Source organism: Zootoca vivipara, chromosome 4 (assembly GCF_963506605.1).
Source record: "Zootoca vivipara chromosome 4, rZooViv1.1, whole genome shotgun sequence".
Classification (NCBI taxonomy): Eukaryota; Metazoa; Chordata; class Lepidosauria; order Squamata; family Lacertidae; genus Zootoca; species Zootoca vivipara.
In genome coordinates, this window is record NC_083279.1 from 60,786,258 (window position 1) to 61,362,973 (window position 576,716).

General features: G+C 40.6%; 1 protein-coding gene across 2 annotated transcripts; it reads left to right on the forward strand.

The window, feature by feature from the left end:
- The first annotated feature begins 76,491 nt into the window (after positions 1–76,491).
- On the forward strand, positions 76,492–431,449 carry CADM2 (cell adhesion molecule 2). 2 transcript variants are annotated; one of them, XM_035116024.2, is made up of 10 exons: positions 76,492–76,675; positions 278,317–278,466; positions 310,579–310,731; positions 317,824–317,961; positions 329,295–329,465; positions 347,090–347,180; positions 369,763–369,941; positions 386,653–386,769; positions 426,495–426,620; positions 429,582–431,449. In XM_035116024.2, the coding sequence occupies exons 1-10, from the start codon at positions 76,615–76,617 to the stop codon at positions 429,698–429,700; spliced, it is 1,305 nt and encodes a 434-aa protein (XP_034971915.1). In that variant the 5' UTR covers positions 76,492–76,614; the 3' UTR covers positions 429,701–431,449. The 2 variants fall into 2 exon arrangements, with proteins under 2 accessions (XP_034971915.1, XP_060129627.1); XM_060273644.1 differs by lacking the exon at positions 386,653–386,769.
- The last annotated feature ends 145,267 nt before the right edge of the window (positions 431,450–576,716 follow it).

Genomic DNA, 576,716 nt, shown 5'->3' on the forward strand with positions numbered 1-576,716 from the left:
TCTTTATATGTAGTTTTATGGTTGAAGTGCTTCAGTGTTAAATTCACTTAGGATATTTTATGGGAAGCAATTCATAAACAGGAATTAAAAATAATTAAATAATAGGGATGACAGAAATTGCAGTCCGACAGCATTTGGTGAGCACCCCATTTGAAAAGAACTGCTGCCCAACTAGAAAAAGGTGGTGACCCTAGATTGGAAGTCTACTTTCCATTTAACAAAGCAACAAGAGTATGTAAATAGTAACAGTGACAATTAAGCAGCAATAGATGACAGCAGGAAAAGAAGGTCTCGTTAACTTCATTATTATTTCATATTCATAGTTCATATTCAGGGCCAGTATGATTCAATTCACTTGTCTTTTGAGTTAGGACAATGAAACAAGCAGGCTAGGATTTTATTGTTTAAAATTAAAAGGGCAAAATTGAGGCCCACCTCTTGCAATGAAAATCATCACCCTACTCCACAATGCCATACTTTTTGATCAACCATCCAAGTTGTGGCACCCTACAATGGCCATAAGTAACAATAACCAGCAGCACATGCCTGAGGAAACAGTAGAATATTCTTATGCAATATATACCATTAGCCACACCCTCTATATCTTGAGAAGGGGCAATAAATTGAATAATCAGAGCTATTTGATCTTACATAAATGAATAAGAATGATGCATTATCTCCTTTTTCTCCCCTGTAAATGCATTTGAGCTTGGCCAAGCATGCTAAATAATTTGTCTCTCCCCTCTTCCTCACTAACGTATTTGTCTTCTTTCTGCTTAATCAAATGAATGATCGATATGATGTAGCTAGGGGAATATTGACATTTCTTTTTTTTTCTTTTTTTTGGGCAAATGCTTCACTGATATTAAACCTGCATATAATATTTGGTTAAGGCAACATCATTACAGATGATGTCTACCATCTCACTCTAAATATAATGTGATGGTATTAATAACTGATTTTTAAATGAAGACTGTTATCCCTCTGAGGTGTTTTTATTCTTCCTGTAAGTTAAGCTTTTGTGACTTAGGCAGAGGAAATGCTTTAATAGAAATCCTATCATTCCACATTGCAGTGGAAAGCAAAAGGAAGTAAAGACACCACTTTTTCTCAGAAGCAGCAGGAAATCTCCTTTCCTAATCACTATGCACTTTTTCTTGCAATCACTTTCCCCAGGAATCAAGGGTGCTCTGTGACCAGTGAGGATGACAGGCAGAAACAATATAATAAGCATAACAACGACAATCATGACAATACGATAACAATTTTAGCATTTATTTAGATCTATAAACTATTCAAAGGATCTCACATTGGCTTATCTAGATGAATTTTGAAGTTGGGACAGTATTATTCAACTATTGCTACTGTAGTGCTTTTCAGAGATGCCCATACTGAGCCACATGTCTCCATCAGTGGATTAGGGACTGCAATAGACTGTGTGTCTCCTAATCCTCTGCCTGCAGGGCCACCCATAGTAACTGGCTGGCTGACAGGCCACCCATTGCCTCTACCACTGGTTCCTCCCACACCCACTTGCTTGCTGCTGCCAAAACAACAGAGGTGTGGGCACTCTATGCCTTGCTCCGAGGTTGAGTTCGTTGCTCCTGTTGTTGCAAACTGGCCATGTCACAGGCACCCTCAGGCTCTCTTGCCTACACAATGCCTTGTTCGGAGGAAAGACCCATTCCTCGGAGTGAGGCATGGAGGACCACCATCACTGTTTCATCAGTAGGAAACAAGCAGGTGGGGAAGAGTCCTGGACTGGTGGTGCTGGTGTAATTTATGTCACTGGCCCTGCACCCATGACCATTTATTATTTAATTAACTAAGTTGTGAATCACTTCCTATGACACATCTCTAAGTGATTTCACAATTTAAAAATAAGGACAACAATAATATTCACAGCAAAGCATCTACAAAACAATTGTGTGTGTGTGTGGCAAGAGAGAGTTTCAGAGGATAGGCGCCACCATATTAAAGGCCTCATTCCTCCATCATGAGGAACATACCTCTTGATGTAATGATATCTAGTTTATAAGGGTGAGACCATCTTTTAAGTATCCTGTTCGCAAACTGCATAGACTTTTGTACACGATTACCAGTGCCTGGAACCTAGGCCCGTATCCTCCAGATATTACAGGGTGGCATGGGATTAGCCATGCCATAGCAGCTCCCATGAAACCTTGGGCAACATAAAAATCAAGCATAATTCCATGACTCTGTGAACTGCTGAGTGCCTGAAAGCTGAACAGCATCAGTTTAAAGTCTTTACTAGGACAAGAGGAACAGCTGTTTGGAGCATGACAACTCAGCATGACTTACCAAGGAAGGCATGCAGCATCTGCATAGGTCACACTGGGACAAAGATAGTGCTTGTCGTTAGGCACTTAGGCCCAAATATATTTTTTTGCCATCTGTCTCTGCCCACCAGTAGCCTCCCCCAGTATTTCATATCATCTATTGTTCATTGAATGTGTGTCTAGCACATCTTTTGCTATTATATGGCTGCTACCCCACTAACAACAATGCTATGGTCTAGGAGAAATCCAAATGGGGTGCAGAGCCTCTTCTCTATCACCAGTGAGCTTGATCACTAATAATGCAGTATAGCTATCACTACTGTAGTACATAATTACTGTAGTGCATAACTGCATTTTCAGAAAACAGATGTCTTCAGGAGCACTGGCTATTTATTTCAAAGGAATGCTAATGTTGTTTATGTTGGGGGTTTGCTTCATTTTGATTCCTTTTGTTGAAAACCTATTCATTTCCATAAATTATTACTTAATCAGGGACGTACAGGGACCCATTTTTGTTATCATTAATGTAGCATTTAGCTACTATTTTATCAACTTAGATCTGCCTTCCCCCAACCTAGTGTTCCCTAGACTTTATTGGGCTAAAACTCCCATCAGCCGCAGCCAAACATCAGGGATAATGAGAGTTGTGGTCCAAAACATCTGCAGGACAGCAGCTTGAGAAAGACTGTTATAGAGTGATAGATACCATAGGTCCAGTGGAATGCATCTATAGAAGAAACAGGGGAGTGTCATTATCCTCCACCAGATATTACTCACAGAATGTGGAAAGATTATACTTCTGTATTTATTTAAATCACACTATCTGAAGAAGTGTGCATGCACACAAAAGCTCATATCAAAATAAAAAACTTAGTTGGTCTTTAAGGTGCTGCTGGAAGGAAATTTATAATTTTGTTTCGACTACGTCAGACCAACACAGCTACCTACCTGTATTTAAATCATATTTACAATAGTGGTATCCAAAGATAACTGATGCTTAGTCCCTGAAATAATGTCTGCAGCAAAGCACTGATGTTGCCTTCACAAATATTCACAACTAAGGCTCAGAAGACATTGTGGGCATATTAATAATCCAATTTATTAAAAAGTGTTGTGAGTTCACGAATCATAGTAGATAGCAACATTTGAGATTTCCAGGATTAACTATGAGTTAAGTCTTCTGCTGCATTGTAAACACAAGTAACACTGACATCAAGGAGTGGTGAAGAATTCAGAATTTGGCTAGCATGGTGAATCCCAGATTCCATATTTTCAGGAAAGGTAGTATGTGATATTAATGTCACACTGAAATTTGCAAATAACTTCCAATGCAATTGCATTCAAAGCATGCATATAGTAATATACGTGATTCTTGGCTAGTTTTTTGTATTTATGTAGTTGAATGAGTTCTTGTTGTTGTTAAATTCTACTTCAGCCCTACTGAGTAGTGAGCTCAATCACTTCCAAATCACTACCTATATGTGCATTATAGTATGCTGAATGAAATGAAAACTGGCTCAGCTTAAACATAATTCTGGGATCAAGTGGGATGGTTTATGGGGTCTCACTATTGTTTAACTCATAAAATGTTATAGTGTGACCATCAAATGTGAGAAGCCAGAAATCTCAGATTGCTCAGCAATATTCTGCCATGTTATAAGCTTCTACATTGGAAGGAACCTCAATGACTACTTAGATCAACGGTTGCCAGCCTTTGGGGGCCAGTGGACTTATTTGGATTGTGAGAATTTTGAGTTAGCATTTTTTTAAGTCATCACAAAAATCTTAAGTATTTTAGTGTGAATTTCTTCCAAACTTCACATTTGTATGAAATTTCCCATAATATACACATTTTAGCAAAGCATTTCCCCTACAATGAATTTCTGTCTGTTATTTTCATTAATATGTGAATTTATACACACCTTACTCAGGTATATGCATTTTGGTACGCATGATGTGGCTGGAGAACTGCATTGTAAGATTCAGAGAAGTGCAACTTTTGAAGGATGGCTGTGTTTCGGTTCAGATATTCTTTTGGAATTCAAGTTTCTGCCCCGTACCTCCCACCAGCAAAATGAAGTCAGGGTCTCATTGGGAAGTGGTTCTTCAGTAATAACATCTGAGATAATAATAATAATAATAATAATAATAATAATAATAATAATAATAATAATAATAATTTCATTATTTATATGCCACCCATCTCACGGGGTGCCGCAGCCACCCTACACAGATTCCAGCAAAATATAAAAACACACTAAAACCTCAAACATTAAAAACTTTGCTATACAGGGCTGCCTTCAGAAGTTTTATAAAAGTCGTATAGTTGTTTATCTGTTTGATAGCTGATAGGAGGGCATTCCACATTTCAGGTGCCATTACCAAGAAGGTACTCTGCTTGGTTCCCTGTATCTTCACTTATCGCAGTGAGGGAACTCCTGTAAGGCCCTCGGAGCTGGACCTCAGTGTCCAAGCATAACAATGAGAGTGAAGATGCTCCTTCAGGTACACAGGGCCAATGCCATTTAGGGCTTTAAAGTTCAGCACCAACACTTTGAATTGAGCAAAACATATTGTGCGAGTTAAATTCACCTAATCACATGTATTCCAGACTGTCTTATTCCATGCATAAGTGTTAAAGATATGTTTCCTGAGGAAGAGTAGCAATACCTGAATACAGAGAGAAAAATTCAAGCCCATTTTCTCAGTATTGTTGAAGGTGTGGCCAGAAATGTTCACAAATTAATGACAAAGATGGTTGATAATGGTCTTGACAGAGCTTATTGCTAGCCATTTCCTTGCTCAACAATTGCTATCTCCATCACTTTGCCTAGGTGTACTTCTTTGCGGCATAATTTCCTGCAGATTGTGCAGTGCATTACTAATTCACAAGAAGACGAACACACATGGGAGGGGATTATGGAACACACATATACAGAGACAAATCCAATAAATACCCCTTTCTCCTCTTGTCTCCCACACACATGCAGAATTCTCCCCTTGCATGCATGGGATATTTCTCTCACAGCCCAGATCGGAAAGCTCCTGTGTTTTCAGGTCTCCAGATCATGCCAAGTGGCCACTTTGAACTTGATTTATCAAACTAAGCGCGAATATCTACATAAAGGAACAATGCTAGTTTATGCACATTTGCCAATTCAAATGAGTGGCTGGGCACTGGTTTTACAGCTGCTTGGATCTGTATATCTGAGGCCACTTCACCGCTTCTGGGAGACTGCAAACTAGTGCCTCAGGTGGACATGGGGCCACCACCAGGGCAGAGGAGCATTTTAATTAAACATGTATAGTGCCAGAGGAGAGTTAAAGTATTTCAACACGCTAAGGGGGGGGGACCTATTTAAATAGAACCCTAGCTTACGCATTTTTTTTATTATCCGCTGAAAGAGAATGCTGCACAAGACAGATGCAAACAGTGACACAATATTTTCCTCTGTCTTTGTGATTATCCAGGTTGCTGGTCCTTTTTTTTCTCTGTGTGTGGGCTTGTTTTCTCTGTTCCTGGAATAGTTTTAATTCCATACATTTTTAGACATGCAACAATGACTAAAAATCAGCATATCCTCCTGACATATATTATTTGACTGCTTTTTAAGTATGAATTTAAAAATAGTGACTGTAGGATCCCTCCACACGGGGACAAAAGTGTGCTGTTGTGATTTAAGATGCAGACAAGTGATATCTCCTGCGACTTGAATAGTTGTGTCAAAAAGAATTTTGATGGGCAAATCAGGTCATTTTCCTTTTGATTATCTCTGTTAGATGTACCATGGGCAACCTATATCTACTTGCACTTTGATGTGCTTTCAAACTGCTAGGTTGGCAGGAGCAGGGACCGAGCAATGGGAGCTCACCCCATCAAGGGGATTAGTCATTAGGAAGAGAATAAACACTGGCAATTGAGGGGGACTGTTGAAAACAGTTTAGGAATTGTCCTGGCCAACAAGTTGTTTAAAAAAAAATCATTTACACTCTAATGTTAAAGTCTTAACTTTAGAAGAGAGTTAGAAGTCAGACTGCAACTTCCCTACCCCCCCTTCCACACCCAGAACAGCTGGAGAGGATTTGATTTCTCTAGTTATAAAGTATGGGATTACTACTTCGGGTGGGACTGTGCCACCACAGAGAAAGAGATTCATCCCTTGAAAGCTCTGATCTGAAAGACAAATTGATCCCTGAAACTTGGAATTATTTTTCTTGTCCCTTTAATGTAAACATCTGCTGGGGAAATGGGTAAAACAACCGCTAGTAATTTTCATAACACACAGCTATCTCTCTCCCACCACCACGATGTAAAAGGTCAGGCTGCTTTCTGTTGCAAACAGACTCCTGTCCAATCCTTTGTACAAACAATAAGCCAATAGAAGGCAATGATTTTTTAAAAAAACAAACCACACAAGTCTCATTGGGGAAACTGAGCCAAATCCACACCACTGTCCCAGCATTTTACAGAACATCAGTGAAAAATGAATTTGAAACCATAGCTTCCACAGCTGTCACAAGGGAAGGAAAATCAGGAACAAAATAATTAGGAAAGTGGAAACCTTAAGCTATGGTTGCAAGCCAGAGACCTACATCACAGGACAAAATCGCCTCTAAAAAGCTAATAAACTGCTGCCTGGTGGCAGATCATCAAACTGAGTATCCAGAAAATAGCGAAGTGACAAAAATAGCAGAGCCCTGGGCATTCCAGTAGATATTCTGAGTTACTAGCCAATACAAAAAACAGTATTCCTGTGGATCTTAAACTAGGTATAAAATAACACTGCTTGTGGGAAATTGCACTTTGAGAATTCAAGGTGAAGAAATCACAGATGGAAAGATGATCTTGGATAATAGCTGTGATAGCATCATTGATTCCAAATACAGAAACAGTAGCCTGAAGGCAGACGTTACAAGTAGAGAACTTCCTGAAACTGTAACAAACTATTGTGGGTTTGTTTTGTAGGTTGTGTGTGTGTGTTCTTTTATCCCACATCTCAGTCAATCCATTCATGCCTAGCACAAGCAATTGTCACTGCTTAGCAAATGCTTGGCAGAATAGAAACAGATGCAGTCTGAAAATGTGTTATTGTGGAAAGCAAGGCCACACTGGGATTTCTGAGACTGCATAGCTTCAGGTAAATGTCTGGAAAAGATTAGAGAAATTCTCAGTAGATGCTTCTGGGAGTGAGCAACAACTGGACAGTTAATAGCGAGAATAATGAAAGTCCCTTCCCATATAAATGGTTATTACTATTGTTAAATGCTATCAGAGTTATATACTCAGAACAGAGAACATTTATTAGGCTGAGCCTTGCTACACTAAACTCAAGTTTGGCACATAAATCAATAACACTACTGTCTGTGTAGTGACACTGCTTACAAAACCTGTCTCACCTTTCTTTCCAGCAGAAGTGTATCCTGTGAAGTGCAGTAGAAGTGCATGTTGCTTTATTATAGATTACATTATCTATCCAAAGTTATTTCGAAGGCTTTTCCATAGGAAGGCATTTTGCTGAGAAGCTATAAGTTTTGAATAGGAATCTGGTTGGTCACTATGAAAACAGGATGTTGGGCTAGATTGACCTTTGGCCTCATCTCGCATGGCTCTGTCTATGTTATTGCATTTTTATTGCTGTTGCCAAAGAACTTCTAAGTATATATTCAAAGTTTGCTTTGTGGAATCATAGAATTGTGGAGTTGGAAGGCATTCCAAGGGTCATATAGTCCAACCCCCTGCAATGCAGGAATCTGAACTAAAGCATCCATGACAGATGACCATTCAACCTCTGCTTAAAAACGTCCAGTGAAGGAGAGTCAACCACTTCTTGTAGATGTCTGTTCCACACTCAAACAGCTGTTACTGTCAAAAAGTTTTTTCCTGATTTCAGACTCTCCTTTCTTGTAACTTGAAGCCATTGGTTTGAGTCCTACCCTCCAGAGTAGGAGAAAACAAGCTTTCTTCATCCTCCTTATGACAGCCCTTTAGATATTTAAAGATGGCTAGCATATCTCCTCTCAGTCTCCTCTTTTCCAAGCTAAACATACCCAATTCCCTCAAGTGTTCCCCATAAGGCTTGGTTTACAGACTCTTTATCATCTTGGTGGTCCTCCTCTGCATACATTGCAGCTTGTCAATATCCTTCTTAAATTGTGGTGCCTAGAACAGGAACAACTGTTTAATTATCTGTTCTAGGACCTTTCCTAGTATCATTGTCAAGCTCATCGGTCAGTAGTTAATTATTAACCTGGCAGGTTTGGGCCCAGGCACGTCATCTGACCAGCCTCCCCAAACTTGATGACCTCAAGATGTTTAGGACTATAGCTCCCAATTAAGCTCCTGTCAGTGCAGTCAGTTTGAATGCTGGAGGAATTATACTTCCTTCATCTTCTTCGGTTTATCATGTCATGAATATCAACACCAACAATTAACACCAACACTGAAATTTAGTTTCAGCCTGGCATGTGATTAAGCATTCAAGCCAAACATTCATTGCATTAATTTTGCCAAGGTAAATCCCTTCGTGGTGGTTTTGCTGTGTAAAAAATACTATGGAAACATGTCCCTGCACTGTGAGCCCTTTGATAATTAATGCTATAAGCTTCTTTATATGTATTTTGTGGCTGTCAATAAACTTCTTAGAGCTGTTTTCCAAAATATTATGCAAGCATTAATTTGGGGGAAAGTGTGCCATGGCTTTTTCTGCTGAACATTATAGTCAGCCTTTATCTCCAGGTCCTGTTACATTTCCTTCTTTGCTACATTATGTGTTTTTCCTGAATTATGTCTCCCTCTTTTCCAGATAATCTCACTGTACAGCATAGGTGTTAATGAAACAAAAAGTGGATGGAACATTGCTGTGGAAAGTACCACTTCTAATTCATGAAATTGTATTACAGTAATACCTCTGGTTTCGTACCGTCCTCCTTGCGAACGCTTCGGGTTATGAGCTCTGCTAACCCAGAAGTAGCTGTTCACAGTAGCGAACTTTGTCCCAGGATGTGAGTGGAAGTCGTGCACAGAGGCGCACACACAGCAAGAGGCCCCATTAACAAAAGTGTGTCTCAGAATAAGACCAGTTTCCGGAATGAATTAAGTTCGTAACTGGGGGTACCACTGTAATCTAAATTACTAGTACTTATCTAGAGACCCAGCATGGTGTACTAGTTAGAGCAGAGGCACTCGTAACCCTCCAGATTATGTTAGACTACAACTCCCATCATCCCTGGCCATTGGCCATGCTGGTTGGAGGTGACAGGTTAGTCCCTTCTGCACTATGTGTCAGTTTGCTGCCAAAACATCTAGTCAGGAATTCTATACATTGCTTTTATATTCCACAGCATAGGAGGAAAAAGTGAAAGAATAATATTCGAAACTAAAGAGCTATAAAGCAAGTTCTCCCCTTAAGGAGAGCATGGGTTGCAGAAGGATTAACAAGACATTCCCAGGTTTGTTGGGCGGGTCAGTTTGGATGGCCACTGGGTGTATTGTTGCTGGGGTAAATGTTATGTTGCAAGTTATTTGATTGACAGCCACAGCCTATATATACTGAGCAAGCAGCTTGCGGTTTCACTTTTGGTGCTTACAACGGATCTCCTGCCCTCCCTCCCTATATTTAGGGGTTGTTTGTGCATGACGTTGCTGTGCCTGTCATGGGGTCGTCCATTTTGAAGCAGGGGCCTAGTAGGAATTTTGCCACTTGGCTGATTGGCTGGTGGTTTTTGCCTACTACATAGCAAACTGTCACAACTTGTAAGGTTGCAGTTAGGCATTGGTTCAAATTGGATGGTGGAGGGGTACGATTTTGGCTGGGCCTGCCCATCAAAATTGCTGCTGCCTTTAGGGGTATTCTGTTAAAGGAATCCTGAGGCTCCACATGTTTGTCCGTACCCTTGGTAGGGGCTAGGACCGCGCATGAGCCTCGGGGAGCATCTGGGGGAGAGGTCAAGGGCTTGGTGGCCCTGCCCCGGCCTCTCTCAGAGGGTGCTTACCTATCCTGGCTTCCCCAGTATGCATGGGGAGTCAGATCTGTCCCAGGCGGAGGACAGATGTCTGGGGAACCAATGCCTAAGCAACCACTCACATTAGTTGTATTTAAATAAAGTTGTGGCCAAAATTAATGTCAAAAAAACCTTAAACTTAATTCTGTGTGAAGTGTGAGTTATTGGTGGGAAGTCTTGGTACCTCGGCACATAAAACTCCCCCCCCCTTTCCCCCATAGGACTATCTGGAGGATCTCTCTTAGAATAAGTGGTGGTGGCCCTGTCAAACAAACTGGGATATTTTACAAGAAGCATGAGTATAGAGATGACAGCATTTGCCTTTCATGGACAGCATGTGATTTTACCTGAAGTATACATGGCACAAGGCATTAAGAAGCACACTGATGGAAAAAGGGGGGTGGAAGGAATCTAAAGCTGTAGGAGGTCTCGCCTTACATGTCACATATGTGGGAACCTGTTGCTTAGAGACCAACTATCTACATACATTCCAAGGCACTTTAATTTATTGTTGCTATATATGATATGATAGTCAATGGCTGTCCTTAGGTACTAATAAAAAAATTCTGGGGCTTAGCTGGGGTTAAATTTGTTGAAATAAAATTACTACTTACACTTCCGTGCATGAAAGGTTAACCTGAGCTCAGGTTGTGGAGTGAGTGGGGCTTAGAAGGCTCTCAGCAGCATCTTCTCCCCCTGCCCTTCTCAGTCTTTTCTCTTCATACTTGCTGGAACAAGCAAAGAAGGAGCCATGTGGCTTTGGCTCCTAACTCAGCAGATGCAGCAAGCGAATGGAATCTCTCCAAAAGGATATTTTAAAGCCTGCAAAGATTGCATGATCCTTCTTGTAAGAAAACCAAGGTAAGTCATTTGGAACCCTTTTTTTCATCTTAATTTTACTGCCCAAAGATGGAAACTTGTTTGCTGTTATGTCTGGAAACTCTGAGTTAAAAAAAAACACTTCACTTATTTGGAAAGCTAAGTGTCTGTGATTTATTCTAGCAGTGTTTTCATTGAGAACACTTGTTTAAAGGTGGATGAGGGCAGATCCAAATCTAACCAATTTTGAATGTGCTTGGGGAAATAATCATTGTGCTATGAGAGAGTAAAAAGGGACCCAGGTGGCGCTGTGGTTAAACCACTGAGCCTAGGGCTTGCTGATCAGAAGGTCGGCGGTTCGAATCCCTGTGACGGGGTGAGCTCCCGTTGCTTGGTCCCAGCTCCTGCCAACCTAGCAGTTCGAAAGCACGTCAAAGTGCAAGTAGATAAATAGGAACCGCTACAGTGGGAGGGTAAACGGCGTTTCCATGTGCTGCTCTGGTTTGCCAAAAGCGGCTTTGTCATGCTGGCCACATGACCTGGAAGCTATACGCTGGCTCCCTCGGCCAATAATGCGAGATGAGCGCGCAACCCCAGAGTCGGTCACGACTGGACCTAATGGTCAGGGGTCCCTTTACCTTTACCTTTATGAGAGAGTAAGAGATTTCCCTTCCAAACCTCTCTCTCCAACATTATCCTCTGGTCAGATGCCCAGAAACCCAGTAACTAAGGCTGCAATCCTAATCCCTGACCTGTGCACCTGGGGGGAGGGGTTGCTAGACATCCCCATTTGCCTCTGCTGTGGGACCACTGGGGGGGGATCACGGCGGGGGGAAACCTGTCCCCCATCTTCTGCCCTGCCTTTCTGCTTTGCTCCACTGCTTCATGGTGAGACTCTGGATTGCTGTGTAGGGCTGACATCCTAAACACACACACTTGAGAATTCATTGATTCTCAATTCATATGATTTCTTTGTAACCTGCTTTTGTTGTTGTTGTTGTTCACCTTGATAACTAACTGCCTGTTGCGAACAGTATGATAACTGAGAGTATGGCCAACAGAAATTAACTCTGAAGAAACAGACCTAGTTGCTGCTGTTTTATTTATACTTGCCTTAACCATTGTCTAAAGAAACTAGACCACATGCTTAACATTTTTCAGTTTAGCAAATACATATAATACTCAGGCAGTGCAGCATAAAGTAGGTGATTACTGCCTGGCAGGCTGAAAATGCCTAGTGCTGCATTCAGCTAGAATAGTAAACTGAAGAACAATCCAAGGCTCTATCAACAAATAAGCAGCAGGAGCTATGGATAAAATTAAGTTTGGTTCTGTAGAAAAAAGGAAAGTAAAGATCAGGAAGCAATTAAGACAGACCGTTTCCAAAGCGGGGTAAGACAGCAAGTATGGATAACAGCCTCTACAAGGGAAAGAATCAGATAATTAGAGCAGTTTCTAAGTTTATCTTCTACAGTGGCTGAGAAATGTTGCTCAGGAACAGGTACCGGTAGTGTGAAAGAAATACGCAAAATGTTCATCCATACAACAGATGAGTAGATGAATTAGATAAACACAACAAAAGGAAAGCTAAAATAGGGGTTTTAATGACAAAAGATCTTGGGGCATCTGAGGACCCCAACAGACTGAATTTTGTTGTTTTTTCAAAGTATACATGTTATGGACACAATAATTGTGCATTAGTGGTGCATGCACACATCATCTCACTGTACTAATTGTTCTATGGTGCTATTATGCTTCTCCAGTGTTACTACATTCCAGCTGTCTGGAAGGACACACTTGTGCTGTAGTGAAAAGCACGGCAAAAATAAAAAATCCTGAATATTATTGATAGGGAAAGTTGCAGGATGTTAGTGGTAGACTGCAGGGCAGGTGCATACGACTGCCTCCCAAAATCTTTCCTGGTGCAAATGGCATTGCATATAACCTTCCCAATAAAATAATGAGCACTAATTGTGATGAATGCACAGTAAAAAGGGATATATGAAAGGGCATATGTTGCATATGTGCATGCAACAGTACAAAAACCCAACGCTGAGTTTTAGATAGCTGCCAGAGGTGAGGAGTAAGAAACTAGGAATGAACCCAGACATCGGGGCCAAAGAATACACAACAGTCATGAAGTCTTTGTTTCTCCAGCAAGGAACAGAAGAAGCTGAAACTAAATTGTAGTATACAATAAATGAAGGGACAATAAACTAAATTTGAATACTGAGACATTCATCAGCGGTGAAGAGGTGGGACTCACCTGACCACAATGCTACTGCTTACTGAAAGGTAGAGGGAGGAGGTAGTAGGAAGCTAGCTCAAATGTACTGGCAGAAGCAATTCAGTGCTCCCATCAATGCATTTGCAGTGCACCAACCTCACTGTCCCCTCCCCCCACCTCACAGGAAGCAACAGCAGTGTTATGTACTGGAAGTCAGGTGAGCACCGCTCATGACTGTGCCATCTGCTACTGATGAATGCCTCAGGATTCAAACTCATGAATCCTTTGCCCAGTCCACCACGGCACTCAGGCAACAGTCCAAATCATGAACAACCATTCTCGGACCAGATGTTAGAGAAATACAGCTGCTGCATGTCATCAGCATAATAACAACACGTTGCCCCAAAGTTCTCAGTGATCACTGCCAGTGACCGTATAGATCAAGCATGGCCCTCCAGCTGTTTTGGGACTACAACTCCCATCATCCCTAGCTAACAGGACCAGTGGTCAGGGATGATGGGAACTGTAGTCCCAAAACAGCTGGAAGGCCAAGTTTGGGCATGCCTGATATAGATGTTAAGCAGCACGGGGGGCAAGATTGTGGCCTACGGCACCCCAAAACATCCCTTAATCTTGATTGAAATAGATCCAGCAACTGTTGTGCCACCACTCTCTCCACCATCTCATCCAGAAAATGGCAGGCAGGCAGTAGTTTTTATAAACCCTAGGGTCCAGGGTGGGCTTCTTCAGATGTAGATGCACTACAGGCACAACTCCATCATGTAGGGATGTATTCATCATATCCTGGACTCACTTACCCCACCCCCGGCTGGCTATCAACAACTCAAGGATGGACAAAGATATAGAAAGCAAGAAGCTGGTTGCATCATCCGGTTGCATGCACTTAAACTAAATGCATAGAGTATGGGAAGATGCAGCACACCTTGGGTGCCAGCAACCACAGCACTATGGCACAGCGCCCCTTTATCCTCAAAGTGCTGCAAACTGCTCACAATATCCCACTGAATGCTCCAGAGGCCCAGTCACCATTTCTGGTATGACAACCCTCCAGGCTAGTGTAAAAGCTACATACACAGGAAGTTGGAGGGGGCAGACAATGCTTCTGAGCTAGAACAATGGTGGAGCATTCACAGCAGCAAACTTAAATATTCATATTCATCAGTGTTACTAAGTAGCCTGTTCCAAAGAAATCATGTAATGAGCTTTTAAGATCCCAGGTTGTTCAGTACTTCTGAATGGACTGGAACTGTGAAAGATGACAAACAAATGAAAAGCCATCCGTGGGTGGTTGATTTCTTGCTGAGGCAGGTGGCTGGGTGATGAGCCACTTAGTATAGCTTCCACAAGCAGAAACTCTAACGTATTTATTGTTCAAGAGATTCATTAAACATTTAGCAACAAGGAGAGAGAATATGATGAGTATCATAACAATATTAAAGATTATAAGAATGGAAGGATCAAACTGGAGCTGAAGGATAGAGAAAGTAAAAGGACAAAAGACATCAAGCACCAGTCAAATGAATGCCTATAATAGGCATTTCTTTGATTTAATGTTTTATTTATAGCAAAGATTTGAACACCTAATAATAAGGTAAATGTCATCATCGCTACAGGGCTTCGGTTTTTCCTAGTCGGGTCTTTTTTTTGGTCAGTTGCACTGCATTGTCTATTCCTCTCAGACAATATCTGCTTTTGGTCATAGTATTGCTGAACTCATGCTCCTCCTTTTAGCTTGTTCTTTTAGGTCAAAGACCCTTTGAGGTCTCACTCCTACTGTTCATGAAATTGTAATGTTTCATTCTTCTGAAGTCCAAAAGAATGGCCATAGGACATTCTACAGCACAATGGGCTGCGTATCCACCACTCAGTCCAATGATGAGCATACCTATCATTCTATGATCATCATGAAGCTTGCAGGGATGGAACTGAACACGAGAAGGGACTGGTACCTCTGGAAATGCATATCCCTTCCATGCATAGCTGCCAAGTTTTCCCTTTTCTCGCGAGGAAGCCTATTCAGCATAAGGGAAAATCCCTTAAAAAAGGGGATAACTTGGCAGCTATGCTTCCATGCCCAACACTTTTATGCCCCAGAACACCATCCCAGCCAATCTACTCAGACACAGAAACAAATGCCACATTATTAATCTCAGGTCCCATCTCAACAGCAGAGATCATTTAATGAGGAAAATAAATATAAATATTTGCAAGGATAGAAAACTTGGAGGGGCATTTTGAAACAGAAAAAAAATGGTTCGCTCAACATACTGTATAGTGCTTGTCTGCAATAGGGCATTATTACAAATGTGGCTTGCTGTTTCTGTATATGAGTTTGCATTCCATGGTGTACACATCAGCATTTCTATTGACAATGCCTCCCAAAGCTATAGATGTGTTCCTGTCCACAGCAGGAGGTGGTGCCTGTTGGGACTCTGTTGCTCATCTGACCTGCTCAACCTCTCCTGTTGAAATCAGTCTCATCTGTTCCCAACCATGAAAGAACAAGGCACAGGTGAGGATTGAAATACCAGCTGCAAAAGTAGGAGACTCCTTTCTGTGTTCTTCCTCCCCACTGCCACAAAATAAATGGAATATAGATGGGGAGAGGCAGCAAAATTAGGAAGAGGAGGGAAAAGAATCAGCAAGCAAGGGGTAGAAGGGAGCAGGATCTGCTTGCCTGGAAGAGGTAGAAGAGTTGGATGGAGGGGTATGGTAGGGTTGGCATATTTCAAACAATGAAAATACAGACAGAAAGTTGGGCAAAGTTGTTGAGTGTTTTTTTTAGTTTTGCCCAAAGTTGTTTAGCTTTCTTTTTTTTTTGTCCAATTCGGGGGGGGGTGTAACTATTTGTAAGGAAATTCACCAAAATCAACACTGCTGACATGGGTTGCCATACATCTGGATGTTTCCAGACATTTTAGTGATTTCTGCCCGGACACTGCTTCCAGCTGCAGTATTCCACATATGTCTGGGAAAATCCAGACGGAGAGCAACTCTATCAGCACTCAGTCACTGACCTTACCTCTCACTCCTTCTCCTTGTGGTGTGGGCTGACTTAAAAGTTGCAGTCTGTGTAAAGGTTAAGTTAATAAAAAATATAGTACGAACACTAGGAATTAAATGACATAAAAATGTCAAAGAAAAAAAGATAATTTTAAGGATGCAGTGAACAAGGGTTGCAGTAATCTAATGTTCTTTTTTGTGCCATATAAACACTGCTGAAATATGGACCATAGATGTAACATGTTTTTGAAACCCTCCTGACTTTTCAAGTGCTTTATTCCAGTCCTTGAAATCTGCTATATTTAGCTGGAGAATTTGGCAAGCATAGGAGAAGGCTTTATCAGCTGATGGACAATAATCCAATCATTCATATTTCAGGAAGTATTCTTATTTCCAGTTATGAATCTGTATCTGTTGAATTATCTCACCCTTCCGTGGGAGATCTCCAGGAATACCAGACTCCAAAGCTTGCCTTTCCCTATAGCTACAGCCCTCTTTCACCTGTGGTCTGTCCCTGTAAATTTGATTCTTCCTGAATGGAACCACTTTGATAATGACAATGAGCTCCTGAGCATGGTTTTGATGCTGGATTAGATATCTCAGTTTTAGATTCTACCCAAGAAACCAAACTTGTCTGTACTACATGCCCAGGGAAGGGCAGAGAGAAAATAAATACTTTAGGTTTGTTTGTTAACCTCTCCTTCCTTCTAGTATTGTTCCTAACCTTTAGATTTTCTTTCCTATTGAACAATCAAGGGGAAACTTTTAAACTGGTTGATATATAAAGGGCTTGTGATTGGAAACTAATTGTGGAAAGCAATTGGATTATTATTTTCCTTTTTCACCGGTTTCTGAGTTGAGGTTTTTGCCCAGAAACTCTTAAAAGGCCTCATGCTGAGCTTCACACATTGGGAAAATGAGTTACAGCCTAGATGGCTAGCCCGCCAAATAAAAGTAGTGTGTACTGCAGTGTTTCTATTTTTCTTGGGCTGTTTTCATCCTTTGTCATTGAATACTCAAGATAGAGAAGAAAAGCCACTCTGATTTTGAGTTATAGCATGTGCTTTAAAAGAGTGAAGGGTAATATAGGTTAGATTCCCCCCCCCCAAGATCACTTTAAGTTATCTCTCTGCTTGACTCTTTTGCAATAAGCACCCAATCCTTCTCTACTCATCATAATAACTGCAAAATAAACAAACTCTTACTTCAGACAAACAAACATGTTTCTTTACTTCTGGCTAGGTAGAGAAGAAGCTTGAAAATGAAGCTGAAAAGCAGAGCAAGCAATAATCGAAGAAGTGGAGTCAAACTTCAGCCCATAATTCAAAAGTTCTAATATATAACTTTTCAAGGGCCATGTTACCATGGAGGCTGTTCTTTACTTAAAGGATTATAGGGCGATTGTGACAATGAAAAATCCACCCTTGGTCTGGAGAGTCTTGAGTGGTCAGACTTTTGGAGTCTCTTCCAGATGAAGCTTTTGTTGTGAATTCGCCTTGTTATTTTCAGTGAATTTTTCAGAGGGTCCGATTCTTAACTTTGCTCCTGTTCTCAAAACAAGTGGTCATTTTAAAAAATGGATACTGTCACTGTCTGCAAGGTCACAAATTAAAAAGACAATTTCCCTCAATAAATTGGCATGGGGGGGGGAGGGAGTGAAGAGCATATTGGGTGAGAGGGCAATCAAACTGTTCGCACCAACCTGGCTACAGTACTGTCCTCTACCTCATTGCTTGGGCGGGCTCACTCTCAGATGACAATCACCAGATTTGGGGAGATGGGTAAAGGTGATCCCTCAGATATCAAGGTCTGAAGCCATGAAAATTGATTGGGAGTCATCCCTCAACATTGCCTTAATCCAGACCTAAATGTACGTCCCAAGCAACCCCCTCCCCCCTGAAACCAATCAAGCATCGGAGGTTTAACTTCGCTGGGCATCTTCAGGCTCCTCTGCCTGGTTGAAATTTCAGTTTCATTTATTTTGGCTAAGTAATATTTAGCTTCTTTTTGTAAAGTTTGCTCTTTGATGACCTTTTTCACTCTTCCCTCGGGAACCGGCACAACCTCACTTGAGGTTTTATTATTTTTATTTTTATTAAATAAAAATTTGACAAAAAGGGTATGTGAATACATTTGGAATCTTCATTCATTAAGATTGATGATTGCTCTTTCTCTTATTATAATAAAAGCCTCCTTTTGTCTCCAGTGTCAGATAATAAAGTGACTCTTGAACAGTTGATATCAGAAAAGTAAGCCCACAGGGAAGCACTGGGGCATGTTTTGACTGAGTGTCAAGCTCTTTCTTTCTACACAGAATCATTTTAAACTAACTCTTTTGCTACACTTTTGGGGCTAAATGCTGGAACCTCATATTATAATCCTTGCAAGGATTATTATTATTATTATTTTTAAAAGCTGATTATTCTAGTAGAATTCTGGGTACCGGGGAAAACTGGGTGATTGGTCATGGAAGATAAAAATGCTGATATTTCAAACACTAATGCTTGCTTCAGCCAGGGCTAAACTACTTTATAACCTTGGGGAAAAAATACTTTAGTCTGATGAGTTGAGACTAAGGCAGCAATTGCTGCTACAGGCATAAAATTGGATCAAGTACTTTCAAGGATAAACAATTTAAAAAGCAGACGACAGGTTTAGAGAAGCATTTAACATGCTAGCAAAAGACTTTCAATGGCACATAACAGCAAGCATGACCATTGGTTTCTCCAAAGCTTACTGAAAAGTAAACAAAGTTTTGTTTAAGGCAGAGATGCCAAAAAACGGATCCCAGAGTAATCAAGAAGAAGAAAACAAGCAATTTTGATCATGGATCAAATCCTGTTCTCATTTACCTAGGGATACCACTATGCCATCCATAGCAAACAATTTTTTCCATCCGTAGATAACTGAATCAAGGTACATTTATCTTGCACTTTGTAGCCAGGCAGCATCTTGCAACAGTTTGAAGAGAAGAAAGGGATAAGTAATAAAGAACATGAATGCTGCAACATAGCCTGGAGACAAGGGGAGCATATGAGGATTACTGTATCTGAAGAAGTGTGCATGCACACGAAAGCTCATACCTATGACAAACTTAGCTGGTCTCTAAGGTGCTACTGGAAGGAATTTTTTTTATTATATTTTTTGTTTCGACTACGTCAGACCAACACGGCTACCTACCTGTAACTGTATCTCACCATAAACAGTCTTAGATCTTAATGATTAAGTGATATACAACTTTCCTAAATAAATAAGTAAAATCATTGCCACAAAGTCTTCAGATCTTTCGAACAATGAAAGCTCTTTTGTTGCTTTGCTACATGAGGGCAAGGAAGGGGGAGGGAGGGGAGAGGGAACAGACATCCTTCATCACTTGCAAAGAAATAAAAGTGGATTTTGTGGGGCTGACAGGGAATGTAGCTTGGGGTTGTGAGGGCTGGCAATGATGAGGGAGGTTCATTTGCCGGCTCTCAGAATCATTTGGGAAATTATTGGAGGGGTGGTGGTGTTTTTTGTTATTGAAAATATCTAATTTCTGCAGTGATCCAAGCTGAATGGAAAAGCGTTCTAGTGGTGGCACATGTTAGCATGAAAATGGTGAGGGACATTCACCATGTTTGCTCTGCATAGAACCCTCTGGGCATGGTGATTACCCCCACTTGTGTGGGGAAGAAGCATGCCCCAAATACACGTTTTTAAAAACCTGCTGTGAGTGATAAAGCTTGCCAGTGATTTTTACTTGAGCACACTAAGAAACTAAAGTCTGCATCTTTTAAGTATTATCAAAGTTGTCACAACCACCACCAATATAATGCCATCATTTGGGGGGGGGGGATAGGACTTAAACAAACACAGATCTGAATAATAGTACCACATAACACGCACACACACACACCCATCAAAATGTTAAGAATCCTTTAACTTGAAAATGTTACTTTAAAAACTCAAGGTCTAAAAGTGTCAGGCATGAAAAATGGCACGAAGTTACAAAATAAAAAAGAAAGAAAGGTTTATATACATAAGAGCTGCAGGCCAACTTGTTCCTAAAAAACAAATAATACATGTACATATGGGTGATTTGATATGCAAATACCAGATTTGTATGCACAGATGCAAGTGTGTGTGTGTGTGTGTGTGTGTGTGCATTGTGTACAATCTCAATTCAGCCTTCTGTTTCTGAAAACTTGGCACTCCAAATGGAGAGCTTCACTGAGCCATACTTTACTGCTACTGAGTTATAGCTTTTAACCCAAAGCAATTTTTGCAGAGCAGGATGTTGGGTCTGCTTGATCCATTTCTTTAATAAGAAACTAAATCTTTTGCACTAATTTCTGCTCTCATTGCACATGAGTTTGTCAGAACTAGATTTACCCTTTATTCGTTGTTCTACAATGAATGCTGGAAGCAATTCCAGTCACTTTTCGAAAAAGCTTGGGTAGCCAGCACTGTGGGTGGCTGTGAATCTTTGTTCAAACTGCATCATGGTGCACCTGATCTAACACTGGAACTTTGGCTTGTTATGAGCATGCAGAGAGGGGCAATTGCTAAAGGCAAGCACAGCAAAGTCCTACTCTAAGCTCAATCACAAAAGGTGCTGCCACCTGCTGCTTTACCTATTTTGTGACCCAAAATTAGGAGGCAGTGCTCAGGCCATTTTTTTCTCTCTCACTTTTGGAGAGACTGATTCTGGATCTCAGGGTCCTTGGTGAAACATTGATACATACAATGCATGTATTTTCCCAGAGTGATCTGGGCAACACGCTCTGCCATTGCCTTTTCCTTGCCTGTGCTCCCACTTCCTAAGGCTGCTCCCACTTCCCTACTGCACGTTAGCAGTAGAGGACAAATGCTTGGTGGGCTCTTCATACACATCACCAGAAAACAAATACACCAGCAGAAAAGGCAACAAAGGTGACACAAATTGGCATAAAGTCTACTTATACTCTTTTATATGCATAGATTTTTTTAAAAATAAAATCTTACTATGATTTAAATAGACTCACAGCTGGACTTCACTTGCCAACTGTGTCTACCCACCAATCCCTTGCCAACTCCTTTCCCTTTAAACCTGGCCAAACCCTCATCTCCACACAGCCTGCCTTACAGCTCACCCAAACTGCCCTCTCCAAACACAGAGCATTCAAACCTAGTTTCTTTCCATCTTGCTGTCATCCCTGACACCACTGAATGCCACTTGGATCACCTGAAAGGCTCATATCAGAAATTATTTCTGGTATAGGGCCTCAGTCCAGCTTGGCATTGCCCCTGTAAGTAGAAGGGGTGTTTCTCTTAACCAGGCCCGTCCTAGCCATAGAGGCTAGTGGCACGGAGAACCACGGCGCCAGGCGCTGGAGGGCGCTGGAAGGGCGCCAAGTGAGTGCAGGGTTCCGGCGATCTGGCCAGGACTGCGCTCCTTCTCCGAGGACTCCGTGCTGCGCCTCCTTCTTGTTTCCCCAGTGCTGGGTTCCACTCAGTCGAGCTTCGCCACCAGCGCGCGCACAGCACCCAAGCAGCTCTTGCTGGTACCACGGTGCGCGCGCTGGTGGCGAAGTTTGACTGAGCAGAACCCAGCACTGGGGAAACGAGAAGGAGGCGCAGTGTGGAGTCCTCGGAGGTGGCCTCCCGCTGCTGCTGAGGTCCGCTTGGCACTCCCGGGCCCTTGGAGAGGCTCTGGAGGGGGGCGCTGGAGGGACCTAGCGCCAGGGTGCTGGATGGGCTTAAGACGGCCCTGCTCTTAGCTCTCCTCAAATTACAAATGCTCACAAATGTTTTTCTACTATAATTGCATTTGGTGCAAATGTAATTAATTTGTTGACTACAAGTTGTGGCTGTTTTTACCATGTTTCCTATCTGGCATCTTCATTCATTGCATTGGGGGGGGGGGCAAGAACAAGATGGTCCTTAAGTGAATATGATAGACAAGGATTTAGTCCTTCAAACTGAATGAGAAGAATAACTAATAACAGATTTTAATGATAGTAAAAGACTAAACAGTAGGCTTCATGGGGGCAGTGGCCTCCGAACACTATATGTCAGCAGCAAGACATAAAGCCAGAAAACAGATTTAACCAGGAATATAACAAAGATTGAATTAGCATTAGCCTCTCCAGAGCTCAAAAACAACATAATAAAACAACAGACAAGGTATTTCAGTTTGCATATAAACCAACAGAATTAAACCACCCCTTTCTTAATTTGGAAGAAAATATTTATTTATAAAAACTGCATGGATTAAATACAAATAGAATCCATTTCCATGGAAATGCAAAGTGTTTGATGCATATTGTGTGTTGAAAATTAGAAAGAAATTGGTTAGCAATACAGTAAGAATAAAAGTTACCTTTGAAAAGGCAGAATCAATAGCCTTTAATGATAAAGCTTTGCTTTCCCTTTATATCTTCTCTTCAGTGAGATTGTCATAAGCCCGTTAAGTTGTGTTTTTTTAGCCATGCAATAGGTGCTACTGATGTGAGCCATGCTAATCATATATTTGTGAATGAAAACTTAATGAATTCCTATAGGATGTAGATGATCTGGCGTACTTTCAAGGTGTTTGTTCAACAGCTAGGTTAAAGCAAACTACACCAAAAATGTGTGGTAAAACTGGTCTCAATGTAATGTAGCAGAAGTGGTCAGCTCCTGCCATTATGAGTGTGCATTGGAAGATCTGTTTGATGGGCTGATATGAGACTTCCATTCACTGGTGTGAATATATGGTACACATGAAGGAGCGTAAGGCCATGAGACATACAAGGTAAAGCACCTCTCTTAGGAGTGAACTAGTGCAGGCTTTTGGTGTAGCATGAGCCTTTGCCTTTTGGTTATGAGATCTGACTTCTATTTCAGCAAGCTGGTAATGTGCCCAAAATTTTTGCCTGGTCCTTAAGTTACATTGTTGACTTGCTCATGTTACAATCCTGAGGGATACCACCAAAATAGGGTCAATTTGGAGAACTGGATACATCTGATCAATGTGTTCAAAAAATACTGTATTATACTGAGTACACTGGCAATAAAGTGTTCAGAAGACAATGGGAGTGGGAAGGGAAACACTTTGGCAATGCAGTTCAGCTTCCTTCCACAAAATTCTGGATATTTCCTCTAAACAGTGTCTATGGAAAAAGTGCTTCATTACCTTTTCCTTTGGGGGAGGGGCAGTGTCTCGGAAATCACATACCCCAGGACAGAAATAACCATATACTGCAAAGCTGGCAATTTGATCACAAACAAAACCAGCACTTCACCATATTCACTTGTTGCCATATTCATGTCCGATGGAGAGTAAAAACTTGGGGTATTCCCATTCAATGGGCCAGATTCAACTACCGTGTTTCCCCCTTTTTAAGGCGTAGTCATAAAATAAGCCATAGCAGCATTTCTAAGCATTTGAGAAATATAAACCGTACCCCGAAAATAAGCCATAGTGATAGGCGCTGTGCGGAAGAGAGCACTGAGCTCCGCGAGTCAGCAGCAGCAACGCCGGCCGCAGCAGTGTTTGCTGAGTCCTTTCTTGCTTTTGGGACTTGGTTACTGTGCTGGCTTGGGATGGTGTGTGTGCAATTGCTGTTGCTGCTTCGTGTTTTTCAGCTGGATTCTCTGGGTTCTAAGCACTTTCCCCCGTTTGTTTGCGAAGCAGCACTCGGCTGCAGCCCCTGCCTCTCCCGGCGGCTGCAGGAGGCTGCAGTTGATCGCTATCTCCTTTTCCATTTCTTTTGTCTTTGAGCACCCGGCCCCGCCCCCTCTCCCCTTCGTGGAATGAAGAACGGAGTTTTAGCAGCATTTCCTCATTATAAAAAAAAGGTCAGGAACTTTTACTTTAACCTCAAAAATGGGATATTTCCTCTCTCTAAAAACAACTCTGACCTGAACACCAATAAAACGGGGGTAGATCACCTCCAGTTTATAAATCCGCAAGTAGATCGCAGTCTCCTGGAAGTTGGGCTCTATACTTTGGCTGATTGCAAGCCTTTGCATCTTTAAAAAACAAAAACCATGCGCCTCTCAGTCTTAATTTTCCTTTAATTCATCCCCCTATACCCTCCTCCAACCATTGCCTCCTTCCATTCCTTACCCCCCTCCCTCTCTCCCCACTTCCCTCACTCCTGTGCGATCTCATTTAGTCATATACTTGCTTTTTCTGTTGTGTTGTCTATTTTATATTTAATATTATTACCCTTTATGATGTTATTTTTTCCCTTGCGATAATTATTTATTTTTTATCTTTAACTAACTTTCCTTTCCATATTTTTCCATATATAACTCAACACTTTCCCATTCCTTCTTAACTCTTTGGATAGAGTGCCCCCCCATTATTGTTGTTAATTTTACAATTCCTGGATTTTTTATGGAACCGAACAGCTCGGGTGCTTCAGAATGTGCCTTCTGTTGCTACAGGGCTATGGGGCTTCACTATTTGACCCCCCCCCCCAGGTTGGGATTTTTAAAGTAGTTCTGTGGGTCCCAGGGCGCAGAATCACCCCCGATCCTTTCCTTTGTCTAAACAGACCTCTTCCCCCCTGACTTTGGAAGGCTGTGCTTCAAGGGTGATACCAGGGGTTTTTTAAGACCTGCGCCTCTTAAGGATTGTTATGGTCCATAACTTCCATTGCTTTCTAAAGGGTTGGGGGTTTAAAGCACTGCCACCCCCACCCCACCCTGCAGGCGCTCGGAACTGGCAGCGCCAACAACGCGCCCAGCAGTGCGCAGAAGAGAGCACTGAGCATCCTGAGCCAGTGGGTCCCAGTTGTACCAGCACTTTTTTTAAAAAAGACACCCCCTGAAAATAAGCCACTGTATGTTTTTTTGAGGGAAAAAAGTTATAAGACGGTGTCTTAAAAAAGGGGAAAGGCAGTCTAAAAAGTTCCCCAAACCCAATGGAGCTTTCCCCTGTCCTCCTCTGTGTGCTCCCGTTACCCTCCTCAAATCTTTTCAGAAGGGTTGGGCGAATTTCCAAAACAGTGCTCAGAGGAGAAGGGAGATCATTCCAGTTGGCAAGCAGGAATGCTTGTATGGAACTCTCTCCTTACTGCAACAATGCATTCCACCCAATGTGATTTTTTTAATATAAAAAGAGATTAGAGGCTCTTGGTTTCTCCTATTATAAAATGGCAAACAAGATACCACAGGTTTTGTTTCCAGCTATATTACTTAATTACACTGTGGAAGCAGGCAAGCCAACTTCTGTCCATGCACAGGCAAACACATCATCTTAACAATCATGGAAGTTAAGACTGGGGTTCTGTCAGAGACAGGGAAAGAGGGAAGAAATGTCACGAAGGAAATGGCAATGCAAAGAAAGATGTATCAAGAGCTGCTGGAAATTATTTCCATGAGACCTCCCTGCTCTTAAGGGCCCATCCATTCCTTTAAAGACATACACTCAGCAACGACAGACTAATTTCACAAGAACCCGCAGTTTGGAAATCATTTTTTCTGCAAAGCAATTCTTCTTCTATTTTAATGAGATCCTTTTTCTAATTGTTTGGTTTCTAATTGCCATTACTCCAAAAGCTTCTCTCTCTTTTTAGAGCTAAAGAGCAGGATGCAAATGTTTGTGAATAAATATTATTTTCATAGGAAGTGCTCCCAGGTCACCTTGCCACAGGATCCTTTCGAACATCAGCCAGGGCTAAAATTAGCCCCCTAGAAGATGAGTCAGTAGTCCAAAGGCTGATTATATCCTTTTCTAGGATCTGTTTGAAAAAGAAGAGCTTCATGCCTATGGAGAATCAAATTCCTACCCAGTCTTGGAGATCACCTTTACATCTGAATATGAGAAAGTGATCTTGTAACTAGCTAAAACTTGCTGATATTTGTGCTCTCTCCAAGTGTGTTATCAATAAAATTGCTCCCCTATACCAACTAATGCTGACAGATGTAAACCTGAAGGTAATAAAAGCCATCTGTGCACCTAACTACCTGATAATCTTACTAAATTTGACAATAGTGGAACAAGGAATAGCTGGAAAGCCTCATTTAGCTGGAATGATCCAGGGCTCAGAGAAACTGGAGATCCTAAGTAACCACTGGGAATCAACCCTTTTCAAACACCCTAGCAACAGCACCTTTTCCTCTGGAAGTAAAAGGCAGGTTAGTGGCAACTTTTGGGTACATTTTATGGGGAAAGGCAGACTAGCTTGGGGAAAGGGGAAAGTTTCAAATCCCTCAGCGGAGCTGATTTCTGTGACCCATACATCTCTGAGGAAACATAATATTAAAAAAGAAAAGATTACTTTAAAAAAGAAAAAAAGAAAAATCACAGATAACAATAATGAAGACTAAGTAAAAAGAAACACACACATTAGCAACAGTGTCAATAGTAAACTACCATGCAAAAAACCCAGTTCCAACACTAATCCTATTTCTGGTACACAGTAGCCAAACTCTCCAACTCTCATTCTCTTCTAAGGAAAATAATGTTGGTTTTAGATTTACTAAAAAAAACAGCCATTCCCCCCAAAGACAAGGACTTCTTTGTTGTAAGTGATGCAACCATGTGAAGTAAAAACTATTTTATGTGCTGGGTAATTTCCAATATAGATAAAAAGAGAAAAGGAAGAGGAAAGCCCTGGCAAATATTATTCTTGTATGGATGGTGATGTCTCATGTCAGTGATTATTCTAGGCTAGTCCATTGTAATATGATTATAATGTTGCATTGCGTTGTCATGCTCCCCTTCTTTTTTTAATTTATTTAATGCAGTCCATTTCTATATTGCTTATTATCTATAAATTCTGAAGTATTTATGAGGGCAATTCAGTTGCATAATTCAGTTGCATAACTATCCCTACTTGCAAGGGATTGCTGAGAAGCAAACATCACTACAACACTAATGGCCTCATACCCCACATCCACTGAACTGTGAAATAGTTTACCTCTCACCTGGGATGGCCCAAACGAGTGTAGGTTCTCACCCTGAGGGATATAAATCTACTTCACTCTAACAATTCCAAACAACAGAATCATACCACACATACCACACATTGTGGCCACATACGGAGTATTCCCACTGCATTTACTTCCTCCTAAGGTATTTCCTATTCCTTTCAGTAAAAGCACCAGAACTACCCAGAAGACTTCAAGTTCAGATGGGGCAGTGGTGTAGTAATAGGGGGCGGGGGCGCCGCCCCAGGCAGGCTGGGCGGGGGGCAGCAGGCTGGGCGGGGCTGACCACCTCCAACGGCTGCCACCACCGCACGACGCGGCCGCCACCATGGAAGAGAAGCCCCCACGCAAGCGGGACTGCCTCACTCCGCGGCTTGCTCATGGGGTTTGCCGCATAGCCACATCACATGCCTCCTGTGCGCACATGTGCCACGCGGTGTGATGAGTGCATCATGCATCGTGCGTCATGACACATGCACCGTGATGCGTGACGCATGTGTGCAACGGAAACCCCACCCCCACCCCCGGCGGGGTGCCTTCGCGTTTGCCGCCCCGGGCAGCTAGGCTATGCCGCTGAGATGGGGTACTTCCACTGGGAGTAACTGAGTGTATGGAGCAGCCCAACAAGCCATCCTTGTATGCAAGTGTGTGTCCAGTAGCTCAGGTCATAAGCCACCCTATGGTGTGAACTTTTAAGGATGTGTGTCATGGTAGTTAGAAAACTACCATGGTCAACAAGCAACATCTAAGACCACATAAGGTTCTGCTTTAAAGGCAGAACCTCTTTGGTAGGATAAGAAACAAGTAACAAGAAATAAGTAACAAAATATACCGAAGAGGTCAAGTGAAGCAATGACTGTTTACCCTAGGCTTTTGTATGTAGAAACTGTGGCAGATTGTTCTCTAAAAGGGAAATCAGCTTGTCTCTCGAGAACAGCTGAGAATTCAGTAGTGGGCTCCAAAAGATTTTGGCCATGCAAGATGGAAAATTTAGCATGGTCCAGAGATGAAGTTGTTGCTATGAGTAATTCCTTTCATTTTCAATGGGCTGTCCCTGTGCAAAATGTTTTTTTCTGCTCAGCTGGAATCCTGGGTCAAGTGCAAAAAAATAATAATCTTTCCATTTGACGCACCCACTCAACCCTGAACTCTTGGTGGGCATCTGACAAATGCTTACAGCACAGGTGTCTTTGGAACATTTTGTGCCTATTAAAAATCAGCAAATCATCTACCATACTTATTTCATAAATGCATGTTCATACCGTACTTAGTTCGTAAATGCATGTTCACATAGACATCTACTTTCATTCGCAAGAGCAAACTCCAGTTTTTCCTCCTGGAGGCAGACAGGACTGTAATTTAAGAAGATGGAGAAAAATAACGTTTTCAGCTACGATATTACACTGCAGCACAATTATAATATTACGGGACTACTGAGAATAATGGAAGTTGTTTTCCATGTCAGTTGTTACACAAATGACATAGTTAGTAAAGCCCATTTTAAATAATAAAGCCAAATTTGCACCATGTCCAATCTTGTTTGCTTTTATACAAATATATAAAATGCATAACACCTTGTAAAAAGGAAAAAGAAGAAAGGGATGTGGACATAGCTGCCAAGTTATCCATTTTTTAAGGGAAATTCCCTTATGCTGAATAGGCTTCCTCGAAAGAAAAGGGAAAACTTGGCAGCTATGGATGTGGAGGAGACAGGAGGGGGGAATGGTGAGAGGGAAAAGGAAACACTAATTGGTTTAAGACCAAAGGGGTTTCCAGACCACCTGTTTTTTGAACATTCATCCCGATTTGTTTGAAGGGAGATTAGACAATGTTGGCTGTTCAATGAACATTTATTCTGATTAGTTTGTGACAAAGTTAGATGATGTTGCATCAAAGCAAGTGTTATTCCACACTTCCCAGTACATTTTCCCTTCACTTGCTTTACCTTAAAGAAATCTGATTTTTTAAGGGTGGGAAGCAAGTTTATTGCTCATGAACCTCCCAATCATATCTAATTTCTCAAACTGATTTTGCAAGTATATGATTGGATCCCACCCGAAAATAGCAACAGTCTGAAACCACTTTAAACAATACATTTTTTTCGTCAGTAGAGTGTAATGGGTGCAACTTGCAGAACTTCTTGCAGCTGGAATGCCCAAAAATGTATTGTTTTGAAATGATGCAGAATACAGCAATATAGATTGACACCTCCACAGCACCAATGACAGTGCTACCAACACACTCCAGTGATGGTGAAGCATGCCGGTTATGCCCTCAGGTATGGAAGAAACCAGTCTGTGCCAAGCAACAATGAAATGCCTTAGCAATGTCCCCCTACCCAACTATACTTACAAAATCTTCCAAAGGCTCCAGGGCATGAACCAATGCAAGGCAGACAGCAGAGGCCCAGCTACTGCAGATAAGGACTCAAATACTCTTAAAGGACAAACATACACAACTGAAAATCCTTTAAACACAGACAGTTATGCAAATCACTACCAAGCTAGCTCCACAACTCATATGGGACGAAATGTGCATGGAGACACTGAGCTGTCACCTGTGAGTTGTGACCTACGGTAGAGAACTGGTAATGAGACAATAGCCCATGGAACACTTAAAACCACAACTGCACATTCACAGGAAGAACCAAGCCCATGAGCTAACTAGAAACAGTGACAAGATGGGAAATCATGGCAACAAGACATTGAATTAAGGCAAACCTTTATTTTGGAGGCCTGGCTAGCAATACTCTATCAGGGAGGAAATAAAGCAAAGCATAGAGAATCCCCATCTTCATCAGAGCAATATGCATTGCTTGCCCATTTTGCACTGCTTGCCCTCCTGCTACCAGACCAAATTCAAGGTTTTGGTACTAACATATAAGGCACTATACAGCTCAGGACCAGGTTAGAGAGACCACCTTATCCCTTATATACCAGTAAACTGCTGTGACATGAGTTTCTCCTTAAAGTCCCCCCAAATATCAGAAACCTGCTCCACAGTATCTCAGATCAGGGCTTTCAGTGTGGCTGCCCCTGTTTTATGGAGCTGTATCCTTGCTGAGATAAAACCCATTATCTGCAAATGAATACACTTAATTCACAAGCTTTTCCAGCTGGGTGAAAATGTCTCTGCCTTCTTCATGTTCTATTGTTTTTGAACATATTTTCAGTTGGCTTCTGTAGTTTTAAAAACCAATGTTAACTGTTCATAAGTTTCTAAATCTCTTTGAGGCACATGTAAAAGGGGAATCATAAAATGTCACTACTAAATCACAATAAAATCACATTACAGAGCTTTTGGTATTTCCAAACTGCACAGCCCACGAGGTGGGCCCCAAGAGCCATATCCTATGGATAAACACAGATTTAGCACACATCAGAAGAGCCCTCTTGGATCAACCCAAAGTCCTATCCAGTCTGTATCCCATTTTCCAGGGTGGCTAACCAGGTGCTATAGAAACCCCACACATAAGACAAAAATTCTCTCCCACTGTAGTTTCCCAACAACAAACGTGACCAGGAGGTCTGCTCAGCCTCCTATCCAGCTGCTAACTGTTGATGGGAAAACTTCAAGGCCTCATGTTCAACTTTCAAATCGTTCTTAGTTTTCAAAGCAGCCTGGAATGAGACAGCCCTTCAAATAGAGGACAGTTGACTGTAAAGCAGAGCACATAGCTAGCCTACTAAGGAACAAAAAGGGTGAAAAAGGGAGGGGGAAAGGCCCTCTTGGCTTACCTTTATCCTCCCATACCTTATTTCTCTTTGGTGAATACATGTTTGTTACCCCGTTCATGAAATCCCTTTTTTGTATAGTAGAGTGCTATTTTGTATAGTAGAGTGCTATTTGCACACAGAATCATGTTGAGTGTTGTCATGTAGCATCTCCCTCTGTCAGGCCATAAAACCCACACTTTGAAAGACAAAAGGCAAGAGTAAGCAATACTGAGGTGTAAAAACAAGGGGGGGGGTAGCTGCTGCAAAAGAATGAAACAAGGGGAGAAATAAATTGAACTAAAAACAAGAGAAATTTATACTGGAAATGCTGATAACTGGAGATATTTTTTGCCATTCGCTGTGCAGCTTTGAGTTTCACCGAAGGGATGCAGCAATGTGAGTTCCTGAGTCAAGGGACAGTTCTTGAAGAGGAACCTTCCTTCAGAGGTGGGTGGGAGGAGGAAGGCAGAATAGGCCTGAAAGTAAACAGGGTTCCCTAAACCTGTTCATGTCTGACTTTACCTGAAGTGCCTGGAGTCTAAGAAAGTAAGTTTGAGTTAACAAACTTGGACAGGGTCCTTGTTGAACAGTGATACCAGCCAAAAAGGGCACACGTTTATTAATTAATTGAGAGTGAGGGAAAGGAATTTCTGCTAATTTGGAATCTTTTGGTGGTGAGTTAAAATAAAAACAATTCCTTGTAATATAGAATTCAAGCAGCCACTTTGCATCACAGTATTCAATAGGGAAGGCAGGCGGAATAGAGCTTTTATTAGGAAGAATTTAAGGTGAATATTATTATTTTTTTAAAAAAACACAGCTTAAAACAAAGGGTAAAAATTAAAAACAGAAACAGAAAAGAAATTTAGAAGTTCGTGACTCATAAGCTTCTTCCTCTAAAAAAAACCCCCATTATAATTGAACCATTCGGCTCCCTTTCTTCCACTGAGATTATAATGGCTCCCTGCTATCTAAGCATGTGAGACTAATAATAACATCCATCCTCATAACCATACTATTAAGGGAGAAGATGACAGCAGGAGCATGAGAAGAAGAAACAACAATATACGTAAATCACCCAGCCCTGGCAGAATGAGGGAAATCTAGAGATCTGGATGAACATCCACTATTCCAAAAGCCACAGGAGAAGGCATCATTCTTTTCAGCCTCTGAAAAAAAAAACAACCATCAATGAAATTGAAAAGGGGGTGGGCTGTTTGGGCTGCAATCCTATGTACATTTATCTGAGAAAGTAAACTATAGAACACAGATTTGCATATGAATAAAATGTGTTGGACAGCACTGTTAATGAGATTACTGTAATACCCAGCATTATTCCCAATGGAAATTTGAAGAAAGCATAGACTGAATCAGGTTTATGCTAGTTTTTGGTTTTTTTTAAGTATTGGAAGATGACTTGGATATAAGTAGTATTTGAGTACAAAATAGGTGGTGTGTGGGTCTAGGGGTGTGTGGGTGTGTGATGATAAGTAGCTACACACACAAAGAGGGAGATCTGGGCTAAGTATGCACATTTGATTCTGGAATCAATGGAGAATAACCCCCCCCCCCCGCCGCCGCATTGTCCACACACAATCTAGATCTATTTGCATATGTTTTTTGCCCTTGAAAGGTGCTTCTTGAGAAACAGGTTTCATTCCAAAAATAAAAGCTCATTGCAGATTGATTCTGTGTTACCCCACAGTGTGTCCATTTGAAATGGTAGTCCCAGATCATGGAGGGAATAGCCACACCTGCCCAATGACTTTGTGGGTGGGCATATACCAAGATAGCCATCATTACTTCTTCATTCCCCTGGGGCATGTGCAGAGAGGAAAATGTATGGGTAACCTAATCAAGGGGAAGATTTTCAAACGTGCATCAACTACCTACACCCACTCTTGTGGACAGCAGGATCCAGGATCAAATCGAGATTGAAAGCAGCATGTTGAGGCTGAGCGCAAGTGATTCTGGACTGAGAAAACACTACACTGCTGTGGTACAAATGGCTTAGTGTGTATGAAACCGTAGATATATCTGTTGCACTTTAAAATATGTAACTGAGGATGAATGTGGTTACTGTATGTTAAAGTGGAACAGGGCTATGCATACATATTATATACTCCATACAATTCACCCAGTCTTGTAGGAAGCAGCCCTTAGCTTCTAAAAATGCTTAAAGGTATTAGAAAATAAAATATACAAGGACAAGAAGAAGAGGGTGGAAAGGAAAAGACTATAGGTGGCAGAAACGTTATCTGATGGACGGGAGCCTTGACCCTGGTGCTATCCATGTGCTTCTCTGCAGCCTTTCCCCTGGGTCCGAATATGCAGCAAGGATGTCTGTAGGAAATGGACCCTTGCATGTATCGTTGTAAAGGTAAAAGCTTCAGAATTTGAAATCCTGCTGATTCAGGTTTTGAGATTTAATGGAAGCTTTCTCCAACTATATGTGTGAAGGCCGCCTCCTTACAGCATAGCTGCCAAGTTTTCCCCTTTCTCGCGAGGAAGCCTATTCAGCATAAGGGAATTTCCCTTTAAAAAAAAGGGATAACTTGGCAGCTATGCCTTACAGACGTCCACACTGTGCAGTGGGAAATCACGATTCCAGGCTGGGGCTACTCATCACTTTCCTGTGCTCTTTGCTTCCATGCAAAGCTATATGGGAGAGAATAATGCCTGAAGGGGGCTTTAATTTATCTCATTATTATGCTGGGTTTTTTAAATAGTTTTCCGTCTGGGTGTTCAGTTGCACCACGATTTTTCATGTGTTGTGAAGTGCTATGAGCTGCCCCTACTTAGCTGATCCCTTCTCAACTGTCAGTCAAATTTGATTGACTTACACCCACTTTATAACCTTGTGGAAAGTGCCAATGAATGTATGCGAAATAAGATCATTGCCAGCATTGGATAACACAGAAACTGAGGGAAATAAGAGCATCCTGTCAATCAGTGCCAGATTTACATTTAAGCTGACCAAGCTATAGCTTAGGGCCCTACTTTCTTGGGCCCCCCCCAAAAAAAATTAAAGGGAAAAAAAATGTACATTTCCAAAATATAAGATAAAAAAACCAAATGAAATAAAACCTACATACAGCAACAGTATTTTGTGTTGTGTAGGCTTCTGTGATGCAAGTAATGGGTCCCGCCTGCTAGCCTGCTCCCTAAAATATCACATATAAAGGGCCCCATTATCTTCAGTAGCTTAGGGCCTCATCAAACCTAAATCCGGCCCTGCTGTCAATATTTCCACAGAGGTATGGCCCACTGAGTTCAGTGGGGTGTACAGATAAATAGGTATAGGGTTGCTTTGCGTTTAAACACCCTAAACTAAATGGGGCACGTTTTGAAAACAGGTAGCGCTGTGGGTTAAACCACAGAGCCTAGGGCTTGCTAATCAGAAGGTTGGCAGTTCGAATCCCTGTGACGGGATGAGCTCCTAGTAGTTCGAAAGCACGTCGAAGTGCATGTAGATAAATAGGTACCGCTCCAAGCAGGAAGGTAAACGGCGTTTCCATGTGCTGCTCTCGTTCGCCAGAAGCGGCTTTGTCATGCTGGCCACATGACCTGGAAGCTGTACGCCGGCTCCCTCGGCCAATAATGCGAGATGAGCGCTGCAACCCCAGAGTCGGTCATGACCGAACCTAATGGTCAGGGGTCCCTTTACCCTTTACACTGTAGAGCAGTTGGGTTTAGGAGGTACTCAGGGGTACCCAATACCAGCACCTCTTTTCTTTTGTTGTTAAAAAGTGTGACACTTATTGTGACACTTAAAAAAAAAATCCTTCCAGTAGCACCTTAGAGACCAACTAAGTTTGTAATTGGTATGAGCTTTCGTGTGCATGCACACTTCTTCAGATACACTGAAACAGAAGTCACCAGACTTCTAGTGAGAGAAGTCTTATATAGTGAGAGGGTGGGGAGGGGTATTACTCAGAAGGGTGGTGGGAATGGATGATTGACTTATTGTAACAACTTCATGATGCATACCGGCACCCAGTGTGGTGTAGTGGTTAAGAGTGGTAGACTCGTAATCTGGGGGACCGGGTTCGAATCTCCGCTCCTCCACATGCAGCTGCTGGGTGACCTTGGGCTAGTCACACTTCTTTGAAGTCTCTCAGACCCACCTACCTCACAGAGTGTCTGTTATGGGGGAGGAAGGGAAAGGAGATTGTTAGCCGCTTTGAGACTCCTTTGGGTAGTGATAAAGCAGGATATCAGATCCAAACTCTTCTTCTTCTTCTTCACCCATTTTTCTAGGGAAAAAGCACTGCTGTAGAAACTGATACCTTTCTATTAGTGCTGAGCTGAGAAAGAACTTTCGACTCAAATCTAGGAGAGGAAAGCAATACTGGAGTCTGAAACACAGAGCATTATTTTTGGAGGGGGGTTTATTAAAGTGTTTATTTTTCTTTTAAGAATGTTGATGAGGACTTCTTTCTGGATTCTCTGTCATTCCGGGCAATTCTGGGAGAAATAAGTAATGCCAGAAAAATGGTGCTCTACACACACACACAGAGAGAGACCACCTTTGCCTCTGGGGCATTTATGGGGGAGGGATGGCAGCTTCAAGGAAAAGCACTTTGCATGTGTTCTTAAACTTTAAAAAAGAAAGGATTTTAAGAAAACGAACTGCTGCCCTGCAGCTAGTGGTAAGCCCACCTCCATCACAAACACTTTCATAGAGTTGTTGTTCCCTCTTTCAGAATGATTGAAAATGGCTGATGGCTCAGCATTGACTTAAACTGCATGCTTCCTTTCAACAAAGCTGATGGCTCAGCATTGACTTAAACTGCATGCTTCCTTTCAACAAAGGGGTGAAAAAGGGATGTGAGGGACCCTTCTCCCTTAAAAAAACCACCCACCCACCACCCTACATCTCACTCATTCTTCGTATGATTTTTTCTAATATATGGACAGCTTGTACACATTCCCTAATGAGATCTACCCTACAACATTTTATAGTGAAGGGACTCATCTTAACTTTATTTCCCATAAAGGGTAGAATTGCCATGGTTTTATAACAGAGAATGTTTCATGCCTTAATGGGAAAGCCACTCCCACGACTCTATAATTATAGACACCAGGACACTGCAGAATTCATTAGACAGTTAACTTCAGAAAGTGCCAGAAAAGCTCATATTTTTAACACAAAACAATTTACGCAGACAAAATGTTCAAGAAACAAAACAGAATACTTGGCAGCAGCTGGCAACACACTCAGTTCAGCCCCAGTTCAGCCAAAGAGAAAATGGGGCCAGGATGAAAGGAAAAGAAGGATTAAGGCAAAGCACTGCCGAGAGGGGGACATGTTTTGGGAGGGAGTGCAACTGTGCACCAAAGGAAAACAACAATATTCCAAATAGTAGTTCTAGAAGTAAATCCCCAATATGGACACATTAAACTGTATCTGCCTAAATAAAAAAAAATTCCTTCAGTAGCACCTTAAAGACCAACTAAGTTTTTATTTTGGTATGAGCTTTCGTGTGCATGCACACTTCGTCAGATACACCTTGTATCTGCCTATTCTGCCTAGTTTCTTTTGTAAGAGTCCCCACCTCTGCTTACCAAGATGGAGGAGGTGACGTTGGTGCAATGCAGGCAGAGCCAATCTGCTGCTTCTGTTGTCTTGACCTTCCCTCTCCATCCCAGTATGCAGTGGTGACTTGGCAGGAAGAAGCTCAAATGAGTGGTGTCCCACCATGACATCCACTACTGCTGCATTCACAATAGCTGTTATCCTATATAACATTAACTGGTGGGGGTGGGTAGAGACCTTCTACAGCTCAAAAGATGCCTTCCATCCAGGGGCATATCCCAGTGATGGACCATGGGGGGGGGGGAGGAGGACAGAGGCAAAAATGGTCTAAGTAATGAATGTCAATTTTGCCTTTGTCCTGTAGGATCTCATACACTTCTCTGTCTGTCATCCAGGCAAGCAAGAATCATGATCAGACCTCAAAGACACAGCTGCCAGGCAGAAACAGTAAAAGACAGTGTGAAACAAGGAAGGTCAGCGAGAGTGTGTGGTTGAGGAAGGAGTGTAGCCTGGACTATTCAGAAATTTACAGGTAAACACATGCACACAAACACAGCCACAAAGAAGGAATTTCTGGCCCTTTCTTTGAGTTTTGTCAAGAGGAGTAAAGTTTGGGCTTAACAACATCCAAAGTGCACTATTAAAGCATTGGGCCATTTGCAGATTCAAAATGGCAAGTTCTTCATATTTATTGTGCTACCAATATCATCCATTGTTTCATTTCCAGGGGGGAAACAATACAATCTCCAACAAAAAAGGTATTAGATTTTTATTGCTTGTAGCCGATTACCATTACAATATAAGTAGAAACGCACACACCACAGTTAGGATAATCCATAAGTTAGTCAAGCACACATTTTTTTAAAGAAATGCACATTGTCAAAACTTGAAATTGCAAGTTCACCAAATAATTTAAAAATTAAAAATCCAATTGAGAGTCGGCATGTATGGGATCCACAAAAGTAGCCTATACTTTATTGCTAGCATATATAGGTGTCCTAAATCCCTGGCCTAGCTGGCAGCAAGTCAAGTCCCCAGCCTAGGGCCATTCCACATGTCCAAAGTCCAAACTGAAGGACAGTCCCATAGAGATCCTGGAGCATCCAAGCTGAATTCTATCAACATGGGCAGTTGAGCAAATACAACATCTTAGCTCTGCTGCCCTTTTATACTTTGCACGCTGTTTGCAGCATCTGGGCTTGATGGGGCATGTGACCCTTACTTTTTCCTAGCCTACTGCAGCTGAGGAATCACACACTTTCTCCCAGAACTAGCGAGCCCCATCTGGCCAGCTAGTGGGCTGGGTTGTCAGCCCTTGCCTGCCTCAGCCTCCTGGAGCACCCCACTAGCTGCTCCCTCTGCCTCAGAGCCTGCCATGTTCGTGAGACAGGGTCCCTCTGGCTCTGGCAATGGGAACTGCTGCTCTGGTTCCTGTGCACCCAGTGAGTATTTCCTCTCCTTCCCCATCCCCAACCTGTCCCAGTGTATCCCAGTCCCAGATAGACTGCTCACTGGGATCCAATTCCTCCTCCCCATTGTCCTGCCACTTCATGACAATAAAGCTACTCTTAGGTTAGATAATCAACTCACTTACATCAGCCAGCATCTATCTAATTTTGAAACAACCTGATTGATCCTTTAGAAAATCTGAAAGATCAGCATATGCAAAGATGGCCTGCTAAAGAATTTTCCAGTAAAATATTCACTGGACATACTTTGAAATTTTAGTTATGTAAATTCATGTTAACAGGGATGGGTGGAAGTAATTCTCCTATCCAAAATTGAAGACTAAGAATTTTTCATATATTTAGAGCTTATATTTAAAATCACATCATGGATCTTACAATATGAAATGTCTTGAGATGACACTACAAGGGAAACTGAAAACTGGACATCAAGTAGTTACAAAACTGCACACAGCTTTCACTATTCTGCAGGTCTTAAAACACAGTGCTTTTAAAGAAGGAAGACCTTCTTTAATTACACCAGATTTAATAGGTAGGACTCCAAGTAGTGCAAATCAAAACTTATTTTATTTAATATCCTGTTCATCTCTGCTAGAGCTACCCCCAGATTGTTGCACAGTATAACAAGCAAAATAGGGTTATAACAACAAAAACTTATATTGTGATGACCATTTTATTGATTATTATATTGACTGCCTTTAGCCCACAAAGAATGGGTTTTAATTAAGTCAAAATGGGTGTGCCATAGAGCATTTCTTAAGAATGATCATTGAATCATATTACCATCTAGGATCTATTTACAAAGTTTAAGCATCAGTGAGTAGCATGAGCTGAGCTGCGAGCAATAAAACTGTTGTTGTTGTTTTTTAAAAAAGAGACATGATCCAGTCAAAATTGATTTTTAAAAAATTGTGTTCTGTTGATTTAAGCATTGTTATTACTGCCATTATTACTATTATTATCAGTATTTATTAGCTGCTTTCCTAAGAACTGACTCAAAGTGACTTACAATCAGATTTTTCTTTTTCTTTTTTCTTTTTAAAAAAGATTGTATCCTTAATTTGTATAGCTCTAAGGTGGCAAGGAGAAAATAACACAGTCAGCACAGTGGATTATATACTGTACATAGGAGTATCTACTTCTGTATTCATGCGTGTTATGTGGATGCCCAGTTGAGGCACTGGCAAATGAAACTGGATGTGGAAGGGAACAACTTACCAGCTTTCAGCATGTCATTTGGCAGATGGTGGTTCTTGCAAATGCCTTTTGGGATCTCATTTGCACAAGAGTTTTTTTCCCCCAAAGAAAGCACATGAGGAGCTAGAAGGCTTGCACAGAGTGGGTGTCATAACTGAAGATATTCCAATTTATAGTGCTATAAAAAACAGCATGACAAAAATATGATTAGGAAAGATGCTGTAAGTACCATGCGAAGATTAATTCAGATGAGGGGGAAGGGAATCAATTAGGGGCAGATCAAATTAGATATTTTGAAATAAAGTAATTTGTATCAAGATAGAACAAAAGAAAACAAAGAAAATGGCTCAACAATTCAGCATTCTTTGCCTCAGAAAAGATCCAAAGATTATTGGAAGAAAAAACACAGCCAAGTAGTTCCCAGGCATGGCACATGCCCATTGCATCATTATCATCTTAATAAAAATACTTTGGATGCAGTCTTGGCTCTAGGGAAGTAAATGACCAGCTTTCATTGATTTTAATGGGAATGGGATTTCACCCTTAGAATGCAACTAATGAGTCATGTGTTCATAATGCTGCACAAACACTAACTATTAATTACTTTGCTTTCTTTTTTAAAAAAGCCACAAACAGAAACAGGCTTCTTGGAACTGTGCCATCAGTAGCACATATAAGCAATGTAAGACCCTTCAGTAAAGAGGGCCTAAATGATTTAGGAACACAAGTATCACTCAATATGCAGCGAAGCTATTTATTAGTTTATTATGGGATTTTTATTTGTTTTTTGAAAATAACAAGCCACCTTTCAGGGCAATTGCCCTCTCAAGTGGATATACAAAATGGGTCTGCAGTGGACATAAAAAACCCCATACAAAATAAAATCAAATTTCACATTGCAGGTCTTAAGAAGACACATTAATTAATAAAAAGTTATTTGAAATATTTAAGGGCTTTTTGAACTTCTGCCTTTCCACTAATGTATGGAAATGTATACACATATTTCACAGTTGTGTCTCACAAATATCCACTCATACTTCCTATCACACACCCATTAACACAAGCACATATAGATACAATACAATATTTATCTTACACACACAAACTTATGCTGGGAAACCTATCCTCCCTCTCAAGAATATGTGGATGTTTCTCTTCAACAACCATTTCTTTCTCTTTGTACATGTGTGAGACTGCAGTTACTTTCTTGTAGGGATGTGGTGGCACTGTCTAAACCACTGAGCCTCGTCTTCGGCTTGCTGATTGGAAGGTTGGTGGTTTGAATCCCCACGATGGGATGAGCTTCCATTGCTCTGTCCCAGCGCCAACCTATCATTTCGAAGGCACACCAGTAGATAAATAGGGACCGCTGCAGTGGCAATGTAAACGACGTTTCGGTGCGCTCTGGTTTCTGTAATGGTGTTCTATTGTGCCAGAAGCTGTTTAGTCATGCTGGCCACATGGCCATGCTCTTGAACCTCAGGAACACCATTTCTTGGTCATTTGCTTGACACTTGGAAAATTATTGACACACAACCCATTAGGTTAAGATATGTAGATTTTTGTCTTCATTTTTGTCCTACACAAGATGCAGGAAGACTATTAGCCCTACTGGCGTTTGGTTGACCATTTTTCCATTGCCATAGAGGAACCTTATGCGCATACATTCAAAGTTGTGTGAGTCATACTGACAACAACTAGCCATTGGCTGGGACTAAGATGGTATTATTGTTGATATCTAAAGGGTGGTGATATCTAAAGGGAGAGCCAGTGTGGTGTAGTGGTTAAGAGCAGTAGACTTGTAATCTGGGGAACCGGGTTCGCGTCTCCGCTCCTCCATATGCAGCTGCTGGGTGACCTTGGGCTAGTCACACTTCTCTGAAGTCTCTCAGCCCCACCCGCCTCACAGGGTGTCTGTTGTGGGGGAGGAGGGGAAAGGAGATTGTTAGCCGCTTTGAGACTCCTTCGGGTATTGATAAAGCGGGATATCAAATCCAAACTACTCTTCTTCTTCTTCTTCTTCTTCTTCTTCTTCTTCTTCTTCTTCTTCTTCTTCTTCTTCGTCTTCTTCGTCTTCTTCTTCGTCTTCTTCTTCTTCTTCTTCTTCTTCTTCTTCTTCTTCTTCTTCTTCTTCTTCTTCTTCTTCATCTGTACATTTTATATGGCCCCTATACTAGTTTGTTAGCCATTGAATGTTGCTCTTAAATTAGATGATACTGTACACAATTAAAGAGATATAAATTATTGTATTGTCCCTCATTGTGACATAAATCTTAGTTATTCAATGTAATGGATGAGAAAATAAATGATCTGTTGTTGAATGTTAGTACTGGGCTTTTATTATCTAGTAACAAATATGCTGTGGTGACATATACACAGCAAAAAAGGAAACCATTTGTGTGTAACAGTAAATACAGTATTTCTAATAATAGGCTACAGGATGAGAAGAAGAAGAAGAAAACCCTGAATGACTTAGGTCTTATGAAATTAATGCATATAATATTTATATGTATGCTTTAAACTTTTAAAAAAGTTTTGCTAGCCCTATTATTAACTTAGTTGGAAGTTGTTCACATTGAATGTACCGTAGTCTACTTATAAATGTCACCACAGGTATATTTATTCACCAGAATATGTGTTAGCTATTTAGAACCTTTATTGCTCTCTGCTCTGGTTCATGTTGTGACACTGCTGTATGGGTCAGCCTGTCAAGCAGCATGACTCTTTATTTCAGCTACACTAGCAGTGAAAATCTCAGGTGGAAGCTAAAATCTACTTACTAAATTTTAATGAAGGAAAAAATTGGAAGAGAAAAATCTCCCAGAAAAAGAAAGAAAGCCAACTTACCTTTCTCCCCTTACATCTGCAGGTTATGCTTGAAAACATCAGCTATTTTGGAGCAGAATGTCCTGACTTTTCAATATTTTATAAAACTGCCATTGTTACTATTAGCATTTCCTAAAATTCCCATTGTATACAGGAGTGGCCTTTCAATTAACAGCTGTGAGGAAATCTACAGTTGTAAAATGGTGAGCATGTGATGCTTATCATTGTTCTTTTCTAAGATTTTAGCCTGATAAGTGATTCCTCTTCATTTGTATCTTTTCCCTGTAATTTGTTGGGTTTTTTGTTTGAATAATTCTTAATTGGCAAGAAGTTAACACTAGTCATTCAGAACAACTGAATTGCTACAATATGAGAGAGAGAGAGAGAGAGAGAGAGAGAGAGAGAGAGAGAGAGAGAGAAGAGAGTGTATATTGGCGCATTATGGGATTATAGACGTTTATGCAAACTTTTAAATTTCAGAGAACCTTTCATTCGGCAGAATGGATAGGAAATTATTAGCCAATACTAACCACCTGATCGATGCTTCTGCAGAGTGTTAGTATTCTGCATTAGTTGTTGTTGTTTAGTCGTTTAGTCGTGTCCGACTCTTCGTGACCCCATGGACCAGAGCACGCCAGGCACTCCTGTCTTGCACTGCCTCCCGCAGTTTGGTCAAACTCATGTTCGTAGCTTCGAGAACACTGTCCAACCATCTCGTCCTCTGTCGTCCCCTTCTCCTAGTGCCCTCAATCTTTCCCAACATCAGGATCTTTTCCAAGGATTCTTCTCTTCTCATGAGGTGGCCAAAGTATTGGAGCCTCAGCTTCTGGATCTGTCCTTCCAGTGAGCACTCGGGGCTGATATCCTTCAGAATGGATAGGTTTGATCTTCTTGCAGTCCATATGACTCTCAAGAGTCTCCTCCAGCACCATAATTCAAAAGCATCAATTCTTCGGCGATCAGCCTTCTTTATGGTCCAGCTCTCACTTCCATACATCACTACTGGGAAAACCATAGCTTTAACTATACGGACCTTTGTCGGCAAGGTGATGTCTCTGCTTTTTAAGATGCTGTCTAGGTTTGTCATTGCTTTTCTCCCAAGAAGCAGGCGTCTTTTAATTTCGTGACTGCTGTCACCATCTGCAGTGATCAAGGAGCCCAAGAAGGTAAAATCTCTCACTGCCTCCATTTCTTCCCCTTCTATTTGCCAGGAGGTGATGGGACCAGTGGCCATGATCTTGGTTTTTTGCATTAGTAGCCCTACATAAGACTACACTCACTGGGAATAGTTGTAAGGCTGGCAAAGCAGCACCAGCAATGGATGCCCTGGATCTAAATTCAGCCCATTTCTATTGGATCATTCCATTGGACATTGTCTAAAATGTTCAGCAGGGCTGCTGCTTCAAGTATAAACTTCAGTAGAGGTACAATATGTTTCTAGTAAGGTGGTGGTCTTTTCTGCAGTGAGACCCCAATTTTGGAATGTCCTTCCGACAGAGACGCACTTGGTGCCAGCATGTGATTTTCAGTGCCAGGTGAAGACTATGCTCTTTAGCTTGTAGAAGGGTCTTTCCACAAGACTTTTAGGTTGTAAAAAAAATGTTTGCTCTATTCTGCTTTTTAAGTTTTTGTTTTTGTTTTTTGTTTTTTGAAAGGGGTGTATTTTCTTTCATCCGTTTGTCTTTTGTTATATTGTTGGTTTCTAAATTGAATTTATAATTTCTATGCTTTGTGTGAATTAGTTTTTATTCACACTTTGGTCCACCACTCTAAAATCTTTTGATGAAGGGCAATTAAGCGGCCACACCGGTTTCTTTTGTTTTCTTAATAAGTTGGCAACTCTGAAAGGAGCTGGTTGCCATCAAGCCCCCTGAGGAGGGTCTGTTTTGTTTTGTTCTTTTGCTCATAAGCAATTATACACTTGTTGCACCGTTGTGTTTAGTAGGAGATTCTTTAAATCCTTGAAAAAAAATTAAAATAAAAAAACCACTAGAGTGTTAAGCAGTATTCAAGTTGCTGAAATAAAGAAAATTAATTTCTTAAATCTTAATTTTAAATTAGCATTTTGATGCTGGAGTTGTCCACACATAATTTCAGAACTGCTTAAAAGGTAGCGTTCTTTGCATCTTAAATTATTACCCTACAGTTGCAAGCATCTGTTAGTCAATCTTCTTAATTAATAAGTGTTAGGATTTAGATAATATTTGGGATTTTGAAAAGAATATCCCTTCTCCTGAGCTGTGCCAAACAGGGAAATTCCTGCGTTTCTCTGAGCTGTGCCAAACACAGAAATCCCTGGGTTTCTGGAACTGAACTGCAAAACTCCTGCCCTATGCAAACAAGCCTGGCTGGGCTGGTTGAATGCAAGCCATCATGAAACATTGGCCAGGTATCTATCTGCACATCAAAGAAGGTGTTTGGGTCTGTGAGAAACAGGGGTTGCCAAGGTGACCGGGAGGGACAGGAAAATTTGCCCTTTTTACTCAAGGCTTAGAAGGGGGGGTGAGCAGACTGAAGGAGAGGTGTTGTGTTTGACTATGTGTTCTGGGAAAGGGAAGGAGAAGAAAGAGGGAGAGCAGCCATTAGAGCTTGCTGGGAAGCAGGAACAAATGGATGGTGTTTAGGGTCACTCTGCAATTCTGGGCTGCCATGAAGAACAAGCTGCTGCTCTTGAGATGACAGTGGTATAAGATCTGCACCTGCTTCATCTAAACTCAGATGTAAATATGTGTAATTAAACCAGATTCCTTAAAGACACTACAGCCTTTGCCATGTCTTGATTCTCAATGGAAACACAACCCTGGGTGAGTGCCTGGAACCACTGGGGCTCTCATGCACAGCTTAGCAGAGGTTGGAGTGAGGGGTCGCAACTTCATAACAATATAATAAAGTAAGAAAAATGATATCTGGAGTTGAGTAATAGCACAGAGCTCCCATTTTACATTGAGGGCTGCTCGAGAATTTTGTTCAGTCCACATCTGTAAGCAATTTGCAATTCAAGATTTGAAAACAGTTTCTCTTCAGATTGCACAGTTTTGTTTTGTTTTTATTTCACAATGCAATTCTCAGTTCAAAAATCCATATTTTAGGGGGCAATGTGTACAAAAAGTGCATTTTAGAGGGAACTGCATACAAAAACGCATATTTTGGAGGAAATCTATATAATTGCAAACCTTTGTGCAGCTTTTGAAAAAATCAGAAAATAGGATGGAAGTAATTTATGGCTAACTTGTCTTGAATCTAAAATTAACTGATCCATCCTTCGTAGTTTGAACTCCAGGAAGTTGATAATGCAGTGGCTTCCCATATCAGTTTGTCTGGTTCATTCTAGATAACACATGCCCAAGGCAGGTCTTGCAAACTGATTATTCAAAGAGATGGAAACTGATTTCCCTCACTTGCTCACATTTCTATCAAGAAGCTGATCAAAATTCAGAAAGTCCTGTTGCATTGAAATTCTTATTCTTTTGCAGGATGAATGAACAGCACTGAGATAGCTAGCTCTGTTTCTAAAGTCTTGAGTTTTTAAATCTCATTGCTACTGTTTTCATCTCAGTCCCCTCTCAAAGATACTTCTTTCTAAAGAATCAGGCATCTTCCCAATCTGTGTGAGATATCAGCAATGTCTTCCTAGAATGGTGGGAAACTTGTTGCCTTGGAGGACCATAGATCCCCCATCCTTGTCTGAAGTCTAACAGAAACTGTGACAGGGCTGGGGGAAGGGATACACAGGGATCTGTATATCAGATCCATACATCTCCCACCACTAGTATGACACTTCGACAAGTGGATCTTCCCTCACTCAGTTTTAATGCATTGGTCTTCCCAAACACAATTGTGAATCAATCTGTTTTGCTTTCCATTTTGTTCATTATATATTTTCTTCACCTACCGCTATCCAGTAACTTTCAGGAAAAGTTAAAGTCCTCACCTCCAGCACCTTTTTTCTTTTACCATTGATGCAGCTTGTTCCCTAAATGCTAGGTGTTTGCTGAGTGATGAGCAAGTAAAATATTTATGCGGGATTCTATGTACAAGCATCCTGTACATTGGCAGCAAATACTGTATAGGCTAGCTGGAGCCTCCATTGAAACTAAAATGGGTCTGTGATATGTTCCCATTAATGCTGGAATATTTGCTGTAAAGAGCCTAACACATTAATATTTAAAGTACTCACCACTCAGCACATACCTGTAGTACTGCCATACTTCCTGAGACTTCAAGAAGACCGCTGTTAATGGCGGAAAGGATCAATCTAATGTGGATGTACACTAAATGCTACCACAGCAAATGCTGCTTAATATTCTTATGGCATTTGTCTAGACGCTTCTTTCCACAAGAGACTGTTTCCCTATATATTTATTTCATTAACAGTACACCATCAATAAAGTAATATCTTGAACCTAAAGGCAAATCATCCTGGGGAACATGTGGAAAAGAACTGCATGTGCACTCAAGGTTTTCTGCAGCCAATGGCAGAGCTTCATGCTCTGGCACCGGGGGGGGGGGCAGAGAGCAGGTGGGGCGAGGCTGGTGCGCCGGAGGCGTGGGGCGTGTCTTGGGGGCGTGGCACGCCGCCTGCAGGGGTGTAGCACCCAGCGTGGGCGGGGAGGTAGCCACGATGGCACCCCACCGGGATTGCGCTGCCGGGGGCAGTGCGCTTCCCCCTGCACCCCTCTTCCTCCGCCAGTGTCTGCAGCACTTTCATGCAACACACACACACACACACACACACACACACACACACACACACACGTGTCCTGGTAGCAGCTCTCAGCTGTCTCATATTCACAGGATGAGAAGCAGACAAAATATAAGTAAGGCAGCTGGGAGCTGCCGGTGAAGAAAACTACAAGAAGCCCCAGGTGTAATCAGAGATCACTTCAGTGTGTGTTTGTGGCATCATAATCGTTCATGCTAAACAGAGAAACCACACTGGGGGTGGGTAGGTTGTGGTTTTTTAACAGATGTACGCATATCCATGCAGTAGCCTGTCTCTGCCTCTCCAGAATGTTAGATCTTTCAATTTCCCTTCCGTCACTCCACAACATTTCACATTGCATATTTCTAAACTTAAAATTAGCTGGCAACTTGGATACAGCAGAGGGAAAGAGAAGACAGCATAGACCACTCAGTCAACTCAGCTGGGACCTACTGCCATTTGCCTCTTCGTCTCCCAGAACTTTCTCCCTCAGTGGCCATTCCATCTGATCACTAAATATTCATGTAACCATGAAGAACAGGTGCTTGGGTGTGCTTCTTTTACAGTTCTGTCCTCCAGTACTTTTGCTATTAGACCGTAAGCCTAGCAAATTGTGTTTATTTTTAACCTCTGTATAGTGCCTAGAAAACTTTAGGTTCTCTACAAATGATGAATATGATGTTATAATTACGCAATTGACCTAATTTGCTTAATGGTGGTATCATATTGTGCCCACTGATTTTCTGCCCATTTGTTCCACAGAGAGAATGGAATTAAGCAGATCATTTCTTTTTAAAAAGAAAAAACCTTTACCTAATGCCAAATTATCTGTTAAAAGGGAAATTGTACATAGTTATTAGGACAGCTTGCTGTTTCCTGGCAGTATTTTTGTTTTTATTTTGAAAATGAGAGATGAAAAAGTTATTGCAGAAAAAAAAGTAATAGCCGTGTGCCACATTTGTGATCATACAGTACTTAATAATCTGTTTTGTTACTTTGACTACTATCATGGTTACTACCTTACCTAGAGGAGATTTTGCAAGTGTGCATGTTTTTTTTTTAAGGGAACTCGGATCTAGTCCTGTTTCATGTTGGCTATGAAATTCATGAGCAAGGCATTGCAGGCCTTGCCACTAGCCCCACTCCTGACACCTCACACCTGCCTTGCTCTTTCCCCTTGAGTTTCATGCAGTCTACAATGGGCCGGAGAAGGAACCAGTTGTATCTATGCTAGGGTTTCCATATTTCAAAAATTGAAATTTGGACATTTCAGCTGATTTCCGAAAATTCTGCCTGGATACCATTTTTGACAGATGAATCCCGGCTATGTCTGGAAAATTCCAGACATATGGCAGCCCTAATTCATGAAGACTTACTTCTTCATGTAGTTGGCAGGGGAAAACGAAGGCTAACCAACATCCGGGGCAGGGCAAACCGCCGGCTGCAAACGCATTGCGCTATGTACGACGCATGCATGGTGTCACTACATACAACACATGTGCGGCTTTGCTACAAGGTCACATGTGCAGTGTCACCACACACAGCACATTGCGTGTGACACCGCACATGCATTGTACGTAGTGGTTTGCCGCCGCACGAGTGCCGTACAGACAGTGGTGGGATCTTCTGCTTGTGGCTGCAGTGGCAGCGGAGGGATCCTCCGCTTACAGCTGTAATGGTGACGGAGGGATCCCATTGCCGTCTGTACGGCGCTCGGGTGGCGCCAGCAGCAAACCACTATGTACAGCGCATGTGCGGCATCACTACGTACAGCGCATGCCGCCAACGCCCGAGTGCCGTACGGATGGTGGCGGGATCCTCTGCTCACGGCTGCAGTGGTGGCAGAGGGATCATCCACTTGTGGCTGTAGTGGTGATGGAGGGATCTCATCGCTGTCCATACAGTGCTCGGATCCTCCACATATGGCTGCGGTGCTGCGAAGGCTGCTCGTGCTGCCGTGCCCGGGGGCAGCGGGGCGAGCACCCATGGGGGGCCTTCTTGTCACCCTCCCGAGACATGGCACCTGGGTCACACCGCCCCTCCCTGCAAAGCCACTGGTAGTTGGTAGCCTAATCTCATAGGGATGTCAATCACGTGGAAGATCCTGCATGAGTACAGCTGGCTTCCTTTTCATATCCTTGCCCAATCTTTATAAAATTCCTTTCCATTTCTACAATATCTCCTTAAGTATTTTATGCCCTCAGTGTAAAATGAATAATTTGTGAATGGTATGAGTGAGGAGTAAATGTTTAGCTTAGAAAAGAACATTTCTCCTACAAGGAAAGAAGCAACAGGCAGCATTAGAGCCATCAAAATTTTGGAATTCCATAATGGCAAAACAAAACTGGCTGAAAATACATGCCCAAGCTTGAGATGCCTAAACTCTCTGAAACTGCACTTAATCTGGCCTCTATCAGTATCAGAATCCATTGGCACCAGCCAGCATGGCTTATCTTCAGGGATGATGATGATGATGATGATAATAATAATAATAATAATAATAATAATAATAATAATAATTTATTTATATCCCACCCATCTTGGCTGGGTTTCCCCAGCCACTCTGCAAGGTTATAACATCTGGAGGGTACAAATTCTCCAAGTATCTCTTAGGAGAATTTCCCAAAGCAACAATAGTAACTGCCAGTGCTATTAGAACAACAGGGCCTGAGCGACTTTGCAAAACAATTGCAAAACAATTCAGTTCATTACATATGAACTGAAAATTAAAATTTAACTCAATGGAGGACTGTGCTAGGTTAAATACAAACATGCCAGCTTAAGTGATCTGTGGATCACAACTTCAGCCTACACTGCTTACTAGTAGAAGCAATTTGGAAGGAAATGACAGAGTGCTTTTTTCTGATACAGTTGAAGCAATTCCTCTGCCACCCCTACCCCCACTCTTGAATGCAGAATATATCTCAGACTTTGTTTTGCTTCAGGAGATTGTATTGTTGGAGGTGTGCAGAATTTGAATGAATATATATTGAGGGAGCTGTTTGGATTGAAGAGAGGTGACTACAGGCATGCCACGAGGGTACTACAGCCAATTTTGTCCAATTGATATAGTATCGAGAGGGACGCTGATGAAATTTGCTGATGGCACAATATACAAAATGGGGTATGGGAAGGGTCAGTCAACATAAAAAGAGGATACAATACAATTTAGAAAGCCTTGGAAAGTGTATGAGCAAGGGCAGGTAACCAGTTTATGCAATTTGGTGCTGAGAATGTCAGGTAATAAGCTCAGTGACAATAACTAAATAAATAATGGAAATATGAAAGGGGAATATATTGTACCCTCAACAGTAATGTGTTCCAAAGCACTAATCAAAAGAAGGTTCCCGGGCAACAGTGTATACATTTTTAAAACCTTTCAAAATACAAGTCTTGAGAAATGGGAATTTACACCAAGTTCTGGAGAGCATCAACGAATGTATCACATATAAAGCAGTAGAAAACTCCACTGCAGTTCTGAACGGAAATGGAGAGGGTATGTTTGTAACATTGTGTGGAGGTTTAGTAAACTATACTGAGCAGCTTATTACACTGAGAAAAATGTGAATTGGAATTCAAGAATTAATCACCATAATAGGGAGAGTCAATGATTTTCCACATATGAAAGGAATGGAACCTGGATGAAAATACCAGTTTTAATGCATTCATTTCCTTCAGGAACTGCATGGTTGAAGGGTAATAGATTGTGGTGAATAATTCTGGAGTTCTGGTAATCTATGAACTCTCCACATAGCTATTGGTCAATTTATATAGCAGACACTGTTTCAGCATATTCTTGTGATGTATGCACATGTCCTGTAAGTTGCCTCAGGAACTCTGTGAACTGATTGAAACAGTCAGTCATTTTGCTGATATGATTATCACTCACACAGCTATAGCATCTCAATTTCCATGTGTGTTTGGGGGGGGGGTCTTCTTGTTCAAAAGCCACTCCGTGTGAAAATTACATCCCATACCAAAATTTACTAGGACTTTTACGTGAGGCATAACTTTAATGTGGAAGGGGATACATTCAACTACTTAAGCCCATATAACACTCAGTAAAAGACAAAATGGCACAATTTCTGTTTAGAATCTGATTTGGTGCCACGTATTACCTAATCGAAAGCGAGTAATGTGCAACAATGTCCAGCCACTTGTGCTGTGGGGATCTACTTGCACAATGAGATTTCCAGTTTATCTTCATTCACTTCAGTCTCCCAATCCTATTTTGGGCCTTACTAAGAATAGTCCATTCCTCACAGAAATGTTATATAACATGGGATTTCTGACATTATGAAATTCCCATCATTGCAGTTCTCATAGTTCTTTCCCACACCACTCTTACCAGAGTTGCCGCATGTACTTCGGAACTTGCCTTCCAGAATACCTCTCTTCCTTTATCAGTTCCCTCTTCAAAACCTACCTCATCCAGGAAGCCTTTGGCTCAACTCCTTGGTTCCTATGCCCTATTGCACGGGTGTCAAACACAAGGCCCGGGGGCCTAATCCGGCCCGCCAGACCTCGTCATGTGGCCCGCGTAGCCGCCGTCGCCAATAGCCGCTGACAGTAGTTTTGGAGCCTGCGATTGGCCGAGGGTCAAAACCGGGGGTGGGGCTGCAGGTGGAGGCTGGGGCGCTGGAGCCGCGCTGATGGCCTTGGCCAGGGAATTTCAATTTCGAATGAGGCTGAGGCGGCCAGACGGGGAAGTGAGATGCAGGAAGAGGAGGAGGAAGCCCGCCGAGGAGGTAGGAAAGCCCTACAGGCGCCGCCGGCAAAGTTGGTGCCGGGACGGAGCAGTGCTGGATTTTTTTTTGGCGGGCTTTGCTGTTGTCTCCGAGAGCGAGTGAGGCGGCACTGGGGAGCCGCCGCCCGCCGCTTCCCTTCCTCTCGGCTGCATCCGGGAGGTGGGCGAGCGAGCGGGCGAAAGGGACGCGGAGTGAGCCTGAGGGGGAAGTGGGCGAAGCGCAACAGTCGCTCTCTTGATTCCCTCTTCCCCCATTTTCTCCTCATAGACACTCGGGAGGGTGCCTGGCTTTTGCTCTGCCCCCCACCCCCGAGCCGCCCTTTGGCTTCTCAGTTCCGGCGGAGCTGCTCCCCGGGGGGCGGCCGGGAGGGAGGCGGCGGCGGCACGGGTTCCTGCTCTTTCTGCTCTGCCGCCTCCTCCTCTCAGCCCCTCGTGATGTAGGGCTCCAGATGGAGTCGCCTCACGGTTTGAGTAGGTGGGAGGGTTTTTTTTGGGGGGGGAGGTTTTCAAGCCTCCTCTGCCTGCAGTCCCGGTAGGGAGAGGCGGCTGCGAAGACGACAACAGCGCGGGTGGGGGGAAGAGCAGCTCTGAGGCGAAGATGCACGTCCGCTGGGGCTGCCGCCGCCTTCCTCCTCGGGAAATCCGCTGCCCTCCCTCAGCACGAGGGGAAGGGACTCTGGCGCTGAGGAGGGAGGATGCAAAAGCAAAGCAGGGACTTGGCGCTGCACCACATGTTCCTGCCCCTCTCCAAAGCATGGGGTGGGTTGCAGCATGTGGAATCCTGCCTAGCGGGGTTTGGGTGTGCGCAGGGCGGGAGAGGGAAGCCCTCTTTCCATCTGCAGGTTTTTAATCCCAGCAGTGGCTTTCTCCTTCCTGCCGAAGGTTTAGTTGAGCCCCCCCCCCGAAAGCCGTCGATCCCCACCTTTTGTTCAAATTTCCCTCGTTTACATCCCCTCCCACACACGCGCCACGACGCAGGAATGTGATCCGCGTGGGGGCGGGAATGAGCTTACATTATTACAAAAACAGTAATAATTGAATGCAGTGACAATAATTTATGATAATAAAGAGTGGACACATAGTCCTACAGACACAACCGGCCCTTTGAGGGTGACCAAACTGCTGATGCGGCCCCCGATGAATTTGAGTTTGACACCCCTGCCCTATTGTAAGCATGACTGTAACCAATAGCTCAGTTGGTAGAGCCTAAGACTCTTAATCTCAAGGTCATGAGTTTGAGTCCCATGTTGGGCAAAAGATTCCTGTGTTGTAGGGTGTTGGACTACATGACCCTCATGGTTCCTTCCAACTCAGTGATTCTATTAATCAAACAAAATATTATTTATTCAATTTATATCTCACCCTTTCTCCTAAAGGAGGCCTAAGGCCTATTCTCTTGTATATTGTAAAGCACAATGCATACCAATGGCATAATAATAATAATAATAATAATAATAATAATAATAATAATAATAACAATTTAGTATCCAATGGTCAATGGTGACTAGGGGAAAGGCAGGGCGCCCCAATTTTTGGTGATAACCTTCCCCAGTGTGCCCCCCCCGTGCCTCCCAAAAGCTGTTCTGAGGACTGGGAGACAATATTGAACAGCATGGGATGTGATATCAAGTATCAAAGGTGTAGATTAGTGTAAAGTGAATGACATGCTTTGTGTGAACAGAAGGACTCCCTGCTAGCACAAAACCACAATTGGAAACACCATTGTTATCATGTGAGGGAGTAACAGCATGACACTTGTTAGCCAAGAGGCAGTAAAACAGGATTAACATTTTTCCCATAACATAATTGCATTTTTTAATGGTTTCTAGAATTAGGTGGAAGAGATGGATTGTGATTCAGATTCAGGAGGTGGGGGGTGGGTTCCTGAATGATTTGGTGTGTATTTCATACACAAAACATTTTCTGAGACACTCACTGCAATCATCACTCTACATCTGATACATTTATACAGTTCCAAAACTTACTTGGATCATCAGGCAGTGTGGGATATCATAATTAGCTTTATCAAATAGTTAATTTATTCATACAAAGCTCCTTGATGCTCTGAAGCACTATTTCTCCTCTATAGGGCTGATCTGTCAAATTTGATTCGTACTTCATTCATATGTTAATTAGGCTATTTCTGGGTGTTTGTGTCTATCCATACCAATGTAAAAAGCATAGAGAAGACTTACAGGTACGAAATAAACATATCCACTTTAAAGAAATCAATTCACTAATCCTAAAATGCTTTGGACTCAGCTCACCAGTGCCTTGCCCCTATTTTCCTCAATTACTCCATCGCTAAGTGTGTGCAAACTGGATGAAAAGTGTTATCTAATCAGAACAGTAAGATTTTGCAACCACATTAGAGAAGTACAATGGATCTTAGTAGGAGTGAGGCAGTGAACAATCAACCTTCCTACTTGTAAAATCAACTCTAGATGATTTACACAGCATATAAACTCCCACCAAATATCTAAAAATTGCAACTCATTAAAACAAACTTTCTTTAATCTTTTCTGTTTCTCCAGAGAGCTTCATTTATATTGGAAATGTGGATTTTATCACACAATGTCTTTCCCCACACAGAACACAGGTTACTAGTGCCTGTATCCCAGTGAAACAACACTAATGCAATATTGTCAATATTGTACAGTTACTTTTCTATTGTGGAAATCCAGATTTAGTAAGTTGGGGCCTATAGAAGAGGACAGTAGCACTAACTGGGGCCTAGGATAAGAAAGAAATATTACTTTAAAAATAACATGTGCAGTTATTTTCACAGATATTCCTATATGAACTGGGATTTTTTTTCCATATTCAGGGGAGGGATATCAGCTTTGTTCATCTTTGGATCTCTTCTAATCTTAAAATTCCTTATTATCAAAGAAAAGGCATAGGAAACATAAATTTCATTCATTATTCCTGTTTATGTGTGTCTAGTATCCTGGCATCTTTTGAAAACATTGATGCTGAGTTCTAGTTTCTAACAATTCAACCATAATTGTGAATCGGAAGCCTCTGAAATTAACGTGAATGAGCCTTCTTAGGAATATCAATAATTAGTTTGCAATAAGCAATTATTTTATGCAGTAAGACTGCATTTGGTTTATATTGTGGACAGTGTTAGAAACTGAGATATGAAAGCTAGGATCTAAATGGCACCGTAAAAATAGGTTATGGGCACAACAACGGAATATCTAGGCGTGTTTTTTTATAACAAAAATACAAAGGTGAAAATGAATCAACTGTGGCTAAAACATATTCATTTTTCACATGGTCTAATCTTTCCTCTGCCTACCCATCTAATATTCCTAAGATGGTCTCTTCTCCAGGGAGTAGGTAGAAGTGGGCAGGCAGAAAAAGGTCTTCCTTTCCTTCCACTCTGCAGTTTTAATCTGAAATCTTAGGCGCAGTACTGTGCCAGAGCTCAGAAACTGCTCGTGGTAGTGAAATTCCCTGTCACAAAATGTGCCTAGAACAATTAGGAGTTTCAAACACTGATTATGGACATCACATTGTCCTCAAGCCCAGTTTACATTAATAGGTGGATATTTTAATGATAAAAACTTCAGCCTGACAAAGACCTAGCTAAGGCAGTAGACAATTCAACTTTTGTGGCTAATGAAGTCAGCATTACAATCAGCAGGCTGTGAATAGGAAGCATTGGTAAGCAACATTAACTATCATCAGAGTTAATGTTGAGTTGTAGTTGACTTTGTATGCTAAGCATATCACCACATTCCTAACCACATGAAGATGCAATAGATGCAACAAATACAACAAGACCATGGTCTTTACAGAGAACTCTCACTCCCAACATTGCTGATTCCATTGACAATTTTGAGTTAAGTACACCATGTAAAAGCATGTGTTTTTGTTTCCTTATTAGCATTCAGCAGAGTAGGGTGCCAGGAGTTTAAAAACAAGGCATTTTTTGCACTCAAAATAGCTAACAGCAGTGGAGGGAAGCTGGGCTCATTGACAAAGTTGCGTACTGAATGCAGATGCTTTTGTTCTTAAAAAGTTTTTCATTAGAGTGAAAGTAATCCTTTGAAGCAAGAAGTCCAGCTTGCCCTGAAGAAACAACATTGCTGTGGTTCCACTCAAATTGCCATTAATACAGTATTTTGCTTGTTTCCTTTCCACCAAGTAGTAAACTACACTTTTATCCTTTCCATCATATTGGAATCTTATTTAATTGTTACATTCTCTCCTTGAATTAGTGGGAAACTGTTCGCTCATAGCAAAAATGATTTTTTTAAAAAATTCATCAGACCTTTGACTATTACCAGAACCACATTAATGTGGTGCAACGATGGGGGATCTGTTTCCTTAGATGTTGCTGAATGCAAACTCCCATCAGTCCCAGTCAGCATGGCAAACTATCAAGAATTATGGGAATTGGAGTCCAACAACATATAGAGGGTCACATGTTTCCCATCCTTGGCCAACAGCGTTGAACTTGACTTTGGAATCCCCAGGACAAATTGTTGCTGGCTATAATGCAAGTCACTATCTTAGCATAACATACCTTACTGGGTTTTTAGGACACTAAAATGTATGCCTCTTCAAGTTGCTTGGTGGAAAGGTGGAATATAAATGAGCAGTATCCCAGGCTACTGAGTCATATACCTGACTTTCAAGTATGCTACTATGTCTTCTTCTTCTTCTTGGGTGATTATATTGTTTCATTGGGTATTGTAGGCTTTTAATTTAATTTATAACTGTCTATCTAGCTATCTATCTACATCTAAATACTGTTACACATTTGGGGTAACGGGGATTGGAGGTATAAGGGCACCCATAACTGCTAGTGAAGTATAAAAATCAATAAAGGGGTAGAATTTAGCTGATTTGGGGAGTATGACGGGAAGATGCAAGGCCAGTGAAAGTATAATGAAACTACTAAATTTGAGATTTGAAACTATAGCCTTGTGATCTGTCATGGTACCAAAAATATCATAAACTTTCATCAAAGTTATACAGAACTGTAACTTCAATCTTTGTTTTAAATACTTTTATAAAAGAATGAAGTGATACTTGCAGAAGAATATTGATTTCAAAGAATGCCATCTAATTTATTCATCTAAGCATTTTACATCTAATTTACACTTTCTGCATTCTTACATCCCACTCTTCGAAATTATTTGACATTAGCTCTCACTGTGTTAGTTTCCAAGTAATTGCTATAAAGATATATTATCAGTGAGATCATATATTGGGCCAACGCATAGTTTTAAGATGTGCAAAACTTTTTAAACTACTCTTAAACTACTTTAATTATCTAATTATGTATTACTGTTGATCCAATAAAATATTTCAGCAGTTCCATTGTCCCTTTTTTCAAGGCTAACCAAGGCACTGACACTTGGAAATACTTGCAAGTAACTGATCTATTTATTAATAGCATATTGACTACTAGATTCCTAGGGTCTAACCCAACCTCCCACCAGAAGTAATCTAATGACAATTATAAGCAGTTCACTTTCCAGCAAAGTTATCAACATAGACTAAAATGGAAATATCCAACAACAGGTGTGGGGAACATTTGGTCCTTCAAATGATGATGAACTACAGTATCCATCATCCCTGGCTATTGGCAATGCTTCCTGCAGGTAACCTGAAGGGCCAAAGGTTTCCCACACCTACCCTACAGCAAGAGGCCAGAGGGCCTCATTACTTTGTACACAACCCATCTAGGGGCTGCATTCCAGTGTTGGCTATGGTCAGAGGGAAACATGGGTAGAGCAACTGGTGTAACTCAGCTTTGCGCAGGTTACATTCAGCCAAACAAAAGCCAGAGGGCTCTGTAGACACATATATAGGTGTCCTTCCCCCCCCCTTATGCGCAATTGACTCACATGTGGTCACATTTATGCACGCCACCAGGAAATAAATAAATAAACTGATTCAAACCAGGAAATGGTGGGAGAGAACTGGAGAGTCCTTGTGGCTTGCAAGGACACCCTCCCTGGAGCCCAAAGAGGACATCAGTGAGGGTGGAGGAAGCCCCGGAGGCACAGCAGACTTTGTTTAGGCTGCTTAGCCTCCCTGTCTAACAGCTGATGAACACAATAGCACAGTAGTAGCAGTGCTTTCTTAATTGGATCACAGTTTCTGCCCAAACTGGGAGACTCTATCCCTGGAGAAGTTATTTCTACACCCTCTCTGTTGATGCTTGGGTGGTATACAGAGGTTCTGCTATTTCAAAGGATCTTTGAAGGGATGCTCCACTTTTATTGATTTATGTTACCTAATAATGAGCTCTTGCTCTCTTTTTTTGCTTTTATTTTGGTGTGGTGCTTTCTCCTTCTTCTTTTACTATGAGCTGGGATTGTTAATTTATGAGAGTCCTTTTCTTGTTCAAATGGCACAACTAAAAATAATAAAAAATACAAGTGATGATAGAATAGCATGGCTGATTACAATGTAGAAATCTTAAAGGAAAACAGGTCTGGCATTCTTTAGCATCACAATGCTACTGGACACCGTTTTGTGTATTTCAATGCCGTCTGAGACACATAGAAGTACAGAGGTCAGAATTCCATTGCAAAGCATGTATTATTGACAAGTTATCCACGTTACGTACCAGCTGAACTTGTGTGAGGCTGAGTAAAAGAAGATATTCCAATGTCTTTGTTCTACTCAAATTACCTTTCTCCTAATAAACAGCTATTGTGAAGATTTATAATTATTTAATTAACCTACTTCACTCTCTTTGAAATGTGATAACTATTACTTCATGAGGCAGATCAGACTTGGCCAGGACAGGGAACAAGATTGAGAAAGCACTACTTATGTTGACGAGCAGCTATGTATACGATACACTGACTTATGTTTCTTACATATAACTACAAAAGGGCATGTAGACTTGCTATCATTGGTTGTTGGTTTGTTTTTTGTCCTTATCACAATGGGGGAGGGGGCAGGCCAGAAACATAGTCTCTGAACACAATCTGAATTGTACCATAAATAAAAGGATTTCAGAAAGAAAAGGCTGGCTAATGATCAAAAGAGTCCCTGTCAGCTTTCTCATGGCTGGCTGGCTGCCTTCTGCATTAAAGCTTTGTGAGATCCGAATGCAAACCCTAACACTTGCTTTTCAAGATTAGAGGTTATGCATTACAAACCAGCAAGCACTGAACAAAATTACTGTAGATTAAGATTCCATACATTCTTGCATTTCACCTTGCAAATAAGTATTTTATTATTAGGATTGTTCCTTGTAACTAGTGTTTGGGAAAGGGAGGAGAACACCATCTAGGCTGACCTATGCTGTTCTCCAGATTACTTAATTTACAGTTCATCCAAAATAGCACTATTAATCGGTGAAATGAATTTAATGAGAATTTAGTGTGTTTGCTTCCATCCGCATCTTAGGCATAGGATAAGCACAAACCTGTTGCTTGTTTATTTCACAAGGATGGCAGTTGTTATTTTAATGCTGCTGCTTAAAAGCAGCTTTCTTTGTTACAGATGTAGCAGGAAGGATTTCTGTCACCTTCTAAATAAATATAAACTATGGTTTTATTAAAAGCAAGAGAAAGTGTTTCTTCCGCTTCTTGGCACAGGAGGAAGAAGAGAAATTAGACCCACAGAAAATATTGCCAGGGTAATTAATAATATGCTAATGTAATAAGCAATATACATATGACAAATAAATGTGAAAAAGATATAAACCACCACTGTGGGAGAATGAATGTGCAGAAGGTTCAGGCCAGGATCATGCCCAAGGCCCTGCTCCTATTTATTATTTAAAGCTTTTCTATCCTGAGGCAATTGTGCAGCCACTTTATGGGGGGGAGCATTAGACATGATGGTTGGAAACATCCCCTTTTGGCAGGGGTGTAGGAAGGGGGTGGTCCACCTCACGTGTCATCCATGAGGGGGGGGGGTGACAAAAAGGCACACCACGGGGGGACTCGCTTCACCGACCCCGTGTGCGGCAGATTGCCCCCCCCTCTGCGCAGCTCGTCCCGCTCCAGGCGTCCATGCAACTAACTCCACCACTGCCTTGGGAGAGTTGTGGAGATACAGCTGCAGGATTTGTGGATGAAACTGAGTATCTAGACCCATTTCAATCTGATTTTGGACCCAGGTTTGGAACTGAAGCTGTCTCGGTCACCCCGATGGATAACCTCAATTGACCCATCACTGGAAAGATAGCTTCCATGAGTTGTGATTCTCTCCACACAAACAGGTCATTAGCTGGTCCTGTACACTGATCGTCAGAGAACCTTTCTTTAAACACTACACACACCAAAATAAGAGCCGAAACTGTCATAGCTGGCAACCAACCTTGTGAGAACACTGCTGGGTTGATGTAGACTGGTTGGCATCCTACTGCTAGTCAGCATGTCACAGGGGGTTTATTTGTGTTTGTTTGTATGTATACCCATATTAATGGTCTGTGTTTGCATGTAGCCTATTTATGTTCACATTTTGCAGGTACAAAGCTGTGCCAATGGAAGGGGTCACAATCCTATTATTAATATGAGGAGGACTGCTCTACTCCTACAGACATTCAGTAGGTATAAACTGTGTGATCTGCACTGCCCTGACTGTGAAACACATGCAAATTTATATTTGAATCATAGAATTGTAGAATTGGAAGAGACCCTGAGGTTATATCTAGTCCAACCCCCTGAAATGCAGGAATGTCCTGAAAGAAAATATTATGAAAATGATGTATAGATGGTACTTAACTCCAGTTAAACTAGCCAAGATGTATCATACATATGATAATAAGTGTTGGAAATGCAAAGCAGTGGAAGGAACATTTTACCACATGTGGTGGACTTGTCCCAAAATAAAAGACTTCTGGGGAAAGATTTATAATGAATTGAAGAAAGTGTTTAAAAACACTTTTATTAAAAACCAGAGGCCTTTTTATTGGGAATAGTCGGGGAAGAATTACCAAAAAAAGATGTTACGTTCTTTTTATATGCCACAACAGCAGCGAGAATCTTGATAGCAAAGAAATGGAAGAGGCAAGACATACCAACGGTGGAAGAGTGGCAGATGAAAATGTTGGAATACATGGAACTAGCTGATCTGACCAGGAGGCTTCACGACGAGGGAGAAAAGTAGGTGGAAGATTGGAAGAGTTTTAAAGTTTATTTGAAGAAATATAGTATTGTAATTAATTAGTAAGATATGGATTTTGAAATATAGTAAATGCTGTAGCTTAGGAAAGGGATTTGAGATAAAGGAAAATATGAAAATATGATAAATAATGGTTAGTTTATGTCACAGTGGCCGGAGTGGACTACTTCAGAGTAACGACGCTACGCAGCTCTGCATTTTATTCTTTTATTGGTGCTGCGTATTTACAGTGCTCAAGTCATTGCTATTTACACGGAGTGATGTTGTCAGTCGGTTTCAGAACCTCCTAATGGCTTTTGGCGCGTCTTTCTCCAACACAAAAGCTTTGGCAGACCCATCCTCTTTCCCCTCCTCTTTCTGCGTAATTCCGGAGTTGGGGGGATGGGTCTCCCGCCCTTATTCGCCCCTTCCTGTCCCACCTGGGACCCTGGCTCCTCTACCTTGCCTGAGCCTCGGACACGACTTCCTGCTTCCCCACTGGAATCGGAACTCTCTCTGCTTCCCCCTGTGCTCGGGGATTGGCTTGAACTTAGGAGGGGAGGGACTTCGCGATATCCCCTGTCCCTCACATCCACCCCCCTCCCAAGCTCTCCTTCACCCCTCCCCAGGTCCCCCCCAGGTGTCGGTGACGACTGGAAGCCTAAGAACTCAGTGCTTTCCGAGCCCGTTGGCGTGAACACCTCCCCCCAGTCCTGCAAGCCCCCCCCTTCCGCCTGGGAGGACGGGAATCCCAAAAAGTCTGTGGCGTCAGAGCTGGTGGGGGTAAAAATGTTCTGCCAATCTGCTCCTTCCTCTGACTGGGTGGATCTCGGTGACACCCATACCTCATCCTCTGGTTCCTCAAACTCCGCTTCCCAGCGCCATGGTGAACTGCTCTCCCGTGCTTCCTCCCCCTCCCCCTCCCTTTCCATGTGCCAGGGCTTGGGTCTATGGGGAAAAAGGGCGTGAAATTCTTCTACCAGGAATTCCTCCTGTATCTGAGTGGCTGGGACCCATTCATTCTGGGACGGTGGAGCATCCTCCCATGCCATGAGGTACTCCAGGCCCCCCACCCCCCACCTTGAATCCAGGATGGCTGTGGCCTCATTGAGTTGCTCCCTGCCTTCCCTCTCCCCCCCTCCCTCAGGGGTTTGTTCGCTGTCTCGGAGCCTGCTGCTTTCCCTGTACGGTGACAGCAGCGATCTATGAAACACTGGGTGCACCCTCATGTCCTCTGGCAGTGCCAGCCTGTATGCCACCGGGTTGACCTGTTGCGTGACCGTGAAGGGGCCCAACCTTCTGGGCGCCAGCTTTTTGCATCGCCCTCTGATGGGAAGGCCCTCCGAGGACAACCAAACTTTGTCCCCCACCCTAATGACCTCCCCCGGTCGCCTGTGGCGATCTGCCCCCCTCTTGTACGCTTCCTTGGCTCTCTCCAAGTGTTCTCTGAGCTGCTGGTGCACCGTCTCCAGTTCCTCTGCCCAATCCTCAGCCTGTGGGCCCTCCTCCTCCTCCTCCCCCTCCCTCTCAGGGAAAGATCTGAGGTCACGCCCGTAATTGGCCTTAAAGGGCGATACCCCTGTGGAGACGTGCACCGCATTGTTGTAGGCAAATTCTGCCAGTGGCAGGCGATCCACCCAGTCCGTTTGCCTCTGGCTGACGTAGCATCTCAGGTACTGCTGCAGAATGGCGTTGACCCTCTCCGCCTGTCCATTGGTCTGCGGGTGTCTAGCCGTCGACAAGCTGACCTCCACCTGCAGGAGGTTCATGAGCCGCCGCCAGAACCTGGAAACAAATTGGCGGCCACGATCCGAAATAACCCTTAAGGGTAATCCATGCAGTCTGAATACGTGATCCACAAACAGTTTGGCTGTCTCTTCTGCCGAGACCGCCCTGGCACACGGTATAAAGTGGCACATTTTGGACATGAGGTCCACCACCACCAACACTGCGGTCTTGCCCCTGGAAGAAGGCAGATCTGTGATGAAGTCCATGGACACCACTTCCCACGGCCTGTGTGGCGTGGCTAAGGGCTCCAGCAATCCCGGTGGCGCTGCTCTGACCACCTTTGCCCGCTGGCAGGTGTCACAGCCCCGTACATAGTCTCGAACATCTTCCCGCACCCCTGGCCACCAGAAGTGTCTCATGACTAGGTGAGTGGTTTTGTCCCTCCCAAAATGACCCGCCGTTGGGTTGTCGTGCATCTGCTTGAGGACCGTACGTCTAAGCTGGGTGGTGGGCAGGTACAGTGCACCCTTGTAGAAAAGCAGCCCCCTGCGTTCTGCAAAGTCTTTTGCCTGCTCCCCCCCCCCTTCTCAGTTCTCTGCAGATGCGGTTGGCAAATTCATCCGCTGCCGTCAGTGCTGTGAGTTCTGCCTCGCTCACCACTGCTGCTCCACAGGACCATGCTGACGGGGGGAAAATGTGCCTGGGTGCCGGTGGCGCCTCCTCCTCCATGTATTCTGGCTTGCGGGAGAGGGCATCCGCCCTGACATTCTGCTCTCCCGGGATGTAGTGTATGGAGAAGTTGAAGTTCGAGAAGAACTCTGCCCACCGTATCTGCCGCTGGTTGAGCACCCTGGCAGTTCTCCAGAACTCCAGGTTCTTGTGGTCTGTGCACACCTGGATGGGGTGCTTGGCGCCCACCAGGAAGTGTCTCCAGTGCTGGAACGCAGCGTGGATCGCCAGAAGTTCCCGATCAAACACTGTGTAGTTTCGCTCTGGCTGAGTCAATTTCCTGGAGAAGAAGGCACAGGGTCTCCACTCTCGGTTGGCGTCCAGTTGCAACAAAATGGCGCCCACAGCTTTATCAGAAGCATCTGTCTCCACGCGTAGGGGCGCGTCCTGAACCACGTGGAACAGGTTCTGGTCTGAGGCGAACACCCTCTTGAGGCTTTCGAACGCTGCTTGCGCCTCTGGTGTCCACCTGAACTTCTGCTTGCCTCTCAGGCAGTCAGTGATGGGAGCCGTAACGCGAGAGAAGTTCTTGATGAACTTCCTGTAGAAGTTGGCGAAGCCTAGTAGGCGTTGGGCATCTTTGCGAGTCCTGGGGCTGTGCCAGTCCAGGATGGCCTGCACCTTGTCCTTGTCCATCGCCAGCCCCTTGTCTGACAGCTTGTAGCCCAGGAAGTCCACCTCCTTGGTGTGAAACTTGCACTTCTCCAGCTTCACATACAGGTGGTTCTCCTTCAGGCGCTGCAACACCTCCCTGACATCTTTCACGTGCTGCACTGGGTCGTTGGAGTAAATAAGGATGTCATCCAGGAAGACCAAGCATTTCCTGAAGAGGAGGGACCCCAGGACGTGGTGCATGAAGGCCTGGAAGCATGCTGAGCCCCCTTGCAACCCGAAGGGCATCACCAGATATTCAAAAGAGCCCAGAGGCGTGAACATCGTGGTTTTCCATTCATCGCCTTCCCGGATCCTGATCAAGTTGTACGCCCCCCTCAGGTCTAGCTTGGTGAAAATCTTGCCCCTGCGTGCCGCTGTCAGGAGATCATCCACTCTGGGCATGGGGAAAGCCACTGGCTCTGTCACTGAATTCAGCCGTCTAAAATCCACCACAAGACGGCGCTGTTGCGTGTCTTTCTTGTCCACCCAGAAGACCGGGCTGCCCCCTGCTGCCTTGCTTTCTCTGATGAACCCCCGCTTGAGGTTCTTGTCGATGAAAGCGCGCAGATCCTCCAGTTCCTGGTCTGACATGGCGTACAGCTTGGCTGGGGGTATAGTTGCCCCTGGCACCAGGTTGATCTGGCAGTCAAAAGGCCTGTGTGGGGGTAGGTGGTCGGACTCCGCTTCGCTGAAGACCTCCTGCAGGTCCCAGTACGGCTTGGGTATCGCCTCACCCCCTTTGACGTGCATGGTGGCCACCGTGGCTATCGGAGGCCCCTCCCCTGGTTGGTGCTGCATGCAATGTTCCAGGCAAAAGTCCGATCCAAAAGTGATGCATCTCTGGTGCCAACTTATGGAGGGGTCATGGCGCGCCAGCCAGCTCATGCCCAAAACGATGGGGGGGTCTGAGATGGTGGTGACGTTGAATGCCAGTGTCTCTGCGTGCCTTCCAACCGTCATTCTCATGGGGGGGGTTTGATGCGTGATGGCCCCTCCCAGCAGCTCTCTGCCGTCAATGGTTGCCACGTGCAGAGGAAAATCCAGCTGCAGAAGCTGGATCTGGTGCTCTTCTGCAAAGTTTCTCGAGAAGAAGTTCGCTGACGCCCCACTGTCAATTAGGGCGAGGACTGTCAGGGGATAGCCATTTGGAAGCGTGAGCGTCACTTCTAGAACCACTCCTTCTCTGGGAGGGGTGGGCTGGCTCTGCTCCTCTCTGTGCGGGTGGGTGGGCTGGGGCTGTTGTCTGCTGACTGTGCCTGGCTGCCGCCCCTTGTCTCCTGCAGCCAGGCTTTCCCGTTTCCCTGCTGTGGTGCTGCGTCAGTGGGGGAGGGCACAACCGTTCCCGCCTTTCCTTGCCACTCCCTGCGATGTGGGCAGTCTCTGACGAGATGCTGGGGGGAGTTGCAGAGAAAGCAATTCCCACCCCTTCCCTCCTTGCGTCTTGGCGCCGCTGGGGTTTGAAAAGCCCGCGCGCGCGCGCTATCAATCTGCATGGGTTCCTGGTCCTGACTGGCCCCAGGCGTGGCTTGAAAGGGTTGTTGGGGGAGTGGCTTCTCCTGCGACCGTGGGAACCAAGCCCGCTTTGCGCGCGTTGCTTGCTTGTCGCTCCACCGGGATTCCTGTCTCACCCCCACCGCCAGAGCCGCTTTGCTCAGCTGATCCATATTACTGGGCTTTGGACCTCTCGAGAGCTCATCCTTCACCTCCTCATGCAACCCCAAGTAGAACGCCGCTTGCATTGGGGGGGACTCAAGTTCCCACCCCAATCTGTGCACCAGCATGGTGAATTTCGCCCAATACGCGCGAACTGTCATATTTCCTTGGCGTAAATTATGAAGTTCCTCCTTAGTCTGATCCATATGACTATCGGACGAATACATCGTTTTCAAACCTTCTAGAAATAGTTTGACATTCTTCATGCAAGGATTCCTTGTTGCAATTAACGGTCTTAGCCACTCCCTGGCTGCCCCGGTAAGGTGCTCCACAATAAACGCTACCCTGTGCTCATCATCAGGGAACTCATCGTGGTGCAGCTCAAGAGCATACACAATCTCAGTCTCAAAGCCCTGAAATTCCCTCGGGTCTCCATTGAACTTGCTTACTAGGGTCCCGGCTCTCCTTCCTGGCAGCACTTGGACTTGGGGTGCCCCTCCCGCCTTGTTTTTCTCTGCATCCAGCTTGTTTTGGAGGTCTACCGCCACCGCCCTTAATTGCTGCTCTTTTTCCTGAAGCGCTCTCACCTGTTCCGCAAGTTGTAGCCGGTCGTCCTGGACCTTCTTAGTCTCCTCTTTAGCTGCCTTCAATTCCCCCTGCGCCTGCAGCGACAGCTGCTGCAGTTCTTGCTGGGCTTGCTCCGCGATCTGCCGCCATTTCTCCGCCTCTGACACGCTCATCCCGGCAACTCCAAAGTAGCCCAAAAAGGATTAGGAGGTTGCTGTCACAGTGGCCGGAGTGGACTACTTCAGAGTAACGACGCTACGCAGCTCTGCATTTTATTCTTTTATTGGTGCTGCGTATTTACAGTGCTCAAGTCATTGCTATTTACACGGAGTGATGTTGTCAGTCGGTTTCAGAACCTCCTAATGGCTTTTGGCGCGTCTTTCTCCAACACAAAAGCTTTGGCAGACCCATCCTCTTTCCCCTCCTCTTTCTGCGTAATTCCGGAGTTGGGGGGATGGGTCTCCCGCCCTTATTCGCCCCTTCCTGTCCCACCTGGGACCCTGGCTCCTCTACCTTGCCTGAGCCTCGGACACGACTTCCTGCTTCCCCACTGGAATCGGAACTCTCTCTGCTTCCCCCTGTGCTCGGGGATTGGCTTGAACTTAGGAGGGGAGGGACTTCGCGATATCCCCTGTCCCTCACAGTTTAGAATTAAGAATATGTAGAAGTATGAAATAAGATAAAAGGATCATGAATTAGAAATTGTTAAAGAGGATTAGCAGTGAATCACAGGAAGGAGGATTCGATGAAGTCCCATCACAATGATTAGATTAGATGTTAAGTTAATGAAATTTTGTTTTGTTTTTTTCTGTTGTTATTGTTTATTGGTTGTTGTTATTTGTTGTGTTTTGTTTTATTACATGTTGTTTAGAAAATAATTTTAAAAATTGGAAAAAAATGCAGGAATCTCAACTAAAGCACCCATGACAGATAGCCATTTGACCTCTGCATAAAAACCTCCAAGGAAGGAAAGTCCACCACCTTCTGAGGGAGTCTGTTCCACTTTTGAACAGCTCTTACCATTAGAAAGTTATTCCTGATGTTTAGTCAGAATCTCCTTTCTTGAAACTTGAAGCCATTGGTTTTAGTCCTAGCCTCTGGAGCAGGAAAAAACAAGTTGTGTCATCTTCCATGTGACTTTTCTTTAGATATTTGAAGATAGCTATCAAACCTCCTTTCAGTTTCCTCTTTTCCTTTTTTTTTTTTTTGAATGATATTTATTCATTTTTTCCCATCACCAAACCTGAACATTGTTCTTCATGCTTGTATACATATACATAGTTTCCTCTTTTCCAGCCAACACATACCCAACTCCCTCAACCGTTCCTCATGCGGTTTGGTTTCCAGACCCTTGATCATCTTAGTCACCCTCCTCTGCACATGTTTCAGTGTGTCAATCAATCAATATACTTTATTCGACTGATAGTCAGAAACAAACAAAAAAACATTTCTCAATACAAGGATAAACATATAAAACTGAAGGCATCAGAGGGATACATAAAAATATAAAAAATATAAAACTGAAGGCATCAGAGGGATACATAAATGGGGTATGACCGCGCTACTAAACCTCCTACAGATAACCCACATCAAGACATTCAATTATACGTTTCCGACACTTGAGCGCCAGGAAGTGGAATTTAGCCACTGAGAAGGTTATTTTCCCAGTGGGCTTGTTTAGCAAATATGCTGCCTGCCGTTCTCTTGGTCGGGAACTAAACTGAGATAAATACAGGTCTATAAGATATTGCCTTAAAACATTATAAAAGGGACAACTCAGTAGAATGTGTTCTGTGGATTCTACCTCACCCAAGGCACAATGGCACATTCTCTGACCGTATGGGACTCCTCCAAATCTTCCCCTCAAAACCGCCGAATCAAGGACATTCAGTCTAGCCGCCGTAATTAGTCTGCGGTATTCCACGTAGTGGATATCCACCAGGTAACGGGCTGGTGCAGACCGATACACCTGCTCCCCTAAAAACATCCCAGATTTCACGCAGGCTATGTCCTCCTGTCTGGCGATATCCCCCAATCTCTGAGCGATCATCGCTTTAGCGCGGCTGTATGTCATGGACTCAATATAAAGGGACAGACCGCACTTTTGCACTTCCTCTACCACTTCCCTTTCCCATGGAGATTTAAAATTATCCCTCAGAATCAGGGGGGGGGGCAAACCCATCGGTCTGAAACATAGTTTGAGCCATAGCCATAATTTCGCTTTCAGGGCCACATACGTAAAGGCTTGGCAACTGGTCTCCAATCTCATGATCGCACCCGCAACAGAAGGGGGGATCCTGAGAATGGCCCTGAGGAATTGTGATTGGATAGATTCCAATCTTACAAAGTCCCTACGCGAACCCAAGGCAATGCCCACCAGCAGTAGTGGGAGAACTTTCATTTTAAAGAGTTGCAGGGCAACATCTACTGTTTGTGCCTGTTTCTTGGAATACAGGGATCTAATCAACAGAGCTGCTTTAGAAGCATTTGTGGCTATATATTCTCTGTGTGCCAAGAAGGACCCGTTTGATCGAACTATCTGACCCAGGTATTTGAAGCAACTAACCTGCTCTATGGGAATACCATTAATTGACCACAAACTAGGTTTTGGTTGGAGTGTGTCAATGTCTTGTCTTTCTTAAATTGTGGTGCCCAGAACTGGACAAAGTATTCCCAGTGTGATCTGACCAAGGCAGAATAGAATCGAATTAGCTTTTCTTTTGCTGCAGCATCACACCATTGACTCATGTTAATTGTCTGGTCTATTAAGACTGCTAGATATTTTTCACATGTACTACTGGCAAGCCATGTGCCTCTTGTCTTATATTTGTGCAAGCGGTTATTCCTGTCTAAGTGTAGAATATTACATTTACTGCTATTGAAACATATTAGCTATGTTCAGTGAGGCTAAACCAGTGCAGTTGCACTGATGCATTTGTGGTGCCCTGAGTTTTTTTCTCAACACTATAACCTGTGTGCTTTGCTGCATGTGTGAAATACTACGGCTATTTACACCATTTTATCATGCAACAGCATGTTTACCTACAGAGGTCCCACTGATTTTACTCAGGGCTCACTTATAGGTAAGGATGCCTAGGATTGCTGCCATAATAACTGATTCTGTCTACCTACCAGAGAGTTTTTGGTCTCCATTAACCTTGAACTTGAGGAAGTGCACCTTACTCCTTCTCAGCTCTTATGCCAAACTTTTCATACAAAGCTACTTTTCCTGATTCTATTTACATTCCAGAGCTGTGGCAGGTGAAGACATTGGTCACTGGGCCAAGGATAAATGACAGTTTTCTTCCTGTAGTCAAGTTAAAATTTATTTTTAATGGATCACTGGGATGAGTGCATGTTTACCAAGCAGCAAAAGAAAAGTCAAGGAGACATGATATGGATGTCACTCACATGGGAAGCAAGGAATGACTAGAGAGAGAGAGAGAGAGAGAGAGAGAGAGAGAGAGAGAGAGAGAAACTTACTGTGTTCTTGGTCCCAGATACATAAAAGAAATAAATAGATCCTCCTATTCTCAATATTATGATGCCAAATGCATCTTGCCAAATGATGTGCACCTTCTACAACAATAAATAGCCATGGCACCCTGCTCCATTTCCCTTGGACCATGGACCATGTGGCTAACACTTTTCTCACCTACCATGGCTCTGACACATAAATGCTTCTGAGGCTGCTATTCTTATTCAGGGTGAATCTTCCATTGTTCCCAATAGATGCTTCATTTCCAGGATGAACAGCAAGCTTGAGGAGGCAACGTTTATCAGACACATAAGGGTTCAAGTGGGAGGAAATTGCTTGTTTCTCTTCCCCACATGCTGTGGTTTTGGAGAACCGCCACCTTGGCACATACACAGTGACTATTACTAGTTAGAAAACTAGTTAGAAAAATATTCACTTAGTATCAAGCATTAATGGTCAAAGGCCTGGAAACGATGCCTTATGAGGAACGGCTTAGGGAGCTGGGTATGTTTAGCCTGGAAAGAGAGGGGGTGATATGATAGCCATGTTCAAATATATAAAAGGATGTCATATAGGGGAAGGAGAAAGGTTGTTTTCTGCTGCTCCAGAGAAGCGGTCACGGAGCAATGGATTCAAACTTCAAGAAAAAAGATTCCACCTAAACATTAGGAAGAACTTCCTGACAGTAAGAGCTGTTCGGCAGTGGAATTTGCTACCAAGGAGTGTGGTGGGGTCTCCTTCTTTGGAGGTCTTTAAGCAGAGGCTTGACAGGCATATGTCAAGAATGCTTTGATTGTGTTTCCTGATTGGCAGGGGGTTGGACTGGATGGCCCTTGTGGTCTCTTCCAACTCTGTGATTCTATGATTCTAAGTGTAGTTTGACCCTTAGCCCAAGAGGGCAAAGATTAGGAAGATCCTGATAAGGTTTGGGAGACTGAAGTAAAAATGAAGTTAATAATACATACATACATACATACATACATACATACATACATACATACATACCTGTTTAGGGAGGCTTTTAATGTTTAATAGATTACTGTGTTTTATTTTTCTGTTGGAAGCCACCCAGAGTGGCTGGGGAAACCCAGCCAGATGGGTGGGGTATAAATAAATAAATAAATAAATAAATAAATAAATAAATAAATAAATAAATACATTCATCCCCTCCTTCCTATTTCTTGTTCTTATTCCCTATCCTTATCTATTTCTGATCTTTTATCCCATTCCTTATCTTCCTATTTATCTGTTTTTAAAAGAAATCTAGATTTTTTGGGGGGAGGCAGATTCTGCGGAAGCCAAATAGTAACACAGTTTAATAATTAGACATCTCTTTTTATTCTTATAGTATTGGATTACCCAGTTTTTCAGCTCAATATTTTGTTCTAGTTATAGCTTCCTCATTTTTTGGTATAGATCACATGAAGAGGAACTTGCAAAACAACTGTGTTCAACATATACTTGTTTAAAAAGAAAACGTCATCACACCTGGGCAAACCTAAAAGCATCCCACTCTACATAAAAGTATTCCCTACATGTGTGTAATGCATGTATAGAGCTAAAATCACACTCAAATCTGGCACGTAATATTTCATGTGTATTAATTGTTATCTGATAATCTATGTCAGATGGTGTTAAAGGTAAAAGGCCCCCTGACCATTAGGTACAGTCGTGACCGACTCTGGGGTTGCGCGCTCATCTCGCATTATTGGCCGAGGGAGCCGACGTATAGCTTCCAGGTCATGTGGCCAGCATGACAAAGCTGCTTCTGGCGAACCAGAGCAGCACTCGGCAATGCCATTTACCTTCCCGCCAGACGTGCTTTCGAACTGCTAGGTTGGCAGAAGCAGGGACCGAGCAACAGGAGCTCACCCTATCGTGGGGATTCGAACCGCCAACCTTCTGATCGACAAGTCCTAGGCTCAGTGGTTTAACCCACAGCACCACCCGCACTGGTGTTAGAGAGTCTCTAATTCATAATACTGTATATTCATATTTGGGAGCATGTGATGTGCTCATTACTTTTGGTTCCTTTACTGAGAATGTGTGTGCAGTAAAGAAAAAGCTTCAATACAAGGATGAAAAACTTAAATAAATGGGTGTATATTCCTGAAGAAAGTAGATGAATAGTGGAGTGTCACAGATGGAAGATACAGGTAAACAGATGTTTAGGAGCCCTATATTAGATGTCAGATACCTCACATTTTCTGCCTATTCGCCACTGAACCCAATTCAAGATTTTGGTTTTGACTTAGAAAGCACTAAACAGTTTGGGATTCAGCTACCTGAGGAAACAACCCTCTCCATACTATCCAGCCCATCATTTGAGCTCTGCTCCAGGGACCTGATGGTCATCCCAGCATTAAATGACATCTTAGGGATCAGCCATATAGCTTTTTCATCAGTAGCATCCATGATGTGGAACACACTGTCTCTGGAGGTTAGGTTTTTCCAATCACATGTAGCCACTATGTGCAAGGAGGCACTCCTGTGTTCTTCTTCTGATACAGACCAACATTAGAGCCAAAATTAGCTAAAAATGTGGCCCCATTCTAGTTGTACTCAATGATACACATATATGGAGCTTTTATTCTGAGACTCTTTTGTAAGCTGCTTTAAGAGCCTCTCAGGGATATACAGTGGGATATGAGTATTCTAAATGAATGAATATATGGCTGTAATTCACCATTTCCAAAATAAGAAAATATTCCTAATTATCGGCTCTACCTTTCTTCAGTTGAAAGTGGCTATTAGTGAACTAGTCATTTAGTCTAGAGCTGGGAATCTATATTACAAAGCATAAAATGCCTTCTTAAATACTGCCTATGGAAATTAGGGACATCTGGCTGATAGTGGTGTTGCTTTATTGTGTGAAGGCCATGGATTTTATACATGGATTTTACTGTATGACAGATTCACAGCCTATTGATTAAGCACTTTATAAGATGCACTTAATGCATGACTTTAATTGTTTGTGTGCATGCATGTGAGAAAGCAGGGGGAGAGTAATGTTTCATCAAAACAAAAGTCTTTGGGGCCCTTAATGCATGAACTAAATAAAATCAAAAGTCATGGCCAATGTGGAATGGTTTAGGCAAGGCCAAGGCCAATAACAATGGTTTACCTTTATTGTACACACTGGAGGAGTTTTGTATTATCAGGTGATTATTTGAAGGCAAACACTTGTCAATGCCCAATATACATACACAGACATCAATAATTAACAGAAGATATGACCTGTCCAATGTACTTCACACCTACTACTTAGTGCTGATTGCTACACTATTTCAGTAAGGTAGAAAAGAAGTCTGCCACATATCAGGACTTAGACCATGAAAAATCAAGCTACAATATAGCTACAATATGCTGAGATTATTGAGCAGAGAATATTAAAAATAAGCATGCCAGGGAATGTATGGGCATTTTGAAAAGAATCATCTGTGAGGATCCACAACTACCTTTAGCAAGAAAATGACTTTCAAGAATTACTGGCCTGAGGCTTACTGAAATGAAATTATGCTAGTGAGACAAAGAATGAAGTCTATTTAAAAAGCTACATTAATCCAACTCCAGAAGTGGTTGTAGAACTTAAATCAACAAAGCATGCCATTCAGAAGGCAACTAGATAATGAGCAAGCCAAACTGCATCTTACACAGAGAATCCAATTGGATAAAACAAAAAGTAAAGTGGTTCATGTTGTGAGCAGAATGATACAGTGAGTTGTATATTTTTGAGACTCTCAGAAAGCAGTCAACGAACTGCTAGATTTGCATGCAATAAATGTGTTCGGTATGGAGCAACCTGAACAGTGATGCACCAAAGACTGGAAAGGATGCTATTCAAGCTGAACAGTAGGTGTGGAAAAGTCACCATGTTATTAAACATCTTTGACCTCTGTCCATATAGCTGCATAGAAAAAGTAGAACAGGATATACTAGGTGCCATTACTAAAATAAGAACAAATAAATATATGGAGGATTCTAATGTTATAGAATGGAATTCTCTTGTCAGCAGCATAGGCAGAGTATTATTTACAGAGAGATCCCCCTTGCATTGGGTTTGCGGGGAGAGCATTGGAATGAGAAGTGTTAAGGGTGGACTCAAAAGCTTGAAAACCCCTGCTATAATTTATTGTGTTCATATGTCTTGAGATATGTTACAACTTTGTGCTGATTCTCATGTTAGTTTTTACTCAAATATTGTTGGCATCCATTTATCTCAAGACAATGGAGGAGTGCACCTTTGGGTGAGGTCAAGCTGTTGGAGGTTACAGTGCCTGCTGGGTCTGTAGAAACCGATTCAGGAGAGACATGTTTTGTTGCAGCTGGGACAGACGAAGGCATCCAGTTGTGCTGCTGATGCACTACAGCATTCCTTCACTCTGTGCTCCTCCCAGTGGTCATTGCTACTCTTGTCACAGCTATGGATGCACTTGGCTGCCACCAGGCACTGTTTCTGGCAGAGCATGTCCTTGGGGATTTTGCCATCTTCCATTCTGTGGGCATGACCAAGCCAGCATAGACATCACTGAGAAAGGAGAGTGAACATGCTGTGGATGTTGGCTTGGGTGAGAGCATCTTTGTTTGAGACTCTGTTCTGCCATGTGGTGCTCAAAATCTTCCTGAAACTGTGCATGTGGAAGGTGCATCCAGACATGCACCCACAGTGACAATGAAAATGTGCTTATAGGTGCAGATCTCTTGTGCAGATTGTGTTGCTTGTGTTTCTACTGTCAAACTATTATACATCCACTTCAGATACATCATGTTAATTTGCACTCTGCCATTCCATTATGGACAGCCATTCCTATCTGATATACTGGGATTCCAATATCATTGATGTTCATCTCTGAGCATTAAAATGGCAGGAAAGTGCAGTAGCAGACAATAGGATCCTCACACTACTGTATCAATACTGTTTTCAGTGTCCCAAGAAATCTCACAACAACAATCATGAGAAAGAATAATATTGAGAAGAAGGTTTAAGCTCCAAAACAATTCTTTTATGACATTCCCTAAATGTCAGTATAATATGTGCAATTGGCTTCATATATCCACTTGAGGGACGAACAACACATTCCATGGTTGTTGCTTTTTTGTGTTTGTTGGTGAATGTTTATTTTATTGGTGAATTAGGCACCTATTTTTACATTTGAGGTTGCTATTTTTAGTTTACTGCCAGTTGTCTTGAACACCAAGATACAAATTTAACAAATTTATGCAGTGTTTAGAGATTCTTCTGATTAAGCAGAATGAAGAAAGAAAGAAAATGGATACAGAAAGGATTTCTATTAAATCAACGGTGCCTGGTGTGGTGCCCAGTGATACTGGTAGAAGATAGTGAAGCCAACTGTAGCTGGAGCCAGATTCAATAATAGGCAACAACAAAGCATGACACGTGGGGCCTACTTTTGTCCCTGGCCTGCTGAGTTATACAAGAGCAAACGTGAGACGGAGGAGGAGCTGAAATCCAGGGCCCCCTCCTGAACTGCGTGTAAATCAGAAGGGAGGCAGGTGGGAGCAGACAGAGGCCAACCTGAAGTTGGTGGGGGCGTCCTCCATTTTTCCCAGTGAAGCAAACTCCACATCTTTAAATCCTTTACGCCTGTGTAAATCCAAATTATGACGCCACAGTGAAGTTCCGGAGGAGTAGCAAGAGCATCACAGAAATGTAACTTTAAATTGGCAGCAAGTCCACGCCTTCATACCTACATGGGCGTGAGAAGCGAGATGAAAGGATCAGCAGCGCGGCAGAGGATCGGCGTAGTGCAGGTACTGTGCTTTCTTCCGGGGTCCGTTCCTGCGCAGTTCATGTCCGCTTCTGGCATTTCTGCTCTCCCTGGTTCTTCCACACGTGCCTCGTACTTGTTTGGCAATCTGTCATCCACTGCCCCGCCCCGCACCTCCCCAGAGCTGATTGGATCACGTCTGCCGATCAGCAGTGCCTGTAGTCTTCTGGCCGTCCCTCTCTTTAGCTACGCACATAGCGAATTATCCTTGTAAGAATCGGCGGCTGCTGCCGCTTCTGGCTGCCTGAGTTGTGACCCATTTTCCCAAGCGCTCTCTCGCACACACGCTCTCGCCGCCGCCGCCGCCGCCGCCGCCGCCGCCGCTTTCAAGCGGGCGCCGTCTTCAGCCCGCCGGGTGCTCGCAAGTCGAGAGAAGCAGCCACTTTCAGAACTACCTTTGGACAGCGACTTCCCTCTTTCCACCTCCCCACACCTTTTTATTCTTTTCCCCAAACCGCTCATTGGCTGGCAAGGAAACACCCCGCTTGCATTCCTCATAGGCTAAGGCAAATGTCAGTCCAAAGTTGAGACAAAGAGGGCGGGCACTGCAAAGCAATAAGTCCCCTTCACACGCGGACATCCCCCTCCCCCCCGCCGTCCCCAGAACTCACTCATCAGCTTTCCTCTTGCATCGGTGCTGCCCGCTGACAGGTTGGCAGCGCAGGATAGACCCTCTCCTATTGGAGAGCCGCGACTGCCTGTCAGGCCCTGGCTGTGAAAGGGGAAGGACGCTACAGAGAGCGTGGCTGTGCAAAAAAATAAAAAATGTGCCGGGGGGTAGGTCCAAAGCCCAGCGAGGGGGCGTGGCTATTCAGAGAGAGGGAAACGTGCCTGGGAAGGGGGCGGAGTCCTGTAGGAGAAAGGAGGGGTCATTGTGGCGGGGGGAGGGAGGAGGTGCGCGCGCTGAGATTGCCCTTGTGTCTAGAGCTGGGAAAGCGGCTGGTGTAGCGGAGCAGTCTCCCTGCGAGCTGAGGTGAGTGGCAGCGTGCGAAGCAGCAGGAAGGCGAGCGCCGCAGCTGCCCGCCCGTCTCTCCTCAGCACCCGGACCGGCCGGAGAAGGGGCGGCCGAAGAAGGGAGCTTTCGCTGGTGTTTCCAGAAAGGAGCAGCCGACTCCTGGCGAGGAAGGAGCGAGGGAGGAAGTGTGCAGCCGCGTGCCCCCCACCGAGGGAAGGACGGGCTTGGGGGGCGAACTGAAGAGGGCGAAGCCAGCCGCCGCCGCTCGCCCCCATTGCACCCCCGCGCGACCCTGGTCCTCCTCTTCACCCCGCTGGAAAGGCTGAGGGAGACACTGCGGAGGCGGAGGCGGCGGCGGAGGCGGCTCCTGCTGGGGGGAGGACGAGCCCGGCGAGAGGAGGAGGAGGAAGAGGAGAAGAAGAAGAAGAGGAAGAAGAAAGAGGGAACAGCGGTCGCAGCAGCAGCAGCAGCTGCTGCGGGATTCTCTGCCTCGCGCCCAACCAGCCCGAGGGAAACCCCCAGGATGCGGCTGAAACCGAGCGTCGTCTTGCGCTTATACAGCCTCTGCGGGATCCTCATACAAGGTACCACCCCCGCCCGTGCCCACTTTGCCGCCGCCGCCTCTCGGCCCCCCGCTCGCGCCCAACTTCTGGCTGCGACGTGCGTGCCAAGGCTGAGGTGGGATCGTCGTGGGGCCGGAGGGGCACCCTGTGCTCTTTCCTCGCCAGCTTGGAAAGACTCCTCGCTCGACCTCATTCCCTCCTCCTGTCGCCCCCCCCCCCCCACTCCCTGAAGACTTGCCCCCAGCCTGCCCCTCATTTGTCTTCGCATCTCTCGGCTCCCCCTTCCCCCCTTCCCAATCCACTGCCCGCCCGCAAGCTCCTTTCCCTGCCGTCTGGGTTCTCTAATCCTGGGCTTCCTTCCCCCTTTATCTCTTCCCTTCGCTTCCTCCTGGCTTCCCATCCCTCCTCTCCCGTGCGCCCCCCTCCCCCGCCGTCTTTCGTCTATCCATCACCCTTCGGCGCTCTCTCTCCTCCTCCTCCTCCTCTTCTACCAGCACCTCCTAGCCTCCAGCACCGCCACTTGTACAGAGCCTGCCATCCTTAAAGTGCTGCACAAACATTAATCCTCCCCTGCCCGCCCCTGAAAGTCCTTCCCTCCCGTCCCCTGAGAGTCTTGCAGCACCCTCTTCCACCTCGGTTTTTACTCCTCGTACCCTTTCTCTCCAGCCACTTTTTTTCACCCCATCGCCTATGTCTATAAAAGTGAGAGGGGCGATGCAGCGAGAGGAACAACGTGGGCACTGCAACACCATCCCGTGATGGGGGGGGGGGAGTAAAAGGCTTGAAAGCTGAGCGCTGGTTAAGAGGAGGCTCGAAGAAGGCTGTGCATGCGTGGCTTACTGGAGACTTAAAGATGTGCAGAGCTAGGTCTCCTAAACCTTTATTCTCTCGGCCCCCTCCCAGCACCCCACCTCGGCATAACCTCCAATATGGAATGCATCCTCACAGTCCCCTTTGAGGCTGGATTTTATTTGTCCCCTTGTTCCTTATGTCTGCACCAATGGCTCTAATCCTATGCCTCACAAGTGAAATGTAACAATTGTAGTGGCGCGCGGAGAGGGGGGGGGGGGATGTACAAGCGACTGTCGTTATGCAAATGGATGGTTGTGGAAATATGTGGATGTAAAGTAGGTGGTGGTTTATTTCCAGCTCCCATCACCATCTCGCTCACCACCCACCACCTTGAAAATCAAATTAAATCGGCAATGTGTGTTAGGGAGCCAGCCTAGAGATTCCGTTGTTCCTGATGCTGTTAAGAGAATGTGGTCATGGTGCTGGAATGTGCAATGAGGGTAATGGATGTGCGTGCCTGTGTGAGAGAGAGTGAGTGAGTGTGTATGTGTGCCTTTATGGCTGCAGTGTTTGAGTATTGGAGGGGGGGAGAGATGCTATTGCTACCCCCTTTCTCCTTCCCTTTCCCACGGGCAGGGGAGGATGGGGTCGCTAGATACCCAAATGTGTCAGGATGAAGGACTCCCGAGTCTTAAGAATCATCTAGACAGCTTTTGGAGGCTGTAAATGAGGTCAGCAAGCACCAGCAACTTCCCCATGTTTTTCTCAGGATGGTTGGCTTCCCCACCCCATCAGGATGGCCGGGGGCAAAGAATTGTCTCAATCGTTCTGTGTATAGGGAATTCAGAAAGAGCCAAGTATGACCTTGTGGCATTCCCCCCACCGTCTTCTTCAGTAGCAGTGTTATAAAGTTTATTGTATTTCATGCCTCCGTGCACTTGCAGTAGCATGAGATGAGGTCTCAGAACAGGCGGGGGAAGCTTTTTCTTCCTACCCACCCCACCTCTGAAAGGAGAGGTAACCTTTTAAGTGAGTCTGTGACTGTTGTATTTTGAAACCTGCAACCCCTGCTTCATCTTCTGAGCAAGCAGGATTTTTTAAAAAGCAGTGCTGAAAGGAGGTGGAATGATTTCATTTGGTGGCTGCAATGATTTTGTACGGTTGGCTATTTGCTTTCCTTACTGATCTGTGTGAGCTGCTGGGACTGGCATAGTACAAGGAGCTGCTGTGGTGCTACTGTATGGGATTATTTATTGGGAAATCTGGCAGGTGGCACATGTAGAGGGTTGCCTCTTACTGTTAAATTTCCATGTGAATTGTTGATTCTCTTTGCTGCAAAACGGGGGAAGCTCCCTTTATTGATTTTTCTTATCAGTATGATTATGGTTGCTACTGTTGAAGGAAAACTTGATATTTTTAGGATGCTGTCCACTGCATTCAGTGCATCATGTGTTTAATAATAAACAGTCAGTGTAAAATCTTATTTTTCTGCCTAGATTTGTCCTTTTTTTAAAAAAATAACAGAGCAGTTCAGTGGTTGTGCCAGGAAAAAGATTGCACCACTGCAGGCAGCGTCAGGTAACAGAAAAATGCCATACAGTTTTGGTTGTGTGCATGAAGGTAACCAAGCTGGGCCTTTTCATATAGGATAGAGAATGTCATTTTTCTTGTTACATCACCTACATGGTACTTTCCCTATATTTAAAAAAATGTGGGGTGTTCTCATTTTGGGGTAAACCTTCCCTTTTTTATTTTCAGCAACAGCTGGCAAGAAGAACAGCAGCTCAAACATTCAGTCTTACAAAAGGTAGCTGAGAAGGCTACTTTTAAAAACCCTTTGCCTGGCCTTCCTCTTTATGCTACTGAATATTTCTGCATATGTAAGGGACTAAGTAGTGTGCCCTGTTTTGAGCCCTCCTTTGTAGGATTGGAATCAAACAATGATGGCACAGGAAATAAATGCACGTTGATAAGGACAGTATAGTACATCCAGTAGGTACATTTTTAGACACTTCCTATTATGCTGATAACCCCATAGTCTCTCTCCCCCACAACTAGTTTGGCATTAACATCAGGTTTGGCAAATGTACTGTGGACACTATTACTCTTGTATAGAAAATATAGCTAATTCTGCCAGATTAATTTGCTTTCTAAACTTTCCATTTTATCAGTTGAAAGTTCCATTGGCCTTTCCTTCATGCGTTTTCCCACCCCACTGTAGTAGCTGTTCTGGAGGATGTGTTTTCTACATAAAGAGTGAAACAACTCAAATCCCCCCAAAATCTAATTTTGCTAGTAGATGCCTACTAAAACAGTTCACCCCCCCTCCGAAATCCAAATCTTTTGAAATGTAAATCTGTATTATTATTATTATTATTATTATTATTATTATTATTATTATTATTCTACTTTTAGAAATGTGTAGTGTACTGGTGTAATCTTGATTTTGATTTGGAGCTGCATAATCAAGGTGGTTAATGTGGAAATCTGGCTTTATTAGAACCACCTGTCTTAACCATGAGGTTATGACAGTCAACACTACGAGGAGATAATGGATGCTCAGCTTCTGGAAAGTCTTCTGGAAAGCCTTTTAAGTGACAGATAGCAGTTGTAGAAAGTATAAAATAGGTATTTAAATAACTTCATCACATCAGTTAATGATATTGGTGTGGACAAAAATATATATGACAGTATGGTTTTTGTTAGTGAAGCTGGAGGAAGCTTTCTTTCCTAGATTTTAATATGAATGTGTAGATAGTTTCTTCCCCCATAATTTCAGTGAATATTCATGATTATGTGAGTGTAGCCCCACCCACATATCTCAACCTAACCATTCTACAGTTTTATTTCCCCCATGATGACACTTAAGCTTAGCATATACTATTTTGGTTTTATAAATTTGCAAAGCAAAATCTTTGGAATTGCTAGATATTTTACCAACTCTATAAAATCAACCATAAGCTCACTTGCATAAACTAAAACCAGTCATTAGGTAAGTACTGGTAGCATACTTCCATAAGCTGTGTATTGCATAATATATACTATGAAATTGCAGCAGTAAATATATTTTACTGTACTTTGTGTGTATAGAAGTGCTAGAATTGTAGCTGCTGTAGCCCCCTGCTGTGTGATAATGCAAATGGCATCTAATGCTTTAATGTGCTGTGCTTTTGTGAGAACTGGATAGCACTGTATTAGATGCAGAAGCTGCTACACTCAATACTTCACTGGCACTGAGTAAATATTTCAGAGCAATTCCTACAGTTCCTTGAGAAAATGTGTGATTGAAGTAAAATTTTCACTGAATGATTGTCAGTAGATGACTAGCTAATAATTGTGTTTGAGGTTGATTGTGATATGTCTTTTCAAAACATCTTGCTGATGAGTCTGTAAAATCAGAAACATATTTTTTTCTTCTGCTTAAAAATAAGCAGGAACAATGAGTTGGCGTTAATGTACTCTATACATAATATTGTTCCTTAAAATAACTGTGTTGTGGTCTTCACAATATCTTGAAGTAGGCAACATTTAAACTTATTTGATCTGTTTCTAGTTTGTATGAAGTGCATCATGTAAAGCAAAATTTGCCAAATATATGGCAGCATATTTTAATGTGATGTTAGAGCTAAAGATCCCCCTCTCTGCATGAATTCCATTTTGTTCCTTTCTAAATAGAAGGTATAAAATAACATCAATTGTCCTTTAGCATTAATTGTATATGTTACATTTGTTGGTTGGTTGTTTATAGAATATAAAAAACAAAATCATTTTTTGTATTCTATATATGGAGAATGTACAGGTTTTCCTGTTAACCAATGCATGCATTTAATATAAATGAAAAATTAAAGTATTTGAAAATTTAAAGCAGCAACTCTGGATTTGTAAAAAAAAATTGAAAAAAAATGGAAGGAACATCTTATACAGTATTGCATGTTTACTTGAAAGTTAGCTCAGATTTCAAGGGGTACTTCCAAGTAAAAGGATATATTTGAGGCAGTGTGCAAACATACAAGAGAACAATTATTAACTTGAAGAATATTTATTAGAATAAAATATATGTACAGAGAACAATCATTACAGCAGTACCAGTGATGTAAATTAGCAAGAGTACACTCTCATGTCATAAATGAAAACACTGAAGAAGTGTGCATGCACACAAAAGCTCATACCAATGACAAACATGGCTACCTACTTGCAATTTAGTTTCTATTACAGATTTGTAGAACTAATATAACTAGCCATTAAATATGTCTCTTTTTGGTATTTTTCTTCAGTTGTTGTTGTTGTTGTTGTTTGTTTCTTTTCATAGTGTTTGCAGTTTATATTTTTGAACTTCTGCTTTGCCTACCCTTTTTTTCAACCCTGACCTTTCCTGAGCTCAGGTGAAATTTTATTGGCCAAAGTAAGTTCCATTCAGTTCACTAAAGTGGCATCTCCTTGTTGAAATGTGACTCTTTGTTGCATCTACAGCTCTGGGTTTGGGGTTACTTTTCATCTCTCAAATACAATAATCTCACTCCTTTTGAAAATTTTAACAAGTAATTTAGAAAAAAGAAAAAGCGTTTATTATCACATTGATTTGAATAGTATAATGATGACTTGGAATTCTGCAGCACAACTTATGTTGTTGAAGTTTTTGCAGAATAAAAAGTTCCTAAATATGTTGTCCTTTTGATGGAAAATGCAACAGAGTAAGTTCTGAATCACTACTGCTGAACACTGTGAAAATTATACTCTAAATACATTTGTGGTATTATTAAATCCAGAAGTTGTTTATCAGAAAAATGTGAGAAATGTGTCTTGCTTGTATGTTAACTTTTGTTCTTATGACCACCTCCTTTTTATATTCCACTGCTATAATGTGATGGATAGATTCTTAGGATTAGTTGGCATGCTGGAAGAGATTGTTTATCCTGATGATAAACCTAGAGTTTTCCTCATTTACAATGATAACATCTTTTTGAAAAGGGAACATTAAGAACAACATACGGTAGTTCCTGGCTTTGCAAATGTATCCCCAAAGGACTTCTGGGCTACTGGTTACAATGTTGACTTCTAAAGGTAATGCTGCACTATGGTCATACCTTTGGCACTATGCTTATTCTATATTTTTATTTGCAAGTTGAAAATTTGGTCTCAGCTAATGTCAGAATCTAGGCTAGCTGTTACTTTCCTCCCTGAAGCAAGTAAAGTGTGAAATGAAGTTGATTCTACTGCTGCCTCTTTGACTATTAACTCTCTGAAATATCCACAAAGACTTTTAGTAAATGAGATTGTAGCCAGTGAAGGCAACAATTGTAGGTTTATTGTAAGGTTTTTATAATGTTGCATCCCTTTAAGGACATGCAGATGCTGCCTTGGCCGTGATAAGAGCGGACTTGCTGGTTATCATTTTGGCTGGGGCAGAAGTGTCAATTTTTGGTTGGGTTTCATGGGATGAGCTGAAGGAGAAGACAATATCTCTATTATAAAGAGCACTGAGGTATTCCTATACATTATTAAACTATCAAGTGCATTAACCCCAAAATAAACTCCTTCTTGTACATACAGTATACCGATATATTCTTTGTACTGTATTATTCTTGTTCATGAATGACACACACTGAGTTCTGCTTATTCGTCTGCATTCTAAGGGTCACCTCTTTCTCTCTGAGCAGCACTTGAACTCGAGACAGAGCAGAGTGCATTTAGATAGGTTAAAATGAAGGTACTATTTGTGTTTGGTGCCTTCATCTTCCTTGGAAAACATTGTTGAGCCAAATGATATTTCAGGGATTCTCTGGTCACTACAGAATGGAGATATTGGACAAAAGCATTGTTGGCCTTAATCAGGGATCAGGAAATTTTGGCCCTCCAGATGTTGTGGAACTACAGCTCCCATCATCCTAGTTATGTTTGCTGGGGCTGATCAGAGTTGTAGTTCAGCAGCATCCAGAGACCAAAGATTCTCCACCCCTGGCCTAAATTAATAGGAGCTGTGAATCAACTGTAAGGGGACAAGTATATTTTACAGTACATGCTACTTTCTTTTTATATGTATGCATCTGAATGGAAAAGGTTTATGCCGATATATACAAAAAGCTTCCTCAACTGATTTCTTTATCCGACTTTAGAAAACCTAGCCAACGTTCAGAGGCACTTTTGAGCTGTAAGACCAAGGTTGCTAGACAACCCCTTAGATTATCTGACAACTTCAGGGAAGTTTCACAGGACAGCACTGGAAACACACCCTATGGTAGTCCTGCCCTCAGCCATCTCTGTAGTCATACAGAAAGTATATCAAACCACCTACATGTTTTAGTTAGCAGAAACTGCTGAGTACACCTCTTATCATATCGGCCAGAAAATTCCTAGGAGACATTGGGAAGCCATCTGTGTATATGCCATTGGATTTTAAGCCACTCTGAGGGTGAGGAAGGGGCTTTGGGCAGAAAAAAATACCCTATAAATCAAAATATCAAATAAATGAGTCTCCTTAAATTCAGTTTAGCCTGATTTAATGCATTAAACTGTCCACATGTTGCTTAAAAACGAATATTCAGTGGTCTTCTGTAGACTTCTATTTTTAGGACATAGGTGAGAAATAGATTTGTGTGTGTGTGTGCACAGATGAAAGAAAACCAAATAAGTTTATTGAGAATTTTTTTTTTGTTAAAAAATCCTGACCTTAAACTAAGAAGATTGTTTTGACTTGCTTCTGAAATAATAGCTGTGAATATTATAAGAATCTAAAAGAGTAATATTAGTTATGATAGCATTGCTACTGTTTTTGGATTACTAATAAATGTTAGGATTTAATATTGAAATAAAAGTATTTTAAAATATTACATACGACAGAAAATCTTGAGGTATTTGATCAAAAGTCGGAATCTGCTAAGTGTGTTCCATATCATGGTAGGGAGACCTTTTTGCAACATAACATCTAAATCCCTTTGCTGCTTACTTGCCTCATATTTCTGTGTCTTCTGCATCAAGGGAAAGGAACTGACTTTGAAAATACATGCAGAGGAAATCAAGAAACAGGGAAGTAAAAGGGGTTGAAACTTCTTTCAATTCATGTAAACCTTCAGTTTTTTGAAGTACATGAAACCCAAAGTGAAAGTTCAAGAGTATAAAGCTAGAGTTCTTGCCAACATGGATTTAGAAAATTACCCTGAATTATGGTATTATTTTCAATGATATATTTACTGGAATAGAGCAAGGATATAAATTAAATTGAGACAGATGGTAAAGGTAAAGGGACCCCTGACCGTTAGGTCCAGTCACGGATGACTCTGGGGTTGCGGTGCTCATCTAGCTTTACTGGCCGAGGGAGCCGATGTACAGCTTCCGGGTCATGTGACCAGCATGACTAAACCGCTTCTGGAGAACCAGAGCAGTGCACAGAAATGCCGTCTACCAGCTACTTGCACTTTGATGTGCTTTCGAACTGCTAGGTTGGCAGGAGCAGGGACCGAGCAACGGGAGCTCACCCCGTCGTGGGGATTCGAACCACTGACCTTCCTATCGGCAAGCCCCAGGCTCTGTGGTTTAACCCACGGTGCCACCCAGGTCCCAACTGAGACAGAAGAAGAAGAAGAGTTTGGATTTGATATCCCGCTTTATCACTACCTGAAGGAGTCTCAAAGCGGCTAACAATCTCCTTTCCCCTCCTCCCCCACAACAGACACCCTGTGAGGTGGGTGGGGCTGAGAGACTTCAAAGAAGTGTGACTAGCCCAAGGTCACCCAGCAGCTGCATGTGGAGGAGCGGAGACACGAACCCGGTTCCCCAGATTACGAGTCTACCGCTCTTAACCACTACACACTGGACAGATGATACATTTGTCTATAGTTACTACGGTTGTTATCTTATACATATTTATCTAGTAAATTGTATTGAATTCAATGGGAATTATTTTTAGTAGACATGTATAGCATTGCACTGTAAGATATTTGTTGGGTACAATGAATGAATGACATTGAATAATTTTATATATATATATATATATATATATATATATATATATATATATATATATATATATATATATGAATGATTATCTGAACTATTACCATAATTTAATTACATTATAGGAATGAATATTTCTAAGTTATTATGCCAAAAATAGTATATTCTGTTACTATATGACAGCACCAAGATCTACAAAAAATTTCTAGGAGCAGATAATAAGTATTTCCTTAATGTGGCTAGTTTGTATTTTAAACCTTTATATTTTAAACCTTTATATTTTCCCCTATTTTCCAAAATGGAAAACCAAAATATCCAATATCCTTGAGTACATTAGAGTGCAATAGTTTATATACTGTGCATATTGGGCAATGGAAAAGTTTCTATAACTTCTAATTCAAACAAAAAGGTGGTATATCTGATGTCCCCACTCATTAATAGTTTTAATGTTTTTTTAATTACCCCATCCTATTTTAATATAGTTCTTTCTATCGACAAAGTGCTTTCATGCCATGATTTATCCCAAGAATATATTGTTTTATAAAACAACATTTTGTGAGCCTGAAGTCTACTTCTACTTAGCAAAGCTCTGTGTCCCAGAGCTTAAAAATGTCTGACAGCTCTGAGAATTTTTAAGGACAAATTACCTTGCAGTGTCAGTTGCAGTAGATGCTTAGGGATAAATATCTGAACAAATGGAAAATACCAAACTGACCTACATCTGCTGGATTATCAGTGTGTTAGTGGACCTGTTTCTATTCCTGCCACACAATATGGCAAGAGACTGCTGTGATTATTTCCTAACTAGGAAAAGACCAGACTAATTAGTTGGGAACATAAGAAATGAGTTTCTGAATTAGATGTAATTCATCTGAATATTCATCTGCTGCACCAAAAACCTTTTTGTTCATGGTATTAAGCTTTTTGTTATTTTATGACAGTTAAGTCTAACCAATAAGTTTTCTTCTATTGTAATATCCATTGTGATCCAGTTATTACAAGCTATGGGAGTAAAGTCAGTCTAACCGGGGGGCGGGGCGACTTTACAAATGGTAATCATTCCCTCTAATAACAAATTGAGGTGGTGACTGCTCATGGCATTGTAACCAAAACAAGACTACTGAAACACAATAGGAAGGTATCAGCATGCTCAAGGGAATCCTACAGTTTACAGAAATAATAATAATAATAATAATAATAAATAGTAATAATAAAAATTATCCACCCCACCACCAACAAAGAAAGAACCCAGACAAATAAGAACTGGAACTGTTCACTAGCCAGGGAATGTTGTGTCGGTTGAAAAAGAAAAATGGAAAATAAAGCAGGGACAAGAGGGAATGTCTGGCTAGAACCCTGAACATGAGCTTGGATGCTAGGACAGAAGTATACACAGCAAAATTTTATTGCAGATCCCACTTATACTAAATGGAAGCATTAGTATCATCCAGAATGTAGAGGATTGCCAGGGAGTCTTGATTGGTTGCAGCTGGGCATCCTACATTCCGGGACTCTCTGTGGCAACAACAGCGAAGAGCAGAAGAGATTAAAGCCTGTCAGCCTGGCCTTAATCCCTGTAAGTTTCAGTGAATCATCACCACTCTCTTTTCCCTCAGTGCAGCTGGCCCTTTTATGGGGAAGTTGGGCAGTTGCTCTTCCCCACATTGGAGCACCCCAAGCCTCACTCATTTAATGTTAGCCTGGTCTTGCTTTGCTCGAAATAGCATGGTCCATGAGTGATTCATACCTGGGATTCTCTGATGGCCTTGGGGAGTGGTGAAATGGTCCTTGTGCTTTCAGTCTACTTCATTATATGTGAGCTTGAAAAGGGAGGCTGTGAGTGGGACTAAAGGCAGCAGTGTCCACAGTAAGAAGTAGGCGGGAGTGCTACTTTTCTCTCTTTCCCCCATTGAGAGTGGGACAGCTCAGCTGCCTCTTATCAGAGGTCTAAACTGATCACAGGCAGAGAGCTTTTGAAATTTTTCAAAGGGTCACATGCAATTAGGACTAGACGGAGCTCTTGGAACACAAGTTGTCTGCACCTGCTCACTGTAAAGCTTAATAGAAACACCTGAGAGCTTTTTGCGGTTGTTGTTTTTAATGTACTACTTAAGTGAAATCCTATTGAACTTTGTGGTTTCAGGTGAAAATGACCATATCATGCATTTATGTTTGTGGTGTGTTGTATTGCTAGTTATTGTACTACTGTAGCGTAATAATAGTTCAAATTTGTTTTCCTCTTTACGATGAAACAAATCTCAAAGCCGTCATAAAAGCCATGTTGATCTTGCCATTTTTAATACCACATACTTTGGTTATATTTACTAGACTCAAGAAAAATGTATACCTACTAGTAACAACATAAATGTGAGATTACTTTTAATGGTACTACAGCTGGGTTTCACTCTCTCTCTCTCTCTCTCTATATATATAAGGCTAAAGGCCTTCCATGGCATTCTGTATTTGCTGCTTAAGGAACAACAGTTTATATTCTTATGTTCAAAGTTAGCAGCAGTATGTAATGGCACTAATGGGTATAAAAACAACTATATATTGGTAGTATAACTGAGAAATTATCAAACTAATACAAAAAAATAAAACTGTGACCAAAATATTGCTGGAAAATGGAACAGCTTCTGTGAATTATGAAGTTGTTAAGGCAACATTGAAGGGGAAATAAACTTTAGCCTTGTGAGTGAGAAGAATGTTGTGTGTTCTAAGCAATTATTGTGAAATAAAAGCAGTAGTGGAATTAATAGGACAGTTGCTCAATTTAATGGAAACTATACTTTTCTAGGGGGAATATGAGAAAGTGCTGTAAATGGCTGCCTAAGATATAGTCTGTTATGCTGCCTCCATTATTCCCTCCACCCCCGGGAGGGGGATTCTTGAATCTGCTGAGGGACAAACATACACATGGACCATCAATTTGGATTGTCCAGACAATGGCAGTAAGATGTAGTTTTGCTTTAGTTGTGGAACACCATGTCATTGATATGCTCTGTGAAAACTAAAATGGTTTTTTTTTCCCTGACCTATATTTAAGTTAAAAATCCTGCTGTTTTAAAATGGCTTTCAGTGATCAGCGGGAGAGAGAGAGCTAATTATTCTGTTGTGGTGGTATTATTGCTGTTTGAATGATTTTGAGTCTACTGTTTTGGATTCTAATGATTTATATTTGATGGGGAATCTTATTGTGTGCTCTATTGAGAGTTCAATGGAGGGTGAAAACTGAATTATTCATTTTTGAATGAATGAACAGACTGCAGGGTTTGCCAGTACAGTAGTTCCAGACACCATTTTGTCCATTACTACTCCTATTGCACATGAAACAGGTCTCAGTAATGTAAGGAAAACACTGGGGCCTAATTTGAATAGTGGAGTGTTTGGTATCTGGTGTGTGCGTTTTGCTCCAGAATCTGCCTCTCCCTTCAGTGTGTGTGTTCAGTTAAGAATGTCAGTTAAGAGGGACCAACTGCCTCTTATTGCCTCAGACTTACCTAATGTACATTTAGTTTCTCTCATTAAGTCATTTTGTTACAGTTTTCTTTAAAGCTTAGTTACATTCTAAACTTGGGTGCGTGAGGATATATTCCCAGTCTGCCAGGATCATTTTTTATTTTTATTTTTAAATCCACAACAATAAATATCCCCTCAAATATCCACAATCCACGAGAGCTGCTTGCACTGGCGAGGCCTTTCATACACTGCCCCCCAGAATGTCACATCCCTGTGACAGATATTTTGCTACTGTTAGTAGATGTTCCCATTTGCCTAAAAAGTTTGTCAACTTCAGTACTAGATCCTCTGTATGAGTACAAAATACTACAGGGTTCAGGAATCCATATGTCTTTGCCACAGTCCACCTCTCACAAGAAAATATATAGGTGCACACACATTGTTTTATTTGGGACCTATATGAGCATAAGGGGACGACTCCACAAAAATTTGTACAAGCTGAATACTTTCACTCTGGAATAAGTTTTAATTATAAGGGCACAACATTATGATAGTGCAAATGTGTGCTCTAAGTCAAAAGGCATACCTAAGTACATTTCAAAAATGCATTGCCTATAAACAATCATGTTCTTCTTTATATACTTTGGATATTTTCAATATTCTTAGAAGATATGTGAGGCTCTGAAGAGCTATTTTGCCTCTGCTTGTTTTCAAAATGTCTGCATTGGAGAAAGTATTGGTTTTATAACATACAGTACTGTATAGTTTTTTTTAAGAAGCATCCCCCCTTTTAAACATGCATATTGAAAGCTGAATTTACAGAAAAGGAAATATAGTAACCCTGCCTTATGTGCACACAAAGATGAATTTGTAGCTAAATGTTGTGCCTCATTTCATTTTAACAGTATTTTCTGGATCTATTTAATATACACTATTTGCTAAAGAGTGGCAAACTTGCTATTGGATGTTACAGTATATTGTTTAGACATAAAACAAGCAATAATATCTAGGCTCTTGAAACCAGCTTGCAGAAGTAAAAGCCTGTCACTGTAATATATTTGGAAACTTTTAGGTAGGGAACTAGGTGGTGCTGTTCTTTCATCTTTGTATCTTAGCTGAATTCTTCAGGCTTATTTCTGAACATCACTTCCAACAAAGTATTTTGGCTACACTGTCTTTGTTGTTGTTTGGCATAAGTAATTGCTATCTTTTAACAATAGTTTTCTTTCAGCTTTCTGCCTTTTACATGCACTACATGTAAATAACAGCTGGCATAGTGAGGTGGAATGCAGCTGAAGTTGGAAAGAAGGCTGTGTATTATACACCTTGAAATTAGGTATGTTTAGTTGTATAATTACTAGGGATGTCACTTCACTGAAATGTTCTATGATGCTGTACATATTTACCTGGGAGTCAGCCACATTAAACTCAACAGGGCTTCTGAGTAGACATGTATGAGATTGCACTGTTAATCAATTAAATTTCCATATTCATTAATCCAAGATTGATTAACATTAAAAATAAAATAAACATAGTCTATTAACAACAAGACTGGGATCAACTGGGATCATGGAAAATAGCAGAGACAAGGATTTGCAGGTGTAAATTGGTTCTTTCTGTTCATGTTCTGTGGCACCATCTTGATCTGCTAAGGATCAATAGTTTACAGTCTACTTTCCTCATGTAGGAATGTGGCAAGAGACATAGATTTCTTTGATTGAAGCCCCTTCTCATTGGCATAACTCCTGTCAAAGCTCCTTTCCATGCATTTGTCCCTATTGCTGTTGGAAAAAAGTGAAACATGATTCATTTTTAGTCCAACCGGTGCTTGTTTTACACCTTGCAGGTGGTGCCAAACCCCATAAATTGCTGGCCTGCTCTCCTGGGCCATATTCCTGGCCCCTGGCCCCACCACACATTGTTCAGAGCCCTGCCAGTCCTTGACTTTGAGAAATGATTGATGTTTAGTCTGGAAAAGAGGACTAAGAGGAGCTATGTTAACAATCTTCAAATATGTAAAAGGCTGTCACACAGAAGATGTAGCAAGCTTGTTTTTCCTGTTCCAGAGGATCAGACCTGAACCAATTGCTTTAGGTTAGAATAAAGGGGGTTCTGACTAAATATCCCCTTTCTTATGGTAAGAGCTGTTTGACAGTGGAATGGACTAGTGCTATTTTTCTAGAAAATGAGGTGCTGGAACTCACCATGAACACCTCCCACTTTCTCTTAAAATGGCAATGGGGAGGTGCTGGAACTGAGTTCTGGTGAGTTCTGGCTGAAAAAAAAGCCCTGGAATGGACTCTCTTAGAAGGTGGTGGACTCACCTTCACTGTGCGTTTTTTCAGTAGAGTTGGATGGCCATCTTTCATGGATGGTTTTATTGAGATTCTTGCACTGCAGGGCATTGGATGAGATGAGCGATGGGGTCTCTTCCAATTCTACAATTCAATAAGTTTATGATTCTAAACTAGTGGTGGCAACAAGCAGTATTTCTTACTTTAAAAGTGAGTTTCACGTTCATGGATTGTGCTCTAGAAATATCTGTGTGACACTTCTGACTGTTGATTTCCTTTAAAAGTTTCTGGTCCCAAAGAGATGTATGATACCTATTTGGCACTTGTAACTGAAGATGTTCTCACCACCCACTACCCCTGAAAAGGCCAATAGATCTACTTGCTCATTATGCTTGCAAACTCTTTAGTTTTCTATTTCCAAGTGAGAAAGATAAAATTAAAGGCTGAAGAAACTCACTCATTCTCTGCTCTGGGAGTACAGTGGAATAATGACAGAAGCTGTCCAGATGGTCATTTTTCTATATGTGCTTAGAGTAATCTTCACAACAAATACACATGCTATCAAAGGTTAGAAGCAAGGATTTCGTAGTTTGAAAATATAACCACTATATTATCTAATTCATAGAATTATTTAGGGTCAGTGCATGAATAACTGTGCTTAGAAAATCAAAGCTTTGTAATTTGAGATTTTTATAAGTGTCCTAACTAATAAAAGATATTAAGGAGGAAAGTGACGCAACCATGATATCTGCTGGTTATGTAGAAGCCCAGGCAATGCAGATGTACAGTCCTGTCTATTTGTTATTGCTTTTTAAAAGTAGTACTCAAGTTGTGCTGTCACATACCCAAAATTGCAATTTTTACTCATATTTTAAAATACTTGCAGTTCAGTCTATGGATTTCATTCAGCTGCCTACTTTAAAACTGTGGTATCATTTTGGTAATAGTCCAAGGGTGCATGCTAGGATCTTTACTTCATAAGAAACAGAAGATTTGACTGTTTGAATGTAGTGCAAAAGATGTGGAATTTCCAAACCTGCAAATGTTACAAGTGGCTGCAGGGGTTAGTTAGGGTGATGGCTGTCTCTATACTCCCCTCTGATATTTATTTATTGAGAAAAGGTGATGAAACAAGTGCCAGGTTGTAAAAACAATCTTCCAGTGTCATGAAATGTGAACTACATTACAGAATATGGTTAGACTCATAGCAGTTTGCTATGGTCATTTATAAATTTGTTCATTTGTACCAAACTTGAGTATTTCACACTGACACATTTTGTTGCAGCTCCCACTTATACGATCCTTCCTAACTTCCATTGAAGTTTTCCTTTGCATTATTTGGGGAAAAGCAATAAGTTTAAGATTTTAAATCTGGTTTTAAATTAGGAATATCTAAAATTGTTCAGAACCAATGCCTCTAAAAACAGAATATTTTCCCCCATTAAGATGATGCATTCATGAAAAACATTAGAATACAACCTGCAGTATACTGGTACTTCATCTAACACTTGAAACATTATACATTAAGGATGTATAAAGCAATTAATTATTAAAACATCATAAAATGGTTGTTTAATCCTCCTCACTATAGTCTCTTTCATTTTTTATCCATAAGATGCTTTTCTGCATTATCATTCTCATGGCATTAAATTGAAATATATTAATCTGCATGCATTATGCCTAAACTGCGCATCAACTTGTTTTCCTAGAGAAATTATGAACATGGTATAGGTGGCTGCATATCAAAGACTACTGGGTTTTTTCACACAATGTGTATGCTGTATGCTCATAGAGGAGCAGCATCAGTAAGTAGAGACTTTTCTCTACTTTCCACTAGACCTGAAATAAATTACTCCTTTTATTCACTGACAACCATTCAAAAGTTTGTAGTTGAGGTTTTGAAATTAGGTAAGACCCTGAATGTCTAGAGAAAAGGTCCAAGAAAAAAACTGTGCTGCTGTATGATAAGCACTAGAAAACTAGAGCTGAAGTACTAGTCTGCTATTGTGAAATTTAGTTTTTCTCAAACCTCTCCATTACTAACATTTTACACAGACCAGACAACTTCGTTCTCAATAATTCACCTTGTCTGCTTCCTAGGCCCCACTCATTTCCTGCCTACACACAAATGTTACTGGGTAGTATGGATGAACAGTATCGCATACCTTCCAACATTCCTCAGATGGAAATAGGGAATTACTGCCCCACTGACTCACCCTCCTCAACCCTTCATTTTTTGTCTCTTAACCACCACCACCACCCCGGAGCATTTCCTATCAGAAGAAGGGTGACTGCCATCACCAGTGGGACAGAGTAACAGAGTACACATGCCCTTCACTATCCTGATAAAATCCCACTTTTATTTAATTTTATTCTGTAGTAGATTTACAAAAAGAAAAAAACACACCAATAAAAAATTCTTAGAAAGGGGCAGGATTAGACATGGATGCACAAAGCATTTTTTAAAAAAAGAATCAAGACTCCTTGCACTCCGCTACGCTTCCCCTTTCTTTCCATCCAGGAGAGCCAGTACGTCATGCAGGGCTGGGCCTTGGCAGTGGCAGCCTCTTCTCATAGAATCATAGAGTTGTAGAGTTGGATGGGACCCCAAGGGTCATCTAATCCGACCCCCTGCAATGCAGGAATCACAGCTAAAGCGTCTTTGACAGATGGCCATCCAACCTTTGCTTACAAACCTCCAAGAAAAGAGAGTCCACCACCTCCTGAGGAAGACCATTTCACTGTTGAACAGTTGTTACTGTCAGAAAGTTCTTCCTGATATTTAGTTGGAATCTCCTTTCTTGTAACATGAAGTCATTGGTTCAAGTCCTGTCCTCCAGAGCAGGAGGAAACTTTGTTCCCTATTCTGGGTGACAGCCCTTGAGATATTTGAAGATGACCTTCATATCTCCTTTCAGTCTCTCCTTTTCCAGGCTAAACATACCCAGCTTCTTTAACCACTCTTTTAACAGACATTCTCCAGTTTACAGACATTGCCCACGTTCTAGCAGCTGCTATGAGCTGCCCAAGGGAGAAGGCCAGCAGTAGCCATGGAGAGGCAATGGGGTGTCTCGCAGCTGCCACCACTGTCATTGTCATCGCTCGGGAAAAGTGCTGGCTCATTCTGCTCCCCAGGCTTGGTGTTGGCACTGGCAGGGGACATAGAAGCCAGGATGGCTTTCATAATTCTGGGCCTGTCCCTGGAAAATAGGGACACATGGAGGGTTTGGCATTGCATATTCCCAACAAGTGGTTATGATTTATACCATAATGGTTGGATCTGACTACTGAATAAGTAAATCACATATTCACTTGGACTTATAAGAGCCATAGCTCAGTGGCAGAGCACATCCTTTGCAAAGAAGAAGTTGCTATTTCAATCCCTCCAGCTAGAGCTGTGAAGGAATCCTGTCTGAAACTGGAAAAGTTAGATTATTGTTGCTTACTTCTTCTCTTTAAATGAGCTTCATTGTTGGTTTTTCAGGTTTAATGCAATGCCTTATTTCAGCACTTCTTTCGGTTGTATTGATTTCTGTGTGTCTCTGGGTATTTCTCCCATCAATATATTTTCAGTAATTCAATAGATAAAACACTAAACAATGTTTTATTTTCCAGCAGCCTTTGATGTTCTGTATATAAATCAGTTCCTTTCATCTTTTCTTTTTTTAAATTTCCCATTCATAGGGATATTTTTTCAAAAAAAAATTTTTTTGCAAAATCATTTGCTTCTATGACCATAATGACTTTATGGTAGTATTTGCAAAAATAGACTAAGGCAAGTGGAAGATTAAGCTAAATACTACCGGTAGTAGAATTGATAAGTGAGCTAAGTGGGCTACGTAGACCCCACTTAGCTGCTCCAGAACATAAGTAGAGCCCTGCTGGATCAGGTGAAGGGCAGTACAGTAGCTCCATGGTATAGCATCCACTTTGCATGTCAAAGGTCCCAGCTTCACCCCCTGGCACTAGGTAGAGCAGGCCCCGGAGTGCTGCCTGAAGCCTCAGAGAACTGCTGCCAGTGCAATGGTCAGCCTTGGTGTGGGGCAGCTTCTTTTGACCAAATGCTCATGTTGTCCAGGATTCTGATCTTACAGTAGTCAAACAAATGCCTGTGGGAAAGCCACAACCAGGACATGAGTGCAATAGCACTCTTTTCTTTGTGATGCCCCAGCAACTTGCATTTAGTGATGTTGCCTCTGATGCTGAAGGGTGTAAACACAACATTCTGCAGTACATACGGTAGAATCATAGAATAAAAGAGTTGGAAGATACCACAAGGGCCATCCAGTCCAACCCCCTGCCAAGCAGGAAACACCATAAAGGAAATATACAGCACGGTGCTACCTATGTTTATTAGGAAGTCACATTTATGTCAGTGTGGCAACAAACCCCTTTCTTCAACCCTCAATCATAATGTAGGAATCATGCTGGCCTGCCTTATAGGATTGTTATTGGAAATATGTGTGCAATGCTTTAAAAAGATGTCTGTTACAGTGGCAGGAAGAATAATGGTTTAAAACCTAAACTACTGTGATGGGGGAAAGTATGTGAGTAGCTTATATGAGATCAGTAATGAATGTATGAATGTTTTGTTTTTATAAACTTTAAAAAAATCATCCTGGAATTTTCTTAATCATAAATGTCTGTATTTTGGAATTGTATTACTGATTTCAGAAACTGTTTATAAAAGTTGTAATTTTTCTGCTGTGTGTGTGTGTGTGTGTGTGTGTGTGTGTGTGTATATAATCATTTTTGAATTTCTACCTCTCCCCCAACAGTCCTTCATGATGCTTTCTAGTGCACAGAATCATATTTTTATTACAAGAACAACAACAACACCACAAAATGTGTAGCTAAATAATTTGTTGAGATTTTGCTCTTTCTCCAGATAATCTGATGGGGAAGTTGAGGTAAAGACCAGCTTTCTGCCGTGTAGATTAAGATTTTGCATGGATTTGTACACAGTACATAGTTTTGTACTTAAATGGCAAAAGTAATACAAGAACTGTCACCTGTAGAATGTAAAATATACAGCTGTGTTCAGTAGTGTACATTAGTGCCAAAGAGCACAGGAATCATTTTTTTTAATAGCAGTCATCAGAATTGAATAGTAAATATTTTTCTTGAACTCTGACTTCAGGCCGCCATGTGAGGGTAGGCTTATGATAGTGGTGGTGGTAGATGCTGCTACTGCTTGTAAGTGCAGTAGGACTTTTTGTCCTGGACACCTATTTTCAATTTCACATTACCTTTTTTTTGTACAATACAGCTCTTCTTCTCCATCTTGAAATGGTACTGACCAGTATAGGGTTTACTTCTTGATTTTCCTGATTTGTATAAATTTCTCCATATAGGACATACCTACATCAAGATTACAACAGGCCCTTACAATGATTTACTATGCCCATTTGAGTAGCTTGAATTCCTGATACAACTGAAAAGTCCATTGGTCATGGTGGTTTCTGTACTTAAACCTAGCTGTAGAATTTGGTGAAAGTTGTTCTTTTTTTCTCTGTAGGGATATTATTTTGTCCTGTGTTGTTGAGATGTGATTCCTTTAGATTCTGTGTGCCAACGTTTGTTTTCCTTCACAAGGAAATATATTCAGTCCTTACTGAAGAAGTACAGTAGCATTTCATGCATAATTGGCATTCAGTCTCTGAGGAGTTTTAAGGGGAAAAATTGATAGCACTATAGCTTTTATCCCTAGAGTGGGTTTTATTCTCTTGAGAGCAGTTGCCATCTTCTGACAAATGACAGAAATAGGCATCAGTATTGCATATTTTACACAATAGCAGAATGTCTGTATTCAGGTTTATATGGTTATTATTAGGACAATGATTTATTCTAACAAAAGATAAAAAATACAAAAATTATACCATGGAGTAAGGCTGCTACAATTAATTATAGTAGCAGCTGCTGATATGGCCAATCGTGGTCCTCCTTTGACTCTGAAAGAGAACATGAAATAATATTTCATAACATTTCTATCTTTATTGATGAGTTGGCGATCACCCTTTCCTTGAGTTAATTAGTGGTGCTTTCTGAGCAACAGATGATCCAAGTGTTTAAATTATAAAACGTTACTGCAATGAGTGGTATGGCAAGTCATCCACAGTACCTTGGCAACAGATACTGCTACATTCAGTTATAACCAGCTTTGTCTATTAAATCTAATTATCGCTTTATATCCTGGATAGTCCCCACCACAGTTTCACAGCTTGGAAGTAATGGGGAGACTGTGGTTTAACAAACACCAAAATGTTTAGCAATGCAGTGTGTAAGGGAAGAGAAGCGGAAGAGGACGTGTTTGGACACAAAGCTCAATCTCAGTCTAATAAACCATAATGTCCTAAACTGTTATGTCTGACCTGGAACATAAGAGGAAATACATTTTTTCTTTAAACTGTCCAGTAACTGTCACGTTTATTTGTAAATTTTAACCATATAATTCAGGTGGCCTCAATAACGTGGAGTCCCTTCCATCAGCTTTGGCTGGTGTCTCAGCTGCACCCTTTTCTAGACAGGGATAGCCTAACTACTGCTATGCTCTGGTAAGTTCTCGGCTAAACATGTTATACATAAGTCTGCCTTTGAAGACAGTTTGGAAACTTCAGATGGTGCAGAATTTGGTGACTAGATTGCTCACTGTGGCAAGATGATTTGAGCATATTACACCAATCCTGGCCCAACTGCACTGACTGCTTATTAGTTTTCAGAAGCATTTCAAAGTGCTGGGTTTCACCTATAAAGCCTTAAACAGCTCAGGATTGCAATACCTCAAAGACTCAAGGCCAGCTCTAAGGGAAGACTGGGTGGCCCAGGGCGCCAGGCCACCAGGGGTGCCATGTGGCGCACAGCGCCCGCCAACCAGCTGTGTCGAGAAACAGGGCGGGGGGGCCATCGGAGCGATCTCCGCACCACGACGCCCGGGCGCCCGACATGCTTAAGACAGCCCTGCAAAGACTGACTGACTGTGTCCATATGAACCAACCCAGACTTTGCAATCACAATCTGAGAACCTTCTTCTTGTGCCTTCTCCACAAGGAATCTGAAGTGTGACAACACAAGAACGGTTCTTTTTGTAGTGGCTCCCCATTTGTGGAATACCCCAAGAGTATTAGGCTGGTTCCTTCATTAGGTACCTTTAGACACCAGACAGAAATGTTCCTCTTCAACCAGGCCCTTGGCTGATTAACATCCTATACCATTGTCAATGTTTTGTAGGAGGGGGTGGCAAGAGAAAGGTATTGGTTTGTGCTTTGTTCTTCTTCTTCTTCTTGTTGTTGTTGTTGTTCTTGTTTTTATTTATGGGGCTACATATGGACTTGCTTCTCTCATTTTTCTTCTCCCTTCTCACTCAGCTGACTTCTGGGAGGGGGACAGATTGTCAGCGATCTGAGCTGAACACTTGCAGGACTTTGGAAATTAGACAGAGCCAACATAGAATTAGGCTGGGAGCTGCCACTTCCACTCCTGTGCAGTAATGCAATTAACCCTTTTTAAAGTTATGATAATAGGAACACTATCAACTGTTTCATCCCCACAAATGCAGTGTTTGGCCTTAGTAATTGTATAATGATCATCTGAAGCTTTTGAAAGCAATGTATGCAAATGCAGCAGATAAATAAGTCAGATAAATAACCTTCAGGCTTCGGCACGCATTTATCACACAGAAGCATGGAAAGAAGTTTGAAGCAACTGCTGCTGTAAAATTGCTTTGAGTAACAGATTTTGAAACCTTAGTTTCTGTGCAGCATTCCCTACACAGGCATGAAGGTGGGAGAGGGTTGTACTGCACCTGCCCCTATCATCCACACAGTGTGTCTGCGAGTGATTTGTAAAGGAGAGCTTGCTGTATAATTGGGAGCGATGCATGATTAGTGTTCCCAGTCTCAGGGGGCGCCCAAACTCATGCAGCATACACTAACCTTTAGAGATGCAAAGTTTGGACAGAGGAGTAACAGCTATGCAATTGTGCAAACAGGAATTTTAGCCCTGTTCTCTCTCCCTGACAGTCCAATGGATACAACTTGCAAATACAGTAATGCTTGAGTATTTGCTTAATCGCATGCTGTGTGCTTAATTGTATTGGGAGAATTCATTGTAACACATTATTTCATAGTGCATTCTTTTGAGTCCATTACGTTTTGTTCTGATAATCTGAAGAGTGTCTGACAGAGTAGAAACTGTTTACAAACAAAAGTGATAAAATAAGTAAAGATAAAAATTGTCTTGTTCTTGAACATTTAATTTATGTAATGTCACTATTTCACTACTTAACACATGTTTTAATTAGGTTGAACTTGCAAAATGTATGTTAAGTGTATTCAGTAATGTCTTTTATATTACAAAACCATATAATTACATTTTTCCAGACATGAAAAATGAATTTGTGCTGCATTATAAATGGTGAAAAATTTTCCTGCTTGTTTTCAGATGTACTGAATAGCATAAGCAGTTTTTCTCAACTCTGCCTGAAAAAGAAAGAAAAGGACCTACAAATTTAGCAGTGAACCTAGACTACTTAATATCAAGAAACAAAAAATGCTGAATATTAAATTGAATGCTTTATTTATTGACAGCAAACCCATAATTAATCATGGGTTTGCTGAAGTGGTAAATTTTGAGAGGAGCCTTATACTGAAGCTTTATTTATTAATACAGTAAATGAGATTGAGGTTTGTGATAGTGCCAACCTATTGTGAAGGTCTGTTTTCATACTGAAGGAAAAAAGCATGTAAGTGGAAAATATGAACTTGAGCATATATTCAATTATTTGTTGAGCACATTTATTTTCTTTTTAACTGAAAGGAAAGTCAAATGTATTTTGTTAAAAATAAATGAAAATACAAGACTGGTGAAGCAAAAGTAGGTCCAATAGTAACCAAAATAACATATTGCTGACCATGCAGTTGTTGAATGGGAATATTTTATTTTTTATTTAATCCCCAGACAGGTTTCAACATAAAAATACTATTTAATTAAAATAATCAAATAATTGCCTTAATATTAGAAGAAAGATTCTTGCATAAGTATTGGGCATTTCTCAATTTCATCTCAAACTCTTTCTTAGTCCAGCTAAATTTCAGCCCAGATATTTATGCCTCCTGTGGTGCAGTGGGTCAGTGCACCTGGCAGCTAACCAGAAGGTTTGTGGTTCGATCCTACCCAAGGACAGCTGTGGGCAGGATTCCTGCACTGCAGGTGGTTGGTTTAGATAGCCCTTGGGTCCCTTCCAACTTTACAGTTCTATGATTCCCAATGCTGACAACCAGCCTTGTCAAGATTTGGTTAGACTAAGAACTGGGAAACCATGGTTCAAATCCCCCATTCATCCAGTGATGAAGGGCCAGTCACTGCCTCTCAGTCTAACCTACCTCACATAATTGTTGTGGGGGTTAAATGTGGAAGGAGAGACCCATGAACACCACCCTGCGCTCCTTGGAGAATAAGGTGGGATATAAATACAATCAATCAAAGAAAATAATAAATACTTGCTTTTCCTGTAATCAGAGTTTTGTTTATGAAGAGTGCAAGACAATCCTAATGCCAGCAAAACAGCAACACCTGGACCACTTCATTAGTTAAAACATGGTGTCGATAATGCCAAGTTTGCAGGTTTGATCCCTGTATGGGACATCTGCATTTTCCTGCATTGCAGGCTGTGGACTAGATCAGTGATGGCCAAACTTGGCCCTCCAGCTGTTTTGGGACTACAACTCCTATCATCCCTAGCTAACAGGACCAGTGGTCAGGGATGGTGGGAATTGTAGTCCCAAAACAGCTGGAGGGCCAAGTTTGGCCATCACTGGACTAGGTGATCCCCAGGGTCCTTTCCAACTCTTAAAATTATATGGTTCTAAGAAGATGGAGAAATGAGGGCATAACCCAACAACCTAGGTATTCAAAGAATACCAATGAACAGGATTCTGCTAAACTGTGTGTGTGGCATGAGCTCTGCTCATTCAATGCAGCCTTTTATGGAAATTTAGTATACAGTTTGGAGAGAATATCTCCAGAGAGTGATCTCTTTGTAGATTGTATGTTTTACCAGCTGTGACTTGACATGCAACCAGATTTCCTGAGAAGATGTATGCTGCTTCACTGCCTATGTCATAGCTTATAATTTCAAGCATTATGTAATAAAAAGATGAATCTGCAGTAAGTAATATTTGAAAACCTATTATTTTCTACCCTCCGTTATCTTGAAAAGAATGGCAAATTGGATGTCCAGGGGAAGAAAACTTCCTACCCACTAGCAAATGACAAAATGAATCATTTCGTTTCGTCCCTTCATTGAAGTTTTTATTGTTCCATTTATAGGGTTAAAAAGAAATGTTAAATTTGTACTGTAAAATGAAAACACATACTCTTGCTCCAATAGTGGAATACCATACAACCTTACAGCTTCAAATGTCTACACAAACACACATGTCCTTATGAAATTGTGTGAGATCTTGTGAATGTGCAATATCTTGTGTATTTTTTGTGTGATGTAGCCCAAATTGGGTGAGATCTCTTCCAAAATTGGCACTGGTGCCTGTGCCACTTCTCTGCATGGTGGTAGGGCCCTGGTGGCAACAGATAGGTTAGGCTCCTGGTGGCAGGAGCAGCAGGGTAGGGAAGGGAAAGGTGGCACTTCCCATTTTGCCTCAAGCAGCAAAATGGGTTGCACCACACATCCATTATTATGACTGAGCTGTAGGCAACATATTTTATGGGGAACATGGGTAAGAGCAGTGGAAAAGGGATTCTTCTTCTTCTTCTTCTTCTTCTTCAAGTCCAAGATGGGATTTAATTATTATTAAATCAATTCACTACATATTTTGGATGTCAATAAAATTCTGCCATAGAGGTTATTTCATATGTTTGCTTCAATAAAATTCAAAAAGGCATTTGTGTTACTGTTGAGATTCTGAAAGCTAAAGTTACTATTTTTCAGAACTGGGTAGGCTATTAAACCAACTTCAAACAATGGTTTAATATCCAGGCCTTTTTTGGGGGGGGGGATTTGCTAAACATAGTTTCTGGGTTCTGATGAAATGGGAAACCATGATTAGTGAGAAACTGCCTAGTTCAATGGCTTGAACCAGAGATATTGCGTGCATGCTCAAAAGGTTTTCCATATATTGGCTTATTAATATGTATTATAAAGATAAAAAAATTGTCCAGTAGCACCGTAGAAACCAACATATATATATATATATATATATATATATATATATATATATATATATACATACATACACACTGTGTCAGACCAACACAGCTACCAACTGAATCTTGGCTTATTAAGTCAATATGTGATCACTTGAACGCTCACTGATAAGGTTAGCAAAATTTAATGTATCTCTGCTGACATTTGGTCCACATGTAGTGCAAGATATTCCAGTTACCAGAGAAATTTAGAAATTGGAAACTTCTGAATTGGGATACTTTTAAATTGAATCATTGAAACATATGCTGCAAATCTGCTAAATAAATAAATGTAATTAAAAATGTATGCATGTGGAACTGAAAGAAATTTGAATTGCCATTCCTGCAGCCTGTATTTGGCCTGGCCTGGCCTCAAACGCTAAGGAGGAGGAGTCTGTTTTGGATTGTCATGGCAGTGGCAAAAGGGGATAGGCAGTGAGGATGGTGAAAAGTTGCAATGACAGGATGGTTTTCTCAAATCAGTGACAACACTAATTGGTCTCCTCTCTCTTTACCTGAGCCCTCTGACGACCAGTGCAGGAACCTCAGATTGCCCACCTGCCTGCTCTTATTTCAGAACAAGAAATAAGAGCAGCAATATAATTGCATCCCACAAAACATATAGAATACATCACAGATCAGAAATATCTGTACTCCTATATGTGGGCTTTGAACTCGTACCATACCCAGGCACCAAAATTTTATCTTCCAGATTTGATAGCCAGAATTGATGGTTTGGTCAGGTATGCTGTTGTGGTCGGACGACATGAGCAGGGTGTTTGGAGGAGTGCAGCCTACCACTTACTTGCTTCAGCCTTGCTTTTTCTTCCTCATAACATTAAGCATGAATTGGCTGATGGATGAGTCCAGGAAGTCATAAATGCTTCTGTGGAAAATTACAGTCCGAGGTAAAATGTGGTTAAAATATATTGCTAATATAAAAGTAACTGTGTTTTGAAAGAGAATTCAACGCTAACAGTTACAGGTGAAAAGTTCAGCTTTACCTGAAGCCTAACTGATACTCTGTATACTAAATTTGCTGCAGGTGGGCTACAGCTGCTATTTGCTGTAAGAGAGCTGTTATAAACTGTTATAAGTTTACAGTCTAGCCAGCCAGTTTATTTATTGGACAGGAGGATTCAAAAGGCTAGGTTTTTGATAGGCCATTTATGAACATTCTGTTGGGTGTCATTGATCCATAGCTGCCAAGTTATCCCCTTTTTAAAGGGATTTCCCCTTATGCTGAATAGGCTTCCTCGCGAGAAAAGGGAAAACTTGGCAGCTATGCATTGATCCAATTGTCTGATAGGAAGACAGAGAAGGAACTGTTTCTTATGGAATTTGCTCCCACAGTATGTGTTCTGAATACCAGTTGCCGAAAACCACAGGAGGAGAGAATGGTGTTGCACTCAGGTCTTGCTTGTGTGCTTCCCACAGGCGTATTGAGAACAAGATGCAGGGCTAGATACCCTTTCGCCTGATCCAGTGAATTCTTTATATGTTCTTATATGTTGGTTCTCCTGAGGGAAACAAGGAGAAACCTCCCAAGTTCTGAGGGATGTGGGACCTGAAAATCACCACATGGTATTAATAGAAGTTGGTGTGACTGTAGGTCATTAATCAGAGGGTACTGACTGAAACTGTATGATAGCATTGTTTAAGGGGAGAGTGAAGCATGGTTTGGTGGTTCAAATCAGCAAAAGAAGATACTAAGATTGAGAAGCCAAACTGAGATTGCAGAAGCTGTGAGAGCCAGCAAGGAAAGAGACTTTGGAGACAGTTTCTCAGTATACCTTTTGGCCACAGTCACATAACTAGGCAGTTAGCACCAGGAAACAAGAAGGTTTCAGAGGAGGCCACTGTGGCATTTTATTGGCTGCCTTCTGGTACTCAAATTCCTGACTAGAAGCAAGTCTATCAGAAAAAGAGTATCAGTCTCTAAACTATCTCCAGCTATATGTTCTTGATCGACTTCTCTACCCTGAGTCATTCTAATAAGTTCCTGATCTGAGGGAGAAGTCCATCTTTTCCTTTGTGTCATTATAGGAGAGTTAGCTGGGATGAAGTTTAGGGTTAGGCAGCACCCAGGCATAATTATTGAATTGCTGCACTGCATTGTGTGTATGCTGGGCTGTTTTGGGAAACTGCAGTACTGTTGAGAAATCCACTGTACTATAAGGAATAGGATGCAGTGGAGGTTTCTATCCAGTTGGCTCCATTTAGTTCTCCTGGGCTCTGCCACTATGGAGCTTTCCACTGGGTGTACCACAAGCATAATTGGTGGAAGTTAGAACTGGTGGTGGCTAGAACTTTGAAGGGTGTTTCGGAGACAGGAACAGAGATTGACTAGCCAAGGATTCACTGTGTCCTAAGTTGGGCCAGCTACTGATAATGGAGCTGATCTGGGCCTCTTTGCAACACTAGCCTGAACCTAGGGCTGGTGCAGGAACTTTCACTGACCACCATCTGTCCTGGCCAGGATGAGTTGAAAGGCTTTAGATGTGTCAGTGTTTCCAAACCTCTTTCTGCTCCCAACCAGAAGTTAGGATTGCAGCCTAAACTGCCAAGGAGAAATAGATCAAAATTGTCATAAAAATAATTGGTATGTTAATTTAGCAGAGAATCATATAGAATCATAGCTGGCAATCAGATACATTGTTGTTGCTGCTGCTGCTGTTGGATAAATGAACAGGAAGAAGTAAATATAAAAGGTGAGTTTTCAATGGATGCAAATCTACCAGCTATTTACTTTCATTCCAGAGCACAGTGGAAGATGCAGGAGGGCTAATAAACTAGTAAGCAGGGGCAAAGAAAAAGGAAGGTGTTGTAAAATATGAAAGTGAGCTTGATCTGATTCTTCGCTGCCCACTCAGTTGTATCCATAAACAAGCCTGGAATTGGGTGGACTTCTTGCTACTTAATTACATAATGATCACACTAGAACTCTGGTATATTTGCAGTGAATAAGATTATGATAATGGCAGTGACCAGTGAATCTCTCCTTGAGGTCCGTTTGGTTCTAAATAGCTCTTGTTAGTTAAAATTACACCTTTTTCTAAACCTCTTGCTGTTCAAAGAAATAAGATTCTGGAGCAAGATATATATTTCTGCTCATTTGTTTTTCTTCCACATGCATTCAACCTTTTTGCCTGGGTGTGTGCTGCCTCAATATAATTTATAGCAATTGTTAGCATTCGCTGACTAGCATTCAGTTACCAGCATGAAGCAGAATTCAAATAACACCTTTGTGGTTACTATTTTCTAAACCAAACATTTTTACTTTTTTCATCTTACAAATTTAAACATTGAAACTTTTGAAAGAAAAAACACTTTTTTGTCCCCAGTCACTGTCATCTCACATTTTATTCATCAGTTGTAGGAATGCCACTGTATGGCAATTCCTCTATTGTTGATCAAAATTAATGATGAAAGAGATAAAAGATGGAACATATAATCTCTTGAAATGTTATATTTTAAATAACAGTCTTGTTTCAACACAAGCACTAGTAATAGGTTTCTTCCTACTCACTTATATATATTTTTAATAAGTCTGGTTCAAAGAATAAATCAAACCCCAAATAGTGAATGTTTGAGAACATGAAAGCGCTTATTTAAGACATAATCCAGCAGGTACTTAAGCAATAATTTTATAACCGTCTGTATATTGACTGTTCTTTAAAAAACACTTTAATTTTTTTAAAAAATTGGAATCATATCATACCATTCAAAAGATTCCCAGGATTGGTTATCAAAAGTTTAAATTACAGTAAAACTGGTACCTGCACCTTTTAGTGGTTAGGTAGAGAAGGTACAGTTCTTAGGTAGAGAAGGGGAAAGAAAGGTGTTCATGATTGAATTTCCTCTTTAAATTGTCTATTAAATGAGCAGTAGCTGTTTCATTTTTTATATCCAGTTATGCTTGTCATTGAAATCAGTCAGCATCATTAGAACTTTAATATCAGTTTGGAGGAACCTATTATTTTTAATTGTGATTTTTAAGTGGATTGTGTAATTTGTGAGTTTAAGGACTATGGACATACACAAACCAACTGATTTTCTAGATCCATTTCAATCAGGGTTTAGACCCTTATGATGACCCCTGTTGGGAACGAGACATGAGAAACACATCCCTATTACTTCTCCTTGATCTCTCAGTGGGTTTTTAGTATACCATTGACCATGGTATCCTTCTGGAGTGACTATCCGAGTTAGGGGTGGGTGGCACTGCTTTGAGTTGGTTCCTGTTCTACTTGGATGGATGTTTCCAGAGGGTGATCCTTAGGGAGAGCTCTCCGGCCCTGTGGAGCCTTAATGTGGGGTTCCTCAGGGTTTGATTCTATCCCCTATGCTGTTTAACATCTACATGAAACTGCTGAGTGAGGTCATCTGGAGTTTTAGAGTAAGTTGCAAGCACTATGCTGATGACACACAGCTCTGCTTAGGCTGTACATCTTACAGGTGTGGCAGTGAATAGTTTGGACTGTTTATTGGATGAGATCCAAGAAACTGAAGCTCAGTCCAGTTAATTGATTTGAATACTAGCCTATCCTTAGGCATATGGATACTTCAGAGGCTTCCTCCCCCCCCCCCCCCAATATATTATCCCCATGTTACTACCTGGTTCATTTACAGAACAATTTCATAGATTTCTCTCAGAATAGACCCTATTAAATTCAGGGGGATTTGACTTCTGAGTAGACATTCACAGGATTGATCTGCAAGGCTGAATTTTTACGGATGCTTTCCTGAGAGTAAGCCACATTGACATGGTGATACCTGTAAGTAAATATGCCTCAGATTACAGTGCAATTCTGACCATTTGAAATTGACTATCAGAAGTACTACTTGGGACATTGTATCTCCAAACTGTACATTTATGTAGTGTATGAAAGCTTCATCAACATTTAATCAGAATTTTTCTGTAAATGAATCATTGCTTTGTCATTAGGATTTTATAATGTTCACTGTTTGTTGCAGCAACAAATGCCAACTGAGTGTGTAAAGTACAGAAAGGTCATTGGACAAATAGATTAGTAAGCCATTAGTCAATTCTGGTTTTTCCCAGTTTTAAGAAAATATTAAAGTGCTTAGAGTTGTCCTTGCAGCACATGAATTTAGGAATGCCAGATGGCTCAAGGGATTGCTAATGAGATACAAGGCTTTTTACCTCTTGATCACAAGTCTGAGTCTGCAGGAGACTGGTAATGATTGAAGGTTGTGACCATCTGTTCCATTGCCTACATGAAATAAGCCAGTAGTCTCAGGCCACTTCCTAACTCATCATTCAAGCTCTTTAACAATTATCCTTCACTAACAGTGCCCGCAAAGATAGCAGTGAAGATTAAATCCAGGTAGCAAGTGTGTTGGTTTATTACAAAAAATTTCTAAAAGGACAATGAAATAATACCTTAACTGAGATACATTATTCACAAGTGGGACCTGCAGCAAAGCATTGTTTTGTGCAGTTACTCAGTAATGCTCAGTGTGCCAGCCAGCAGCGGCAGCTGGTGGTCAGTGGACCTGGCAGGGTTGATAGAAGGTCATAGAGGCATGGCCTCGTTGTTCTGGCTTTCTCCCCATCTTCTTTGCAAAGCTACACTGGAGACTTTAGCATTGCACTTGTACAAACACTTAGCACCTAACTAAACAGAAAAGTGTTTCTGGTTCAGAAGTGGTCACTGCTGTTACACTTGCTTCTCTGCTGTGAGAAAGGTTGTGGGGGCATCCCGTATTCTAGTTTTTGCAAAGAAACAGTGGACACTTAAATGTTGCTGTTGTATAAATACTTAGCGCCTAAGTGTTTTACCTTGGTTCAGAATTGCTGTCTCAAATTCTAGTGTGAATTAATTATACAGAAGTAAGCCCTAATTCCATGGTGACTGCTCACTTATAAGTATGTACAGGATTTTGGCGTGAATTCATTAGTCTTAAAGGAGCCTGCAGACAGTGGCGGAGCTTCATGTTCCGGCACTGGGGGTGGACAGCAGATGGGGGTGTGGCTGGAGTGCGTCCCGGGGCATGGCGCGCCACCCGCAGAGGTTTGGTGCACTTCCTGGGGGGGTGGCGCGCTGCCCAGAGGGGGCATAGCGCCCAGCATGGGGGGCAGTCGCAATGACACCCCACTAGGTTTGTTGTGCCAGGGGCGGTGCGCTCCCCCCTCTTCCTCCACCAATGCCCGCAGAACTCCTAGTTAAATGCTATTTCTTACATTGTTTTTAAAAACACCTGCAGAGAGATGGCAGGGACCACCTGACCATTATAGTTCTTTAAGATTGGGGATGGCTGTGTGAGGCAGACAGCATATTGATGGAGAATGGGAGATGGACAGAAATATCTCCAGGAATATTTTAAGTTCAAATAGCAGGATATGAGTGTGGGGATGGGGGCGTAAAAGTGTATGGATTTTGTGGAAAGCTTTTTTAAAAAAAATGCTTGAAATTTCATTTGTCAAGTAGACATAATGGACCAGCCTCTACTGCCAGCCAGCCAGCCATGCCCTTCTCCATGATACTCCATTCCATTCTCCATACCACTGTCTAATTTTCTAACAATCACTCAGCATCCCATGGCCGCTGAACATTCTCAGTCCTCATTCAACTGTTTGGGGGTTCCTCTTAAGCTTTTTACATGATTTCTCTTGACACTTCTGTAAAACGTGGGTTTTAACCAAACCACCTGATACCTTTCTCTTTGGCTACATAATACATGATACCTTTTCTTTGGCTACATAAGCAAACACACTCACCCCTGAACAACAGAAATAGAGAGAATATTGCAGTATATAGGACAATAAAATGCACAGCTTTCTTCTTTCAGATAGATGTCCCAGAAAAAAATTAAAAGAGGAAAATAAGTCCAAGTGAAGGCATAATACTACGCAATCCAGATAGAATTAGATGCACTCAAATCCACTTACTTAAATCAGCTTAAGCACACTTAACTGTGTTGGATATAACCCTTCAATACAGGTTGTTTCTTCCTTAAGATAACAGTGAGGTAGAATCTTATGCATGTATATGAGAAGTAAATCTTAATGGGGCTTAATGGGACCCCAAGGGTCATCTAGTCCAATTCCCAGCAATGCATCCATGACAGAGGGCCACCCAACTTCTTCTTCAAAACTTCCAAAGAAGGAGAACTCACCACCTCCCTTGGGAATCTGTTTCACTGTCAAACAGCTTTTACTGTCAGAGTTCTCCCCCCCCCCCCGTGTTTAGTTGGAATCTCCTTTCTTGTAATTTGAATCCATTGATATGGGTCCTACCCTCCAGATCAGGAGAAAACAAGCTTGCTCCATCTTCCATGTGACAGCCCTTTAGATGTCTTTCTCTTCTCTCTTGGCGATCACGCGTAACCGAGTTAGATTGTCTTCCATGAATATGGTCTTAACGGTGTGTCCATAGATGGGAAACTATTTAGCCCTTTAGATCAGTGTTTCCCAACCTTGTGCCTCCAGCTGTTTTCGGACTACAATTTCCATCATTCCTGACCACTGGTCTTGCTAGCTAGGGATGATGGGAGTTGTAGTCCCAAAACATCTGGAGGCACAAGGTTGGGAAACACTGCTTTAGATATTTGAAGATGACTATCATATCACCTCTCAATCCCTTCAATTCCTTCATCTGAGTCATTTATAAAGACGTTGAACAACAATGGGACCCCACTTGCCACTTTCCCCCAGGAACCATTAGTGAGCAGTCTGTGGGTTCAGTCATTCAATCAGCTACTTTTCCACCTAACAGTAACCTCATCCACCCCACATTTTACCAGCTGTTCCACAGGAATATCATGGGTGACTTTGTCAAAGGCCTTACTAAAATCCAGATACACTATGCCTACTGCATTCTTCTGATCCACCAAGCCTATAAATCTATCAGAAAGGGAAATGAGATTCGTCTGACATGACTTTTGTTGAATATACTGAACCTATGTTTGCTTGTGCACTGTGTCCTGTTGAGATAATTTATTATGGGTATAGAAGTGCCCTCATAAGGTACTTGGGGAGCAAGTCGAGCTTTTCAGAAATAGACTTTTTATTGAGAAAAATATATAACAAGGTAGGAATTAAATGGTTAAACAGAGGGATCTGAGAAAAAGAGGGAGGAAAGAGGAGGAGTGTCTTGAATATAATGGTACCTTGGGTTGTGGACCCAATCCGTTCCGGGGTGCTGTTTGCACCCCGGAAAGTTCGCAACCTGAGCGGCACTTTTGCACATGCGTAAAAGCGCGATAGAGCACTTCTGCTCATGCGCACATGGCAAAACCCGGAAGAAAACACTTCTGGGTCCGCTGCGTTCGTAACATGGAAAAACGCAACCCGCAGCAGACGCAAGATGAGGTATGACTGTATCACACTGAGTGGCTGCAGCTCATGGCTTCAGAGGAGGGTGAATTTGCGGCAGGACTTTAAAAAAGAATGAACTCCTACTTCAGGAGTACAAATTTGAAGACCAGGATTGATGATGCTGGCAGTTATATTAGCACCAACAATTTCAGGCTATGAGGCAAACCAACGGGACCAAATAATGTTTTGGGGTTGTGCTGGGCCAGTTGCTTGTGTCGTCAGAGATCATGAAGACATACAGTGGTTAATATGGGTGTGAGACCCAATCTGAGTAGGGATAAGCTTTAGGCTCCTGCAGTAGAGAGTAGAATGGGATTAGCCTTTCCCCTCCCCCCCTCTCTCACTCTCACACACACACCACATGCCTGCAGACCCATGGCTAATTCAGTGCTAAAGGTAAAGGTAAAGGGACCCCTGACCATTAGGTCCAGTCGTGACCGACTCTGGGGTTGCGCGCTCATCTCACATTATTGGCCGAGGGAGCCGGCGTATAGCTTCCAGGTCATGTGGCCAGCATGACAAAGCCGCTTCTGGCAAACCAGAGCAGCACATGGAAACGCCGTTTACCTTCCCGCTGTATCGGTTCCTATTTATCTACTTGCATTTTGACGTGCTTTCGAACTGCTAGGTTGGCAGGAGCTGGGACCAAGCAACGGGAGCTCACCCCGTCACAGGGATTCGAACCGCCGACCTTCTGATCAGCAAGCCCTAGGCTCAGTGGTTTAACCACAGCGCCACCTGGGTCCCTAATTCAGTGCTAACTTCAATGCTATCAGGCTATCTTCAGTGATTCCCCTTCTGCAGTAGGATGCTGCTTTTATACATGTTTGCAAGAGCTTTCTGGTGCCCCTTTGGAAAAGGAGGGTGTCCTGAGATCTGCAGTCTTCCCATTTGAGAACCAGGAGCTTTGAGAGCACGGCTGACACCTGACCCTATTATGACTTAGTCAAATGAGCATCAGTAGACACCTGCTGCAGATCCATTTCTACTCAACACATGGATTGGGGACTTGGAGGATGAGATACATGTGAGGATGTGGGTAGTGGGGTTAGCATGTTTGCCCCTGCCCTTGTCCACCCTTTGAATATTTATGTGTTATGGCCGATTTCTGAACCTGCCTTAGGTCAATAATTAAATTCCTAACACAGTATCTTTAAAATCCTGCTGCAAAATAAATAGTCTTGGCTGTGATGGGCTCACAGGCAACCAGGTAGGTGATCTGCTGTATGTTTACTCAGAAGTAAGTTCCAGTGAAAGTTATTTCCATGAATAAGATTTCAGTCTTAGTTTGTGGAACAGCTGGTATATTTTCTGCCTTCTCTTTTGTATAATCTTTTAAAAAATAAATTCTGAGAGCTATGAATCCCAAAGAACAAATAAATCCCAAATCCCTGTGTTTGAGAAATAGGTCTTGCTTATGAAGAATCATGCTATAAATGTTATTAGTTGAAGGTGCTGCAGGATTCCTGCTTCTCAAAAGTCTAATCACTCAAAACTCAATAAACTCAAAAAGCAAAGTATGGAAATTGGCTGGTAAGGTGCGCCTTTCATTTCCAAACAAGCATCTAAATGGCCAGACCCCAGACTTCCCCCACATTTTGGGTCTACCAGCAAATATAAATATGTATAATCATGGAGCGTTTAATAAATATATGCAAAAGGAACAAAAAATATCAGCCTCAAAGTTTGAAAACAAACAGCCAAAAGCTATAAAATTAAACTCTAATTGTGGAACTTTACATTTTTGAGCTGAAGCATTATTTTGGAATTTAGCAAAATATTGAAGCCCATAGGTAAGATAATGACAATTTGAATAGGTAGCTGAAGGTTAAAAAAGCCAAGTAAGATTAGTGGTGCTAAGCAAATAGATTATGGCAGTAATTGTAATTTCGGGTCAACTGTTTGTATTGTCTTTGGAGTTATTAAACAAGCCACTTTTATGAAATCCCCCCTTTCACACATTTTATCCCTTTAAAAAAATCTGTGGCCTTGTATGTACTCCTGCCTTTGACATTATCTGGTATTTTGTGCTGATCTAGGATTTTGCATAGGTTGCAGTTCTCCTTGAAGTTGCTTTAGGTGAGTTCTGTGTTGTTAGCTTGCAAAGCATGTAAACTGGTAAAGATGGTTTTCCTGTGTCAGCAGTCTTCAAATACTTTTTTTCTGGTTTGAATTCATCTCTTTGAAAAGTGTGATCAAAAGGAGTTTAAAACATATTTAATGTTTTTTGGCTACTACGAAACAGGCAATACAGGGTACATTGGTATAAATTAAATGAGTATATTTAACATGCTTCATAAAATACTGTTCTTTTACAAGTACCCATGTTTTTAAAGAATGGTGCTGTAGCTTTGCCCATGTGGCATCTGCATAATTGGATGACTACACTGTTCCACTTACAGTCTTGGAGTTTTCTTCATGCCTTCAGCACTTTTGCTACTTTCTAAAGGTCATGAAAAGTTTCCTCCAAATTTTGCTATATTGTCACAATATAAGGAACAGGTTACGTAATGTACCATAGTTAATGTGGTGCAATGGTACTTGAGTGGAGACCAAAGTGAGAAGCTGGTTAAGAGTGGTGGCATTTTTTTGAAAAGTCATTGTTCTGAAGAAGTTTCTTAACAATCATCCTGGCACTACTTTAAGAACATATTACAGCTGGATAAGCATCTCTTTCAAAACTCCCTATAATTTTATCCGCCTGGCTTTGGTAGGAAGCACTTCTGTTAGCTACTCTGTGAACCTCTTCAGCCCATCACCCAAACTGAGTGGATCACCAAGGTACTGAAGTCTCCACAAGAAATGTCAAGTAGGTGATGGTTGCAGTGTGGCAAAACTACAAAATTATCATCTATTCATTTAGCTTTCTGCAGATGAATGGGAAATTGGTCAAAAACTCATCAGACTTAACTATGATTATGATTCTATAGTAAATTTGTATACCACCCTACATCTGTAGATCTCAGGGCAGTTCACAATACACACACACAATACACACATATCACAAAATACATAATAAAAATAAGAATGAAAAACAAACCAATTATCCCCCCCTCCCACAAAACATTTAAAAGGGTATTGGATGTTAGTCAGCTAAAGACCTGTGAGAAGAGGAACATTTTCATCTGGTGCCTAAAGATATGTAATGAAGGTACCAGCCGAACCTCCCTGGGGAGAGCACTCCACAAATGGGGAGCCACTGCAGAAGTAGCCCATTCTTGTGTTGCCACCCTCCAGACCACTTGTGGAGGCGACACATGAATAAGGGCCATGGCAGATTATCTCAGGGTCTGGGTAGGTTCATATGGAGACAGGTGGTCCTTGAGGTATAACATTCCTCAGCTGTTTAAGGCTTTATAGGTCAAAACTAGTGCTTTGAATTTTATCTAACTAATTGAAATTCATTTTTCTCAGAACTAATCAAGTGAAGGAGACAGGAGAACATAGAGGAAACTTTATAGGCAATGGAGAAGCTACATTTAATTATTTTACCCTGGCATTTGCTCAGATAGAATGACTGAGGTAGATCCTCCCTAATGAGTGGCATGGTTGGCCTACCAGTCTTTGTGACCCTGATGAACTACATAACATCTAGCTGGTCTTGCAGCTTCATATTCCATAGCTTCCAAACCCTTATTGTCCTCAAGGTATCACTTCAAATTCTTCCAGTTCAAGAAAGGTGCTTCCCTAGATATTCAAGCAACTGCTGATCAGTAATAGTTCAGGATAACTGCTTATTATAATGCTCTCATTAGTAAATGGTCTTCATGAAGCTTGTCATCTCTTGTATTCCAGAAATAGGAGTTCATAAATGACTTTAAGTAGGTTTTTTTAAAAAATTAGTAACTATGCTACTGACTTAGATTTTATAAATACAAATGGTCATATGGGTGTGCTCTTTCAGAAATAGGGGTGAAAATGATGAACCTTTTGCCTTAATGAGCAATCTTCTTCTTTTTAAAAAAAGAGAAAGACCAAAATTGTGAATGTGAATTTTTATTTGCCATATAAAATAAGTAGTCTCATAAGGAGAGTATTTGAAATGTTGAAGACATAATTGCCCTATTTCTATGATTAGCAGATGTTATGAAGCACAGCTGGTTTTCTCTACGCTGCTGATCTGCATTTCTTAAACTGCAGCTTCCATTAACTCTTTAGTTGGAATAAAGCTTGCTTTGTTGACAGGCCCATGATTTTTTTTATTTACTTTAAAAAAAGCCCTATCTTGTGAAAAGTCTGAATTGGACAGTATTTAATGGACATTTTCAAATTTATGCTCTCCTTAATTCATTCATGAACATATTTAAATTGTTGGATATTAAAGATGAATGGAGATGATTGCTGCCGTAAAACACATTTTCATTTTTAAATACATTTTGTCTACATATTGTGGATTCTATGATGTATTAAATTGACTTAATTTTTTAACAGAACCAGAAATATGAGAATTTTCAAAAGAATTTTTTTAAGCTTGTACATCAGTTCAGCAGCTGTTCTTCATTTGGTAGCTCACAATTTCATATGTAAAGGAATTATACCTTTGTAAGAGTATTTATGTGGCATGTGCCTATATACAAACATTTTCGTGTGAGCTGAAGGTTCTTTCATGCTTCTTCAAATTGGTGTCTTTTGGATTGCTGTGTGCATCTGGGTTTATTGCAGGCTCTGGTACCAGTGTCCATGTTAAGTCTGGTGGTTGTATTATTGTGGGTGAGGAGTTGTTTAAGATTGGGTGGCTGTCTGTAGGCAATGAAAGGTCTTCCTCCCAGAGCTTGAGAAAGGGAGCTGTCATTGTCCAGGAGAGGCTGTAGATCTCTGATGATGCGTTGTACTGTTTTAACTTGGGAGCTGTATGTGATGACTTGTGGTGTTCTGTTATTTTCTTTTTTGGGTCTGTCTTGCAGCAGGTTCTCCCTAGGTATCAGTCTGGCTCTGTTGATCTTTTGTTTAACTTCATCAGGTGGATATTTTAGTTCTAAAAAGGTTTGCTGTGGATCTCTTAGGTGAGATTCTCTGTCTGTAGAGTTGGAACAGATGCGGTTGTAACGTAGGGCCAACTTTGCTGCCACATACACCCGGACAACATCATTACTGGCCCCAACAACATCCAACATACCATCTCAGGACTATTCAATTGCTCATCTTCTAACAGACAGGAAAGAGTAGTTGCTGAATTGGAACTAATTACCAAGCTTAAAACCATGGAGCCACCTGGAATGAATAGAGACATCGGGTTCTTATCTCATTATGCATGATCAAGCTTTCTTTAGCGCCTCAGCCCTTGTTTTTCCCCCCAGGACTAATTGCAGCCATCAGCAGCCGTTAACAGCCATCCACAGGTTTACCACTCCCATCAGCCCATCACCCATTCCCACCCACCCCCACCACCCTCTGAATATATACCGTATAAGGGTCTGACACTTCCGTTTCCAATGTATCTGAAGAAGTGTGCATGCACACGAAAGCTCATACCAAAATAAAAACTTAGTTGGTCTTTAAGGTGCTACTGAAGGATTTTTTTTTATTTTGCTTCGACTCAGACCAACACGGCTACCTATCTGTAACTAAAGCTATATGCTTAGGCTTTGGGCCTAGAGCTGGCAAGTCCTTTTCTGCCTTATTGAAAGAAAAAGCTTAGCACTACCAAGGCTCAAATTTACAATTTGATATGAAAAATAAATTATAAATAAATTATGCTTTAAGAAAACCAATGTGTTGTAATACCTAGGCAAGATATAATCTGCTTACAGCATAGTAAAGGGTGACAGAAATCCAGTGCTTCTTAAATTAAAAACCAAGTAAAGTTTGTGCACATCCTTGACAGAGCACTGGGCTCATTCCTTCCCAGTCTATCTGGTCCCAGGACACCTTATGCAGACCAAATAAAGCTTTCCTGACAGCCCTTACTGCCCTATTCTTTGCATCACTGTCAAACATGCCAATTACTACTATTCTCTGGGTAGTCCTATTCAGTTTAATTTGACCCACCGTGATCAGGGTCAGCAGAGCTCCAAACCCTCTGTCTCCTCCAAAAGCTACTGTGCATATTTTAGCTGCTGTACAAAGTCATATTATCTGTAAGGCCCATATAAGCAGCCATTTGTTATTTTTTAATTGAATTTTATGTTTTAATTTGGACTTTTTTACTGTGTTTGTCATCTAGACAATTTTTTTTATTAAGTGATTCATAAAATAAGCACTATTCTTATTAGAACTTCTAGTCTTCTTATTTTGGTATGTTTGGAGTTTTTTTGGACCTGTAACTTGGCAATCTTCTTGCAGGGGTACTTCGCTATAATTTTTCTACTGAGGCACATCTTTCTGATACTACTTTTGCATTATTACAGAGGCTTATGTTTCATTTCATTTGTGTGGAACTCTGAAATAAATGTCCACATGTTATTTAACTTAACAAAAAACACTACAAATCTACAAATCCAGCTAGCATTATCAAAGAGAACCATGTATTTCTCTAACCACATAGAATTGAGGGAAGAGATAAAAGAATTTAGATGAGAGAAACACAGGTGCACAACACAATCCTTTCTGTTCTTTCAAACTTCTGATTCACCTAATTCCTATATAAGCAGAAGACCATTAAACTGCTTTTTGTGTGTGTGTGTGTGTGTGTGGAGATCAGGTTGCTCCTTAGACTCACAGGAGCATGTCAGTTCAGAAAGTGGGACAATGTGGGAACAACCAAACTGTGCTCGAATTATAGATCATGTGTCGGAGTGTGTTCATTTGGTTTCAATAGTCACCTGATACTCTGTTTTCCCCTTAACTATTGAAATATCTAATCAACAGAAGTTCTAAATGATTCCATATTATGTGTGTTCCTTTGTTGGAAGGGCAGCAGCTAACATAAAAGTTAGTTAGGAAATGGCTATGTGGAAGGGTTTTTGAGGGGCGGGGGGAGAAAGAAAAACTATACCCAAAATGAGAAACTTAATTTCTTAGGCTCTGGTGGATTATGTAGAATTCATGCAGTTAATCTCATAATGATAGTTTCTCTTTGAACTAATCACCTAGTCAATTAATCACCTAGAGTAATTGGCTAAGCTTTCTGAGAAAATGCATGGCTTTGGGGAAGAGAGAAGGTAACATCCAAGGCTTCAGCAAGGAGGTTTCTTAGCTGTTGTTGTTTAGTCTTTTAGTCGTGTCCGACTCTTCGTGACCCCATGGACCAGAGCACGCCAGGCACTCCTGTCTTGCACTGCCTCCCGCAGTTTGGTCAAACTCATGTTGGTAACTTCGAGAATACTGTCCATCCATCTTGTCCTCTCGTCCCCTTCTTCTTGTGTCCTCAATCTTTCCCAGCATCAGGTTCTTTTCCAGGGAGTCTTCTCTTCTCATGAGGTGGCCAAAGTATTGGAGCCTCAGCTTCAGAATCTGTCCTTCCAGTGAGCACTCAGGGCTGATTTCCTTCAGAATGGATAGGTTTGATCTTCTTGCAGTCCATGGGACTCTCAAGAGTCTCCTCCAGCACCATAATTCAAAAGTATCAATTCTTCGGCGAGCAGCCTTCTTTATGGTCCAGCTCTCACTTCCATACATCACTACTGGGAAAACCATAGCTTTAACTATATGGACCTTTGTTGGCAAGGTGATGTCTCTGCTATCTTAGCTATCTGGTGGGGAAATGGCCTGCAAGGCAATAGAGCTGGTATTCCTGGACTTACAGTCAAGGTGGTCTAATTCCTTGGAAAGAAACTCCCATCAGATATTTAGCATGTTCAAGAACATGAGGACATGGTTATATCTAATCAAAATAAATTAACCTGAAAAAAAAGATCAGGTAAACTGGGAAAATCTGAAATTTCCTTGCATGAACGTGGTGTCACAGTTTTTATTTATGTTGTTAAACACACCACTGAAAATAAGCAAGTTTTTACTTTAAAATGGCAAGGTTTATTTATTTATTTGTTTATTTAGTATGACAATAGGAATTTTGAAATCATTTGGTCAAGTTAAACAAACCCCAAATAACCCTTGATTGGCCTTTGTCCAATATCGTCAAGTAAGGGACATGATTAATGAGCTATTCAGCATTAATGTTTCACTAAGTAAGGATATTGAAGTTTTATACACCTAAGCAGGGCTAGCCCACCCATGAGGAACTGAAGCAACTGTCTTGAACACCAAAATCCCACAGAGCAGCACCCTTGCAGGCACCCTGCTCCTGGGGTTGCATGGTGGCAGGTTCAGTGAGATCTCGTGTAACTCTTGCAAGAGCTCAAAAATATTTCACTGGAAGCCGCTGCTGTGAGGCTATGGAGGCAGGGCAGGGCAGGGTGACAGGTTCCTGTTAGGAAGGGCTACCCCTGCATCTAAAGGACCTCCAAACCTAGTTTCACCTTACTAAGCATGGTGTTGCCATATATCCTCTTTTTCCAGGACACGTTCTCTTTTTCATGGGTATCTAAAGTGAGAGTCATCATTGTGATATGTAATGTGTCCTCTTTTTTCCTCTTCAAAATATGGCAACCCTATAATATACAATCTTTTGGGTAACTCAGCTGCTTAAGGGGAACAAGGTATTAAAATTTATTCTCCACATTCTCTAAATTTACCAATTTTGTTTCAGCAAGTGCATGCAACATATTAGGATCTAGGGGTGGTGGGGTTTCCACTATTCATAAATAGGTGATTAAAACAGAAAAATATGTGACTATCTCCATTTCATGGACTTTATTGAGGGCTTATTGCTCAAAGCATTAATTTGCAACAATGAGTTACGGGGACTTAAATGATGCAAGCCATTACATTTTTGGCTTGGTTTTAATAGACATAGATTTCTAAGGCATTTTTCCTTAATTCAAAGGGGAGCATTTCACATGTCCAGGCCTGCTTAGTTATAATAGAGTGGAAAATGGTTTACACAAAGAAGTAGCAAATCAACAGAGAGAGAGAGAAAACAACAGCAACCCAGTTGTACTGTCATTGACAGAGTAAAGATATTGCCAGTAGGGGGTAACTATTTTGCCAGTTTAATAAATGGGTATACATAAATAATTACAGTTTGTGACAGATTTAATGACATGTCAGCCAGGGATGGAAGAAATCTACATCCTGAGAAGTGAAATATGTCAGCCTGTGAAATGACAAGGGGAGGGGATGATTGGAAAGTGAAACAGACAGTTTGTCTAAATATGGCTAATATTAAATACAGGTGATCATAATACAAATAAGATGCAAATCAGTTATTTTAAAATTGTTCAGTCTATTCAGCTGCAGATTTTCCCAGGTGCTAAAAAAAGCAGTAACATCAATATCCCCAGCCTTTAAGAATATCCTACATCTGCGTCTGTTTGTGTCATTCTACAAAAGAAATGCTGTTAATCTCAGTTGGAAACAAATACCACCTTCTGCTGCTTGATTTAATTCGGAGTCCACAAATGTTCACATCAAAGATGTTAGAACTTTTGAAAGTAAATAGTTTTTAATACAGTATATAATATATGTATGAGTTCCTAAATTTTCAGTGTGTGTGTGTATGTGTGTGTGCACACACAGACACACACACACAGAGTTCAATATGTCAAGTAATCAATTATGAGTATAGAAAAGAATAATATTTTTCCAGTTGTGGGGAGTTGGGAAGTCTGAAACCATAAGGCTACCTATGTAACATTTATAAAGGTTTTCCTGCTGGGATTGTGAACACCACAGTAGTCCTTTGTTGTTTTTCTCAGAACTTTGTTCTGTTCATTCCATTCTGTTGCTTTTCTACTGAACTACAGTCCTCCATATTATGTTTAATTGATTCCACTAATAGGTATAGCATTGTTAATATTGCGCACCCTACATGCATAAAAATCTTACAAGCTGCCTTATACTAAGCCAGACTACCCACATCAGTATCGTTTACCTTGATTGGTAGGTCTTCAGGGTTTCAGGCAGAGGGCTTTCCCAGCACTGAGATATTAGAATTCCAGGGTTCTTTCTGGTGCTATATGGACCCCTGGTAGTTCATGGAGAGATTGATTAAACAGATGCTAAAAAGGATTCTTTGGCACTGCCCTTCTTTGGGATTGGGACTGATCTTCTCCAATCCTCTGGCCATTGCTGAGTTTTCCAAACTTGCTGGCATATTTGCTGGCAAATTTTAAATAGTTCAGCTGGAATATCATCACTTCCACTGGCCTTGTTATTAGCAGTGCTTTCTAAGGCCCATTTGACTTCACTCTCCAAGATGTCTGGCTCAAGGTCAGCAACCACACTACCTGGGGTGTACGAGACCTCCATATCTTTCTGGTATAATTCCTCTGTGTATTCTTGCCACCTCTTCTTGATGTCTTCTGTCTTGATGTCTTGATGGCTCCTTGATCACTGCAGATGGTGACAGCAGTCACAAAATTAAAAGACGCCTGCTTCTTGGGAGAAAAGCAATGACAAACCTAGACAACATCTTAAAAAGCAGAGACATCACCTTGCCGACAAAGGTCCGTATAGTTAAAGCTATGGTTTTCCCAGTAGTGATGTATGGAAGTGAGAGCTGGACCATAAAGAAGGCTGATCGCCGAAGAATTGATGCTTTTGAATTATGGTGAGGAAGGAGACTCTTGAGAGTCCCATGGACTGCAAGAAGATCAAACCTATCCATTCTTAAGGAAATCAGCCCTGAGTGCTCACTGGAAGGACAGATCGTGAATCTGAGGCTCCAATACTTTGGCCACCTCATAAGAAGAGAAGACTCCCTGGAAAAGACCCTGATGTTGGGAAAGATGGAGGGTACAAGGAGAAGGGGACAACAGAGGACGAGATGGTTGGGCAGTGTTCTTGAAGTCACCAACATGAGTCTGACCAAACTGCGGGAGGCAGTGGAAGACAGGAGTGCCTGGCGTGCTCTGGTCCATGGGGTCACGAAGAGTCGGACATGACTAAACGACTAAACAACAACAAAAAAGGATTCACCCCCATGCAATAAAATAATTTTTGTGTGTATCCATTTATATCCATTTTTCTGAGGGGGTGGGGATCCATAGCTTTCATCAGATTCTCAAAGAGGTCTATGATCCAAACAAGGTTAAGAGCCACTGCTATAACTGAAGAGTCCAAATTTTGTGTCTGGGATCTTTGAACAACAACAATGCACATGTTCGTCCACTGAGTTTACATAGAGATTTGTTTGTATACTAAATGTGGCACATTTGATACTTTGTGCAGTACTTAAATTTATGCTATTTGTTCCCTGAGTAGTTACAGATTGCTTCTAGGGAATTCATTGTGTTTGGAAAAAAAGAAATTTCATATCGGAGTAACCTTTCTGGAAAAAAAAGAAAAAGAAAATACTTATAATTGGTTTATAAGTTATTTATTGTGTTCAGTGAAAAATACTCAGTATTGACACATGGGCTACCAGGTGTGACAAGTAGTCTTATACCTAAACTTTCTTCTGCTCATCTACCTGTATACGCAGAGTTTGTCTTGTGCTCTAGAAAATTTCAAAGAAAAGTTTGATCATGATTTTCAGCAGTCTTTTTGTTTAGAAATATTTGATAGATTTCTGTCTAATTGTGGTTTCATATTCAGTAGTAAAAATGAAGGTTTAGGCTGTGTATCTGATCATAATGGGAAGCAAGGCTGAAGAGAAATTATTGTATCCATTGGGATAGTCACCCAGCAATAGGCTTGTGTCTCATTGACTCCCACTCATAGGCAATTGTTTGTTTTGAAGGGGAGCTGTGATTCTTGCTAAACTAATTCTAGCCATTTGTGTCACCAAAGGATGACTGCAGTTATCAGGGACAGGTTATGATGTTTTGCATTTCATTACATGTAAGCTTCTGAAATGTTTACTTTGTATCTCAGACATTATGATTCAATATTTCCATTAACATAGCCCTCTTGCAAACATGTCTGAATGAAAATATATTGTTTCCATAGAGACCAAAGCCATAAAGTTCTCTTAATTGCTCTTTCTGCTTGGTAAAAGATGACAGTCTGGGACTTACAATGCCCAAAGATAGCATTTTTCATAATTTAGAGGATGTCTAGCTTTTTATAACTGAACATTTAGGCTGCAATCCTATACAGGGGTACTTGGGATTTATTCCTACTGATTTACTTCAGAGTTGACACAATAAACTGTTTCTCGGTTGCACCTTGAAACCTGAATAAAAATACATTAAGTATTATACACTTTTGATTGCATGTTGATACATGAGGGCACATAAGTGGCTGTTCTTGTTATTGCTCAGTGTCCTTTGAGCTGTTCTAATCTTGGTAATAAAAACTTGGATCTTTTATCCACTTGGAGGTTATTAAACTTGTTCCTTACTCTGTATGTCTAGTTGCTAGTTCTGTGGCAGCAATAGATACATAGTAAATCTATAGATCCATGTTTTGCCATATAAACCAAAATATTTGGATACCTTAGAGGAAAGTACTAATAATAATTTTATTTTGGTTTCCTCAGGTGAGTAACTGAACATTAAAATCAGATTTGACGATATGCTTTACGGTATCCTGTAGTCAGTGGTTGGTAAGTAAAAAAAAAAAGTACTGCATGTTTTCTATTTAAAAAGAACCCCTACTTATTTTAAAACAGATACTTAACTATTTATTTGATTTCTTGCCTGCCCTTCATCATAATGTCCTAGGGCAGGTTACATCAGTTTTAAATATACTAAGGAAAGACTGTTGTTCTGAAATATAACTAGTTGAACATGTTTTTAAAATGAGCCATTTATTATCTGTAGCTATCTTTACATTTACACTGTTACTTTAAGGCTGCAATTCTGTATGCACTTAACAGGGAGTAGTGGGAATTGTTGTTGTTGTTGTTTAGTCGTTTGGTTGTGTCCGACTCTTCGTTCTGAGTAAACATTCAGATGACTGACAGGATCTGGATCCCTTGTGAAGTGCTTGCACAACTTACACCCCCATGATCAATACAGGTTGATATATGGTTAGCGTAAAGGGGGAAATTAGCTCCCATTATGCACCACTTGTTCCATTGACCAAACTGGGTAGTGTAGCAACAGTAGAGTCATAATATATAGGGGCATATGCAATGTGTCATGCAGCAGTAAATTAATCATGCAGAGTCTTCTTCATAAACAGCATAAAACTTTACTGAAGAAAATAAACTTGTTCAGAAACAGCATAGTTAAAGAACATACACAGAGTGCTCATAGCTGCTAACTGACTCTTCACAGAGGCACAGTCTTAGTGATTTACTAGAGTCCTGGAGCCACTCTCTCTGCAAGAACACAACACACACACTGGCTGAGACACATACTGGCTGGCTACTTTTATGAGTCATCACTCAAGATGCGTCATGAGTCACAGTGACTTAGCAGTTTGCTGTTAACAGTTAGCAGTTAGGCTTTGTAGGCCTTACTGCTTCTGCTCTCAAGAACCTTTTCCCATTTTATTCCATTTTCCATTTTATTAATTTACTAATGTTGTTTGCCTACTGTTCAAAGAAAGAGGTTTTACAAAGTCCTGCCAGAAATGCGCAAATGAAATTATTTGGATCCAAATTGTTGATACTATCATTGACTTTTTGCCAATTATTTGATGTTGTCAAACTACAACATGGCCAACAATTGAGCAGTAATATTTAACTCCTTTAAATATTCCGGTTTCTAACATTTCAATGTGCTTATGCTTGTCTGGGTGTGACATAAGACTTGCCTTGCTGAGTCAAGAAAGACCCATCTTCGTTCTTACGATCTGTCTTCTGCAAATTTTATAAAAAATTCTACAGAAGCTCAGATTACATCATGAAAGTACTAGTTCGCCCTCACCTCTTGTGTGTACTGAATATTCAGAACTTGGATGTATGCTATGCCTAAATATCTGTTGTAGTGCATGCTAATGGATATCATCGCATTTTGCCGCAGTGCCTTCCATAACTGAATTATGTGTTGTGTGGAAGAAAAATATGGTGTACTATAGGCCTATTTAAAAACAAATAATTAACACATCCTGGTGCTATGTACATTTACTTCATAGTCAGGCCCACTGTGTTTAATTGAACCTGCTACTAAGCATGCATAAAATGAGTTATAATTCTTCTTCCCAAAAGCAATTATCTGTTATTTCTAAAAGCTGAGCAGATAGGCAGGTTAAATGCCTATCCTCAGGAGATGAAGGAATTCCTTCTCTAGGGAAAACTCAGCTTTTGTATCATAGCCTGCCTTAAGTGTATCCTTAGGTATAGATTACAAGGGCCATGCAAACCTTTGCTTTCTGCCAGCAAAATGGATTGAATAAAGGCATCTGCTGCTTTGCTGTCAAAACCAGTTCTATCCACTGTTAGTGTTGCCTTTATTGTTGCAAGTACAATGTAAATTGATTAGGCAACAAACCCTTTCTAATAATAATAATAATAATAATAATAATAATAATAATAATAATACCTTCCACACAATCTTCACAAGGCAATTACAGTAAAACAGGAAAAAGCAATTTGGACAAAAGCAGATACAGTGGTACCTTGGGTTACAGACACTTCAGGTTACAGACTCCGCTAACCCAGAAATAGTACCTCAGGTTAAGAACTTTACTTCAGGATGAGAACAGAAATTGTGCGGCGGCTGCGCAGCAGCAGTGGGAGGCCCCATTAGCTAAAGTGGTGCCTCACGTTAAGAACAGTTTCAGGTTAAGAACGGACCTCTGGAATGAATTAAGTTCTTAACCCGAGGTACCACTGTACATTCAAAACAATATGAAATAGGCACTCATGGGAAAGACCAATTTATCCACCTGGAATTCATTTTTAGGGAAATAAATGCTTATCCTGATGTTGAAATACTATTCCATAGAACAGTGGCAACAAAATTGAAAGTGCTACTCTATGCTACTATGGATTTGGATTCTGAGATCTCTGGAACTTGAAGGATAATCTTTCAAACTGCAGTGATTTACTAGAGATATGAGGTATAATGCAGTCTCTCAAATGGCCCTGTGTCACAACCAACACCTTGAACTTGACCCAGTAGCAGACTTGCAGCCCTTGAAAGCAATATCTTGTATTTCCAAGTAGTTTGCCCCCACAAACAATTTAGCCACTGTGTTCTGTGCCATCTGCAGCCTCTTGATCAGGCACTCCCAAACTTGGCCCTCCAGATGTTTTGGGACTACAACTCACATCATCCCTGACCACTGGTCCTGTTAACTTATGGTTACCAGACGTCCCTGTTTCCTGGGGACAGTCCCCGGATTTATAAATCTGTCCCTGGACAAAAATCCGTCCCCAGAATGTCCCCGGTTTTCATTTAATTTCCCCAGATTTCTTTTTTAAGTGTTGTAGCTTTATTAGTCAACCTAGCAGTTCGAACCTAGCAGTTCGAACTGCCAACCTAGCAGTTCGAAAGCACGTCAAAATGCAAGTAGATAAATAGGAACCGCTACAGCGGGAAGGTAAACGGCGTTTCCATGTGCTGCTCTGGTTTGCCAGAAGCGGCTTTGTCATGCTGGCCACATGACCTGGAAGCTATACGCCGGCTCCCTCGGCCAATAATGCGAGATGAGCGCGCAACCCCAGAGTCGGTCACGACTGGACCTAATGGTCAGGGGTCCCTTTACCTTTACCTTTAGCTTTATTAGTAGGGAATGAATGTTGCATGATTGGTTCAATGGCACAAGACACATCATATGGGGACTTCTGGCGAAGCAAAATGGCAGGCACCACGGCAGCGAGCAGCTCCTGAAGCCAGCCAGAGCCAACTGTGCTATCAGGCTGGCTCTGGGCTGCTGAGACTGCCACTGCCACTGCCAAGGGGGATCCGGGGACACCCAGCGCGTCAACTGGGGGAACCGCTGATATCCCCCCTGACCCAAATTGAGCTGGGAGCGAGAGTGCCCGGCCACCCAGCCGTGCTCCGGGGCCAGGAAAACCCCAGAGCCTATGCAGGGAGAAGGAGGAGGAGGAGGAAGAGAGAGAAAGAGGAAGGAAAAAAAGAGGGGAGCCCCGACCTTGCTGCCGCCGCCACCGCCGCTTAACAGGAGAGGTAGGAGAGCACTGGGAGGGCAAGGACATGTGGCCGAGCCCAGACCCAACCCGAGCCTACTCCATGGCAGCTAGCGCTCCAAGAGAGCAGGCTGGGGCCCAGAGGAAGGCCGTGCAACAGAGGAGACCACAGAAGAGAAGATATTACTTCTTAATTTTTTTAAAAAAAAAACTTTAAAAAATATCTTTTTTATTTTCAAAAAAAAGTGTCCCTGGATTCTTTGAAAAAAATATCTGGTAACCTTATGTTAGCTAGGGATGATGGGAGTTGTAGTCCCAAAACATCTGGAGGGCCGGGTTTGGGAATTGTTTAATGTGAAGTGAAATAAATTGGATCTGGGGTGGCTCATACACATAAGTCACCACTTTAGAAAGTCCTTGGCCCCATCCAGCAGAGCTCATTTAGTCCAGCACTCTGTTCTCACAGTAGCCAAGCAGATACCTATGGGAAGCCCACAAGCAGGACCTTAGTGCAACAGCTTGCAGTTCCCAGCTACTGGTACTCAGAGGCACGTCTCTTTACCCTGGCCTTTGACACCTGAGATGTGTGCTTTCAGGACCTAAAGGTAAAGGTACCCCTGACCGTTAGGTCGAGTCGCGGACGACTCTGGGGTTGCAGCGCTCATCTCACTCTATAGGTTGAGGGAGCCGGCGTTTGTCCACAGACAGCTTCCAAGTCATGTGGCCAGCATGACAAAGCCGCTTCTGGCAAACCAGAGCACGGAAATGCCATTTACCTTCCCGCCGGAGCAGTACCTATTTATCTACTTGCACTTTGATGTGCTTTCAAACTGCTAGGTGGGCAGGAGCTGGGACCGAACAACAGGAGCTCACCCCGTCATGGGGATTCGAACCACCAACCTTCTGATTGGCAAGCCCTAGGCTTTGTGGTTTAGACCACAGCACCACCTGTGTCCTTTCAGGACCTACCCTAGTCCTTTTAACTATTTTTAACTAATTTTTAGTTCTGAACTTTCTGGTGAAGGGTGGGTGGTAATGGTAGCTGTGGTAAAAATAAAAATAAAATGATATAAATAAATTGTGGATCATGAACAGCCACAGACTGTTGTAAGGGCATCACAAGCTTGTTATTGCTCAGTTTTGGGTGGTTGAATGTCAGTATTACTCAATTTAAAATGAAGCTTTCGGCAACAGAAAGAGCATGCTGTTTATGTGAGAGAAGGCAGTTTGATATGAAATGCAATGTGGAAAAAAATTGGGGCAGCAGGAAAGCTTGGGGACTGCTGTACTCCAAAGAATTTTGAGAAAGTTTCACCCCTTGATGACTTAGTCATCCTGGTTGCACGCCTCCTGTGTTATATAAGTTGTTGTGTTCGTCATATAAAAATTGATGTCCAGAGTAGAAATTTGTTTCTTGTAGCACGCAAGAGCACAATGGATGCCTTGATCAAGTATGATTAAAGAAACAACATATTCTCACTAAAGCTAAAAGACATGCCTTAAAGTAATAGCAAGACTGCCAATGGGGCAGGAGACGACAGGGGCGTTAATTGGATTGCTTATGTGTTTGACATAAGGCATTAAAGAAGTCTTATTTTAGAGAGGAAGTTGGAAGATAATTGTATTGTGAATTTCTAATGGAAATGCTCACAAGTTTTTACTCCTTTAAATAAATAATATCTTTTGATTTTTAAGTATGAACGAGAGGCTCTCTGAGTCGCTGACAGGAGGACCAGCTTTAAATATTATGTGCACATATCAATCTTTAAAAAGCATACTATCAATACATCTCAATTTGTTAGCTAGGTTCATATTTTCATGTAACAAGCAAGTTATGAATAGAAAATTATAAGCAAATAAGTCTAGATGGGTTGTTGCCATCTAGCTATGATTTCTTATTCATAGTCTGCTCCAAGAGGCAATAAGTTAAAGAACTGTACTTAATTGCTCACCCTATTAGCCAAGTTTTTAAAACTATATTCAACAAGGTGAAAATTAATCATTTGGAGAATACAAGGCCCAAGTGTTCCTCAGTATTTTAGTCAGTTACAAGCTATGTTTTAAAGAACATTTGGAGTGTAACAATGTAGTCCTATACCTACGTATCTGGGAACAAGCCAAATTGAAATTAATGGGGCTTACTTCTGAGTATATATGTTTTGGATCTACTATTAAAAGTTTTAATAAGTTGTTGGGTGCTACTTAAGTCCATTGATATCAATGGGTCCAGGGTGATTATAACTAACATTGGTTCTAATGCTATCAGTTATTAGTGAACACAAAACAAAAGTGTCTTGAGGGTTTCTTTTATCTGACACTTTGAAAATGTATTTTTCATTTATACTAGATACATTATTTCTTTGTTAAAGAAAGGCTTAAAAGAATAGTAACCCTAAGTGCTGAGTTGAATAAGCAATGAAAATGACAGCTTATATAAATCCATCAGAGAATATTGTGATAGCCATGAAAATATTATTTATACTTTAACCAAGTTTTTCTTGAAATCATGACCTGCCAATGGCAATACTTTAAGTAGGATCTATAGGAGACAGTGGGAAGCTGAATACTGAGCAAGAGAAATGGATACGGTTAAATGGAGCGTGGCGACATAGATGGCCACAGACGAGTCCTTACTTCATTATGACTGAAAAGAAGAGAAGAGAATAATCTCCAGAAAATTACTAAAATGACACTCAAGTTGCTAGAAGTGGCCCAGTATATCCAATACATAGTACATAAAAACATCATTCTCTTTCCCTATCCCCATTTCCGGTATAAGCTTATGGAACATAATCTTCCAACAATAGAAAAATTGACCGTTTCACTCTTACATTGGGGTCAATGGTACCCCAAGAAATCCAGAAAAATAAAATACCTAGTAATAATTATCAGGCATGACACCATTTGCAAGGTGGGGATGGTGAATCTTGATCATGCCTTTTATTGTGTGCATTGAATTGACCACCAATGTTGTAAAACCAGCATATATATTTTTACTACATTGAGAAAGTATGAAACAACACATGGCTTTCACACCTTTTCATGGTTGTGGATGGCCTAGAACAAGCACCCCTGACCACTGGTCCTGTTAGCTAGGGATCATGGGAGTTGTAGGCCAAAACATCTGGAGGGCCACAGTTTGGGGGTGCCTGGCCTAGAATGTAGAGTTGTGGAAGACTGATGCAAATAAAAATAAAAATATCTCAATAATGTTGGGGCATGTTTGACCTCATATATATACAACCCAACCAGATGGGTGGGGTTTAATCATCATCATCCTATTTACTATTAATGTCTGTTAATTATTTGTTTTGGTAATCTAATTTCATTGTCAACTTGTAGTAAACCCATCTAAGCCAAGATAAAATTCAATTTTGCCACAAAATGACATTATCTATTATTAATGTGATTTATTAGTACTGTATTGAATACAGCTTTTCTTAATCCCTGCTGCCTAAATTGCTATAAAATATATAAAAGAAATAAGAGAACATTATTTTGAATGCAGGGAGAAGATATTCATGATTTACAGTTCAGGACATTTAACAATTTAGTTGAGCTATCACTTAATCCTTCAGAGTCTACAAATAGAATAGGCAGTTTTTATATTATATTGACTCAGGCTGCAATCCCACACATTGGTTCCTTAAGTCTCACTGCTGACAGTGGGATTTAAGCAGCCTATCTGTGCACAGGTTCTACATTAATGAAGAGCTTATTCTTCAAATGTCTGGAGACTGAAGTTGTTTAAGTCACCCAGGGAGATCTCTAATGTATTGAGCTATCATAATGGTTTGTGTAGATGACATCGTGAAGATGACATTATCAGGTTCCATGGGTGTCAGTCAGTGTTGAACCATCAAGCAAGGTCTTATTAAATATTTCTTAATTCATATAGAAGGATATGAGTATGAATGGGACAGGAAAGAATGTGGCTTTGAAATTGTAGGGAAACGTAACCTTTCAAGTTTGCCTTAATGGACCAGTGACCCCAAATTGCTCAGTGAAGGCTCTAATCTGCGGATGGGTGGTTGGCAAGCTCTGAAAGCAAAATGGCTCTAAGCTCCAGGGGAAGCAGCCTTATATTGGATTCCCCCTCCCCTTTGAAGCAAGGTTCATGGGACAGTTTTTCCCCATGAGCCCCTTGCCCAGTATTTTGCTGCAATCTATGGGCCACAGCACCGCTGGGCAAATAGAGCACCGAACGGGGGTAATATTACTTTCAAAAGAGCTTATATTATATAAAATCCTATCTCTTTGATTTTGAATATGATGGATGTGTTTTTAAAGCATTGCTGTATATTATTTATATATTCAGAGGGGGTAACCTGGTACCAGTGTTGTGATCTTTTTAGCATCAGCTGAATATGCTTTTAATTTATTTCCCCAGATTTTTCAGTCTTAACATACTTTAGTACTTTTTAGTTCCTTCTGACTTTTGAAGTTTTAGGATTTGTGAAAGTTGTTGGTGTTTCTGTGAATCTTTGCAACTTCATGTTAAACGTCACACATTAAATTTAATTGCAGCACACACACACCCTTGCTTCTGCAGAGTTTTATTAAAATGGCATAACTGGACATATTGTGTAAGTTAAATGCAACTTCACATGATGTGTTATAACTGTGTCTTGTTTATACTCATAGAGGTTTGGTAGCTATATGTATTTGCATAGAACTTAATTTTGAACATAAATGTGATGCAGAGTTCAATAATTCATATTATTCACTTGCTCCATTATGATGTTTTTACGTAAGTTTAATAGTATTGTGACTGGTTGCATTATGTATACTGTAAACTGCCCTGAGCTTCTTTGGGAGAAAGGATGGTGAAGAAACACTGATGATGGGGATGGTGCAAGTAGTAATTCTAAGGCATGCACAACACCTAGTTCCAAACGCGAGTATAGTTCCTCCTGAAATTATTTGCCAGTTTAGTCTCCCTTTGAACTTCCCAGTTAGATGCCTTCCATCTCTCTGCTGTTACACTCCAGAAGCTTTAGTTTCCCCTGCAGTGTCCAGTTAGCAACATTTGTTTTCTATGTTGTCCTGCCCCCGCCCCCTGCACTTTTCTAACAGATTGTCTAGGACAGTGTTTCCCAACCTTGTGCCTCCAGCTGTTTTCGGACTACAATTCCCATCATTCCTGACCACTGGTCTTGCTAGCTAGGGATGATGGGAGTTGTAGTCCAAAAACATCTGGAGGCACAAGGTTGGGAAACACTGGTCTAGGACTTCCTGTAGTTGACAAGTTGAAGAAAAGAAGGGGAGGAATAAATTCCTCATTTCAGTACAGTAGAGACAAAGGCAAACTTCCAGATCATCAGAATCTGAGGAAGCTTGACAAAAAGTTTTTGTGCATCTCCCCACCCCAGGCAGATTTTTAAAGAATTTGAGAAGAATGATGTGTATAATAGATATACGTGTAAGGTGTTGGAAGATTCCTCCTGGTGTTAATGACTTCTGTTCTTATGATATGGTAACTTGCAGGGCAGAAATACGCTTGCACAAAAGCAAGCTTTTGTTAAAACTTACAAAGCCCTCTTTCTTCCTTTCTACAACAGCAAAACATATTTCATCAAAGAGACTCTCAAAATTTTCAAACCTGACTCTTCTTAAAAGTCATCTCACCTTATTTCCACTGTTTTGTTGCTTTGGAAATATAATTCCTAGCATAGGTCAATATTATAGATTTTTTTTCATATGGTAAGATCAAGCTTCACTCCTTTTCTGAGGATGGGAAGGCATGATAGAGGAAGGAGGAGAGAGCTCAGTGCAGCGTGATTGTTGCAGTAATAACATACTTACGTATTTTCAAGGAAACTAAGAACCTATAACATAAAAAAATCAAGTTTCTGAATGGTTGGATGAAATATGTTCGAGGTTTTGGCTTGTTTCAAAACATTGCTATTTGAAAGAAAAACAAAATAGTTTGGAACAGACCTGCTTCATTGCTGTAAAGCTATTCTTCAAAATATTGATTCAAGGGATAGGAACTGTAATCACTATGTTTTCATTAAAAGCATATTTATTTTCTATAATTTCCTGAAAGTAATGTAGCATTTGTATTGCTTAAAAACATTGAATCATATTTCAACTTTACATTTGACTCGTAATCATTATGCTTTATCATAGGACCATGAAACTATATGAAAAACTATGCGGTAGAGACTGTCTTCTCCCTATATCACAGGGCTCTCAGATGTGAAGGAATACTATATTTAAAGGGCTGTCTGTCCAAAGTCTGGTTTAAAGATAAAGATTCATAAAAAAGGAAAGCGGGAGCCCTTAAGTTGCCTACTGACACTTCACACCTGGAAAAACAGGCTGAGCTGCCCTGTCCACAGTTCACCTTTCACAGTCTTTTCAGCTATTCAAACTTAACCCCTTTCAGACTTGATCTGAAAGGGATCTTACTTTCACTTGACCAAAGCTGTGCTTCTTTGGTCATATGGGATACTTTTTCTACAGATGCTATAGGAGCTCTCTTGGGTCTAATATTGTGGGAATGATACATATGCTGAAGGTAATACAGAACAAATGCAAATGAGTTAACAAAATGAAGGATGAAAATTTTTGTGTTAAAACGAAGTTTGCTCCTGACTCCATCATTTTGTCATTCGTATTATCAACAGATAGATAAGCCACATCATTCCATAGTGAAGGCAGTGAAGTGTAGAACCACATGCCCCTGTCAAATTGATAGAGTGAAGATATGGAATGAAATAATGGAAACTTCCTATTTGGTGAGAACTGGAATAAAAACATAATATTTTAGTCATTTATCAGCATTGATTGCCTTTGTGCTTGAGGCTTAGATCAGAATTTATGCTGAATAGAGGAGGTCAAATAATAAAATGTTAGCACTTGGTGCACAAAGTAATCACTAAAATATTCATTGAATTAATGTAGGTCATCGTGATGGTACAAGTACAAATACAGATTCTATGTCTAGGGGCTGCCCGACACCTCATGTGGCAAATGTGTTTGCTGCATGTACACCAATCTTTGTGTTGCAAACAAATGTGAATTCTCCTTATATAAATTATATCTTTGTGTTACAGTAGTATTCTCCCCAATGAATTTGTGTATTGAAAGCTCATTGTACATTACTCTAAGTAGGCTTTCAGAGTTTAGCCTAACACTCTCCTTGTATGAGTTGACAGCTGTGGTCTCATGCTATACTGTCCTGAGGATTTTCAATTCACAAACTGAAGCTAGCTTGTCTGGTGCATCCAAATGATTCATGCTCCATGATGACCATGGAACTATTCTAGTTGAAATCTGATCTAACGTCTTCTGCAAAGGCATCTTCGAGTTTTAGCTGGGATAGGTAGAGGGCGATACATGTGTATGCATCTGTAATTGTTCTGATGTCATGGAAAGATCACTACCAGCAGCATATAATCTTCCGCCTCCAGTGTAGTTAGAAGTAAAAGGTAAAGGACTCCTAGACAGTTAAGTCCAGTCAAAGGCAATTATGGGGTGCGGCACTCATCTTGCTTCAGGCCGAGGGAGCTGGCATTTGTCCACAGAAGCTTTTAGGGTCATGTGGCCAATATGACTAAACCACTTCTGGTGCAGGGGCGGGGTCAGCTGCCCACGGGGTGGGGCAAGCTGGGGCAGGACGCTCTGCGGGGCCTCCAAGGAGTCTGCCTGCCTCCTCCCACTCAGCCACTGTAGAGTTGGGGGGGGAGGCAGTGGGCGTACCATTTGGGACAGTGTGGAGCCTGCAGGCGCCCAAGCCACCTCGTCACTCCCAGGAGAGATGCATGCCTCAGGTGCACTGCAGGCCCCGTGGTGAGTGCCGCCCAGCATTTTGTCACCCCCCTCAGTGGTGACACCTGGGGTGGACCACCCCCACCGCAAACCCTTCCTCCACCTCTGGACAGAGCAGCAATAAAGCAGCCATTTTTGTTTTAAAATGTTAAAACTGCAAAATATTAATAAACCGTAATAAGAATAGCCATGATAATAGCAAGAAAATGATGAGAGAGAAATGTTAGGGATCATCTGTCCCTGAACTGAAATTAGTTTCCAAATATTTTTTGACACAGCCAGTGCTCGTGTGATGCTCTGGTTGACCTTTAGAATGGGTAAATAGCCAGGACGGTAAACATGATTTTTCAGGGCCCTCTCCTAAATCACAAAACCTAACTAGGTTTTGTGGCTTTCCGAGAAGCTCGGGACAATGAAACAGTTGGGGTAATAGCTGGAGCACGGATGGCAAAGACTTGAGATGAATCTGACTAAACATAGTCCAGAGTCCATCTTAGAGCCTGCTCTGTAGTGGTGAAGAAATCTTCATTCTTCTCTACCACTGTATTTACAAATTGTTGACCTGCAGAGCGATTTTTGTTAGAGTGAGGTCTATTTTATTATGTCCATCAGAAAAAGCTGGTGGAACAAGTAACCCACTGTGATCAATTTGTGAAATATTTCGCAGAGAAAATCACTCAGATTCATTCCAACTTTGACTCTCCATCTCAGCTTCCACACTAGAAGAACTACTATGGCAGCATCTGGTCATGCTGTAATGGATACCTTTCAGCTAGTTTTCAGTGAGGAAATAAACAGTCTACATGGATATTTGAGGCCTATGATTGGTGTACTTCTGTCTTTTCAGTGATGGTACATAGCTTATAGTCTCCCTTGTAGAGATCCACCAGTCTATTATGTTTGGACCTTCAGATGTTGGCTGAATACTTTATTTCAGAAAACTACTTCTGTTTGGTTTTAGTTTTACAATTTGTACTTTCTGGTTTGTCTGATTTTAATGGGCTGTGATTATCCAGAAATGTGCATTTATTTTATTATCTACTGTATTTCATTTTTCCATGTAGATAAAATGGAGATTGGATAGGCTGTATTAGAATAACTCCAGCATAGTCTTGCTTATTATTTGTGCAGTACTGAAAATCTAAGTAGGTGCTACTTCAAATAACATAAACCTGCTCATAGTGTCTTTGTCTTAGGCAAACATATTTATGAACTTCAGTTTGTGTTGGATAAATCCATCCAGAGAGCAGGTGTCTTGGGTGGTCTGAGACATGTTTTAAAAGGGACATGTTTAAAATGTTCCATGTATTCTAAACTGCACAGAGATATTTACAAATTCAGTCTTTCTCCTCGCAGCACTCCCTACAGTTCCCATGTGACCAATGCAACATTGTGTTGTCACATATGCACAAATTTCACTTGCTTTCTTTAACCGTAAAACTAAAAAGAAAGCATTGCAAAACTATACTACACATACAAGTTTGCAGCCTGGTGGCACATCTTAAACTATCTATGTAACATTGCTATGTTATAGGAATGTTGGAAGTTCTGTGCAGAGAGACTGTGCAGATAAAGAGTTGTGTGCCACTGTGAGTGTATGTATTCACAGTGGCGTAGTAATGGGGGGCGGGGGGCTGGGCAGGGGGCAGCAGGCTGGACAGGAGGCATACAACGCGGTGACGTGGCAAACCCCGCAAGCAAGCTGCAGAGTGAGGCAGTCTCGTTTGCATCACCACCATTGAGGAGAAGCCCCGATGCAAGCGAGACTGCCTCACTCCGCAGCTTGCTCGCGAGGTTTGCTGCACCACCGCATCGTTTGCCTTCTGTGCATGCATGCACCGTGTGCGTTGTGTATCATGGTGCATGTGTCGTGACATGCGACACATGCATGCGACGTACGCCCCGCCCCGCCCCGTGGCGGGTGCCTTCGGGTTTGCCGCCGCGGGTGGCCAGGCGGCTAGCTACGCGGCTGTGTATCCGATCCCTTTAGTGCATAAGGCAAGAACCAAATTGTACTACCCCACTTGCCCCGAGAATACTCACAGACTTCTCATCCTCTCTGCAAAAGAGATAGGAAAACATTGCCTCTTTTGTAGGGAGCAAAAATATAACAGGAAGGCATTCACAGCACTAGCTGAAACAGATATGGGTTCGTGGTACTGCATGACTGTAGACCAGGAGTTGCCGGTTTTGGGGAGGACTGTAGGCACATTTTGAATTTTGAGAGTTTCATGGACTACATGCTGTTTGGTTACTTCTTCCTCTCATCCTCCAGGCCATTGTCTTCTCTCAGAGAGACAAACAGAGAGTGTATATTGCAAACACACCCTACAAACTACACACATGCTACAGACAGGCAGTTTTTTTAAGGGGTTTGGGTAATTAAAATAGATCTTGAATTTGCATGATTTAGAGTTGCATCCAGCATCTTCATTACATAATAATATTTTTATTATTTATACCCCACCAATTTGGATGGGTTTCCCATAAAGATGCACTTCTTTACTCTTGCCTTTGACAATGAAGGTATTTTGTGGATGACTAATCTCTGCATGCATGGTTCTCTTCAGTTCAACAGTTGGGGCTGCAAGCGAATTAAAATCCAAGTGATTGGTGGGGAAGGAATATGAAGATTTTGACAACCAAACACCCAATCAGTTTATAAGCCTTTTAAAATGGCTCCGTGAGAGTAGCTCTGTCTGCTCCATATGCCATCCATTTGATTGGGATGATAAGAGCATAAAGGAATATAAAAAGGTGTGCATATCTTCAGTGTTGATTACCATATCCTGCCAGTGTGTTAGGTACTGGTAAAGCAAAGAGTTGCAACAGGATAAAAAAAGCACATTCAAAGCAACTCCATTCATTTGATTTTGCTGCATGTTACTTTTACATATTTTAAAAATTGAAATATCTAATAACAAGTGTGTGACCCTGGACTTTTCTCAAATGAGAAACAGTGGTAATGAAATGAGGTTTGATGAAAAGGATTTGAAGGCTATTTACCAAGGCAGAAATGCATATCTGTGATGGCATCAGAATCTCAGCAATAATTCATAACACCTCATAAATCTCCATGGAAAGGTTTACAGACTCCCTTGCATAGCAAAACTCATAGCTCCCCCTCCCAAATGCAAAATGATCAGCAAAAGGAAGGAAATGAAGTATAAGACTGCTGAAATAAGGTGGTATTTAATGGGAAGCAGTGAAGTTGGACTGAAGCAGATAGGAAGATACTGCCGAGACACAAAGGGGAAATATCATGTTTTGTTTGCAACAAAAGGATGGATTGATAAAACACCAATTTACATCAGTTTTGTTCTTCTTGGTACTTTAGATTAAAAGATTTGCACTTTAACAAATTCCTAAAGCAAAGTGCATACAAATTATATAGATAGAATAACCAATTACATTCTGAAGTTTTTATTATAGACTAAATGGAGCTCATAGCAGAGTACCAAAAATTGAGAATGGATTGGGGAAGTGGAGTTGTTTAAGTGGCGATCTCCATGGCTGCTATGGTAGATAGGAATACCACTCAGTGGATGTATTTCAGAGCCTTATAGACACTGCCACACCTCATTCCAAATGCCTGCAAGGCAAAAAGCAGATGCCAAAATGCCCTGCCCCATTATGCCCATAGGTCTCCCTTTATTTGCAGAGTGGGTTTGAGGCAGAAAGCAGTGTTCCTGCCTCAGAAATGCTTCCTTTATCCAACCTTGGATTTGGACATGGGCGGAAAAGAGTTCATTTCCTTGCTGTCCAGGACCCCTTTGGGATGAAGGCTGGCATATAAGTTAACTAAACAAACAAAATATTTAAGAGGTTGGAAGCCCAACTCCTCCACCCCCCTTTATATAAGGTGAGAGCAACACAGTTGCCACTTTAGGTCATATCCCCCCACACCTTTCACAACAGATGCTATTATGTAATGCTAGTGAAGATAGCTGTGTATTCATGGACCATGTGCAAAAACTATTAAAAGACCTGTTCCCTTCTTTCCTGTTGGCACTAAATGATGAGATAAACACAGGTTGTGACATATGGACTCATTCATTTTATAAATACAGTCTCTGTGCCAGAAGCAAACATTCTTCAGGGGCAAGAGGATTGTCATGAATTGCCATGCCTTTGCCAGACAAATTAATTTTAATGGCTGGTTTATGCTCCTTAGAGATCAGTGATTATGAAAAGAGGGTTTGCCAGCATACCAGGAAGAGTCAAGACAACCAAATGTGGATAAATAAGTTATATTTGTTAAATATAACAACTTGATCTGCTAAACCAATTAACTAGTCAGATTCAACCAATGCAACCAAATCAGCTAAAGTCTGGGCAGGTGTTTATGGGGGTAATGTCCTCTCCACCCCACTCAGTGCTTCACACCCTTACAGAGAATTAGGGGCAGCCAGGAGGAAAAGGGAGGAAGAGCCCCACAGGTAAACTTATCCGGTTCCCCTCCACTCCAGGCCTTGAAATCACTTAAAAGCCCTTCTCTTGCTCAGAATTTACTTGAGACAACAATTTGCAGGAGAGCTTAAATTGATTGTCTCTGCTTAATTTTTTTTAAAAAAATCAAAACCCCAAATATTACAAAAACAAACAAACCCTGAACAACCCCATATGTCACCAGTGATATCTCATCACAAAGGAAGCTGGAAGAAAGCACTTCTCCTGAAACTTCTCAAAGGTAGGTGAACTGGGAAGAGGGTAACAATATAACATGATTTCATGTGTACAGGGCTTGTTTTTTGACAGTACTCACTAGTACGACTAGTGGTATATCTTTTTGTTGTTGTTGCTGCTGCTGCTGCTGTTGTTGTTGTTTTGCTGCTCTCACAATATTTTATTTAAACCAGGCATTTGTAGATGTTAGTATTCATTACTATAATTATTTTGTGCAACTAAATAACCGTGTCATTTTAGATTTCCTTACCTTAAATGCATGTTGTTGTTGTTTTGTTCTATGGTGCAGTATAGAATAGGGAACCATATATAAGATAATGTTTGTCTAGTTAAATTATCTTTTATGATAATTTTTGGTTTTTTTAATTGACTGTTGTTTGCTATAGCATTGGGCTTACATGCTAAAAATTGCCTTGAGCTGAGGTAGCTGTAATGTATGTGTGGAGACTGATAATGAAGCTTTTGTATGTAAAAAGTGAAATGAATTCTTTCTCACATGCACTGTGCAAAGCAGCTACTGTCTAACCGAATTGCATCATGACTTTTACAAGGGACACAAGCAGAACTGAAAAATTTGAAATGGCTGCTCCCACCCAAAGGGAACTTTAAGAAACATGTACATACAGAAACTGCTTGTTAATTTTAAGATGCAGTACTGTAAATGTATTTAGTATATAATTTATACTTTAACTAAAAATGTTGCCTGAACTCTTAGCAACATTTTTGAACCTGGTGCATTCATCTGAAATAAAAAGCAAGTGTGGTTCAGTGGCTGTTTAAAATCATCACAGTAAGGGAATATGTCACTTTTCAAGAACCTTTCATCTGGTTTCTGTGCATGGTTGCACCTAAAGAAATGCCAGTTAGTGTAATGGGATATATTCTATCTGAAGTAAATGTGTACGAAATTTCCCCCTAAGAATATTTCAGTTAAACCCGGATAGTAAATGTGAGACAGTTAATACAGTGCTTTTTTTTCTGGGGGAACGCAGGGGTATACATACCCCTAAATATTTTGTGAATCTAAGTTTGGCCTCATTGAGGGGCAGTATTTCAATATGAGTAGGAATATGAGAGTAGGCTACCCCTAAACATTTTTTTTAATAGAAAAAAGCACTGAGTTAATGTATATATAAGACAGGCACCCCCAAACTGCAGCCCTCCAGATGTTTTGGTCTACAACTCCCATGATCCCTAGCTAACAGGACCAGAGATGATGGGAATTGTAGTCCAAAATATCTGGAGGGCTGAAGTTTGGGGATGCCTGATATAAGACATAACGGCCAGGAGCTATATGAATCAATCTTTTCCAGCCTTCTTTTCCATTTCAGTCAGGTCAGTGAAATGTGATATGTTGCATCTATACACTGTTTTGTATTGATCCAGCCAGCACCCCTGGCAGCATAGGGAGCAAAGCATTGGTACTTGACTCTTCAGACACTTAGTGAAATGCTGGAGGTTTCCTACTACACTAGATTTTTGAGATGGCAGCTAGTGTTCATATGATTTTTATATAAGTATAATTAATGATACTTTCCTTAACAACTTACAGGGAATGCCCATCACTGCAGAGTAATTTTTTGAACTGTTGTTTCACTTTAAAAGGAAAATTTGTGATCCGATTTTGTAGATGGTTTATCTTGTAGTGTTTCCCATTTCACACCTCCCCTTTCCCTACGTACTCTCTGCTATGTCAGTTTGTGTGAAATTTTCATCACTTGCCATCTCCTTCCCCATCCTGTACTTGCTGGAGTCTCTTCTTGTTTTAGCCTCTGTTAGCCTTTCCCTCTCCTCTCCTAAGCTCATTCTGCCTCTCTGTTTCACATCTCTTTGCATCTCTTTCCTTCCCACAAACCCTCATTCCCTTCCACCTCCCGATTCTTTATCTTATAACTCTAAGCTAGGAGCTTCCACAGTTATGCCCTTTTAGTGGATGCCCCCCCCCACCCCCCATGGACCTGGACGAGCCTAGTTGTGTTTTAGCCTCTTTTTTAATGGATTTTTTTTTGGGGGGGGGTGTTACTAAATGTTTTCTGCTTGTCTCCTTCTTGTGCATGGGAAACTGAAGATTAATGCTATCACTTCTGCTGTGTGGGTGCAACTGTGGGGTTGAGAGATGGATTTGAAATGGATTTTCATTTTATGATTTGGGAAGAAATATAAGAAGCTGCCTTTTACTGGCGAAGACTGATGGTCCATCAAGTTGAGAGCTCAATGAAACTAGCTAAAAAGTAGCAATTTCTCTTTTGGCACCAATAAATATCACCCATATATAAATATAAATAAGAATAAAACATGGTCACTTAAAATGAAGCATTAGGGAAAAAGGAGTGGTAGATATATCTGGTATGTAACAAAACATTTGCTGTTCCTTTCCTAGTCATCAAAAATTAACTCAAATTGATTTGGATGGCAACATTGTTACATGGATTACAATCTGGCTAAAGGAACACAAACAGAGGGTGTCTAGAGGGATAGCACAGGGATTGCTGTTACAGCCACTTTTATTTAACATCTTTATTAATGATTTGGAAAGGGAAATTAGCATCATGCTAATAAAATTTGCATATGATTCTAAAATGTGTGGCAATGTTTGTTCCAAAAAAGAAGAAGAAGGGAGGATAGTGGAGAAACTAGGGGCAGAGAATCCATAGGCCATTTATAATACACACATAAGAAGGATTTCCCATTTAAGGAAGAGAAAAACTTGCAGTTTTATGACCACAGCTTTCCCACTGCTGTTCTAGTTCATAACATAACAGACGCCATGATAAGTGTGCATTCTTTCTTTTGAAAAAGTTGTTTTCTAGTTTCCCCTCTGTCATGCTTGGTTGTGCAATAGCTTGCATATCAAATGTGTACAGCCCTGAACAATTCCAATGTTGTTATGACAGTTATCTAGTGCCTATGGAAGGGCTAAAAAGAGCATACTTAATCTGGCAAGATTTTTCACCACTGGGAGGAAATCCCTTCCCATTAGAGTTTGGAAATTCCTTGTCAATTTCACCTTTTCAGTGAAGTGGTTTGAAGTTACCTGTTAAGTGTGAACGTGCTGTGAATTTGAGAATGATTTACAGTTGCTCTGCTCATTTGTGTACTTTGATATCTTGTAATCCACAGAGGAGTCTTGGTTAGAAAAGCACAGGATTTTGATCAAATGTGGACTGCTGCCCCATGGAATAGTGATGCTTTTGTATGTATCCAATAATCTTTTCTGGATACCTGCAGTTGGAAATTCATGTTATTTCCTTCCCATGTCCAATAACTTTGTTACACATTGGTATAAAGTTATCTGAAATCTAGCATTAGGCTATTATTTATAAATGTCACAATTTATTTTTTATTAGCAAATATCACCCATCTTTTATAAGCCCCTTTGTGTGTTTCATTACCCTTTTTGTGTCATTTGCATTTCTTGTAGGTTTTACTAAATAAATTAGTGTACAGATTATGAAAACAACATGACCTCATACATTTTCCATGAGATGGGCTGCATTCCCTCTTCGTTGAAAGAAATCCATCCAAAAATCAGTTTTCTAATATAAGTTGTGCTAAATATAAGCCTTTGATCAGGCAGTGCATGAATAAGGAATGATGTGTCTTTCAGGAATAAGGGAAATGAAGCCTAGGGCAGAAAACTATCAGGCTGAGAAATGTTAAATAAAACATAATGTAGATAAACTTTTATTATTATTATTATTTCCAAGGACACAAATACACAGCAATTCCAATGTCATGTAACTATACAAGCAATGAGTTGAACTATATGATATCATGTAGTATAGCACTAAAGCTGTAATCCTTAAAGGGGGGACACTTTAGGAGAGAGAGGTAGGCAGGCGAAGAGAATCTTGGAGCCTGCTCCTTTTAGATCTATCACCAACTGACTTGCCTACTCTGTGTTGATGAGGTTTCCAGTTATCCCTGTTCTTACTGTTCTAACTATGGACTCTTGAACTTCACATCACCAACAGTGATAATGAGGACAATGTAAACAATGAATAAATCTGAACTACCTGTGCTGTAAGCTTCTCCTCTTCCTTGTAGTTTAGTATTTTCTGAATAGAATTTGTTTTTGGACGCTTTCTCCTTTACACTAAAGTTATGGGGTGTTTTTTTCAACTTGGAGTCTCTTGCCTTTCTGTAATTGGTTGCCGTTTAGTGGGCTAGAGGAGTAACAAGAGTGGGGGAACAAATTAAGCACCAGACTCATGGGTTCAATCCCCACATTTGGCAAAAGATTCCTGCATTGCAGGGGGTTGGACTAGATGACCCTCATGGTTCCTTCCAACTTTACAGTTCTGTGCTTCTATGTGTAGCATGTGGTTATATGTGCTATATAAAAACAATATGCTAAAATCCTATCATTTTAGAATGATAGAATATAAATTCTGTATTGATAGATTGGAAAAACAGCAAGTGTGAGGCCCAAAATAGGTCCCAAAAGTCAGAAAGACCCCCTAAGTCATGGAGGAGCCATCTTTTTTTAAAAAAAATATTTCTGACTCACCACCCCACCCTAAAAATGAAATGAAATGAAATCCAAGAGAGCACTGAAGACTGAGGAAATGCTTTTGCTGACTGGAATGTATCTGAAGCTGACTTTCTGCTCTGTCACAAAACACATGGAAGGAGCAGGGAGAGGGGTAAACTGAGCAATAAAGGCAGCAGAATGAACTTTCTGCTCAGTCAACCCTGTAAAATGATTAGATGGGGATGTAGAAAAGAGAGCTAAGAATAGATGCTGAGCTAAGCTATGGAAATCAGGAATGAAATATTTTTAAATGCTGCCATACTTTAATGAGAAAAATAATCCCCCCCCCCCGCCCCAGAAACCTCTTTGGTAAGATAGAAGTAAGAGGGAAATGGGCACCACCCAGACTAGAGAATTCCCACCCCCCGAATGTTAGTTTGGCACCAGGTTGTGGGGCTGGGGAACATCATAATTCAAGCAACATTATTTTTTAAAAAATATGGGCACTAAACTTTTTCACTAAAGATACAGGATAAATGGTGAAATTTCAGCAGGCCCTGGAGAAGACACAACAAAAATGAAAATGCCATGTCCAACTTGAAGTTGACTGTGATCCACAATCCATTATAAAAACTGGCAGTGATCTACCACCCAGGGATGGGTGCACGGGCGCTGGCTGCTTCCCCTGACGGCAGTGGTGGGTGCAGGATGGGCGTGCATCACAGTGTCAAAATAGCCCCTCCCGTGAGAGGAGCTCAGGAGGAGGCTCTGGCTGCTCAGGCACGTCTCAAGTGACGACCGACCATAATTCATGCCAGGATCTACTGGTCGATCACGGTTGACGTGTTGTACATGTCTGAACTAGATGATCCTCCGGGTCCCTTCAAACTCTACAATTCTATGATTTTTAACAATATGGAAGATGGGTGGGGGTGTTCTCAGTTCCCAGTCTCCTGTAATACATTAACTTATACTTCAGCTTTATCTGCCAGTTCTTCCTTAGTCAGGTTTCTACTACTTTGCTGAATTTTTTCATAACATTTTCCCCCAACCATTCAAGGGAGTGCTGGAAGGAAGCAGATACAGAATTGCCTTGAAAAGACTGGAGGTGGTGTAAATTAAATTTCAAAAGACCTGGTGGGGTGGGGAAGTGTTTCATTCACCTTTTTAGCTTAACAAGGTGGGCAGGGGTTCCTTCTTTAATCCTGAAAGCATTTAGGGTGAGTCCTGTGCTCACTTGCAGCCTTTGCAGGCAGCTTCTAGCAGGGCAACTCTTTAGGGATTTAGTATTTGTTACACCAGCTGCAACCCCCCCCCCCACCCAAAGTATCATCTTTAAAATAGTGATGCACACATTTACCTACAATCAGAATTACTTTATGGATTCCCACCACCTCCCACACATTTTCTCCCTATATTGCATCCAAGGCAGGTTACTATTCCTTGGAGATCAATTAATTCAGTTGCACTTACAATAAACCATTATAAACATAATGTGAAATTGAAATTAATAGGGAACTTCTTGAAGCACTATTGTGCTTAGCTTCTTCTGCCCTTATTACTTTTCTCCAATTGGCACTAGCTGGTCTATTGATTGTGTGTGTACCTTGCTAAATAATAGCTATTCATTATCGGGACTTCACTGCCTGATGATGATTCAGATAATGATCAGTGATGCATGCTGGACATTAGTTCTGTTTTTAGTAAGAGTAGCATTCTTCAGTATACCATTCCTGCATAACATATTGCTACAATAATATGTTTAAAGTATGGACTAATTAAAAATCCAAATATTGGTGTGATAAAGTGCAGTCAATAGGGGAAACAAAGCTAATAAATAATCTTCACTAAAAACATTTATCAAATGATATAGAAAAACTAGAGTTTTTAGGATGCTATCCTTTTAAACAAATAATGAATAAAGGTTACAGACTCTTGGTAGGTAAAATGCAATAAAAACTATACATTTTTTCCTATATTTTCATAAATATTGAAAATCTCTTTCCCCCCCCCCAGTAGTACCAACATTATCGATTTAAAGCAGATGATAGTAGCATTTTGGCTGCAACTTTTTTCTTCTAATAAACTTTTCTAGTCACAGAGGTTCAGGGAAAGTGACTATATTTGTGCAACTTGTCTGACTCATATAAGATCATTTATTAATGAACCTATAATCATAAGCTTTCGTAGGTTACAGTCTCTTTCTTCATATGCAAAACTTTTGCAGCTGTGGAAGCAAGAAACCAAGGTGGTAAATGAAGAAAAATGTTTACTCTCTAAAATCCTCATTTGTAAAGGGATAGCAATCTATGTTACAAATTATGTAATGATAAACAGTTCACACAAGATTTATAATTGAGGGAATTGATGGACACATGGCCCATCAGTTGGGCACTTTATTATACGATTAGCTATTTGTATGAATACCTGCTTGGCCACCTCACATTCCATGCAGCCACCCAAATTGACTATTTTGAGAATGACCAATCTCAGGCCATTCCCAAACTTAAAGAAAACTTAATGTGATTAGTGGCACCAATTCTTTATTTCTGTTTTGTAAGATTGGCTTGTTTTCTGAAATGCGCTCCTGTTTAGCTCATTTTTCCTTTAAATATCTTGGCAAGTTCACTACGTAGCATACTTGAAATTCAGGTGTAATAGACCCAGATGTGGTAGTTTATGTTATATGGTCCTATAAATATACTGCTGCTATTGATAAAAATATAGCAAAGAGATCACCTTGGTTTGGTTGTGTTGTGCTGTTTTTATTGACTGCTGTGGTCTAAACCACTGAGCCTACGGCTTGCTGATCGGAAGGTCAGTGGTTTGAATCCCGCGATTGGGTGAGCTTCCATTGCTCGGTCCCAGCTCCTGCCAACCTAACAGTTTGAAACAGGGGCGAACGAAGGCGTTGTGACACCTGTGGTGGGGCGTCGCTATGTACGACGCATGCACCGTACATAGCAATGGCGCACAGGCGCTGTATATAGTGGTTTGCTGGCAGCACCGCTCCAGCGCCGTACAAACTGCGCCAGGATCCTCTGCTCATGGCTGCAGCCGTGAACAGAGGATCCTCCACATGCAGCTGCAGCTGCGAGCAAAGGATCCTGGCACCATCCGTACTGCACTCAAGTGGCACCGACAGCAAACTGCTATGTACAGTGCTTGTGTGGCGTCTTTACATACAGCGCATGCGTGCAATGCCGCACATGCGCTGTACATAGCAGTTTGCTGCCGGCGCCAGGATCCTCTGCTCGCGGCTGCAGCCACAAATGGCTGCTCGTGCCACGGTGGCGGGGTGCCTTCTTGTCATCCCCGCAGACGTGGCACCGGGAGCGTACCCCCCATTGCGACACCACTGGTTCAAAAGCACCCCAGTGCAAGTAGATAAATAGGTACCCCTCCGGCTGGAATGTAAACAGCATTTCCATTCACTGCTCTGTGATGACAGCAGCGATTAGAAATATATCGAAACAAAAATGTAAAGCAGAATGGAAATATGTAGAAAATTACTTAATTAAAGAAAATGTAAATACAAATTTGATGATATGCTTTGATTGAAATGTATACAGAATTTTTTTTTAATGAAGAGATTAGAGGAAAATATGGTATATTTATATGCTGATATTAGGTAAATAAGAAGGAAATTTATAAGAAATTAAGTAAGATAAGATAAAGTAGGACAAAATAAAAACTGATAAAGGAAAGCGATGGTCAAACAATCGGAAGTCAATTTTTTAAAAAATTGTTTGTATATCTGTTTTTGTATGTTTTTCCCCCTTTGTTTTTTGTAAGCTTTTTCTTTATACATATTGTGATTCTTTTTTGCTTCTTTGTATTTTTTCTTGATTTGCCTTTGTAACTTTTATAACATATATAAACAAAGTGATATATATATATATATATATATATATATATATATATATATATATATATAAAATAGATACCCCTCTGGCTGGAATGTAAACAGCGTTTCCATTCACTGCTCTGGTATCACAAAAAACTGTCTGCGGACAAACATTGGCTCCCTTGGCCTGTAAAGCGAGATGAGCGCCACAACCCCAGAGTCGTTTGCGACTGGACTTAACCGTTAGGGGTCCTTTACCTTTACCCTTTTTACCTTTTCCAGGGGAATGTTAAGCTTGTTGAAGAGGAAGTGTACCAAGCAAAACTTCATTACATTACTTGCAAATACTATTGAATAATAATATTGTATTATTGCTTACATGTGTTTCTCTGTTATGTAACAAAGAATCTTTATATGCATGTGGGCTTCAAAGTAGTATTTACTTAAGAAGATTAGGTCTTCCATCATTCATGTTGCTTGATCTAATCACTGACTTGGCTATTGAATTCCACCCATAAAAATGAATTCATTACACTAAAAAATGATAATGGAGAAAGGATCTGAGTGATAAACATTAAAAAATCCCATCCAGAGGCTTATGGAAGTTAGACATTGCCACATCACCTTTCCTTTCCTATTCTTTTTAAATTTCCCCTGTGCAAAGCACTTTGCAAGCATTGACAACCAAGTGATTGTCAGCCTGTGGTTGGATCTAAGTAAAGAGCAGCAATCAGCTGATTGTCGTAGCTTGAATAGCTCGATGTGTGGAGCTTTGTATGCCCCAAGAATCAATGGGGGGGATGGGTCACAGGACAGCATTGTGACATCACATGATTGACAGGTGAGTGACCATGCCCATGTGTTGAACTGTGCCTGTGGTGGGAGGGGCAGTATGGATCCCGACCATCAGCCACTGCTGGTTTATCCATACTGTCCTTCATGCATTGTAGACATTATGAGGAGGACTACACTTAATTTATATCATTTAGTATTGATACATAAATCATTATATAGCAGTTTTAATTGCTAACATCAATAAATGTGAATAACTGCATAATTGTCTTACATATAGAAAGTGGCAATGGGAAATCTGCTGCACTAGACTAGCATGTTTCTTGGTTACTCTCCTTTCATTTCTAATATTTGTGCTTCATTTCTCTCCTTCATGGTACACCAGTAATGCTGATGATGCAGCCCATGACAGTCATTTCTGTAACAGTTTCAGGTTTGGAATGGCTGATTTGTTCTCATGGTTGTGGATAATTGTTGTGAGCATCATTCCCCAGGCATGTGCACCTCAGAGATCCCTAACATAAAAAGGATGGAAGTTTTATTCCAAAAGCAAATGTGCCCTCCACCTTGTCATCCACATACATATTATATTATTTTCGTATCGTATACTGCTTATGGTTATTGTGCAGTTCCCCCCCCCAAACTATATTGTGCAGGGGTGGTCAACTCCCAAGAGACTGTGGGGTCTACTCACATAATTAAAAACTGGCAGTGATCTACCCCTGGGTTTTTTTGTGGGGGGGCGGGCGGTTTCAGGTCAAGGCTGTTGACCTTTTTTTGGGAAGGAAAGCCCCATTTTAGGGGGTTCAGGTCAAAGTTGTTGAGCTTTAGGGATAAGCAAAGCCTTGTTTATGTTGCACTGAATTGCTGTCGTTGCTTGGGGATATCTCATTGTTTTAAAGATTTCTTGTTTCTTTTGGTTTCTGTTGCTTTTAGTAATATCACAATGTTGTATTTTTTAAAGTTTTGTTTGTCACCTTCAGCTTTTAAAGTAAAGCTGGGCTATTAGACATATGCCAAACTCACAGCTTAGTATGTTTTCAAACGTGTGTGTGTGTGTGTGTATTGCTGTCCATATTGAAACCAATATACAGTTAAGGCAACCAAACAACAGGCGAAAGAGACTAAGGTAGGCATTCCTCCTTATGCCCCCCCCCCCCCGCAGGTCCTCCAAAGACTGCATTTTGTAATGCAAATAGGTATGATTTATTTCCTTATTCCTTGTGGTAGCCAAGCAGCCTTGCAGACATTTAGTTCAAGCTGTATGGAGTTATAAGAGTCTTGGACCAAAAATTCAGCTCCAAGACAAATTTATAACTTAGTTTTATCTCCTGTAAGGGATCTTATGAGTTTTGAGAACAATATCTGAATGAAAGGACCTGGAGAGTTCGGTTTAAGGCTCACTGCAATGCTATGCATGTTAAATTATACTGAGCTAGATAGATCTTTGATATGAATCACTAGAATATATTTTAATCCTTAGCAAAACTCTTTGCATGAGAGCTAAGCTACACATTTATCAAAATAGCATGACAACGTATTTCTTTGATTGCACCACTTCAGACTGAGGGTTGGGGCACTATCAATTCCAGGATTTGAGGGGCACTTCTGGATGCTGGGGTCCTTTTCTAAGAGGCATACACTACCTCGTCACCAATTCCCACAGTCTCTGGGCCTAATTATCCCCAGAGATGACAAGATGTGTGAGAGTTCTTGCTTTTCTTTGTTCTGTATTTCCTCACTCATAAAAAAATGAACTGGTACCAATAACGGGGAGGAGCAACAGCAGAATTCAGTACATTGGTGGTGTCCTCTCTACTAGTGAATCGGCTTTGACAGATGCCTAACAATGCAACCCCACAATTCCAGCCCCTAGTGGAGTAGAGGAAATCATTGAAATTTGAAAATTGGTTCATGGGGTGGGTGGGGGTGGACAGGGATTCCATCCTGTCCTATTCTCAAAGTACTGGTTTTCTACAAATATCTACAAGGGGAAACCTTCAAAGATGCAATCCTGTGACTGTAGGTAAAGGTAAAGGGACCCCTGACCGTTAAGTCCAGTCATGGACAACTCTGGGGTTGCGGCGCTTATCTCGCTTTATTGGGCGAGGGAGCCCGCGTACAGCTTCCAGGTCATGCGGCCAGCATGACTAAGCCACTTCTGGCGAAGCAGAGCAGCACATGGAAATGCTGTTTACCTTCCCGCCAGAGCGGTACCTATTTATCTACTTGCACTTGACGTGCTTTCAAACTGCTAGGTGGGCAGGAGCAGGGACCGAGCAACGGGAGCTCACCCTGTCGCGAGGATTCAAACTGCTGACCTTCTGATCGGCAAGCCCTAGGCCTTGCAAAGATGCAATTCTGCTACTGTAACCTGGCACAGTAAAGTCCTAGGTCTATGACAAAGTATTCTGCTGAATGTGAGGGCTTTTCACCCTGGCATTGTAGCAAATGTCATCATTAGATGGACACTAACATGTTGTTTGTTTCTTTGTTTAATATACCACCCTTCATCTGAGGGTTTTACAGTGGTTTACAATATAAAAATACAAAACTACATAACATGGAACAAACAAAACCAATACCCCCCCCTCAAAGTTTATACACCGCAAAAGGCCTGAGATATGCTTTGGCCTGGCTCCTAAAGATATGTAACGAAGGTGCCAGGTGAGCCTCCCTGGGGAGAGCATTCCACAAATGGAGCCACCAAAGAAAAGGCCCTTTCTTGTGTTGCCAGTTTCCAAACCTCTCATGAGTGAAGCATACAAAGAAATGTCTCAGATGATAATAATAGAATCATAGAATTGGAAAGCACCCCACCGGTCACCTAGTCCAAGCCTCTGCAGTGCAGGAATCCTGCCCACAGCTGGTGGGTTCAAACTACCAGCCTTCCAGTTAAGACCCAGGTTCACTGTCCTGCTGCACCACAGGAATCCAGGGTCCAGGTTGGGAAGAGGTGGCCTTTGATGTATTTTCCATTTTTATCTTTATTAAACTGTATTAAACTGTAAAACTGTAATCTGTAATTTTTTCTAAAATAGCTTTTATAGGCAGATTATAAATACAAGATTCCTGTACTTTCAGTATATTGTAAAAGAAAATGTGAAGCTTATGTGAAGGAGATCAAAATGATTCACAAATGAGTGATGTCCTTGTAGGTTTTAATCAGAATCAAGGCATTGTTATTGACATCATTCTCTTGGGGAAAACAAGGCTGAATGTGCTGCTTGAATTCTAATCTGTTTATTTAAAAAAGTGGGATGTTTACACAAAATTAAACAATGCACAATGAATATACACATTTCTGCAATTAGCATATAATGTGTTTCAAGAGAGGTTGCAAAAATTTGACACGTTCATTCATATGCACATTGAGAATTGGGTTGTGTGCGCAATTTTATTTTTGGTAATATTTCTGAAGTTTGAGGGAAAACAGTATGACATTTTCACTATTGATTTGATTTCTTGTTTCAAATACCTAGTGATATAAACAATAAAATGTGCAGCAGTATCCTATTTCCATAGTGATCATAGTGATTTTGTTTATCAAAAATTATGTATATTATGAGTGCTTTTCCATGAGTGTTTACTGTGGGATTAGTAGACATTTTGCATGCAGATTTTTCAGTGCCATCATGGTGTTATTGACATCATAGTTCTAGGCTATATTCCCCTCTGCAGTTCATTCCAGAATTTTCCTTTCTGGTGGTAATCCAGTAAAGTTTTAGAAATGTGTTGCCAGTAACCCTTTTGTGATATCTGAACAATCGTTTGGGGAGGAGGAGTTTATATATATGTGTGTGTGTGTGTGTGTGTGTGTGTGTGTGTGTGTGTGTGTGATATGTATATACTGCATTCTTTAAAATAATGCCAAAGCAGCATGCAATACAACATTCAGTACAAAAATTCAGTAGAGAAACAATTCAGTATACCAAACAAGGACAACCAAATATGCCCCAGTTATAGTGGTCATTTCCCTCAACAGCACATGTAGAAACTGTGTTATTGATGTAGAACCTGCTATTGGTCTCGTCTGCTCCAGAGCCTGCCCACACATACAGGGTATAAACAAGTCCTTAAGTCACCTGAGTGACCAAGCGTTTGAGACCCATCGGCTACGCTCACCTGGTTTAGCTAGCCAGTTGAAGCCATTTCCGCAGTCTCTGGCCTCTGTCAGCTTCTAGGAGCCACAAGTGAGTGATGAGTGCAGGGTGGAGACCAAAGGTGGACAAGCTACCCCTGAAGTAGGCCTAGGTAATATATCAATATATCAATATATCACTCAGGACTGGTATGAGCAGCAGACTGTGATGTCAGTTTCACTCAGTGGTATATCGCTGGTGAAGCCACCACTGTTCCTGAGTCCCTCTGCTAGCAGCATCCGCTAGAGGAAGTCAAGAGTTCCTTCCTCCAGCGGGTGCTGCTAGTAGAGGGACTCAGGAGCAGTGGTGGTTTCACCAGCAATATATCGCTGAGTAAAACCGCCATCCCACTCTGCCCTCATATGAACGCAGAGGGAGAAACAAGCTGTATCAGTGAGGCGCCAATACATCTTGTTCCTCCCTCTGCATCTTTAAACTGCTCGAACGGAGGAGTGTGCAGATGCCCTTGCCTCAGTTGAACAGTTAAAGGAGCCCCTGGCCAGGTGCTGGCTCCTGCAAGCCAGTGGTGGGGTGGGGGCTCTGTGAAACTGCTCAGCTGAGGGGAACACAATTGCTGCTCCCTGCAGCAAGAAGTTAAAGGAGCCCCGATGCTCTGCCTGTGAGCACCAGGGCTATCTCAGCTGGGGGGAGGGAAACGTTTATATTTATTTTCCCTCTGAGATTTTGTACTGCCTCTCCTTAAAGTCTTCTTCTACTGCTGCTTCTTGTTTGCTACTGAGTCTCTCCTAGCTGCTGTTGAGACAGGATGGGAGAAGGCTGGCTAGTAGTCAACACCAAGGACAGCTCCAAGTGAGAGCCTCTAATGAAGTATTAAGAGTGAAGGCTTTTGTGCTCCAAGGGCCAGATCGTCCCTCCCACATTCTGCCTCTTCCGAAGTCGTAGAAAATTCCAAATAATTCTTCGTTTTCTTTGTTTTCTTCCTTGAGGTCAGCAGGAAGAGGGCAGGGCTTGAATTCAGACCATTTATTTCCCCCATATGTCTACTGATCATCTTGCCTGCCTGCAGACACATAATTTTATTTCTAAATATTTTATACTGAAAACTTTTCATAATTTGGCATTTATAGTTTATGGTCTATCAAAGAAGTAAATGGTTATGCAAAATGGCTTCCAATGGTAGCAAGATGTGCACTATAGCCAAACATCAGATGGCTTAGTTTCTGCACAGGCCTTACAATATGTGTGTGAAATGCACATTCAGTGAGTACACAGATAGGTAAGCAATACAGTACATAGTAATTCTCTTGCAATAATTCCTCCTTTTCAGACACACTTTCCATAGTTCATCATAATGATGGGCTTTTTGCTATTTCATAATGAACACTTGACTATGACTGATGTTAACTGCTGGTTTGAGATTACAGCAACTCTTTTATCTTCTTTTTTGATCCAGGTCAATTTTTCAATGTGTTTCAAGCAAAAGGTCTCTGGAAAGTTTAAGTACGTGTGTCATGAGGCAAATACAAAGATTGCCTCTCTCTCTTTTGGAACATATGTCTGGGAAAACAACTTTTCAAATACAATTGTTAGTATCTTGTATCTGTACTTTAGAGAATAAAATGGTTGATGGAAATATTGAAACTAAAATTCCTTGAAATATGATAAATGAGAAATAAGAGTATTTGCAGCAGCAGTGCCAACTTTTGTATTTTTGTTTCTGAAGTCTTTGAAGTCTGACTTTGCAGAACAGATTGTGAATCTCTGGCCCATTACACACCTGCTGAGATTTTGGTGTTTTATTTCTCTTGGGTACAGAATCGGAAGCTCAAACTATGTTAATCACTGTCAGTATCACTTGTACAAAATGCCAAAAATGCAGTGAACTGCATGTTTTATGTAATAAATATGACAATACAGTTTAGAGTGTTTGTTAGGGTAGCAATTTGTTATAATTTATTACATATAACATTTAGGGGAACAGATTTAAAATTTTAAACAGTGCCTCACAAATAACAAAGTAATAATTTTAATTTTGCGATTTTAATTTACCAGTTGAGATGGAGGGGAAAGGCAATGTTTTTGCAAATGAAATCTGTCATAGTACATGGACAGTAAAGTGGCTTTAGGAGTGCTGAGAATACTCCTACTAGTTTTGATTTCTGAATGCTGGCTTAGTTAACATGCCTATTTTTCTCCTTCCCTTTCTCAACGTTGGATAAGGATATGTGTTTGCAGACCTCATTATTAGCTCACCTTAACCTGGCATTTAGGAAGATCGTCCCTGTCCTTTCATGAACACAGATTCAATGAGGCCAACTTCTTATAAAGCAGATATTCAGGAGGTTGTCATGCATACCACTTAAAAAATGAAATCTTCCATATACCATGGATATAAAGAATACAGTGGACCTTGGGTTATGTTACCTTCAGGTAATGTAACTTTTGGGTTGCAAACACGACAAACCCATAAGTGTATTCTTCTGGGTTTCGCCGCATGCGCAGAAGCGGCACCTCTACTTGCGAATTTTTCAGGGTCCATATGGACCCCTTGAATGAATTGCTTTCATATCCAGAGGGTCCACTGTACTGTTTATTAAAAGAGTGCTGCCTTTTTTTCTAAAAAAAAAAGAAAGAAAAGGAAAAAAGAGCATACTTAACATATTGCTTTCTAAGACAATTCAATTGCATATGCATAGTTTTGGCATGAACATGATGTGATTCCCATGATAGGTGAAGCCAACCTTGGTTTAATGAGACTGTGTGAATATGCTGTCTCTTGGAGAAGAACCCACAACTACTTTGCCCCTTCCCTTTCCCTTTTACTGTACTGTCACACTGCACTATGCAAACGTTGGGTGTGGTGTGTTGTCTGAAGTGGGAGTCATGTTTATGCTCTCTCCACACTATGAGATTGGCAACAACTTGTTCTTAGTGGTTTAGCTCGGTACAGTGTAGCAGTAAAAATGGACAGGGGAGAAGCAAAGTGGTTCTGTCTTGGAGAAACCACACATTTGCACAACCTCATAAAACCAGTTTGTGAACCAGGCCTATATGTAAAGTTCATGGACACATTGAGAAAGATTCATGAAGGAGTCACAGCTTGGAAATCTGAAGGTGGATTTCTCTAAAATAAATTACTGCTAGCACAAACCATTAACCATGCTCAATGGGCTTGTGGATGTTAGGATCTCTTACTCATAAGTAGGACCCTGGCAGAGACACATGCCCAACTGGCATGTTCTCTCCCTCCTGGTAGATAATTTGGGAGCTTCAAAAGCTTTCTCCAGCCTGAACATCACAGTGACTGATGCCAACTGACATCAGCACACTCAGGGATCCGCAGAGTTTGCGCAGTTGCATAACAGACCCCAGCAACTCAACATTTGGCTAATCTATTTTATTTACATATAAACACACAGAGAGCACTGCAACATGGCTCCCTCTCTCTCTAGCATCAGACAGCAAAGAGAAAGTACAAAGGACAATAGTCCCACTTCAGGAAACACAGTAACACAAACATCCTGTCTTCATCACTTCTCACTGTGGAATGAAAACATATACCATCATGTGATAGACAACAATTCCATGAATACAGACACGGGGAATGAATCTTTAACACTGGATTAATAAAATACAATAAAACTGCAATCCTTTGCACAATTACATAGTAGTAGGTCTCATAGGACTTGGGGTGGGGTATTTATTTCTTATTATGCCTGCACAAGTTGTTGAACTGAAAAAAATCAAACAATAAAGATAATGGCTTAGAAACAGAACACCACATTGATCCAAAACAATGGCAGGAAGTGTTGCATTTAATTAATAAAATAAAATATTTTGTGTAAAAACAAGTAGAGCTCTAAACTGTGCAAGATGATATGATGCAGAGCAGGTTGTGCTACCAGCTTGCAAAATGGTGTCTGGGTAGGTACACCATATCTGTATTTAGTGTCAAAACTACTCTTAATTGTGTACAGGTTATGTCAAATAAATGTGCTGATTTCTCTCAGCCAGTTAACCCTGAAGCATAAAATGATGAAACTGACTTCACTTGGCAGTTAGGTTAGTATACTGAAGCCAGATTTCCCACAATCCTTGTTTACTGGGAAGAATTAAAATAAATGTTTTCAAGCCATTTGTTAATTTTAATCTAGTTTACAAATCTTAAGTATGGTTAATAGGTTAGGGACCCATTTTCTGTTATTCATATTAAGAAAAGAAAAAGAGTTTCTTGTTGATGACAGTTCTTGTGGAAATATAGAGTTTGCATTTCATTGTTTTGTTTCTAAATGTTCCTTCATAAATGTAACTGAATAATGTGTGTACACTAAAAGAAGAAGATCAAACAGCATCTCAAGCATCACTGTTATCATCTTGTGTTGTATACCCATAACTATATATGAAACCACACTCATACTACACTCATACGGAGTAGCCCACATGACAGAAACTAAATCTCTGGTAGCTATATCAGAGTGTACATACCCTCAGATTTTAATACAGTATGAGAATACCATCCAATATGGGCATAAGAAATTGATCAAATCTATAGTTTTTGCATTGACTTTTAAAAGAATGATGGATAAAACTTGTGTCCTTAAAAACTTGAATTATGCCTCAGTGTACTAAAATGCCTGTTAATAGTTCAGCTAGGCAGATATCTTGGATATTTGCATTATTTTAAAGTTGATAGTGTCTAGTCAAGCTTCAGCTTTTTAGAAAATAAATTTGTTCTGCAAACACAAAACGGCAGCAGCAGTATGTGAAAGCTACGGTATCCCAAGTTGCTCCTACTAATGAGCGAGGTATTTGTTTAAGGAAGAAAGCATCTTGTATTTTCAGATCTACATGTTTGTATGACCTTCCTTTGGTAATAAATGTTAATATTTATTGTTTTTCTTGTTCAGATTTTGTTTGATGTTCTATGACAAACAAGAGTATGATTAGTGCAGCTGTAAAGTTCTTGTGGTGACTGCCTGTGTTCCCTAGATAGCAGCATTAGTGTCTGCAAAAGCAGTTAATGCTGTTTATCATTAGCGACAGAGACGGGAAAGGACCTTTCTGTAACTTTTATATTTCACCTTGCCGACAGAAGTTGATGAGCTCTGATTTAAATTCATGGGTAATACTAGAACATGTATATTGGTTTCACATAGAAACGTACTCAGGTAAACTGATCTAGTTAAATGAAATTAATTGAACTATTGTTGTGTTGTGGGAAAGGCAACAGAGGAATTTTATTTTTATCAGTAGACTTTATATGTGCATTTCCTTAAGGCTGTTCTGCACTAGAGACTTGCGTTATATAGGTTTTGTACAGAATACTTCTTACCAATAAAATCTACTCATGCAAATTAGCAGGAAGAATTTTAATTGTGTCACCAGCTGCTTCTGAAACAGTCAGTAAGAATTAGAAATCTGGATGTAAGTAAACCTAGGTTCGACAAGTTAGTGCCAGTGGCTGCTTTAGCGTCAGTTGTGTACACTGCAGATATATGGCAATTTAACCATGGCAGTGAGTGATAATGTATCAGCAGCTTAGTGGCCTCATAAGCAGGGGTCGATGTCTCCTTTCTGCCTTTGAAGTGTCACAGTTTAGCTTGTTCTTAAATTTTTTTTAAGTGGCTTGAAAATGTACTTATTAGGATTTGTTGTAAACAGAACATAGCTCAAGAATGTTTTATTTGTTTTTAAGTTTAGGTATTTGAAGGAGACTCTTCTGAAATATGCACATAATTGATAGATATAATTTATAAAATAATTTTTCCATACTGTGTAGGGTTGAGCTAAACTCAGCAAAACAGAGGAAGAGTTCTTAAAACCTAATTTACCCCCCCCCCCAAAAAAAAACCCTGTTAACCTTGAGTTGTACAGGCCAGTAAAAAAAGTCATCCAATGGTTCCAAAAGTGAGCAGGCCTAGACATTTTATCCTATGGTATGTAAGTTTGTCCTATATACATAGTTGCTTCTTGGTGTTAAACTGCCTCATTGTTAGTGTCATTAAAATGTAAGAATCTTGTATATGAGTTGAAAGGCCCATCTAATCCAGCATTCTATTTCCCACAGTGGCCAATCAGATGCCTATGGGAAGCCCACAAGCAGGATATGTGAACAATAGTCTTTTCCTGCTGTTTTCCCCTGAAGCTTGTGTTCAGCAGCCTACTGCCTCTGATGCTGGAGCAGATATATGGCCACTATGACTGGCAACCATTGATAGCCTTTTCCTCCTTTAATTCACACTATGATTTGGGTGGTTATCACATCTTGTGGAGACAAATTTTATAGATTAACTATGTGCTATGTGAATAAGTACTTCCTTTTGTCTCATCTGGAAAATCCTACCATTCGGTATGATTGGATGGCCCTGGGTTCTAGTATTATAAGAGAACAAGAAAACCTTCTCTGAACCCACTGTCTCCACTCAATGCATGCTTTTATATACCTGTATCATTTCCTCCCTTACTCATTTTTTTCTGAGATGATAAGCCCCTCAAATTATAACATTTCCTCAGAGGGGAATCCCCTCACCCTGTTTGTATTATTTATGATGGTGATAAATGAACAGGGCATAAGTTGGTTGTTTTGTAGACCCCTTTTTATGTAGCCCAACCGTGGTATAGCCCTGTTTTCTGTTCATCAGAACTTACTAGCTTCATAATCTCTCTGACAGTATAAAAAGAAAAGAAAAGAAATTTGTTTAAACAAGATGATTGTCAAATAAAGGGCACTTGTGTCTTAGTTTATGAAGCTGTATTTTGTACCCCTGATCTTCAGGCTGTCAAATCTGAAAGCTGAGGTTTATTAGATATAGCTTGAACTGGGATTTGCCCCAGCTGGTTCTTGAACTGTCTACTGTCACTGATAGCTCACACTATAGCTCTCACATCTGAAGGCAGCCCTGTTTAGGGAGGCTTTTAATGTTTAATAGATTATTGCATTTAATGTACTGTTGGAAGCCGCCCAGAGTGGCTGGGGAGGCCCAGCCAGATGGGTGGGGTATAAATAATAATTATTATTATTATTATTATTATTATTATTATTATTATTATTATTATTATTACTATGAAATGCCCTGTCTATACCAGGCATCTTCTAGTAGGGTGCTCAGCTGAGCTGAGTAAATAAACAAATTACTGCTAGAAACCTACTGTTCTAAAAATCTAGGAATATCTTCAGATCTTTTTCATAAACTTCTATTTCACAGTTCTGTCTTAAGAAAATATTTGCATCAGACTGGTAATACCTTTGAAAGTTAAGTTAAAAGGGGTGCTCATGTAATTCATAAGCTAGTGATACGCATTCATTATAATATACTGTACAGCAAAAATAGAAAATAAAACATTATAGGAAATGCAGTTATAAATTAATGAATGTATGAATTATAGATTTTCTAGTAGTGTAGAAACCAAATTAAAGGTACTGTATGGGAATCCTGTCTGAAAAAGACAAATCATGATGCATAATAGACAATAATTGCAGAAAAATACAAGTACCGTAGATCTTTATATAATAAAAGTGAGACAGAAATACACTCACAGAGATTTGCTTTGTAGGTCTGAGAATTGTTAAGACATCTGGTATACATGAAAATGCATGCATCTGTAACATCTTCTACATAGTAAAATGACAGTCAGGACAGATGACAGGATATCAGGAAAGATGTGAGATTAAAGAGTCCTGAAACATATGGCTACAGCATTTCCCAGAAGAAGAAAGTTTCTTCTCCTAGCAAAACCTCAGAAATGTAGGAAGTGTTTGATTGCTGTTGTTTAAAACCCATTGTGTTACGAATAGAAAAATATTAATATACATGATCACAATCCATTGGTGTTTTGTAAATATCTGTCTATTGTTCATGTTACCTTTGGCAGCCTCAGTGGTTATTCTCATTTGGTTTTGCTAATGGAAGCTTTAAAATACGGTATATGCATAATATATGATGGAACTGATCAATCATGTTCTTCTGTGTTTAGTTTTTGCTTTTCCTGTTCTCAAAATGCCTGTTTGTGTTCTTTCAGTTGTTGCCTCCATGTTTTGTTTATGTTTTCCCATCCACATCTTGGACATAAGAAGGAAATGTACAAAAGCTCCAAAGCAGGGTTGTTGTTTTTTAATCTACAGGGGGAAATTTAGGGAAGTGTTCAAGCATGGAAAGAAAGGAGAATTGATCAAGATCTGGAAACTTGTCTGTTTGTTACCTTTCTCTCCCACCCTTCCTCCTCCCAAAAGAGTCAAAGGCAGCAAACAGTGAAGCAGTAAAACAATAAAAGTGAAAATAAAACAAAAACCATTTAAAAACAAATAAGGACCACTTTAATACAGTCCCTTCCCTATCCCAGGCAATAATTTCAAGAAACAGTTTATTTAAACCATCAGATGCCTTGGTGAGCAGATATATTTTTAGATTTGCCTTGAATATTAACAGGCACATCTTGCAAGGGAGTGCATTCCACAAACAGGGAACTGCCACAAGAAGGTCCTGTTGACAAGGTACATCCATAGATGCCAGAGTTGATATGGTGACAGAGTTGGCATCTGCACCTGCAAACAGGACCTGGTATCTGCTGTATGGCTCGTTGCAACTAATAAATAGCTGTTTCAGGTTGGCAGGCTGTCTGTAAACAAATAATAGAATTGTAGAGTTGGAAGGGAAGCTTGAGGATGATCTAGCCCAACCCCCTGCAATGCAGGAATCTCAACTAAAGCATCCATGACAGATGACCATCCATCTGCTTTAAAACCTCCTATGAAAGAAAGTCCACTACCCTCTGAAGGAATCCATTCCCGTGTTGAACAGCTCTTACCATCAGAAAGTTCTTCCTGATGTATAGTTGGATGTATAGCGATTGGTTTGGGTCCTACCCTCCAGAGCAGGAGATAACAAGCTTGCTCCATCTTCCATGTGACAGCCCTTTAGATATTTGAAGATGACTATCATATCTCTTTAATCCAGTGCATGTTTCCAATTTGGTCTCTGGTTCCTCTGCCCCTTCGAAATCCAGCTTGCACTTCTGAGAGTTCTCGGTCCACAAACTGCCTAAGCCTGCCTTGTAGAATTTTAAGCATAACCTTGCTAGCGTGTGAAATGAGGGCAATTGTGCAGTAGTTGGGGCATTCTTTGGCACTGCCCTTCTTTGGGATTGGGATGTAGACTGATCTTCTCCAAACCTCTGGCCACTGCTGAGTTTTCCAAACTTGCTGGCATATTGGTTGTAGCACCTTGACAGCATCATCTTTTAAATTTTTAAATAGTTCAGCTGGAATATCATCACTCCCACTGGCCTTGTTATTTACGGTGCTTTCTAAGGCCCATTTGACTTCACTGTCCAGGATGTCTGCCTCAAGGTCAACAACCACACTACCTGGGGTGTACGATACCTCCATATCTTTCTGGTATAATTCCTCTGTTTATTCTCACCACCTTTTCTTGATGTCTTCTGCTTCCACTTTTGTCCTTTATTATGGTAATCTTTATACGAAATGTTCCTTTCATACCTCCAATTTTCTTGAACAAATCTCTGGTTTTTCCCATTCTGTTGTTATCCTCTATTTCTTTGCAGTGCTCCTTTAAGAAGGCCCTATTGTCTCTCCTTGCTATTTTTTGGAAATCTGCATACAATTTCATGTATCTTTCACTCCCTCGCATTTTGCTTGCTTTCTCTCCCCCGCTATTTGTAAGGCCTCATTGGACAGCCACTTTGCTATCTTGCATTTCCTTTTCATTGGGATGGCTTTTGTTGCTGCCTCCTGTATAATGTTATGAGCCTCCATCCATAGTTCTTCAGGCACTCTGTCCACCAAATCTAAATCCTTAAACCTGTTCCTCACTTCCACTGTGTATTCATAAGGGATTTGATTTAGATTGTGTCTTACTGGCCCAGTGGATTTTCCTACTTTCTTCAGTTTAAGCTGGAATTTTGCTATGAGAAGCTGGTGATCTGAGCCACAGTCAGCTCCAGGTCTTGTTTTTTGCTGATTGTATAGAGCAGGCATCTCCAAACTGTGGCCCTCCAGATGTTTTGGCCTACAACTCCCATGACCCCTAGCTAACAGGACCAGTGGTTGGGGAAAATGGGAGTTGTAGTTCAAAACATCTGGAGGGCCGAAGTTTGGGGATGCCTGGTATAGAGCTTCTCCATCTTTGGCTGCAGATAATACAATCAATCTGATTTCGATGCTGCTCATCTGGTGATGTCCATGTGTAGAGTCATCTCTTGTGTTGTTGGAAAAGAGTGTTTGCGAGGACCAGCTTGTTCTCTTGACAGAACTCTATTAGCCTTTGCCCTGCTTCGTTTTGAACTCCAAACTTGTCAGTTGTTCCTTCTATCTCTTGATTCCCTACTGTAGCATCCTTCTTTGGTTTCATTTCTAGAAGGTGTTGTGAATCTTCATAGAATTGGTCCATTTCACTTTCTTCAGCACCAGTAGTTGGTGCATAAACTTGGATTACTGTGATTTTAAAAGGTCTGCCTTGGATTCGTATCAAGATCATTCTATCATTTTTGAGATTGCATCCCAGTACAGCTTTTGTCACTCTTTTGTTGACTATGAGGGCCACTCCATTTCTTCTACGGGATTCTTGCCCACAGTAGTAGATATGATGGTCATCCAAACTGAATCCGCCCATTCCTGTCCATTTTAGTTCACTAATGCCCAGGATGTCAATATTTATTCTTGCCATCTCATTTTTGACCACACCCAGCTTACCAAGGTTCATGGTTCTTACATTCCAGGTTCCTTTGCAATACAGTGGTACCCCTACTTACGAATTTATTGCATTCCGAACGCACATTCGTAAGTCAAATTTTTCCCCCCTAATCCCATAGGAATGCATTGGGAGAAAAAAAAAATTGTAAGTCGAAGCAACCCTATCTAAAAATTCATAAGTAGAAAAAATCCTATCTAAACCGCATCCAAGATGGTGGACGGAGCTCCGTTCGTAAGTAAAAACATTCGTAAGTAGAGTTATTCGTAAGTAGAGGTACCACTGTATTTTTCTTTACAGCATTGGACTTACCTTTCGCTTCCAGGCATATCCACAATTGAGCGACCTTTCAGCTTTGGCCCAGCTGCCTCATCAGCTCTGAATCTACTTGTACTTGTAGTACTCTTCCTCAGTAGCAAGTTGGATGCCTTCCAACCTGAAGGGCTCATCTTCCAGAGTCATAACTTTTATATGCCTGTTGTCTTTGTCCATGGAGTTTCCTTGGCAAAATACTGGAGTGGTTTGCCAGTTCCTTCTCCAGGTGGATCACAAACTGTCAGCTATGACCTGTCTGTCTTGGGTGGCTCTGCACAGCATAGCGCATAGCTTCTCTGAGTTATTCAAGCCCCTTCGCCACAACAAGGCAGTGATCCATGAAGGAGCATGTACTTAATAGACACAAATAAAATAAAATATATTTCTAAATAAATATCATGTGTACAAAATGTTTTTCCCCTGTAAATACTTTCAAGATATTTCATAAACGTGTGAAGCTCATTTCAGGTTTATTCTTCATTCACATACAGCTCTAAGAAAGCAACTGCTATTATTTTGGGTTTTTAATTTATGCATTCATTTACATATCATGCTAGGTGTTATTCAGGTGTTATTCAGTGGGCTACACTATAATACTTTTTCTCAATAAAATCCTGACGTGTCTAATGTAAAAAAATATCTATCAGCTTGTTATTAAATGTATGAAATGGAAAGACAGGCTGAGGCAATGAAATAAAATGTCAGAACAAATTGTGACTTTACAGTTTGAGCTTGGTAGCTCACCAGAGGTCTTCCTCAGGACCAATTCATCTTAAAATGTGCACTGGCTTTGAAGTAATACCACAGGACGCCTGTGCCTGTACCAGCAGCTCTGATCAAAAACGGTAAATCTTTTTGTCACTGTGTATTGTGTGAAGCAATCAATCTCAATCCCTTAGGACATGAACTTTGTGAAGGGGGGATTGTTTTTCCCCCTAGCAAAAGAGTAGCAAAATGAATCCAAACTGATATTTTTGTCTGGGGTGAGGAAAAGAATTTGGCATGTAAAATACATCCATTTTGAAAAATGTTCTGAATAATATAATGATTTGCTAGGAGGAATATTTTCAGGATCATTAATATTTTGCAAGAGCTGCTGTATCTGGTCTAAAGATAGGGACTGACAATATACTGGTACACATACTAGATGCGGTGCAATTTATCTCCTTAGACATTCTAGATATTCTTTATTGATTTAGTAATTTTATTCCTACCTTATTATATCTATGATGCTTTCCCCACCCATTTCACATCAGTGCTTTAATGTATTATTGACCTCAAAATGCATCTTGAAAGAATCACAATCTTTTAGTGATTATTAATGTCACTTTGTGCAGGTCATAGCTAACATGGGCAAAAGGTTTGAATGAGTTCCTCCTAATTGTGCTTCATTTATCAGACTCCTTCATCAAGTCACCTAAATGTAGCAAATGTTGAATAAAACAGCCTTACCAAGAAGTTTAAAGGAAAATGTAACTTGAAGTGGATACATGTACAAATTTTTAATCCTTACAGATTGTAAAACAGTCACATAATTGTTGCATTTGGGTTTAATCTCTCCTTTACATCTTCTTGCTATATATTTACATCCCAGTCAAGCAGGAGGAATCTGTTTATTCACCTGAATATATGCATCAAGATATTCCACCTGTTTCATGATGGATACACCTCTATTACTCATCTGCTAGAATAATCCAACAAATGGAATTCTTACATTGAAATGTGATGGGCAATTACATCACATTTTAAAGTTTGGTTGGTTGGTTTTACTCTTACTATGGTACATACATATTTTTAAAAGATAACAAAACAACCGTAAGCCCTTTCTAGAGAGCAGAAGGCCATACTGGAACACCCAGTGGACCCAAATTCCCCTGTTTCTTGCACCAGCCAGGGTGGAAGGTGAATGGGCATTTTTTGTTCTCTTCTGCTGCAGCAACTCTAGAGGAAGCTGAATATTAGACCCCTTGGGGCAGGCATAGGCAAACTCGGCCCTCCAGATGTTTTGGGACTACAACTCCCATGATCCCTAGTTAACAGGACCAGTGGTCAGGGATGATGGGAATTGTAGTCCCAAAATAGCTGGAGGGCCGAGATTGCCTATGCCTGCCTTAGGGGGTCTCTGGAGTTTTCCAACAGGCTACCAGTAATGGTACCTTCCCACCACACTGGGCACAGGGGCTGACCTCCATAGAGGCAGGAGGTCACCTCTGCTTTATTCCAACTCACTCTAGCAGCATGGATCAGGCTTTGAGATTGAGTGGCAAATACATTGGGATCTGAGTACTATGATTCATTAAAAAGAAATTGCCTCATTGCCTCCCAATGTCCACTTGTCCTGAAGCTTTTTGTTGTTGCTTGTATTCATTTTTTGCAATGTGTGCCATGTATCACTTGTATGGTTATAGTATTTTTGGGGTTCTCAGATATTTGGACCTGCCCTAATACTTGACTTATGTTACTATAGAATTCTGGTTTTTTGAATGAAGGTAAATAACATGTAAATGGGGGAATAGCCCAAGTCAGAAGGTAATTTAATTGTTTTGATGAAGCTCAATGCTGACAAAGGCACGGTGAGAAAAGAATTCTAGCTATCAACTATGGGTTGATTCACATATGACATCAAACCATAATTTGGCAATCCTTAGATTTACATACTCTGCTTCCCCAATCAGATATCAACATTATATGATTTAGGGATTGCCTTCTCCGTCCTTTCTCCTGCCTGTCTCTTGGATTGCATAATGTATTTGCATTTAATTTCTCTAAGTATTTGCATTTTGTAGGTATGTTGGTACTTCCTCCTTCAGACAAAAATTAGCCTATTCTTGGCTGGAGGGTTGCAGAGTCTGAATTTTTTAACAGGATTTTGGAATAACCACTCTTTGGGTCCTTTTGTAGTGGGGCTAATTGTTTTCAGATATTAAAAATTGCAAAGGAATGAAATATGGGAGGACATGATATTGTTTCCCCCCTCTTTATCGACTCTCTACAGTATTCCATGGCATTTCATCAACAGCAGTACCACTGATTTCCTGCTTAGTTCAGGTCAAAATCACAGTAATAGCCTGAGGAAACTACCAGGTGGGTCCTTTTGGGACTGTGTGTATCTTGAAAGACTAACAAGTCAGCAACCAGAACATGCTGTCCATTCTACATTCTTTGTGAGTGTAGTCCCCAATCTATTTTGCTTGTGGCATGCTGCGGTGAGACAATATTTTCATCCCTGTGTTCTCCCTTTTCTCAGCAGAGGTTTCCCTGCCTCGATCACAAAGGAACCATGTCACTGCATCCACTCAGGCAATATAGCATTGTTATATTATCCTACTGTGTTCATTCAGTGCTCGGCTGAGACTAAATGTCAGTCTCTAGCTATAAGACTCTTTCCCGTTTTATTTACTCTGCCTGATTCCAAAAGTAGATTGATAGTGAGCACCATTACTTAGCAGACTTTCCTTTGCTCTACCTCTGTTAATATTGGGCACACCTTTGTCCATATGGGCATGCTTGTGCTTTAAGAGGTTCGGGATCAACCAGTTTGTGATATAAAATATGTGGAAAACGTATTTAAGATGGAAGATGTTGCCTCCGGAGACATTTCCTCCCTTCCATCTATGCCACTGGTGCCATATTTAGGGCAGTGCAAACAGTCCCCCTACACTGGGTGCAGTGCCAAGGGAGGGTAAACAACAACAGTGTTTACACACGTACCTACTCAAAGTTAGATCCCAGTCACACAGGTGATTGAGTTGCTGCAACTATGACATAGTGCACTGGAGAGCTTGCATAGAACTGGGGACGGGGGGAGCGCCATATTACCAAAGTCCCGTCCCCCCGAGTCCCCCCTACTAGCACCCTGTTGAAATAGTAAATGTTGCTGAACTTGATTTGCAGCTATTGTGTAATAAGACTATCTAGGGCTTAACTTGGGTTGCTTTTAGATAGTTTTCAAATGTTTTATTTTCTCGTGTGTGTTTGTGTCGTGTTCTGGCTGGATACAGAGGAGTCGTGGGAGGCACCAGCTGGGGAAGCCCCAAGGGAAGAAGACTCAGGGCCAGGGGACTGATGGTGAGACCACGTTGAGTGGTCAGAGGAAGAATAGGGAGCAAACTGGGAAGAACAGGTGTCATAAGTGGAAGAGGAAACAGGGTTCAGCGAACAAGAAGAGCATGTGGCAGAGAGCACTTGAGAATCAGAACTAGAATCAGTGGCTGATCTGGAGGGGAGCCCGGAGGCATACCGTAGATGAGGCTGGCTGCTGAAGAGGCCAGGGAGTCTCCCACTCCTGCTGTGACCAGCTCACCCTCCCTCCTTGTCCCCCAGAACACAAAGAGGTATTAAGAGGGTGGAACAAAGACAGACAAGGGGAAAAAGTCTTAAGTTGCTTGGGAAGGACTTGGGGGAAGAGGAGACTTAGAGAGCTGTGGGAAGGCGGAGATCTTCAGTCCTCACAACTGCCTCATTGGGACAAGAGCTACCGGGAAAGTCTGAAGAGTTGCTGTGCTCACTAGGCCTGAGCTGTTTGTTTCTTTGAATAAAGAGTTAACTTCATTGACATCCTGTAAATTATTGCTGACCTGCTACTGACTCCTGCCTTGACAGTTTGTCACTCTGGGCTCCTTAGGGAGGAAGGGCAGGATATAATTTATTGCTAATAATAATATTTGAGCATTCTTTCCATTTCATAAGACAATGTAAAATGGCTTTCAGTTTACTCACATATTCTCTTTTAGATATCAGTAGAGGACAGACTATTACAGAATATATTATAATGAATATAATGCACAAAAAGCAAGGAAGCAGAAATGGAAGGTATGAGAATAGGGTCCTTAGTGTGAGAAAAGGGTTGTCTGTGTTACAGTAAATCATTTCTCTTTTCAGCTGTCCAATGTTGGAGGATATGGCAATATTCTCAGATGAATTTGAAGTCCCTAGAATTCATTCTCATGCAATGAACATAATAATTGCAGAGCATAGACAAAACTCAGAATCCATTGGGGATTATAATAGCAATTGTAATTTGATTATTTTAGCAATTCATTTATTTATTTAACAAAATGTATAGACTGCTTCATAAACACACACACACACACACACACACACACACACACACACACACACACTGAGTGGTTTACTAAAATCAGATAAAATAGTATTTATTTTAAAAAGTCAAATAGACAGCTGAGTTATCAAAAATTGAGATAGGTAGAATTTGAAAACATGCATACATGATAAAATTACATGACAAAACAAACAAAAAGTAGGTGTTGAAATAGTGCAAAGAAGGTTCCTAGTGCCTACCATATTTTAATAGGCATAGAGTTCCAGAGCAATGGGCATTATACATTGCATGTGTTGAGGGTTGGGTGTTTTTTTGCATACATTTATACAGAGTTGTGTTAGCATTGTGTACGATCTAACAGTCTACAATCTAAACTCTGATAATGCAAACAAGAAATCTACATATTGTACATGATTCAAAATATAACCCATAAGGTATTCAGCTGGGCACCCACATTTTTTTCTGTTCAGAGCTCATCCTCACCTGCTCCAGACTGCTCCATAAAATTATCTGAATTAAAAAAAAACTGTTTGGGGATTAGGCATGGGAGCATTTTAAAGCAAAGGACACCGCCACCATTGGAAATCCAGTACCATGCCAGGAATTCCCTTTAAACTGCTTTTGTACAAATCTGCAAACTGTGTTGATACATACACACTAGACATAATGTTTACATTCTTCAGTATACAGTACTAGTGGAAGGGACTTTTCATGGGGTTGCCTCTTAGCAGTCATCTACCACACAACATCTAACTTCCTGCTGATGGTTTCGGTTAAAGGATGCAGTAGGTAATCATCTGATTGCCTAAGTGCATCTTGTCATTATTACAAACTGCTTCCTCTTGCCTAGACTTCTAGTACTTTGTCCTTCAAAATGAAAACCAGAATAAAAATAATTTAAATATATTGCTAAGAACGCTCCAGTGTTCACATCCCTTTCACCTTTTCTAAGTGCCACTCAAGCCTGGCTTTTGTATTTTATTTTACTTCTAATTTGTTTACTTCGTTTCTGTTTCAAATGAAACAATTTTTTTTTTTATTGGCACACTGCACATACCAGAGCATGTCCAAATCTATTTATGGCTGCACATAGCAAGAGTAGATGGATGATGAGGGACAAGCTGTGTTTCAGGCAACTTCCCTGCCAGTGCTGATTTGTCACTGACCTCCCCACCACCAGCAGTGTTAGATATTTGTAGTGATATTAGGGATGCATGAACATCTCTGTCCTTGCCCCCCCAAAGGCTCTAATCCTTTCTCCATGCTCCAGGTAAGCAGAACACAAAGGAATGATGTCTTGGATGCAGTCTAAAAGATCATTTACAAAACAAAAGCACCTATTGCCTTCACTGCTCTTCTGCTGCCTCTCCAAGGGTATTCTAAGATTACGGGGGAAAGGGGAGGCAGCAATATTATTTGTATTGATGTGTAAAGGTAAAAAAGGGTAAAGGACCCCTGGATGGTTAAGTCCAGTCAAAGGCGACTATGGGGTGTGGTGCTCATCTTGCTTCAGGCCTAGGGAGCTGGCGTTTGTCCACAGACAGCTTTCTGGGTCATGTGGCCAGCATGACTATAAACTTTTACTGGCACAACAGAACACCGTGACAGAAGCCAGAGTGCACGGAAATGCCGTTTACCTTCCTGCCACAGCGATAGCTAATTATCTACTTGCACCGGTGTGCTTTAGAACTGCTAGGTTGGCAGGAGCTGGGATAGAGCAATGGGAACTCACCCCAACGCACAGATTCAAACTGCCGACCTTCTGATCGGCAAGCCCAAGAGACTCAGTGGTTTAGACCACAGCATCACCTGCATCCCTTTTTACCCTTAACCTATTGGTATGTATTACATTTATATCCTGCCATTCTTCTCAAGGTATCCCAGGGTATATATTAAGATAATGCAATTTTTGATAATGCCAAGGTTTGCTAAAACTAGTAAAAAGAAAGAATATGAGGTTGTGTGTCAAGGCCCCCAAGCCAGCCCCCCAGAAGAGATAAATTCACACAGAAACAGATTTTGGTTTAAGGTTAATGGGCAAAATTTAGGCCACAACTTTATTGATTACACCAAATGTGAGCGGTATTGGCTTAGACATTGGCAATAAACTCTGTCTCCTGCCCACCTTGCAGGGAGTCAGGAAGGGTAAAACACCAACAAGGAAGCCACATCGGGGGAACCCACCTGCAGCTCTCCTCGGTGTTCCCAGAGACCTGGCATGGCCCTAGCCCCTCAAGCGGACATCAGACAGGATCCAGGCCCCGGATTCCTTTAACGGAATACCCTTGAACATGGAGGGGCAGGCGATGGCCGAGCTCCCCTCCCCCACTCCAAATTAAGCCAATGTCTAACCGCCAAACCTTTCAAAGTTGTGACAATTGCTAAGAGGTAGGTGAAACCCAAGTGGCCAGTGCCCATCTGCCAAATGGAAAAATTCCTACCCACCCCCGTCCCAAGACAGGTGACCAGCCAAAGTCCAAAGCAAGGCCAGAGGGCACCTAAAGCAAAAGGGATGGTGGGCGGGTGTTTGGCAGCACGAGGCAGGTGCTCAGCACAAGTCGCGCTGCCGCTTTTATACCCCCCACGATTACCCAACTCAATTGCGATTGGCCAAAAGAGGCCTGGGGTGATCGTGGTGCCACCCTGGTGTAAAGGGCACCACTCCCCCCATGCCAGGGAGGGGGGAACTGTGTTGTGGTGTAGTGGTTAAGAGCGGTAGACTCGTAATCTGGGGAACCGGGTTCGCGTCTCCGCTCCTCCACATGCAGCTGCTGGGTGACCTTGGGCTAGTCACACTTCTTTGAAGTCTCTCAGCCCCACCCACCTCACAGGGTGTTTGTTGTGGGGGAGGAAGGGAAAGGAGAATGTTAGCCGCTTTGAGACTCCTTCGGGTAGTGATAAAGCGGGATATCAAATCCAAACTCCTCCTCCTCCTCCTCCTCCTCCTCCTCCTCCTCCTCCTCCTCCTCCTCCTCCTCCTCCTCCTCTTCTTCTTCTTCTTCTTCTTCTTCTTCTTCTTCTTCTTCTTCTTCTTCTTCTTCTTCTTCTTCTTCTTCTTCTTCTTCGCCCGCCCATAACCAGGACCATCCTTTAAGATGATCTAACTTGCCATATTTGGTTCCAGGTTTTCTCAACGATTAGCCTCAATATATGACAATCCTAGATACTAGGAGTGAAGTTATTTAGAGTTCAGGGTGGAAAAGATTGAAAAAAAATCCTGCCCAATACAGAAAATTTTGCTCCTGCCTAAGATCAGATATGCAGCTGATTAGTCAAGACTATTTCCTTTTCCTCTTTCTCATTTCCTCCTTCTACCAGCTACTACTTGGCACAACACTACATAAAAATTGGAGTGTTGTTTGTGAGTGCCATTTTGTGAGAAACAGAAATGCTACTAGACTGGTGATTACAACTCTGCATTTGAAGCAGTGGTTCAAATGCAGAGTTGTAACCATCAGTCTAGTAGCATTTCTCTCTCTCTCTCTCTCTCTCTCTCTCTCTCTCTCTCTCTCTCTCTCTCTCTCTCTCTCTCTCTCTCTCTGAAACAGGGAGGGAACATTCTGCTGTGACTTATAGTCCCAACCCTGAATTTGATCAGGTTCCGGCCTGCACAGCACTACATTAGCCATTACGGATCCAGAGGCATCACACCTCAGATATACAGTGGAACCTCGGTTTATGAACACCTCGGTTTATGAATTTTCAGTTTATGAACACCGCGGACCCATCTGGAACGGATTAATCCACTTTCCATTACTTTCAATGGGAAAGTTCGCTTCAGTTTATGAACTCTTCAGTTTAAGAACAGACTTCCGGAACCAATTGTGTTCATAAACCGAGGTACCACTGTACTAGCAATAAATAGGAAAGGGATGCTGTTTTTCCCAAGGCCTTGGAACTGGCAACTGTTGCAAAAAACCAATTCTTTGTTAGATGGCCTTTTTGTCTGATTTGGCAGGGCTTCTCTTAACCTGCAACCGGGTCTGGAGGAGCAGCTGATATGGCTGGAGAAGGTGGTTTGGGTTCAGCAGGGTTTTCTTGTCTGTTCTACTATATTCTGCTGCTAGCTTATGCATTCAAGGCGTCGAATGTCGTGGTTTCATATGAAAAGCCAAGCATAGATCTTCAGTTTCTACACCATCTGACTTGGGAGAGAGGGGAGCAGAACACAGATGTTGCAACCCTCATACTGTGAATATTTCTCATTACAGTATATGAATGAAACATTTATTACTTAACACATCTACCTACAAATTAGGCCCTTTGAGTCATTTTAACTGTTGTGTCCTTTTAGCTTCCAGCCCTGGTTTTCATAGTATATTGCTAGGCAATAAAATCTTCTGCATAATAATTATAAAATGTGTGTTAGGTGTTAGAAATAGGTTTGTGAAGCTGCTAAAAATAGCTGAGCTTTGGAATTTATGTGTTTAATGTATTCTGGAAACATATGGCAGATTTACAACCAAATGGTGTCTGACCTTAAGCTTACTTTACACCAGTCATTTAATGTACAAATGCTGTGCTTTGCAGAAAGAGAAAAAGAAATAGGAGACATGCTAGACAATATGGAACACTTGAGATTCTGGAAAATGTGTATAATATAGCATAGAATTCCCACTTGAATATGGCTCTAAAAATTGCTAGATTTCTTTTAAGAAAGGTAGTCCCCAAAGCCCTGTTTATTTTATTTCCTTTGGAATCCTAAACCCTGGAGGGCTACAGGTTTCCAACTGTTGTGTTCAAGCATGCTTCTGGGAGGGAATCTCATATAAGACAGGAGTGCCGAAGAATCCAACCTTTTAATAACTACTAGCAACTGGAAGGTGGGTTTGTATGTGAAAGTGCTCCTCCCACAACACCTCCAGTTATTGCCAGCTAATCTGTGGTCCTAACTAGATCTAGAATAAAGAGGGAGATCAGGATTTTTTTGGTGTGTTTTTAGTGGTGGAATGTGTGTGTTTGTGTATTCTATCTACCTATTTGGACAGGGGAAGTATGACTGGTTCATGCAACCATCTGACACCAGGTTAGAACTTTTGCATTTTTTGGGGGGGGGTGTCTCTAAGTGTTAGTATGTAATAAGTGTTGGGCAATACGCACCAACCGAGTGGCAGCAGCGGCAGGGTCGACGAAATATCAAAGTCGTCTTCAGTATCTTTGCTTGCTTTTATTTACAATTATATACACCACACTCCTCTACTCCATTCCTCTCATTTCACAATACATCACCACCACACCCATGAACCATTTGTGTAGCTTAAATACAGAATTCAAAATAGTCAATTACCCAATCACATTACAGTAAGCAAACTCTAGCTTCAATTATTCAAATTAGCAAAAGCTCACAGGTGTGTTAACATTCAGATCAAGGTTACAAACACACATCTCTGTGTAGCACCATTGACCACATCAGTCTTAAAGGAAAAACCTAACAATAAGAACATAAGTATAGACTGCTGGATCAGGCCAATGGCCCATCTAGTCCAGCATCCTGTTCTCACAGTGGCCAGCCAGATGCCTGTGGGAAACCAGGGAGTGGAACATGAGCACAAAAGCACTTTCCCCTCCCGTGGTTTCTAGCAACTGGTATTTGGAAGCCCCCAGCTGTGGATGTAGAGCACAGCCATCATGGTTAGTAGCTATTGGTAGCTCACTCCTCCCTAGATTTGTCTAATCCTCTTTAAAAACCACCCTAGTTGGTGGCTATCAATACCTCCTGCAGGAGTGAGTTCCATAGTTTGACTATGCACTGCATGGAGAAATGCTGTACCTAAAGTATCTATCCTAAATCTTCCAACATGCAGCTTTATTGGATGCCAATGAGTTCTAGTATTATGAGAGAGGGAGAAAAAATCTTTATCCATTTTCACTGTGCCACAATTATTTTATAAACTTTATCATGTCACCACTTACTCACCTTTTCTCTAAACTAAAAAGTCCCAAACTCTGCAACCTTTTTTCATAAGGAAGTCAGTCCACCCCTTGTTCATTTTGGTTGCCCTTCTCCGAATCCTTTACAACTCTATAATAATAATAATAATAATAATAATAATAATAATAATAATAATAATACCACCACCTAATAGGCTATTTCAGGCATTTAATGCAAGCTGTCTCTGGCAAGAAAAGGAAGGGAAAGAAGCATACATCATATCACTGCTTTGACTTCTACCTCTCTCTTTCTTTCCCCTTTGGCCAGAGGAAAGATTGTATAATATGACTAAGGTGAAAGTAGTCAAAAATAAATATAGTTTAAGAAGATTATACTTCCAAGCTGACACCTCTGCACCTGACTATATCACTAACTAAAATTTGCCTCAAACTAATAAATTTTGTGTTTCTGTGTCTTTGAAATGCTAATGAACTTGCCACCTAGCATAGCCTGACCTGCTTTTTCTCTTGCCCAGATTTCTGAATATTTGCATTTGCCATTCCTTCTCTTCCCTAGCTACTCTGTGTCTCATTAAATTTTCAAGAGATGTGAAATAGGGCCCTGTGGGAACAAGGTCTCTTGGATCACAGCCCAAATTCTTATATCTAATTGTATTCCTTATTTAAGTCTGGAAGTACCTTTATCTACTTCACTTATTAAAAATAGTTCTTAAAGTCAGCTCCTGGCAAGCTAATCTCAGGGTCAAATTAGATGGTTCATGGGAGATGGGAAATGCTCTCCTGGATTTTTTCTTTTCTTTTTTAAAGAAGCAGAAGCTGGGAAGTACCATTGGAGACTGCCAATTCAGTGAAGAGGAGAAACTGCTTATCCATATTCACTAGTAGAGGGTTGGGGAATCTTCACCCCAGGAACTGAATGTGGCCCCTGACACACTCTTTCTGGTCAATGGGACTCTCCTCAGGTCACCCCACTCACTGTCCTACTTTACCCTCTCTTCAAGTACTTTTGCCGGTCTGGAATGTGTTCCTCAACTGTGATAATAGCTCTTTCTTGCCTGGATGGAGAGACGTATTCCACCTAAACATTAGGAAGAACTTCCTGACAGTAAGAGCTGTTCGGCAGTGGAATTTGCTGCCAAGGAGTGTGGTGGAGTCTCCTTCTTTGGAGGTCTTTAAGCAGAGGCTTGACAGCCATCTGTCAGGAATGCTTTGATGGTGTTTCCTGCTTGGCAGGGGGTTGGACTGGATGGCCCTTGTGGTCTCTTCCAACTCTATGATTCTATGATTCTATGATTCTATGATTCTATGATTCTACGTATGTGTGTTTGAGCAGCTTTCTATCTGCTTTTAATTTTACTTCAGAAAGTGAAATCTCCTAGGACAAAGTATAATTAATTTTCAAATAAGTTTTAAAAATAATGGTGCTTCTTTGAACACAAAAAAGGGTCAAATTCTCGAGCTGAATTTACTATATCATTACAGAGAGCTTATAATCAAGTTAGTTAGAGGTATGGACGCTTACAAGATGTCGTTTTCTAACTAACATGTAGCATAAATATGTGTTAAAAACTCAATATATCATAGGAATTGTGTATATATACAGCACTGCACGTTTTTATTTTGAAAATAATTTTGCCAAAAGCAATATGCGGTGACACACAAGAATTAGAAAGAAGAAATGATGCCATAATTATTATTTATAGCCATGTGCCTGTTATTTGCACAAATAAAGTATTAGTTTTTTTGTAACCTGAAGAGTTGTTAGGAGGCAAATAAATGTAAAAATAGCAGGTTATGGAAATGTTTTTGCAGATTACTCATATATATTCAAATGTATCCTATTTTATTTACATAAATATTACATTCAACAGTATTGGGAAATTATTCAAAAGCATTAAAATGTGGCAATAGCTTTACAAGTGAGAATACTAACGAATCCACCTTAAACAAAGAGGTATAGTGGTCAGATGCTAAGGCTTACTGCATCAGCAAATGACAACACAATCCCATGAAATTAACTCCCAAATACATATGCTCAAGATTAGGACTGGCCCTAGGATAAACAGAACTCTGGGCAAGGGGTGCCTTCAGTGCACCCTCCCCACATGATTAGATCTGCAGGACCACCCAAAGGGTTTATGGGGTCTGGTTCAGATGTGATGTCGGGGTCTATGCTTCTCCCTCCCTACAGTGACTTGTGCATGTCTGTATTCCTGGGAGCCACCGGTGAGAATTCTTGCTTTCAGCTCTTCCTTGCCCTGTTACCAAGCACAAGGAAATGAGTGTTTCCTTTTTCTTACAAAAGGGTAAGGGACTAGGGATCAGGTTGCCTTTCTCCTGAGTACCTCCTCCAAATTCCAAATCCATTCCAGCCAAGCTTCTTTCAGCTTCCTGTGGCTCAGTCTCACAGGTCAGGTGGTTGCCTGCTGCTGAGCTTCTCCACTACTCACGCAAGAAGGCCTCACCCCATGAGATGTGATGAAGTCCACACCTCAAGTGGCAGAAGGATAAGAGCTGGCACTCCACCAGTCCCAATGCTTCTGCCACTGCAGTTGGATACAAAAAAGGCATGGGCAACTCAACATTCATCTTACCATCTTTTGGTTTGCAAAAATCCCAAAGCATTTTATTGCAGACCTAATGCAGGCAACACCTGCAAAGAACATAAGAACATATAAAGTGAATGCCTTTATGACAACAGGTGCCTGTGTTGCACACCATCAAGTGGGCACTAGCAATGGTTATATTATCTTTGTATTCCAATCCTAAACACGTTCAGCAGAACCCAGCAAAAGTTAATTGTAGCTAAATTGTTATAAAATCAATTAATTTAAATGACATTTTATGTAAGTTTTCAAAATTGGTTAAACAATAATTAGAGTGTTTATTGAGGTAGGCAGCCATGTTGGTCTGATGCAGTCGAAATAAATAATTAAATTTAAAAATTGTCCAGTAGCACCTTAGAGACCAGCTAAATTTGTTCTAGGTATAAGCTTTTGTGTGCATGCACATTTCTTCAGATACCAGTGAAGAAGTGTGCATGCACACAAAAGCTTATACCCAGAACAAACTCTCTTAAATGTATTTATAGTGTTTATTGTTTATAAAGTGCTTATAATAGCTGCACACTGTACTTTTTAAAGATATACTTTGTCTGCAGGTTTATAATCAGGATAAAGATAGGTTTTAGTAATACGTGGAGGTGAAGAGGGAAAGGAGGATGTATCTTAAGGTGGTAATAAGATGGTAATAAATCTTAAGATGTTTCCTTACCTTGGTCATAGGTAAGCAGAGCAAATAAGATGAGATGCTAAATGATAGCTATCATTCTGCTTTTCCTACAACCTAAAGAAACTTTATGTCTGGCAGTTTATGTTAAATATTATATTTTATCACAATATTAAGTCATGGAAATAAACAATTATCTCATTCTACTTCATATTAGTTGTCCCTGATTCTGCATCATATTTCCATTCATGGTACTTTTCTCTGAAAGAAACAACTATTCTACCTCCCAGTTATAGTAGATTGAATATTCTACCCATTTAAGGTATAAGTAGTCATGGATTCCAGATCAACTCTTGTTCATATCCTTAACAATTAGGATCTGAAAATTTAGACCCAAACATTTTAGCCACAGTTTTATGCACATTTACTTGATAACAATATTTTTATAAGGCGTGCTTACTGACATGATGAATATGTTAAAGTATATATATATATATAGTCTCTGTGCATGACTTCTATGAACATGTACCATAAGTTTTCTAGTCATCAAAAGTGACTTCATCCACTGCATGTGTGTCATATAATGGAGCTTCTTACTTTATTACCCTTCAAATCAGAAAACTTTTAAAATAATGAATGAATGAATGAATGAATGAATGAAGCAAATGGTACAGGCAGTTTAAACAAAGTGATAAAGTAGAAGAGCAATCTCACACATCTCTACTAAAAAATCAAGCCCCATAGAGTTCAATATGTACTTTAAGGAAGCAGGGTACAGTATAGGATTGCAGCTTCAGTAGTTGTCTACATTGTTGACTCTAGTTTACACACTGAATTACTTTTAATTCTTCCTTAAAAACAATTGTGCCAAATGTATGCTCCTATAGCCTTTAATTAAAATAAGCTCAGCAGCAACAGAGTGGTGGTATAATAACCAATTCATGATATAGAGGGTAATTGGATCCCACTGGGGAATAAAGTAATTTTCTGGTGCTATTCTACTGAAACACATATTGCAAGAGCTCTGAAGAAGTTTGTAGGTAGCAAGTAAGCTGTAGGAGCAAATTTCTCTAAACACAAATTCTAAAGACTATTGCTCATTGTCCAAACTATGTTGGAAAAGATTTATACATTTTTTTAAAAAAAGATATTTAGAAATTGTGAAAATGGACACAGCCATTGAAATATGCCTGCCATATTTCAAACAAATCCCCCCCTCCCTCCCTCCCTCCCTCCCTCCCTCCCTCCCTCTGTGTGTGTGTTAGGCAGTGCTTTTTTCCCTTTTAAAATGTGTAGAGGTACTCTCCTTTTCCTACTCTCATTGAAATATGACCGATGAGGCCAAACTTAGATTCACAAAATGTTTAGGGGTATGCGTACCCCTCAAAGAAAAGCACTGGTGCTAGGCATATTTAAAGTTGGAACATTTTAAAAAAGTTTTCAGTGCCTTGCCACCTTGTTTTTTGAACTACGTATTTTTGCATGAAATTAAGAGGTATTATTGAGTAAGATCAGAGGACAAGATGGTTGGACAGTGTTCTCGAAGCTACCAACATGAGTTTGACCAAACTGCGGGAGGCAGTGGAAGACAGGAGTGCCTGGCGTGCTTTGGTCCATGGGCAGGGCCGTACGTTTAAATGCCTCCCCCCCCCAGCCAGCAGATTGGCTGACTGGAACTATGACATGGCCGGCCGGAACCTCCAGTGCTGCTCACTGCCCTGGTGCCCACCATGTTGCCTCGCTGGAAGTCCCCATATGATAAATCCAGGGACATTAAATGAAATCCAGGGACATTCTGGGGATGGATTTTGTCCAGGGACAGATTTGTAAATCCGGGGACTGTCCCCAGGAAACGAGGTAACCATATTCTACATGCACTCAGTCACGAGGAGGATGGCTGAAGACTTCATCCCTATTCTCTCACCAAACTAATCTTGGAAAGGCAGGTCCTCTTCCACAGCACCCAAAACAGAAAAAGGCTGGGTTCCATTTTAGCTCAGGTCTAATTTGTAGTTGTAAAAAAATGGAGAGTTCCACCCACCCCCAGCCCCCATTTATAGATCTTAGACAGTTTTCTCCAATAACAGAGATACAGATAAACTCATTAGCATTTTAAAGCAGCTGCCTTGAAGTGATTGGTGTGTGCTTCCTAAAAGCTATGTAACTTTCGCAGTATTTAACATACAATTTTCATGCTGCTAAGGTTTTTTTAGATAACCTTTTTCCCCCTCATTCCCCATAAAGAAGTTATATAATGATTAATCATGGATAAGCATCAGAGGCAACCCTCAGTTTCCGTTTTCATAACAAATCTAAGTGCCTAATGATTATATTTGCAAGAGACATTAATTCTGCGATGAGTATAGGGTATTGAAATCAAAGCTTCACATTTATGATTGCATTAGTTAGTTTTTATAGGCTAATTAAACTATTTTTGTATTCCAACTAGTAATTGTAGGAGTTTTAATAGTACACTACTGATTGGAGTTTAAAGTTCATAAGACCATGTGGTGTAATTATTTTTGGTATCCTATTATATCATTTTTTACTCTTTTCCACTGAGATTATGTTATTTCTCTCTGCTGAGTTACGTGATAGACAAAATGTCAGACATAATTAAAAAGAATTATAGTGTAAAAAGCAGTAAGAATTCTACAAACTTATTACGGAAAACCATACCTGGAGACTGAGAATGAAGTGCTTTTGACTTAAATTCTGAACAGGCAGTTTGACAGGGCTGTGCTGGTTTAGCACCCTGATTTATTGGTTTCTGGTGAAGAGGTCAAGTGCTTAGCTTCTCACTGGGAAGCCTCTTATAGTTCCCTGCATACAGTGGTTTTGCTGATAAAATATTGTGACCATTTAAAAATCCATCATACTGAACTTCCTCGTACAATAGCCTCTAAGGCTGAAATCCTGTACATGCTTATTTCGTAGTAAGTCCCATTTAACTCAATGGGACTTACTTCTGAATAGACTTACATAGGACTGTATAGTAAGTTACTTTGACAATACGATGAAAATTATTCTAAATAGTGCCTTAGTCATGTCTGACTGAACATGTTGAAGTGTACTGGTTTACTTCTGTTGCTTTGAAAGGAAGATCTACTAATAAAACTCAAGGTAGGTAGCCGTGTTGGTCTGATGCAGTCAAAAGAAAATTAAAAAAATCCTTCCAGTAGCACCTTAGAGACCAACTAAGTTTGTCATAGGTATGAGCTTTCGTGTGCATGCACACTTCTTCAGATACACTGAAACAGAAGTCACCAGACCCTTATGTATAGTCAGAGGGTCGGGAGGGGTATTGCTCAGAAGGGTGGTGGGAATGGGTGATTGGCTGATAGGAGTGGTAAACCTGTTGATGACTGTTAACGACTGTTAACGACTGCAATAATGACCCCCCACCCTCTGACTATACATAAGGGTCTGGTGACTTCTGTTTCAGTGTATCTGAAGAAGTGTGCATGCACACGAAAGCTCATACATATGACAAACTTAGTTGGTCTCTATGGTGCTACTGGAAGGATTTTTTTATTTTGTTTTAATAAAACTCAAATCTGTTTTTAAATTGAGAGATGGGTAGGACTAGTTCAACCTAAAATAGGAATGGCTAACGGTCAGCAAGAGCTGCAAGCAGCCCACAAAACCATTTAATCTAATCTAAGTAAATTTAAGGCGCTTACCTTATAAAAGTTTTAACTTCATTCGTAAATGTTTTTGCATGCATTAACACAACACACACAAAAAACACAAAAGTATGATAGATAAAAGTTCTTCCTTGGTTTTCAAGGTGTTTTCATGCATTCAGTGCTCTAGTGGTGGCTTAATGAGGAATCCCTTTTTTACTAAGAGGCACCAGGTCTATTATAGAGGTTGGGATTGTTAAGCAGGATACACTTCCAAATCCTATACTGCTATCTAAGGAATAATATGAGCACAATGCTATGTTGTATTAGAACATGAGTTCTAGAGAGAGGAAGCATGTTCAGAGGAAAGGTTGAAAGGCATAGTATTCTTTTTTCATTTCATTTAATGATACGGCAGGGGCAAGACAGACTTTTGATCTATTATAGCTAATTAGCCATTAACATAACATAGTTAAAAGGGTTATTACATTAGAAACTGGGAAAGGCAAGGAATGACAATATAGAGCCTGCTCTAGAGTAGCTACGTTATGAACACCAGAATTCATATGACTTTAAAAACTGCAGTACAAGGAAGATTGAGAATTACAAAGTCAATTAACTTGTTAAACTCCCCCCCCTTAAATTCATGCTACAGATGTGGGGTGGTGATCCTTGCTCATTTCCAAACAATGTTGAAAGAGTCTCAGATGAAAACTATGGAAAAATTGCTACTATGCACTAATTTTCAAACATGGGTCAATTAAGGATTTGTGTATTTCACTGTGGTTATTGTCATGTTCCAGTATCCTAGAGTCTGTTCCCACCTGAAGTTATTGATAGTTGTTTTAACAAATGAAAAGTCTCCATTGATGCAATTGATTCAAGACCAACAAGGGGGGGGAAAGGCTTCTACACTGGTTATTGACTTACCGGGTAGATGGAGAAAAGTGAAAGGTACAAACAATTACACTCTGTGAACAGGCCATATTAAGTCAGCCTGAGGGTTCATTTCATCATAAACATTTTAGAGAACAAAAGATATTTTGATAGCAGATAACTTAATTATCTGCCACTATCAGTTTGGAATGGCTATTAAACATGTCCAAAATGTCTACCAAATTTTTCAGTAAGAGTGACAGCAAATTTTTGGTAAGGATAAAAATGCAGCAGTCTTTCTGGAATAAAACTCTTGACAGAGTATGATAAATTACCTTATTATAGTTGTTCGCATGACAAATGTACTTGATCAGGGCTTCTTCTTGGGAATACTTGAGCTTATCCAGGGGCAAAGCTAGAAAAGAAATGAAAGTTAACTACTAATCAGGGTAATAGATCAACACTTCTACAGACATAGCATTTAGAACCTAACCAATTGTTGTGTCAAAAGCAAAGCACTTGAGTACATGTGCTGCAAAATGCTTGTGAGCATTTAATTTGATTTTTATGTTCTTTCAATCACATTTTTTTAACAGTTGAAGCCTACTTGGTGACATAATCCAAAAAAAGACATAGTACAGTAACAGTCATTACTATTTAGAGGAAATTAAAGAAATGTAAGTGTTCCTCTGGCCTCGTGGCAACTAGTACAAGAAAGGATAGTTTTAAACAGTGATGTGGGTAAATGACAGTGAGGTCTGAAACCTTGTGAGTCTCATCCAGAATAGAATTTTGCCCAGAGAGGTCATCAATAACTGGGCTTCTACATGCCTGGCACCCACCATAAAGAGTAGGCAAAGCTTTTGAAAGCAGGTAGAAAAGAAGATCATTTATATTAATAGCATGCCAAAAATTTTGGTCAGAAAATTTGCAGAAATAATAATTTAAACTAAGACAACAGGGAGGAATTTTTTTTCTGAAGGTTGATTTTCGGAAGAAAAACAATATAATGAAAAGCATTATTTTTAACCTTGCTAAATGAGAAATGAAATGCTTGTTTTCCAGTTGGGCCAGGCAGCAACAATATATTTTGGATTCTCCGGGGTTCAAGCTATGCTGGGTAATTGGGCGAAAAGCTGGTAGGGGTTGTTCCAAGTGACTGGTCACTGAACAGCAGGTGAACATTGCTTGATCGATGGCTTTCACTGCTAAGCCTTTCTGTGCAAATGGAATGGAGTAACAAGGAAAATGCACTGCCTACACAATTGATGTCCAGTGGACCGTTTTATCACATGGTTAAAACATCAAGCTTAAACAGTTGGTTATGTTTAAAGAAAATATTATAATCAATCTTCACTTGTGGAGAAAGTTTCTTTAAATTACATTATATTTATGCTTTCATCTTGGATATTTAATCTGAACAGTTAGCTATGATGATAAAGGGATATCAAATGTGTATAGAAGTTTGTCAGCTGAATGTAATAGGTGGCATTGCATGCTGGAGTGATGGAAGTGTAAATAATTTTCCTTTTCTATTCTTTTCTTGAAAAAGTTCCTTCATTTGCTTATTTAATTCAGAAAACTAAAGAAGTATATAGCCCTAAAAGAAAAGTGTGAGCAAATCTGAACAAGCTAATTGAATGAGTACATTTGGGTCTAGTACTTCAGCTATCAGTTGCTTCTTTGTTCTGGTTAATTTAGTGGCTGTTCCATTTATAAACTTCAAAGTCAACTCTAAGTCATGCTCACAGAAGGAAGATTCATGTCACGCAAACAGGTCTGACCAGTTCAAGTGATGTGACCAAATTTGACATTTCTGCTGCATGAAACACTAGTTCCTTCCATTTGTTCCAAGGCTTCAGACACAGCAAGTGGGCAAGAAGGTGCTGGAATTGGGTGATACTGTAATTTACTATACTTATAGTAGTAAATTCCAGGGCTTCAGACACAGCAAGAAGGTGCTGGAATTGGGTAATACTGTAAGTTACTATACTTATAATAGCTGAGATGCAGAATTTTGAAAGCTGTCAGTAGGTTTTTAATGTAAAACTCTATGGTTAGTTAGAAACCAGTTTAAGAAGAACATCAATTTAAGAAGAATATTGACAAACATGTGTAGAGGGGGGAGACCATGATGTTAAAGGGTCTGAAAACCAAGTCTTATGAAGAACAGTTGAAGGCGTTGAGTATGTTTATCCTGGAAAAGAGAAGACTAATTGATAGGTGATATGATACCCAACTTCAACTATCTAAAGGACTGTCATATTGAAGATCGAGGAAGCTTGTTTCTGCTGCTCCAAAGGGTAGGATTGAAACCAATGAATTTAAATTACAGGAAAGCAGATTCTGACTAAATATTAGGAAGAACTTTCTGATGGTAAGAGTTGTTCAGCAGTGGCATGGTCTACCTTGGAGGGTAGTGGACTCTCTTTTGTTGGAGGTTTTTAAACAGAGGTTGGATGACCATCTGAACCGTGATCCCTGAATTTGCAGACAGTTGGACTAGGGGTCCCTTGGGATCCCTTCAAACTCTACAGATCTACTATTTGTTATTATATTGGATTATTTTTTATCTTAATAAAACATGCAAGATTGATGCATGATAGAAATTATATTGATCCTGTCTGTGCTACAAAGAAGTTACAGAGAGACACTTGAATCTGATGAGAAGCTCAAAGGCCAAGCACTAATTGTGAGTCTGAGACCTCCTATTGTAGCCTTCAATTGGCTGCCATCCACTCTACCAAGAAGATGGTTGGATAACTTGGCACTGGGTCTTAAATGAGTTGGGAGACTAGGTCTTTGCTGCTGTCACAGACTTATTTGTCTTTCAAGTGCTTTTATGAGAAGCTGCGCTGCTCTGGTTTGCCAGAAGCGGCTTTGTCATGCTGGCCACATGACCTGGAAGCTATACGCCGGCTCCCTCGGCCAATAATGCGAGATGAGCGCGCAACCCCAGAGTCGGTCACGACTGGACCTAATGGTCAGGGGTCCCTTTACCTTTACCTTACCACTGCAAAGTAAGTCCACTGTACTCAATTAGATTTGTTTGAAGTAAGCAAATTGCAGCCTTATTGTATCTATCCTATACTTGTCCTATACTTTTCTTTTCTTTCTTTTTATTTTAAATGATGTAAAGTACAGCATAGAACACTTCTAGGATTTGATTATACATATCAGGATGCTAGTAATGAATAACATGGAAATACAAAACAAACCCCTGCAGACCTCTCTCAAACAGAATGCTACAGAGTTTGCTCATAGAAAAACTGAATATTGGAATAGGTGGAATCCTCTCTCTCTGTGTGTGTGTGTGTGTGTGTGTGTGTGTGTGTGTGTGTGTGAGAGAGAGAGAGAGAGAGAGAGAGAGAGAGAGAGAGAGAGAGAGATCCTAGCAATGATATTTAAGGATATTTATTTTAATTAATGTGATGTTGAATATTGATACTGAATAATTTGTATGATTTTGTAAGTTGACCAACCATGAATGACTGAATGAGTAATACAAGAAAAGCATGTGATGCAGTGCTTCCATTTACAGAAGAGACAATTCAAAATAGTGTGAGCTCTTCAGTAATCGGCTTTGAAATAAAACAAGGAGCATGCATTGAATTTTCATTATGCATAAGTAGTACTTTGTAGCTTTCTTTGTACTTGATACTCCTTTAGAAAATCTCCTGGCAGAGGGAAAAGGATGCAGACAAATCAGCCAAACACATGAAGACATATTCTTAATTTATCTAAGCATACTGTTAGCTGACCTTGTTTCTTATTTGAAGGAGAGAGAGAGGGAGGGAGAGAGAGTTCTTTAGTAATAATAAATGCATGCAATTTTGTCTACACTACATATTGGAAAGGCCTCTAATTAATCTAGTTGTATGTTGGTGCTTTCTATAAAACTGGTAAACCGTTGTGGTATCACTTTCATTTATCTTGTAGCTTAAAAAAAGACAATATTTTGACCTGGCTGTTCTCAAAATGTGTTAAATGTTAGGAAATGGAGCCTGGTTTGAAAGAGCTGGCAGTAGCATCACTGCTTAGCTTTATTTTGGAATACACATGGATCTTCCACCATATAGCAACTCACAAGCTATAACTTTATTATATACTTGGTGGTCGTGATGGGTGAATTTTATGGTTTTCAAATGAAATTATAGTCCCTTAAAACTAAAGAAGTCTTGTACAAGGTTATACCAATGATCCATTGAACTAGATAAGTAGGGAGCCAGGGTCCAAATCCTCACTCATCCATGAAGCTCTCTGGGTTACTTTTGGGCAAGGTAGTGCCTCTCAGCCTAGCCTACCTCGAAGGGTTGCTGTGATTATAACATGAGTAGAAGGAGAACCATATACACGTCAGGAAGAAAGTGGGATATAAATGGGAGAACAAATAAACAATATCAGTATTTATTCCACTTGATGTTGCTGCAACATTGACAGAACAGCTCCTACCTTCTAATGTCCCAGGAATCCCCAGAACTCCTTACTCCAAGAGTCTTGTTACCCCTTTTCATCAGTGTACACCACTCCTTTTGTTTGTTTAATTAAGTGTTTATGGTCATTTCAATCTCTCACGTTCCTTTCTCCCCACACAGTGTTTGCATCTATCTGTCCTTCCTACCCTTTATCTCGTACTGATTTGCCACTTGGATTATGACACCCCCCCCCCAAGGTCCCTTCCCACCTCCGCCCCAATGCTATTTTTGGAGCAGCCCTGGTTCCATTCATAGTCTGCCCTATTGCCCTCTACCTTCTCCTTCATCCTACCTCATCTCTCTTTCTTTACTCTCACTTTCCCCTTGTCTCCTCTGTGTTCCTTTGCTGGTGTCTCCTTCCTCCTGCTGTTTGGACTGAGAAAAAATGTTCTGTTTTTAATCAGCTGCTGGGATGCTCTCAGCATCCTCGCCCCACTCAGTGTTCTCACCCACATTCCTCTTCTAGCTCCATTGTGTGTGCTGGGTCAGATCCCTTTACACCCAGTTCCTGAAACTCAGGAGTATGTCATCTCTAAACATGAAACCTGTCATTTCTACTATTTGTAGCCACTGACAGAGCTATTCTCCATGTGATGGTTTCCCTTTTAAAAAATGCCTTTATTCTGGAAATCATGGGGTTGAAGTAAGCATTCTGTTCTTTGAAAGGAGAGAGCTTCCACTCATGGAAGAATTAATGAGCTACTCAGTTTACAATTCAACCACATTCCATTTGTGAGTCATTTAATTGTATATGTCAGTTTTCCATTGTGCACATTGTCCTTGTATACTATTTTCTCACTCACATATGACTTTGTATTTTGCCACAATCATCAACCACTTTACAAAAAATGTTAGTGAAGAATAAGCACACATGGCATGTAGAAATTAGATCTTTCTTGGACCAAGGAATATCTACTGGAGTTCTGATGCCTTCCCACTGACTACCATGGCTTGGGGAATGGGTATCAGTAGCAAATAACAGAGAATAGGCAAAACCCTTTAGTGATTGGATTAATTATTTGTAGCTCTTTAAAAAAACAACTGCTTGCATCCAGACCATTTTTTTCCTTTTAAAAGTGTCATGTAACCTACTGAATTTAACAAAACTCCTTTCTCTGTTTCTTTTCAGGTAAGCTAATAAAAGATTCTTCTATATAATCAGACTCAAACAAGGTAAACAAAATTCAGGTATATTGTCTATTTAATGTTATTGTGCATGACAGAAATGTAAATACTAGATAGAAAAACTGAATCACACAGGTTGTTGAGCATTAGTAGTACCAAAACAATGAGGGGAATGGTTCAAAATATTGTTGAATCCAGTGGCATGAAATTAGTAGTAATCATTATTATTATTTTTTGCAAAGATGTGTTATAAGCTTTTGCCAGTTAGTAAAATTAGCAAAATACCAAGCAAAAGAAAGTAATGTAGAATTAGGGTGCCTATGCAGCCATTCAAAATAAGTTCAGAGGACATGGTACAAAGACTCAACAGTGCAGATGGGTACCAGAATTTGGAAGGATGTGCTCTACCGATGCATACCAGATACTGAAAACACAAACTGGAAATGTGTTTTAGAAAAAAAACCCAGAATCTATTGGTGGGAAGATTCTTAGAGTGAATCATTGAGTGACGATATCATGTGTCTGTAAACCAGCTTCAAATGTGAATTTCCAACTATTGTTCTTAAATCATTCTGGAAATGTCAAACTATGATATTTATTTTCTTATACACAAGCATCATTTTAACTGAATTGTAGTGGGAATACATAATATAATAAGAAAATAATGAAGTGATATTGTTCTTTTTCATTCAGCAGTCCCTGCTGGTGGAGGGGGTCTAGCCAAATTTAAACATTGGGAATAAATATTTTTGTAAGTTACTGGCTGCATTCAGTAATGTGACTCTGAATACTCTGGTATGTGCAGAATATATATATTTTAAAAAAACAACAACACACAATTACATCATTGTCTAAACCAGATTTTCTCCAGTTTTCTTTTTCTTTTGAATTTGTGTTTTTCTCAGCATTAATTGCAGTGACTGCTAAAAGTCATCCTCATTTATTTGGTTAACTGGGGTCAGGTTATGTGTTTTGTCATCAAAGCAGTGTTTGTCATGTTTATAAGGATGACAGTTGGAATAATTATTGAGTCACTTAATTTATAAACTGATGCTTTTTCCTGTTTTAAGAAATCAATTCGATGTTGTTTTTGATGTTGATGATTATATTTTGCCACCTGTTTGGGAGATTATGTTGGCTGCATAAAAATAAGACTGAAAAAGTGAGTTATAGCAGTATTCTGAGAGGCTGTACTTTCTGAATTTCTACTTATTCAAGTGGTGTAATCTGAAGTTTAAGGTTAATAGACACATGCAAACATGTTAGTCTGAGTCTCATTTGATTACCTGACACCTGATTGATTGCATAGAACATGTGAATTGCTTCCATTAAAACATTCTGTAGATAAAATGATGTGAAAGCTTTCTATGTGGCACTTGATTTGGGATGGCTGCTTCACACATTTATTGTTTGCTGTTGTTACCATTCAGTTATAAACATATATGTTTGAGTTACAGGTAGGTAGCCGTGTTGGTCTGAGTCGAAGCAAAATAAAATAATTCCTTCAGTAGCACCTTAAAGACCAACTAAGTTTATATTTTGGTATGAGCTTTCGTGTGCATGCACACTTCTTCAGATACACTAGAAACAGAAGTGTCAGACCCTATATATATACAGAGGGTGGTGGGGGTGGGTGGGAATGGGAGATGGGCTGATGGGAGTGGTAAACCTGTAGATGGGTGTTAATGGCTGCTGATGGCAGCAATTAGTCCTGGGCTGAGGTGCTAAAGAAAGCTTGATCATGCATAATGAGATAAGAATCCGACAGAGCCAGACTGATACCTAGGGAGAACCTGCTGCAAGACAGACCCAAAAAAGAAAATAACAGAACACCACTAGTCATCTACAGCCTCTCCTGGACAATGACAGCTCCCTTTCTCAAGCTCTGGGAGGAAGACCTTTCATTGCCTACAGACAGCCACCCAATCTTAAACAACTCCTCACCCACAATAATACAACCACCAGACTTAACATGGACACTGGTACCAGAGCCTGCAATAAACCCAGATGCCAACTTTGCTGCCACATACACCCGGACAACATCATTACTGGCCCCAACAACATCCAACATACCATCTCAGGACTATTTAATTGCTCATCTTCTAACATTGTGTATGCCATCAAATGCCAACGGTGCCCTTCAGCTCTCTATATTGGACAAACAGGCCAAACCCTACGCCAAAGGATAAATGGACATAAATCTGACATCAGGAACCATAAGACTGAAAAACCAGTAGGAGAACACTTCAATCTCCCAGGACATTCTATACAAGATCTCAAAGCAGCTGTTTTATTACAGAGAAATTTCAGGAACAGACTGGAAAGGGAAGTTGCTGAATTGGAAATCATTACCAAGCTTAAAACCATGGAAGCACCTGGGATGAATAGAGATATCGGATTCTTATCTCATTATGCATGATCAAGCTTTCTTTAGCACCTCAGCCCAGGACTAATTGCTGCTATCAGCAGCCATTAACACCCATCTACAGGTTTACCACTCCCATCAGCCCATCTCCCATTCCCACCCACCCCCACCACCCTCTGTATATATATAGGGTCTGACACTTCTGTTTCTAGTGTATCTGAAGAAGTGTGCATGCACACGAAAGCTCATACCAAAATATAAACTTAGTTGGTCTTTAAGGTGCTACTGAAGGAATTTTTTTATATATGTTTGAGTTGACCCTAACCTGACAGGCTGAACAATATAATCAGCAAAAAGTAGTGGGTAGAGAATAGTTATTACCATTTAATAGAAATAGGGGTGCTTGTGTGTTAAAATGGTGAATTTCTGTGAAATTGGATGAATGTTGACCCCCCGCCCCCACCCCACAGGGCCTTTTTAGTGACAGTTCCCAGTCTGTGGAATGACTTCCCTGGTGAGGTGCATCTGACTCCCTCATTATTGACTTTCACAATACAATTCAAGAAATTTCTGTTTATGCATGGAATTTTATGGTTAAATAAATAAATAAATAAACATTACTGCTTTTGCCATATTCAGAATATTTCAGCGTTGGACATTCTCTATGTTGCTTAATAGCATTTTGGTTGCATCCATATGGCAGATCACTGTAGCTGATTCTATAGTGCTAAACCAGATACAGAAAGGGGCATGTGCTTAGTTTAATTATGTGAAATCCTTGTTTTGGGTTAATCTTTGATTCTTCTGGAGCCTAGTCTACCCATTCGGATTATCATAATTATCTTATGTCTTCTGGATGTCAAATTCCTGTACAATATCAAAGTAGACTGGTTTGGAATTAAATTCAAAAGCATCTTTGTCCAGAATAGCCAGCTGCTTTGTCATTTGGTTTCTTTTTTATAGCTTGATTTGATGTACTGATGCATCTTAAGAGTGAAAAAAGCTCAAGCTGAACTACATAATGGCTTGCATCAAAAGATGTAGTTTTTGCACAACATTGGATGGATTAAAGGGAAGGAGTTCATACTGCAGCCTTGCCCTGCACTGCATGCTATGCTGCTGCAGAGAGCCCTCTCTGCTCAGAAATAAATTTATGAAGATTACAGAGGCCTGTAGAGGGATGTGGGAAAGCTGGCTTATTTAATAGGATACTGTTGTATGGAAAGAATGGATGTAACAAACCCAACTATTTAACTTTTGATCAATAGCTGCAGAGCTTTGTATTGTAATGAATACATAAAGCTGCAAAAATTTCGGGGAAATCACTGTTTCCTCCCCAAGCATTGGAGAGGCTAACTCATAATCTGGACTTCAAAAATAAAATTATGAGCTATGAAAAGAATTAAAGTAGATATTTTATGCTGAATTGACATTCCAGGTGAAAAAATGTGGGTGAAACTATCAGGAATGTTCTGGTTGAGAAATGTAGATCTTTAGTTCTTTTTTCTCTTTTAGCTCCTCTGACCTAAAGAGAATCAATCTTTCCAAATTGGTAATTACAGTGTATTCTTTTCCAGTGTCATTGAACAATACCTAATTTTCTTTCATTTAGTTAATGATGAATGTGTTCAACTTGTTTTCATTTTTAAAAGCTTTTTCCTGATTTGCAAGTATAGAATATCATGCTATCATATTTAAGAATTCAGAAGAGAATTTCAGCACCATGGATAGCAAACTGCATATTTTTATATCCATGCTAGTCACATGTTTTAAAGATACATTTTGATGAAACTCCTGTTTGGAAGGTTGAAGCTTCTGTAAATAAGGAACAATAGTATTTCCTATTTGCCACATATTTGTATATTATAACACTTGCAGATTTCCCCCATCACCATCATTTTCACCAGATGAAATTATCCAGATGAAAATAAAAGCACTAATTCTTTAGAGTTGAAATATTTTTTATTAGTCAGATGTTTCAAAAGTGAATATGAGCCCCCCTGGACCCCAGCATGGTCTCTAAATGTTTACAGAATCAAAATAGCTTCCTTTTGAGTGTGATTTTTCTTTCTCTGTGGCTATGGCTATTGCTATGGCTGTTCAGTGGCCACATTATTCACTTTGTATCGGTAGCATTTGAAAGCAGCCCAGTCTGTTTAGAACTGTTCTGAGTTGTTTTAATTTGATTTGTTATTCAGGTATACATGTGATCTGTTAACTGTAGTGGACTGTGTGGTGGAGTCTTGACCTCTAGCCAGTTGCATCCTTGCTGCTTACCAGGTGGTATAAACACACCACCAGGAGAACTAGATTAGCTGCATCCAACTTTGCCTCAGCCTTGCCTCACCTCCCTCAATTTCCCAGTTATAGAATCATAGAATGATACAGTTGAAGATGGAAGGGACCCCAAGTGCCATCTAGTCCAAACTCCCAACTGAAGCATTGATGATGTGACTATTTGGAGGTCAGGTGAATGGCACCTCCCCCCATGCATTCCACTACTGTCTGCTAAATCCAAAGCTGTTTCACCGCCATTGGCTATAATTTATTCCTTTTCATAGTAAGTGGATTATATTTGCAAGGAAATGAGCCCCTCAAAATCAGATTACGGTAAACCTGACAAATTTCGGTCAGATCCATCCAGATATTTTGTATGCAAGGAATCGTAAACAGTGGCAGAGCTTCATGCTCCAGCATCGGGATAATGGAGAGCAGGCAGGGGCGGGGCTGGTGCGTGTCCTGGGGGCAGGGCGTGCTGCCTGCAGGGGTGTGGCACACATCCTGGGGCTGTGGCGTGCCGCCTGTGGGGGCGTGGCACCCAGCGCGGACAAGGGGGCAGCTGCAATGGCACCCCACAGGGATCGCGCTTCCGGGGGCGGTGCACTCCCCCCACACTCCTCTTCCTCCACCACAAATCAGAGGTGGGGAACCTTTAATATACTGAGGGCTGCATTCCCATCTGGGCAGCCTTCACCATATGATTTGTGTGGCCAGATGCGCAAATGAACAAATCATCTTGCCTTTGTTAAGTTAATGACTCATACTTTGCTACCATTATTAGGGTGGCCAGACTACCGTATTCCAGCAATTGATTTGCTGCTGGATCCAGGGATTCAGGGGACTTGATTAAATTCTAGCAGCTATCAGGAATTATAGGAAATCTGGCAACCCCAAACTCTGGCATCTACAAGTTATAACAATATAACTCCAAGCATGACTAAGCCTGGATCCAACTTTTATTAAAAATTAATATGCATTTACTCTTTTAGACACACTCAAAGCCATCAGCATACATATTGCCCCTGGTGTCCTGAATGAAACATCAATAATCCCTTTTTAATTTAAATGTGTTTGTAATTGAATTGGCTAGTTAATGAACATATTTAATTATGGTACATTGTTACCTTTGCAAGACTGAAGTACTCCATTTTTAAGAAATAATCAAAATTTAAATTGCCTAGTGTGTGTACTAGCCACAAGAATATTCAGTAAGATTATATTTATGCTAGATCCTTTCCAAAAATTATGTACAAATTTAAGGCACAATAGGGAAATCAGTGTCACCTACTATAAATTAGCACAGCTCTTTAAGAAGTTCATAATAGCTCATTTGTTCTTTATAAGAAATTTGAGATCAAAATAAGTTTGACACATTGAACAAAGGATCTTATAGCACCTGAAATACTAAAACCATTGTGACATAAGCTTGGGGAACTACAGCCTACATCAGGCTTCAGCCTTGTGGAATATATCGCTTAAACAACCAAAAGGAATAATCTAGAGCCCCAAAATCAGCCGGCAGGAGTTAGGCACAAGCAATGAAGAGTGGTTCATGGACCAAACCAACAGCAGGAGAGAGTGGAACCCAACAGCACACAAAAAATGCTCCCTATTATTTTTTAAATGAAAACTTCCTTCTAATGCTATTTGCATATTAGGAAAGACTTATGAGTACAGTCTTTGTAGATTCAAGCTTTCTCTATGGTAGAATAACATCTTCTTCAGGGATTGTATTGGGATGTGAAAGGCATTGGGGCAGGAAGGCATGATATAGTTGTGATCTGGATGGACTCCCCATGCCATATTCTGTACATATAGCTGCTCTTTGCCACAATTTAAAGGCAGACCCAACACAGGTTTCTGTTGCCTTGTCTCATTTTCAGCTAACATAGAATAATTCTTTTGGAGATTTTACAGTATTTTTGAATAACATACTTATCTTGAATATTAGAATTCAAAGGCTATCTATGCAATTTATTCATTAGAGTAAGTTGGTAATGCAGCTCATGATGCCCTCTAATTTGAAGTTTCTTTTCGTAGTTACATATTCAGTTATACTTAAAATGCAAATGACTTGTGATACTTTAATTTGATTAATGTCTTACTTTAGTTACATTTATAAAATGTCACCTGCCATTCAATCTCCACACTAACGGTAACAAAACAATGAACATAACAAAGAGTTGAAGTAGGCATGACAGGTTTCACTGAATAAACGTAAACATTGATGTGTGTGATGAATATGCTGAAAATCAAAGATACAAAAATAGGTAGCAAATATTTATTCCTCTGTCATAGATCAGTTTGCCTAGGTGATGCCTAGATCAAGATGTTACATATTAGGCTACTTGTAGATTATCTTCCTTTTTTGGAAACCTTAGATACTCTTAAGATTCTTTCTAGGCGCAATTCAAAGTGTTAGTGATTACTGTAAAAGTCTTAAATTACTTCTTCCCATGCTTTCCCATCCAATTCCTAAGATCACGTTGAGGAGCACTTCTCTATAGCCCTCCTACAGTGGGAGTCATTTGATAGAGCTGGGCGTTTCCAAGGGCTGCATCAATGCTGTGAAATACCTTGCTGCATGATAACTAAATGTCTCCCATTCTGGTTGTCTTTCACCATCTGCTACAGACATTTTTTATTCTATAAGGCTTACTCGCTAAATATTTGTGGAGGTCATTTTATATCTATGATCTCTGCCATTCTTGCCTTTTAAGTGTCTTTTCAATGTTTTGTACCTTATGCATTTTTACTGTTGTAATTGGGTAACAGACTTAAAACGATCCCTCTTTGCCATCACCTTCACTTTCATTCCTTCATTCCTGCCATTTTTCTTCTCAACAACTTTCATCTTTATCTCCCCTCAGAATATTTGGAAAACACACTTAAAGACTGTTAGCAACTCCTTTTTCTCTCTCTCTTTTTAGACTCGGCATATTAACATAGTCTGTTGGCCATTCTTTTTCTAGCCCAGTGTCCTTCAATGACCAGCCTATCACCCATTTGATAGAGGGAGACAAATAAAAATCTAGTCTCTGTTAAGACCTGCTGAGACCAATTCTCTTTTATACTTTTTCTGTTATCCATCTTGCAGTTTTCTATGAAAAGGCAGGATATGAATTTTGTTTCATATTTCCTAGAGCAGTAGGAAATTTCATGGACAACCCTTTACGGGTTAGTTTATATGTGAGCTGAAAACACTAGAGGCTTATGGCATTTCTGTAATACTGCTTATTATCTTGAATATTAGAATTCAAAGGCTATCTATGCAATTTATTCATTAGAGTAAGTTGGTAATGCAGCTCATGATGCCCTCTAATTTGAAGTTTCTTTTCGTAGTTACATATTCAGTTATACTTAAAATGCAAATGACTTGTGATACTTTAATTTGATTAATGTCTTACTTTAGTTACATTTATAAAATGTCACCTGCCATTCAATCTCCACACTAACGGTAACAAAACAATGAACATAACAAAGAGTTGAAGTAGGCATGACAGGTTTCACTGAATAAACGTAAACATTGATGTGTGTGATGAATATGCTGAAAATCAAAGATACAAAAATAGGTAGCAAATATTTATTCCTCTGTCATAGATCAGTTTGCCTAGGTGATGCCTAGATCAAGATGTTACATATTAGGCTACTTGTAGATTATCTTCCTTTTTTGGAAACCTTAGATACTCTTAAGATTCTTTCTAGGCGCAATTCAAAGTGTTAGTGATTACTGTAAAAGTCTTAAATTACTTCTTCCCATGCTTTCCCATCCAATTCCTAAGATCACGTTGAGGAGCACTTCTCTATAGCCCTCCTACAGTGGGAGTCATTTGATAGAGCTGGGCGTTTCCAAGGGCTGCATCAATGCTGTGAAATACCTTGCTGCATGATAACTAAATGTCTCCCATTCTGGTTGTCTTTCACCATCTGCTACAGACATTTTTTATTCTATAAGGCTTACTCGCTAAATATTTGTGGAGGTCATTTTATATCTATGATCTCTGCCATTCTTGCCTTTTAAGTGTCTTTTCAATGTTTTGTACCTTATGCATTTTTACTGTTGTAATTGGGTAACAGACTTAAAACGATCCCTCTTTGCCATCACCTTCACTTTCATTCCTTCATTCCTGCCATTTTTCTTCTCAACAACTTTCATCTTTATCTCCCCTCAGAATATTTGGAAAACACACTTAAAGACTGTTAGCAACTCCTTTTTCTCTCTCTCTTTTTAGACTCGGCATATTAACATAGTCTGTTGGCCATTCTTTTTCTAGCCCAGTGTCCTTCAATGACCAGCCTATCACCCATTTGATAGAGGGAGACAAATAAAAATCTAGTCTCTGTTAAGACCTGCTGAGACCAATTCTCTTTTATACTTTTTCTGTTATCCATCTTGCAGTTTTCTATGAAAAGGCAGGATATGAATTTTGTTTCATATTTCCTAGAGCAGTAGGAAATTTCATGGACAACCCTTTACGGGTTAGTTTATATGTGAGCTGAAAACACTAGAGGCTTATGGCATTTCTGTAATACTGCTTATTGAGAAATATAAATGTTGAGCATGGGGATGCATCCAGGCAGACAGTGCTAGAGACTTTCAGCAGCTTAAATTTCCCAAAAGCAAACATTACATGCTTGGAGCTCCTCTTATATCACTGTCTACATTTTAGACTGCAAAACAAAAACAAGGACACAATGCTCTTAAAAATAATTTTAACCTTAAAGAACAATAGTTGCATTAGTATTTGAGGGATTCTTTACTTATATAATTGTTAGCACTACATAATTAATCCATCTTTTTGTAATGACTTAATTTGTAATGACATTGTATAGAGAAGAAGAAAGTATTGGCTTTGGTGTTTGCAAATTTTGGGAATTTACAAACAACAAAAATGCCTAATAAAACATGACATATCTGTCTAGCTAGGTTCATCGGTTTATTTGCAATGTGTATTGACTATGATATAACATTAAAGTGATGTTTATAAATAGATTTTTTCGTGTAGTTATATAATATAACATTTGCCAAACTTCATCTGTGATTAAATTTACAAATAGCACATCAGAATAATTAAAATCAGTTGTCTTGTGTCTGCTTTATCAGCAATAAGGTTTCAATTGTCATCTTTTGATGCCTTTTGAGAAAAATGTGAGGTATATCTCAAAACAATTCCTAAGGTCTGGTCATTTGATAATACAGTACTGACTTCTATTTTAAAAGGGCAAAACTCGATAATTTTGCAGTGCAGTTTTCTTGATAGGCTTTTCAATGGTGCTGCCTCTTTCTGCTTCCAAGGTCTTAAAGTATGTGAACTGGCCAATGGCCTATGCCAGAAGGGGCTTAATCCATCCCTTCCTTCAAGCCTCCCCACACCAACTACAGGGCAGGTTTTGATCCGTGTATGTGAACATTTTGGTTAGCATTCTGTAGACAAATGTATGGGGTAAATTCCCATGACTTCAATTTTATGTAACGGCATGTGGAAGGAATGGCTTCTAGACCTTTAAGCATGGTGTTTTGGACTTCTAACCTTAGAACGCTATACTAAAAATGTGGAAAACTTTATTAAAAACTGTCTCTCTCATGTATTTAAATTCAAATATGATTTTTGAATAAAAAGCTTTTTCTTTAAACTACAGTCATATGTCTGTGGATTTGAGGAGCAGCTGTATTGTCTATGTGCTCTGTATATAATACTACTAGAAAAACTGGTCACTCTCAAATTATTAGAGTTTTAATAGAAAATATGGAAGACCCTTTAGGAGAAGTTGCTGTCAAAGCCAGTGATGGTAGTTGGGGGATTTAAAAAAGAAAACAAAAACAGACAGTGTAGAATTGGAATAGTTAAAAAATGTACTAAAATATGGGTGTTTTACTCTGCAGTTGAAATGTGTATATATTATCAATCCACATAAGATGTTACATGTAAAACATTATGTATACCTGTTACTTATTCAATTTCACAAATATTCTCAATATTTTAAAAATATACTGGAAAACAGGAGAGACAGAGAATATTGTTACAAGACTGTGGTTGGAATAGACTCTCACAGGTCTCTCCAACCATGTGATTCTGTAGTTGTAAGATTGGGATCTGGAAAAGACAAGGACAGCTAAAACAGTCAAACCTTTCTTTTGTTAAGTAGCCCTGGCTAGGCCCATTAAGTATCCACTTCCTTATGTAAGCCAATGTTGTTACAGAAACAGCTGGAGACTCTTCAGGAAGTTGACAAGACACTATGGCAGTTGACAGGCAGTTTCTCCTCCATCCCCAGCTGGAGGTGACATAATCAATGTGTATGTAAAAGAGAACAATATATCAGCAGTTTTTGGATTTACAGAGAGTGAAGGACAGGTTCCATTAGAGACTCTGGAAACTAACATATTTTTTTGGGAGGGGGAGGAAGGGGCTGGTTGTACTCCCTTGGAAATATGAAGAGAAGCAATGGACTTGGCGTCCATTGGGGAACATCCCTTGGCATTAAATTTTATCTGTACCTTTAACCACATGTATACATTTGTTAAAATAAAACCATATACCACAAATTCCACAAGCCCAAACTGACCTCATTCCAAGGAAACAGAACCTAGATACATGCTACACCCCTGGAGTTAAGTCCAGAGAGAGCACACTTTGGAATGTCAGCTGCTGGAAACCACAGAAGAAGAAAGTACAGTTGTGCTCAGATCCTAATTGTAGGCTTCTCATGGGCATCTTGTTGGCCAGTGTGAGAGCAGGATGCTGGACTAGATGAGCCACTGGCCTGATCAAACATGTTGTTCTTATGTTCTTAAATAACAATACATTGCAGTACATATATATTTCTAAATAAGAGAAACAAGCTTCTGCCATGCTGAGTACAGGAATGTTGGGAGAACTGTCACATGATAGATGAAAATACCATACTGAGAGGGTTATAAACATGTTGTGGAGAGAATTAGTAGAGGAAAAAAATAGTTTTCTCTCTCTAAAAACTAGCTTCAGGTCCATCCAAAGAAAATCAGTGGTGATTGGTTCTAAAGGGAAATCACTGGCATAAACTTCAATAAAAGAAATTACTTATTATTCAAAATGTAATGTACTTATGGAAAGCATGTTACAGGAGTTTGTGATGTGTGGAAGCATATATATTTTTATAAGTTTATTCTGGACACTCAAGGAGACTAGATCTTAGCCATGATTCTTAAAATGAAACTTGTGTATTGAAAAGCAGTAAGCCTATGTATACCTTATCTAGAGGGGGAAATAAAAGATGGCAGTCTCCTTATTATGTTCTCCTTGTGATCCTTGTCTATCCTGGATGGTAATTAGTAGCCAGTACTCAAACTATACTTTCTGCTGCTTACCAGCAAATAATGCAGTTCCTAGTTAAGATGAGGTGTGCTTTGGGGGGGACAATTTGAATGGCTGTCCATGGGTGTGGGGTGCTGCATCTTGACTGAAGAAATTAGAATTATCCCCTCCACATTGCTCTTAAAGTAAGGTTACCAGACGTCCCCGTTTCCCGGGGATAGTGCCCGGATTTAAAAATCAGTCCCCTGACAAAATCCATCTATTTAGTAGGAATTTGAAAAGTGTCCCCGGATTCATTGGGAAAAAAATCTGGTAACCTTATCTTAAAGGATGCATGTTAAGCCAAAATAGTTATGATCTCTTTAATCCTTTGCATTCATGCCTGCCTCTTAATTTTATTAATTCCACACCTGCTGAAGCCTTCCCAAATACTGCAGAAATGTGAACTGCTCCCAGGTGCAAGTTGATTCCCACTGAAGGTCAGATTCCTCCAGGCCTTTGTCAGCATTCCTCAGGCTTACAGCCAGGCCAGAACAGGACATTATTCAGTGTCTAGGGAAGGTGGTTAAATATTCAAGAAGGTGGGTGAAGGGGTTGCTCTTATTTTATTGGATTTATTTATGCACTGGTTTTTGCTGGTTATCCACATGCTCTAAAAATCAGAAAGTGTCCTGCTGAATGGAAACATGCATATCTGGAATTGCTTTTCATATACAGTATGATACATTATTATTTGTATTAGTTATAGGCTTTAGCTATTTACAAAAAGTACAAAATACAGAGTACAAATGGCACAAGGTTCATCATATACAGTGTACAGAACAGAATATTGAAATAACAAAATTGAAAACCACAATAACTAAACATTTATGTTGTAATAAAAAGGGTTATGTTATAACCATAGAGGTCCCCCCCCCCATTTCTAAGAGCATGGCCTCTTCACCCTAATTCCAGCTGCTGCCAAAATAAGAGTGCTTGTCATTTAAAAAACCTAAAATACTTATTCCCCCCAATAGAATTGAAGTGGGGGGACACATATGCTTTTCCAAATATGAATTTTGATATAATGCACATATTTAGTTGATTGCTTTTATAGACAAATTATTTTGTGCTATAGCATTTTCTCCACGGGGAATCTTCTATTCTTGCCTATATATAATAAAGGAAGCAACAAACTGCATTATTCTGCTTGGTGTAACTGCATGACCCTCTTTTACTTTAGGATCACATTTATTACCCAGAGTGTGTTTGTCTAACCTTTCCTATATCATTGCAATACTATCTTGCATTCAAAGAAAGGTTTCTAATTTCAGCTTCTGGGAAGCCCCTTTGTATGAAAAGACTTTTCATTTTCTGCTGACTTCTCAATCGGTGATGATGTTAACAATGCTCTTTCCCTTTTGCAGGGTGGAGTAAAAACATCTGGGATACTTGGATATTTTAGACATGTCAGTTTCTGATAAAGTTATAAATTGGGAGTGTTTTAGCCGATGAGTGAATTTAGACCTGTGATTTAAAAGTGAACTGTTTGGATACCATGCCACTCAGGTCCCAAAGAGCTGCTTCTTCCTCCATCCCTTTATTGCATTTCCCCCTTTTTCTGTCTTATTTTCAAGACTTGGATCCACTCATTTGGTGCTCTTTCTGATTTGTTTTGCTGCATGTGGCCATGTAGAAGTTGGAAAGCAGCTGCTTGAGAAATCTTTTTGAAAATGTGAGCATGGGGAAAGAGAAATGCTGTTGTTCCAGTTTCTGACTATTCCATAACATGGAACTGGCAGTTGCTTAAGAGAGGTTTCTGTTGAATATTGGGATGTGGGGTGAGGATATGGCATCCCTTTCTTCTGTTAAAAGTCTACCCAGTATCAAGGGTGCATCCATTGGTTTGACCCTACAGCTGCTTTCTGCGTGTGATGCACAACCATGAGCATAAGTGGAGTAAAGTGATCTTGTAGGTAAACTGGTTCCAAGTGGTTAACAGATTTACAGGCTAATAGTAGGACATTGAACGTGGCCTGGTGGCAGATTGGCAACCATTATGGGTCTCTGAACATAGGTTTTATATGTTGACAAGGCCGTGTTCCTGTCAGTGGTTGTGCTGTGGCATTCTGCACTAGCTGTAGCTTCTGGATCAGCTGCAAGAGAAGCCTTACAAAAAGCATGTTGCAGCAATCCAGTCTTGAAGAAACCAACACATGAACTTTAGTTGAGATTCATGCATTGCTAGGGGTTGGACTAGAGGACCCTCAAGATCCCTTCCAGCTCTACAGTTCTATGATTCTATATTAATGAGACTCCTGCATCTAGGTTCTTTGCCCACTAGCTTTGCTTCCTCCTCATCTGCTCTTTCACTTCCTCAGAAGAATGACTCTGAACATTGCCCAGTTTTTTTGTTCTGTAGACTGTAGATGTTTACAAATATACTAAGGCATCACAGCAATGCAGCTAATTGGAGTTAGAAGCTTAGCCTGCCACAATCTTGGCCATCACAAAGTCTCTTAGTGCAGTAAAGCATAGATTTCTAAGAAGTGACACCCATGTGTTTCCTTTGTGTCATCTAATGGAAAAACTCCACATTTACTCATGCTATACAACCCAAACAATCTACCGTAATCAAATCACCCCAAACCAATCCATTCCTGTCATAACCTAATTCCAAGATGTACCTATGTATTACTGAAATGAACTCTTAAAAATCAGTTGTACATCTCTGTATGTGTTTCTCTTCACGTGTCAACTCTGTGTATCAAGTGAAAAAATGTCCCAAAATTAAGTCTAAAAATTGGACCAGTAACAAACTAAGGTGGCTATATGTGGTTTGAACAGAAGGTGCTCCCTAGGTAGCTAGTATCAAGTATAGCTGACCCACTGGTATTGTGAGATGTTAACAGGAGATGACTGCTTTGATTAAGCATTTTGTTTGCTAGTGTGCCCTTTTTCATCCCATAAGGCACTGAATACATACTCAAAATACATCAAAGCACAGAAAGATAAATTTACTGTTGACTTCTTTTAAAAACAAAACAAAACCTCAATGTCACAATCTGCATGCTAGTTTTGTATATGAATGAGTCAGCATGCACACAGAAAGTAGCTGAATGAATATACTTCCTTATACATTTCCAAATGAGCAAGTGTTCTAGCAGCAGGTGGAGATTTCAATTGTGCTCTTTATCCCTGAATTTTAGCATACCAATTAAGGACAAAACTTTTCATTTTTTTACACTCAAAATGGACCACCAAAATAGGTTTTTTACATGTTCCCCCTCCCCTCCAAAAATGCTGCTTTAAGCATTCCGATTATTCTCATTTGTTCCTACTGGATTGTTTTCCCTGACTTTTTTTATGCCATTGAAGTATCATTACATGTCTTCACTTGTGATACATAATATTTTAAAATAAAGTGCTGTACCAAGTCTTCAATCAGTGAGAAGTCTTCAATGATTAATTTCTCAATATCATAATAAGATTTGGCTACAAATAACAATGTCGTATATTAATGATCTATCATTTTTTATTATTGTTTCCTAAATCTAGTTCTTTACCTCTTTGTATTCAATTCACACACACTCAAGCTACATAGAACATCTAAACTAGGTTCAAGTACGTTTGTGTCATTAGTATACAGCCAGCAAATTTATTCCATACAGAACAGCTTATCTTTGACTTAGAGAACAAATGTATATAAAATAGAGGTTTGTTCCGTTCCCGAATAACTGCTGTAATTAGCTATTTAAAGATCTGGCATCCTGAAAAATGATACCTTTGCCATTCCACAAAACTGATATGCAAAGATAAGCTGACCTTCCTTGTGTTGTCTCTTCAAGGCTCTCAAATGTGCATGCTGGTAGTTGTCACTCTTTGCTAGCAACATAATGCACCAACTCTCAGTTATTCTGCGAATAGTACAACACTGCTGCAGGAAAATTGTGAATGGAAAATAAGAATGGTATACAGTATATGCACTGTCATCATAAGAGCATGTTTATGACAGAAGCTGCAAACTGATCACTGTAGCAAACCCATGCAGTATAGGATGGTAGAGATTTAACTGCGTCTTTACATAATTATTTTATCATGTCTCCGCAGTTCAAATAAATTTGTGGTGGAATTTGTTTTAGCAAAGTTTATATTTTTAACGAACGTATTTGTATCTTAGTTACAATTTGTTAAATTGTTTTTTTGTTGGGTTCAGTGTCCTTCAGAACACCTGTGTAGTGTTATTAAAATAAATGTGCTGTCCGGCTGTATCCAAGGCAATGTAAATCCATGTTTACTGACAGCTAGGTTGGAACTCCTATTCCCTGAATTTACCAAGCTGTCAGTGATTTCACAGTTTTTTAGCAGGTTTGAGACACCTAATATTTTGACCTCAGAAATGTTGTTTCACTTTGAAATATTTAGTTAAAGTGAAATTGGTTTGGCCTGTAGCTTTTCCTTAGGACAAACCAGCCAGCAGGTATGAAGAAATTCACAGGAGATGTCTGTAGCACAATTAATTATTGAGAAGTCTCAGTGGGGAAGAGACAGCCTAAGAGCTCCCATTTGTGGAGGAATTAGCCAAAGATTTTCCTTTCCTGTCTGAAACAAATGGGAGGTCATTCCAGGGCCAGTGTTAACTTGTGTCCTAACACAACACCCAAATCGGATTCAGTGTGTGCTGTTTTAAATGCCAACATTTTAATTTTACTTGCATTAAAAAATGATTTGGAGTAGTGCAGTTTATACTTACATTATGTTTAATGCATAAATAATTTATTTAAAACAAACATACTGCTAATAGGGATGCACAAACATTCCTCTGCTTGCTGCAAGGGGCCTGATCCTCCAAGGGAGCACATGCAAAATGCTCAGGAGTGTTCAGAGCCTTACTCTGCAGTTTCTTCCATCTCATTGGCCTCAGAACACTTACATGAGACCTGAAAAGTTGGAGGTGGCAGCAGTGGGTGAACTCAGGCTCCTCAATGGAGCCCTGTTTCCCACTGAGGAGGGAGGCCATGATTCCAAATCCCAGTAACCCTCGTGGGAATGTGGCCCTTAATTGCCCCTGAGTGAATCTGTCCACTCGAAACTGACTCAGATAGTAAGTGGTACCTCTGGTTATGAACTTAATTCGTTCCAGAGGTCCGTTCTTAATTTGAAACCATTCTTAACCTGAAGTACCACTTTAGCTAATGGGGCCTCACGCTATTGCCGCACGATTTCTGTTCTCATCCTGAGGTAAAGTTTAAAACTCGAGGTACTACTTCCAGGTTAGCGGAGTCTGTAACCCAAAGTGTTTGTAACCCAAGGTGTTTGTAACCCAAGGTACCACTGTATCATGTTGCAGCCAGGGAGGCTGGGACTTCGAATCCTAGCATCTCTCCTTGATGGAAAAGGTTGAACTTTCTTGTTTTGTTCACTTTGTATTAACTTTCTTCTGACTTCATGAACTTTTTAAGTTAAAAGGCAGAACAACTGATGATTTATCTGCTCTATTTAATGCAATGAAGTTACTAGAACTAGGTCAGAAATTACCACAGAGCAGCCGACATACTAAAAAGTAACACTCCACCCCACCAAAAAGCAGGAAACCAGTGGTAACTTGTTGTTGTTTTTTCATTTGGAATTTTATATTATTCATATGCCCAACCTCCTATGCTATACACTTATTGCATTATTTATTTATTATCTTCATTTAGACCCCAGCTTTCTTCCTCCCTGGAAAACCAAGTTGTCATATATGTGGTTTGCAGGCAGCTCCCCATCCTGGTATTGACCAAACTCAGACCTGTGTAGGTTCAGTAAGGTGGTGGCCCTGTGTGTTCTTGGATCATTTCTTGTTGCAATTAAGTTGGAGGGGAAATGTCAGACTTGTTTTAATAAATTGTAATTGTTTCATTTTCCCACCTAGAATAATAGTGCTTGAAATAATTTGCTGGTAGTTATATTTGTAAAAGACTACATTGTGCCCTTAAATTTTATCTAGCCTCAAAAAGCTGGAGAGAATTATCTGCTGATTTACAAATCAAGACAGGCATTAAAATGATGAAACTTAGAAAATAATTTTCTCTGTCAGTGTGAATAAATTACCCAGGTTTTGACAATATATTTAGTCCAATAAAGAGTGGCTCTTTATTCATGAATAAATTGGTAGCATTTTCAAGCAAAACTCATGAATTGTAGAGCTGAAATCATTGCCTTTTATTATTTTAATGCCAAGTTACTATTCTCCGTTTAGCATATACAGATCGGTGTAGCAGATGAATGGTACACATGCAGGTAATCAAAAATTGTTTTGATTACTTTTAGTATCTAATAGCCAATTTTAACATTTAATACTATTTAATCAGAACTACTATTCTTGTTTTCTAGATGTGGAGCGGGGGGAACAGACGACTGGGACAGTTGTTTTGGATTTTTGGGACACTTTGTTTTCACGTCACTGTGCTATTGTAAAAAGTAAGGGCATAATCCAGGAAAAATTAAACACATTCCACCTCTCTCCCATTGAACCCAACTGGACCTAGAACACCTACCAGTAAGTTCCATGGGTTATGAAACTGGCTTGTTGAAACTAACGATACTTAGCAGCCATACTCTTGTGTTCAAACGAATGTGTGAAAGATTAAACTGGAGAATGGACACATACATACTGGTCATGCTTGCTCCATACCAAAGCTTCCTACGTTATGCAGGAATATCTGATAGGGCTTGTAAATGCCTTTGGCTGACTGCATTGCAAGGTTCTCCATGACTGGGAAATCTGCCTTGTATGGGTTCTTGAGTGTGAGCAGGTTTGTAAACTAGTTCAGTCAAACATACTTTGGGTACCAGGGTTTGTGGATGCCAGATTTCCCCAAATTCTTGGATTTTGTAAGTGCTAGAATTTAATCAATGCTTGGAGAGTTAAACTGGAGCTCGCCTGAGACATGAGCCATTAACAGAGAACAAAGAGAGGGAGATGGGACATCAGCAAAGCAAAGACTGTGCTAGCCAGAAAATGGGTGGAGCCCTGCCTTGAGCTCTTACCGGTAGCTAGTTGGCAGAGACAGCAGAGTTGAGTTTAGGATGCCAGTTGAGGATGGTGTAGGCTGTAGGAAAATAGTGGCAGTCAGTTAAATGCAGCAAGCCGCAGATAGAGCCATTGCTGGGGACTATTTGGGTCCAAGCCTACAGCCATGGGAGAAGCAAGACTCTCTCATAGTGTAATGCTGGGAGCCCCTCCAGCATAGGCTCTTGTTGTATATATATGTAAATCAAGCATATATCATAAAACCACCACAGTCTCTGCTGGGCCTCATTTCCAAAGGAAACACAAAACCTGGGTAAGCGCCTAAAACTCCTGGAATTTTGCACCACTCAAAGATTGAGGTGGCGTGCCCACTTCAGATGTTTCTATTGAACACAGGAAGGTGAGGGATAATGTGTGCACACCTGGAGTACATTGGGTGGACAGGTGTGCACATACCCATTCCCCCTCTGCAACCTCTTATGACAAGTTATAATGAACACAGGAACACAGATTTAACAACCACTCTGGCAAACTTTGGTTAACTACAAACAGAAAGATTAAATTCTAGAATCATTCACCTCTTAACATGCAAACATGGACTCCCACGTAATCAATAACAGCCCTGCCATTTCTTTTTATCAACTTCCAGAGACACTTCCCACAGTTTTCAAAGCTTTGACCTGAAAGACTAAAGATATAAACAAATTTTCAATGAAAGCCTAGATAATCCTATGCCATGTTCCGTGACATATGCCATACTTTCTGATTCCACAGAATACAGAGAACCTTAAATAGACAATGAGCATTTAGCTATCCCTAATATACATAAATGCCTCCGTAATAAGTAAGAGAGCAATTCAATTGCCTTGTCTCAAACTCATTCTAGTTTTATGTATCAGGTATTTTGTTTTATTACTCTTCAAATTGCAGTGCAAAAATATTGAAAGCCATTTAGCAAATGTTTGTTTTTTTGACAGTAAAAAGCTAGGCAAATTGAGTAATGTTCCAGTATCAGTCAAGAGTAGATTTTAGTCTGTGATGGAGTAGTTAATATTGTATTATGCATAGTGCAATCATTAATAAAAGAGGATCTGCTTATCTTTAAACAATAAAGAATAAGTGCCAATTTTGGATATGCATCATACTTTCTGATAAAACCATTACTTTTTATACTAAACATTTAATGCCTACAGAATCTGAACAGATGAAAACAAAAAATACAGTAAACCGAGCATTCAGCTTTTCTTTCATTTCTCCTATGTCTGGCTGTGACTAGTCCTAATATGAGTGTCATTAAGTAGTAATAGATGCAGATGTGATGAAACAGAAATTTACAGCATAACTGTGTGTTTATTGGACAACACTCCTATACACAAAGATAGATGCTGAAGGAAATAGGTGGCAATGTTTAACACCAAGTTTTAAGCTTGTTGTATGTTACTTTTGGTTGTTCTGTAATTCTGTACTTCAGGGGTGGTGGGCAGGTATATCTCTTCTATGATATATGATATTCAGAGAGGTTTTTTGTTTGCAGTGAGTTTAGGCATATCAAATCACTTTGGTATCCTAACCAACTTGAAAGTCTGATCACGTGCACTGCATATGGGGAGAAAAGAAAGAAACAGATTTTGGTATGCTTCTTTCTTTGCTAAGTTCAATTAAAAGATTTTGACATTTGGATTCTAAAGCGCTTGTTTCTTCTAAGTAAAAGTTTTGCTTCTAGCTATAGTGGTCAAGTGACACCTAGTGTTCTCATTTACTCACTATACCATACCAGCTGAGTGAATGTATTCTCAGTATACAATGCTTGAGTGATTTATAAATTAAAGCAATTAACAGGGAGATAATGTTCCTTCTAGAGACAAAGAATTGGAACTGGGGGAATTGTATGGAATAAGCTAGTCCATTACACAACTGGGAATAATCACAAAAGATACCAAAAAAGTAGAAATAATGATACAATTACTTAAACAAAAATCCTATAGAAGGTGGCTCATGGAGTACCTTTTGTCTGAAACAAATGGTTTTCACGTTGCTTGTAAATCTTTTGTATTACATCATGCCAAAAAAAATGTCAAAAAAGGGGGAAAGTAAAATAGGGTGAAATGAATGAATTATCTGGGGCATGCAGGCTTCAAATCTAAATCTGTATCCAAACTGTTGGTTCTCAAGTTGATGTGTATATGAACAATTTTGTCTGTGAAACAGGTGACAAACTAATCATAGCAGGTGGAGATGACTCATACTTCAATATAGAAATATCCTGGATTTGCCAACCATTACTGGCAACAGCTTAGCCATGTGGCATTTTTTTTAATTTGCCTTTTGTTGACATTATACATTATCATTTCCTGACCTATTTTTGGGGTGTGATGTTGAAATATTCGTCTTTAGTTTTTATATCCAAATTATTCTTTGAAACTGAAGAATTTCAAAGTGCTAGTTTACTTCCTCATCCTTTTCCTCTTTAAGTGAAGCCAGTATGTCAGTATGTCCGCAATTTCCCCATACCTCCATTTCTATGTTATTTCCAATGTCCATTGCCCAATGTATCATTGACGCTTTCACTTGTTCATCTTTTGTCTCCCACTCTAATTAAACATCTTATACATTTTAGACATCACTTTAACATTGCAGTCAAGTAAGTCTGTCTCTAGTTGGGATGTCTGTTCCCCAAACCTGGTTTTTTAAATTCTTTGCTCTTTATATATACTTTATATATACACTAGTTGATTATATTGTAACCATGTTGTTAACAGTCCTGATAAGTCTTTAAACCCTTTTAATTCAAACTCTCTACATTCCTCCCTTAACAAATTTCTATAAATTACCCAGTTTTCCACAATTCATTGGGGTTTCAAGACCCATTAGCTAACCTCACCTGGTTTACCAGCCAGTCAAAGCCGTTTCCCAGAGTGTGGCTGCTGTCACATGTTGACATCTTCTAGGAGCCACAGGTGAGAGCTGAGTGCAAGGAGGGGATCAAAGGTGGCTAAATGTGTAGAATGAATCTATAATCCAGTACATTGTATGCTTGCTTGTGCAGTCAATATCGGTTTGAATAAATACTGGTGGCCACTTAACTGTGATCCATGTTTTCTGAAATTTCCATTTGAGTTTGTACATTCAGATTGTTCATTCTGTCTCCAGTCTCTGCATTCCTTAACATATTCCTCCCAGACTGCCCTGCTAACCATATGTGGGCTGTCAGTGTCAGGGTTTGTTAGCTTTGATTAATGAATGAATGAATTAAATTTATATCCCATCCTTTCTCGCAAAGAAGCCCAGGGCACCAAACACATCAACCTTACAACAATAGAATACAAATAAAATTACACATCTGAAAGCATCTAAGAAGATTAACCTTCCTTAATGCTAGCCAGCATTTGAAAGGAGGCTTTCCATATTGTTTCATATTCTGGCTTAGACCAAACAAAGTTCCACAGAACCAGCAGTTGCCTGATTTGTACACAATGCTGAAATATAGTTTAGCATTACATGCACAAGCTTGCCAGGCTTCTGAACTCCTCCCTTTTATCTCCTTCTCTAGCATGACTATAAGGAGCAGTTCAGAAAGTTTAACTTCTATTTTCTACTAACTGTGGTTACTCATTAAGTCCAAATGGAAACAACGGTTACTGTTAACTGTGTTTTAGGGAAACAAGCTTCAAATAGTGTTTGACCTGACTTGTTTCACTAAAACATAGTTAACACAGGCAACAGTATCAGGCGTAAAGTTGAAAACAGATGGAAACACTTCCAAGCTTATATTTGCAGCCATGATATGTGGGTAGAGAGAAAGGAGCACAGGAGATTGGGGTTAGTTCAGGCTCAGCTTCAATGCTATTGTTTACCATTATGTCTAAATTCAGCCAATGTTGTAGACCAGGGGTGGGAATACTTTTTTAGCCTGAGGGCTGCATTCCCGCATGGGCAATTTCCAGGGGTCATATGACAGTGGTAGCTGGAACGGAAGACAAAACAGGATGGAACAATGTATGCCTTACCTTCGTAGAGTAGGTTGCAGTCCAGCCATGATAGTCCAGTCAAACATTTTTTACACATACACATACAGTATTAGCACAGTTTAAAGACACATTTCAGCAACGCAAAAGAACTCAAGGAGGACCAGTGAAGGGCATGATCTATGAAGAGTTCCAGAGCCCTATACCTTTAAAGTAAATCTTGGAAACTGTATTGTATCTCTTGCAGAGCTACATTTCCCAGGAACCTTAACAATCTGCAGTTCCCAGGCTTATTTGAGGGCAGGCATGTGCTTTAAAAGTATGTTGTGTATGTAGTCCCAGAGGAAGGCTTGAGATTCCCCACCCCTGTTGTGTGTGTGTGTGTGTGTGTGTGTGTGTGTGTGTGTGTGTATCGATCTTATGAATTGTCTTAACATTCATTTACAATTGCACTTTCAGATATATCCAGAATCTTAATGCCAAAATTATTCTGAGGCTAGCAAATTTGATCTTGGAATCCTTCATTTAGTTTGATAATTTTGTATTTGGAGCATTCAGGAAGGCTGGATGGACACTGAATCTCCGTTTCTAATTGAGGCTTTTTTTTCCTTGTGAGGATTGTATGGATAATGTAATTATCCCAGATTAAAGCCCCTTTATTTGCATTACAGTTTTAGACGTATTTTGCTGGCAGTCATCAATCTAAAATCATGCTTTAGATCAACTCCTGCATCTTTTACTGGTGATGTTAATTAATTTCAGCCCACACTCTACCATTCTTACCCATCGTGCTAAGGCAATCCATCATCTTGCTAAAGCAAGGGAAATCCAATCCATCACTGCTGGATCCTGATAGAAGGCTATGAGGGGGAATGCAAGTCATCTTCCCAGCAGTAATCAAACAGCTGTGATACATGCCACTTTAAGCTTGTATCATTATATAATGGATGGTTTTCTTATACATGGGAGTTGCCTCAAAATATTGAAGCAGACGGACTCTGTTGCAGAGATTTTACTTTGTAAAATGTAAAGGCTGTGAACTAGTTGTTGACGCATACTACATCATCAGTTCCAGCTGAAAGCACAGACTAATAAGTAAAACATTGGCACTAATCCTTATTTAATCAGCCTTAAAATGATAATTTCAAGTATATGAATGTGTCTAGGGAATAGATTTCATACTCAAACTGCTTCTAAAAATACACACACACACACACATATATATAGTAGAGCTGGTGTAATGTAATGTAGCAGAAAATTAGCTCTGAGCTGGGACATCCCCAGCTGAAATCTCAAGGCAACTATGAACTCACTAGTCGCCTTAGGCAAGTCTCTTTCCTTCCCCAGACTCAGCCTCCCCACCCTCATTTGTAGTATAGGAATAATAATGCTTGCCTACTTTAAAGGATTATCATAGTTTATTTGTATGCTCTGTTTCCATGGTAAACCATATACAAAGCAACGCACAGAATCAGGAAAATGTACAATAAAACACAACATTTCAAGATAATGCACTAATTACAACATATGCAATTTAAATAGTCATACATATATGACTACTGTATTTGAATAGTCATAGCCACCAGCACTCCCAGCTGCTACCGTACTTCCCTCTCCCAGGTGTGTAAAAAAAGGGGGGGGACTAGCAGGAGGCAGATAAGTGCTAAGTGTGTTCATTATAAACTGGGTCTACACTTTGGAATGGATTTGGCTTTGGCTTGTGATAAAACTTCCAATTACAGACTTCACAACTAACACTAATGCTAAATTGATTTCAGAGCTTGAATCTAAAATTATTAATGGGAAGTACCCAATTTACATGAGCATAAATGTAGATTCAACATAAGTATTATAACACTAGACTCTTATGCACAGCAGCTGAGTTTTTTTGTTGTATGTTGAAGGTAGGAAAATGCTGTGTTCTTCAATTATGTTCAACAACAAAAATGTTACTAAATTTAGCATTGATGTACTAAATAGTTCTATTAGCACTTTAACAGTACAATATTACTTTTGTAAATAATGTTAGATGTTAGTTTAATATGAATGCTGCAATGAGCTTTTTAGCAAGTATTCCATTTTAAAATAAACATTTAACACTGCTATATGACATGTAGTCACAAGCTTTTAAATTTTTGCAGCAAAGCAACAGTTGTGACAGATGTTGTTTTGTATATGAAGGTTTTTCTCTAAGGTTAGGTTTAATGGCCATGCAAAGTGAAATTGCATACATGCTCTAGGGACAAACTGAAACACAGTACCTTGGGATTTCATAAGATTAGTGCAGGTTTTGTCTTACAACTTTTGAGTATGTAATTAAATCTTTTTTAAAAAAAATCCCACCAATTGATCACTGTGGTCTTCTTATAAATATTAGATAAGTTACCCTGGATTTAAGAAGTCAAGCTGAAATTGATATATAAAATATAATCAAACATGCATATTATAAAATTATACAAGAATATCCAACTATTATTGAGATCATGCCCTTTTTATTTCCAGATATATATCCAATTTCCAGTAAATCTCTTGGAAGCTCCCAAATTTCATTGTGAATGAAGAGTTTCCTTACCCTATTATATCACTTACCTCATCTTGACATGCTGATCAATATTGCAAAGCTAGAATATGAAGGGCACATTCTTCATACTGGGTATCTACTGCCAAGGAGGCACTATGAGCAGAACACTTGAGGCTCCAATCTCCTCTACATCATTGTATTCTTCATAAATGAGGTAGAGCTGACGGGAACATCAGATCTGAAATGTGGCCCATGGAAGGTTGTCTATGAGGGAATGCAGCCTTTGGTCTGGAAAAAGTTCTGTACCACTGATCATTCTTCCTTCCCTACCCTTTGGAGGAGTTGGGCCAGGGTTTGTAACAACTGTCAGTTTGCCTAATGTGTTCCACCCACCCCTACAGTCATAGGCATTCCCCCACACATACAATAAACATGTGGAGGACAACAGACAAGCAGGCCCCATGCGCTCCTTCAGCAAAAGGCCAGCCTCCCAGTTGCCATATTATTGTCATTTTAAAGCGTTATCTGAGGAAATACAATAAGGACTTGGGGCCCCATGGAGCACAGATTCATACCTCTTCCTGATACGGCCTGTTTAAATCTTCCTGAGAGCCATATGCAAAGCCATATTTAATATAGTTAGGATAGAATAACAGAATCACAGAAATATAGAAGTATAGAACTGTAGAATTGGAAGGTACCCCAAGGGTCATTTAGTCCAACCCCCTGCACACACACATAATTTTCTGCTATGCGTTATGTCAGTTTTTCATAATGATAGATGCTGTACTGGGCCTTTGGCTCTGTGTTATTTAGTGCAGGCATGAATTCAGCAGAAACAACCTAAAGGGTATGCTAACCAACAAACTATTATGTAAAGAGACTAGCTGATTAAGGAATAAAACAATACAAGTCTTAGGCTGATGGTGGATTAGTGAACCAATGTAGATAGGTTGCTTCTGCTAATGACAAAGATAAAGTAGTTTATCCTTCTGGCTGAATACCTCTGAGAAATTGTGATAAAGGTTAAGCTCCATTCTAGCAAGTCCACTCTTTAAAAGGTGCCACAAATGACCTGAACTCTACTACAAATATAACAACTCCAAGGATGATTGGGCATCCTGACACTCTGCCATACAGATTTCCATACTGAAAATCTCATTAGAACATTACTCTTTCTGTAATTAACTTTGTCTGTGATAATACTTTTCTTGAATAGCATAATACAAAATTGAGTTTATTCCTGGAGGGGTATTTCATTCTTATTATAGAAGTATGTTTAGCTTGTCTGATTATAAAATGTCAGTGTGCTGCCAACAGGAAGATTGGCTGCCAGATCCATTATCTGTGTAAATCAGATTCCTGGGGGATGTTAAGCTCAAAGCTACTATATGACCAGTGAGGACGGCTGCTGTAGTCCATTGAAAATTTGTCATTCTGGGGATGACTGTCCATAATTTAAGGGAGTGACAACTTAGTAACTACTTTCTGTTTAAATATTGTCCCTCCTCCCCAAGGAGTAAGCTCATTCACAAGCACATGCACCTGTAGTATGAAAATTATTGCAGGAACAATAGAATTATAAAAAACCTTTAATGGGAATCACTTTAATTTTTACAATCACTTATCTTTTTGAAACAGCTTATGGGATGAGTTCCCCTCTCTCCATGGATAATAAAAACCTAGTTATGACTCTTAAATATTCTGTCATGTTCCAAAAATGCATGGAAATTTTAAGCTAAGGCTCCTGTCTTGATATGCCATGGAATAGTGAAGATGATGCACAATCTCACAGTGTACTTGCTTAGAACATAAGGTCCACATACTTTATTTTCTCAGTCCCAATCCTGTCCCCCTACAGCTTGGAGGAAACACTAAAATGTGTTCTGGTACTATTTACATATTTAATAAGACTATGTTTGCATGTTGTTATACATAAAATGCCCAATGCATGCAAAGCGTGTAGCAGCAATGCCAATGTGAAAATGAATTCAATTGTCTTTCGCAGATTCCCTTATGTGGCTATAAGATAATACAATGGATCTTTTTTTGATGGGGAGGATCACTAGGGCAGGAGACACTAGGACAGGGATGGGGATCTCCCAGACCTCTAAATAATATTGAACTCCAACTCCCATCAGCTCTATGAGTCCAGTGGTCAAACTGATGGAAGATGTGGTCTGGGGGTCCACAGGCTCCCTATCCCTGCATTAGGGAGAGAAAGAAGAATAGTTGAAATAAAAGTGAAGGGGCTAAGGGGACTGTGCAGAGCTGTAAGGGACTGTACAGGATTGGATGAATGTCAAGACAAACAGGAAAAATGACTAGTTCCTAGGTGGAAAAGGAATAGGAAGCAATGAAGAAATTTCTTTCTATTTTGCCCAGTCCTAATAGTAGCCTCCCTGTGGTTTCTTCCATATAGTCTCCTTTCTTGATATTTCAGTGAAGCTGGGAAATTTTTCTGTGGGTTCTGCTTTCCATAGGCATCTGGTTGGCCACTGTAAGAACAGGATGCTGAACTGGATGGGCCTATGGCATTCAGAAGGACTGCCCTTTTGTTCTTAATCCACAGGTACTTGTTCAGAGGAGCAGGTTGTGTATATTTAACTGTGAGCCTACCAGTGCATTCACACTTACAGTATATGGATGTGGTCTCAGTAAGTTTAGATGGTGCACGCAACATTGAGAAATGGATTTAGGGTATATAAACTTAAGTACCTTTACCATGCAATATCATACTCCTTTGTGAACAAATTATCAATAGATAGAAAACTAATATTCAGTTAGATCAAAACTAATGTGAAGTGACATTTAATTCCATTGTATTATGTTTTTATGTAACTCAGCTGTCATGCACCTTCATCAGCAATCACATGCAATTTAGGTTTTGGCATTGACTTATAAAAATAACAGTGGAAATTGTCAGCTGTGATATTTATTTTCTTTTGTCCCATAAAAAAGGAAATATTTATAGCAGCTTTTTACAGAACTTTATATTTGTTCCAATAATGTTGGCACTTGAAGTTAAGGACAAACACTGAGATTTAGTGATAGAAGTTGCATTTGAATGATACTCTGTATACCATGGCTTGGAGAATCAGCAACAGGCAGTAGTGAACATGAGGCTGCCTCACTGTCTCCCTTTTTAAGAGAAACATTGGTGGTTCACAAAGAGTTGATGAAGAATTCTCAAAGAGTGCTGTTACAAACTAATCTCTTGCCTCTGTTTGCACATGTTTTAGCACTTTTAGATTTTAGTTTCATTCTTAGATTTTACTTTCATTTTTCTCGAGCTGTATTTCTCCACAAGGTGTTAAACAGCCCTTCCTGTATGGCAGTCAACTTTTGGATGTGAAATGACATATTTAGATCTGGTGTAAAGTTTCCTGCAAAAAATTTCCATGGACATTACATGCCTGTTATTACAGTATAAAGAAGAGGTTAGATGCAAAAAAAAGAAAAAGAAAGAAAAAGGATCAGATTATACGAAAGTGACAATTTATCCTCTGAAAATAATTACAAACAATATTTAATGTGTGCAGTTCACTTAAAGTTCTAACTCTCTCTTTTGACAGTTGTCACATGGCCTTCCCCAGTTTCTCTACAGATAGAAGGTATTGAAAATCTTGAATTAAACAGTTTAATTTACAGTGAAATGAAATGAATCTCTGTAGAATAAATCAAATATCTCACCCATGAAGGGTAATTATCTTTCTCTTTCTCAAGAAATAGAAATTCAGGAACAAGCTTCACACTTATGAACCAACAGATGCCACATCTGCATATGATACAGAATAAATATTCCTATAGTTGGTTACATTTTGAAAACTTGCGGGTACAGACAGTTCAAAGAAAATGCCCAATTTTGGATTGAAAAAATGTAGCTATTAAGGCTAGCTATAATAATCTAGTAAACAAAATAGTTGCACCTAAATATCTGGACCTTACTCATAGTTATCAAATTAAAGCTGATTAGCAGATATAGTTTAATAATTGTATATACTTTGAAACAGTGCCAAAATGGACCAGGGCCTAGTGAAGAGCCTTTCCAGGTTATTGACAAAATGTATGGCTTATTTCAGTGGTTTCCAACCCTTTGGGGCATGTGGGCACATTAGAAGATCTGAAAGCGCATTCTGCTTGTTCTCTTGCCTAAGTCACTCTGTACCCCCATCTCACCCCCAAAGAGATAGAAATTGCATGCTCACACACTTTAGTTTTACAAAGTGCCTGGGTAAATATCAGAGCATTAAAATTGATCCTCTTGAATTTGCCTGATTTTAGACAGCGGTCACACAAAGTCACCATCAAATTAAAATTTACAGTAGAATTTTTAAAAATAAAATAAAATAAAATTTAAAGTAGTAAAAAATTATGACGCTTGCAAGCACCACAAATATATTTGTCTAAGACATGGATCTTCATAATCCTTTACGCTGGATAATAACAGAAACACTAACAAATCACAGAACAATATATAGAGACACACAGAGATGACCTACGGTTTTATGGTGGTTTGGGGGTTATCATTTCTAAAATAAAAAAAAATGAGGATCCATAAGAATCTGTGCCTAGGATCCTTTATTTTGCACCATGGCAGCTCCAGAAAGCATATTTTTTACAGATCAGTCAGTGGAGTCAGATGTGATCAATGGATCTGAAAAGCAGGTTTCTGTGGGGGTGGGTGGCACACTGGAATGGAGGAGAGTGCACATTTACACAATCACACATCTTTCAGACACACATTAATTGGTCATTACCTGAAAGTAGAATACATAATACCCATAGAACTCACTTTCTCGAACTGCATAACTATTCCAGAACTATTCAGTTGTATCTTGCATTGTTTAGCTATCCTTTCCTTGATTCAATATTTCAATGGTATATGTGTTGGGTGATGCCCTATCTTCTTGAGTTATGGGACACGCTGTATAAATCAGTGGTAATAAAAGCTGTAGAATGATTAACTTTCAGTATCCTGCTGAGGAACATTTTACCTTCAACGCTGCTCATATGATATTGAATCATAATGAATGGAGAAGTGGATCCCTAACTGGGAAATGCTTGTCACTTTCAAGAGCACCTATAACTGTATAATGCTGCTTCTTCAGTAAAATGAGGTGTGCACACATGAGGTGAGGGGGAGTTGTAGCTGATTTAAGTACCAAATTAGCATTTAAAAGAAAATAGCTTGAAAAGTCCCTCTCATTTCTGCTTTACTTCTAGTTTTTAAACTAATGACTGAATTTTAGTATTCTTTATTAGTTCTTATTGATTTAAGATAGGAACATAGTCATCTTCATTTCAGTACAAACAATACAAGAAACACCTACAAGCCTATTAACTGTGTGTATTCACATTTCTCATATTGTATATTTTCTGGCAAATCCTTGAAACCAAGAGGAATATTCAGATGTGGCTAAAATGAGTCTCTGTATGTTTCCAAACTTTTGAAATAAACCCTGGAGAGAATAATTTGTGCTTGTTTTCCCAAAGAGAAAACCTACCAGCTCAGCAACATATTAAAATAACAGTCTGCCAGTGAGAACTACCGGTATCAGATTAGTGAGTACCAGAGACAAAGTGTTCTCTATTATGACCACCATTGATGCAACAGTGTCCCCAATAGGGATGAGCCTATCTTTAGGGCAATGCCTTACATGGCAGTTGAAGAAGTCTGAGGAGTTGTAGCAACGTGTTGGAAGACAGAGTGGCATATGCCATACAGCCCACCCTGTACTCCCTAAGCTAGCCGCCTGCTTTTAAGTGGTGAAGCCTGACGTACAACTAGCAATGTTGAGGTAGCATATTTGTCAACTACCAGTCCCATCTGCTTTTCTTCATGAAATGGGAGGGAGGGGACCATATTATCATTTGCCTCAGGCAGCATTATGTTTGGTTCATCCCTGCTCCCTGGAAATAAAGAGATGGTTTTTGGTTGGCTTTACTGCTATTGGTTTAGTGTTGCTTATTGTTGTTTGTTACTTTATTATTTTAATAGCTAGTTTTTTAAACAGGTTTTTTGTAATTAAATCAATCAATCTCTTTCTTGTTGTGTGTTACATATTGATTTCTATGAGATCTGAAATGTTCTAAAGTGTGCCATGGAATTGAACAAACAATTGAACTATTAATGAGCCTTTCAGTGTTCGCATATGCCCTGTCTTTCCATTACCATTGTCCATATGAACTGAGCTGTACTTCTGAATTATACTGTATTTGCTTAATGTAGCATGTGCACCCTTTTAACACTAACACTATGGGCTTCAGAAATTATTTCTGATGGCTGTTTTATAGAACTATATTGCGTCATTTTTCAGTCTCATGAAAATGTGAAAACAGTCGGAACTGTATTATTAAACCACTGAAATGCTTAAAGGGAACGTGCTAGAGAATGTAGGGTGCATTCCTATTTCTTTACACCAAGGTTCTGATATGCAAATGTGAGAGATTGACTTTACATTTCTAGAGATGATTAGCTGCCAACTCTAATCAAATTGAGAAGTAATTACCAAATCAAAACCTGATTAGCTCTTTGCTTCATTTGCTAAAATTATAGTTTATATCGTTTAAATGATGGGGGACGGGATATGTCTGAACTTCACATATACCCTAGTTTACGCAGCCGAATAAGAGATTTGCTTATGGACTTTGATAACTGAAATGCTTAGCCTTTACTTGAAGGACAGGACAGTAAAAATGGCTTCTCTGCATTCACCTTGGCTGTTGTCATACATCTTTTGGTTACATCCAGGTTAGAATAATGCAAGGCACTATGTGAGGCTACCTGTGAAGAGTGTTTGGAAACAGCAGCTGGTTCAGAGTGCTGCTGCCAGTTTGTACTGGGGTGGTTACTTGGAGCATATTAGTCCTATACCTTTTGAACTTCATTGGGTCATGGCCCACTTAGAAACTCAGTTCAAAGTCCTGCCTTTGACCCGGCAGCTGGACCTGGCTTGGATCCAAGTTGGGGATCTGAAAAAACCATTTGCTTTCATATGATACTGCCTGCTTAATGACATCTTCAGAGGGACTCTGCTCATGTCCCACCATTGTCTGAGCTTCCTCTGTGGTGGTGCACAGGCATTGGAACTTTCTCCCCTGTGAAGCACATTTGGCTTCTTCTCTTACATCCTTCCCAGAGGTGGTGAAGACCATCCTTTACTATCAGATATTTTATGGCAACTAAATATTGCTCCTGCCCTCTGTTTTTGTGTTTCTGCTTCTTCGTCTTGCCCCACCACCAGCTTGTTACCAGTAAATACCACTTCTTGATAAAATGTGCTTGCAATTTGAATGTTTTGTTTTACATGTTAAATTTTGTGTGCAGCTTTTTGGCTTAAAAGTAGCATAAAATAAATTTATGATACACTTAATATAACAAAACTAGAGTGTTGGCATATAGCACTATTTATTCTGTTGAGAGTGAAGTTGTCGTCTTCTTTGTAAATATGTATTTTGGCTTTGAGAGTATTGATTTCATATATTACTTACTATTTATTAATTATTAATGCATCTATGAATCTCCGTTTACATATATACCTCAAAGTGATTTATAGCCAGATACTAAAAAGAGCTAAAACACAAAAGAAAAACAATTGAGGATAGATTTTTAAAAAAACAAACAAAGAAACCACGATAAAATGAACACCTAAGGCAGAGACCTTTTCATCCAGCTGGAAAAGCTGAAACTTGACACTGAAGTTTCTGTTTCATTTTCTTAAACCCTGGTGGGGATCAATATGCTGTTCCACCATATTGTGTAAGCGACACCACCTTTCATAACATGATGACATTCAAACACAGCAATCTTGGTCACCAAGAGATTAACCTTTTCATGTTGTTGTGAACATCAACATAATTATTACTGTTGTTATTTGCTACTGTTTTATTTTATTACCATTAAAAATAAACATCAGTGAACAAATGAAAGCAGCAGAGCAAACAAACAAACAGTGGGATTTGGAATTATGCTATTAGTGTTTTTGGTGTGAGGTATTTATTTTTAAAAAAAACATGTTTGCTGGCATTGTAGCTGAAAATAAAAGCACAAAAGCAAGAATAGTGCCTGTTGAAGTCTCTGAAGATAGACAAGGAAAGAATTGACTGAGCAAGACCAGGAATAATGATTTATAGTTTCATGACTCTTGGTCTCTCACCTTACAACTTCTGTTCTATAGCCATGTTACTGCAGCCTGCTTTGCCCCAGTCTCAATTCTTTCATACCCTTTTGAAGAATATATGGCATATATAAGATGCAAAATAACTATATACTTTTAAAAGTATTCATTTCCATCACTTTGATGAACCTATCTTCGCCCTATTGCCAAGCCAACCCCACTTCCCAGATGTATAAACAAGTTGTGACCTAATTTCACCCAACACTGTGGTCTAGTTTGTATCATTCCTGCCACACCCATGAGTTGCAAATCTCTGATTGCTGATCAAACACTTTTATGCATTCATAGGGTTTATTAGGGAAATGATGCATTTAACACTCCTGCAAACTAATCATTTGTGTCATGGGATATTAACTTGGCCTTAGCTGAATTAATAAAAGCTGTTATTCTGAAAGGTCCCCCCCCCCCATTTTTGTAACACGACGTGGTTTAAGTAGAGAGTTGTTATTATTATTTTGCCTGGCAGGGGCATATACTGCTCCTAGAATCAGCAAACCTGCAAGGACTAGTAGCTGATCTAAATGCGTAAAAGATACTGCATGGTAATTAAAATGGTCCCGTCCCCCTACTTCCATGAAGTAATTTCACAGTAATCAGACAGCCAAGGCTATCCGTCGCCTCTTATTCCAGTGTCACCACTCCCGATTATTTATTTATTTCTAAACCTTCCTGCATGAGGTGGGGGGGGGAGAGAATGTTTCAGTTTCTATCTAGAATGGCTTCAGTTCTTCAGGAAGCTCAATAAAGTTTTGTTCTTTTGAAGGACAGCTTTGCCTGCCAGATATTGTCCAGGGAAGGTATATAATGAAATGTTGTCTACTAGTTCTTCTCATTGCTATTCTTCTGTGGTACTGAGGCTTGTAGGTCAAATAAAAGGTCATTCAGCAAGTCGTAGCAGGAATAGAAGGCAGCCTCAGGTTAGTACTCTCTCTAGAGATTTATATGTCAGCCTTTTATTGCACACTTTCATTAAATGTTACTGTTTGTGCTACATTCTTTGTGTGTACAGAATGAAGGCTCTATATTAATCATGTACTCTGTATGTATGGCTTGTGCTGTATGTAATAGAGAATACGTTTCCTGAAACTGAACTGTACACATGTGGTTTGCTTAGAGAAGCCTCAGCATGACACAGAGATTAAAAGGTCCATTGTGCAACTCTTCATATTTGGTTTTGAGGTGAAATTCTTATCTGTATAACATTTTTTAAAAAACTTAGAAATTATACAGCTATTATCACTGTTGTTGATATGTATTTGGCTATTTTGTATAAAACTGTATGTCATCCTTCAGCCAAAATTTCTCAAGCAAGTTCAAAATAAGGCACAGATTACAGCAAAACAATTGTACTAGATCAAGTAAAGTCACAATAAAGATAAGCAGTTATGAGCAGAAAATCATACATCTTAAAAGCTAAGGTTGTAGAAACTTGTGCATGCACAAAGGTATTCACCTGGCACCAAAGATAACTAAGTGAGCACAAGGATAGCCTTGTCTGGGAGTACAACAAGCAGGTGCCACCCTAAATGGCCTCGGTCCAGTATACCTAAAGGAGCGTCTCCACCCCCATCATTCTGCCTGGACACCGAGGTCCGGTGCCGAGGGCCTTCTGGTGGTTCCCTCGTTGCGAGAAGCTATGTTGCAGGGAACCAGGCAGAGGACCTTCTCGGTAGTGGCGCCCGCCCTGTGGAACACCTTCCCATCAAATGTCAAAGAGAAAAACAGCTACCAGATTTTTAGAAGACATCTGAAGGCAGCCCTGTTTAGAGAGGCTTTTAATCTTTAATCGATTATTTTATTATTCTGTTGGAAGCCGCCCAGAGTGGCTGCGGAAACCCAGCCAGATGGGCAGGGTATAAATAATAAATTATTATTATTATTATTATTATTATTATTATTATTATTATTATTAGGACACCTGGATGAGCTCCTCTGTTGGTGACCTCAGTACATTGGCAAGTTAATGTGAGAACAGGCATTCCTTTAGAAACTGACATTCTGAACAATGTTTTACTATAATGGTAAGTGGGTAATGATAAGGATGGTCCTGGTTGCGGGCAGGCCCCCAGGCTGGTTCCTCCCCCGCTGGCATGGGTGGAGTAATTCCGTCATGCCAGGTTGGCACTACGATCACCCGGCTTCTTGGCCAATCACTTTTGTGTGGGGTGATCATGCGGGGATATAAAAGTGGCAGCGTGACACGTGTCAGACACCTGCTTCCTGCTGCTGCCCATCCGCCCTTCATTTTAGATATCCTCTGGCCTTGCTTTGGACTTTGGTTGGTCGCCTGTCTTGGGACGGGGGCCAGGTATGAATTTTTCCATTTGGCAGATTGGCACTGGCCACTTGGTTTTTGCCTACCTCTTAGCAATCGTCACAACTTTGTAAGGTTTGGCAGTTAGGCATTGGCTCATTGACTTGTGGGGGAGGGGAGGTCAGCCATTGCCTGCCCCTCCATTGACCAAGGGTATTCCGTTAAAGGAATCCAGGGCTTGGATCCTGTCCGAAGTCCACTTGAGGGGCTAGGGCCATGCCAGGCCTCTGGGGACACTGAGGAGAGCTACAGACGGGTTCCCCCAATGTGACTTCCTCTTTGGGTGGTTTACCCTTACTGCAAAGGGGGCAGGAGTCTGATATAGTCCTTTGCCAATGCCTAAGTCAATACCGCTCACATTTCTGTAATCAATAAAGTTGTGGTCTAAAATTTTGCCCAGTAACCTTAAACCAAAATTCTGTGTCAGTGTGAATTTTATTCTGATGAGGGACTGGTTTGGGGGCCTTGCCACGCAAGCACTGACCTTTTGGGCACTTTCCCAGTTAGTAGTCTAGCAACCCTTTTATTAATGCGCAAACAGTTCTAACAAGGGATTGGGCCATATCTTAACCCTGCTGGCTGCTGCCAGCCAGCACAGAAATTGAGTTGCCAACTCCAGGCTGCAGCAGATGTCAGACACCCTCTAAGAAGGATGGAGCACCTTTGTATCCAGAAGATCCAGGAGTGGTTCTGTTCCATCTCTCACCCTGTTAAATCCAGGGGGGGGGCTTGTGTTAACTACCTTTGCTAGGGGCACTGCTGGCAGTAGCTTCTCCACTCCCCATGTACTCAGGGTGAAACAGAGGCCTCTGTGATGGCAGAGCCTGATGGAGGGACCCCTCTACCGAATCCTTACTCCATCACATCAGTTGCACTGGAGGTTGCTGCTGTGCTCTGACTATGTGATCCTGAGAAGCTTCAAAGGTACTGTATGGTACAGTACATTAATCAATCACTGATGAAGTAAAAGCATGGATTATCACTAACTAATATTTATTTAGCACCGTTAATCTTCAAATTTGCAATCTAGTCCCCCCCAGCCATTTTTGCTGAGTACATTTTTTATACTGGTTACTATCAAGACTTTTTTAGGTTTAGCTACTGATTAAACCATCAGCTCTAGCTTTGTACACAATGTAGAAAGATGATGGGAATGAATAGTATGTTGCAATTCTGTTTCTTTTCTTCTTCTTTTTAATCTTTACTTTTAATGAAGATGTAACTAGTAGGGGATCAGGGCTGAATACTTTAGAATCAGGAGAAAGGCTTTAATATTCTGTTCTTGGCTTGGTATTCAGAAGTTTGCTAGGCAGTGCTTTTTTTCTTTAGGAAAAAAGTGCCTGTACTCATCATGAAGTTGTTACGGTGATTGCCACACTTTTGTCATTGGTGGGGGAGGAAGGAGGTGCTGGTATTGCATACACTTGAGTACCCCTAGAAAAAAGCACTGGTGCTGGGTACTGTGCAAAGTCTACAAAAGGTGGTATTATGGTGTAGAGAGGAACACCCAGACCAATATTCAAAGTTGGCCAGCATGAGGAAACCAGAACAGGGATCTCTCTAAAGTTGAATTAGTTGAAATTTCCTCAGCTCATTGAAAGGATTGTCTGTTTGGAGCAATAAGTGGACAGCAGCTGATCTTCGGCTAGGTTCCAGGGTGGCCTCTCCTAATAAGGAGAGGACCTGGGCATCCTGAAGAAGTACCCACATTGTAAGGTGCATTTATTCCCGTTGCAGATAAGCTGTATTAATAGTGTTGTGACTCTGTTAATTCTATATATTGCCTCACTTTTGTGGGAGGTTCCAAAGAAAAGTGAAATCAAGGTTTAGATGTTTGTTTCTGGCTTTCTTGTTTGTTATATTGCAGTTCACTAGAAATGTGTTCAACGATAAGAATTTGGTCTTATTATAACCAGATACTTTTGGAGGGATTACCACCAAGTTATGTTATGATATAGGTTAAAGAGTCAAGTCTTGCTGTTGATGCTTTAGAGAGGTTTCCGGAGTCTTCTGAACATCTCCCTCCCTCCCTCCCTCCCTCCCTCCCTCCCTTTCTCGCTCTAATTGTCATTCTGATTAGAATGCATGCAGGGTATGAATACAATGGAAAAATCATATAACTCAAGCCTGAAAACACTAGTACCTGTTCTCTTTATCAGTGCAGCATCGCATCCTGAGTTCAGCTCTTAAAGTAACTGTTAGCTTTGGAGATTGTTAGATTTGTAGGTGATTGCTTTCATGATCAATGTTCATTTTCTTTTATATCTATATATTATTTATGTGAGCTATTGGGGAATAAGGTTGTAGTTTTATCTAGTTTTCTATTTATTATTTATATAGAACCATCAAAAGTATTGCTGATTTTAGATTGCATTCTTAGATTGCATTATTTTATTGTTTGAGCAGGGGTTTATGAGATTTTATGTTATTGGGTTGTTGCTTTCTAAAAAAAATTGATTACTTTGTTAGGAAGGCAGAATAAATATATGAAATAAATAAATGATATAAAAGCCATTTTCCAAGGTTCTGCCATACTTTAGAAATGAAACCTAGGATTTAACTATACTGTATAGCTAAGACAGCCTTTATTCTCAAGGGCTACCATTGACTATGACTCAATTGAGTGGAGTCCAACTCTTCCATGTGTTCTAGACCCTGAGGCCACCAGGGAAGAGCAAGCTTATCCTTTATCCCAGAGACATCCTTCAACGTACTTCTTGTTTAGTTGTAATTCCCTCTTATGGAACAGTAATGCGCTCTCTGACTGCCAATGGACCATAAAACATCTTGCCCATTTTTGTTCACCATTCAATAGTAGAAAGTTTCCTATTACGTAGCAGCACAGTAACATGGCTATCTTGGATATCTTTGTGTTTGTCTGGCCCAAAGTCTTAAGAACCAAGGAGTGATCCTGTCCTTGCCCGGTGAATGTAAATCAGGGGTATTATTTCATAGTAAAATTAGAAATAGTTACTTTATAGTAAAAAAAATAACACATTTGAAATCATGTGTGCATTATCTTCTACTCCTTATATTCGCTAGCATGTTGAAGCATTGTAGAATTGGTATTTAAAAGTTGTATTTTCTTTGTGTAAAGGTTATGATGCAATTTGTGGCTTTAGACTTGAAAGACAACACGTGCTGCGCAGTAAGAAAATCCCTAGTCCAGATCAAAAGGATTCATTAGGTGTTTAGCTTCTTAGTCTTCTAAAGCTCATGGACAAATATTAAGCTAGAAAGATGTGCTTAAAAGCAGCACCTTCACTCCCTATTTGAAAATTCTTATTCTCATTCACTTCACAGAGTATCATACAGTGAATACAGGAAGCAGACTGCAATGCTTTGATCATGCTACTATCTTGTTTGATTAGTGTTTTCATACTATGGAGTGCATCAGCAGGAGGCAGGTTGCTCTCTGGGGCTTTCTAACAGGCAAAGTAGGAAGCAGAAATGATTTGAGACCATTTAAGATCAATCACTTTCTTCCATCACCTAAGTCTTTTTTTTTAAAAAAAAAAGGCACAAATGGATTGACACCTGATAAGAGAAAAGATTGGCCAATACTTTTGCCTATTTTCTCCAGTTTATAAGAAGCAAAACAGAAAGACCCGTTAGTGGTCTAGTTAGTTACTTAGCAACTTACTTGGGCATAGTCTATAGCTCAGCTAAGACCTTCTACCTCTCTTGTGGTTAGAATCATAGAATCGTAGAATCATAGAATCGTAGAGTTGGAAGAGACCACAAGGGCCATCCAGTCCAACCCCCTGCCAAGCAGGAAACACCATCAAAGTATTCCTGACACATGGCTGTCAAACCTCCGCTTAAAGACCTCCAAAACATTGCCCAGAGTGGTGGGGGAAACTCAGCCAGATGGGCAGGGTATGAATAAATAATAATAATAATAACAAAGAAGGAGACTCCAACAGCAAATTCCAATGCCGAACAGCTCTTACTGTCAGGAAGTTCTTCCTAATGTTTAGGTGGAATCTTCTTTCTTGCAGCTTGAATCCATTGCTCTGTGTCCGCTTCTCTGGAGAAGCAGAAAACAACCTTTCTCCCTCCTCTATATGACATCCTTTTATATATTTGAACATGGCTAACACATCACCCCTCAACTGGTGGTCTGCATGACCCACCCAGAGGGTCCATGGCACCATTCATATACCTAAAACTACCATAGCGATACCAAAAATTTCAAAAGTAGGGGGTCCATGGCTTGGCTTTTGAAAAGCAGGGGGTCTGCAGAACCACTGTGCTAAGCTATCCATCTGAGACGTTGCCTACTAGTTGAAGACTGAAGAACCTTAAATGGCCTTGACCTGAAATCTAGCACATACCGGTAGTTCCCGTCTTTTTTCTGTTCACACCTCATGCATTGCCTGTGCTGATGAACAGTCGCTGTGATTATTACATCCCTAGTGGAAAGGGTTACTCAAGTTCCAGGATACTGTCTCTGTAGATCCCATTCTGATGGTCTATGACTAGGGGGACTCCCAGTTGACAGAACAGGGCTTAGTGTTGAGATATAATTTTACTCTAACCCCTCTGCAGCTCACACCCTGAACTAGGTGTCTGCTTATCCTCCTATGTTCCAGAGTCCTGGTCACTTCTTGAAGTTGGCAATAAAATATTTTATTTTCTATGGATTTAGAAACACAAGTAATATTTTTAAATGTATCAAATTTATCAGTACTGTTACTTATGATTTTGCTTTCACCAATTGAATTCTTCCATCTTAGATTGTCAAATATTTATAGATATTAATAGGAGAGCCATGTTATTCTTTAAAGTCTTTAGGGTCACTTACTTGACAGAAATAGTAATTTGTATGTTACACAATAGGCTAGAAATATATAATTAAAACTTAGCTGAAACGTTTAGCTCTGCTTCACCCAAAAAAGCCCACAAATGGTTGTGACAAGGAGAAACAGAGATAAACAACAACACATTTTCTTGCAGTGGCAGAAAATCTAAAACTTTCTGTACCAAGGGCACTTGCTGCACCAAGCAGTGGCAGTCATTTTTCTAAAACAAACAAACAAACAAACACTGCATTGTTGGACACTGACAGAAGAAAGAGGCTCATTCCACCCTGAACTCTCTCCTCCCGACAGTGCCCCTGAAATTATGATATTTTCTGATGTAGCAAAATTCAAAACCCTCAGGGAAATCCACTGCTCCTGCCACCACCAACACTTATCTGACCACTTGAGCTGATTGTTACTTAGAATTTTACTTGTCCCTAAGAACTGAGCCAAAAACACTGTCCAGCTCCTGCAGCTTGCAGAACAGCATTTTCAGCTTAATACTATGACACAGTCATTATGATTTAGTCTGGAGAATAAATAAAGCATTGCTTGAATGTTTTTCCTTCTTTGACAATAGAGCTGCGTGTCTAATATTGGCTGGAACACAACAGTAATAAGACAAATTGCATTCCCTTCTAATGTGTTTAGATCTTAACTGCTTGAGGATAAACACAGGAAGCATACTATTTTTATACTTTTGATTTGTATTATCTTTCTAATTACACCCTGGACTATAACAATTAGGTGCATTTGGTAATATTTGAAGGAATTAATCCAGGTTTTACAGATAAGTGAATCAGCCTGTACAATCTTCCATTTATGGATTAATTCCACACTCCTTTTTTAAAAGTATTGACTCAATGAAATGTGCTTGTGAGTAATTCCTTCCTATCAGACTCATTAAATGAAATTATTACTTTCAATAAGCTAAATTGCTTTCCCCCCATATGCATCTTCCCACTAGTAATATTAGAATGTTGTTGTTGTCCTTTAGTATTCATGTCATGCAAAGTTTCTTTCTTAAATAATTGAGGAGTTCAAACTAATACCGTTGAAGTCGTTCATATCTACTCAATGACATTTTAAGCTGAGTTTCTATGGCAGCTATATGAAGTGTATACAAAATTACACTTTTTCCCAAAGGGCAAACATAATTATTTATGCTATGTTTTAGTCTGCTGCTAAAAAGTTAATGGGTATATGTGTCTGTTGAGGGTTGTGAAGATAAACTCTAGAAAGAAACAGTGATCTGCTTGTTAAAGTAAAAAATGAAACAAAAAACAAAGGGGCTATTGGATTCTAAGAGAATGTGTATTCAGCATCCTGATAATGCCTAGCTTATAGACTTAAGATCCCACTTTTGGACTTGGAATGTGTTCGTTGGGGTTATAAATGCAGGGGAGTTGATTGAAAACTGAACCCAGATAAATTTCAAGTAAGAATGATTGAAATCCTTGGATATTATTCCAGTTGTTCTGGTCATTCCCATTTCTACCGTAGCTCTTCAATGGATCCATTGCTCTGCCTGAACCATAGCTGCCAAGTTTTCCCTTTTCTCGCGAGGAAGCCTATTCAGCATAAGGGAAAATCCCTGTAAAAAAGGGATAACTTGGCAGCTATGGCCTGAACTTTTGCATGGCAGTGGGCACAGGCTTTTCAAATTGCTGTGAGAAGTCTGGCCATTTGTTTGCAAGTTTAACTATTTCTTTCTGAATTTGAACATCATTCCCTTCTTTGTATTGTTTTACATAATTGACAGTATGGTTGAAAATGACCTTGCTTCCTAAACTGCTCAAAATTCTTCATTATGAATGTTAATATCAAATATTATCTGATGCAGTTTCAATCCTTGACTATTCCCTGAGTATTTGATATCAGTAGCTGATGACAGTTAATGATACTTGATTTGATTATTTGATATATTGAGCCTCACAATCACTCATTGGCAATTGGAAGTGTATCCTCATGTAAGTAATCATGTTTACCTTCTTTTATAAAGTGAGTTTGGATTGTCTGAGTAGTAGATTATCATGCAATTATCACTGCATTAACTAGATAATTGTCTAGTTAAATTGAGGTAAATAAGTTGAGGTGAATTACAGAGCCATTGAATATGCTTTTCACAGCATGCCACACATCTCTTTTGATGCAGGGCAGGATTTCTTGGGAAGCAGTCTGTAGTCCTGTTGACTGATTACTCAGATGTAGGGTGTTATTGTGATTACTTTGGAGTGAGGGTTTGATTTCAGCTCTGCTAATAGTCCCCTCATCTCTCATGTAGGTATTTAAGCATGATCAGGAAACCCTGTTGTCCAAATGTCCTAATAATATGAATTCTTGACAACTACAGTCTCTTTCAACAACTGTAGATTAGGTGGCAGGCAACTGGTCAAAATGGCCTGGCAGGCCTAATTAGACCCTCAAGGTAGATGTTCTCTACCCCTGTAACTAGATACTGCATTTCAACTACAGTATGTACTTTTTAAAATAAAAATAAAAATGTTACCTTACTGCTTTTTAGTAAATAGGGATTGTTATAAATATCAAGGTAATCCTTCTGTTTAGTTGTTTTTCTCACAGATTTTTTCATGTTTGTTTATGTGTGTTTTAATAGGATTATTAGTTGTGAAAAAGCAGAGCTCCGGTAGCATCAGCCTGCTTTTCAATATTTGAAAAATAAATTCTTCAATAGCAATGTTTGAATTTTTCCCCCTTTATATGGGTTGTCAGGGAGCCAACCAGCAATGAATCACATGAAATAAGTGAAGACAGAAGACAGTGTCATGAGCAAGCTGCGGAGCGATGTTTTTTACAGGGCGGCTTGGGAAGCGCTGTTGCCCTGCCACCCTGTAAAAAGCCTCGCTCTGCACCTTACTCGATCACCTGCACGGCACACACTTTGCTTCTTCCTGCTCGGGCGGAGGCGAGGGGCAGGCCAGGGAGGGGTGTCAGCGGTTGCCACTGATGCCCCTCTCTGGCTCACCCCTTGCCTCCGCCTGAGCAGGAAGAAGCAAAGCGTGCGCCAGCCGAGCAAGTGAGAAAGCAGCCAGCTGCCAAGTGAGGCTTTTTACCGGGGGGCGTCTGGCTGCTCACTCACAGGTGGGGCACCGAGTGTCAACCCCTTCCAGGGTGGCACCCGGGGCCGACCTCCCCCATCACCCCCCTTGCTACGCCCCTGGGCTGTCCACTTGAGTATAGAGTACAATATTGCATGTATTTAAGATGCCACAAGACTGTTGTTTTCAAAAGCGTCTCATGGCTGGAACAACAAAGATTTTTTTTTACCATGTGCCAAAAGCATATTCCCACATCCCAGCTGTAATGGTGGTCTAATGCTGAGATGGGAAACAGTCACTTAATTCAAATAGCATATGTCCTATGTGAAGCAACCTGTTTTCATGTATCACTGTTATTGTGAACAAACAACATGCAGAGGAAGATGCAACAGATGAACCCCCCTTACCTGAATTTCACTGGAGTATAATCTTGAAGAAATGGGAATAGCTTAAGTAAGCTAAAGTTGTTAGGTACTTCTAGACATTTTTTTTTTGAATAAAAACAGGCACAAACCTATTTCCTCTAAGCTGTTTGGAAGGGCATATCCACATACATTTGTGTATGAAATAATCTCCTAAAAATAAAGTATGGTACTATTTTTCCGTAGAATTGTAGAATTGGAAGGTACCATGAGGGTCATCTTGTCCAACCCCCTGCAAGCAGGAATTTTTACACAACGTGGGGTTTCACCCACAGCCCTGTGTTTAAGAGTCTCATGCTCTACCAGTTGAGCTATCCTAGTCTCTGATTTCTCAAAACTTTTTAAAGTAAACTCTTTAAAATAGGCACATTTAAAGCTGTATTTGGGCTCACCTGTATCATACTTTATTCCATATGGCTAAATAATGATTCGTTTATCTCCTTTAGCTATTATCTCTTTCTTGTGTTCTTCAGACAGATGATGGAGTGGTCTGGATTAATTAAATGAAAAACACAAGTGCATAAAATTCATTAAAGGCAAGTTAATGAAGTGGACAAATGTACTTCAGAACTTGACTAATGTGTGTCACTACTAATGGAGCTTAATATAATGTAATGATCTGATTTACCTGAGGTGCACATTTCTTTTGGCTCCCATAACAGCCAGTGGCAGTTTGCCCTTAAGATGTGTGCTGAGATGTCACCCCAGTATGTAGAGGCATGAATCCATTATTGAAAATTTCAATTTAAAAAATAATTGCAGGCATTCACCAAGAAGACAAATTGAACTGAACCAGGTGTGGAAGTGGACTTGTGTTTCTGAGTAATGTGTATATTGTAGCTGATATCCTACCTCTCAGGTGTTAAAAGTTTGTTCATTTGTTTACTCCACCTTTAGTTGCTCATGTTAGCAATACATATTCATTAAATGTATTGCTGGTGACAATATGGAAGCTTCAAACAGCCACTTCAGATACATGCAGGACAATACTTAGGTATATCCCTTTGTTCTTGGCATGCCCAGTGACATCATTTCCATTTTCCAACTAAATGGTGAGTTTCTCCCCACCCACTGTTATTGCTTCATTACAACTACTTATGAAACTCCTCTCCATTTCAACAGAAGTTTGCCATATAGGACTGAAGCCAGAAGGGGAGATGTCATTGTGGAGAAGCACAGCTCCAAACCTTCATTGGCCACAAATAAATAGTATTGTTCTCTAGATCCACACCAATATTAACAGTAGGATAGTGCACTGGATTTGGTCTAATCCCAAATCGAATCAAACTGATTTGTGGCCTATCTGCATCTACTTGCACCAGCTACAAATCACTACAGAGCAGATTAGGTTGTCCTGAATTGATTTGTAGCTATTTGTGCCAATTTGTGGCTCAAAATGGTGTCTCAGAAAACAAGACAGTCTACAAACTGTTGCAATTATTAATTATGACACCAGATATCAGGGTGGGGACAGGTGTGGATGTGGAGATGAAGGAGGGCTAGAATGATCTCATCCCACCCAACACTCTCCAGTCATATCCTTGGGAGTAAAGTTGTGAACTCATAAAACACAAAAGTCTTCTTTAAGTTCTGTAAGTGTTTCATCATGCGAAAGGCTGGACTAGATGAATCCCAAGCCGGAATTAAGATTGCTGGAAGAAATATCAACAACCTCAGATATGCAGATGACACAACCTTGATGGCAGAAAGCGAGGAGGAATTAAAGAACCTTTTAATGAGGGTGAAAGAGGAGAGCGCAAAATATGGTCTGAAGCTCAACATCAAAAAAACCAAGATCATGGCCACTGGTCCCATCACCTCCTGGCAAATAGAAGGGGAAGAAATGGAGGCAGTGAGAGATTTTACTTTCTTGGGTTCCTTGATCACTGCAGATGGTGACAGCAGTCACGAAATTAAAAGACGCCTGCTTCTTGGGAGAAAAGCAATGACAAACCTAGACAGCATCTTAAAAAGCAGAGACATCACCTTGCCGACAAAGGTCCGTATAGTTAAAGCTATGGTTTTCCCAGTAGTGATGTATGGAAGTGAGAGTTGGACCATAAAGAAGGCTGATCGCCGAAGAATTGATGCTTTTGAATTATGGTGCTGGAGGAGACTCTTGAGAGTCCCATGGACTGCAAGAAGATCAAACCTATCCATTCTTAAGGAAATCAGCCCTGAGTGCTCCCTGGAAGGACAGATCGTGAAGCTGAGGCTCCAATACTTTGGCCACCTCATGAGAAGAGAAGAATCCTTGGAAAAGACCCTGATGTTGGGAAAGATTGAGGGCACTAGGAGAAGGGGACGACAGAGGACAAGATGGTTGGACAGTGTTCTCGAAGCTACGAACATGAGTTTGACCAAACTGCGGGAGGCAGTGCAAGACAGGAGTGCCTGGCGTGCTCTGGTCCATGGGGTCACGAAGAGTCGGACACGACTAAACGACTAAACAACAACAACAAAGTGTTTGGTAGAGTTGTGTGACATTTGCTTAGCTTGTGTTTGTTTGTTTCCTTTCCCAGTCAATCCCAGTCTCATCCTTTAAAAAATGTACCGTATCTTAGAATGTTTCCCCATATTTTGGCTCTAGTTTTTAGGTAAGGTTTATTTATAGCTCTGTTGTTCGTGTGTCTGCCTTTATTAGTACTTAGTCTTGTGTGCATATGTGTTGTAAGTGCATTGTACACAGTTCAATACACTATTGCTATTATAGCAGTTTGATTATTATAATGATGACAATTTTAATTTGCTAAGCAGCTGCCAGTCAACAAGAAATTCAGACCTTGTCATGTTCCCTTGTCATGGGGCAGCAATGGAGGTAATTTTATCCAAATCAGATGCTAGCTTCAGAAGAGTACTTCCTCAATACTGCAGCACAAAGGAGAGAAGGTTACCTAATCTGATCCCATTAATTATCTGCTGTTGAGATTTACAAACTGCACATTGGATGCAAAGACACATTCAATGCCATATATAGTTTAGCCTCCAAAGGGGCTCTTAAACACTGGTCAGAACGGGTGCCAAAGTGCACAGGAACCACAATAGCTCCAGAATATTAATTTACAAAATTTTATCTACATTAAGTCATTAATTAATTGAGAAGGCTTTCTAACCAACCTTTTAATCAATTGCTTACATGATTGTATCACTTTAGTCTGCAAACTGGTATTATAACATTCTAATATTGCCTGATATCACATAGAAAAATATGTGCATGGACACGAAAAAGGAATTTTGGAGAGGAGGCTAGCTTGAATCTTTCCCCATAATATACTCATTTATTTTAATTTGTGCTGTGGATGGATATTTGATTACTTATTTTTTAAAATAGCCTGCCAGTCTGATACTTAAACATCACTCACTGGGACTTTAATAAATTAAATATAAAATCTAAAATAAAACTACCAGATCAGTAAAATACAGTAAAGGCAGGCATAAGAAAGAGAAACAATAAAGGTGCCATTCAACTCTGCTTTACTCAGAATACACCTACTGAACCTAATATACTTAATTTAGTCATATTAAATTAGGTGTATTCTTTCATTTCAGTGGATGGGAATCAACTAAGTTGTTGCATGCTCAGAATGATATTCACTCATAGTAGGGAGTATCAGTGCAAACTTCTCCATAGTCAGGATATTTCTCTTTATTTTTTTCTGACTTCTTTATCCAAGGCACTGTGTTCTTAACATGATAAAAATGTAGAAAATACCTGTGTGCATATTTTCATTAACAGGATCTTTTGTAGAAATTTAATAACCTGAAATATAAACTATTGGTTCTGTTGTGCCTGCTTTCATAAATTCCTCTAAGATTATAACTTTCATTTTGCTTTGCTTTGTTTCTCCATTTTTTGCTGGTGCATGGAAAATAAAAACATAAGCCCTAAATCTGGTGTCCAAGATATGACATGAAGAACAATGTATAGTTTTGAGCCCTGAAGGTCGGCAACTGTGATATTATTTATTAGGGAACCTGAACATGAATGATCAGCATAGCAAAAGAGTATAATCCCAGGCAAAGGTGAAAACAACTCATGAAATATTAGATACTGTACACATTGGTAAGTGACAGTTTGCCATAAGAAATAAAGTAGGTTGCCTACTTATAGCAAATGGACTGACACCAAAGCCATAAGAAAATAATATAAAACCTTGAGTTGTCTGTATTGCATATAATACAAAACACCATGTGTCTTGAATACAAAACAGGTTTCCATTGGACTGTACACAAAGTGCCAATATCACCACTATACAGATTTTTTTTGCAGCTATGACCTTGAAAATGCTTAAGCTATTCTATCAGAGAACAGAAGCAACAGACAGGGATTATGTCAACAGCATTAATGCAACACTAAGGACATCATCATTTATTGAACCTACATTCTTTCAAATACTTAGCATCCTGTGGTGATTATTTTAAAAATAGAATGTTTCAGTTCAGTTTTTCTGATTTATAGATTGAACTTTGGGGTAAATTAAGCATGCTTGTAGACCATCACTGGCCTACTTATACTGATGATGTTCTGATTTCAGCAGTTAGCATAATTTGAGAAGACTGTGAAAGTTTAGCAGTATGAGGTCTGTTGTTTGCTTTGGCTATAAGTTGCCCAACAACCTAAAAAATGCAGAAGCTGTCAGAATATCAGAATAAATGTATACCAGAATATTCAATGACTGATTCTAGTATAGATATTGATAGAGTAAGATTCAGGCTGGATCCAGACACATCAAAGAAGCATTTTCAGTTTAAAGTGTTGTAAATGTAAACAAGGAAAACAGGTAGAGGAAAACGGGACTCCACATCGCCATCTAGTGGCACAGTGTTATATCGCATATAGAACACATATAAATCTTTACCAGTCTAGCTTAGACCTAACATTTAAATCATAAACCATGTCTACTCAGAAGTAAGTCCTTTTTAATCCGATGGAGTTTACTCCTGGTAAGTGGAGTTAGGATTGTATCTTAAAACTCCAATGGAAAAATGAATGTAAAATATGTAAACTATATGTTAAACACAGAAAACTTATATAAACTCCCCCTGAGAGTCATAGCACATCATCAAGATCCATCATTCTCAGTGGCATTCGCTATGTGGATTTCAATGTATGCAGTGCCAGGTTCTCTGCACAGTAAATCACCTGTTTTAGGAGGCAGAAGTTACTTTCTAAAAGGATGAACAAGCACTTCATAGGCACTCATAACACAAAACCCTTTGTAAATGTTTGTTTTTCTTAATTTTGAATTTTCTTGTGTGGTTTTTAAAGGATATATATGGGTTTGTGCTTAAAAACCTTCATGGAAATGAGATACAGTGAACTTTACTCTCATCCCATTACAAACTAGCCTGACAGGTTTTTGCCTTCAGTGCATCCCGAGCTTTGAACTAGGTTTCAAATTATAGTTTGGAGGCAAAGTATACTTCACTGAGTTTGGACACCACAATAAACTATGGTTTGTTCAAACCAGGAACACTCTCTCTCTCTCTCTCTCTCTCTCTCTCTCTCTCTCTCTGTGTGTGTGTGTGTGTGTGTGTATGCATGCATGCGTGAGAGGCGGGGAATTGGTGGACTTTAGAGTGCATGAACACAAGATTAATTTATTGACCACAGTCTTTAGAGCTTGGTCCCACATTTTGTTGTGCAAAAGGTGAATAACATAGCATTGGACACTAAGTCACCCAGTACATTGCTTCTTACAGTGCAGTGCTGTAAAAATGGCTTTGGGTCAGAGAGACCCAGCACCTTGTAGTCTATAATAATGACCAACCAAGTAGCCCTCAGATCCTAATGCTTCTGCATCTTAAGGCTGTAAGTGTAGTAGGCAATGTGATATTGGAAGGTTGGGACTCTGCCACTTAATGAATATATATTAAACTTTCTTAGTGTTGCAAGTTTGCAGGGGCAAGGATCCCCTAAAATTCCATGTGCCAAGTTACTATTATAATTAATTTTAAAAAATTATACACCACCCTAGATCTGTAGATTTTCCCATATCTTATCGAATTAATAAATGTGGAGTTTGATCAATGGATTTAGCAAAGCCTTTAAAAAAAGTAAAAAAAAAAAAGTCAAGCCAGATTGTTTTAGAGAAGTGCCATCAGAAAACAAAGGCAGCTGATAACAGTCATTACCCTGACAAAAAGTAATACATTCAGCCTCAGACATAGAAGGGGGATGGAGTTTCTCCTCCATCTGTGTGCTAGTTAGCAAAACACAAAAACAGAGTTGGAGGTACCAGGATACCAGGGTGTGATGTCACCATAGGAAGAAATTAGTCCTTTTAAACTGAGGGGTTTTTTGAGCAACGGTTTTGAGAAAGCAGAGGCCAGAACTCCATGCATGCTGGCTAGGAGAAACTGCACTAAGACCAGATGGGCATAACTACTTTGGACCAAAGTTTGCTGAAGCTATGAGGGAAGCAACGAGAAACACTATTGTGCTTTGAGCCCCAAAACACCTCCCCAGGGGAAATAAAAACAAGGTGACACAGAATTAAATTTAAAGGTTTATGGGCAAATTGTGGCCATAACTTTATTGAAAATTACACAAATGTGACTGGTATTGGCTTAGGCATTGGTATCAAACTATATCTGGCTCCTGACCACCCCACAGGAAGCCTGGAAGGGTAAACAACCAGCAGGGGGATCTCCATCAATGTGAATTGACTGTTGCTCACCCCTGGAGTCCCCGGGTCCTGCTATGGCCCTTAACCCTCTCGGGCTTCGGACAAGACCCTGGCCCCCAGATTCCTTTAACGGAATACCCTTTAATTGGAGGGGCAGGCGATGGCCGGACCTCCCCTCCACACATTCCCTTTAACCAGTGCCTAACTGCCTAACCTTACAAAGTTGTGACAATTGCTAAGGAGTAGACAAAAACCAAGTGGCCACAGCCAATCTGCCACAATGGAACAAATTCCTACTCAGCCCATGTTCCCAAACAGACGACTAACTGAAGTCCAAAGCAAGGCCATAGATGACCTGATCAATGGGTGGGCGGGCGGGTGTTTGGCAGCGCAAAGCAAGATAAATTCCCCATGTCGTGCTGCCGCGTATATAAACCCCCAACCCCTAAACTTTGCCACATTGCCTATTGTCTAATGCCATAGTCATACCATGGCTCCACCGTCCGGGGGCAGGGAAAGCCCCCCCCCCAGGCTGGTTGGGGAGAATGTTCCAGGGCCGAGCATAACATGACCCCTCTGTTAAGAGGATCCACCTTGTGGTGTGATGTTTTGCATTCCATTCAAAACAGGTTTCAGTTATGTGTAAAATAAGCCATATTTCATAAAGACATTCGTCTCTGCTGTGTCTCATTCCATATATATATACGGTATATATGGGGCACACTTGTGATTAATCCAACTGAACATGAGCTGGAGGTGTTTTTTTTAGAGTGCCACAGTTTTGTTTTGTTTTGTTGAAATAGAATATTTTTCTCCATCTTAACAAACTTAGTCACATTTTCCTCTCCTGTTAATTAAATTTTAAAAAACTGGCCCATGGCAGGAAAGAATATAACTCTCTGAAGTTGAGTTCGTAGTACATATGTGTGTTTTAGTATGGCACAGTGAGACAGAAAACAGTTTTGCCTTGTTCAAAGATAATCTTCTGTGCTTTTCGATGTTTAATTAAAGGGCTTATAAGAAATGATGATAGGTAAACCTGCAGGTCTTTACTTAAGCAATTTCATCTACTGAAATCCCCATTATTTGATGACAGGGTTTTCCCTTAAGCAATACTTTCATCATCTTTATTTCCTCTTTTCCTTCAACCTACCCTGTCTTTTAATTATCAGAAGGACTATTTCCTTCCTTTAAGGAATGTGAGGAAATCTAATTAGAAATGATAGTTTACAATAGTTGGTTGTCAGCACTCATTGATGCACAAATCTCTATCTTCATAGTCTGCTCCTTTTTCCCTTAAAGAATAATCAAAAGCTGTAATTTGTTGAAATGTTAAATATAGAACATATTTTCATTTTAGTCTCTTAATTGCATGTGTAAATGTGCATATGTATGCTAGTGAACATAATAAAATGAAATCCAGACTGAATTATTATAAAATGTACCATCAGCTCCCTTGATGGACCATCAAATTCTGCAATATCACATTTGTTCCATTTTTGCCTGAAATATTCTTAGTAGAATTTTGTAGAAAGCACAATCTGTAACAGAATCCAGGTGCATAGCCTAGATTAGAATTAACTGCATGTTGGTGAAGACAGCACTTTGTGCTTCATAGAAGTCACATAGTCTCAAATTCAAATTAAAGAACCAAGAACTTGCTTTGAATGGTACACTAAAAGTGCAGTCCTAAAGAAAGTAGGGGTGTGGATTGGATTTGGATGAATCTTGAGGCAAAATGGGACGGCTCAAAGGCATTTTGGATTTGTCAGAGGTGAAGTAGGAACTGTGCAAGGCAGCATAAGTTGGAGCAGGGACCCCTGAAGAGCTTCCTGAGACCTCAGCAAGCCACATATCAAAATAATTCTGGAGACACATCTGCTGAAAGCAAAAGTAATGTCTCTATGTTTACTGTATTTCATAACCCCAGTGTGAGAAGATGGAGAAGGTAGAACAAACACCAGAACAGGTAGGGGTCATGGAGGAAGAGCTTCATTGTGACAGACCTGTCTAGCTTGTAATCAGTGTTTTGGGGGACAGAGCAGTTTTGCAACAGCAAACATAAAGTCCTGGTAGTTCAGACCAAATGCCCACCTTGTCAAGCATCCTGTTCTCACAGTGAACAACCAGATGAATGTTGGAAACCTAAAGCTGAACATGAACATGAACAGAATATTTTGGGTCTTCAATTCAGGGAAGCTTAAGAGATGAAACCAGGATGGATAAGAGCGTGGGGAAACTGATGGGTTTAGAATCAGAAGGAATTGTTTTTATTTGTAAAACAAATATATTTTAGTTCAGACTATTTGCCCACAAAATACTTGAGTGTTTCCATTTTCACTCAACCCAAAACTGTAACAGTTTCCTTGAAGGAAAATTGCTGCTATTATTCTGAAATTTGGTAGGATTTTTATCATTAAGAGGAACAAACTTACCTGCAAAATTCATCCAATTCTGCCCCCAATTTTTAGAAGTGACCAGCAAAAAATCGGGACCTCTTAATCTGCAAATTGCCAGGTTTTATCCGCTTTGGAGGAGCTAGTCTGTCTGCAAATTTAATCCACTTAGTCTCATTTTAATTTCCCAACAGAGAATAGAGGTAGGATGGAACAGAGACTTGGATACATCTGCAAAATTCTGCAGCCTCCAGATTCTTCTAAGCGGAATTAGGTTGTTTTATGAAACATAAAAATTGGGGTCTTATTGTCGGTGCATACCGTTAATTGAAAGGATTTTTTAAAAAGAAAAAGAAGAAAGATGAAGTTACCACTACTCACTCTCAGGGCCAATATTTCCAAACAGAGGAAGAACTTTGATACCTATTATTTACTTACAAATGGCTGTGTGAAAGTATAAGTAGGCTGGAGTTTGTATGCTTGTTTTGTGTAAGAAGAAACTGAAGCAGAATGTCCCAGTCACATGGAGAAGGGCCTGCATGAAGCGTTTGACCATTCTCCATTTACAAGAGAGTAGCACATACCTTGGGTTCCTTGATCACTGCAGATGGTGACAGCAGTCACGAAATTAAAAGACGCCTGCTTCTTGGGAGAAAAGCAATGACAAACCTAGACAGCATCTTAAAAAGCAGAGACATCACCTTGCCGACAAAGGTCCGTATAGTTAAAGCTATGGTTTTCCCAGTAGTGATGTATGGAAGTGAGAGTTGGACCATAAAGAAGGCTGATCGCCGAAAAATTGATGCTTTTGAATTATGGTGCTGGAGGAGACTCTTGAGAGTCCCATGGACTGCAAGAAGATCAAACCTATCCATTCTTAAGGAAATCAGCCCTGAGTGCTCCCTGGAAGGACAGATCCTGAAGCTGAGGCTCCAATACTTTGGCCACCTCATGAGAAGAGAAGAATCCTTGGAAAAGACCCTGATGTTGGGAAAGATTGAGGGCACTAGGAGAAGGGGACGACAGAGGACAAGATGGTTGGACAGTGTTCTCGAAGCTACGAACATGAGTTTGACCAAACTGCGGGAGGCAGTGCAAGACAGGAGTGCCTGGCGTGCTCTGGTCCATGGGGTCACGAAGAGTCGGACACGACTAAACGACTAAACAACAACAACAGCACATACCTAATATTATTTAATTAGATTTTACTTTTAGTTAACACCTGTCATATTTAGCTGTTGGGCAGAAAGTCCTTTCCAAGCAGAAATTAATGACTTTTGATAAGTCATTGGCCAACCACAAGTCATTGTCACTGGCCATGAGTAATGGCCAATGGTTGTACTGTATCAGCAGGACCTTAGATTTGCTTGGGATTCTGTCACTGAAAATTGTTTTCTTTAAAGTGCATAAATTGTGTTTTATATATTGTTCGTCATTTTTGTGTGGCAAACCTAATAATATGATTAGAATTGTTCAATAATCTTCTGTCTCTGGGCTTCATTCATTTCTGATTCATTGTGCCTATTATTAAACCCAGCTGTTGATGTTTTTGAATAAACATATTTCTGAATTACTTCTACATTGTGTTCCTTTAATAACTCCACTTCCGAATTATCATGGGTTGCTCCCAATGTACTTTTAGATAATTAAAGCCTCTCTTTATGTCTATCCAAGTTGTCTCTTTTATTTCCCAGAACACAAGGATGTGATTTCATTTATGTTGCTCTTGGGGTCTAAAGTTGATAATCATTTTTCAACATCTGCCCTAATCAGTGTCTTCTGCTATAGATGTTACACATCCTTTTTCCCTTGACTTATTTCATTAACATTCAAATTCTCAGTCATGTGTTATCTTCCTCTTCCATGGGTTATCCCCCGCTGGATTCTTATACAGTGTGCACATTTGCTTTCAATTTGTCTTAATTTCTCCGGCACACAGTAACAATTTTCACCTTCATGACTTGTTTACAATTATCATTTGCATAAGAATGTGTCCATAACAAAGCTAAATATACTCTGAAATTTTAAATGAATATTTGCTAACTTAACAACAAGTACACAAAGTATTTCACTGTGCGACACAGAGTTTATTCAGATGATATTTCGGGTCTTCAATTCAAGAGTCATTTTCTCCCCTAATCCCTTTATCATAGGTTGGGCAGAAAAATCTAATAAGGATTACCCTGTTGGGTTGCATTCTGCTCCAGTGAAGGATACCAGTGGATCTTTAAAATGTCTGTGGTGTCATCCATTATATACTTAACTTATGCTTTGCTTTGAACTTTTTTTTAATGCTACCTATTAATTGTTTAGTCAGGAGTATCTATTTCATGGCAGCAGTCAGTAGCAGCCAGTGTTGTGGGGCAGAGCTACCCTTCTGACACTAGCATCACCGCAGCTTGCTTAGATGGCATTGGGACAGGGTGAAAGCCATGATGGCACGTGGTTTCCCCCATTTTATCATCACAGTTGTAGGTTAGACAGAAAAGTAGTGATTAGCCAAGGTCACAAAGTATTGTTCTTGGCCAAAATGTTAATTTAAACCCAAGTCTTCTTGTTCCAAGTCTGAAACACTATTCACTACAACATCCTTACTTTATTTGGCATAGCTTTGAATAGCTGGTGTATTAAAAATAGCTGGTGTATTATCATTTTGGAATGATACAGTATATTATATTACATTTGCAGATTGTGTTGTTGTTGTTGCTGCTGCTGCTGCTGCTTCTGCTTCTGCTGTCGAATAATATACCAGGCCTTTCTTGGTGCATTTCTTCTCAAGTACTTCACTAGATTACTTGGTAACATACAATGCCAAGTCTATTGTCAGATTTTATTTTGTTTTATTTGCACTTCACTTCAAAATACTGTATGAGAACCAGTCTTTTACTTTTATTCAGCCTTTGACTGAATTTTAAGATATCTTTTCAGTTGAGCCTGACTGGAAAATTATGTAACTCATTTGAATAAGCAAATTGACATAAAAAAGAACTACGTTTATGACTAACAGTGGCTTTCACTCTGCACACTAAGGCTTTCAAAGGGAATAGGCTACTTGGATTGGCATCTGCAGTCTCATGAATTATTTAGTTAGCATTGCATAAGCATCTATTTGAAAGAGTGGATGATGAGGTTTTGAGGATGAAAATTACGTTGTACTTTCATGTTTGTGTTGCCTAACACTATTTAGGCCATGTCTCCCTATGAAGACTTGTCTCTTCTCTAAGGGATTCTGTTAAACATACATGTGTTTAATAAAAAGGGACTTGCTTGTTCAGTGTCCCCCCCACCCCACCCCCCAGTTTTTGGCTTGCTTCCTACAAAAGGAACAGAACCACATATTTATATACACTCCCAATGCAAAACATGCGTATGGCGAGCATGCTGGTATAATTTAATGTACTACCCCAAGATAGCAACAATTGCATCTGGTTAAATACCACAGAGCATATGTTCACAGCTGCAGATGGCTGCAAATAGCTGTATTTTGGCCTCACTCCCACAATCACGTTTCTCCTTGAATTTTGCCCTTTAGATATGATTATTATTGTTATTATTTTCAAATCACATTCTGTGTCTGATATACAAGCAACAGGATGGCATTTTAGAATGATACTTCTGTCTAAAATAATGAGCTAAGTTAAATAGCACCTATTAATATTTCCATTGTGTGTTCTTTTGTAATGGAGTTTGATGCTTCTGTGTGGTTTAGTTTACTTCAAATCATTTTCATGGTTAGAAGAATGGGGAAATGCCACATCCTGTCAGAGTTGCCAAGAAACAAGTTAGAGCTGTCAACAGTAATTCATTCATCTGCATTTTAAAGCAAGTCTTCAGCGTTTCTCTCCACCCTTAAATGAATGAATAGCTGCTGTTGTGCTGTGGGAGAGTTGATTCAGTCCTCTATTGTGAATGCCATACAGGAATAGAGAAAATAACATTTACACAGGGAGTTTAAGACATTATGAAGGTTTTGACTATGCAGTGAATGTTTTGCTGTATAACTAGAAATTATTTAGCTTTTTAAAATGAAATCACTACTGCTATAGAAGATGGATTTCATATATATATATATATATATATATATATATATATATATATATCCCAAAATATGACTCCCTTTGCAGTAATGGAACCTCCGACATACCAACACGGCTACCTACCTATACACAGACTTTGTGTGCATCGAAGGACTTTACTACACAGCCAACTCTGTATAACTCAATTATTTCAGATCACGTGCAACTTTCTTTGGGGGGAAAGAAAAGGAAAGCAGTCAAGTGAGTTAAAAACAACAACAGTCTAGTGAATTAGAAAGTGAACCAAGGCAGGCCTGCTTTTGTATTCTAAAGATAAATGGCAAAACATTGCAAATAGAACTAGTGCACTTGGCAGTGAGACCAACTTAAAGTAAATCAAAAACTGACAAAAAGATTGTGGAATACAATTCTAATTGGTTTTCGGGGGGGGTGATCTGATAAATTGGAATAAGGATATATGAAAATTCAGAGGAAGGTTGGCGGTAAATGTAAAGTGAAAGCATTGTGTTGCATAAAATAAAAGACACAGTAAAATGGTCTGCAAACAGCCATCCATGCCTACTCAGTAGTACATCCAATTGCATTTATGGGAATTGGAAAGCAACTTCAAGGATGTAGAAAGGCTGCTTGGATGAGTTAAACCGACCACCTGTCTCCTTGATCCTTGGCTCATAAAAGCGAGCTGGGAAGGGCTGGCCAATGGGCTCCATGGGGTGGTGATTGCTTCTCTCTATAAGGGAGATTTCCCAGACCTACTGAAATAGGTGGTTATTAAACTGCTTCTTAAAAAAACCATCTTTGGACCCGGCCAATATGGCCAACTATTGCCCAGTCTCAAGTCTTCCATTCTTGGACAAGGTGATTGAGTGGGTGGTCACTGAACAACTCCAAGTATGCCTGGAGAAGGCAGACCATTTGCATCCTTCCCAAGCAGGATTCAGGCCTCATCATGGGACTGAAACTGCTTTCGTTGTGCTGGTTGATGATCTCCGGCAGACTAGGGACAAAGGTGAAAGCTGTTTCCTAGTTCTGCTGGATCTCTCAGAGGCCTTTAATACCATCAACCATGACATCCTTCTGGACTGTCTAGAGGAGTTGGGAGCTGGGGGCACTGTTATACAGTGGTTCTGCTACTTCCTCCTGGGTCATGTCCAGAAAGTGGTGTTGGGGGGATGAGCGTTCAGATGACCCCTCTCACTTGTGGGGTGCCTCAGGGCTCTGTCCTCTCCCTCATGCTTTTTAACATCTAATTAATATATTAGTAATCCATAGTAATTTCAGTAACACAGTGATTCATAAAATGAAAGTGAAATTGCATCTAAGTATGCCAACCATTCAAATACACCTGTATACCTATGACATCAACCTGGCAATTTCATTATTTCATATTTTCAAATCTGTAATGGATACCATAACATCTGCACACAGCAGAAAAAAGATCGTTGCACAAACAGGATTCTAAGAACGCTAATGGGAAACATATTTTTTCTTTCTTTTTTAACAGTGGGAGAAATGTTTATAAATGTTCACAGTGAAAATGTCTCCTTGTTTATACATAATATGGGTGGAGCCCTGATGTAAATCAGCAATTTATGCAGCAAAAACATTTTTAATTACCATTTCTAGCTAATTAGATTGCTCTGTGAATTTTGACAGTTGAATTACAGTTTGACCAGCCCATCAATTGAAACATTTGCAAGTATTGAACATGACATTTATATGGCAGAGATGACAGTAATGTTCATTTAGACTGAATATGCAGAGAATTATAATTGGGCTAACAAGCCTTGTTACCTGGCCTAATTCCAGTTATATTTGCAATCTTTCTTTTGTGTTTCCTTTATTCATTGATAATGTCCGACATTCAGGTCAAGCGTTTTCAAAGCTTTATATTTTATCCTCTTTTTTGGACACAAACGTATACTCTGCATGTCATGACACAATTCACCAAGCATGACATTATGTTGACAGTATCATAATATCGCAGAACCCTATGCTGAACGTGCATTCAGGTTTCACAAAGAGAGGATTGTACTAAAGCACCATCCTTGCACTTACAATTATGTGGAAGGGTTTAGCTATAAGCAAGATGTATAGTGAAGCTGCAATCACATGCTCCTTCATCTGGAAGTAAGTCTCATTGAACTCAGTGGAGCTAACTTCTGAGTAAAGGATTATGGTATGAAAGGTTTGTAATCAAATAGCTCTGAAAGGGTCTTCTGTTGCTGCAGTGTTCATACTTTAGTAGCATTTCAATGCTGAAACACAGTCTAAATATACAGTTGTACTTCTGTTTCCACCATGTTACAGAAATGCTGCACTTTGAAAGCAAGTGACTTGTAATCCTGATTTTCCGGTAGAACCACTAATACTGTGACAAAAAAAAAATCCTGCATTTTAAAACACTGTTCATCAATCAATGAAAGTAGAAATAGCAGTTGAAAATTATCAAAGGGAATATATATATATATATATATATATATATATATATATATATATATATATATATATAAAGGTAAAGGGACCCCTGACCATTAGGTCCAGTCGTGACCGACTCTGGGGTTGCGCGCTCATCTTGCATTATTGGCCGAGGGAGCCGGTGTATAGCTTCCAGGTCATGTGGCCAGCATGACAAAACCGCTTCTGGCAAACCAGAGCAGCACATGGAAACGCCGTTTACCTTCCCGCTGTAGCGGTTCCTATTTATCTACTTGCATTTTGATGTGCTTTCGAACTGCTAGGTTGGCAGGAGCTGGGACCGAGCAACGGGAGCTCACCCCGTCACAGGGATTCGAACCACTGACCTTCTGATCAGCAAGCCCTAGGCTCAGTGGTTTAACCACAGCGCCTATATATATATATATATATATATATATATATATATATATATATATGAAATTCCACCCAAGAAATTCTCATGAGTGGGGTACAAGTTTGTTTGTTTTTATGTAAATGCCTTACTTTTGTGTTGGCTGAGTGATGTTTGTGAATGTCCTTTCGTTCTGTATAGTCTCACCAGTGGTGCACAGTCTTCACTCTTTCCAGGTACGAGCATTTCAGTCAAAGCTCCAGGGAATAAATAAGGTCGTATTCAATGCAATACTTAGGCTAGCTCAAGGATTAGTGCTAGCACAGGGGGATTTTCCTGCACCTGTGCACCACACCATCCCATAATCTGCCCAGGAGAGTTGAGGGAAGCCCCAGAACAGATTTAGAAGATGTGTGGAGAAAGGAGAAAGGCAGAAACTTCCATTGTAGAAGGACAAATACTTGCGGTTGATGGAGTGATCACCTTAGTGCTATGTTGAATACAATCCATAATGAGATAAAACCTCCCAAGGGACTTTTTCAGATCAGGAACAGTGGGCAGCCAGGAAAGCTGCAGAGTGCTAGAGAAATGCTTACTGGAAAGAAAACACATCCATCATACTTGGCCTGCCCACAACAATAAGATTAGCTCAAAACCCCAAATCTGCCTAATTTCTAATGACATTTCATGCCCTAATAACGAAGCAGAAGAATGGAAGCCTCTTTTGCAGAGAAATAAAACATTTGAGACAGTAGAGGACAGGTTTAGCACAGCATCTACCATTAACACATAAGTGCCCTCATTCAGTGCTACTCAAATTGGTGGTCCGTGGACTAGTGCCAGTCCACAAACCATTGGCTGCCGGTCTGTGGTGACTCTACTACATGCCAGGTTAGGTGGGGTGCTTCAGGGACCAAAAAGGATATCAGTCCCTAACACATTGTGGGGTGGGAATTGCTATCCAGCACATAAGATGGTTTAAGATGGTTTCATTTAATGCAGGGCAGTCCACATACAAGCTGGTAGAATTTAGAGAAATTGTTCCTCAAAACATCACCTGGGACTACAGAAAAGAGCATGCTTGTAACAATAGGTTGAATCCATGCAGTGGCAGACCTTGAGGGTCTCAAATTTCAGTGGCACCCTATACTCCACCTGCCACTGATGCTGGGATACAAGAAATAGAAGTCTCTTAGGTCCCTACTGATCATGCAGTTCTATGTGATGAGAGCTTCATACAATTCTGACATAAGTTATGACAACACCACAGATACTATAAGCACTTTTCCTAGTGAATACAATGTTACTCATTATACAAAATAAATGCAATTCCTTGACCAAAGTGATAAGCCATAGGTTGGGTGCAGCATTAGGCCCCATTGGTGCATGTGAGAGAGTTGTTTTAGAGAAATTAAAAGACCACCTGAATATTTTATTTTATTTTATTGCCCTTTTCCCATAATGTCTGGGTATATGCCATGTGTGGCCCACCTTTCCAGAAAAAGCTCATTAGTCAAACCCACCATAGCTAACTGCTAAGTAAAAACAATCTATGACTTAAATCACCACCAAAAATAATCTTATTTAAGATATGGATGGGTTTTAGGGCTGAATAACTTTGATTTGAAGAATGAAATGTTATAATATTTTATGGATGTCAGCAGGTGTTCTCATAAATTCTACCCAAATACTTTTCTACAGGGGTATTACTAGGTACTTAAAGGACTAAGGAGATAGGCCTATTACAGAAATTTGGAAAACTAAGAGAGTGGGTGGCTAAAGTCTTTCCAGCACTGCATTTTGCAATGTGCACAGGCACCCTAGGAGCAAAGGATTTCTTCTTTTCCCTTTTAAAAAATATGGAGGAGAAGAAAATCTAAATAACCTGGAACTTGGACAATTGGGCCTGTTCCTAACGAATTGCCTGGTGGTCTATCATGTTTGAAACCTTACCATAATATGCACACTTTATTATTATTATTAATTTTATTAATAATTAAATGAAAGGAAGGAAACATTTGTTAAAGGAACCAGTGGATTCTGATCAATATAAAAGTTCGATTGAGGTACTACGGATCTTTACATCCTTAGATTTATTTTTTATTTTTTGTTTTACAAATTGTTTTGAAAGTGTTATTTGTGGCTAATAGTAAATGCCTCTGCCAACTGGCGTCGACAAGCATTTGAAAATACTGAATTTGTTTGTCTTGGCAAGGTGTAGGTCAGGAAAAATCATACCAGCTGATCTAAATAAGTAGGCCAGATACTTGAATTTGGGTTTTGTTACACTCGACTCAATAGTGAAACTTCTTTGTATTCTCAGTCAGAGCTTCTGACTAACCTATCTGTTCTCTTCTCCTCTTGCAATCTTTTCCTTGGTCCCAGTGGCTGCTACAAAGAGCAAAGCTAAAGGTGAGTTTTCACTTTCATTCTCGATTTACGCTGCATGGCTTTGCAGTACACATCCCACTGTGATTGCAATTAATTATGCAGATTAGATAGATCTGCATATATTTATTGAATTTGCATGCTTTGCTTGCAAAACTGAAGATGGGTATTTTTCATCATTTTGAAATTGAGCTATATAATTATTCACTGCGTCTTTATCTGAAAATAATTCAAAGTTCTCGTGAATTTCTGAACGACAAATCCTATCTCAAAATATAAAACTTCCTCTGTTTGAAAGAGATTGCTGCCAAGTTAGAATAATTAGATTGCAAAAAGAGCGTCAACTCTTGGTATCTATCTTATTTGTATTATCATGCAGTTTCTGAGCTGTTCGGTTTTTAACATCAATCAGACAGGACTGCACTGTTTGTCGAAGGCTTATTATTATTATTTTAAAAAAATCAAATAAATAAATCTGGATATCATCTGCATAAAAATGACACTGTGGATAATAATGGGGGGAAATGAAAGCCAGTAAAATTGTAGAAAGGATTGAAAAGCGTGAACCTAACACAAAAACTATGGCAAGCACCATTATTTCCAGGAATAATACGAAATAATCTTATAATATAATTCACTTGTGGTAGTGAGACTTTTCCATAAACAAAGCTTGCATCATCCTGATAGGGGTGGGGAGGGAGAAAAGGGAGGGAGTCTCCATAAAGGAGTAAGGGAGAGGTGTGTGTTTTTTGTTGTTGTTGTTGTTTTGTAATAAAGGGGATTCTCCCTTGATTAGACATGACAGCAGCCCATTTATGTGGCTAAGATGGTATTCTTGCACTACATCCAGATATTCAGTGACATCAGATGGGGACAGGCCCTCCCTGCATGCAAACCTCACATTGGGGGTGGAATTATGAGGTTTTGCTCACAGCTCTGCAGGAAACTGGCAAACAAGTTTAGGGAGAAATATTATGGTTCCTAACTTTGCAGAGTTTTTATTCAAGAAATTAAGACTTCAATCCTGTACCCACTTACTTCTAAGTAGACATGTATAGTATTGTGCTGTTACTGTAGATTCAGTGAAATCAACAGTGCATTAGATTGCTTGTTAATCATTACTAAAAGATCCAGCAAGCAAACTATGAACCTCACTAACTGACCAATGCAGGTGAAAAGATTTAATATAGGTTGACTTCTCAACGTACATTATTGCTAACATTCCCCACTTGGGCTGCTTATACTTCATTAGATAATTCTGAATGGGGAAATAAACCAGGGCTTTTTACAGTGTTGATGATCTCAACAGCATAGTTATTTTCCCTTTCTAGAAATTATCAGATGGTATGCTTGGAAATAATTGTGATAGGGAGCGGTAGCTGTGTTACAAGAAACCTAGTGGAAGGGCTATATACAGAACTGCATGTTATTTTTTATTTCTATTGTGGCAACCTAGCACACAATAGTTTATTTAATTGTTACTTGCTCTCTCTATTTCTAGACCATGTCAGTTTTGCATGTTTATTCATAAGTGTGTTCCATCCTGTTTCTATCTTGATCTGCATTTTAAAAAAAAACACTGGGTGGTAAATCTTTTTAAATAAGTATTTCATATCAGAGTTTGCAAATAAGAAATATCCCAGACATCCATACCCATTAAAGTTTTTATAACATCACGGCTGGTTTAAGCCACTGTTGGGCAAAAGCTAGTTGTTGCTTTACAAATTACTTGCTTAATTCTACATGTGTACCTGTTTTCTGACAGGAGTGCACCTCAGGATTTTTTTTTCTGTCTTTAGCCATATGGTTTTCCTTCTCCCCATTTTTAACAGTGAAAATACCATATTCCTTAGAATGCTTGGGCAAACTGTGGTGCTGGATAGGCAGGTATGGTCCTGTTAACTGCATAAAGATTGCAGCAGGGTCTTCAGTCTCCATGAGCTGCTTACATGATGATTCTAACCAAACTTATTCTGAACAAATTGTTCCTGGGCTGGATGGGATGGATAATTTCCCCCCATCCCTAATAAATCAACAACTTTCATTGCCACTAGTCATATTGGCTGGGTTTGATGAGAGCTGTAATCCATCTAGAGAGCATGTTACAATATATATGTCTGAACCCACATGTGTGTCCAGTACTGTTTGTATTCATTGTCTCCATACACATGCTACCAAGAGGTTTAAGATCTTTTGCTAGAGTTATGGCATGCATTCCTTATGAACATGTGTTTACCGTTTATAGCCACAAGTAGTTCTCATAAAAAAGAAATAAAGAAATACTGGTTTATTACATGAAAAGACAGAATACAGTATATAAATTAAGCAGACAGCAACTACTGTCATAGTAACTTATGCCAACCTTTACTCATGCCATGATCTACACATGGGTCAGCAAACTTTTTCAGCAGGGGGCTGGTCCACTGTCCCTCAGACCTTGTGGGGGGCCGGACTATATTTTGGAAAAAAATATGAACGAATTCCTATGCCCCACAAATAACCCAGAGATGCATTTTAAATAAAAGGACACATTCTACTCATGTAAAGACACCAGGCAGGCTTCACAAATAACCCAGAGATGCATTTTAAATAAAAGGACACATTCTACTCATGTAAAAACATGCTGATTCCCGGACTGTCCGCGGGCCGGATTTAGAAGGTGATTGGGCCGCATCCGGCCCCCGGGCCTTAGTTTGGGGACCTTGATCTACAGTAATAGAAACCATAGAAAAAGTTCATTAACACCTTTTGGGGGAAGTCTGAATAGCCCTGGGAGATTTATGATGCATTCAAAACCTAGGAGGTTGAGCCTAGCATATACATGAAGTTGCAGGGAAATGTCCTCGCCTTGCGCATGAGGGAGTTGTAGTTTGTGAGACCATCCTCAAAGAGACTGATTTAGGAAGCTTCATTTACCCAGTGGTAAATGCACAAACAGTATGCTGTCTGAGCAAGGTACTTACTGACTAGGTAAGCTTCATCAACAAAGTCCTTCTTTGAGCTGGCCTGTTGAGATTGGGAACTGAAGAAAGCTTACACCTAAAGTAGCATAGAAACACCATAGAAAGATGCCTTCCCACATCTTATCTAGCTTATCCATCTAGCTCAATACAGTGGTACCTCTAGTTACGAACTTAATTCATTCCGGAGGTCCATTCTTAACCTGAAACTGTATTTAACTAGAGGCATGCTTTTGCTAATGGGCTTCTTGTTGCCACTGCACCGCCAGCACACGATTTCTGTTCTCATCCTGGGGCAAAGTTCTCAACTCGAGATAACTCTTCCAGGTTAGCGGACTTTGTAACCTGAGGCGTTTGTAACCTGAGGCGTTTGTAACTTGAGGTACCACTGTATTGTGCTAGAGCCTCTCCGGGATTCCAGACAAAGTTCTTTCCCAGACCTACCTGGAGATTGAACCTTAAACCTATGCAAATAATATGCTCTACTACTAAGCTGCAACCCTTCCTCTAAACTTCCCAATGTTCAGCACTTTTGGAGAGGACTCTGGCATTGCAAAGGTCCCACATATTTCATTACTTGGAGGCTTCCTTCAGCTTCTCTGTGTGAGATTCATTTGGAGATCACACAGCTATGTCTCTGAGGCGATAGAAAGCGCCTTTAAATTTAGTAAGTTCCAGAACTTTACAGTAAAGTTACAGAACTCTTAAAGAACTGTATTAACACTACTGCAAGTTGTGTGCTTATAAACTCCCAAATTCACTGCCAAACTCTACCCCCACCACCGTCTGTTGTTGTTTTTTTTGGGGGGGGGGGAGGACAACAAGGTGGCAGACCTACTCCATGTTTACCAAAAGCATACAGCAGTAGAATGAAACAAAAGGTCATAGCAGGATACAAGAAGACTGTGGTTACAATTGCAATAACATAACCTGTAAAAAATAGCCAAATAAAAAAAAAATCTTGCTTAGACCCAAGTTCATAGCACTGAATCAATAAATGCTATTAAATCTGAGGAAAATCTTAGACATCTCTTGAACTCTACAGTTTTCAGAAAACTTTTGAAATGCTTTGCTTTAGCGGCTCCCTGTGTGTCAGAGGTAGAAAATGGATTTGTCATAATGCTTGTATGAATCCTAAGTAACACTCCTCACTGCTCTTCATTCTTTTCAAGTACTTTGTAGTAGCTGTTTGCGATGATGATAAGTAAGAGAAAGATTCCGAATCTTTAATGTTCCAGTTAATAAAAGACTGGAGTAAAATGTACACTCTAGATAGGTATTTATTGTTATAGTGTCGCTATAGCAAAGGCAATCATTTATGTGGAGCTAAAAGACTACCTTGTTCCTTAGTGCCACCACCCTTGATGCACTATTAATGTGTGATTGTGCTCTCATTTTTCCATACAGTGCATTAAAAATCTTGAGAAATTATTGGGGATAAGTGCTGTAGGCATGGGGAAAGGTGTGACTTAGATGGATAGAATAGTGGCTTGTGATAGACACACCAAAACATGCACCTGTATTTCAGAAGAGCGGGTCTGATAACAGTTCAGCTCCTGCGACAGAAGAATGGAAATCTTAGCTAACAGGGCCAGTGTGTTACACTGTTTAGAATGTTTGATTAGAACTGGGGAAAGCTGCATTCAAATCTGTATTGGGGCCCCAAACCTACTAGATAGGTAGCTTTGGACATTTAACTATCTATCAGCCTAGCCTGCCTAACAAGGTTATTGTGAAGATAAAAATGCAAGTTGAGGTAGGAAACACTATGCCACACAAAGCCTCTTGGAGGAATGGTGAGGTAAAAGTATTATAAATTCAGTTTTTCAGCAGAAGTACTAGAATGATGTAAAGCTTCTTGAAACTAAGCTAAGATCAGTGGGAAGCTAATTCTTGGATACAGTTCTTAGGCTGGTGTTAATATTTCCCTGTCTCTATGTGAGAAAATCTTCCTGGCACAATCCCATTTACTCACAGCGACTCTGATTGATGGTAAATATACTCCATAATTTCTTATTGCTGTCCATATGCTATATCTATTTATCTATACAGCATCCCATTGGCTTATATTGTGTTTCTTGTATTGCTGCTGAGAATATTATAAGTTTAACACCTTTTCATTTGGCAAATATCCTTTCTCTTCATGTGTCTCATCTAATAATCATGATTATTTCTGTGTGTATCCATTCACCATTTAACAGATTGTATATCAGACGGTACACTGAGTGATTTTATTCATTTTCAATTTAGATGTCTTTCCTTTCAACTGTGCCTATCAATTTTTGTAAAGATAGAAACTTTGCTTTTAGTGCCACCATCCAGCTGGCTTTTATAAATAATAATAATAAAGCCATGGGCACCTCATCTTTGTTCCCAGTGGTACCCCACTGACCTCTTTCAAACTTGAAAAGCTTCTTTCAACTGCTGTGCTTTTTATGCACATCACACTGGCAGCCTTAGCCTACTGGGTCCCTTTTCATCTGGTTTTCTCACCCCCTCCAACTTAAAAATTAATTATTAAAATTTGTCACATTGGCACACCACACTGCCAATGTAAGCAATATTATGCCTTACTTTTGTTTGGTTCAAGGTTGGCAGGCTGGCTCAGCATTTCCTGATAATTGTGCAATATTAGCTTTTCTGAATAAAGGTAATAAACTATTAAAATCTTTAAAATAAATAAATACAGAGTTGAACAAAATATTCTCATAGAAATGCTAAACCTGATGGCCCCCTTCAGTCATTCCGCATCATATGGAATTGCTCCTAAGAAGACTCTAATTATTATTTCCTCCCACTACCTCCCACACTAAGTGAGTTGTCAGAACTTCATCAAACTGCCACCACATAGGCCTACTGCAAGGTCCCCAGGTCATGGGTCATGATAACCACCTTTCAATCTGGTAGAGTTCCTTAGGAATCAGTCTTGGGAGACCAATATTATTCAGTATTTCATTCATAACTTTAGAGAAGAAGTGACAGGAGCGAGTCAGCAGTAAATCACTCTGTGCACATTGAAGTTTGCTCTTTATTAGCAAGAAAAGGATCTGCACAGACTTGATGGAGTGTCAGGTCTAATGAGCACAGGAACATATCCCTGATAGGTCTTGCCCATGGATCAGTTGCCTAGACTAAAGCTTCTCAATTGCCCACAGCTGTCTATGTCTCCTCCTCTCCAGGGTTTTCCCCCAAGCAATCGGAGACTGTGCCTGTGTGCCTGTCTTTGCTTCTCCCGTTTCATGCCTCTTCTGGTTTGGGCAGACCAGGGGGAAGGGAGCTTGTTTGTCACAGACTCTCCCAGCTCTCTAAGCCCTTCAGCTTCCAACACCTCCTCTTCCCAGTCTTCTCCCTCTGACCACTCATTGCTGTCCCACCACCAATACCTGGGCTCTGAGCCTTCTTCCCTTGGTGGTTCCCCAGGTGGTTCCTCCCACCATTCCTCTGCATCCAGCCAGTCCATGACAGGAATATGATTTTGTTAATGAAACTCACTGAGACACCAGGCTAAAAGCCATAGCAAAATCAAAGAAAGATTGAGAAGACATGCAGCATTCTGAGCTGGGGCGATGGCAATATACTTTCAATGTATTACTTGAGTAATTTGTAATAGGATATTGAAATAGCCAATCTTTAGTTCCAAGTACTTACAATCTTACTTCTGGAAGATACTATCTAGTCTGGTTGCCATAAGCTGTACTAGTTTATAATGTTACCTGGACTCACATGTGCACAGCCAGTGCTCCTGTAGGTTCATATACACACTGCTGAGAGGTTTAGGATCTTTTGCTGGAGTTGTGATGTGCACTTGTTATCGATGTGTGTTAACCCTTAACCTAATGCCCACAAGAAGCTCCCACACTGAGGAATAAAGAAAGCTTTGTATATTTATATATGCCCTAGGAGAGACAGGGTATATATAAATGCTGCTTCAGACAGCAAAGTTACAATCTAAGCAGGTAGCAAATTCTACAATATGTACATACTTTGATTAAAAATATTCTCAAACTATTCTAAAAGGCCGACAGAAACATAGGCATGGCTGTTTTGCCATAAACCCACACTAGAAGTGGATAAGTGGGGGGGGGGGAGGAAAATATACCTATCCTTAAAGCAAAGCAGAGTCTTGTGGAGCACTGGGGTAAGTGCTGTCTTGTTGGAGCAGGAAGCTACTGGGAAACCTGGGGTTTTCATGATGTTTTAGCTAATGCCTTATAGTAGGGAAGGGGGGCCTTGAGATAAGCAATTCTTGTCTTTCCCCCAGAGTTCCTGCCCATTCTATATACAAAAGGACTGAAAACTGGCCATCCTGTTTGCTTAACAAAAGGGTGAAAGGCTTCCATAATGAGCTATTATCAGAACCTGGTCATCTCTGTCTCCTATCTGCCTTCAAATCACCTTGCCAATTGTGTGGGTGCATCCAATTGGAGTTGAGTATCCTGTACTTGGCAACTAAATTTGCATGTGTTGATCTTTAGGTTAGATGTGGGTGAATTCAGAATATGCCTGACTACCTTTCAGGAGGCTGGAAATTCCAGGCTCACCAAAGTACATCATTTTTCCATGTATAAGACTAGGGTTTTTTTCCTTTAAAATGTCAAAAATTAGGGGTTACATGTAGGTAGCCGTGTTGGTCTGAATCGAAACAAAATAAAGAAATTCCTTCAGTAGCACCTTAAAGACCAACTAAGTTTTGATTTTGGTATGAGCTCATACCAAAATTAAAACTTAGTTGGTCTTTAAGGTGCTACTGAAAGAATTTTTTTATTAAAAAATTAGGGGGTGTCTTATACTCTGTGCCATTGCCCCCCATTTTTTTAAGTGTCTGGAGTGTCTCCTATCATATTAGAGTTGTGTCAATCATGCCATGATCCACAGAGATAAACCATGTCAAAAGTTCAGATTCACACACCCTTCTTCACAATAAAAAATAAAATTGTTTTAAGAATTCAGAATAAGGTTTACAAGCATAGACCAAAACATTTTGCCCTGTTTGGCTTAGATAAAGAAAGCTAAGAGATGATAAATTACACTTTGTAAGTATAGCGGAAGGCTTTACATGCAGGAAAAAGCTATTAGGTTTAAGTGTATGAATTTTTGGTTGAAAACAGGAACAAGAGGCCTGCAGAGACAATAGTTCCAGCAAATTCTAGCAAGTAGCCAAATTATACTCTAAAGGAGAAGGCCAAATATTCAAAGTATTCAAATATTTCTAGATAATTCAAATATTTATAGATAAAATCCTTTTTCTTGTCACAAATGTGCATGGCCTCTAAATCTACAATAACTGCATCCACAAGTTTTTCCATGCATCCCTTGCAAACCAATGTCCTGAATTTAATTTTACTAGTCCCTTACTAATAGTGGAGCCAATTGAAGCCTTACAATAAATCTGAAATGTAAAGGGCTTCCGTTATCATTCCGGCTGCTTAGTTTCATTTCCGACATACACAGTTCTCCTTTGGCAACAGTTCAGCCTTCATTCCCTGCCCATGTGTGATCTTCACTGGCCAATGAGCTTTTCCCCCTCATTTCTTTTTCCTTCTTGTCTCTGTCTCTCTCTGTCTCTGTCTCTCCCTCTGCCCCCATGGAACTTATTTGTCCAATGCATTAAACTTTTTGGTTTCTTCATTGATCTCTCTGGCCAGCTCTTCGGCAATGTTAATCAGGAAAGGAACCTATCTAGACAATTCTTTGGATCTGCTCTATTCAGGACACTCCATTCTATTCTCCCTTCCCAACAAGTTGTCAAGTTGTGTGCATGGGGATATTTTGGGGTCCCCATCTTACTCCCCCCCCACACACATTGTTTTCTAGTTCTGCATACTGTAGGGTTACCTGAAGTCTGTTGGTACCTTTTTATTATGCACGAGTGGTGCAGTTTTAGATGCATTAGCCAAAGGGAAGACTTTACTCGGTATTACATTCAAATTTATTAATAGTCCAAAGACCTCCACATTCTGAAAAAAATATTTGAGACCATACACATATATGAGGGGGGGGGGGAATACTAAAAAATAAATAGGAAAGCCCATTAGACAAAAAAATCAATACTGTAGTTGCTTATAGCTTTATGGTTGCTTTGCAGCTTGGAATACAAACTAGTGCAGTGCTGAAATCAGTCATCAAAATTCTCTAAGTTGTTCTCCTCTGTGAAAAAGCATCAGTTTGTTTGTCTTATTCTCAGGGAACTTTAGAATTTCTTTAGAACTTTGGTGGGTATGATGTTGAGCTTACTTGAACATGTGAGCAGGCCGTTGGGGTGCTGTGTGTTTTTCTTCCTTCCCATTAAATGTTTCTCCCATGTTCTGCAACCTCCCTGATTGCCTGTGCTTCCTGATCTGAAAACGCTTCATGGGAGGTATTCTACTGAGCTTTAGTTGGAGCACAGGAAGCAAAGAGACTGGCTACAGAGCTCCTGTGCACTGATTCCTTTAATAAAATAAAGATATTGCAGCTGCCAGGCACTTATTAGGCAGCTTTCCCATACATGAAAACCTAGTTCAAATTGCCGTGGGACTTTCAGGAAACTTGAGCACCCAGGAAGGCACCAGACTACAGAACACCAAATAGATTATTTATGGAATGAAATAAAGGAAATACATGAAATAAATGAGAATGAAATAAAAGAAACCAATTGAAATGAAGGCAAGTGCATTTTTTTAGCACCCCACCAATGTGGATTTCACTGATATTTTATTCGTTTGATAATTTTAATGCATTTTCCTCTCTTTAATTGATGCATATTGGTTGAGAAAATTTTGGCAGTTTTTGGGGGGGCGCAACGCTAATACAAACTTTGCAACTGATTCAGTTACTTCTGATTTGGTCTCCATGACCAGGTAGGCCATATATGCCATAAAATCGTCCTGGGATAGGAACAATCAAGAGACAAGTACATGAGTTGCTTTCTGTACTTTGCCACCAGCATGATTGCTGGAATGTCCATAGCATAGGTAGCTAATGTGGTGCCTTCCAGATGTTTTCAGGCTATAACTTCCATCTTCCCTGACCATTGGCCATGCTGACATCTGGAGGGCAGAACATTGGCTACCCTTGAACTACAGGGAGCAAAAAATCATGTTATAGCATTTCAGTAATGTGCAGAGACTGATAGATGCAAAAGACTAAAGTTAAAAGCAAGTATGCATGCCACTCGCCTCTTGTAATCTTGTCCATACACTAGGATTTGTCAAAAATAGTTTCCTATCCAGCCAAAGTCACAGAAAGACCTTGGTGGTGGTCTTTCACACAAACACACACTCCACAACCCTAGGTAAGCAAGACTACACAATACAGACATTTATAAATTGATAGTAACATAATATCAACATAAATTTGTAACATCCCTGCCTATTGATATCAAGCAGACCCCTTAACTAGTCTCTTTTCTTCCCCTGCTAAAAATATTATTGTTTAGACAAGCCTACCCAGATGCTCAGAAAGTTGAGGTAAATCTGATCTACTTTAGTATGTTAACTTCTGTATGTTTTCAACTATGGATGTACCCCCCCCTCCCTTGATTTTATCGTTTTAACATTTTGTAAATGCCTTTAAAGTTATGCATAAATTTCTAAAATAAATAAACTGGTGAGCAACTGTCTTCAAATTAAAGTTTCTCGAAGCTGCACTTCTTGACTATAAATGTAAATAGAAACATGAGAAAGCTTACTAAAATGGACAAATATAGGTCTTGTATGTGATACCATTTGTGTCTCTCTTCCCCTGCCACCTGTGCCCCCATGTTGTCACTTTCCATGCACACTCAAAGATTAGGAAATTAATAAATTGCAGGTTATTTAGTTATTCTAGTCCAGATTTTAGATCAAGCCCTCATGAGGCATTGTATGAAAAATAAAATAAACTTTCATATCTATCTATCTATCTATCTATCCATCCATCTATCATCACAGGAAGATCAGGCTTAAAATGGAAGGGAAGAGATTCCCCGCCACTTACTTTTTAGAGCTGACTTGAGTAGCATTCAAGAGCTCCCTGCAGCAAGCTCACTGGTTCACCTGTGCACCTGAGCCCAATGCCAAGAAGGATTGCCCCCTCCTAATTGGGTAGGAGGAGCAATCCTGCTTAGTGCTGAGTTCATATATACATCTCGTCTTCACCTGGATGCTCCACTGCCACCTATACTTGTCACCACGCTTGGACAATCAATTCTGGGGAATAACCGCTAACTGACATCGTCAGGCACAGTATATTCCAAACTATATATATTCCTGGTAGTGGTGAACAACAAAAAAAATCTTAAGAATTACACATCCATTTGGAAGTACTTTTGAACCAATTTATATGTCATATGGATACCCAATACGAACTACAACATATGACTGAACTGGTGTTGGATTGAATCATGAGTGATATGACGTTTATGGTTGTGTTATTTAAGTTATTCTGCATTATACGTTTATAAATTAGTGATCGAAGTTATTCTGTGTTATATGTTTATAAATTAGTGTTTGATTACAGCAGCCGGTTACGCTTTTTGTGTAATTGATACTTGCTACTCATAACCTAGGTTTGTGTTGTGTGAGTAGTGCTGAGTTTGGGCACACCCAAACTCAGATTCTGGAGTGCCTGAACTCAGCAGGATCTCTCCTTTTGTATCGGCTGATGTGAAGGGAGAGTGATCCTGCTTAGCACTGGGTCACTGCTTTGTGAACAGCTTCAAAGGCTCCTGACAACCAGATGGTTGGCGTGCACTTTGGGAACTGCACAAAGCAGTTTAGGGCCAACCCACCCTTTTGGTCAGGCCACACCCTTATCTGTGTGACATCAATTGTAGGGTGGGTAGCTGTCCCTTGCCCAAAATGGTCTCATGAGCCAAATGGGGAAATAGTGTGGACCAAGATTGGTGCACAAGCCGGAGGCCCCCACCCTTGATATAGAGATGCAAAAATTTACCCAAGCAGTTGGAAGTCTCTTGCCTCGCCTCAGGGAGCAGAGCAACCATGAAAAATGTCAAAGGCAGTCTTGAACACAATGTGTACATGAATTTTAACATAGTTTAATATAAATACCACAAACACAGAAAATTTCCCTATGGGAGATGAGATAATGCTGAAATAAAGTGCAGAAACAGAATAACCACTGATGTCACATAGCAACTTTGTTATTGTTGAGTTTGAGACTGGGAAAGTGAAAAGAAAATTCATTAGACAGATGATGCAATATGATGCTAATTAGCATGAAACCCTTTTTTAAAAAAATAAAAAGGGGTGGAACTTCTGTGACATTTGCATTCCCTGCAAATGATAAATGTTGGGTTGAAAAGAAACAAATCATTAAGGCAGGCATAGGCAAACTCCGACCCTCCAGATGTTTGGGACTACAATTCCCACCATCCCTAGCTAACAGGACCAGTGGTTAGGGATGATGGGAATTGTAGTCCCAAACATCTGGAGGGCCAGAGTTTGTCTATGGCTGCACTAAGGTGTTGCCTGCCTTGATTCAACTTGTGAATGCATAGTGAAGTTTCACCTGCACAGAGGCCTGTTCTGGAGGGATTTATTTGTAGGAGTCAATGAGTTTCCATGCGCCATCTTGGTCATGTTACCTTGGTCACAGGTCATTTGCCAAAAAATATTTTCTCCACAGTTTCCACTTAGCATTACTGTAAGTTTGACACTTGCCCATGAAGCATTTGCTCTTTATGTACATTGTCACAAATGGAAACAGTTTTTAAGGGGAAAAGGTTATCTAAGTTACAGATCAATTCCTGAGGTTGCAAAACTGTTACACATTAAAACACAATAAAATGAATAAAAAGAAAGCATTTAAACTACCTGCAGCATACTTCTGCATTATTTTTGTAGAGAAGATCAAGCAGTTAAAAAACAAACAGCTTGATGTTAATTGGAGTTAAATGCTATTAGCTAAAACACAAAAATATGTTTAAAAGCATACAAATTGGCCACTATGGAATTACACTGGCCACTATGAAATTACTGGCCACTATGAAATTATTGGCCACTATGGAATTACACTGCTACTCTTCCTCCTCCTGCTCTTTAACTTTTCAAGGGAGAAAACAATAATCATAGAGTCATGTAGGACTGTGCTGGTGGGCCTCAGATGCTTGGTGAGTGCCTAGAGAAGACCTCAAGGGCACCACTGCGCTCACAGGCATCACGTTGGAGACTCCTGGTGTATCTGACCAATCAGGGCTAGCAGTTTGAATTGAGCTAAGAAATGAGTAGGTAACCAATTAAGTGGGACTCCAGATGGATTTGGGTGGCTGATCATTGCAGCAGCTGAAGTTTCCACCCTGTCTTTAAAAGCAGCACTACATTGAGAGCATTGCAATAATCTAGTCTACATTTTGTACATCTTTAGGATCTATAAATTGATTAATGTGTCTTCTTTCTTCTTAAAATAATCACAATATTTTATAGTGTCTCTACTTCTTCTTAATCTCCTTGTTATTGCAAAGAGAATCAAACATTTTTAAATCATTTGTCTCCTGTGTTGGCATTGAAACTGTTGCTGCCTTTTGAGACAGCCATGCCTCTGTGTTTGAATGAACCTTATTTTTCACATTTGATCCCCTATTGAAAAAAGAATTGAATGGCAAGAGACTAAGAAGCGTAGAAAATTACAAATGGTGAGATTAAAGAAAGAAAGTTGTTTGTAACTGGAAAAGCACATGCAGTCAAGATGTCAGGAATATACATCAACAGAAAAGGAATAAATGAAAGGCATATTGTTGCTAGATTACAAGTGTGTGGGTATATGGGAAGAGCTGGAATATAAAAAGAAGCTTGAAAGGAGCAATAATCAGCCATAAACTACTGAGTCTATATATCTAGCTGTCATTCTAAGCATCTTGGCAAAATGGATCTCCCTGTCCCGCATTGTGACACGTGTGTCTTAACATGAAAGACAGAGTTTAAAGTAAAAAGTTTTTCTATGGAACAAGTACCATGGCTTAGCTTCATTGGTTGGAAGATTACTTTAGCTGAATGTGCAGGAACAAAAGGACATAAAATATGTCCTTTGGTATTTAAAATGTGGGTTCAGAAGGTGGAATTTTTTTTTGAAAATCAACCAAAAGCATAATCTTTTCAAACTTTTAAGGTATTTAATGCATGACTGAATTCCAATTCCTTTCTTTTAAAAACATTATGTAACTGTATTACAATAGGAACAGACCACTGTTTTAGACAAATGGTGAAAGTCCCAATGTTCTTGAGGCCACAGGTTTCCCACCCCTGCTTCCTTCCAGGTTCCCCCCTGGAAAGTCTGCTTCCTTGGGTAACATATGACAGATTTCTATGCAATGTGCAGCACAATTATGAGCCCAAAACAAAGTGTGTTGTTCTTTTTCACATTGGTTTGCTGGTATGGTTATGCTGTTCCTGAAACTTTGAGGTGAGGGCACATCTGGTTCATACAAACAGTTTGGTATCTGATTAAAAAAAGACATGCCCCAATAAAGGAAAAAAATAGTAATAGGAATACAGGAAGCTGCCTTATGCTGAATCAGACCCACTGGTTTATCAGTCTCAGTATTGCATAGCTGCCAAGTACCCCGTTTTCCCGGGGAAACCCCTGTATTTTCTTACCGTTTCCCGCAGGTGTCCCGAATGGCAAAATACCCCGTATTTCCCCAGATTAGGGAGCTCCTGCCAGCGACCGTGTTCTTCTGATGCCGCGCTGGCACCGGAAGTCGCTTCTACGCAATTCCGGACATGCATAGAAGCGACTTCTGATGCCGCTGTGCCCATTTCCAAAATGTACACAGTGCCAGAAGTCGCTTCTACGCATGTCCGGAAGTGCATAGAAGCGACTTCCGGTGCCGTGGCACTGCTGATCCCAGATTTTTAATCCGGAACTTGGCACCTATGGTATTGTCTGAGTTGAAGTTCTCTCCAAGGTTTCAGAGTCTCTTTCAGAAGTTCTCTCCAAGGTTTCTGTATGCAAGGCAGATTATCTCACTGAGCTACAGCCCTTTCTTCATTGGCTTAGAAAAAACCTAGATATCTCCCCCTTCCCCTCCCAAAGAAAACCCAGGAAGCTGCTTGACTTAATATAAGACAAATCAGATTGTATCACCTGCTTGGATTTGTAATTGAAGAACCCACATGAGTTGGTAGCATAGTGGTTGTCTTGTCTTGGATGTGAGCATTACAAGTCACTAAGTTTCCTGTCCTGGGGTATAGGGGTGCAATTATGAAGCTCAGCAACCTATCTAACTTGGAGTCTGCATGGTTTGTGCTCTCAGCGGTAAGCACACTGACAATATTAAGAATAGCTTCTAAAAGGAGGGGAACGGGATCCTGCCTATATGCTTGTGCGTAAATTATAGAGCTCTACCTGTTCTTAGTGGATGTGGCTAATAATTCAAAGGCAGGCACTATCAATAAGTATAAAACCTCAGGTAGCAAAGGGTCAAGAAAAGTGCTGCTTACCTACTGTGTTATGTGTATTTTCTTCCTACAAGGTTTGAAAAAGAAGTACGTTTCTAGCTGTGCTTTATAATAGTGGGGTTATGCAAAATTCCAGATTTAAAGGCAGGCTATTATTATTATTATTAAAATTAAATTTGTATACTGCCCTCCATCTGTAGATGTCCGGGCAGTACATAACACAAAAATGCAAGGTAAAAAAGACACAAAATACATAATAAAAACAAGAGCAAAATAAACCAATAAACTCCCTCCCCTCCCCTAAAACATTTAAAAGGGTAGCGGATGTAATCAGCCAAATGCCTGTTTGAAGAGGAACATTTTGCCTGGTGCTTAAAGATGTATAATGAAGGTGTCAGGTGAACCTCCCTAGGGAGAGCATTCCACAAATGGGGAGCCACTGCAGAAAAGGCCAATCCTCATGTTGCCACTCTCTGGACATTTTGTGGGGGAGGCACATGAAAAGGGGCCTCGAATGATTTCAGAATCTGGGTAAGTTCATATGGACAGAGGTGGTCCTTGAGGTATTGCGATCCTGAGCTGTTTAAGGCTTCATAGGTCACAACCAGCACAGAATTGGCCCTGGAAAGTGGAAACTAATTGGCAGCCAGTGCAGTCGGACCAGGATCAGTGTAATATGCTCAAACTATTTTGCTCTGGTGAGCAACCTGGCTGCTGAATTCTGCACCAGCTGAAGTTTCCGAATTGACTTATTCCATTTTGATGTAGGTGAAGAAACACACATTTCCAAAAAGAGGTCTTTCTTAAGACTATCAAGTTCAGAGTCTAACATTTTCTAACTAATGCCTGGAAAATGAGGAAATAGTTAACAGAGTGAGTCTAGTGACAATATGCCTGGCTCTTTCTCAGTGACATATTAAGATCTTCAGCACACAAATCAAATGAGGTTCTGGGGTGATACTTTGGAATCTCAAAAGAAAGAAATAGGATATAATAGCCTCTGTACCTTTTAATTTAGTAGTTTATTAATTTACTGTTACTGCCCCTTTTCATTTCATTTTTATCTTCGGTGACATAAATGCTTGAACTATGGTTCTTAAATTTACTCTGAAGTAGCACTATTGACAGACATTGCCTTAACTGGTTTTGTAAAACTTAACTCACATGGGAAAGTGCCAGTGCTTTTTTTCTGGGGGGACGCAGGGGTACGCATACCCCTAAACATTTTGTGAATCTAAGTTTGGCCTCATTGAGGGGCAGTATTTCAATATGAATAGGAAAATGAGAGTACCCCTAAACATTTTTAAGGGAAAAAAAGCACTGGAAAGTGCTATATTCTACAACAGACTGATTTAAAATGTAAGGCTTCTGTAGACTTTCTTGGTTTTTACTTGTCCTAAATATTTCTGCTTTTGATAGGTTTTGGTAAAGGCTGGGAACAGATATAATAATCTGATACTGAGTAATAATTTTTCCTTAGTGAAATGCTCATTGAATTCATAATTTCCATTCCTTAACAAGGATCCTAAGCTGGGCTGATTTTAATGACTGTTTTAATGTTTAAATTAATTTCTTTCTCAAATATGTCACAGTATTTTTACTATAAAATCTTAAAACAGAACAGTAAAGATACTGTCATGAGTGCTGGCTTTCACAAGGTGGGGGCGGAAATCAAAAGACACACAGCCATTACCTTTTTCTTCTCCTTGGGTTTTCTGAGACTGAATTTAAAAGAGAGAAACTTGATATTAAAATAGAAAGTAGCCCAATTTGTCAGTATCTTTTAATGCAAGTTAAGCTTTCAATTCTGGCTTTTGTTGTAAGGTCTATGCCCACATTTGTCCTCCTTACAGTGACCTTTTCTATATCATTCCAACACATCATTTCCTCAAGAGATGCTAATTTTCATTTTACTGTATGCCTTTAACCTGGGTGAGTCCAGATTTTTGTTTCAGAAAGCCTCCCAAAGTCAAGAAATTTGGTGGCTGAGCGTCCACAAATCTGCTGGGGAGGTGAGAGGACATTTGAAGCAAATAAATTGAAAATGGATTTTTTTGTTTCACATCTGAGCCTTGTACAAGCCCAGGGCCAGTGTCTGAACACATTGTTGAGTGGGGCAGTGGCCAGTAATTTGAGCCAGAATCCTTATAAGATGGAGACCCTTTGGTGTTCCTGACATAGCGGCTCTATTGTTCAGGTCAGCTACCTGTTTGGGAGTACTCCTTTATTCATCCTTGTCACTGGATGCTCAAGCAGCCTCTGTGCCTAAGAGTGCTTTTTACTAGCTTCAGCTGGTGTGCCAACTGTATCAATTCCTGAACAGGATAGCTTGGCTACAGTGGCTCATGCACTGATAATCTCACCATTGGATGATTTAATGTGTTCTTTGTGGAGCTGTCCGAATGTTTGGTCTGGTAGCTGCTGCTAACGCAGAATGTGGCAATATGGCTAGTGGCCAGCCATGCCATCTAACAACAACTTATTGCACTCTCCTGATTCAGATTTAAAAATAAAGTAGAGCCGAGTGTCATCAGCATACTGATGGCACGGCTTACCAGACAATCCAATGACTTCTGCCAACAGTTTCAGATAGATACACTGGGGACAGAAGAGTGACGTGCAGCACTGCACCCCACAACTCAGCTGTCAAGAGGTAGACATGAATTCCCCCATTTTTATTCTGTGGTGCTGGTCATGCAGGTAAAAAGGTAAAGGGACCTCTGACCATTAAGTCCAGTCGCGGATGACTCTGGGGTTGTGGCGCTCATCTCGCTTTACTGGCCGAGGAAGCCGGCGTTTGTCTGCAGACAGCTTCTGGGTCATGTGGCCAGCATAACCCAGCTGCTTCTGGTGAACCAGAGCAGCGCGGGGGATCTTATTCCTGTAATCTACTGCATTCTCATGCATATTAGTGTGCATTTTGTCCTACCCTGTTCTCACGCACTGGATTATGGGGGCGAGGGGAAACTGGGTAACTTGTGTAATACAACAGAATTCATTTGGAGGGAGAGGGATTTACTTTTATTTCCTGTTATTTTCTGAGATAAACCCTTATGGAACTTAAGATTGTAACACACTGTACTGAATATTTATTTTGTGACTGCACAGACAATCAGAAAATAAGGAAAGAGGATGTGGAATATCTACCTTATCTTTCATACATACCTTCCATTAATGCAAAAAGAGTGGACAGTGGTAAACGATGGAATACAATTATTCTCTGAGTCACATTGTGATGATTGAGTTGGACATTACTTCAAAATATCTATTCTTAAATATTTTTGTAGACTAAACTGAGTTAAAATTAAATATGTCATTATCCCCAAATCATTTATATCATAGAAACTGAACAACTGTACTGACTGTACCTTCGAATGTGTGCCTTGCAGTTGCCACAGCTGAGATACAAATTGAATTAACCTTAAATAAATTTTAATAGATAAGACAGCACTACACATAAATCTCTCTTTCTTAATCTTAAAATAACTTTAAACCTAACAGCTGTTTCTATATGAACTTTATGTTTATTTTATTAAGCTCTTTCTTAAAAAAAGAATGTCTATTTGCCTAGATACCAGTAGTATACATGCAATGCAGAAATCTGTTCAAAGTTGGAGAGGACTTTTTATTTTTTAGTTTTTATTAGAGAAGTCAGAAAATAGGCTGTGAAGTAGGAAAGTAGTTCTTTGAGGACTGTACACCAGTATTTGATGTTGTCATATGGATGGTCTTTACGCTACAGCTGCTGTTCATTGCTACAGCTCCACAAAATGGCAAGTGATACCCCAAAATCTTTTCATTTATAGTGTTGTACTTGGCAAACAGCCAGGAAAAAACTGTGTCTTTTTTGTGACTTTTGGATGGTTCTTGTGACATTGTCCCATATGAGGATTGTGGTGTACTCCAGGGGGGAGGGAAAAGAAACACAAAATGTTGGGGAACATAGGAAGTATTACAGGGCATCTTTTATCAATACTTCTAGGAAGATTCAGCAAAGGATACCTACTGCAATAGATCTATGGCTCCCCATTTGGGGCCCTCATGCCATAGCCAAAGGTGCATGAAGGCATTTATTTTCTGCAGATAGGCAAGTGAGGGCTTGGTCAGTACCTGGATGGGAGAACTCTTGGGAACCACACATATGCTTTGCTTAAAGGAGATCATGCTTTTCGATGATGGAAGAAAGGTGGGATATATTTTGAAGTATAATATAAGTGAAATAAATAAATTATGAGGCTGACTTTATTAGATATGAGAGAGTTTCGGCCCCTAGGCATAGTTAATGCTTCAAATACAGGGTTTCATCCTCTAGAGAGAATGTTATAGAGTCTGCCTCGGGATAGGACCAGCTCATTAGAAACTAGTAATGTCAGCCCCAGCCAGGCTGCCAAGAAGAGAATAGTGGAAGGAAGGAAGGAAGGAAGGAAGGAAGGAAGGAAGGAAGGAAGGAAGGAAGGAAGGAAGAGGGAGAGGGAGGGAGGGAGGGAGGGAGGGAGGGAGGGAGGGAGGGAGGGAGGGAAGACCTAGCATAAGGTTATATATGAATGGATGGCGTAAACTTATTCCCTCCTGTTCCGAAGGCAAGGACCTGAACCAGTGGATTCAAGTTACAAGAAAGGAGAACCAGGACTAAATATCAGGAAGAACTTTATGACAGTAAGAGCTGTTTGACAGTGGAAAAGATTCCCATGAGAGGTGGTGGACTCTCCTTTCTTGGGGTTTTTAAAGCAGAGATTGCATGACCACCTGTCATGTATGATCTAGCTGAGATTTCTGTTTTGCAGTGGTTTGAACTAGATAATCCTATTCTATGATTCTGTGATAAAAGATGACTGGCTGGGTGGGTGTAAAAGAGCAAAGGATGTAAGGGAGTATGCCAAAGAAAAGTTAGGAGCTAATGCAGAGCTTTCCAAACTTGTGTATTGTGACATGTTAGTGTGTCAGCTGCAGTGTGTAGATGTGACATGCAAATGCTCCCTGCGCTCCTCCCAGGGCTGGAAAGGGAGCAGGCAGCCCACCGGTTTACTAGTAAAACAGAATTAGTATGTCACGAAAAGATGCATGACTAAAAAGATTGTCACCAACATGAAGAGTTTGGAAAGCTCTGTTCAAATGAGTTATAATTTTTCTTTATCTTCCCATAAACTACATAGCTGTGGACTTATAGTATTTCATCTGTCACTATTAATTTCCTCAATATACTTCATATTAATTCAGGATCATTAGAAACTTGGAGAGTTTTCTACAGTACACCCCAATGAAACTTCTTCTTTCCCCCCCCCAGTGCCATATTTACCTTTCCTCTTAATTTGAATGCAGAATCACTTTAATTTCCAGAACTTGTTTATTAATAAAACAGTAGCTTAGGTTGTTCCTCTCTTCATATAACAAGGATGATTTTTTTTCTTGAATTCCTCCACCCATATGAAGCCCCTCACACTATAAATCATTCCCAAGAGTCCATCAATTCATAGAAGCAGATATTTGGAGATGGGGCAAGCCCTGTTCCATGAACCCAGTTCTATTCATGGAAGGAAAGTTAATATAAATGTTATAATGTATGTTGCAGTAGTGCAGCATGATAAACCTGGCTATTGCTTACCATTGCCAATCCCATAGTGAGAATCCATGATTCCAGGGCTATCAAGATTGCTTTTGCTCAGACCAGATCTTTGAATCTCATTTTAATTGTGCTGACTTTATTACTAGGACTAGGGGATTGCAAGCCACTGCATAGAGCCAAATGGGAGTCCCAATGAAATAGAATATTGTGTGAGAAGAAGCCTTCACTTTATCAGTTGATAGCTGATATCAAATATGATCTCCCTATGTGAATAGGAAAGAAAGTCTCTGGTGCATTGGAATTCATAACATATGTTTGGGAATACGAACCCCAGCACCTTAATAGTGTTCTGGTATTGTAGGATCTGCATAATTCATCATAAATGAACATGAGAGCTTTAGCAGTCAATGTTCATTCAGGATGTTCTGTAGTACTAGCTGACAAAGAAAAAAATGTCTACTCCATTCATAATTTATAGCTGATGGCAGAAGTTGTTTTATTCTTGATAATAGGCTAGCTGTGATCCTTTTCAGTTTGTTGGGACAATAAAATTAAATAGATTTGTCATAAGGCAATGATTTAAAAAACTTTTATCCTATATCCCTACTTCTTATGTTCTTTACGTTCATATACATTGATGAAAAAAAATCTTGGTCGATTAATAGTTAGAATTGTAGTTGAATTTGCATATGCATGAAATTAGTATTTCTGATGAAATGAAGAAATGAAAGCATATGAATTTCACTACAATGCTATCTCATAGAGTTGGATCAAGTGCATTTAATATTTGCAGACCATTGATCTATAGCCAGTATTTTCTACTGTCCAGGAACTCAGTTGAAGGTCCTTTCTATCACCTGCTTCCTCAGATAATTTTAACTGTGATGCTAATTGTTTAATGCTAATTATTTAACCTAGGACCTTTCAAATGCAAAGCATGTGCTCTGTCACTCAACTATGGTCCAGGTCATGATCCTTTGCCTTGTTGTTGTTGCTTGAGGGTGGCCTGCTATTATCTTGCCAAACGTACACATTTGTAAGAGAGAATTTTATAACAGGCAACACTGTTTATTATTGTGGCAGCTTCAAAGAAGGAAAAATGATGCATTAGCTGCTGCTGTAGGCATCCATTGCTACCTTCATAGTATGGGGTGGAGAACCATTGTCAACTGTGCATATCAGATGTGCAGAGAGACATCAAATAAACTCATTATATTTGTATGTTTTTGAATTATTATATTAACTACCTTGAGAGATTCATTTATGAAATGAAATATATCCCCTATAATACATAAATCAATGCTAAATATAAAAGTTAACTGTTAACTGTTAACTGTTCAGAAGGTTAGATCAGATGTGATTCCTCAGATCAGGGGTAGTCAACCTATTTATACCTACCACCCACTAATGCATCTTTCTTGATGGTAAAATTTCCCACCTAGAATCCTGAAACGCCCACTAGTGGGCGGTAGGGACCAGGTTGACAATTATTATTATTATTATTATTATTATTATTATTATTAATACCCCACCCATCTGGCTAGGTTTCCCCAGCCACTCTGGGCGGCTTCCAACCGAATATTGAAAACAGTACAGCATCAAACATTAAAAACTTCCCTAAACAGGGCCGCCTTCAGCTGTCTTCTGGCTTAGACAGTAGTACTGTACTGATGGGTGAAATATTTGATATCTATAGCTGCATGGACTTGTTCTCATAATTTCTTATTATACACTACCCACCTAGGGTCACTTGTGTGCTCTTTGGAATCTAGATCTACAATCCGATAAATAGATTTTTAAAATGTTTGTTAAACTCCAGCTCATCTGGTTTTCCAGTGAAGTTATGACCCTGCAAGTAATTGAGTGGGTGACCTTACATCACGGAAGGTGACCCCAATGTAATCTGCTCCAAATAATCTACTTGTGAATTAACACAGAACTGGATATTATAACTTTTTTCTGCTTATATAAAATTTCCACATTTAGGAGGAATAAACCATTGTTAAGGGCTTCCCAGAAGCATCTGGTTGGACATTGTGGGAAATAAGATGCTGGACACAAGAAAGACCTTTGGGCTGATCCAGCAGGGATCTTGTTGTGGTCTTATGATCATTGTAGCAAAGGCAAAAATAATTATAATGACAGTCTAATTAAGGTCAGTCTCATTTCCAACAAAAATTACTTTTGATAGTTGTCATAATTATGGCTTAGAAAACATTTGTCACAAGGCTGTTCAGCACCACTCATTCCTATGTCCTTAAATAACATTCAGTATTTGACATTAGCAAAACAGTTTGTTTTGAATCAAAGTCATCTACACCCCCCTCCCTTTACAATTATAGAAGCAATTCTTCTGGCCACTTATGCTGATTACCAATAAATAGCTCATTTGTTGCAATGAACAGAAATTACTGGGCATTAATAGGGAACTAGGGGATTTATTTCAGTTACACCCTTGTTTCGCTTTATAATTCTCCATTATATCTATTTCCTTATCCCTAATCTTGTTTACAATACAGCTGTATGCTTCATGCAGAACTTTCCCCAAAACTTTTTTTAAGGCTATAATCGGCTCACATGTCTGCCACCTAATTTTGCTTTCTGCTTCTCTGTCCTTTAGAACTGTGTAGCATCAGAATTAGCACTGAGAAAGAAATGTCGTAAAATATAAATGGATAATTAGCACTGTAAGCAGTGCATTTTGAAATGATCTTAGTAAAACTAAACTACCCAATAAAATTAGTACCCAGCACCATGCCTGTATTCCATGACAGCTTTTTCTGTCTGTGCTGCTGTATGGCATGCTTCCAGATCTCTGTTGTGCTGACATTTGCTCCTGGGAGGAGGAGGAGGGAAAGGGTCCATAAGGTTTCTACAGGCCTAGACACCATAAACATCTGCTAGCTTCATGAGCAGCTTGCTGAACTAATTCATCAGGGAGAGTCTCAGCCGATCAGCATTGCCATATTGGTAGCTATTTTGTGGGCCAAAGGGGCACACCAACAAGTCCAACAAAATCATGTATTTCAGTATTCAAAATTGCCATGTTTTAAGTGTTTTGCTACATAGAATGGCATCTAAATGATACTAAATATCTGTGATGAACCATATATACAATCCAAACAGATTGCACCGGTAGTTCTAAGCATATATAATACAGAAGGACAACATTTTAAGAGGCAATTTCATGACATACAGATGGAAAGAAGTCAGCTAATAGAAATGGAAAGAAAGTCAGCTGGAATCCCCTGTGGTGAAGTGAGCAGAAACCTTGGCAATTTTTCATAGTTTTTAATTTACTCATCATAAGTAAAGGCAGTGAGTGCTGTTTAATTTCTCCTTTGCTTATACTTTATGCAATGTATAAAAATGTGACACATTTTTAAATTTGCATTTTCATAGCCCTTAAAAGCTGGATAATGTCAGTGAAGTTTCCATTTTTCCGCCACCGAAAGGTACCATGGTGCCACAAAATATTACTTCTCAATGCAGTGCAGTTTTCAAATAATAAAACACCTCAAGTGTGTGATTGAGAGGTACATGTAAATGTGAATTACAGGTCCTAGCTCAGAGTGTAACTCTTTCATACTGTTTTATATGTGCAAATCTCCAAAATATAACAAGTTCTATCGTAATTTATATCAGTGATTGCACTTGCAGGCTGCCTATGCATAAACAGAATAAGCAGAGTTCCTGTAAATCCTGTAAATCTAGCTCAGCATTGCTAAAGCCATGAACATCAAAGAAAGTAAATATTGACATGATGGGTGAAATTGTTAATAATGAAGAATGCATAAATGATCAAAAGCAGGAAACATATCTTATTAGCCACTGGGTGTTTTGCTTGCCTTCAAGCAGCAGAATTATTTTCTTTGTGAGATATTCTGAATTACTCAGGATACAGCTTGGCAGACATGGGCATTTGTTCCATTTCTTCTCATTAATATTTTGCCAGAAATGAAACATGCATGTTTGTCTTCTCAGCACTGCTTCACAGATGACACCCCCCCTTCCCCCGCATAGAGATGATGCCAGTGTAAAACAAGCATATACATCATATTAAGTACAGCATGAAACTTTATTTTGCTGCAAGAATGTAGCCACAGTTAACTATTTAATTTTCACTGTCTCTGGATTTCTGCATTTCCTTTCCTTTTGACCCCTCTTATTACATCCCCACTCCACATCATGTGTGTGTAGATAGGCAGACAGATTCATGCCATACATCTGTTGCAGTGGGCTCTAGTCCATGAAAGCTTATGCCATAATAAAGTTGTTAGTCTTTGAAAGTAAATAACTCCTGGTTGTTTTGTTAGTCTGCTGCAGCAGATCAACACAACTACCCCCTGGACCTTTTTGTTAGGATCGTCCTACTCGTGTGTAGGACCCCGGCAAAGACACATGCCTGACTGGCGTGTTCTCTCCTTCCTGGTCAGTCGTTCAGGAGCTTCAAAAGCTTTCTCCAGCCTGAACGTCATAGTGACAGATGCCAAGAGGCATTTGCACACTTACGAACAGCTTACGAAGACACTTACGAACAGCAGAGTATTAGCAGTCCGCGTAACAAACTCAGTAGCACAGCATTTTGGCTAAACTACCGGTACTTTATTTACATGTAATGCACTCGGAGCATTCTGACTTAGCTCCTTCCTCTTTCTCATCAGACAGCAAAGAGAAAGAAACAAAGGACAATAATCCAACATCATGGAACACAGTAATACAAAACATCCTGTCTCTGTCACTTCCCACACTGTGGAATGAAAACATACACCATCATGTGACAGAAAACAATCCCATGATTGCAAACACAGAGCAAGAATCCTAACACTTTTTTATTGACTTTTTAGTCTTTTAAGTGTTCTTTGTGTTACAAGAAAATAAAGTCAGCTCTAGACTTTGTGGATTTGACCTCAAGTGGCAATCCAACTTAATGTTCTGCATGTACTTTGAGCTATATTTTAGCATCATCAGTTTAGCATCATATTTCACCTGTGTAGATATATTCACATACTATAATGTTGGAGCTTGCTTTTCAACATCCTGCTAAGCTTATTCCAAACTCAGTAATTATTACCAGGATGTCCCCTCCCCCCCCCCGTTATAATCCTTATTGTTGCTCTGAGTGCAGGGTATTTTTGCTTGGCATTTTTCCTTCGTATATATTTCTTTACATATTCTATACAATTAACTAGAGCCACAGTTTGGAAAGTGCTGCCAGACAACCACTATTTTGTTTAATCAACCTCTAAATGTTTCACAATATATATGGTTCCAGTTCATGTGCATTGTGATTCAGAGGAATTTATGCTTTTGTCCCTTGGTGTGGATTACTAATTCAATTCTCTTCATGAATGTGGATGTAGGTAGTGGAATAAATACACGCTCTTTTTACTCCTTCAAATAATTGGTAACAAGTGATAGCTATTAAGTTTCTGCAAAGGCTGGAGCCACAGCAAAATCACCACATTTCCAGCTAATGAGAAGTATCTAGGCAAGACTGGAAGACAGAAGGAGAAATTGGGTAGACTTGTGAGGGACGTCAAATTATAATTCTCCTTTGAAACAGCATGATCCATATTTAGCAAGGTGAATAAGTGAGTTTTTCACCAGTAGAGAAGCAAAGGAAAGAAATAGAAGTTATAATTTATTTGTTGTTGTTGCTGCTGCTGCTGCTGCTGCTGCTTTTGTCAACATTGAGAGCTGACCAGGAAAAAGCAGTTCTACACATCTAGTTCTTATATGGTGTATTTTAGGTATTTAATGCATTTGTATCTCAGCAGTTTCTCGAGTGAACACAAGGGGTCATGCATTGTTCTCCTGCCTCTCATTTAATCCACACAACAGCCCTGTGAGGTAGTTGAGGCTAAGAGGCAGTGTGTGGCCGAAGGTCACCCATTGAGTTTCGTGGCTAAGTGGGGACTTGAACCCTGGTCTCCTAAATCCTAGACTAACACTGCTACACAACCTGTAACTCCATAGCGTTTGGGGGGTTCCCTGGGTCATTAAAAAGGCAGAGAAATCCAATCAAGCATTTGGAATGTGCTTTAAATGTGTTTCATTTTCTTCTGTGCATAATCCCCCATCAACCATTCGACTTTCATTTGTCTGGTTACCAGTGGATCCAGACAAAAATTGACCATTATTGTGCTCCTTCAGTACCTTTATCCATAAACTGCTTTCATACTCATATCAAACACAAAGTTATGACTGCTTTCATAGTTAGGTTTTACATATACTGTACTGCATCAACAGACACTGGGAAGCAAGGGCCATTTTTTAAAATGCTGGAAGAATGAGTGGAAAACGTGGAGAAGGAAAAATGTGTTTTATATGTGTTTTCAGTTTTAATTTTTTTAATTCTGGCTGGTGGATTTAATTATATTTAATATTTCATTATGTTACAGTGTTTTGAATGTGTTTTATTTATCAATGTTGTTTTACTGCATGTTGCCCTCTGCCTTGTGCTTCTTTTGGATTAAATACCGTAAATAATGCAGTATATGACACATTGTGTTTTTAATAGGTCAAAGGTGATATTCAATGTTATTCATACAGTACTTAGAGTATATTGTATTTTATCGTCTTCCCTGTGATGTTTGGATGAAGGGAAGGCAAAATAAATAAATAAATAAATAAATCTTTAAAAAGTGTAGACTCCGTCAAATAATACTTTCCATAAGTTTTCTTATCTTTGGCGATGGAACGTTTGCTGCCAGCGCAATGCAAATGCATGATTTCTGAATAGATACCGTACTTGCTCCAGCACAGGTGATTATCTTTTCGCATGGAGCTGGCTTCACCTACTCTGTGCTGAGTTCCACCACCCAAAGTCTCCTCCTTGTGTCACAGTAGTTGCTGGTTGCTTCTCTAATTTATCTCCAGTGTCCCCTCCTGCACTACTCTATATAAAGATGGCAGCTTAAAGAGCATAGGTGGAGCTTGCCACAATCACATGAATATTGTGATTCTTCATCATCCACAGACATGGTAAATAGTTCAGATATTGAGATTGTTTTCCCTGAATTGCTTATCTTTATGACAAGGATGGACATGCATTATAGGACAATACCAATGTTTCCTATGTTTATTTTTGCTGGAAATAAACTACTAAAACAACAACTACCCAATGCACAAGCCGCTGGGAGACTAAAGCCATTACTATTCCCCTATAAGTTTTAATGTAATGTTTTGTTTTGTTTATTAAATTCTATACTGCCCTTCATCCGTAGATCTCAGGGCAGTCCACAACATAACATTACATGATAAAAACCACAGAACCATTTTCATAGACACCCCTACGTATAATGTGTTGCAGTAATCTAACCTACATTATTTTTCTTATATATCCTCCCTGCAGGTAGCCAAGGGCAGTTTCCGCTCACACAGAATGTAACAGTTATCGAGGGTGAAACAGCAACGTTGACCTGTAGGGTTGATCAAAATGATAACACCTCCCTCCAGTGGTCAAATCCAGCTCAACAGACTCTGTACTTCGATGACAAGAAAGGTGAATATGCTTTGATTTCTAACTTACTTAAGTAATAAATAGTGTATTGATTAAAAAATTCTAAACTGCTTTAATAATGTCCTACAGTTTTTATTTATTTATTTGCCAAGAATTGCTCACTTATGCACCATTGTCAAATCCAGGAGTTTGTCCAGTGGAGTGAAACTGAGGGCCAGGGCCAAAACCAGACTTTATTTCACCTGGCTCAAAGACCCAGTTTGGAATACACACACCCAGTGGCCAGAGCCTCAATGGCACCCCTCTGGAGGCTTCAGTGAAGCAAAATACCCAGCTAGTGCTCCCCCTGTAGCTATGGCCCAGACTGAGGCATGCAAAGAAACGAAAGATAGATAAGTACTGTAATGTTAAAACTGGTGGTGGTGATTGCTCAAAAAATGTTGGGCTGAATGCTGTGAATCAGGCAAACACTGCGAGTGAAATCAGAAAAATGTAAAGATGTTGATGTTTGGACTATGTTAGTGCCTCTTGGTTCTGATTGCTAACTGACTTGTTTTTGCTCTGCTGTTGGGTTTTTGGGTATGGGCTGGGGAATCTGGGTCCCCAGTTTCCCATGACAGTCTAGTTTTCCTACACCAGTGTGGTGTAGTGGTTAAGAGTGGTAGACTCGTAATCTGGGGAACCGGGTTCGTGTCTCCGCTCCTCCACATGCAGCTGCTGGGTGACCTTGGGCTAGTCACACTTCTTTGAAGTCTCTCAGCCCCACCCACCTCACAGGGTGTCTGTTGTGGGGGAGGAGGGGAAAGGAGATTGTTAGCCGCTTTGAGACTCCTTCGGGTAGTGATAAAGCGGGATATCAAATCCAAACTCCTCCTCCTCCTCCTCCTCCTCCTCCTCCTCCTCCTCCTCCTCCTCCTCTTCTTCTTCCTGTCAACTTTTATTTTTCAAAACTATTTTCTAGCAGGCATGTGGGCATGCACTTGAGCTACTTGAAATGATCACCACCCTTGGTTCTGGAGGCTGTTCTTCAATCCCTGAGCAGTAGTATGGAGGAGCCAGGCTTACTCAAAACAGTGATGGTGTGTTTATGCCTCATGATAACGGCAGACAGCTGCCCTTATAGTGTGATGGCCAGTGATGGCGAGAAGGAGAGGGAGAAGGGGCCAAACTGACTGACTGCTTCAATATGGTGACAGTGCCTCTAAAAGTATGGCACCCAGCACCCACCTGATTGTGCTGTTTATTTGGCTGCCCACTCAGGGTTTGAAAGAATAGTTGAAGCAGCCATAGCCTATGAGCAGGTAGGAGCATGGTCTGGATCTTGATCCTATTGCTGTTGGTTGTATGTGTGTGCTCACCCATAGCACAAGAGAACAAATTTTTGTGTTGTCTATGTACTTATGTCCTGGATAAAATAATATGCATATGTGACTTGAACTCAATATGAAAATAATGATGCTGATCTGCATTTTTTATTGTTATAAGGATTACCATGATAAAGTATGGGCGGCTATTGAATACTTTTCTTGTATATTATTATATATTTAATTAGTTTATATTTTGGTTCACTTCTATTATCTATCTGCTCTATGTGTGTTTTTTAGTTTTCCTTTATCATCTGTCCACTTGGGGTTAGACATGAAGCTCATTATTCCCCATACAAAAATGGTTTCTATAGATACTTTAATTCCTTGACTTAAACCTGGTCAATAAATTCCATATAGAAATACCTTATTCTTCAATGAAAATATCAGATGGAATTACAGTGCTAAAATGCAGTTAATATTAAGCATTAATATACTTACAAATTTTTAGTCTGAGACACAATAATGCTTATACTTGGTGTGTGTGTCTGTGCTTCCAAATGGCAGTATGATTCATTAGAAATACAGAAAACATAAAATATCGAAAAAAGGAAAGTAATTCCACAGCCACTCTCCCAGAGGCTTTTTCTGTATTAAGACAGGAACAGATTACTGTATTGGATGAAACAATAGAAAGATGATGAAAGGAATATTTTAGCAGCTCAGTCCTATATTGATCTATATTCAGAAGTCCCACTGAGTTCAATAGAACTTACTCCCAGGTAAGCGTGCAATAGGATTACACTCAATGAATATCCTGAGGATTGCACAAAGGCAGTATAAGCTTCACTCAATAGCCTATCAAGATACAGTGTAAAGTTTGCAAACAGGGAAGATACGTTTCTGTTGCCCTTATTGAGAGAAATAGAAAACTTATCTGCTCCCAATCATTGATGTTTTCCTTAGGAGTTCCGCTCCTGATGAAGTCAGCACTGGCGCTGATGATGCCCTGTGTTTAAGGCTAGATGCAGCCCTTTCTCCTGAAGTCACAAACCCCCCTCTCATTCCGAATGTCCTCATTCCCCACACAGACAGTGTGGAGGCACAAATAGGATTTCCCCCCATTAGGCAGAGACCTAGAATACAAACAGTGGCTTGTTTTGTTTGAAGGGCTGTTGTAGGGTATTTCTAGAGTAGATGGCCAGTTATTCAGCAAAAGTGTTGCTTTACTTAATTTATGGGCAGCAGCAGAAATGGTGACAATGAACAGAGGAAGATTAAATTCATGACCTTCAGTATCATGGCATGAAATTGAAATACCCTAATCAAATTTCTCAGTTAGCGACATGCCATGTGTTACAGTGCAAAATAAAGTAAAGCCAGCAAAAATCTTATATGAAAACTCAGCATTTTGTAGCATTTGAATGTTATTTTTAGATAGGAAAGATGGTGTGGTAGTTAACAAATGAATTTGGAAAAGGAAAGGGCCATGTTCAAATATATTTTCATCTCATTCTCTCCAAGCACCTCATTCTTTGCATTTGTTCTGTGTTAACAGATTTAATTTTGCAGTACTTTCTGATATGACTTATCTCATGGAAAATTTGACTCTTCATCCAATCAAGTGGTGTATGTCAAGAATCATGGGCAGTTATATACCTTCTTTAACTTGTATATCTTATTTAATAGACTATATACTAGTATTTTTAAATGCCCTTAAAAAAAAAGTTTTGCAACTCATTAGCTGGTGTCCTGTATAGAGAATTTATTATGTTGATTCACGATTCTAGTCATTGATCATAATGGTACTCTTCAAAAATATATCAGCTTCCATATATTAGATCAGTGAGAAAAATATATTTCCAAAGTGCAATTCGAGAAAGAATATTAATTTAAGTAAGCACACACATAGAATTACATACAGTGAAAAATTAAAATATGCATTTGGATTGCAATAAAGCAGCCACATTGGCCAATGAGAATAATACCGAAATCCATATTAAGACAATATCTTTATTACCAACCAAACGTCACTAAATAGTATACAAACCTATTTTGTGCTGTTTGTTTGGCCTAATAAACATATTGTTCCAATATGGATTTTGGATTAAATTAACAGAATTCTAGTCTAGTATCCTGTTCTAATAACAGCCAAACAGATGCCTAAGGGAAGCCCACAAGGAGGCCTGGAGCGCAAGCTCATTCTGCTCCACTTTTTCTCCCCAGCTACTGTTATTCAAGTACTACACACACTCATTGTGACTACAGTCACACCTCTGGATAGGAATGCTGCGGGTTGAGTACAACATAGGCCACGTACGCGCCGAACCCGGAAGTAACGGAACGGGTTACGTCCAGGTTTGGCGGTTCGCACATGCGCAGAAGCATCGAATGACGTCATGTGCATGCACAGAAGCATCAAACCATGACCCGCGTGTGTGCAGAAGCACTGACGTGGGTTGCGTACTGCTCTAAACAGATCCCGTTCGCATCCAAAGGCACCACTGTATTAGCCAGAGTTAGCCTGATAATACAGTACTTTCAGGTGGTTGCCATATGCATCCAATGATTTGTCAATTTTAAATTTATCAACAAGGCCTAGAGATTAAGTTTCTTGTTATCACTATATCCCTCAGTTCCTCAGACTCCCTTCCTGTGCAAATTAGTTCAGACAAACAGCTCTGCCCTACAGGGTAGATGGGGAAAGAAATGGGGCTTTATTGTGCCTATAATTTTTAAGGTGAATAACTGTGCCCTAAATATTTACCAATACTCTGCTATGAAGTCAACAGACTAATTACCTTTCTATGGATCTTTTTATCACTCTAAAAATAAGGAGAAATTACAAAGCTGCTGAGGATAGCAGGAAAAAACCCTGTTTCTTTTAACAGCATGATGAAGAGTTTTCCTATGTACTTAACACAATGATGGTCTGAAAATGAAGGATAGGAGGTGAAAAGAGTAAAACACTGCTCTTTTGAGTTGAACCGTGGGGAATTTCTGAAAGATTTACAGCTGTATTGGCTCATTGCTTAATCAGAAGGCAGAGATATGTTCTCTGTGTGTGTTCGTTTCTCCTAATGAGAGAGACTATTAAACTAGCCCAAATGATATATCCCCCCCCCCCAAGTTTGGTATGAACGTCTTTCAAATGGATTCTATTTTATGTCTTCATTTTACTTCTCTGCATTTTCCTGTACTGATGACTTTTAGGTAATACTGTATATAGGAATGTGGCTCTGGTTAGCTGTGGATATTTCCTGTATTTATAATCATGGGAACATATAGGGTCTTATTGCAGATTAAATTATGCTCCTGATACACATCACCCCCCTTTTATTTATTTGATTTTTTTAAAAAAATTCCTTCCAAAGTATCAGTTTTTGCTTTCGTTCTCAGCTCTGAGAACTTAAGAAAAGGAAAACCTTGCCTGTGAGATTAAAAATCAGATCACCGTGTTGTCAGGATGTAATGAAGGGTGTTGAGAGAACCACACAGAATCCTTCCAGTCTTACTGAATAATGAAAGAATATCCAATCAGAAGTAAATTGATGTTATTATCATAATAAATAATTTTCACTATCTATGAAAAACATGTATACAACAGCTCTAATGCCACATGTTGTATCTGTGCTGGAAAAGCAAAAAGTAGATAAAAACAGGTGCAGGATGGGAAAAATGAAAACATAAATATGATTATTGTAGTTTAAAATTTAATAATAAGAGGCAATATGTATGTAATACTGCTACATTCATTCCCCCCCCTTTTCTTAACTGCTACCAGTAATTTCAAAAAATAATAATTTAAAATTCATTAAGGATCTACAGGAAACAGTGGTAGAAGTAAAAGATGTTAACTTATTAGCTTAAATACTGGAAGCGGTGTTCCATGTTTCTGTATATGTCACCTGTGATTATTTCTGCTTGTCCTACTTAAGCAATGTAAATAAAATAGCGCTTTCGTTTTCCTGTAAGGGACATAAAGCATGTTTTGTATCTTGGAGTGGGACAGAGACTGGGGAGTGAGGTTTCCACATGTACACACTTTCAGCAGCCATGAATACTGATTTCCCCATGAGAAAGATAGGCAGAGTAATCCTGTACACCAGGCATCCCCAAACTTCTGCCCTCCAGATATTTTGGACTAAAATTCCCATCATCCCGGACCACTGGTCCTCTTAGGTAGGGATCATGGGAGTTGTAGGCCAAAACATCTGGAGGGCCACAGTTTGGGGATGCCTGCTATACACTGATTAATTTAAGAACAGATAAATGCCACAGCTGTAATTTAAGTTGCTGTTGGTTGTTAGGTGGGGATATTGTTTAGGTGGGGGGAGATTGTTGCTGAATTTAATGTTTTATATCTTTATTTTAGATTTTATGTTTTATGTGGAAATTGTTCCAATTAATTTGTGCACTTTTTGATGCTTTGTTTATATACCCTCCAACATTGCTCAGTTGAAGATAGGGGCATTTCTCACTCCCCATAACTGACCGTCCTCAACCCCCCATTTTATAGCCCTCCCCCCACCCACCACCCACAGTGCATTTCATCATCATCATCATCATCATCATCATCATCATCATCATCATCTTATTTGTATGCTGCCTTTCCATAGTTAAAACAATGCTCAAAGCAGCTTACAGCATGACAAGATTTACATAAATACCAACATAACAAAAGTCATAATAAATAAAATGCATCAAAAAGTACAAAACCAAATGGAAAACAATTTCCACATAAATCATAAAATCTAAAACTAAGAATACAGCATGAATATCAATCACAATTTAAAATGACATAGATAAAAAATAAAAGCAATTGAAAAACAAAAAACAAAAACGGAGCCCTCTCTGCCCAGCACCAGCAGAAGCACTCCTTTATGGGGCCTGTCAGGCCCCACCCCAAGCCAGGTGAAGAGAAGCAGGGCAGGGCCCTTCAGGCTCCCAGCCGGTCAGTCCTGGGCCGTTTCCACCACCATTACACCAATGGGACACAGCACACACACCTTCCACCATCCAGAGAAAACCTCTTAATTCTGATTGACAAAAAGAGAAACACACATCAATAAATAAATGTTAGAAAAGGGCAATATTAAATGCAGACACACAAAGCATTTTTTAAAAAAACCCTTGCGCTCCGCTCCACTCCCCCTTTCTTTCCGCCCAGGGTAGCCCTGCCCTCTGCCTGCCCCTCAGAGCTGACACATCATGCAAGGCTGGGCCTTGGCAGCAGGAAGCTCTCCTATTATTCACCAACTCTTCAGCAGCAGCTATGAGGTGCCCAAGGAAGGAGACTGGCAGTAGCAGCCATGGAGAGGCAACAGGATTATATCTCACAGCCAGTCGGAACAAGCATCAGTATAATGGTTGAACACCTGTTGAACACCAGTCTGAAGAGGGAGAAGGAGGAGTGAGCCCATCTGCAGCTCATCTTCCTTCAGAGATATAGAGCAGAATGCACTGATGAGAACAGCTGGTTCCAGACCTCTTCAACAGAGCTCTCAGCAGTAGTGAGATGCTGGAAACAATGCCTGTGGTTCCTAGCTCTGTCTTGCTGCTTCCTGCTCTCCGTCTGGACTCTTGGCTCTGTGATCATCTGGGTTCCCTCACCACTAGACTGTGGGACTTCATAGGTGGATTCTGTTCTCAGGGATGTGTTCTTCAGAGATATCTAGCCCCTGCTTGCTTGGCAACGGGACTCGGACAGGGCTACATCTTCTTTCTTGAGCTCTGCGGTAGCAGCACTAGCAGGGGAAATAGTGACGTTCTGGGATCAAATCAGAAGCCAGGATGGCTGTTGTAATTCTGGGACTGTCCCTGGGAAAATAGGGACAATTGGAAGGGTATGTCTTTATTGTTTATGACTACTTTTCTTATGTTTGCAGTCAGTGTACTTTTTTTTACATGTTGTAAACTACCTAGGGCAGGCATCCCCAAACTTTGGCCCTCCAGATGTTTTGGACTACAGTTCCCATCTTCCCCGACCACTGGTCCTGTTAGCTAGGGATCATGGGAGTTGTAGGCCAAAACATCTGGAGGGCCGCAGTTTGGGGATGCCTGACCTAGAGCATAGTTTTAACTATGGAAAAGTGGCATACAAATAAAATGTTTGATCATTTGATTAATATACTCCTTACTTGCCAAAATAGCTTCTAAGTAGTTTATAAGTTATAAAATATGCCTGCACATAATTAAAATACACAATAAAACAATTTAGCTTCCATACCCCGGAAGCTTAGATGCAAGCCATTAATTGTTTCTGATTTGAATAAAATAGGAGGTTAACTGAGACTGCTTGCTTGCTTGCTTGCTTGCATGAAGGGATGAGCTGTGGGGTTTTATTCTGGCAGGTGAAAATCATGCATATCTCATTCTGCTAAGATGAGATTTGATCATGCAAAATTGACCATTGTCTGGCCATGGATTGGCTCTGGAATATGTAGTGCAAAATGGAAAGGCAGGTGCTTTTGAAAATATAAGTGCTATACTTTTTTATTTGCAAGCATAATAAAAACTTTTAAAGGCAACAATGACAGCTCGTACTTTTTAATCTTAAAGAACATACAAAGCATTTTAGGATATATAAGAAATATATTTCCTGTTATATAAGAATTTTTTAACAAGGCTATCCAAAGTCCCTAATCCAGTAAGCTCTTGGAATGGTTTCCTTGAGTCTGGGGTGGTTGTCTCATTTGGTCATCGCACCACATGTAAGAAATGAAAGGTTGCCAAGCATTATAGGAGGATAAAGGGTCTGTTTTGCCCCTGGGCACTTTGACTTGAAATGTCAGTTAATGTGGTTTCTTAGGTATAACATAGGAAAGAATGGGAAGTAGTTGGAGTTCTGTTCCTAGCTTGAAATGCCCTGTTAGGCAACAGGAGTATCCCAAATGTCAGTTATTAATTAATGGTTATCATAACATAACAATGACATGTTATATTTAATTGATGAGTCATACTCTAGGAGTAGGAATCTCTTCAAAGGTTTAAACATTAAGGCCCTCTTTCTGTGGAAGCACTTTAGTACTGCATGTCAATCCTTTTGTCTTCTGAGGTAATGACTTGAATCTTATTCAGAGTGTGTCACCCAGTGCATAATTATCTTTGCGTTACTATTCAAAAACAGAATGTGGTTGATTTCGTTTAACTTGACAGCCATGTTTCTTTGGCTCAATAAATGTTATCAGGCATTCTTTGGCTGCTTCTATTGCATCAGCTTTAATTAGTTTTTGATTGCTGTTAATTTCACAGCCTTTCTGTTTAATAAATTGCATCAAAAATGCTTTAGTTTTTGTTGCATCAACTTTAATTAGTTTTGTGCATTGCTTACTTGATTTTATTTGGTCTCTTTGAAGGGACATGTCCCCCCTTCCTTTCCCAGCATCTTATTCCTTATATATTTCCATGATGATATATATGGTGTCAGTGATGAATAGAGCTAATTGAGTCCTTCTCTAATGACAGCACACATGTAATTTAATTTTGTTTATTTATTGAAGTTATATACTGCCCTATACCCAGCAGTCTCAGGCAAGTTCACAGAATAAAATCAAGATCTAAAACCACAAAATACATAATTAAAATAAAAACAACCCAATTGGCCCCTCAAAAAAGCACATTTTAAAAGGACATAGGATATAAATCAGATCAACCAAATCCCTATATAATTGGGATATAGATGGCTCTATGAAATAAAAGATGGCAACTTATGTTTTACCATCTTCCTCAGCATTCAGTAAATATTCCAGTTTTTAAAGTGATCACACTACCATTCTAGACACTTGGACAACAATGTATCCCCAGTTTTTTAGTCCTGGGCAAAACTTTTTGCAGTTCGGACAGAGTGTTTTTTCTTCCTTTCTCTGCAATAATGTATCTGAGGTTAGGGTGGCTGATTTCTTCCTTTGGTGCTGTTATCTAGTTACATTTATTTATTGCATATTTACAAACAACTTGGATTAAGGTATTGAGGAGATGCTCAACAAATTTGCAGATGGTACCAAACTCAGAGGTGTAGCCAATGCCTCAGAAGGCAGAATCAGAATTCAAGTTGACCTTAACTGATTGGAGAACTGGGCCCAAACTAACAAAATGAATTTCAACAGGGACAAACGCCAGGTTCTATACTTAGGCAGGAAGAATCAGCTGCATCAATATAAGATGGGGATGTTTCGCTTCCCTGTAGTACATGTGAAAAAGGTCTAGGGGTCTTAGTAGAAAACAAGCTTAACATGAATTAACATGAATGGGATGCAGTAGCAAAAAACAAGCAAAGAAAGAAAAACACTAATGCTTTTCTAGGCTACGTAAATCATACAAAAATATAATGTCCAGATCAATGGAAGTAACAGTACCACTCTATTCTGCCTCAGTCCAACCACAGCTGGAATATGTTCAGCGAAGTGCAACGAATATGATCAAGGGTCTAGAAACCAAGCCTTATGAGAAATGGTTGAAGGAAGTGGGTATGTTTAGCCTGGTAAAGAGAAGACTGAGAAGAGTTATAACAGCCATCTTCAGATATCTAAAAGGTTGTTATATGGTGGATGGAGCAAGCTTGCTTTCTCCTTCTCCGGAGGCTAGGACCCAGACCAATGGAGTTAAGTTACAAGAGAGGAGATTCTGACTAAACATCAGGAAGAACTTTCTAACAGTAAGAGTTGTTCAACAGTGGGACAGACTCCCATGGATGGTGGTGGATTCTCCTGCCTTGGAGGTTTTTAAGCAGAGGCTGGGTGGTCATCTGTCATGCATGATCTAGCTGAGATTCCTGCATTGCAGGGGGTTGAACCAGATGACCCTCTGGATCCTTTCGAACGTTACAGTTCTATGATTTATATCCCACCTTTCCTTCAAGGAGCTCAAGGTGGCATACAAGATTCTATGCTTCCCCATTTTTATCCTCACAACAAACCTGTGAGGTAGGGTTAGGCTGAGAGTGAGTGACTGGCCCAAGGTGAACATCATGGACAAGTGGGCACTTGAACCCTGGTTTCCCAAGTCCTAGTCCAGCACTTAAACCACTATGCAACACTGTCAGTTCCCTAATTTTCCCTACTCTGTTATCCACAGAATCAGAAGGCATTTTTTGTAGAGAGAGAGAAAAGGTATTGAAAACCTCAGCATTTTCCTTTCATTCATCGCTGCCATTATATATGAATGTCGCTATGTAAATAACGATGAAGTAGTGACTGTCAACTATTGTTTGTTATGCTTGGGATGCCCAGGTGCTTCAGGCTCAAATTCAGCCAAAGTTATAGTAGTGAAAACTGACAGAATCATTGCAGGCTCTAGCATTTTCATCCCACAAATGAACTGAAGATGGTTGGAATGCTTTGCATTGTAATTCTTCTAGGCTACTGGCCATCTAGTAGGTAAATGGGTTTAATGTTATGATGTATTAAGGAATGCAATGCCAATTATAAATGCTAGTAGATAAGTGGTATATAAGTGGGATGCAGGTGGCACTGTGGGTTAAACCACAGAGCCTAGGGCTTGCCAATCAGAAGGTCGGCAGTTCAAATCCCCGCAACGGGGTGAGTTCCCTTTGCTCGGTCCCTGCTCCTGCCAACCTAGCAGTTCAAAAGCACAAAGTGCAAATAGATAAATAGGTACTGCTCCGGCGGGAAGGTAAACGGTGTTTCCGTGCACTGCTCTGGTTCAGCAGAAGCGGCTTAGTCATGCGGGATACACGACCCGGAAGCTGTCTGCAGACAAACGCTGGCTCCCTCGGCCTATAGAGTGAGATGAGTGTGCAACCCCAGAGTTGTCCGCGACTGGACCTAACTGTCAGGGGTCCCTTTACATTTACCTTTAAGTGGTATATAAATGCTAGTAGTTAAGTGGTATATAATACAAAAATATAGTAAAATAAAAATGTTAGTCACTTGAAAGACACAAATAAATGACAGGAGTGGAACAGAAACAATATTGTATCTAGTTCAAAATCCATACTATAAGTACTACTTATAGTGCAACGCTATACATGTCTACTCAGAAGTAAACCCCATTGAATATTATGGTACTTACCCACAGGGATATGCATATAGCAGCCTCCTCTGACCTGGTGCCCTCTAAATGTTTTAGACTACAACTCCCATCAGCCCTGACCATTGGCTACATTGGCTGGGGATGGTAGGAGTTGCAGTCCAAAACGTTTAGAGGCACCAGATGGGGTTGGGCTGCTTGATTCAAGATTGGGTGTTCAGCCTGTCTTGCATGGGCTGCACTCACCTTGAAATATTATGTCCATAGTTGGGGGGGGGGACCTTGATCTGGTGCTTTTGCTGGATGTGAGGTAGCATTGGTATTAAGCGATTCCCAGGTTTGACTGTGTACAATGTACTGTACAATTTATACATAGAAAAGCAAGAGAGATAATATTTACCCCCAAGTCCATCCACTGATTCCATAGCTGAATAGGCAATTGTTCCTCAGTTCACAAAGCCTAGGCAAGACCTGTACACGGCATCTATGTCACTCCTTTTACTGTGTCTTGTAAATGCCAAATTGTCCATTTTATTGCACAATATAAACACATTCTCAGCTTTGATATCACATCCAACTTCAAGTCCACTTCCATAGTAAGACACAAGGTGAGGCTGATTTGCAATGCCCATGAAAGTTTCTCTGCCTCATTTAACAACTACAAGCTAAATACATTCTGGCTTCTCTTCAGGAAAAAGCCGCAGCGCCTTTCATTTCATCTCTATGAGAAAGGGGCCTAGTGAGTATGTTCCTTTCCATATATTAAACAGAAGCAATGGCCTGTTACTGAGGGTTCCAACCATATTCTTAGCCTGCACCTCATATTAGCAACTAGAACATAAAATAGTTATATATATATTTATTTCATTTTTTAAGATGTGAAAGTCTTCAGGCTGCAGTCTCCTTCCTCACCTTAAACTTTGGGGTTGTTTTTTTTACTTTTAAAATGGCTCAAAAACTGGCATTTTTGTTCTAAACATTTGGAAGATTATCATTTCCCTTTTCACAGTTTACATGCTTTGGCACTAACCTTTATGCTTTGGCACTAACCTTTGATTACCTTAAAACATATGGTAATATATATCTTGTTTATGCTTCAGGCTGTGTTTTAAATGTGTGGCTTGCTGCAGTACAAGCAGCATGTTTAGCTTCATAATCTCTGTATACATTATTTGTTTTCTTTGTTCTTATTTAGGTATTCCTTTAATTCAGCTTTGACAGCCTTTAAGTATGTCAGACTTGCTAGTAATCACTCTCCAGCCCAAGGCCAAATGCTGCAAAGCACAGGTCTGCAGATGTGAAGTAAAATTAAGGGTACTCAGTATTTCCAAACAAGCTGTGACTATACTATTGAATGGTTTTTTAAAAATAATTTTAGCTAAACGTTGCAGTCTTAAGCATGCTAATTTGTCCACAAACTTTCTATACAAAAGATAGCATAGCATAAGGCTATTTATTGCATTGCATGGCCAAACTCTGAGACCATCATAATACAAATTTTGTAAATGCTAAGTGAAATATTTGTGGATGTAGTACAAATACATCCACAAGGAATTACTAATGCAAAGATAATCCAAAAACCTATAGTAGTTTTACAGCTGAAATTTTACAGCTGAAATTGAAATTGTAAGTACAAAGAACAAATTTTGAATCGTTGTAAATAAACATTTTTATGACAGGTTACTAGAAATTGAGGGGATATTGGGGGGTCATCTGCAATGCAGGATTCAAGTGCTTTGCTTCTTACAGATGGCTATCCAGTCTCTGCTTAAATATGTTTAGTAAAGGAGAGCCTAAGTCAGTTTCACTGTTTCACAAATCTTGCCATCAGGATGTTTCTCCAATATTTAGCTGATATCTGCTTCCTTGAAAATTCTATCAACTAGTTTTAGTCCGTCCCTCTGGAGCAACAGAGAACAAGTGCTCGATCTTCTGCACACCAGACTGTAAGAATTTGCAGACAGCTGCCATGTCTCCAGACTACACATGCCCAGCACTTTCAAGCTCTCCTCCAAACCCCTCACCATTCTAGTCTTCCTTTTTTGGACCTGCTCCAGTTTGGTTCAACCACACCTGGATCCAATTAACCATATTGTATCACTATCCAAATCTGGTGCTGTCACCACTTAGGTTCTGCAGAGTGACAGAGCTACCACCATATCCAGAGCCTGGTGACTCACAGTGGCAGTGGGACATGGGGGACACAGACTGGGACACATCCCTGCACCAACTTCAGGCTGATGCAACAGTCAAGCCCAGATCAGTCCCTGTGCCAACCAGTGCAGCTATTAGAATAGTTTGGGATACAGAAGATCCTCTAACCAACTGATGGATTGCATAGCTGCCAAGTACCCCGTTTTCCCCATGAAACCCCCGTTTTTACTTACCTTTTCCTGGTGGTCTCCCGTATCACTTCATCTCCCGTTTTTCTCCATTGTTTTCTCCTGCCGGCGGCCATTTTTTTCTTTCCGATTTGCCCTTCTATGGGCACCAAAAATGGCCGCCGCCGGCTTCAAAAGTCGCATCTACGCATGTCCGGAAGTGCATAGACGCGACTTCCGGTGTCGGCGGTGGCCATTTTTGGTGCCCATAGATGGGCGGAGTGACACCGGAAGTTGCGTGACGCACTTCCTGACATGCGTACAAGCAACTTTTGAAGGCGGCGGCAGCCATTTTTGGTGCCCATAGAAGGGCAAAGTGACACCGGAAGTTATCGCAGTCCGGTACTTGGAAGGTAAGATGGATTGTTCCTGGACCAGCTCAGCTCCACCACTGTTCCCTGGTGGCCCTTACGCCCACATGTGTGTTTCACAGGCAGAAGGCAAGCTCTGTGCCAGTGATGCAAGTGCCAGCTGTGATGACAGCTGGTGAGCTAGCAGAAGCAATCCAAACACCACATAGCCCAGCATGTGGGGAGGAGTTGGCTTGAAGCCTACCTCATATTTTACCATGAATCCAAGGAAAGACTTGTTGAATGCTTGCTGAAATCAAAGACATACTATGTCCACAGACCTCCCGTGATCTATGAAATTAGTAACTATTAAAAGGGAAAAATAATGTCAGTAAAATTTAAGTGGTGGAGGGTAGCTGAAGATCTTGGTCTTTATCTTGTTGGGCAGTGATGAGTCTCCTTTGCTGTGGCATGGTTGTAGACAAAACTGCCTGTGATACCAATGACAGCATGCAAGAATTCATCAACAAGCTTAGTTTTATCATCATCATCATCATTTATTAAGCTTGTATTTTTTTATTGCCAAGGCTAAAGTTGTAGCAGATTTGCATGAGTTCATGCAGCTATGCTGAAGAATGTTTCTTCTCTAGTAAAAGAATGTGGGGCTTTTGAATAACAGGTAATATATTCTATGGCAGTGGTTCCCAACAGGTGGTCCGGGGACCCCCAGGGGTCCGCGAGCTATGCCAGAGGGGTCCTCAAGATGCTATTAGAATAAAAAAATATATTAAATATATTTCGTATGATAACAGATTTTTTGTTTTGGCCACTTCCTGCATGAGCAGAGTCTAGCACAAAACTAGAATTAGATAGAGGCAGTAGTTCTGCTGTATGCCGTTAGGTAGTGCTTTACAAACACTACTGTTTTGCAAAGAGGCAGCGCGCGCATTCTACTAACGCTCACCTCCCCAAGATGTTTGCGCGCGTCAGCTTCATTTGTGCACTACTGCGCAGGTACCCTGTCTTCTCCATTCCCCTCCCTCCTCCCTGGGGGTCCTTGTCACAATAATGGGGGTCCTTGTCACAATAGCGGCTCGATGAGGGGTCCTCGAGAAAATTTTGTTGGGAACCCCTGTTCTATGGGAAGAAAATGGAAAACATGGAGGCCTGAAGGCTTTTGTTCTCTATTCAGAAGCAATTTCAGAGTGACAGAAGATGGAAGACTTATGGCTTTGCATATATGGGAAAAAGTAGACTTTTGTACCCAAGTGATAAAAGCTTTCAACCTCCTCAATTTGTTTATTTTCTAGACTGTTAACTTTTCTACTTCATGACCCATCATCTTTCAGTTCCCTCCTTCCATATTTGACCACTGCTACCACTCCCCCTAAGGGACCCAGGTGGCGCTGTGGGTTAAACCACAGAGTCTAGGGCTTGCTGATCAGAAGGCTGGCAGTTTGAATCCCTGCAATGGGGTGAGCTCCCGTTGCTCGGTCCCAGCTCCTGCCCCCCTAGCAGTTCGAAAGCACATCAAAGTGCAAGTAGATAAATAGGGACCGCTCCGGCGGGAAGGTAAACGATGTTTCCATGTGCTGCTCTGGTTTGCCAGAAGCAGCTTTGTCATGCTGGCCACATGACCTGGAAGCTATACGCCGGCTCCCTCGGCCTATAGAGCAAGATGAGCGCCGCAACCCCAGAGTCGGACACGACTGGACCTGATGGTCAGGGGGCCCTTTACCTTTACCTTACCACTCCCCCTAATTATCTCCTCTTCTTTGGAAGATGCTGGTTAGCCCAGAGTATCTGAGTTCCAGTTTGCTCCTGTCACTCCAAGTAAATTTCCCTCTGATTCCTCTCTTTCTTATCCATGTTGTTAAGGGCTTCTCTGTCCCCTGCATTTCTGATACTATTATTAATATTGTTTAGCATTCTTTTAATCCTAACCCAATCATCACCCTGTAAAGTAGGTATTATTACTTCTAATTAGGAAAGAATAACAACAGCATCAACTCTACAGAGATAAAAAGTATATTTAATTCTTACCTCATCTTGAATGCCAATGTTTTTTCAAGGGAAAAATAACTTTGTGTTTTGAAGATTTAAATTAAAATCAATGTGGAAAAAGAATACGGGTGAATTTAAATCTTGTTCTGGTTTGGGGAGTATGTTGGGGCACCAGGATGGGGTTTATATACAAACCATTTTCTGGTCGTCCCTTTCTGATCCCACTGCTGAAGCTCTGGTGTTGGTTGGGCCACGCAAATTGACACCTGATGATCTCCAACATTGGAACTTTGTTGGAGAACAATCCTATGTATTCTATAGCTCTGGGATGCCATCCCAGCTGCCATAGGATTGATCCCTAAAGTTTCTAAACAGACTTGCTAGGTGGTTTGTTTGTTTGTTTGTTTGTTTAAGACTCCTCTCTCACTCACACACACACACACAATGTTCATATATCAATCAAACTACATGTTCATATTCATTTTATGTGGCATATATTCTTGGAACCTCTGCATGCTGCCTCATGATGCCCTTCCTGTGTTGATTTTGTTATTTTGATCTATATTTATAATTTTTAGTTGATGGTTGCTGAACAATAAAGGGATGCTGGTAGTGATCCTCATGTGGTTACTAATAAATGCTCACTGGCATTCAGATTGGCAAATAACTTTAGCACCTGTAGACCAATTTTCAGCTTCCTCACCTTGTGGAAGAGAATTCCACAAACCTATTCTGTGCTGCAAGGGTGAATGTTTTCTTCTGTCAGCATGTTTCCCACAGAGCATATTCTGTATGAAACATGTCTTATCTTAATCCTGTTAAACATCTGGGCAGCAGCTTTATGTGATGTCATATGCACACCCACTCATGTGTTGCGATGTGGCAGGAGTTTAATGAAAATAAGCCATGTCTCTGGCACTGCTGCCCATAAGAGATGTACAATCTGAACACTTACCTTTTGTGTGTGTGTGTATCATGGAGGATATTGGGGCTTAGTGTTGTTGCTGTTGTCACAATGTTGGTGCTTTGGGCAGAACAGGAGAGCCTGTAAGGTGTTTCCATTGCCTAAATACAGTAGCACCTCTGATTACGAACTTAATTCGTTTAAGTTCGCAACCGGGAGCAGCTACGTCCGGGATAGCAGAGCTCGTAACCCAAAGCGTGCACAACCAGAAGTGTTCGTAACCAGAGGTACAATTGTAGTTACCATTTGTAGTTGAGATTTTTGAGGCAGGGGTCTACATACAGTATCTCCTGTCAGGAGGCTATTTAGTTTCAATTTCATAGCTTGTTTGTAGCTCTTCCATGACTTCACAACTTTAATGCTCCCAGTGGTATCCAATATAGAATTTTCTGCTATAATAAGCTTACTCTTGAGGTCTGTGTTGTTCTCTTCAGAAAGGAGAAGTGGAAAGCATTTCCATCTTCCCAGGAGTTAGTCATTATTGCCGCCGTGTTTTATGGTCCTTCACATTTGATCATAGTAGGCTTTAGTCAGACATAAGCTCATAAGCTGAGTTTAGATATAATGGCTTGCAGTTTGGTAGAAATATTTTCCCTGAAAAGCTAGAGCCCTAACATCTAGAATTTGAGAAAAGAAGCACTGGTGGTTATCTTAGAGGAGCACCATAATAGATGGGGCAGAGGGAAAGAGACCAGAAGAGAATTTCTCTCCCAGAACTGGGCACCACAGTTCAAGAAGGATACTGACAAGCTGGAACGTGTCTAGAGGAGGGCAACCAAAATGGTCAAAGGCCTGGAAACAATGCCTTATGAGGAACGGCTTAGGGAGCTGGGTATGTTTAGCCTGGAGAAGAGAAGGTTAAGGGGTGATATGATAGCCATGTTCAAATCTATAAAAGGATGCCATATAGAAGAGGGTGAAAAGTTGTTTTCCGCTGCTAAAGACAAGCGGACATGGAGCAATGGATTCAAGCTACAAGAAATAAGATTCCACCTAAACATTAGGAAGAACTTCCTGACAGTAAGAGCTGTTCGACAGTGGAGTTTGCTGCCAATGAGTGTGGTGGAGTCTCTTTCTTTGGAGGTCTTTAAGTGGAGGCTTGACAGCCATCTGTCAGGAATGCTTTGATGGTGTTTCCTGCTTGGCAGGGGGTTGGACTGGATGGCCATTGTGGTCTCTTCCAAGTCTACCGTGTTTCTCATATTATAAGACATGTCTTATATTTATTTTTTCCTCAAAAAAACACACTATGACTTATTTTCAAGGGGTGTCTTATTTTTTCCCTCCTCCTCCTGCCGCGGCCGGCATTGCTGCTGCGCCTATCACTATGTCTTATTTTCGGGGTATGGCTTATATTCCTTGAATGCTTAAAAATCCTGCTATGGCTTATTTTATGGGTATGTCTTAAAATATGAGAAACAGGGTATGATTCTATGAAATGGGGAACCTGTGGCTCTCTGTATGTTCATAAGAACATCCATATTGGATCAGATCAAAGGTACATCTATCCTACCATCCTTTTTTCACAGAGGCCAAATGAATGCTCATGGGAAGCCCACAAGCAGGACATGAGTACAGCAACCAATGGGAGAGTCCCTAATACTACACATTAAAACTGCTCCCTTCACATCGTAATTCTTCTCTATTTATGGGGCCAATTTACAAACACTTTATTTTTCTGTGTGAATGAATGCATGGTAAATGTAGCACAGGAACAATCACACCACCACCATTATGCAGGTCTTTTTCTCACTGACACTAAAACGGAATGGTAGTTGCAGAGGAAAAAGAAAATCATATATTTCTAACTCTTCAATACAATATGTATTTGCATAATCCCATCTTTAAAAAAACAGTGCAAAGATATGAGGGGCATGATATGTCTCTTTAAAGATCAATACACTAAGACTTGTCTGTTCAGCAATGAGATGTATTTTTGTGGTGTACTTTAGACTGCCAAATTTGAGTGTGGGGAACTGACATTTAAACCTCTGTTCAGCTTCAAAATACCTGACTGGTGGCTACGGGGGAATTAATTTCCCAGTCTCCAATATACAATTGTGAAGCTAAATGCTTCTCAGAGTTCCTTCAGTGAAGTGTTGGATGCAAATGTAACAGTTAAATAAAATAATAATAAAATCGCACAATTGCTCTATGGAACTCACCTCTACAGGACATGGAAGCATGAATATTTTAGAAACTTTATTGCCCTTGTCTGTTGAAGCTGTCTGAATGTCTCAAAGTCAAACTAGAATATAGAGATGTTATAATGAATCTGCCTTTCTAATTTATTTTGCATACAGCAGCCCTTTTAGCCTCTGCAGTTACTTCCATTTCCCTCATTTGCCTGGTGAAAATTGCCCTCCTAAAATTTCTGTTTATCCCCATTACCTAAAACATAACATGTTCAAATATGATTTTCCTAACAGTTCAAATAGTAGGAAATCCAAGCAAGGGAAGCATAGTCACACAGGTACACCCTACTGAGCACCTGGTAGTATTTGGATAATTTTTTTAATAAAAAAGTTGGAGGTGCTTTCATGCATAACTGTAATCATGCTTAGTTTGGTCCTAATTCTCACTTTCCACTAAACTAAATGTTGTTTCATTTTTTAGCATTTCTTGGTATATGAACCTAGAAATGAAAACTGAAGGCTAATGAAATCTTAATTTCTAGCTGCCCAATTCACTGAAGGGGTAGTTTAACATCAAATAAACAGTACTAAAATACTGTAGCAGCAATATATGTCAAAACATATAATACCAAGTCATATTAAAATTACTCTATTCCAAGTTAACCTTCGATATTAAATATGCAAAGCAAATAGAAGGTCTTTCTATACTTTCTATGCTTCTGGAAAATGCTCTGGTTCAGAGTTTGGCAAGTCTCCAGTGGAAGTGAATTCCACAGCTGCGTTGTTGTAACAGAAAACAAGACTGATTTACATATTTGTTTTAAAAATCTTCAGGGTTTAAAAAAATATTTGTAGCAAAAATATATTTCAGTGTTTGGAAAAGCCCCATTTCCCTTAATTTGAACTGATGTTTTAAAAATTATAAATAGACAAAAATATGTACTTATTCCCAAGGGAGGAAGAAAAAACTCACCACTTCAGGCTTTAATTACTACTCAAGAGCTCATTAAAAGCTTAGCCAAAAGGAGAGTATCCCTCTCTCTCTTTGTTGTTGTAAAAGAGCAATTTGAAAATACGGCTTTTGACACCACCTATGACTTTTATTACCATTCCAAATTATATGCAGTCCAAGTTTAAAGCAGTTTAAAATGCCACACGTTGTAAGAAATTACAGCTACTGCCAAGTTCATATTTAATTTTTCTTTAACAACTGGTATTTTTATAGCATGATTCTTTAAATTAGCATTTAACAAACGAATTAAACATTGGATGTATCTGAAAGAGCACTCAAATGAGCCCTAACATTATTTGCTAAATTTTAATTGACTGTCTTATTCCAACCATCAAATGCCATCACAATAATGTTAAATAAGAACACTTTATCAGAAAACAACAGCTATAGGTGCTTTAAGGCTGTCTTTTTCTTTTCAGAGAACCATAGAATTGTAAAGTTGGAAGCGTCCCCAAAGGCCATCTTGTCCAACCCCCTGCAATGCAGGAATCTCAACTAAAGCATCCATGACAGGTGGCCATCCAATCTCTGCTTAAAAACCTCCAAGGAAGGAGAGTCCACCACCTCCTCTTTTTAGTGATCTGGTTGCCCACTCTGATGCCTTTCTGGCTGAAGCATGAGATAATAAAGAATGAATGAATGAATGGATGGGATGAATGAATGAAACTGATATGATTACTAGCCAGATAGCATTAATACACTACAGTGTACATATATTCTTGCAATAACTGAGTTCAGAAATGATTCTGAACTTACGTTTCTAGCTCTAATCTGCAACGCCTCACCCCAAAACAAGGAACACAACTGCCAAAGGTCTCCATGTCTGATGAAGAACTGGAACTTGCATCTTTGGTTTTGCTGAAGGCTTTTGTTTTCATATTAGAGTGGTACACAAGGCAAGTCACAGGTTGCAAGGATCAGCTGTTATATGAGAGATCAAAGGCACCAACAAGCAACAGGTGCCCTGCACCTTCCTTTCAAAGGGTGGGGTGGCCACAACATTAAGTGTGGCTGGTGGCTAGAGTTCTAAGACAGGACAAGCAAGCAGGCATTCCTTCTAGTGAGCTGGCAGTGGCTAGGTTAGGTTTGTGCATGCTGACATCTCCATGTCCTAGGAGATGGATGTTGGGTGAGTGCTAGCTTGGCATCATATTTTCTCTTGGCCGCCACCAACATCTCCTGGTCCCCTAGATCTAACTTCCCAAGCTCCCTCTACTTCTCATTGGAGCCTGACTACCTTCTTCAATGACACCTCCACAGGACACAGGACATCACAGACAAGACTTAACGTTTAAAAAACGTATCTCCTCTTTTGTAGGTTCATAGGGTCCAATTTGAATCCTCCTAGGTGGGGGGCAATCCTGCCCTCTCCAGACTGGCGGTCAGATCAAGACAGACCCCTCAACCCCATTGCAGACTCACCATAGAGTTCCTTGATGCTGTTTCAAGGTCCACTTGGTGTTGTTGCTACTTATGGTCTCTGTCCACGGTGCTCTGGAGCATGACAGACATGAGAAACGGATGCAGGATAAAAACAGCCTACCCTGGTGCCTTATACTAAGGATTTATGGCCATGTTGTTACTGTTATGTTCCATGATCTGGCCTCTGATGAGAAGTGGCCCCTGCCCTCCAGGAACCACAGGAATAGAAATTCACGGTCAAAATTTCTGTTTCCCCCCAGAGGTTCCTGGAGGACAGTCCTGGTATGGGATACAAGAGAGTTGTAGTACATATATGTGGAAGAGGAGTAGGGTCATGGACTGACTACCTGCTGAAGTACTTTTCCCCCAAAGACTGTGTTGAGTGAGGCCCTTCTAGTGTTTGGCAAATGTGTGCATGGAGGCCCATTTGGCGGCCCTGCAAATGTCCAGAATGGGGAAGTTTCTTTTAAATGTGGAACATGTGGCTGCTCCCCTAAGGAAGTGAGCTGTCAGTCCCCCTGTGGGAATTCTGCTTAATCTGAGTCATGGGGCAGCCCCAAGTGTATGCCTATGGTTGGACCCATAATCAGTGTTCTCTTTCTTGATGCCATTATTTGGCATTTCTAAGGAGGTCAAAAGTACACAATAAGTCCTTCTGCTATTATTGTAAGTTCTGCCTATTATTTCATGTAAACTCATTTACATATAAGTAGGAGAAAAATCAGTTATCTGTGAGATATACTCCCAATACCAACCCATTAGTATTTTATGGTGGTCTGGCTTCCTGTGAGATTAGTGCAAACATTATCTGTATTACTAATGAAAATCATTTCAGTTTTCTATTACCGCTAATCGAGTCAATAACCAGCTTTTATTTCATGTAGAAGAAAACAATTTGTTCAAAGAACTACAACTCCCAAAATGACTTGCAGAGATAATGAACTCTTTATAACAGAGGGGTGACCACTTAGCTATCAAGTAAATACTGTATTTGATGTATGATGAAGACAAAGATCAAATATTTAGGCAATCAGTGGCCCTGTAAATCCTTGCTGTGAGGCCTATTGGCTCTCATCCACTCATTCTACTTCAGCTGGACTAATGGAGTGGCTGTAATCAAAGCTATTAATGGCACAGTACAATATCTGCAGGGTTACAGATTGCTTTAAAATGTACGATACTCCATATTCATTACAAGAGCAAAATACAAAAGTGCTCATTCTTTTCCTAGCTATCAGCATGCCTTTAAATTCAAGCCACTATTCTGTGGACAGAACAGGATTTGAAATTCCCCAGCAGTTATTTTTAAGCATTGCTTTGTTATGGAAATGCATTAAATGAAAGTCATTGTCCCACGTTTGATTTTGACATAAATAATTCTAAGACTGGACAAAGGTCGGTTCCAGCTGGGTGATATTATGCAGCTACAGGAAGATAAAAATCCTGTAAAAGTACATAAGTTCAAGGTCTTCTGTGCATGCCCAGCTCACTACACCCCACCACCCAGATCCTGGCTGTTACAGTATATAGTATATTTTTCTCTTCCCCCCCCCCCCCCCCGCAACTTTAAAATAGTAGCTGATGTATATAGGAAAGGTATAGATAGTTGTTGTATTGTGAAGTGCATGAGTGGTTCAGGTTTCACTGCTGGTTGCCGGAATGTAAAAATGTGCTTTTGGGGGGTGGGGGTGGGGGCTTAGGTCCTTTTGGTCATGCAGTTCACATCAAGATGGGGTTTTGTTCAGGTCTTATATGAAACCATTTCCCCAAAAGTTAAATTTAATGTGCAAATATAAACTAGATATTGGGTGTTTTACTCCATAATTCCCAAGTTCTAAGTTATTCAGTGGTGTTCGTATATATTACAATTTCCCTTTATGGGTGTATAGGAATATAGGAACACATCTATGTTAATGTACTGGATAACAATTGCTCATATTTGCCCCATAAGCCTATATTGTACATCTGGGAAGCAAAGAGTAACAGTGATTAAACACAGTCTTTTCTATGGTGGTTCTGAAACTATGGAACTTCTTTTACTAAAGATCACTGCGACTTCATTAGGCACCAGGCAAAGTCCATATCATTCATGCTTTATTTGAATGCTATTTTGTTAGGACTTTTAAAACAATGGAAAAGCTGAGTATAGATTCCTTTTGTGGAAGAAGATTCTGTGGCCTTTGGTTCAATATTTAAACCATAGTTAAATTAAACTATGGTTTAAGTGTGAACATGCAGTGTTGGTACATTCTGCTGAAATGGCGAGAACTTTGTTTCTCCCCTGCCAAAAAAACCCAGCCATGGTTTTGCTTAACGTTACATCTGAATTACTGTATGCTCCAATTGTTGTTTGAGGACTTGGTATAAGATAGCTTCCTGTGTGTTGGTGGCAAAAAAGGCAGTGTTCTGTGCCTTCCTAAAGGAATGGTTTGTTAAGGGAAATTTCAGAGACAATAGAATTGGGTAAATTTATATACATCAGAGGGAATAAACAAACAGGAAGATTCTCTAGAAAGACATTTGCAGCTGTTGCGCTTATAAAGAATAGATACAACATGGAAACTTTCAATGATCTAAAAATAGAAACTTTCAATGATGCCCTCGGCCTTAGTCTGTTAGACTGGCCAAAGGTGAAAGTGAGGCCAGCATCTTACCTTTGGAGGCAGCAGCAGAAAAACGAAAGGGCATCAGAGGAAGGGAGGGAAGGAAAGAGGGACAGAGGCCAGTGTTGCCTGCCACACCCCTTACCATCATTCAAAGCAACCCAGGGTGCCATGGTACACTGGTTGAAAGCTACTGATCTAAATTAAATTTGATTAGAGATAGAAAAGGATGGAGAGAGAGAGAGAGAGAGAGAGAGAGAGAGATCAGTGCCTTTTATTTAGCTAAACTACGGCTTTCTAAATATGGGTGTCTGTACAGTATACCAATGTAGAATCTATTTTAAGATTCTTTTAGTTGCAAACTTTCAATGCATAAACATAGCCTCACACTGTAGGAATGATCTCTCTCTCTCTCTCTCTCTCTCTCTCTCTCTCTCTCTCTATATATATATATATATATATATATATATATATATATATATATATATATATATCACACCCTCTAGTAAAGAGCCTTTAGCTTAGCGAAAGCTGAATACAGCAAATAAAAAGGTAAATGTATTCAGGTCACATCTTTCATTCACATATTTTACTTGTATAGTGCCCTCAGAAAGGCCAGGTGGCTGAAATGTTGGCAGGCTCCTGCACCTGAAATTATAATGAAATGCTGTGTTATTATCTGAAATATGTGAGTTGAATGTCATTTTTTTAACCTGCTGTTGTGTTCACCGGCTAGACAGCTTTTGTATATTACTTAAGCAATAAGACATGGTAGGGTGTACGTTACTGAACCTTAGTTCAACTTGTTTACTGTGTCACGTTGCCAAGGAACAAATAATTTCAGCCACTGAAATGATGCACTAACAGCAATGCAGTGCTCCACTATTAAATATCTTAATGCTATTAAAACATAGTCAGAAAACTGAATAGCTAATTTGTCAAGTTGATGATGCAGTGCCTGTACATTACAAGAAAATTATTATATAAACGTGACATATTAGAATTCATGAGGAGACAAATAAAAGGCAACTAGCACAGAAAACTGGTGCAAAATTTGAAATAATGATAGCTGCTACTACCGGTAGCAACTCTATGTTTCCTGTACTATTTGTATTCTTACTTCTACATAATTGCAGTATAAACCGCTGCATCTATAGAGGCTTACTTATAGGACACTTAAAGCTATGCAACTGCTGTTTTTCTTTTCTTTTTTAAAATTATAAATGCAACTATTCATGTTTGTCAGTTCTCTATGGGTTTATTCCCAACTGCTTAGATAGCACCTGTGACCCAGAACTCACATGGGATGGATAACTGATCTGATTCTTCTCTTCAGATGCAACAAAAGAGGGTCTTGGGTGACCATGAGTACAAGAAGAAGCAGCTAGACACATGGGCAACTTTTTTATAAATTTTAACAGCTGAACAAAGCAGGGGCGTACCCAGGATGAAAACTAGGGGGGGGGGGCAAGGCAAGCCATGGTCGTTAAGGGGTGAGGGGGCGCCAGGATCAGCCCAAAATCGGGCTATTCCTCCCCCTACTCGACCGGCAGGGGTGAGGGGGTGCCAGGATCAGCCCGAAATCTGGCTGCTCCGACCCCTTCTCCCCCTCCACGATTGGCAGGGGCGAGGGGGCACCAGGATCAGCCCACAATCGGGCTGCTCCGACCCCCTCCTCCCCCTCCACGATCGGCAGGGGCGAGGGGGTGCCAGGATCAGCCTGAAATCGGGCTGTTCCGATCCCCTCCTCCCCCTCCATGATCGCCGGGGCGGGTGGAAGGAAAACCAGCCCCACAGCAAGCCAGGGAGAAGGGAGACGTCCCTTCTAGCCGGCTGGCTGTGGGGCGGGTGGAAGAAAAGCCAGCCAGCTCTGGGGCTTTCCCTCCACCCGCCCCACAGCCAGCCAGCTAGAAGGGACGTTTCCCTTCTCCCTGGCTGGCTGTGGTGGGGCGGGCAGAGGGAAAGTTGGCCAAATGCTGTGCGCGGCTCTGGGGCTTTCCCTCTGCCCGCCTCACAGCCAGCCTGCTAGAAGGAACGTCTCCCTTCTCCCCGGCTGGCTGTGGGGCGCGTAAAAGAAAAGGAGTGGCGGCAGGCAGCGGGGCAGGCTGGCCAGCGGCCCTGCTTCTAGGGGGGCAACTGCCCCCCCTGCCTACGCCCATAGAACAAAGTGCAAGTTTATGCAACAAACAGCTGAATGTGGCATACTAGACAGTACAATTCAGTGTTCAGAATGAACACCATTTACATTTGGTTACTTCTGCATCTTTCCAAAGCCTTGTGTCCCTAAGCGCTTCATATTTTTTAGTTGTATTTCTACTTCTTTCACAGATTCAGCACTTACTGTGACCTTTGCAAGCAAGCATTAGTCAATTAAATCCTGTGATACCCCTAGGCACAAAGTAAATATTCTCATTACACAGACTGGGAATTTGCCTTAGTGAGGATAAGCAGTTTCCTAGGATTCATATTTCAAATGGAACTTGTAATCTATGTCTCTCACTTGTTTCCACCGACCTACACTCACACAACTGTCCATTAAATGGACTTTGCCTGGAGGTAGTTGAGAGTCTGCATACAAAAAAATGGGCATATGATTTGGTAATTTGGACATCTTGGCATCTGTGCCTTTTAAATTATATGTTTGATACGATTGCTATTACAGGCTGAATTCACAGGTCGTCAGGGTGGGCATTAGTAAATGTGATGACATCACAAGTCAAAGTTAAATCTGATTTGACAATGTACTCCCCCCCCCTAATAGTGCCCCTGTGCCAATGTGATTTTCCAAAAATGGAGTCCCTCAGAAAGAAAAGGGGTGTATCAACATACCCAGAGTAACCACCTAAGATTTACAGAAGAACAAAAATCATTTAAATCACTGAGCTATCCATGCTGATAGACATAAGACACATTTTTGTGGCATATTACTCAAGCCTTATATTGACTTTCAAGATCATCTGCAATTCCTGCTGAAATAAGAAACAGAAGTCATATGACCCTTGTAGCTATCAGTTAGCACTTAACTAGCATCTTCATGTGACCTTAGTGCAAATGCAATGGTAGCCCAATCACCAGCAGCAAACACAGTAAGTCTGGCTGGCTGCCAATCCTAATCATCACTAGCCCAATTGTATTCTAAATCGCAAGATCATGCTGAAGGTTCATAGACTAAAATAAATTAATGTGTGCTTTTCCACAATACATAGTCTTATTATTTGGGTTTTGCCATTCCAGCTTCACAGTCAAAATGTGTAATGCTTTATAAACTATTATCGGTATTCTACAAAACAGCTTGCACAGTAATTTGTCATGGAACTTAGTGTTGCTTTGCATAGCAATCCTGTGCGTTTTTACTTGGAAGTAAGACTATTTTGGTTTAAAGGGTAAAGGTAAAGGGAACCCTAACCATTAAGTCCAGTCGTGACCGATTGGGGTTGTGGTGCTCATCTCGCGTTATTGGCCGAGGGAGCCGGCGTACAGCTTCCAGAGCATGTGACCAGCATGACAAATCCACTTCTGGCAAACCAGAGCAGCACACGGAAACACCATTTACCTTCCCGCTGTATTGGTACCTATTTATCTACTTGCACTTTGACGTGCTTTCGAAATGCTAGGTTGGGAGGAGCTGGGACCAAGCAACAGGAGCTCACCCCGTCACGGGGATTCGAACCGCCGACCTTCTGATCGGCAAGCCCTAGGCTTATTTCCACAGAGCTTATTTCTGCATAGGATTGTAGCCTCTCTGCATTTTGTAGAACAATTATATTTTTCACTGCATTGTTAAGAACCCCTAAATGTTGAATTATATTCCACTATTTTTTTCTAGAACAAAAATAAACATTGCCCTTTTTTTCTTTCTTCCTACCTTTTCTTTTGGTGAGGTGCTGATATGGCAAAACTTTGTTTGCCAAGATAATTATTTACCTTTTGATCAAAAGGTAATTTATAGTTTGAGGAAGCTTAAAGAGTAATGATCCTTATTTCAGTATTTTTAATTGCCATACAGTTCTAGCACCACACAGTTGTCCAAATTGTTAATAAAGTAGTGCCAGTTATTATTAACAATGAGGATTTAATAATCACTAAGATAGCATCTGAAAAATTGTTGTTAAAGGAAAGCAAAGATGGGGTAGAAAAAGGCAATAATAAATATCACAACCCTCAAAACATCAATACATTTTTCAAACAAAAGTGCACACTGTGTGCCTGGGTCCATGCCCATCTCTGTCTTCTGTCAATCACACACATCCTTTTATTAGTCTAAGATAGAAAATAAACAAGAAGACTGACAGTTTTGTGTCCTTTGGCATTTTTGTGTCACCACCACAAGAGGAAGAGGGTATTATGTCATCAGTCAAGTCTGTCAGGTCTGGTTTAGGCTGCTATTTATCTTTAAAGATTGTTTTCCTTAATCCCCCCCCCCAAAAAAATGGATCCTCACATCTATTATGGATTGTATGTAGTTGATACTCCAGAAATCAATTCTCGCTGCCCCCCGCCCCCCATAAACTGGAAATATTCACCAGGAACTATTTGTCTTCTTTCAATTAGTGGTCATAAATACATTTATTAATATAGCTACAGTCTTTGTGCAAAACATTTTAGAAGAAGCAGCTACAGTCTTTTTCAGCATAGGTAACTAGCATGGAAATTTCTGGAGATTCATTTTGAGCAAAGGTCAGCTAACTTTTTGGGCCCAAGGGCACATTTGCAAACTGCAGAAACTGTCATGGGCACTTCACACTCACACACATGCAAGCAAGCACACACCACAGGCTTTTCTAGTACCACTCTATGCTGCCTCAGTCAGACCACACCTGGAATACTGTGTCCAATTCTGGGCGCCACAGTTTAAGAAGGATGTTGACAACCTGGAATGTCTGCAGAGGAGGGAAACCAAGATGATACAGCTTTCTTCATTGGATAGAAATGATGGGTGTAACCCTGCAACTAGCTAATCAAGCTTAAGTAAAATGAAGGGAAAGAGACTTAAGTACCTGCCAAATTAGCATTTATTTTTGTTTTATGATATCTGGGCAACCCAATTAGGAGGCACAACTACTGTAATGACATCAAATAATAAATTAGAACTAGTATGTCAGAAATGGTTTTTTGTTTTTGTAGCATACCTCAGTTTTAAGAATCTCATTATATATTACGTCCATTCATATTAGCTTGCTTCTTTTCGTTGTTGATCACAGATAAATGTTAACAGCCTGAGGTAGAAAAAGCTTTTCAGCTGGATGGTCATTGTTGTAGTCACTTTTTTGTAGTAGTTGTTGTAGTCACAGCTGCTAAACTTATTCCTTCAGGGCTAATCAACAATTCCCTTTCTATATTGCTCTATTTAGCACTGTTTCATATTAGGGGGGGGTGCTTATGTCTTTGATTACCCGATTCATTCATGAAATTGTCTATCTCAGCACAGAAGTGGACATGATCAAGATTGATCACATGTGTTGAGAGCACTAAAATAATTTATTTTCTATATGCTCTCTCATGCTATGTATCTTGGCTGCTATTTTATTAGTAGAACTGTCTGAGAGATTGATTCAGTTGCCTCCCTTCCCCAGTAGAATGGAAGGAAAGATTGCAAGGGTTTGTATATAGCTGGGAAAATACAACATCTCCAGAGTGGAGAATTTATTAACATTTTGCGCAGTTCTTCAGCTCTAGTTCTCCCAAATATTCATTTAACATTTTCCCTTATTTTCTCTTAATTTATTTCCTTACCAAAACAAAAATATATCATTTTGAATTTGATATTTTTAAGAGATTCTTTATTTTTTTTAAAAAAGACCTCTTCCCTGTCGTATCTCATTTTTCTGATGACTTGTCTTCTTCCAGTATGTATTTGCCTGGGGAATTCTTGAGGAAGTGATTTATGCATTTTATTAAAACAATATTTAGTGTGTAGGAGGAGTAATGGGTGCATCAGTTTCCCAGTGGTTTATATGCAAGGCAGAACTTACTGTGAAGTGGGCAATGCCCTGCTACCCTCCACATGCGGCAGCAGTCCATCTTTGACAGTGGTAGATGGCCAACAACTGCTTTCTGAGGGTGGGACTGCAGTCTTGCCAGGTTTTGTGGCACTACAGTTGACAGGTGTAGGGAAATCTCAGAAGCACCACCATTTATACAGGTGTGTTGCAAGTATGAAAATGTGGAACTTCTACCACTGGAGGTTGACCAGGAGCTGCTTGATATTATTGATTCACATAAGATGGCATTCACTTCACGTATAGACAACACAGATACACTCCCCACTTCCCTAAGTGAAGAAAACATCCAAGGCTAGAGCTCCTTAAACTTCAGTTCATTTCAGTGAGAGCCCTGAAGACTGAAAACATGGTTGTAACATTTGCTTTATTTTCAAATATACAAGTAGATCATGTGTGGATGTAAACAGCAGACACAACTACCAGGCAGCAAGCAAATTCCCTGAAGATTTGCACGTACAATCTACCAGCCAGCTCACATTTTGCTCCCTGACTGTACCCCCCTTCACATATTACTTGTATGAAAGGGGGAAACACACTATTCCCTACCCCATACTCCCAAGGACATGTGGCTTCCCCTGGTACTACCCTCAATATCCATGCATTGGTGAGATTGTCTGAATCAAAGAAACCTATGCAAGTATTTATTATTATTTTGTGTGTGTGTGTGTGTGTGTGTGTGTTTTCTTTAATATTTATATCCTGCCCCTCATCACACCTGAGTCACAAGGCTGGGCCACAACAATTTAAAACACAACATACAATAAAAGCAACTCAGTACAGTGGACGCTTGGGTTGAAAACGTGATCCATGCAGGAGGCACGTTCGCAACCCGCAGCGCCATGTCTGCACATGTGTGGGTCGCAATCCGGCGCTTCTGCGCATGCGTGAGTGCCAAAACCCAGAAGTAACCCGTTCAGGTACTTCCGGGTTCGGCGCAGGAAGCAACCTGAAGCGTCTGTAACCCGAGGTATGACTGTATACACTTTCAAGAAGAACCATCCTCCATCTATGTCAGTGGGAATAATCATGTACCTCGGTGCACATTCAGATATCTCTGCTTGTCCTATCTTCCTGCTCCTACTCATCTGCCACACTTATCTTCTCCTCGAATTTGTTTCAGAAAATTAAAAGAAATGCAACAGTTTATAACTATGTTCCTCATAGACATGGGGAAATATATTTTAATAATCCTCAAGCATGGGTTTATAATTTAGGCTGAATTTTTTCTTATGGTAGTGAGCCTATAAATGTGGCTGGGACTCCTTATGACCTCTGGATCCTGGGAAAGTGTATCCCTACCATCACCACCACCACCACCCAATTCCTGAGGCCCCAAAACACTAAAGAGTGGTCTCAAGGGCTCAAAAAACTATTCTCTAGCAATTCGTTTCTATCAGCTCACCATTTTGGGTGATTAACATGTAAGTTGGCAAGTGACACATATACACACTAATAAATAAGGGAAAGCAATATTGTTGTTGTTTCAAGATATATGATGTAATCTTGTACTAATGCTTGAGCCAAGCATACAGCCCCATGATCTGCTTTCAGGGGAAAACAATTGAATATAGTGGACCCGGAGTGCAAAACTAGCTAAACTATAGGTTTGGGTTGTGTGTTTTTAAACTGAACTGATTTGTGAAAAGAAACTCTCCCAGACACATAAAAAAATTCTAGACAATACAAGTGAGATGAACACCAGCCATTGCTGTTGTGTATCACTCAATGCAAAGTATGTGGTGATTTGTTCTGTGGTAATAATCCATTCAGGTTACCTACAAAGAAGACTATTTTGCAAAATTGCAGCTTTTGATTTCTTCTTGTTTTGTATTTTGATATTAAAGCAATATTTCATTTGTCTTGTCTGATATTTTCCAAACAGAGCATTTGTAAAACTCTGTGGTATAAATGGTGTGAAATTACTTTTTAAAAAACCCTGTGCCTAACATATTTCTACAACTTCACATTAAACCTGCTACATTGAAGATGGTATTACAATGTTTATTTATGAAATATTTTGAATATATGTTTTATTTTTGCCTTACAGCTTTGAGGGACAATAGGATTGAGCTGCTTCGAGCTTCATGGCATGAACTAACCATCAGAGTCACTGATGTGTCACTGTCAGATGAAGGGCAATACACCTGTTCTTTATTTACTATGCCTGTCAAGACTTCCAAGGCTTTCCTCACCGTTCTGGGTAAGCATAACAGGTTGAGAATACCAAAGAGAAAACCGTTGACAAGATAACTTATATAGCTTCTTATGAACTTCAGAGGATTCTGCAAAATATGGCTGCATTCAAATGTTGTGCTAAACCATGATATATTGCTACAAAAATGAGCCTGGTCTCATTTACCTACTTTCAGACAAGGTTGTAAGGAGGAGTTTGGAAGCTAACCACAGCAAGTCATCTGAATCAAAAACTGTGGTTTATTTTAACTAAATTTAGTGAGAACAAGCTAACTTGATAAACTATGCCTTGAGTTAACTTGCTTCTACTAATCATACTTACTTTGTCCAAGTTCAGGTGACGTGGCTCCCAAACTCCTCTTTGCAGCTGCACTAGGTAGAAAAGTGAAGTACACTAGCTTGGAGATAGGCTAGGCTCATTCTTGTAATGCTAAACTATATTTTAATGTTATGTCTGGACCAGCCTTGTATATTGAGTAGACACAGTGGCTATTATTGCTTTATACTGAGATTATCTGTAGTGAAAATTAGATTTTGACTACTGTAGCTTCTGGGCAGTGTGCAAATGACAAATTAGTGAATCTCCTAAACTGGCATAGTCAATGTGGTCTCCTCCTGATGCTGTAGACTTAAACTCCCATCATTCCTCATAATTGGCCATGCTTGCTGGGCTGGTGGAAGCTGTACTCCAACACATCTGGACTAACATTGTTGGATAACAAATAGAATAGCTTTAGAAACCCATTTATCTTTTCATTTGAAGGATAGGTAGGGACCATAACCCAACAGCAGAACACCTGCTCTGCATGCAGAAGTTTCTAGGTTCAGTCCCTAATGTCTTTAGTTAAAAGGATCAGGTAATATGAAGATACAGCATGATTAGATGATGAAATGAAAGATTCTCAATAATTGCTGAAAGTCAAGAGTATACAATGTTAGGCTAAATGGACAAATAGTCTGACGTGGTATAAGGGTGTGTCCTAAGTTAACACACATTGCTCAGAAAAGAAATGCAAGTGACTCATGCATTCATCTTTCACTGCCTTTCAGAATCTGTAAAACTGCAGTTTTGTTGCAGTATCTCGTAATCTGGGTTGATACAGAAAACACTGTACAGTCCAAGTACAGTCCACTGTACAGATACACTGTACAGTCCAAGGACCAAGGAGTTTGTTTGTTTGTTTATTTGTTTGTTATATGTGCTCTTTTTCTTACAATAATACTATATAGTGCACAGGGAAAGAAATCTAATGAAAAGGCACTAAGACCATCTATTTTATTCCTTGCTCCCTTTCTACTTTAACAGAAGTTCGCATTTCCACAGTGATGGTCAGCTTCTTTAACTTCTAAATATTCCACCTTTTTTAACACTTAAAGAAAAGCTATAAAGCAAAAGACTTGGGAAGTGACCCAGGAAATAGTTGAGGCATCAAGATGCATAAGAATCTATGAATGTTTGTGTCCACACACACACACACACCACACACACCTCTATGTGGCTAATACGTTATAAAAAATTGTCACGCTAATCCAGCCAGGCTATTCTACCTATGATATAAAATGTCTGTCAATGAACTACCCTTTTGGATGGAACACTATGTGCTTGAAAGCAAGCTGTGTGTGTGTTAATCCTGCACTGCATGTATACCATTGGACTGATGGCATCTATGGAGAATGAGGGTGATAATTGCAGGTACCTCCCCACCTCCAATATACACTGTCAGAGTTGCCAGTGCTGACCATCTGCTCAGGGACAGGGGGAGAACTTTGCATATAGCAGTTTATATATAGGCTGCTGTTGTGCATGGGGGTTTCTGGATCTTGTAGTTGCCCCCTGAGTTTGACATGCTCTTCTTACCTTTTCTTACTCGTCCCTTTTTTCTGTTTTTTCTCTGCTTTTGACTCTTTGTATATAGTAAGGTGAGAGTTGAATTTAATAAGGCTGATGTAAAATGTTCTGTGTGCCAGTAATATTAAACTTAATCCAGCCAGGGAATTGCTTTTGTGCCTAGGATATGAAATATGTGCCTCTGCTAGTTCCACTGAGACTATTTTACCTGTTTGACGTTAAAGGGGAGGGGGAACCAACTCAGAACAGAGTATTCCAGGATAAAGACAAACGCAGGTCAGTTTTCTATCTAAAGAAGCATACCTTAAGATAATAATAATAATAATAATAATAATAATAATAATAATAATAATAATAATAAACAGGTGGCCGTTTAAACTCAGTGTGTAATATGCCCCCACTATCTTTTTTATTTTAGGGAAAGCAATGTTATAAAAGGCATTTGTCAAGCTGTAGTTTTTCTCTCTCTTTTTTCGTAATGTAGGGGCAATTATCAAATCAGTTTACAAAATCTATTTTCCTGTAATTCGTTCGTGCCATCTTTTTAATAAGATAGGAAATGTCTGTATATATCAGTTCCCGTTTCAGTCTTTTAAATTATTAGATTTTAATGTTAGGGGTATTATTAAGGAGAACATATCACACATCTTGGAGAGAATTAATGCATTGAAAAAACTCTGCTGTTTCTTTCATGTGTTGACTATTGCTCAGGCCTAATCAGCCACCTATGAATTTAGATATAAGTGTTGTTGTTTTTAAAAAGCTGAATGATAAAGTGAGGTGCATTGTAAATTATATCTGACTTCTGTCCAGTGATAAAGAGTCAATGAATTACATAAACAAGATTCTTAAAATAGTGTTGCCCTTATCACTACATTTTAATATTTTGTTGGAAGCCGCCCAGAGTGGCTGGGGGAACCCAGCCAGATGGGTGGGGTATAAATATTATTATTATTATTATTATTATTATTATTATTATTATTATTATTATTATTATTATCTCTGTGTGTGTTAAGAATGGATAAAAAAGGCAATGGAAGGATGTGAAGCAATACTATTGATATATTTGCACAGAAATAATTCCCATTCTGTTCAGTGAGGCTAACTTCCTAGTAAGCATTCTTAGGATTCTAACCTCAGGATCTTTACATTGGTTTTTAAATTTCCCCATCCATTTACGTGGACATTTGGTGGGATGTGTTTCATGCTTGTATTTTTTTTCCTGTGGTGTAAGGCTGCACTGGACGGTGTGTTGCTTCTGAAAGAGGCATATGCAGTCTGGGTTAATTTTAGACACAGGGCCAAGTGATAGTGAAGGTGTTATTTGGCACCAAGGTCTGGCCTCTGCCCAGCGTGCACTGTGTGACTTCTTGTGCCTTATAACTTACCTTACCTTACCCTCTGCCGCTCTGTGGTCTCCCCTGTCATTATCAGTGCATCTTGTTTTTGTTTTTCTATTTCTCACCATGACTGCCCTCCTTTTTGCTGTAACCTATTTTTGCTTATCACATCACATGCTTTTTCTATTCTATGTTTACCACATAAACTCCTTTACATCCCTGTCTGTCTCCTGATGCCATTGATCTGTCATCATTCATCTTCTGCATTAGCTATTTTTAACAATGGGCTTGCAACACTGTGGTAGTGTCTGCTAGAAGGAAATAACTCAGCACAATGACTAGCAGAATCTCTCCTTTAGTTGAAGAACCATTGAATTTAAGAGTCCAGCATTAATTTCAATGCACTGCATAATACCTAGTACAGTACTTGGAATAAGGAACTGATGTGAAATAGCATGGTATGGTTCAGAATGCTTACCTGGGGAGCTGATAAGCATGTCTGGGGTTTGAACAAATAACTGATGATCAATGGTCTAACAGAATATCTAGCTCAGACAGTTTGGGGGATGTATGAGGAATTCTCCAACAGGAAGATAACTGGTTGTTCCTTTCAGTAGAGATAGATGAGCAATACTAACAATTGGATATCTATGAAAATTTATCTGCACCTAAGATGCTAGTGTTCTGGAATGTAAAAATAACCACCTTTTGTGGGGAGTGTATCAAAACATCCACTTATTTGGAGAAGATATTCACTAAGAATTCTTCAGCACCTCTGGAAGAAAAGTATAGCTCAGGACTGTCTTGTGTGTGCACTCTAAATCTCCCCACCTTGCCATTTCCTTCTACTCTATTATTTTCTTTGTTAGTTATCTGTATTACTTCATTGTCTCCTTGTCTCAAAATCTCTGGGACCATTTTTCCATTTTTGCTTCACTCAAGGCTCCTATCCATCTTTCATTTCTATCACAACTGATGGCACCATGTTATGAACAGGGATGCTGGAGGAATTCGGTTTCTGACAATTCTCATACAAGCTGACTTGATCCACATCTCTAGGACTAAAGTGCAAATCATAATATAGCTGTCTATTTTTGTGTGGATTTTTCTAAAAATGCATATTAATGGAGAAGGGAGATGAAACATCTACAAGAGTTAACAGACCAGAAATAGATTTGCCTATCTCTGATTATAGGTCGCTAGCAGCCTCTTACCCAGCATTGCTTGGGACTTCTAAGAAAGACAAGCAATGAGTGCAATTTTGAAATCAGTCATTAAAATCAGTATGGCTTCCACATGTTCAGTCCATCATCTTGATTCAAAATGACATTCAACCACAGCTAACCATAGAAAAATCCCTGCTCCTTGATTTCAGGAACCATCATGCAAAATTTGGTTACAATATATTAAGAGGCACCCAAATGCATAGCGAATAAACAAACCAGCCTTCTAAAATACATAGTTGCTATTGATCAATTTCTCTCCTGAGAAATCTCTATGTGGGACAAGAAGCTACAGTTAGAACTGGATATGGAACAACTGATTGGTTCAAAATTGGGAAAGGAGTACGACAAGGTTGTATATTGTCTCCCTGCTTATTTAACTTATATGCAGAATTCGTCATGCAAAAGGCTGGACTAGATGAATCCCAAACCGGAATTAAGATTGCCGGAAGAAATATCAACAACCTCAGATATGCAGATGACACAACCTTAGTGGCAGAAAGTGAGGAGGAATTAAAGAACCTTTTAATGAGGGTGAAAGAGGAGAGTGCAAAATATGGTCTGAAGCTCAACATCAAAAAAACCAAGATCATGGCCACTGGTCCCATCACCTCCTGGCAAATAGAAGGGGAAGAAATGGAGGCAGTGATAGATTTTACTTTCTTGGGCTCCTTGATCACTGCAGATGGTGACAGCAGTCACTAAATTAAAAGATGCCTGCTTCTTGGGAGAAAAGCAATGACAAACCTGGACAGCATCTTAAAAAGCAGAGACGTCACCTTGCCTACAACGGTCCGTATAGTTAAAGCTATGGTTTTCCCAGTAGTGATGTATGGAAGTGAGAGCTGGACCATAAAGAAGGCTGATCGCCGAAGAATTGATGCTTTTGAATTATGGTGCTGGAGGAGACTCTTGAGAGTCCCATGGACTGCAAGACGATCAAACCTATCCATTCTTAAGGAAATCAGCCCTGAGTGCTCCCTGGAAGGACAGATTGTGAAGCTGAGGCTCCAATACTTTGGCCACCTCATGAGAAGAGAAGAATCCTTGGAAAAGACCCTGATGTTGGGAAAGATTGAGGGCACTAGGAGAAGGGGAAGACAGAGGACGAGATGGTTGGACAGTGTTCTCGAAGCTACAAACATGAGTTTGACCAAACTGCGGGAGGCAGTGCAAGACAGGAGTGCCTGGCGTGCTATGGTCCATGGGGTCACGAAGAGTCGGACACGACTAAACGACTAAACAACAACAACATTGATCAATTGTAAACCATCTACTGCTATGTCTGCTTCTTCATGTTCTATCCCTGTTTTCTTCTCTTCTCCATCTCAGTACCTCCTAATAAAATGATTGTGCTTTGGGGGAGAACATAGGAATTATTTGTAATAATTTGTAGTTGAGTGAGGATAGAGGCGAAAAAGCAAGAAATGTGGAGTTAGGACAATAACATAGAATGCAGAGACAAGCCACACTGGCAAATAGTTAATAGAAAGGCTCCGTAGATACAGGCTCTACTTGCTGACAAAGCAATGAAAATGGAAAGTGCTGGGCTCAGCTTGACATGCTCTCACCTGCCCTGAGGCCCACACCTCATCACCTTCTGAACCTGTTGGTGCATCCAGATTTGCTTCAATTGCTTGGCTGTCTTTCCACAGTGCACAAAAGTCTCTGAGCTCCAGCTGCACACTGAGTCCAATTTCATGGTCTGCATGGAAATTCACTGTTTCTATGTAGTCCATGAAATCATAATTTATACAGGATATAAATTATGATTGTATGGTTTGATCAAAACCACACTATGATCTACAGAAGGATATCAGTAAATTTTAACTTCTTATAACTAATTAGACTGGAATAAGTATAACTTTTGTATGGCCTTTCTTTCTGTATTGCTAGCTCAAATCATACTGTAAAGCTTTAAAATATTAGCTTAGTTAATAATATAGGTAAAGGGTAAAGGGATCCCTGACCATTTGGTCCAGTCGCGGATGACTCTGGGGTTGCGGCGCTCATCTCACTTTACTGGCCAAGGGAGCCAGCGTACAGCTTCCAGGTCATGTGGCCAGCATGACAAAGCCGCTTTCTGGCAAACCAGAGCAGCACACAGAAATGCTGTTTACCTTCCCACCAGAGTGGTACCTATTTATCTACTTGCACTTTGATGTGCTTTCGAACTGCTAGGTTGGCAGGAGCAGGGACCGAGCAACGAGAGCTCACTCCATTGTGGAGATTCGAACTGCTGACCTTCTGATTGGCAAGCCCTAGGCTCTGTGCTATAGATCTTTTTAAATGCCAGCTCCAATTTTCTGAAAGTTTATTTTCAATCGACATATTTCACCCCCAAACCTCATATTTAATGTTCTTGGCTTTTACTTCTCAATGATAGGCTTAAAATCAGGAATCCATTGGTTCAAAACTGAAAAAGGAAGTCTGAAAAATTGTTCTAAGATTCAGAATGCTTGTTTAGTGGGGGAGAAATTTATGCAACTCTTATGTTGGATATGTAGTGCTTGAATTTTAAAAATGGTAGATTAGTGTCACTAAACTTGATATTGTTGAAATAAATGTCTGTACCGATAAAAATTGTACTAATCAGTAATGCCATTTTACCTCTCTGCACTGTTAAAAGCCTTTAAAACAACTTGTATGGTATCAACATTATAAATCAATTTTGTGCTTTTTGCTAGGTGTTCCAGAGATTCCTCAAATTAGTGGATTTATTTCACCGGTTATGGAAGGTGACAGGATGGAGCTTACATGCAAAACGTCTGGTAGCAAACCAGCTGCAGATATCAGATGGTTCAAGAATGACAAAGAGGTGAAAGGTATTGTTCAGAATTGCATATTTCATTTATAAGAAACAATTGTTAATTAAACATGCAAAGAAGTGGATTTGATTTGCAAAACTGTTACTGCTCCATTCCTGGTAGATAATCAAAGAGTAATCAAATGAATTTTCTAAGCAAATGCTCATGCTGCTATGAGTGGGTAACCCAATTCTTAAAATCATTGGGACAGAAGGCACCTCAAAGTTCATCTAGTTCATCCCTGCAGAGGAAGAAACCTGCTACTGCACTAGATGGGTGACCATCTAGCCTTTGCTGAAAACTTTCTGATGAAGATGGGTATCTGAAGAAGTGTGCATGCACATGAAAGCTCATACCTATGACAAACTTCGTTGGTCTCTAAGGTGCTACTGGAAGGATTTTTTTATTTTGTTTTGATGAAGATGAGTTAACCATCTTCTGATTCCTTTGCTGGTGAGGAGAGTCAAGGCTCTATGTATCAGTGTCATCTTTCCCACACCAGCCTAGGGTTTGCAGCACAATTCTCCCACAGTAATTCCACACAGTGGTGAAAATAATGCATGTACCTGATAACCAACAATCACAAATACCAAGTACACAGGTTGGATAGAAATGTGTCGGGTCACTCCTTCACTCCATATATGTCTCTGTTTTTCCACCACCACCACCACCACCACCCTTTTATGTCCTTGGCCTATGTAGCTGCTTCTTTGCTCTGGCTGGGTGGAGCAATCACTACATCCCTTTTCACTTCTTCCTGGCAGATTAAGTCACATATATTCCCATTAGAATTAGCTGGTGCCCATTGGGGTTGCAGGTTAGGACAACTGTCAAACGGTAGGGAGAACCAGCTCCCTGTTTTTTCCCCCCATCCTCCTGTGTTGTAAAGGTACAAAACATACTTACAGAATGCAATACTGTAGAATTAATGAACAGATATTCAGTAGTTTTCTCAAGTACAGACAAGCCACAAAATATTGGAACCTGCACCAGGCATAGAAATGACTAGTCATTAACTCTGCCACTACACCAAGCTTTAAAAGTCAATTTCACCAAAAGCAGAATGGTGACGCTCGGAGTCCATTAACTTGCCCAAGAAACAGAGCCTATGCATGGTATCAAAGCAATTCACAAAAAATCCCTTTCACAGAGGGCAAAGTGGTGAGGCTAAGAGTTCAAATCCGATCCACACCTCTTTTACATACACATGTATCCCTTCATCCCTGCCTAGGAGGTGGAGAAAAAACTGAAGGTAAGAAAGGAGAAAGACTTGAAGTAAGCAGGAAAGGGAAGGAGGGAGAAAAGGGGGAGAGAGAGAGAGAGAGAGAGAGAGAGAGAGAGAGAGAGAGAGAGAGAGAGAGAGAGAGAGAGAGGCAAAATAAACAAAGGGGGGGAAATGGGCATGGGAGACAATAAGGAAAATGGCTGCTATTTTATCACACTTTCTACACGCTGAAAAATCACAAAGCAATACCTACTGCTTTGTTGTTGTTTAGTCGTTTAGTCGTGTCCGACTCTTTGTGACCCCATGGACCATAGCATGCCAGGCACTCCTGTCTTCCACTGCCTCCCGCAGTTTGGTCAAACTTGCCTATCCTCTGGTTGTTTTCTGTTCCCAGTGCACACTGGATCACATTGTCTGCTGTCTGGGCACTTAGTAATTGAGTCGGTGTCTGTGAGCATTCTTCATTAAAGAAAACTACAAAAGAAATTCATAAAAGCAATAAAATAGGAAAAGCAAAACAGCATTCATACAGCGGCAAATTTAGCAGACAAAAACTTCTTGATCAGTTCATTATAATAGCATTAAAACACCTCAGTATGGTAGACCAAAAATAAAGAAAACCACCTAACAGTAAAAATGTCTTCATTAAATGAAGGTCAAGATGGTCAAATGAACCTCTGGAATCAGGGAATTCCATAGTCTGGACATCGTCACAGAAAGGCCCATTTCCCACACACCAGCCAACCAACCAACCAACCAAACAAACAAACACATATTCATCATAGTAGTGACACAGGAAAGGGCTTCAATAGCCACTTTTAAAGCCAATGCATTTAAATTAAAGGCAAAGCTTATTGTGTGTCTTCTCACACATAAAGGCCATTTCACAGTTTGCATTTGCAGAAAGCAGACTTGGAAAACTAACATGGAAAGAAGATGCCACGAGTATACAAAGGCTTCAGAAGAAAGGTTGGATGAAATTTATCATGGCTCTACTGTTGATTTATCTGCCTTGAGAGCTTATCAAATTGTTAGCATTCCTGAATGAGAGTTCAAAACTACAATATCAGGATTAGATAATTAGGTATATAATAATATATATGTATAATAATGCATTGCCTGTTGGAGGAGTGCTGATATTTTAACAGGAACCATGGACAGATCTTATTATGTACATTACGTTCCCAATATATTAACCTATTGAAGGATATGAATAAGTGATTGAGGCACATGTTGCAAGACAAAATATGTTGAATACTCAGCATTTTTACAAACTACAGTTTAAAATGGTTACATTGTTAAAATTTCTTCTGACAAACAACAACCATATAGTGTTTTTAATGCAATCTTGATTTTCTCTCTGCTTTGCAATTTCTTTCTCTTTGTGTCTGCTTGCTGCCAGAAACACAAGTGATCATGTTACATTGCTGCTGTAATTTTTAACACCTCTTTTGCAATAATGTCTCAATCTAGCTCTTTCCTTAAAATATTCCATTAGAATCTGTGAGTGTGTCAAAATTGTATGGCATTAGTTGGCCGCGAAGCTTCTCCAAGCAACGTTGCAGAAGTAATCAGCTAAAACCATTAATCTTTATTTAATATCCACCAACACTGAGTAATGTATAATACAACCAATACTAGCATATTTAGAAAAAGAAAGAGAAAAAATGACTATGGATGCTGCTCGAGAGAATTTCCTCATTCTCCCCACCCCTGCAACATTTCCTGCCATGCAATATTTCTAAATCAAAATCAGAAGATAGTAATGGAGAAAGAAATATTAATTTTGTCAACATTAAAATGTATCTGAATTCCCATGGCCAAAATATGCATACAGAAAATACGCATTATCCTGCATCATAGCTGGGGGACGTACCAAGCAATTCTTGCCATTCTTAGTTAATAAGCCAGGCTGAACTGAGCATTAGCTTTCACACCATAGTTCATACAAGGGAGGAGATGCAAGTAATTTCCCTGATTCTAGCTGTTGGAAGAAAAATCACATATTCCCAGCTGCAGATAATAGATCAGAGGGAAGCGGGGCGAGTTATGCCTTTACTGTTTCAGGCATTGCACGCTTAAGCCTGTTGGAAAGATGTGGAAGGATTTGCAATAGCCTGGCACCCTGGGCAGTAGTAAGTCAGTTAGTACTTTGAACAAGCAACTAAATATGATGTCCAGAAAGCTGGCCAGCATTTTGAATTAGAAAGTATGGTAAGAAATACCCTGGCCTAGCTCAGTGGTAAGAGAGCTAATTTTTAAGACAAGAAAGCAAACCTCAAAGCTACTTGCTCCCTCTCTTACAGCAGAAACAATACTCAGTTGAGCTTTTTTCAAATGAGCAACAATAATGCTAGCCTCTGAATTAGCACGCTAACAAACATGAGAAGAGTTCAGAAAATTCTACTCTGTCAACGTTTCCTTAGCTGCAAAAAAATTCAGGGGAGTCTTGCAGACACAAGAAAACAATCACTTTAGAAGGAAGAATAACAATCTTCAATGAACTCTTTCTCTTAGACCTCCCACTGCCTTGATATAATGTAGACTCACTTGAAAATATCTAGCTGCTAGCTCATTAAGATAACTTAGACAGGACACTCAATTCCATTTTTACTACTGTCTAATTCTTTAAAATGGCTGGTCACTTCATGCTGGGAACCCTGACCATGCAGTTCTATACAAGTTAGTTCAACAGGGCTTACTTCCAGATAAATGGATATATAATTAACAGTCTGATATGTTTGTTTACTTCAGACTTGTGTTTCACATTTCTAGATACTGATGAGATAATTTGGATCAGTAAAAAACTTTCCTTCTTCTCTGCTTTTACACCCCTGTAATCTGGTCAGACAGGATAGTTTATCACTCACAAAGTATCAGCCACCAGAAAGTGCCAGAATGTTGATATTGAGCTAAATGATGTCTACACATTCTCTAGTCCACTCAATCAGGACAGAGATAATTTGGTGCCACAACCAAAAATTTACCTTTCTACTGGGGCCTTTTTGTAGTAAAAATGATCTATAAGAGGGCAGAATCTCAATTCTCAAATCGTAGGAAACCAGATATATCACTATGGCACTATTTTCTTGAGACCACCAGCGTCTCTTCATGCAAAGATGTCTAAATAATGTCCATCTCATTCCTAATATGTCCAGCCCCTACACATTAGAGACCATCACAAATTTCTCTTTCAGAGTAGGGGTGGATATGCCATCTCTCGGTATGCATTGTTTTCTATCCACCTGACTTTCACAATGGCTTCCCTTTCACTTTGACTTTGAATATTGCCCACTTGGGAATCACATATTGGATATTAATTCAGATTAGACTTTCATTGACCAGTAGTGGATGACATGGTAATATAATAAAGGCCAAATTCCATTGTTTATTTAAAATATATTTATCTATCACTATATCATAAAGAGGACCCAGGTGGCGCTGTGGTTAAACCACTGAGCCTAGGGCTTGCTGATCAGAAGGTCGGCGGTTCGAATCCCTGTGACGGGGTGAGCTCCCGTTGCTTGGTCCCAGCTCCTGCCAACCTAGCAGTTCGAAAGCACCTCAAAGTGCAAGTAGATAAATAGGTACCGCTACAGCGGGAAGGTAAACGGCGTTTCCGTGTGCTGCTCTGGTTCACCAGAAGCGGCTTTGTCATGCTGGCCACATGACCTGGAAGCTATACGCCGGCTCCATTGGCCAATAATGCGAGATGAGCGCGCAACCCCAGAGTCGGTCACGACTGGACCTAATGGTCAGGGGTCCCTTTACCTTTACCTTTATATCATAAAGAATGAAAGTGGTTCATTATATATGTGCAGACCCAAAAAAAATCAAATATACAGTATATGAACACCAGCTATTCATTATGGCAGTGGTTCCCAACAGGTGGTCCGGGGACCCCCAGGGGTCCGCGAGCTATGCCAGAGGGGTCCGCAAGATGCTATTAGAATAAAAAATATATTAAATAAATTTCGTATGATAACAGATTTTTTGTTTTGGCCGCTTCCTGCATGAGCAGAGTCTAGCGCAAAACTAGAATTAGATAGAGGCAGTAGTTCTGCTGTATGCTGTTAGGTGGCGCTTTACAAACACTACTGTTTTGCAAAGAGGCAGCGCGCGCATTCTACTATCGCTCACCTCCCCAAGATGCTTTGCGCGCGTCAGCTTCATTTGTGCGCTACTGCGCAGGTACCCTGTCTTCTCCATTCCCCTCCCTCCTCCCTGGCGCGCGCTGCCTCTTTGCAAAACAGTAGTGTTTGTAAACAAAGCGTTGTTTTTCGCGGAAGCTACAGTTCGCGTAGTTAAAAATGGACCGTTGGTTAAAAAGTGGTTCGTTAAAGGCCTACAGATGAAGAGGAAGAACTGTAAAAAACATATAAATATAAAATATAAAAATACTCTTAATTTGGCTCTCACTTTTTAATTTTAGGATTAGGAATTAATGGGGGTCCTTGTCACAAATTTTGTTGGGAACCCCTGCATTATGGAAACGATCCAATCTTATTTGCTAGCATAAGCCTGGTGGTGCAGAAAAGTTTTCTGATTCTCTATTAGCAGACCATTTCATAGGACTGGGCCAATGATACCAAAGGTTCTATTTTGTGTTTATATCAAGTGAGCTTTGCCAACTCAAGGGACAATGGATGACATGCCTGTAGATTATCTCGGTGATTGAGCTGGGATATAAGTGTTTAAGCAAACCCTAAATTGGTCACAATTTTTTTAGGGCTTGAATCTAGCTCAGTAGTGATGGGCACCAAAGCTGGTGTTTTAACTGTGGTGTCACATGCTATCGCTATCTATCCACACCAGCAATCTGCCCACTGCATTCTGCACCACCTGGCATGAACCAGGCCCAAGGGCAGACCCACACGGAGCATGTTTCAGCAATCCAGCTATAAGGTTGCCAATGCATGGAGTGTGGTGGTCAGGCTATCCCTGTCTAGCAACAGCTGTAGCTGGTGAACCAAACAAATCTGGTAAAATACACCCCTAGCCACAGAGGAGACTTGAGCCTCAAGTGGCAAAGATGTATCTAGGAGTAATTCCAAGCACCTGCACCTTCAGAAGGTGTACAGCCCCATCCAGAATCAATAGCCTGCCAATCTTACAGTTTATACCATGGGACATCTTACAAAATATACATTGGAAAGACCTAGATCACATCATGGGGACTTTTTGTTTGTTTATCAACTCTTCTTGCTTAGAACCTCTATCCTCATAGAACTGATGGGACTAGGCAGGATGAGATTAAGAAATAAAATTTGCCCTTATTCCAAACCCCTTTCAGCTCAGTCACTTGACTTAGCAACCCAGTAAAAGTTATGCTGTAAAAAAGGGTTGTGTAAGCTAAATTCTATTTTAAAGGCTTGTTTTCCCTCTGCCAGGCTCTGGCCAGCTCAGCCAACCATAGCCCTGCTCCTGAACAGAATTTGGAATAAGGGTAAATTACACCAGCATAGTTTATCCCAGCATAATTTACAGTGGCGTCCTATAGTTTGAGCTGCTCTGCTCTTTAACTTCTCAGAAGACAACACCGTCACTTCCTATTTCATGGATATTCTGTAGGGATTGCTTTACATCATAAAACGATAACATAAAATGCAATATCATTTGCTTTTTCGTCATGACCTTATGTAAAAACCTCCACCTTTTCATTTCATTTCCTTGCATCGTTTCTTATAAGCAGAAAAAAAAGATAATGTGCTGTAAGAAAGGAGTAAGCTAGTAAATGGTGCTTAGAATGGAAAGACTGAGCACACACTGCTGTTGACCACAGACGGTACTTGTTAATTCATTTTAACAGGTTATATGACTTATGCCACAGGAGTTACATCTCTGATACATGTGCTATAATGAGCTAAATATGTGAAAATGGCTTTTTGTTCCTTTGCCATTCCCACCTGTGTTGTAGTAATGCTCACATTTAATTTAGTCACTTATAAGATATTGTAGGCTACAGCTCTGTTCCCAGGGTGTTGTCATCTTACAGAACATTAACTCAATAAGTCATTCCTTCTGCTTCCCAGGGATCACTTTCCTCTCAGAATACTACACATTTTCCACCTATGCAGATACCTTGCAGAAGATAGGTTCACAACACTTGTCAATGTACAGTACGGATAGGTCACAGCCAATTTCCCAGCATATTGTTTGATAAGTGGAGTACATTGCAGCTGCCTTTTGCAGTGGGGTTCCCTCTTGGTTTATGATATGCTTGTCACTCAAGAGTTCTACATAATATATTGTTACAGGCTTTTTGGTGTGCTAATGCCAATGACATTGCTGTAATGCTGCAGGGAAAGATTAGCATTCTGCCATTTGTATTGTTTTGCCATAGAACCAAACATATATTTGGGCAAGAGAGAGGTAAAAAATAATTATGAATAAAAGCCTTTTTCACTTGGATCTTCTGTTTGGTCAGTACAGGCATATTGTAGATTGTAATTAATTGATGAAAACTTGTCCAATGTATCTTCAAATGTAAAACATTTGTATATCTTCACATCTCATGCACTTCTTTTTAAAATAGCTTCTATTAAATATTTTATTGTGTTACAAAACAGACAAATAAGCGGAGAAAAATATAATGGGGGGAAAGAGAGGAGAGCGCAAGAGGGGGATGTTGTTCTTTAATTCTATTGCCTAGTGTAAGTGCAGGGGTTGTGTCAGCATCCCATAAATAGGTCCTGTGGTGTGTGTGTGTGTGGAGGGAGGGAGGGAGGGAGGGAAGGAATGGAGAGAGAGAGAGAGAGAGAGAGAGAGAGAGAGAGAGAGAGAGAGAGAGAGAGAGAGAGAGATTCTCCGAGGTGAGGGGGTACGTCTCATGCACTTCTGACTTAATTTCAGTGAAATACATGAGGAAGATTTCCATGTCCCACACTTAAAACAAGTTTCTGATATCCAGTACTAAGCATTTGTGCGCAAGTGTGTGCCTGAAGGTATAGCACAGAATAACAGTTAATGTTTTATTGGTCCCCCAAAATGTGTACAGTGGTACCTTGGGTTAATAACTTAGTTTGTTCTGGAGGTCTGCTCTTAACCTGAAACTGTTCTTAATGTGAGGTACCACTTTAGCTAATGGGGCCTCCTGCTGCTGTTGTGCCACCACCCTGTGATTTCTGTTCTCATCCTGAAGCAAAGTTCTTAACCCGAGATACTATTTCTGGGTTAGCGGAGTCTGTAACCTGAAGTGTCTGTAACCTTTAGCATCTGTAACCCAAGGTACCACTGTATAGGCATTTTCAGTTGCTTTTAGGAAGCTGAGTTAGTTGAATTCAATAACTGGAAGGTTTACATGAGGACAGGTGTTTTCTTTTTCTTGTCTTTTTTTTTTTTCAAAGAAGAAGCCAAAAGCACAGTGATATTACTTCCTAAATTCCCAGAGAATTGCCCTGTGGGAATGATGCTACATTAATTGCATCAATGAATTTAAAACACACTTTTCTTAGGAAACAAAAAAAAAAAAGAACAAAGAAGATCAAGCAGCAGCCATCTGCTGTCGTCTCAGTGACAATTCCCCCCCCCCACCAGCTGCTATTCGCATACTGAATAGGCTGCCCATTGGTGAGAATGGAGGAGCTTTTATTAGAGGGGGAAGGGTTAAACTCTATCTACCCATATCCTGCAATCCTGTTGCTCCTCTGGCTCCTCTGTTGCTGCCATTTATATATATATTAAAAATGTGCATGCTAACTTAATTCATAAATTTAGCATCACATCTGTTTGGGCCTTAAATGGGATTTATTCTAAGTCAGGAGTCAGCAACCTAAGGCCCATGGGCCAGAAGCGGCCTGCAGAGGTTGTTTGACCAGCCCATGAGCCGCCCCTGAACCGAGGTGCCCGCTCGCGCGCTGCACTAAACTGGCACAGCGCGACGCGGGGACTCGCTTCTGCGGTGCCAAAAATCGCATCTGTGCATGCCCAGACACCAGAAATCGTGGGCACGCACATTCCGGCCCATGGAGGGATCTCCGTGGGACCGATCCAGCCCAGGCAAGATAAACCTTGCTGACCTCTGTTCTAAGTACACACGCATAGGATTAGTCTGTAACCACCATCTCTCTCTGCTCTCCCCTCTCTCTTCTGCAATCCCCTCCAAGGTTGACCATTCCCCACCATGAGTACAGTATGCCATGTACATTGTAAGATTGTTAACACTGACTTTTCAATGAACCCATTTTCCTCTAATGGGACCTAGCAAAATTTATAAAAATGAACACAGAGGGGACATGCAATTTCAATAGGAATTTCCTTAAGCTCATTTTAGAGACCTTCATTGTGACAAAACAATGCTACAAGACTGCTATTTGATGGAATAAACCAACATTGCTTAAGCAGAAGAGAGAGAAAATCAGTTGTATAGAGAATAAAGTATTCCCTTTGCATCTTGCAAAATACATTATCACCCTTGTGTTGTATTGCAAATGCAGCGATGTGCTAGTACACAGCCGCTGCCTCATTCATTTCAGTTCAGCCAGCAGGTATATTGTTCAGTATATGAAGAGAGGTGAATCCACTGAAGTGAAGGAGAATACCTTGGGGGCGGCAAGGCCCCAAAGCTCCTGTGGCTACAACATGCCACTCACTCAGGATATGTCTGTTTTTCATCTATGTATTGTGCATTTTGCAGCTGGACATTTTGTTGGAATAAAGCACATGACCCAAATCCAGGAGGCACCAAGTAATTTTATAAATACCTGAAAGGTCAATGAGTGCCAGGATCAAATTGGGCAGAGGGGTGTGTGTGATATAAACTTACATCCAAAATTAAGTTAAGAATACAGATATGTGTTGTTGCAGTGCCTAATGGCATTTCAGTGACTGCAATCTAAAGAATACCTTGATGACTTTCTTTCACAACTATAAAAACAATTTCAGTCAAACTGCCTTAATATCTACAGTGTTTCTACCAGAGATAACCTTTCTCATGATTTGCTCCTTCCTTTTGGATTGACTCCCTGATAAAGTGGGGAAATACTGATCATTAAAGTGTTCTGTGCTGACCAGCTGTGGAACGACTGTGTTGCAAGGCACCCTGGCCTCCAGCTGCATACTGCAAGAGGGAAATGAGAATCAACATTGTTACACCTGCACTCTTGAAGAAGCAGGAAGGACATGGTTTACTTCATACTCCAAGTTCATAGTCTGAAAAGCTCACACTGCTGATTTCGGTGGGCTAGCTTAAACTGTGAGGTGATTGATCCCTTTAGAGAAGTTAAGTACATTTTTTTCTTGATTTATCAGCATGAAGACAGGGTGCCTGTAGATACTGGAGACCTCTTCTTTTTCATAGTGTGGAGGCCTATCAATTTTTGAGGCTTCAATTGGTGATCTGCCCAGCCTGCTGGGCAATTAGTTGCCCTATTTATTTGCCAGAGTTTTATGCACTTGCCCTCAAAATTCACCGCTACTCCCTTCTTTCATGGCCTGCAAAGCCTGTTATGGAAGGGATTGGTTGTTTTTGTTTGTTTGTTTGTTTGTTTGTTTTTGCATGGAGGGCGGTTATGTCAACACTAAGCAAAACTGAACTGAAGAGAAAAATGAACATTAATTATTCCTCACTTTACCATCTGTTTTGCAAAACCTTTTAGTAACAAAGATGAAGCAAATAATTGTCAGCATTTTGTTTAGCAAACTTATATTTTAGAAACATATTTTAGACACATACCTTTGATTTCTCTTTAAAGTATTGGTTTTTTGGACTAAGCTTTCAGAAAAGAATGTACAAAAAAAGCCTAATCAGGTGATTTAAAGGTGGGGGAAGAGATATTATGTTTCTTTAATGGGCTTCAGGGGAAGACTATTTGGATTGTAATCTAGTTATATCAGAGATAATGAGGAGTAGAATCCTATTCTGCCAGTTCTGCCTTTTGGTTGATATTGAAATTGCTTTTCCCATCTGTGTCTGTGTACATTTGGGAATGACAGCACTGGTAGTTTTGTAAGACAAATAATGGAATGTCTGGAAATAGAACTTTGTTTGCTTTCAAAGAGTGAGCAAACATGATGAAAGGTGCATTTATCATTTGCTATTTAAAATGGTTTCATGTATTGTAGTCTTCTTTCCCCCTTTATTATACCAAACCATGGTGCTAAACTAGAGCAAACTTTATTTTTGCAGATGTTAAATATTTAAAAGAAGAGGATGCAAATCGGAAAACGTTTACTGTCAGCAGCACAATGAATTTCAAAGCAGATCGCAGTGATGATGGTGCAGTCGTAAGTTGCAGAGTAGATCACGAATCTTTGAACTCTACACCCCAGATAGCAATGCAAGTTCTAGAAATACATTGTAAGTAAAATATTTATGTCTTTGATGTTTGTAGAATATGCATAAAATAAATATTGTTTCTGTTCCAAAGGGAAGTTTGATTAATCATTTGAATTTTTTATTAGTAAATTCTTCCCATTTTTAAGAAACCTAACATTGTTGCAGATTAGTAGGCCTGGATTGGTATCCAGCAGGATTCTTAATCCCTAACTTGAATTTTGGCAATAATCTATGCCAAAATAGGGTTTCTTGATGGGACTAAGTCTACAATATATATTCAGGTTCAACATGTATATCTTTACCATATGAACACTGAATATAGTTCTTGTTCAGAATGTTTACTGGAGTCTTCCTAGTATGGGCTATGAAATGGTGGTCTTTCTTAACAAGTTGAATAGGACGGCTAGTTATTATGATTGGTTTTTCCACATCATGCCTATAGTTTAGAAAAGCATCTTATTTGTTGCTATTTATTAGAAATTAACAAATAATATTTCGGGGTATACTAACTGATTTGTTTGCAAGATTCTATAGCCCAAAATACCTTGCTGCAGTATTGATCAGAAAAGAACAATGCCTAAGAGAGAGAACTTTGTCATTTTTATTAGTACTGTATTTTCTTCTCATATTTCAAGCACCTTGTGGTGTGTGTTTGTATAAATGTGTATGTGTACGCACAGAGACACACATTACATTACATTACATTACATTACATTACATTACATTACATTACATTACATTACATTAATCCTCCAAGCTGTAATACTCACCTAATGCTGTAAATCAAGTCTGGTTAACCTGTGACCCTCTATATGTTGTTGGACTCAGACTCACATCAGTCCCAACCAGCATGAGTGATTGCCAGGCACTGTGGCAATCACCCTGTTCACTCAAAAGTTGGTATAAATGTTTGGCTCATGTTCTTGTAAATCCTATTGTTAAAACTACTATTATTGGGCCACAACTGCCATCATCCCTGACCATTGACCCTAATGGTTGAGGCTGAGAGGAATTGGGATCAAACAATATATGGAGGGCACCACATTGGCCAACACGGTTTAAACTATTGGGACAATTCTTCTCAGAACTAGTACTCATTGTATTATTTCACATTAAAATATAAATCGCTGAAGAACTTCAGTGAGCTACTTTTGTCAAAATAGCACCACTATTAGATAGTTCTTTTGGGAGCTACTAGTATAATACAAAAGACAACTTAGTTATAGTGTATGTTTGTTTGCTCATTTACAGCATTTGTCGACCTCTCTTCACCTCTGTTTAGTCACAAAGCAATTTGACATGATATTGTAGGTGCAGCAGTAAAGGATACTGTGGATACAGAAGTAAAGGACACCAGCCATGGTCAATATACCGTGTTTCTCCCAAAATAAGATGGGCCTAAAAAATTAGACATGGCACGATTTTTTAAAGGCAAAAAAATATAAGACATCCCCCCAAAATAAGACGTGTTGGGGTACCGGTACCCTACCGTGCTGGAGCAGGTCTGGATGGCGCTTCCGTAAGGAACAGGAAAAGGGAGATGCCTTTCCTGTCAGGAAGCGGATGCGCAACGTGCGCCACGTGGAGCGCAGACGGAGCGGGAGCCGGGAGAAGCTGCAGCACGCGCCGCGCAGAGCCTCGACCCAGCAGGACCCTGCGCGATCCGCAGCTCGCGCCGCGGCGAGCCCTGACCCAGCGGGACCGGCAAGGGCAGCAGTGCGCGCGCCCTGCCGAGCCCTGAACTGCTGAGCCCTGCCGACTGAACTGAGCGGCAGCCAGCAAAAGCAGTAGCGCGCACGCCCTGCCAAGCCCCGACAGAGCGGGAGCCGGCAAAGCCAGCGGCGTGCGCGCCCTGCCAACCCCTGAACTGCCGAGCCCTGCCGACTGAACTAAGCGGGAGCCGGTAAAAGCAGTAGCGCGCGCCCTGCCAAGCCCCGACAGAGCGGGAGCCGGCAAAGCCAGCGGCGCGCGCACCCTGCCGACCCCTGAACTGCCGACCCCTGAACTGCCGAGCCCTGCCGACTGAACTAAGCGGGAGCCGGCAAAAGCAGTAGCGTGCGCGCCCTGCCAAGCCCCGACAGAGCGGGAGCCGGCAAAGCCAGCGGCGCGCTGTGCCGAGCCCCGACAGAGCTTAATAAATAAAAAAAAAGACATCCCCTGAAAATAAGCCGTGGTGTGTTTTTTTGGAAGAAAAATAAATATAAGACGTGTCTTATTTTAGGAGAAACACGGTATTTAAAACAATGTCTCAAATAATAATATTGATCTATAACATCACCAATTCCTTTGGGTTAACAAATGCCAGAATTCTCATTGTTTGCTCCACAAATGACTGTTCACTGGTTCAGGGATATTTAGCAGAAGAAAGAAAGCCTTGTCACAGCAAGTTTGGAAGCCTGCTCTAAATTTGTGTTTACATTAATGTTAATGCCTTTGGAATTTGCTGGAAAGTGCCTAAGATAAAAATTTAAAAATCCATACAGTATCAAATGCCTTTTTCAAAATACAGCTTATATCCATGGCTGTAATTGATGCCTATTGTTTCTGCCACATATATATATATCCATCCCAAATAAGGGGAATTATTTGGTAAGCCGCTATACAGGAGACCATGTTAACATACAAATGCACTTGATTCACCCTACCACTTGGCACATGAGGACCATTTTACTTGGACCATCCTATGCAGGAGTGCCAACTTGAATAAAATATTGTGGGTGCCCAGGTAAGCCCTGCCCCACATAATCAAACACATAAAAGAGGGAGAAAGGGTAAAGGGCCCCTGGATGGTAAAGTCCAGTCAAAGGCAACTAAGGGGTTGCGGCATTCATCTTGCTTCAGGCCGAGGGAGCAGGTGTTTGTCCACAGACAACTTTCTGAGTCATGTGGACAGCATGACTAAACCGCTTCTGGTGCAATGAAACACCGTGACAGAAACCAGAGTGCATGGAAACGGTGTTTACCTTCCCGTTGCAGTGGTACCTATTTTGAACTGCTAGGTTGGCAGAAGCTGGGACAGAGCAACGGGAGCTCACCCCATTACGTGGATTTGAACCGCCAACCTTCCGTCAACCTGTTTAGACCACAGCACCACCCGCATCAAACACATAACACAGTGCATGCACACACCATTTGAATGGGAATGCCCAGCCCCTTTAAAGATATTAGTTTGGGGGCCAAAGCCCCCATGGCTCCTATGGTCCTATATATTACAAAGTTTAATATAACATTCCTCTGATCTTGTGAATATGAAAACCAAACACTTCTTATGGAGAAGCTCATGCTTCCCAGCCATTGGGGCAGAATGAAAAGTGTAAGTTGGTGCTTTCAGGCTGATCTTGACCACCACTGCCATTGCAAAAGTACTGAGCACAAAAGGAGTACTGTATGCAAATAGCTGTTGATTAACTTAGTGCTTTTATTCTCAACATACCTAAGGAGTAAAATAAAAAAATTCCTTCAGTAGCACCTTAAAGACCAACTAAGTTTTTATTTTGGTATGAGCTTTCGTGTGCATGCACACTTCTTCAGATACCTTATCTGAAGAAGTGTGCATGCACACGAAAGCTCATACCAAAATAAAAACTTAGTTGGGCTTTAAGGTGCTACTGAAGGAATTTTTTTATTTTACTTCGACCCAGACCAACACGGCTACCTACCTGTAACCATACCTAAGGAGTGACTAACTTCAAATACTTATGGTGGTTGTGTGGAAAGGGCTTTTGTGGAAAGAAAGGCATTTACGGTACTTACCTCCATAGTCCTGTAGTAGACAGTGGGAGCAGATTTAAATCCTATTACAGAAAACAGCTAGTGTGTTGATCTGCTTCCTTTATTGTGCTTCCGCAAATTCTTGCTTGGCAAGTTGGCAAGATGATATGCAGAGCTTAAAGACAGAGCTGCTTAGTAGCTGCAACTTCCAAAATGCAAGGAAGTGTGTTCAGCATAAATCAATAGTTCTGATATTTTTTGAAAACTATTTTGCAGATGTGCTGTCTCTGTTCGGTACCTATTCATATAGTGCTCTGGTTTCAGCTAATAAAGGTAGAAAAGCCCACAAAGTAGAAAAAAACAACATACAGTTTAGTAGCTAGGAACATTTAAAAGTAGGATGTGATAATTTCACAAACCATTTGGCTGTTACAAGGAAAGCCTGGATAAGCTCAGTTAGCAACAGCTGGAACCATGTCAATTGACTGGCTACAGCACAAGCTTAATCTACTAAAAACAGTTTGCCTTGAGTGGAGGAATGGTCATTGGAAAGCTGAAAGATCAGCATACATAAAAATGAATTATTCAAGTTCTACATTCTCCCTGGCCCCTTAAAGTGAACTCTTAATTGTGATTAAATAGCATCTGTGCTATAAAACTGTCAATAATCTAATCACAACCAGTGTACATTTATAGCCATGTAAGCTCCAGTAGCACTTTGATTTCATTGTGTTATAGGAAAGTTAAACAATGCAATTATTCAAAATTGTATAAATGTCTCTTATGGGGCCAATGCTTAAGATGGCATCAATAGGAAAACTGAAACAAAGTCAATAATACTGAGCTTTGTATTATGACTCCCCATGAAGTTTACTTTTCTGGTTGCAATTTTTTAATGTGGTAGACCAAAGAAATCAGTGTTTTCAAAAGTAAATGAGAAGTATCCAAGAACAACGAATCTCCTATTTCCTTTTAAATATTCAAATTCAGAAATAATTATAATTATCTGTCTGAATTGTAATGTAAACACTATAATCAAATTTATCTTATTTAAACTTTTCAAACTAATGAATGCTCAAAACAAAGAAACTTAGATGATACAGTAAGCAGTAAAGAGTATCTGCAAACATGAAAGTTCAGTGCCACAATCTGCATGTTTAAATGAGTTCAATTAGGTTAATGATGGATGAAAATAAGAATTACATATTTTAAATGTAAAATAATTCAAAACCATGCAGGTTCATTTACTACTAAACTTTTATCCTCTGAGAGGCTTTTGGGTTCAAAGGGTTAATGTGAAATCATATGATTGATTATCTGACAGGCTATCCTCAAATGATAATGAAATATATATTGATAATGAAATACGTAATGATATATCACCTATCTATCTATCTATCTATCTATCATCTATCTATCTCCTGGTATCTTACAAAAGCACCATAAATGTTTCAGAAATGGGCTGCCAGCTGCATACAGATAATGGTAAGGTGCAGGGCATATCTCATACATGTACCTAATAATGCCAAGTAAAACAATAAGTGTTTCCATAACACTGGAGTTTAGTTATTTACTATTTCATAGCATTTTCATACCGCTTGATTGTAGAAAAAAATACCTCAAAGTGGTTTACAAAGAAGATTTTTTTTAAGAAATACTATCCATGTACATGGGTGGTGCTGTGGTATTGACAAAGTGATAAATCAGAGGAAGTAACATAGGTTAACGGAGTCTCCTTCTAACTTCCTGCAGCTCAGCTAGTTGCAATACAGAAGTTCTAAGTTCTCTAACACCTAAGCATTTTGGAATAAAGTTCTTGTTGTTTTCCGCTAGTTGAAACAAGAGTTGGATAAACATCAGGCATTGGTGGAGATGGGAAAAGAAATGATGCTCCTTGCACTTTTTACATTGATCAGAAACTAGACTGGAGAAAGGACTTCCACCTTTTGCTTGCATTACTTATGTGGGTTAAGTCACATAAAACATAGGCTATGAATTACCATAATCGATCTGGACTCTTGTTTATCAGCAGTTCTTTGTACAGAGCACTTGGGTGGACTCCAGCACTGCCTTTCCAAAACATGTTATAGTCTCACATTTATTTTGGTACCATGACAGTTGTCTACATGTTGGTAGCTTCTCATTATGCTGACAGCATGATGCTTCCTTCTAATCTTATTATCCAGGATGCCAAGGTCTCACATAGCACTCAGTTAAATTCAGCAAAATGTTCCAAACCAAAATGACAGAGAGTTCTATGTTTCATCCATTTTGATCCTTCATGGCTTCTCTACTATGAGCTTGAAATTTGCTATAGCTGATAGTTTTGCAGGTCTGGCAGAGTCCAGATTAACCCCAGGCACTAATTTTAACAAGATTCAGACAAATCAATCAGATCTTTAAAAACAAAAAACAAAACGTGCAGGTGATTTCCAACTAATACTCATGGGAGAATAATTATATTTTATAAAAATGCAAATCTAGATACCTGCTTTATTTAAAAATTAAAATATTTGCCTGGGCAAAGCATTGCCTTCTCCCACACATGCACAAAATTCCCAAAGTGGTACTGCAAGAATGGGCATTCATTCCTGGAAATGTGTTGTAGATGCACAATAATTACAGCTTGATGATAGGTGGGTAAATTTACCTTTTTGTAGTGTTCTTTTATGCTGCTCATAATGGCTGACTAATATCTCATTCAAGGTGACAGAATTCCCTATTCATCCATTGTTAGTAGCAAGCTGAAGTGGAAGGAAAATAAGGCTGTATGTATGTTGATGGTCCTCATCTATCTATGCTTAGGCATAACTGCAGTCATGTTGTTGTTTTTAACATAAATCACATTGTTATATGTTCAATTGTAACTTATTAGTCAGGAATTAAGGAAAGAACTTTCTAGTATTGACTGTTGTTATCTCATGAGCATTGTATTGCAGTATGTGAACTCACTAGTTTTTTTAAAAAAAATCATTTTAATAGCTTGTTCTTAAGTTTTATTCTTAATTTGTCATTCAAATCTATGCATATACAAGTTATTTGGGAGAATGAAGCTAATTCTATTGATATTTGATATCAATAGGATTTTAGTGTGCTATACTTTGGCTTAATCATGCCCATAATCTTTCCCCCCTTATGATCTACAGAAAGGCATCTGTATGGTGTAGTAGATCCATTTGTTGTTGTTTCCTTAAAAAACATATAGGCCAAAAATTTAAATTTGTTATAATTTATTAGGCATAAAGTACCAAATGCTTCGTCCAGCTTGCAATTAAAAGCAATGGAAAAAAATGTTTACTGGAATAATTAAAGATATGTATGTATGTATATGTATGTGTATATATATATATATATATATATATATATATATATATATATATATATATAGTATTCCTATGTGATTGCCTTATATTTATATTTGCAGATGTAATGATTTGAGAATATTTATGTACAAGTAAAAAGACTGCAGTGATTAGTGCTTTTAAGTAACTTGTTTGAAATTTCTTGGTACATTTATACAAATGTGTCCTTTTTTATGGAGCAAAACCAGCCAGTTGGATTTGCCCATGTAATTATGAGTGCAGTGTGTCTTCCTGGAATACTATATCACCTCTTTCCCAGAGCTATATATTTAGACGTTTTGGAAATGTGGCTGTGATTTGTAGAGGCACCAAGCTAGGAAAGAAATCAATAGAAATCTGGAAGACAGGTGCTATAAACACGTAGAATATGAATATACTAAAATACTAAAATATCATTTTACGTTTTTTAAATCAAAAGATAATAAATGAATTAGTTATGCAGGAAATGGTATAAAAGCTCTGATTGAGTAGGGGTTTAGCTAGTACCAGGTGGTCTTTTTTCCATAATCTTTCAGAATACTTCTTGAATTGTTGTGGTTCAGTGACATAACAATAATAAAAACACTAGAGAAATATATTAAAGCTTTAAATATTCAGGAGTCATTAAGTCATAAAGTCACCCAGATATAACATTAGTTTTAGTTCACTATTTCAAGTAAACTGGTGGAAGCCAAACTGGATACATGGTGGATTAAATCATACTAATTTGCTCTGTGACACACAGAGAAGGAACTGCTGATAGACTGCACAAAAATTAAATAGGAATATAAATATAGTGTAAAATGAGTTCAACAAGGCAAGATTAGAGAGCAGGTGCACTCTAGGATATGAAATGCTATTAAAAAGATATTTAAAACTTCACCCACACGCAATCACTGCATTAGTATGCTTGAGTCTGGAGCGAGCACTTGTTCTCTAAGGCTGGCTGCAGATGTTGTTAAGTGTGGCATGGTTATATTTTTTTAAAGACCCACACCCAAATGATTTCCAATTGCTGGAAAGTCCACACCTTTTCCTCTCACTGTTTCTTTTTTACCATTCAGTGCAAATAAAACCTGAACTCTCATATTATTAGGGAACTTCAACAATAGTTGTTACATCTGATTAGCCAGAATAGAGTGTGTGATCAGCCACAAAGCAAAATTAAAAACGTGGGGAAGGTATCCAGGGAAGTAGTTGCATGAGCGCAGGGACCTCTGACTGTAAAAAGGCACTTTCCTCACTGTCCTCTCTGGGTTTGCCTCCTGTATTAGCACCTCAATCTGTTCTGGTGGTTCCCCCAACCCTCTGGAACAGATTTAGGGAGGGCACCGTTCTGTTGCAGATGCAGAATCGTTCAATTAATGGAATGACTTTGTTGGATACTACCCATGGATTGAAGTAGACTTGCTAACTGTAATTTACACTAACTCTGGTTAGTGAGTACCAACAATCATAATTACATCCATCTCATTGCCTCTAGTCTAGAGGCTGTTCCTCCATTGATATAGGCATTGTGAATAGACAGGTAAAAGAAGCTGTCCCTGATGTTTCCCTAAATAACTTCTCCCAAACACTCTAACATGGCCACAGCTATTATCCCCCCTCCATCAGTTGAAGCCCCTCAAAACTCAAGTGTGAAGAATGCACCATCACATATTTGTGCACCTATCAGTTATCTTTCTCAGAGCTCTGTTGAGGTTCTCAGCACATCTCCAAACAGTCTAGGGCTCTAGTCCAGAATAGGGTTTGTTCATTTATCTTTTCATCCAGTGTGAAGGGATGTGGTTGAGCCACTGTCAAAGGGATTGCAATGCATCAGAAAACAGAACTATGGTTAGATAAAAAGATAATTTTTTGCATTTTGTTTTCAAAGGAAATTCATCACATTAAATATCCTGATGTGGTGATTAATAAAATATGGTCTTCTCTGAGAAACTGTCTTCAAGAACAGAAGACCTATTGTGGGCATTCATTGATCACAGATGGATAATTTAGTAGAGGTGCTGCCACAGAGAAGGCCCTGCTGCATATCTCAGTATCCTGAATCCTCAGGAAGAATAAATAAATACTTTTAGTAGCATAAATGCATTCAGTATACAGTACTGAGATATGCCACAGGGCCTTCTCTGTGGCACACAAATGTGTTGGAGTGGAACAGGTACGTCTCAGACCTAGGGAATTCAGAGTAACCTAGCCTAGATGGCAGGTTTATTATCATAAAAGGGGGAAATGAATCTAAATTGTTGATCATGCAGTGTGAGTCAACACTGCTTTTACCATTTGTCGGTGAGTATTAGGTCTCTGGTCTCTGTTTTAAAGAAGAAATTACTCTAGACCCCAAAGACAAGGAGCAAGGATTGTTCAGTTAGTTAGAGCATGGTGCTGCTAACACCAAAGTTACACGTTTCATCCAGCTGCATATTCCTGCATTGCAGGGGGTTTGACTAGATAATTCTCAGGGTCCCTTCCAACTCTATGATTCTATGACTTACCACAGACTGCATCCGATCACCACAACTCCACAACAATTATAAACTCAGGTTCACACTGGAGAGTTGGGTTTTTATGTGGCTCAGTCTTGAATGGTATCAAAGTGAATACAGTGAGGTGAGAGTGGGAAACTGCTCCCCACCTACAGGATTTATCTTTTTTCACTTTTGCAGTTTCTTTTCATCTTTTTGCAGTTTCTTTCAAGAAGCTGCTAGCAAATTCTACAAATACTGTATTTGAGTTTGTGGGTTCCTATGCCCCGTTGTGTCACTTCTTGCTCAACTTCCTTGCCTTCAGCACTTTTGTTTGCAGATAATGTTCAGACCTAGCCTTCCAAACACCCATTGTAATAATAAAAAAACGATCTCGTGAAAACACAGAATGATCAGTCCATCTCCCTTCCTTCCTCCTACAGACCCTTTCCTTATTAGCAAAGCCTGGAATTTTGTTTTGGGGGAGAGTGTTGAAAAGTAAGACATTGCTAGGACATTTGCCACTAATTAACAAAAAAGATATGGAAATTTGTATGAGGGTACTTAAGCTCTAATTATTTCAAGTGATTAATATATGGTGGCTAAAGGGCACAAATAAATAAAAAGACAGAGGAATTGGTATAGTTAGGGCGGACCTGAATCATTCAGGGGGTGGGGGGGTGTCTAGTGGGAGAAAAGTGTTTTAGGAGTTGCTTAAAGAACAGTTTTAACAATGTTACAGAGAGAGATTGGGAGCTACTTGAGGCAACAATGTGGTTTAAAGGGTACAATTCTCAGTCCACTTTCTCAGGTATAAGTACCACTGAGCAGAATGGAGTAAACTTATTAAGGAGATGTTGTAAAGTTGTCCATTTCAGCTCAGCAGTGCTCAACCTCTTTGAAAGGTTGGGACACTGATATAGTGCTACCTGAGATAACGTAGAAACAAATTTCCCTTTCTACTTCATTGTGTGAGAGTGATATTCCAGAAGAACCCCCAGTCTCTGAAAATAAATGGGGACTAGTGGTCCCATCACCTCCTGGCAAATAGAAGGGGAAGAAATGGAGGCAGTGAGAGATTTTACTTTCTTAGGTCCCATGATCACTGCAGATGGTGAAAGCAGTCAGGAAATTAAAAGGCACCTGCTTCTTAGGAGAAAAGCAATGACCAACCTAGACAGCATCTTAAAAAGCAGAGACATCACCTTGCTGACAAAGTTCCATATAGTTAAAGCTATGGTTTTCCCAGTAGTGATGTATGGAAGTGAGAGCTGGACCATAAAGAAGGTTGACCGCCGAAGAATTGATGCTTTTGAATTATGGTGCTGGAGGAGACTTGAGAGTCTCATGGACTGCAAGAAGATCAAACCTATCCATACTGAAGGAAATCAGCCCTGAGTGCTCACTGGAAGGACAGATCCTGAAGCTGAGGCTCCAATACTTTGGCCACCTCATGAGAAGAGGAGACTCCCTGGAAAAGACCCTGATGTTGGGAAAGATGGAGGGCACAAGGAGAAGGGGATGACAGAGGATGAGATGGTTGGACAGTGTTCTCGAAGCTACGAACATGAGTCTGACCAAACTGCGGGAGGCAGTGGAAGACAGGAGTGCCTGGCGTGTTCTGGTCCATGGGGTCACGAAGAGTCAGACACGACTAAACAACTAAACAACAACAGTGGAAATTAACTGGCAATAAGCTTAGGAGTAACAGAAAGGTCATACTACTTGATACACTTCATGATTAGCAAGTGGAGTTCTCTGCCACAAAAAATGAAATATCAGCTGTTCAGAAACAAATTGGGATCCCCTCTCAGAAAATTTTTATTGGGGGAGGGAGTCGTCATGCCATGCTTTCTGCCTTCCCAGAAGCATCTGGCTGACTGCTGTTAGAAATGGGACTTTGTACTAAATTGTTCCATGCTCTTATCTAGTAGGCCTTCTTCTCTTCATATTGTTACTGCTGAGCAGTAGTAAGATTCCAGGGGTTTCCAGGCATTCACAAAAAATTTTCCCCATTGAGAATTCAGGCACAGCAGAGATTGCAGTGTTTTAAGAGATATGGCTTATTTTATACACCTGGGTCTTGGTGGAGGAAAAAAGTTCACAGCACTACCTCTCGAGCAGGGCTTGTTCCCCACAGCAGTGCAGCATCAGATTCCAATACATCTCCATACCCCTGACCCAGGATACATTCAGGTGGTTCTTAACCTATTTCTACCGGTACCTATTTCCTGCTTCTCCTTCCCAGAAAACCCCTTGCCAAGCAACTCCTCCCTTTCTCCCTGCTATTCTAACCTTAGTTTTAAAATGTGGTAATTTTCCTTTGTTACACCACACCCATGTTACCCTGGCAACTTCCTCCTCAGATACCTGTAGGGTTTTTTTGTATTGTAGATAGCTTAATATCAGGGCCATCATCTCCCTCTGCTCTCTCTGGCACTAAAAACAAGCTGCAGCCTGTCAGCTGTGATTAAACCCCAGCACCCAAGAATCTAGAGGCGGAAATCAGGCACCCAGGGATCTGAGAGATCCCTGTTCCCCCACTAACTCGTAACATTATAAAGAAGGAAGACAAGCAAAGGAGGATGCAGTGTGAGGAGAGGGCTTCTCTTAGCAGACTGCACAATGGTTTGCCAATACATTCAGAATATTTAAATGTAAACCAGGGTTAAATGATATGTCTGCATCAAGCCTGATGTTTACAGGACATGTGGACACCTGAACATCTTGACTCCCAAAATGGAGAGAAAACTGAACAGCAAAAGGTCAGATGTAAAAGAGCAATGGAACATTACACACTTCCATACATACTAGCGATAAGACAACCTATTGTTAGGTCACTGGTTTAATTGGTTTAGTTTTGTGATTACCTAGGGGTATAAGTGGGTTTTCTGTGAGCATCTAAACAGATTCTGACCGTGTGCACACCATACATTTAAAGCACCTTTTCTTCCCCCAAGAATCCCGGGAACTACCCTTCTGAGAGCTACAATTCCCAGCACCCATTACAATTCTCAGCACCCTATTAAAACTATAGTTCACAGGATCTGTGAGTGAGTGCTTAAAATTTGCTTTAAATATACACAGCCTTAGCTTGTGATTTGAACAACATGGTCCCTTCTAGGAACATTCTCAGAGTGGATTGGCTTTATTATTTCTCAAAGAGCTAATAAAAGGCCTCATTGAAAAGCCTCTCTGAAGTGTAACACACGACTTCTGCCCCCCACGCCATTACTCTGTTTCCTTAGCAATGCTTAACTTGGATTTGCTTACTCAATACAGACATTTTCCCCAAGTTTGGGAAGTTTTGAGAGAGAGAAAAAGACCTATCATCTCCAACTGTTTCAAGTATTAAAGCGAAGTATGAAAAAAAGTCTGTAGAATCAAGCTTTGACACTCAAGGTCTCAGAAGGAGAGACAGCAGGTGTATATTTAAGCATTCTCAGAACTTTCAATCAACCATTTAAAGAGCTGAACACAAAGGGATTAAGGATATTAGCTTTCTTGAAAGTACCTAATTGAATTCAGCAATTCATATTATTTCTAAGAACTAAATAAAGCTTTTCTAATAAGTATTCCTGTCGTGTAATAATAAGAGATATTTTTTGTAGAAAAGAGTGGAATGAAGGAAAACAAGCACATTTCTGAAATGTACAATTTATGTTGTGTCCCCCCCCAATATCTTTCAATATGGTTTTTATTCCTGCAATATGTGTGTACCCTGTATCACTTGCTGATCTTTTATCCTCTTTAAATCAAGATAGTCATCATCATCACATCTATCTATCTATCTATCTATCTATCTATCTATCTATCCACCCCTGCCTTTTTTCCTGTTGGGGCTCAGTCATATGGCAAGTGCCCAGCACTTCTGGTAACTACCCCCAAGTGATTGTGTTCAGGGTTTGGATTGCCTGCTAGAGAATCTCTTAAGTGATCAGTCCATTACACATCCTCATTGTAAATCAGGTAGTTTTGAATCAAAGGAAAGCCAGTTGCCTCCAGGAAGCCCACAAGAAAAGAATGAAAGAAACAACTTGTTCCCTCCAGGAAACCATCAAGTAAAGAATGAAGGAAACCATTTCTTTTCTTCAGAACCCATCATTATATGTGTTTCTTATATTTATCCACAGTGGTGGCAGTTATAACTAAACAAAGCCATTGGAAACACTTTTCCAGGTGGAATCTGATAGGGAAGTGAAGGGATGGCTGCAGTGCTACAATTTTTCCTAGTATGATCCAGCAGGCATATCAGGGCTAAGAAGTGTTTTCCTTAGACGTAGTCAGAGGAGACTGTAGACATTTATGCTACAGACCTTTTCTAATGAAGCTAGGTCATGTGAATTTGAACATGAACTGATGGGCTAATTAGACACTGTTTTTTGTAGTTTAACGGGTAATCAGGTCAGAGCAAGGTTATTGCAAGAAATGGACTTTACTGCAATGAATAGTGATTATTCACATGGCTAATGAAAGCTGAGCTTCCCAAATGAAAGTGTTAACAAGCCGTGAAAGAATAGAAGTACTTCTAATTAAAAATGAATATCAAATGCAAAATACCAAGAGAAGAAGAACTGCAGGCACCAGATTCGTTTCCAAAAAAATTAAGATGTGCAAGCAAATGCTACCCAAGCTAGATAGTTGAAATCCATCTAAGTAATGTGGTCACTTTACTGTTTGGTATTTTGAAAGTACATGTTCTGTGTAGTAATTAAGAGTCTTTCAACCTAAGAATAAGAATAAAACAGAGATGGCTAGCCTTCTTCAGGCTGAGAGCCAAATTGACCCCTGATCAATCCTCCAGGGCCTAACTGGGAATGACTGGTGAGTGGAACGTGAGCACAACCACTTTTTTCTATTATTATTTTTTGAGGGACACATTTTGAAGGCCTTGAGGGGTCAAGAAAACCTTTTCGCATGACAGAAACATATCAGGAGGCATATGATAGTGGTTGATAATATAGACAGGTAGATACATAGATCTAGATATATGAATTTTTTTAAAATACAAAGTTTGGGAGAAAATATTTAATGGTTTTTTTTAAAAAAAATGAATGGACAATTTTAACAGGACTTGGAGGACACACAATTTTTGGCATCATGGCATCGTAGTGGTTGCAGTAGGTTTTCTTTAAAAAAGTAAACTTTTGTGGGTCTTGGGGGCACAATAAACTTCTGAGGGGGGTGTTTTATACAATGTATGAGCAATGGGTAAGGCATCTGGGAAATAGATGAATGGCTGCTTGATTCCATGATTGAGCAACATATTGCTATGCACACACACACACACCCCAAAATCTCTGCAGAGCAGTAACAATATGCCAGGGTTTCCAGGTTCACCTTGGGTCATGTTTCCGTTATGAATTCAGGGCATGGTGGAGGCTGTAGCGTTTTAAGTTATATGTTTTATTTTACACCGATATACACCTGAATCTACATGGAGAGGAAGAGAGTCCACATCATTACATTTCCAGAGTGTCTTCTTTTCTTCTCTCTTAGCTTCAACCAGCTTGAGTCCAGAGGAGCCAGCCATGTTCCCCAGTCTCTGGGTTGCAGCCTCTCCAGCCAGCAGCCAAGATGGTTCTGGGCTTTGTTCTCCTTTCTTGTTCTCAGCATGCCCCTGCTCCAAGCTACTCCTCCCCACCCATCTGCAATTCTAAGCCTGTCCCCTCACAGTCAACTTGTGTGACAAAGTCCCGGGCCCCGCAGTTCCCTTACATAATAAACACACAGACACAAATGTTTAGAATAATGGGATAAAATAGGTCACAACTTTATTCATTACAGATGTGAGCGGTTTCACTTAGGCATTGGGTGAAACTGGACTATATCCTGACTCCTGCCTGTCTGCAGGGAGTCTCATAAGGGTAAACCACCTTTAGGGGGAGCTCTATGATATACATCAATTAATAGCACCCCCAGGGTCACCGAGGGGTCGTGGCATGGCCCTAGCCCACGCCCAGGTTTCAGACAGGATCCACACCCCCAGATCCCTTTAACGGGATACCCTTAACGTTGAGGTGCAGGCAGAGGCAACAACCTTCCCACCCATAAACAAGGCTTACCCAATGCCTAACCGCCACTCGAGCCCCAAAGGTTCAACGCCAACACGCTCACACCTGCAACCAATCTCTAATGCCCTTAGCTATATCAACCAGCCAAATATTTCCCATATCAGAAAGGTGAACACCATCACTGCGAAACAAGGCCTCCTGGTCAAAAGTAATGGCGGGGAACTGTGTCACCTGGCATCAATAGTTGCACCTTCCGTGCCACCACACAATTAGCAATTTTGTTGACCATGTTGATTGCCGCAGGGTGGGGGCAATCATGCCAACAGCGCCTCTCCAAAAGCTGGAACCAGATTAAAGTAGAGTCTGGGTACAAGGCAGCCAGCCCTCTCACCAACCTCATTGGCCAGCCAGGAGGGCGTGACGCGGGTGGGAGTCCCTGTGAGGTGGGTGGCATCCCTCCTCCCACAGCCGGGTCACTGGGAGGTCCCAGATGCCCTCCCGCAACACCCCCCCCCCCAGGAAGGGGAGCAGACTTGGCAACCGCTATCTGCCCAGGCCTAAGGATTCCTCCTTGATGTGGGCCATCAGTACCTTTTGTCACTTTAACACCTCTATAGCAGATGAGACCCTGGCTTGGAAATGAAGCTTAGCTTGTATTTTTTCATTGGTCTGGAATCTTCCCTTCAATACTCCAAATATTAGATAGATCATTCATTAATTTCTTGGGTTTTAGGGGGGCCTCCCCCTCCAAATAAAACCTCACAACAATATATATTTATCATAGTGAGTGGATGGTGCTAGTAGGATAGGAGTCAGCAGTTGTCCTCTAGGAATGTTTTGTTTTTGTTTTATTTACTACATTTATATTCCGTCTTTCCTCCAATGAACTCAAAGTGTCATACATAATTCTCACCACATATTTTATCTTCAAATAACCTTGTAAGCTAGGTTAGGCTTTGAGAGAACTACTGTTTCAAGGTCATCCAGTGGGCTCTGTGGCTGAGTAGGGGTTTGAACTTGGGTTTCCCCACTCCGGTCCTGAAAGACCTACATTGGCTCCCAGTACATTTCTGAGCACAATTCAAAGTGTTGGTGTTGATCTTTAAAGCCCTAAATGGCCTCGGCTCAGTATACCTGAAGGAGTGTCGAATATTTTAAAGTTTAGCATGGATTATATACAACAGTGTGGTAATCTTATCTGATGTCCCCATAAAAATGGTTTGAGGTTTGTTCGTTTTTTAAAAAAATCAGACTACAAGGTATATTCACAAAGGAGGGAAATACTGTTGCATTCCTGAAAGTATATCCTCAGGTATACGCAAGGTTTTTTAAAAAAGAAATTTATAAGAGCTCATGGAAGACTTTCTATTATGAAGTCTGATTACTATGCCAGTAAATATGTTCATTTGAATATACTTTTAATGCAGTTTTTTTTGTAATAACATTCACATCCATCTACAAAGAAAAGGCTGTGTGGAGTGCTTGTTACTCATTTTCAGGAAATTCATGTTTCTGTTTTCTATTTCAATTGCAAATCTGTTTATAACCATGTTCTCCGAGGAATGCCCGCAGTGATGTAGGGGTGTCTTTATTTTCCTCTAGAACTCAGCTGTTGCTTGTTCAGTGATTCATTGGTAGACTACAGCATGCAGTACTCAAGGCTACAGAATGGGGCAGGGAAAGGCTCCAGCACACTTTCTGGAGAGTGTTTCTGTGTGGCAGTGAAGGTAGCAGGGCTGTGTAAAGGTACATGGCTACCGAGTTAATAGCAACACCTGACACTAGCCACTGATGTCATCACCTGTATCAAGCATGGCTAGTTGCTCCAGAAACTGTCCTGGCAGCTTTTTTGTTACAGTGCAGCACCCCCTTGTAAGGACATTAGGCCCCCATCCATATTTGGTGGTGCTCAGTGGCAGAAGCTACAGTTCACCAGCAAGCCTCGGCACAATCTCATACTACCACCTGGTCTCAGAGTTGGCAAAGGACAATATATATTAGAATCTTATCAAGTCCATGGATATATAAGTGAAATCGCACACTGTTTAAATGATTTGCATAATACAATGGGTGTCCAGTTTTAATGTAATTCATCAAATATTATCTTTTTCTAGATCTTCCGTCAGTTAAAATAATCCCTTCCACGTTATGGCCAGAAGAAGGACAATCTATAACTTTGATTTGTGAATCCAAAGGAAAACCACTGTAAGTGATTTAACAACCAATATATTTTTGTTATATTCTTTATTCTCCTTTGATTGCAGCCTCTGACTGCAAAACTCTACTGTTTTTCTCTTGTCCTGGGGTGTAAAGTGATCTCCGGTACTGAAAACCCCTTGAAGCATGTCTTCATTAAGTGCCTATGGAAGACTGGTCTTTTACTTTGTCATTTATTTTAGTTTTGGGAAAGGATTCCTGCTGTGCATTTTTTTTAAAAGTAAGCTATTTCAACCTGAAAGGATTGCAGGCTTATTTGCTGTTCACATCGTCAGACTGATGATAGGTACATATTCTCAAAGCCTCACATCTGATGAAAAAACTTCTAAAATCAACACATTATTTTATCCAAGCAAAGTGTTGAACTCTTTGCCTGCTTTGGTTGTCATTTACATGGTAATTGGAAATTTAATGATATATGCAAATTGTCTTTTCAACTATCTCACTTTTAAAAATAGCATTAAGAGAGTGAAGCTGTATATGTTTGAGTTTCAGTTGAAATTACTTTTTTCTTCACAAACCTTAAGCCCACTCACAAACTCTTATTATTCTTACTACTACTACTACTACTACTAGACAGCATCTGCCACTTGAGGAGAAAACAGAAATAACCCCACTATTGCATTACACTTCCCAGGCATAACCTCCATATTTATTTTTATTTAGTGTATTTATTATCCGCCTTGGAACTGAATGTCCCCCAGGGCAGATCACAATAAAATACAAATTACAGGCTGAATCCATTTCACAAATGGGACTTGGGTCTAGCAGACTCATATTCATAAGAAAGGCTTCAGGAGTAAACCCAAAGGAATCAACCATAACCGCTGCCTTCCAGGATATCTTTGAGAAAAGAAAAGGCTATGGAGTAAACTGCTCACAAATCCAGAATGGAGTCTCTAAGATGGTTGGATGGCGTCTTGTATGCCTCCTTCTGGCAATTCCCGCAGCCAAGCTGGTGCCAATCATACTGCTCTGTTTTTCTTTGGACCACTTCAGCGAGGCTGAGAGTGGGGTCTTGTTGTCTGGGCAGCCCAGGACCTCCATACACACTGCCCAAACTAGCACCTCAGAGAAGTAAAAAACAACATGGTTATTATGCGTAGTTATGAGCTATTGGCCTCTGTAGCCACAGCAGGCGCTGTGATTCTCCAGCGGTTTGACTTCATCCCTAGGGGTGCACTCCATTGACTCTCGAGACAGACATGCCAACAAAAAAACCACTTCACTGTTTTTAGGAGAGGAAGCCCTTCTAGAACACAAATGATATAAGAGGAATTTAGCTTTTTAAAAAAATGTAATCTCTCTCTGCTGTGGCTTTGTCTCTAGTCTACTGGAGTTTAGCCTGTTATTTGCCTGTTAGAGGTGACACCAATTCTTCAAGTGCTAGCTGGCTGTTCCTGATACATGTGTGTCCAGTTTCTTCTCCTGCTGCTGCTCTTTTTCTTCCATAGCTAGTGCATAAGCAGTGTGCAAATCAGCAGTATGTCATTGCTTCAAGTCTATAGCTCTCTCTTATCTGACACTGCCTTCCTTCCTCCTTCCAACCCATTATTTTTCCTAGCTTGAGGCTTCTTTCCTGGGTTTCTGGTCTCCTCTCCACTCAGGTAGGCTTCTGGACAAAGCGTCTTAATTTTCTGTTACTCACTGCAATTCTTCATGTTCAATGAACTTCAGCTGTCCATCTGCTCCCTGTATCTTCTTGGCCACCCTGATCTGGGTGCTCTGTAGCTGGGCTTCTGTGTAGTATTGAGATAAGGCTCTCACCTACTCACTTAGGCCCCATTTGCACTGTATCAATCCACTTTAAGTGATCATAGAACTTTTGGAACTATAATTTGTTAGGGGTGCTGGCAGTTGTTAGGAGACTCACATTTCCCTTAAAGAGCTACAATTTCCAGAGTGGTTTAACAATCAGCCCCTCTTGCCAAGGCAGTCCGGGAATTGTAGCTCTGTGAGGGGACTAGGGGTTTCCTAACAACCTTCAGTACCCTTAACAAACTCTGGTGCCCAGGATTCTTTGAGGGAAGCCATGCCTACTTAAAGTGGCATGATATTTCTTTAAATGTATCGTGCAGATGGGACTTTAAAGGTAAAGGTAAAGGGACCCCTGACCATTAAGTCCAGTTGCGGACAACTCTGGGGTTGCGACGCTCATCTCGCTTTACTGGCCGAGGGAGCCGGTGTTTGTCTGCAGACAGCTTCCGGGTCATGTGGCCAGCATGACAAAGCTGCTTCTGGCAAACCAGAGCAGCGTACGGAAATGCCATTTACCTTCCTGTCAAAGCGGTGCCTATTTATCTACTTGCACTTTTGATGTGCTTTCGAACTCCTAGGTTGGCAGGAACAGGGACTGAGCAACAGGAGCTCACCCCGTCGCGGGGATTCAAACCACCAACCTTCTGATCCGCAAGCCCTAGGCTCAGTGGTTTAGACCATCGTAGAGACTCCAAACTCTTCTTCAGCTGCATGTGGGAGACCATCACAGTGAATTTCACAGTTCTTAAGAGAGCCACTGGTGTTGCTGCTGGTAACATTCTGCTAGCTTTTAGGCTTGCTGCTGCATCTGCTCCAGGAATCTTACCATTCTTCCTTCTATTTTACCTCAGGCACTTGACACACAGTCCTCCTTTTAGGAAGCAGAATCCCACTTCTAGCACCAGTGTTAATGCATTCCCAATCTCCAACCAGTTGGTGTGTGGTGTGTCCTACCATGTTAATTTGAGCAGTTGCACATTCTGGGAACTATTCTTGTGTAAGTAGCTCCCAAATCTGTCACCATGATTCTGCTTCATACAAATGCAGGACCACGGCACGATGGCAAAATTGACAATGTGAACTGGACCACAATGTGAAACTAATGTGAAACTAATGATACTGAATCTGAAATTCAGCAGACACCACTCTCTCTTTCTGTCTCTTTTTCTGTCTCTCATGCTTCCAGGCCATTTCCAAGGGTCCCAACTCCCCCAAAAGATTTTTCAAATGTTGCAATGGAGCAGATGGGGAGGGAAGCCTTAATGTGCAGAGCCTGTGTGCAATCTATGTGTAGTCAGAAAATTTGTAGCTGTGTTTTCACAACTTACATTGAAAATGTGGCACTGCATGCAGTTCCCATCCAGGGGCATCTTTTCACACAAATAGTACCACCACATAAGCTTGGTGGAAACCTATACTCCTGGATGCTTCTGTGAAGGCTGTCTACAGGTGTGAACTGGTGAACATGAAGACAGCATTATAGGATCAGAGACTTGCAGAGCCAGAAGGGACCCTGAGAGCCAACCCCCTGCAGTGCAATGACATATGCAGGCAGGAACAATCAGTGGACTTTACAATCCCCTTTTGAATTTATAGACTTGTTTAATTCTTCAGGACTTTAGCACAAAATTAAGAGGCTGAGAGAATGCTACCTGGAATAAAATTATGCTCATCACACATTGGGTCATTTTGAAAGCGCAACCCACACTGGCTCCATTTTTATGCCAATTTCCCTGTCAGGACCTAAAAAGGCTGAGGTCAGGGCGTGTCTGACTTAGGATAAATTGATGTGCTGATTAAATGTGGATATAATGTTTTTTATGGTTATGATGCTTGTCATGATATTGTGCATATTAGAATTTGTGCACCCTTTCAAGTGTGAAATATTTTTCCTCCTTTCACTGCTTCTAAGCAATGATGCTTGGCAGATAAGCAAATGGTAGTTCTGTAACTGAAAGTATGCAAGAGCAGGCTGTTTGAAGCAATACATTTTGATCTCCAAATGCACTATGCATAGTTCTTATCAATTAACACCTGTAACAATCCAATGGAAAATAATGATGCACATGGTGTAGAAGTGGTAAAGGAATGCACTCTCAGAACCTGTAAAAATACCCTGCCAGGAAGAGAAAAAGTCTGTTGCTTCCTTCTTTCAGTCCTCTTTCTCTGTAGCAGATACCACACTTTTAAAAAATAATTTTCTTGCCACTGTGCCCAGAACTCATAGCCAGACAGACCTTATATTTGACAGGTGTCAGACAGGAGTTAAGATTTTCCTTTGTCTATGTGTCTTATTCAGAAGCAGTACTTGGGCTGACTAATGGTTACTTGACATCAGATAGGTGGCTTTTCTCTTCTTTGTCTTTTTAAAGCTCAAGTTTTATTATTTGTGTCAAGTAATACAAAGTAACTCAGAATGTCTTGTCTTCTTGGATTCTGCTTGATTTAAATGATTTGGAATATGTGTTTCAATCTAATCCCTTTGTGACTATTAAAGAACCCTCTACCTTTCTTAGCTAATGCTCAGAAACAGATTCAGCACATATCTAGAAATGTAATCAGCTTGATGAACAGAATATGAGATCTTACAAGAATAGTAGCTACAGGGCCAAATATATATGTACCACAATATTTATTAACCTTCCCAGAAGCAACACACATTTCTAAACAAATTATGCCATATATATTATACTAGCAGAGGGTGTCCAACCCTGTCCAGGAATTTTTAGAAACCAAAGATATATTTTGATTTTAAATGGATAGTGCAATTTATGTTTGGACCCGTCACACCAAAAACCAGGTGAAGTCATGCCAAAGTCACATCCAAACATCAGTGAAGACTGCCATCCTCACCTCGGAAACCCTCATGCCAAGTTTGCCATCAAATGCATGCCAAAAAATAGGTGAAGTCATGTGAAATGAAATAAAAAAATTCCTTCAGTAGCACCTTAAAGACCAACTAAGTTTATATTTTGGTATGAGCTTTCGTGTGCATGCACACTTCTTCAGATACACTCTCATGTGAAATGGACATTTTGGTCTACCATCTTGATTCAAAAGGTTGCCTGGGTGTCCAAATTGTAACAATATCCACCACCCCCACCTTGGGAGCACTTGTGCTTAGCTTGGCAATAATATCTTGAGAGGCAGCCAAGCCTATGCCAAAAAACCAGGTGACAATTCAGTCCTGCACTTTGATTCAAAATGGTGGCTGAGTTTGGCAATGATATCTCAAGAGGCATCTGAACTTATAGAGAACAAATGGACAAACAGACTGACAAACCACTCTCTAAAATGCATAGTGAATGATGCTGTTGTATCAATAAAAGTAACTGAAAAAAATATGACAGGTAAAACAAAGATTTCATGTGTAGCATTACATGAGCACAACAGCCATGACACTGTAGTGGTTGCTTTTCCTTATGGTGCCTCATCCAAAAGACATGTCAACACAAACAAAAGGATGCATTACAAAAACTTTCTGGACTTTTTTGATCAGTACCACACTCTGCAATCCACACTGAATAGTGCATTCTAAAGTATTCAGCATACTAAAATAATACTGGAAGCTGAACAATCCTCCGAGTGTGGAAATTCTGCTTTTTTTTTTAGCAAGGCTCCCATCTCATGTTGTGTTTAAGACTATCTCAGAGGGATGTGCTATTTTCACACAACATATCATTCATATAAAAAATGTGCTCTGCATACAAGGTATGGAAATATTTATGTCATTGATTCTATTAATATAGAAATGCTACTTTGAGGAAAGATAAAAGGGACGCGGGTGGTGCTGTGGGTTAAACCACAGAGCCTAGGGCTTGCCGATCAGAAGGTCGGCGGTTCGAATCCCCGCGATGGGGTGAGCTCCCGTTGTTCGGTCCCAGCTCCTGCCAACCTAGCAGTTCAAAAGCACGTCAAAAGTGCAAGTACCGGTAGATAAATAGGTACCGCTACAGCGGGAAGGTAAACAGTGTTTCCGTGTGCTGCTCTGGTTTGCCAGAAGCGGCTTTGTCATGCTGGCCACATGACTTGGAAGCTGTACACTGGCTCCCTCGGTCAATAATGTGAGATGAGCACTGCAACCCCAGAGTCATTCACGACTGGACCTAATGGTCAGGGGCCCCTTTACCTTTATGCTACTTTAAGGAAAGATAATATTTGCTCTTGTTACCTTCTATGGAATATGCAAACAAAATATAAGTTGAAATTTATCTATTTTGAGACGGACACATTCACAATATCTTTGCTTACTTTTAAATATCTTGAGACAAGCAGAGTTGTGAAGGATTTCAGAGTGAGAAAAGTAATTTATCTGCTACTGTCTTCAAATGGAATGTCCATATGGCTTGGCTGTATGAATAATGTAATCTTGCAAAATCCCATATTTTGAAGAAACTGGAACTAGAGAACAATATTCACATGTCTATCTATGTGAATAGACACTTCAAGCAATTGACTTCAAAAAGTGAACAACCCTTCTCACAATGCATTCCTTCTATTTTTATAGAACATCATTAAAACCAAAGCATTTGAAGAACTTGGACCATTTTTCGTGATAATTTTTGTGCTTAAGTACAAATATATAGTTTATATGTGAAGGCCTTTCCATTGTGTAAATCCTAATTTCTCCATTTCAAAGCAAGGAAGGCCTCCTCTGATTTTTGATACTATTTGCCTATATTTCTCTTGTATAAATTCTGCTATACGGAAGAGTCAATTTCTCTATGTTCCATCTTTAGGAAAAGCAAACTATGTATGTACAGAAGAGACAACCTTCACTTTGCTGGTTCACCTATTGTAGAATAAGCACTTGAGGGAGGCATGCCTGGTACTGGCCCTGCTTATCTTTAGCACTAGGTTAAAACCTTTTGTTTTGTCAGGGTATTTTAAACTATGGTATTTTTTGCTGGTTGAAACATATTGTTGGTTTGTTTTGTAATTTTAAATTTATCTCAGAAATTCATTTTTGACATGGAGTGATTTATACACTTTTAAAATTAAAGCAAAATATAGAATAAAATTATGTGCCCCTCACAACTAACCACAATGTGTATGTTTGAATTCAGTAAAGTTCTACGCAGAGTAGGCCTAGTGAAATTTATGGCCCTATGTGAATCATGTCCATTAACTTTGGTGGGTCTACATTGAGAATGACTAACATTGGATACAACCCTTAAGAAGCTCCCTTTAGTGAGGTGATTTTTAAGGATCAAATAACTAACCCTGGAATAAATTATAAAATGTAAGAAATGACTTTGCTGTGGGTAGAGATGTTATCAAATGTAGATGGTGTGGTGGAAGGAGAAATCAGCCTGCATAAAGAGAGAGTGGCTAACCTCTTTTCTTCATAATACATGACTACTAGCAAAAAGACCTATTGTCTCTGGCTATCAGCCGCTCCCTGTTTTGTGTGTTCTGGTCACTGAAGTGCCTCCTCAAGGTGACCAACTCTGTAACATAAAAAGAAAACTTGTAGAACAAATACAGTTGCAAGTAAGGCGTAAATTTGTCTCAGTGTATCTGTGTCATGATTAGACAGACATTCAGAAAGTGTTCCCCCTAGTATAAAGTTGGGATTTTAGAGACTAACTAGGATGGTTTCTATGATACATTAGGTTGAGTCAGGTGAGAACCTATGATGACTGATAAGTATTTCCTGGGTTGCATGGCTGGCAACTTAGCATGTGCTCCTGCCCTCCCTCCTTGCAGGAAGCACTTCCTAGTCATCCATATGTGTGACACTGTGGACCATCTCCCAGACCAGTTACAGGTAAGCTACTCCAATTTCTTTGTGGAGAAAGAAATTCATTGGATGCGGTGAGCCTTAGTACTCTTTGCCAAGGCAAGGTACTTGGTTTCCTTGCTCTAGCAGTGTGAAATATGAATGAGGCACACAAACTTAAGATCAGATACCTAAAGATCTTAATGGCTATCCTCAAAGACTCCAAGAAGTCACTGCTAACTTCTGCTTGGAAAGGATGGGTAGTAATAATTGGAAAAGTAATTCAGATAAAGCCTTTCGATATTCATTTTCAAAACATAAAGTCAGAATTGGGGTTTAAAGAGTATGTAAGCTCCCTCTTTTCAGGAATGTGGATTATATTTCAGAGAAGAATGCAGTACTCTTAAGGTTACAGCCCTAAGCACACTTACCTGGAAGTATGCCTACTGGACACAATACGACTTGATTTGCAGTAAACACAACACAGGATTGTGCTCAGAGGCAGAGGTTCCAAAAGTTGGGAACAGAGTCAAACTTTAGTTTCTCCATGAGGTTTGAATGAATATATGAATCAAAGGCTAATATGTAGGTCACTGCTCCCATTACACTATTTATCAGGGTAAACATTTACCATATTCATTCAAATGTAGGAGATATTAGTAGATATAATAGAAACAGAAGAAGCTTATTTCTTGATATAATTGACAGATGATTGACAGATTCCAGTAATCATCCAGTAAACATTTAAACAAAAATTAAATACTTGCCAAACATCTATACCCAAGACCATCAGGCAAGGTTTGAGGAACTTGTGGGCAAAATTTGTTTGTATTGATGGCATCAGATTCATATAATGCATACAAACTGTACATCGGTTGGACTAAAAAGCTACAAAGAATCATTTGTGTTAAAGATTTTGCTCAATTACTTGGACTATCAATAAAGTATTAACAAATGGAACTCTTGGTTTATTTTTCTATATGTCTTTCTGAAACATTGCTGAGTAAATAGGAATAATGTAAAGAGCTTTTTTTTTTACTCATTCTCCATAGCTGTCCTAATTACATGCAAAACAAAGACTATAATTGCTATTTGAGCTAAGATTTCTATCAAAGCTGACATGGGTCAATTTAAGTATGCAAATAATTGAAGTAGACTGGGATATATGCCCAGAGATTTGAAAAAAATAAAATATGACAAGTTTTCTATATATTATTGTACTCAATTTTCATTTTAAATAGTTTTAACATCTAATTTTTTTGTTGTCTACTACCGTAATTTTTTAAAATCTCTCCAGCTGCCTACTGTGTGGAATTTCCTTTGAAGCTAGATAGCTTTGAAGAGACTGCTTGTCCCATAGTAGTCAATGCTGACTTTACTACGGTAATTGTGCATCAGCAATATGGTATATGTTCAATTACACATTCTGAAGTCCTACAGAAGTCACACCTGAGGATGAATATGACTCCATTGAAGGATAGGTGCCTTGTAATAAAAAGCCAGTTATTTTGAAGTATAAATGTTAGTTTAGTATCCCTATTCACAAATATTACAATACATTTAAGGCTTGGAATTGGTAATGTAGCATTATACAGAGAGTTATACTTATAAAAATGCATCATTTCTGATAAGGTGTAAACACATACTATAATAATATATTCAATTTCAAGTTGCAGTTAATAGATTTGCTGTCATGCAACTAGATTTTCATTTTCCGTTTGGGAATCCCTTTGTCCCTACAAAGCAGCAAAATTGGTGTCATAAAAAGTGTCATGGAAGGAAACAGGGAGAAGCATTAGAGCCAATTTATAAATTACACTTCACAGTAAAACTCTCACTATAGTACCTAAGAACTTCTCTTCCAGTTGTCTGTAAAGTGATCAGATGGCTTAATGGGCTCTGTTCAGTAAAGAGCTTTCTTAAGACTCAACTGCTTTTCCTACAATGTTTGCTCCAAAAATGGTGCAGAAAAAAATACATTGTGAAGGAAGAAAAATCTAAATGCAGCCTGTACATGTGATACATCATTGAAATGCATTTTTTTTCTTTCCCTTGAAATTATGGAAGACAAAAATATAATTTTAAAAGTCTGTATCTTAGAACTAACAATTACTGTACGGCAATGGCATCTGTGCACCACTTAACCCTAGAACTTAGGAACCATGAAAATATAATCAAAGATCTTTTAAGCATTCAACCTTTCAGAAGAGGGAAACAAAATGAGCAAATTTGTAATATTCTCTTCCCATGTCTTGAATTTGATATTATCATATCCTCTCTTCAAAATGCTATCATTGGCATCAAACAAGCAACACCTATTCATGTAGTAAAGAGGTGTTACTCAGCTGATTGTTAGAGATTGTGCCACTTTTATGTATCTTTTGTTTCTATGTCATGCCCTTTCTCCAAGGAGCTCAGGGTGGTGTACATGAAGTTACAATACTTTTGATTGACAGCAGTTGGCCCAAGGTAACAGTCATAGGCAAAGCTGTCAAGTTCTCCCTTTTTTTAAAGGAAAATTCCCTTATGCTGAATAGGCTTCCTCGTGAGAAAAGGGAAAGCTTGACAGCTATGGTCATAGGTGTTCATAGGGGAGAAGCAAGAGGAACAGTTTCTCCCCCCCCCCCCCAATGAGTCATAATCCCCAGATTTCCAGATTTCATTTAAAAAAAAATCCTAGCAGTTGTAGACAATGATGTGCGCCCAAAAAAATTCAGCGTTTTATTTTTCTGTTGAAAAGTTTATGATTCAGAAGTTTGTTAGTTACAATGAATTGATTACTGTATGTCAATTCTAAATACAATATTAGGCAATATTTAGCTCTTCAGCTTTGTTTACTAATTGCAAATACAATAAACATGCTAAATTAGATCATTTTCTAGCCAAATTAGCAACAGTAAAAAGAAAGCCAAAAGTTATGCCAGACAGTCTGAGCCAAGGACCTATCAAAATACTGTCCAGACACATGGCAGTTCCATGGGTCAAGGCAGCTATACTCAGAAGCTGAAGATTCAGAGCCGGAGTCTTTATACTCCAATAACTGGAAGTGATTGTGGCTGGGTAAAAAACACAGGAGAAGAGAGTAGGGATCCATATGACACTTTTGCCGTTAAATCTGGTCCCCTCCAAATACTTCTTTCTACATTACTGATGAGGTTCAATTCTCAAGGCTACAATCATATACACCCTTATTTAGCAGCAAGCCCTACTGAATTTAGTGGGGCTTGTGTAGAATGCACAAGTGAAATTTGTCTGCAATAACAGATGGGTTTCAGAAATTATTTTTGGTTTTTTATTTGAATGAATGTATTATTACTTTTTAAAAAATATTGTGTGTTTAGTAATTTGAGTGACAGTAATACTTAATAACAACAATAAAGCAATTGAATGAGGCCCTCCATTTTCTATATTGTATTTTCCTAGGAGAAGATAATATTTTCCCCTTTTAAAATCAGGCCTTCAAATAAAAATTGTATCCTCAAAAACTATGCATAAGACAGTTCTCACATTCAAGTTTGATCTTTAGCATGTAAGAGTATTGGGATAAGGAACAATTAGTGATTGTAGTCTAAAGTTGCAAACTTTAAACACAGATTTTTAATAAACAATTAAAGTTAACTGCAGTTCTTTATAAAACCAATTCCATTCTGAGGAGCAGAGCACAACTATTCAGTTTCTGTTTCAAGTGTTGTAGTCTCATCGAGTTCCATGGAATGACAGAGTGAGACTTCAGTCCCAACTCACTCAACTGAATTCATTAGAACTGACTTCTGAATAGATATAGTTAGGATTGCATTGTTAAAATGTTAATTGCCCCCCCTCCTTCTCAAGTGGAATTTAATTCTTTTTCTGTTGCCTCTTTACATGGCTTGGGATCTGTTGTGTCTAGTGGCTTTACATTGTGGATTTTTTTTTGTTAAACAGAGCAAAATAAAATCCTGAAATTATACATGAGTTGAGATGCCTGTTAATTTTCATTTACTAGCAGCCCTGCTTATTGAAATACCTCCTGTTTCTGTTAGTAATGCCAGATACTACGCTTGGCAGCTACTCGGTTCTCAGCAAAGCTTTCTTTGGGAATGGGCAAAGAAGAAATCTCATGACATGAGTAGGCAAGAAAAATCATGACAACACGTAGGAAACAGCTGTGGTAACTGAACAGCAACTATTAGCATGAAAATGTGTTAGATGTAACAAGCTTATTAAGAGCTAAAAGCCATTAAACCAATTGCTTTTAGCTCCTAATAACTTTATCATTATTCTTTGTTTCTGAAATCTCCCACAATTTAATTCCAATGATGAAAAATAATTACAGCCTTTTAGTTCTGGAAAGGGTGCAACACTCTTAAGGAAATATGTACTTGTATACATCGGAGTAGAAGTAGCTGCAAAAAGAAGAAGAAAAAGTAAGAAAGAAGCAAAGTGGAAGGTTTTGGAACAAAGACCTACAAAAATAAAGTTGTGGCTGAAGGGTTCTGAGCTGGTTTTATTGCACTTCTAGTTCTAAGTCTACAGCATCACATAATTTATTGGAGGTACATACAGAATATTTGTTTTTTTGCAGAGGCTTCATGACTCTGATAGCTGTTTAACAGGTAACAACATATAGTGATTGTATTGCAACATACCGTAATATATATATGTGAGAGGGTAGGAATATCAAAGTTTTCTGTTTTTTTAAAAAAGGTGAAATGGGGGGAGGCAGAATAATTCAGATTTGTATCTTCTATTAGCAGTCAAGATCAGCTTAGTGAGGGTGATTCAAACAGTTATTTGACTAGGCATTTTTGGTGTTCTCTTGATATCTAAAGTCTCTGTCTCTCCCTGCCCTGCGGAAAAAGAAACTTCCTGTGAGCTCATCTGTTCCCTTTATGATTTGTATGAGGTAGACAATCCTCTTTAGGCAATGCATAGCAAAACCTCTTAGAAGTACTGCAGATTATAGATTGCTGGTTATTTCTTGACCGTCGCATCCGGGTCCCACATGCCTTTCCCCCATGTGTTGGCTTTTCTGCCCCTCCCCCCCTTTAGCTAGTGTGTTTTTGCATTCACAGAAAAGGGCAGCACCACTCCATAAGTTGGCTAAGAGTCCTCTTTTGTCCCAGATGGTCCATCATTTTAAGGTTCTGTCCAGATTCTATTCCGGATGCTAGAGTGTTTTCTTCCTCTATCTTACCTTTTCCTTTCTAAACTACAAATGTAACAAGCACTGCATGGAACTTCCAACAGTTTCCAGATCATCAAGGAAAGGAATAAAATAATTCGAGGTCAGGAAAATGGTTAATATTTCTTGCAGGAGCAAGTCCTCCCTCTTCCATCTTTCAACATCTTGTCCACCATTCAGGCAGCAAGAACGTGAGCCTTGGGGAGGGGGAAGGAAGAGACAGACAGACAGACAGACAGACAGACAGACAGACAGACAGAGGGGATGGGTGGATATTGTGTATGTGTTTGTATGGTAGGTAGGTAGGAAGAAATGAACTCAAGTGAACAAACACTAGTGCCTGGGGGAGGGGAAGTATTGTAAACCCAGTCTGTGGCAATTGTTTATGTGCGGGCGCGGGCCTACCTCAATTATTTGGTTATGAGAGCCTTTGCCTTTAGCTTTGTAGTCCTATTTAAATTATCCTTATTTAAATGTGCATCTGTGCATATAAAGTATGCAAATCAGTGTATTCTTTCCTCTTTTGGAGGATGCAAATCTGCCTTGAGTAAGCAGACACCTAGTAATCAACAACAGAAATGCAAAGTAGCAAAGAATCTTCCTTGACTGTTGCTGCCCCAGACTTCACAAGCTTCTGGCTACTTGTTTTTCTCTCATCTTGCTCTGTTCTGGCTTTCATTTTGCTTTTTAAACTGTTCCTGGCTGTACTGCTCCTCTGGTTCCTTGACTGCTGGCTAATTTCCAGATCTCCTAGCAGTTGACCACCTTGCCTGAACTCAGCATGTTACTGATTTATCCTTTTGATCTGACACTCAGCCCAGCTTGATCTCATTCCTGACTCAACTGGTGTGCTGTTTTTCTGCTATTCTTAGGTTTTTAGCATTTATCTTTGAGGATTAGTGAAGCTTTTTGTTAATGAATATTGATAAATGAATCATTCCTATGTAAGGAAAATACAGGCTTTAAAAATATGGGCTTTAAACATGAAGAAGTAAGAGTGAGGAAATAATTGAATTTAAAGCATGTAGAGTGTTTTGGGGTGCAGCTGATGATAAGAGGTTGTTTGCCACCGTGCCATGGCTGGTTGCCTTTTCTGAACTGTAGCCACCCCTCATTCAAAATAGCACAGGAGTATCCTTTAATTATTCTCACATTTCAAAAGTCATTTGCAATGTAGTCAAGAAAAGTAGGGGGTAGGCATAGGTCAGATGGAAGACAGCAGTCCTGTTGTGAACACAGAAGCTCCTAAGTCCCTTTTCTGGATCAAGGCCTTTGTTTCCTTTTTTATTCATAAACAGCTGTAGTAAGAAAACTGTGAGAAATTGTTTCTTCTTAAAAGAGGGAAAACAAAGAATGGGAAAGGCTCAGCATATTTGAAGGACAATAAATATCTCTCCCTCCCCACCCCCAAGACATGCAAATGTCAGCAGTATCAAGATAATACAGTACTCAAGTGGGTGCATCAGAATAGCTGTTACAAATTACTGAGATTAATTGAGAGCCATGTTAATGCTAATGAAATGCAGTTGGGGATGTAAGAGAGGAGTTGTACAGTTTGCACACTTTTGTTCTAAATACATTCTTTCATTAAATCCTTGGATTCTCGCTTCACCACCAATTAGATGATTCTGCCACTTTCAGCTGCTCCTGCAGCCCCCCCCCCCCGCTTCCTGAGTTGTGCAGGTATAACAGTTGAGCAAATATGGTAGGGGATCAGAAATAAGCAAACAGCACACTACCAGATTCACAGGAACATTCGTCCCATGAGTATATACCGTGTTTCCCATAAAATAAGACGTACCTATAAAATAAGCTATGGCAGAATTTTCATCCGTTGACAAAATTTAAGACATACCCCGAAAATAAGCTGTAGTGCTAGGCGCAGTTCTGGAGGGCGCCAAGGAAGAGGAAGAGGCCTGTCGGGTTGGGGCCCGGAACCGGATGCTGTTAAAATTGCCATTGTAATTTCCCCTCCCTGCTCCATTGCCTCGCTTGCTTTCTCACCTCCGCGAACCTTCCCCACCCGGTCCTTCTTTCTTCCTCCCCCTCCCCTTTTCAGTGGTCCTCTTTTCCTCTCTGCCCCCCCCCACCCGCACTCCGGTGTCTGATTAAACGAGAAGGAAGTTTGGGAGTGGAGGCTGCGAAGCTCTCCCTTTAAGAGAAAGCCACAGTGTCCCCTGGTAAAAGGCTGAGATTTCTTCACCAGCCCTGTTTACTTACTACAGCCTTTCACTTTCTTCCCCCAGTGTCCTGCCAGGTTGGCCCCTTATCCTGTTATGGCACTTAGGTCTTTATTGGGTGGGTGATGAGACAACTTTATAGGGACAGGAAAAGGCTGGATCTTCCTGAAACTTTTTCTTTCTTCTGCTGCCGTCTGTGCAGCAGGAGGAGGCAGGCACACGGAACCATATGGTACTTAAGGTAATTAAAAAATAAGGCACACCCTGAAAATAAGCCATATGCTTATTTTCTTGAGTAAAATAAATATAAGACGGTGTCTTATTTTGGGGAAAACATGCTAGGAAGCTACCTTATTCAAGGTCAGATGAATGCCCACCTTGTTGAGTATTGTCTGCTCTCCAAGGTCTCAAGCAGATGTATTTGCCTTCACCCCTTATTTAACTCTCTTAACAGGAGATATCAGGAATTGAACTAAAGCACTGAGCTTTGGCCCCTGCCCTCTGAAAGCAGCAGCACATACTGAATATATATTAGACATCTAAAGGTGTCTTATGCTGAGTCAATCAGTCCTGCTTAGAACACTACTACCCACTTTACAATCCTGAGCAGAGATCTGCCCCAGTCTTCTTATCAGACACCATTTTAATGGGAAATGCTAGGGATTGTACTTGGAATTGTATTTTGCTTTTGTATTTTGGGGAGGGCTATTGCATTTGAGCTCTGCTTATGAACTTTACAAGTCATCTGGTTGGCCACTGTGGGAATGAGAGGCTGGGCTAAATGAACCATGGTCTGATCCATTCAGTCTTTTTAAATGAAATTGCCTTTTCCCCCTCTCCTGGCCAAACTGCAGACTGCTTCTTTTGAGCCAGTGGGCCCACAGCCCACCCTTGGAATAGTCAATAGGCAAACCAGTCTCATAGCCACCACATCCTTTGGAGCAGGCTGTGAGATGGCCATCCAAATGGCTAAAGCAATCTGCTCCCTTAATAGGCACTTACTGGTAATTAGCATTTATGGTTAGTAGCAAAGCCATGTGAAAGAGAATCCTTAAACAATAGGAAAGAATCTTATCCACCTTTCCTCAGCTTTTGCGCTTGGATAAAATTGTCCCCTATACTGTATATTTAGTGCTTTTTCCTTGAGCTAATTTATAATGGCAACCCTACTTAACCCATTCTTGCATGGCATGCATTCCCTAGGGTGAAATAGGATTTAAACTTTTATAGGGGATTTAAAACTTAGTTTAAAGGATTTATAACTACGTCATTTCTCAAATAGAAAATGTGTGTGTGTGTGTGTGTGTGTGTGTGTGTGATTTACAATGTCATGCTATTGCAATGACATTTATATTGCTGGATGTTCTTCCATTTTTTGCCTCAAGGGTCTCTTGAATTTTTTCACCTTTATAGTTTCCTTTTTATGTACCCCAATTCTGGATACATTACAGTGGTACCTCGGTTTATGAACATAATTGGTTCCGGAAGTCTGTTCATAAACTGAAGAGAACTTTCCCATTGAAAGTAATGGAAAGTGGATTAATCCGTTCCAGACGGTCCGCGAAGTAACCGTTCATAAACTGAAGTGAACTTTCCCATTGAAAGTAATGGAAAGTGGATTAATCCGTTCCAGACGGGTCCACGGAGTACTTAAACTGAAGTGTTCATAAACTGAAACATGGGTGTAATTGGTTCTGGAAGTCTGTTCATAAACTGAAGCGTTCATAAACTGAAGCGAACTTTCCCATTGAAAGTAATGGAAAATGAATTAATCCGTTCCAGATGGGTCCGCGGCGTTCATAAACCGAAAATTCATAAACCGAGGTGTTCATAAACCGAGGTTCCACTGTATTTATAAGCTATCAGCAACATTTAAATTTTGCAACCACATATACTGTAGCAACAAAGGTATGCACAGTTTAGTTTTTAAAGTATTGTTTTGTTCCTGGTGCCATGTTCCAATCCATTTGACCTTAGCATGCAAATTTAACAAAGCATCTATTTTTAAAGTACTGACATAAAGTTTATATTATATTATATTCAGCAACTTATGGCAGTTTAGAACAGCAGCTGCATTGTTATTGTATGCATGCAGAAGTAAGTCTAGCTATGTTCAACAAGGGTTACTTCCATTTAAGAGTGGATAGGTCTGCAGCCTTACCCATCTGTTCTAGAAGCAGCAACACAAGTGCAAACGTAAGACGATCCTGATTAGTTGACATCAGTTTGTCTCAAGAGACAATGAAAAAGTGCAGCATCTGGGGTAAAGTGAAACCTCTGGAGAGTTACAGTGCCTGCTGTGGCTGTAAAAAACAATATGGGAGTGACACGTTTTATTGCAGCTGGGGCAGATTAAGGTGTCTGGTTTTGTTGTTACAGATGCACTATGAAGTTTTAGGGAATGTGCATTTCTCTGAGGCCTGTATATATATATATATATATATATATATATATATATATATATATATGCACAATTTCCTCTTCCTGGAAGGATTGCGTGCAATGTGCACAATGGCTGCTTGTTAAGCACATTAACTTCTCAACTTACATTCTCCTTATTATATACACACCATTCTAAAATAGTAATAATAATGCAACCCAGATTGTTACTGCAAATCAGAATAGTTCTACATACAGTGGGACCTCGGTTTACAAATGCAATCTGTTCCACAGAGGCATTTGTAAACGGAGGCATTCGCTACCCGAAGGCACACTTTTACACATGCGCGAAGCGCCGATAGAGCACTTCTGCGCATGCGCGCGCTGTGCAGATTGTTTCTGCACATGCACAAGCTGCACAGAAGCGATCTGCGCATCCAACGCCACGGAACCCGGATGTAAACACTTCCGGGTCCGTGGCGTTCGTAAACGGAGGCGTTCATAAACAGAGGTAGTTGTAAACCGAGGTCCCACTGTATTCCTATATTTGTGCAGTTGATGTTCCGCTTTATGCTTGACGACATAGTGTGCAGCATCTATAACTACATTTACTCTGTGAGTCACAGAAGAGAAATCCGCTTGTCTTTCTTTCGAAGATAGTAAGTGGAGATAGGAGAGGAAACAGAAAGCTTTCTGCTTCTCTTTTCCTTCTATTCTCCCAAAGGCAGACAATAAAATCTCTTGGAAGGTTTTATAATGATGGTTTTATAATGATATCTTGCGTTCCCTTTTAAACTGCAGCGGTAAAATACAGCTTTGGATCTTTTTCTCTCTTTTTTAATTTCATGTTCTTTCCTCCGGGAATCCTGAAGGCATGGTCTTATTTTATTTAAGCATGTATTTAATTGTGGTTTTTTCTCATGCTGACTCATTCTATTATCACTATTATTACCGTTATCCAACAAGCTGTTCTTTCAACAAAAGACCCCTCAATACCATGAAACAATTGGCTGTTGAGATCAACATTAGTTTCAAAAGGGTTTGCCATTCAACTCATTGAAGATGGGGGAGAGCTACTATTCAGAGAATGTATTGAAAGCACAGTGAGCACACAGAACTAGCTGCATGATTCGTTGGATTCTGACCATTATTAGTATGTTCAATTCCATTCTGTCTGACATTGGTGGTTTGGGGAGAAGAGGTACCGGTATTTGCAGTGCTTACAACCAATTTATGCCTTGATCTTCTCCCACTCCATTCTTTTTGTTGTTTTGTTGTTTAGTCATTTAGTCATGTCCGACTCTTTGTGACCCCATGGACCAGAGCACGGCAGGCACTCCTGTCTTCCACTGCCTCCTGTAGTTTGGTCAGATTCATGTTGGAAGCTTCGAGAACACTGTCCAACCATCTCATCCTCTGTCCTCCCCTTCTCCTTGTGCCCCCAGTCTTTCCAAGCATCAGGGTCTTTTCCAGGGAGTCTTCTCTTTTCATGAGGTGGCCAAAGTATTGGAGCCTCAACTTCAGGATCTGTCCTTCCAGTGAGCACTCAGGGCTGATTTCCTTTAGAATGGATAGGTTTGATCTTCTTGCAGTCCATGGGACTCTCAAGAGTCTCCTCCAGCACCATAATCCAAAAGCATCAAATCTTCAGTGATCAGCCTTCTTTACTTCATATCTTCCATTTCATTTTCTTCCATTCATTTCTTCATTTTCTTCCATTCTTTACTTCATCCCAAATTCTGTCCTAACACCACCCACTCATTCTCTGCTGCTCACACCCCTGCCTCCCGAACAAAGAGGGATCATGTTTACAGGTCACTAGGTATCTGTCCTGTCTTCTCAGCATTTCCACCCTTATTTGCCTTGTACATGGCTTGCCTGCGGGAGATGCTCTGGTGTAGCTGCACTATCCTGAATTGCCACAATCTGTTTTATTGCACTGGTGCCAAGCTCCCTGCACCTTTGCAGGTATAGAAACAGAGAGATAAAATATTGCAAGAAATTACTTAGCAATACTTTAAGATAATCGGATTTTCCGATATCCATCATTGCTTACAACACACATAATATAATACATACAATATTCAATAACTTAACCTATCTTTTTCCAGAAGTATTTGAGTCTTCAAAGCTTGTGAGAAACATGAGTAGATCAACTGAGGGATGCATGCCTTATGCATTTGTGATGTACAAGAGGGAGAGAAATTATAAATCTAAGAATCCCTTCGTTTTAAAAGAACACCTCTTTTCAGAAACTGCCTCATTCTACCCCTTAAAGAGAAATTAGTTCTGTCAGCATTTTAACATAAAACAACATGGACTGTTTGAACACAAATGTTTTCTGCTAGATTACATGTGCAAAACTGGCTTCCAAGATCATCTGTTTGCTGCATAAGAGATTTTCTTTAGCTTCTAGCTTTGGTTTCAGATGTAAGTCAGATGACTGAATAGTCGGACTCAGCACATAGTTGATAAAGTTAAATAACAAACTTTTTTTTAACTGAGGAAATACTGTTTTTGCAACTAGAAACACTATGTTGTATTTGGAATGCATTTATTACTATGTCTATGTTTATTTTTCAACAAATATTTCATCTTCTGTCTCTGTTGTTAAGAGTATAATCCAAGTGAAAGTAATTGCAAAATATTTTTTAATCAAAACTATATTATTTAAGCACAGATTATCTCAGTCAGGTGATATTAAATATACCTTTCCCACATTGCTTCTATTTTTAGGAACAGTCACTAGGGTCAGTATTCGGATACATCATCAATAAACTAAAGATGCTGACGTAAATTGCAACTTTGAAGCATGCTACATTATTGCATAATATCATATGATATGGAAGTACTGCTCAGTGTGAGAGATTATTTATTTACGAATTCTGGTCTATTTCTCAACCCAAAACAGCCGACAAAGCTTACAATGGGCACACAAATATCACAAAAACATTAAAACTCTTCCATTAAAATGACAGGAAGTAATTATGAACATGCAAAAAGAGAGGTGTTAAATTTCTGGAAGGGCTTACAGAAAATTGTTGCCTTTATTTCCATATTTCTTTCTTAAGACTTTGATCCTAAACACCCTCATGTATGAATAAGTATTGCTGAAACAAACAGTGATCAGTTCTCAATAGGCATGTTAGGTTTGTGCTATAAATACCTATAAGAAATGCCAGAAGGGAATTCCTATGTCAAAGTGTCAAACTTTGGAGAGTGCTGGCATGTGAAGGCAATTTAGAGACTTGCGTGGTCAGAGGCTAGAAGATTGTACACCAAAGGACTGGTCCTTGAAGACATTTCATTAACACACAAAAGCAGGTGGTAGTAAGTGGCTGGCTTTCCCTTGGGATTTTACAATGTGTTTAGTACTATGTGTCCAGTTCTTCCTTCCTCAGGGATCTACCATATTTACTCGAATCTAATGCTCACCTTTTTGGCCAAATTACGTTGTGAAAATTAAGGTGTACATTAGATTCGATGGCACACTTGCACTTGCTAGCAAATCCTCTTTTTTGTTTTTGTTTCAAGGTTCAGAAAACTGAGGAGTGCATTAGATTTGATGGCGCATTAAACTCGAATAAATATGGTAATAAGCCAATCCATAGATTTACAGTGAGAACTGGTTAGACTAAAACCAGGTGGTGGGGTCAGGTGTATGGAGGTCCCATGCTAATGTATAGCTGGAGGTGCCACTGTTTTTTCCTTGCTAAAATGTAAGCTTTCTTCATTTTTTTGTATTGTAACCTGTCCCACCAAAACATATGCGCTATTGCTAGAGTTTCATACATAGGAAAACCAGAATCAGAATGTATGTATACAGATTTGTGGGTTAACATTTGGGTTTCTGCTTGCTGCGTTAAATTTAATGGTAGCATTACAATATTGTATATTATTGCTAGACTTTCTGTTAAGTTATTTATTAGGAAATATGTATATTATATTTATATTTTCTTTTACCCTGAGGCTTTAGGACAGAGTGGCATAAAATAGAAACACTATAATTTTTCATAATATATAGGCTACCACATAATTTATAACTATATCTGTGAAAAATATTTTCTTGTAGTCATCTCAGATTCCTCTTTACAGACTTTTTGCTTCTCCATAGTTCCTATTAGAGAATACATTTATTGTTACCAAGCCTTTATGGATCAATTCTCTTCCACAATTCTACCTGTCTGCCCCAGTTACTCTGATTTTATTGCACATCCATTGCTATACCCATGTATTTTTTTTTCTTTAATTGCTAGTATAAGAACCTGGTACTAACCTTTCTGTAGTTTTGCTTTCTCTGTGCCTTTTAGCAGCCTGTGATGATCTTCCTACACATTTCACTAATGTTATAGCCTTGAAGTGTTGCCTTTTAAAGGCTTATAGTTTTCAGCCTAGTCTTAAGTAGTGCAAGGGTTATGTGCGCCTATATAACTTTGTTCCCATCGTGCTGGCATAACAGGTTTAGGTACTGTTCCATACTGGTGCAATACCACATTCTATGCATGATAGTGTGGCTGTGTATGCATGCTTAATATGAGACTAGTTGCTATTAAGATTTCAATTAGTCCCAAAGTTGGTAGATATGATCATTGTTATTATTTCTTCCTTATTCATCGCTTTACACCAAAACCTTAAGGTGGCAATAAAAGCAACCATTACACTTCTATAACAATCTGTTAAATATAAAAAGCAAAAAAGACCGTAACACAAACAGCTGAATCAATTAAAAACAATAACCATAGTGCCATAAACACAATCACCATTAAAATTAATCCAATAAGATATCAAGAGCAATAGCAATAAAAATGGAAAAGAACATTCAAAAGCCTGGTACTGAAAAGGAAGTAATGGGGGTGGCATTGCTGAGTCTGAGTGTTCCGTAAGCAGGGAGCCCCCACTAGAAAAGCTTTTGCCAGTGGAGGCACTTGGGTGTGGGTTTCTGAATATGTACTGTAAGCTTAATTCTGAATTCTGAAAGAATAGCCTGTAACTCATATAACGGACAGGAACAAATCAAGTAAATGTCACTAGGCAGAATTTATCAATAGGAAAGTATCCAGAGATATAGTATAAAGAGACAATTAACATTTTGTAGGAAAATTTAATCATGAATATTTCTACAGTTCTAAGGCATTTGCAAAGCCAATTTAAAATAATTGACATTACCACCATCCAAAATTTTATATAATATAAAGATATTTAATTGTGAATGGTGTTGTTCAGCTCTATCTGTATTAAGTACTTAATTATTTTTATGGTGCTTAAAGTTTGCTGCATGAGAAACCCATGTTGGGTTGATTTGATATGATGCACATTTATTTTTAAATGAATTTGAAAATCATGGTTTCATCTATTTGTTTTTAATAGGCCAGATCCAGTATTATGGACGAAGGATGGTGGAGATTTACCAGATCCAGAAAGGATGGTTGTCAATGGTAGGGAGCTAAACATTAATTCCCTCAATAGAACGGACAATGGTACATATCGATGTGAAGCAGCAAACTCTATTGGCCTAAACAGCGCAGAGTATGTTCTGATTATACATGGTGAGTACTTCCTTCTCTTTCATTTAAATGATGGCGTGCAATGACATGTGCTTTGATTAATTTGTTTGTTTTTATTTAGCATTAATTTTACCCTGCCTTTCTCCCCCAAAACAAAGTTGGCTGGCTAATGGTGGCTTACCTTGATGAACGGCAGCTCAGGTTGCTTCTGCTTTGCTTCTTCCCTGGAGTAAGTGGGAGAAACAAATCATGAAGCTGCAATTAAGCATGGCTTGCTTTAATATCTAACCCCCTAGAAGCCTGGTTTGTTTCCCCCTAAGCAAGCACTAAACTTTGAGTTTTTGTGGTTTACAAATCCTGACATTTTGGAGCTGCAAATTAGGACCCTGGTTTCAGAAGTCATACGTTGTGGTTTCCTGATATGTTTCTCCTGTCCATGTGAAGGGAAGAACAAAGCAGAAGACATCAGGATGCATGTGTAAACATGTTGCTTGTTCATGGTAAACCACAATATACCAGCAACTGACTCCCATCACAAAAATATTAACTCAGCCAGTATTTCATTAAGTGTCAGGCAGCTGGCAGAGGCCAAATATCCAGAAATATGTGTTTGATGGAAGTTACTTTCTAGTGAACGAGTGACAGGGAATATTTCTAATTGTACGTTCTGAAAATGTAGTAGTTGTTTTCTGACAATAGGTTGTAGGTATTTTCCATGTTATTGCACTCCTACCATGAAAGAAATTGAAAGGAACATTTCAGACGGGAAATGCCAAATACGACAAAAATGTATTTTATAGATTGGTCAATGCTGGCTGCAAATTGTCCTTTAGACTTCCTCTAATCGAAGGGATCACTGTGACTATACTTGCTAAGGCAGGCGGGTGAGCTTTACCAAGACAGCAGCCCTCTTAAAATTATTGTGGTGACTCAGAGCTGAAAATCTATAATTCTCATTAGTTAGGGGCTTTACCCTAAATCTCATGACCTTTTCAGGTATGAGGTGGAATCCAGAAACACGTGACCCCCCCCCTCCATTTAGAAAGCATCAGTGTGGGAGATAAGAGGCAATGCTTTAACACAACTAGGAATCATAAATGCTGAAATGTAAATTCCTGAATTTCAGTTGCCATGCTTCCAGTTAGGAAAGTGTTAGCCATACTGAGAGTAGACCCATTGAATCAATTGCCTAATTTCCTTGATCTGGAATCCTGCATCTCCCCTCCCCCCAAAATAAAAAAAAGTGTTGCATTTAAAAAGAAGATGGCTCCATATAAAAACCAAACAGTTCTGAAATATTAAGTTAATTTAATAATGCTTGTATTTCATATTTGGATATGTTTCTTTTGGCGATTCCAGGTCGCTAGCAGCAGAGTTCACTAGGCATCCATGTTACTATTATGCAGTTTGCTCACATTTACAATAAGTACTTCTGTAAACAACTTTTTAATTAGCCATTTTTTGCTCTGTTCTTGAACTGTACTTTATCAGAATCACCCCATGGATTAATGCTGCTCATGCTGCTAGATAAGTGCTTTGAAATTTATCATTAGTTTACGTAGGATTAGTGCCATAGGTAATGACAGGCTCATTAAAATTTCAGTAACTTATTACTCAGGTTTAAATTTTAAAAAACTTAAATAAATAAAACACAAATATTAGTTCACGTCCACCCCACCCCCATCACCAACTCTGAATACTTAGGAAGCAGTCTGCTATCATATTTTGGCTTTACATGAGTAAGATATTAATCTGTGTCCTTTAGAACATTTTTTAATTTAACTGTAAATTTTCTATAATTATTTCCAATTAAAAAGAAAGTTGCACAAAGTGGTGCACAACATTAAGCCCGCACAAATGCACTGAATAATTAAAATGGTGTGTAAAAAAACCCCCATAAAACAGCAACAATCAGCAAAGGATATAGAAAAATACAAGATATATTTGCCAGTTCCCTGCATTTCACCACACTCCACTGACCAAAAAAAGAAGGCCATGAATGGGTTTTAGAGGTGAATAGATGAGGCAATGCAAACAGGATCAGGCATGATACTCAATCACTGGGGCGACCAGTATCAAGGAGCAAATTGAACCTCCCTTTAACTTTATTCTATGTAAGTTATAGGTGAGCAACCTGCACCCCATGATCTACATGTGGCTCTGATCTAATTTTATGGGTCCTCCAGCTGCTGCTGAACTTCTCTATTATTCCATCCCATTAGAATTTCTTCCTCCCTGTTCATTTCTTCCTTATTTTTCTTACTTTTTCTTTTTAATTAATCCTCTGTATACTTAATTTGAGAGGAAATCATTCAAATCCTGTAGGGAATTTTACACTGAGATATCAGTAGTGAAAAAAACAGAAGAACTGTTTATTCCAGGCTCCATCCGCCCCTGACAGCCCGGAGAGATAGTGACTATATAAAAAACATATTCAGAAGGAAATTAAGCCATTGCCCTTGGGGATGCCTTTATATTGAGTCCAAGACATGACCTGTACCAGCCACACAGGATGTCCAACATATATTGACCGGGATTCCATGTAATGATGCAACATCCCAGTTCATATTACTTGCTAGACCCCACTTTAGTCTGACAAGTTGCAGTAAAGCTTGGAGTTGCATTTTCCTCTCTTATTCCAATGCAGCCACAAGAAGATACTTTTTTTTTTGCTTGACCACATTTTGTCATGTTGTCGAAACCAACAAACTATTGTTGAATTAAACTGTTTTTTTAAAAAAAATAAAAACAAACAAGCCAATTTGAAAATGTAGTGGAAGGGACAGGGATGTGCACAAAGCTGGCATTTTTGGTGGCTTGTTTGCATAAGCTATAGTTTCCTTCAGGGATAGTGAAGTTGGTTCCCTCCAGATGTTGTTGGACTCAACCCACATTAGCCTCAATCAGTATAGCTAATGGTCAAGGATGATCTTAATTATAGTCCAACAACATGTAGAGGACATCAAGTTGGCTACTGCAGGTTTACTATGATGTTTGAATGCAGTCTATGAGCACAGAACATAGATATGTATTTGTTGTTGTTGTTTAGTTGTTTAGTCGTGTCCAACTCTTCGTGACCCCATGGACCAGAGCACGCCAGGCACTCCTGTATTCCACTGCCTCCTGCAGTTTGGTCAAACTCATGTTCGTAGCTTCGACAACACTGTCCAACCATCTCATCCTCTGTCCTCCCCTTCTCCTAGTGCCTTCAATCTTTCCCAACATCAGGGTTATTACTTCCAGGGAGTCTTCTCTTCTCATGAGGTGACCAAAGTATTGGAGCCTCAGCTTCACGATCTGTCCTTCCAGTGAGCACTCAGGGCTGATTTCCTTCAGAATGGATAGGTTTGGTCTTCTTGAGAGTCCATGAGTCTCCTCCAGCACCATAATTCAAAAGCATCAATTCTTCGGCAATCAGCCTTCTTTATGGTCCAGCTCTCACTTCCATACATCACTAGTGGGATATGTATTATGTATGTATTACACCCCATGTTTCTTTGAAGCATACAAGTCTTAACCTGCCAGGCAGTCCCCAACCATTCTTGTTAATTAAAACAATAAAAAGCAATGAGGCAACTTGTGAATAAGCTTTTGATGATGAAGCTGTTGGCATTTTCAGAAATCACACATTTAGCTAACTGAAAATACTTCAAGACCTAGATTTTCATGCAGTAGTTGCTTTAGAAATATAGATGTCTGAATGCACATGAGCTCCCCCATATTTGGTCACTGCTCAGTTGCTTGCACCCTGTTCATCTGATTATCCAGCTCAAAGTGAGTCAGGCATATTAATCGTTATCAGGATTCTGTTGTTAAGTTTGATTACTTAGTAGTCTGTGCCTGCACATCTTTCATATTATCTAGCTGAAAGTTGGCCTTGCTGACATTTTTATTATTATAAAAATGGATACTGGAGTTTCTTCCTAATTAAATTTCTGCAAATATAGATTTGGAACTACAGAGGGTAATTGCAGAAGTATATATTTGAGTTTATTAGCACTGTAAGCCTTCTAAAATAAGATAATGTCAAATGTTCCAAGTTTTAAAAGTTTCGGTGTTTAGTAGTGTTTGATATCAAACTATTCTTCTGTATAGTTTGATTATAATGATAATCTTAGACAAATTCCTGTTCTTATTTTTTCAACATTGAGATTAGATGCATAGCTTTATTGGGTGCACCAAGTGGGACAGAACTCTTCCCCCCTTTTTTCTTACTTTGCAGTTTGAAAATTGAAGAAAGGGTTATGCCATTTAATAGAGGGCATATATTTCCTTATCTTCATTTTGCACAAAAAATTGTCTCTAGCATTTAATATATTCTTCCAGTGCAGAGTTAATAACTGCCATGGTTGGGTGAGGGAATTTATGATGGTCTTTTCCCCTTTGTGAGTTCAATTTAAGAGGACCAAGCACAACAGAATGAAACTATTTTGGAAAGAAATTGCCAAGAACCTCTATTGGGGTTAAGCAGAATTGGTGCTATACATCTTATCATTTTCCAGTTGGTCACATGACATTGCATTTGGGAAGCAGAGTTTGCACAGATTATCAGTTGTGCCTGATTAATCTTATAAAGTGTGAATGAGTGGGAGAGAGTTTAACCTAAGTGGTGAAAGTAGTAGGGAAATTGATCAGAGTTTGATAGACACTATTTCCTTGGCTCACAATTTTGCTTGAGAATTGGAAAGTGGAGCTACATAGTTTCTGCTTAATTTCCCTGAGTAAAGATGGTGCTAAGAGTAAAAGGAGGGAATACTGTGGGAGGATTCTCTAAACATGAAAATCGATCGATAAATATGTTTACTGAATTCAGGTCCACTATACAGTCTTCTTCTTACCGACCCTTCTTCACCGAAATTATATAGGGTAGTTTCAGCTGTAGATATTTAGCAAGTAGATATTTGGCCAAACTGTTTCCTACATTATTTGTTCAACTTCGAGTGCTTCAGTTTGAGTATTCCAGTTAACCCTACTGGCTGTAGGTAATAAAACTGAGAAATACTATGGCATTGTATAGTTTCCTCAACAAAAATAAACTTTAAACAATTTAGAACTTATTTAGAACTAATAATAATTGAGCATTATTAGGACCCAAAATTTAATATCTGAATAGCTTAAAATGTGAACAGTTATATATCCTTTGTCAAAGACAAGCAGCTAGCACATCCAAAGGGAAGCCTATCCCTCTCTGTATTGGCTCTGTTGCTTATCTAAATGTGGTTGTCACGATCAGTTGATTGTCATAAGTTTCATTGGTCTTATGTACTGTTATTGTCTGAGGTAGAGTGGAAGAAGTAAAACCCTTTAGAACTAAAGAGGAAATTGTATTTGTTCATCATACACGTGTGAAATTAATGTAGTTTCTGCAGCTTTCCCCCAGTGTGAATCTCAGAATATGGAACAAGAGCCCTCTGTTGTTGAACAGGATCTGTCCTACATTTTGTTCTTTAATTTGTGCTTTAATGTTTGCACACAATTTCCACAAAATGATCTTACTTATTTTCAATCACAGCAGTTTTTCTTCCTCCCAGCTTTCATTATCAAGTACTTTAGAGTCACCTATCTGCCTTTTATTCCCTTTCCTGTGAACAGTTCTCTCAGTGGGACCCTATCTGCTAATTCCCTCAATTTCCAAAGTTATCTTCAAAACTCAGGAGAGATTTAGACCGCTTTAGTGCAAGCAGAGGCTTGACTTAAAATGTGTAGTTTATCATAATTAGAGATTAAGAGTAAGCATAGTGTTTGTTCATATTAATTATACAAACAACATGAACACTGTGATGCTTTAATTGGGACAGTCTAAAAATAAAGTTATAGGGAAATCACTTTCTCCCACAGTATCTGACTATGGAATAATTCTGTCTTATATTCTCTTGTAGTAGCTCAAATCAATACATCTTCAGCAGATGAATAGCAAGCTAAATCTTTTAGCATGCAGCCAATACAGCTCTATTCAGCCTAACTGAATTCAATAGTGTTTTCTCCCAGGTACGTAGGTATAGTACTAAAAAAAACCTCAACAACTTTTGTGTCTAGATTTTCACCTTTTGAAATACGGCAACGCTAGTTCCACCAATTCTTGGCGGATGAAGCAAGGGAGTCCAGTCGTGGAACCTACCCAATGAATGAAGGGACTTTGCATCCCAGACCACCCATATTTCACAGCTGGGGCCTCCCCCCCAATGGAGCCTAATTCTGTCAACAACCAGTGAAACAACCACAGATGTAGCCAGCACCTCTGTAGTAGATGTGTCCCTCCACCAGAGAAGCCCTTCTTTGCCAACATATATTTCACCTCAATCTTAATGCCCCCACCAAGCCAGTGAATTGGGGAGTTAGGGTTCCTTTATTAGTAAATATCTGCTAATATGAAGACAGACTTGGTCTTGTGTGAATTTTAGTTAACAGATGGTTCCCTTTATCCCCCTTTTTAAGTGTATGTAAGACTGAAATCTTACATACACTGGTATGTGGCAGGTCTTGATGGAATGGCACAGTCACTCCACAGCACTCATGCTACTCAGGACAAAAGGGACAGGACAAGAAAAATGCCCATTTACTGCAACCAACTCCCAAGCAGGTGCATCACAGAGGCTTAGAATAAGACCATTGCCATCATTTGATGGCAGCTGGGTTTTCCCAGGCTTCTAAACCATGACTTGCTGAACCAGCATCATTACATATGAACTAAAGCAGTATGTGTGCTAGAGCAATGTCACCAAAAGTGGTGTTTTCATGAGGAGCCATGCATTGCCTGGCCATAACACAAGGAATCATGCATTCCCTATTTGTTCATTCACAGGCATTTACAGCTCACCTTCCACCATGCAGTCCCAAGAGGTTGCATATGGCTCAGTACAATTAAACAATTTCCACCTTTTCTGGTGGAAAATGCACCCCTTTGTGCATCTTGGCCTGATGTTAAACAGAAACCCCTCTCTTACACAGCACTGCCTAACAGATTTCACATGACTGCAGAAATCCCAGCAGAGCCTCCTCTGCAGATCCAACACCTGACCAGTCTATATAGGATGGAAACCCCTGCAAATATATGAGGCTGGAGTTGTTTAGGGTTTTGTATTACAGGGAAACACCTTGAGTTGGGTTTAGAAGCACACTAGTACTCAGTGCAGGCCTACGGTATCCAATTGATTATACTTGTAAACATATTGTCAGTATGTGGAGAAATCAGCTTTTTAGCTCTCCCATTGATTTAATTAGTGACTGAGTTAAATCTCAAATTTAAAAAGCTAATTTTGCTGGATTAGAATAATTTAATGATAGACAATAAAATGAGGCCTTAATTTCAACATTCCTGCATCCTGTTGAGTAAGCCTCCAATATCTGCTTAACAATTGGCTAAATCACAATGGTGATATTTTCATTGCATTTCAGACGCAGATTCTTTTCAAACATAAATTAATATTGAGATTATTGCATATTTTAGAAGCTCTCTCATTTGGGCCACTTGAGCATTGAATGTGTAATATTTCCATCTTTGACATGCACTGTTGCCTCAGTTTTCTAATATTGATAGATTTCACCTTTCCAGATGTTGAGGTTTACCAGAGATTATCAGTTCTCATCCTATAAATAATGCCAGAATCCATGTCTTTTTTAGAGTTAGAGAAGGTAGAGGGTGGGGATATGTCCACTTCATAGCACTGAATAGGAGAGGAGGAGCTGTATTAGCTCATTTGCTTGATATTGGAGAATATACATATTTGAGATAATAGTTTGGGGAAAGGGTAAAACATCTAAGTATTAAGAATCTCATCAGTTTTAGTCATTCACAACCCCTATTTTATTAGTACTGGGTTTATATTTTCACTTATTATATAATTTAGTTCTCTTGCAACAACATGTTCAAAAGTTGTTCAAGTTTATTTTTATACTGCACATGAAAACTGATTCATTGTTGCATTTTATGGCTGACAACTTTGTGAAAAAAAGGTTAAAATGTCACAAAGCGCAATCCAGAAAATTCATTGCTTTAATGGTTCAGCAGTTTTTGCCACAAAAATGTGTTTACACTTTAACAGAACTCTGCCAAAAACAATTCATAATCTATTTTAAGAATGCATAATCTATTTTGGCTCCATATAAGTGCTAAACCTTAAGTATATCAAGTTATGTATGCTGTGTGTATATAGAACAGGTTGTAAAGTAGGTCCCACAAAAAACTGTTATGACTAATATGAGATCTGATTTTTAATGTGAATTTGGCATTTGGCAGTGGGGTGAGGACTACAATGTTCATTAAAAAAAAACCCCATTCTCCTCCTCCTCCTGTTTAGTAGTCTGAGGTGGTGAGGGGGCTGAAAGTTCCCCATTGCTGGCACAAGTGGGCTAATAATTTATCACACCAGAATGCACACTCATATAAATGTGCATCCCATTGGAATCAATGTGTTGCAGATGAACAACTTATGCATTGAGTGCTGATCAGGCACCAGAGAGCACCATGCAGGCATCCTTTCTCAAGCGCCACAAATTGAGGGTATTAAGCACATGTCCTGCTGCTTGCTCTCCATTAGCTTAGTCCAAACTCAAGTCCTTGAGGAAGTTGGAGTTCCTTTTGCTCAATGAGTGAATCTGTTCATCTCCTGAGCCCCACTGATGGCTTAGTGACTAAAGAAGTGGAGGAGTGAGAGAGAAACACTATATCTATCTATCTCTCTATCTCTCATCTATCAACATGCACACACAACTTTGTACTTAAATTATTGCTGGTCTGCTAACAAATGCTTGTGCACATGCCCACAATGGGTCTCAGGTTTCAAATCCACATTAAACTCTGGTGTGGAACCCCATTCTTCTGAGCTCTAACAGAAAAGTAATGACAGAGCTGACAGGGTGACGCCCAAGTAGCCTCCTGCAGTCTTTCACTCTTACTGAAATCTTCCAAGCTTTGTCTAAAGTCAGGTTTACCAACCCAGGAAACTTGTAGGATGGAGGGGGGGGGAGAGAACAGGAATGCCCCCCATCCCATCCTCCTTTTGAAAAATTGATTTTATTTTCAATAACTTCTTTAGCTGATTAGTATTATATTCATTTTAAAATTGGAGCCACAAATTCCTTATTTAGCTGTGTACATTAAATCCAGGGACAAATTAATATGTAATTTGAAACAAAGCTATTACTGTTTTAAGATTACTGATGTTGTTCACATTTTTAGAAAGCATATAGCTACATATTGCCACTGTGCCTCTTTTGCTTTGAATGTTCAGGAATCATTTCCTCACTTGTTCAGTAAAGTTGGGGGAGGGCAACAAATATCCGGGGGGAGGGATAATTCCTCAAGTGTTTTATATGGTGGCCAGGTAGGCTACTGCCCTCTAGATCAGGGGTTCCCAACAAAATTTTCTCGAGGACCCCTCATCGAGCCGCTATTGTGACAAGGACCCCCATTAATTCCTAATCCTAAAATTAAAAAGTGAGAGCCAAATTAAGAGTCTTTTTAGTTACAACAGAGTACTCCAGTTAGTTTAAATTTTCAGTTCTTAATGAGTTGAGTTAAATCTCTCCTTTGAGTCCATTATTTCTGAAATATTAGGCTCCAAACTTGAAACTTTCACTCTGAAATCCGACTGCATGTCGAGCCGATTCCTATATTTGTTTTTCATGAAACACATGGAAGAAAATGCTTGCTCACACCGATATGTGGTTGCAAATAGAAGGATCTTTTTCATTGCCTTATCTCCAAGTTTCTTGTACTCCTTGCGTGCTGATGCCCAGAAGTCTGTAATTTTATCACTGATGAAAATGTTTTTCATCGTACCACAGCTGGACAGATCCACAAGTTGACCTCGCTCTTCTTTTTTTGTGTATATCTTCACAGCTGAAGGGATTTCGAATCCATCTGTCCTCAGGGTCAGGTTCAGGGAAATACTCTCTAAAAGTGGTGGCTAGGCTGCGTAGATGCTCGGCTACATTGATCTTGATCTGGTCAGGCAAACTCTCCTCTGATGACTCCAAGAATTGTTTTAAAGTAGAAAAGTTAGTTAGTGACTTGTTTTCTATCCTTGATGCCCAGATCTGACACTTTTTGACCATAGCACTAATCTTATCCTCAACTTTGAACATGTCTACATTTTTTCCTTGTAAACTCAAGTTTAACACATTCAAGTGTTCAAACACATCAGCTAAGTACGCAACTGAGCAAAGCCAAGAGAAGTTAGTGAGAAAATCTGCGTACTTTGTGTCAAGAAGGAAGAGACGAACCTCGTCTCTAAGTTCAAAAAATCTTGACAAGATCCTACCTCGAGAAAGCCATCTTACTTCCGTATGAATAAGAAGTTGCTCATGCTCACTGCTGATCTGTTTACACAACAAAGAAAATAATCTGGATTGTAGAGGTCGAGTTTTAATGTAGTTGATGATTTGAACTACTTCTTTAAGTATCTTTTGCAAGTCTACACAAATCCAGACTGGAGTCCCTGAGACGGTGGGATAGTGTCTTGCACACTTCCTTCTGGCAACTCCTGCCGCCCAACTGGTGCCAAATGTATTGCTCGGCTTTCCTTTGGACCACATCAGCGAGGCTGAAAAGGGGGTGTCTTATAATTTGGGCAGCCCAGGACCTCCATATACACAAAGTGACCCCCAGGGAGGTCACTTTGGTGCAGAGGCACACTCCATTGCCTCTTGATACAAATGGATGCCAACAACAACAATTAATTATAATATTGCATTTTATTGTATTACACTTTGAATACTATGGAAGTAAAAGAAGCAAAGAAAAATACAATTAAGGAATTATACAGCATATCACAATTTCTACAACTGCAATAAAATTTACTAAGTGTTCCCCCAAGACCGTCAGCAATATTAAGGTGGTCTGTTGGCACATCGCCCCAAGGAATCCTGGGAATTGTAATTTGTTAAGGATGCTGGGAAATTGTAGCTCTGCTATGGGTAAACTAGAGCTCCCATAATTTTTTGGGGGGTGGGGGATCGTGTTTTGAATCTGCTGTAAAGGTATGTATCATGTTTCACAATGGGCAAAATGAATGCTTGCTTTTTTTGGGGGGGGGAGTAATATCCATTTCCATTTGGTTTTTTAAAAAATGTTTTTAATACTGAAATATTGCACACAGTGATATTTCTGTAACAAAGGCTGCCAAGACCTCTTTATATATAAAAAAGAATTGTGGCCCGTATTAGTTAGTACAGTATGATGGGCGTTCCTTTTCGAATTGGATATTTTACATCAGGCTCCAACATGTCTTGGGCCTGACCTGATCCCACCCAGATCAAAGCTCCATCCCATTGACCCACACAGCCTGTTTGCTGTCACTTTCCTCGCTGGGCAACATTTGCTGGAACTGGGGGAGCTGGAGGCACGAGGGAAGCGGCTGGAGGAGGAGGGGGAGGTCCTGATTGTTCCTGCGTCTTTGTGTGTGTGTGGAGAGAGAGAGATGTGTCGTCGGCTTCTCTTCTCCTTTTGAGAGGCTCCTGAGTTGCAAGGTGCGACGTGAGCCGCAGACAATGGGCGCTTTGAGAAAGGAGGCGGGGAAGCGGTGCACGCTTTGGGTCTGGCGATCTCCAAAAGCTACGGCAGGGCCGAGTCAGAAAAAAACTTTATAAAACACCTTTGCATCCATTTAAACACCACTGCATTCCGTTGATTCAAGCTACAGGACCGTGACAGAACTCTAACAGTGACAGAACGCTAACAGAACTCTTCCAACAGAGCAAAGCCTCTTCTCCCTCCTCCCTATGTCCCAGTGAGGGAGAGGGTGGCAGCGGCAGCGCGTTCGGGGGCCCTCCGATGTGGGCTTCAGCGCGCTCGGAGGCTCGGGGGCTCTCTTTCTCCACCGGAGCGTCGGCACTCCGCGATGTAGCCTGCCCCAAGCCCCAAGGCCACGGCCGGGCGTCCTCGGCGCCGATCTGGCGCGGTCGCTGGGGGGGGGGTTAGGCTAACAACGCAGCAGCGGCTGCGGTTTGGGTTGCTTTTTACCGTTTGGGGGCTGATTTGGTGGCGCTGGCACGTTGGTTGAGTTTAGGAGCTCCACGCCAGCGTGCCTGCCGCCATCTTGCCTCGCCGGAAGGCCCCGTTGCGGACCCCTCCGGCATAGCTCGCGGACCCCTGGGGGTCCGCGGACCACCAGTTGGGAACCTAGGCTCTAGATGAACCACTGCCTCCTTTCACCAAAGGATATTTGGGTGTTAGGGGTCAATGAGCTACACAGTATCGAAAATGTGTGGGAAGAGCATCTGGAAATTGATTCATTTCAATTCTGAGTGAGGTCAGGCCCTGCATATTGCTTATAGTTGCTATTGTCCAATTCATGCACTCCTTTGCTGGTAGATTTAAAAAAAAAAAATGCCACAAGTGCAGAATTGCTTTGGCAAGCAGCTACAGCTTCTGTTTACATTTTTATATACAGAGAAATTGAATGAGGGGTGGGTGAGCAAATAGAAGAACAGCCATAAATTTGAATAATTGGATTTTATCTTTTAATAATAAGAACCCTAGTATTGGAAGTCCATCAAGATATATAAAATAGAGTTCTCGGCAGTAATCCTCTAGCTAAAGATGAAGAGACATAAGTTGATGCAAGGGGCACACCCTTGAGTTCTGCCAAATCTCCTTTTCTCCCCTCCACTGTACTGAATGATATTCTGAAGAAGAGGGTCCCCAACCTTCAAGAATAGCTGAAGGCAAGGGGTGGCTGCAGTGGAAAGGAGATGGGTCCACAGCTCTGCTTGCAGTTCTTAGGATCAAGTCTCTTAATGATCAATATCACCTTACATCAATATATTTGTAGCAATATTATACTTCTAAAGAAAATCATGTATCAGACTAAAACAATCATCCTCTCTGTGGTTGATATCTCATAAAGCAACCTATCAATGTAATAGTGATAATCATTTAATGGTCGGGTTGCTTATCCTTTTGGTTTTGTGTATGAGAAGTTAAACATATTTTATGTTGTGAGTTCTGTTTATTATCACTGAGACAATACATGGAAAGTATGAGGTATGTTTCTTGAAAGATTATATGGCACCCACCCATCATATACAAAATGCATACTGGGTGAGCAACACTCTTTCTTACAGGCTATGCCTCTTATTTAACACTCATTCTGATCTTATTGTGGTCAGGTTGCATCAAGCAATTTTTATCCCATGCTTCCTAGTGCATTTTGCCATCACTTTCCTTATACCAAAAAGTCAGTTATTTTGAGGAAGTGTGTTTGTTGCTCAAGACCTCCCAGTCAACTTTAATTGTGCAACCTGAATTTTCTGAAATATGACTGATTTCCCATCTGAAACTAAGAAAGTGACCTGTATTTGTAGGGAGTTGCTGATGGCTCGGTCTGCAGAAATTCATGGTAACTATTCATGAACTCTTCCCTTTTTCCACATGATTATGCAAAAGCTACATTTTGAATGAGAACCTTTTCAAAATGTCATGCTAATTGTATCATACACTTTGGGACAAAGGCTGAATTACTATGCCTTAGCTATGTATGCACAAGGCTGCAATATTTAGCCTACCTGCCACCAAGCAAGTATTGCTAAACTCGGTGGGATTTGCTTCAAGTAAACATGTTTAGGATCATGCAGTAATCCTACTGATTAAATGCTGTAGGATGTAAATAAGTGTACCAAGGTGAAGGCTTGAAGCAAAGAAGCTTAACAAATGGTGCTCAGGTGCCTAGTTTATAGGTTATATTGCTAACATACTTTACATTTCGAAACAGGCATTAATTTAGAAATCCTGGCTATAGTCATTACTTCTTCTCATAAGAAACCAGTATGTGTCAAAAGACCAGAAATATTCCTGCAACTCTGGGATCTATAAAACAGGAGTAGTTGTTTTTACTTGTAATATCAGTGGACTTCATCAATAAGCATGACATTGTTATGTTCTACATGCCCCAGACAGAAACTGCGACAATACCTTGTTAACACTCTGAGCATATTCAAATTGGGTTGATTTGCTAAGGACCACTAAGGACTACTATATCACCTAGTTCATGCCCAATAAACATTGAAATGGAGGAGAGCACTGGAAATTATCCATCATTCTTTTATAGGCCTATTAAAGTAGTGTAGCTTGGTAATGCTAAGGCCCACTTCAAGGTAACATATGGCCATGACTGAACAACTGCAGGCCAGGAAACCAGACTCAGCATTGCTTCTAGCATGACTGTGGTTGGAGAGAAGTTACACTGGTGTAAAGTTGTCGTAGGGAAGGGGCAGAGCGGCACATGTCCCCTTATGTGGTCATACATGAGGTCCTTAAGATAAAAGTACATGGTCCATTTCTTATTGTAAGATTGGTTGATTGGCAAACTAAAAGGTATACGTAACATCAGGTATTCCCCCCTTGCTGTACTGTTATTTATGGCTGCTTTTAAAAAAATCTTTTCAGCAAGTCTGTCCAGACATGTAATTCTATTATGTATTATGAAATTCTATTACATTAAGGGATGGCAGCTGATTAAACCTGCCCTAAAGATATTTGGTGGCAAAGTGCTTACTCAAGTGCTCTGTGGTGTTGAAATCTGGGACTCTGATTTGAAGTTTTGAAAACTCTGCAGAATATTTTTTGGGGGAAGCTATACTCCCTACTATCAGGGCTATCAGCTACTCTTCTTTGTACAGAATCCGAGTGGCCAGCAATTAGGGCAAGAGCCTTAACTGCGCTGAGTTAAATAATATTTTGAAACATTGCTACTATGCCTATTGAGTGTTTTCTTGCGCTGTGGTATGTGGAATTGGGTGATAATAACCAACTCTGTAAAGCAGCATGTCAATATGTTTTATTTAGACTATTATTATTCTACAGAACTGAGCTCTGTGATGACCTTGAATAAGTTCAACTAAAGGATTGGCTCTTCTGGATAGAATCAGCAACTAACTAGAAACACCCAATTGCCCCCTCCCCCCATGGTATCCACTCTTGAGAACAGAGCATTTTAGAGCTAGTTATCTAACCAAAGTCTTAACAGTTTCCTTAAGAAATGCTTCCACACTTTTGGGTGGCTGCTACAACAAGGTGCAATATGCAGACATATTTTTATTTGTAGTCAACCTCAGATGGAATACATCAATCGTTGTCTGTTAACCTGCCCCTTATACAGAGAGCCAAGGGATCACTTTCTAAAACCTTTGTTTGCACAAGCAAACAATAGTTCAGTTTCCTTTGAGTGGCAATAATAGCTTCATAACATACCTAGTGGCCCTGTATGCACTGGCTGCAAAAAGAAAAAGATCAGGAAAAAGGAGTTAGATAACATTGCTATAAATTGTTGTGATGATTCAGAGGTTTAATCTGAAATTAAGCTGGATTTGAGTTTGTTGGTGTCTCAGATAACTTTCTCTTACATCATCAATGTTGTCAAATTGGATTTTAAGAAAATCAAAATAATATTCAAATTGGAGCTGTCAGAGATGCACAAGGAAAACTGTGTTTAATGATCAGGACCTTGGCAAAGTCCTTTTTATATTATGGATTTTTGTACAATGGATATATGTTCTGTATTATTTTATTAGTAGTATTGCCTAATACAAGTTGTTCTTGAACTTGAAACTTGAAAATAAAGCTGTGGTTCTGATTTGCATTACCATTTTTTGTAAACCCTTGTTGCACAGATACCACCATTAGCTGCTTCTGTAGTGATGGTGTTTGTATCTGTGTGAATGCAACCATATTCCTCTGAAGCTTGGTTTGAGTCATGTAGCATCCTAGATGTTTAACTGAGCTTCACAGTATTTGAAGTTGTTTTCCACTGTGCCTTTTCTTTCTTATTTTCAGTGTCTTCCTAGACAAAGGAACATTGATCTCCAGTGCTCTAGGCAGTGCAGATTTTAGAGGTGTTTTTTTCTCTCTCCTTCCCACTTCTCTCTTTATTGTCCTCTATATATTAAAATCACAAAAGGTTTTGCTACAGGGAATTTATGATGTGACTTAGCAGCAGTGCCTTTAAGCTTTGTGTGTAGATGTGCACTTACTCAATTTGGAAAATAACCTAAGAACTGATAATGTTTGTTCGGTTTTTCTATTGGTGAGGTTCCTTTATGGATCATACATATGGTAACATTACTATGAATAGTTTCTACAGTTGATCCTCAAATGATACAATTAAGTTGACTAAAATATTGCTTTATGTCGAGTAACCCTTATTCATCACAGTGGCTGCTGGTAAAGATTTTGATGTGTTCTCTGCTCTGGATCTTGGCAGACTGTTTCCTATAACAAAATGTGGAAGAAGAGAAGCAAATCAAATAAAGCAGCTTTTAGAGTTAGTAGCCATTCACCCCCGTTTTCTTTCATTGAGTCTGTCTGAAAGTAGGTGTTTTAACATACAGCCATCTCTTGTTAACATGTGTGTTTATTTTAGCATGACAGTGTTGTGTTTTCATCTTCCCACGCTGACACAGCATGTTGTTGCATCTATATTTGCTTTGTTGCTGTATGAGGCATTTAAAAATGGCTTAGTGAAGAGAAGGATTCTTGTCACAGATTCACTTTCCCACTTTGTGGAAACATGAATCATTTGAACAAGTCCTTTTTAGTTGTTTGAAATTCTGTCTGTTGCTGTTTGAATAGAATAAGAGAGAGTGCGATCTAATGTCAAGAATTTCAAAGTGCACCACCGTACCTTTGTTGGTCTGTGCTAAGCATGTTTTAATTTGAACATTTTCTACACATGTGTATTTACAAATTGAATCATTGTTATGCTGCTTCTCTGTTTGCATGATATGATTTTATTTTATATTTTTTTCCACTCACCAGATGTTTCCAACATTTTGCTTCCCACCACTGTCATCCCCTCCCTTACCACTGCAACAGTCACAACCACTGTAGCCTTAACAAGCACAGTCCCATCGGCAACAGCCATCAGCACACGAGGTACAGTATGCTTCTTTGTTATGGCCTGCAAATCACAATATAAATAGGCAACCACAGGTATATGCGCACTAAGTATGATCAAGATGATAAAGGGAGATTGTGAATATTGCAAATTTATGTTCAGTTTAATATACATGGGGACATCCAGTTTAATTGTCAGCAATTAACATAGTTGTGAATGATTTAACAGCACATTGTGCATCTTTGTCTAATGATATTTATGAATGTTGATGGGTGTTTTAACTGCTGTTATAAGTAATTGCTTCATTTAAGATTATCATATTAAACTTTTGTTGGAAGGAAACATACATAATTTTGAATTAACATTGTCTCTTAAAACGATAAGTTTGCTTTCTGTTGCTAATATGCTGTGAACGTGTAAGTGGTTTGGATTTAACCTTATATTTATTTAGAACTATTTCATTCATGTTTATGGTTTAAATTTACAATAATTCTGTTCCCTTCTGGAGCGGTGTAAAAGACCTTCCCAGACCATAGATTTCTTGCTCTAGAAATCTATAGCTGTTCCTGCAATGGATAATCCAGCTGACCTTTTGAAAGTAATGTTTCTTTTATTCGGTAATTACTGTTTCCTACTGTTGGTGGTGGTGGTGTGAAATGGCAGTCACTTTCCTACACACTCAGCACATCCATTTCCATTGGAAGTGCAAAATTATATGGCTGGACTAGTGATGCCAGTGGAGATTAGTAACTCATCCACACAATAATCCCTTACCTTTTTGGCTGTGCGGATGTTGTAATTGACAAGGCTGCTGAATGCCTCCTTGAACTCAATGGTCCTTACTTTTGATCCGACATTAAAGGATTACACAGTAAAACAACCAAGAAAAGTGGTTTACTTTAAATGCATAAACTTGAAGCAAATTTCCCATTAGCATTTCATATTTCCTAAGTAATAGTACATACTGATAGGTCACTATAATCACTAATATATGTTAATTTGCAACTAAATTTTTGTTTTAACTATGTATTTGTGCTTTTACCTAATACCTTTATCTTGTGAACCACCCTGAGATCTTGTGATGAAGGTTGTTATATAAATCTAATAAAAATATAAGTAACCAGAGAAAATTTACTTGCATACAAATGTATGCAACATACTGTATATTACAATCATACATACACTTACACATGTATAGGTGTGTGTATATTTATATATTGTATTACTTATATTTATCTACAATTCCTCTTCCAATGAACTCAAGGCAACATACATGCATACACTCTCCCCGCCACTTTCCCCCTCACAACCACACTGTAATTTGGCCTGTGAAACTTTGGCTGACCCCTAAACTGTACGGCTGATGGCAGACTTGAATCTGGGTCTCTCCAGTCACAGTCTGATACCCTTGCCACTTCACAGAATTATACAACTAGAGAGTTGGAACAGACTATGCGGGTCACCTGGTCCAAGCTTCTGCAATGCAGGAATCTTTTGCCCAACGTGGGGCTCAAACCCACAACCCTGAGATTAAGAGTCACATTCTCTACTGACTGAGCTATCTCAGCAGGATATGATAGATTTATGGATTGAAAACGGTACACGTTACATAGATAATTTTTTATTATATGTGTCAAGCTGCATTGTATTAGGAATATTAGCTGGAAGTAAATCACAAACCTAGAATTTTTATTAAACAATAACCTTAAAGGTTATTTTATTAAACCAAATAGAAGTAGACACAATGGGATAGACAAAAGAGATACTGACTGTTTCAATACATTTCAGGCCTTTCTGATTCTTCTTCGGGGAAATTCAGATAAATAAATATTTAACACTTAAGGGGGCAATTTTATGGCCACATCTGCAGGAATGAGAAGTTTAGGATGCAGTGGACCTCTGTCTCAGCTGGTTGATTCCTAGCTCAGCCAGGCTCAGCTGTTGTTAAATTCCAGCCCCAGCTCAGCCAAAGATACATCAGCATAACTTGCTTATCCCAGCTCAGGTAGCTGAGCCGAAACTAACTTCACTGAGGCTGGTATGTATCCTCAAAAATGTGTATTCCAGGGTGGGGTGGGGGGCTGGACCATAAAGGCTGTGTCCCAGTCCTATGCAACTCAGCCACATGACCTAGCAGATCACTTTTTTAAAGGCTTGTTCTCCGTCTTCCAGGCTTAGGCAGAACAGCAGGCCTGCTGTTGAATGGAGGGCAACTTTACGCAGGCATAGGATTGTTTCCTACATGTGCTGCCTCTTCTTTTCTTAGTTTATCTATTCCTATGCAGAGACAACTAAGTACCTAGAACTATAAAAGGATAGTGTGAGGAACAGATAGACTATCAGTTACTAGGCGGAACAGTTTGTTTTCATTTGGTGAATTGGAAAGTATCATCTTTGCTTCTATCAAGTAGATATAATTTTAGCACTGAGTAGTTACTTGAAGTATTTGAGGAACATAAAAAATAGTATGCAAGATAACCCAGGGAGACCCAGTGGATAATTCTCCCACTTGCATACCAGATGGCTGAGCCAATCTGTGGAGACAAAATATAGTGTTTGACTAGTGTTGGATTAGACATTGTGCTGCTTTAATGCACAAACATAAGCACACTGTTTTTTATTTCAATATCTTTGTAAATCCTTTCTATATATTGTTACAAAAGTTGGGTGCCACCCTCACTCTCTGTCAAGCAATAGCAAGATCCGAGGGGGATTCCAGGCAGTCACTCAGGGTCTGTGTTCCTTTGGAGAATTGAGACACAGTGGAGACTGTAATAACTTTAAGAAATATTGTACCTATTTACACCTTCTGACTGCATGGAGGGAAGCCAGATCTTACAGCATGGTCATTTCAAAAGGAGCTTATCCCCCACAGCAATGCAGCCATGGAGTTCAAAGCATCTCTTCTTGCCAGTCTTCAGCCAGCCTGTCCAAGATGTATCCTAGTTTTTTCTCTTCCTTCTTCCCAGAACACCCTACTAAAAACTCTCTTTTCCTGTTACCTCACACCCAGTTACCATGGCAACTTTCCAAACCCATCTCTCTTCACACCTCAGGGCAAGAGGGGAGGACCGTTCTCTCGCATTGCCAGTGGTTCTCAATGGCCCTGTATTGCTTCTTAATGGCTTTAGCTAGCTCAGGAAATCCTCTGCAGCTTGTATTTCTCCCTTCATGCCCCAAATAATCAAAATCCTACAATTTGTTAATTTCTAGGATTTAGCGTCCGTCCCCTATCTATAACAATATTTTTGTAGTTTGTTTAGTTCCCAGGTTTCTTCTGTCTTTCCTAAGACAATCTACTACAGTGCTTAAACGTTAAATAACCCAGACATGAAATTCTTGAAAAACTGCCTTCTTCCCTACAGACTATCTTGGATGAGGTCCCTTTGCACAGCCTTGAGAAGTTCAGTGGCTGCACACTCACTGTAGCAGCTTCTGAGCTGTGGAGTTCCCCTCCTCTCAGTGGTGCAATTACCTTCATTACAGTGGTGCCTCGCTAGACGAATTTAATTCGTTCCACGGGTCTTTTCTTATAATGAAAATTTCATCTAGCGAATCCCATAGGAATGCATTGAATTTTTTTTAATTATTTTTTTTTTTTTGCCCATAGGAACGCATTAATTGAATTTCAATGCATTCCTATGGGAAACCGCGATTCGCTAGACGAATTTTTCATAAAACAAATTCGTCTAGCGAGGCAACCTATGCTCGAAAAATCCTTTCGTTAAGCGGAAATTTTGTTAAGCAGGGCATTCGTTAAGTGAGGCACCACTGTATATACTTTTCATTTTATGCTGAGGACAAACCACCATGCACACCCACCTCTTCTTTTGAAAGCATTTTGAAAATTACTCTGGAATTCCATATGGCTCAGATCAACATCCCCTGTCTCACCTATCAGCTGCTGTAGCTTTTAATACAGAGTTGGTTGCAAAACATGCACATGCAAAGTGGTTGTCTATATTTCCTTAATATCTGTTATATTATAAATATAGGTACCTATTGAAACGTTTATTATACAAAAGGACTCATGCTGTGTTCAGCATTCCTTGCTTGTGTGTGTGCTCTTTCTCTACCAGTGCTGCAAAACAAGTACCACAAAGTAGAAATCACTCTTTGCTGCTTCTCCTGGTGAGGTGTGGCCTTCTAGGAAACAGCTCTAAGCATCCTGAGATCACATATCCTGAGGCAGACCTGCTAATGTCATACAAGGACTATCTGTGTGCTGTAGCTGTATGTTAGTTCCTGTGTCCTGCTCTCCCGACAACAGGAGTAGATGGGAAACGGCTTGTGCGAACACAAATAAAATGCTCTTTAAATAATAAAAAATTGGGTCTTCTAACTGGAGACAGTTGGGAAGGACAAGAATTTGTTTGGACTTGGCGGAGCAATGCTGATTATGTAAAATGGAAGGCTAACGAGTATATGAGAGACTGGAAGGATTGTGACTTTCTGGTTTTTGAGAACATCTACATTTTTTTCTTGTCAGGGTAATATTGTGGCTTGTACTGTGTACCATCCACCCACCACTGCCTATGAGATTCATCTGAATGAAGCCTAGCCGCATCTTAGAAAGTGTTTGTTGCTTTTTTTGAGAACAAATCCTATATAAAGACCAGTGGATGCAGTTGATTTTAGTTCGGGCGAATGATTGTTTCTTACTTGACAACATTGACATTGTATCTATGGCTAATTTTCCATATGCATTCCTACCATCTGGTGGTGATCTTGCTACTATAAGAAATAACAATTTCCAAAGAAAATGAAAGGAAGTTAATTCAGCTGCCTTAACAGATTGCACACAATGCTTTTTTGTGTGTGAAACTCATTATTAAAACATGTTCCAAACATTAGTTAAAACAGTTGGGTTGCAATCTGTACCTAATCATCAATTTATGGCTTATCACACCTCACACAACTAAAGGAAGTACCACAGTATTTGGTTGCATAATTCCAAATCTGATTGCTTGGAATGATTAATATGGCCAATATGTGATACATTATGCTTACATTTCCTGGGACTTTATGGTTATATCACCGTTTTTACTCTTTATGCTTGTGATCCAATATGGTATCTATACACTGAGCTGTTTTTCCCCCCTTTGAAACATAGCATTTTCTACTATAATTTTTATTTCCAGTTTGGCTTCTTTCCTAAAAAATTTCTTAAAGAATGTCACACAGTGTAGAACTAATAGCACAGAATTGCACTGTTGGAAATAAATTATCTAACTCCCCTCACCCCAAAAGCTGTGTAAGATGTGTGACCACTTCTAGCTAGATACAGATTCATGAATTCTTTTCATTTTCATATAAGGTCTCTAAATTTGCATTAAGTCATAATTTATCATTAATCCCAATCCCTGTATTTCAAGAGCCATGAAATTTGTCTTTCTAGAATCCATATATAGTCACAAAAGGTACTATTTCAATATGAATATTTTGCACAATAGACAGCTACTGTGCTTTAGAGCTCCCATTTTAACTATTAACTCATTTCACACTGAAGTGGTTCCTTACAGCCCATGCTATATTCCACAGGAAAGTAAAATTTACAGCTGACTCTAAAGATTTGCAATCCAGGCATGCTTTCATTTGCATAATGATCAGAAAGCAACCTTGAAAAGTTACTAAATCTACTTGGGTCATTAACAATGGTATTTCATGAAATACTTCCTTAGACTAGCTTTTTACTCACTTGGTCAGAGGTGCATTTGCTCTTATGTTCAGTCCTTATAAGTGATACCCTTTTGTGCTTCTATATTACCCATTAACGTCAAACAAGACTTTTAAAATAGTATTTTGTCTTCTATGCCTGGGGTGGGGGTGGGGATCAACAAACATATCAGCAAAAGTATTTCGGGGACAGAAGAAAACTGAAGAACCAAAAGACAGGGAAACATGAGTGCCTCAAGAGGCTTTTGCTGTGGATTTCCTTTCTAGTTTTCATATGGGAGTTGATAATGGCTCACAGTAATGGACCTTTATCGTAATGGAATGCTACAGAAGCACTTTTTCAAATTTCCAGTGCTTTCAACTAAGACAGCCTCAAACATATACCAGTTCTTTAAATTACATACATTTGATATAACAAGTGGCAGGCTACAATGGGCTGTTCATGCAGCCTCCTGCCATTACTAGTGTAGACAACCATATCCTGGGAAACTATAGGGAGCGGGTGGCACTGTGGTCTAAACCACTGAGCCTCTTGGGGTTGCTGATTGGAAGGTTGCTGTTTGAATCCACGTGACGGGGTGAGCTCCCATTGCTCGGTCCCAGATTCTGCCAACCTAGCAGTTCAAAAGCATGCCAGTGCAAGTAGATAAATAGGTACCGCTGTAGTGGGAAGCTAAACGGCGTTTCCATGTGCTCTGGTTTCTGTCACCATGTCCTGTTGCACCAGTAGCGGTTTAGTCATGCTGACCACATGACCTGGAAAGCTGTCTGTGGACAAACGACAGCTCCCTTGGCCTGAAAAGTGAGATGAGTGCTGCACCTATAGTCGCCATTGACTGGACATAACCATCCAGGGGTCCTTTACCTTTTCTTACCTTTAACCTGGGAAACCCCTAACATACCTGGATATTGCAGGATATAATGGATATAATTGACTTAAGTTACAGGAGAGTTGATTTTGTTGATTTTATTTGATCATTAGTCGAAGCTTCTTGACAGTTAACAACACTTTGACAACAGAACCAGTTACCTATAGGGGTAATTGAGGCCTTCAGCCAGAGGCTAGATACCCATCTATAGGAGATGCTTTAGTTCTGGATTTCCTGCATTTAGGATCAGAATTAACTACATGGCCTACAAAGCCCCCTTCAACTCTATCATTCTGGAGTCCAGTGGTCCTACAGAGTAGGTAAGCTATATGCTAAACATCGTCTGGGAAAGCTTACCCAGTAGATGTCCCAATTTGCGTTACCAGGCCCTGAGCAGCTGGGCTTTTGCCAGGGAAAAACCACCTTGGCTGCCTGTGACCCCATGCACTCTGACCACTGCTTGGCAGAGGGGGGAGGCAAGCACCGGGCTTTTGTAACAATATTTTAAATTGTAAACCATAATTTGAAGAGCTAAATATAAACTTTATTTAGAGCAGATGTATTTATCTTATCAATATAGCTTAGTTTACATGAAGTTAATATTTTTATTTGTCATACAGAATCCCAACAATCTACAATAGGAAGTTGTATAAATCTATTTTTCACTTTTTCACTACTATCTTATACATGTCTACTCAGAGGTAAGCCCCCTTGAGTTCAAGCGGGCTTATATTCAGGTACGTGGCTATAAGATTACAGCCTTAGGGAGGAATTATAGCTAAGTGCAAGTATTTCCATAAGACAATATGTTCTCCCTCTCACCCCCTTGCACACTGTTACGGGAGTTGCGTGTCAAGGTTCCAAGACACCCCCCCCCAATAACTCACACTTCACACAATATTTTAAGTTTAAGGTTTTTGGCATTAATTTGGCCACAACTTTATTTAAATACAACTGAATGTGAGTGGTTGCTTAAGCATTGGTTCTTGCCATCTGTCCCCTGTCTGGGACAGATCTGACTCCCACTAGCCTAGTAGGGGAGCCAGTAGGTAAGCACCCTCTGGGAGAGATCGGGGCAGGGGCCCAAGCCCTTGACCTCATCCCTCCGATGCTCCCCGAGGCTCATGCGCGATCCTGGCCCCTAATGGGGATAAATGGACAAACATGTAGAGCCCCAGGATTCCTTCAAAGGAATACCCATAAAGGCAGCAGCAACCATGAGGGGCAGGCCCAACCAAAATCCGTACCCCTCCACCATCCATTTTGAACCAATGCCTAACTGCCAACCTTATAAGTTGTGACTTATTGCAGCGTAGTAGGAAAAAAACCACCTGGCACCAGCCAATCAGCCAAGTGGCAAAATTCCTATCAGGCCCCTGATCCAAAACAGGTGCCCCCATGAGAGGCGCAGCAAGGTCAATGCAAGAACGCCTAAAATTGGAGGAGGGCGGGCGGGAGATTCGTTGCGAGCAGCAAAAGTTGAACTGAAAGCTGCTCGCTAAGCATATATAGGGTAAGGCTGTCAATCAATCATTCGCTACTTGCAAATTTCCCCAGCAACAGCACACCCACCAATCACACATGTGGCCATCCAAACTGACCCGCCTCTCCAACCCTGGGATGTCTTGTTAATCCTTCCGCAACCCATGTTCTCCTCTATGGGGAGAACCTGCTTTCACGATACACACTCACCCACCGAACCACTGGGGGGCAGTGGTGAGGGGTGAGGAGGAATGGCAACTGTTTAGTTGAATCTGACCTTTTAATCTGTTTTTAACTATATGTAAAAGCTAACTAGGGTGTACCTTTCATTAGAGGAAGTTAAACCGAAAGAATTACCTGGGCCCCTTTGATATTAAAATGTTTTCCACAACACCAGATCTTGCTTGTGACTCCAATTTTTATTCTTCATAATCTCATTAAAGTACCTTAGTACTTCTGAGATACTGAGAGAAAGAGAGCACAAAGCAACAGTATAAAGTCATGGCAAAGAAGAGAGGCCAGTTCTGTTGAATGGTGTCTGAGATAAGGAAGGAGTTATCTTTAAGATAGCTGTTATAGGGTTCCTCACATGTACAACTGATAATAAAGAGAGTGATCAGTGTCTAACCTTTAAATCAGTTGTGTTCAGCAGCATGTTAAACAGCTAGCTATTTTATAGCATACTTCATAACTGTATCATTGTTAGCTAATTAATTAAACTGATATGGTGTCTTGCTTTGACCTCCATGGGAGATACTGCATTTCTCATTTCCTGCGGCATTAATATTTTTATAAGCTTGTTTAAAGCTTTGCTCTTTGGTTTTTTTCCTTATTCATCTAGGTCCATCTTTTTAAAAGTGTTTCCCCCTTGCCTCCCCACTAATAGAACCGAGAATCAGTGATAGAAGGATTTGCTATCTGTATCAGAGTCTTAACAGGATCCAAACAAACCAAGAACTAAGCAGAAGCTGGAAGGAGCTACTACCAAAGCAGATTTTTAGGTTCCACTTCCAAACCTGGCTTCTTTCAAGAAAATGTGAAACCAAAATATCTAGGTAGAGTGCCCTCCAACCTGCCCACCCAAGTAAAAGAAAATGGAGAGGAAAGGAAATTAGAAACCCATTTTAGTAGTAAAGTTCATCAGACTGGGTGATGGAAAGAATCTTCAAAGGCAGTTGTGTCGCAAGGGGGGTGGGTCGCCCCAGGCGCTATGTCTGGGGGGAGTGACAAGAAGGCACCCTGTGCCCCCAGGCGCGGTGGCGCGAGTAGCTGCCATGCCACCATAGCTGCATGTGGAGGATCCTCCATTCGCGGCTGCAGTCACGAGCAGAGGATCCCGCCTCTGTCCATAAGGCATTCAAGCGGCGCCGGCGGCAAACTGCTACGTACAACGCATGCACGGTGTCGCACACATGCGCTGTACATAGCAACACTGCACATGTGCTGTCCATAGCGGTTTGCCGCCGGTGCTGCCCGAGCGCCATACGGATGGTGGTGGGATCACACTCTCAGTTGTTCTCAGTTTAAGAGATTCCCAGTTGAATCTTAGTATGAGAGTTGCTTAGTTATGCTAGTTTGCTGTTAATTTTTGGGTAGTTTAATGGGAGTTTTGTGGGAGGTTTGGAATGTGGGAGAAAGCATTTATCTTTAGTTTAAAGTCTCTTTAGAGTCAGTTTGTTTTTCAGTTAAAGAAACCCAACTGTTTGTATCTACTTCTGTATGCTTTTACAAGCGTACAGCTAGTAAGGAGGTTTCATATAAGGGAGATAATTCCCTACGCTCTTGGTGGTGTTTTCTTAGCCAGGTCAACTTCTGACTGTGTATACTCTGCGTGAAGCGTACTTTAAAGGGCCACTGTAAACTGGGATATATGATTTAGATTAAGCAAGTTTCAATACCCAGTTTTCTCCTACCGTATATTATTCTTATCATATATATTATTATCCAATAAGAAAATGAGAAATGTTACAAAATGTTAATTTCAGGCTCAGAATATTGACTCTGGTAGTTCAAATTGCTTACCTTCCATATGAGTAATATTACTTGAATATTATCACTCTAGCTTGGGTTTTATTTCTGCCTATAGAATAAAAGAGTTAGTTGGGTCCTTGAAGTTCAGCCTTCAGCTGGATAGAAAAGAACTTCTTCCTCCCTTTTCTGCTGTTCCTGTATAGGGGGAGGTATTGGAACATTATTAGGGCAGGCCCCTAGTATTTTAACATTTATTTCTATTGTGTTTTGGCTATGCACACATTTATGGATCAAAACAGTGAGGTTATTTTGCAAGCTGTGTTTCAGGTTGCAATTGCATCTTGCTGTAAAGATCAGTGCACTTTGATGTGTTTCCACATTGCATGCTGTCAGGCCACTCTTGGTAGTGATATCTTCCCCCTTGCAAATTGCCTGGTTGGTTTCCTACTACAGTTTTCAAGTCCAATCAAAGCTGGTTTTGGGAGAAATGGACCAGAATACAGTATTTCACATGTAACTCTGCATCCTGGATAATGTTGTGTGTACACAGATTCAAAATTCAGTAGTGGGAGTGCACTGGAGCCACAGTAAATGGTAATGTTTACACAGCCCTTGTTTTTCACATTTGCGGTTGTCGAAATAGGGTGCTCATGAAAAAAAGACAAATTGGAATTCGTTTTTGTTACAGTTATAGGATATGACAAATTTTGTTATATTTTCATTATATGTTTCCAGTTGTTTCGTGAGGAAAGAAGTTAGTTAAAAAGAGGAAGTCTGTGCTTTAGATATTTTTATTCATTCATATATTTGTGTGTGTGTGTGTGTGTGTGTGTGTGTGTGTGTGAGAGAGAGAGAGAGAGAGAGAGAGAGAGAGAGTGTTATCAGTTGTGCCTTTGAAGCTAGAAAGATTACTGGGTCTGCCCTTTTTTTTTGCTGACACTCCACTTGAAACACTGTTGATAACTTCCAGGGTGAGCTTGATGAAATACTGCATTAATACTAATTACACTATGTTTTTGGGTGAAAGATGACCTTGATACAATCTTGGTTGCAATATCCCTTAGAATAAAAAGATAGTGGCAGCATTGACACAGTATGACCTTGAATATCTTGTTTACAATAAAAGTCAATTATAGCAAACAATGTATTTCTGTGTTTGTTGATTTAGCAGCTTTATTCAATTCAATGGTATTTGGTGCTGATTTCTAGTAGCCCATCCTTCCTACAATAATTTTCACATGAAACAGCTTCATGCTCATCTTACTAATAAACTGCTTCAGAAATATGCCTTTTCATTTCAGCTTTTTAAAAGTGGAAGTTTTGCAGCAGACTTGCCAAAACAGACCAAATGTAGTGATATGCAGCAGTATTCTCACTAAATTTGGCAACCAGAACAAATACTTACAAGTTTTAAAGAAGAATATTTTTGCCTTCGTGTATTTCCCCTTTTTAAATATTATAATTTACTTAGATTTCTTATCCACCCTTCACCACAAGGTCCCAGTTTATACAATATGAAAATCAGTTAAAACAAAAAGAGTTAACCGACATTAGTAGAGTACTGAAAGGAAGACCAGGACATGGTTGGTTGACTTTAATGCAGTATATCGTAACAGCCACATCTACAGATTACATTCGCACAGGCTAAAAATGCCTCACTTGAAGACCTATCCTATACATCCTTACTCCCAAGTAAGTGCCACCCAGTTCACAGACGACAGCCGTGGGCTAAATGAGCCACTACGTTCAGCGAGACTTACTTGCCAGTAAGTGTGTCTATGATGGTAGCCTGAGTCGCACTGCATGTGATTGTGAAACTAAATTACAGCTAAAAGTCAACTTTAAAAAAATCTAGTCCACACCTTAAACGACTTTCCTGAAGTTAACAGAAGTGTGTGTGTGTGTGGGGGGGGAATCTGGCTTCATTCACAAATAACAACAAACCACAAGTTTGCACCATGAGCACAAGTCATAGCAAGCCTTGGGTTCACATACTCAACCTTTCCCTCACCTTCTGATGCAGGCAGAAGGAGTTGTGAAGTTTTTGTTTCCATTTGAGAATAATTGAAATGAATAATTTTATTATTTATATGCTATCCATCTCACTGGGTTGCCCATTCACTTGGTGGTGATCAGTGCAGCTTGTGATGTGAAACTGGCTCGATTTAACCAACCATAGTTAAGAATAACTACCGATTCTGTTTTGGTCATAGTGTGTGCATTTGATGTAGTTACTTTGTGTATTTTTCCTGGTACTGTACTGTTGAAGGCTCCCTTCTCTTTCACAGCAAGTGTGTGTGTGTGTGTGTGTGTGTGTGTGTGTGTGTGTGTGTGTGTGTGTGTGTGTGAGAGAGAGAGAGAGAGAGAGAGAGAGAGAGAGAGATGTATGTTCTCCACAATCAATCAAGACCTAACTAACTTCTCATGGTAAGCCTGACTATATATTCAGCAGCCACGTTGAGCTATGCCATGCCATGTCCTCCCCTCACCGTGGCAGACATTTGGTGACTGGTGCTAGCTAGTCCAAACATGTTGGTGACCCCTGATATAAAAAAGCATGTGTTCTGCCCAGGGGCGTACCCAGGATCAAAACCAGGGGGGGGGGGCAAGCCATGGTCATTCAGGTTGTGACATTTCAGCACGGAAAAGGCGAATGAAACCAAAATTTTAAGAAAATTACATATAATTATAGCAGAGGAGGTTTAAAATGCATTGGAGTTGACCCCCTCTTCCCCTTGCGTTTCCCCCACCCCCCCCCCCACCGCGGTCTCCTGATTCAGTCTCCCAGATTTTTAACAGCTTCCCGGCTTTGTTCCACCCAGCCTTCTACCACAGTATTTTATTTTATTTTTTATTATTAAAAAAAGACAAAGGGGGTGAGGGTGAGGGAAAAGGCTCCCCTCTCAAAAACAGTCAGACAAGTAGGTTTCAATTTAAAGGCAGGCCAACCAGCAGTCAAACAACAGTGACAAAAGTGGGAGTGGGGGGGTGAGAAGTGGGGTAGGTGAGGATGATAAGGAGGAGATGAGTAAAGGGGGGGATTTGGTGTATAAAATGAAGAGGGGAGTCTATGTATTAAAAGTGGGAGATGGGGTGATGTAGAAATGTTGATATTGGGGGAGGGGGGAGGGGGATATTTTAAAAAATGAAGTTAAAAAGTAAAAGTGCCGTATATTCCGGCGTATAAGACGACTGGGCGTATAAGACGACCCCCCCAACTTTTCCAGTTAAAATATAGAGTTTGGTATATATTCGCCGTATAAGACTACCCCTCTTCCACCGCACCGCACACCAAATAAAAATTAAAGAAACATCAGATTTGATTTCAATGTGGTAATTTTAATTCTTTAAAAGCCTTCAAAATCCTCCTGTTCATCATCTGATGTCATAAGTATATCAATGAGATCTTGTGGTACATTTGTAAGGCAGTCATCATATGGATTGAATTCCGTATCAGATGGTGTGGTCTCAGCTTCAGCTTCCTCTTCATCTTGCCACAAGTAGTCGTCCTCCATACCATCTAATGAATTTGATATGCCACACTTCTTGAAAGACTTGATTACTGTATCTGCATCAATATCATTCCAGGCTTTTATGACAAACTTGCACAAAACATCCAACTGTGGAGCACGCACATTTCCTCCTTTTGTGAATGACTTTTCGCCGCTAACCATCCATTCATTCCACTGTTCTCGAATGCGATCTTTAAATGGCTTGTTTAGACACACATCAAGTGGCTGTACCAATGATGTCAATCCTGCAGGAATAACTGCCGCATCTGTTTTTAGTCTTGCAAGCCCTGAACATATCCCACACCAGTAGACTACGTTTTTGAATAAGTCCACCTGGTCGCCTGCTCCATACATTATCAAGCCATAGCTTTACCCCTTCTTCATCCATCCAGCCTTTTTCATTCACATGCACAAAACAACCAGCAGGGAACTTGAGTTTGGGCATTGTTTTTCTTTTAAAAATAATCATTGGTCTCAGTTTGGCGCCATCAGCTGTGCATCCTAGTACCACTGTAAAACTGGACTTTTCATGTCCTGTTGTTTTAATTAAAATTGTTTTTTCACCTTTTTGATGGACACTTTTATTTGCAACCATGTCAAAATTCATTGGAGTTTCATCCATATTTCCAATACTACTTAACACATAGCCATGTTTAGTGCGCTGTTTTATTATGTATCGATGGAAACTATTTACTTTGCTATCAAGATCTGCAGGTAATTTTTGGGCAATTTTTGTCTTTTGCCTTAGTACCATATCATGCCTTCCCATGAATCTAGAACACCAGGATGCAGTGGCCTTAAATCTGTTGCTGTGATCTGGGTTAGATTTGGCCCACTGAAGTGCAAACAAACTTATTTGATTTCGTGTCACTACATAACCGTTTTGGCGATGCTCATTCACCATGTCTGCTACATGTTTTTCGAGTTCTGGCCAATGTGGGGTGCCTCTTCTTAATGCACAATTACCCCTTGGCATACTCTTTAATGCTTTTTCATTTGCTTTCCAGTCCCGAACCATCTTTTCTGTTACTCCATATTGTCTTGCAGCAGCGCAGTTATTATGTTCCATGGCAAATTTTACAACTTTAAGTTTGAAACTGGCTTCATATTTCTTTCTTCTTGCTGATGGAGCCATGATGGGGTTTTGACTGCAGTCCTCAGGAGTGAGATCTGAGAGGTTCCTTTAGCCTGAAATTGGGCACAAGATTCAATATCTGAGGTTAAGCCCAGTTCCCCATAACAATCTCAGACGCATCTACATGGGACTGTGAATGTGAATCCCTGGAGCGCTGCTGCCAGTCAGTGCAGACAGCACTAAGTGAGATGGAGCAATGGCCTTGCTTGGTCTATAAGGCAACTCCCTATGCTCCTGTGGGGAGAACTGGGTTTCATTGAAACTCTGATGCCCTTTTCTCCACATCCTTTCCTGGGAGAGCTGCCCAACTCAGCCCCCTCTCCCTCTCTAAAGCAGGAGCCGACAGTGCATTTCCACCTCCCTTTTGTTCAGGCACGCGGCTGGGCTGAGCAGGCGATCCTCTCTATGACTCCTGCTCAGTTCCTTTTAACCCCAACTCAGCCCCCTCTCCCTCTCTAAAGCAGGAGCCGACAGTGCATTTCCACTCACCCCAGTGACCCCACGGTTCCTTTTCCCTGGTGGGATTCCAGAGGGCTGAGTTGTTCCTTCCACTCACCCAAAAAGCAGCACTTGCAGAGCAGAGAGACAACAGCCACCTCCTTCTCCTTGCAGGAAAGCCTTCCCTTTCGTTCAGGCACATGCAGCTTCCGGAGGCTGGGCTGAGCAGCGATCCTCTCTAGGACCCCCGCACAGCCACCTTCCTTCTTTCAGGAAAGCCTTCCCTTTTGTTCAGGCACGTGCAGCGTCCGACGGCTGGGCTGAGCAGGCTGTCCTCTCCAGGACTCCGCAGCCGCTGCTGCCACACACACACACACACACCCGCCGATGAAGAGGCGCCAATCCCGCTCGCTCGCCCCTGCGGAGAGCTTCGGGACTCATTCAGAGGTGAGCCGGAAAACTTTGCCATGTCGGTCACAGATTCTAGTATCCGGCGTATAAGACGACCCCCGACTTTTGAGGCAATTTTCAGGGGTTAGAAAGTCGTCTTATACGCCAGTATATATGGTAATAATAATAATAAAGGTAACAAAAATGTGGGAAGAAAATTTTTAAAGGGTAAAAAGTATAGCTAAAGGGGAGAAAAAAGAGATGAGGAGGGATGGGAAATAAAGTGGTAATAATACTAAAAATATTGGTTAAATTTTTAAAATTATCTATAGAAAGGAAAATGCATGAGGTTTTCACTAGCAGTTGCTGCACTTGCAATATTATTATTATAATTTGTTTAATAAATTTCTATATATTTAATACTAATATATGTTATTGTGGAAACTAAACATGTAAATTTACTATTGTACTGTGAAATTGTCCTGTGAAAGAGTTCTAGAAAAACAGCCAGGCCACTGGCCAATTCTCCTTTAAACCAAATGCAAAACATCAAAATAATAAGTATTTAAGTTAAAGCAAAATTAAATTTGAAAACACAACAATGTTGTCAAATGTAACACAAGCCACTCAGGTCAAGGATAAAGCAAGCTACAAAAAGCAATTATTGCAAGCATGGGAACTAAGATAAATAAATAAATAAATAAATAAATAAATAAATAAATAGAGGAACTCAGCAGTACCAAATGAGAAGCAAATGAGAAGCTATTATTGTTGCAGACACAGGATCTTCAGGGGATAAAGTAACAATGTGGCCCTGATAGACCTTAAGTACCCAGCAAAGAGATAACAATGTGGCCAGCTAAGTACCCCGCAGAAAACAAACAAACAATTCCCAGCCAAGAACTACAGGTAACCAAGGAGTGATTAAGATATGCAGGGCAATCAAGCAGCACTGGGATGCTTGGAACCTTGAATCGGCTTAAAACCAAAACAGAATAGTTTTATCAACTTGCATCACGCCAATCAGATTTAAAGTCGCTGTTTTAATTCCCAATAAAGATGCTTCAAGGTTAGGGGGGGGGGAAATCAACTTAAACTCTAATAGCAATTTAAAAATTAACAATGTGGGAGACCCCCTCCCAATGAATTGCCAGTTCTGAATATGTGCACAGTTGCTTAAAAGTTGTAGGAATCAAAAAATTAAAGGAGGCTGAAATACTAGCATCAACACTCCCCCCCCCCCATCAATGACGCAGAGGAGAGGGCAGCTGCTGGCAAGGAATCCCCCAAAGCAGGGAATCCCCCAGACTCAAACAGCCGATTTTAAAACAATGGGCAAAGCAGGGGGAAACCACTAAACGGGAAAGTAGCAGACTTAGGGAGGGAGGGAGGGCAGCTGGATTGAAGGAGGGAAACTGCGGAGATCCCTTGAGATAAAAGAGGCGGGGAGGCAGCAATCAGCAGCACAGAGCAATTAATGCGAGCCCAAAAGACCTTCACAGAAAGAAGCCTGAACAGTCAAACAGTTAGCCCCCTCCCCCCGCTCAGCTATGCTTTCCCAGGCTTCTCCCCCTAGCCACACCCGCAGAGAGGAGATGATGCAGATCCGATGTGGTGCAGCAAAGATGGTTTGAATGCTGCCACGCTGACCAAAATGTAGTCAAACCCCACCCCCCAGCCGGCCCTATTGGCCAGCAGGGATAGGCTGGAGCAGGGGGCCGAAAGGAGGTGAGGTGAGGTCACACAACTCCTCCCCACCGGCTTCTGCTCTTTTTACAGTGAAAAAAAACAGCGCGAGGCTCTTTTATACCAATTTTTTATATGCCTTTTTTTTCCTTTGTAGCTTCTAGAAGGGGGGCAGCTGCCCCCTCCTGCCCCGCGGTGGGCACGCCCTTGGTTCTGTCATTGGGCTATTTTTCTATTTAAATAATTAATTCTGAGTATTCCAACCGAGAGCCACTCCTCCGTTTTTCATGAGGATGTGCTTTTTACTGTTTGCATGTAACACAAGCAGATCCCCCTATGTGATACGCAAAGCCACTATGTATGGAATTTAAAAAGGCTTGTGGACTTTATGAAACTTTTGCAAATTTGATTTCAAGTAATCTAACCCTGCTGTGAATTGGATAGCATCAATCTGGAGGTGTGTGTAGAATTAATTGTTCCTTTAATCAAGGAATCTCCCCTCATTTACATCCCTGTAAAAACTTCTCTTTCTTCCCTCCCTTCCCTAGACATGTTTTAAGTCTTTTTCATACTTCTGTCAAAGTTTCTGCAATTTTTTTTAAAGCCTCTCTGACTCATCTTCCCTAAATAATTACCACCTTGTGTTTCCCCTTCCATATATAATTATAACTTCTTAGACACATTGTTCTTTGGGTCTATTAATTTATTTTAATTAATTCTTGTCGTGGTCTTTTCCAGTCTGGATCTTATTCTTTGTATTTTACTGAGATGGCCCTTCCTAACTTTATTTGTAGTCTTTTGTAGGCTAAACTGCAGACTTGTTAAACTCTTTAATTGCAGGCTACAATCGGGAAAAAAGACTTTGTAGGGAGCGAGTCCCATGGGAGTAAACCTGTACAAGATAGAACTGTTAATGTTCTATGTGGTGTAGAAGCTTGAGAGTTGGATTAAGACCAGAACAACCTGGGTTTAAAGTTTAGGGGATGACCTTAGGTCACTGTTTATCAGCCTGACCAACCTCAACAAGGGGGTTATCTACACTATCATTCATTTATTCTTTTTGTAACTGGATTTTGTTATAAAAAAACCTTTTGTTTTAAGAGGATAATCTGCATCTTTACCCCTTCACCACTACTCTTTTGTGTTGGAACTCTTTTTATGGTTTCTGCCAATGCTTCCTGAATGTCTGCTCTTCCCACCACCTGCCAGACTTAACCTAGATAAAACTCTCGTTAATTAATTTGTTTCATTGCATTCTATGTTTCAAATAAAAAAGGAGTGACTGGGTTATTTTAAATAACATAGAAGTTATTTGATTGTTTTCAATTATTTAGGTCTCTCCTTTTTTATTCTGGAGAATCAAGTTTAAATGTGTTATTCATATTGAATTGTTCAACTTTAATTCAAGGCACAGTTTGAGTGGTTTTTAAACGAATAAGTTAGCGCACCAAAAAGAGAAACAAGTTAATAATAATAATATAAAAGAAAACTAGGATAATTCAGTTACTTTATTAATCTTACCATGCCAACTACCTTTCCTTGCATCAGACATACAGTTTGTAACCACAATTTGCAATAGTTTTAACATCTTTGGGAAGGCTGCATTGGTCTTATGAGCCTGATCTGGTTTCTCGATCTATCTTCCAGCGCTTTATAGAATAAGCAACCAAAGAGTGGACAGTGTATCAGAACTCGCTATGCGTGACTGCCTTCTGGGCAATTGAAAACCAGCAGTTTGCTTCTCAGAGTGCAGCAGCATGCTTGTGCATTGCCAATCCATTTCACAGACCTCCAAGTTACCAAAGTCTATGAAATTTTTGGATCCTGTTGCTCCTGATTTTGCTTTAAAGCATCTGTTCCCAATATTTCCGGGCTTGGAGTGATGAAAAGAAATGAGTCTTTCATAGCCATTGGCTTTGGCTCTTCTCCATTGCCTGACACTCTGCCAAATACTTTCCAAGAGTTGTTATAGACTCACAATGCCTTTGGGACTTTTGGTTGTATAATACATCTCTTGAAGCACAGTGTGATTGTTGGGGTTGCTGGCAGCAAAGTCTTAGGGAACCAATTTGCTAATTGTTTGAGTGTGACTGAGGCATGTACTTCTTTACTTCCGGGCACATTAGGGCACTGACCTTTCAGAATGGCCCAATGGTTTCTGATGCTAAGTTCTTTGAAACTATTGTGAAAATTGGACTTTAGCTTTCAGCATATTGTCAACATGAAAGAGAGAAACAGAAATAAGCAGAGAAATTCTGTTTACTGCTGTGTGCGCTATGTGATCAAAATGCAATGTGCTTTTATCAACTGGAACAGTTATAATCCATCTCTTTTGAAAGAAGATAGTGGACAATGCTGATCCCATTATATTATCAAGTAGTCAAGTAGGAATACAAACAGAAACTATTTTGTCAAATAGTTGCAAATAGAAACTATGTCGTCATTTTTAGTTAGTTTTTTTAAAAATATTGCTGACCTACAGCAGCAGGATCTTTTGTTTTAAAAATAAACATGGATATAGGTGCAAAGCAATCTGCTGATGGATTACCTGGTCAGGCACTTGCTGATGCAGACCAGTGCTTGTGTGTATTTTTCCATTCTGTCAACAATTGAGAGCAAAATGGTGTCTAACTAGCAGCAGACAAGCTCTGTGACACCGGAAATAGTGCCTACATATATGAAGACACAAAGGCACCTTTTCCAGGGTGTCTAAACTATATAATTCACTTAAATGTTTGTGGAGCTGACCAATAGGTTCAAAGAGCTTCCCTCCCCTCAAGGAAGTGAAACTTTTCTTGAAGCAGCTCCAAGTGGCTTCTCGTGTGAGATACTCCCCCACAGCAATGTATTACCTTTTCAATAATAACTTTTATTTAAAACAGACACAGGCACGAAACCAATTTTCTTTGGACTGTGTGTGTTCCAGCTCTCCAGCACTCTTAGAGGAGAGAAATGGTCTAGAACGGACACTGTGATCCAGTCTAGGAAACGTCTTCTCACTGTTGATTATCTTGACAGGGAGAAGTGTCTAAATTAGAACGTGATGGAAAATGCACCCAATACTATAACAGTTGAACTATCTGTAAAATTTGTTTGTAAATTGAAAAACAGTTATTTCAGATGCCATCACTGAGAAGTTGTATCTAGTTTATTTGTCGATACTTCTGGCCATTTAAAGCATTACAGTTGGTACCTCAGAATTTCTCTACCTTCTGGCACATAACTGTCATAATTCCAGTACAGGCCCTTACAGTGACAGATAAGTGATGTGCCCAAGGAATTTCCACACCCTGAATGTTCTCTAGCTGCTTTAATGGACCCCAGAGGCTGCAGACATCTTAAAGCTCTTAAGACTTCTATAAATCGCATGTGGGATCCTTGCCAGAGCAGTTCAGAATTTGCTGGTTGCAAATATTGCTTGAAGCTTTCTGCGCTGAGCTTTCCCTACATCACCTATCTTGTTCTTAATAGCTTGGCTACATTGTAAATAAGCTATGCAAATTAATTTCACCATTTCAGTGAACTTTCGTGGGATTCCATCACACAAATATATAATGTCACATTTCTCAAAGCTATTTCTTCTGCATTTGGGGAAGGTATTTCTGTATCAATTACACTTGATCATATTTAAAACAAAACTATTTTCTTATGATAGTAACTGGGAGAAAAAGCAGCAGCCTGGGAAGACATTTGCTCTGCCCTGAATGCCCATGCACCCATCTTTATGGTATAAAGATTTGCCTCTCTCCAATAGTTCAAAACAATAATTTGTTTAATTCATCACTTTGAAAAATCAAGGTCAATATACTCAGTTAGTTGTCCTCTTAACAAAGTTTTCTTAATTTATAACATTTGACAAATATATTGGGAGGACCGGGATTTGGGCTGCAATCCTAAACCCACTTACCTAGAATTAAGCCTCCTTGAATTTAAAAGGACTTACTTCTGAGTAGATAAATTTAGAATTGAGTGGTTAATCCAACTGAAATTATTGGAATTTAAGTTAGTCATGGTTATCTTAACTCCCAGGTCTATGCAGAGTTTATTTGAAGCTCATGGCAGGTGAGTGGGAGCCTTGTTATATTGTACAAGACTGCAGGGTGAGAGGGGGGAATACCTGAAATCATGTAGGGAACTGTCAGGGGATTGTTGCGGCTACTCCTGAGTAAAGACGCTCCAGTCCGCTCTGTCTTTAAAAGTTTCATTGTGCATACTATTTACAGTGCAGAGACACCAGGAAACATGGCTGCCTAGTCGCTCCCAGAATCCGGCAATACCGCCTTCTGGTTTCTGGTCCAACATAAGAAACGCCTCCCCTTAGCCCTATGTCTGGGTGCACGCCTCAAATCGGGCGCCGGAAGGGGCTGTGTCCCCTCTCCCCTTTGTTGGCTTGGACGTTGCTGTGACTCCGCTGCGTCGCTTAGCCTTCCTTCCTCTACTGGCTGTCTGAGTCGGTGCAAGGGCTCAGAAGCATCTCGGAGCCCTCCCTCCATACCGCTCCAGTCCTAATCTCTCCCTCCTGACCCGCTGCTGACGCTATCGCTGGGCGAAGTGCTGGTCAGGATGACTGAGGGATTCCCCCTGACAGGAACCTTGCAACACAATTCATTCTGTACAAAACAGACCCTTTGGGGAAGCATTTTCGGGCAGCAGAGGGAAATGGAGAGGTTGATTACATAACCTGCCTCCCATTCATACAACCATGAGATAAAACCTATTATTTACTAGCTTTATTTAAATCAATTTTTAATAAATAGAGTTTATTGGGGAATGGGCAGCCAACACACAATGTAAGGTTGCTGGAAGACCCTTCTGTTAGGTAATGAAGGTGAGACTGGTAAATACATTTTCAGCAAGTGGGAGAAGGGAAATAGTAGCACAAGGCACATTTAATTTTCAATAGCAATATTATGCTCCATCCCCTTTCAACAGCAGCTCCTGCTTGCTTCAGGCAGAGATTGGAAGGCTGGCTTTATTCCAGCAAGTTGAAAAGGAGCTGTTGCCTATACAAATCTGCATAATAGCAATCTTCATCATTAGTAGTTTTTATATTTTTTCCGTTCCTCAAGTAATGATTCATAATGAGTGGAAATGAGCTGGATAGTTCATTGGTAAGCTTGAATATTGATTAACTGAAGCCATCTACGTCATCTTCTGGCCGTGTCAATTTTATTGTTTATTTGTTTGTTTTTATCAATACTGGATTTTGTGGCAAAAAAGATATATTACAGCAGAATACTTGGGGTTTGATTTTGATTGGTCCCGCACCATGGCTTATAGCATCCTAGGATGCATTATACTTCCTTCAAGGGAGGCTCCTCATGGGCCAAGTGGGGTGTAGCCCTGCCAAGATTCGTCCCTGCAAACCCCCCAAAGTCATAAAAATCACTAACAGTAGGTCCATTCTCTATCTCTAAGGAGAGGAATCAGTTAACAAAAACCCAAAGCATAGAAAGAGTGAGGGAGTCAGGGCAGGATGATTCCTATCTCTTCTGGCTTCTCTCTCTCTGTCTCTCCCTCTGTCAGAAGCCATGCCCGGGGGCAGATTTAAACAACACTTAGTCTCCCTAAAGCCCTGGGTGTGGAATTGAGCGGGGCTGTTCTTGCATAGCCCCAAGCTGTTTACTTGTCCTGCTTTGCCAAAAATGCTTGTGAGAAATCCATTCCCCTTCCCAGAGGGGCGGTGTTGCAGACTGGCATCCAGGACCCCCAGGGATGCCGCCCATGTCACCAAGACTCCCAGCTGTGTCACACCCCTGGCCATCCAATCTGGGTGGGCGGGGGAGCATGGCCGCAGGACGTTTAAACTGCGGCACAGCTGGGAGGTGGCTTCCTTTTGCCTCATTACTTTTGACCAGGAGGCCTTATTTTGCAATGGTTGCGTTCACCTTTCTGATATGGGAAATGATATTTGGCCAGTTGATATCATGGAGGGCATTTGAGATTGGTTGCAGGTGTGAGGGTGTCGGCAGCAAGCCATTGGGTTTGTGTGGCGGTTAGGCATTGGGTAAGCCTTTGTGATGGGAGGGGTCAGGATATAGTCTGGTTTCACCCAGTGCCTAAACCAAACCGCTCACATCTGTAACCAATAAAGTTGTGGCCTATTTTTGCTCATTAACCTAAATCTGTGTCTCTGTGTGTTTATTAGGCAGGTATGGCCAAACTCGGCCCTCCAGATGTTTTGGGAGTACAATTCCCATCATCCCTGATCACTGGTCTTGTTAGCTAGGGATGATGGGAGTTGTAGACCAACAACATCTGGAGGGCTGAGTTTGGCCATGCCTGATATAAGGGAACTAAAGGGCCTGGGACCTTGTCATGCAAATGGTGGGCCTTTGCTTGCATTGGGAACCTATTTTTCTGATGGGGAAGATGGAATACTGTTGAAGGCTTCTGTTGAAATTACAAGCTATCCTATGCAAAAAAAATTCAAAGATTTTTGTTTATGTGTTTTAACTTACTGTTCAGCTAACCCTTCTAAGAGAAAACCCATTGAAAGTAATAAACTTAAGTGAATCATGTCTATTAACTTCAAAGGGCTTACTCTGAACAGAACTAGCATTTAATCCCTGTGACGGGGTGAGCTCCATTGTTCGGTACCTGCTCCTGCCAACCTAGCAGTTCGAAAGCATGTCAAAGTGCAAGTAGATAAATAGGTACCGCTCCGGTGGGAAGGTAAACGGTGTTTCCATGCGCTGCTCTGGTTCGCCATAAGTGGCTTTGTCATGCTGGCCTCGTGACCCGGAAGCGTACACCGGCTCCCTTGGCCAGTAAAGCGAGATGAGCGCTGCAACCCCAGAGTCGTCTGCGACTGGATCTAATGGTCAGGGGTCCCTTTACCTTTACATATGTATTGATAAGGTGGGAGGGGGATAAATGGCAGGCCTGAAAAGTGAAATGAGTGCTGCACCCCATAGTCGCCTTTGACTGGACTTAACCGTCCAGGGGTCCTTTACCTTTTATCTTACCTGAATTCAAAGCTTTACTCAGCCGTGAAGCTCACTATATGACACTGGGGCAATTGCTATGATTTTATTTTGGTGAACGATGCATGCTGCCTGCAAACCTCTGTCCACTTAAATTCACATTTTATGCCCTTGTAATCATCGGTGTGTGCAGTGTAAGCCCTGCAAGGTGTGAATGGCAGGTTCAAGAACAATGACAATTTGAAACGGCCCTTGGACTCTGGAACTGCTGGAGTGTTACACTGCAAGTTTACTTCCCCCCAATGAATGAGTCTTGTTCTAGAAATGGCTACAAACACACAGCTTCTGGACATTCCTGGAAGTATCAGCACAAGCAGCTTGTGACCCACGAAAACTCATCTGCCTACACAGTGACACTGCTGTTTCATTTCTCCTACCTTGTCATGTCATTTGTTCCTCTCTAAGCAATATAGCCCCTTCCTAGGGGTTTTACCGTAGTTCCCCACCGGCAGTGATGTTAGGCTGGAGATCGGGATGACAATGAGAGTCTAGAAAGAGAAATACTTCTTATATAAAGTATGTGTAATTGTCCACAGTCATTTTATATATATTTCTTTACCAAATTACTTAAAAGGCAATATTTTCAACTAAGTATCCAACGACATGAACTAATTCTGCAATATTGTAAGAACAACTATTTAGCATTAAGAATTCTTGTCTTATTTTGCTTCCCTCCCCCCCCCCTTTCTACCCTTCTCCATTTCTCCTTGCTGTGTTGTGTTTTTAGGTAAGCCTGAAGGCAGGGACTGTCTCATTTTAACTGAGAGTATACTAACCATTCTGGAAGCCTTTCTATACTGGAGAGCAAGGTACAAATACAGGAAGGAAGGAAGGAAGGAAGGAAGGAAGGAAGGAAGGAAGGAAGATATATCGTCATTAATAAGAAATTACACACCATTTAGAAGGGCCAGGAATTTACATGCAACTTTTCTTATGCTTGTAAAGTGACTAATTCGTTAAGTGAAGTAAGGTTAGAAATAAGGAAATGAGGTCAATTGGCTTAGAGGTTATAACAGAGGAAATGCAGCCAAGAAGTACACCCAAGCCCCCAAAATGTCCTTCTCCCTTTCCTTACTGAAGGCTCTCCTGTGCCTTCACAAGCTATCCATCAGAAATCCCGCTGTGCAATTGAGAGAATTTCTCTTCCCCTCCCCACCTCTTAAACAGTTTTCACTCATCTCCTTTCACATGCCACTTCTAACCTCTTGGCCTACCTGAACTATAAGTGCTTCAAGGCAGAGGCCAGGTATGCAAGTACTTTTCTATACCTTTAATCTCCTCTTCTGACTGTGACCTGGTTTTTTTTCAAAATAAAGCAAAACAGAACAAAACAAAATACTAAACACAGTTTATTCTAAACAATCTGGGCCTTTAATGCAGTAAACATCAGAATTCTATGAACATGGACATTATTTTTCTGTTTATACTCCAAGGTCAGTTACGTGAAAAGTGGGGGACTGCCTGTATTTACTTATGCTTTCAATAAATATAGTCACAATTACTTTGAATTATTTCTTTACATTCTCGAGAATCATTTTCAATTTGTGAATATCAGCAAGGGGAAAGGTTGGCTTTTTTAACAGTACCACTATCAACTCAGCATCAACTTCACTATAATTGATTTCAAGTATTTTCATAGGTGTAAAAGTACTGATATGAGGCAGCATGTTTGGAGGGTGTCATGAGGATGAAGGGGGTTCTGTACTATTTAGGTGTGGATGCTGCTATAAAAATGTTACGCTAAATAGCACTCTCTGTTGAAAATGGTGTTTGATTTTTTGATTTACAGCAACAGTTCTGCTCATCATCACACAAACACACACTCAGAGCTCATTACTTTTCACACTATTATAATTATCAGCTCTTTTACATCTTCAGACTTTCTTGGAGGTGTCTTGAAGGATATTCTATTTTGCATGCACAGCTGGTTATTTCACACTGATGTTACTTCTCTCCCCCAGTAAAGAAAGATGTGCTCTGTTGGCAGTACAGATATGGAAAAAACCTTGTTCACCATGTTTTATATTAATGTAGTGTTATTAGGAAGGTCACAAAGGACATTTAACAAAGTACTTTTTACAGGCTCAATTATATAGTTAATACTATAAAAAGATATATTTATTTTTAAGTGATCATTTTGTATGCTATTATCTTTGCTGATTGCTAACAATTGCAGTGTTAAATTTTGATTAGGTAGCTTAGTTTCTTTGTTTAATACTTTCATTTCCAAAGTGAGCTCAATATACAAAGACTTCTTGATGCATGCATATGACAATTAAAGAACCAAAATGGTGCCAATATAAACAGCTTTATTATTTTTTATAGTTTATAAAGCAGCTGAAAATAAGTAGCTATAGTACAAAAATAAAATACAGTTCATTATACCAGGTTTGCATTCTGAGCAATAGTTCTATAAAAGATTATGAGAGAGTTAGTAATGAGCACTGGCCTATCTTCTATTCACTCCAAAGCGGGCTGTCAGCAAGCCTAACTCCCACAGTCACCATTTCTTCCTCTACTGGCAATTGGGACCAGTTTTTTGAACTGCCTGAGCTACGTCTCATATTGGATCCCTCGGAGGCTGAATAGCCATATTGTCCACCAGCCATAGATCCCAAATTATTTCTAGTATTGGCCTAAATAGTCGCTTGTGAGCTTTCCTCTTGTCCTGGCTTGCCTTGGAATCCATTCTCTGATGAAAAATATTTTAGCATTTCTTAAAGAAAGTTTCTCTTTTCTTTTTATTGAGATCATAAGCAGTGGTGAAATGGGTTTACTGGAAACATGAGAGGCAATGCCAGGTTCTCCTTACCTGGAAAAGAAGCTACTGAGCTTACAAGCAGGAAACAGTGGTTGTGCTGTTTTCTGTGCTTCAAAAATCAGTCTGGGAGATAGAGGAAACTGCAAATCCCATGCTTCTGGTAGGAAGTTGTGTTTCTCAGTTCCACTTGCAATTTCTTAATTCCACTTGCAGTTAAGGTTTCTTATGTTGCTACTGAACTGTCCTTCCCTGGTTACTGCATTTCCATTTCCTAAGTAAAGGTCATGTTATTTACAAAAAAAAGTGCAGAGCATGCTACCAAGGTGAAGATATAAATGTGATTGCAAGGAAGATTGGAATCTTTTTTTGGGGGGGGGGATCTAGACTCTCTCATATCCAAAAAGGCCCCCTATTTTTGAATGAAGTCCATTACAACCTACAGGCTTCCAAGGCAGGGGCATAAAATCATAGAATTGGAAGGGACCCCTGGAGTGATCTAGTCCAACCCCCACACTGCAGGAACATCAACTAGATCATACATGACAGGTGGCCATCCAACCTCTGCTTAAAAATCTCCAGTGAAGGAGAGTCCACCACCTGACTGTCAGGAAGTTCTTCCTGATGTTTAGTCAGCATCTCCTTTCTTGTAACTTGAATCCATTGTTACAGATCAGAGCAGGAGGCAGCAATAGCTTAGTTGCATCTCGCCAAGTGAAACAGTTAAATCATATGCCTGTCTGCATATGACACATGAAAGATGCATGTGAGAATGTTATGCTGCATCACAGAATGCCTCAAACACACATTAGATAGCCGACAACCTGGGCAGCTCAAGTGTACAAGCAAAGCCATGAAAGGTACTAAACCAGATAAAAATACCATGGCCTATGGTACCAAAGGCAATTCAGAGGTTTAAATATAAAAGTCCACTGGAGAATGAAAGGTGTTTGCACCCTTCTCAATTCCCCTGACTTTTTGAACTAGTGTGTCAGTCAAGAGTAACCATATTCCAAATATTTTTCTCCACAGTTGGTAATCTGTAAGCTTTTCTGAAGTGCTGGAGTTGTTACTGATTGATTTTTGTTTCATTTCTATACTGCACTTCCTTCCGGAGAACTGAAAAAGGTTCCACTGAGACTTCACAGAGGCAATGCTGGAAAAGAAAGCCATTGCTGCATCTGCCACAGATACAGAATAGGCTTTTAAATGCTGCATTGAATCAGATTTATTTTGAACATTTCTATGCTGCTCTTCCTTGGTAGTATCAGGGCAGTGCACTATAATATAAACACATTGTTCATAAAAACAACACATTTGCAACATATACAACAATCACAGTAAAACCAGCCAATTCTACTAAAGGGCTTGGTATTAATAATCAGCAAATGCCTGGGGAAAAAGAAATGTATTTAGGATGTGCTGAAAGTATGTTGAGGTAATAATATGTTCCTCCTGTTCCTTGAGGCAGGAAATGCCTCAACAGACTTTCTGATCGACTCCTCCACTGGAGTGATAGTTCACCAAGCTTGCAAATACAGTCGTACCTTGAAAGTCGAACAGACTCCGTTCCGGAAGTCCTTCGACTTCCAAAACATTTGGAAACCAAAGCGCAGCTTCTGATTGGCTGCAGGAGGCTCCTGCAGCCAATCGGAAGCCACAGAAGCCCCGTCAGACATTCACTTTCCAAAAATAGTTTGCAAACCGGAACAGTCAGTTCTGGGTTTGTGGTGTTTGGGAGCCAAAAATGTTTGAGAACTAAGCTGTTCGAAAACCAAGGTACGACTGTAAATGAAACATTCAATGAGACAAACAACAAAACAAATATTGCACATACTGACCACACAATACTCTCTGACCTCCTACTTCTAATCCACCCATCAACCAAGTATGTCTTGTAACTGGGTGGTCCTTGCCCCCCTGAGAACACCTTTCAGATGTTTCCAGTGGATGCTTCTCCAGTGGGCACTTGGTTTCGTGATTTAAGACCTGCATTCAAGGCACCTTTCTTGTTAAACAGTATTTTATTACACTTTAGTATTATTGGGAATATTTTTGCATACATCACCCATTCATTTCAGACGTTGTAGAAATGTGTTTCTAAATAATGAGTTTTAGGGGAGTGGTCAGTCTTAGTTTTAATATGAACAGCAACGTTTTATCATTCAAAGTACAGCGTGGTGCACAACTGAGTAAACATATTTCAGAACAATTGTCATTTAGTAAAATGAAATACTGTCATTGTTTGGTAATGCTCGCCTAACAGCTCTAAGATTAGACCACATCTTACTTCCCCCCAGTGGGCAGCATTTAAGAAGTGAGTAATAGGTCTGTCTGCCTTTGTCAAGTAATCCCAAATGTAAGTAATTTACAGGACGACATTAGAAGCTGCTACAAGCGACATATTGTAATATGTCATTGGAAATCAGCTTCCCTTTGCACGTTTGATCAACGGCCAGATGGAAGCTTTTATCACATTTATTTAATCTGAAATATACATAGTAATTACAGTGGACCTTTTGATTTGAGCCCTCATTGCTGTCTCCAGAGAAACAGGGGAATGAGTCTGTCACTGTGGTATAGATGCAACCTGGTAAGGCAGAATTCTGATGTGCGTATTGTTCCCCAGTAGTGTGTTGACACAGGGATTATCAGTCCTGTTGGAAAGAAAAGCAGTAAGGGATACGGAAAGCTATGAACCAACAACTGTCCAGCTTTTTATTAGACATATTAACAGCTTTTAGAAAACCAAAGAATAGCCTCAAACTTGGCAGGCTCATATAACCCCAAGAAAAACGATTAAGAGTGCATATTGAGTAGTATTTTACTTTAAGGCAATTAGAAAGAATGAGAAAGAAGAAAACAAGGCTTTATGGTTCCCAGAAGGGAATTTCTTTAAAAACATAAAATACTTTCAAATATGCTTTAATTAAATGATGACACTACTGGTTGTTTTCACTTTAGATATATAAAATAAGTGTTGTGTCAAATAATTTATCTTATCCTTTCTATTTGGGATTTTTTTGCCCCACTGGAAGTTCCAGGTGCCCTGTACCATCTTGAAATATCTATACAGCTATAAATTCTGATAGGCATGAAGAATGGCAACTGTAATTTCCATTCTTTTCCCCATACTATTTTTGGAGTGAAATGGAGCTTAATCCCAGGCAAATGAGTAAAGAATTGAAGCCATCAGATTAATCTTACTGGGCAGGGGAAATCTCCAGTTGTAGGCACCACGCCATCCACAACCCTATTAGCGCATGTTAATTGCACCCCACTCACACCAGTTTTATTTTTATTTTTTCCGTCCCATTGACTTCAATCTGAAGGGAGGAGAGGTATGCCAGCCCCAGGGTTGGTATAATTTTTCAGCACATTAGTAAGTGTGACTGGGATTGAGCCATCTCCAGATCCATGCTCATTCATGGTCCCACCACAGAGAGCCACCAATGGGTCTGCAGTGGCACTTTCTGCTGTCACACATAAAGGCCTCCAAACATAGACCTCTCTCTCTGCCCACAGTGAGGTCCAGTGTTTTATGGCCTCAGGTCCTTTCTGTCACCAGAGGAAATGAAATTTTACTGCACAGTACATATCTCCAAGATCAGCTTGCTTTTTCTCTATCTGCTTCAGCTTATGTCATCACTCTGCTATAAGTATCATGATACCCTTGTTTATGTACCTCCCCATATCAGAAAGGCATAACTTTCATGATTGATTGGTATGCAGCTCACAGTAAGAATCAGAAGGTCGTCATTATGATTTGTGAGTGCACAAGTACACTGAGGATTACGGAAAATAACGCAGAACGTAATATAGCACTTGGAATTAGTGTCATAATTGATAGAATAAAATACTTTTTATAGTTTGCAGAAACCTTTTTTTCATTTAAATAATCTCTGGCAATTAGTTGACCACATTAATATATTAAAATAGATTTGTTAGTGTCTGAAAATGTATCTTGATAATGACAGCTTGTATCGTAACATAGAAATGCTCTAGTCTGTACTCAAATTTGGAGGTAATGGGGGGGAGGATCATGAGATAGTTGAAGTTTTAGAGACTCTTTCAAAATGTATTTCTGTGACACTGAAAGTGAGGGAAAGGAATAGGAAGAGCAAAGGAGGGAGAATAGCATAGCTGCCAAGTTTTCGCTTTTCTCGCGAGGAAGCCTATTCAGCATAAGGGAAAATCCCTGTAAAAAAGGGATAACTTGGCAGCTATGGAGAATAGTAATTTGTATAACTCCCTCTACCAGGTCTCTCGTTGTCTCTCTTAAAGCTATGGATATAATAATGATTAAATTTTTTTAAAAAAATAAAATAAACACATGAATGGGGTCTCTCCCACTCTTCATAGCCTGTCACCAAGCAGCTACTGCTAAACCAGCTTGCAAAATAGTTATAGCACAAGGCCTTGAACTGTTGACCATTGAACTATAAGCAACAGAGGTCACACACAAACCCCTCCCCCCCAAAAAGTGCCCAAAACATAAACTGGCAGTCAATATACAGCATTTATCCACAGCTTGATTGAAAGGTGATGAAGACTGTGTTCTGATATTTAAATGATCATGGGGAATTTTCTGTTTTCTTCTATGGAAACAAAGAACAATGGCACTGTGCATCAACAACCTTTTTAATAAGAGAAATTATTCAGCAATAGATAAGGCAGGCAGAAGAGAATATATATTTAAATGTGCTTGAGAATGACCTTTAGCATTTTGTTCTTGTTTTTTATTACACAGGAAGGATTAGCTTCTAAGTTGCTTTACTCACCCATCCCCATTCGTATATTCTTTAAAATATATAAAAATCAGGGATAGAAGCTTAATTAAGAATACAGTCTAGTCTTTCAGATCCCTTCCCAAAGTCCTTTACATTACTGCTTTCCTAGGTAAAGCCTTAAAGCGTTTTCAAGAGAGAAGCTGGATTTTTCCATTACCCAACCTTCCATTTTAACTTACTAGAACCCAAACCATTAACATTTCAAGGGGACTAAGAAGAAGATAACATAGTTTGAAATCAAAGGGAATCCACTATTCTGGTGGCATTTAGATGCTTCCAGTACAATCTGAGATCATTCTAATCAGATTCACTTTTCACACTCCCCCCCCCCCTACTTTTTTGAGTCCTGTTAATGGTGTGTCCAGGTCATAAGGTACATGCGCACAAGTGTGTGTGTACACACACACACACACACCCCAACACAAGTCATGTCTCTTTCTTTGGACTACCTGCATCATGTTGCTGTTTTGCACCATTTCATATAACAGCCATGGGTCATGATTTAGCATTCAATTTTATGGTATTAGAAGGAACATCTCCTTGCCCACCCTGAGAGTTCTCCCTCCCAGTAGTGCAGCATATATTTTCTGGTGCCGCATTCCTTTTTTCCAATCAGAATTTACTGGGGCAACATCAATAAGGGCAAATGGAGGCCTCTTATTGCCTTCACTCTGAAAGGGAGGCGAGCGAGAAGAAAAATATCCCTGTTGTCAAGGCAATGAATATCCCCACCCCCTACCCCCCAGCCCTGCAGTTTTATTTTTATTTTTAAAAAAATGTAGACTGGGATTTGAATATAGCTGAATTAACTGTCTGCCAGCCATTGTGACTTTCTGCTGGGAGCTGTGGAGATAAGTGTTTCAGCGATGGGGCAGCAGGGGACCTGAGTGACAGTTTGACTGTAGTTTACCATGTATCAAACTAAAGATAAATCTGAGAAAGTAGTTTCTTCTGCATATACATACAAAATGGATCAAAAACTGGTGAGTTCTAATTGGTCAGGCACTTTTGCCTTACCTACTGGATCACTGTTATAGGCTAGTGGGGGAGAAAAACTGCACCCAAATTGAAATGATAGCTAAGGGAGCCCTTGCTATAGAAAACAGAAGGTTGAGCTCTTGGCCAAGGAGGACAGAAAAGAAAACTGCTGAAAGAGAATGTTGGTATAAGAGCTGGTGTCATATAAAGGACATCAAAGGACTCAGGAAGGGCCTTTTAGAGAAACTTCAGAGGCCCGAGAAAACCAAAGAGCTAAAATCACCGGATACAACTGGGAAGATTTGCAGAGAAGAGCTTGTATCTGAAGAGGCTGTGGGAATGCTGAGAACAGAGGTTGCTGGACCAGGGTGAAGATTGCAGCAGAAATACTTCATTAAGTGTGGACTTGATAGAAGAGTGCAAGTACAGTCCTCAGTGCCTAGTTGATGAGTGTTAACTGGGGAGGAGTGGGATAGGGAATCAACTTTAGGTCTGATTATGAACAGACCTGAAGCTTGCATAACTCTCCCCTTAAGGTGAGACAGAAACCCTATACTGTATTTGCTAAATAATTCAAGGATACAGTGAGATAATTCTTATATAATGCAATTATAACAAAATGAAGTTAACCATCTAGTTTATTAAGTTACTATATATACAAACACCATTGTCTGATTATATTAGTAAGTATTTTAAATAAATTATGATTGACTCTTTATTTTTTACTTTTACCTTTCTCAGTATCAATGGCTTGTAGCCTTGTTGACTATGTTCTACCTCTATAGCTGGAGGCAGCAATGCTTCTGAATGCCAGTTGCTGGAGACCACATGAGGAGAGAGGGCTCTTGCACTTGCGTCTGCTTACGGGCTTCCCATAGGCAACTGGTTGGCCACTGTGAAAACAGGATGCTGAACTAGATGGGCCATTATTACTTTAATATTTTAGTCTCTATGCTTTCTTTGTCCTGTGCTTATCCAGAGCTTCTGGTGGATAAACTAAGGTAGAGTACAAATTGTACTGAGACATGTGGTGGCCTCAATAATAAAAGGTTAGGAAAAATAAACAATAAGCAATAGCTGGGTGTAGGGGGGACCTAATGTGTGAGACATCCATCCATAACCAATAAATAAGCAGTAGAGGGATTCTTTTTCATAAGAACATGACGTTGTCCAAACAGAATTTACTGGGCTGACAGCACTAAGCATAAGTGAAGGCCTCCTGTTGCCCTCACTCTGAATGGGAATGGGAGAATGAGGGAACATATTCCTGTTGCCAAGGCAATGAAGACACTGCCATTTCAGCCCCACAATTTAGTGTGAAAGAAATGAATACTGCATTAGAAAGGGCATTATCTTTTAAAAACGATTTGCTGTTGTGCATATGCACATGAATGCACAGAACAAACAGTTCTAAAAAGAGTCCCTTGCAATGCAATGCTTATTGTGATCAGTCTGAGGTGGAGTGGGATCACGTCCTCAGTGCCTTGGCAATGGGGGTGCAGTCTTTTTTCTGTCCATGCCTCCTTTAAGTGGGCAAACATTTTTACTCCCTTTTGAGTTCTCCCCAAATGCTAGTCTTTATTTTTGTTTTTAGCTCAATATACCTTCTTTCTTGTTATGTGCATCCATTTCCCCCTTCACCCCACCAGGTAGTAATCTAGTTTTCAGAGGAGAAACTCTTCATTTTTAGCAACTTTCGCTGAAGCATTTAGCCAGAAATGGTAATTATGTAAGATAGTAGAGGAAGTAAACTCAGCACTGTAGTTCACTGTAGGAATTATGTGTGTGTTGGTAAGTGCTGCAAGATAGTGCATAGCTCTACATATATATGTCTTTCTATTCTGTCAATATTTTCACATTAGGGATAGCTTCCTGTTATTATTATTTTGTATTTTATGTAAATACTAGCTGGCCCAGACACGCGTTGCTGTGACTCATCCCTGTGTTTCCCCCCACCCTGTCCTGACCCATGACCTATTCCGTCCCTTCCTCCCCCCCAACATCCACCTCCATTTGGCCTAGTCTTTAAAGGCAAGCCGAGCTGCTGTGGAGAGGAAAGGTTTTCTAGCTGCAGTACCAGTGTAACCACCACTAGAGGGTGCTGTTTTGCAACCTCTTCTGGCTTCTTTTCCCCAGCATGCACTTTTGGGTGAGTTATGTGCTCTGAAACACGTTTTTTGGGGGGGTTTTACATTGCGCAGGTGTGACATCTGTCTACGCAAACTTTCCTATAGCCTTTGGACATTCGCATGTGATGTTGTGTCAAAACTTCACCTCAATCGGCCAAGCAGTTTTGGTGAAAAGTGGAAACACACCCACATGCCCAGTTTACATTTTTATATATATATATATATATATATATATATATATATATATAGAGAGAGAGAGAGAGAGAGAGAGAGAGAGAGAGAGAGATGTTTTTTCACCTTGAGATGAAGAAACCTTAATAAACCTGATCACTGGTGCACATTTCTGATAGGTTATTTGTCTTAATGAAAACATCCTAAATAGCTGTACAGTTATTTTTTATATATATTTCTAAAAAAAAAATTAACTCTGCATTTTATCATGTATCCAAAATACAAGTGTGTTCTTGTGTATTTTGGTCATGTTGAATTTCTTGTATCCCTACCCTCGAACATCTAATGTTTGCCAGGGGTGAAGAGAACAACTGCCTAAGTGAGAGAGACAGATTTGCTGGGTTACTTTTCAGCAGGAAAGCCTATCTGCTGATTCTTTCCCTGGTGTGGAAGGAGAAGCAGAATTATGAAACCATGCTGCTTCTGAGAAGTAAACAGGAAATTACCCTCCACTGCCAGCTCCCTATTGGCCGGGATGGATGGGGGAGTGGTTGGTAGCACTTGCAATCCTTTCCTTGAGTTCTGTGCTTGGTTCTCAAGCACATGGTTCAGATATGGTAATACCTCACTTAGGTATTTTTGTGTGGGAAAACAGAATCTCACTTCTGCTACTCTTGCTGATGAGAATGCCTAATACCTGTTGATGTGGATTGGGAACTGGGTAAAGGAGAACAGAAGAGAGGCACCAGTCAAGCCAAAACACACAAATGGAGACTCTTAAGCGTGCATGAAAGTCATTGCTAACTGTTATATGTTATCAGTCAGTGCTATCTATCTCCCTCTTTTCCTTTACTGTGGCTTAAGCCTCAGCCAATAGGTATTTTGAAGCTAATAAAGATAATTGCTTTTAACACCTGGAATTCTAAGCAACACTTGATGGAAATGAGGGAATTGGGTCTGTGTTATAGAGAAGGCTCCTTCCACTCCCTCAATACTCCCTTCTGTCAGTGTGAGATCTGACAGAAAGTTGTGAAAGATCTGTTGTTGAAAGAAGAACTGCAAAGAGGATGTCCACCTCTTTCTTCACTTCATTACATATCCATGGTCATCTTTTGAGCAGTATTGTGTCAACTTTTTAACTAAAATTCAAGGCGATTCAATGTAAATTTCTACCAATAGCTAAAGTGGATTAGAGGGACTGAAATTGATACATTTGTTCAAATTCTGATTCAGATTTTAAAAATGGTCTGATAAACAAGACTGAACAAGCTGGGTGGCCACACTCCCTTTTTCCCCTTTTCCTTTGCCTCCTTCCTCATGGAACTGACTTTAGTAAGATTTTCAACAGAGTCCCCCAAGATTTTCTTGTGGAGGAGATGGTAAAACATGGGCAAGATGATGTTACTTTTAGGTAGGGCTGGTTGACTGACCAAACCCAAAGAGTGCTTACCAATGCTTCCTTGTTATCCTAGAAAGAAGTGACAAGTGGGATATTGTAGGATTCTGGCCTGGTGTTGGCCTGGTGTTGTTCATAATATTTATAAATGACTTAGATGAAGAAGCTTCGGATGTTACAAAGTTTCAGATGATACCATCTGGGAGGAGTAGCTAATACCTCAGAAGATGGAATCAGGATTCAATATGATTTTAATAGGTGGGAGAACTAACCAAAAGAATTTCAATAGGGACAAATGAAAGGTATTACAGTTAGGCAGGAATAAATGGATGCACAAATATGATGTTGAATGGGGGACCCCTGGCCTGACTGCAGTACGTGTGAAAAGGATTTAGGGGTCTTGGTGGACCACAAGCTTCTCATGAGTCAACAGTGTGCTGCAGAAGCAAGAAAAAAGCTAATGCAATTTTAGGCTGCATCAACAGCAGTATAGTGTCTCAGTCAAAGGCAGTAATAGTACCACTCTATTCTGCCTTAGTCAGACCACATCTAGAATACTGTGTCCAGTCCTGGGCAACACAATTTAAGAAGGATGTTGAAAAGCTGGAATGTGTGCAGAGGAGGATGATAAAGATGATCAAGGATCTGGAAACCATTTATTATAAGGAATAGTAGAAGGAGTTTTGTAGATTCAGCCTGGAGAAGATGTTCTGATGTTATGAGATGTTATGATAGACATCTAAAATATTGTTACATGGGAGATGGAGCAAGCTTGTTTTCTGCTGTTCTAGAGGGTAGGACCTGATCCAATAGATTCAAGTTACAAGAAAGGAGATTGCTGCTAAACATTAGGAAGAACTTTCTGATGGCAAGAGCTGTTTGACTGTGGAACGGGTTTCTTCAGGAGGTGGTGGACTTTCCTCCATTGGAGGTTTTTAAACAGAGCTTGGATAGCCATATGTCAGGGATTCTTTAGAAGTGGTTCCTGTATTGCAGGGGGTTATGCTAGAGGACCCTTGGAGTCCCTTCCACCTCAACAGTTTTGTGTTTCTGTGCTTTTACCCTCCTGTTTCTCATGGTGCCCAAATCAAGAAACTGGCATACAGTAATTGCTTCTGAAGGCAGCCCTGTTTAGGAAATTTTTAATGTTTGATGTTTTATCATGTTTTTAATATTCTGCTGGGAGCCGCCCAGAGTGGATGGGGAGGCCCAGCCAGATGGGTGGGGGATAAGAAATAAATAAATAAATATATGGTTTACTAGTATATCTAACTTCTTATTTAAAGAATCTCTTATAAGGATCTGATCTGAATTATACGAGTCTCTTTAAAAATAACAGCAAAAACAATCCTTTATAGAACAATCCTAAGAGAGCTGGAGAGAAAGACCTTTATTCATCTTTTAAAAACATTTCTTATTCCCATTGGTTCTCAGTTCCAGGAATATGGGAGGCTTTTGGTTCCAATGGATCCAATGCCTTTCCTGATCTAGCGTGGAATCTTTTTGGCCCTGTCTGACATTAGCTACCATGAGGCTACAACAGTTGGTGTGTGGACCGACCTCCTTCTCAGGCCTTGGGTCTCCCTCTCTGCCTGCGAAATCCTGTGGCCCCTGAAAAATTCTCCCAAAGACTTTAATACTGTGCCCTATATTTTCAAAGAAAGCAAAGTGCAAAAGATTTAATTTATCAAGGCTGTGATTATAAGTGTGCCTGCTCACAAGCTCAAATCAATTCCTGGGATACTTAACAATTAAATATGTTTCACAGCCTTGTCAAATGAAGCATTTCAGTGTTCATTTGCAGTGTGTGTGTGTTTGTGTGTTTGTGTGTGTGTGATCTGCAGCTGTACTCTCATTACAAATCTATGCATACTTTACATGGGAGCATATCCCACTGAACACAGTGGGCCCTTTTTGAAGCATGCTTGGGATTGCAGTTAAATGGGTCAATATTTCATAGATCCTTTTTGTAGTTCTAGATACAGTGGTTTGAAGGCATGGTAGCAATGTGATGCAAGTGGAAAGATAAAATAGGGAAGATAAGTGTATGCATTACAGAGATTGCCAAATTATTACTTGATAAATTTCTTACTTGGTAAGCAGCTGCGCAACTACTGCTATTAGGATTGAAGGTCCTTTTCTGACACCTTATCGGTTATGGACATGCCTGTTTGTGATGCACAACTTTAGGAGAGCACCATTTCAGAGATGGTATTTCCCGCTCCTTTAGTTTGGGCTTTCTACCCTTCACCCCCACCCCCCACAAAATCACAAGTTATTTTTCAAAAGCTGTTCCCTTCCCCTGTACGTTTTCAAACTAATTGCAGAAGATACCTCCTGATAGGGAACTGTCCATAAATCATCGCAAGTGAACCTGTTAATACATTGTGAGCATACTAATAGTGATGCATTTAATCTTGGCAGAGCTGCTGTTCATTGGTAGTTGAGGCATTCTTAATGTAAAAATTAAATTATTCTAGCCTTATCTTTAAGCCCAAATCATTTTCTATATCTCCTTCTTTCACTTACTTTAACCGATACCCTGGAGGTTACCACTTAATTGATCAGAACTTCCGAGGAATTACTCCCCTGGGTGATGCTATTTTTCCTGGCTGTCTTTCTGTGCCTAGGATGAGGCCCCTAAAAATATATGAGCAGTGTAATAAATGACAAGTTTAAATCCTTTGGTGTTCCTAATGTTTGGAACACGGAACATTAAACGAAAGGGGCTAATATATATATATAATTAAAAACGATTTTAATTTACTCACTTCAGCATTAACCAGATAGCTGCTTTGAATTCACGAACTAACACTTGAGAATGAACAAAGTTCTTCAAAGATGAATTTACGTTTATCTGACCAAATTCGTGCAGACTCAGCTTTGCCTGCAGAACTTGCTCAGCTACCCTTTCTCCCTACCTCTCTCTTTTTCTACTGCAAAAGGATACGGATGACAAAAGGGGCATATATAAGGGATTCCCACTGAGATTCAGCTCTATAAATTATGTATTATGCAGACACCATTCTGCTGATTCTATCTGTTCCCCAATTCTTGATTCCTTGTTTTTCCATCTATAAATAGCTATGGCCAGATTTTCAGTTGAAAAGTGATGAGGAAAAAACCAGAAATCTTTCCTATTAGTACTGTCTGCTTAAGATTCCCACTCCCTTTCATACTGTGACGTCCTCAGGGCTTTAAGTCTCTGGGAATACAAGCAGTGCTGTATTGCTGATAAGCTAGTAGGAAATGGACTGAAATAACTCTTGTAAATATTTCTAAAATGACTTTTTTGTGGGGGTGGGGAGAGAGAATTGTTTTATACCTTATCATCTGGATATTTTCATTTTTCAGCATATCAGAATAATATGTTATACTGTCATTTTTTTCCCCTAGACCCCAATGCTATGGCTGAAAAGGACGCAACGGACCACGCTGTTATAGGAGGGATAGTTGCTGTAGTTGTTTTTGTCACACTATGTTCTATAATTCTGCTTGGTCGATATCTGGCAAGACATAAAGGTAGGCTAGATTTAATCACAGTGCAGTCACCTTTTGTAGCAATATTTCCTAGTGATTAGTTTTACCCTGCAACACTTTTTTTAAAAAAAGAAACTCTTCTAGACCCCAGGAAAACTCAGCTCTGATGTTACAGCATCAAGTTTGTTTGTTTGTTGTTGTTTTTTAGTGAGGTCCTGATTTTTACCCAATTTTACAGCTGGATTAACTGTGGCAAAATAACATCTAGCAATTTGCCCAAGGTCACACAGGGTGTCTGTGACTCAGGGAACCAGGCGTTTGGGATTCTGTGTCATGCAACAGACCCCCACTGTACCTTAGTTTAATGAGTTTGTAAGATAAAAATTCTATATAAATAGGCAGACAAACAGATAAGATAGACAGTTGTGAACTGCTGGGTCTCAAAAATGCATTTTTTTCAACCCTCAAGACAGGAAAGATCCTGACCATTAAATTCTGGCACCGTAACAGTCATTTTAAAGCCTTGGGGGGGGGGGAGTGGTGCAAAATGGGCATGTACATTTTGGGGATTTTTCTCCCTGGGTGGTTTAGAGAGGAAATAGGTACGATGAAGCAGCCACCATCTATTTATGCATCTAAAGCAGGGCAGGTTGGACCTACTTATTACATGAAAAGCAAGCAGGTGATTGGAATAAGCCCCCTCCCTTTCCCCATCCTCTCTTTCCTTAATGGAATCTGTTGCTTTTCTTTTCTTCAAACAACTGAGCACTGCGTGATATGGCAAGGCAAGGGAGAAAGGCTATGCATCTTTCCCCCATGTCCTCCTTTGCCTCATGTCACGGCATTAAGAGAGTTGGGGCATGTTAACATCTGAATCGGGAAAGGCTGTGACTGTTTTGAACCAATGCTTGGATGAGGGCCAACAAACTGATATTGAATCCCAGTAAGACAGAGACTCTATGGGTGAGCAGTTCCCCGGTGTTGGGGACTTTCTCAGTTCTGAAGGGAGTAGCACTCCCTCTGAAGGAGCAGGTATGCCTCTGTGTGAAACAAGCACCAGTTATCAACTTAGGCTGGTATGCCATATATGTCCTTTTATTGGATAGTCTGACCACCATGATTCATGTGTTGGCCACCTCTTAATTGACTACTGAAATTAGCTCGACATGGGACTTCCCTTGCGACTGGAATGGAAGCCACAGTTGGTGCAGAACAATGCAGCCATGTTATTAGTGGAGCCCTTGGGTGAGCAGATATTACACCTTATGCTGAGGGAACTGCCCTGCTTGTCAGTCACTTACTAGGCCATGTTCAGGGTCTTGTTACTAATATATAAAGCTTTGAACTATGTGGGTCCAGGCCATCTTAAAGATCACTTGCCCTTGTATACACCTGCAAAATCCCTTAGATAATCTGGGGACATTCTACTCAAGCTGCCATTGCACCCTACACAATATCACAGAGTGGTAACATGAAAAGGGGCATTTCCCACCCTTGTCCCTGAATTGTAGAATGTCCTTCCCTCTGCCATATGTGAAGTGTTATGCATCAGTTACTTCAGACATGCTATAAAGACATACCTTTTGGCCAGGCTTCCCCTAACCCATAAAATGGAACACTGCTATTACTCAATTCCTTCCTTTGTTCTGTTTTTTTATATATATATAATGCCATTTCACTGTTGATTTTAAGTTGGGTATCAGGTTTTTCTTTATGATACTGTTGTTGGTTTTATATCTATATTTCTTTACTGCTTAGAGATTTTTAAATATTAAATGGTTTAGAAATGCTTTTCAGTAAGTATGTGTTTAAAAGTAATACAGAAATATATGAATGGGCTGGGCATATATACATATGGCTGCCCTATCTTATCCACATATATCCAGTCCAAGCACACATTACGTTTTTTTGATTATGTGTTTTTTTAAAGTGCAAAAATACAATATGGTCATTGCTATATTCTCATTTTTCTGCAACATCTTCCCACTGTCTTTTAATCATAACCTGCATTAATAGAACTGTTCATGTAATTTGCAATGAGCACCTACTGAAGTGTGTTCCCTTGTCCACCTGATAATCAGAATACTGTGTAAGATAAAGTTGCTTGCTATCTAGGCCAAGACCATTTCCTTAGCTAATTCATACAAGCTAATCAAGAATGTTTCCTTTTAATTTTTATACCATGTATAAGGTATGTCATTTGATCAGTGTACTGGAAAACATGACACCTGTGTTCAACTAATACAGGAGGTCCACACGCATATCCCAGCTCTGAAATAACCAGGCTTTTCCATTCTGTAAAAATTGGCTTTTTCAGACATCACTGAGTATGTTGCTGCACAGATCCAAGATTTGCTGTACTAGCAAATAAATCTTTACAATAGAAACCCTCTATTGTGTCAGTGTTAAAGGAAGAAAGCAGGAGGTAGGAGCAGCAATGCAGGCATTTTATATTGGCACAGAAAATTAGGAATAGTGTCTCAGGTTTACTATTCCCAATGTAAGTGGGCAATGAAGTAAGTGGGCAAACCTAGCGTAGCTATTGAAGGGCATAGTGCATTTTGTGTTGGTTGTCTTTAAACTCTTTATTTCAATCAAAAAGCTATGCACAATTAACATTGTCCAACTAAAAGTAAATCAGATTTGATGTGCTAATTTTGAAATCGCAGCATGTACTATTTGGCTGAATTATAGCTTCTATATAACAAAGGAGCAAAATAATCATTTTGAGGCATTTCCCCCCAAAGCTTATTGTTAATGTGTCCTTGACAGATCTTAGTGCAACATGCTCTTTTTACTGTCTGTGTGAACTTAGCATCCTAGAAAGGCCATGGGTCACAATCGCTTCTTTCCCAAAATGGAATAGCATGCGTGCTGCAAAAGTTCATTCTACAGTAGTGCAATGACATACATCCTGAACCTCACCAGGCTTCGTTAGAGAACCACACTGGAAAAGTATCAAAGCTGCTAACATTTTTCTTTTAATCCCATTGTTTCCTGCAGGGACATATTTAACAAATGAAGCTAAAGGAGCTGAAGATGCACCTGATGCGGATACAGCCATTATCAATGCAGAAGGCAGCCAAGTCAATGCAGAAGAGAAGAAGGAATATTTCATATAGATGCAGACTTAGGTTCTCTGAGTATTACTCACCAGGCTGACTGCTGGAGAAAATTGGCTCTCATCTTTCAGAATTAATTTCCCCCCATCATTTTTTGCTACCTTTATTAATGTACACAAATGCTTTCAGTAGCCAGTTTATACCAACAATCAGCCATGGACAGCGTTTTTTTCCCCTTTAATTGTTATACCATTCATAACACAGGTCATTTCTTATTGCCTAATCATCATATCCATTGCTCTCTTAACATACAGTGCTTGAATATACAGCCTTAACAACTTTAATCATCATCTGTTCAGTTTTTCTACATTTTTTAAAAACAAAATGTTATATAGCATTTCTTTTTGGTTTTATTTTATCATGGTCCTTACCGGTATTGCACCAGGCCATTTTCATAGCAACTGTTCTGAAGGTGAGGACCTCAATGTACTTACATAAAACATTACAAGTAAGATTAGAGGTTTACAAAGAATGTTTTATATATGTCTATAATTCAAAAAAGCAGCCTAGTTTTGAAACATTATGCCCTAGGAAACACCAACTGAAAGCATTCTAGTATAATTTCTTGTGTGTTTGCAAATGATAGCAAAGGGGTATGAACAGACCTTTTATTTTAATGGCACATTGGTACTAAAGCAACGTCTGGGTGGTAACCACATCATGCCGTTTGTCTATACAGAATCCACAGAGATGGATGATGTAGCTCCATTTTGAAAATGTTTGTCCCGCTCTTTTACTGCATTTAGGATCATAAAGACTTCCGTTATCTATTTCTGTAATTTCTGGTTTTAATTTAATTTATTTGATTCACGTGGGCTCACCTGCCTTCTCAAATTGGACATGTTCATGGGGCACAATTGCAAGGCATTTTAGTATCTGTATATAGTGCATATAATAAATCCAATTAAACATTATTTGATACATATTTAACTTTTGGGGCTGTAGGTAAGTCAGTCACAAGTAAGCATTTTCTAATGTCCATTATATCCCTTTAGATATGACTTAAATTAATATTCTGAGTAGATAACATGTATTAGTACTTTTGTCTGTATGTCCTAGCACTGTTCAGCAGCAAACTTTTCTAGTTCCAGGTTTTTCTTTTTCTTTGTTATACAATGGAAGCACAATGTTATATGGAAAGGTAGTTTTAAGCTAACAACCAGTGCACAGCCTCAGGTTTTAAATTCCAACCACATTAATGATTAATGATTAAGTTGCTAAAATTTTCAATATATAATTTGGCAGTTCCAGAGCTGCTTATCAATGTTGGATTTGCCAAAACACAAACAACAAAGTGTTACAACAAAAAGCTCTATGTTTTGTGTATACGGTAAATGGACTAATTCTTTATATTAAATTCCTGTCTATGCATTTTGTGAGGTACAAACTTATGTCACGGTGAATGATAGAGAATATCTGCCATGCTTTTAGCTCTACAGTAAAGACCTCTTTTTGAGATTGCTCTCAAAATGTGGGGCAAAATGACATCTTCAAAAGATAGTCACAAATTCTAAATCTACCATAAAATAAGCTGATTGGCTTGATTCCTCTTCCAGAAAAAAAACGTGAAACATCACCAGATGCGCTTACTGGTCCCATGTCAGAAGATTCAAATCAGTAGCAATTGCTGTTCATCTCCTAAGTGCTGCACCTTAAAATAAATAAGATTTCTATATGGATGCTATTACTGGTGAAGTCTAAAAGCATAATGGCCTATTGTAAAGGATTATCTCCTGGGATTTATTTTTTGCGTGGGGGGAGAGGGGAGGAGGGAGGGTAGCATTTAAATATGACATCATGTGTCACATTAAATGGAAATCAAAGGTGTCGTGTCAGATTATTTATCAGAAGAGTATACACCTTTTAAGGACAATAGTAGTTTTTAAATTGTTTTTTGTTGGAAAAAGAACATTTACCTTGTTAATTTCTATGAGAGAGAAAAAGAGAGACCATCAATCAAGCAGCACTTTTTCAAAGTATACAGAACATAAATAATATGATGTGGTTGAGTGTTAACATAATAAATCATATACAGTATGACATTTTAAAGAAATACGTCTGCATTGATGTGATTGCATGCTTGTTTTTACCGTTCACTCCAGATCATCTGTGCGGGGAAAATGCAATAATAATGCTAATCTAGTATGGTAGTTTGAGAGAATCAGGTAGGAGTTACTAGACACATTGATACTAGTATAGGTTTACAACATAGTCAAGTTGTTCAAAGAGTACATTTTTTAAAACAAAACTGGCAAAAGGAAATAAGCTTGCTACTACTGGGAAGAAAAGGTGTTTGTCACAGCAATTAGCTGTAACTTCAGAAACTGATTTATGGAACTAATGTCAAGGCCAGCAAAGCACTTAGCTCTGCGCTTAAATGCCTTGCTGCATTAGGACTGTTTACTAAAGTCACATGTCAATTAGTGCTGTATTTGCACATTAATACATTCTTTTGTAAATTCCATTTTGCTTAAATGATATAGAAATGCTGCTTACATGACCCACCTCTTCATCACTGTGAAGTGAAATTTTTCAAGCATTGGGGCATCTTTAGATGTAACCATCCCAAAGTGTCTTGTCGGTGTAGCAAAAGGAAAGCAGTGGAACTTTGCAATAGTAGATAGGAATTGGACTGTTAACTTTTTCTTGTGCACTCCGTTGCAATCAATTTTTTTAGAATAAATATTCTACCTTGCACCTTGAGATGTATTTTACAACAGGCCAAAAAGGAACATGGAAGTACATAATGCAGTGTTAAGCACAGTAAGAGGATAATTCGGGCCTGCCATCACTTTCAATCATCTGCATTCATCCAGTTAAATCAGAGGTTCTCAAACTTTTTCTTTGACTTTGGAAACAGAATAGTGACCATCTAGTCTCTAACAAAATAAACATTCCATAAGCTAAACATAGTTTTAATATAAAGTCCTAGCCCTGTCTTTGACTTTAGCACAAGTACTAGCAATATTGTACCAGGGTGTACTAAATACAGATACCGATAATTTTCTTAATACAGGCATAATTTTATTACAGTTTTTAACTCAACAGGGTTCAACAATCCAATGTAAAATCTCTTATACACTGAGCTATAATTCTGGCAGTGCTGCCACAAAGATTCTTTGCACCAGTATCCATGGATCTGTGTGGATTTTGCACTAGCACCTGAGCAGATTCCAAATTAATTCTGCTCCCTATTCAGTGCCTTTTTGACCAATAGAGATTGGAGGAAAGCAAGGAGAAGCCAACCAGAGCAAAGAGCTGGGGGAAGGATCGCATCATTGTTCTCAAGGTTTGGTATAAATGGCTGGGAGGTGACTGGTTTCATGGTATCATTTGTTCTTCTTGGCTGACCTCCAGCTTGCTATATACTATAAATTGTCAGCTATATAAAGGGGTAGAAGACCATCTTTTCCACAAGTCGGGCATCCAGTATTGGTGAATAAGGCCACAAGAGCAACACACATTCATAGGGTTTACAGATATGCCCGATTTCTAGTCACATTATCTGATAAGGTTTTTTTGTTCGTATACATTTGATCCTAGTTTGAGAACCCCTGGTTTAGATGAATACACTGGGAGCAAGACACCAAAGGTCAATAGAAATTATTGCTTAATTTACAGTAATTGACAGGCATGAATGATGAAAGCCCCATGGGAAATGTGGAACATGACAGTTCTCATCATCAGTCAAATGTTATCAAGTTATTGCCAATTTTATCTTCAATATTATGGTAGTTATTTTATTTTGCTATCATTATCATCATTATTTTTAAATAATAGAATGTGGCATCTCATAGTATATGGGTGCATCTTCTTTCATTCTTAGTTATTAGCAAATCCAAGAAGAGGTTTAAGAAATATATATGATAAGAGGCTCAGAAATGAACTGGGTACACCTACCATTTTGTTCACATTTATGGAAGGCAGATCATCTTGTGCTGAGATTCCTCCTATAAAAGATACAGGAGGAAAACAGTTGGTTTTTTCCCTATATAAACCAGGAAAGTGGACTTTTTGAATATGTTCTTCATGATATAGGATTATCTACCTACCTAGAAACATCTCTCAGTGAGAAGAAAGGACAGGAGCTTATTTAATTTATGATTGTAAAAGCACTGGAGTTACCATGTACCCAAATGTACATTAGGTATTTTGATCTTGACCGTGTGGTTACATGTGCTTCCATGTAACATCAGTGATAGTGTAATTTAGTGCCACTTATTATAAAGTGTTACCAAAAGGATAACATAACTCTTAACTTTACCTCTCTGTTGAGCTAAGGTAATTCTGATAAACTTAAAAATATGGAGTTAAAAAGAATTGTCATGGGCACACTACAATGTTCTCCAAAACTTTCCTTGATTCCTCCAAGGATCTTAGCTTCTCATTCATTAGAACTGGTATTTTTTTAAAAAAAAAAATGAACATACCAAATACAAAAAAACAAAACAAAAACAAACAGCTACTCAAAAGCTCTGTAAAGAAGCTGTTTTAAACAGAAATAACCCGAGTAATACTTTGGGTTAAGTGGCACAAAGTACACACTAAAAACTATGCAAAAATATAGGTGACTACAGTGTACTCACATGTAAGTATCTTGTACTTTCTCTGTATGGATATTGGAAAACCATGTATTTATAATATGCATTTTGATTATTTTACAAGGAAGGAGATGGGTTTGCAGATTCAAGAATGGTCTATAAAAACGCATAGTGACCATTTGTCTTTAAATATGTGTATATTCCCAGCCACTTCCAAATAATCTTTAATTTATTGTAAGCCGTATTTTCCTTGAAACCAAACTACCACTCTATTTTGTCTCTCGTCTTCTTCTATGGATCCCATAGGGCTCCTTCCAAACACCTTTGGGGCAAAGACTTCAATTCTGCTAATAGCTCTGCTGCCAGCACTCTGTCTGGGAACGCTGCTCAGTAATCTATTTCTAGCCCAACAGTACAAGGTTGCTCTTTTTATCTTCCTTGAGGGAGCCTTGCATGCTAAGATGTTGAAAAGTATTGCCATTTGCCCTGGTATTTTTAGCTTGAGCAATGGAAAGAGAGCCACAGAGAGAACTGCATTCTCCTGACCCCTATTTCACTGAAGCACCTCACCTGGAATTTCTGCTATTTATTTCCCAATAACGTCAGGTGATCTTACATTGTGAGTACAAAATGCTTCCATCAAACCACAGAGGATGCCTTTAATGATAAAGTTAACTTTTTTCCAAACATGAAATTTTATATCATTGATCCTTTTCATCTCGTCATTTGTTCCATCATACCCTTCCAAAAGCAATGCATTGAAAGTAGTGAGATAACACAGAACAATCACAGACACAAGAAATATTGTTAAATTGAACACTGCAAAGCTCCTGAGCCTCTCCAGCTATAGCTTTCCTTCTCTGCGAAGCACTATCATTATTGGCCAAGCCATTCATTCCACTTTCAGTTGTGCAATTTTTTTAAAAAAATATTTCTATTGAAGAAAAAGAATTTTTAAACAATACAAATTACCAATAACATAGCCAATTACAATTCCCCCGCCCTTTCCTCCCTCCCCCACCCTCTAAGGACTTGTACATATTGTTTTCTGCATGTTATAAAATTGTACATATCATTACCTTATCTATCATATGTTCTACTAATAAATTGTGGGTGTTTATTCAAAACCTGCCAAGGAGTCCAAATCCTTTTGCTGTCTTTTTAAATAGTTTGTAAAAAGTTCCCATTCTTCTTTGAGGTCACAGTTGTCCTTCTCATGTAGTTTGTATGTTAGTTTTGCCAACTCCACATAACTCATCAGTTTTTCTTGCCATTGTTCATTCATTGGGATTTCCTCATTCTCCCATCTTTGTGCTAACAAGACTTTTGCCACTGTTGTAGCATACATAAGTTCTTTATTTTCCTTGGCAGGTCTTGTCCTAGAATCCCTAACAATAATGCTTCTGGGTTGTTGTTTTTTACAAATGTCATTTTAAACAACTTTTTCAATTCATTATATATCATCTCCCAGAATTATTTGACTTCTCTTTATCCCCACCACATATAAAGTACCTTCTTTTTCTTTACATTTCCAACGTGTTTGACCTGGTTTTATACATTTTTGCCATTTTTTCTGGTGTGATATACCATCTGTACATCATTTTCATGTAGTTTTCCTTCAAAAGAGAACAATCAGTAAATTTCAAATCTACCTTCCACAATTTTTCCCAATCCTCAAATTGTATATTGTGTCCTATATCTTGCGCACATTTAATCATGACTGATTTGACCTCTTCGTCCTTCGTTTCCCATTTTAACAGAATACTGTATGCTTTCTTCAATAGCTTCACTTCTTCTTCTATAACCTCCTTTTGAAATCTCCTTTTGGAGATTGTATAATTAAACTCTTTTTTTTTAATCCTCCTTGAACATCTCAGTTAACTGTCTATAATGCAACCAACTCTGAAAATGTTCTTTAATTTCTTCGTAGTCTTTTAATTTCCATTTTCCGTCTTGATTTTTCAATAGATCTCTGTATGTTGTGTTAAACTACCAGATTCAATTTTCAGTGCAGATATTGGTGATTTTTTAAAAAAACTTTCCATCAGACAAAAATATAATCAGCAGTTTGATGCTCACACTCTTGGGCAAACTAGGAGATGATGAACAGGGCCGTCTCAAGCATGTCGTGCGCCCTGGCGCAGTGGTGTGGAGATCGCTCCGGCGCCCCCGCCCTGGTGGCCTGGCGCCCCGCGCCACCCAGCCTACCCCTGGAGCCGGCCCTGATGATGAAGGTACATCAGATTGTGTAACTATTCACTGGAGATCACATCAGTTACTCTCAATAGAATATGCATTTCTATTTGAGCTCTCACCCACAGCTAATAAATGCACACGCACTGATATAATGTGCATTAGTTTGAAAAGTTTCTTTTTAAAAATCCATGAGACACAATGGATTTCCCAACGGATAGATGAAAACATGGGGGATAATCTGCACACCTCTAGCATGAATCTACACCACAACCATTGACACTGACATTTATGGGAGTCACTTCTTGTTAAAACTATATTCCTTTGCTGCTAGTTGCATTTTCCAGAGACACTACTTGCTAAGCAAACCCTGGGTTGCTTACATTAACCAGAATATTTGAGAATAACTATAATGAACATAACCTGTACTTCATGTGAGCCCTGAAAAGTATGGTACAGACATAAATTATCAAATTACTTGAGAATGAAGTCTTTCCACCTTTACATAACAAAAAATATAGAACAAAAACAGAAAAAAAATCAAGTACTGATAGCTGTAATAAGCAAAAACATTACAAACATTTTCTCAGGGTCTTTAAGGAACTAGCTTTTATTTAAAAAGTCTTGTCCCAATGATCTCTTTGCTCTTGTCACAAAGGAGGAAAATAAAGATGATGTGAGGAGCTGAGGGGTCAAATGTTTCCTGAAATTTTATCTATGCTGGATTTATTTATACCCTTAAACTCATCAGCTTTGCTAGTTACATCTAACTTAAAAGGGGCTCAAACACTTTTTAACAGTAGAGTTATTTAAGTTTCACTTAATGACTTAAAAGATCAGTATTTGCTTCATTTTCATGTTTCTTCCCTGATTATATAAATTTATTGGACGTTTAGAAATATTCCTTTCTAGTCTTTTGAAGTTATTCTTAAACTGGACTTCAGACAATTCATTTATCACGTACATGTCAGCAATACATTTTAGTTTGAGTCCCCACCCCAATATAATTGTTCTAAAACTCCAAAATAGTTTCATTATATATCATCTGACAGCATGAGCTAGTAGCTTAGTTCAGATCCTTTCTCTTAAACCCCTTTCAAAATCCTTCTTTGCTTTTCTGGAGAAAGAAGATATGTAAATGAACAAATATCTAATAATGTTTTAAGCACTTAAGTTAACATAGGTAAGCTCTTATTCAGAGGTAAAAACTACAGTGGCTTTCTAGGTGAGAGGCTACAGCAGGAGCCAAACAGAGTGGATGAAAACATTTTTATTCTAGCCGATTCAACTAATACTCTTTCATCTTAATATTTTTACAAGACCATAGCTGAATATCCACTCGTGAAGCAAGGATTGCCAAGCAGGCTGTTTAGATAGCAAGAATTGGTGAAGTTCATTTATAAGTAATTGAAATGATAAAGCACTAGTACAGAAATTATAATTAATCTATTTTTTCTGACAGGCATGGCACATTTTTTAAAATCTTGAAACAGACAAGAAAACCTCTGCTTATTCTTTCCAAATGTCAGTCCTGTTCCCAAAACAAAATGCACAGAACACAGAAAGGAAGGAAAAAGTACAGTAAACAATAAACACTGATATTCCAGTGCAGTCACAGTGAAACAAGTTTTCACACAGAGTTCTCTTACATGGCAGGTACAGAAAGCATAAAAATCCCTACGCTACACATTGTTCTGGTTCCAAGGCAAATAAAGAATTTTTTTTCATGGTCCTTTAAATTTGCCATAAAGCAAAGACGCAAACTTTTCTGATGAAGATTTCACGTGCAGAAAAAAGTAGACTAGCAAACACCAACTAAGAGTCATCTTCACATAGATTCAGGACTAAGAGAAATCTCTCTTACATAAGGTCATGTCCTTTTACCTCAGCATAAATATTTACGTCTGCACTTTGCATTAATGCAGGCTTTTTTTTTCAAAATTAAGTGTGGTTTAAATTAAAAGTGTTTGTAAAAAATAATGCACCAATTAATATGAAACACAAATACTGATTCTGCCTAGAAATGTTGATATTTCAACCATATTATATGAAAATATATTTTCCACCAGTACCTGAGCTTTTGGCAATAATATGTAAATACATATTACAATTATATTTTCTGTACATTGCACACTTTCATGCATGCATATATAGTCATGCCAAAGGTTTGATTTATCTTGTAACAGTATAGGTACAAATTCAGTGGGTTCCCATGTTCTATTCCCATATTTTTAGTGGCTATACACTCCCTAGGGAAGAGAAGTAAGAAAGCAACATTCATTTTAAACAAAGAAGTCAACCTATGCACTATATTACTTTCCAGCCTTTTAAATCCAAAATGCACTTTATAATTTCACCAAAAACGAGGATGTTCAAAGACTCCTATAATTGTTTCTTCCTTCTTCAGGCTACTCATTTTTTACACAGGAAAGGATTTGCTTGAGTAAATATGAGTGCATTCAGGAAAAATATTATATTCTTCCATTTTCCCAACTGTCCCACTGAAGTAGCCCCACAGATTTCCTATTTGGTTGATCCGAATTTAATCATTTCAGGATTGCAGACTTGACCATTCTAACACAGACCTAAGGATACAAATGCAAAAATTATGAGCCCACAATGTGTTTTGTGTCTCTGTGTCTTCCAGGGCTGCCTAAATAAAAGGACCTGGTAAAAAAAAAAAAAAACCTCAATAAAAGCCACAATTGTGCCTAGCCCCAGGTGAGTAGCTTAACTGCAAGGTGGCTAGAATGGGCTGAGAACGATGGTGTGATTGACACCAACACCTGAAATCATGGCAATGTTTCTGAAGCTTCAGCACTTACTCCAGTCCCAGGGGAACTAAGCATGTTGCACTGACAATGGAAGCACAGTTTTCTTTTGTTTTTTGTTTACTCCTTTTTCATAATTTTAAGTGAACAAAATGCATATTGTAACATTAGGTACATGACACTTGCATGCTGCTATGCCTATATACTTACAGAGTATTCAATGTGTACTTAGTGGCGCTTTAAACAATGTCATGTACAATTTTTATAAACATTCTACAGGGTTCCCATTTGCACTTCAGCTTTCATTAAAGTCTTGTCAGAGAAATGTCTGAGTATTATTAAAGGAAACAAAATAAAATTTCAATTTTAGTTATCGGTTGGACATTACTGAAGTGTCTATTCATTCAATACATTTAAAATAATAACTATTCATGAATTTTGTGATGAAGCTGTATTGGCAAATATATGGATGATCTGCTCCCAGCTGAAAACTGCTGTGTTTCCCTGTGCGTTCCATACTGAAGAACTATTTTGGATAAACTGCATGTGATACACCACTAGTGATGCGGCCCGTATGATGTGGCATATAAGGATCCCCTTCTTTTGTGTAACTACTAAAATTTTGTAAATCTTTGTTTATATAGTAAGGATTTATTGTATACCATATAAAGCAGTCAAACATGTTGCTGATGTAATCAAAGGTGGTGATTTGTGTGTACATACCAGGTATCATCCATGTCACTCCGTCTCAGGATTTTCCCTGGCTGAACTTTCAGCTGCTTTTAAAATGTGCAGTTAAATTACAAGTTTCGGGTTGGGTGGCAGAAGTAACAGGGGAGGCAATACCCTGATAAGAAATCCTGCACACATGATCCTGCACTCACCCTTGGGCAGGCTCCAACAGCACCCCTGTTGGAAGAAATGAAGTTAACCAAGATAAAGTTTCGTCAGGGAGGCAGGAGGTATAAACATGTTAGCTCTGTCTCTTGTCTCTCCTGTTCCTGTCACCTTCCCATTCAGGAGGGGTGATCTAGTGAAGTGGGGAACTTCCTGCACTCATGGTTCCTGCACTATTGGAAGCTCTCCACATGGTTTAGAGCTCATTTTCCAGCATTCTAATATGAGCAAAAATCCTCCATACACACAGGAGGTGCCTCACTTCAGGGGATTAGCCCCCGTGTCATAAATTGTGCTGGGGGGTGCTGCAAGCATACTCAGCCCTGCTGCCTCCTTCAGGTGTAATCCTAACGCTGGGAGGCTATAAATGTCCCTTCTCATTCCTTAAACTAGAATTTATACATTCCAACGTTAAGGGTTATAGGAGCACCAGGTTTGCATAGTAAACAGGACAGATACAGAACGTCTCTGAATTGATCATTCGCGTACTAAACTAGTCAAGCCCCCTAGCAGACCTCTCTTGGCGAATTTGCAGTTTAGTATCTCTACATACTCCAAATCAACTGCTAGCCTATGATAGCACATAAAGGAGATGACACAATCCCTGCTGAGAGGGCTTGCTGTCTTGTACCATCCCTTGCCAATCTGTTTTCCTGCAGATATTTTGGACTACAACTCCCATCATCCCATGCTGGTTGGGGCTTAAGGGAGTTGTAGTCAAAAACAGCTGGAGGGGATCAGACGGACACGACAAAGCATGAAGTGAATGCGTCCCTAGGAGTGTGTGGGTTTACTTTTGTTTGGGAACACAATTAGCGACCTTTACACGATTATACAGTTTCCGAGTCATTATCAAGCTACATGGTCATAATACTGGGACTTGGCATATATTGGGGAGAAAGGCACAAATATATGGGAATGGGGCTGAGATCAATCTAGCACAGGGAAGCATGCAAAGGAGAGCCAAAAATATCAGGCAGTCATATCCAAGCAGATTGTTGCGCAGGCAAAATCCAAGATTTAGCCAGAAGCTTTTATGGCCCTACCAGCTCAGAGAGAATAATATAGTTCCTTGAAATGTGCTCCTCTGGCTGGATGAAACACCAGTCTACAGCCTGGGGCTCAGCACCAGTTAGATCTGCAGGTTCCAGATTTTAGCCCCAATGGCTCCTGACAAGAGTCTTCATGATATATTGATAAAGATTTAGGGATGATTACTGATATTGGCAAGTATTCTGTGCTGTCACTGCTGGCATTAAGGTATAATCTGACTATGCTGCTCAGCTAATAATAATAATAATCCTATAACAATAATCCTTTCTCCAGTGATGATTGCATAGTGAAGAGGAGGAGCAATTTCACATGGAAAACAAGTTCCTCATATTCTGCAGCAGAGAAGTTATCTTTTTTATTTGATGCCTTTATAATTCTGCACTTAAAGGTTTTTTTCTTAAGTAAAATTATGTAAATGGAAAGTTGTATTTATGATGAAATTCAGCAAGAAGTGGAGCAGGAAGCAAAGGGTTAAAGCAGGCCCAATTTTTCAGAACAAAACTATGTCCTTCCAGGGGAAGGTGGATTATCTCAGACACAAAATATTAAAAAAATCCTTCATGAAGTGTGCATGCACACGAAAGCTCATACCAAAATAAAAACTTAGTTAGCCTTTAAGGTGCTACTGAAGAAATTTTTTTATTTTGTTTCGACTCAGACCAACACGGCTACCTACCTGTATCTCAGACACAGATCTTGATTAAGTCTGGGACTCTATTTATTTATTTATTTATTCATGTGTGTGTGTGTGTGTGTGTGTGTGTGTGTGTGTGTGTGTGTGTTTTCAAGGGTGCAAGAGTATAAAAGGAGAAGTTGCCTATGGAGGAATACCGTGTTTCCCCCTTTTTAAGACGTAGTCAGAAAGTAAGCCATGGCAGCATTTTTTAGCATTAGTGAAATCTAAGACACCCCCCGAAAATAAGACATACCTCCATGCGAGACCGCCGAGCGCCCCAGCCAGCCAGAGGGGCCTGGAACCGGCTGCTGTTGCTGCAGCGAACGCATGGAGCGCCCTGCAGCGCCTGGCCTCTTCCCTTTTTGTTTGGCTGCCCGAGGCCGGTGGCTGCAGAGTGGAGCGCTCCGAAGCGCCGAGCGCTCGGAGCGCCCTGCAGCGCCTGGCCTCTTCTTTTGGGGGGAGAGCTGCCCGAGGCCTGCCCCCCGCCGCTGGAAGCGGCGGCTGCAGAGCGGAGCGCCCCAAAGCGCCGAACGCTCGGAGCGCCCTGCAGCGCCTGGCCTCTTCTTTTGGGGGGAGAGCTGCCCGAGGCCTCCCCCCCCCCGCCGCCAGAAACGGCGGCTGCAGAGCGGAGCGCCCTGCAGCGCCTGGCCTCTTCTTTTGGGGGGAGAGCTGCCCGAGGCCTGCCCCCCGCCGCCGGAACCGGCGGTCTGCAGTGCCGAGCGCCCGGAGCATCCAGGAGCGCTGGGCGGAGCGCCGAGCCAGCAGCCTGCCGCCTTGGTGCCGCGCAGAGCGCCCAGCAGCACCCTGAGCCAGTGGCCTGGCCCCTCCGAGGAGGCCTTAAGGTACAAGACATCCCCTGAAAATAAGACACCGTGTGTTTTTTTGAGTAAAAAAAGTTATAAGACGGTGTCTTAAAAAAGGGAAAACACGGTAGGTAAGCAGAGTTCAAAGAGAGTCCGTAAATAAAGTATGGAGGGTTATTGCACAAATGTGATATGCTGCACCCACATCACAATTTTAGGGCCAACTCCAAGCAGGCATGACTCTGTTGTCCTCCCTCCCCAATGACCAAAAGAGCACTTCACTCCAACTGTCTTTTTTCAGATAACAGTCAAGTGGAGCAAACAGTAAAGGATGTCCAATAAGTGTAGCTCTAGAAACTTCATCATAGCTGCTTAAGAACCTTCTCATCTAGCTGAGATGAACTTTCTACATTATAGTGCTGTACAAAGGTAGTAGCATCAGCCTAGGTAGCTAACCAGCAGGGTCCACAAGGTCACCACATCCCTCTGCCAAGATACAAGGGCTTCAGCCACCACTGAAGAGAGAATGATGTAACATGAGAAATGCATGTGGGTGCTGCAGGCAATTGCTCCAGGTACCATGTTCAAGATACCACGCTGACGGCTCCTATAATGTAAACTTGTAGTTGGACAACTCAGGACTGTTGGAGATTTCACGGAAAGAGCTCGCTGACTTCCAAAGGAGAATGCTCACCTCTTCCTGTAACAGAAGATTCTCTTTTGGAACATTTCCAGGATGATGCCTAAACTCTGTATTATCTGTGTCAGGTGGAGAAAACTATCACAAAGCCTTGGTTCCCTAAGCAGGTAGGGGTGGTTTTCACAATCACCTCTGCCTTTGGCCATGGATCTCACTAAAAGGCCATCCAAATGGGGGGGGGGGGAGAGATGAATTCTTTGGGTCCAGAGATGTGTATTGTGATTTTGATGAATACTCATAGAACCTAAAGGTAAAGGGACCCCCTGACCATTAGGTCCAGTCGTGACCGACTCTGGGGTTGCGCGCTCATCTCGCATTATTGGCCGAGGGGTACAGCTTCCAGGTCATGTGGCCAGCATGACAAAGCCGCTTCTGGCAAACCAGAGCAGCACATGGAAATGCCATTTACCTTCCCGCTGTAGCGGTTCCTATTTATCTACTTGCATTTTGACGTGCTTTCGAACTGCTAGGTTGGCAGGAGCTGGGACTAAGCAACGGGAGCTCACCCCGTCACAGGGATTTGAACCGCCGACCTTCTGATCGGCAAGTCCTAGGCTCAGTGGTTTAACCACAGCGCCACCTGGGTCCCGACTCAAATAACCTACAAGAGCCCAAATCAGTATTGAAACCATCTCTCCTCAGACCTCAAGACTTGGAGATAAGCTTCCATGAGCAAAACCAAATCCCTTGGTCTCCATGGCTGGTTTTTGTGTCTCCTTTCTAAAGATACCAGGAATGGAAAGTATCTGTTTTGGGAGACAGACTTGAAGTTGAGGGTGGAACTATGATACAGTGTCCAGAACTCATCTGTCTGAGGTAATCTAGCCCCAGTTCTGGCAGCATGAGTTTAGGCATGACAGGTGTTGGCTGGAGGACTAGAAGCCTCATAATGGTCAATCGGGCTGGTGAGGAATTTCACTTGTTATTTGCATCCTTCCCAGGTGGTATTTTGACCAAAATTGGAACGTTACCCATTGAAAAGGGTAGTAGACAGCTCAGTCTTGGATCCCAATGCTTTAGCCATATGTTTCTGTCCAACCCTAACTCCGCAGATGCCATTACCCTGGCAGCATTCTACCATAAATTATACTGCCCAGTCCAGTTTTCTGCTTCTCTCAGAGAGATGCTCAAAACCTGAATGCACCTGAATGTAAAGGGGTGTGAGTTCACAGAAGAGAGGCAAGAACCACGACAATGTTTGGAGTGCTGGTTATTTAAAAAGAAAGAGGCCTCATGACAACATTGAAAAGAATTTTTTGAGAGAATCCTTGAGTTTATTGTGCCATCTATAGAAGAATAGTCCCTCCTGCTTGTTCTACTCCTTCATTGATTTAGCAGTTAATTCCCTCCCCCTAAAAACAATTTCATGGTGCAATGTTTTAATTCCCGTAAGAATGAGGGAGATGATAGGCCCTGACGCTTGTTATCCCCAATGACCACACTAAACAACAGCCTTTTAGATTAATTAGACCAAATGTCAGTTCTCATTAGCCCCACAATGACTGATTGGGCAGAGGAGGAAGAAGAAAGGAATGCTGAAGTACCCAAAACAAGGAAAATCTCCTGCCCAGAAAACCAGATAGCCCAGAATATATGCCTCTGTGGCATTTAGGTCATAACTGAACATAACCAGCAGCTGAAGTATGCAACTAGCTTTTATATATCTGAACAGCACCACACGAGTACAAGGAATCCCAGGCAGCAGTGCATGTAAGTTTCTATGTAAAAATCAATCAAGGTACCTATGGCAGTTGTAATTTAAATATATGCCCTGTGCCTGCAAATGCACATTCATTTTTAGTATGTTGACTAAATTCTCCAAAGCAGACAGTACCACTGCTAGCAACAGACTGGTCTTATGGCCTGTGCTATTCTAAATGCCATACAGGTATTCTAAAACATTTACTATGGCCCTGGAGTTTCAAGCCCTGGAGTGGGACTGAGAAGAAGTTGCAGAAGGGTAAGGAAAAAGAAGTCTTTTGCCTAGATTTCTGGGTCACTGGAAAGCATATTCTGCTGTAATTTATGAGGGTCAAACTGCTCGCGACACTTAATGGCTCCTGAGGAAATATGTGTCTTGTTCTTTAACTGCATGCCAGCTTTCGAAAAATAGATACCTCTATTATTACCATGGAGGATCAAGATCTTGGGATGGGACTACGGATACAAAAACACTGTGGTTCAAAGTAGGGTTTATCTAGTAAATATTGAGCAGGGAGCTGCATGTAAGTTGCAAAACTCTGAATATGGCATGTGAAATTTGATGGGTAATGTGGAAGGAGAGTATAAATACGGGGTCTGGGGAGCTTACATGAGACCTACCATACTTACCAGTCCAGTTTTAATTCCAGTCCAATTAAACTCAGAAAGGATTTATCCATGTAGTGATTAGTTCAGGGTTTATTCCAAGCTGTTTCAGCAAGCATTTGGGAGGAAAAACCAATTGCTTTCCAATAATTCCAATGTTGGGTTATTTGCATGGGTGATATTATATGCATGGACATTATTGTATTGTCCTATTGTCCTCCAAGAGTATAGTGTAGTTTTACGTGCTGTGCACCTCTCCTACATGGTGGAGAGCTGTCTGAAAATCCAGCAACCCAACACATCACCCAAATTTCACAATTACATACAAACAAGTCAAACATCCAGTCGTGGCTTTCAATAACTGAAAAATCTAGGTATATTTTACATTGCATATATCTTAAATTTCAGTACAGGGAATTACTTGGAAACAACATTGCCCCTCCATATAGTGGTCTGAGAAGTCGGGAGAGTAAATAGAAACCTCCCTTTACTGACATGCAGAGAAAAAAAGGGGTGGGGTGACAAGTATCATCAAACAGGTTTTATCTTCCTTAATAACACCCTTCTCCACTCTCCTGTGTTAATTTAGGCATTCTGAGAGTGCTATATTTTAAAATGCATAATTTAATTTAATTTAAAATTAGAAACTTTGCTCAAGGCAGCTGACAAGCAGCATCTAATAAAAGCAAAATTAATACACGAAAGAAAGAAGCTAGTAAGACAACAACATGCAGAAGTGCAAAACAATGTTCTCATACAAATGCTAGTCTTAAAGGGAAAAAAAATTAACAGCCAGGTTGCTGGGGGCTTATTCAAGTGCTCGTGGTTCTTTAAGCAGCTTCTAATTGTGTTATTTGCAGTCAGGCTACAGGAGCCTTACTCCTAGTCCACAGAAACCCTTGGGTTTGAGACTTGAATAAGGGCAGCTCATACAACAAGGGCTAGAGATTTACTTTGCTTCAAAAAAGGGAAGCTGTGATGGAGACTCCTAAAGTCGGTGGGATTTCTTGAGCAGTTGACCCTAAGCACTTGTTACACCCCCTCAAGATGTTAAGTGGGGGGAAATATGCATTCAAACTGTTAAAAGAAATAATGTGCGTGTTTGAGCTCTTGCCAATTTCTCACCTTGGAGAATTCTTGTTTTGGTCTAATGTAGTACTCTCTACTTCTCCCTGACTTCCTGAGGTGGACTCCAAATACCTTAAGTACAATTAGATAAAAGAGAGACACAGCAATACATCCTTATTAAGGGAACCACTGCTGAGGTGTTAGATGCTTTGCATCAATGTTTCCATTATTCCCCAAGTCTTTCACTGTGATGCTTGGGTTGTATTGATGGTTCAAAAGATTACAAATCCAAACTTTACAGAACTGGCTGACAGTGATATATTTGCCAGTTGCAAATTAGTCCAAGCAAGTTCTAAAATCTGCTCAGACAAATGTGATTCTTAGCAAGTTCTGAACTGTCTCCTTCAGGCTACAATGATTAATTTCATTAGACACTTTAACTTTAAAAAATTAGTGTTAAGGTAGCATGTCAATCACAATATCTATTTCCAGCAAGGCTTGAAGTCACAGGATGCAAAGCTCATATAAAGTACTTTGTTCATTTAAATCCAAGGGAGCTGACTTTATTTTCACACTATTTTGTAGTACCATGACTTAATTCTTGAGCATGCAAAGCAATGTAACGTGTGATTTTTAAAGCATTTTATTATATCAAAGATATATGAATATTCATAGCTGCCAAGTTTTCCCTTTTCTCGCGAGGAAGCCTATTCAGCATAAGAGAAAATCCCTTAAAAAAAGGGATAACTTGGCAGCTATGGAATATTTCAAATAGTGAACAATATAAACATACAAATAGAGAAAAGTTCATTCTCAATGAATGAAAAGGAAGATCAAATAACAACAACAGCATCAAAGTTAACATATGTTTTTACCCTACAGACTGAAAAATGTATGATTTAAATCTTGGCCTGGATCATCTGTAGGGCTCACTAACTAATAATGTAATTTAATTAAGATCACCGCTCTTTAGCAAAAAGGAAAAAAAAACTTCTGAGGGATTTATGTTTTACACACCCGCCCAAAAAAGAAAATTAAACAAGGAAAGGCAAAGCATACATATGTAGCCAATGTTAAAATTTCAATGAAATTAGGGTATCTAAAAGGCCTGGTCAAAAAAAAGTATTTAGCCACCACTGAAAAGAAAACAAAGAGAACAATAGGAGCGGCCTCCCCTTCTCTGGGAAGAATTCCAGAGATGTAATGCCACCACTGAAAGGGCACTGTCACTTCTGATGACGCAGGTGTCCCCTAAGAATTCTCCCCATGGTTTTTTATCCTCCCTGGCAGGTGATAAATGAAGCATCAACAACAGCATGAGCACAGTATGAACCATCAGTAAACCATATTCCCTCTCTTTGGCTTCACCATCAGCTGTTAACTAAAACCTTTATGCTAATGTAATCAGAAAAGCGCTTGGGAAAAGAATTAGGAAAATGTTTCTTTCTTGTTTCCTTCTCAAAGACACTATTCTTATATTTATCTAATCCATGGTCTTCAAGTGTTTGATGGTGTTATCCTTTTTGTAGGCCAGGCCAAGAAGTTAAGACCTATTTGAAATGGCTTTAAGTCTGCTATTTCTTTATGAAGCCCATCCTTCTTGCCCTAAAAAAAATCTCCAGATGATTTCCAACCCTGAAAAAACATTTTAGGACAAGAGCAAGTAGATGCTAGATTCATGTAGCCAAGTAATATAAAGACAGTACTTAAGATGGCGGTTGGAGCTTGCATTTTAAGGACCGTGTGGATTAATTTGTGAAGTATATGGATAAGTGGGTGGCCATATCAGATGCTCCATTTCTTTGCAGGAAGGCCTGTGGTCAGGCTTTTAATTAGGAAGTAGCACAATCTTACCTAGCTTGGAAGGGGTGTAAGGGACATAACTAGGAAAAGCTCCTAGCTCAAGCAGTTTTCTTGAGGAAAGACTGCACTTCCCTGAGGCATATGAATTATGGAGCATTCACAAATATTGCAACCACAAAAGAAAAGGGTTGAGTCACAGAATGCTTAGAATCAATGGACTTGTAATAAGGGAAGGAGATAGTTGGTTGGGCAGGGGTGAAGCCTCACTCAGTATTTAGGGATATGGAGGTTGTTGGTGAATGAGTGGTACAAAGGCAAAGGCCAGGAAGCTCCATATATGACTTGATCTAGGACAGGTGTTGGCAACGTTTTCCGGCCGTGGGCCAGAGCATTCGCACAGACTATCGTCCGTGGGCCGGACATGCGCAGAATCGATTTCCGGTGCCGCACTGCCCATGTCCGGCGCGCTTCTACGGCTGCTCAGACGCCGGAAATCACGTCTGCGCAGAAGCGATTTTCGGCGTCTGCATAGGCGCAGACGCGATTTCCAGCATCTGCGCAGGCACCATTGACGAGTCGCCACGCAGCACTGGTTTAGCACAGCGCACGGGGGACTTGCTGAGCGGGCGGCTCAGTGACCGGGCAGCTTGTGGCCCGGATAAACAGCCTCCATTGGCCGTTTCCGGCCCATGGGCTGGAAGTTGCTGATGTATGATCTAGGATATGGTTCCCATATTTTTTCCAATGAATCCGGGGACACTTTTTTTTTAACTGAGTAGCAACAGGAAGTCAGTAGTGGGGATTGCGAGGCAAAAGACCCTGGGCCCAAGCACACATGCATATTGTATAAAGGTACAAAGCCCTTCTTTCATACCCTGTGAAACATAAATGCACAGAGTTTCCTTAAAAAACTGGGCAGCGGCGCTCCACCCACCCTTGACTCCCGAGCCTTCCCTGATCTCCTGCCCCCTTCTCCCTTTGTTTTGACAGATCGGGGGGGGGGAGGCTCGGGAGTCGCGGGTAGGCGGCTGTTGCCCAGAAGGGCCACAAGGTGCACAGTTTCTTTGCCAGGAAAGGTGCAAAGCCCTTCTTTTGCACCCTGTGAAACAAATGCACAGATTTTTATAATAAAAACCACTGGGAAACGGCCAGGCAGCCGTGACTCCCAAGCCTCCCTTGATCAGTCAAATCAAAGGGGTAAGGGGTCAGGAGATCTGTAACGCGGGACATCCCCGGTTCCCCTTTGGCAGTGGTGGTAGCAGCGGCAGCCTCAGCAGCCTGGAGCCAGTCTGGTAGCGCAATTGGCTCTGACTGGCTTCAGGAGCTGCCCGCTGCCGTGGCTCCCACCATTTTTCCTCTCCAGAAGTCACCATATGATGTGTTGTGCACAAGACACATCATATGGGGACTAATAGAGAGGAAAAATGGTGGGCGCCACGGCAGCGAGCAGCTCCTGAAGCCAACCAGAGCCAACTGCGCTACCAGACTGGCTCTGGGCTGCTGAGGCTGAGGCTGCTGCTGCCACATTTCCTGGGGACAGATTTGCAAATCTGGGGACATTCCGGGGACAAAATTTGCAAATCTGGGGACTGTCCCTGGGAACTGGGGACGTCTGGTAACCCTAATCTAGGATATATGAGCAAAAGCAAGTTTCCACATATCAACTTTCTCTTCTGCTGTTGTGCAGTAAAGGGAGGCAAAACAAGAGAAAGTTGAATCTGATATCTTTGGCACAGTTAAGAAATAATAATCACTAGACATTCCTTAAACCAAGGGGAAAGCGAAGCAAGTGTCATATTCAACCCCATTGCCCTTTCCCAAACATGCTTTTATCTAAGTAGTGATCAACACTAATCAATCTGCTTAGCTGGAGAGTGTTGGGTGGGCAGGCACTCCTATAAAATGGCAATAGATTTCCAGTCTTCTGGTATAATCATTGTTTCCTGGATTGGAACTAGTGATTAAAAAATAACCATCCAAATGTATTGGTGCAAGTAATCACTTAAAATTATAGTAAGTAGCGAGTAAATATTAAGCATAACGGAAGATAGCAGAAGATGTTTTTCTATGGAAACCAAAGTGCTAGATGTGGGCATTGTTATTCTTTGTTTCACAGGGACAAAGTAGCCTTTGAGAAAAAAAAATTCTAAACCTCCTGCTGTCCTTGATATGTTTCTGGTTTCCAGCCTGTAGATAAATCAAGGACTTCAATATCCAAATATGTCTCAGAAGCTGCACAAACAAGAATAATGATGGGAAATGTCTGCTGCTCAATAGCGGATCACAAACACTGAAACCAACAATCCATACATCTGTCACCTGCTAGGCAAGAAAATACTAGCCAAAAATATTAAGAGGCAAAATGTTGCACTTTTAGCAAAACTAATCTGAAAACTCACTGTTGATAAAGAAGTGCAAAGTCCTTATGCCCTGATCTGTGAGGACCCTGGAATTAGTTGTCAAGGCAAACAAGATAAGATTTAAAACATGCAAACCCAGATCCTAATCCAGTGACCATCTGTGCTTGTTCGTTCCTCATCCTTTGGTAGACAAATAGCTTTAAGTACAACAAGAATGAGAAGAGCCAACAGACAGCGCAGATATGGGATATTATAATGCTATTTCAGCTCAGGGAACCCTCATTGTAGAGGAAACTATGTACAACTGATTTATGACAGTCTGACATGCTTATTCAGAAATGCCCCTTTGTTCATTTTACATTTTAATGCATACTTAACTAATTTAGACTTTCTGAAACAATACATGAATTGAAACTTAGTTATTCTATGAAATTCATATTTTCTGAATTTTCCTCTCCAACCTGAAAATGTGCAAAAAGATGTGTATTGGAAGAAAGGGCATAAAAATGCACATACGTATTAGTGAAAATAACATTTATAAATTATATTAGGAGAAACTGCTTGCAAAAATGGGTGTATTAGGCAAAATTGTGTATATTAGGAGAAGTGCACACTATTTTCATGAGGATTCTTTAAAAAAACAAACACCGCAAAAAGTGATGTAGAAATGTGATGAATGAAATTTAGGATTGGGGGAAAGAGACACTGAGAGAAACCAAAATTGAAGGATTTATCCATCCCTAGTTAAGTCAAGCTAGAGAAGAGCATCCAAGCCAGGATGCTTAGGATTGCAGCTTCAGTCTCTCAAGGGGTTTTGCTTGGAACAGAGCAGAACTCCAGCACAGAGTGTAGCAGCATCTCATTTTCTCATTCTCTGGATTGGACTGTGAGCTAATGTTTTAGCTTTCTCTTATGTGCTTGGTGCAGAAAAGTGATGGGATGAACACTACACTGACAGATTCCATTTTTCCTACTCGTTATGCTGAAAGTACCCTAATCCATTTTGAGGCTGAAAGGGCTTTTAGACACATCATTCAGTGCCTCAAGATGGCGATTTATCTCTACATGACTTTCCACTGGACATGGGAGCCTAGCGCATGGGAAAGCATCATGTTCAAGGAGACAAACAAACTGTGGCTCTAGTGCAGGCATCCCCAAACTGCGGCCCTCCAGATGTTTTGGTCTACAACTCCCATGATCCCTAGCTAACAGGACCAGTGATCAGGGATGATGGGAATTGTAGTCCAAAACATCTGGAGGGCCGAAGTTTGGGGATGCCTGCTCTAGTGTGTCAAACCTAGCAAGCATGGGGGAGGGGGACCTGGATCCAGACCAGGACAAGCCTGGGGCTTGTAAGGAGGTCTTAGCCCTCTGTCCCTATTGCGTTCCCAATCAGGATTCTGCCATACCTATTACTCTTTTAAAAACCATATGGGAATGCGGTCCATTATATGGCAGTCCTCAAGGTCTGTGGATGCTACATGATTGCATTAATAAGCCTTCATAAACCCCAGGTTTTTCACAGTCCTTCAGCCATAAAAGCAATCCCAAGGATAATATAAATGCTGGCTCCTCCTTGACAACTTTTTCAGTATTTACACCTCTGGCTGTATGGGTTGAAAAGCTGTGAAATATGGCAATAGAGGGTTAGAGGAGGCAAAGGTATCAAAAGTGGGCTAAGGATAGGGATACCTAGGATAGATGAACACTAGCAAGTCCGAGAAAGCTTTTTAAAATGGGAAAACAGATGAGCACCAGCAATCCATTCAGGGTTAAATGAGGGCACTTTCCTATAGCTCATGTGCACCAGTGCTTTCCATTAGCTAAAAGGTTGTTTATGCAATTGTGCCCATGTTCACATGCTAGAAAAAAAATGCCCAGTGTTCCAATGCACACAATAGCTTGTATGCATTATTTTTTTGGAGGGGCGGTCAAAGCAAAACATAATGAAAGTTATGGAAAGCTGCAGCAGTTGCAAACTCTACACAGCCAGCAATGATTTCAAGATCCAAAAATCTGTGCCAAAAGAAGGGCAGATAAACAAATGGACTGCTGCTGTTTGACAACCAGGAAAATGTAATATAGAAACCCAGATTCCAGGGGGCAATTTGGAGAGAGGAAATTTCAGAAATATCCCTTAACATGTGTAGTATAGATTTTACTATTATTATCATCTTAATTCCAAAGAAACAAAGGCAGAAAGGACAAGGGGTTTAACAAGAGCAAGAGAGTGAGCCTGTGTAGCAGAATCAGGATGAGACTTCATAGGTGCTGCATCAGGAGGTTTGGGGCCTACAGACAAAAAATATTCAAAGCCATTCTCTAAACATCACATAGCAGAGTCTCATATACACCCTTTTCTAACATGCTGATTAGATAGCTTCCTATAAATTTAATAAATAGTTAGCAAAGCCATCTAGAAAGGCACCATGCTCTACTACCAATATATTAGCTCATTCCCCTTGTCTGGGTAAGCACAGTGTGTTTGTTAAGAGAGTGTCTAAGAACCACAAGGTTCCCATTATATGTAATTGCTCTTTACAATGACTGGCTATCTCTGGTGAAAATGAATCAGTGATCTCCACTATAACGGAATCTATTAAAAAGCTGGAGAGCACAGCTCGTCTCTTTGATGTTGAAAAGGAAGAATTTCAATAGGCAGTCTCATCAGGCTGTCTAACAAAGCAGAAGTAAGGGCTGCAGGCAGGAGCAGGCTGATATCATGGGTCACTGGGAAAGTAAGTCGACTGTAGCATCACATGGCTGTTCAACTGCTAGCCGGTTACCTAAGGGGACAGTAGAGTATGGCTGTGGTTGGGATTTCGAAACATACAGATGCTTTGATTAAAACACAGAGATTTCTAAAGTGTGCCTCCACCAGCTTAAAACTGTTTGATCCTTTCCAAAGTAACTGGCCGCTGACTCTGCCAGGGCCAGCCCTAGCCATTTTACTGCCTAAGACAGCGCAGCAAACTGAGATCCTTCTCTTGCCAGTCGAAGGGTACAGCACACAAGTTATTTTGGCACCTGAGGCAGAAAATCCCACAAGCACCTCTATCCCCAAGTAAAAATAGCAATAATCCATCAAATAACTATTTGCTGTCCTTTCGTGACATGCCAACCCAGCTGCCTACAGCGGAGGTTGGTTCATTAGGGCAATGGGCACTGTGGGAACTAACCTCCATCTTCTTCTCCCTGTCTGCCTTCATACTTACAACCTGTCAGTTTTCTTAATGCCTGTGGCAACTTCCTTATCCTTAGTCCCAGGGTTGCCCTGGTAGAACTCAGAAGGGAGGAGGATGGGGACTAAATTATCATTAGTTTGCTCTGCTTGTCACTGCCTCTACCTAGTGTAGGTCACCCTGACTTCTGCCCCAGCTATCACCACTGGCTTTCTTAGGTCTCACTCAGTGGCAGGACCATCCTTGCGCAAGTTGAGCAGATAAGCAACAGCAGATAAACTGACATATAGAATACCAGTGAATTAAGGCAGAAATTTGCTAAGGGGATACTTGTGCAACATAACTTGGAGGCGGGGAGGAGACTCTTATGTTTTTGAATGCTCTCTCATACAAATCCTTCACTGTTGAAATGTAGCATCGTTGGAGGAAAACTAGGCTGAAACCTTCTCCCCAACTTACTTATCGGAAGCTAAGACAAGTTTGGAGCAAGTCCTCTTTGGCGAGGGCTGTACAATATTTAAAATGTGCCCTTTCCAGTGAATCCCAAAGTATCCCACTTCCCTAGCACAAAGATAAGACCACACATAGAGTAAGTTATAAACTGTTTTACTTATAAAACTCTTCAGAGGTTAGATTCATGTGCTTTTCCATAAAAAAAAAAGTTGGAAAAAGTTTACTGCTCAGGCAGTAGTTGGAAAAAGTTTACTGCCCAGGCAGTAAAACATTGTTTGGTTACTGTGAGGGGGAAGGGATATCGCGAAGCCCCTCCCCTCCTGAGTTCCAGCCCAGACCCGAGCGAGGCTGAAAAGAAGGAAAGCTCCAGCTCAAGTGGGGAAACAGGAAGTGGGTTCCAAGGCTCTGGCAGGGAAAGAGAGCCATCATCCCAGGTGGGACAGGAAAGGGAAAGGAAGGGGGGCAGGCCAGTCCCCCCAATTCCGGAACTTCGCAAAAGGCGTCGGGGGAAGAGGATGGGTCTCCCCAAGTTATTATGTTGGCGCAAAACACGCCAAAAGCCACTGGGAGGTTCTGATTCAAGCTAAACAGATGTGTCTTTGTAAATAGCACTGCCATTAGCACTGTAAATACTCAGCACCAATAAAACCATAAAATGCAAAGCTGTGTAGAGTCGTTACTCTGAAGTAGCCTTCTCCAGCCACCGTGACAGCAACCTCCCAGTCTTTCTGGCTACTTTGGAGCGGCAGCGATGAGTGCGCAAGAAGCTGAGCAGTGGAGGCTGGAAGCCGAGGCCACAGCACAGGAATTGCGGAATTTACAGACCCTGACAACGCAGGCACACCAGCAATTACTTGCAGCTCAGGAAGAAGCACAAGCAACGCGGGAGGAGCTGAACAAACTGGCAGAGCAGGTGAGAGCGAAAGATGAGACTGAGAAGCAACTCAGGGTGATGGTGGCGGAGTTACAGAAAAAGCTAGATGAGGAAAAGGCTGCAAGAGGTGGGGGGGGTGCCCCAGCCCCAGCTAGTCCAAGTGAGGAGGGGACAGAGCCTAGTCACCAAGTTTAGCGGCGACCCGAGAGAGTACCTAGGCTTTGAGACGGAAATAAATTATGCGCTGGAACTGCATGCGGCAGAGTTCCCAGATGACGCGTACAGAGTCTCCTTTATCATAGAGCATTTGACGGGGGCTGCCAGAGAATGGGTCAGACCGCTCATCACGCAAAAAAAAAATTGCATAAAGAATGCAAAACTCTTCTTAGAAGCGTTGAAAATCATGTATGCCAGTGACTCGGAAATGGAAGCCACGCAAGAGCAGCTTCACAACTTAACACAAGGGAAATCGACAGTTCGAGACTACTGGGCGAGATTCACCATGCTAGTGCACAAACTGGGGTGGGATTTGAACAGTGAGCCAGTGAAATCAGCCTTCTACCTGGGGTTGCACTCAGACGTTAAGGATGAACTAGCGAGAGGTCCGAAACCGCGGACGATGGATGAGTTAAGCAAAGCGGCGCTAGCGGTGGGGGTGAGACAGGAATCCAGATGGAATGACAAACAAACAACGCGCGCAGCAAAGCCTTGGTTCCCACGCTCCCAGGACAGACCTCATCACCAAACCCCACCCCAGGGCCCACCCCTAGTCCCGCCCAGCCCGAGCTCAGAGCCGGAACCGATGGAGATCGGTGGAGCGCGCGCGCGGGCTTTTCAAACCCCGGCGGCGCCAAGACGCAAGGTCGGAAGAGGCGGGAATTGCTTTCTCTGCAACTCCCCCCAGCATCGAGTCAGAGACTGCCCTCATCGCAGGGAGTGGCAAGGAAGGGCGGAAACGGTTGTGCCTTCCCCCACTGAAGCAGCACCACAGCAGGGAAACGAGACAGCCTGGCTGCAGGAGACAAGGGGCAGCAGCCAGGCACAGTTAGAACTAACCGGCCCCAACCCGCCCACCCGCACAGCGAGGGGCAGCGACAGCCCACCCACCCCCAGAGCAGGGGTGGTTCCAGAAGTGACGCTAATGCTCCCAAATGGCTATCCCCTGACGGTACTCGCGTTAATTGACAGTGGTGCCTCAGCCAACTTCTTCTCGAGAAACTTTGCAGAAGAGCACCAAATCCAACTTCTGCAGCTGGACTTCCCCCTGCACGTCTCCACCATAGACGGCAGGGAGTTGCTGGGGGGGGGCATCACCCACCAGACCCCCCCCCCATGAGAATGGCGGTGGGGCGACACTCAGAGACACTGGCATTCAATGTCACCACCATTTCCGACCCCCCCATCGTCTTGGGCATGAGCTGGCTGGCGCGCCATGACCCCTCCATCAGTTGGCACCAGAGATGCATCACGTTTGGATCGGACTTTTGTCTGGAACATTGCATGCAGCGCCAACCAGGGGAGGGGCCTCCCATCGCCACAGTGGCCACCATGCACATCAAAGGGGGTGAGGCAATACCCAAACCGTACTGGGACCTACAGGAGGTCTTCAGCGAAGCGGAGTCCGACCACCTACCCCCACACAGGTCCTTTGACTGTCAGATCAACCTGGTGCCAGGGGCCACGCTACCCCCAGCCAAGCTGTACTCCATGTCAGATCAGGAACTGGAGGATCTGAGGGAGTTCATCGACAAGAACCTCAAGCGGGGGTTCATCAGAGAAAGCCAGGCAGCGGGGGGCAGCCCGGTCTTCTGGGTGGACAAGAAGGACACGCAACAGCACCGTCTGGTGGTGGATTTTAGACGGCTGAATTCCATGACGGAACCGGTGGCTTTCCCAATGCCCAGAGTGGATGATCTGCTGACAGCGGCACGCAGGGGCAAGATCTTCACCAAGCTCGACCTGAGGGGGGCGTACAACTTGATCAGAATCCGGGAAGGTGATGAGTGGAAGACCACGATGTTCACGCCGCTGGGCTCTTTTGAATATCTGGTGATGCCCTTCGGTTTGCAAGGGGGCTCAGCATGCTTCCAGGCCTTCATGCACCACGTCCTGGGGTCCCTCCTCTTCAAGAAATGCCTGGTCTTCCTGGATGACATCCTTATATACTCCAATGACCCCGAGCAGCATGTGAAGGATGTCAGGGAGGTGTTGCAGCGCCTGAAGGAGAACCACCTGTATGTGAAGCTGGAGAAATGCAAGTTTCACACCAGGGAGGTGGACTTCCTGGGCTACAAGCTGTCAGACAGGGGCCTAGCGATGGACAAGGACAAGGTGCAGGCCATCCTGGACTGGCACAGCCCCAGGACGCGCAAAGATGCCCAACGCCTCCTAGGCTTCGCCAACTTCTACAGGAAGTTCATCAAGAACTTCTCTCGCGTTACGGCTCCCATCACGGACTGCCTGAGAGGCAAGCAGAAGTTCAGGTGGACACCAGAGGCGCAAGCAGCGTTCGAAAGCCTCAAGAGGGTGTTCGCTTCCGACCAGAACCTGTTCCACGTGGTGCAGGATGCGCCCCTACGCGTTGAAACCGATGCTTCAGACAGAGCTTTGGGCGCCATTTTGCTGCAACTGGATGCCAACAGAGAGTGGAGACCCTGTGCCTTCTTCTCCAGAAAGCTGACCCAGCCAGAGCGCAACTACACGGTGTTTGATAAGGAGCTTCTCGCGATCCACGCTGCGTTCCAGCATTGGAGACACTTCCTTGTGGGCGCTAAGCATCCCATTCAGGTGTGCACGGACCACAAGAACTTGGAGTTCTGGAGAACAGCCAGGGTGCTCAACCAGCGACAGATACGGTGGGCAGAGTTCTTCTCGCACTTCAACTTCTCCATCCACTACATACCGGGGGAGCAGAACGTCAGGGCGGATGCCCTCTCCCGCAAGCCAGAGTACATGGAGGAGGAGTTGCCACCAGCACCCCGGCACATTTTCCCCCCATCAGCATGGTCCTGCGGAGCAGCAGTGGTGAGCGAGGCAGAACTCACAGCACTGACGGCAACAGATGAGTTTGCCACCCGCATCTTCAGAGAGCTGCGAGGGGGGAGGGAGCAGGCAAGAGACTTTGAGGAAAGGAGGGGGTTGCTTTTTTACAGGGGAGCCCTGTACCTGCCCACCAACCAGCTCAGTGGTAAGGTCCTCAAGCAGATGCACAACAACCCGACGGCGGGTCATTTTGGAAGGGACAAAACCGCTCACCTAGTCATGAGACACTTCTGGTGGCCAGGGGTGCGGGAGGATGTTCGGGACTATGTAAGGGGCTGTGACACCTGCCAGCGAGCAAAGGTGGTCAGAGCACCACCAGCAGGGTTGCTGGAGCCATTAGCCACACCGCACAGGCCGTGGGAAGTAGTGTCCATGGACTTCATCACCGACCTGCCGTCGTCCAGAGGCAAGACCGCAGTGTTGGTGGTGGTGGACCTCATGTCCAAAATGTGCCATTTTATACCGTGTGCCAGGGCGGTCTCTGCAGAAGAGACAGCCAAACTGTTTGTTGACCACGTATTCAGACTGCATGGATTACCTTTAAGAGTTATTTCGGATAGAGGCCGCCAATTTGTTTCCAGGTTCTGGAGGCGGCTCATGAACCTCCTGCAGGTGGAGGTCAGCTTGTCGACGGCTCGGCACCCGCAGACCAATGGACAGGCGGAGCGGGTCAACGCCATTCTGCAGCAGTACCTGAGATGTTACGTCAGCCAGAGGCAAACGGACTGGGTGGATCGCCTGCCACTGGCAGAATTTGCCTACAACAATGCGGTGCACGTCTCCACAGGGGTGTCGCCCTTTAAGGCCAACTACGGGCGCGACCTCAGATCTTTCCCGGAGAGGGAGGGGGAGGAGGAGGAGGAGGGCCCACAGGCAGAGGATTGGGCAGAGGAACTGGAGACGGTGCACCAGCAGCTCAGAGAGCACTTGGAGAGGGCCAAGGAAGCGTACAAGAAGGGGGCAGATCGCCACAGGCGACCGGGGGAGGTCATCAGGGTGGGGGACAAGGTTTGGTTGTCCTCGGAGGGCCTGCCCACCAGAGGGAGGTGCAAAAAGCTGGCACCCAGAAGGTTGGGCCCCTTCACGGTCACGCAGCAGGTAAACCCGGTGGCATTCAGGCTGGCACTGCCAGAGGACATGAGGGTACACCCAGTGTTTCATAGATCACTGCTGTCTCCGTACAGGGAAAGTAGCAGGTTCCGAGACAGCGCACAGACCCCCGAGGGAGGGTGGAGGCAGGGAGCCACTCAATGAAGCAACGGCCATCATTGATTCACGAAGGGGGGTGGGGGGCCTGGAGTACCTCATGGCATGGGAGGACGCCCCGCCATCCCAAAATGAGTGGATCCCAGCCACTCAGATACAGGAGGAATTCTTAGTGGAAGAATTCCACGCCCTCTTCCCACACAGGCCCAAGCCCTGGCACATGGAACGGGAATGGGAGGAGGAGGAAACACAGGAGGGGGAAAGCAGTTCACCATGGAGATGGGAAGCAGAGTTTGAGGACACGGAGGAGGAGATATGGGCAGTTCCGAGGTCCACTCAGTCAGAGGACGAGGTGGACTGGCAGCAGATTTTCACCCCCACCAGTTCTGAGGCCACGGACTTTTTGGGATTTCCCTCTTCACAGGAGGAAGGAGGGAGACAGAGGGACTGGGGGGAGGTGTTCACACCAACCGGATCGGACAGCACGGAGTTTCTAGGTTTTCAGTCACCACTGACACCCGAGCAGCCTCTAGGGAGGGGAGAAGGGGGGCCTGGGAGGGGAATGGATGTGAGGGGGAAGGGATATCGCGAAGCCCCTCCCCTCCTGAGTTCCAGCCCAGACCCGAGCGAGACTGAAAAGAAGGAAAGCTCCAGCTCAAGTGGGGAAACAGGAAGTGGGTTCCAAGGCTCTGGCAGGGAAAGAGAGCCATCGTCCCAGGTGGGACAGGAAAGGGAAAGGAAGGGGGGCAGGCCAGTCCCCCCAACTCCGGAACTTCGCAAAAGGCGTCGGGGGAAGAGGATGGGTCTCCCCAAGTTATTATGTTGGCGCAAAACGCGCCAAAAGCCACTGGGAGGTTCTGATTCAAGCTAAACAGATGTGTCTTTGTAAATAGCACTGCCATTAGCACTGTAAATACTCAGCACCAATAAAACCATAAAATGCAGAGCTGTGTAGAGTCGTTACTCTGAAGTAGCCTTCTCCAGCCACCGTGACAGTTACAAACTGGTAAAAGTTTCTAAACTATTGGTATACAAAAACACTAGTTTCAGACTCCATGGTTAAAGCCAAGCGGCCAGAGGAAACAACTCAGAGCTTCTTCCATACTAAATTCACATGTAGACTGAATACAACAAGAAACTTGGTTGTCCATCTTCTTTCAAGGTGAGGGGAAGTGACATAGGCTAAGCCTGACAGGACAGCTAACTTATGTCATTAACCCATTCATGCATTAATTAGACTCATGCACACTAGTCATATGAGGCTAGTTACCCTATAAGTATTTTGTTAGATATTTCAGATGTTTTGCATGTTTTTAGAAAAAAAAAGTTTTTATTTTGTTTTAAAAACAACACACAAACCACATTTATTATAGTATGGTAGCCACTGCTAGAGAACAATGATAGCTACTCTTAATCCAGGGCATGAAAAGTTAAAGATAAATTCTACAGATTAATTTCAACTAGATATACCTCTGACAAAAAAAAATCTTTTCAAATGGACTTGTGATAAAGGATGTTCTCTTTCCTAAATGAAGAGTAGTCTGCCATTTTATACAATATTAAGCAAGACTCGAGTCTTGATTTACTTCAGACTGGAAAAATAAGCTAGCACAAAGTAACTAACAGCAAAAGGTGGCAAGAAAGAGAATCCAGTAAGTGGAATGCTCTTCCCAGGAAAGTTCTCCTGGCGCCTTCATTATACACCTTTAGGCGCCAGGCAAAATGTTCCTTTTTAACCAGGCCTTTAGTTGATTTGATTGACATCCTATGCCCTTTTAAAATGTGAGATTGTTTTTTATTGGGGGGGGGGGTAATTGGGTTGTTTTTTATTATTATTATTAATTTTGTGGTTTTATATTTTGATTTTATTCTGTGAACCGCCCTGAGACCTCCGGGTACAGGGCGGTATATAAATTCAATAAATAATAATAAATAAAAGTAAGTGCAGCTCTGGTCAAATTCATCGCAGCAGTTCTTTAGCATCAGTTAATGGCTCATTTACACTGTATTTCTAATCAGTAACATACAAGCCTAAAGAAGCATTTGATCACTACACAAGGTAATAAAACCTAATTAAATTTTATCAGGCAATGAATAAAATATGAAAAAAATGCAGATGTAACAAAGTAGCGTTATCTGAACTTTAACAGGACAAAATTAATTCATTCCATTGGTTGAAAAAAAAAAACCCACATTCAGGGTTTTTTCATTTTTAATTGTTTCATTACTTTGTCAATAGCTGCCCTGGGCTCCTTCAGGAGGAAGGCAGGGCAGAAATAACAATAAGGAGGAGGAGGAGGAGGAGGAGGAGGAGGAGGAGGAGGAGGAGAAGAAGAAGAAGAAGAAGAAGAAGAAGAAGAAGAAGAAGAAGAAGAAGAAGAAGAAGAAGAAGAAGAAGAAGGGGAGAAGAATATTTAATAAGAGAGGAATAGTTAACTGTTTAGCACACATACAACACAGTCTACAGTACTGTAGTCCAAGAAATGTTTTACAACTCGATCCAATTAATTCAGCTGATGCTGATACATAGGCTAAACACATGGAGAAAGAGTGGGTATCTGAAACAAAATAAAAAAATTACTTCCAGCAGCACCTTAAAGACCAACTAAGTTTTTATTTTGGTATGAGCTTTCGTGTATCTGAAGAAGTGTGCATGCACACGAAAGCTCATACCAAAATAAAAACTTAGTTGGTCTTTAAGGCGCTGCTGGAAGGAATTTTTTTTTTATTTTGGGTATCTGAAAGGTGGAGTAAACTTCAAAAAATATTGGCTGTAGCAGGAGGGGAAGGTGCAATTCTGGCTTCATGCCAGAGAACAAAACAACCAAACAACACTGCTAGGGAGGACGTGATTCCTTTGAAGTAGAACTACAGTGGTACCTCGATTTAAGTACACAATTGGTTCCGGAAGTCTGTACTTAACCTGAAGCGTACTTAACCTGAAGTGAACTTTCCCATGGAAAGTAATGGAAAGTGGATTAATCCGTTCCAGACGGGTCCACAGAGTACTCAACCTGAAGCGTACTTAACCCGAGGTATGAGTGTAATTGGTTCTGGAAGTCCGTACTTAACCTGAAGCGAACTTTCCCACTGAAAGTAATGGAAAGTGGATTAATTTTCAGACAGGTCCGCGGAGTACTTAAACTGAAAGTACTCAAACCAAAGCGTACTTAAACAGAGGCATGACTGCAGTTCACCAGGTGGGACAGTAGTTCAACCTAGCTTCCCAGCAGATAGGTTGCTGTTGCTTACTGGGGGTGAGAGGGGAAGGGGTGAGGTGGCAGGGAGGTCAGTGTGAGAAAACGCACCAGCAGATTGGTCCCCAAAGCACACTTCCTCCCCACAGACATCCCCTCCCCCTTTCAGTAAGCAACCTGCCTGCCAGGAATGTAATGTAGTGGCTCCTCCCCACCAGACATGTCACTTCTGCTTTGAAAGCAGGTAATGCCTCTGCAGCATGGGTGATTGAACAATTCAAGTACACCTGATTTCAGATGCACCGAAGAATGATGAGCATCCGTATAGAGATGCTGAGTTGAAAAATAACCCAGGCAGGATTGGTTGCAGTAGGCTGGTTTCTCTGTGGGATGGCATTTGGGGTTCCCAGAAGCACTCCATGTTAACATTGATTTATTTCTCATGTGACTTAGTGGTAGGTTTTCTTCACAAGAACTACAAGTATGCTCTAGAACATCACTTGGGAATTATTTTTCTGTTTTAATTGTACTGTACAAAGTGGCCCTTGGCTAGTTACCTCTACAATTTGCCTCCTCTTTCCACTCCCAGAAGTGTAATACAAGATACTTTTCATTGATTACGCCCCTGATGATCAAGTGGCTAAAGCAATTCTCTTATTAGGAAATGTTTATCAATTTATTGGTGTGTGGGGTTTGAGGGGGGGCATGACAGAAGTGTATACAATTACGGTGTGAAACAAGTGCGTAGAAAATTTGCTCACTCACACGCAACACTAGATCCCTGGGGCTACAAGTGAAGTTGAATGTTGGAAAAATCAGAACAGACCAATACATACTGCATTACTAAACTATGGAATTTGCTGCCACAAGATATAGTGATGGCTACTAACCTGGACGGCTTTAAAAGGGGATTAGACCAATTCATGGAGGATATTAGTGGCTACTAGCCACAATGGCTATGTACTGCCTCCCATATCAGAGGCATTGTGTCTCTGAATACCAATTTCTGGAGACCACAAGCAGAAGTGCTACTGAGCTCATTCTCCTGCCTGCAGGCTTCCCCATAGGCATCTGGCTGGCCACTGCGAGAACAGAATTTTGGACTGCATAGAACAAGGAACAGCTGATGGCTCAGCTTGTGCCTTGTCTTCTAGATTGTGCTAAATGGTTCCATTTCTATTAAAAGACGACAAAAGTTACATAGCTGCCTTCTCTGCAGTTGAATCTAATGCAGAAATACTAAAGCTTTCCAAATGACTCAATCTGGTTGTGTCGCTGTAAAATAATCTCTCTCATAAAACCTTTCTTCCTTGTCCACCTTTGCCAAGCTTAAGCAAATTAAATAGAAAAGTCACACACGGATCAGAGAAAAACTAGAAGTTACTAGACTTTTTTTTTTAGGATCAGTAACTTTTCATCTGAGAGTTTTGATTAACTTGTGCCTTTCTGCTGTGCCGTTCCTCTCCCCTACAGTATTTCCATTAAAAATGTTTCACAGGATCATGATTCTCAAACATATTGAAAAAGTTGAAGTAGGGTTTAGTTTTATTTTATTCTTTTTGCAAAACACCTGTTCCTGGCTTGGTTTGTAAAACTGGCTTCTCCTACATGAAAGGCTTCCTCTTGATTCTGTGTTTAAGGGAACTGCACACTGAAATAAGGCCTTTGCCATATCAGCAAAGTCAAACTTAAATCTGACTCACGGACCTACAAAGCAACTGATATAGAATAGCGTACAGCTTCCTACAGCAACGCAATGCCTTCCAAATGTTTGGGATCAATCGGGTCTGATGGCACTTGCCATCTAGAGAGCACCAGCTTGGAAAAGCCTTGCACAGTGGTTACAGCCTGTGACTTGTACACAGGAGATTTGGGTCTGAACCTCTGCTTGCCAAGAACCTCACTTGAGCTACTTACACCTCCTCAAGCTAACCCGGAGAGCCCCTATTTATGACCCCTGAATCTCTAAGAGAAGGGGCTATTACTTTAGTACAGTGGTACCTCGGTTTACAAACACAATTGGTTCCGGAAGTCTGTAGTTAACCTGAAGCGAACTTTCCCATTGAAAGTAATGGAAAGTGGATTAATCCGTTCCAGACAGGTCCGCGGAGTACTTAAACTGAAAATACTCAAACCGAGGCGTACTTAAACCGAGGTATGACTGTAACAGGTTAGAATCATAGACTCATAAAATTATATAGAGTTGAAAGCATGGGCGTAGCCAGAATTTTTGTGGGGGAGAACCTCAGTTGGCTATGTATTTTTATTGATTTTTATTGATTATGGGGCGGCAGCTGCCCCCTCTTGACTACACTCATGGTTGAAAGGGACATCATGGGTCATCTAGTCCAACCCCCTCCAATGCAGGAATCTCAACTAAAGCATCCATGATAAATGGCCATACCTCCTCCTCACCTAGGTCCTAGAGATGCCAGCAGAGACATGAAGAGGTAGAGCAGGTCCAGCCTTCAAGGCAGAATGCCAGATGGCTTACAAAGGAACAAAGCTGCATGCTGCACTGAGTTGTGTCCTTTATAAGAGAAATGCAAGGAGCAGTTGCTTGAGTAGCCATATTACTTGCTGTGCCTTAGCATAAGTGTGCTTTTGAGCAGATATATGTATTGCCTGCTGTGCTTTTAATTAGTGTTTTTGCATATGTATCGCACTAATCTCAGCATTAAAGCTTTCAGGAAAAACCATCCTCTGAGTTCTCATTTGTCACCAGGTAGGAGCCAGGATGGAATATTTTGTTTATTTATGGTTTTTAAACTTGTGGTTTTCAATTGAAAACAGATTCAAACTATCGGAACATTTATTCTATTAAAGTATTTTTAAATAGCAAGTTCTTTCTTTTCTTTTTTTAAAGGCACCATTTAAGGAATTTAAAAAGATGTCGTTTCAAAAATCTTTCAAGGGAATAAGTATACCAATAATTCAGAAAGAGCCTGGAGTGACATTTATGCTAAATAGATAGGAACTCCTGCAGAGAATTATAGTTCGATTTTTGACAGGGAAAAGTTCCTTTAAGTTTATAATTAGCAACAAAGGAACTTTTACCCCTTAAGAAAGCATCTTTAGGGGGAGAAATGAAGTACCTTTTTATTGCATTAAACATCAAAATTAGGAGTTGTCATTTTTATTCAATGTCTTTCTCCCACTTCCCCCCCTCGTCCCACCCCTGTAAATCTACTTTGCGTTTTGTGTACTGCTGATTATTCATACCGTCTCTGTGTTACGAAGCGCATCTGCACCCTTCATTTACTCCCATACAACTTCAGCTGTACAAGGTTGCAAACTGTGCACAAAATTTGAATATTTTAATAGTTAGCACAGGCCAAAAATAGCATCTTTATGAAATTTCTGAACTTTAGGAGAAAAATGTTAGCTCATAAAATATGTAGGCTCTTTGATGTTGTCACTGAAATTTTACCCATATATATGCCTTAAAACAGGCTTCCTCAACCTCGCCCTCCAGATGTTTTGAGACTACAATTCCTATCATCCCTGACCACTGGTCCTGCTAGCTAGGGATCATGGGAGTTGTAGGCCAAAAACATCTGGAGGGCAGAGGTTGAGGAAGCCTCCCTTAAAAGGATGGGAGTATATTAGACTAAAGGTAAAGGTAAAGGGACCCCTGACCATTAGGTCCAGTCGTGACCGACTCTGGAGTTGCGCGCTCATCTCGCATTATTGGCCGAGGGAGCCAGCGTATAGCTTCCAGGTCATGTGGCCAGCATGACAAAGCCACTTCTGGCGAACCAGAGCAGCACATGGAAACGCCGTTTACCTTCCCGCTATAGCGGTTCCTATTTATCTACTTGCATTTTGACATGCTTTCGAACTGCTAGGTTGGCAGGAGCTGGGACCAAGCAACGGGAGCTCACCCCGTCACAGGGATTCGAACCACCGACCTTCTGATCAGCAAGCCCTAGGCTCAGTGGTTTAACCACAGCGCCACCTGGGTCCCTAAAGGTATTAGACTAGTTACCTTTATTTTTGCACCCCTTTTACAGAAATTTCTATATGTAATAGAATTCCCTGCCTTGATGCAAATTCTTTCTTCCATTGCAATAGGCATGGCCTGACTCCAGAAAGTGTCTGAAAGAACTTAGGATGCTCCTGTGTTTTCATTTGCAAGGGTATTGAATGATACTAGCCACAATAGCTATGTTCTACCTCCACAGTCTGAGGCATTAATAATAATAATAATTTTATTATTTATACCCCGCTCGTCTGGCTGGGTTTCCCCAGCCACTCTGGGCAGCTTACAGCACATATAAATATTGTAACACATCATACATTAAAAATTTCCCTAAACAGGGCTGCCTTCAGATGTCTTCTAAAAGTCAGATAGTTGTCTATTTCTTTGACATCTGATGGAAGGGCCCCCTGCCTCTGAATGCCAGTTAGTAGGAATCAGAAGCTGGGAGTGCACTGTTGCATTCAGCCCCTACCGTGTTTCCCCCTTTTTAAGACACCGTCTTATAACTTTTTTTCCTCAAAAAAACACAGGGTGGCTTACTTTCGGTGGGATGTCTTATTTTTTTTTAATTACTGGTACGGTTTTTACGGCTCAGGGCGCTGGCTCAGGGCGCTGCTGTGCTCTCTTGAGTGCTCAGCACTGCAGCAGCCACTGGTTCCGGGCGGCGGGGCAGCAGGCGTCCTTGGCCAGGCCAGGCGGAGGCCACTGGCTCAGGCGCTCCCCCCGCCGCTGCAGGGTGCTCCAAGCTCCTTGGCTGGGCCAGGCAAGGAAGAAGCAGTGAGCCCAGCGATGGTGGCAAGCGGAGCACAGGGATGCAGCCAGGAAGGCGGGAGCGCGATCAGCTGTTAAGCAGAGCTCTTGGCCGCATGGAGTGACTCTGTGAGTGGAGGTGCCTGTGGGGGTTGGTTTCCATGGCGCGGAAGTATGGCTTATTTTGGGGGTATGTCTTATATTTCTCAAATGCTTAAAAACCCTGCCATGGCTTACTTTATGACTATGTATTAAAAAGGGGGAAACAGGGTAATTGTGGGCTTGCTACTTAGGCATATTTGTTGTCACTATGTGAACAGATAGGGACCCAGGTGGCGCTGTGGGTTAAACCACTGATTCTAGGGCTTGCTGATCAGAAGGTCGGCGGTTCGAATCCCTGTGAGGGGGTGAGCTCCCGTTGCTCGGTCTCAGCTCCTGCCAACCTAGCAGTTCAAAAGCATGTCAAAATGCAAGTAGATAAATAGGGACCGCTACAGCGGGAAGGTAAACGGCGTTTCCATGTGCTGCTCTGGTTTGCCAGAAGCGGCTTTGTCATGCTGGCCACATGACCTGGAAGCTATACGCCGCCTCCCTCGGCCAATAATGCGAGATGAGCGCGCAACTCCAGAGTCAGTCACGACTGGACCTAATGGTCAGGGGTCCCTTTACCTTTACGTGAACAGAATGATGGACTAGACTGGCCTTTCACCTGAACCAACTGGGCTTCTCTTATGTTCCTAAGGGACTAGAACAAGCAGACACCAGCAGTGTTATTCACTAGTTTCCCAGTTGGAGATGCCTCATGACACCTCACAGGAGTCTAGGGCATGTACTCACTGGTGCAGCCATTTAGATAACAGCAGCCATTCCTCCCCGTTTCTATGCTTCTCAGTTAAAGTTTGTCATAAATTCTGTTAACCTGCAAGAAGCTCCACAGAACTGCCAGCACGGAACCCCAAAGGTTTTTTTAAAATCGTAAAAGACATTATCTGCTGATGAAATCACAACACCCAACTCATTCAATGTGCAAAGGAGAAATTCTTTTATCCAATCCTAGAAAACATGAGTAGCTGTTCATAGTTCACTAAGGCCAGAATCAGTCCTCCCAATATATGTTAGACAAATTACTTCAAAGAGCACAGTGCACTGTCAAAACCAAAACAGGCCAACTTATCTCACCTCAATCGGCTGATTAAAAAAACAAAAATTCTCCAAAATTTGGACAAAAGGAATACACACTTCTGCTGCTGACACCCATTTTCAAACATTTTTGCCATTCACTCTTAAGCCCCTGATTAGCCCAACATTGGGAAGACCAAGGCAATTTAATATCAATTTATTTATGGCCCGAAGTATCCTTGATGGCCTGATCTGCTATCTCATTACCTTGAATTTCCTCATGGGCTGGAATCCAACAAAACTGGATCCAAAGGCCCACTAAGTATACAGGGACCATATGGATCCCCAAACATTTGCAGCCAAAAGTCCTTAGAAAGTGTCTGTTAAAATGACCAACCTATCTGGCTTCACATCCCTGAATGGCTCTAAAGTCAACATTATAACCACCAGATCAGTCGTCAATACTGAAACCTAATATGGCAAATTGAAACACTTTCAAATCCTAAAGGCAGGAACACACAAAGCTTCACTTTTCCAGACTGCCCCTTTGTAGATCTATTGGTAAAGATAAGATAGTAACTTATATTTTCTGAATTATACCCAGGAAGCATCATTCCCTTTGATGACTACAACTGTGAGAACACATAGCTCCAGTAACTTATCATCTTCCCCAAAATGGCAACTAGTAGGGATTGCCCTAAATTACTGTTAGTTACGAAGTTATGAGTAATAAGCTGCATTGCATATTACAGCCCCAAATCCAAACAGGTATAAATTCTGCTTGAAAATTGAACAGAATTGATCTCAAAAACTGAGAATGAAGGGTTTGTTTTTTTACGAAGTCACTTTTTAGACACACATTTCACCAGATTCATATCCCTCGAGCGTTTTATCTTGAGCAGAGATTTCTGCTTGATTTACTGGGTTCTGCAGAAATTCTGAACTGGCATTGGGCTTGTAGGCTGCAAAGTGAATTAGAGCAGTAATAGTGTGTTACCTGACCTGATAGGTGTAATTCATCACATTTTAAATGTGGAGGGCACTTTGTAACACTTACTGCAGGGTGCAGAGGCAGTAATAATGACACCATGCCTTGCTTTAATGAGAGATTTTTAACAAATGAAGGGAAGTGTCTAATGGCCCTTCTAAACTTAAAAAACACTGGAGTGAACAATCAGAATTAATGTTGCAAATTATGTGCACACATTATTAAATCAAAATTAGGAATCAGTTTGAAACTGATTTTTATTATCTTTGTTGAGTGGAACCACTAAACACTCCCTCCCATTTGTGGAAATGGAATTTCTGGAACAGCAGTCGCTTACAAAAATCTGCATCTTATGTTAATACATAGGTGGCCAGATGGCCCATATACTTGAGCAGAGCTATCCCTAACCTAGAAAATAAAAGGTTGCCACATTTGTGGGCAATTCAATATTCTGTACCCTTATATTTACAGGGCTATAAATTCCTGAGACTTTCTAAAGCACCATATACATGCTAATTAAAAGTTAACACAGCTTTTCATTGCCCACTGCAACATATTTTCAGTATTAATTGAATAAATAATGGTGAACATATACACATACCTATCTATATATCACATATACAACCACACATACGTGCAAATTGCCTGAAGTCCTGGAGTAAATCATTTCAGTAATACAGTAATATGACATGGGCCAGGGGTACATTTCAAGAAGAAAAACATATCTGAAGCCACCTAGATGGTTAAAAAAAATCCATGCATATTATTGGACAATACTAGACTATGTGTATGTGCAAGTGGACTGGGAAAGTATAATTCATTAAAATTCCAGTTTTTCAACTTTCTTGCAGTGCAAATTTATGTCACATTGTTTATCAGTTACCCTGCCAGATCCTGAATTTCACAGTTTCTCCTCTGAGTCGCTATATTTGTGTGTAGTCCCCTGCTGTTTTCTGTTTGCATATTCATAGCTGAGCATGCCTTCCGACTTACTAGTGAGCATCTATTATGACTGTGATCTTTTCAGAGGCAGTTGTTCACATTAACTGAGGGAGAAATATTGGCCAACAAGATGTGTTTGTGCTGTGGGGCTATAAGAGACAGTATCCTTGCAGAGGGGCCTTTCTTTGCAGCTGTATGATGGTTATAAGGGTTTGTCTGCATTGCTTGGATCAGGGTGCTGATCTTAGGAAACCAAACAGTGCTTAATAATAATGCAAAGGTTGTCTTCCTTCCTCTCCCCCCCCCCAACGTGTGCTGAGTTCATGTTACAAAATGAACTTGTTGCTGTATACAAAAATATAAACAAAGGGGCACAGGATGCTCCTAAAATACAAAAACGGAACACGAAATTCACATTTTATCTGAACAAGTGTCAAACATATTTAATTAGCCGTCTCCTGGACCAGTGAGCCTTCTGAAACTAATGTTCAAGGAATGTAATCAAATTTGGCACAAGATAAACCAGAGAATTGTGTTAAAGCCTCTGCTCGACAAGCAAAAATGTTCAGATCAAATTATAAACGTGTTATATTCATTAATACATACATACAGGACAAATGTTTAGTTTGCCAAACACTTGTCCTATATGTATTAATGAATATACAGTACCGCATTTATAATTTGATCTGAAAATTTTTATTTTCTCAATTAGAACAAGCCTAATTGAAAATAAGGATATTAAGCTCAGTACCAAAGTTGGAAGTCCAGAAAGTGATACTTATCCCTTAGTTCTTGTTATATGAAGCAGAAACCTAAGTCAATGAAGAGGTCATTTGTATATTAAGTCCGTGATGTGAGAGATGTAGGAGGCCTGCAACCCATGGTGTTCTGGTAGTATAAGAATTCCAAGGCCACTTAAGAGGAATCAGTATTGCAGCTACATGAGTGTCACCAACTGCAAGGCTTCATGGTGATCCTAAGTGTGGGAAGTACGGTACCTATGGGTTAATATAGAACTAAATCATGCTCAGAGTAGACCCACAGGAACCAGTAGATGTTTTATTAATTTTGTAGGTCTACTCTGAGTATGACTACCACTGTATATCACCCCACATCTGATTCCTCTCAGTGTTTCTACATTATGAGAGCATCATCAGAGGGAGCCATGTGACCTCCAGAGGTGTGGGAGTCAAGCGTAATACAGAAGAAACAGCCCTATAATCAGTGAAAACCAACTGATATTTTGGCATTTGTGGATTTGGAATCTGGGTTAAATACTGCCAGATTATGTGGCATTTAGCAAGACAGTGGTACCTTGGTTTAAGAACAGCCTTGTTTACAAACGATTCGGTTACGAACTCCGTAAAACTGGAGGTTGTAAACTTTACCTTGGTCTAAGAACGGAATCCGAATGGTGGAAGGGCACTGGCGGTGGGAGGCCTCATTGGGGAAAGTGTGCCTCGGTTTAAGAACGGTTTTGGTTTAAGAATGAACTTCCGGAACGGATTAAGTTCATAATCCAAGGTACCACAGTACTCAAGTCTCTAAAGTATGTGTCTCTATACAGAACTCAGCCACAAAAATTTGACAAGATTACATTTTTGGTTTGTTTTTTTGTAACAGAAACTATAGTTTAAATCTGGTAAGTGTAAAAACCCCTGATCCTTCCAAATACAACATTTACTTCAATACAGATTATAGATATAGCTCGGAGAATCTCATTGCAAGCAGATGTACCATATTTTTTAAGTGTCGTTTCTACGCTAAGTTATGGGGCTCTTATGTCTGGGCCAAAGATCCAATTTATATTAAAAAGACAGCCCATATTGGCTCTAATCCTGACCCAGAAATGTAGCCTGCAATTTCATCTTCCAATTGTCCTACCGGGTAGGTTAACATCAAAGGATTACCTTTTAAGGGTTTTGGGCATTGGTATTTGACGCATAATAGGGTTACATTATATTTGTAAACAGTCTAAAGTTCTATAAGAAACATTATGGTAAAGTTGGATCATATTGTCATTTGTGGAGGGCTTGTCCTAAATCCAGAGATAACAGGATATTCCAGACTTCTAGAACTGACTGCAGTGTATTCTAATTTGTCCCTCGCCCCCAAGCCAGTAACACCATTCCATAGATCAGAAGATAATTTATAGTGCTACTGTAAATATGCTGCCATTTGAAACTTGACAGGTGCTTGTTCTGTTTGTTTTATTTCAAATATTTCTAAGCTGCCTTTTAAAACAATTTTCTTCCAAGACAGCCACACTAATAAAACAGTTGCTAAATAATAAACATTAAAACTACATACAGTCAAACCTCGGCTCCTGAACGGCTCTGTTTTCAAACGTTTCGGCTCCTGAATTCCAAAATCCCGGAAGTAAATGCTCTAGTTTTCAAACGTTTTTCAGAAGCCGAACGTCTGACGAGGCTTCCACTTGAGTGCAGGAAACTCTTGCAACCAATCGGAAGCTGCGCCTCGGTTGTCAAATGTTTCAGAAGCCGAAAGGACTTCCAGAATGGATTACATTCGACAACCGAGGTTTGATTGTATTTACTAATTACAAATAAGACAGATACAGTCTAATCAACAATGTATTTTGGAAAGTTAGTTGTTCACTATGCATTTGGACACCTCTTAAGATATTCTAACCAAAATTTGCCTGACTGTTCCTGAGCAGGTTTCCGTATATGTTTGGATACAATTGGACACCATTTTGAATCAAGATGGATTGAACCACTTAAAATTTCAGTGATTAATTACTGCTTTCAAAACTGTAAAACCCCTTTCATTTCAACCCCTGTATGAGCCCCTAGAGCCAATGAGATCAAATAATATTGAGTGAGATGACCAATGGAGTGACTCAATATAAGGCAGCTTCATATCTCATATGCTGGAATAGGGCATATCTAGGATACAGTGTATTAATGGAGCTCAGTGCATGACTGTAGAATATAAAAAGAGTCTTAATTACTGTGAGGGACAGGGGATATCGCGAAGTCCCTCCCCTCCTGAGTTCAAGCCCGTCCCCGAGCAAAGGGGAAAGCAGGGAGAGTTCCGATTCCAGTGGGGAAGCAGGAAGTCGTGTCCGAGGCTCAGGCAAGGTAGAGGAGCCAGGGTCCCAGGTGGGACAGGAAGGGGCAAGTAAGGGGGGAAGACCCATCCCCCCAACTCCAGAATTACGCAGGAAGAGGAGGGGCAAGAGGATGGGTCTGCCAAAGCTTTTGTGTTGGAGAAAGACGCGCCAAAAGCCATTAGGAGGTTCTGAAACCGACTGACAACATCGCTCCGTGTAAATAGCAATGACTTGAGCACTGTAAATACGCAGCACCAATAAAAGAATAAAATGCAGAGCTGCGTAGCGTCGTTACTCTGAAGTAGTCCACTCCGGCCACTGTGACAGCAACCTCCTAATCATTTTTGGGCTACTTTGGAGTTGCCGGGATGAGCGTGTCAGAGGCGGAGAAGTGGCGGCAGATCGCTGAGCAAGCCCAGCTAGAACTGCAACAGCTGTCGCTGCAGGCGCAGGGAGAATTGAAGGCAGCTAAAGAGGAGACTAAGAAGGTCCAGGACGACCGGCTACAACTTGCGGAACAGGTGAGAGAGCTCCAGGAAAAAGAGCAGCATTTAAGGGCGGTGGCGGTAGACCTCCAAAACAAGCTGGATGCAGAGAAAAACAAGGCGGGAGGGGCACCCCAAGTCCAAGTGCTGCCAGGAAGGAGAGCCGGGACCCTAGTAAGCAAGTTCAATGGAGACCCGAAGGAGTTTCAGGGCTTTGAGACTGAGATTGTGTATGCTCTTGAGCTGCACCACGATGAGTTCCCTGATGATGAGCACAGAGTAGCGTTTATTGTGGAGCACCTTACAGGGGCGGCCAGGGAGTGGCTAAGACCGTTAATTGCAACAAGGAATCCTTGCATGAAGAATGTCAAACTATTTCTAGAAGGTTTGAAAACGATGTATTCGTCCGATAGTCATATGGACCAGACTAAGGAGGAACTTCATAATTTACGCCAAGGAAATATGACAGTTCGCGCGTATTGGGCGAAATTCACCATGCTGGTGCACAGATTGGGGTGGGATCTGGAGTCTGCCCCAATGCAAGCGGCGTTTTACTTGGGGTTGCATGAGGAGGTGAAGGATGAGCTCTCGAGAGGTCCAAAGCCCAGTAATATGGATCAACTGAGCAAAGCGGCTCTGGCGGTGGGGGTGAGGCAGGAATCCAGATGGAGCGACAAGCAAGCAACGCGCGCAAAGCGGGCTTGGTTCCCACGGTCGCAGGAGAAGCCACTCCCTCAACAACCCTTTCAAGCCACGCCTGGGGCCAGTCAGGACCAGGAACCCATGCAGATTGATAGCGCGCGCGCGCGGGCTTTTCAAACCCCAGCGGCGCCAAGACGCAAGGAGGGAAGGGGTGGGAATTGCTTTCTCTGCAACTCCCCCCAGCATCTCGTCAGAGACTGCCCACATCGCAGGGAGTGGCAAGGAAAGGCGGGAACGGTTGTGCCCTCCCCCACTGACGCAGCACCACAGCAGGGAGCAACTCAATGAGGCCACGGCCATCCTGGATTCAAGGTGGGGGGTGGGGGGCCTGGAGTACCTCATGGCATGGGAGGATGCTCCACCGTCCCAGAATGAATGGGTTCCCGCCACTCAGATACAGGAGGAATTCTTGGTGGAAGAATTTCACGCCCTCTTTCCCCACAGACCCAAGCCCTGGCACATGGAAAGGGAGGGGGAGGAGGAGGAGGCACGGGAGAACAGCTCACCATGGCGCTGGGAAGCGGAGTTTGAGGAACCAGAGGATGAGGTATGGGTGTCGCCAAGATCCACCCAGTCAGAGGAAGGAGCAGATTGGCAAAACATTTTTACCCCCACCAGCTCTGACGCCACGGACTTTTTGGGATTCCCGTCCTCCCAGGCGGAAGGGGGGGGCTCGCAGGACTGGGGGGAGGTGTTCACACCAACGGGCTCGGAGAGCACCGAGTTTTTAGGCTTCCAGTCGTCACCGACACATGGGGGGGGCCTGGGGAGGGGTGAAGGAGAGCTTGGGAGGGGGGTGGATGTGAGGGACAGGGGATATCGCGAAGTCCCTCCCCTCCTGAGTTCAAGCCCGTCCCCGAGCAAAGGGGAAAGCAGGGAGAGTTCCGATTCCAGTGGGGAAGCAGGAAGTCGTGTCCGAGGCTCAGGCAAGGTAGAGGAGCCAGGGTCCCAGGTGGGACAGGAAGGGGCAAGTAAGGGGGGAAGACCCATCCCCCCAACTCCAGAATTACGCAGGAAGAGGAGGGGCAAGAGGATGGGTCTGCCAAAGCTTTTGTGTTGGAGAAAGACGCGCCAAAAGCCATTAGGAGGTTCTGAAACCGACTGACAACATCGCTCCGTGTAAATAGCAATGACTTGAGCACTGTAAATACGCAGCACCAATAAAAGAATAAAATGCAGAGCTGCGTAGCGTCGTTACTCTGAAGTAGTCCACTCCGGCCACTGTGACAATTACCTATCACAATTGCTGGTTGTGTGAGGAACTTTTTGTTAACTACTTATACTAATGATATATTCAGAGCACATCAAAAACTTCCTGTAATGCTAATTTGATATTTGACTTTATGCATAGCTCATCCTTTGTCCTGTAATGAGACTGTGTTCTGTATGTCAATGAATGCTGAGCAGACACCTTACTTTCTAAGAAGATACACATAAAACTGATGGATGCCAAGGCAAACGCTTATGAAAAATACTTGGAAAACAAGATAATTGCCAAGCAAAACTTTCTCTGCTCAGGCCATATGGAGAAAGCAGAGGAACACTGAATGAGAGTTTTGTTTATGAAGATGTACAAAAAATGCTAATGTATACTGAGGGAACATCTTTCTGCTGAAGATATACGAGGAACACTGTCAAATTTGAAATGGGTTTTTTGCTAACAATGAGATAAGGGTGACACTAATAGCTCCAGAGTTATTTTGCTGTTCACAAAGTATAAAGAAGAAACTAATTATTCAACTCTAAAACCACGGTTAGCCCATATTCATAATTATGAAAAAAAATATTACCAACAGTGGCATCAAGGACAGGCTCAGCAATAGGTCTTCTCAATCTTCTGGCCAAAAGAACTGGAGTAGCTTAATTGGATGCAGCAACAAACTACTCTTTAAAGTACAGAAAGCCTCACACTTCATTTGCAATCAGCTTCCAGCCGTGGAGCTCTTCCTGGAAATGATTAGGTGGGCCACATGACACTGCATGGTCACATGATGATTCACAGGAAGAAGAGTCGTCTGGCTAGAAGCTGGCTGCAAAAAAAAATTTAATGTAAAAAAGGCAGCTCCATCCACCCTACCAGGTCCTACAAATGTTTCTGCAAAGGTCTCTTGTGCCCCACAAAAAAGGTAGGAAAAAAGAATGTTTGTTTCGTGGGAGGCCAAACATTTGCAAAAAAAAAAGCCCGGCCCAAGAATTCGGCACAGCCTTAATGTGCAACCTACCGTATTTCTCTTTTAACACAACATCTGAGCTTTACCATCTGTAACAGGCACTTATTCAATGAGGAATATTCTGCCCTGCAGTTGGCAAATCTGCTTCAGAACATTTCGTCCTGGACTGAACAGAGCACCTGCAGCTTTTCTAAGTAGTATTATTTGGCAACACATTTGAATCATGTGACTAACTCTAACAGCATCCACTAATATAAAATTATTAAAGGCTCCAGCCTGGAAACACAAGACAGAGAAACCAGTAGGAGAACACTTCAATCTCCCAGGACATTCTATACAAGATCTCAAAGCAGCTGTTTTATTACAGAAAATTTTCAGGAGCAGACTGGAAAGAGAAGTTGCTGAATTGGAACTCATTACCAAGCTTAAAACCATGGAGCCACCTGGGATGAATAGAGACATTGGATTCTTATCTCATTATGCATGATCAAGCTTTCTTTAGTGCCTCAGCCCTTGTTTTTTCCCCGCAGGACCAATTGCAGTCATCAGCAGTCGTTAACAGCCATCTACAGGTTTACCACTCCCATCAGCCCATCACCCATTCCCACCCCCCCACACCCTCTGTATATACATAAGGGTCTGACTCTTCTGTTTCAAGTGTATCTGAAGAAGTGTGCATGCACACGAATGCTCATACCAAAATAAAAACTTAGTTGGTCTTTAAGGTGCTACTGAAGGAATTTTTTTATTTTGCTTCGACTCAGACCAACACGGCTACCTACCTGTATTTAAATGACTATTTTTCTGTGCCTGTGGAATGCTTCAAAACTGCAAGGAGTGTGTGTGTGTGTGTGTGTGTGTGTGTGTGTGTATTGCGGCGGGGGACTGAATGCCTTTGGATGATCTGCTTCTGAAGCAATTAAAACAGTTTTCAGGAAGCGACACGAACATATTTTTAAAAAACTTTCTTCATGCCAAATTTCCCCTTCCTACAGCAGTTACCAGGCATTAACTAAGAGGAATGAAGTCTTATTAATTCATGCTCTCCGCCCAAACAGAGAAATGGGGCTTTCTTCCAAGACTGTAACCTCTTTATCTTTATCTTAACTAATCAGTATGTACAGCCTGAAAAGAGATTTAAGAAAAACAATCTAACTCAGCTGTCTAAAGTTATTGCAGGGTCTGTTGTGAAGATGTAAAAGCAGCAAGAACAATGGTTACAATATTGTTTGATCACAATTCAGTTATAAAAGATGGATTACATAACTAAGTGAATCACAGAGATCTCTGATATGCAGGAGAAAAGAGAGAAGGCTGTTGAAAGGCATAAGGTTCGCCATGTGCACACACTATTCATGTTTGTCTTCACTCCTTTCTGGCAAAACTAGGCATGCTGGTAGATAGAAGAACATAGAAAACCAATTCTTTCCTTTTTTTTGCCTTTTTTATTATGTTGTGGCAATACGTAGCAAAAGCCATTATGCATCAACCATCATTGCTTCTCATGAAAAAAAGGGGGGAGACAAGGGGGAGGACACAAGGAAATCACATAGGAAGAAGGGAGAGGGACAAATAGTTCTTTGCATGGACAAACTCAAGAAAGGTAGTTCATGGTGCAACTCACAATGTGCAAGCTTCACAATCTGCTGGAACTGGAGTCCCCAACCAAGTCAGCACTAGCTTGGTGCTGTAGAATGGCAAGCCAAAGGTTACAAACAATTTGGCCCATGCACTCTTTGCAATAATGAGCAGTGTTACGGAAAAATCTAGGTGCGAGGCTGCTCTGCCACCCAACTCGATGGGCACGAGCCCGCGATCCACTGCGGAATGAAAAGGAAGGAGTCCAGCCACCATCCGGAGCAAAATAGCAAAGTTTATTACTGTGCAGCAGGTTCAAGCCAAGACTGAACAGGGTTACAAGAACTTTTAAAACTTCCTACCTAAATCCCAGAATACATTTCAAAAGCATCACCACTACATCACAGTTACATAGCTAACACGTTAGAAAAGGGGAAGGTCTACATAGCATTAACATATGGGTAATCAGGATTAACATAAAGTAATGACTCAAGGTAAAGAAATGCACAATATTAACATAAAGGTAACAACTTCTTTTTGACCAAACTGCGGGAGGCAGTGGAAGGCAGGAGTGCCTGGCGTGCTCTGGTCCATGGGGTCACGAAGAGTCGGACACGACTAAACAACAACTTCTTGGTGGAGGAAGAATGCGTAATAAGCACCAGGAGGAAATCCTTGAGTATTCACAAGGGAAGAACAATGAGGTCCAAGTTTGCATAGTCTATCACCTGGGCAACTCCTGAGGGGAGAAATTCGCCTGGTGATATCTTAAACTGTTCAAGGATTATCTGCTGGGGCACCTTCCTGTATGTGAGCTGTCGCTTGCAATTTCATGGCAGGGACAAAGGAGCAAAATGACACCAGAATCAGAGGGAGACTTTACTCAGGTACCCCCCCTCCTTTTCCGTAACAGCAGTCATTAAATATTAAGCATGAAGAGCAGTGCAGTGCAAATGGGAAAATGATTCTTACTGTACTTACTTGGAGTCACCCTCCGGTCATAGGCACCATTTTATGTAATGTTAGTATGATAATTGGCTGCTTTTGTGCCATTTAACAGCAATGCCACTTACTAACTGCTAGAGTTTACATTTTTAAATAATAGGCTAAGTAAAGGTAAAGGTACCCCTGACCATTAGGTCCAGTCACGGACAACTCTGGGGTTGTGCGCTCATTTCGCTCTATAGGCCGAGGGAGCCGGCGTTTGTCCGCAGACAGCTTCCAGGTCATGTGGCCAGCATGACTAAGCCGCTTCTGGCAAACTAGAGCAGCGCACGGAAACGCCGTTTACAGTACCTTCCTGTCGGAGGGTACCTACCTATTTATCTACTTGCACTTGACGTGTTTTTGAACTGTTAGGTTGGCAGGAGCAGGAACCAAGCAACAGAAGCTCACCCTGTCGCAGGGATTCGAACTGCCAACCTTCCGATCGGCAAGCCCTAGGCTCAGTGGTTTAGGCCACAGCGCCACCCTCGTACCCTTATAGGCTAAATACATTGTTTCTTTATCCCAGCAAGCCTTCTGGTCAGCTTGAAATCTGTTTTGCACCTAATTGTCTGTCGGACACTTCCTGCACTTTCTTTTGTGCAGTTGAATTTATGAATCTGGACAAAATGACTGCCGTAATAAGAAATATACCGAAACAAAAATTGATTAAAAAATGGGAATATGTAGAGGAATATTTTAGAAAAAAGAATATTAAAACGGAATTAAGGGTCTGTTTAAGCTAGAGGAGAGCAGGGGTTTTTTTAAGGAGCTAAGTGATAAGAAAAGAAAATCATATTAATATGACATAAGTAGAGAAATGACAACGCAAGAATACAGAGAATATGAGAAATAAGCGATACGTTAAGAGTTGGGAAGTGGTTTTATTTTTATATTTGATGTATAGATTTGTTGTACAGATATCTTTCTTTTATTGTACTTGTTTTAAAGAATGAATTAATAAAGTTTACTTTTTAAAAAATTTTTTAAAAAAACTAATTGTCTGTCGGACACTTCCTGCACTTTCTTTTGCTACAAATTGCGGACTTGGGGATTTAAGATCATGCCGAAGTCACCCCACACCATTTTGCTGAACATGCAGCCCTAAAGAGTAATTGAGAACTCAAAAGTGGGCTCTCTATTTTTTGACATTTTGGTTGGTCCTAATAAAGGTCACCTCCAGACTGTCACTATTTTGTGAGAGGGTTTCATTGGCATACCAGAAATTTAGCTTGGTGGATTAAAGCAGTTTGGTACTACAAACTAACTTTAAAAAAGAAATACCTTTTTACGGTCTGCAAAGTTATAGGAAATGTACTAAAAAAGTATAGGATAACAACTGATTGATAGGAAAATTGATAACTTCCCTGTAATCAAATCAGAACAAATGGACACCATGTAGCTTCTTTGTAAGCTTTGGGCAAACTATGAATGAATACCCAACGAACATGTCTGTAGGAGCCAAAAGACATTATCCTTTTGGATTTCTCATATTTTGGACTAATATGGCTACCTGCGCTATTTGATAGCAACTTTGAGCACTAAATACGGGGATGGTATCATTTCTACACTCTGCCCAGTGCCTTGCATGCTGTTCATTTTTGCAATAACTGCAATGTGGTAGACTGAAAAGAGGAGACTTATTTATCTCAATGAGTATACATTGGTTTCTTCTTATTTAAGAACTATTTAATGGGGATAATAAATCATAACAATAATTTTGGTTTATAATAAGGACTGGGAACCTGTGGCCTTTAACATGTTGTTGGGCCTTTAGTTCGCATCAGTCATAGCCAGCATGGCCAACAGGGAGGGTGGATGGGAGTTCTAGAAGGCCAACCCTGGTTTATTATGTGTTATCAGATGCTATGAGCCCAGTGCTCTGGTCCATGGCGTCACGAAGAGTCAGACACGACTAAACGACTAAACAAGAACAATGAGCCCAGTGCCATATAAAATGCATAGCTGCACCTTTCAGAAAGCCCAAAACTGACTACTTGGTATCTTGCAAGGGATAGCATCAGTTTAAAATGTTTTCTATGATACATGGTTCTTTAGCATTCAGTAGTAATTCCCCACCCCCCACCCAATTTGAATCAAGACTGAATTGGATTCTCTGGAATGTGTCAGCTACTGTGATTGCTTTATTATGCCACTCCTAGCTTATCAGATTTTAAATTACCATATAAATCTACATACTTAGACAATAGAAGAAACATCGGTTTAAATGTATCTAATCTCATTTTCAAAGTTAGATAAGAAACAATCAACACTTTAAAAATCAAAGTGATAGCCCTAAGCTAGGATCTGGGAGTCTTAGCAAAATTATCTACACCAATCATCATTAACGATAATAGTACTTGCAAAGCAGAAAACACTGCTGTAATTAATTGTAACACCTACAGGGTGAGAAGAACCAGGAGAAAACCTTCCCAAATTACATATTATTTGCTAAATTGCAATGCCATGATACAAAGACAGTTACTATATGCCAGCAGAAAACAGTTCTCTTTCATTCTCAACATTAACAATGACTCTTAACATTCTTAACAATGGTCTCAACCTCAAAGCTCATATTATTAGAAGGACTGGACGTGAGTCATGTATTCCATTGGATTATTCTGGACTTGTGCATGACCATTGTGCTGCTGTTCTGAAAGTGTGTATCTCATGAATGAAGATAAAGACTAAGGGATAAGACACAGGTATTAGATTCAAACTAGGTACAGCACATTATACTGTAATCAACACTTTTAGTGGATTCGTCACAGATCTAGAGTCAGCCCCCTTAGGCAGGCTCTGAGGTCACCAAGGAGGCAAAAACTAGGTATGGGGGTGGGGAGCAAGAACCCAGAACCAAGGAAGAGTTTTATATCATTCTGCTTTTAAAATTTTAAGTGAAACTTTCACAGCAGTGATTTAATACCTGTTTGTGTTTGCCTTTCTTTTAAAAGTGATTGCAAAGGAAAGACTCTCAGTGAACACAATAAACAGTATCAGTTCCTCAAGAACCATTATCATTTATCACATCAATGTGAACAAATAAGAGACCTCTAATCCAAGGGCAAGTCTCATGAAAGAATCCTACTATCTGTCATCTCAATGAAGGCTCTCATAGTTAAAAAATACCAGGCAGCAGTAGCACAATATGACACTGCATACTAAAAAAAAAAAAATCCCCATGAAAAAGTCATTATAATACACACATGAGCTGCCTCTGAAACCTCATTATCTTAGCCTATTATTTCTCTAAAATATCTAGGCTGTTGCTTTTATTTAACCTACCAAAGTTGCCTTTAAAAAAAACAGAAACTGAAAAAAGCATTTCTAGCATGGCATCTTATCATCACTTTAAAAACTAGTATTTCCAGATGCTCATTAAGAAGATGGGGAAAGGGGTATTAGTGAAGAAGCAATTACAATACACAAAATAAAATAATTCAGTAGTCTGAGACAGAAGGTTAGAACACAATCCTAAGCCAAAGACAGCATTGTTGTCCTTACGTCCTTTTTTATATCATTTAGAATGTAAGATAAAGAGAGTAGAACCAAACCATACATTACTATTTTACAAGCTGGTTTACTGTAAAGCAGGATGAGTGAAGGCATTATTTAAAATGTGACATGGGTGAGCAGAAAGATGACCTTTCCTCCACCTGTAGATTAAGGGCCTGATCCACAGGTCATACTAAACCAAACTTTGGCTTAGCTCAAGAACGAGCTCACACTTGGCAAAGCCAAGCCTTGGCTTAGCAAGTCATGGTTGAGCTTTCTCGAGTCTAGGCTAACCACAAGCTGCAATCAATGATTGCACCACTTCAAAACTATCCAACATGTCACCTACCGTATGAAAGCAGAAGCATGACTAAACAAAAACAACACCTTATACAAGGTTGGTTTTGGACAAATCAAATAATTCATTAAGCAGGCCAGATTATTCTGTCCAGTAAGCCAAATCACCTATCACAGGGGTGGGGGTCTAATGCAGCGTTTCTCAACCACTGTTCCGCGGCACACTAGTGTGCCGCGAGACGCTGGCTGATGTGCCACGACGTGCGGCGACGAGAAGGGCGTTTTGCATTGTCACGTGCCTGGCGGCCGCCAATATGCAACAATGACCCGCTGAATAACAATATTTCTCCTCCTCTTTCCCAAAGCTCAGTGCAAACGAGCCTGGCGGCCACCAATAAACAGCACTGACCCGCCGGAAAGCAATATTTCTCCTCCTCTTTCCCAAAGCTCAGTGCAAACGAGCCTGGCGGCCGCCAATGCACAACACTAACCCACCGGAAAGCAATATTTGGCAAGTGTTTCTTACAGTTATAATTTTAATATAGGGCAGCACAGAGTTAAATTTTTTAACTTTTTTAATGGTGGTGTGCCTCGTGATTTTTTTCACGGAACAAGTGTGCCGTGGCCCAAAAAAGGTTGAGAAACACTGGTCTAATGTAAGTGCAAGCTTCTTCACTCTTAGGGACGGTACAAAATCCAGAACATGTCAGATGGGTCCCTTTAACAATTTAATGTCATGAACAGTGGACTGTGCTACAGCCACTTGAGAACAGTATTTTAGAACTGAAACCATTCTAATAATTTCATGAACTCCTTCACAACCACAACCCATCTGGTTGAAGTTTACCCTCAACTTCAAGCTACAGTTCAATTTTTGTTACTGTATATATTTACTAAGGGGCCATTCTGTTTCTGCTTTTACACTGTCTGTTCCTTATTTCCAAAGTAGCAAATAGCTCTGATACAACTACGAAGCAAAATGTGCACAATAGTTCTCTGGAACAACATCCTTCCCTCAAAACTTTTCAAATCATTATTAGGTTTTGAGCTTGAAAGAAAGGCATTTGACCATAGTTCTCCTTATCCTTACTATTTTTCTCAGCTAATAAAGTGGATTTTCTCATTTTTCCCATTCCCCTACCTGAGCCTCATCAGCTGCATTTCTTCAAATATCTGCTCCACCCTGATCACCATTAGATCCAGCTGGTGAACTGCAGCCTGATTCTACCTCTTCCTCTCCCAATTTTCTCTGCTCCCTGTTTGTTAAGCCTGCAGGGGCATGATCTGTTTCTCTTTTAATTTTAGTATGCTGCTTTTATAGTGACCATGTAAATAATAAATGATGCGGGGTGATGAAAGGTAATGGCTGCTGGGGGGGGGGAGTTAAGACTGAAAGCCTACAGGAATGAAAGAGAATACTTGGGAGCATGTGCAGAGTGCCCATATTACCTCATTACTAACTACAGCTGGTTTGAAATAAGTAAGATTAAAAATAAAGGCTTAAATGGCAGAAGGAAAAGAAACTGCTTGATTTGTGCTGACTCATGACCGCCAGAACCTGGAACAGCAGCCAGCAATACAAAATAATAGTAATAAATGAATGAACAAATGAATAAAAGCTTCTTCTTACTTGATAAGCAAAACAAGAAATCTTGGTTTCACTCACCAGCAGATAATCACCAAGACAATTGGGGAAGAAATGATTTGATGAAGAAATTTCAGCCAGTCACTTTGAAGGGGAAATAAATATAGTGCAAATATAAATTAGCCTTTTCTGAGTTACTGAGCAGATACTCTTGCTGGGCAACAGCGTGAAGAAGGAACCCATCACAGAGCAAGTCCAATTGAACTAAGTGGGACTGAGATTATCAGTAAACAGGTTTTTAAAAAACTTTTGTGAAGAGCTTATAAAAGTAAGAAAAATACTGTACACTGATACTTCCACCTTTCCCTCAGAAAAGGAAAGGTTTGATTTTACTCTTAAGAGGAATTCACAGAAAGAGCTTATTCATGACACTATGCAACTGGAGGCACTTTTGCTTAGTACTAGCAAATGAAGAAGGTGGGATGGTTTTATGGTATTCAGTGTTTGGGCAGATGCAACCCATGCATTCCCTCCCCCATGGCAGATAAAAAACCAAAGAGCATCCTCATTCTCTACCTGAGACACATATGACACTGGGGTCAGGAAGAATTAACTATCATTAACAGAAAGAGCGCAGGGCCTTGGAGGAAGGGGCCGTTAAAGGCAGCTGGCAGGGTAAAGTTGATGATTTTTCTAGGACAATGACTCATCTGTGATTGTCAACAGTACAATAAATTGTTGGGTTGTTGCTGCTTTTAAGAAAAAGAGGTTATATCATGAAATAATTATAGTCTATAAAATAATTTTACTTTATTGATCAGTGACTTGAAATCAACTCAGACCTACAGTGGCTTAGCAAAAGTTCCGTTAGTATGTGTGCATAATAGGGAAGGAACATTTTCACATAATGGTTTAAAGAAAGCCTTTATGCACATACCTTTTTAATTTCTACTGTGCACCCCAGAGACTGAACTCTCTCCCGCATATTCTCAGTTCTGTCAGTGCTTCGAAATGGGAATGAGTTGAGTATAGCTTCCTAAGTGAACTTAGACAGCAAGCAACAGTTATCTGTGAGATCGAACCAACCTTTCAACTGTGGAATTTCTCCTGTATACTTCGCACAAGGCAGGCAGAAAACTGCAGAAAGTAATTGCCCTGGTGCTTGATAACTTGTGTACATGAAAGAGTGCATTAGCACCTGCAAAGGGCCACCAGCCTCCAAGGCAAGAGCAGAAAATGAAAGAATTAAATCTTCTCACTATTAGCATCTAGTGTCTCACGAAGCCAGTGAGGAGATGACAGGGAGAGAGAAAATAACATTTACATTTTCTCACTAATTTAACAAAGAGAGGAAGAGACAAGGAGAGAAAGGGGTTGGTTAATTTTCCAGTCAGCGTCAACCACAAGGATCCTACAAGGACAGGCTGAGAAAGGCAGAGAGATGTATGCAGTGTAATAAATTGAGGCCTGATCTATTGACTGGGAGACAGTATTGCTATGCTAAGAGTTCTGGGGGCTTAATTCCATAATTCAGTGGTTCCAGCTCAATGAGTGTTCCTCTTCTCTTTCCACTGTGCTCATTTACAATCCCAAGCAGTTTTTTGCTGTCAGTTCTTATTTGCATCTTCTGTCTTCCATGTTCCCTCCCCCTCTCCCCGTTTTCCTCAGTTCTTTCCTGTCACATCTCATCTTGCTTCTGACATGTTGTCATCTTTCCTTGAGCTGTTTCAACTTACTTTTTCTGCTGTCACCCATGGTTTCTGTCATCTGGAGGTTAATGAAGCAAATCTCCTTTAGCATTGGCACAATCCGAGCTTGAAACCTTCCTTTTGTTTATGTTTCTTAGGCCTCGTTCTCTCTCAGGCGCAAGGCACTTCATTTCCATGATTTTCTGATCCTGGTTCTTACCAGACATGTCTAAAGTTGTTGGGTGGTATCCCTTCAGACTGCAGGTGAGAGCTCTCATGAATGAATGCTTTTCATTCATTCCTGTACCCAGAAGAGTAGAACATCATACAGAAGTTTAGGCTGGAATCTCTCTCCCTACCCATCTAATTCCCTCAGGCAATCTTGAAGGACAGTTAAGGAAGAACATTCAATCCACCATCTGAAGCGATACAGGTTTACCATTCCAATGAGAGTTGTGCCTTAGACTAAGCTAAGCACAGCATTTGGGTGCTCTGCCAGACCACCATGAGATGAACTACAACGGTGGTTTTAAAAGGTGTTAGTTTCAGGAAAGCTTTTCCACCTCAAACTGTATGCTTACCCCCCTTGCACACCTGTTGCAGGGGATTCTGGGAAGTGTGTTAAGCCTTACACTCAGCTTATGCAGTGTGCTAACCAATGTGAGCTGAGAGCTCACCCTAAAAGAACACACCAAACTCTCCACTGGCATTGGGCTCCGTAGGAGAAAACTGGAAGGTGAGCAAGTCCTTCAGGATAATTGATCTTTCACTAAGGAACTTTTGATCAGCTTCTGAGGAGTCCCAGGGTCCTCCAAGAACCCACACAACACTGAAGTCTTTACTACCTGACTGCTTGAAAGCTATGCTAGTGATGTATTTACAGTAAATGAAGTACTTTCTCATCATTGTTTCCGGGGGGCGGGGATTGAAGTTTAAATATGGGATTATTGGTTAAATGTTGTGCTGCAATGGCAAATGCTTTGGTAACCTCAAGATTTAAAGCTCTAAATGCCTTAAAAAGGTAAAGGGACCCCTGACCATTAGGTCCAGTCATGACCGACTCTGGGGTTGTGGCGCTCATCTCGCATTATTGGCCGAGGGAGCTGGCGTACAGCTTCCAGGTCATGTGGCCAGCATGACAAAGCCGCTTCTGGCGAACCAGAGCAGCGCATGGAAACGCAAGCCCTAGGCTCTGTGGTTTAACCCACAGCGCCACCTGCGTCCCTTAGGACCAAGTTATTTAGACCAGCCCTTTCAGTGAGGTTTTTAGATCAGGCCCACCTGGTTGTTATGCAGCCTGCAGAAATCCATCTTAAAGCAACCAGAGGCAGTGCCTTTTTTGTTGTACTGCTCAGCCTTGGAATCAATCCCCGTCAGAGTTGCACTGTTGGTCACTTTACATTATGACCACAATTCAGCACAGAGTTAGGCATACGTGAGGCACTGAAATCAATGCTGATGGTGAATCACATATTTGCAGAGTGTAGTTTTTTGACCACGGACGCATAAATTGTCATTTGATTCTGGATCCGAATCTCTTGAGATGACAGATAATGTACACTGAGGCTATCAAAGAAGATATGCAGACACAATATTTTTACTGCAAAAAACAGGACTAACATAAAACATTCAAAAGCAATATATGAAGCAGTAAATTTTAAAGAATGTTTTATAAATGAAACTTTGCCCCAGAGTGTACTAACATAGCTCTGTTGCATATAGACACCAAAACTAAAGCAGAAAATAAATTAATGTTGATTTTTTTCAGATTCTGAAATCATATTTTAGTTTATATTTAGTTGGACTGACAAGTAAATATTGACTTTATAGAGATGAACATCTTAAAATGTGACTTTTCCTCACTACTATTAATTCTATCTGTTCTTCACATGCAGATAGATTGCAGATTGACTAGTGAGAGCTGATGACCAATTGCAGTCGTTAACAGTCATCAACAGATTTACCACTCCTATGGCCAATCACCCATTCCCACCACCCTTCTGAGTAATACCCACCCACCCACCCTCTGACTATACATAAGGGTCTGGTGACTTCTGTTTCAGTGTATCATACCTATGACAAACTTAGTTGGTCTCTAAGGTGCTATTGGAAGGATTTTTTAAATTTTTTATTCTGTTTTATTTTGTTTAGGTGGAATCTTCTTTCTTGTAGCTTGAATCCATTGCTCCGTGTCCGCTTCTCTGGAACAGCAGAAAACAACTTTTCACCCTGTTCTATATGACATCCTTTTATATATTTGAACATGGCTATCAGGTGGCGCTGTGGGTTAAACCACTGAGCCTAGGCCTTGCTGATCAGAAGGTCGGCGGTTCAAATCCCTGTGACGGGGTGAGCTCCCGTTGCTTGGTCCCAGCTCCTGCCAACCTAGCAGTTCAAAAGCATGTCAAAATGCAAGTAGATAAATAGGAACCGCTACAGCGGGAAGGTAAACGGCGTTTCCATGTGCTGCTCTAGTTTGCCAGAAGTGGCTTTGTCATGCTGGCCACATGACCTGGAAGCTATACACCGGCTCCCTCGGCCAATAATGCGAGATGAGCGCGCAACCCCAGAGTCGGTCACGACTGGACCTAATGGTCAGGGGTCCCTTTACCCTTTACCTTTATCATATCGCCCCTTAACCTTCTCTTCTCCAGGCTAAACATACCCAGCTCCCTAAGCCATTCCTCAAAAGGCATTGTTTCCAGGCCTTTGACCATTTTCGTTGCTCTCTTCTGGACACGTTCCAGCTTGTCAATATCCTTCCCAAACTGTGGTGCCCAGAACTGGACACAGTATTCCAGGTGAGGTCTGACCGGAACGGAATACAGTGGTACTATTACTTCCCTTGATCTAGATGCTATACTCCTATTGATGCAGCCCAGAATTGCATTGGCTTTTTTAGCTGCTGCATCACACTGTTGACTCATGTCAAGTTTGTGGTCTACCAAGACTCCTAGATCCTTTTCAAATGTACTGCTCTCAAGCCAGGTGTCTCCTATCCTGTATTTGTGCCTTTCAATTTTTTTGCCCAAGTGTAGTACTTTACATTTCTCCCTGTTAAAATTCATCTTGTTTGCTTTGGCCCAGTTGCCTAATCTGTTAAGGTCATTTTGAAGTGTGATCCTGTCCTCTGGGGTATTAGCCACCCCTCCCAATTTGGTGCCATCTGCAAACTTGCTCAGGATGCCCTCAGGCCCATCATCCAAGTCATTGATAAAGGTGTTGAATAAGACTGGGCCCAAGACAGAACCCTGTGGCACCCCACTAGTCACTTCTCTCCAGGATGAAGAGGAGCCATTGATGAGCACCCTTGGGTTTCGGTCAGTCAGCCAGTTACAAATCCACTGAATGGTAGCATTGTCTAGCCCACATTTTACCAGCTTCTTTACAAGAATATCATGGGGCACCTTGTCAAAGGCCTTGCTGAAATCAAGATAGGCTATATCCACAGCATTCCCTTCATCTACCAGACTCGTAATTCTGTCAAAAAATGAGATCAGATTAGTCTGACATGACCTATTTTTCAGAAACCCATGCTGACTTTGAGTGATCACAGCGTTTTTTTCTAGGTGCTCACAGACCGTTTGCTTAATGATCTGCTCTAGAATCTTTCCTGGTATTGATGTCAGGCTGACTGGGCGGTAATTGTTTGGGTCCTCTCTTTCCCCCTTTTTGAAAATAGGGACAACATTTGCCCTCCTCCAGTCTGCTGGAACTTCGCCTGTTTTCCAGGAATTCTCAAAGATTATTGCCAGTGGTTCGGAAATCACCTCTGCCAGTTCTTTTAATACTCTTGGATGTAGTTCATCTGGCCCTGGAGACTTGAATACATCTAAACTAGCCAAGTATTCTTGCTCTACCTCCTTACTTGTTCGGGGCTGTGTTTCACCTGCTGAATCATCTGCTCCATATGAGCTTGACGTTACCTCCAATCAGCTCACTATTGCTGACTTCAAGCCTTACTTTGGGCAGGGGCTGACTGTGCTGCAGATTTCCCTATGGGAAACTCAGTTGTGCAGCCAATCCCAGTGGGTTTGAAGATGCTGCCTATTGGTTGATAGGTGCTAATTTCAAGTTCCGCTTTTGCCAGGGATTCTCTGTGCTTCCTAGTTCCTCAGCTGATCAGTGGTAAGAGCAAGCCTCCCTTGCCAGTGAACAATTGGTAACACACAAATTGTACATTGGCAGCCATGTCTTGTATCTGTAGTTTGGGTAAAACAGGCTTTGTGGGCCATATTAGGATCAGTTCTGGGACTATTTAGTCCTGCAGGCCGGAGGTTCCCAATGCCTCAGTTTACACCCTAGCATTATATGCTAATCTCCAAAATCCCATTGCTATTCTTCTCCCCCAGCTTCCCCTTATCAATCTTGATAACATTTGTATGTGTTATGCTGAATATTTTGACCATTGTTCATTGATTAATGGGGGAAGAAACTGCAATTGAAAATTATTAAAGCAGATAGAAGAATTATGGTGAAATTATCATAAGTGGGGTGCAGGGATTTTGTGTGTGCTTATCTTACTTTCAAGATGTCCAAGGGTTTTGGGGGAGTTCCCTTTATTTCATTCTACATCTTTCTGGTAGTCTGCTCTCTACAGCCTTTATTGTGTCTTGAAAGTGTCTTGAAAACCCCAGAACATCCTCAGCTGGGCTTCCTTGTAACCACAGAAAAGTGGAGACACTGTCTTCTATGTATCTGACAGCTGTTCTTAAAAAACATATTGCAGTATTTTTACTTTTAAAAAATCAGTGCACCCATTTCAGGTGCTCTACACCTAACCTCCCTGGCTTCCTATGCTTGAATTAAAGTTCAGGGTCAGGCATCATGAGATAACATCTCCCATGAGGTTTTTTCATATCTGAAAACATAGGCAGACATGCAAGCTGGAGAATGATGGAGAAATATATAATGGAAAATGCACATCACCCAACTTGCAGCTATAAAGAAAGCCTCTTTTGCAAGGGAAGAAAAGTTTCGAGAACTAGAGGACAGCTTTTGGCAGAGCAGCACTATCTCTTCCACAGTGATGTAAAGATTGTGAGAAGTGGAAAAGAAGATGTGCATGCAAACAACCTCAGGAACTGTTTCTGCAGACACGACCATCTATAAAATGAGGTAAGGTTTTTTATGGGACAGAACTGTGGTAATCTCCTTCACTGTCATTTTATCAGTTGAATGGCATATTGGGGACGAGTGATCCTGTGCAGACATGACTGTTGTAGGCAGAAAGGTGTCTGAAGAATATAGTTTTGTTCCAGCAGATTCTATGTACGGGCTAAGTAATATATTTAATGCAAATGCTTCAACTTAATAATATGTTTGACTGGAAGCACAATATGACAGTTACTTGCCTTTTTCTTTTTGCCAGATAGTTCATGCTACATTCTTGAAAATCTTGCAACTGGCTCTTGAAAATTAGAAAATTGCTAACCAGTTAAGATAATACTTCAATGATTTTTTAAAAAATCAGCACCACAGGCTCTATAACCAACCTTCAAACTCCACCCCCTTTAAATTTAATTATTATCATGGAGGTTCAGAGGTTTTCCCCTCTTAGAATATGCAGAAATAATGCTAGCAGGACAACCTCTAGGAGGAAATTACTGCAACCTCCTTGTTTATTTGGGCCTCTGGGAAGTTCCTTTAAGCTTGACATTTCTGTATTATTGTGCATTACTATAATAGTATATTTATTTGGCAGCGTTTGTGCTCTGTACCTGTAAATATGTGTGCTTTATAAAGCCAATTATAGTGTGTCTAGGGGCAATGTATCTTTGGGTGTTTTTGCAAGTCACTGATTAGAAAAAGGTAGTTCAGAACAGTACAGCCAGCAGGTCTGCCTTCAGCTCCAATGGAGAAGAACAGGAAAGAGTAGGTCTTCCTCATTTAGCACAACCTGCTTTCCATATTTATGTGGGGATCGAAAACATCCATTTCAGTGTTGGTTGTCAAACTTCAGCATGTTGTTTTTATTCTAAGAAGGCAAATATGGAACACTTTTGACCTTTTCCCGTTATCTGTGACCACGTTTTGGGAAACAAAGTGCAAAGTTTGAATATACGGATATATATTTTTGAAGTACAAAAGGTAAGGGCACCCAAGTGCACATGGTGAGATGTGCAATGTTCTATTTAGTCATTCATGAGCAAGCATATTAACTCTTGAACCAGCAATGCTAGCTGCTGCAAGATTAGTTGAAATTCATTCATCTTGCAGAATTTCAGATTGCATCTCAATCTATAACCTCTGAATCTCAGAGGTTTGTTGAGTGTGAGACTGCAGTAGGCATGCACAAGTGATTACTGCTTGTCCTTGAAGTTTATAAATTGCATATTTCTTCAGATAGTGATTTTTAACCTCAACAATGCATTTACAGCTTGCATTTTCTTTGCTGCTCCAACAAGTCCCTTGCCACTGCTACAGCTCTTAAAATGGAGAATATGCTTAGTTTTGCAACCCTGAGCATACTAAGCAGATAGTAAGAAGTTACAGGTAGGTGGCTGTGTTGGTCTGGCGTAGTCGAAACAAAATTAAAAAATTCCTTCCAGTAGCACTTTTTTTTAAAAAAAAATTCAGATAGTAAGAAGTCACACTGAATTCTGTGGAATTCACATCTGAATAAACACAATTAGGATTGAAGAGTGATAAGACCTGCACCAGCAGCTGGAACTTCCAGGAGGCTGGAGAAGAGGACTCAGCATCATTGCCCTCCCCAACATTTTCCTTTTGCTGCTATTAGTCTCCTACATAGGAAAGGTGACAGAGCCAGCAGTAACTCATCTAACCAGTTGAGAAGACCCTTCCCCCTCTGAACTGTATCTGAGCCTAACTGCTGAGACTCCTTTGAGCACAAGACCTGCACCAGCAGCTGGAACTACCTCTTAACTTTTTTCTGCTTTGCACTTTTGCATTTAATTCTGGATTCTTCTTCTTTTTAAAATATTGAATGTATTCTATGTTTGCTAAATTGTTGAGTTTTGTCTTTAAATCATAGCTGCCAAGTTTTCCCTTTTCTCGCGAGGAAGCCTATTCAGCATAAGGGAATTTCCCTTTAAAAAAGGGATAACTTGGCAACTATGCTTTAAATTCAGTTGTGCAAACTGTTTTCTCTACCCCCTGCATTTTGCATTTGGTAAGAAGCGGATGTTCGTTGTCAGATGTTTTGGGCACAGCTCACTGTGTTAAGATGGCATGTACACAATCAATCAATCAATCTCGCTTATCAGTCTTACTTCCTTTGAGGATACATAGCTCAGTAGTTGAGCACATGCATTGTAGGTGGAAGATCTTGTTCAATCCCAAGCATCCAGGTTTTCAGGTTGCAGAGCTGAGCGATATCTCCGCCTAAGACCTTGGAGACCATTTGCTGAACTAGATGGGTTTATTAATTAAATAATTCGCCGGATTTCTGCTTTCTACCAAAGCAATTTAACGCGCCTTATAGCAAATGATCTCTCAATATACAGCTGCCTCCTATGACTTACATACAGTTTGCTTGCCTTTTCAGCAGTTAATAAACCTACTGTCTTGTTATAAGAAACTTAAGATCTATTTTCATGAGTATGTGACAAATCCCAGAGCTAATCACAGCAATGATGGGCAACAGTTTTACATTGTGGGTGGGAATTTAGAAGACTCCTCTCTGAAGAAGCAGGCTTTCCCACTCATGCCACTGAGTGTCTTTCATCTCTTCATTCCCATTAATTTCCCAATCTTCATCGCTGGAGTGATTAAACTGGTAAAATGAACAAACATTTACAAATGAGTTGCACAGTGGCATAAAACCACTATGCATATGTATATAGACAGGGTAATGTATGAAAACGCTTCTGATGAACTACTCCAGTTCGAATAAGATTTGTAGGATGCTCATCATAATGCTTGTGTGGCACTTTATTTATTTTCTACACCTACTTCTTTTTTATTTCCTCCTGTCATACCTACATGGTCCAGCACAGTAATCCTCTGTAAAGTCAGGTTGATTGTAAGGAAAGGAGCAATAAATTTCTGTCTTATATGGAAGAGACATCTTTTTAAGAAATGTTTTTCCCCCTCTTGACTTCCTTTGTGATTTTGATGAAGTAATGGGGCACACTGGTCAAAAAAATTCTAATATTAAAAGTGGAACTAAGAAGACCTTTGGGGACATCAGAATAAAATGAGGATCATTCTGGAAAGTCCAATAATTCTCTCTCAAGAAATGGAATGGTAGGTGTTGGCCTCTTCTGTCTTCCCTGGTCGCAGTGATGACAGTACTTTCTCAGTTTTCAAGATGAGCGTCCAATTGTTTCAGGGGTTGTTGTGACTTGGACTAAGGATACACATATGGAAATAGAATCTGAAGCTATAACACCTCAGTAGAGATGAAAATGTATTGCTGCATAGCGGAAAAGGCAATAATAGCATCTATCGTACTGAAAAGAGTGGGATACCTAATAATAAAGCAGCAACGTTGGCAAAACTCAGACATGAACAAAAAAGGTATATATATATAAGATCCATGAAACGCTTAAAAGGTGTAAGCCTGCTTAGTGCTTTGGATGTCAGAGATATGGAATCGTACTGGTAAGTACTAAGTAAACCAAAGCATATCAATTTCTCGTTTTCTCCTTGCCGAGTTGTACAAGGGCAACACTGTGACCAAGGAGGAGGAAGCTATCAGGCAGTGCCACCCCTTGAATTGGTAAGACAGGCAGGTGAGGATTAGCTAGTGGTAAAATGAGGTTGGTGGGGCAGTGGATCATCCTCCAGCACTTTAATTATAGTTCCTAATGTCTGATTAAAAACACATATGCATAATTTTCAGCTATAATCCTGGTCTGCAGTGCTGGCAAGTACATTTTAATGGAATAATGAAATAGCATTTTACAGTAATGGTATACTATTTCATACTGTTTGTACTGCATCCTTCCGCTTCTTAGATTGATGGAAATTTGGGGGTAGCACTAAAACGGCATAAGATGACAGATAACACTGGATGCTTCCAATGTACTTGTAAGGTTTGTTTTAGTTTCAGACACACAAGAATAGTATGTCGGAAGCAACAGTTTTCCATGTCGGGCAACAAAACCACTGACCCTGCAAAAGATAGCCAAAGAGTAAAATGGTTTGGAGCAAGCCTGAACCATCATTTGCAGATAGCATTTGTGTATGTGTGTGTGTGTGTTGTTTTTAAAGATTTCAGAGGGAAAGGCCACTTATGCAGCACCCACACGATGTTGTTGGCATCCAAACTTGCACATGTGTAGTTCACTTCACAGCTTTGAGTGGACAGAGGTGGGAAAATTCATTTCCTTAACAGATCTGTGACTGTGCAGTACATCTTGATTGATTGAAATGCATTCCCTCATACGCTGCAAGATCAGGACTTGTAAAATTAGTATTTCTTTGCTGTGCCTCGGAGGAGTCATGGCTGTTAATAAAAGGCAGGTTATTCTGTGAGGGTACCTGTATGTTTCTTCCTTCTGGTTCTCCAAGGAGAAAGGGTGATTGATTTATGTGTGAGAGAGAGACAGATGAGGATGGGAGAGAGAGTGTTTTTAAGAAAACTGAATATATTCTGAGGCATGGTCTGGTTCAGATGCTAGAAAATCCTCTGGAACAGCCATGCCTATGAAAGCATGGGGAGGGAATAATATTTAGAATCGTAGAGTTGAAAGGGACCCCAGGGACATCTAGTCCAGCCCCCTGCAATGCAGGAATCTCAGCAATGCAGGGATCTTGAGATAGCACGACCATGCCTACAGGTGTCACTTCCTGGTAGTGATATACACAAATGCGACAACTGTAAAATCTACCACTTGGTTCATATGAATCTCTAAACCATGTCAGTTGTGATGCCTCAAGTTCCTTTCAAGCCCAGCTCCAGGTATTGAGGGAGCCCCAAATGAGATGCCTTCAATGAGCCTCCCTAGCAGTGTTGTGTGGCCCCGTCTGACTTTCAATGACTTGGGGACACGTATCAATATCAGTCGAACTTTCAGGCACCAACACTTTAATTGCTCATAAATGTTTGTCATTTATATAATAATATATTATATTGTGGTCAGTTAAACTGGCAATACCTGCATCCCATTTGTCCATTCCTCCAATATACCTTCCCCTCAATTTTCATCTTTTATATTAAAGCAGAGAGTATCTACTGGCACCTTCCTTATCTATCTTTAGGCGCCAGGCAAAAACGTTCCTCTTCAACCAGTTCTTTGGCTAATTAATATTCTACAGCCTTTTAAATGTGTTTGTGGGAGAGGCTTATTGCTTTGTTGTTTCTAACCATTTGTGCTTTCATCTCATGTTTTTATCTTGTGAACCACCCTGAGATCTTTTGATGAAGGGTGGTATATAAATCACAACCAAAGGAAATCATACAACATCGACTGTAGCATTTTTCTACTATTGAGCAATAATCAATTGTGCCACCACAGTATAACCTTCATCAGTGTATTGGAGGGTGTTTTTGTGTTTTCACGCAAAAAATCTAGCCAGCCAGCCAGCATAATCTTAGGTCCTTTGTTACTGGGCAGCAAATAATTAAATGCATTTCAGCAGTCACATCATCAAGTAGCATAGCTAAAAGTGGACATCGCCACCACAAGTGGAAATAGGAGCTCCTGAAAGCAACACCCCTTCAACATTCTGCAGATTTTATTTTGCTGTTTTCATATCCTGCTGCTGCTTTTTCACAACATGCTATCAAGGCAAGAAAAATGTATGCGCAGTTTGTTTGCCATTGTTGGTTTTCTACTCTTCCCTTTCCCCCCTCCAAATATTTATTTTCATTTAAGATGCAATGGGAAGCCGCTATCTGGAGAGTGGAGTTTTATAATCAGTTATAGGAGACAGTCTCTTGTTTGGTTAGTGAAGGAAACAATTAGCAGCCATTTTTGTTTTCCACAAGGACTTTTGTATTCTGTAGAGGAGACTACATTCTACCTAAGTAAACACTCGCAGATTAGCAAAACAAAGTTAGATGAAAGATGGGGGGGGGGAATCTGAATTTGCAAACTTGAATTCTGAAAAAAATGCATATGCATCCACTGTAGCCATTTACTCAGAGATTTTTAAATGTAGCTAAACATGGGGGGAGGGGAGGGCAAACACCTTAGCACCAGCACTTAATACACAATACTTAGAATTTATCTCAATTCTCTTCTAATTGCTATTAGATTTATTTGTAATAAAGCCATGTGCATGTGGAAAATTGGATTTTAATGAATACTTTATTATGTAGCTTTCAAGTTACAGGGAGGTTTTTTCTCTCATTTGTAAGCCAAATCTCCTTATACCTCTGTTGTCAGCATGCATTTAGTTTCAAGTAGCCAAAGATCCACAGAATTGGTTTTCTAACTGAAGTGTACAGGGTGATGACCTATACAGTGCTGCAGGTTTTGGGAACAAATCCTCATGGAAGATGTTGTCTGTTCTATTCTTTTTAGATCACCCCTGTTGGATCCTCCCATCTTGAATATGAATTATTATTGTCCATTTGTTTGTTTAAATCATTCCTAATCTACCTTTCAGGGCACACAAGGCAGTTCACCAAAAAAGATTATAACATATTAAATATAAAAATGAACTATTATAACATATTAAATAAAAAATAACTATTATTATGATCCTAAGGTTTAAATGACATACAATATTAAGTGCTTCATTCAAACTTTTAAATGGAAAGGAGCCATTTTTCATTACCTAATTGTTGTTGTTGTTGTTTAGTTGTTTAGTCATTTAGTCATGTCCGACTCTTCGTGACATCAGACTCATGTCGGTAGCTTCGAGAACACTGTCCAACCATCTCATCCTCTGTCGTCCCCTTCTCCTTGTGTCCTCAAACTTTCCCAGCATCAGGGTCTTTTCCGGGGAGTCTTCTCTTCTTATGAGGTGGTCAAAGTATTGGAGCCTCAGCTTGAGGATCTGTCCTTCCAGGATTTCCTGAAGAAAAGATAGGTTTAATCTTCTTGCAGTCCATGGAACTCTCAAGAGTCTCCTCCAGCACCATAATTCAAAAGCATCAATTCTTCGGCGATCAGCCTTCTTTATGGTCCAGCTCTCACTTCCATACATCACTACTGGGAAAACCATAGCTTTAACTATACGGACCTTTGTTGGCAAGGTGATGTCTCTGCTTTTTAAGATGCTGTCTAGGTTTGTCATTGCTTTTCTCCCAAGAAGCAGGTGTCTTTTAATTTCATGACTGCTGTCACCATCTGCAGTGATCATGGAACCCAAGAAAGTAAAATCTCTCACTGCCTCCATTTCTTCCCCTTCTATTTGCCAGGAGGTAATGGGACCAGTGGCCATGATATGTTGAGCTTCAGACCATATTTTGTGCTCTCCTTTTTCACTCTTATTAAAAGGTTCTTAAATTCCTCCTCACTTTCTGCCATCAAGGTTGTGTCGTCAGCATATCTGAAGTTGTTGATATTTCTTCCGGCAATCTTAATTCCAGTTTGGGATTCATCCAGTCCCAAGTTAAATAAGCAGGGACATATAAGAACATATTTTGATCTCTTTTTTTGCCCAAAGTCCTATAGGTTGGAAAATTTGATTTAAAAATAGAGAAATCAAAAAGTCCATATTCATGGTAGGTAATCTGTAAGCCAAGTAAACATATTGTTTTAACATTCCACGTATTTACAGTTTTCAGGCTCTGGATGCTATTGATTAAGTAGACAAAATGATACCATCTACAACAAGAGGATGGTATCAGCAGGCTTGTGTGATCCTCAAGGTTAACAGAAGTATCAAAACTTTAGGAAACCCCAAAAACAGACAAGTGAGAACTGAGTTTCCTCAGTGGCCCATGGAATGGTACCTCTTTGGGGAGAAGGAATGAAAAAGTAAAAAACAAAACAGGGAAGTGAATTGAATGACTAGAATCATGGAAAAGAGCATTCCAGATATGGGTGATGTATCAATGCATAATCATTGCAGTTCTACTTTAAACGACTTCATGATGAGCACCGGCACATTTTTTTCTTTTTTCTTTTAAAAAGCACTGCATGTACAGATGCTACATTATCTGCAGTGCAAAGTCAAACAATGGAACTCTCTCCCCCAGGAGACAGTGATGGCCACCAACTTGGATGGCTTTAAAAGAGGACTGGACAATTTCACGGGGAGAGGGCTGTCAATGCTGGAACAACCCTTGGGTTGGAGCAACTGGCTAAAATATTTTAAATGGTTTTAATTTTGGTTCTGTTTTGTTTTTGGGGGGTTGGGGTTGGTGAAATGTTTAGTTGGGGTTGTTGGTTATTTTAATTTGGGTATAACTGTAATATAATAATAATAATAATTTATTATTTATACCCCGCCCATCTGGCTGGGTTTCCCCAGCCACTCTGGGCGGCTTCCAACAGAAAAATAAAACACGGTAATCTATTAAACATTAAAAGCCTCCCTGAACAGGGCTGCCTGTAAACATTATTGTTATTTATTTATTTATTTTCTATTGGTTTATTTATAGCCTGTATCAGATATTCTGTTTTTTAATGTTTTATCATGTTTTTATATATGTGGTAAGCCACCCAGAGTGGCTGGGGAAACCCAGCCAGATGGGTGGGATATAAATAATAAAATTAATATTATTATTTTATTATTACTAGCCATGATGGCTGTTGCTCTACATCCACAGTTGGAGGTAGCAATGCTTCTGAGTACCAGTTGCTGGAAACCACAGGAGGGAAAAGTGTTCTTGTGCTCATGTTCTGCTTGCTAGTTTCCCATAGGCATCTGGTTGGCCAGCGTTAGAACAGGATGCTCAATTAGACGGGCCATTGGCCTGATCCAACAGGCTATTCTAATGTTTTCATGATGCAGCCACGTTTTAAGTACCGTTGATTTAAACAGTGATTTAACTCTTTCCCATCAGAATCAGTGAGACTTGCATGCGTTTATCTCTGGTTCGATCCAGAATTATTTTGGCTGCATCTCTGCGTATCTTTCCCGGTTACCAACATTCACAGGGTTATACATGTTGTTTTGACATATTGTTTTTACTTATTATCCTTTTAGAATTCTGGTTGCTTGTGTTTTTACCAACTCTTTTTGAATTACATGATGTCAGTGTCCATAATATTCATTGGTGGTTACCATGGAGACGTTCAGTTCCACTTTACAATGCATTTTTGGAATATTTCTTATTAATAAGTGGTAGAAATATGGTGTTCTAAAATAGTTTAAATATTTCACAAGCTTATTTACATATCAACCTTCTCTGTTTTACTAAAGCAAGTTGCCATTTACCTTTTATGGATGTAGATAATTTTTCACAACTGTAATTCAAGCATGTAAACTGAGTAAGAACTAGCAAAAAAGTCTTGCAGAACAATATATTAACCAATAATTTCTGGAGCTGGTGGGCAAAACATATTTATAGACAAGTGTCTGCATTATTCTTAGAAGTTAACATTGTTTTTTTCTGAAGCAACCCTATTTTGCCATAGTTTTGAACATATGTTTCACTATATGAAATGCAGCTTAGCTACAGTGCACCACAATATGTACATTCTACACTCTGTATATACATAGACAGACTTGCAGAATACTTTTATATGTGCATATAATTGGGTACCCATATGAACTGGCTCAAATCTGGTGATGAAAATGGTGCTGAAACTGCCCTCCAGAAGCTTGGCCTACCTAGAGATGGTGGAGAGATCATACCGGGGACCTTCTGCATGCAAAGCAGACGCTCCTCCACTGAGCCACTACCTTTCTCAACTCACTCTTGTCACTGCTAAATAGTTATTTTCCAGAGTACTATGCAATCTGTGCAGGATTTGATTGAATTGCAAAGTCTCCAGCTGGAGTGGAAATAAGAAGAAAGGAAGTTAGCGTTGGATCAAAGTATTTGGCCATCACATTTTCAGCAACATAGGCAGGGTGGTGGTGGTGGGAATAAAAACGAAAAGTGAAAATGGCATTACTTTTGGTGGAAGGATATAATCTAATCATCGGGGGCCGGCTGGCTGAGGGACTTACTGCTAGGACAGGAGGGGACAGAAGATTTGTTCCAGTTTCTGTCCTAATTTTTCTTTAACTACAGTGTTTTGCAGTTACTTCAGGGCATAGCAGAGCTGCAGCCTGGCAGCCGGGAAACATTTCTCTTTAGAAATTGTTCAATGAGAAGAATGGTACATCATGATGCAATACCAGCAAAATCCCCAGGTAAATTGTGGGATGGGGTGGGGGGCAGGGAGGTGGCTGCCCCCACCAGCCAAAGTGAGCAAAGATCAAGAGTAAGCAGCGGTACTGTATTATTATTTTTAATAACTGTCTTTCCTTTTTCCTTTTCTCCTTTACAATGATATTTATGGCCCCAGGTGGCTAGATGCTCAAAGTTTTCTCCAGTGTTCCCTGGGATATAGAGGATACCAGTCCAGCCAAACAGCTGCTAAGCTTCCTCTGTGCATCTTTTCCAGAAGAGTAGGCAGCACTGCTCTCTGCAAACTGAGGAAGGCACCTCTGAAATGTTATCATCTCAGCTGGCTGCCTGGTTTGCCAGCATCACTGGGCCAACACTATGATTAAAGACAAATATGGGGTGTGCACATGTGGTGGTGGTGGCAGGCATTGTTAAATTGTATTTATTACAAAATTGACAGAATTCAGTTTTCCCGTTAGATCCCTTTGCCGCTATCATCCTCCCATCCCCATCACATCTAAAAGATTACATATACTGTACCTGTGCAAATTCCTTATATTATATAATTGAGATTTAGCACCCTTGTCTCCGCCTAGGTGGTAGCCCTTCTATTATTTATACAAAATTTCTTACCAAGATTCTACTTACAACCAGCATGTTCAACCAAAGCTAAGCAACACTGGATGTCCTGGTGAAATAAAATACAGTATTCTTTAAATGTCACAAAGGAAATGGCCACAACGGCTTTAGTACGGTACATTAAATGCTGAATGCTGCAATGCTCAAACTATTCATTTTATAACAACCCCAGTGAAATAAATATGATTACTCAAAAGTAATCACCTATATACACACGCCAAAAACACTGCCAGTTGGTTGACCCCAAAGCTTCCATTGCAAATATGAACATGTCCTTAGAAATGCTAAAATTTACACAAGTAGAATATGAAATTCTAAGACGGGTTCACACATGTATGTGCATCACTCAGTAATTATCACTTTATTACTTAATATTTTGGCTCGGTTCATAAGCTTAAAATCCTGCTCTGATGGTGGAGGAATGGGCTGATCCCTTCTTTGCTGTGCTCATAATAATCAAGAGATGATCAATTCTTGCTGAAAAGCTCATTTCGGTTGGAACTCTGCACCTATTCAAGAACTTTATTATTATTATTACTTTGGCTTTACTCTGAGCAACAAACACGGTGCTGTTGCAGAGGAAAAAGAAAAGACACCTTTGGATTGCAGGGTCTCCTCCCTAGTAGCTGCTGCACATAGAAGCAATCTTTGTTTAGACCACAACATAAATGCAAGACTGATTAGTCCCCAGAAACTTTCTTCTGTCAAATGAAAACATATACCCCTGGGTCTCTATTCACTTCCTAATTAACTCTGGGAAGAAAACAAAAAGTCTTCCGCCAGCAACGATCTTATTTCAATGATTGGATCAATTTAAATCTGTATTTGCTAGGAAACAATTTCACCTTTCTCAATGAGGAACACCTCAGACACCTGCCTGTCAGTTTTGATTGGCCAAAGATCCCTCATGACCTTCTAATTCTGTAGTGGCAAACTTATGTTGTAATGTTCATTGTAATGCAGTCTTATATGTATGATCCTGAACATATTGTAGTTCCTAAGGACCTGGGACCCCCCCACATGGGCAGCAGATCCCGATGTAGACCTTTATTCCTCCTTTGTTCCTGGTGTTCACTTCCCCCTCCCCCCTTTCACCTCTCCCCCTCTCAGCAAGTGGCAGCACTGAGAAGCAGCCACGAAACACTGCCCTGTCAGCTGCTGCTGGAGAGTGAGACATGCTGCCTTTTTCTTTGCCTAGAACAGTGATGGGCAACCTTTTGCCAAAAAACCGAGCATAACTTGGGTGGTGTGTCACTTCGAGAAAAAACCATAGGTAAAGCTAAAGGGGCCCCTGACCATCAGGTCCAGTCGTGACCGACTCTGGGGTTGTGGCGCTCATCTCACTCTATAGGCCGAGGGAGCCGACGTTTGTCCACAGACAGCTTCCGGGTCATGTGGCCAGAATGACAAAGCTGCTTCTGGCAAACCAGAGCAGTGCACGGAAACGCCGTTTACCTTCCCTCCGGAGCAGTCCCTCTTTATCTACTTGCACTTTGATGTGCTTTCGAACTGCTAGGTGGGCAGGAGCTGGGACCGAGCAACGGGAGCTCACCCCGTTGCAGGGATTTGAACCGCCGACCTTCTGATCAGCAAGCCCTAGACTCTGTGGTTATAGTTTGAATAACAAAAATGTATAATTGTAATATATAACTGTATTTAATAAACCAAAAACTAATTATTTAACCAAACCAAACCAAAAAACCCTTATTTATCACAAAGTGCCCAGAGTTGTTGAGCTTTTTGGGGGGGAGCTGCTGACCAAAGTTTTGGAGGTTTTTTTGTGGGGTGCCCCAAAGCTGCTGTGCTTTTTGGGGGGTTAGGAAGAGAACAGAAATAAATGACGAATAATACCTTCGCTGGAACTAACACTCAGCACCAACATAGTCTGCCAAAGTGCCCCAAAAAACCCAGCACAGAACGGGTTAAAAAATGAACGCTGTTACACCCAATCATCGTCTGCCAAAGCGCCAGAAAAAAACAGCACAGAAGGGGTTAAAAACAATCTCTGGCTACCAGCAACAACAAAAAAAAGGATCCGGGTTTTAACAGCGGAGACAACAGGTTTTAACAGCGGAGACAAGCTGTAGCCTGATGAGGAGCGGGAGAACAAATGGGGGGGGCAACAACAATGGCGCGAATGGGCCGATGGGGCGCGTGCCAGCAGTGAGGGCTCTGTGTGTCACGTCTGACACGCGTGCCATAGGTTTGCCATCACAGGCCTAGAATGACCAGTACAGTGTGTTTCCATCCACACTGAAGTGGACAAGCCTGGAAATGCCGTGTGTTTGTGCTTTTGCATAATTGTTCAGTGAGTACATGTGGGAGAGGGGAAGAGAATGCTGTTTTCATGCTTGTCTGTGTGACCTGAATTTCCAATGTGCGAAAGTGGTGTGTGGCATATACTTTGGCCACACTCACCTCTGTTATGTGACACTTGGTAGCTGAACATCAGTGAGGTGCTTGAACCAAACTAGTTTAGCCAACCCTGATCTAGGACCTAATGAAGACCTTCACAGTGAGCCAACATCTATGCAAACATGTCAAGACTACAATTTCAACGGGACAAGACAATTTTACACATTATTTATTTTTAACAAAGACAATGTGACGTGAAGCAGTTTCCAATCTATCTGGGGAAAGATCATCCACATCTAATAAATAGGTATATGCCCACATGCTTTTAAACTAGTTTCCAAATATTTTGTACTCATTTCCCCCATCGGAATTGCCTATACAGAGTGCCATATGAAATGAGTGCACTGTACTGCATTCTTTCTATTACAAGTGAAGCAAACCTGAGAAATTAACACAATGGAAGGAAACTTGGGATCATATCTTCAACTTAGTTTTCACTTCAGTCTTTTTCTTGAAGAAAAGAATACTATTTTCATTAACTTATGGTGACGAGGGACAGAAGAACAAAGTCTATTGCCTACAAGTGTGTGTGTGTGTGTGTGTGTGTGTGTGTGTGTGTGTACGTACGTACAATGAGCATTTCATGAGAAAATGTGGTGTACCGTGTTTCTCATATTTTAAGGCATCCCTACAAAATAAGGCATGGCAGGATTTCCAAGGGTTGGTGAAATATAAGGCATACCTTGAAAATAAGCCGTACCGGCTTGTGGTGGGAGGAAAAGGAAGATGTCTCCTCAGAACCGGATGCTGCTGCCACATGCAGCTCCGTCCGAGTGGGAGCCGGCAAGAGCTGCAGCACACCCGGCTGGACCCACAGCTCAAGCCGCGAAAAGCCCCGGCAGCTGGCAGGCAGCTGCACCAAAAGGGCGCCAAAGGGGCACGTAATGGCTGGTGTCCAGCTGAGCGCGGCAGCCAGGAGCTCCATGCAAGGCGGCAAAAGCTTCCTCTCCTCCTCTTCTTGCAGAACCAGCGAGACTATTGCCTAGAGTGGCAGCAGGCGCGTGGTGCCACTCTAGGCAGGCGTCTTGCTGGTTCTGCAAGAAGAGGAGGAGAGCTCCATCCCCGGGAAGGCGCCCGCTTCCGCCCGCCCGCCCTGCTGGCCATGCTGAGTGTTCCCTGCCCTGGCAGCACAACAAGCACTAAAAAGTGTGGGGGCCACCTGCCTCACCCCTCTCTGCCTCCTGCTAGCTTGACCCGGGAGCTCCTTGGGGACACATGGAGCCATGGGAGGAGGAGGGGAGAAAGAGAAAGAGAAGAGAGCCCAAGGAAATGGAGGTGATGATAGAGGAGGAGGAGGAGGAGGAGGAGGAGGAGGAGGAGGAGGAGGAGGAGTGGTGGGGCTGCGAGAAAAGAAAAGAGGCACAAGGTTGTGCCGGGGTTATCTGTTTTCACTGGAGAGGAGCAGGGAGGGTGGTGGTGGGAGTGAAACGGAAATCACGGGGGGGGGAGATCGCGACTGTTTTCCAACAACCCAACTAGAAAGTGGGGAGGTGTGCGTGCACAGTTTTTTGTGGTGATGGTGGGGGAGAGACATTCCCCAGGCAGCTTGGCTTGGGGCCGGTGGCGGAAGCGATAGCAGTAGCAGCAACAACAACATACAGTAATAAGGGACTTAACACCACAGACCAAGTCTGCTTCTCTCTCTCTCTCTCTCTCTCTCTCTCTCTCTCTCTCTCTGTGTGTGTGTGTCTTCTCCCCTGCTGGGTGATCTCTTCCTTTCGCCAGCGCGCTTCCCCATCTCTGTCTTTTCCCCTGATCAGAGTGGGTCGCTGAGAAGGTCTCCCTGGTGGCCGTAGTTTCCCCCCTCCCTTCCCGAAACCAAGGCGATTTTGAGGGTGAGCGGAAAAGGTGGTTTGAGGTGGATCCCAGCCAAGGCAAGGCGGCCGTGCTGAGTATTCAGCTGCCCGAACAGCCGGCCAGGGTTTCTGTTTTCTGGTTTTGCCTCCCTTTTTGGGTGTGTGCGGGATCTTGCCCGCTGCGCCTTACAAGAAGGCTGTTTACCAAAGGGAAAAGGGGGGAGCTGCACCTGACGAGCTGCTGCTTGCAATTGCAGCAGATGAAGATGCAGGCACTCGGTGCAGGGTCCGAGAGTGAAAATGGAAGTCCCAAGCTGGCGTGGGGCGCTGGAGGGATCCTTGAACCAAGGCGCCAGAAAGGCTTAAGACGGCCCTGCTGGCAGGAGCCGTGTTGCGCGAAGTTCAAGGCTTGTTGGGCTGAAAACATTGAGCTTGCACGGTATGCATGCAATGCTATTCTGTGATGCAGGAAAAGTTTGTGAAAAGCATGCTTTTATCATGCTTGTTTGGGCTTTGTTCTGCTGCTTTTGATCTCAGAAAACTTTCACTTTGTGCATGTTTAATGCAAGCTTTAATTGCATGCAATTGCTCCCCCTCAGTGTGCTTTTGCTTGGTGCAAAAGTACAATATTTATGCATGGTTTACCATACTTAATTAAAAAATAAGACATCCCTTGAAAATAAGCCATGGTGTGTTTTTTTGAGGAAAAAATAAATATAAGACATGTCTTATAATATGAGAAACACGGTAGTGTTTAGAATGTTGAACTTGGGTGACTAATCCACACACAGTCATGAAACTCACTGTGATCATGGCTCTTTCGCTGTCTTTCAGCATTTCTCAAAAGATTGTTGTGAGGATATAATGCTGGGAGGGGAGAACCATGTATGCACCTTAAACTGCTTGGAGGGCTTAAATGTTATAATAAGAATAATAAGAGTAATAAGAATAAGAATAGTAACAATAAATAGTATCTGATGAAGTGTGCATGCACACGAAAGCTTATACCAAATAAAAACTTAGTTGGTCTTTAATGTGCTACTGAAAGATTTTTTTAATAAATAATAAGACAGATAATAAACAATCATTGAACTTATATGATACATGACTTTGTTTTACCTTTTTGCTTGGAGCTAGATTAAAACCTTGGAGGCACAAATATAATATATGGATTCCTTTAAATATAACCATTTTTAAGGTGAAACTGTCTGCCTCAAAATGATGTCATTTCACCTTACACATGTCAGCTGTCATTACAGAGTTGCCAAAGTGACACGTCTTATGCTTGATTAGCATAGAATATGCAATTACTGATTTGTTTGAAGTATAAAAATAACAATCTCAGGAAAAAAATCTCCAAATCCCAGGGAAGCCAATTCAAATTTGACATTTTCAAAGAGAAACAATTTAAGGTTATCAACCTAACTTTCCTGAAAGCTCACAGGGGGAAAAGAAGAAGGATGCTTAACCTTGTACCCCATCTCTCTGCTTTGCATTCAGTATCAGTGCCTTTCCTCTCCGATGTGCCTTATGGCTATTTTAAGTTTTAATTTTATACCTGTTTCCTGTGATAAATCTCCTTTTTATTTTACCTTGAAGGTTATTCAAGTGGAATTTTATAAAATCCACAATTCCTAGGATCAAATCATTGAGGAAATGTTTGAGGTGTCTTCATGTTTTAAAGCTGTACCAAGTTTGAGGTAGTGCCCTTCAAATATTGTTGAACACGGTGTCCTCCAGTCATTGTGGAACACTCATCAGTCCCAGCCAATATGGCAAAGGTCAGGGATGATGGAAATTGTAGTCCAGGAACACCTGAAGGGCACTACATTGACTATACCGGTGATGGAGATCTATGCGTGGTGTTGAGATAGTGGATAGAAAGAGGGTTCTCTCCCCCCACGCTCCCACAATACCCAAATTCTGAATCATCCAGTGGCAGGAAATTCTAGACAGGCAAAAGGAAATATTTACTTACTTCCTTACATAACTTACTATCCTACCATTCATCCAAGGACAGTTTGCAAAAGAAAAGCCACAAAAATACATACCATAGTAGCAAGCAAAACTGATTGGCAGCTAGTTATACATCTTTCCCTGGTGTGCAACCTAGCCACTGAATTCTACACCAGCTGAAGTTTCTGAACCATCTTCAGAGGCCGTCCCACATATAACACATTGCAGTAATCTAACCTAGAGGTTCCCAGAGCATAGACGACGGAAAGTAGGCTATCGCTGTCCAAATAAGGGTGCAGCTAGGCCACTAGCCGAAGCTGATGGAAGGCACTCTCTGCCACTGAAGCCACCTAAGCCTCGAGTAGCAGCAATGGATCCATAAGAAGCAAGCTGCGTATCTGTTGCTTCAGAGGGATTGCAACCCCATCAAGAGCAGGCCACCTTCCTTCCATCCATCCAGTCTAGGCAACCACCCACTTACAGTGTGTCAGTCTTATCTGGACTGAGCTTCAGTTTATTGGCTTCCACCCAGGCTGTTACTGAAGTGAGACACTGGTGTAGCACATCCACTGCCACATCTCAATTGTTTTTTACTTTATTTGCAATCATAAGATGAGGTGATGTCCATAGGCTCTGATAAATTTAAAAGGAGATTAGACTTCTTTGAATGACTGCAAGCTATGATGAATGTGTTCTGTCTGAAGGATAATAGACAACTTACCACAGGTTACCGGTTGCTGAGGAGCAACTGCGGGAAAATACTACAGTGGTACCTCGGTTTATGAACACAATTGGTTAAGTATGCTTCAGGTTGAATACTCCGCTTCAGGTTGAGTACTCCGTCTGGAATGGATTAATCCACTTTCCATTACTTTCAATGGGAAAGTTCACTTCAGTTTATGAACGCTTCAGTTTAAGTACTCCGCGGACCGTCTGGAACAGATTAATCCACTTTCCATTACTTTCAATGGGAAAGTTTGCTTCAGTTTATGAACAGACTTCCGGAACCAATTGTGTTCATAAACCGAGGTACCACTGTAATTTCTAACTTCTGTTCCATTCTATGGAAAACACTGAGCAAGTATTTCTTAGCAAAAGCCCAACCAGGTATCCCAATGCAAGTTTGTCAAGACTAATATATATATACAGTATATATATCAGAAATCCCCAATCTACTCTGAATATTTGTTTCACATATAGAAGAGACCTGTTCATCTTTTGCCATTGTGAGGACATGAGACAGTTACCTAATGGATGTGATACTGCTAAAACAATATTTTCATAATGGCTATCCATTGCACAGGCTCTGGAAAACACAATAGGAAATGTAATGAGTGAAAATGGAAAGACACTTTAATGTTTCTTAAGTGACTAACTGGGGACTAAGATGGTCTCTTCACAGATGACACGTCTCCTAAATGGGAATATTGTGAAGAGACTGAAAAGACAAATTGATGTTTCTTCAATTCTCTTTGGGCACTAGAGATTTGTTTTGAATCCATTAAAATACATTTTGCTTTTACCACAAGTCTGAAACAAAAACTGTCCTTGACATGTGGAGGAGATCTAGAATGAGAACATGACCTTATTAAATCCCAAAGCCTTTACCAACAACTTCCAAATTTTAAGGATATTTGTGTTTGTGTTCTCTTGGGGCTTTCTTTTTTCTTTTCTTTTTTTAAAAAAGCACACTTCATGTCTATGACTTCAGCCCTAAACTCAATGATTCTCAGGACGTTCAACAGAAAAAGCCAAATCTGACCTGAAGCCACTTTATTTAGCCACTGGTCACTGGTCCCATCACCTCCTGGCAAATAGAAGGGGAAGAAATGGAGGCAGTGAGAGATTTTACTTTCTTGGGCTCCTTGATCACTGCAGATAGTGACAGCAGTCACGGAATTAAAAGACGCCTGCTTCTTGGGAGAAAAGCAATGACAAACCTAGACAGCATCTTAAAAAGCAGAGACATCACATTGCCGACAAAGGTCCGTATAGTTAAACCTATGGTTTTCCCAGTAGTGATGTATGGAAGTGAGAGCTGGACCATGAAGAAGGCTGATCGCCGAAGAATTGATGCTTTTGAATTATGGTGCTGGAGGAGACTTGAGAGTCCCATGGACTGCAAGAAGATCAAACCTATCCATTCTGAAGGAAATCAGCCCTGAGTGCTCACTGGAAGGACAGATCGTGAAGCTTAGGCTCCAATACTTTGGCCACCTCATGAGAAGAGAAGACTCCCTGGAAAAGACCCTGATGCTGGGAAAGATTGAGGACACAAGAAGAAGGGGACGACAGAGGACGAGATTGTTGGACAGTGTTTTTGAAGCTACGAACATGAGTTTGTCCAAACTGCGGGAGGCAGTGCAAGACAGGAGTGCCTGGCGTGCTATGGTCCATGGGGTCACGAAGAGTCGGACACAACTAAACGACTAAACAACAACAAAGGTTCCTAAAGATCATTGTACATCAATTTTCAAATAGCTCCCACAGTTATTTCAAGTAATCTGTATCCTAACCTCTAATTTGTGTCTAGATTTGATGCTAAGGTATTTACAAGGCACTTATAGATTTGATCCTAGCCAAAAATGAGATCTTGGCTATAGTTACCCCCATGAAAAAGAAGCAGCACTACAACTGAGAATCCAACAGGTCTCCCTCACACAACAGTCACAACAAACTGGTAAATCTGGAGTGTCTTAATGCTCTGGTTCATTCCTCGCCTTTTCCTGACCTCCAGTGAAGAAAAAGAGCTCTGGTGAGTCAAAAATGTAGAAATAGTTCTTTGCCTGAGGCAAGGAGAGTGTTATTTCATCTTTTGGTATCTATTCTTCTTCCACTGAAAATGGGAAGGTTTAGAATGGCTCAGTCAGCACAGGGTGATGCAATTTTGAAGCGTAAAACAAAATAAGAAATAAAGCTACAAACCTATCAACCAGAAATTGGAAACCTCAGGTCTGTGGGCCAAATGTGCCCCCCAGGCCTCTGTATCTGAGCCCTCGGGACTTTCCTCAGGCTGCCCCCCTCCCCAGCCACACCTCCTTTCCTCAGACCACACAGCTCACAGGCCCTGCTTTTCACCTTCCTTGAGTTTTTTTTGCCTGGATAGAATGGGTCCTTGAACTCTGATAATGTTTCATTGCACAGATGGAGGATACAGAGGGTTGTCTGAGAGTCCGTAGAAACTAGTCTACCGTACAAAGGTCAAACATTCATTGCTCTATCCACTTTTGCTTCTGCCCCTGCCCATCACGGACATGTGACCCCCAGAAGATTTTACAGAAGGGAATGTCACCTTTGGACTGAAAAAGGTCCCCCATTCTTGCTATGCACACTTACCTGGAAGTAAGCCCCAGTGACATCAGTGGGGCTATTTCCTTAGCAGACATACATAGAATTGCTCTGCAAATGTTTGTAACATAGTTTTCAAATTTGAACTGTGGACATATCTAAGAGACAGCGGTTAGTGGCCCTACTCATAGAATCTGAAATAGCACAACTACCTGCCACCATGTTAAGCAAGGCATTGGTCTTTGCATCTTGCCAATCAGGAGTTCATTATGGGCCCATTTGCTTTGTGACAGATTCTCTGTAGATGTAAGGAAGTCACTTCTGGTTTACATTTCATTGATGAAGCTGAGCAAAGTCAGCTTACTCTGTTTACTCACCTGAGTTCCATTTTTACTTTTCAAAGGCATGCTTATTACGGAGAAAACAAGCCACTTTGCAACAGCTTCTTGGGGGAGAACACTTCTTGGGGACAAATGTCACCCTCTCTTATGCCAGTGCAAATCAATGGCATTACATCTCTGTAGCTTGAAAGTGCAATTTGCCCTTGAGGACTTGGTTCAACTAGATACATTTTACAGCTTCCCTGCTGATGGCTAAGAAATCAGCAAACTCAAGTAGCATACTTAGTTTATTTCAGTATTCCTTTCACAAGTGTAACTTAAAGGCTGCTTATAAATATACATGTTGCAGTTCATAAAAGCAATTGAAATTCTCTCATTTTATTATTATTTTTTGCATACCGTGGATGTACGAAAAACCTTATGTGAAACCTCAAAGTCAGGCAAGCTTGATATCGGCATAGTTGCAAGTGCAGCAGCTATGCACATTGCAGAGACAGCAACTGGTGTGTGGGAAAGTCTGGAGCAAATGTTGCCGACAAGGATTCTTTCATGGGTTTTAACATTTCCAAGATTTGTTTTCTTGTCCTTACTGCAGAAGCATATTTCTGATTAAGTTGTAAATAAAAAAATATAATAAAAAGGCAAAATTTACATTGGTTTAAAGTTAGTGGTGATGAAACTTAGGTTCAAATAGGACTTAAGTGCATTTTATTTTCTTGGACTGAATGTCTTTTGGCTTCGAACAAATCAGGGGATTTGTAATGACTTTTGGTGGTCAGGTAGTAGGTATAAGTCAATCTGCACATATTTGTACATTTTTCTTTGCATTTTCAGCTGCTATGATATCAGCTCCTATGATAATTTGGGTATCCTATGATATCCAAAATTCTCTTTGTAGGGGATGCAGAATAAATGTGCATATTTGCATTCCATGTGCATTAAAAAAAGTTTTTGTCACTTGCTCTAATAGATTTTGTAAAAAAAAAATTGTGAAGGCAATCAATACTAGTCTGCCATATTAAGGGATGCTGTTAATAGGTTAATTCTCCATAAGTCAGTATTGATGACTTACTCCCCACAATACACCTGCATTTTGTGACTTTCTTATCTATGTTACTGAGCAGCAACTGTGTATAAAAGGGCCCAGGTTACAGCATACTGTGTAGGTTGTGGTAGGAGATAACATTCAACAATTCCTTCAGTCTTTTGGAACTGTGGATTCGAGTGGAGATATTTTGAAGAGATTGTTGGAGGAAGTAGTTGGAAAATCACCAGGCTTCAGAACTCAGAGAGCTCTATCAGTTGCAGGAATTTGAAGCAACTGAACTTAGCATATTGAATGTAAAACTACCATGGACCAAATGGGGTAGACTGATGGGCCCAATTTTGGCTCACAGAGGTTCCCTACTGCTGCTCTAAGTTTTTGTGCTGCATTTTAGGTTGGGTATATTCTACTTCTTCTCGGGAGAGGACTAAATGTTGAGACTACTCTAGAAGCCATTATTTATCAGCCAGAATAATTTAACCAACATTATTGCATCAGAAATCATGTGGGGGTCATTATTGTGGCCCCCACATTCAGATAATAAACCATGTTCAGGAGGATTGTGGCAGAATTGTACTTAGTGGCCCTGCCCATAGCCATGACATGTCACCCAAATCTCTGAGCTGAGTCTACAAGTCTACAAAGGTTTTGTTCAGCAGTTTGGCTGAACATGAGGTGGTCAGGGGTGGGCCAATAAGTGTGAACCCGTTCCCTCCCCTCCGTGTTTTTATTGAGCATGGTTCATTGTCTCAACAGAGCTATAATTGCACAATTCAATTTGCTTGCAATGAATTTGGCCTTTTCCCCTTGCAGAATTTAGGTTTTGACTTGAACCACAAGTTTCCCTACTCATAATTATCCGTTCTCTGTTACTCGCATACAAAATACATGCAATTAAAAAGTCTGTGTTACTCAATTTATTTCCAGTCAGCAGCCAAAATGGGACATGATTACATGCAAGTCCTAATTAACATTTCTGGTCATTATGCTGGTCAATACATCTGAGTGTAAGGAACTATTCAAGGCTCTCTGGCCTTCAGCACAGGAATAATTCAGCTCCCCACTGCAAATCCTTCATAATTAGGTTATATTTTTGTCCTTTAATCTCCTACACTGAGAGTTATTAGTGATTTAGAGCTGAACCACATCATATATAATAATTTAGCTTATCTGGTTTTAAAAGAACGTTTGTTTTGTTTTGAATCTTGAGAGACCCTGTTTGAGCTTAAAATTGTATGAGATAAGTAGCTGTGCAGTGGGAAGATGTAATTTCATTTTTATTATGTGTTTCTTAACCCATTAATAAGGCCTGCAGCTGTCAATTTGATGATCCCTTAAAATGTCTGGAAATGAGATGTGCAGACCTAGGGGGAAAGGACTAGGTCACAATGGTTTAAACTTGCTTTCACCTTCAAAAATCACATAGCCTTAAAAAATATCGAGATGGAATGGATATTCTGCCCCTCGGCTTCCACAGGTTGAATATAGCCTGTGTGCTGACAACTTCTATGTGCATAGGCTTTCTACACCTGACCAGGAACCTTGCCAAATGCACAGAGATTATGTTTTATTTATTAGAAACTTTTATACCCCACTTTTCCCCAAGGAGCTCAAGATGGCTTACATGGTTCTCTGCCTCCCTGTTTTATTATCACAACTATCCTGTGAGGCAGGTTAGGCTGAGAGGCAGCTACTGGCCAAAGGTCACCCACAAGTAAAGCTTTTCTCCTCTCAGAACACTGGAACTTGTGGGCTGAACTCGTGAAGCTGAATGTTGGAAGATTCAGGACAGATTAAAAAGTACATACTGTATTCACACAGCACATAGTTAAAGTATGGATTTCACGCCTACAAGAAGCTGAGATGACCATCAACTCAAATGGCTTTTTAAAAAAAGGATTAGACAAATTAATAGAGAACAAAGCTATCAATGGCTGCTAGCTAGGATGGCTATACATGGCCTCCACAATTGGAAGCAAAATGCTTCTGAATAACGGTTGCTGGAGACTGAAGGAGGTGCTGCTCCTTCATGTACTGCTTGTGGGCTTCTCATGAACATATGGTTGGCCACTGTGAGAACAGGATGCTAGACTAGGTGGACCACTGCCCAATCCATCAGGCCTTGTGTTGTTATCCATGCAATGAAGTGTACAAAGGGTTTTAAATGATTATGGGATAATAGACTCTGAATATTTACCCCCTCAGAAGGAATATTAGTTGTAATGCATTGCAAAAGAAAAATCACACAATGGATGAGACATTAGACCAAGACTTACAATTGAGAGACTGTTACCTTGTAATAAAAATAATCAATTAAAAGGATACATTTTTCTGTGGCATTCATGGGACTGTAGAAGGATACTATGAGAAATTCTTGCACATTATAGGAAAAAGGAAGAACTCGTATTACCCCTTTCCAGATTTAAGTATTGGGTGGATTTAGTTAGGATCAAATTAGATGTTCTTGGGAGGATTACAAAGCTGCCTTTGCATGAGAATTGATCCCTATAGGCCTGAGGAGTGGAGCCTTTGCTTACTAGCGGGCCAGATCTTGATTCTTCCCTAGCCTTCACAGATCAAATTTGACAGGTGTCACAAAGACGTCAGGCGATGATGATCAAGACTTCAAAACACCATGCAAGGCTTGCAAAGAGGCCTGAGTGGTGCTTTGAAACACTGCTGGTCAGATGAGTTTAGAAATTACAGCCCATTGATAGGCAGTGATTTCTAAGCCTGCTTTCTGCAAGGGATCAGCTAGGCGATCAAATTCGCTATGGGGAATTTAGTCACACAGTCAATCCAGCGGTGTCTCTCTCAGCCCCACACCAGACATCACACATGACTAGGCCAGATGGGTGTGGTTTGGGGGAAATGGCTTCATGAGATACATTGTGGCCCTTTCTGGACCTGACTGAGCTTGTAGGTCAGAGGTTCTACACCCCTGATTTTGGCCAGTTTTATTTAAACTAACTGGCAGTGGCTTTCCAAGAATTAAGATTCCAGTCAGTTAACAATCCCAATCCTACATGAAGTTATTATGGATTGACAGTGGGGCATTCTTCATGCATAACTCCCTCATCCACACAAAGCAGAGATTTACATTAGTATGCCTTCTCCTGAAAATGTTTGGGGGTCACAAAGAAAGCTTTACATGATCATCTCTCTGTATAGCGGGGAACATGCATAGGAATGTGCTATTAGAGAACTTATGAAATGGTCTTCAACAGATGGGAGGGGGGGAACAAACCCTGAATACCTGTGGGTCTTTTTGGACATGAGTATTGGATCAAGACTTTAATCAATCGCTAGACGAGAACAAAAGCAGATAAAATGGATTATGCAGAGGATTATTTCACTGCATCCCAAATATCTCACAATTCCTTGCAGTCATTTGATGACTATGTAAAAAATAAATAAAAAATGCTGGTGGTTTTGCAGGAGCTGCTTGAGCTTAGTTTTAACCCACACTGAGGGAGGTGGATGAAGGCACCCTGCAGAATCTGTCGGTGATGCAAACCCATTATGAATTAACAATAATCTAATTCATGGAAAAATAGAAAGCACAATCCCCTTAATCCATTCTATTAAAAATGTGGTTAACAGGAAGGTCAAGGATAAGGACACATACTGCAATTAACAGCTCCTCAGTCTAGCAATAGGCAAGTAAACATAAGACAAGTTTAATAATGAGCAAATCCTTTGATACCAAGAACATATTTATAGAACAGCAATTTACATAACTCTGTAGGGATCCTATTTTTATTTCTTGGTATACCTTGCTATGTACTTCTACAGACAGGTTTGGGAAGAGTTTGCTTTTTCCTCCCACTCCTTTCTTTAGATTTTCTTTTTGATCTTCACACTGCTGAAAGCTTTAATGTGGCTCCTCTGCTGTGTGCTAAATAGTACTTAGCATTAGTCTATGATCCACTCTGTGATGATAAAAATGGATCTGAAACAATGCAGATTATTAGCAGTCATATGATTTGCACTTAGAAGTGATATTTTAAAGAATAGCTAATGCGCCCGAAAGATTTTTGCTATTCAAGTGCCGGTATTCTAGAAAGTTGACCTCCAGTCTTTTGTTTAGTCACAGACCTGGTGATAAGAGCGTTGCTTTCGGGTATGAATAGCATGAACACGGGCGCTAGAATTCTGTAGGCTGATCCTTTTCAGTGAATATGGCTTTCAACTCTATTTTTATCACAAAGCAGATAACGTAGGAACATCTTGTTTTGTCAGCTATATATTTTAAGTGCTGCACATTAAATTAATCTACAGTATATCCTAATATTGGGCTTTGACTGCTTCTGCATGGTGTAAATGTGCTTATTGGGGCTGTGTTTATGGGGGACTTTGGTCTGCATCTAGCATTCTCTGTGCATTAGTGCAAGGGCTCTTGTGCAAGAACATAGGGCAGTTCTAATGTTGTGAAACACAGGAATCCAATGTAACAGTTGTGCTAGCAGAAACTCACTGCTGCAAAAAAAGTTGATGGCAGCCTGCTTATGCCTTGCAGTCCCAGTCACAGAGCCACCCCCCCATGCAGTGATTATATCTAAGGTGTAACGAACAAACTCAGGCAGACATTGATCTGCCTTAGAAATGGCTACAACTTTTATTTGATTCCAGATGTAGGTGAATTTTGGCTCAGGTATTGGGTTTATATCTATTCCCTTCTCCTGCCGAAGAGCTGAAAATTTTGACAGGGTTGTGCCAAGGATTATGGCCTCCCTTTCTGGGGTAGCAGAGGTGGTGGGAGGAATAAAAAAACACTCCTCCTGCTTTTGAGGCTGAAGATGTGAAAAGAAGTTTTAAAAGCCTTGCAGGGCCTGACGCTGGGTTGAAAAAAAAGCTACCACACTCAACAGCTGATTGGTGGGAATCTGTTCCTTGCAGCGGGCTCAGCTTCCTTGCCCTTCCTGGCAAGTTTGAGGGCAAGGGGGGAGGAAGGCGGTCTCTGCTGCTCCTTAGATCGTCCTTGTTCTGCTCCTACCCTTCCAAATTAAAGTGGAGGATGGGAGAATTGGAAAACAAGTTCCCACTTAGGGACATTTCACTTATGCATGCAGGGCCCAGAACATAACCCCCACATAAGTGGGGAGTCTGGCTACAACCCTTTGCTTAGGGACCCCTACCTAGAAATGTGACAAATACATATATTTGTTTTTGAAACTGTTAATCTCACTTGTATTTTGATAATTTTGTTATCTCTAATTATTTTTAAAGTCATCTGAGCCTATTGATATTTCCTTAGGAATGTTTTTCTTGTACTTTATGTCAACCACTTAGGTGTGCTTTTTAGTAAGAGGTATATGCAGCAAATCTTGCTGAATAAATGAAATTAAAGTGCAAAATGAGCAAGAAGGGGGGGAAGCATTTGTTGAAGAAGACCATGCCAACATAGACCTCAAAGGACAAACTTTTCCCACCATGGCAAGGATGGAGGAACCTGTAGTCCTCAAGATGTTGTTTGTGTCCCATCAGTGCCAGACACCATAGCCAATGGTTGGGGATGATGGGAGCTGTTGTTCAACAACATCTGAAGGGCCACAGGTTCTCTGTCTCTGTGTTAGGTGGCCATCAAACATGACCAGCTCCTTTAAAGAACTTCAAAGAAACATTGATAGGAGTTTTCTTGACTTCCTCTGGGAAGCTACCTGCCACTTTGTTTGCTGGGCTATAGCTAGGAACTGGTGTTCTTGCTTCTACTGAGACTCAGAAGAAAACATGTTTGGCACCACAGCTATAGAAGCAGCTGAGCCATGGTAAAAATCTTGGCAGCACAATTTAGAAATCTTGAAAGTTATTGTTATAAACAATCAACCATCTGTACTGAACTCCCCCCCACTCCCCGAAACCACCAAGTGACAGCAGGTGTCTATGAAAAAGCTGGCAACAGCAAAAAATATGTGCAAGTCAGGAAGCACATAGTTTTTTACATGTCATGGTGGTTTAGCACTGAACGTTTTATTAAGCTAGATGTTTTGTGCATGGCACTTAATGTAAAAGCATGCTGTAGGTGGCATCCTAACATTTGGAAATGATTGGGATGAGGCTGGAAATCAGAGAGGATTATTCAAAGGACATTTAAAAAACTTGAAGATGTTTTATTGGGGCACGAGGAAGATGCTGACAGAGGGATACATTGGAGAAGCCAGCTGCTTCAGACAGGCTTGGCAAGTGAGCAGAGAGAAATGGCTAGGGGGGTTAGCAGAGCTCAGGGAAATGAGTGGGGAAGGTTTGTGCAGCCAGTGAGTGAAGGAGGGACACAGTGGGCTTGTTCGCACATTATACTAAACACAGGCTTTAGCTGTATCTGCACATGTACAGTGTTTGTGCGAAAGAGGGTACACTTAATGCCTACAGCTCAACTATTGTGTTCCCAGATATGTAGACTATTCACTCATAGGGCGTTACATGGGAATGGCTTTATGAGTGTGTAGCTCAACTTTTTGTCCACACATAGATTGTCCCCTCTTTGAGTGTAACGTATGAACATCCCTAATGGGTAAGCTCAAGGAGTGGTGTACCCAGATTTGTTAACTGGAAGGAGAAGCCCATTCAGAAACCAGAGAGAGGAAAGAACAGTAACCAGTCACAGTGGAGTGGATTGAAGCAAGGCAAAATTGCTGGTAATTCTACTTGAAAACAAGGAGGCCTACTCTTTTCAACAAGGATCTCGTGTCACAAGGACCAGGTGACAGCCTAGCTCCCAGAAAGCCTCAAGCTGCTTAGCCTGACAAGATGGCAGTCAACTCTCATTCCTTACTGGCAGCCTCTTGCAGCCACCCCTCAGCCCGTTCTTTGTTCTGCTTGTCACAAAAGTCACCATCACAATTGTGATGTCTTTAACCGTCCCTCTGTCCTCACTGGACTGAATGTCCTTTGGAAGTTAATGGGATGCTGCGAAGAAGGACAGAGTATGTCTCATATCTGTTGGGAACTGCAATCTATTTTATAGCATCCCATGCAGCCTCTCTCTGGCTGTACCATTACTTTAATTACCAAATGGTTGGATTCTGTAAGGTGCTGAGTGCTTCTTCCGTGCTAATGAATACACCATCAAACTCCCACTGAAATTCATTCAATTTCAGAATGCTATGTATATATCAAGAGGTGTTGAGCAACTTCCAGGATGAGGCACTAATTAAGCACCAGCTCTGAAAAGTGTTCCTTTCTTACTCATCCTTAAAATTCATTTTCCTCTGCTATACATGTGTCAAAACATGTCAAAGATTATGAGCTTGGTCTCTGGAGATCATTCCAATCCTTGACTCCATTAATCTTACATCTTCTCTTTTATAGAATGATTGTGGTACATTTCAAATTCACTTTCATTCCTTTATTTTCCCTCATAGGCTTAGATTTGGTTTGGATTTTTCAATGAAGTAAAAATTGGTCTGGACTTCCTCCGATCGCAGGTTTGATGGTCATTTATGGTTTCTTAAATATACTTTGGTCTCTATGTACCATTTTCCCTACAGAAGATAGAGCATTCAGCACGCCGGTAATAATCACCATCCAGCAATATGTAAATTTATTGGAAAGGAAGTGCACATGGGTCTTTGCATATCATAATTTTCAATGAAACATGTAAAGAGGATTAAAGCCAAAATAAAATCCCGAAGGTATAAGTAATCGCGTCTGCTTTAAAACAAAATTTTAAATATTCCTACAACTAGGCCACAATATTATATGTGCTTACATGGGAGTAAGTCCCACAAAGCTTAATGGGATTTACTTTTGAGTATACCTGTAGAGAGTCACACTATAGGTGCCATAATGAAGAACTCCTATAGATCAGTTTATGTGGTTTGGGACAGAGAAAATGTAGTTATAAACAACACTTTCAAGTATTATCTTTCTTGCCTCTTATTTACCCGTGACCATTGCCATCTTCCATTTTCCTGCTATGGATAAATACTGATGTGAAAATAATTTTGCCGCACATTGCCACAAATAATTTTGCAGTTTGTGTTCAACTCTGGGCTACATACATGCTATGAAAACATTCCCTGTGCTGATCACAGTGATGGTATGGAGGGGTTGGGGGGGTCACTGAAGGAAGTGACTGGCTGCTGTTCCAGGCATGGCCAAACTTGCCCCTCCAGCTGTTTTGGGACTACAACTCCCATCATCCCTAGCTAACAGGACCAGTGGCTCGCTTGGTGCCTTTTTTATTACATATCTTTAGGCAGCAGACAAAAACATTTATCTTCTTCCAGGCCTTGGACTAATTAAACAATCTGCGACCTGTTAAACTGGGGTATTGTTTCTGTTCGTTACTATGGTATAAATTTTGTGTTTTTCTATTATAAACCACCCTGTGACCTTCTGATTAAAGGTGTAGGAGTAGTACAGTGGTACCTCTGGTTACGTACTTAATTTGTTCGGGGGGGGGGTCCATTCTTAACCTGAAACTGTTCTTAACCTGAAGCACCACTTTAGCTAATGGGGCCTCCCGCTGCCAATGCACCGCTGCTGCACAATTTCTGTTTTCATTCTGAAGCAAAGTTCTTAACCCGAGGTACAACTTCCGAGTTAGCAGAGTCTGTAACCAAAGTGTTGGTATCCTGAGGTGTTTGTAACCCGAGGTACTACTGTAGGAGTAGTAGTAATAATAATAATAATAATAATAATAATAATAATAATAATAATACTGTTTCAGTAGTTTGTTGTTGTGTAATATTCATATTATCCTTATGCATATTTTACTAAAATACAGATTCCTCTCCCCCACCCTGGATCTTCAACAGAGTAAGAATTCACGGTGTGTGGAGGAAATTAGTGAGATTTTGACTGTGCTTTTTTTCTTTTAAAAAAACACGTTTATGGGTACTCTCATTTTCCTACTCATATTGAAATACTGCCCCTCAATGAGGCCAAACTTAGATTCACAAAATGTTTAGGGGTATGCGTACCCCCATGTCCCCCCCAGAAAAAAGCGCTCAATTTTGACATAGTAAAGATTAATTTTTTTGATCCAAAATCTATACTTAAAAAAACCAAAACCTTAAATGAATTACTTTGATAAAAGGTGAACCTTGATTACTGTATTTTTTTCACCAGATTAGTGCTGAGGTTAAAAGAAGCAAACTTGTTAAAAGAACAAGTTTAAAGTGTGTGTGTGCTTAACAGTGCAGTCGGAAGGATGTTTACTTCGAAATAAATAGTTCAGTGAAGCTTACTCTCAAGTAAGTGTACATAGGTTTGTCAATGAGAATTTATTTTCTGAGGCTGCACCCTAATGGTAAGCTATGACATTGTCTCTTTGAACTTTACTTATTAAGACTAGTGAATTCAAGAAGTTTTTTTATCATAAAATATTAACAGTAGAGAGAAAGAAAGAGAAATTAAGCATTTGAATTAGTATTTGCTTTAGCATTACTCCACCTACTGGAACTATGCTAAACTATGCTCCTGACATTTAAATTGCAGGATGTAACAAACACTAGCTATATTAAAATATGAATGCAATGATCAAGGGACAATGGAATACAGGAGCCTTCTGGGTAGAATCCAGGATTCCAGGGGTAGGTGATGGGGGCAACACTTGCCAATGGCCTATGTGTAGATGGCTGGGAAGTGGGTGGGCTTTGTGCCTGCAGTGGAAGTAGGAGACAAATAGGAAGCCTACACAGAGCTGCATGAATCAACAAGCCACACTTTATTAAGCCCACCAAATCTCATGGAGGCAGGCAGCTCAATGGCTTGCCCATGGTTGTCACCATACCAAAGGAATAGCAGATGTTTTACAAGTCCAGCTTCAAGTCCTCTTGACCAATACCATTACCGTTTTCTGACAGAAGTATGCTGTCTACGTTATAAGAATTTGGCGGTAGCAATGTGTAATGGCTAACTATTATGTAATGAGCCAGTGTGGAGCCAGCGTGGGGTAGTGGTTAAGAGCGGTAGACTCGTAATCTGGGGAACCGGGTTCGCGTCTCCGCTCCTCCACATGCAGCTGCTGGGTGACCTTGGGCTAGTCACACTTCTCTGAAGTCTCTCAGCCCCACCCACCTCACAGGGTGTCTGTTGTGGGGGAGGAGGCGAAAGGAGATTGTTAGCCGCTTTGAGACTCCTTTGGGTCATAGCTGCCAAGTTTTCCCTTTTCTCGCGAGGAAGCCTATTCAGCATAAGGGAAAATCCCTTAAAAAAAGGGATAACTTGGCAGCTATGCTTTGGGTAGTGATAAAGCGGGATATCAAATCCAAACTCTTCTTCTTCTTCTTCTTCTTCTTCTTCTTCTTCTTCTTCTTCTTCTTCTTCTTCTTCTTCTGCCACTACTTGCATCATCCAAACAAACAAGGCAATATTCATATTCAGTGCTTCAGCTGGAAGTCAAAATTGGCCTTTTTACCCTTTTTGTGTAGCAGATCAGACTTTATGGATTATTTTTCAGGATCAGGTTCATCAAGCTGCTTCTTGGGAGCTGTTGAAATAAAGGTTGGCATTCGAGAGATTAGATTATTGCCTCTACTTTACTAGTCCAGGGCCTGGCACTCTGGCTAGAGGCCTAAAGCATACACTTTTAATGTCCTCTCCAGCTCTCGTTTCAAAAATGATTTTTCCTTGTAAACTGACATGCCCAAATCTGCGGAGGATGGGATAAAACCAGCAGGACCCCCCCCCCCCCCCGAGAGATGGTATCCCCCTTGGGATTTCCACTGGAGTAGAAGATAAATCCCCGTATGTAGCACTGGCAGCAGTATTCTGTCTTTCATTTGATTAGTGTTCCAGATCTCACCAGACCTTGAAGCAAAATAAAATTGGGTGCCACTAAAGAGCAACAAATTGTCAGTAATGAGGGGGGTGGGTGCCATATGGACTTCTACTTCTGAAAAGTTGAAGCTGAAAAATGTCTTGTGTCAGCCCTGTAATGTCAGGAAACGAAACAAGGGATGCAAATTGACCTTGGATAACTAGGAGTTCAGAATATTTTAGGCATGCCTGAATTTTCCAATATCATTGCAAATAAATTGCCCATAATGTCGGCTAGTTTTGTTTCTTTTTCTTTTTCCACTATAATGCTTCTATACATTTTTTCAATACATCTAGACATTTCATTGACGTTATATTGCAATAAATGCTCACATGAATTAAATCTGCATTTTAAAAATAATAGTGTGGAGGTTGCTAAGGTGTGAGCAAATACTATATGACATTGTCTGAACAATTACAATGGGAAACAAATGCTGTTGCACTTGAATTGCACTCAGCTATTCAAAACTGAAGTTTATAGGATGTGATTCCTTACCATAGTAGAATTGCAAAAGAGCTTCAGTTATCACAAGTGTGCAGAAACATCACCAAACAGCTTGTCATTTCCTGAAGTCAGCAATTGCTGGCAAGAGCAAGGATCATGGATGCTGCAATATCTGACATAGCTAGATGGAATCCCCTTTCAAATTCTCATTAAGGCAATCCCACATAGAAAATGCTATCCATGGAGTTTTGGGTGATGCATCTTATACCACATCCTCTGGCCAAATATTTGTTTAGTGGCAAGCACAAAGCCGTTACATTTTGTACTCAAGTATCACCTTACCTGAGTGCAAAATACACCAATGTTGTGATGTCCTTGAAGGTGACATTGAAAATAATAAATAGAGGGACTTCACACCTTGGATGACCAGAATTAACACCTGTGTAGAAAGGGGACTTTTGGAGAGTGCAAGTTGTTAATGTTGCAGGAATGAGGGAACCTGCCTAAACTCTCTATTAAACTGTCCATGTACAATACTTTGTTCTGTACTGCATCTGGCCTCTCCACCTACAATATACCTGTGGTTTTCTTAGTGGGCAAAATCCCTCTTTCCCAAGTCAGAACTAGATGTTACCTTTGCCAAGGAAACAGGGAAGATGGGCGCAAAGAGGTAGTTTGAAGCATGGGTGGGAGGCAAGGATGCTTAACCACAACCAATGCTTTCCTGAAAATACCTCTGTAGGGAATTTTTCACACTTCCAGTTTCAGAGTCTTGCTGGGAAAACAAAATCCAAAACAACAACAACTACCGTATTGATAATATTTTAGGAGAGAACCAGAACATGGGGTTGGGGTGGGGTGCAGTAAGTCTCTATTGATTCTCCTGTATACAAATGGTCCTCAGGGAGTACAATAATATTACAAGAGAAACATATGGTTGGGAACCCCAGCTCCTTGGAGAAAAATGTGGGATATAAATTCAAAAAATTCAGTTCAGTTCAATTCAGCAACTGTATGCTGACTACAAGGAGGATCAACACAGATGGCATTTTGTAAGCATCCTGACTGAGCTGGTTTGAATAAGCAGAGAAGCTGGCCAGACATTCTGTTCAACTCTCCAAAGGAAACCAAAACGGGGAAAATTTTAAATTGTTTTTGTCTCCTTTCCATCATGGTGTCCCGTTGCATCAGAAGCAGTTTAGTCATGCTGGCCACATAACTCGGAAAGCTGTCTGTGGACAAACGCCTGCTCCCTCGGCCTGAAAGTGAGATGAGCACCGAAACGCCAGAGTCACCTTTGGCTGGACTGAACCGCCCAGGGGTTCTTTGCCTTTGACCTTTTTCCTCTTTGATTCCACCTCCAAACTTGTAAAAATGTCCAGAAAGGGATGGGGAAATGGCAGGGAGAAGAGGCTTCTTCTCTGAAATTCTGTTCTTCTTGAGATCTGCTGCTTTCTAGGAAGTGGGAAAATTTATTTTTCTTTTTAAACATTCCTGTGAAAACAACTGCTGAACACCTCTGATGTAAACATTTTAACAGCCAGCTGGCAATAGGCAGCCTCAAAAAATATAGCTTGAATATTCCTACCACATCATAGGAATTGTAAAGCTTTGTCAGGAAATGTGTTAAGGAGGGAGTATCAAGAGCACTGAACATATCTCAGGCAGCTGCCGGCACAATGTCTCTAACATGGGTGTCAGCAGCAGCATGTGAGGGAGGGTGAAGTGACAATGGCACACTCCTAGTTGTGGCCCTCTGTTCATGAGGTAGTGATGAGTTCAGGGGACCTGCAGACTGGAGACCTGCAGACTCATTGCCTGGCCCTGCTCCATCCCTGCCCCAGGACATGCAGCACTGCCAGCAGGAGTATGCATTATATGCACATCCTGAAAAAACTGTGACTTTTTGACCCTTTTTGACTTTTTGACTAATAGAGTGCTGGTGCTCTTCAGAACTTAGGTTCTGCGGAACACCGCCGAGATATTTGAATCCCAATTATAACTGAGGATTTAGTCAGCATAGCAAGTGCAACCACGTTTTCAACCATCACATCTTAATATTGCATAAGTCTAAAAATGGGTTTTTTTGTGCAGAGAGTTTTAGAAGATATTACAGTGGTAGTTTATAAAACCAAGTGAGCATGGAAGAAAAGAGTGTTGATGCAGCTCCATTGATTCTCAGTTTAAGGGAAAATAAATATTTCTAGTTGGTTATTTCCTTGTCTCTCGCATTTCAACTGATAGCAAAGCTTCACAGTTTATAATGAAATACAAGCATTTAAGGGTTCCCCCCACCTTATCTGAATTGTTTTTGGCAGATTACAACCTTTCAGGCCTTCCTTATTTTCATGGTGGAAGCAGTCTGTTTTATTTATCCTTCATTTTCATTGCCATAAATCAGTTTCATGTTAATCAGCCTGAAATCATCATTTATAAAACACAAACCAAACCCAAAGTCCTTCCCTCATAGCATTCATATTATGAAACAGGTATTGTGCACTGAATTTGTTGACTAATTTGCTTTTTATTGGCTTGAATTTTGGGGGGACATTAATTGGTTTTTGAAAAATACCTAGGTATGTGGCTGCCTTTTCCCCTTTTCCTTTCATTCTGCTTTACTTTATCTGTGCTGCCTTGTTATTTTATTGCTATATATTGCAAGTGAGAAACACGTTACATACATCAGAGTGGAAGGGTAATTTCTTTAGCTCTCTTAATTAAATTGTAGCTCCATATATTGTGTTTCCTCTACATTTCTCATGATTTGTAATGCCTGTTGTGATATCCCAGGTTCATCTACATGAAGCATACTTAATATAAATATATTCTATGTATTCAAGTGCTTAAAAAAAACTAAATTCATCATCTTTATAATGGACTAAATGATTGCAATTGTATTTTAATAATAAACCGTATTATATTTAATTGAAACTATAAAGACACAGTCCATCCTACTATGAAGAGTTGGATTTGGATTTGATATCCCACTTTATCACATAAAGTGCATCATAAGGAAGAAGAAGAGGAGGAGGAGGTGGGGGAAGAGGGGTTTGGACTTGATATCCCGCCTTTCACTTCCCTTAAGGAGTCTCAAAGCAGCTAACAATCTCCTTTCCCTTCCTCCCCCACAACAAACACTCTGTGAGGTGAGTGACGCTGAGAGTCTTCAGAGAAGTGTGACTAGCCCAAGGTCACCCAGCAGCTGCATGTGGAGGAGCGGGGAAGCGAACCCGGTTCATCAGATTACGAGTCCCCCACTCTTAACCACTATACCATGCTGGAGGGGATGTAAGGCAGGGGGGAAGTAGGCTGTGCATTAAGGATCAAATTGAATGTGAGGGGAATCTACTTCCTAGAGAGGTCTCCAAAGAAGAATAGGGGAGCATCACATATTTCCTCCCATTTTGCCATTCTGAATGTGGCATGATGCAGCTACTGAAAATATATTTGGAGGAACACAAAGCAAAGTGGGGTGGTGAGACAGATATCAGATGGAGAGGCTTTGCAACGGTGGGGAGAAGAGACACCCAAGCAGGGCTGGGGGCACAGAGGTCAAGAGGAGGCTGAAATTAAAAAAACTCCTGGCAGAAAGGAAGGAAAGGCAGACACATTCATTCATATTCTCTAGGGGTCCCTTATGTCCATGTGAGCAGTGTGGTCCCAGCTGCACCAAATCAGATGGCCAGTAGCATTTCAAGATGGTAATACCTTGAGTCTTCACTATATTTTTTTGTAAAGTCCAAATTGTATTGGTTGCCATTTTTCTTTTGTCCCTCCTCTGCTTTTCTATTTATCCCATCATCCTATGAATATCATTGTAATTTGAACCGGCCCTTACAGTCACAAGTGTTGGAAGTAATTGAATTGGACATCTTACCCCTAAGGCAAATAGATTCAAAGTAGCATTTCAACAGATGCCTATGAAACCTTGGTTTGCATATGTCCAAGAACAAAACATCTACAATTTCCTTAGACAGTACTTACAAACGATTTAGACGTTTCTCCCCTAACCCTGACTACCTTCATGAAGAACAAAATCATTTTGTCATGTCCTTTAAATGTTGAATAATCCTTATTTCTTCCTTGTTCCCTTGTCCTTCCTTTTTCAAACAGGAATAGGGGCATTTGAAAATCCTGTGAAATATTTGAAAAATGTTCTGTATGCCCTCTTAACCTTGTTTTATTTGACCTAAATAGACCCGGCTCATTCAGCATTCATATGATCCATTTAAAGGACTTGTATTAGCCACTCCCTTCTGAATCCCTTCTGAGGTTTTTCATCATTATCATTCCTGTATAAGTGGCACCCAGAACTGGATGTGATACATCTTGCTGTCACCATCTTTTATCCTACTACATCTAGAAAGGGTCCATAAATATCTTTGAATGAAGATAGAATACTGTTCTGTCTACTGCATAACTAAGCAGTGAGCAAAGTTTAGGCTCTAATCTCATGGCCAGCTGTGCATATGTTTAATTTTACAGAAAAGTGCAACCCTATTTGAGCTCAGCTTTGAAAATAATGCCCTCCATGAAGAAAGAAACCTAGGTGGTAAATCTATAAAGAGGAGAATGAGTCAGCTGGTGGTACATGAACATTTTGACAATGAATAGAATGATGCCCTACAACTTACTTCCTTTTCATTGTGAGGGAGAGATCTGCAGTATTATGAATTTTGTAAATGCAGCAAATAGAGGCTTTAACCAGGCTTAACTGCTTCATAATTAATTCCTGTGAGAGCGTGCTTAGGTTTCCCCCAGAAGAAGAGATAATGAAGAAGCAGTAATATTTGACCAGGCAATGAGAATTAAAGAGGGCTGGTACAAATGTTCCATTATTGGCTGGAGTCTCAGAAGCAGTAAGCTGATTCTCCAATAAGTGTTGATAGGGCGCCCCCAGGTTTCTATGTTTGGAAAAGTGAAGCTTATAAAGAAAACCTAAGTTGTGAAATAAATAGCAAAAATGTTCACTGGGGCTGGGGTGAGCAGACTCCAAGCTTGTGGGATCTTCTTAGAACCCCAAAGTTCACCAGCAAGAGTCAAGAGCAAATTTGTTGCTTACAAAGAGGGGTGCCATACACTTTTAATTAAGGGCATGTTAAGTGCCTTTGACTTGGATGATGCAATAACACACAATTCTGAATATCAGGAATGTTGGCTTCTTGACAGCAATGCTTCCTCCACATTTCAGCCTTTGTGAACTAGCCAGGTTCTTAATTCATCAACAACAATGACATATCCTGCATAACCTATGAAGTTCCATACATTCTTAACCTTATACAGTGGTACCTCGACTTACGAAAACAATCCGTTCTGTGGCCGCCTTCGTAAGTCTTCAGTTCTCGAAGCGCCTGTTATGTGCACGTGCAAAGCGTGATTTCACGCTTCTGCGCATGCACCGACCGCACGTGCCACACGCGGCAAAAAGACTTCCAGGGTTGTTGACTTCGGAAGTCGAAACCTTCAGAAGTCGAGTCGTTCGGTTGTCGAGGTACCACTGGATATATATAAGCAGAGCCGTCTTACCCATAGATGCTAGGGGTGTGGGGCACCCAGACGCCAGTCTCTCAGGGATGCCAGACCGAGAGTCTGGGGCCTGAGAGTTGAGTCTGGGGAAGAACCCGCCCGCCGCCGGTCGGAGTGCCACAGCAGGCTCTTCTGCTGCGGGTGGCTCTGGGCCACGAGTTTGGGGGCGACTGAGCCAACGAGACGCTGAGGCGGCTGGCCGGCTCTGCCTTCCTGTGTGCCTGGGACTGGGCAACTTGTGGTGTGTGTGTGTGCTGGGTGGATCTTTGAACCCTGGCACCACATATGCTTAAGAAAACCCTTTCCTCCCAAGGCCTCAGCTTGTACTCTGAAGAATGCCATCCCTACCTACCAAAGAAAGTACTCTAGGTTTCTCACCCGATGTGTGCATCAGTTGCTGGGGCAACTCTATAAAGGGTCAAACCCACTTTTGGATGTGGTCTAGTCCTCTTCCTGGGAGGGTAGACTTGTACTAGTCACTGATGTCAAAAAAGAAATTACGATGCCACTGCAGACTGAAATTAAGTATCCTTTAATCACTGAGCAATCAGGTAGATTTTACACCTGGTCTCACAGGAAGAAGGCAGTTCCTGTCAAGCACTCCAAGCTAGATTAGCATTACTTAACAAGATAAGCAAGGGGAAAGAAGAGAGGGGTGCCTGTTAGCGGGTGATAGATTTTGGATTCTTGTGCACATGTTCACAATACATTCCAAGCAAATAGGCTGTTTCTGAGGGCTAGGGTGTATATGGAAAAGGTCTCAGAAATATGGAGCTGATCAAGTTAGTCCAGCAGACTTTAAAAATCTGGCCAATTGCTTTCACAGGGTACGAGCCCATAATGTCCAAAATGGTGAATTGTATACTGCTGCCTGAACTGCTTGTTGCTTATCTTGTATATGACATAAATGACTTATGTAGATCTAGAGTTCTTGAAATGTGGTCACATAGTTTTATGACCACTGCTCCTTAGAAGTTGTCTGTATACATTTCTGAGTTGAACACTGAGAAAGACCACATCAAAACAGTGTCATTACCTGGATCACTGTCTATGATTTGCTGTTTTTTGCATTGACAGATATCACTAAGCATTCAAATTATACCACTGGATGAATTTTATTTTGATACTATATGGACTGTACTCTTGAATCTCGCTTCGCTGCAACTTATAAAGATATACGTAAAGATATACATTTATGCCCTCATTTTTCATCGGTCCACGTGTTGCCACTGTTGTCTTTAGTCTGGAGTCCGCAACACAGGGGTTAGTTGATTTAGTGCTTGCCCAAAGCAGACTGTTGTGTGATCAAAGATCCCAATAAAGGTATTTAATCAAAATCCTGAAGTGCATTGTCTTAATGAAACTATGAGCTTCAAACAGGTGGTCTGCCAAGTGTCTGGGAGCATCAGGAATCAGTGTCTGTGAACTTGGTGGTCTACCCAGAAGGTAACCAGGACAGACTAGAAGTGGTGTTGGGCAGGTAGGAAGCACTTGAAAAGAGTACAGAGGATTAGCAGCAAGAAAGACTAAGAAAGGGGAAGCAGCGAGAAAGCAGGGGAAGCAGAGTCAGCATGTAACTCAAATTGTAATACAATAAAATATAATATGAGAAATAAAAGAAGAAGAAAAAATACAATTAAACATCATACGGCATGTAGCACATTACAATTGCTATGAAAGGCAGAAATATCATTAAGTGGCCTGCCAAGTCTCAGCAATTTTCAAGTGGCATATGGGGGGGGGGTGAAGTTTGGGAACTATTAGATAGATGCTGCTGCCATATAAACTTTCTGCTGTACCTTCCTATCAGCTTCTCTAAGTGTGCAGCTTTCTGTATCATCTAATAGACATTCCAGCACAATCCTTTCTAAAGGGATGTGTGTGGAGGAGTTAGTGTTTGCTTGTAGAAACAAAAACATACCCACACTTCTTAACTAGTGAGATAGGCTTCCGCATATTTGACAGTGAAAGATTTACTTGTCTGACTTCTCAATATCCTTTAGCAGAGTCCATAAATTCTTTTTAAATTATTATTATTGCTGTTATTCTTGTGAAAGCAAATGCTCCAATGCCTTCCAGCACAGGGAATGGGCTCTCTTGTAACAAAACAGCACATGCATTAGCAGAAAACAAATCAGTAAGAAAACAGATTTCAGCTTTAAGCAACCCCCAAATGGTTTAAATAGACAACTGTCAGAGGTATTTTTCAAAAAATGATTAAAGTGCTTCGGTAGCATGTTGATAAGAAAAAAACTGCTATTTTGTTGGGATATTTTGCATGTCTGTGTCAATGGCTAATAGAGCTAAGCAGAGACCTACCGGTATTAAGACTCTGCTCCTTGCACCAAGTGAGTTACCAGGCTGCAATGCTAGGCACACTTACTTGCGCGTAAGACTCATTGAATCCAGTGGCACTAACTTTTGAGTAAATATGCCCAGGATTGGGCTGTATAACTGGTTTACAATATACTCCCTTCCCCGAATTTGTCTGTTATACCTTCCATTCTGAGTACTTCAGGAACTGTGGCAGGATGTTGCTGTCAGAAGAAGTATTATGATGTGATAAAGCTTTTACAGGCTTTATGATACTGGCTAGCCATTTTGGTGTAAAGAAATATGTCTTTGTATATGTGCTTTGCCTTTTCCCCAACTTTGCAGTCAGATCAGACTACAAAATAACAGCCCTAGTGATGTATATCTCCCCAACATAGTATCTAAGACTATTTTTTGAAATGATACAGATAAAACAAAATCTTTCTCCATCTCCAGGCCTCAAGCTCAACTACCCAGTCTGAGGTAATGCCATCATTTGACATTCTGGCTCCAGAAGACTTAGAGGTTTCTTATTTTGACCTTACTATCTATTTTTCTTCACTAAAAGTCATTCTATTCCCAAGAATGTGTGTTTTTTCACAACATACATGCATGTCTTGTAACCTTCATATAGACGAAAAAGTGCTTCACTATCACTATCTTCAGACATAGAAGGGCCCTGAGGCTCATCTAGTCCAACCCCTGCAATGCAGCAATAGGCAGCTATTTGGCCTGAAGAGGGTTCCAAGGGCCAGATAGAGTGGCCTGGGGAGCTGCATTTGGCCCCCTGATATGAAGTTACTCAACCCTGGTGCATAGGAATGCAGGCTTGAGAGACACTAAATGTTAAGGTTTATTCATATGTATTGCACTAATGGAAAAGAGGTTCATCTTTTAAACTTAGGTTTTGTACCATATAGGAATTTTAAACTCATGCAAATTGTCTTTTCATGGCTGTACCAAACCTGATTTTCTGTCATATGGACTTCTGTTGTGTAGTCTCTTGTAGGATTAGGCTACGCTTCTGAATCATTTGTCATTGTGATTTATGAGAGTTAACCTTCACTTTAACTCCTTAAACTTGTACTTTCAGAATGACTGAAATACTTAGATATATCAGCCTTTCATTGTTATCTCATTTATAATGCTTTTCATTATCCTTTCCTGATGTATCACCCCCCCCAAAAAAATTGTTTAAGATTAAAAACAGTTACAATTTAATTAAAATTTTAAGATTAAAAACAGTTACAATTTAATTAAAAAGGATTTGGTACTGCATGAGGTCTGTTTCTGCTTCGATACATTATGAAAATCTTATTCTAATTTTGGCACAACGTACGCAATTTCATAAATACAGGATTATTATCACAGTTGACTCAAGCAGAGCTCCGTGACAAATACTCTATATTTTTTGTTTTTAAAATCAGCTAAATACCTTCTTCACCGTCAAGGTGAGTCTGATTTAAAATCCTTAGAAAACTTTACTCAGGTCACTTGATGTGTTGAATCAGCTCTCTGATACTGCCTACTCATTAACTGCACCTAGTTACAAAATTATTAAATATTAGCCATGAGTCCCCTTGCATTTGTTTTCTGTCATACATTTTCTGCCTAATTTTTCAGTCAAATTAAGCATGACTTTCCATCAGGGTCAGCAGTATGATAGGTATGATAATTAGCAAACAGACAGAAAAAGACAGACTTCCATCAAGTTCACCAACTTTATATTTAAAGTTTGAAAATAAAAAAGGAAATATTTAAGACAACCAACATAATAAAAAGTAAAAGTAACAGTTGTTCTAACAAAATTTTCTGTTCCTTTCTTCTTTTTTAAATAGTATTCAAAACTAGAAATTTAATGTGGTTGCCTATAGAGAAAGAGAGAGCGATAAAGACTTAGGTGTTATTTTTCCCTAGCCAACATATGTTTCAATCATGTTTCTAGAGAGTAATGGTTTGTTCATGCCATGATGTATCTCCACTTGTAAAGGCTGAAATACTCTGTCATGTTTGTAGTTTGTCTGCAAGATTTTTACCATTTCCTCTCCTTAGAAACAGAGATATACTACTCAGAAGGTGTAGGAAGTGATGGTACAAATCAAGCTACAGTTTCATACTTTCAATGAATCTCATAAATGGTAGGAAAGTCTAGTTCCCTTCAGGAAAAAATGTGCTCTAGTTCCCCTTAAGGAATATGTAATGTACTTTTAATCAACTTTTAATAGCTAAAGATGCAATGTATTCCTATCTCAATGCTCAAGTGTGTAAATCTCACATACTCATGATGTCCAATACAACCTTTGCAACACTAGCATTTAGATCTTGCAGTGCCATATCTTTTCTTTTTTTAAAAATGAGATAGTAGTGCCACTTTCCTGACATATCAATGAAATGTTTAAAGAGCATGGTCCAGTATTAGCTGGCACTTTTTGATGTTGCCTACTTTCCTTGCTGAAAAGGTGATTTGCTCCGTCAGGTGCACAACATATTGAAGTTCAAGCCTAAAGTAAGTTATTAAAACAACATTTGCAACTAAGCCAGTTTCAGTTGTTGCACCTAACCATTCCCACACTCAGGAAACAAATTATGGCCCAGCTGAAAGCAGTTTTCAGATAGGTATGAATTTGAAACTGAGACATAAAGGGCCGTTTATAATATTGTACACAACTGCCAGATTGCAACTGTCACTGTCAGCACATAGGCCAACATATTTTTGCATGAACCCACATAGAACCAGTTCATGTTGTGTCTCAGATTGTCAAGATTACATGTTGTTATGACTGAGGAAGTGTTTTAGCAAGCTTTCCATGCCTGTTGAAAATGTGTGAAATCATGCTTTCCTATTCCACCTAAACATTAGGAAGAACTTCCTGACAGTAAGAGCAGTTCGACAGTGGAATTTGCTGCCAAGAAGTGTGGTGGAGTCTCCTTCTTTGGAGGTCTTTAAGCAGAGGCTTGACAGACATATGTCAAGAATGCTTTGATGGTGTTTCCTGCTTGTCAGGGGGTTGGACTGGATGGCCCTTGTGGTCTCTTCCAACTCTATGATTCTATGATTCTATGATTAAGAAACGGGGAGGGAGAAGTAATGTTGTTGTTGTGGTGGTGGTGGTGGAGGAGGAGGAGGAGGAAAAAGGAGGGTAGGAGACTTAATCATGCATAATCTTTGGTTATTTGCACATGACAAACGGATGTTCATTATTGTCAGGGGGCTAAATATTATGACAAATGGATCTAAGAGTGAAACTTTGGCATCTGTTACCTAAGTGGACTCTTTAATTTAATTGTCTCTTTTGGGGGTTCTTCAAAAATAATTATGAACATCGCAATGCTACCTGGTGCTATTCAGGAAATGTTCACATAAAGAAGTATGTCAAATATATCACCTGCCAAGTGGGAGCTTGCTTTGCATTTTTATGCTTAGCAAAGTTGATCGTTACTTCCATGCAGAGAGTTAAGTTGAGCGTTGAACACTATGTCTGCAGTCAGGATGGAATTTTCTGCTTTAGCATATTGGAAGGGTACTAGCATGAGAATTTTCATCGATCCTCATGTTCTGAGCACCAGGTTGATTTATTTTTTATCAAGCTATTCTGGGATGTGAACTATAAAAAGATTTTTTTTTTTGTTCTTGCGTAGAGTACAGGGGTGCTCACTGGTAATGCTGATTCTATGGTTCCTCAACAGAACAGACAATAGGGCATCTTAGAAATTCTGCTTGGGTGATTATTTCCTTCCAGTTTCTTGAATTATCGAAGTTAAACAGAACTTCATTCCTACACAAAATACTTGAATATAGGCCTTATCTGTCACCGCTGGCTCTGAACACATCACAGAAGAGAGTATTCTGGTGTGGCATTAATGATGGGAAATGAATTACCTTTCCAGTGTGGACTGAGTCACTCTACTTACAAAAATGCAGGCAGTTCAAGGTCAGACACCACTCTGGCACCAACTTGGCTAAAGGGACTGAGTTGATGTTCTCCACACTCTTCAGATAAATAGGCATATATAGGGTTATCCATGAATAGCACATCTGGAGAGTCCTAATTTGAATGCAACTCTCCCAGCCTTTCTCTTGCACCAGCTATGAGAATAATTCCACCTTGCAGAACTTTGGAGAATGATTATTTTTCACATTACATTTAACCCTTCCTTCTGGGGGCTGAGACATGGCTCTCTTCCTCACCCCCACCCTCATCCTTGCCACAACACCCTGAAATAAGTTAGGTTGTGAGATAGTAATAACAATTTCTCCAAGCTCCTAAAGTGCCTCTGAATTGTATGTATACAGAGAGAGAGAGAGAGAGAGAGAGAGAGAGAGAGAGAGAGAGAGAGAGAGATGCAATTTGTATTTAAACTCCTAAAGTTCTTCAGTGTCCTTGAAGTGAAATGTGGAATTATGGTGGCAAATTATTGTGTACTTGTTGACAAATGCAGGGAACTTAATTCTGTAGTGACAACTTCAAAAAAAAAATGTCTTGCTTCCACTTTGTTAAGCCAGCATTAGCTCAGTGTTAATTATTTATACATTTTCTTTCTTCAGATCAGCAGGCTCATTAATAACTTAAAATATACATTAAGTATGCAAGCCAAATATGTTATTCAAAACATGGAGGCTTTAAATAACACATCTATATAGTCATCCTGAAAGGCACATTCCAGTGTAATTTAGAATTCTGTGAAAAAATTCTTCATAGGGAAGGGAGCAAAAGAAACATACAAATTACTGAGTGATGCCTCACCTGGCATGAACTCATATTCACTAAATGGCAAAAGCTTTCCAAAGAATTCTCTTGCTTTCCAAGGACATTTACTCCATTGGATCAGCTATTCAGGCATTACTGTAAAGGGGTAATTCTACACATGGAAGAGAATTCAGGGACAAGTGCAACAGGTCTATCATCTTGCCCTCAGCCTCCATGAGTTCAAAGTTACTGACTGAAGTGTCCTTATACTTACGTAGGCTCCCCACAGGATGCAGAACCCTGATTTTCCACAGTTATACATTGAAGCCACCACATGTATAAGAGGCTTCCTTACTCCAGGCAGTTGCCCTTGAACAGAATAGGGCTTGGGTCATTTAATCTTTTAGTAACACAATGCTACTTGCTACTGAGGAGGCTTTCAACCATGTACAGTACATAACCCTTCAAGTGAGGTCCTGTGAGATTCTCTGCAATGACACAGGATGGAGCTAAATGGTCCAAGAAACACTGAGAACACTTCCAGACTGTCTCCCTTTTGTAGTGAGATTCAGTCACATTCTGACAAATTCAGATTGCACAGTTAAAGTTGATTTGGCGCTCTTGTGCAACAACAAAACACTCCCATCCCGCCCCGCCAAAAAGAAAACCAGACCTTTTTCACGATAAGGAAAGTGATTGGGAAATAAATGCACTGGAAAGTGTGGGATAATGCTGGTCTGACCCCATGTCATATAACCTCCTCAGAAACAAATGAGAATGTGCACTACCTCCCTGCAGACATGTGCAATCAAATCAGGAGGAATGCTCAATGAGCTGATCATTTGGAAGTGACTTGAGTCTCTTTGCATCCTTCTCATCAAAATATAGCTTTACCTAACATGCAATGTGACATCATCATGCTGTGAGAGTGCCCTGATAACCAGTGCTGACAGCCAGCACTAGGCAGACTTGACGATGTTAAAGCGTACTTTGTATTAAAATAGGCTTCATCAGAAGTAGAAGAACAGTGTCATTGAATGGCAGCAGCCCCAGACCTTCCATAACATCTAACTGCAACCTCAAAAGTGATTTCAGATGTGCATTCTGTTCCTTCCATGGCAGCGTCATGTCTGAAGCCATCTGTGTTTTGCTATTTTTGTCACAGCAGGTTCACACAGAGCTGGTGGAATTGTTCATATAAACACAGAACTGCTGATTTTAGGCATCTTTATATGCACTGAATAAAGAGATGTGTTTCTTTGATCATGTATGTAAGGTTTTTGTTTTTAAGAAACATCCCTCAGGGTTCCAGATTGACTATATATGTGAAGCTTGGACTATATATGCCCTTTTCATATATATAGTCCTATGTATGAAGGACTATATATGCCCTTTGGACATTTGCAATCATTTCCATCCATACAGATGCTTCATTCCCACCTTGTATCTTCTACTTAACCATGAGTAAGGTAAAAGGTAAAGGGACCCCTGACCATTAGGTCCAGTCGTGACCGACTCTGGGGTTGCGCGCTCATCTCGCATTATTGGCCGAGGGAGCTGGCGTATAGCTTCCAGGTCATGTGGCCAGCATGACATAGCCGTTTCTGGTGAACCAGAGCAGCACATGGAAACGCCATTTACCTTCCCGCTGTAGCGGTTCCTATTTATCTACTTGCATTTTGACGTGCTTTCGAACTGCTAGGTTGGCAGGAGCTGGGACCAAGCAACAGGAACTCACCCCGTCACAGGGATTCGAACCGCCGACCTTCTGATCAGCAAGCCCTAGGCTCAGTGGTTTAACCACAGCGCCACCTGGGTCCCTTAACCATGAGTAGAATATCCAAATAATGCTACAGTGATAACCAGGACCCACGGTCTTTCTTGCAGCAGCTGTGACATTTAGACAAATAATGTCACAGCTTGGTGTTCCCTTTTTTGTTGTATATTTGCTTTCATCACAAACGGGGCATCAGCACTCTTGTTCGCTTGATGAAGAAGACTTTGAATGGAGAGTGCATATTTTCAGATCCCCTGCAACGTCAGTAACATACTATCAACCCCACAGATTCCATACCTGCAACATGCGCAAGGGGAGAGAATGCAGGAATCTGAAGACATGTCCAATGCTTCATGCAATTCTTGTGCAGTCTGACCATGTCACACAATCATCACCTGGTACCAAAGATACTTGAAGAGCATTTTTAAAAATGGCCAAAAAGCTGGCTTTCACTGATGAGATTTCTGTTATTGAAAAGCATGGCCATTATGCTTCTCATATTGGCATCTCACTTCTTTCTTTTGTTGTCTAAATACCTGCCAAGCTATGGACTGGTTTAATTTAATATACTCTTTATAGAAGCCTAGTATAAAATCTTATTTAGAATACTACATCTGCATCCAATCTATCCTTTTCTTTAATTTTTCATTGTCCTTTCGTGCTAAATAATTACTTCCACAGTTAGAATGTATCAGCTCTGTACTGAGCACTGGAGTAGATGACCTTAATTTTGTGACCTTGCATCCAACACATACTTTTCTGGTACAAACTCATCTCGCTGTTGTGCTTTTAAAGATGCTTTCTTCATTAACATCACAAAAAGGCATTGGAAGCCAAGTGAGACAATATGCAATTTTGTATTGCACTCAAATTCTTTGCTGCAATGCACTTAGATAACTTCCCATTAAAATTGTATTTTCTCCTCCCCACCACAACCTCATTTTGTCTGTAGTAAATATTCAGGGAGACCTAGTGGGGGCAGAAAGAGATTGCTTCTCTATTTTAGATTATTCTGAAAAATTATCTGGTTTCAAGTTTGCTGCCTGGCTCTAGCCAATAAGATAATGGCATAAAAAAAATCTAGTGGTGATAAATCTTCCTTATCATATTACTGTTTTCAAAGAGCAGTTCATAAAAAAATAGAATGCATTTCAAATCTGAATCAAAACAATCCAACTTTCAACATAATGCTAATCATCATGTGATAAACTGTGAGTATAGATATGAGTGACAACAAGTAAAAAATAATTAGAGGAGAGTTGTTATGAATGAAGATGAGCCAAAATTATAAAACTGTTACGTATTTGTATGGGTGGGGTAGATTCCCCCTAAATATGTTATAATTTAGTAAAGGTTAGAATTACTCAAGGTTTGATTAAACTTTCCCAAACACCGGAAACCCCTTGGATCTAGCTGGATGGGCCATTAGCAGAGGACAAAGGCTAGTGATGGGCCATCAAGGAAACCATCAGAGGGCAAGACTGCCAGGCAAAGGGGAATGGGGCCCTTCTTTCCTGGGTGCTAGTGAGCAGAAGCAGAAGCCCAGTTTAGGGTTTCAACTTTGAATGGCGTAGGCTGGGGAGGAGGTCCTCAGAGGAGAAAGAGACACAGTTGATGGCTTTTTGCTGTCCTTTTTATCCAATGCTGCCCTTATGGGGAAAAGCCAGAACCTCTGCAATCCCTCCATCAAGGTGCAGGTTGTATATATGTATTTATTCCTGGTACAAGCAACTATTGCAAAAGATCTCTAAATTTTTAATTCTGTGGTCCAAAACCTGCTCTAGTCATGCACACATTCTAGTAGTCTAGATGAAGTTGTCTATTCCCATCCACAGCAAAAGACTAATACAATCAATGATTTGGAGCCCAAATGAGTACTAAAATACAGATCATTATGTCCATCTATGTGTCCGTACTGTATATGCATTCCTGTTACCTGTACATGCAGAGGATCTTGCTTTCAGGTATGAATCTACCTTGGGATCTCTGGGGGTGTCTGAGTGCAGATGTAAGGGCTTTTTCCTTTCTGATGCTGTTTCTGATGCTGACACACATCATTTGGTGAGCCCTTGAATAGCTTCAATTTGGTCCTTGTAAAAATAAAGGACAACTTAATTGCATCAGTCTTTTGCAGTCTTTTGCATAGATACAATTTGTTGTTCAATGTGTGTTTTGCTGTACCAGTTATCCTGAGGGTTGAGTGTTTTCTGCTGATTTGTTTTCATTCACCGAAACAAAAAACATTCCACCAGCAGCCATTAGACTACAGGTTATCCTTCAGCCATTGGCTAAGGAGGACATCAAATATGGCTGAAACGTTCCTTGTCCAAATTCACATTCCTAAAATTGGCCTATTAACTAATTGTCAATTTATGATTCATGCTAACACTTAAACCAAAATTTAAATCTATATACACATATTTTTAAAAAATGGAATAAATGTTAACAGAAAAAAATAAAAAGTAGCTCTTATTTTTACTTTTTAAAAAAGGTAGATATAGTACATGTGGAGTGCATGTATATCCACCATGACAGCAACTCTCGATAAACATTCAAGATGAGCCATAAAACTACAAGATTAGGATGCTTTTAAATGTGGAAACTGAGATCAAAAAGAAAATCCCAATGTTAAGTACACAAAAGCACTCATATCTGCTCAGAATGCATTACTCAGTCATAGTAAGCTACCCACTTTAGATTTCATGATTACCTGGAAAATGCTTTGCAGCTTTCACTCTGCAGATACAGCTCCTAAAATATTCTGTCATTCATTCATTGTGGGAAACAAGTTAGGAAATGCTTAAGAGCCTTTCAACAGTGTTGAAAATCAGTTGGGAGGCTTAATGTTCAGGACCATGTCTCAACATCAAAAGAAGCAGTGGTGACAAATAAAAAGCACGATTTGGGAGATGGTGATGATTCACATCTCATTAATGTGCCGATTAATACCCGATTTATACAAGAATTCAAGAAAATAAGAATAAAATAACCTTGATTGATATCTGTTAGGTTGATAACTATTAAACATGGCAAATATTAGCAAAAGCTTCCCATAATCTCAGATGTGTTCAAATGCTAATTACATGACAAGGAAAATGCAGTTTGTGCTTATACTGTATACTTCCAAAAGAGAAGAAAACGGGGTTCAAATGACCCTCTCCCCCACTGCAAGAGTGCATGAAGGGGAGTTGTGGTGGCACATGGACTAATCCTGAACCTGCTAGAGATTTGGGGGCAGTCTACCCTAGTGGTTCCCAGAGCGTAAACAACAGAACCTAGTCTATCCCTGTACACATAGGGTCACAGCTGTGAAACTGGTTGAAGCTGACTGAGACAGTATCCGCAGTGGATCCAGAAGTAACCACAAGTCGTGCACCTGTTCCTTTAGAGGGAGTACAGTCCTAAGCAAGGGAGTTTTGTTTTTTTACTGGACAATATTTGGGATGCCAGAAACAGAGGCTACAATCAGATGTGGGGTTCTTTGTGTTACTTTTATTGATTATAATGCTAGCACTTCTGTCCCGATTTTCTAACATTCCTTTCACATTGCAGTACCTGTTGTTTTATGGAACAGTGGCTTTTTGACCTATATACTGCCATGTATCTCTAAATTTTATTCACATTAGTGGGTGTGGTGTGACACGGCAAAGAACATTGCTGGACATTTCCCACCCTTTCTGCACATGCACACTTCCTATTCCCCCATGAAAATGTGGGGAAAGAATCATATGCCATATTCCCCCCCCCCCAAAAAATCATCGCTTTACTCCCACATTATTCTGGGTTAATGATGTTGCAAATGGATTCTCCCCCCCCCCCCCTAGAATCAATTAACACAGACAATAGTGCTAAATTTCCACCATATTCTGCTAGTAGTTTTTGTGTCATGTGAAAGATAAAAGAAAAGGTGGAATTTATCAGGTAAGGAAATGTCAAGAAAATGGAATAATCTCCAATCTGAATAGAGCCAGAGGCCGTGCAACCCACACACCATGGACTTCTTATATGCAACAATTTAATACCAAACCAAGGACAAAATGGAAGGCAAGCAGTCAACTGACTTGCACTGCTAGTAACAGGTCCTGTTGGTACATTACGCAGTACATTAATTGACATATGATATGATGCAATTTTCTCAATAAATGGGCCACCTTTTACAACAAACCTTCCAATAATCGGGAGATTAAAGGATTAAAGGGATTAGAGAGAGAAGTCTATTCTTTAGCATAATTGGGATCTGTCTGGGCAGTCATGGTTATGTGATGAGGCTGGTTGTTTAGCAGGGCAAGCAAAGAGAATTCACTAGCGATGAGGACCTTATAAAGCTGTAGGTTAGAGGATAAAGGAAAATTTCAATAATGGAAAATTAATGAAGGCCTTTCGGTGTTGTTGTTGTTGTTTGTTGTTGTTGTTGTTGTTGTTGTTTTAAATGAGACTGCCATGCATTCTCCATGAAAGAAGGACATATTTATGTCTGAAGGCTTGCCTTTCATAATATATGTATTTGGATCTAGACCAAAATGCAAGACACATATGTGCCGTCAATTATGCATCACTTTGCATATTACCTAGATCCAAACATGCTTGCCATCAGATGTATACACAATGGAAGCTGTGACCAATCCAGGTTACCTTTTCTAATTTGCTTCACCATAAGAGAGTGGTGACCAAATTGGACCTGAACAGGTAAAATGCTATTTATCTACTTGCACTTTGACATGCTTTCGAACTGCAAGGTTAGCAGGAGCTGGGACCGAGCAATGGGAGCTCACCCCGTCACAGGGATTCGAACCGCTGACCTTCTGATCAGCAAGCCCTAGGCTCTGTGGTTTAGACCACAGCGCCACCTGCATCCCTTGTATCCCTGTATACCTCCAAAATTTCCTATCTTTGGAACCACTCCTTTGTCTCATGGCTCCCTCCACTCTTTCATGCTAAAATACAGCTCTGGATTGTAAACACAAAGTCAGGAGTGGACACCTACAAAAATAGGTGCTTATTTACGGGGAACAACTTATTCCAAAGCCTTATCAGTGTACGATGGGTCTCAAGAAAGTTACTCACAGCTGCTAACCTTGTATCTTCTTTGCAGATGAATGATATCAGCTTGACTAAAGTGTTGCCAAGCCTTCTGTTTCTCAAGTTCCACCAGGGTCCAGGAAAACTGGGACGTTTGTGCCCTAAAAGCAAACATTCAGCTCACCTTAAACCATGGGCCAGAGTTTTCATAACTAAAGTTTGCTTGCATTCCCTTCCACCATAGCTGCCAAGTTTTCCCTTTTCTCGCAAGGAAGCCTATTCAGCATAAGGGAAAATCCCTTTAAAAAAGGGATAACTTGGCAGCTATGCCTTCCACAGCACCTGGGGTGATGACCTTCACTATGCATTCAGGTTTAACACCCACCACCAACAAACTGTACATGCACTTTATTTTATACATGTGATGGTAAACTTTCATTTGTTGCAGGCACATGGTATGCTTTTATACGTAAAAGGTTTTTTATGTACACATTAAAAATATAATGAACAAAGCAGCCCAGTGAAGGGTAGGTAAATATTTCAGATGATATTATCTCCCTCATGCTTGGATTTTCAACAACCTTTTGTCAAAGGCTCCTGAGCAAATGGGAGAAGAGAAGAGGTTCACCTGTGGATTGGTAAATGCTAAAGTACTGAAAGCAGAGAGAAGAAATAAATTGAGATTTCTCAAAAGGAGGGGGGAAATCAGTGAGGTTCACCAAAGATCTGTATTGGGACCAGTGATTGTTCAAAACTCATTTGGAGTTAGGGGTGAACAGTGAGATGGCCAAGTTAGCTAATGAGACGAAATGATTCAGGATGGTAGAAACAAAAATAATCTTACTCAAACACTGGGTCCAGATCGACCACTCCAGCTGAGGGCAGCAGGTTAGCTCAGGAGGGGCAGTGCAGGTTATGTGGCACACACATCTCTGACCTCTATCACCCAACTTCTCCTAAATCCCCAGCATCTGGCCTAATGGTAGGGCTGAATCTATATCTGACTCATAATCTAGCTTGGTCTTCTGACACTTGGGATACAAGTAGAGAAAGTGACTAAAGGAACAATCCCTTGCCATGAGGAGGCAACATGGCCTCTCTTCTCCAGCAAGATAACATTCCCCTTCCCTTTTCTGAATCCTCTGCAGTGAACAGAGAGAGGCCTCCTTGGCAATAAAAACTCTTGCTCTGCACTGTAACTGAGGTCACGTGAGTCCGGAACTGCCTCCAGCCTTCTGAAGCACCCTCAACCCAGCCCACTATGGGATTAACTTTCTCAGGAGCCCAGAATGGAAGTCCTTGTTCCTCCTAGGAATGAATGCAAATGCATTGCACAACAACATGAGAAGATAACTCCAATGTGTGGAGAAGATAACTCCAATTAGTGACTGAAGCCATTGTTCCACTCTTGCCTGGCCTGACCTCTCCCATTCTGGAGCCAGCCTTGCATCACCATTCAGACTTTGCACTCCGGCTGCAACGGAGAGCTCTCTCACAGTGCAGCAAGCCATATGAGAAGCTGCACAGCTTCAGGGAACATACACAAAAGCAAAGGAAAATAATATTCTCTTGTCCGGAGCAATCTGCTGCTTTTGAAGTGCAGCGAGCTTCTTGGCTCTTTCATAGGAAGGTGCACTTAAGTGCTTCCCCTCACCGGGCTATACTTAAAGGCTTAATTTATCTTGGTATTTGATCCTCTGGTTCCAACCTTCTCTGCACTCCTTCTTATGCTCTACCTGCTGTACTCTGCCTCTCTGTGGGTCATCCAGGGCTCTGGCTCATTTCCCCCTTACTTGATGTTGCTCAGAGACATAGTTAATCCTTTGACATCTTCCTCACATTGCTAATGGACTCTGCTCTTTTTTCTTTTGCTCTTCTCTCTGTGCTGAGCAGAGGCCTTGCTGGGGTTCATCAACACCGTCCTTCCTCCCCCAGTTGATGCCTCCCAGATAGGACATTCAAATAAGATATACTTTTTAACTTCAGTTCAGCTTTGAAACATGTCCCTTTGGGGTTTATGCACTATAGAATTCATATACTTTTTCTCATTGAGATTTCGGGGGTCTGATACTATGCATTTCCTCTCGATTGCTGCTTGTTAATTTGTAGTTTATTTATTTATTATTGTATTTTTTTAATGATGTGAGCAGTCTTGGGGCGGTCTCACTGTGTGAGGCAAAAAGGATATAAATATTTCACTAAATAAAAGTTCATTTTGAGAGTCATTTTCTAAAGTGCATTTTTCTTTGGGTGTATTTCCCCCCCCATTTACTTTACTTGAAAACCTTGGAAAAACAGGATGATAAAATAAGTTTCTCCCCCCCTTTATCTCCTTCCTTCCCTTATCTTATCTACTTAATTTAGTTTGCTGGAAGAACTGAGCATGTCTGCATGTATACTCCAGAACTATTCTACAAACAGCTCCCTCTGTTATCCACACACAATCCCGAAAGGGCTGGTGACACAACACGTCCAATTACACTCAGAGATGTGGCATTCTTTCTCATGCAGGCCATGATAAAGATGTTCAACCTCTGCCGAGTAAAACTAGAGGGATCCTGTCAACTCTAGGCAAGAGTTGTTGCTAATTATAAATTTATTTAGGATACTCACTGCTTCCCATAGTTCTTTATACAATTACAGTGGACACTCGGCTTGCGAACGTGATCTGTGCGGCAGACACATTCGCAACCCGCAGTGCCGCATCTGCACACACGTGGGTTTCAATTTGGCACTTCTATGCATGCGCAAAGCACGATTTAGTGCTTTTGTGCATGTGCGAGCACCGAAACCCAGGAGTAACCCGTTCCAGGACTTCGAAGTTTGGCACAGTGTGCAACCTGAAAACACACAACCTGAAGCGGTCGTATGACTGTATACAAAAAACACACACAACAAAAACAAACCCTGCAATGTGATAATGCAATGAAAATAGAATATGGAACCGTTGGGAACTTTTCACTTATTTTTACAGTGGTGTGGTTGCCACAGATTTCTGAGGGACAAAATCTTGATATGTGCTCACTGTAACACACATAATGAGCTCACTTCACCACACCCCCATAGTAGTGCCAGGAGCCTCAAGGGAGGTGTAGTCTGAGCATGGAAGGTTTTCATACAGTTGTGGCAGTCAATATAGTGTGCTCTTTACTTAAACTACAAAAACTCTTTGGAATGTGTGCCATTTGAAATTTCTTTTTGGTGATCTAGTTAAACTTCATTGTTAAGGTTAATGAAAGATCCATTTAGTCACCATTACTTTGGGCCATTTCAACTGGATACACCTTGGACCCCAACATCAAAGCTATTCTTCAACACCATTACATTACCTGCAATATCCCCTTCCTGTGAGACAGATCATCTACCAGTATGAATTGATGGAGTTCTAGAGAAGTTGGTAGAACTTAAGAATCAAATTCCCTTTGGCCCTGTTAGAAATCTTAAGAAAAGTGCCTGTTTGTATTAATTCTCCTCTCCACACACAAGCCATGATTGCGTATTAAAATTATTTATATTTCCCCAGTAAATCCTTATAAAAACGAAATGCTAATTTCTATAATTAAGCATTTATTGTCTAAGAAATGGAATATAGTTGCACAGATAACAACATTCTGTTCCGGTCTCCCATGTTCTAGAATACTAAAAATAATTAATGAGATGTCTGACTTCTGTTGTGTCACAGTGGCAACGCATTCTAACTTCAAAGGTGCCTGCAAAGCTAGACCTGACAACAGTGCTAGATAACATGTACTGCCAATGACTGTGGAGCTGTATTATTGATGCTGAGCATTATTCATTTATCTCTTGTCTATAGGAAGGAGGGGGTCTTTTCAAGTATGATTTCTCACTTCTGCAAATTGTGAGTGGATTGGAAAATAACATGCAGCTTTGCATGTTATGTACTTCAGAGCTGACATTCACCAGTTGGTATTAACAGCATCAATCAGCACACATTTTAAAAACTGACCTGCTTTATTGGAGGAGAACAATAATTACCACATCAGTCACTGCAGTCAGGGGAAAAAATAAATAAATATTTTGGGATGTTTTTTTTTTATAAAAAAAATCTTCAATGGTTCCCCCCCCTCTTAAAAATAATATTAGAATACTTTGCCATAGTCAACTACCAAAGCATTTAAAGGAACAGAGGTGTCAAAAAGGCTGCACATAATTACAATATGAAAATTAATGCTTTACTCCCCACCCAGTTACATGGATTTCAGTGGTTTGAGAAATCATGGAAAACAGAAGTTTGAGTTTGCTTGTTCAGCATATCTGTGTTTAATGCTACTAGTCCTTGATGTTAATAGGGTGAGTCAATGTGTTGACTTCCATTGCCGCTTTAATTTGTCCTCCTTGGTGTGAATAAAATATTTGTAAATCAACCCTCCAGAGAGAGAAAAGGTAAGATGTTACATGATAGGAATGTATGGAGAATGCAGAAGTTTTTCTCCCTCTCTCATAACACTGAGGCTGAATGTTGCTGAACTTGCTCCCACAGCAGAGAAGTAACTTGATGACCAATAACTTGGATAGTTTTAAAAGAGGATTAGACAAATTCATGGAGGATAAGGTTATCAATGGCTGCTCATCTCATTCAATATGTTCTATCTCCACTGTCAAAGCCAGGGCACTTCCAGGTTTCTTTTTCCAAGTTTACGCCTCTTCCACTGGCTAGTGCTGCTGTAAATGAAAGCAAGTGGAACAGTAATGGCAACCACTGGCAAGTTCAGCCACCCCCTGCAGTGCAAAAATGTATCACATATGCAAGCTACAATAGTGAACATGGTGGAATTATGCATCTTACAGACATCACTAAGGAGAAGCAAAACTCTGATCCTAAACCTCCGCTGCCTTGTGGCTACACTCATTCATGAGAAAGTCTTTGGGAGTAAACCCCAAGTAAAAGATCAGTAGCTACTTCCTTGTGGGACATCTCCAGGAGAAGAAAAGGCTAAAGAGCAAATCCTACACAAATCTGGAGTGGAGTTCCTGAGACAGCTGGATGGCATCTTGTACGTATGCTTTCTTCTGGCAACTCTTGAAGTCAAGCTGGTGCCAAATATATTGCCTGATTTTCCCTTGGACTGCATTGGTGGGGCTGAGAGGGAGGTATTGTTGTCTGGGCAGCCCAGGAAAAACTGCCCAGGCTTGGGCCCCGGGGAGGTCACCTTGGTACTGCTAACACAGTACTGTATTTGACTTCACCCCAGGAGATGCACTGCATTGTTTCTCAAGACAGACAGGTGCCAACTTGTAAGATCCTTTGGGGATCCTTGAAAACAAAGATGCTTGGGGAGTACACATGTTTGCTTTGTGAGTGTGATCAATATGCAGCATCTCAACAACAAAAGTGCTCACTTGAGGGAAGATGTTTTGACCCACATTCCTGTGCAGTAAATGACTAACAACTCTGCATTTATTGCACTAAAATCATAATCTAAAAAGAACTTCCGTTTTCAGCCCTTCCATTTGTATTAACAGCAGTGTTGCTATGTTCTTTTCCTGGCTGGGATAAGAATAACCTAAGGATATTTGTACTTAGCTCCTGGCATTCATTTTCTCTTAACCAAATGGCGTATTTTTTTTTTTGTTTTTGGCCTTGCATTTTCACCATATATTTGGAATTTTTTTAAAAAAATGTGCCTATAAAACAACAAATTATTAGAATATCTGATTTACTCGAGTCCAATGCACCATCGAATCAAATGTGCACCTCAATCTTCAGAACCTTGAAACCAAAAAAAGTATTTGCTGGCGAATATAAACATGCCATGGTATCTAATGCACACCTTCATTTTCACAATGTGGTTTGGCCAAAAAAGATTTGAGTAAATACGGTATTAGAAGAGCTGGCATAATTTTACTGGCTCTCTCTGGAGCTTCTGAAAAAACACAGGACACTTGCTGGCATCATTCTTTTGTTCCCTTTCTCACAACATAGCACAGAAAGGTTTTTAATGCAGCTCTACATTTTTGTTGTATGTAATTTCACTTATGGATGTTCCATTTAAAGATAATTCTCCATGCATTTATTTGCCGCCATTACCTTTCAGCACTTTTCACTGTCAGGCAACCCCTCTATATCTGCAAAATTCCATCAGGAATACAGTTCAGCATTAAACAGGTAAATGCTATTTTTCTACAAAGTGCACATTAACTATCTTGACTGGTATGCTAATAGCTCCAAAGTATGGAATTTTAAAAGACTTTTAAAGGCCATCTTACATCATTGCACTGCCATCTGTCTATCTGCAGGAGGAATGGGCTGGTTCAGTCTGTAGTGGCAGCAGAACTCCCACCTATGATTACACTAGCTCAGCCTTCAACTGCCACAATAAAACATAGCAAACTTAAATGTTTTTAATACAATTGTGTATTATCTCTTTATATTCAAACTACGGTTCGCAAGTTATAACTTCCAGTATTTTCAAACCATCTGTTTGCTAATGAGCTGGTTTGAACATAAAACTAAGCAGAACCCGTGGCTTAGCACAAACATACAAGCATGAGAGTTCCTGGAGAGGAAATTGCAGTTGCTGCACTCCTATTCTGGTTCTGCTGCTGCTGCAAACTGAGCCATAGCTTGGCTTAACATGTTGCCTACCCAGGTCTTTGTAGCTCTTCTCCAGATACACCGCAACCTGTAAATTCAAGAAGAAACTACAGTATATTTGCAGTTTGTGTTTTATCTAGCGCGAGCTTATTAATTTATTAGCTGTAGAATAATGAGGTATAATTTATTTTTCTATGCATTTTAAAACAAAAATTCCGTTGCAAAATACCAATAAAGCATGGATAAATTTGGCTTATTGAAACAAAGCTTATACAACTTTGGTTGTATAAGAATTACTGATGGGACAGATTTCAAGTAAGTGCAGATAGGCTGGACTGTAGTTATGTTTCCATCTTCTGGGAAACTTTTTTTCCTCCGTGTTTTTATTTATTTATAAATATGTGAATGCTAGCTTTTAAAACTTACAACTTGATCAGCTGTTGAGATGTTTATATCATGGTATTTCACAAATAGGTATTTTCAAGTACCAACATCTTTTGTTGTAAAATTTGCTCTGACAACTGGCTAAACTACTTCACACTTCTATGTTTTTACTTTCCTGTTTTGAGAGTTTGAAAGCCATAATCAAGTTCAATTTTGATTGATTTTTATATTTATAGCTACTGCACCATATTACAGACATTGACAAAAATTCCTTTTGCAATGCTGCCTTTGTATGCATTAAAATAACAATACAGTAGTTCCACCATATTGCTTTATGAGGCTATAATCTACTTTCTTATAAGACAACTTGATTATGGCTTCATAAAAATGGCAAGAGCTCTAACACAGTGGTTATTTTATAAGGCTTTGTGTTACTGAATTTCATTAGTTTACTTCCACAAGTTGTGGTTAAATAGCATTAATATTTCTTTTGTCATCCTAGAAATTGGACCATACATCATACCCTCACACCCAAAGACACAGCTTTGAGTGTACAATACTGACATTATTGGGAATAACATGACTTTGCATTTCAGCATAGTACTGTAAGGTTTCCTCCCCCCAGCGAGGTTGCGTGTTCAGACCCAGAGACACCCCCCCCCCTAAATAAATTCACACGACTTCAATTTTAGTTTTGATTTTTGGCAGAATTTAGGACACAACTTTATTGATTACAGAAAGTGAGTGGTTATGACCCAGGGCACATAGGTGAACACCTGGATAGGCAAAAAACCGGGAACAGACTATGTTCACCACCCAGCTGTCCTCCTGGACTCAGGCACAACCCCCTCTCAGGGGCTGACCAAACTATTTGAGTCCCTGGATTCCTATAGAATATCCTTCCCATAGGGATGGTGAGATCATTCTCCCATCCCTATCAGCTGAACAAATGCCTATCCGTAACCTTACAAGCTGTGACAATTTGCTATGTGGCAGGCGAAACCCAAATGGCACCAGCCAATCAGCCAAGTGGGGAAAGTTTCTGCCATGCCGCCCCTGTCCCAATGACAGACGACACACAATGGCATAGCAAGGTCAATCGCAAAAATGCCCTAAAAGTGTTTCGAATGCATGAGCCAAAAGAGGAAGCTCTGGGTCACATGCATGGGTATATATAGGTCCCTCAATCCATTTGGACTGCACCCCATTGGCCAGATTGAAGCCAACATCGAGGGACCTACCAATTGGGTGTTGTGGCTGACTCATCTTACCCACCCACAAAACAGGAGGTCAGTCCCCAGGTCTCACCGCAACATGTGCCCTCTTTTAGGGAGGACACAATTTGGTTTCAAGGTTTTGGTGTCATTATAATAAACACCTATTCTATCATTAGTTATCAATGAGTTTTCACCACCACTCCACTCCCTTTTATCTTTGCATTATTTTGTTTCATGTAGACTTATACACAAACTTCATTACGCAGTTTAATTAATCTGACTGATAAACATAAATTCCTTTTTTGTTGTTTTCCACAGCTGTAATTTTAACTAAGTATTAGCTAGCTAATGATTTCTTTTTTAAAAAATTAGTGATTATTTTTGATCAGCCAGCCAAAAGCATATTTGGATTTTCAGGATCGTAACAGGTGGACTTTTCAAAAATAAAAATAAATGTGTGATTAGGAAAGTTCATTTATCTCTGCCAAGTAACCTTGCAGAATCTTTATAGAAACTTCCATGCTGCAACATAAAATCACACCTCGAATAGTTACTCCTTTGATATGAACAGCTAAAATAAGTTGCTACTGAATTCTACCTCGGTAGAACTGGACCACATTTAAGAGTTCTAGATTCAAAGAAGTGGGGACAGGTTTCTTGGCAGAAATTATTTGAAATCTGCAGTAGGTTCTGGTGTAGGCTGAAAGGATCATGAACCTGCACAAACATTTGAAGCCTCTGTTGAAGCCTAGTGAACTCAAGAATCATCAGCCTTGCTGTCAAATAGGGGGGGGGAACGGGATTGCAGGTAGGTCTTTAGTGATGTAGTTGACAGAGCCTGGTTAGACCAGGATGGAGGCCTTGAGTTCTGCCAAGCAACAGTCTGGAATGGTCAATGGCAAGCAAGGCCTGACCACACTGGCACTACTAGGAGTTGCTTAGAGTCCTCAGTCTCTTTTTCATTACTAGTGACAGTGATAACACTAAATCACAGGACAGCAAAAAGGCTGGTGTCTTCCAGTTCTTTTTATGGTATTCTATGGAACAAAGTTTCTACACTGAACTGGAATTAAATGTTTTGTTCTCTTTCATAACTAAATTTGCTTTAATAAAGTGGGGCGCAAACCACCCTCATTTTGTCTTCCTAAACTAGTAAATTATCATTCTACACTGCTTAATGTTCTTTCTGTGGAGGAGATATGTTCAAGAAATTATGAAATATCCCATTGTTTCTCTGTACAGTGGTACCTCAGGTTACAAACGCTTCAGGTTACAAACTTCACTAACCCAGAAATAGTACCTCAGGTTAAGAACTTTGCTTCAGGATGAGAACAGAAATCGAGCTCCAGCGGCATGCCAGCAGCAGGAGGCCCAATTAGCTTAAGTGGTGCTTCAGGTTAAGAACAGTTTCAGGTTAAGAACAGACCTCCAGAACGAATGAAGTTCTTAACCAGAGGTACCACTGTATTTCTTTAACCATGCCTATTTGGGGGCAATATCTCGGTATGTTTATTTTTTATCTGAACACAGACAAGATAACCTCACCTCTCATTAACACTGAAGAGGCACCTTGTCTCAACTGCCTTCATACATCTGTCTGGTTCCTTTGGTATTTCACATTATCAAGCCCTTGTAGAAACTGCTCAAGGACATACAGTAGTTGGCTGATTTGTTGTTATTCTTCTTGGGGGCATTTACATTTGTTCTTATTTTAAAGATCCACTCTTTTTATTATATCATATGTAGCCTGATGCTTCAGTTCTAAAGATACCATCAAACCACATTCCTTTCTTTACAAATCCTTTAAAGACACAGCAGTATTTTAGAGCTAATGCATTCAGGAAGGCAAACCAATAGCAGCATTTCAGGCTGGGTTTGCCAGATGGGTTAGCACTGCCATGTCCTTGCACCCAGAACTTGAATATGCCAGATTGCCCTTTACTGTCAATGAATTGTGATTGACATAACCAATTAGGTGACATTCCCCAATGTGGCCAGAGGAAAGAAACTCTCTATGCCAGGCATCCCGAAACTTTGGCCCTCCAGATGTTTTGGACTACAATTCCCATCTTCCCCGACCACTGGTCCTGTTAGCTAGGGAACATGGGAGTTGTAGGCCAAAATATCTGGAGGGCCGTAGTTTGGGGATGCCTGCTCTATGCACATCTTAGTAAAAGTTGCAACCTGTAGAATTGGAGCCCCGTTTTTTCTGCCTATGCCTGTATTGTGTATGTGGGTATATGTAACCATATGAAACTGGCTTCATTCAGAACTTGATTCATCTAGTTCAGTACTGTGCACTCTGATTGACAGCAGCTCTTTAGGGTCTCAGGAAGAGGTCTTTCTCATTACTGATACCCAATCCTTTTAAATAGAGTTACCAGTAATTAAATCTGGGACTTTTATGCTCTACCACTGTTCCCTTGAACTGTCTCTGTTCATTCTCCCTGCCCACCTGTAATGATGTGTAAGCGGCTCCAAACCCTGTGCTTGGTTTTTACAGGGTTTTATTATATACATAGGTACAACACAGAGCAACAAAAAGCATGACTGTACTAATCTGATTCAGAATCCGGAAGCGCCTCCCTTCGTGATTTACGCCAGCATAACCCCTGGGCACCTGGAACCTCCTCCATTGTTCCCTCCTCTTCCCCCCCCCTCCTCTGTTGGGGTGAGGGTGCTGGTTGAGCACCCTCCCCACTAGAACTTGTCAGTTGAGCGGTCGGTGCTGTGGCTCTCGGAGCCTTCTCCTCTCGAGTGCTTGGTTCCGCCCTCTGCAACTCTTTCTCTGGAGCTCCCCTCTCCTCAACATTCCTAAGGGTTTGTAACTGCTCCTGAGCCTCAGTCCCACCTTCCGGAGGAAGCTGCCAGGTGCTGGGTGCTGGGGATATGGCAGCATCCAGGAGCCCTCGCTCTGACCCACCAGGCTCTTTGCTGACCCCTGGTGGTTCCCTAACACCACCCTTGTCCATTGTCTAGATCAGGGGTGGAAAATCTGTAGCCCTTCAGATGACCTAGCTCCCATCAGCTCCAGCCATCATGGTCAGTTGTCAGGCATTATGAGAGCTGAATTCCAAGAACATTGGGAGGACATCACATTCCCCATCCCCAAGTTGCTTGGATACTACTATTTTCACATCAGCTAAAATATTTCCAGTTGATCCCCCCCCCACTGCCATATCTAATTTTTTCTGGCACTACACATTTTTAAAAACAATGTAATGAAGTATGATTTTGCTTACTGCTTTGTTTGCCTTGCGGTGTATGTATTCTGCACAGAGGACTATTTGTTTTAATAGAACGGTTTTTGTGCATTTTTAAAAAGTGCTTCTTTCAGTAAAGGAAATAGAACAATAAGTTCCTAATATAAAGTTAATTACAGCATCAGTACAGTGCAAATGAGAATGCCTTTGGTGGATCATATGGCAACCTCTCCTGAACTCACCATTTCTGTTGGAAACAGAAGTGACACAATGAGGTTCTTCATCTGCAAAGGCCGGAACATAAATTAATAATACATACAATTGCAAAATCATGCAGTGAGTTTACTACTTGAGGATGCAAGAGGGGCAGGGGGAACCATGTAATCCTTAAAAATGAGTAAGGTGCAACAATTATCACACAAAATAAGTAAATCGAGGGTTTCAAAATACCGTATTTTTCGGATCATAACACACACCAAACCATAACACGAACCTAGTTTTTAGAGGGGGAAAGGGGAAAAGCCCTGGTTTTTGGGGGATCAGCTCACAGTTGTGTAGCTTCTTTTGCAAAGAGGGAAAGCTCTCCTTTTTTTGAGGATCAGCTCAAAGTTGTGCAGCTTTTTTTTGCAAATGGGAAAAGCCCTGTTTTGGGGGGAATCAGCTCACAGTTGTGCAGCTTTTTTGCAAAGGGGGAAAGCTCCATTTTTGAGAATCAGCTCAAAGCTGTTGAGCTTACTTTACAAAGGGAAAAAATCCTGGTTTTATGGTGTTCAACTCACAGTTCTGCAGCTTCTTTAGGAAAGGAAAGGGAACCATTTCTACAGTTTCCAGACAGATAATCTAATCAGCCAGTCCCATGTGCCGGGGAAACAGTCCCTCTGCAGAACATTCAACAATGGAGGGTGGGGCAAGGGGGCAGGCCGGGAAGGAAGCTAGCTTCCCTTATCTCCCTCCGCAATCTCTTGCAATCAGCTGTTGAGTGGCTTCCTTTAAACACCCTCTTTCCCTCTTGTTAGCCTTTAGCTCTTTCAAAAAATTAAAAAAGCACGATCTGCTTTTTGCCCTGGGCAATTCAGTTCCAGGGGCCATGCATTTGCTCCATAACATGCAGAGATATTTCCTCTTACTTTTTAGGAGGAAAAAAGTGTGTGTTATGGAGTGAAAAATACGGTAATTGTAGGCCTGAGTCTCATGTTACTTTCTCACAATGCAGTGTGAGAAACTGTTGTGGTGGGAGACAGGGAAATGTCATACATTTTTAAAAAAAAGTTCAGAAAGGCAGCAATCCTTTGTTTACCTGGGAAGAAAAAAAACCCCACAATTACAGTATCACAATCATTGTTCAATGGATATCAGACTCCAGGGGAAACATGAGGAAGTAAGTTGGTTTTTTTACAGCTAGCAGAGCTCACACAGTAGATGCCTGCCATATCTCTGCCTGCCATATAATAAACTAGAGCAGGTCATGAGGCAAACATCATCAATCACCTTGGTCTAAACAATAAGAGCAGAACTTGCTGCCATACACTGTCCTTTGCCTTATATTTCCTGTGATTTATCTTATCTTTGTCTTGCCCTCTGGATCCCAGCCTTTGCCTTGCTCTCTGTACCCTGCTAACCCACATGAAAGCCACTGAGGACACTTCCAGACTGTCATCTCTGCTCTCAGGTGGGATTAAGTTACATACCGCCAAATTTGTGTTGCATGATTGAGCTGATTGGGAGGTCTTGTGCAACAAACTTGCATCTCCCAAAGACTGGACTTTTTGAAATAAGGAAAGTGATGGGGAAATGTACTAATACTGGAAAGAATGGGTTATCACTTCTTTTGACACAACATTATATAACGTCCCCACAAACAAATCAGAATGAAAGCTCAATAAATAAAATTTTGCCTGGAAGTGACCTGACTTGACAGGCTCCAATTCTGAAGACCAATTTGTAGTTTAGCAATGGTTTGTCTGCCTCGTTTTAACTCTCCCTTTCCACTTGAATTGCTCATAACTCCTATTAGCAGTTGCTAACATTACATTTAAAACCGTTGCATATATAAGTTAAATTATTTGAATCTATTGGAAGATGACAATGAAATGAGCTAGGAAAAGCACACAATCATGAAATGAATCTCTAAAGGCTAATTAAAACAGAATGGGTTTAGTCTGCTTTTAAAAAATACCAGCAGTGAGTTAGCACTGTGGGCTTCGTGGAAGATAGAATATAGTAAAAGAGTTGCCACTATTGTAAAGGCTCTGCTTCTAGAAGATACCATCCCCCATTCAATCTGAAGGCAACCACAGAAAAGGACCATCTAGGGAGCTTAAAATCCAGGGAGGGTCAGGAAACTCTGTAAGGTTGCAATCTATGGCTGCATACAATGAAGTCAGTGGAAGTAACTATGAGTAAATATGGTTAGGATTGTGCAGGTCTAGTGGTGCAGTCCTCCCATGTGCTGTGTGACTGCACTATCTTCAGATTTTTATATTGGAAAATGCTGATTTGAAAGAAGTATAATATTAACATTGTACCTGGCACCAAAGTTTGCCACCTCAGAGAAGATTTAGGGACAACCTCTTTATTATGAGGTTTCAAAAGGACAGTGGTTTTCACAGGGAAGCACTTATATTCATTGAGTGGGTTCAGTCCTTAATTCCTCAAAGGCCTAACACAGCAATCTATTTTCAGGGCAAGTAAACAGAGTACATGGAACTAGTGAGTTGTATTCAGTTGGTGCCTCTCCAGTGACAGAAGTGATATTCCTCCCCTAAGTAAACCAACATGCCTCCCTCTCCCCACCACACACAAAAATCTGTGAAGGGTTGGGAAAGGCTTTGGAAAGGATTGAGAAGCAGCATGGGGGCTGTAGGACCAGAGAGAATGGCCAAAGCTCTGTTCCACTGACAGAAGGCTGTGCTGGACCAGCAAACTTTCCACCAGCAGAGCAACACCAGTTGGATACCACCCTGTGCCCACCATGCTCCTTGGCATTATGCTACATACACTTTTAGCTGTTTAAAAATGATTCATCCTTTTTGAAGTTCATAGTTTCTTTACTTTGCAAGTTACTCACAGAATCTGCAAAGTTTACAGGCCCCTAGCCCATAACTTTATTCTAGGGGAAGCCAAAGGAATTTCCCTGGGCAGCAATATCTATTCATGTGTTGCGTTAAAATAGTTCTCAGGCTGGTCATGTATTGTTCTCCTCCCCTATCTTGGATGCTATATATTTCCCTGCATTTTGCATTATCATTTGTTAAATGTACTCCAACATGCAATTTATCTTAGTCAGCAGATTTAAGACCTTTGTGCCACCCAGCATGTCCAGGGATTTCAGAAATAAATCACTGTTCCTGGGTTTGTTGCTAATGCAACAAATGGTTTCTAGAGGAGAACCCAAGAGTAGTGATGGTCAATATCATACCGGATATCACTGCAATGAAATATATTTCTCCTGTTCTCCTGGGTTTTAGGACAGGCCTGACTCCATTTAATTTTCCATTTGTTAGTTTTGCTATTTTTCATTTTTAATAGACACTGCTGTTTTATTGAATCTAGAGTTGGAGGGTTGTATTAAATTTAGTTCCATATTATGGAGGAATACACTCCAAGAAAATAATGATGGTCTCAGTAAGGGCTCCATTTCCTTCTTTTATTTGAGTTCAGATTTTAGAAGAAACAGGCAGCATAAAAACAACATCATTATCAATCAGAGGGGAGAAAATACAAAATTAGGCATGTCATCTGTTGCCGATGCCATTCTACCAATGTGTAGACATTCAGACAGGGCACAAATAAGCAGATGGGGAGGAAAATGAAGTGGTGCCAGCTGCCCCACCTCTACACATTCATCAGAACATGTGCACAAGACAGTGTGGGCTCCAGATTTTGGGGAAACCTTTGGCAAGACACCTTCCATGGGATCCTCCTGCCTCAGTAAATATGTAGCATCATTGCTACCAGCTGCCTGCTTGCCAGGCAGCTATCCAATGTGGAAGCCAGCAGTGGCATCTAAGCTGCTCCTCACCACCACTACCGCTGTAATTTGGGCTACAGTGAGACGTGGAGAGGAGGAGCACATTCGGGGGGCTCTTGTCAGTGGGGAGATACGCAGCCTTGAGGCAGCATGCCTCTGAATATCAGTTTCTGGGAATCACAAGTGGGCAGGGTGCTGTTGTGCTCATGTCCTACTTGCAGGCTTCCCACAGGAATCTGGTGGCCCACTCTGAGAACAGGATGCTGGATTCAATGGGCCATTGGACTGATCTAAAAGTCCCTTATTATGTCCCTGTGGTCTTATTATGCCACTCCTGACACAAAGGCCTAAAGACATACACATACATATATATATATATGTATGAGCTGAATATACTATCTGTACCCTCCATTTTTGCAGGGTACAGATCACATGCTCGCAGCCTATGCACATTGCTGTAATGGAAACTGCAGAAGAAAAGCCAAGGAGGTGTAGGTGTGGCCTTACGCAGCCAACCCTTCCTGTGAGTCCTTGCAGGAACATTCCTGCCTTCAAGGGGGCCAAGCTGGGGCTTGATTGCCCTGGTTAGGACCCCTAATTGCCACAAGTAGTGGCTGTGGAGATATCTCACTCCACCTGGTTGAGGCAGGTGTAAGTAGTGCAGGGCAATGTGGTTAGAGGAAGAGGATGATGGGCCGAACACAGGTGAGGCTTCCCATGGTTGGATCTATGTGGGTGAAGGTCTGATGGAGGGAATTGTTCCTTTGGAATTGTTCCTTGAGGTTCTTTCTAGTTTTAAGAAGGTTTGCTGTTTGAGGTTTTTGGGGTTTTTTGTTCCTTTTTGAGGAGGTTTTCCTATTCTGTTCAAATAAAAACATATTTTCCTTCATACCTATATTGACTACCAAAGATCCTTTAAAGAATCTGCAGAGTTAATTGGCAAAACAATTGCACATTCATTTGTGGCATTTGAATGTTTCATGGGGCCACAATGTATTCTCCCCCCCCCCTGCAGTGAACAACAGGATCTCTGAGCTAACATTTCCAAAGAAATATCTCCACTGAGTATATTAAGGGTTGGTGAGAAGGGGAAGATTGAGGGAAGCCAGTTACTTCGCATTGATCTAATCACTTACTGGTTCTTATTTTCTAGCCTATGTGATCGGAAATCCAGGCGTCCAGAGAAAACTTTCAAAAGAACAGGGTGGATGAAGGGGAGAAAATGTGAAACTTTTACAGTTCTGAATGTCTAAGGATCCACCTTTGGAAATTTCTAGTTTTTTCTGAGTTCCAGTCAGACACAACCCAGGAGGAGAAAATTTGAAATGTATGCTTAGCTGAATCTCTGCTGTTTATCAGTTTCTTCGGAGAATAAAGAAGCTACAAACTTTATTGAAGAAATGCTCAGTTATCTAAAGGGGAAGCAGGAGTATTGTTTGCTACAAATTTTCTTCTGATTTGGAGGACTGTAGCCAGTGTGCAAAGTGTACTGATGCACAAGTGGATTTCCCCCCTAAAGTATTAAGGGGGGTAATTTACATAATGGGCCAGCTTTACAGTCTCTAGTGTCCAAATAGATGGAAGAGGATTGCTGTTGACAGGAAGAAAGAATATTCACCTACGTTGTAGAAAGAGTAAAATATTGTGAGGGCTTACCAATTTACAGATAATTCATAAAATGGCTGATTCAGTTGTTCAGCTGACAGATTCCTTATTAAACTACTGATCTGGTATATATTTAGCAGAATCATCATTAGCAGCAGGGATCAGAAGCATTCATTCTCTCACAGTGAGATGCATCTAACCCTTTTGTTAATTTGGAGGCAATTAGGAGTGGAATGCAGAGGGATTGTTGCAACAGAGCGACTCATGTCATACTTACTAGGGAACAATAGGATTGCTTTGATTTCTGAACCAAATCTAATTCTCCAGACTACTTAGTTTCAAATAAGTGCAAACTATAGAAGAATTGGAATAATCGGATTCTTGGGTTTTACTCTGTTAGCGCAAGAATAGAAACTGAAATGGTATCAACTTGCTTTGTTAAAGACAAAATGAAATAAATCTGATGGAAATTATGTTTGAGATTTGTATATGCTAATGTGTACATGGGTGGTTTGGGGAAGGCTATTTTAGTATATTGGTGGTGGGGAACTTGTGGCCCTCCAGATGTTGTTGAACTCCAGTTCCCATCAGCTGTAGCCAGTATGACTAATGATCAGGGATGATGGGAGCTGTATTTCAACATCTGGAGAGCCAAAGCATTATCTCTGTGCTATCCCATACCTGTCAAGTGTCTGTATGTAGCCATGACATTCACAGTATTACAGAAGCTAACCTGTCTTCTGATTTCATCCACAAATGTCCTGTTTCCCCCCTCCAGAATTACCGTTGAGCACAGGAGAAGGATGAGCTGGTGCTTGCCCTTAGCAGGGTACCCTCCTCAAGCAGAACACTTGTGGGGGGTGGGATGCAGAGGCAGCGGATGCATGCAACACTCTTGTTGGTTCTTCTCTGCCACTGCCAAAGCCACTGCTGCTGTCATGGCAGTGTGAGGCCAGAGGAAGTGAGGGAGGAGGGAGGAGAGCAAGCAGATGCTGGGTAGAGGCTGTGGTAGGCAGGCTGACTCCATTTTCTCTTGGTGCCTGTGCTCTTGGGTGAGCCAGCTGACTCACGGGGCAGTACACCACCCAAAGCCACATGTTCCAATGTTTTGCTGGAAAATGTTAGAGGGTATGCAATCAGAATTGCTCTACTTACCAGGCTAGGGGACCTAATGTGCCAGGGAGAGGTAGTAAATGGAGATGTTTGAAGCGTATGGAGCTTATAGGATACATCTAAGGAGATTCCACTAGGCCAGGCATGCCCAAACTTTGGCCCTCCAGATGTTTTGGACTACAATTCCCATCATCCCTGACCACTGGTCCTGTTAGCTAGGGATCATGGGAGTTGTAGGCCAAAACATCTGGAGGGCCTCAGGTTGGGCATGCCTGCACTAGGCCAAATAAGGACCAGTTGTTTCCCACCACCCCTCAGCCCTGACTAAATGAGTGGTGTGGGGGCTCTGTACTGTGAATATATTAAAAAGGAATTGCCACAACCCGACAAGAGCTTGGATGTAGAAGAAGGATACTAGAAATTGCAGTAATTAACAATAGCTAATAAAGCTGTGCACATGAATAATAGCTAGCCAGACTTTTTCAACGAAATTGTTATACACAGCAGTTGCATTTTTAAAAGGAGCCCTGAAAAGAAAGAAACTCTTAACAATGTTGTTCTAGTATTAGAATATAAAGATCAATGGAAGTTTGCCACAGAGTATTCAAAAATAGTCCATAAGAATAAAAAGACACCCGAAAAGGTAAAGATTTAGCAGGAGGAAAGTTAACGCCTCTTTCTTTCTTTCTGTCTTCTCTCTGGTTTTATTCCACTATTCAAATGAAAACTGCTGGAGGGCTGCAGTTTCTCTTATTCAAGTCTAGCATGAGCTCTGTCAATAATAGCCAATGGATCACCGCACACTTTTGTATTATCAGCAAAGGGATATGTGAATAGAAAGCAGCATTGCTCATGCAGGGCATCATCCTGTGAAGTGATGAGTACTTCCAGAAAGGGACTGAGGGCCACCACCATCCCTGGAGTCAATAAACATGAGGGAACTGAACAGCACGATACCATAGATGAACAGGCAGCACATTCTCTGCTGGCAATGAGGTTTTAATAAAGCATAGAATAAAATAGGTTGTTTTTAATACTAGATTAATTATAGCTATATGGTAATTACATAGAATGCAAGCTGTAATAATGTTGAGCTAATGTCATTCAGATTGCTGCCTCAATAATTAACACCTATGACAAGGGATCACATTCTAAGATCCAATGTAGAAATAGCCAGACATGGCATGAGCAACTGTGAGTAATTAAATATTGTGCCATGTTAATCAAGGACTCAAATGCACCTGCACAGCATAAGGGCATGTAGATTTAACTCTAACCTGAGACAGAAGCACAGGAGATAATGGCATCTGGCTGGTTGGTGCCCAGTGCCTACACTGGTTTTCATTATAGTCTACATAGTCTGGACAGTGGTGTCCCCAATCCAAACACTTTAACTGTTGGCTTCAGAAAAACAAAAGCCACTTAATATGCTTTGATCATGATTAGATATATATTAAGAATTTGATTACAGAACTCACATGCATCAACACATGCTTTTGAAGAGCAAATGGTCCAGTAAGTACTCAGTCCATAAAGCATGGGACTCTTAATCTAAGCATTGTGGGTTTGAGCCCCATATTGGGCAAAAGATTCCTGCATTGCAGGGGGTTGGGTTCATGACCCTTGTGGTCCCTGCCAACTCTACAGTTCTATGATTCTACTGCAGCTGTTGGTAATCAAAGGTGCCACTTGAGAGTTACAGATATTAATCAAGATTCCCTGTAGCGATCTTAGTTCTGGCGTACTTATATCCTTTAATTTACTCATATACAATAATTTGAATTAGCATCTGTTTGTCTGCATACACAAGTTGAGAATGTATTTGTGGAATTCCGTGTCACAACTTATATTGATAATTACAAATATGGATGGTTTTCAATGCAAATGGAAATATTCATGGAGGAAAAGGCTATCAATGGCTACTAATCATGATATTCATATGCAGCTTCCATGTTCAGATTTCATTTGTTGAGAAACAACAGCAGGAGAAAGCTATTGGCTTCATACCTTCCTTCACGGAGGTATCTAGTTGCTGATGTGGGACACAGAATACAGAACTAAATGGACCTTTGATCATCTTAATTGAATTTTCATACATGGATTGCACTTCTGTGAAGGACATTTCATAGTGCAGAGCACTATGAGCAGAATGTCAGAAGCTGTGATTGGTCATTGCTTCTCCACAAGCATTTACTCAGTGAAACAGATTTATGTATGTTTTTCATACATGATGATTTCTACACAGTTTCCACACAGCTACCTACATGGAAGTGCTATTCATGTAGAAAATTCATAACATTAGAAACAGGCTCAGAATTTCCATTTGATATCTTGACAGGGAGCTATTTTAAGGAATGCATTAGGAATAATTCTCTAGAGTGCCTTGTGGAGAACTATTGAAATTCTTATAAAATCTTAAATAAACCCGTGTGCTTAAAATGCTGAGCATATCCTCATGAACAAATGTGAGGTGTCATGTTGCCCATTCCTTATCCTTATCTGCAGACCCACAGAAGTAAAGACACTTCAGTCATTGTTGATGTTTGAGGTCTTGGACTATGATATTCTTAATCCAAATTACTGGTTTCTGTAACTTCATTAAGTAATAAACACTCACAGGACCTCCCAATTTAATATGTCAGTTTTTGCAAGAATTTTCTTCAAATAGCTGCCCTGATGTTCTGAAACTTTGAGCTCCACTTGTACGTTCAATATGTGGATTGCGAAGACTTGCCCCACCCACCCCTGATGTACTCATTCTGTGACATTTGAATGGGGAGACCACAGGGTTAATATGGACAGTGGAGTGGGGTCAAATGAAAAATGCTACAGGTTCATATTCCAGAAGCACTTGAGAGACATGCAGTGTCAATGTAATGTTGCCAACATTCAATGAGACAATGTGAAAGATATAATTTGTTGCAGGAAGAAAGGAAATAAGTGAAACCTCGGTTTACGAACGCAATCCGTTCCATGGAGGCGTTCGTAAACAGGCATTCGCTCCCTGAAGGCACGCTTTTGCGCGTGCGTGAAGCGCCGATAGAGTGCTTGTGCGCAAGCTCCGCAAAAGCGATCTGCGCATCTGATGCCGCGGAACCCGGATGTAAACACGGGTCACCTTCAAAGGTAGCCCCACGTAGAGCGCGTTGCAGTAGTCCAAGCAGGAGATAACCAGAGCATGCACCACTCTGGCAAGACAGTCTGCAGGCAGGTAGGCTCAGCCTGCGTACCAGATGGAGATGGTAGACAGCCGCCCTGGACACAGAATTAACCTGCGCCTCCTGTGAGTCCAAAATGACTCCCAGGCTGCATACCTGGTCCTTCAGGGGCACAATTATCCCATTCAGACCAGGGAGTCCCCCACCCCCGCCCACCCCCTGTCCCCCCAAAACAGTACTTCTGTCTTGTCAGGATTCAACCTCAATCTGTTAGCTGTCATCCAACCGCCTCCAGGCACTCACACAGGACATTCACCACCTTCACTGGTTCTGATTTAAAAGAGAGGTAGAGCTGGGTGTCATCTGCATACTGATGATCACCCAGTCCAAATGCTCTCCCGCTGAGCTATATTCTAGTTGCTTCTTTTTGGCTGGGTTCTTATGTTACTTCTGTGGCATGGGAGCCAAATACTGTACAGCCTTTTTCCTTCCTTTGATACTGAATGGGATCAGTAGCCCCTAACCACATGGAAAAACCCACATTGTTGCTCCTGTGTGTTGCCAGTGTAAATACAGTGTCCTGAAGAGTGATGCCAGGGTAAAATGGAGCTGCAGGGCAGGCTATCTATGCATGCCCAGTCCTTTCATGTTACCCTGGCAGTTTAGGAAGGTAGAGCACTGCAACAGGTCCCATGCCTTCAGAATGGAACTTAAACTGGCATCTTAGGCTGCATTCATTTTCCCACTTACCTGGAAGCAAGCCCCATTGAATTCAGTAGGATTTACTTCTGAGTAGACATGGATGGCTGTTTATTTCAATTCTTTTAAAGAAAACCTAACCATGCTTCAGCCATGTAATACTACAGCCGAAACCATAGCTGCCAAGTTTTCGCTTTTCTCGCGAGGAAGCCTATTCAGCATAAGGGAAAATCCCTGTAAAAAAGGGATAACTTGGCAGCTATGGCCGAAACATATAACTGATTCATGGTGAGTAATCGTGATAGTATGCAGATCTGTTTACACAAATAGCGGCACAAAATGTGAATGCCAAATTATTGTTCAGAGAATAATATGTTCAGATATTGTTTCATATTTGGAGCTTTGCATTATTATTCCATGTGCTAAAGAATCTCACAAGTACTAATTTTCAAGGAGAAACACTTTGTGTGAGTATTTTCCTCCCCACATCATAAATTACAGTCTTCTGTTTGTATTTGGAGGCGTCAGTCTGCTGGAAAAGTATTATTAGGATTTCACAGCAGCCATGCATTATCCAAGTGTGTGGATTATGATTGTAATTTCTTGCACATATGTTAAACTGAGAGGCTTAAATTGATATCCAAGTTCGCTTTCAAAATCTCTATAAAATTAATGTGCAGCTTTGCTCTACATGTGATGGTCCCTCTGCCAAAACAATGTGTTGTCAATAACTGCATGCTATGCAGCTTTTGAAAATTAGGATAACACCGAATGCTTTGAAAAACTTACTCTAAATGAACTTTAAAACCCACCGTCAAAGCTGGCAAAGAACCAGCATAATATTAGCTGTACTAAAACACAAGTAGGGATGGAGGAGGAATTCGATTCAGCTCACATTTAAAAGCAAACCTACCTAATTTTCACTTTGCTAAACCTTCCATGAACTGAAACGTATTGGCAGATTTTGCAATGCAGTTCACCAGCCAAGTAACGTATACAAACATGCATATGTCAGCAGCTTTAAATGTGCATGAAAATGCCTATATTTGTGAAAATAACATCTCTCTCTCTCTCTCTCTCTCTCTCTCTCTCTCTCTCTCTCTCTCTATATATATATATATATATATATATATATATATATACCCTGTTTCTCATATTTTAAGGCATCCCCATAAAATAAGCCATAGCAGGATTTTTAAGCATTCAAGGAATATAAGCCATACCCCGAAAATAAGACATAGTGATAGGAGCAGCAGCAATGCCAGCCGCGGCAGGAGGAGGAGGAAAAAAATAAGACATCCCTTGAAAATAAGCCATAGTGTGTTTTTTTGAGGAAAAAATAAATATAAGACGTGTCTTATAATATGAGAAACACGGTATACCGTGCTTCTCCAAAAACAAGACACCGTCTTATCTTTATTTTTCCTCAAAAAAACACACTATGGCTTATTTTCAGGGGATGTCTTACTTTTTCCTCCTGCTCCTGCTGTGGCCAGCATTGCTGCTGCATCTATCACTATGCCCTACAACATTTCCTCTGTCATCTGCTTTGGGTGATCTAATACTTTAAGGATCCTGAGCACCAGTTAGTGGCACAAGACACAGTGTAAATATGGCGGTTCATATTTTTCCTAGACAATCCAGAGGAAGGAAGGAAGCTTCTAACAGAATTACACAAATTTCTATCTGGTTTCATTCATAGACCACTTTACAGGTGCATCTCTCACTGGAGTAATCAGGAACTGCATAAGAATACTCCCAGGAATCCAAATACTTTGAAATCCTATTAATATGGCAGGAGGGAACTGAGGCCAGGCAGCCCTAATCCCTTTCTTAGGAACAAGAATGAAAAAAACACGAAAAAATGTTTCTTTAACATAAGGATTGCTATGAGTTTTGGATGTGTGTGAATGCCTGGGTTCCCTTCTAATTCTTGGAATAACCAGGCTAGCTTCCTGATGAGGTGATAGCCTCGGTGATGGTTCATTAAGGGAACAAAGGAAGGGGCTCTCTATGCCAGACTGCAAGTGAGTGGGGGCCCCTCCCTCACCTCTCAGTAGGTACGGGTAGAAGGATAAAGGCAGAGTGGAGAGCAGAAAGTGAAGTGATGTGATCTGGAGCAAAGCAACAAGCTGGGAACTGAGAGAGTGATATTTGATTTCTGTATGAATCCAAGGCTATGGCTTTGGCAGAAGCAAGGCCCTCTTGGGGTGTTAATGCTGTGAACCCCTCCATTGTAGGCTCATGTTGAAGATATGCGTACGGAAATAAACCATATATCATAAACACCTCACAATATCCTCTGTACCTCATTCTAAAGGAAACACAAACCCTGGGTAATCTCCTGAAACCTCATACAACAAAATAGTTTCAGTTCAAGTGTATTTTAGATATATTTTTATAACCATTTCATCCAAGCACTTGTATTGTATACTTAAGGTGCCATTATCAGCTTTCACCTCTGTGAATAAGGAATTATATCTGTGCAGCCTTCTATCTTTTTTTTGTGTGTGTGCAGCCTTCTAAAGGGTAAAACAATAGATAGAGAGAGAGAAAAGGATTTTTATTTAGCACTATCTGTTGCAAAAGCATATCACAAAGACAGGGCGAAATCATTCTGCCGCACTCATTCTCCAGCAAGTGAAAGGCTGTGCAAGAATATGGTTGCTGCAAAATTCTCTACAAGTTGATCTGTCTTTTATAGTCTTCATAATTTTCCATAATTTTCACTGCAAGACACCCAAACAAATAACAATGAGTATTTTATTATGCTTCCTTATTGTGTAGGTTGTTTTTTCCAGGCTCAATTTAATCCTTTTTACATTTTTGTTTTTAAAATGTGGCACAGAAATCCTGCCATAATCTTGTGCCAGAAATGTTGTGCTAGTGAAACAGTGGGTTCGTGCTTAGAGATTTTTTTTCCCTAATGGCCAGCTAAGCATATGGTGGGTGAAGGAAAAATGCAAATCCACATTTCAGATGTGTTAGCCCATGACAAGGCAGTCCTGTGTGTATCATTGTCATGCACAGCACTCACTGAATACTCTTAGCATACAACCACAAATGTAGGTTTTCAAGTGCATATAGTGGTGTGCCAAAAGCCAATCCAGGGTTTGTTGGGATGACAATCACACCTCCTGGGATGGCTGTTGTCACAGGGTTGGCTTTCTCCCATACCCATGCCTTGTTGAGATGCTCCTCAGAATATGTCCTCCTTACTCTCTGTTCAGGACTGCTATAGAGACAAATAAGCAGTGTGTCTTGTCAGCCTAAGAAAGTATTTGCCCATGAAAGGAATGTGGCCAGACAAGATCGCAGGATATATTTCTGAATGATAAGAACCCCAGCTGACTTTCCTGGCCTCTTCTGAGACCAGGACCACCTCTGTGCCACACATTCAAAGCAGTACCATACAACGCTCGGCGCTTTTGGCTTCCCCACAAAATCATGTGAACCAGTTTGATAAAGATGCTGAGAGTTGTTAGGAGACACCCACAGAGCTGGAATATAGGCGGGAGAGATTTTCTTTAATCCTGAGGGTTGCATTTCTTTATGGCCAACCTTCCAGGGGCCACGTGCCAGTGGTGGCTGGGGCCAGAGGCAAAGCTGAATGGAGAAATGGAGGGCCCTACATCCCCTGACAGGCTTCATTCCACAGACCCTCTACGTGTCCCTACTTTCCAGTTACAATCCCCGATTGACAGAAGCCATCCCAGTTTCTGGTGTGCTCCCAGAATGTCCTACTTTTCCTTAGGACATCCCTATTACCATCAGTGAAGTGTCAGGGTATGGAGTTACCCGACCCTTGAGCCATCTGGCGGCACCCTGCATAGGGATGTTTTTTTAAATGTTTAATGTTTTATATGTTTTTATATATATGTTGGACGTCACCCAGAGTGGCTGGGGCAACTCAGTCAGATTGGTGGGGTATAAATAGTAAAATGATGATGCTGATGCTGGAAAATGACATCCCTATTTTATAGGGTTGGCGGGTGTGCATTCCAGTCAGGCAAAAAATGAAAGGATTCTATGCATGCACGCACGTGCACACACACACACACACACACACACACACACACACACACCTCTATCCAGGCAATCAAGAGGTTTTAACACAGTTCACTGCTAAGTCAACTTAGCAGGGCCAGTGAGACGTAAGCGCCACATAGAAAGACCCAGGGGACCTCCTTTGGCCCCTCAGCTAAAGGTTCCTCATTCCTGAATTCCAAGTTAAGAATGTCTGTTCTCCAGGAGTGTTATTCGTTGTAAATTTGAATACTTTACTTGGTCAGTATGTATCAGCTTGCATTTTTTGCCCCTTTGGTGGGAGGGGGACTGAAACAAGACACAATTCTAGCCCTAATCTTGACAAGGGAGGAGAAAGGACCCGTAATCCTGCCCTCTCACTACCACACCCCTTAAGGTGAAGTCTTCCTTGTTCGGTATCAGTACAATTCCTCTCCTCCTCATCTCCAGCATGGCCTCCTGAACTCTCTGTGGCTTTTCTCACGCTGTTTTTAATTAGCCTTCTGATTGTGTGTTTGTTTCTGCCCACAATAGACTCCACTTGGTCCTGAAGCTGAGGTCTATTCAGCAATTAGTTTTCCTTTGGTAGGTTTCTGTTGCCAGGGCAACCCACCTGCTCACCAGGTGTCAGCACTCAGAGGCTGTTCAGGAAAGTTTCCTTGTCACAAAGCTGTGACAACGATCAAGTTCTGGAAGGTGGATGCCAAAAGTGGCAATATCATGTCACACTGCTATTAGGTGCCACTTAAAAGTTTGCAAAGAAAAAGGGATCATTATAGGTCAAATTAGTCAACTTTCCACTACAGGCATTCATTATTTGTGTGATGGCATGCAGCCAAGTCAGTATATTTTGAACAGCCCAATCTTCCTTGAACTGTACAAATTCAGGAGGCTTCAAGAAGCTGTTAATTTAAGGTTTCACTGCACTTGCAGTTGTGACCTTTCTGACTGGGATCAGTGAGAGTGCCAAAGACCTGATTTAATAGGGGATTCTTTCCCTAGGTGTCCTAAACATAATTTAGTTGACTTTGATAGGGTGCACTAAAAGGAGCAAGAACGTCAGGGAGTAGGAATTTTAGGCAACATGTTAACAGCAAGTCGTGGTGCCATGCGGACGTCAAAGCAGTCTCCCTTATAGGTATCATCTCCTCTTTTTCTGAAATTCAGGTGTGACTAGCATTGTTTGTGCAGTTGAAAAGGCACTACCTATGCACAAGAGGGAGGTATCATCAGGCTGGGGGAAGCCAGAGATTTACAGAAGTACAAAGCTAACCTTTAGCGGGGTAGGATGGGGGGACCCAGTGCTGGATTTACATATAAGCTAAACAAGCTATAGTTTAGGGCTCCACTCTCTTGGTAGCCCCCCCCCCCCAAAAAAAAATTAAGGAAAAAAAACTGGCTGTAAATTGACACGTCCGGTCTGGCACCATTGGGAATCGGCGGGGGATTTCTCGGGCTCCGAGGTCCCCAGCGTCTCAGAGGGGGGAGGAGTGCCATCCGAGTGAGGTGGCCCCTCGGAGAACCCCTGGATTGTGCTTTCCGGGGACGTGGCACCCAGCAGAGCTCCTTAGGGTCCCGGCTGCTGCAAGTAACCCCCTTTTGGGGGGGGTGAAGTTAGCAGTCATTGCGCGATGGAGCCTTGAGACGATTCGCTTACCCTGAGATGCAAAGCTCCGTGCCGATACCAACTGAGTACCAGATGCCTCCAAAATAGATCTGGATTTGTAAGTAAGACGCTTTATATTTAATTCGGGAAAAGAATTTGGACTTGGGGGTGGAATCTAAAGAAAACGGAGGTCGTTTCCCCCCCCTTCACCGAGAAACATGGATGCAATTACCGAGCCTGCAGCCATCATGCTGGAATGGGACTTGGAATCTCTCTAAAAATAATAAGTTGAAGCCCTCCCCTGTGGTGGCGGAGCCAAGGGGAGGTGATTTTATTTTATACGTGTGGTTCTCTGCAAAATTGGAATTCTTTTATTGATGAGCCCTCCGGTAACTGGGTGGCGGGAAACTGGAGGCTCCAACTAGTTAATTTCAGGACCCGTCTCTGGAACAACAGCCTAAACGCCATATTGTAATTGGAGAAGACAAAGGAAACAGTTAGACAAAACAGTATCACAAGATGTGTGAGAACGGGATACAAAGTGTCTGGGAAAAAGTTCAAGAAGTGTTGACAGGGGTGAAAGAATACAAAAGACTTACAAAGTTATGGATTGAGACCCAGCAACAACTTCTCCCCATAGACAATGTGGAAACACAGGTTGATGATTTAGAGGAGGAAAATAATAAAGCTACAAAGGTGGAAGAACAAGAGGAGGAGCAGTCTTGGATCGAAGCGCAAGCGGTGAGAGAGGTTGCGCAGGACATACGTTACTACCAAGGAGCTCCAATGCTCGAAGAAGTCCAGGAGCTGCCTCTCCTAGTGAGAGAGGGAGAGCTGGCTCTTTGTAAAAACAACCAAGCTGTGATAACAATCAATGAGGTGGTCCGAATCCGAACCTCCCTAGTGAGAGAAGGGAGGCAGGATCCAGGCGAAGGACAAATAATGTGGGGGCGACAGAAGGTCTGCTCGAAAGAGGGGAGTGGGCTGGAGTGGTCGAGAGACGGAGTAGGTTGATTGTCAGAGGACATTATAATTAAGGGATGGATAAAACGGTTTAGAAATGGTCTGTTTAAAGATGCTGGTTGGGACATCCAGAGACGTGTCACCCAGGTGAAGGAGGGTGGTATTTAGTATTGAATCAGGTTAGAATTGTTACATTAAAATTGTTAGAATGGAGAATTGAGGATATTTTTAGTGAAAAATAAGAGGCTAAAGGAATATTTTAGGGATTAAAGTGTGGGCAATATGATCTAAGGGATTTTATTTAAATTAGTATTATAAGATTTAAATCAATATTTTTGGAATTATATAAGTAGAAGTATGAAAATTGCCAAGATGGGATATAATAAGACTTGGGAAGGATGGAACAGGGAAGTTAAAGTTATTACAATGTCATGGAAACGCCGTTTACCTTCCCGCTGTAGCGGTTCCTATTTATCTACTTGCATTTTGACGTGCTTTCAAACTGCTAGGTTGGCAGGAGCTGGGACCAAGCAACGGGAGCTCACCCCGTCACAGGGATTCGAACCACCGACCTTCTGATCAGCAAGCCCTAGGCTCAGTGGTTTAACCACAGCGCCACCTGGGTCCCTATTAGGTCCATAAATTACCATATAGCATATATTCAACACAAAAAAACAGTGACAAAGGACAGCTGGACATACCTTCAGTAGCTTATGGCCTCATCAAACCTAAATCCATCCCTGGGGGGGACCTTAGGGTAGAATTCAATGTTCCGCTATGACAAACATTTCAGCTTGTCAGATGAAACAATCCTAGCTCCTCCGTCCGTAGAAGAAGACGTAGTTACCCACCCAGATTCAATTTCATGGCCACTGGGGGGGGGCACACAGTGAAAGGAGGAGAAAGTGCTTCTGATGTTGGGGGGCTGATTAGGTGACTTCTGTCCCTAATGTGGGAATTCTTAAAGCAGCCTAATGATAACTGAGCATGCCCCATGGGCAAGGAAAGCTGACCAGCCGTTGGAGGCAGCGTGCTGATGGAAAACTCCACTGCATGGGTCACAGAATGGGTTATCATGGAGGCAGGTATGGCTGACTAACTGGAACAATGAACAGGAGCACTCTGTACTGCAGTATTGTGTTGCAGGTCTTACTTGTAGTCAATGCTTTTTTTTCTGGGTGGATGCAGGGGGACGCATACCCCTAAACATTTTGTGAATCTAGGAAATTTGAGTACCCCTAGACATATTTATTTATTTAAGAAAAAAAACACTGCTTCTAGTACCTGAATACTAGATTGTATCTGAGGCCTGAATACAGTGGTACCTCGGGTTACAGACACTTCAGGTTACAGACTCCGCTAACCCAGAAATAGTACCTCGAGTTAAGAACTTTGCTCCAGGATGAGAACAGAAATTGTGCAGCAGCAGCGGCAGTGGGAGGTCCCATTAGCTAAAGTGGTACCTCAGGTTAAGAACTGTTTCTGGTTAAGAACGGACCTCCAGAACTAATTAAGTTCTTAACCCAAGGTACCACTGTAGTAGCATCTTTGCTGGCAGACGTATTGTACTAGTCAGCAGCATAGGGCTTACCCAGCCTTTGTAAGATTTGTAAGATTTGCTCACCAGTAAGCAGTGGTTCCTGTTCCTCTCTGCCTCAATTCTTTTTGGTTGGAAAAAAATATGTGATATAAGAAGGAAAAATAGAAAGCAGCATTATATCACTTTTGATCCATCTTGTTCAGTATCATTTGCGCTAGAGATGCCCAAACATTTTGGGCCCAGGGGCACATTCAGCGATCTAAAAAACTGTTGTGGGCACCATAAAATATGCATTCCACAGAAGAAAAACTAGTGATGTTAAGAACTGCATTTCTCCCAAAACCTGGCAAAACATCTACATTTACCTCAAAACAAATTTAACACGGGGGGGGGGAGCAGTCAACAACCTCTCAAAAGTCCACAAACCACCCAAAAACCTCATTTAAAAATTGAGAGGGCAGGTGGGATCTTGGAGGTTGCCAAAGCAGGTATCTGGGGCTGCCCATGAATGTCACTTTGGAGACTCTCCAGGGTTTCAGGCAGGGGTTTTATTTCCAGTGAAGATGTCAAAGGCTGAACCTCACACCTTTTGAATGCAAATCTATCTATCATCTATCTATCTATCTATCTATCATCTATCTATCTATATCTATCTATCTATCTATCTATCATCTATCTATCTATCTATCTATATATAATGTTTTATTAAAATTTTCAAAAATACAACAATACAAAACAATAGAGACAAAAACCAGAAAAAACAAGGACAGAAGAAAAACAAATACATATAAAGCATAAAATCTTATATCACTTCACATTGTATATTGGGACCTCCTCGGGTTCCCCTCCCTGTGGTTCTTAAATGCATTTATGTTTAGCAAATTCTATACCAGTTTAATCTCCTTATAAAATCTTATTTTCTTCCTCTAACATAACATATTCACAAATTCCACAGTTTATTTGCTACTTAATTTCTGATCTAATAAATTACTTTAGCATATTTTTTTAAATACAGTTTGAAATCTTTCCATTCTTCCTCCATCGCTTCCTCCCCCTGGTTGCGGATTCTTCCGGTCATCTCAGCCAATTCCATGAATTCCATCATCTTCATCTGCCAGTCGTCAATCGTTGGTAGTGTTTGTAGTTTCCAGTTCTTAGCAATCAAAAGTCTAGCCGCCGTTGTAGCATACAGAAAAAAAGATACATTTTTCTTTGGGATCTCCTTCCCGACGATGCCCACTAGAAATGCTTCTGGTTTCTTAACAAATGTGTTTTTCAACACTTTCTTGAGTTCATTATAAATCTTATTCCAGAAGTCACTTACTAGTGGACATGTCCACCACATGTGGTAAAATGAGCCTTCTTCTTTCTTACATCTCCAACATTTATTATCATGTTTGTGGTAGATCTTTGCTAGTTTTACTGGTGTAAGATACCACCTATACATAATTTCCATTATGTTTTCTTTTAATAAACTACACACAGTAAATTTAATATTATCTTTCCACAGTTTTTCCCATTCTTCAATCATGATATTATGACCAACATCCTTTGCCCACAAAATCATAACATTTTTTGTTTGTTCATCTTTCGTATGCCACTCCAGCAACAATTTATACATTCTGGAAAGACCTTTTGAATGCAAATCTTATGCCCTGCCACTCTTTGTTTCTTTGACCATTTCATTCTTCTTTGGGTTCGTAGCTTTAAATTTCATATTCCTGACTTTCTTGTAAAAGGGAGAAGTGAACTTAGTTGCCCGCATTTACAATGATTTGGGCTACATATAGCTTTCCCTTCCCCCAAGTTCAGCTAATTTCAGTTGACATGTGCTCTGAGCTGTACATAAGTTTGGAATTTTTGACAGGCATTGATTGGTATTTACTAGAGGTGGAGCACTATTTTCTCACCTTGTCAATATGGTGTGTGTGTGTGTGTATTTGCGTCTGTTATTCTGGAAATATTTCAGCTTGTTTTGAAGGTGAGGAGTTTTTGAATTTTGAACATTCTTTTCCATTTAGTGCAGAAATTAAAATGTTTCTATCAAAAACTTCTGGTTTGCTGAACAATGATCCATGTGGGAACAGTGAACAGTCTCTGTAAATTTGTTAGTCATGTAAAAGGCAAATCAGAGCTGACCTTGTAATGTCAAATCCCATTTAGAGCTGGTGAATGGGTTGGAGAGGAGGTACTTGGCATCTTAGGAACTGTATTGAGAAAGATGCAGCCAGAGAGCAGGATGAAAGCCAAATGCCACACAGATTTGGGCTTTCCAAATAATTTGGAGCTCATTTCCGCTGTAGCGTATTTCAGCACGGTTTTAATGAAGGGGCCTGTCGTGAAGAGATTCTGTTACTTCCAGAAAAATGCTGAAGCTGGTTACTTTGCCCTTTTGCATTCATGGTTCTTTTCCAACATCCTAAACCCTTATTAGCAGCTGCACTTTATACACTTTGTCAGTGATGTAGGTTCACAGTGTACACTCACATAACATTGCTGAACTATCAGGTGTGAGCATAGTTGCAGCGCTGGGTGTTCTTAAACGGGTACTTAAGTGCATTCAATAGGTTACTGTTCCGAATGATTTCTTCTGGTAGGAAGTGTACATGGTTCTGTCTAAAGAACTCCATGCGCAAGTGGAAGGCACTTTTGTTAATATATAGGGAGTTTCATGGATATTTTCGCCCACCCCCCAGGCGGAAGCCTCCATGTGGTTGATGAGTCCTCTGAAACAGCATGTAACACAACATGGAAGGTTACAACCTGAGGACTAAAATCAGCATTGCACAATATTATTCCACAACAATGGCATTATATATCTTGCTTTTCCTGCCAGGAGCTCAAGGTT

Coding starts and splice junctions, on each gene's coding strand:
- CADM2 (XM_035116024.2), top strand. CDS start 76,615: ATGCGGCTGAAACCGAGCGTCGTCTTGCGCTTATACAGCCTCTGCGGG. Junction 310,732..317,823: donor GGCTTTCCTCACCGTTCTGG/GTAAGCATAACA, acceptor GCTTTTTGCTAG/GTGTTCCAGAGATTCCTCAA. Junction 369,942..386,652: donor GTATGTTCTGATTATACATG/GTGAGTACTTCC, acceptor TCCACTCACCAG/ATGTTTCCAACATTTTGCTT.